The following is a 564708-nucleotide window of genomic DNA, read 5'->3' on the forward strand; positions in this document are numbered from 1 at the left end:
CTGTAGCAAGGCAGCTGGTGGAGTCCTGCGTGATGACGGCACGGTCAGCAGGCTGAGGGGTGAGCTGAGGCCACAGCAAGAACGTGGAGCTCAGGTCTGGGTCCTGAGTACAGGAGAGACTTGGACAGTGGGCTGGGCACAACACGGGGACACCTGTGAGGAGAGGCTGGGAGAATTGAACCTGTTTAGCCTGGAGGAATCTCCGGGGGACCTCACCACTGAAAGACCTGAAGGGAGGGAGAAATTAAGCCTGGCTCTTTACAGTGGTGCCCAGTGCCAGGACAAGAAGCAATGGGTACAAACTTGGAGCACAGGGTGTTCCCTCAGAGCACCAGGAGCACTTCTGTGCTGTGCAGGTGACAGAGCACTGGCACAGGCTGCCCAGAGGCTGTGTGTGGGCTCTGCTCCTCTGAGACCTTCAGCAGCCGCCTGGACATGGGCCTGGCTTCTCTGCTCTGGTGTCCATGATTAAGTGGGAGGGGGGGGAGGGGGCTTCAGCCATTCTGGAGCGCTGTGAAACTGTTCGTGCAATAAAACTGAATCCCGTTTGCTTTAACAGCATCACTTTCGCTTGCTTAGATGCCCTCGAGCTTCACAACGTGAGGAGGAAGCACTGAGAACCACCACCCGAGCTGGGCTCTAGCAGTCACCTGCTGGAACTTCGGGATGAAGGCAGCCGGGGCACAGGCTTTACGAGGGCAGCAGCTCGTGCCCCTTCCCACCGTGAGAGCCGTGCCGGCTGCCCGTACCGCGGGGCCTCGGGAGGGCGCTGGGGTTCCGGGAGCGGGGCCGAGAGGAGCCGAGGCGGCCCCGTTGGGACGGGGCGACTCGCGGAGGGGGCAGGAGCCGGGCAGCCGGTATCTCCGCCTCCGTCCGTCCGTCCCCGGGGCCGCCAGGTGGCATCGCTCGGCGGTGCCCGAGGGAAGCGGCGTGCAGGTGCCAAGGGAGGAGCAGCGCGTACAGGGGCCGGCGGCACCTCACCCTTTCCCACCCCTCCGCGCACACACGCACACCCGAGGGGCAGGGACGAGCCCGGCCACCTCCCCCTCGTCCTCCTCCTCCTCCTCCTTCACGGCCTCGCACCCCACCCGCTCCCGCCTCCGGGTCCCCGGGGGTGCCGGGAACACCCCGCGCCCGTCACTGGGCCGGGAGGCGGGGCCGCCGCCGTATAAGAAGGCACAGAGCGGCCGCCTGCACTCCCAGGTCCCGAGACGCGCCCGCGGGAGCAGCGCCCGGCGCAGCAGAGCGCAGCACGGCAGCACAGCAGCCCGGAGCCGCTCCGTAGCCCGGACTCGGCAGGCAGCAGCCCGGCCCCGCTCCCCGCTCCGCCCGTAGGACGCTGTGGAGCCGCGAGCGGCGCGCAGCAGCGGGTGGTGCCCGCGACCCCGAGCCCCCATGAGCGCCGCCGCCCTGTACAGCCTGGACTCGCCGGCATGCTATAGGAGCTGGTGCCCCGAGCCCGCCAACTTCTACGACGCCAAGGTGGGCAGCGGCGGGCCGGGCCCCGCCTGCAAGCCGGGCGGCCGCGGCATGAGCGCCGAGGAGGCGGCGGGAGGCGGCGGCGGAGCGGACCTGGCCGAGCTGAGCGCGGCCGCTCCGGCCATGTACGAGGACGAGAGCGCCATCGACTTCAGCTCCTACATCGACTCCATGTCGGCCGTGCCCAACCTGGAGCTGTGCAACGACGAGCTGTTCGCCGACCTCTTCAACAGCAACCACAAGCCCGAGCGGGGCGGGGACTACGGCGAGTACCTGCCGCCCGCCGCCAGGGAGCCGGGCCCCGCCGGCAGCGCCCCGCCGGGCGCCGGGCCCCGCGCCGCCCCCGCCTCCTCCTCCTCCTCCCCGCCGCCCTCCTCCGCCTCCTCCGCCGCCTCCTCGCGCGGCGCCCTCAAGCAGGAGCCCGAGTGGAGCGACGCCGAGCTCTCGTCCTCGCTGCTGCCGTCGCAGATCGCCACCTGCGCGCAGACCATCATGAACCTGGGCGGGCAGCCCACGCCGCCCACCTCCCCCGAGCCCGCGGGCGGCTGCTCCCCGCCGGGCCGCCCCGCTCGCTCCCCCGGCCCCGCCGCAGCCGCCGTCGCCTCCGCCGCCCGCCCGGCGCCCGGAGCCCGAGAGCGCGGCGCCAAGAAGTGCGTGGACAGGTTCAGCCCCGAGTACCGGCAGCGCCGAGAGAGAAACAACATCGCCGTGAGAAAGAGCCGCGACAAGGCCAAGCGGCGCAACCAGGAGATGCAGCAGAAGCTGCTGGAGCTGTCGGCCGAGAACGAGAAGCTGCACAAGAAGATCGAGCAGCTCACCCGGGACTTGAGCGGCCTGCGGCACTTCTTCAAGCAGCTGCCCGCCGCCTCCTTCCTGCAGCCCGGCTCGGCGGGCTCCGATTGCCGGTAGCGGCGCTTTGGGGCCGGCCCGCGGGGCGGGCGTCTCTTATCTCAGGGCCGAGCGGAGCCGAGGGGCCGGGCCGGGCCCAGCCGGCGGTGCGAGGCGCTCCGGGGCGTCGGACTGCGGAGTCGGCCGCGAAGAAGCGAAAGGAACCGAAGCTACGCGGCTTTTTGTTCGCTCCCTTAAGTTATTTTTGTAACGGTAGCCCCCGTCTTTATTGTTGTTGTTTTTTTCTACGCGTTACTCGAAGCGACGCGGCTACGGTACATGTGTTAACGATCCGTGTACGCTAGGCGGTAGGAACGGCGAGGACAGAGCGTGACATTTTATATCGATTTTTACAGCATTTCTTAAGAATAAAACCGAACAAGTATTTTAAAGCCGCTCCGCTCTGGTCTGTGCCGTAACGGCGGCGTGAGGAGCTGCGGGAGGGCGCTGCCAGCGGGGTGAGGGCGAGGGGAGACGGCGGGGAGAAGGGACGGGACCGAGCTGTGTTTGGGGCAGGTGAAGGGACGGGCGAGGCTGCGGTGTTAGGAGGGCTCGGGGAACACACGGAACGCGGGACATCCCAACACGAGCGTTTATCAAGTCTTAACGCCATTTATTACCCGACGCCGCCGCTCAGAACCAGCCGCCGGCAGAGCTGCCCCGCGGCACTCATTGCAGGAGCGGCAGTAACGGGTTTGTCGTTGATATAATAAATAACAGCGTAATACAAAACGTCCCGACCGCTCGGAACTCGAGAACAAACAGCTCAGAACAAGAGCCGTACGGTCACACGGGGTTAACGACCCCCCTCTTAATCCCCTCTCCCGTTGCTCAGCCGCTCGCCCCGCCGGGTCCCTCGGGCAGCAGCTCCACCTCCTCCATCCGCCCTCCGGTGCCGAGCAGGACGCAGGGCAGCGGGCCCAGCTCCTTGCCCAGCACGGTGCTCGCCTCGTAGCTCTGCGGGGAGAGAAGCGACGAGTCAGACCGTCCCGAACGCGCGGCTCTCAGACGCTGAGCGTAAGGGCAAGAGCTCGGAGAGAATGGAAGGAACGAGCACGTTGGGTTTCTAATTAATTGTCTGGGAAGTGCTGCCTCCCTGCCGGGCTTTTAAAACCGAATCGTTAAAAGTAATGGGGGAGGAGGCGGCACAGGTGGCCGTGTCGGTCCCACTCGGGGCTGCCATAGGGTAGACGTGGCTGAGCCCAGCCCCGCTGCCCAGAGAAGGGACTGCAAAACATCACCCCCATGTACATCAGAAGCGCTGGCAATGAAGAATAGTGATTGAAAAAACTACCACCAGCCAGTCAAAGTGGTGCTTCTTGTGGTTAATCTACAGAAGAAGCGCTGCTTTTTAAAATGCAGCCAGTTCCAAGATGGAAATGCTAATGGGAGAAATAGGAAAAATGCATCCCTGCATTTCAGATATAGGTAGGGAAAAAACCCACAAAAAAGGAAAGCTGTGTTTCAAGGCCAGGCTGGATGTGGCTCTGGGCAGCCTGGTCTGGTGGTTGGCAACCTGCACATAGCAGGGGTGTTGAAACCAGATGATCACTGTGGACCTTTTCAACCCAGGCCATTCTGTGGTTCTATGTACCAGCATTATCATGGCTGAAACATGAAGAAGAGGTGGTTTGAATCTAATAACTAGCAGAAGAGTTCTGTTCTGTCAGCCTGTAACAAAACCAGACACATCCTACAGAACTCTGCAGCACTTTGCTGCTATTAAAAGAGCCAGCACGGTTTGGAAATGTATCTCTTGGCTGAAATGAAACATACACCCTGTGGTATAAGAAAAGGAATTTACAATTTCAGACAATCCTTGTACTTAAAGGATTGTCCATGAACCACATTAAAACCACGGGGCACGTAATTGCAGATCACCAGAATGCTGTATGGTGTGGGGTAGCCAAGTAAACCCCATAGGTACCACCTAAGTGCAGGCACTTAGCGAGGATGATTAACCAAAAAGACAAGCTGACCCTTGTCCCCTTCCACGTGCAATGGGGAGAGGGGTCTCCAGCTCCTAATAGGACTTCATCACTTTCTGAAGGTGCCGCTCCTTCTCTACTGATCAGCTGGCAGCCAATGGCAGCCACGCTCCTGCCTTCAGTGCCTCACTTACCTGAGATAAATCTGGGTCACTGTGCCAAATGTCAGGGATCTTCTGATAGCCCAGAATAAGGAATAACTCCTTCACAGTTACATAAACAGTACTTTAGCCTGTGCATCCCAGTGGCTTATTTCATTTATATAGCTCCCAATTACAAAGTATTACTCAAGTAATACTCAGTAATATTGTGTTTGTGCTACTAGAAAGCAGTTGTGTTTTATAGGGTTCAGAAGCCTGGAAAGGTGGGATGCTCGGACTGTAGCTTCACTGTGGACTCTAAAGCCTGGCACTGCCCACTGTGGCTCTGAATGTCCGGACACTGCTATTTGCAAGTAGCTGTGCATCTACATCTAAGCTAAAGCTGTCTATACATCCTTCTTGCAGCACCCCTGAGATGCAAAAGCAGGGCATCAGCGGGTGCAAGGTACAATTGCCAAAGGTAGGTTAATGCTGGGGGCACACTGATTCACTTCAAACCATTTGGTCCCAGGCTGAACAGAAGAGAAAACCTATTTCTAATGAACTCTCCTACTGCTTTTAGTGTGGTTCTGAAAAGAGCTGCCTGGAAAAGGTGGTCAGACCTCTATCCTTGGATGTCTTCAAGACCCTGTCAGACAAAGTCATGGCTGACCTGATCACGTGTTGGAAACAGCCCAGTGTGAGGGGCAGGTATGACACCAACCACATAATTGTAGAATCATGGAATGGCCTGGGTTGAAAACAACCATAAAGCTCACAGTCTCACAGTCTCGTGCAGGTTGGAAGGGACCTTAGAGATCATCGAGTCCAACCCCTGGGATTCAAGCCCCTGTGTAGCAGAGCAGCACTAAGCTCATCTAGTTTCAACCCCCCTGCCATGGGGGGCAGGGTCGCCAACCACCAGACCAGGCTGCCCAGAGCCACATCCAGCCAACATCCAGCATCCCATTTCTATGATTCAAATATCTTCCCTTTTGACTCACAGCATCTCCAGGACTCTGCCACTCTATGCAGTTGAACTCTCATTGACAACCACTATACCTACCCCATCCTCATTGGCAGCAGACATCAGGAGAGAAGAGATTGTTCTTTGTAGCAGCTGGAAAGAGGAAACAAACATATTCTGATCATGACAGAAACTACATGTATTGGAAAACATTCTGTTTACAGGTAAAACAGTCACATTAATTGATTCCATTGTAGAATAGTTTTATTTCACTGGCCAAAAAAGCAGGGGAGAGGTGACACAAAATATGTTTAGAACAGGAGCTTGAAAATACAAGTTCCTTGCAGGCTGTGGGGAGCTTCCCAAGAGCCCAATCCAAGAAAACCCTTCCGCTGGACCTGATGCATTCAATGCTTTGGAAACCGCAGGCTGAGCTCAATGACTGCGCTACTTGATCAAGACCTGGGAACTGGACAGCGCAATGACACACGAGTCTAGCATTAGATTAAATTATGGGATACTCTTATGTCCTCTTTTTCTTCTAACAGAGCTTCTATAAAATTGTTATTTACAGTACTAAATATGTTACCTACATATCTAGTCTCATTACACTCCATACACCAATGCTCATTTTTTGTCATACCTTTACTTTTACTGTCCTTTGAGACTGAGATGATGGACAACTCAAGAAGACTTCCAGCTGCATTTTCAGAACTGGTGAAACGACGGCTTCAGAGCACTGGTTGCAATACAGCAGTCCACTGAAGCGTGCAAATGAGGACAGAAAAGCACAAAGAATGGGAAAGTTATCAATCATTAAATAAAAACACCAACAAACAAAAAGCAGCTTACTTATTCCTTAACCACTTTGCTGGTAGGCTTCTAGTTGAACAGCCCAGTTAAAAGCTTCAGCTGATAACAGCAAATGGAGCTCTTCTGTTGGTGGCCATAAGTAACATTAATGGAGGACCTAAACTCTTCTGGCTAAAGTATCTTCTTTTTTAAGGTTCATAAAACATGTGGGGTGGCTGTGATTTATACTCAGCTCATTTACTTCAAACAATATTATTAATCATATAACATTCTAAAAGCTATGGCCAAAAAAAGAGAAAAGTATAGACTTGGCCTAAAGGACTTGTTGACTTAGGCCCTCACTGAGCAGACACTCAACGTTTGCAGCACACACTTAAGCCGTATGCATAAAATTAAGCACAGCCATAAGTACTTGTTGGAATACGGTCTTAAATAAGTGTTGATGCTACATTGTTCTCCAAACAAAGCAGAAGCGTCCTTGAGAATACAGCAAATAAAAATATCATGAAGCACACTACTTTGCGTACATAGATACCTCCTTGATTTCATCCAACAGTATAATGTAGGACAACTTCTGCTTAATTCCCATCTTTTCCTCCCAGAGGTTTTACACAGCAGAGCACACGCAATAAAACTTCTCTTACTTAGGAAAATGGTATCTATTCCAAGGGGACTGTAATCACCTCACTTCTCCTTCTGCTTTTTTCCAATACAGAAATAATAATACAAAAATGTATTTTTCAAGGAATTTAAAATCAGGCCTGTGATTTATGTGGCACATCCATTAAAAGAAATACTATAATGCAGTGGGGTTTGAAATCTTTATAAGCAAAAAATGTAGCTTGGAAAATGTGGTAGCGACAAATTCAAACCATTTCATATCTACTTGTATCTTTCTTAATAAATTAATCTAACCTTGCTGGTTTTATCAGTTCATCAGCAATAAAAATACTACGTCTCAGTTCTAGGAAGGAACAAAGTGCAGCCTGTGCCTGCAGGAATTATTGCATCACCTATTGCTGTTATGGATACATCTGCAGAACACCTGGAATCCTACAGAGCACCTTGACTCTCACCTGTCCCGGGGATACAGTTCCAACTTTCCATTGCCACATCTGTCACACGTAGGCCAGGAGAAAGCAGTGCTCTCATTAACTCCAACAACAGTACCTGCAGAAAACGGTGTTTTTATAAGGTAGTAAATGTAAGCTAGCAAACATACACACCACTGGCTTCACAGCAGGTTTGACCCTGTCTTTCTCCCATCTTAAGACTACTCCTTTCATGGGTACAGTGCAAGTATCAGCTTCCCCAGCAATCTCAGTCCCTTTCTCCTTCATCTCTTCAAAAAGAATGACATTATAAAGTATCAAATGTGGATATTTGAAAATTAACCCTCCAAAAAGGTTTCTTTTTATTTTGTTCAAGGGCCATATTGGTTTTTCTTCTGCATTTTGTTTGCTTGCTTGCTTGTTTCTTGTTGTCTTCTGCTTCTCTGATGTTTCCTTGGCAAGAAATAGAAGAATGGTCAGGTCAAACACCTTGATATAGATATGTAGGAAACACAGACCAATTATAAGATTCAATCCCTTTCAAAAACAATGATGCAGGTTAAATTCCATTAACAATAGAGTTATTCTTCATCTACACTGATTTAAGAGAGATCAGATCTCACCCAGAGATTTAAGTGTGTGCTTAAGAAGGGAATGCCAAAGATACTTTGGACTAATACAAAGGGCCTAGGGAGTTTTGGCAAGAAAAACACTCTGAGTTTTATGAGAAGCAGTAAAGAGTTTATTATGCTTTATGGTAATGATATGCTGAAATAATTAGCATTGTTTATGGAGAAAATCCTTATAAGTATTTTGAACTAAACACACCATCAGCTGAGAGAACAAAATTACAGTAAAATAAACCCTCTGTGGTACAAAAGATGCACAGAAAAGAATTCCAGCTCCTTCTGAAACAGAATCTCGCAGTTGTATAATACATTCAATGAAATAAAGCCCTGGAGACCAGGGAACATTTGCACTGTCTGTAAAACAGGTTGTTAATCTCTTGTGTTCGGGACTCTCCTGAGATAAAGGCTGTCAGTAAGGGCAAAGTGACACATAAACAGTAAGCTTGTATTTTCCTTTGGGAATTCAAAGGACAGCAAGCCTGAAGATCAGGAAAGTAACTTCTCAGATGTAACATGGATGGCCCAATCTCTCTCTCTATAACAAAATAACATAGATTATACTGCTTTTTGGTTTTTTCTTTCTTTTTTTCTTTCCATTTGAGGAAGATGTATCAGGATCATTCCGACATTGTGCCTACTGGAGAAATTTACTTTGATGAAAACAGAGTTCCCTCATGAGCTCAGCAGAGATCACTGAAGTCAGAAGAAGCAGAACTGAACAGCAGCAAATCTAATTGTCCTGCAACAGCCTTTTGCATCCTGCCATGCAAAATAGTGATTTTTCCAATTGAAGCTGCTGATCTACTACTGTACAGTTCTGTAAATCGTTTAGATTTTGCTTGGGCTTTGCAAACCTTTTAGATATTCTCCTGGGATTCTTCTTTTAAATGGAAACACACACTGCCAAAATTAGATTCTCATTTCCATGCTACTTTTCTGGGCTGTGGCTGACAACACTGAGAAGAAACTAATACTAGCTCTATTAGTGTTTGATGTCAATTAGGACAACACCTGGAAAGGCAGATCTTGAGTGAGGGATGCAAAGAAGGGCTAAGGACTCAAAGTAACACCCTGTTCGAAATGCTCCAGTAAACAATAAGTGTGTACACAATCAGATGTCTGCTAGTTGGTTACCTGATAGATAGATAGGAAAGAAAGAAGGTGCAGCCCAAAAGAAAGACCTAAATAAGGCAACCAACTCCATTTTGTTCAGACTGCAAATAGGGAAACTGGAAAAAAAAGAAACCTGAGTAAGGGCTTAAAGACAAAAATATCCAATGTAAAAATTCAATCACTGGATGTGAATCATACGCTATACAAACATCATTAATCATGTCATAATCCCACGCAGCATACGTGGTATGAACTAACTAGAATTTGCTCGTAAGCATGGTTAAGAGTAAGAGCGGTTCTTTACAGTGTGGACTGCCAACATTTAAGTCATCCTGACTGCTACTATATGGCAAAAAGAGGTTACAAATCACTTTGGCATGAACAGTGAAGAGAAAACAAATCTATTAACCCTCAGCTCACAGGTGAGAACTACAGATTGATCCTTGAAAGAAGAATAAAGTGCATACTAGAAAGCCATCATAGGTCCTTACCAGGTCCCTGAATGAGTGTGATTGAGCCTCCCTGAAATCTGTGAGAAACTCACTGGCTCTGCTTGTCACCCATTTCTGATGGTGGGGAAAGGATTTGACCAAGTCCAACTGGAAGACTTCATTTAGCAGAACACTGTTACAAACAAATGAAGTCAATCTGCAGCAAGGGCATTTCCACCGATTAAAAGGAAGATTTTCTAGTGAAGGTTGAGAAACTGGTCTGCCATCTTCCTGAAAGACAGAGGTGCAGCAAGGAGGGGAAAAGAGCAGGAAGGAGCAACACTTCAGGTAGGGGTAAAGAAAGCCTTTGCAGCTCCTTCGAGCATTAGATGAGAGAATTCCTACATACAGCACACAAAGGTGACCAACAGTGACAGACACTTTTGCTTTATATGTACTGTGAATGGGATGAAAGAGGAGAGGTGCTTTGGGTAACCTAGTTATTGGTATAACCTTGTTGCAATAAGTAAGGGCAGAGAAGTAGTAAATCTTAGCATAACTGCTGCAGAAGTGAGAAACAAACAAACAAAATCAAAACAAAATAATAGTTTTATATTTCCTACCCAGTGACAGAAATATCTTTCAACACAGTATCAGTGGAAGATGTACAGAATGACCAACTCTTAGAGAGCCTGTAGTTGTGCTTGTTTTTCATAATATAGAGTTCAGTGTTTGTCTCTGCAAGATATATCAATATATATCATATATCAATCACATAGGCATTGCTAACTTGCAGCTCTACCCTAAGAGAAGGTATGTTTAGTAACAGCTTTGAGTGGTTTAAAACTGACCTTTTGATGTATTGCTATGTAGCTGAGAGGATTAATTTGTAATTACTATTTGCTCTTACTTTAAACATCATTTCAAACATTCAAGTGAATACTTGGAAGTGTAAGTGTAAAACGGTGTCAAGAATTGTAAGAGTTAAATTAAAAAGGGAAAACGTCTTTAAAAGCCAGAAGTTACTTGGCTTTTAAGGACTTTTCCCTATAGGCACTCTGCAAATTGGGTGTTTAAGAATTCTGAGTGGACAGTGTTAGAAAATACTGTGTATGAAATGCTCCTACACAATTCAGAAATATTAGAAAATACACTGCAATAAATGTTTCTGCATGGTTAGTGGTAGGACTAAAGTATCAGGCAAGGCAAAGATCCAAAGTGGCTGGTGAGCAAATCTCAGCTAAGTTAAGCTAGGTGACTATGGTGAAATATTAAATTGACCCACTGCAGCAAAGCTCCAGGAAAATCAGACAGCAACCCCTACCATTCAGAGTCTGGCTGACATATCTTCATCTGTCTGAAAAATATTGTTACCCCTTACTGTTGCCAGTATCAACATGGCTGATGTGAACAGAAAGCTTCTGAAAGAAGATGGTGATGGAAGGAATATGGCCAAACAGACTGCGCATCAAACATATATCCTGGGGCATCAGTGAGTGGGAGCAGCAGGCAGGCAGAATTTGGCTGGCAAAAGACAAAGAAAGACCACAAAGAAGCACAGAAACTTAAATATCCCAATGATCTACAGCAATATGGTGCTTTTTCATCCTTGCACCCTGTTTGTGCAAGAAATCAATATGAGGACCTGAAAGATTAAAGTGAACGCAAATAATTAACCACGTCCATTTCAGAAAAGGCCAATACAAACCTCTCACAGCACAAATGGAATTGGCCTGTGTGGTAGAATCCAGCTCATCGAGTTTGACAGGGCCAGGCAGCTCACTGAGGTCAGCATCGGCAGCCGAGCACAAAAGAGGCTTTTGTAATAAGAGAACAGTACGTTCAACACAAATAATCCTACCTGCCAACAAAGACATTTCAACTCAGTACAGTAACAAGGAAAAAGGTGACCATGATAATTGTCATGGCCAGTAAAGACATTTATCACTGCCAGCTACTAAACAGATGGATAGACTCCATCGGGTTTTCTCAATGACAAAATATTTTGCTTTCAGTGATACACGCAGCACGCTCTTGTTACATTTCATGACTCTCAGGGAAAATGATTTTCTACAAAATCTAACATGTTAAAAAGCAAATCAGATTCCATCCAGACTGTACTGTACCACGCTGGAAACAGAAAGTTCTTGTCTCTTCCCTAATAAAAATCTTGGTCACCCTCAAGGTTGTTTTATTTTTATTTATTTATTTTAAGATTACAAAGTGTAAGTGAAAGCAGTACTTTGTTCTCCAAATGTATGAAACCAGTGCAACCTCAATTAGCAAGGGAAAATAGACTGGTAAGTGGATGGGGGGACAGGACTCAGCCATTACACAGGTGCATTTTTGAAGAGAGCATTGCACAGGCATACACCACACATAAGGATGGGTGAGCCTCATTCATATGAATGACTAAAAATGAATGTAGAGTGAACCATCATCTCTCAGGGTCTGTATGGCACTGAGGGCCCACAGCTGAAATGGTAAAGGAAAAGCTTGTAATGGCTCTTTATCTAGGGACATGCAAGTCTCTAGGTTCATTGCCTTACTCCTTTTACAGGTTGTAAGTTCAATAAAACAAAATCCTGCAAGAACGTCAAAACAAATGAAAGCAAGTTTCTCACTATTTCTGAATCTTCTGTCAGCTAGTGAATTAGTTTGACACTGGTCTTTAGATTCAACAGTCATCAAGGAGGACTGACAGAAATACTGATGAACAAACAGTAAGATCACTTAATTTCTTATTTACTTGGGAGGTAAAAGAAAAGAACCAAAAAAACTAAGAACAGAAGAAAAACCTTACAGATAACCCCTAATTACAACCCCTTCAAAACTTCTCATCCCAAACTTGCAACATTTCATAGAATCATAGAATCGCTCAGGTTGGAAAAGACCTTAAAGATCATTAAGTCCAACCACAACCTAACCATACTACCCTAACTAACAACCCTCTGCTAAATCATGTCCCTGAGCACCACATCCAAACAGTTTTTAAACACATCATCCTCATCTGAGAGTGAAAGTCTATGCAGGTTACATAATACAGTGTTAGTAATGCGGGTGTTTATTCAATTTGATTACAGTTGCTTCAAAACCACACATAAAGCTCACCATTTCCCCACAGTGCATCCTTGAAGAAGATGAATTGTGAGGCGACATTGAGGGCTTCTATGACTTCCATACTGAGAACACACGATGCAGTGACCGACACAGCAACAACTTTTGGAATTCCATGAACGACACTTTGCAAAGTGAAGTCAGTCACAAACAACAGCGTCTCTCTTTGATTTACAGGAACACCGTGCTTTGTCTATTAAAAAAATAATGATACACACATATATATATACAACGTTGGAATGCAGTCATTGATTTTTAAAAGAAGGGAAGACAAGTAACATACTCATCAGTAAGAAACTAATAGAACTGACAAATTGCTACACATACGGCCTGCACGGAAGAATGAGTCTTTCATTATTCCTTAATGCAGATACTGTCATCTCTACCTTCAGTTAACTTTCCAAAGCTGACCCACTGAGATCTTGGTGCTCTCTCTATTAACTATCATGTTTTGTCATGATCCATTTGCACATGCAAATAAAAGTTATAAGAAGTTAATTGGTTGTTTTTATGAACAAAAACTAAAGTAATTTTTCCCTTACAAAAGAAAGGCTAGCATCACTTCTATTAAGAAAATGTTCTATGCACTGTTGTCTGATCCTGAAGAGCTCCCCTCCCTGTCCAATAGCTCCTGCAAATACAAAGCTGCAGGGTTTTCTTTCTGCTCAACAAACACATCTCAGGTATTCGAATGATACATCGAAATATGAAAGTAGATAACTCATAAGAAAGAACCACAGGAAACCACAGTGACAATGCAAGTTTTCTCCCTAAGACAGGTACAAAAATTAAGGTTGTTTTCAACACAACTTCTATAATATCTATGTGTGCATGTCATTTTTCCCATAGTTTAGAAAAAATGAGTTTAAACCAGACTACATGTCATGTTTACCAGTCCAAGCTATCTGTAATTTCAAATATTCTGATATTTTAAAATATTTAAATAAAACATTTTTTTTCCATCTTACAAAGGCTTTGTTAATATTTTTCATTAGTCAGTTGATTAAGAATCATAGTTAAGATGTTTTAATACAAAAATAATTGGAGAAACACATAGCACACAAGTATTTTATCCTTAAAGTCACATTCCTATGGCATAAGGTAAGGCACTGAGGACTCCAACTTTTTACCTTCAGTTGAATTCAAACCTTGACAAAGTTAACCAGACTAAAAATAACTTCTGTTCATGATGGCAGCTTTTAGAGCAAATGCAGTAATTAGGAGTAATGCCAGATACAATTCATAACTCAGATATTATGGTTATGCCTTCATTGCAAATCGCCTATTGCATTTACATTATTTCTTTCCCTCATAACTACGTGCATTTGAGTTCCGCCTCCGTGCAGATACCATTAAAACAGCTTCAAATGGAAGAAGCTTTACAGCTGTCCCATGAGAATTACTAACACATTAAAAGCTGGCTTTCAGAGGGAAAAAAAAAGTAAATAATAACATCAAAAATCACAAGTCAGTATAAAATCATCATCTTGCTATGTGTGACAATTTGTTCTGAACAGAGGGGACACAACAGACAAATAGCAGCAGGATTGAGTTATGAGGAAGGACAGCTCCTTAACCACAGATGGAATATATTTCCCCATATTCCTTCTGTACCACAGTACAGATTCTGAGCAATAATAAGAGCATATTTCCATTCCTCCTTCACACAAACTAAGCATCTCAGAACACTGTTGTTTCATAAAATTATTAACACTACTTTTAAAGCATATTTGAATTAACTCATGTAGTAGATTATCTTTGCTAAATGAACTAAAACATAGTCCTTGCCTCATATATCATAACTGAATGATTTTGCATGTGAAGGATAAATCCTCTTGGCAAAGGTAACTGCTGTTAACAAGCTGCTGCTCATAACCTTTGGGAAGGATTAGGCAAGCAATACAATAACAGTAGGTAAATACCATTACATTTCTGTACTAGCAATGAAGAGTGCTACGCAGCAGTTACAAAGGCGATGATCTCCCATTGCTTTTCCAATACTGCTTTCAAAAAGTTTATATAAAATCATGCTGTTCACTCATAGAAAGTTACAGCTTATAGTTGACGAAAGAAATACAAGAAACAGCTAGTAAACCTCCCAAAAGAAAGAAGGAATCACAGATTTCTTCTTGTTATAGAAGTTTCCACTCTTCAAAGTCACATCTGTGCCTGCATTCTTCATCTTTTCTCTAATTTAGTGATGAAGTGATTCTACACAGGAATGTTGATGACCTCCAGTGTCTCAGATGTAGATGTTCCCTAATACAAAAATGCTTGGCTAGGACATCACTAGTCTGTAATTGATTTATTTCTGTTAATTGAACAGACTCCTTCACAATAGAATTCCACATATGTACATGTCCATCTTCCTGTGAGAAGCCCAAAGATCTCCCATTAAGCCACCCTAACTTCTCACGCTTAAAAATACTCTGTCACTTAGTATGAAGAAAGCACTGCTTAGTGGCAAGAGCTGCCCCTTGTCTCACAAGCTAAAGCTACTCCCTGCCTAGTAATCAAATCACAACTCATAGGCTACTGAAGCAAGAAGAATAGACCTACATCACATTTATGTCCCATACGGCTGGGAAGCATTCTCAACTATTTTGTTGTACGTTACTGAAGTTTCTTTGTCTTTGGTTCACACGCTTTGATTCACACTTTATTTTGTGTGGTGCCGATGGCCAATTGCAAATTGTTCTCCCCAGAGTTAGCTGTACTGAGTGTCCAGTCGCCAGGAAAAAGTAAATAAATCAGCAGCCAAAAAAAATCCTTCAACTACTGAGGGAGTTACCAACATTTCAAAAGGGAGTTGTAGCATAATTCAGAAAAATCAGAAACAAATAATACATAATTACAAGCTTCCCAACACTGTGTGGATGGCAGATGTATTTACCTAAAGAAGTTCCTCCTTTCTATTAGCGGAACCATAAAAGCCAAGTTTGCCTGAGGGGCTTCTACTGAACAAAAATAGTCCACCCACTCGCCTGCAAAGAGCAAAACTGCATCTTTATAAAACCACCATCAGTTACATTCTATACCAACTCAACTGACTGGGAACTTTTTGCTGTGTATGTCTACGGACAGCACTTACCTACAAACTGATTTTAATTGCAAGACTAAACTAACCATCTGTGAGCTCTTTTATTAGGGTGAATTAGTTCTTTGGGCTAGATGGCAATTTACTCAAATATAATTCACCTTCTAGAGTAAATGGTACTGAAATTGAAGACGAAGTTCATTTTACCCACTCACAAGCATTCTAGACCTGGTGACAATTCTTCTCACACAGCTCTTGAAGGTAATCCAGGAGGTTTTTGTATTCTCCCCTGAACAAGATAAATGCTGTCCTCTTCACATATATGTTATGTTAATTTTACATCAATTTCATTGCTAAGCAAAAAGATTACCTGTGGCCTTAGATACAGTACTCGTGCCCAAAAGCTACAACGTTCATTACAACCTCTCATCTGAAAAAAATGGCACAGAGACAGGAAATGAGTCAAATATGGTAAGTGAAATTTAGTGATAGAAAACATCGGTTACCGGGCTTTTAAAGCAGCTTACCTGAAGAATTTCCTTCAGATTATGCACAGTTGGTGGCTGGTACAAATTAGAAATCCTCTCTTCCTCATCCACTTCCATGTGTATTTCACCAGACTGAGCAGTCAGAACATAACAGAAGCTGGGAGGAGGAAGATTAGTTGTCATCTATTAAAAAGGAAAGAAACGTGACCTTAAAAAAGGCATTCCAATTTGGTCAGTCAGATTTTATAATAATACCTTAAATGAACCACACAATGTGCGTATTAAGAGCAATGGGAAAACAAAATAATGACTGTCTGAAGTAGAAGCTGAGATAACAAAACAATATTCACAAATTCTAAGTGAAATCAGCCTGCGTGTATCATTTTTTCCATGCTCTGACATGGATCCTCATCACAAAAACATCTTCTCATTTGGCACAATTGGCAAACACTGCAACTTTTTCAAGGTGACAGTGGTTGTTCTGCATTTGTTTAGTACATGGTAGGGGTGCCCTGATTATTTATTTCTCATCGTCCATCACTTTTCTGAGATTTGGAGACTTCTGCATGTGGGTGGGTTTTTCTGATAGTAAACAGCTGAAGAACTTTAAAAGCCGCTAAATTAAATCCAGGACAGCACAAGGAGATAATGAAGAACAGCAATTCAGCAACTACAAGAACTGCTCTTTTTGTGTTATGCCAGATTTTTCTTCTCCCCTTAAAAGCACCGTGACATAACAACTTTATCTCCACTTCAAGAATGAGAAAGGCTTCTGAGAAATAAAAGATGGTACATTACAGTCATTTTTATTTAGGACTTGGTAAATATTCTTATAATGTTGTTAGTTGTTAATAAGGCATTTCATTTAATACAATAAATACAAATATGCTAAAGACAGCTGTCTATCCATTAAAATAATCTGCCTACAGAAAACAAACAACCAACCAAAACAAGCAAACAAAAGAAACCCATCAACTCACATTCTTATTTGCCCCTGCCAGCACTATAAAAAGGTATGCAAGTGTACATACAGCCCCAAAGAAATCTGTGCCACAGATCTCTTTGCAGAAACGTTATCAGGATGTTGGCAACATTATTTACGTATCGTTGCTCAAATGTGCTTTCAAAAGCTGTGTAAAACTATACTTCATGTACAAGGAAAAATTTATCTCCGCTAAAAAGAACCTGCATTCTTCCAAAAAATTAGCAGAATATGTCTTGATACCCTGCAGAATGAACTGGCATTTTAACCCCATGGCAGAAGTGCAAATTGCATTATTATGGAAAGTTTTCTTCATTTCTAGGTTGTCAATAAAATGGAGAAAAAGAAGAACAAATGAAAATCATAACAATGCTGAAGAATATTTAAAAGTTTTGCTCCATCCGTGTAAATTTCCATTCTGTTGTCCACGGTATTTTAACATACAAAACAATCCTCTCCCCTGAGACTTCTGAAATGTGTAGATGAAAGGGAGAATCAAAGCAAGAATGGCAGTTTCACTCATTTTCAGTCTTGGTTTTACAACCAAGTTCTGAACTTTTTATTATTCAAAATAAATCCCTGTGCAATCCCAATAACTCTGCAGCAAAAAGATTCTCAGAGTTCATAAACAGCTAGGAATAACTAGGAATATCCATCTACAAAGTCCTCTGTTTTTAAAGCCTATTTCCAGATTTTTCTTCCTAGACTCTAAAATAAACTTTTAACACTATAAACTTCTTTCCCAAAGAACAGGAAGCCAGCACAAGCACTTGGCTACCGAGATTCTCAAACAACCCTATCATTTCAAATGACACCCGATTTGACAGAACTAAAATGTTGCACATGGCAACAACTCTATCATTTTAGTTCTAGAGGGTTAATAAAAGGCTAATTGCATCACTTTGGAAAGAAGCTGCTGATCCAGAGAGCCTCAGGTTGGCCTAAGACAGATGGTAGAACCAACAAAACAAACCTCAGTAGATAAAAAGAGAATCTGATTCCCCAAACATGTTACGCTACTAAGAAAAACAGTAATTGTAGTGAAAAAGTACATTTCCATAGTAACAAAACTTACCATTTCAGGGTCTTGACTTTGTCCAGGAACTTTTACAGGCACTACTGGAGGCCACAAACTGTCTATCAGACTAAAAAGTCCTAACGCCCTTTGAAAAGACCAATAAAATTAGGTTTAGAATGATTTCCACTGCCAGATGCCGTACTAGAAAGATTCACTAAGAAATACAATTTAAACCGTTGCATGATTAGGAGAACAATTTTAAATCATATTTGTTTTCTACAAGATGGTTTTGATTTGGTCTAATTAAATCTCCATCATTTCTGCTGTAGGGTGGAGAGGCAAGGAACGGACACATTGCATACAGTGACAAGCCAGTCATATTTAATGCTTTGCCATGAACAGCCTGCGACATGGTAAAATGCAGTGGAAGTGGGAAGTGCTAGTTTGGGAAGGACACAGACACCAATACAACTTTGAAAAAGTGATTTTAACTACTTAGCTGGTAGCTTAAACCAGCTTCCAACATCTGCATTTCTTGCTTTTCTCTAACACTGATTGCCACTGCTATTAGGAATGTTAGCAAGATTTTGTTATCTGAAGTATACCCATGCCTTAGAGTACAAATGTGCAAAGAACTGTCCCCTTCCTATGCAGCTGCTCACTTGGTTACGATTCTTCTCTTTTGCAAGTTTTCCACCTTCAGTTTAAAAACAAACAAAATGAACAGCCCAGCATACTAAGATTTACTGCTGCAAATCCTTCAGCTTTCGCACGCAAAGCTGCAATGTGCAGCAGTTCAGTGGCTGGCTTGTTGGTTGATGTGTCATCCATGCAGTAAAAGCAGGAACATCCAAGGGAGAGGCCAAGAAAACAGCTGAGGGAGGGGAAATAGCTACAGATAACCAACTTGAAGAGGCGTGCATTTTTGAGTTTAAGCTCTCCGTTATCTTGTCCTAGCTCTCTGTGCATGTTCTGTGTGGTCAGAGCACAGAGATCTGGATTTTAACCCCACAGTGCCTCCGAGAACTGTCTATTTGTCCCTCCAATTATGAAAGCCACCACTTCTAAAAATGAAGTGCAAAACTTGCTCAAGGTAATCTTAGGTTCTAACCAAAAATGCTTGGAAGAAACAAAGTCAGGCTCTTGTTCTTGACTGAAGCACGATGCAATATTCTGCCTCTTTTCAAGGCGTAACAGATCTCCCTTAAAGTTCTGCTTTTAACTCACTTCTGCTTGAGCTTACTTAATTCCGTATTTCCCTCACCCTTCTTTTCAGCCTTGAGTGCTTATGCGTTGGGTATCTAATGTCAGCCAGTTTCTTCCCCTATTTTTTCATAAAGCAGTGGGTATAACATACAATAATGCTAACAGTGATGCCTATGGACCAATACTATATGAATGTAAACCTCTGAGAGTGACTGGATCTCAAGGAATAATGCTTTCAGTTTAAGATTTGGGTAGCCAATTGGCAGGTTAAAAAGATGATGCTGCTGTCTGTAGTTGTGTTCCCCACACAGTGAACAGAAATATGCTGCCCTTCTACAAAAGTGAACTTCCTGACTTATATGATATCACTATCAAGTCTGTAAAAGGAAAATGCTGAGTACAAAGGCTGAGGTTTTTGTTTTGTAACTTATTTTTAGAAGAATATTACAACATACAAAGCAACACTTCTTAGGTATTAATCAGACTTTAGAGCAAAATGACCACATCTCAATGTTTCTGGACATGGTGACACTTTCTGTCTTGTACTATACAGAAATAATTCTTCTCTGTAGTTGCAGGAGAGCCAGCACCCAGTGGAGCAAACTGCCCTCGTTAAGTAAAGTGGAACACAAGAAAGGAGAACTAGAAAAGCAGAGAGCAGCCTCTATGCGATAAAGGAAGCTACGCAAGTGGTGTTCCTCAGAGGAAGTGCTGTCCTTTCGGAGGAGTTCATAAACTGCTTGAGCTCGGAGCACTTAATTATTACTGAATTACAGTATTTGTTTACAAACAGGGGGAGGAGCAGCACTGTGCAGCGAGTGTCTCCTAAACATCTTGGACTCATCCTTCTCTTTGACTCCAGTCAGGCAAACCACAAGTACATTTGCCACCCAAAGGATGTGCAAGTTCCAACTCACATCATGCAGGGATGAGGGGATCCTCCTCTGTAGAAAGGGAAGTTCTGTCCTCAAGCTGTCCCTGGTGGGCCCAGGAATGTACCAGTCAGAGCCCCCACTGAGGGGTTCCCCTTTGCTTCACCCATTCCCAAGCCCCCAAGGAAATTAACCTCTCTCTTTACACTTACAGACTTTGACTTGCAGAAGGGGGGATGGGAGGGGACAACCACAGTGGAGAAATGGCAAGACATTATGTCCTCCTCTGCAGAAAATCATTATCCTTGCAGAAATAATAAAATTCAGTCTCTTTATTGGCCATGCAACACTCAAATCCCACTTCAATCTGACTTGAACAATGGGTGTATTTTATTCAATATATGTATCCTTCTTCAGATGTAGAATCAGGACAAGAGATGAACAGCTGGCTCTGTGCTAAAGTGAGGGAACTTGGTTAGCCCTGATGTGCACAAAGAGCCTTTCTCATTACAGAAGACAAAATAAGAACTTAATGATTTGGATCAGTGAGAGTAATTACTAGTCAGCGTTTCAAAATGTATATGTAATATTTTTATGACAAAAGTATAGACTTGTAAAAAAAGGGAAGAGTAAGAAGTGAAAATAAACAGGAACACGATTAAAAGAAGTGCTTTTAACTATTAAAATGCTAAAGTATTTTAATCTAAATATTTTATATTTATTATAAATATTATAAATATTTAATCTAAATATTTTAATCATTAACATTTGTATTACTGAGGTGACAAGGACTTTATTGTAACATTCTACAATCTTCCTTCAAACAACGACTAAAATAAACAAGACTGAATCCAAATCAGGAAACACACAGACGTTACCTGTCAGATTCTAAATAAAAGACTAAATCTGCTCATATTGCGCCAAAGTGCAACTGTCTGTTTGATAAAAATCTTTTTGACCTGTATGAAATATGTGTCCGTCCTGTACTTATCACTGACGTAGCAAGATCACAAGTAATCTAACAGAGTTTTAAAATATTGACTTTTGTAGATGTGTGGACCTTGGACAGACAGGTCCTCTACATACGGGTGCACTTCTGTAGATCCACACCTTTAGGCTTTGCTAAAACACAGTGATAATGTCATACATGATACATCTCTGTGTGTATACACAGAGTAGAGTCCTTGTAGTTATATTAAGAGACCTGGCAAATGACAAATCTGTATCTACAGTCTCTATATATCCCCAATCCTGTGGACATGACATACTATAAGTTACACTGAAAAAATCAAACAACTTGAAATTTGGAATTTTCAGAGTAGTATTTCACTGGTTTTCTGTTTCTTAAGTTATTCCTAAGCAGTTACAGTGTCAAATACTCTCATCTGAACTGAGCAGATTTTGTTTGGTTCTCTCACAAGCATGAAGTTTCATCTACAGTTCTGGTCCAGAAGCTGTGCATGTGATGTGCCTGACTCAGTTTTTAAACAGTACAGCCACGCAGCTATGATTTTTTATCATAAAGCAGCTTACAGTTTGGGGGTTCTTCCATTTTAATAACAATACCACAGATTCAGAGGAAAATGACAGAAAACAAAAGAAACACCAAAGACCAAAGAGAAGGAAAAAATGCTTCTAACTAGGAAAGAAGAAAGACTGAGTAGAGGAGAGGAAGAAGATTGGAGCCTCCTCCAACATATTCCACAGCTCTGACTTAGCATTTCTGTTTCCTCTTCTGTTTCTCTTCCAATTTTAATCTGAATGCGAACAGTTTTCTTTCAACATTATTACTGCTGCAGACTCAATATTAAGAACTCAAAAATGAAGCAACTCCTAGACCTCTATGAAACTTCACTCAACATTAGAAAGAAATTCACTAAAAACTGCATAGGGTGCACAACCCTGAACTACCAAGAGACAAGCAATCGAAACATAAAGCCGATGCTGCAAGCCACCTTTCCATCTGATTTATCTACTAAGATCTGACAGTACACAACCTATGCAACATTGTGTTTTCTCAGACTTCCATCTGAGAATAAGCAGCAAAAAAGTAAGGTAAAAAACTGAACCAGCATCTCAGTTAAAATACAGATATATTAAATTGCTTTGTTGACAGAATTATTTACATACTTTAATAACTATCTTTTGTAATACATTAGAAATCATCCATGCTATATTAGAACAATAAAATTCTAATATAAAACTTTTCACACACTACGAATATGCCCGTTTCACCCTGCAGTGCTGGTTACCGAACAGACTCACGATAGAAGTACTGAATATGCAAAGCAGCAGTCACTGCTTGTTAAAGAGCACAAAACCACAGAAAAAAACCTGAGTTTCTCATGCATAAACAGTCATTAAAATAATAATATATATATATGTACATTAAAAACTTTAATGTAATTACTTAAATTATGCTCTAAGTGGAACTCAGCTTTTAACCACAGCAATTACTGAAGTGTTTCAGGACCTCAAAACCTCAGAGATGTGGGTGGCTCTTTCAGATGGCAGTCTCTTTGGAAGAGGGAAAACCAAAGGAAGGAAGTTATGACTTCCTTGCTCTGTGGAGAAGTCTTACTATTACATTTCCTGTCAACGTCTACCAGTTGAAACGCTTTGTTTTTTAACAGTTAGCAATGGTCCTACACTTCTAAGTGTAAAGCAGAATAGAAGTATACAGTCACAGAATCACAGGGGTTGGAAGAGACCTCATGAGATCATCGAGTCCAGCCCCCCGTCAAAGCAGGTACCCTACAATAGGTCACACAGGTAGGTGTCCTGATGAGTCTTGAATATCTCCATGAAGGAGAACCCACAACTTCTCTGGGAAACCTGTTCCAGTGTTCCGCTATCCTTACTGTGAAGAAATTCTGCACATCTGCACGGAACTCCCAGTGTTCAAATTTTAGGCCATTGCTCCTTGCTCAATCACTGTGTACTACCAAGAAGAATTTGGCCTCATCCATTTGCCACCTATCTCTCTTTAGATATTTATAAACATTAATTAGATCCCCCCCCCCCTCCCCATCTTCCTTTCCCCAGGCTGAACAGACCCAGGTTGCTCAGCCTTTCCTCACATAGGAGATGCTCCAGGCCCTTTATCACATTTGTGGCCCTTTGCTAGACTCCTTCTAGGAGACGCCTGGGGATCCCAGCACTGGGCACAGTAGTCCAAATATGGCCTATCAGGGCTGAGTAGAGGGGTAGGATCGCCTCTCGACCTGCTGCCCATGCTCTTGTTACTGCACACCAGGATACCATTGGCCTTCTTTTCAAAAGGGCACACTGCTGGCTCATGGCCAATCTGTTGTCTACAAGAACATCCTGGTCCTTCTCTGCAGAGGTCTTTTCCAGCAGGTCATCCCCTAACCTGTACTGATGTGTGCAGTTATTCCTCCCAGGATGCAAGACTTGCTCTTGTAGAACCTAACCAGGTTCCTCCCTGTCCAACTCTCCAGTGTGTCCAGCTCTCACTAAAAGGTGGCACAACCTTCAGGCGTGTCAGCCACTCCTCCCAGCTTTGAATCATCAACAAACTTGCTAAGAGTGGACTCTATCCCTTCATCCTGGTCATTGATGAAGATGCAGAACAAGACCTGACCCACTACTGACACCCCGGTGCCAAACACCTTGCTGAAGTCAAGGTACACAATAGACACTATTCTCCCCCCATCTACCCAGCCAGTAAGAGAAAGAAAGAAAGAAAGAAAGAAAGAAAGAAAGAAAGAAAGAAAGAAAGAAAGAAAGAAAGAAAGAAAGAAAGAAAGAAAGAAAGAAAGAAAGAAAGAAAGAAAGAAAGAAAGAAAGAAAGAAAGAAAGAAAGAAAGAAAGAAAGAAAGAAAAAGAAAAGAGCAGAGGAAAAAAATGATTAGTACAGACCAGAGGATTATGGAATTATGAGGCTGAAATAAAAGAAAAAAGAACAAAAGAGAGGGGAAAAAAAAAGAAAATGGTGACTAGTACTACAGATTGGGATTCATTATAGAGCCATAGAGTGGTTTGGTCTGGAACCTAGCTCCAACCTCCAAATGTGGGTAGGGACACCTCCCATTAGACCAGGATGCCCCAAACCCCAACCAACCTATACTGCATGTTGCACTCAGAAACATCTCCACTGGCGGAACTTTTTCAACATCTTTTTAATCCAGGGACAAAACTGGCACTGACACCCCGTGTTAATTACATATTACATTAAAGCATTTTCCCTCTTTCCTTTTTGAAATGAAACGGTGTAGTTGTATAGCTGGATATAAACTCTTCATCTTTCAATCTCGTTAAAAAGCATTAGGAGAAGAATATAGTATGGCTGCTATACTTGGAAGTAAAACAGGTCAGTGCTTGGCAAACCAGGTGAAAGTTCACAGATGATCAAAACACAAAATATTGTTCCATTTGGAACTCTGGTCAAGGCAAATAACATAAAGGTAATATACATATATATATATATATTTACTGGTAAAGACAAATATCTAACTACAAAGTTTATTCTAGTTCATTGAAATCAGTTTATGGTAGGAAGCAGCAGATTATGCCAATTTATAGTTTATTTCTTCCTGAAACATTGTAGCGAGTGCTCAGTCTCTGTATCTAATTTCATCTATTTAGATACTGGTTATACTGGACACGCTGAAACAAATGGGATCTACCAAAATATGAAGGTTACATATTAGTTGAAACATATGCATTTAACTGGTATTTCTGTCTCTAGCGGTACACCATAGAAATCTCACCTCCTCTTTCTCAAGGGGAGAAATTTATACAGCTGATATATGATATACTGATATATGAGTGGGAGGACAAGAGATAGGATATACACCACTAAGGTTCAAAAATCACCAGTGGCAGATCAGTAAACATCTGGCTGTATAAGTTCTTATCCCATTTTTGCTTTGGAACACAAAGGTTTTCCTATTGGGAGGAGAAAAGGGTTTGGTTCCTCCAGTCCACCTCACAGGACAGGTCCATTTCAAAAACCATGTCAGGTTTACAGCCAGGTTATTGTCTATACACAAAATATCCTTTATTATAGATTTTTAGTCATTAAAATGCAAAATTGGTTCACAATAGTGATTTTAAAATTGTATTTACTGAAATTATGTTAAATAGTACTTTACATTAAATACTTGATGATGAGGATGAACAATGGCCTGGAACATATTTCGACAGTAACAGTATTTCATTGATTAAAAACCTTGAGAACTTCTACTGTCTGATAAATGAAAATCTCCTTTGTCTAACAGAATGACTGAGGAAGCACCCTGTCTCCATAAGAGAGATTAAAGTACACGTGACTGTGGGACAGCAGGCACATGTGGGATCTTATTAGCCATTCTTGGCTTTCTCCAAATCATGTGCTACAAAGGCAAAAAAAGAAGTCATGTTTTCCCTCATATTTCCTACATTTTATTCCCTTTTATCCATTTTAAAAGTCATCGTCAAACTCCAGGAAACAAACAGTTTAAGAGCCATCTCCTTCCAAACAATAATTGGTGTTCTGGAAGGGGGAAAAGAAATAGCAAATGTCTTTCTTGCAGGGCAGACCACAGAGCTGTTCTTCACTCGTGTTCTACAAGCCAAGGTTGGGAACTTTACAGGCATATCCCATCGTGTGCTCAGATATGCCACTGGCTCTTGAAACACATTTATCCAGTGGCAACGAGTTCTACAGCCCAATTACACTCTGCATGAATAAGTACTCCCTTATATTCATTTCAGCTATGGCTTTACTGTGGTTTCCATCACACCTAGATTGACACAAAACATGTCCAGACACTTAAAAGTAATAGCAAGTTATAAAACAGAACTTAAGCTAAAACAATTAAGAAAGAAGGAACAACAATCCCTCCACCCACCCAACTTGTACACTGAAATCACGTTTAACCACCGCACTGTCCCTGAAGCTACACTGGCCATTTTCTTTTCATGTTTTCTAGCAGGGCTACCACCAGCACAGCTCCAGCTGAGCCACCAGCATTTCCAGCAGTGTGTTTTCTAATCATCCTCAGAATAGCCAGAAGTAAGTTACTGATGCTTTGAAAGAGAATTTACATTAGAAAAAGTCTGTGTCTTATTAGCTAGGCTGAGTACTGGAAACACCAGCAGCCAGTTGTAAAACTTCATTTGTATCCAGAATTCCAAAGCCATTATTTAATTTGTTTGGAAAAAAAAAAAAAATTGTAACTTGGGGAAAAAAAATAAAGAAGAAGAAGAAAAAAAAAGCCAACAAAATAATTAAATAAGAAGACGTGTTTGTTATTAAAGATCCATAAAAATGCAAGTAGGCTTGAAATCCAAAGGATCTGAAAATTAACATTGCAAGTACATAAAAAGAAAAGCATACTGAATAGGGCTGGCCAGAAAGCAACAATTCAATTTTGCTGAACATTTTAAGGCTTTGAAATTTGTTTTTGTTCCAATATGAAACAAAAATGAGACTTTCTGAAAGTTTGCATGAAATGAAAATGAGGGAGAGTATTCACTCCCTCTGGACCTGAAAAAAAATCTTCCCAGTAAAATTGTCTCCAAAATAGATAAAGTTTCTGCGAAACCTTCTGGTTTTGATGAAACAGCATTTTTTCAACAGGAAAAAAGTGTCAGATGAAATATTATAGCCATTCTAATTCCAAAGGCTTATCGAGATAGGATGTTTTTACCATAATAAATTATGTTGAGAGTTAACCCAATCTAGCAGTATTTACATAGCTCCCCACGTGGATACCATGTCACTTCCCACTGAAAGATACTCTGAAAGATAACTCTGTAAGATCTACTTAACGTGGTGTTGTTTTTTCATCTGATGATGTATTTAACACATATTAATTTAAGAAAGTAAAAGAAATCAAAGAATTAGCAAAATGAAGGAGGTACCATAACATCAATTTATTAATTAGTTGTGGGGATTTTTCTGTAAGCCTGTGGATGTTCTTATTCCAAAATAAGAATGATTTTATCATTTGAGAGGGTTTTTCATTGTTTGGTTTGTATGTTTTGGTTTTGATTTTCTTTTAGAGACACTTAAACTGTGCTTCCAAAAATGTATAGGCTCTACTGAATTAAGCTCTCAAATACCAAGGGAAAATCTTTGCTTGAAACTTCAACTCAGACTAAAAAGAACAGAAAAGCAGAAAGAAAACCATATTGTAATAAACAGCTTTGCAAAGAAGAGAGACGAACTAACATTTTTAAGTCTTTGTATCTACTGAAGAGGAAGAAACTTCAAATTTTCAGAACCACTGAATAAGGTAATTCTTCTAAATTCTTTTCTCTGCTAAGTGTATTTTTGTGTGTCAGCTTATTTATGCTGATTTGGGAGCATGGTTGGCTCAAGTGCAATTGGATCCAGCTGATGCCTGCTTGATGCCCTAAAAATGGCAATGAGGATATTTAATTGAACAAAGCCTGATTCAACTGTTCCAAAGAATACTGACCACATAAATAATTAAATGGAAGATCACCTCTGCTTGCCACGCACTCAACACATTCTTCTTAAACTGTTCTCACCTTCCTCTTGTGGTTCTCTGCAAAATCTTCATTCCAGCTAAACGGCAGAATTTTCCTTCCCATCTCTTGCAGTACTGCTCAATGTCTTCTGCTGAATCCAGACACTGTAGCTGCACTTCACTGAACATGCCATAGGCATCCTGGACAAGGAGGCATAACCTGTAAAATATTCTTCTGTTACTCATTTATTCTTATTCATAACAAAATGAACAAACTTATCCTCTACAATATCTGAAGAAATCCTACCGAACACTGAATACTACTACTAGTACCGGTAAATGAAGCCAATATCATCAAAGGTTTTCCCATATATATCTGCAGGAGGTAACAGGGCCATAAAAAAGAGAAGTCTTACTGAAATTTAGAACAAGGTGCTTCCATTCAGGATTAGAGAAACAAACTGCTAAACAACATATGCCTTGTGTGTCTATAAAGAAAGTCACATTTTTGCCTAACTTGAGGTGAACTTTTCACTGCAGACAAATCAATGATGCAAAAGTACGTATGTATATAAGTATAAAAATACTTCAAAATAAACAAAGCAATCCATTTCACAAGTAATAATCACAAATGTTGAAATTGGTAAAGCAAGCATAACGTTTTGGTTTTTTTTTACTTCAAAAGCATTCTGAGGATTCTAGATAATTAAATGTCAATTTTATTACATTTTGAAAAAACAACATGAAACTAGAGATTAGTAAATTCAATATTGGGTATGAAAAAGCCCAGAGGGACTATTTTAAGGAGGTAATTTAAAAAACAGCTAAACAAATAATTTGATTCAAGTAATCCATGGAACCAGACTAGAAACTACTGCTTAATCAACTTCCTGGCATTTCAAGAAGATATTACCATCATAGCAGCTAAGGCAAAATCCAGGGGGTGTCATACGTTTAGACAGACAAAAATGCACTTCACAAGGTTGTGCACCTGAGATGAGTCACAATGATAGCTTGAGTCAAGGAGGAAGGAGAGCGCTGTCTACAGGGTGGGTTTAACTGCCCCCCAGAAGAGACAGTTAAACATGGAAATCTTACATTTTCTTAGTAGGGAGATTTAGGCACACAAAAGACCATTAATTACGGTTTCCTTGTTCATTACGAACTATTTTTTTCTCTATATTCTACAGAGGATACAATTTCCTGAAGCTTTTTAGAGATTAGTAGATGCTCAAGCATAAGCTACAGGTTTTAATTTTTTAAATGCATGTGCTGGTTTTGAGGACGAGAGAGCGGTAGGACTGAGCACAAACGAAGGTCCTGTATTTTCTCCATATCTGTAACTATAAGGGTCACACAAAACAGAATCTTCACCAGGCAAAGCAAAGCAACCTCAGGTACGATTCCTCCATAGCCTGGCAATGTTGGGATGTCTTTCACAGCCATGGAACACTGCCTCTACCTTGAGCACTGACAAACAGATAGAAAACAAATGCTGTTGTGAAGCGTGGGCTGGAAGGATATATATCCCAATTTGTGGTATGAGTGATGCTCCTAGCTTAGACAAGCATGTGACTGGCCTGACACAAAACTGTACCATAGCTGTATCCCTAGCTTCATTTTCTCCATAAAACACTCAGTGAGATCCCTGTGGATTGGTATCACTCAATCATCTTGAACTCAACAAAACAAAGACTGTTATGCTATGACCATGACAGCACAGAAGCAGAGCAACCACCATTGCCTGCCATGTTAGGGCCTTGCAGTCACTTACAGTTCTGTCAAGTTTTAACTGATTGGACTGAAACTTCTTTTGCTGTTGTTTTGTTTGGAAAAACAAAGCTAATGCACTCTAGTCTTTTCTGAAAACCAGACTGAAGAGAACAGAAAAAAATAATTTAAAAAAAAAAATCAAAGTTTTGTTTATACTAACAAAACATTCAGTGACTCTTAATCATGAAAAATCAGGCCTTCACATCTTGGAGCAAGCAAGTGCCAACTGAGCTAGTGTCTAAGATCCAATCAGTTCAGCAAGGCTCTGTTCACTGATCACTGGAATTTCTCCTGTCTTCAGTGAGAAATAACTGAATGCAAGTAGGCCTCAGACTAGCTGGCACCATGCTCATATTAAGTCCTCTGGGACACATTAGTTGCCCAAATAAAATTAACTCAGTTGATGCCAAATATATCAAGCCACTGAAAGTGCATTTCCCTCATCCTTTAAAGCCAAGCAAAGAGATGGCTGTTCTCAGACATGGAAATCTCAACTTCCCAGGTTCCAGCCTATGTGTTTCCAACCCATCATGATGACAGCTTAAATGGCTGGGACAGGAGACGGATCTAACAAAAAAATATACTGTACTCTAATAATAAAGTCAAACAGCAACAATTTATAATGATACATGATAGTCATTATAGTCATCCTCTGATCAGCTCCCTGACAATGAACTCACTGAAACTAAACTACAAGTTGCACGGAGTACTACTTCTAGATGAGGATGCATTCCAGGCAGCATGAGGGGCTGAAGCTCCCACTCCAGCTGTATAGTGTATGCAGCACAACATTTAAGGTCATATAATGGGGGAATGGTCATCAGATGACCAAGCTTGATATATAGAAGTAGAGGAAGAACTACACAACTTGATGCTCATATCACTAATGTACCCATTTCTACTAGAGCATGGTCATGATTATTGGTGTAATGAAAAAAGTAACAAAACAGGGCAGCAGATCCTCTTGCCCCAGACTCAAAACAATTTGTTGTATTAACTCAGTTTAACAGCATCCAAAGTTTGACATGATTTCTCTACAGTATAAATTTAAAACAAAATTAATATATCCACTCATCCGGAAGACAGAAGTTCAGAAATAACCTTGAATTCCCCGAGTTTTAGTCTGAAAGATGAGGAACATCCCAGACTAAGTCTACAAGTGGAGTCTCACAAACAAATGTTCAGTGCTTCAGAACTCTTCAGTAAACGGTACAAAAGGAAATAATGACGAAAACTTGAAATATTCTCAGCATCGTTTGTTGTATCTCATTCTGATTAGCTAGATAACACTACAAGTAGTGAATGAAATAATTGAATAATTATTGAATGAATAATGAATAATTACTGATAATGAATAATTACTGGTAATGAATAATTACTGATTTTTCTTTTTAATGGCTACACTGGAATCACCTGGATCCCACAACATTCAGTGATGGATTTGGAGAAATATTCTCACGTTCTATGAAACAGGCTCTATTCTCATGGTTCTGTTCTTATTGGTATATAGTCCAGCTGCCTACAATGGCTGAAGGTACATGGCTTTATTTCCTCACAAGCATTGTTGGTTTTTTTTAGGTTGTTCTCATATTACTTGTAGAGAAATGGATTTGTAATATTTTTTCATGTTACACTGTTGCTCCCCTATTGTAGTTCTTGCAAATTAAGTTTTAGCAGCAAGTCTAACAATGATTATGGAACAGATTGTACCGTGATTTTTGCTCCCTTTGAAGCTCACTGCCAGGATGAAAACTTATGACTAACTTACAAGACAAGCCACAAATTCAAACCAAATACTTGACCCCAGGAATTACACACTTATATTAGTGCATAGCTATTCAAAATTCTTTTTCCATTTGTACTGGATCAGTTAATCAGTGTGAACATACCTTTACCAATAGCTCGATGGCAAGTGTGTCTCTGAATTGTTAGAAAAAAGGAGAATACTGCCTTTTTTGATCAGAGGTGCTCATGCAGGTAGGAAATTAAGGCCATCCTCATTTCTGAGACAATAAGATGAAATCCTATATAAGACAAGGATTCAGAATATGGCTTGGGAAACATGATTTTTTCATGCAAAAGAGTAGATAATTCATTCGTCCAGGAGCAAAGGGTGGCAGGAAAACCAGTAGAGGAGCGAATGCAGACTAAGGAAAAGGTGAAATATGACTCACTGGTTATAACAAAGGGGGTGAAGATAGGGAACGATAAGAAAGTGAGGCAGAAATTAGCCTTTTTTTTCTAAAGCAATGACACAATAAGTCTCATGCAAAAGCTTGGGAAAATTCTGTTAATTTGCTGATAGCCTGGAGCAAAGATTAGGGGCTGGGGGAAGACAAGACTGATTACTCTGCATTATTTTTATGACGGTGCTAATATTTAGCACAAAATGGCTCCCGGTAGAAATCTGGAGAGGATTACAGGATTACATCGCCATGCCATTCTCCTAGTTAATCACTCTTTCTGGGTACTGAGAGCAAGCTTTTGTTTTGGGTTGTTTTTTTCTGTTGTTTTCTTTTATTTGTTTCCACATGAAAAATCCTATCTGTGCACACTGCTGCCTTGTATCAGGCAGGTAAAATCCAAAGAGGTCAGAATGACCAAAAATCTTCTTAAGCTTTGGTGTTTTCCAGCCTCCTCAGTAGTTAATAGAAAAGAATAAGAAAAAAGATTACCTGAAGTGATGACACAAGCAAAGAGACCAAAACTGACTGATGGTAGAGGGACTGCATTTACTAAGGTGCAATTGCAAAGTCTTGTGAAAACAAACAGCAAACATTTATCATAAATAGATTTGAACTAACAAGTAACTGTTTTGCCCTAGGACAGGAAGACGGCCATATGGACCATACCAGCCTTCTTCTGTGCATGACTAAGCTATGCAGTCCAGGTGAAGGAGCACAACAAGCAGACAGATGCAATGACAAATGCAGAGATGAGAAGGGACTTGTTTTGATGGAAAGAGAGGAAAGAATCAGGGAAATATCTGAAAACAAACTGCATTGTATCATCTCTGATTTTCGCTCAGTCTTTATCTTAACCACCCCAGAGACAGTTGTTGCTTCTTTTCTTTGTGTGTCAGAAGGACTTATCTCTGAGGTGCGGTCCTTGTAGAGGCATAAAGCGCACATAAACAAAACTCCCCTCTCTCTTAATCACCAGAGGCACAACACTACCTACACAACTCCAATCCAGCAACTTGTCTGGTCAAGTCTCAAGGTGGAGCTGGTTAACTCCTGCTAATATGGCTCAGATTCAAACTGTAACCTGCAGGACACCACCCTGTAGGGATTTGATGTATTTCTACTTTATACAGACTTTGAACACCTGTATTATTTCTGAAAAATCAAAGCTCAAGACGCTGGTCTAAATACACAGGATATCTACCTATTTCCCTCATCTTCCATATCACCAGAGGGATTTAAAAGCCCCAGATTCACAGGATCTGATCCTAAACTGCTACATGTTCCCTTTCAAAAGGCACGAACCTGCCACAGCCTTCCTTATCCTCTGAAGATTCAGAGTACTGTGTTCCAAAATCCATGCCATTTGCTGTCACTAAACAACGGCTCCAAGGAGCTGCAATAACTGTGGACTGAATGAACGGGATTTGGACTAGATGGCCCTCAGAGGTCCCTTCCAACTTTAAGGATTCTATGAAGCAAATAAATATGTGTGATGATGATGACTAGCCTTTCTATACATAGGTCACAAACGTATAAAAGAAAACATAAGCATCACTATTTCCATTTTATAAGAGCCTAAAGACTTTTGATCCAAGTACAGACATTTCCAGAACCCAAGCTGGTGCTCTAGTTTGAAACACTTGAGGTAGCCAAAACGAAAACTGGAGGTTTAAAATAACTGAGAAGCAGGGATTATGAACAATTTTTACTAGACATTTATGGAAGTACCAAGAAGAAAACAGGAGAGGGTTCAAGAATGTTGGATCTGACAGAGAGGGAACAGAGCACACAGCTACTACTGGACACACAAGTTCTCCAGCTAGAGACAGACTACCTTTAAAAATGGATTGGTGGGAACTGCACATGTGACAGGAAAATAAGCAAGTCTTATCTCAGCATCTAAAATAGAAAATATGTAGCAGAGGCCTCCTCAGTCTCAGGAAAGGAATTTTTTCGTTGCAGATGGTTCTCAACGTGACCTTAAAAGAATACTTATACAAGACCCTTTGCAAATCACTCACTACAGTAACTATAGCAGACCCCCCATTTTGTATTTTCCTTGGTTTTAATTCCATTTTTATATGTATGTTAAAAATAAAACGTAAAAAAAAAAACAAACAAACCAAGAAACAGCACGAGAGGGTGGAAAGTAACAGTTGCTTATTTTTATTCACTTCTTTGAGTAGTCATTTGCTTCAGTAGGGGCTGGAAAAATCAAATGTAACTTCTACAGACTCTTTCAGGAATCTCCACCTGCTGACTGCTTTCTCCATTTCTTCATTCAGGTTAATTCTTCCACCTAGTATTTTCTCTCCAGAGCCTGAAGAAGCACATACCTTCCAGTGTGAGCTACTTGTGTGGGAAACTGCATTGACACGTAGGAAGAACCCTGTATGAGCCAAACATAACAGCACACCTGCCTTTTTAATGCAGAACATGCACATTCTGAATGGAGCTCCACACTGCAGTTTTTTGACTCAAAATGTGGAACATGCACTGCTGACAAATTCTCACAAATGGATGCAAAAAAAATAAGACGGGTTTTGATACGTGCAACTATGACCACGGCTTCACAATTGACAGTTTTTCAGCATAACCCTGCTCTGCCACAAAGTTTTCCTATGGCACCAAATGAGCTTCTTAAACTTCCCATCACACACTCTCTAAGTGCACTTTCAAATCCTTAAACCATTGATCTGTCTTATCTGCAAGCAAAATTTTACTTTTAAAAGTAAACAAAGCATTTAAAATGATAAAATGGCATTCCCACCATCCACTTACATGTAATAGGAACCCTAAGCTATAACTTCAAACAGTTATAGAGCTGCAATTGACAAATATTTTCAATATCAGATCAAAGTTTCAGTTATGTCAGATTCATAAATGAATATAGAAGTTTTTCTATATTGATAGTTTTAATCCAAAGTTACTATACAGCAGTGGTTGGCTTGGAAGACAGGAAGCTGAAGAAAAATAGAATGTGGGAATACAAGAAGGTCTGTACAGAGCAGCAGTTGTGGAGCAAGATAAACAGCATGAGAACCAAGGACGCCTCTAGAAGTGAGAATGGCTCGCGGCTCTGATTGGACAAATGCCCGCATGAACGGTTGAAGAGTGTTTGTGGAATGCTCTGTTGACATGTAAAGGTGGATAGGAAAGTTGTAGGGGTGAATGGGAAAGCTAGAACAAGAAAACTTGTGAAAGTACGTAACTGATGTGAGAACTTGTAATAAATGATTTGGATTGTTCACATCTGAGTGCGTGCATCAGACACTGCAATAGATGCCTCAGTACTGGCTAAAAAACGTATAACAGTTCAACCACAGCAAACCAGTAAGGCTTTCCCACTCCAGATCCCCCCCGCATCTTTCCCTTACAACATTAAACTGCACATAACTTATGGTCCTCCTGCTAAAATGCATTCCATTGAGTTTGTTACGCAAATAAAAACTGATTGTCCCAGCTTGTTTCAGACTCTTATGCTCTAAATTGTAGTAGCTTTAAAAAAAAAAGGAATGATGCACACACATTCCCCAGGTTCCTCAGTGTCCCCAGTACCACTCATTCAGTATCATTTTAGAGGGAAAAAGGATTTTCCCATATGACTTACTTATTAAGAGGAAACCATACACTCCAGAAACTTACAGGCTCCAGTGAAAACTTGAAATCTCTGTTATGGATGATCTCCAGCAGAAAAGTCATGTTCCATATATTACGTGTAATTACCATCCAGCCATTTACAGTACTTATCTATGAATCTGAGGAGGAGTTCTTTGTTTGTTTTTGTTTTAATCTTAAGACTTCATAATTACAGTTTTGGCATCCAAGAATTCCAACAGTCAGTGAGGTGATGCCAAAAGATCTCCTGCAAGGTGCTCAGCACCCTCCTTTCCAAGAAAATCAGCATTCAAATGCTGATCCTGGCAACACTTCACATAATCTTTGCCATACCGCGTTTCCTCCACACCTCAGTTTCTTATATGTAAAAATCAGAATAAAAGTTCTGTCCTCAAAGGGTGACTGAAAAACTATAACTGAGGAATATGACGGTGTCTAGGAGAATAGGTCCAAAATGTTTGTATGCTAGACCTCACTTGAGCTGAGGGAGGAGGCTACCTATTTATCTATATCTGTACAGATTTGTAGTGGGCTTGCAACCCATGTCTTCTGAGCTGAGGGGTTTCAGAGAACTGTAAAATCCTGCTGCAAAACCCACGGTGAGTGCTTTACACAATTACAGCATCTGGAATGAAGCAAGAGGATTGCAGCAGCAGTAAATCGGATTCACCTGATTTAATTCTAAACCACATAGATGGAATCTTAGAAGACTTCAGTAAAAAATAAATAAAGAAGGAAAAATAATGCATTAAATTTTAAAAATAAAAGGAAAAAAGAAAAACTATAATAAATTTTAAGGAAGAACAGCCCATCCCAGAAGGCACAGAACATCCCAAAATACATTCTTGGTAGCATGGTATTACACACATGCTGCCACGGTGCGTGTGAAAGGTAAATGAAATACAATAACACTGCAGGATTTCTTTCAGAGCTGCATCTGTATTCAATAAGACATTCTGCTGTTTCAGTGCCACATCATCCCACTGGAACAGCGCAAGAACATTCACCCAAAAAAGCAGAAGAGTGGGTGCAAAGAAAAAAAAGCAGAAATGAAATCTTGTTGGGGCACCTGCTGTGGCTGAAAAGCTACTTTCTAGAGTTCCTTGAGGGGTCTGCCATTCCTGTTTTGCTCTCACGTTGTTTTCCTTTCCTCTCGCTTCCTGTCTGCATTTCCTAGGTGTGCTTTTAAAAGAGGGAGAGGGAACGTGTTTGTGTGTGTGCAGCATGTTTACAAGAGTTATGGTAGCAGTTCTCAGCAGTCCACCGAGAGTTCTAGGAACTGGCCCCTACTATTTTATTCTGGGTCAATGTCAGCTCATGTCAGGCAGGAAAGATCACACAGGACAGCTTGCTCCATCACACAGTCCTGGACGGAGGCCTCAATGGGAGAGGGAAAGCAGGCAAGCTGCGAGTGGGCGGAGTGCCTTCCCAGCACTCTACCAACCACTGCACAAGGAATTATGATAAACACCACTCTGGAAACCAGATACAACAGTACATTGTGTTCTTCTTCTGAAAAACAACCAGACTTCTACTCACTTTAAGTAAACAGTTAATCCTGTTTATCTTTCTCTTTTTCTTGATGAGTTGTTAACAGAACAATCTCTTCTGCAAGGCAAGTAAGGAGTTTGTCCCTTAAATTCATACTGATTTTTTCTCTTCCTTTGAGAAAAAAAAAATATATATCAATTCAATACATAAGCTTTCTACTATCGGCAAACAGCGTGGAATAACAATCTTTCTTGGCTTGAACTGACTTAACAAAGCAACGCCAAAACTGAATGAAACCTTTCCCTCACTTACATATTTTATTTTGGAAAACTGAAGTCCCAAACAGAGCGTTCTGTTCATCACATTTAACTCTTCCTTTTCTGGCAAGAACAAGGAAAACCAATTAATGCATCAATAAATCAGATGTGTGTTGTCCTTGCAGTCTGAGCAAACTGTGGGCTGTACGCAGCAATCGGCTGCTAAACAGGGTTGGGGGGGGTTCTCAGTTTTATCCTCGTGAATGGAAAGAAAAAATAAAAGAGGAGTCAGAGCAATTGCCTGCAAATGAAGCAATAGAGCTTTTTGGTTTGTTTTGTTTTGCTTTTTTTTCCCCCCAGAATATCTGCTCACTGTGCAAATACATCATATCCTCGACTTTCAATATTAAGGGTGACTAATTAGGACAGCAGATGAAAGTGATTATCTTGTTTTGTTGGAATCTCCACACTGCACCTATTAACTACTTCTTACTGGGGATCTAGCTGGGTCCCCTGAAAGCCACCACCTTTTCCAAGGGGAATTCTAATGTTTAGAACTTAGGAATTTAAATAGTTCTGAAAGTCAATAATGAAAGGGTGCTTAACATCTCCAGTCACTAAAAGCCTGTTGATGCAGCTATTTATATTCATAAAAATACACCATTTGCAAAACTGAAAAAGGAGAAGGAAAATATTCCTGTTTTATTTTCACCCGTCTTGCACTCAACGGGTCTGATCCCCTGCGGTTTCTGTGCAACCCATGTCATGCAGTGCAAAAAGGTAAATTCAGGTCTGGGAAAGTGAAAAATAAAAGCCTGCTTTTTTTCAGATTTTTTGAATATTTTACATGTAAAACTTTTCTAGTTTTTATGCTTTCTTTTTTTTCTTCCCCACTTGAGATCTCAATTTATTCTACTTTTTTTTCTTTCTTTTTTTTTTTTTGGGGGGGGGGAGGGGGGTTTTCTTGGTGTTTTTTTTTTTAACCCTTTTGTAACGAGTGCTGAATTTACTCAGCCCTCAGGAGCGAAGTGACAGAACAGGTCTCCGAAGTGACAGAACCGGCCAAAGCAGAGCTATTTCCCATTACAGAATCTGAACTCCAAAGGCAGCCAGCAACAGGACAGGGCCAGAAACTGAGCTCAACAAATCCCTGAGGAGCACCCTGGGGCCTATGCCCCCAAATCCAGCATACAGCCCATTGCATCCTCCAGCCAAGAATGGAGATGCCAGCACTGGGAGGCTGGGGTTGCTACTGAACACTTCATATTGCTCCAAGTGCACCCTGTGTTTCACCCCCTTCCTCCCACCGCTGCACTTGGCTTGGGGAAAGAACAGTTGCTCCCTGAAAATCATGGTTTTAACCCATGAAAATTATCCCCAGCCTGAGGCAGGACCACAATGCTACGATGGATCCAACTCAGGCCATGGTGCTCTGAGCAGGGCAGTTTATAGCAGTAGGACTACAGAGGAGAAGAAATATGTGTTGATGAAACTTGTATCTGAGGAAGTCACAGAAGAACACAGTGCTCTCTGCTTGTTGGAGAATCTCTCATGAACAGGAGAAGCAAACAGTACATCTAAATCATTAGTTGCAATCCCCTTATGGAAGAAGACTCTCTTTGACCCCACTCTGACTGGCCCCCACCATGGTATATTTAAGGAGGGAATGCACCAGCCAAGTGGAACGTGGACAAGAGGCAGTCAATGGGAGATCATTAGGAGTTGAAGCAAAAGCAGGAAGAAAACCGGGAACATGAAGAAATCAAAGATCAGGAGGATATATCTGACATTACCTCTTTCCTACTTTCCTTCTTATACCTCACTGGCATCTCTGGCAGTAGGAGATGAGGAGAATAAAACAGTCTGAAGCAACATCACTACAATCCCACAGATGCCTTGTAAGGATTACTTGATGGAGCATTTTCCACAGATATGTTTGACATTTTTTGATCAAAAATCAAGGACACAGCAAGCACTGCTGATAGAGAAGTGCAAATGTCAGCAGTTTTCTAATTTGGAAATAGAAATTACATTTGTTAGACTTCTCGCTTCCGTTAGAGACTTCCAAAAAGAGAAATCTCCTTTTCCATCAAAGGTTGCTCTATAAATTATTTCTCAATAAGCAGCATGTTTGGGCCATTATTCAAATCTCACCCAAGTTACTATTTTTCCAATGACTTCAATGGGCTTTACTTCATGCTGTGTAGGAGGTGGAGAAAACCCAAACAGCACCAGTCACATCCCTCCACCTTGATGTCATCCAACCATTTATGCAAATTCCATGTTTATCTTCTAAAAGCTACCTGAACTGAACACCAATTCAAACTCTGAAATAATTTTATTACTGATGGCAGTCTTTACTTTTTGTTTCTCAGATGGAGCGCTATTTTATTGTAATGACATTATCAGTCATTACACTGGATTTCATGTAAGTCCGGTGAAATACTGAGAAACAATGTGCATGGTATACTTGATTCTGACTCTCCCTTCTGTGAGAAAAAATAAATGTAGTCCTGAATGTGAGAGTCTGCTCAAATATCAGTTAAGCACAGCTTGTACTCACTAAATGTACTCCAGGAAAGAGAAAAAAAAGATGACCAAATCCAATCAAAACTACAGGAAGGGTTTGGAGAGACAAAAGATAATCATATAAATTAAGACTTGATTAGGGGCCCTTAGTAAACCTATCTATTCAGGCCAAAAGAGGTGGTTTAATATTCTGTGGCTAAGATTCTGGTTTTGCATCTTATCCGTAAGAATATCAACAATAGCACATTGTTCTCCAGCCACTGTGCTGGTTACAGCCTCTGATTTGGTTCAGAGACGTAAAGGGTGAGTAATAGCCACAGAAGTACTGCTTCCCTGGCATTTGGATTTTCCTTAGATGTCACCCACTCCAGGTCAGCAGGAGATGCAACATCACAGCCAAGATAACAAGATATCTTGTCTTTTAAAAATGTGGTTTTCTGTTGATAGCACTTCATATAGTCTCATCTGTTGTCTCATGTCTCATCCTTTTTCCTGTCACACATTCCTTTTGCATATCAGACTTCACTGTACTGCAGGAAGCAAGTGTTCAAACAAGAAATACGACTTCTACCTGCCTGTAGAGACTCAGATAATGCCACTGGAGCATAAAGGTATTACTGTTGCACAAAACCAGATCAAGCCAAATTTTTGGTGTATGGGGATTTAAATATGACTTGTTGCTGGTCATCCTTCTTAACAACAGGCAATAGGGTTAATATTTGTATTTTCAGAGTCCTGTCAGAATTTCAGAGGTTGAATTTTTCCCTCTCAAGCTCTCCACTAAGTAGCATCTCTTGTCATTGAGGAATCTCAAACCAAGCTGCTGGACTATTTCTTCAGCCCAATTTGCTTTCTGTACCACAAACAAACATTCCAGAAATCATCAGACAGAAATTTGAACATTGCTCAGGAGTGTTCTTTCCTACTGGTCGTAGAATAATAGAATCACCAAAGTTGGAAAAGACCCACAGGATCACCCAGTCCAACCATCCTGAACACCTGAAACCTGAACACCTCCAGGGTTGGTGACTCTACCACCTTCCCTAGGCAGCCCATTCCAGTGTGTATGTAACAAAACCATGAGTATATGAAAATGATGATATTATATATAAACGTAGGCCACATATTTTGCACTTTCTCTTGCCATGGAACACTTCCTTCGTAGTGTGATCTCCACTGCCAAGCATTTTCAGGCCCTGTAAATTTTGAATCATGTGCCATGTGTGAAAATATCAACAGAAAAAAAAGATACTTGAAACCACAGCGAATCCCGCTTGGATTAATCTAAGCACTCTGTTTCACCTATTAATAATAAAGAAGTTAAAAACATAACTGAAATGGTATTTCTAAACAAGCGGTTTTAGAGTAGGAAAATGGCATTGTTTCAAAGCATGGCATTTCAGCAATTTCACAGTTTTTAAACTGGTTGTACAAGCTTTTCCTAACTTTTACTTTACTTTATTTTTACAAAATGAGCTGACAAAAATCATTTACTTGAAAAATTCTCAGCTATTTTTCCTAGAAATATTTTTCCAGGACTGTAATTCAGTAACTATTCATCAATTTACAAGGTTTTGTTTTGACAAAGCAATTATCCAACATACCAAAGAATAATTATCCAGTATGCCCGTAAAGTAGAAATGCAACATATGCATTCTTCTGTTCCTCTCTTTCCCTTGAAATAGCTTGTAGAAATGTTTCAATATACCTCTTTTTAAACAGAAGCAAAATTGGGGAAAGCTATAAAAAGACTACATGTGTATGAAAGATTCTAAGTCACACAACTCACACAAAACAGAAGTGTATTTTTGTTTACACTTTTTCTGGTTGCTAAAAATATCCTATTAAAGTCTAAGAAAATAATAAACTTGAAGCAAAAAGTTAAGCTTTCAATTTAGAAGAAATTTAGAAGAAAAACAAAAAACCCCGTGTCCAATACAGATAAAGAATGAAGTTGAGACTGGCTTGTGACAACTTCGGAGGCCCGGTATAATCATGGCCGTCTTTCCAGAGGGCAACCAAATCTGGGTACAGCCCATGATGCTGAAAAATAACATGAAAACAAGACAACTTGTATTTGAATGAAACTGAAAGGGAAGCCCAGATTGTATGCAATCAGGTGAAGACAACTGAGTATTTGGGAGCCGCTGGTGGAACAGCCAGTGAGAGTCCTAAATCTAAGTGTCTGGTTTACCTTCCTTTATCTAGACTGCCTGCCAGCTAAGCAGTGCCAAGTTGTTGCTGGATCTGCTCTGGATTTTACAGTTTAACTGTACCTATGGATTTCAGAAGTAGTTTTGCATTGCCAAGAAAACACCACCAAAAAAAGAAAGAAAAACACAAAAAAAGCCAACGAGGAAGGGGGAATACGACACTCACGAGAATTTTCTTGGTAACTAAAAACTGTATATAACTCTGTTTCAATGTGTCACTAATTTTAATCCTGAAATGGCAACAGGCATGAACTGTATGAACTGTACGACACTGCTCTTTTTAATCCAGTTACCTAAATAGGTTCTCTTAATGGCAGTCACACAGAATATGATCAAAATGTTCCCAAGTCTGGATTTTTTCACCAAACTGTACAGAAGGTTAATTCACCACAAACTTTCCCTTCTTGACCAAGAAACATCTCTTTGATCACAGCTAGCTGTAAATAAACATGCATGTATAAAAATATATATTTCACATAGCATTAAATCAAATATGTAATTGCAAGGGCACTAAAAAAACCTGTTTCAGCGGAATATTCTCAGCTTAGCTTGACATGATATGACAAGATAGGATGGCCCCCAAAAAAACCTTGAAGGTTGAGAAAGCATTAAAAGAAAACAAAGCAAGACAGCAGGAAGAATTGACTTTCTAAAGAAAGCCTTGGTTGCCAGCCAAATAAACAATGAAACTCATATAATGCACACCCAATGTGTTCTGAAGAACTGAACTTCTATGTTCTAATAAAGTTGCTTATGCCCAGTACGAGGATTCATGTTTTTGTAGGGCAAGCAAATGTGATAGCATCTGAATTGGGATGAGACACCAAAAGAACATTTAATTTCAACCTACACTTGTTTAATCTGCATTCCTAACTCTCCCTTTCCCCTCCCATGCATTTCCCTTTTCCTCTCCAGCTTCTCATGTGTGCTCCAGCAGCAGCACTTGCAAAACTTGGTAAGAAGCCAAACAGTTGTCATGTCAGAGAGAAATATCACCTGCAGTTATTCCAGAACTAGACTGTAGGAACAGCTTATCACTTCTGAGAAGCTGGACTACCTGAACATCAGACAGAGTGTGCTGATGGTGGCCCAGAATGGCACTCTTGGAAAAACATTGTCCTCACCAAGTTTTTTTGTTTACCTGAAAAACAAGTCACTGATTTCAGTGAGGCTTAAAAGGTGTTACTTATTTAGGTTTAGAAAATTAAAAAATGAAAGTTACTGTTATAAGTCTTAAGTATCAGTGTTGGGATAATTACCACACTGATCTTCTTGCTCTACTAACTCCATTAATTAAGGTACCAGAGAAGACTGCCTAACCCTGACCACTGTGCAGGAGTCACTAAGTGGCTCAAAATTCAGGCATTTGTAGTTGTGGAATAGGTTGTACGATTTCAGCATCACAGTGGGTGATGTGTAGTAAGAAGGAATGGATCCTGTGGATTTTATGCCCTTTCTAGTTTTCTCACCTACAGGTTGAACTAATATCAAGATGAAAAACAAAGAAAGCATTGATGGACATAACTCATCCTGTACAGTGTGCAACAAGAGGCCAAAGTGCACAGTTTGAAGGAATAATTCAGAGTTTGCACTTCATTAGGTCTTAGCACGAAATTTTCCAGGCAGAAAACAGTGCCAGCAAGAGAAAGTTAGAACAAAAGAAATGCCTTTCCACTGTCTTTTCCAGATCTTTCTAGTACCTATGTGGAACCAAGTCAAACGGTTTGCAGTATGTGGATAAGAAGAATGCCATGAGAAAAGAAATAGATATTTACCACTTCTGATGACATAAGGTTGTGTTAATCTTAAGTAAAACCACCTAAAGAAAGCAGAAATCAGAATTTGCAAGGCTTAGGGTCAGAGCACTTTCTCTGCCTAGACAGAGTTACCTTCTATGTTCTACTTGTTCTGTATAAGATCTGTAATATTAAAGGTGGCTTTGATTGAAATTTAACATTGGCAATCTTAGGACACAGAACACATTTTATGTTGTTTTTAAATTTCTAGTTGAGTAATTAAAGAAACATCAACATCTCCACCTACACTTCCCCATAAACTAAACTTTTTAATGACCAGATTCAGCTTGGAAAATTGTCAACTTCTCATGACGTGGTTTCGCAAGTTCTGTCGATTTCTGGAACACTTGCACTTTCTGTAACATGGTCTTCGTACTATCACTTGAATTTTTCTGTCAAACTGTAGCGCTCTTATTTTACATGCTCTGCAATAACAGCAAGACTTGAACAATTTTTACCACATACACATGTAGATTCATGTATATATATGTATATGGACAGATACATATGCATATGAACACACATGCACAAATAAATACATCCCTGGAGGTATTCAAGGAAGGCCAGGTTGGATGGGCCCTGGGCAGCCTGATCTAGAGGGTAGCAGTTCTGCCTACAGTAAGGGGGTGGAACTGGGTGATGTTTAAGGTCTCTTCCAAGCCATTCTACCATTCTATTCCATGATTCAAAATACTATTTGTCAGGTGATACGAACATTTAGCATCCACAAACTATTAAACAGTTTCATATAATAAGTGGAGATATCAAATGAAGATAATTCTGTCCTACCCCCTCTTAAGCTGCTATGTTGGATATTCCTATTCCTTATCTCTACCTCCCCATAACTGTGAAGGCAGAGCAGACTGAGGCAATAAGGTAACACAGATCAGGGAAACAACCTGGCTTTAACAAATTAATCTTAGAAGGAAAAATATATTCAGCTTTCCTATGAGAACCTATGTGTATAGCCATATCCTAAACAGATACACATATCTTATTTTCCTGTCAGAATTTGCTTACTAGCACCAAATATTTCAAGAACAGTCTTTCAAAAATGAGGATCAGGTTTTTGAATTCATTTTTTAATTGGCACCCAGGTGTCAACCCCTAATTTTATGACTGACTCACATTTATTCTGATGCATCTTCTGTGTGGCTTACTGAATTTGTTCAGCCTACCTAAAATTTGAAAAGGGGATGCTATTTAATGGTCTGCTTTACTGACTATTTCATTTATAAATCAGTTTTATGAAAAAATTGTTTAAACAATCCTGTAGCACGATCAGCAACTGTTGACATATACACCACAGTGAAAAACTATCGCATTCAAATGAACATATTAACTTCTGAATTTCATTATCTCAGACTAAGGCAGATCAGCTGCTAACTGAGAGAGCTGCAGGAGACGCTTCCTTTAGCTTATCACTTTGTACTTGCAAGAAGTAGGGAGAGTAATTGGTCCATTTTTCCATAATACTATTAGAACATATTATAGTTGTAAATTATTAATAAAACCAGTAGCATATTTCTTGCTTTAAAGGGGGGAAAAGAAGACAAATCATGTTTGCTGTTTTTTAAAGAACCAACTGGATTTAAATTGTCAGACTCTAGGTCATCACTAAGCATAGGCCAGAGCACTGGCACAAATGACTGTGTTGTGAAGCCTACAAGCTTTATTTGGTTTTCAGTTCACATTCCTGTACAATGAGACAGTCTTAATTTGGGAGAGCTACGGGTAAACATTTATGGGAAAAAAATATTAAATATTTCCTTTCACAAAGGTGGGAAGCAAAAATAAAAGCAAAAACAAACTTTGGCACAATGTCAAAGGTGGTCTTTAACTATTAAAATTCAGCAAGACAAACAAGATACCTACAATCCTTTGTGACTGGCACTTGAAATTTTTGTTATTACAGGGAAAGTGATTTCCCCCTACCATTTATCCTTCATTAACTCATACTATGTTTATTTTCAGACAGGGACAACATTGTCCATATGTGAATGTGCATACTGAATAGCCTTTTCCCCTACATGGAGATAGTAGTCATTATTAGGGCTTTGTGTACACTTGCACTCAGATTTAACATTACAGAGGAAGTGAAAACACTTGCAAGGGTAATGATGCTTATTACAACACCTGATGCAACACTGGTCACTTCCCAAACCTCTCTTTGAACTGCAGTAGCCTTTGAGAGCTGTTTGTTGCAATTCAGTTTACGACACAATGTTTTAAATGTCCTTACTCCAAAAGTCTTGAAAGATGAAGCCTATCCAAAAATTTTCTCTCTAAATATGAAACATGTTCTGCTTGCAGATGACTTCAGAATTTTAAACAAATACAAAACATAGATTATTCACTCCAGTGAAAGAAGTCATCCTGCAGATGGGTCTAAGGCTGAAGCACGATTCCAGAGAAAGGCTAAAACCAGTTCTTTATTCTGGCTGTAGCCCTCAGCACCACAGCTTGCTCATTTGTCTGAGAAATCTAGAGGAACACCTAAGAACATATATCTAGATGTGTCTTGATCATTGTGTACCAAGAGCAGAATCATACCCTGCCTTTTCAAGCAGGAACATGTTGGCCTGACAGCAGATCAGGGATTACAAAGCTCTGTTGCTCCTCTGACTGGAATAAGATACATACTTGTTCTACTGAAAATTCAAACATATGCACACCATGCCTGGTGTACTTCAAGCTGTATCCATTTTTTTTTTTTAACTGTTAAGAAAATGGAAGATCATCTCGTTCTCTCCCTTGCAGCTACAAAACCATGCCAAACAATTCCTGACTTGAGTGGCTGTATGTCACATCATGCTTCCCTCAGCAGGCTGATGGATTGTACTAGCATTAAATTTGTGACTTTCGTATTATTATTTCAGGGTTAAACTTGTACCATTTACCTCTCCAGACTCTAACAAACATAGGGTAAGACTGCCATTAAACGTGCCTATTCCAAACATTCAGTTAACCCAGGGGTGGTTCCTGAAAGTAAAGAACATGGGTGCACCAAAAACACATTGCTTTCCTCAGCAAACACTTTCCACAGCATCTCTACTGCATCTCTCAGAGAAGGGTACTCCATTCCTATTTACCTTTCTACCTCTCTATTCCTTATTTGACTCCAGTCTTACCAAATAAGGAGTCTTAAAGACCTCCTTTAAGAATAGACTACATATGTATAGTCTTTCAGTATATATACGTGTATATATATATGTATGTAGTCCATATAGTCTACTCTGCTGCATATGTGGTAGAATAACAACAATGCCAGTACAATTATGTACGCAGATGTCATACAGCTTACAGAGAGCACAAAATAATTCAAAAACAGAACTGGTGATAAGGAAAAGAAGCTACTTTTTTTTTTTCTTTCTTTTTCTTGGGAAAAAGTATTTACTATTATGGTAAATAACTGATTCTTCTTAAGAAGCCTCAAGTATCATTCTTGTTTGACTAGTCAAACTACTGCCTGCCAATCCACAGAAACTGGGAGTATTAATTAGCTGCTACACATAAGTCATTTCAAGGACATACACAGTACACACGTGACTTCAAAAATCAATCATACATGTTAAAAAATTTTGGTGGAATACTTACAAATTCTTACTGACTAATGAGAAATGATCCATCTCTGCTTATTAGAGACTTCAAAACTCAGTTAACTATTGACTAATGTATTTAAGATATAGCAGAAATGAAGTCTTTTATAAAATGCAAAAGTTTATTTACATGTAACTTACTGTGTTTCTTCTAGGAGACCACAGAAAATTAAAATGACCTAACAGAACATCAAGATACTATGATATAGTGAAATGGATAATCCTACTTGATTGCCACACCTTTTATACTAATGTATATATTGTTCAATAGCTTTTCAGATGTCAAGGAACTTATAAATGATAATCTGGATGTAAATAAATGTATGCTTGTTAAAAGTTCTTACTTATTTAAAGTGTGAAATCATTACTTCATATATTTGACTAGCAACATCCTTTCTCAGCAACTAACTTAAGAGACTCTTTCAAATAGCCAAACTCAGACAACATCCATGAAACAAAACATGGTAAGGGCAAGTCAAAATCTTTCTTTGCCCATCTAAATTGTTCACTATACAACATTAAACACTGCAAAAAAAAAAAGTTTAATATCACTGTTACTACGCTAGTTTGAAGTAAGAAGGTAGCTGTAAGTATGACAAGAGAAACTGAATTATAAGAATTTGGGGTTTTTTTTAGTACTCCTTTAAATGTAAGTACCTGATTATTGCATTTTGTTACTCTGTCAGTAACATCAACGATTGTTAGCAGAATTAAGAGCTGGAAAGATGAAAGTGAAAACACTTTAAAAGTCATGCGTGATGAAGGATTTGGTTTTGTTATAATGAAGGGAAATATTACTTAACCTTCTTATAGGGATCATCTCACTTTTCCTTCCCCTTCCCTCATAACACCTGAACAAAGATTTAAATAGCTGTTTTAATTAAAAGAGAGTTTCTTTTGTTATTCACAAAGAATAGCTTTTTATTTCCATTACATACACTCAGTCAGTGGATTGTGTCAATATAAGAGAATAACATGGACAGATGTTTTTTAAGTGAGATCTTAAAGTGAGGCTACCCCAACAACCCACAGATGTGAGCAAAGAAAGTGCAAACAACTTCTGAGTGAGTAGATGAGGTGGGAGGGAAAAAACAAGTCAAACCTTTGGTCAGTTCACCACAAAAACCTGTTAAACTGGGGTCGATATTCAACCCTTGACAAGCATAGCAAAACTGCAATGTCCTGTAGCCTTGATGGTTGGACATGATGAACTTGTAGGACTTTTCCAACCTTGTGATTCTATGATTCTTCTCACCCCCCAGCACTGCAGTGTAATAGATGGCTGTTCTCATCAAGCTATGCTTGTTTAAAAATACAGTTTATCCTCTCTTATTATCAGGATAGAATTAGTGATTATCGGATAAATAAACTGTTACTCAATTACCACCCAACCTCATCCCCGTCAATTAGTCCTGGGCACACCTTTCAAACCACAATTAAAAGAAAAAAAAAAGTGTTAATCTCCTCCTCCTCTTTTCCCACATCTCCTTCCCCTACTCCTTTTCCACTCCCCCCAGATTGACACACACTCTTCATGTATCAGACCCAAGAATTAAAACATCCTCTATATAATTTCTATAGGGGGTGACAAGGAGATGTTTGTCCCAGTCGTAGCTTCTTAAAGAGAGTATTCTGGTCTCACCTTTTGGAAAAGCCCAAGAGAGTGCTACAACATTTCAGTTCTAGGAGAACTCCTCAATAAGTGCTTCCACATTGCTCAACATCCCATGCTTCTCTCTACTTCTCCAATACCAGTATTTCGTGTTCTTTTGATCTCTCAGTTCCTTTCAGAGAAGTAGCTCCTTAGTGCAATTCCGTATATTTGTAAAGAATAAAATATATTTATTCAACTCAAATGAACAGACAGCTTTAGATGTGAGACAGTTAAAAAAATACAACTTTCTGAAGCAAATTCTAATCACAATACTGCTGTAATTCCACATGATCTATAATGGTATACAATGTATGACATGTGCAAAAATGATTTGTATGCAATGTTGACTTACGTTCCCCACAGTGTTTGGAATACCACACTACACAGTGTGCAGAATGATATGATCACTTATGTAAGCAACATATGACCTTACAAGTGTGTAAATCCCTTATTTGCGTATGCAAGGGAAAAAGCTGTGAGCACCAGCACTACTTGTATGTCCAGTTATTTGTTTTAGATGCCATATCAATTCTGCAAACAATTGTGACTATTTAGCAATATACATCTCTTTCTATTGTATAATACTGAACCAGGGAGAGAGGGAAATAGAAGACTTTGAAGCTATGGATAAATATTGTACTGACTGCAAGCTAATACAGAAATCTCCAGTTTGTGCTGCAAGAACATAAATCTGTGGCACACAAAGCACCAGAAAACTGATCCAAGAATTAGAACTGCAACAGGCTGTGCTGCTCTGAGAGAAAACATGGCTCCAAAAGATTAAACACACAGCTAATGTATACACACATATGAATAATACATATGACACACTCAAAGCCATTGGTGGTTTTTTTTTATCTACTAGAGAAGTGTATGTAAAACTTATCAAGCCTTCCTGTATTAGGAATCTGAAGGTGGTAAGGTCAAGTACATGGAAGCCAACAGATGACAGTCAGTTTTTAGTATATCCTTAAATTCTGCACAGTGGGAAATCTGGGATTAAGTTTCTTTTAAGTATTTTGCACCTGGACTACTCAACATTTGGTTATAGAGTATATATTTGTATTAACAAAGTCTGCAGCTTGAACACAGTCTGTTACCATTTGAATTAGCAGACATTTGAGGGCCAGCATTGGGTAAGAGTGAAAAGCTGTCAGCCACAGCTCTGATAATTGTTATTCAACATTCTGCTTTACACATTTGGGAATCACTTGATACCCCTACAGAAGAAGCAGCACCAACATAGTCTATGCCCTCATTTGGAGGATGGTTTGGGATAAGCTTTAACTCAGCTGTCTCTCATCTTGAAATATTTTCTGCCTCAGGTGGCACGAACCTCTTGAGCTAAAGGAGAAAAGTCTACCTCTTATCTCTCTGCCCCTTTTTCCTTTCCAATTTCAACTGTTTCCATGGTAGAGCCAGTTGTAGCTGTTGCCAAAGAAAACAAGGCATTTTCCTACCTTAAGGGCATTCCCCTTTGAACATCTAAAGTCTATAGTAAACAATGGAGTTGAAAGAGCTTTGTAAATAAAAGGTCACAAGATTTTTTTTATAGTGGAAAATATCAGACTACCTACAGGAAGGGACTGCTTTCGGCTAATGAATACTAAACTTGCTTGTAAATACATTCTGTTTTTAATTCGACTAGTCTTTGCTGAGATATTGCACGGTCCCAGTGATGTAACTCTAATTTATCCTCCCTCTAGCTATTCTATAATCACCTTAATTATCAGGTCTTAAAAATAATAAATAAGTCTTTTTGTTCTATGGGAAGGGAATGCACTTATATATCACCTACATATGGTTAAAAGCAAGCAAACTGCAGGGTGTTCTGAAGCAGCAGCTAGCAAATCAAGCAGTACACAAAGCAGGGGAAAGGAGAAAGGGCAAGCACTACGGGAGAGCCCCAGGGAGAGGAGCAGAGCATGTGATAAGCGATTGATGGAACTGCACTTAGTAAGCTCTAGCCAAAGGATAAATGAACACCAGCAGAAAGCCTTCAGCTGTTGGGAGCTACAGAACTCACATAGGGGCCTCCATGGAGAATGGAGAGGATGGGACTGAGTAACAGCAGAAGCCACTTGTTCTCTGGGCTCCTGGCCCCTGCGTGTGTATGCCCAGCAATCTCCCAGGGGGTCACATTCCCCCACCCAGACCGTTTCACTCCCTTATGACATCCCTGCCTCTTGGACAAGCATGCTGGCCTTCCCTCTCCTGCCTCTCAGGAACAGGGGCCTGGCAGGAAGTATGTAATACCAAGTGAGAATGTTGCTGTTCTGAGGATGAACAGAAAACTCCTGGTCTCCAGACCAACACCCAAAGAAAAGCAACTCAGGCATTGAGTGGGAAAGAGCCTGGAAAAGCTCCTTTAGAGCAACTTCACTGCACTAAACCTTAACTGAACTAAAAACCCCTTTGGTTGTACACAGCAAGATGATTTTAGTGAGGGAAATTAGGACATTACAAATCTGCACTCCAGATATTTTGCATTCATTTCCATGTAGGTAAGCCTTCAGCAAAGATGTAAACTGATTTACTACATTTTGCTGTTCAGCATTGCAGGGCAACGAAGGAGGTGAGCAAGGAGGTATGAGCTGAATGTTCTGAATTATCAGCATGACTCATGTTGTAAAATCAGAACTGCCATCATTCCATAATAAAAATGGCTTACATTGGTTCTTTATTATTTTATTTTAAATTTCCTGCTCCTTTGAGGGAGACTTTAGCAGACAAGCCAGAAATGCCTATGTCTTGAAGTGTAGCTGAACACTTGCTCATTAAAAGAATTAGCATAACCACATCTTTCATATATCACCATCCTGTCAGCTCCCATGGAAAGCTGCCCAACAAGACCATCATACTCACTGCCTGCAGCTTCTCCTAAGATTTCAACACCTTTCTGCACGTTCATCCTTGACCTGAAGTGCCCAGTGTGGGAACACTCCTTCAGTTTTACCTTCCTTTCTTCTACTTTCCCGTTTAGAAAAGTAGACAACACTTTCTTTTATTATTATTAAGAAAACCTGTGAGGCTGACTAAGTGCAAGAACACACTCAGATCCACTAGCAAATTTACTACTGAGAAGAAAATATCAGGATTTTGAGATTTTTAAATATGGGGGCTTGAGAAAATGGGATGGCTTGTGGAATAAGCCGGTACTTAAAGATCACTTTAATTAGAAAATTAAAAAAGAGTAGTTCAGATATTGTCAAAGTTGCTGGTACAAAAAGAGATTCCCATTTGGTAGCTTTCACTGCTCACAACCGAAATGACAATTGGTTTACATACACATGACTTCCATTTTAGCAGAAACCATCAACTGAGATTAGTCTGGAAGCTGCATACAGCTTTGTATTTTTAAACAGAAGTAGAGAGAAAAAAATGTTATTGGTAAACGGCACAATATGGATAATAATGGAGATTTTTTGTTTCCTCTACTGCCATACAGGTTAAGGTACAGGTTAATGCCCCATCAATCCAGACATGAGATATGTGGCAGTTTGCCTACAATGCTCACACATATTAGTATTATCATAAATTTTAACAGATGAACCAGAAAAATTGGAAATGTTGGCGTAAACAATGGGACTTGTAAATAGTCTACAGAAATCAGTGCTAATTTATTCTGTTGCCTCTTCTCTTTATTAATATTGTAGTGTAATACAGATGGCTTAACCTCACCAACAAGGTCTCCAAACCAGTATCTCATTAAAGCTCCATCTTCTTCAGCTTCTATTTAATTTGTACATCTATATCCCAAGGCAACAGCCATATTTTCTATAAGAAGGCAACATGATTATTTCTGAGAAATACTAACATATATATATGTATGAAAAGAGAGAAGTGTGCATCAAGCTATTTTACAAAGAGGACAAAAGAAGAGAGTTTTCAGGCAATTTTTCATCATGAGGAGCAAGGTATACATGAAAAGATTAGATAAAATTAGTAGCTGTCAACCTAAGAATGCCTGCTGACAGAAACTGTAGCTTTATCTCTCTCCTATACTTGCCTCCCTTATTATGTGCTTCATTAGGATGTTACTGACAAAACACACAAGAAAAAGAATATCCTCCCCTCAGTTTAGCCATCGGAAAAACTCAGGGAAAAACTCCAGCCAGCACGTGATGACACTGCATGCGTCATTTCTGTATACCTAATAAAAACAGTTTATGAAGCATTTAGGAGAATAGTAAACATGAATAAAAAATGTTTTCTATCATCACAATGAGCAAATGTTTCCAGCAGTTGTGCTGAATGACTGAATTTTGTCGGTCTGCATTTAAAGGAAGACTGTCAGTACTTCAAAGCCCTACTTTGCCTGAGCAAGCTATTCTTCTGGCCTTCATAAGACTAGCAGACTTACAAATCAGAATGAACTGAGCCTTGACCCACAATTGTAAAGGTAACAGTGACCCAGATCACAGAACACACTCTGTAGGAAAATCTAGGCACTGCTGATACAAGAGGTTTCCCACCTGTACTTCGAGGTTTCAGCTGTGGGCACTGAACATGTATAATTCATGAGCTGCACTTCCACAGCTTGACAGGGCTTTCAAGAGCTTGTCACATTCTTTTCAAGTGGATCATTAAGGGTGGCGTACCTAAATGGATGGGTGGAGGAAATTTATCTGAACGGGAGATTAGAAGTGATTCAATTTTGGGAGATAACCTTATTTTTTTTACTATAGTTTAACTATCCGAGTTGACATTGGCATCTGGAGCTACTCAGCAGTTTCACATACAGATACTGTTGTGCAGACCAAAAAGAATAGCGTTATAAAGCTTCCCTTTGTGTACCATAAAGGTATACTTCTGATGATGATGGCTGATGTAATCAACGTTTTCAGGAGAAGGCTAGGCTGAACAAGGGAGACTACTTACAATGCTCCGGTCTTGAAAGTTAGTCGCTAACAATTGGTGGGATAGTGATAAGGATAAAAAGAATGGAAATTCACGAGGAGAGCATTCAATGATGACCTAGCCCCTAACCATCTACTTTGGTCTCTGAAAACACACTGCAAGTAGCAGCAAAGGACCTGTGAAAAGGAGGAATAGCAATTGTATTGAGAACAATCTACCTTTCTTAGAAGAGGAAAACTTCCAAGGGAAGCCAGTCCTTGAACTTGAAATTCCAAAGCTTTAACTATTAAAGTCACTAAACTAGCTTTAAGAGAGCAATATACTCTCATTCCACACCTTCTACACAAATATAAAGCAAAGGGTAAACAACATTTCTTATTTCTTTAGGTCTAGGTAACCGCTACTGTTGTCTATACAAGCAAAGGTGTCAGAACTGCTTGGGAAACATGGATTGAGCAGGAAAGGAAAGTGTCACATTGCTGCAAATACCAGAGCCCGTGGTGCTTGTCATCCTGGAGCTCTAAAAACAGCACTACTTGTGCCTTCCTCATTCTCTGTTTTGCAGTTGCTTTTGTTATTTATTTTTAAACACCCTTCTGACTAACTATCTTCCAAAATAGCAGAAAGAAAAAAGAGCAAGGGAAAAAAAAAAAAAAAAAAAGAAGAAAAAAAAAAAAGCACAAGAACTGGGGGAAACCAGAGAAGGAAAGCTGAGCCATCAAATCCTCTGGGCCAAACCCTTCGGTCCAATTCATCCTAAGATGCTGCCAGCCACTTACATCATAGCAAAAAATCTAGCAGTCCAAACTGGTGTATCCAGGACTTGTCGAAATATTGCTTGTTCCCAATTCACCCTAAAAGCTAAACAGAAAGTACTTTTTGTAGCTGTGTAGCTGCAAAGCATTATTGAAAAAAAGAACAGCTTCTACACGAGCAATAAGCTACTTAAACATGTAAATCTTACGATTTGCTATGCTAAAAGCTTTAGCATAAAATCCCTTTGAATCCTGGAAGGTGAGTTCATTAAAAAGGTGCACGCTGTTCCAACATATATCTTATGTCAGCACAAACAGCCTTCCTGTAAACACGCAGCCATGAGGACCATGAGTAACAACTCTGTTTCCATCAGAAGCCCTTTATCCTGCGTAAGAGGTCTGCACGCTAATAGATGTCCCAGGCTAATGTTAACTAGCTACAGCTGGCTCACGGCTATAAAAAGCATTAATGAAAACATAAATACTAACTTCTCCGCTTCCCTCAGCCTGCACGTCAAGGCTGCGCAAAGGCATCACTTTCCAAGCGGTCTGTGTGAATGAACCGGCTGCTCTGAACCAGCTCACTCTGGTTCCCCAAAGTTTGTTTACTGAACAGCGTGTGCAGAGACACTGAGCACAGGGCGAGGGGAGAGCTGCACCACGTGTCCGCCTGGCGCACCCTGCAAAGCCTCCTGCTCTCCAGAGCCATGGGCTTTTGGTGACGGCTCCACGGGGGAAGGAAATGACTATTAACTGAGGAGCTGGCCTACGGACATAAAAATGTCAGTCTGAAGCTGAACACGCTCCGATTCTTCCAGTATAATCGCTTTGCTTTGCTGTGATATTGCTTTGCTGTAAGGTTGCTATGCACTTTGTTACAATAAATAATGCACGCAGTGCCATACACAGATGAGAGAGGACGCTGCATATGTTAGAGCTCTGAGTGCTCCTCTAATTTCACACAGGACTTATTTAATGTGACAAATATAAAACTAAATAGCAGGGAAAAAAAACAAAAAGTAAGAGACTCAGATGGATCAAATCTCGGTTCCCTCGGGTTCGAATCCCCCCTGTGGCGCAAGTGGTAGAAGTGCCGCTCTGCTACACAGGAGGCTCGAATCTTGAGGGTTGGACTCAATGATCTCTAAGGTCCCTTCCAATCCGCACAAGACTGTGATACTGTGAAATAAATATACAGAAAAGAGAAAGACAGCTACTTATATTCAGTGGATAAAAGCGTGCATGCAACTTCAAGGTTACACATTTGGACACAAATATCAAAGTGCTATGATATTCAGCCATTTTTTGTCCAGACAAGCTGCATGCACATTCTTGGTTGTTCTCTGACAATTATGCTATTTTAAAATGGTTAGTTTTGCCCTGAAAATGGTGACTTTCTGCACTGTCAGCTCCTATACACTTCAGCATGTGATCTAAGACAAATAAACCCTCCCAAATAAACCTCTATGTTGAGAGGCCAGGTATGCTATTCTTGCTGCTCCTTCCTGCTAAGCTAAGCACAACCCTTTTTTGTCCCATACTTGTCTGTTTCCAGATCAATTTTGCATCTCAAAACACTGCATACGTATCTAATAAATTCAGCTTTTGGAAGTAGCACCAGTGAGTAAGAATGAGAGATAGAGTTATTTGTTTTTTATTTTTATAAAAGAAATTTCTTTCTATATGATGGGACATCTTGGATTCCTCACCCTAAAAGCTAGCAGAGTTTCTTCCCACGTATACTGTTAAAGTGAAAACAGGTGGAGAGCCATCAATTTTCTCAGCCTCTGAAACATTTGCTTCAAATGCCAGTTTTCTCAGAATGCCATGGCTACAACTGACCCTGGCCAAAATGGATGCTGAGTCTGGTACACAAGAAGATCAGAGCACATATAAATGACTTCCCATAACAGGTATTCTTGATAGCTACTTGAAGCACAGGCTGCAGCAAGAAGCTTTGACAGTGTTCAGCCTCCCGGCAAAGCATTTAGAATTAAACAGAAATAACAGAAACAAGATCTATTTTTGCAAAGATTAGGCACAGAATGTTTTTGCTGACAATGTCATGTTAACATGATCTGTTAATTTATAGCTCTGTATAGAAGGTGTGGCATTGCTTCTCATTCCAACCAAACTAATCTCCCAGCATGTTTTTCTTCATGTCAAGTAGAGTTTACAAATTCTGGCATTTGTTCACAGGCAGCAGAAAATGCACAACCCATCCATGCAAAACAAAGACAGAAGCACCTGTAACTGCTGTGACTACATCACATTTGAATTCAGTGATGGGAAAACTCAGAGAAATAATTCACAGCAGGACCTACATAGACCTAACAGAAATTAATGTGCAGAAGAGAGGTAGCTCACATAAAATGGTATCTGAACAACCTTACGGCCACTCACACATTTCCCAGATGAGAACTTCTACTCTGTGTGTTACTTCCTTCTCCAACTACCTACCATGTACTGCCTTGCCCAGGACTCTCATTGCATGATCCCAAGTACTTTTTCCATCCCTATGTAAATGGTTCTCCAGTTGTGGAAGGGACTGTCTTCCCACCTGTCAAGCCAGCACTTGTAAGTGATTGCCTTTGATCTAAAATAGTTGGGAAACCACTGAAAAAATGCTGAGGAGTTTCACATTTTTTTAATTATTTCCTTAAAGTCATCTTCCTAAGTATGGGTGAAGATAAGACAAGATCATGCGGTAGCAGAACAAACTCCAAGTGCCAAACTGCAGCATAAATTCATGCAAATGGAAAAAGCTATACAGACCTTCACTGCACCTTGTACTGAAACTCTGCTCCTATTTGCTACTTGTATTTGTGCCCACATGAAACTCAAAAGATCATGGGCAAAGAACCAGGCATAAAAATAAAGTGCCTGCTGCTTTCATTTCCATCTTTGCCTCCTGTCCACTGCTGCAGTCCAAGGAAGGTTGCAGGGATCAGCTGATCCTCTTACCAAGTAGTTCAGGTGGCTGTATGAAGTCAGCTTTCAGACGCAGCCCTTGCACCTCAAGTTGCATGGATCAGTAAATGCCTCTGAACTGGAGTAACAGCTGCACAAAGACATTTACAGTTGGCAGGTGACTGCCTGCTGGGTTAGATTGGCACCTCCAGAAGGGCAGGATCTGGAGCTGCTGCTGTGAAAGCCTCTGCAGTGACTGGCATACGACTCAAAGTAAGCACACCAGAGCTGAGAAACCACTGATACAGATAAATAGTTTTTAAAGTAAGTATACAAAATCATGTTATCATGTGATACTGAATGAAATACTGTAAGCGTGACCAAAAATTACCTTTGCAACTTTATATCATTCTTGCTCCGTTTAAAGTGAAATCTCTCTGAAATACATTTTGTATTCAGTTTTAGCCTTAATCACTTCTAAGGCAGGTCATCCAAAGAAGTTCACACTGCAGCCCAAATACAGGCCTCAAACAAAAATGTCTAAATTTGTTGAATTACAAAACCTTTCAGACTAGGTATTACACAGTATATAAATCAGGTGAATAATTTCATTTTTTTCTGCTTTAGGATGAAACTTAAATAACTCAGTCTCTCAACCACCATTCCACTCAAGTCTTTACACTATGAATTCATCCTTGGCTCACTCTCATTTGAGGAGTATGTTCTTCTCCAGACTGAAGAAAGCTCTAGCAAAAGAGCGTGCTGAGACATTAACTGCCCTGTTTTGGAGTATTTCATCACAGTCAGTGTGGACCCCACTTAGAGTGACACTGCTGACTTATTCTGGCTGAGAAATGGAACAAGAATAGCTGGCACTGCAGACAGTCACAACTTGAAATAGACTGGCACGTGAGATAACACTTAAGCGTTCCCAGCACTCGGAAGTTACTGCCCAGTTTTAGGCCTCAATGCCCACCAAAACAAATTTAGATGGTCTTCTCTGAAAAACTTCATCTTTTGTATCCTACAAAAGAATCTGTACAAGAGTTTATGATACAGATATACAGGTCTAGGCTCCCAGTGATATTCAGTCTCTATAAAATTTGACTTTTCTTAATTACTAGAGTGTGTCCATTATTTTAAAACCACATAGGACAGTGTATTCTTAGATTATACTCCCTGGTATGAGAGACTTCTTTCTTCCCAAGAGAGTGAGATTATGTTCATAACACCCTTCCATGGAGTAATGATTTGTTATACCCAAATCAGAGGTTCTTTGAAGTTGATGACAAAGTTATTCTTAAGAATCTCCCCTTTCAGAAACTTGGTACCCTGATGTTTCTTTGCATGCTTTCTGATCGATACTGGTACTCATGTTTGTGCATGCAAATAGAGATTATGTGCCCAAATTGCATAGAAATTAAATGTTATATTTGGGTGGTTCAGATTTCTTTCTTATCTGTTAGCTCAGCATGTGTCCATCTAGGTATTTATAACATTTATCACTGCTCACGGTCCTTGACTTCTGCTGTACCATGGTAGCAGGAAAACAAATTCCAGAGACACAATCTGGCTTTTATAAAAGTTTTGGAGAGCTCCAGCATGACTTTAACACTTCCTCCCAGGCAGGACTGAAGTCATGTATTCAGTGAAAGGTAGGGGTGTAAAATACACATGGACGTTTTCTGCTCTCAGTTCTGCCAACCACATAACTTTGAGATACAAAAATTCAAGGGGAAGAAAGGTCAAAAACAAGGGAAAGATTCCATACCTTTTATGTAGGCCATCTTAGAATAATTCTTGACAAATAACAGGCAGTACAAAATTACTAGTCCTGGTTTAAACCAGGCAATGTACAACAACGCATTCCTTGACTGTGGCTCTGGGGGCAGAAAATTACCTTTCCAATTGTTCACTTAATACTTCCTAAGCTGGTCTCCATTATGGGATAACACATGAGGGACCACATTGCTCTTGCTGTATTCCCTGCTTACATATTCCTTCCAAAATAGTTGGTTAGGTGAATGCAGCCATAAAGTAGAGAGCAGCAAGAAATGAAACATTGAGATGCAATAACACCTCCCCAGGGTTCTGAAGTCCTGTATGCAGTCAGTGTGGAAGAGTACAGTTACACAATAAGTAGTGGTGAATATACAGCTCTACGTAACAGTACTTCTGTGCTATTTATCTTTTTCATTATTATTTACATATATCTGCAATTTCTCTATCATGGGGAATATATCAGTAATCAGAGCTATTCTTTCTACCTGACCAATGGAAGACTCTTCAGAAGGTAGGTGAACATATTGGCACTTTACTGTTTAGCTTACTTAGCTTTACTGACTGCTTAATTATAGAGAAGAGAGAAACAAGAAACCAGTGTGTCCTTTTTGCTAAATGGATACAGGGGCATGCACACAGCATTGGTCATCTGGCAGCTGATTTGAGATTCTGACCATTTGCTTTCCAAAGAGACTGAACCTGTGCCATACTACACTGGCTACTGTCTCCTTAAGACACATTTGCATCAGCAAGTTTACTACTGCCCTGATATATTTTAGATCAATGGCAAATTATTTAATCACTGATTCCCAATGCAGAGCTGAAAAACAGTGTTATATATTGGGGAAGGTGGGGGAGGAAGTTCTGCAGAGTATATCAGATAACAGTGCTCTCAACTTGCCCTTGGACAGAATAAGATTATGTAAATATTTAGCACTGAAAAATAAACGGTAATGTCAAATTAACAAATTCTTGTACTAGATTGGCACTGGAAGAAGCCCAAGTTCCATCTATCCATCTGCAGCACCAACAGCGGGGAAAACAGACTTTCAGGGCTACGTGGGCAAGTGCACAGGGAATCCACAGTGTTAAATATACAATACAGTTTAATGTCTCAGCTAGATAACACGATACTAAAGTTGTTTTTCCAGTTTTTTTGTCTTTACTCTTTGTTTTGGTAGCTCCAGTTTGAGAATTACAAAAGATCAGGGTGGAAGAAAGAAGGAATATCCAAGTGTCACAGAGTCTTAACTGAGCCTTAAAAACAAAACAAACAAACAAACAAAAACTTCAAAGCAAAACCAGGTTTCTAGACCTTGAACCACAGCTATTATGAGAACTATCACAAGCCTGTCAAGTAGCCATTAGACTACTTTGCAAGAATACTAAAAGCACCGTATCTTCACTTCCAAGAAGAGTCTGAAAAGGGGAAATCAGAGAGAATTTCTAGCCCATGGAGCACTCTCTACTGCAGTTCAGTTACCTATTTCCTGTTTACTTCCCACTTGAAAAATCACATCCCAGAAACATAATGTAATTTAAAGAAAAAAAAAACAACAAAAACAACTTGCATTTATGACCATCCCATTTAAAATGTTTGTTGAAAAAAAAAACCCAACAAAACAAAACAAAACAAAAAAACAACAGAAAAAAACAAAAACCCCAACAAATGGAATGCTGTAAACAGATTTAAGCCAGCCACAGAAAACACTCTGACAGATGTTAGCATCTGTGAACATGGATCCTTCACGACAGTCCTTTCCAATCTGGGCTCTTTTCAAATAAGATTTGTACTTTTTTACCCTCCCCAGTTTTTCTTCTTTTTCCTCCCCCTCCCCCTTTCCCCCCCCCCCTTAATTATGTCTTATGTAATTCAAGACAAGTTTGCCATGCCAGAAGGATTACTTTTCAATACACTGGTGTACCTACTCGAAACGCTAGTTGCAGCACTTGACACTCAACTTTTAGTGGTGCATGCAGCCAGACAGGTTAGCATGTTCCCTACATTCATGTTAAGATAAACAGCAAAGATCATTAGACCGAGAAAGAGAAGAAAAAGGAAATCTAACTTCAAAATGAATTAGTTCTATGGGATTCCCCCTTGCCAGTTAAGCTGTTCTAAGCAGAATCACATAGGAACAGACTACACAGAAACTTGCAACAACTTGTGACAGAGTAATGAATCCCAGCAACAGACTGCAATGTTTCCATTCAGAAAGAGAAATGTTACTTTCCCCACACTCGCACTTCTTTGAGCCACTCTAACAAATGCTTGGCTCTTCTACATATTTTGCTCCCCAAGGGTCCAACTTGCACAGTAGCTGGTCTTTCTTCTTCTCTAAGATCTGGCAGATTGAAAACAAAATAAAGAGTAAAACTGAAAGAACTATTGATGCGTGGTGGATAGAGGCTGATCACGTAATTTTTTAAAGTGAGTGTAATGTCTCTCTTTTGTTCTTGGAATATAGTCACGGTAGGCTTGAGAGCTAGCGTTCAGGTGGGAAGTAGGTCAGAACATACGCCAAGAGAAGTGAACGGAACATTTCTTTACTCACCCACAAAGATTTTAAAATCTGGATTCTCAGCTATAGCCAGCATTGTTTTATTTTAGAAGTGCTCAGCTTTTCCTTCTTAGGAGACAACACCCTTCTCAGCCCTGCTTCCTAACCCAAATCTGGTGAGATTGGGTTTCTGGCCAGTTTAACCCCCTAACAGTCCTGAAAATGTATCTATTTTAGTTTCACCAACTATCACACAATGATCCCTGTCCTTTAAGGAACAGAACTGACCGTCTCTATTTTTTACTGAACTCATTTGGCCCACTCAAAACAAACAGATACTGGCTAAGAGTAAAATCCAAATTATACACTGCTTTATCCTAGGAACGCAAAGTACAAGGCCGACAGAATGAGTCAGACACCTCAAAGCCAGAAAACTCCTCAGGTTGACAGGATTCTCTCTGGGATTCATGTACTTACAGACAGGCCTTTTTCAGAAAGCCAAAATAATTCATTTTATGTGTTGTAGTGTACAACAAATACACGATGTATCATTTGTAAAAGTATCTTTCTCATCAGAAGGGGAAAAGGCAGCAAAAACTATGTCAGGAATGCTGGATAAGGGGCAGACAGTCAAAGCAAGTCATACTTTCTTCCCTCCCAGCCCACCCCCTCCCCCTCCCCCCCCCCCCGGAACTCTTAACTTGAAAAGTTAAGCATGAAAAGCCCATTTGCAAGAGCAGCTAATTACAAGGGGGGAAGGCAAATGACTAAATAATAATGCAGAGAACGTGAGAACAATTTAAGTATGACAGAAAGCAGAGAAATTTTCAGGTGCTGGGTTTCTGAGCACCCTAAGAAAATGCTGAGATACTTCAGCTAAACACACAGTCTTACTGAAGTCCTAAGTAAAGACAGACTTAAAGGCCATTTGCCTATCAGTAAAACATTATACTCTACATATTGTATTTATCTCTACAAACAACAAAAGCTAGATAACTAGAGGCAGTACCATAAGTTCTGCTTTTCACACTTCAGCTTCAAACAATTCAATAAATCAATTTGAACACTGAAAACATACATTTCTCTCACAATTTGCCAGACTCTTCCTAGAAACTGGATGCTCTGAACAAAATGCATCACTTTCCTGGTTAACATTTCATTTCATGTCTCTATATCTGTTTTTCTGATGCTTCCTGGGGCAACAACATCTAGGTTACACTGTATGCTACAACAGAATATATACAACAGCCTTCAACAATACAAATCAAGTAAATCACCTGCCTTGATATCTAATTAGAAACTTCTTTTTACAAAACAATGAATTATCTTACAAAAGTTGCTTTTATGGCAGTTTTACTTTAGAAAAGGAAGTTAAAAAAGAAAAAAGGCTTTTCTTTACAAAAGCATGGGCCATTCAAAGGACTGTTAGAGGGCTTTGAACCCTTTTACTCACTATCAGGTGACAGACAAAGACTTTTTTGATAGAGGAGAAATGTCTCATGTGGATGCTTATCAGCCATGAAAATGGCAGCTGATAAAGCAGTATGAGGTGTTTTCTGTTCTCCCATCTTTAACAGTGTTCATTCTCTTCCTTTCAGAGAGAAAGGGGCTTGATTTTTCTCATCAGAGCACATGGATCCTAAAGGGAATTCTAATTGCAGCAAATGAGAGCCACCAAGATCTTTCCTGAACAAGAACATGGACAATATTTGAGGAATTTCCAATAGGCCAGTTCAACAACTGCACTGGGAATTCCCAGCTACAACACACCTCATAACTTTTATATAACATGAGAGGCAAGGCTGTTGACAATTACTTTTCTGAGAGTGATGACTGAATATGCTTCTTAGGAAAGAGCAGTCTTCCTAAATTCTTCCTAGAGGAATGTTATTAACCAATGAGCGCCATAAATTATCCAGTGGTTTACAAGGTAGCCAGAATTTGGAGAATTCCAGTACTCCAAAAACTCAAGAAGAACCTCTGAACATGGTACAACCATCAGCAGGGTGGCTTAGAGGAACTGAAATTCTTCCAACCTTTGAAGAATTTCTTCAAAGCCTATTGCAAACTACATTTGGTGAGTTCTCAATGGGATCTTTCAAACTAATTGCAGGAAGAAAGATCTCCTAATGCCCTGAAAGACTGTACTTACAAGCTTAATAAAAGCTCTACCACTGTTACTTACTTTAATAAACTTCCTCAGTTAAAGTAAAGCTTATAAAATGTTAACCCATCAAGAACCAAAAGTTAATACAAACCCTGGAGGAAGGAAATTCAATAACAGACAGTAATCTTAGATCCAGAATTGCTGAGAAAGACTTAGAAATCGGTCTTTGGTCTCAAACCTTGAGGATTCTAAACTGAAGTTCAGTACTGGTCAAAAGGGAAAACTGCCCCATCCATCTTTTATACTGACAAAAACAAGGTCCCATTTTTTATTCCCTACACTGAGAGCAGACCAGTGACAGGATGCAAAGATTAAAATAGAAGCAGTTGAGAACACTATGCTAAAGCTGTACACTCCACAGTTTTGCATTTAAGATTTCTGATTGGTGTTAATGTTTTGACACCAGATCACATTATACTACGGAGCAGATGATCTGCCATGACCTCTGGACTTCCAGAAGTCAACAGGAGTTTTTTTCCAGTGGCTTCACAACGGCAGTTTGCATGTGTTTGCCTGTGTTCCTCACACGAGATCTGATCAAAATCATAGAATCATAGAATCATACCCACTTCAGAAAAGCCTTTTGCTTCTCCATCTCTCCCTATATTTCTGTTTTCTTCCAAGAGACCACTCTATGAGCATAATTAACAGGAGAGCATCCTGGAGACTGAAATAAGTAAATGAGAAGCATTTGATACAACACGTACTCTGTGAAACACAAGAAACAGTATAGAATGCCCACAATTGTCAGTGGTTCCCCTTAATACATTATCAGTCTTCCTGTTAGTTGCTGATGCAACTGCGGACAGATCCCTCCCTCCCATGGGCAGCATTACTTCCATTTCACAATGTACCTATTAAAAGACTATTGAAAATCCCTCTCCTTGTTGAATGCACTTATTTCCTGGAACCTGAAGGCTAAGAACGACAATTCCAAACTCCCTCCTCTTTGGCTTCTCATACTTAACAGGCATCTTAGGATAACTCCTGAACATCTTAGTACTTACCTAACATTTAGTGGATCTGAATTTATGATGGGTGTGGCACACACAGGCTGGTTTCCTTGAATCTGGCTTCTGAAACCTTCTCTTGCAGGCAAATAGTACACCCTTTGGATAACAACTCGTACTTGCACTTCCCTCCATCCCACTGCTCCTTGGCTTTCCACCATTTCAAGCAGAGAATCATTAACAGCATTCAGTGCTAAGGGATGCTTTTTAGGATCACAGTTGTTATGGATTTGTGGAGCACAAGACACCTGGTGAAGGAAAATCCATTAACAGAAACATTTAATGGGATGGTGAAACTATGGAGTACTAAAAAGCACAACACGAAAAATCTCTGCAAGTACAAGGTCAGTTTCAAAATACTTACTGCACGTAAACCAACTTACATACTACTGACACATGTCTATTGAGGATTCTTAATAAACAGCTAAAGTGAGTATAGCACATAGCACCCTCCTGTACTGATTACTGCTCTGGAATGAGCTAAGTCAATCCATGAGAAATTAGGGTGACAGCAGGAGGAAAAGAGAACTGATAGTAGTATTTATGATTCTTCCTATTTATGATTATTCCTCTTGAATAGTTTCATTTTTACTTTTCCACTGTTCTGTTTCTCCCTTTTCTAAAAAAAGGGGTAAAATCTATCTTGAATGCTACAGACCCTCACACTTAAGTGAAAATGAACAAGTATTTAGAAACTTCAGTGTAATGTGTCAATTTGTGTCAATTTAAAAATGAGATGATTAACGAGAAGTATAAAAGCTTAATCAAAAAGTACAAACCTTAGTCCACCCTTCAGCTATTTACCAAATGTATTTCAGAAATTCAGTCCTCCAAACTTCCCAAATATATATTATGTACAAAATTAGGTTATATTTTACCTCTGTTTAAATGAGTAGTTGCATTAATTTTCAACCTAAAATGAATCTCTATTTTTCAGATAGCCAAATCCCTTGGAATACGTCTGCTTGTACAACAGCTAGAGATATGAAGAGTCAGCAGTTATTTTGATATAAGCAAAGTTACAATGGGAAAGAAAACGAATTGTAAAGATGCTGGAAAGGAGGCTTATGGTCCCAATTGATGCATTAAATAAAGGACAGGACTGACTAGGAAATAAATTCAATATGAATGGAAAAAGGGAATATTTATTAAAAATAGTACCTTAACTGGTACTATCTTAGAAGTTACCAGGAAATTGATTTTACTTCAAAAAAGGTTTGGCTACTCAGCTGTATGGAAGAAAAATGTATGAGAAAACAAACTACAATTACTATTTAGCACAGTAGTGAGACTTCAACAAAATAACCTCTCAGCAGTTCAGCCTTTGGATGGGCCAGAAGCCTCCGCTAAGAAAATATTATTAAAATAAACACCACATATTATTCAGCCTTAGTTAATTGAAAGTGGAAACTGAACAGGTCAGTAATTTTTGTTTTTGTTACAATTTCCAAACATCTGCTCACCAACTTTGTGCAAAATGCTAAAGTGAGAACCAAATGAATGAGCCTTACCTGGTTATCTGGAGATTCCTGGGGCTGCTTATTGTCAAGGTCATCTAGTTTGAATGTCTGTGCCAAAGGTACAATAATCTTTCTAATAAACATCTTTGTAGGACCCTCTGTCTTGCTTGTTTCTAAGTGTTCACTGGGTAGTACCTTCTGACTGAAATATGTATTCATGATAACAGGAATATCTGTATTCTCGAGAAGTAGTTTCTGCCTTGAAAAAAACAAAACAAAACACAATTTCCATCAAATCCAGTTCAAGTTAAACTACAGATAAACACCAACTTCAGTTACATTGTCTATTTTTCTCCCCTTTGTTCTATAGTTACCACTAAAAAGCACAACGTTGTGTCATCCAGCATTGCAAATTACTCACCTCATGGACACATTCAGCTTGGATCAGCCCTGTGAACACAAGCACAGCCCTGTGCACCCAGGGACAATATTCACCTGGTAGCAGGTTGGGCTGACAGGCCCCATGAACCTCATCTGGTTTCACTCAAACACTACTTGGCATCTCTGAATTGTCATAGCAGTATGAAGAGTACCAAGGACCCCTCCATACAGTTTCTGTGGTATAAGTTTGAAAAGGAAGATAATTCATTCAGTTCAGTAAGAATTCAGAGTGCTGGCATTGCTCAACCCAACGTGGCCTTTCAGAGACAAATCCTTCTGCTCAGTACTTCCCATGAAGAAGAATCCACTCTCACCATGGCCACTGCAGAGCTCTTCCTGATTCTCATCATTTTTTCTCAAAGAAAATCATACATTTTTCCTAAGATACACTGCATGTGATTTTGCCTCCTTATTTACTTCCTGTATGTTTGTTGTTGTCATTAGCTTGCTCTCAAATACACAGTTTTGGCTTCTAGTGCCCATCTAAATTACCAAACAGCTTCACATGTAGCAATTTCTTGCCTCACAAATTAAGGCATTGGTTGCAGAATCTCCGAATACAGCAGTAATTTAATGCCTAAGCAGGTCTCAATGTTGATACTGTTCCATACGCTAGTATCAGAATCATATATGTAGAAATACACATTTAATCCTCACAGGATACAAATCTACTGAAGTCACCTTTACAAAAGCAATCAGTCATCTCGTTTTATAAAGACCATCAAAAGAGAAACAAAATTCTTGCTACCATTTGGGAGCTCTTATATAGGCAACAGTTCATCCTTAAGGGACATTCAGTCCCTTGACTCCAAGGGAATTTATTAACATGGGTCCCAGCTCAGAAAAGCATGACAGTAGCTCACAAGGCTGCCAAATTCATATTGGCTGATAATTGTAAGATTGAAACAGGAATTAGCTCAGTCAGCAAACCAAGACATCTCTGGATCTTATGAGATTTCTATGTCTCAGCTGCCATTACTCCCTACTTCTGAAGAATAAAAACCTATATAAAGTTGGTTACAGATCTCTGATCACTTTTGGCTGCCTTTAAAGGCAGATATGGAATGAAAGTTTTAGCACCCACTTTCTCGAGACATCTGCACTCAGACCCAAAGTAAACAGGAAATCTCACCAAACACGAGCCTGTTACGTCACTAATGCCAAAAGAATGTTTGTTTGATCTAAATAATCACATTCTCTAAAAAAATACTGACGTTAGCAGCAAATCATTCATAGGAACTCTGAGGTTTATGGTGTTACTTTTATCTTCCTGTTACAGATATAAGATGAGGTTATATATATACATATATCTATATATATATACATTTTTACAGGCAGGTGCATTTTTACTGGTACTCAAATTACGTGTAACCACGGTTTTGCTACGTCTATGCATCCAATGCCTCGATTACTTTTAAAACTACTAAGAGATTTCTGTGTTCCATTTTCATCATATCTTCATGTGGATAATACCATTAACTAATGGCCAGTCAGCATTTCCACAAAGAACAAAATAGAAATACACTTTCAGGAGAAGTTCTCCATTTCTTTCTTGTAATATTAGTTCACTAAAACTGGCTCCTTTAATGGATCACACATTACAAACTTGAGTACTTGTCCACTGACTTACTTGATTCTTAAATGAATCACAGCCATCTACTTGCCTATTTGTCGATGAGCAGATTTCTCCCAAGAGGAAAGAGAAAGAATCAGTAATAAACAGAAATTATAATCAATTGAAATTAAAGAAAAAAGTTTGTATTAAGCTCACAATTCCGTACCTAGGTGGATGGGTAAATGGAATTGTTTTCTATGTGTGTACATATATCCTTCCTAAAGAACAGCAGCTACAAGGGCATCATTTTTCATGTGCCTAAGCCAAATGAACACACTTAAATTTTGAAACAAAGCAATAACATATTTCTAAGATAACCTGCTCTATAGAAACTGTGATAGGATGCAGGAAACCATGAACATACAAATAAGACAAAGATGCTTTAAAAACCATTACAACATACACCAATGTAAATACCGTGAAATGAACAGAAGTTTCTCTCGTTTGTGTTTTTTACTGTGGACATAAATTTTGTAAGAAATATTATAAGACAGGAAATAAATGAGACAAGCATACCATGGAAAACATGCTTAAGGTTGTGTGGAATGCCTGATGGAAAACACCTCCACTAAATAAGACAGCTTGGTATCAGAGATACTGATCTCAAGAGTTTCTTGACCATGGAATGACTGAGTCCCTAACCCCTGTGATAGGTATTGCCACCTTCAGCCTCTGGATTTTAGAAAAAAAAATCACTTCCACAAACTGTAACTGTGGTCCTGGGATTCATGAGTTGCCCCTGTGCTTGGGACCCCAGAAATGATCCCCCAACCTTCTGCACCTGTCCCATCTGAAGATTCTGTACAGTCAGACACAGTCCAGCTTCCACTCTGGGGGACTTAAGCATGTGTTGAGAAAAACACCTTGGTTACCTGTCATATTTAAAATGAAGGGGGGGGGGGGGGGGAGGGAACACAAGAATACAGAGATTTGAAGATGGCTTTAAGAGTTTCCTAGTTCACTTTGTAGAACCCTCCTCACAGATAAATGAGCATTTAAAGCCTTCTGTAACCTCAGTTTTATTCTATCTGCTTCCCTGTAGAAGTTTACTTTCATAGAATGAAAAAGCCACATCTCAACATTCAAATTAAGTAGAAACAACTGAAAGAAAATAAACTTCATTACATGCTTAAAAAAAAAAAAAACAAAAAAAAAACCTTTTCTGGCACTCTCTGATTTTCTTCTGGCTCAGCAAAGTATATTTAAAGGTTGGATTAGATGTCCACTTCCTTAATAACTGCCTTTAGAGGAAAGGTTATTTGCAATGACCTGAAGTAGAGACTGTGAACTTTTTATGCTAAAGGACATTTTTTTTCCCGGTATGCAGACAATCAACAATTGCTGTAACTGGTCACATGCTAAAACAACATGAGGCAACGATGGCTTTTTTTTTTCCCCTCTCTTGCAGCAGCTTCTCTCTCTAAGGATGGAGCTTGCTTTTTCTCTTTCCCCTCCTATGATGAAACACAGGAGCAGACATGCTTGCCTACTGCTCTGCTAATCATGGTCTATCATGACACAGAACACTGCAGCAGCTTATGCAAGGAGCTGTATAAAGCTTCATCTCGAGGCTGGGCCCTGATCCTGCTGTCAGGAGGTCAGAAGGCTTGTAGTGTGGTTTGCCGTGCACAGCCCACTGTGCTTGCTTTCCATCCACGCTCTCAGGCAGCAAGAAGTTCTGAATCTATGGCAGCAGTTAACTAACAAACCACAAACTTCCGCTCAGTTGTGCTGACATCAAACAATGATGATGGTTCATGAACTTAAGATGACTTTGGATCACTTTAAATTAGAGAATTTCTTCTTTGCTCCTTCTGGGTATTTTATTGGGCTTCTGTCTCCCCCCCTTTCTCTTAGAAAGTACAAAATGCCTGAAGCTTTTATTTTATTTTTTTTTAAGAGTACAGAATATTAGCTGAAAACTCTTAACATTTAAGCAACCTACAACATGCACTGTAATTACAAAACAGACTAATTTCTAGATTCAGAACACCGACTTAGTGAGTAAGATTTAACCTCAATCAAGAAGAACAGTAGTCACATGTGAAGGCTAAAAGCATGTCAAAACCTCACCCTGGTACACAGAGCGTGAAGGGCCTTCCCCTATAATGCATATCATACAAGGCCCACCCCTGATTTCCTAGAAATCATTCATTTTGTCCAATATGGAAGAAGCTGCTCATGTTGCCTTTCACCACGAGCTGAGTGCCATATGCAGTGAAATACTGTAACTTGTCTAAGAAGTGTGATTCTGAGAAATACCCGAGCACTTCAATAACAATTATTTATTTTAAAGTCCCAAATCCAAACTAACCTCTGTCCAACTGCCACCCAAGGAAAATAACTATCTTCCCAATGGTCAGTTCAAACCAAAATACCATTTGGAACAGACTAACCTTATGCCAGGCTTAGAGCTCTCCCAGATACAGAATTAGCAACTTAGTAAAAAACCACAACGTGACCAACATCCATGAACGTCTATTGACCCAGCAGTGAGTAATATCACCGCTCACATGTGAGCCTCCATCAGACTCATTTACCATCAGCTGAACAATCTGTACAAATAAATAATCATGTTTGCAACTTCACACTTCCATAATCAAACTTTTTTCCCTCCTCCAATCTCAAAGGGGAGAAACAAAAACAAGCCAGTACGTCCTTCTTTGAAATTATCTTATTCAAAGCAGCAGTTATTGGGGGACACGGTTCTTAAGACTGACTACATGCTTTTCTCCATGAAGAGTGTTAAGTAGACCGATGCCCAAAGTCACATAAGCCAAATATACAATTCTCTGCCTTGTCGGGTTTTGAAGGAAATGCAGTTTTAGCATCTCAGAACAGCAGATATGAAGGAAAAGCTAATCAATCTATGCTTAAATTGCCTACTTTTAGAATATGATGCATTTGTGAATAGCTAGACATTTGTTCAATATCTTTATTGGAAATGCATTTTATTAGAGGCTTCACTGCACGAATGCAACACCAAGTTTACACAGCAAATCAATGCATATATTGCATTACAACTCAATCTGCTATCATTTGTCACCCAGCTTAAAGTGAAATACAAGTAGTAAGGAAAAAGAAAATCCACTGCACTGTAAGTTCCTTCTTCAAAATAACACTGTATTTCTGAGCCAAATTATTTGTAAACCTAAGAAATCACTCTGATAAGAAATTACAGCACACCAAGCCAATGTTTTTATTGCTATATCATTTTACTAATTTTAAATTAATTATATATAAACTAAGCACTGGCTTGCCATGGTACTTCCTTTTGAAATGTGACACCTTGCAACGTGAAAAAGTTGGATGGAAATTTTCATATTTAAGAGAGCTCTGTTCTAAAAGGCTTGTGGTTCACGTTGTGCTCCTCCCTCAGCCAGTGCTCTCACCTCTGCAGGGAAATGAGTGGGTGCCTCCTGAGGAGGATGTGCAGGTCTTCTGATGCAGGAAAACACAGCTGAATAGCAAAGCAAATCCCATCCAGCTCTAGGAAATTACCACAATACCAGACTTCAGCAAGACTGGTAAATAGGGATTCTTCTCAAAGCTCTCCAGCTACCTTAACTATAAGGAAAACACCAGAAATTTCTAGAATTCTAGGCAATTTATTGAAACAAAACTGAACTTTTGGCACCTACAACCACAACAAAACTCTACTCACGGGCTGCAAAAAACCAGTCTCCTGAGCTCCAGGGGATAGTATTTTTGAGAGAATTTGCTAAAAAATACACTTAAATTGTGTGTAAGTCGGTCACAAAACTGTTTTTGCAGTCCGAAGTTTTACTGGGTAAAGCACAAAACAAAATGAAGCTGTGCACAATAAAGCATTGAACTTGAAAGCTGATATAAAACAAACAAAAAACCCCAACACTCCCACGCACATGGAGGGTGTCACAAGTAGCTAAGGAGATACAAATATCATGGTTATCTTTTCATAATCAAGAGGTTATGAAAGAATTCTAGCCTGTATGTTTACTCCATATATCAACTTCTATCTGACTAGCCATGAGCTCATTACTCAGAAGACTTCTTCTATCTGCTCCCTGTGCTAAACTGCACGTAGGGTTTGAGGTAAATGAGGATGAAAGCTGAAGTCACCAGAAAGTTCAGGGATACATCGTAGAGATTCTGAAAGCAAAAAATTGCACCACTCAACCAAACAATAAAGAACAACTGAAGCAAGCAAGCTGTGAAATAATGCCGTATTAAAATTTGTGGTGAGTGTTAAAGATAGCAAGAAATGCCATAGTAGTGTCAGATCAGAGACCCATCTACCTCAGCCTCATTTACAGCAGCAAACTGCAGACATTTGAGGGAGACTACAAAATTAGAAGTAAGCCAGTAGTGAAAGTTCTTTACAACACTCTTCTGCATTCTAGAGAGTTCTAAAAACTTTCAGCTTAGGGACTTAATGAAGCAGAAGCAGTGTCAGCACAGTTCAAGAATCCTCAGTACATTTTTCTTCCATGAACTTATGTATCTGCTTTTTGACCACATTTCCAGCATCCACAACATCCTGCTGCATCCACAGAGCTCAACAGACTCTGTATATGCATGTGAGGAACCACTTCCTTTTAGTTGTTTTGAATCTGTCACCTAGTGGTTACACTGCTACTCCCCTCCTTCTTGTTTTGTAGGGGCAACTACCCCTCTTGATACATTTCCTAATAGACACCCTCATCACATCTTCTCCCAGCTGCTGCTTTTTCAGTGTGAAGATCCATAGCTGTTTTACTCATTTCTCATAGGGAAGCTATTCCATGCCTCTGCTTGTCCATCATCTCAGATGTACTTCCACTTCTTTGAGTCAAGGGACTGACACTGCAACCTAAAAATGCACCATGAATTTCTAGTCACAGAATGATCTCTCTGGCTTCATTTCTAAGACTTAGAGTTCTATACATGTTTTCTGATCGCTAGATGAAAACTAAGCTGAAAGATTAAGGAAAGTATTAAGGGAAATGAGCTCAAGTAGAAGAATGCTCACTTAGCATGAGAAGTAGTGGGATCAATACCCACATTCTCCATTGTTTCTCTGGGCAACCTGATCCAGTACATGATTTAGTGGATGGCAAACCTCCCTGTGGAAGGAGGATTAGAACTAGATGATCTCTGAGGTCCCTTCTAACCCAAGCCACTCTAGGATTCTATTAGAACCATAAAAACTCAGTCCTGAATAATAACAATTCAGAGTCCATCATTTCACTTGCAATTTGAATTCAATTACAGTTTCCTCATAAGATGTCAAATCCTTCATCCAGCCCCAGCTCCAGCACACCCTACAGGAGAATGAACATGCTCCCCATGTCTAGGGGATTGCAAGGACCACAGCTTGCAAATGAAGAGGAAGGAAATCTGCATTCTCCTGTAAAGAGCCCATCCAATTCTTTATTCTTCTTCTAGACATCAGTACAGACAGAGTACACGAAAACAAGATTCTGGATTGTTTTGTAATATAAATAGGAGCACAGAGGGTAGCAAGAACTTGTTCAATGCTGCAGGGCACAAAAGCAAAGCAAAAGGCTTCCCTTAAGCTAGTCAAACTCTGCTCACACAGAGTACAAAGGGCAGCAGCCTGAAGGTGTTAATGGCCTATGCCAGGCAAATGGACACAGCTGGAATCCTAGCACAGAGACCTGTTGCCCAGTACTCAAGGGGATCCTTGCAATCTTAGACCAAGTTTACCTTTATGGTGATGCCCTTCAGCTCCACTGAGCTGTCCCTGTGTAGAAGAATCATTTTTTTCCATTGTGTTCACTGTTGCCACTGATGTATGTAAAAAAGGTAAGGGTGGTGTGGATAAGCCCTGCACCACAAAAATTGTTGCAGGCAAAGTGATGCTGGAACTGGAATCCTGTCTACAGTAACCCACCCCACACAACCACAGGTGAAAACATGGCAACACTCGTGGCCAAAGTAGGAACTTTAAAGAAACATCCCTGTGCAGACACTCTGAGTAAAACACTGCAAGGGAAGCAAAGTGGCCGAGACAGTTGCAGCAACACTGATGTTCTGTGTTCTATAAACAAAAACTTTTCAGGGTGGAAAACAGCCCTCATAAGTCTATGCACTTTAAAGATCTCAGTCATGAATTACTTTCAGAGCTTCATTTTGCTTCTGTGTAATAGTATATTTTCTCCATTTAAATCACAATAGATGGAATGTACTGCACTGCTCTCCCACAGCTGAAACAAGGAAAAACCCTCTAAGAAATAGCATGTACATTTCAATATCCTCATTACCCTTGCCTTTATTTCACACACACCCCCCACCCCCCAGCCCCTACTCCTTTTTTTGCAAGATCACTACACTACTTTAAAGACAATTGTACAAAACAACCAACAACATTTAATTCTAACATTGAAATCTTACACTGGTGGTCTCCAGGCCATTGCTTAACTTTTTATTTGTTTCATCTCACTGAATACTTGCAATGACAAAATGACAATTAGCCATCAGATCACAGCCAGAAGAATGTTTGTACTGTATCACAGTATTTTCACACGACAGAAACTCTTTTTTGGAATGATATAAGAGGGCTGATGATCTGATAGAGCAGACTCACCAAGGCAAAAATGCATATAAAAATTGCTTCTTTTGTGACTGCATTAGACTTTAGAAGCTAAACAGCTTCAGTATGTTCTAAGTTTATTTTCTTGTTTCAAAGAAAGGAAACAGTCTCTTCTTACTTCAGACAGAAGGAGACAAATTACAGGGGTATAATGTAAAGACAAAAGCCCTTAGTATTTTAAACAAAAAAACATACACAAGTATGCTTCTCTGTTTCTTTGCAATACTCCAACATCCATCAACATCTACTAACCACATCAGCCAAGCTTACCTACCACAATTATCTGTGCTGCTCAGCCATATGAACTCATCAACCTGAAACTAATTCTAAGCCAAGCTGAAAGGGGGGAGAAAATACCAGACAAATAATTTCAGAAACAAAAAACGAAGAACAACTTTTTCATAAGAATGAGATCTGTATTTTCTCACAGGGTCGAACAAAACAGAATGACAACTCAATTCACTTATTGAAGAACTACCATCAGCACAATACCAAGTCCACAAAGCCGATACGAATCCACCCACCAAAACTGCCAGCCATTAGCACAGCAAATCTAAAACTGGGCAATGATCTGGTAGCAATGCACTAGCTCCTGTGTAAAGGACTGGACATCAGATAACCCACCAAAGGGCTCTGCAGGAGCAATGTGCTCCCAAGGTTGTGATGGGGTCTGGCTATCTCTTATTGTAGCCCCATGCCCTCCTCTCATAAAAAGAATAGATGCAAAGCTTTGGAAGGTGGGGAAAAACACTCATGAAAACATACAAATTTTAGAGCAAACCAGTGGAATAGGCAGATATGAAGATACACTGTCATGGAAATGTTAGCCTTGAGAAAGAAAAAGAAATAAAGAAAAAAACCCAAAAAAGCTGAAGTTTAAAGCTACAATAAAATTCAAAGCACAACAGTGAACTCGGCCAGTAGAGAGATGTTTATACAATACAGCAAGAAACAACTTCACCCCTACACATATATTTCCCATGAAAACAACTGTAAACTAATCCAGGGCTTAAATATACCCCTTGTTATTTAACACATAATGGCAACCCTATGTTCTCAGGCCTGGAGTCTACAGACAAAGTTTTAGAAGAAGGGATTTTACAGCTAGGTTTGAAAACCTGAGAAATATGAAGCTAAAGAAGGATTGCTGACCAACTTATTTTAAATGGATCATTACACTTCTTGATTCTTTTCTATCCTCCTCTCTATAATTGCATCTTCACTAAGATAACAGCAAACACAATACCACTATAGAACGCGCCAGGCTTTATGTTATGTAACACAGAATCATACTATAAATTACTTTTGAATGTGGAGTCTCACGTTACTACCAGAAAATCATCAGAAAAAAGACTCTTTGCTAAAATGATCCAGGCTGCAACTAAGTTAAACGTGTTTCCTCCTTACTATCTAACAAGAACTGAAGTGCTAATGGTAAGAAACTACCTCCTAACTCCAACAGAAATGTGCTTGTGCCAGTTGAGATGAAGCCAAAACATTTGGAGTGCCCCCTTCTTGCTGAGCCAAGCTAAGAACAGTCTCTCTTGACATCCTTCCCAGGGAGCATCCTGTTCTCCTACCACTCTGCTCACCCCTCCATGCCCTGGTATTCCTGCTGTTGGCACTGTGCAATTAAAGCTAGACCCAAAGAAAAATGAGTCTTGCTCAGCTACATTGCTAACCCAGACCTGAAAGAAAATATATGTACATAAATTCCCCCTCAGACCTGATGAGGCTGCATCTTGAGTACTGTGTTCAGTTTTGGGGCCCTCACTGCAAGATAGACATTGAGGCCCTGGAATGTGTTCAGAGGAGGGCAACAAAGCTGGTGAGGGGTCTAAAGCCAACTGTATTCTGAGCTGAACCAAAAGAAACATGGCCAGCAGGGTGAGGGAGGTAATCCTTCCCCTCTGCTCTGTGTTGGTGAGGCCTCACCTGGAGTACTGTGTCCAGATGTGGAGTTTTTAGTATAGGAGAATCATGGACCTGTTGGAGCACATCTAGAGGAGAATCAGAAAAACGATGAAAAGGATGGAACACCTCCCTACAAGGACAGGCTGAGAGAGCTGGGGCTGCTCAGCCTGCAGAAGTGAAGGCTGTGAGGTGATCTGATAGTGGTCTTTCAGTATGTAAAGGCAGGCTATAAAAAGGAAGAGGACAGATTCTTCAGCAGGGTCTGTGGTGACAGGACAAAGGGAAATAGTTTCAAACTAAATGAGGGGCAATTTATATTGGGTATAAGGAAGAAGTCTTTTACAAGCACTGACACAAGTTGCCCAGAGAGGTGGTGGAACTCCAATCCTGGAGATTTTCAAGGTAAGGCTGGACAGGGCTCTGAGCAACCTGGTGTAGCTATAGGTGTCCCTATTAATTGCAGAGGAGTTGGACTACATGGCCTCTAAAGGTCCCTCACAACTCTAAGGATTCTATGATTCTAAAGCAAAGTTATCTGTGTTCTGTACTTTCCTATTTAGCAGTTATTAAAAATAAAATAAAATAAAATAAAATAAAATAAAATAAAATAAAATAAAATAAAATAAAATAAAATAAAATAAAATAAAATAAAATAAAATAAAATAAAATAAAATAAAATAAAATAAGGAAATGCATACCTGAACTCAGTGTGCAATTACCCAAGACTGTTTGAAGAAGGGTTTAGGGCTGTATGTAAATGTATACAGCTGAAAAAAACATACAATATATGATTAAAGAACAGCAAAAAGAATTCCCTAGCATAAGAGGGATCACCCAAGGGATTCAGCAAGAGGAAAGAGGCTACTCTGTGCCCATTGCATGCGTGCATATTTGCCTGCAGAAGTGCACACATGTGCATTCTCCTCCCTTCCCTTCTCTTCCCCTTCATGACTGGGGTGAGTGAGCAATTGCTGCGTCCCCTCCAGGGAACAGCTCTGGAAAGATCTGATCCAACTGACTGTGTACAACATTCTTTTAAAAAAATATTATCTGTTTGCTTGCTCAAAGCGTCACAAAGATAATATTCACGTCTGTGACCCTGACTGTCTCTGGTCAAGAGGCAGAGATTGTGCAGACCGCATTGCTTTCCAGCACCCCCGGGACACCCGCCAGAGTACAGCTGTGCTGCACAGAAGGGAAGGCCAAAGCCCCCAGCATGGGGCAGCGCTACTAGCACTGCCGTGCCTCGCTGCTGGGAAGATATGGGCACACTGGGGAGACCTGTCTTCCACAGCCTAGCATCTGGGGTGCTGAGTACACAGCAATAACACCAGTGTCCTAAATGCTGGGAGAAAGCATGTGATTATTTTCTTCCATGAAAAAGAACATCACCTCCCGATCATTTATCTTGCCATTTCTATACCACTGTTGCCCTCTGAATACCTACACCACTACCCCCTTTAAGTATCTGTCAAAATATTTGTATCTGTTTCTGATATTGTGGCCACATGTGCACGTGGGCTGAAAACCACTTAAGGAGTCTTATTTAAACCTAGTTTCACAGTTCTGATATTATTTGGGCACCAACTTCTACAGAGCCAAGCAGTGTTAGAAGATCCCCTTTCAAGGCCTGATCTGACTATGGACACAATCATTTCAAAGTGAATTTAACCTGGTATTCTTCCCATAAAATGTTGCCTTAGTGCCTTTAAAAAAAAAAAAAAAAAAAAAAAAAGCAACCCACACATTTTGCCAAGTGCAGAAATAAAATACAACCTCTGGCCTTGGAAGTCCTTGAACTAAAGTTTGCTGAAGGCTGGCAGCTTAATCCGGGAAGAATCAGCCTGTGTTTGCCCAGTTCTTTTATTCTCCCTCCGACATGCACTCCTGGAGATAGGACACCAAGATAGGCAGAGCTACTAGCTGATCTGATAGGGCTGCTCTGTTCAGCAGACCCACCACGCGTGTCTCCATGCCAATAAAGGCATAGCCTAACAGAAAAGGCAGCCACGACAAGCAGTTAAGTGCTATGTACATGTTTCAAATATGTCTCAAGCTCATCTTGCCACGACAGCGTTGATCACAGTGCCCCGTGCTGCTGCACACCTCAACCACAAGCTGTAATGAATGAATGTATGCGGGACAGTGTGCAATAGAGCATGAATTCATTGTTTTATAAGATTGTCACGGAGCAATTGAAAGGCTTGAGATCCAAGCAGGCTTCACTTTATTCTGAAGTTATTCTGGAATTCTTTTGTTTGCTTAAGTGCTGTAAAGGTTGGGGGAAAAAAAAAAAAAAAAAAAAAAAAAAGTCTTGAAAAAATGCAAGAGCCTAATAAAAACAAGAATTTCTGCTCAGTAGAGAGCACATACCAAAATGTGTACACCCACAACAGCTATCTGTAAATGTAAATCCTCCTTACCGAAAGCCTCCCGCTCCTTTCACCTCAGAACACAAGTGGCCTTAACAGGGTGTTCTGCTTGTGATCATCGAGCATGCTACCTCTCCCACAAGGGTAATAACATCTTTTCACTACTTCAGCAGACAGTGGTGTAGAGTCAGACATGCAGAGAATGCTGAAGGTGAGAGGGTTAAAGAAAGAAAGAATAAGTATCCATGTGAACACAGACTCTCACGGAATGCTACCTTCTTTTTTTCGCCTCGATCCTTCCCCCTCCCCATCCCTGAAAGATACTTGTCAGCTGTTTTGCTGCGTCTCAGTATTCCAACAATGAGCAGACCTCATCCCATGGTGCTGGATCTCAAAGGCAGACTATGAATAAGCGTCAGCTGAGCAGGCGCAGCCACAAAACCAGAGTCACTGGCTGGGAACTCAGTGCCACCCAAGATCCCACCCAGCGCTGAGATCTTCAAACATGAAGATGTCCCTTCTGAGACAGGGAGGGATAAAATGGCACTTCCAGCAACAAGAGAGCACGCGGTTGTCCAAGGAAGACATGAAGGTTTTCTGAACAGAGATGTGTTGCAAGTGCTGAGTTTCCCTACCAAACGATGCCATCCAGCTCTATCCTGAAGCACTGCAAAATAAACCTATACAAGGGGAATGCAGGTTGGGCAGGAATGCAGGACAAAGGCTACAGAAATGCTCATCCTCATGAGCACATCCCCTGATGCTCAATGTAAAGAACATCCCAGAGGCCAGTGAATTCTTCAGTAATTTTGGAAATAATAGTTACCATTCAGATCAGTAAAATTAACAGTTAATAAATTCCTTTGCTCTGCTGCTGAACATCACCGATTCACACTGGAAATCGATTCAGATCATTTTACTTTTGATACTCCTTACCACCAGAACTAGGTTGCTACAGGCACACAGTTCTATCTGCTGGCCTACATATAATTGTATTGGTTTCATGCCGTGCTTTCTATGCTTTTCACAAAAACTGAAGGCAGAAATTGCACATGGAAAAGGCAGTACCCGCAGATGCCCTACTCCCAAACAGCAAACAAAGCAGGAGACTGCTAATGTCTGTCTGAAAGCACTTGCCCGAAGTGATAAACCTGACAGAAAATAAAGGAAGTAATTTTGCTTACTCTCTGCCTTCAGGTGGCTAATTAGAACACCTACAAAAAAGGAGGATATGAGCCTCTCCTGAGAACTTCGTGTTTAGGCCAAGCATCCTTGAGGAAGGATCCTGGCAACAAATGAGTGCAGGCTCAATTTCTTGTTTTGATTTTGAATTTAATTTGCAGCAAAACCAAACTTGAGAAAGAAGGCAAATTCTGACAAATTGCAACTGCAGTGAGCTCTGCTTTGAGCAGGATGAAACATGAATGTCATTCTCCAAGAGAACAAATTGTAATAATTGCACTCAAACAAATAATAAAAAAATGCTTATGTTACAGGTTTAATTTATTCTTCAGCCAACTCTTCAGGCTGGGTGCTACTGGGATTCCTAAACCTCACCTTCAGGCTGTGAAGTGATCTGCAGCAGAAGGTGATGGGGCTTGTTATTACTGAACTACAATTATCCCTTTCTCTGCTTATAGCTATGCCACCTTATATCTGGCACATCTATGAACAAAAATATGATCATAGAAACAAACCAATAACCTTTCCCAACACCCAAGAAATTAGAGCTGGGAAAGAAAATGTCTGCTTAAAAAACAGTAATTTCTCTGTATATCTATGATACAACACAGCATGTGTATTAGGCATATGGTAGGAACATTTTGCTGTTCACTTCAACCGCTTCAATAGCCTACATTACATAGACTGGTAGAGTGGCACAGTCTACAGGGAAATGCAGATCATTATATTAGACTTACGATATCAGTAAATAGCCAAAGTTGTTCCAGCCTAAAACATTTACCAGATGCTTAAGACTGGGATTTATCTAGTTAGCTTTATGAACTGGTCACTTAGACTCTACAGCTAAAGAGTAGAAACAAGCAACTTCAAAGTAAGGTTTGACTGATGTCCTTAAGAGGAGATGAGTTGCGCTGCAGAAATGCCCATTTCTTTCTCTGTTTCCTCCAGAAGAATTCATGGCCCAATTTTGCAGCTATTGGCAGGGTAGTCAGGCAGGCACAGGATAGAAGCAATCTGTAAACCAGCAGTGCCTCTGCTAATGCAGGAAATACGAATTCTGCAGTTTCTCACAGCATCAGCTGCTCTCAGCACTGCACACGCCATCGTCTCATCACGTGATACTTGCCAAGGTTGTTAAGAATCATAATGAAACTGGACTACAAACTGCTTTCCCTGCCTCCTGCAATCCAATGTTTCTATTGCCTGTGAAGCGGACCTTTCCCTCGGTGCTGTGAAGAGAGGTTTTCCCATCCGGATGGACAGAAACAGCTAAGAACAGATATCTCCACTCCATGTTCTGCATTCTTTCGCTTTCCAACCATGAACATCAACAGTTCACTGCTCCTACAGACAGAAGATCATTTTCTGTAAACATCCTTATAACCCACTCAGTGCAAAGCCATTAGCAAAAACTGCCTCAAAACATTAACTGACATTCAACTCACAGATTTTGCACATTCACACACCCATCACCACCTGCTGATGTGGGGTGGTTATCTCCAGCACGAGAGCAGGGATGTGTCTGCAGCTCAGGCAGCAGCAAGCCATGATACTCAAGGTAGGAAGACTTGTTGCTGCAGCAATCACTCTCCCTTCCTGCTTTTAATGTCTCTGCTGCTCCAGGATATGCTTGATCCTACTGAGACAACACAATACAGTAAAACAACAGAAGTTCATATTCTTTCCTCTTTTCTCTTCCCTCCCTCAGATAAGTTTTCTACAGGCTTGGCAATATGGGTCACCTTAGCGGTAGATCAGAAAAGCACCCAAGCCTTGCAAGTCAGTACAATGCTGCATGCTTTTGCAGTGGCTAAGCTTTACTCTAAACTATCAATCTATAAATCGATTCTTCACATGAAGTCATATCCCCAAAAATTATGCAGGAAAGGGTTAAAATCTGTACAGGATGAGCAATCCATCTACCAGCCTTTTTTCACCACCACTTCACACGAGAGTAGTAACACCAGACATGCAACTTGCAGGATGCTATCCGAATTCTTCATGCAGACACCATCTCCTGTCGTGCTTTTCGCTCTGATTTACCATCTTGCTTATTTTCCTCTTGATGTAATTATTTCTTTAAGTACAGAACAGAGTGAATGGGGATAAACCAAAGAAATAAACAGGAGCCAAAATCCCTCACAGTCTACAACACAAGCACGTCACTGGTAACCACAAAGGATATTAAAATCAACAGATAAAGGTCAGATAAAGCACAAGATAAGGTACTGCGTACATTAATATCTCAAAGATGCTATTACAAGGTTAATCAGTTATACTGTCAAGATGTAAATTTGAGTTATTTGTTGCCTAAGGAAAAAAAACCAAAATTGTTTATTTGTACTTTATATACAAAATGTAAATGAACCATGGAATTACAGCTTTTCATAACAAAGTGAATATAACACAATACAAATCGAAGTCTTAGATGTACAGCTACCCCTAGGGTTTTTATACTAGTAAGGCTACATTTTACATAAGCATAGGTGCTTTGCCTTGCTTTAGTCCCAGGTTCTACCACTGCTCTGCCTTTTTTAAAACCACGGGAAGTCAAACAGAAAGGCTGTATCAAAGTTTAGCTGCTCCAACACAAAAAAGAAACCCACATACACAGATAAGCCCTGCAGTGGCTGAAGAACAAACAGAAGAGTACTTGGGTTTGTTGGTTTTATGTTTTTCCCTCGTTTAGTCACCTAACATGTAGTCTTTACTTGCCTGCTTTCAGGGATGCTACTGAATACCACTAATTGGAGATTTCTCACTTTATTTTTTCTTCTGACAAAAATGAGAAGTTTAGGATTTGCATCATGGCTGTTCCAGCAACTTCCTTTCATTTCTTATCCCACTATATTTCTATAACCAGAACTTTAAGCCTTCCACAAAACCCAGGTTTCACACAGGGGTTTATGGTAAAGACAGGTCAGCTTCTTGCTGACATCATGAAGGTTTCTAGTTCCTGAAAAACGAAGGAGAAATCATTCCTCTTCACATACCATCACAATAAAAACAAGAATTTGGAAATACTTATTCAGACAATGTAATGTTATTTTTGAATCTGCAACTTTTATAGAAATAAATGTAAAGAAAGATACACATGCAACAAAAGAAGCACAGTTCTTTTGCCATAGCCTACTTGTAGTCTCAGAAGCATTGGATATTGAACCCTTTCAGTTCAGAGATAAGCCACAAAGATGGTTTCAAGTCAAAGTCTTAAGCTAGACATATCCAAAGGAAAATTACCATCAGTACAGCATAAGTCATATTCTAGTAGTTAAAGGCACAGTGCAGAGCCTAAAGAGCATTTGAATTTCACATTTATCAAATCATTACCTCTGTTCTGCATTATCTACATAGCAGAAGTGCTAACTGCCCGGACACTGTCAACTCCTTCCTCCCCACAAAAATGAAACACATAAATCAAAAAGACCTACATTCAACCAAAGTCTACCTTTAATAAAAGTCTACTGAAACTCAAGTACAAATTGCCAAATGCTAATCATAACACTTCACACTGCACTAGTGATGCATCTATTAACCTTTTGTGACCCCGTCAGTATCCATGTGCCATGGCATATGCAGACATAGAAACAGAAATAGCAGTCCCTTCCTTCCCAGCCTTTTAGAGAGACACCTCAGTCAGTATGCAGCTCTGTTGTTTGTTTATAGATGTACGTGGGCGTATTGGTTTCTATCAGACAAAGAAAGCACAAAAGGAAACTGAGGTAAAGCTGTACTGAAAAAGATTTTTGTATTGAGGACTGAAAATACTTATTAGTTTCATGCTTTCATAAAACATGAGGCAGTAATGTTCAGGCACTTCCAGACTGCCATGATCTTGTATGGCAGCCATTCACTTCACACCAATGTTTTAACAAGGTAATGGCTACTTAACTCCAAGAGCAAGAGGCTGTTTATCTCTTAAAACAGCATCCTCCTCCTCAAGACCACAGAATATTGCACAAAAACTAAACAGCTCACATAACAGTTTTTATAAATCTGTGTCTTGTAATTTCTGTCTTAAGGCATTTCTCCTCTCATCTCATGAAATCAGAAACACAGGACGGTAACTTTGCTAAAGCCACATAGTAAAGGCTTCACAGTACAAGATGTTCATTATGTCAGCAAGAGGTGCTTCCATACTCGTGCTGTGGTCTGCTCCACCTCTCATTTACCAGCACAGCTGTGAGTTGTGCTGTAAAACCAGACCAAGAAATCACCCGACATAAAAAAACAAAATGAAGGCCTCCTGCCTTCAAACAGTACAAATCTAACAACTGGACCAGAGCCCCTCTCTTGTCTAGGCCACAGCAGAGATCTGCTGTTACATCAGCAGAAGTGGGAACAGGAACAAGCAGGAACATGGAGGAACTAGGAATAGCTGAGGTAAGGGTACACCAGAGGCTTTAACCCTGGCTCTTGCAGCTGCTGGTACCATCCTCTATCCTACGCTCCTGATTCCCTCAAGAAAAAAGCATGCCAATTACATTAAAAGCCCAGCATGTATGGGAGAGGAACACCTCAACACTTCGGCTAACTGCAACTTCATGCTTCACATTTGAGGTAGATTGCAAGGAACTGCCCAGGAGTGTGACAGCTGTTTCCAAAGAGCTAGTTCTGGTTAAAACTGTGGCATCAAATAGTCTGAATCCCAAGTCAGAAAAAGTAAAAGAAATAAGGTTGGAGAAACAGAAACTTCAATCTAAATAATTCTCTCTGAGTTCTACCTCACCTCATTACAGTATGGGTCATTTACAGAGCATCCAGAGCTGATTTCTGTTTTCTCAAACAAGAATTGACATTTTCTCTCCTCTAATTTAAAGCTTGTTATAAGGAGGATCTTTATTTCTCTTAGGACTGCTCTCTGAACCTTGCAGAGACTGCTTTCAAGCACCTTGTGGCAGATAGCAAAGCCATGCACATCTATTTTGTCCTGAAACACAAGTGATCAGTACAGGCCCCATGGCCTCTTAACAGATCATACTCAGGGTCTTTTTTTTTAAAAAAAAAGGACAACAGAAACCTTTGACACAGAATTGACGTCAGTTGTGATAGCAGTGTTTTGACACCAGTCTAGCAGAGACATGTAGGCACTGCTTTGCTGTTTGCTCTAATAATCGCAGCCTCTTGCAGGTAGCTGGCTGAGAATTAGCCCATTACAGATTTGTAAGGTGTAATAAAAGTAAACTGTCTCGATCATAATATGGAGCACCGAGAGCAAAGGTGGGGACGGAAAGAAGAGAAATAACACACTTAAAACCACAAGAGAATAAAGTAGGTGAAGCGTGTTGATGCCAGTGAGCTACAAATGTGCAAGGGCACGGTGCTGCCCAAAGAAATGCTTGTTGAGAGAAGAAAAAGCTTACAAGGAATGTACAAGCTGAGGTGCTTGTTTTCAAATAGTGAAGTGTCCTACAGTTGACACTGACAGTGCTTGTACAATAATGATTCTGCTTGTCGCTGAGATCACACCGTGTATATACGATGGTGCATTCAGATAGAACCCCTAAACTGCATCCATGCACACAGGCCATTAGCTGAGCGTTATACAGAATTCCATTTATTCCTTTGGATTTTTTTAAAGGAGGTTTCTCTTTTTTCTTTTCTTTTTTTTTTTTTTTTTTCTTTTTTCTTTTAACCAAATGAAGAAAACCAACAAATGCAAGGAGGTCAACAGAGCTTACAAGGCAGGAAGTTGCTCATTTACTTCTTTTTTTTTTTTTTTTTTTTTTTTTTTTTTTTTTTTTTTTTTTATGCTAAACTTCTACAGCATTTACCCCAAATTACCACCAGTCCTTCTGTGCTAACAGTTAAGCTAGAAGCATAGCTACTGGGGCTTTTAAACATGAATTCTCTGGAATAAAACACAGTCCTTTTTATATGCTTTATTACTGCTTAAGTAAACAAGCTGAGCTTACCAAGTGATGATAAATCCTCTGTTTTCTAAGTGGAAACAACTACTCTCATAGCAACTCTCTTCCTTACAAGAAGTCAAAAATTGTTAGTAATCAGTGTGGACTGGCAAGATATGTTATCTGGATCACAGGCAGATCAAAGTAGCCAGAGTTCTTCATATCAACTCAAACCTGAGCTTTGTGAGGGATTTTCATCTTTGAGGCAGCAAATTGCCTTCATCTGACCCTCAAAAAAAGCATCAGGGCTTATCTACTGAGAAAACCCCCATTTTATTTAACACAAGGAATTAAAAAGTAATTACATTATATTTACACATTTATAAACCACGGGTTGCTTTTTGTTAAGAATATCAGATCCTTTAATCCTTTCTTAATCTAATCAAACAAGTAGGCAGTAAATAAAGCACAAAGGGTTGTGGCAGCCTATTCAAGAAGCTGCAAGGAAAACCACCTCGGCTGCTCCTCAGCCTAAAGATGGAGAGCAGGCAACGAGAGCAGCTTCAGTGGAAGGAGAGGATAGAAAGGAGCAAGACAAGCACTGTTGGCTTATACAAAGTTGAAACGGTGTAATTTACATTGCCGTCATTAAGTCAATATACAGTGATCGCATATTTTCCCTAGAATTACACCGCATACAGATACGGTCAGATATCCTCCTAAGTTTACACTTAAAGGTTTAAATAGATCTATTTATGATCACAGTTGCTTCAAGCTTCAGCATCAAGCAGTGAGAGGTATTAAAAAATACATACACATTTGGGCTTATAAATAAAACTAAACTTAATCTTGTATTTGTTTTAAAGGTCTGAGAGCATGCAGTTATCACTGGCATTGATCTAGGACATTTGGTATCCCTTTTGAGCCAAACGTTCAATAAATGCAAAAAAAATAAAAATAAATAAATCAGAATTATTTGTCAGGGATTAAAAAATAAATAAATCAGTTCCTCACTAGTTTGAGGGAAAAGAAGACTGAGCTGTAAAACCTTTAGTAGTTTCATACTGCAAATGATTCAATTTTGGACACTGGCAGTTCATTACACAAACTTTTTCAACAGCGTCTTATCAGAAGGACTTAAAATATAAAGATGCTTTAAGCCTCAGAGAAAACATGCAAGGATGGATTTTCCTCTAGCCATCTTCAAGGGACATGAATTAACCATGGCACTGAATACACCACCAGCAAAATATCACACCACTATTGCAGAGTCAACATTTTATTGGTAGTAGGAAAGCTGGGCATGCAGCACCGTGTTGCAAGACAAATTTCTGTCTGGGAAAAGGCAGAGCCTGGTTTTCCAGAAGTGTCAATCAGGAGCAATGGGAATGGGCAGAACCTCACCCCTCCCTATGCAAGCACCCTTGACTCTGCTCGTGTTGGCACACAGCGGCCCCATATCATAGCTTGCTCAACTTGCTGAGGATTTCTGAGGTCTCTCCCCCCTTTCTTGGAACTGGGTCAACTACAAAGGTTTAAATCTATTTCTTAAGGTTAATTGCCCTTTAGTCTCCAACTTACTTCAAAACCAAGATGTGAAAGGAGCCTCTTTAGAAGTAACAGTGAAAAATCCAGCATGAGAGAGGAAACACTGTGAGGCATTTGCTTGGTTAGCAGCAGACAGCAGGAATTTCAGCTGTACAAGAGATAAGTATTCGCTTATAAAAAATGTCAATGACAAATGAACGTAAACATGGCATCAGCGTTATAATCCTTGATCATGATGAATTCCCAGGAATGTAGTGACATTCTGCTTCAACAAGAAAACAGACCTAAGTTACTGTGAATTTTCAATCTTTCCATGCATTTCAAGTCCAAAAGTTACCCACGTAAAGAGAACCACTAAAGCCATGTGAAACAACCAAAGATTAGACCAGAGTCCAGTAGTTATGTGTAGCCTTCAAGACATAAAACTTAATTTTTGTTAGAGCAACTAGAGATATTTCCTTCACAGAAGCAATCATTTTGGAAATGTACGTCCAATGAAAGTATACTCAAATACTGAAATAAGTATTAGGGCAGAAATGTTAGGAACTATCTCACTTCCCCAAACTGATATATGAGTTTTCCTAGTACCTGTCATGTTATTGTTGGGCTGTTGTAGTTTTTTCTTGTTTGTTTCTCGAGCTCTTATCCCAAATAAAACTAACCTCTTCTTCTTCATTAGCCCCTCAAATCCACAACAGACCTCCTAAGGTCTGAGACCAAATGCTGCACTTATACTGAGCTCAATGTATGTGTATCAGGACCCGTGTTCATGTTTGCCTTTTAGGCCCTCATCTGTCAACATGAAGCTGCTGCTGTTACCCCAATACTATTTTTCACTCTACAGACATATTTGTATGAGCATAAATACGCTCAATCAAATGCAATTATTCCTAAGCACAGTAGATTACAAGCTATGCTCTTTATCAGCATACAGCTGCTATTCTACCTAACGACATATTTTATATCAAAGCCTTTGTTTTTGGTATAGTTGAAGCTAAGCCATGTTAAGAGGTTGCTGCTCCACCTGCATGGCAGCAAGATATAATAGATTACAATCAACCTTCAGCTAAAATGACAAGTAAATCTGGAAAAAAACGGAGATGGCCTCTTAATGCTCTTTCTGCGTTCAGAAAAATTCTTTAGTGTAGACAATACCAGGCAAGCCAGCTGATTCCATTGAGCGTATCTAATGGCTGCTTAAACCTCAGAAGGGGAGAGAGGGTCCAGCCCTGCTCCCTACCTGCCTGTGGGCAGCTTCAGTTCACTAACCCAGGAGAATACAGCCAGCTCGTTGATGGCAACAGCCTTAGAGGTGTGTGATGTGTGCTGCAGATCCCTGCACTGTAGCAAGGGCTCTTTGTTTAGCAAGAGACCCTAAGACTCCCAGGAACACAGATCTTCAAGATGGGAATGATAACAAGCAACAAATATCTCAAGCTTTAATAGTAACAACAATACAAATAACAACTAAACAAGTATCAAATACTGTCACAACTCTGTGCCTTACTAAACATGAAACGTTATTTATGTTTTGCCATTCAGCTATAAAGCACTTTCACTCTTCATTGTACATCAGAAATTCCGTATTAGATCTTGTTTGAAATGCCTCTGGGTGGCTTTAGCAGATTCAGCAGAAAGGCTCACTGCTGTCACGTGTAAAACCATGCGCTGGCCCTGGCTCGCTATGTAAATGAACTCACTCACCTCGCTGGGTTTTCCCCTTCCTTTTCCCTGATGGTTAAGGAGGATATCGAGCTCTAAGGGAGCAGCAGCCGGGAGTTTGCTCGGTACTTTCAGTGTAGGAAAGAAGCCAAAATACAGACACAATGACTGGATTCAGCTTTTTAGGCAAACACACCAGAATGGTATACATCCTTCTCCGGGAAGAACACTTTCCACCAGGGCTTTAACAGGAAATCTAGCATAAAACAGAGAGTGGGCTATCCCCTCATTAAATTCCCATACCTGGCTATTAAAGCCATTCTCCCACAAGAAACCCCTTCCTGTTAGAGAAGCTCCAAAAATTGATTAAGAAATATTAATTTTGAGCTTATTGTGATTTCATGCAGTAATAATTTGAATATTATGTGGGTTTTTATATCAAGAATTCTAGTAGAAATACAGTTAACAGTTATATACTAAGAAAATAAAGATAAGTGCATCATTAACCAGTAAAACATGTATTTGTACACGAAAATGCCTCCAAAGCCACTGCATACACATCTTCCGCTTTAAAATGTATTCCACTAGACACAGCTTATGCTACATTCTTGCTTTCTATATGTTTCACCTACACTTTCCTTAGTCTCCATTTATCTTCTTGTAACATGGACAAATTACTTGGTCTGAAGTTCCCCTCTTTGCACTCAAATCCAAAGTGAATGACCCTGGCTAGTAGATAAACCTAGATACATTCTGTATTCTCATGTTCATTACGAACACAAACACCCTAAGGATGACTTTGCATATGATTCTAGAGAGAAGCAGCACAAGATTCAGAACTCATTAGAAACGACCTTTAAACCTCTCTCAACATGTTGCTGCTCTTGGAGAATCCAACAGCCCCTGACATAGCTCACTCTACCTCCCTATGAAAAGGCTCCCCCATACCCCTCCCATCCTGCCCTTCCCTCAAAGGCAGCATGCCAGCATTTCCTTAACATTATTTTGATGTACTCATAATCCAGTTTTTACAGTGAAACATCCTTATTGCCATTTTTTCACATGCAGAATCAAGGCTTACAACAGATAACTCACTGAAGGTTAAATGGGAAGCCTGTGGCAAAAATCAAATGAAATTAGGAATGTAAACAGTATGTAGAAAACAGTCTATTTCTCCTCATTTAGTAGCCTTTGATGATCCTCCTTCCTTATATTACAAGGCATGTCAGGTCAAGAGGGAAGCAGATGATATTTTGATCAGGTGCTTGGCGTACATCCTGCTGCAGGACATAGTCTACCACAACACAGTCATGCTGTACGAGGTCACGGCACATGATCCTCTGTCCCTGGACACACTGTGCAGGTGACCCAGGAGGGCTTCAGGAGAGTTAAGGTTACACATAGACTTAAATTTAGATTTGCATGGAGAGAAAGCTCTGAACCTGTGCCATCAGTACGGTATTACGGCTAGCTGGCATCTCCTTACTTGACCCGGGGTTTGTGCTGACTGTTACTTATAACATTTCTACATATAAACTTCTAAGATCTTTGAAATGGCCATTTACAACACCATATTGTTAAGAAACTTTAGATTATTTCCCCAAATCCTTGTTCCAGGCCACAAACTCTTCCTTACCAGTTAACAGAGGTTACAGAAAAGGTGTATTCATTAATTCACCCAGCAATTATTTTTGTGGAGGTTAAAACAAAAACGGGAAAAAGTAAATATGTTTAAGACAAATGTGACATTCTCCTCACCGAAACTAGCAGTCCTTGGCTTGAGAACAGTACGCTTGTGTTTTAGTATTCATCCTCAAAACAGGGAAAGGGAAAGGGGAGATGGAGGGCAGGAAGAGAAAATCAACAATGTTTGCTGCTGTTTACATTCTGCAACAAAGGAAAACAAAAATATGAGAAGATATATGATATGACTAAGGAGATGGGAAGTGATTTGTTACACAGCAGAACTTCTGGAGATGTATCCCAACCATAAGAGGCATGGGAACAAACACGGGCTATTCTAAATGAGGTTACTAGTGTTTCTCTGCTAGGGAAATAGAGGAAGCTAAGGAGGAAGGAAAGCTAAAAAAACATGTTGTTTTGGAGACATTATATTTTCATCAGTCTGAGGGAAGGTTGTGAAAAGAGGAAAATGGTGTATCCTGATAGTAAGTGACTCAATTTACACTCACTACAGATGAGCTGACTCTGATCCCACTTTTCATTTTTATGTGAGGCAGAACCTATTTCCTTGCTGATACTGTCCTAGTTTAAAGTTGCTTCTACGAAAACAAATATGACACAATGAAAAACTGCTAGAAGATTCACTGAGCTACGGAATGTCCTTCCTGCTCACCCTGGCTCACTTTTTGCTTTGAAACGTAAAAGGAATGTCACGCATTTCTAAACTATGTCTGGGAGCAAAGCCTCAAGTATCACGAACAAAAACACTGAAGATCTTCACTATACCAATAAAAACGCTACGTGACTTGCACTCGGGCACGAGCTCAAATGTTTCTAAATATATACAGCATCCATCACACGAAGGAAGAACATTAATTGCTATATTTGATGTCTTTCTTGCGAACTGCACCCCTCCTCACTGAGCAGAACAAGTCTCTGGCATACTAGCAGTTGCCAAGCCTGTCCATATTTCTGTCTTCAATGCAACGTGTATTCTCTACAGAAAGAAGAAAACAGGAAAAGGAAAAATTTGTAAAGCAATTCTGAATGGTACATCAGTTGTTAACTCAACCTAGTTTTTATTACCTAAGTTTACAGCAACATCATCTCCAGGGAATTACACATTCACGCACACACTGACAGCTTGGTTTTACATTTATCTGAAATAAATAAATGTTTGACAAAACTTGTTACTCGCACATTTGCCATTCAGAAGCTGTAACAGTGTGCTACAGGGTGTCCAAGCACACCCAGGTCTGACTGCCCCTTGGTCCTAGCCCACACATTCTTGCTGGCTCAATGATGGCCCTGCACAGGATCAAAGTGAAGCACACAGCAGTCTGCCTGCTTCAGCTGCAAGGAAACCTCAGCACCTAGACAGGATGATGGAGAGATCACAAGGTTGATTACTGTGGTGGGTGCACTTTATTCTGTCCAGCCCATAGCTTCACCAAAAAGGAGCTTAAAAGAAATAAACACTTTATTTTCACTAAAAGCATGAAGCACTGCAACCTTACTTTCCCTAACTAACACACAAAAGTGTCTCCTGGGTGTCCATATCACAGTAAGCTTTGAACTTGTTCCTTTACAAAGTTAATATTATTTAAGGCTGGTTTCCCCACTTATCATTCCAAGCATCTGTTTGCCTACGGTACAGCACAGGTTGTCAGCAATTTCTAGGGCAGCCATAGGAATGAAAACTTCCCTCTGTCAAGTTAACACATACGAGCTACAATGGAACAATATCAGCATTTTGGCACAGTCTTAGACGCTCCAGAAGGACAAAGGATAAAACAGGACGAGGTCCTGAATTTTATCAAGCACTGAAGACCATACAATTACCATCACCAGACTGAGCAACTCCCAGGTATCTGACAACTGAACATCTACTCTTTTCATTCTTGTTAGCATTAACAGAGCAGCATAGTGTCTGGGTTATCTATTTACGACTGTGCATCTGTGTATATGTATGACAATAGGAATCCTAAGGGCAAGCCAAACTGAAAAAGATGGTCTGATGTCTGGTCATCCACGGGTGTGTCTACAGCAGTCCTTTTGTTCTGATCAGTGCTGTGCTTGTGAAGCAAATCTCTCAGTCTTCCCCGTGATGTGGTCTGGATTGCGGAGCAGCTTTCTGACCTTACAAACTGGATTCTTTCTGGGTGGAATTAAAACTGAAGTTGTGTTCCAGATTCTAAAAGGCGTTTTGTCCACCAGAACCAGACTACAGCCAGTCTGGAGTCTCCAGTCTCTCATACTGAATTCTGTTTCACAAAGCCACTCCTTCAGCATCATGTACTCACTAGTACAGGCATATGTGTGTCAAAACTGGCAACTTGTAACTTACAAACACATGATTCCATCTGCATTCTTTGATAGTTTCATTATTTCAGAAGAACATAATACGGTGGAAGGCCAGGAACACAGAAGGACAGGAATTTTCACAGCTGTATAGCAGTGCAAACATTTTTAAATGGGATCTGGAATCAATAGCATGGGAAAGAGATCAAACTATAACATTCAAGGTATCCAGTCAAGCTAGACTAATGGATCAGAATTCGGGATGCACTGAATCTCCATTGTCTCTGAATTTGCACTAGATGCAAATGTGTCAGTATTTAAGTCCTTAAAATGCCAACAACGAGCAACCCAGGCACAAGACTTTTTGAACAGATGTAGATGTACCTATTTTTTGACATACTACTTGGTGGGCCATAACACAAGCATGGAAATCCCAAAACAGGTTAACAACCCACTTAACTCACTGCTACCTTAGAAGAGGCAAACTTTGATTTAGTTTAAGTTTCAAATGATGGTTTGTGATCCAGCTGCTAATTCATTATAACAAGAAATCAGGATGGTAATGAGAAGATAAAGAGTAAAATGCAAGAAGACTTAGAAATGGGAGACTTGAAAACAGGAGTTGAAATAGGGCTAAGAGAGTTGGAGACCCTCACAAAATAATGGTAAGCTGTTTTTTCTTAACTGCCTTTTCCATATTTTTTCCTCAACTTCTCTGAATTATTAATTGGATTAAAAAAAATGTGACTGATTCACATCGAACAGTAAACATGACTTAAGACCATGACACAATAACAGAAAGTATGATAGCTGGAGCATTGGAATGAATCACTGAGATTTTGCACAGTTACCAAGATTGCAGTGTAACTAACAGAGAAACACACCAAATAGTGGAGAGATCAGAAATCTATACAAGAACAGGCAGTAAGAGGAGACCAGTGTATGTGAGAAATCACAAGCTTACACTGCCACAAACAGAAAGCTCTTTGCAGTGCATGTATGTATTAAAGACAGGAACCAGTCTGTGAAGTATGATATTACTAGAAAGAACTCCTGGATTCTACTAGGGCATATACAGTTACAGAAAGATGACTGTAAAATGAGTAGATGTTCTTACTAAATCGATACGTGTCGTACCAACACTTTTCCTGGAAAGCTGGGCGACACTCATGTATTATTTTATATATTTTTCTTCAGAAGTTTGGGGACACGATCTTTGCAAAAAGGAATGTTCTGTGCCTCATCCAAATGAGAAAAGGGTCAAGCGGCAGCAGATTGAAGAAGGGGTTATCTGGAGTCAAGCAATCTAGTTGAGGCATGTCCACCCAGGTCAGATGACAAATCTATCTAAAGAGGATACAAGCAATGCTCTTAGTTCATGGCTCTTGGCATGAATTTTACTGACAGGTGGCTAGAAATAATGTAAGATGTATATTATTTTTCCAAGTGTCACGGTGAGTGCCAGGACACAACCAAAGAAAATGTACTTATGCAACTCTTAAAAGGAATTATGCAGCTGCTATAATATCTATGAGGGAACTGACAGATACGGTTGGAACAGCCTTCTCTTGGAGATGAGTAGCTGGCCAGGTTAGAGTCATTAGTAAAAGTGGAGACAATTGTGTAATTTTGCTTGTGTACAGCCTACAATGATTTCTGCCCATAAAATCCTGCAGCAGTTCACATGCAAGAACCATATTTCCATTAAAATGAGTGAGACTGGGACTTTCTCACAGGGGTGAGCTAAGAAATGAGCATGCCATGGAAACTGTCTAAGGTTCCACACAGCTGAGACCAACATCACTACTAGCTCCTCTAATACTGACCTGTCTTTCTGGGCCTCCAGCTCTATCTATGACTTGCTTTTTTCTGGCCCCACTAGCTCTCTCAGATCCCCCAAAAGAATGGTCTCAGATGTGTCACCCAGTGGGGAAGAATCCTCTATTGTCAAAGGTGAGGTACCATCACTTAATCCCCATGATAAAAACCTGACTTTCTCAGGAGTACTGCACATCACTTATTCTAAAGCCAGCTGAAATAGGGTTGCTGACATCTGGAGGTTTCTTTCTGTTTTGACTTCGGTTTTTGTACGTGCAAAATATGTTGGTTTACGCTATGGGTTCAGAAATTATTGGTGTTGTGACTGGAATTCTCCAGATGATTCACTACTAATGTAATTTACTCATAAGATGCAAAAAAAAAAAAAAAAAAAAAAAAAAAGGGCTATGTGTTACTATTTATGCAGATGTGCAGAGCTATGAATGACAAATAACCAACATCAAATTTTAGATATCAGAAGCTTCAAAGATTTTTTTCCCCCCCACAAATTCTTATTCTATTTATGACAGTAGGGGAACAAGTCTAGAGAGATCATTGCAAAGCACTCAGTGCTTGTTCAGCACACAAACATTATGTGCACACAAGAACACGTCTCAAAATATCAAGTTTGCCACTACAAACCTAAGCACTGCAATTTTATTTTGAAAGGTGACATAACTTGAAATGACTCCTCTCTCACTCTAGTTTCTGGCCAGCACCAGTGGAAAACAATATACAGTGTTTTCTGTTCAGGAAGAAGGAAAACGCATGGGAAAATACTTGCAACGTGACTGCTAGAAGCACAGGGAGGACAAAAGCACAGTAGCAAGCTTTTACAGTGATCTTGTAATAGAAGTAATCAAATACCTCAGGCGTATCCAACCTGCATCCCAACACAGCTTGCACACCGGCCTGTCGTCTGCTGTAGCACCATCACAGCAGTGGCTCTTCCCTGCTGAGTGGCCCAGTCTGGACTCACGCACACATCCATCACCCAGCAACAACCAAACTTTGGTGTTCTCTTAGTGCTGCTTTGGATAAAACCAGGGCACAGAGAGTGTGCAGTGCAGTGCTAACTCAAATTATGGCAAGTAATTGTATGCATTGTGATTCATTGGCTAAACGCAGTCTGTAAAGTGAGGAAAGGATACAATCTTGCTTTACATTCTGATAGAAGACTTTGAGAACAGGGATCAATATTGCTGAAAACTCAGCCTACAGCATCAGAGGCAGATATTGGTATGGTAGTAGAGTTTGACTGAATGTTCCTGCAAACATACCATTACATTTTGCTGCCGCGTGACAGATGGCAGCAGAGGGGCAGTCTGATAGAAAGGGATCTGACATAGGAGTGCATGTGAAACAGAGGTGTAGAACTCAAGTCCTTCACTTAGGAAATATTGTAGTCACTGACATTCATTGATGCCTGTTGAAGACAAACAATGGATGTCAGCACAGTGAGGCAGTGAGTGTTGCATTTAAGCAGTGGCAACAGCGACTGTGTGTCACTTCCACCAGTGCAGGTTTCAATGAGCATGGCATGAAGACTCTTGTTCGTCACCAGCAAAAATGCAGAGCTAATCATGGTGGCTGTGTTGAAAAATAGTGTTTTGCAACTGAGAATTTGATCTAATCGAGTTACTGTACTCACTTGTATCTGCTGTTGCTTATGTGCAAATAAATAGGGGGCATTACTTTCAGAGCTGCATATGCAGCCCAAGACAATTCCTCTCCACTCAATGCGGCCCACACAGTCCAAACGGTTGGACACCCACAAAATAGCTGCTGCATTTCTGCTTCAATAATTGGGGCTGTAGTCCCACCTCAACAGGTGAGAAATACAGGCAAGTAGGTGCCAACAAGTTTCAGTCTCTAGTGCTTCAGCATCTCTTACTTTGAGGGATATTTTGAACCACAGTGGTGGTAAAAGCTTTCTTGCATGAACTCCTTAAGGCTCCTTTACAACAACCCATTTACTGGGGAAACAGAGAAGCATCTGTATTTTAGCAAAACAACCTGTTTTCCAAATTCTAAAAATAGAAGAGGGAAAAAAATATATAAATAAATAAATGAAAAGCGCCTGTCATTTTGAAACCACGAGCGAGCGTTTCACCCTAAGCAACACAGCCTCCCCCCCTTACTAAAAATAAAACAGTACGTTACAGCAACATTTTTTTTGCTGCCTTCAGCCAAAAAAGCTCGCAGCCCTCCCCTCAGCACAGCCTCAGCTGGAGCCCTCGCCTGCATACTGTGAGTCAGCACTTCTCAGCATCGCTGGAAATTCCTCAACAAAGCATCCGCCCTGCAGCAGGAAGTGGCTTCTCCCTTTCAGCCCGCACCAGGAAACACACACAGGGGCTCGCAGGCCTCACCTGAGCTGAAGCAGACGTGAAACTGCCAAAGGCCCTGCTTACACTCTGCTTACACTCTGCTTCCCTCCGCGTGCCCAGGGAGCACACTGCCCACAAGCTCAGCACAAAATAAATTAAGCTTCACGTAGTGATGATGAACAAGAAAAGTCCAGTTTAAGAAATCACAGCAGAGGAGGCTGATGTGGCTCTACACAGTCCTTTCAAGTCTTAAAAGGCTCAACCACCCAGAACCCAGCTGGGCTGGGGGTTAGTTAAACCTACCATGGGACAGGGTCTGATCCTGGATGTGGAAATGAGAATGATTAAAAGCACAGCACCATGCCCTACCCAGGTACAGAGAAGGGTGGCCTGCAAAGACATGCTAAGAAAGGAAACTACTACCAAGCTGATGTGGACTCAGGGCGTCATCATGTCTGCAAGCAGAAGGAGACATGACCACAGCTTCCTCCCCCCATCAGTCCTTGCTTTACACAGAAAGGTTGACAGTTCACAGAATCACAGAATGACCCGGGTTGGAAGGGACCTCAAGGATCATGTAGTTCCAACCCCCCCTGCCTGGCAGGGCCACCAAACATACACATTTACTACATCAGGTTGTCCAGGGCCCCGTCCAACCTGTCCTTGAACACCTCCAAGGACAGGGCATCCACAACATCCTTGGGCAGCCTGTTCCAGGGCCTAACCATGTAATCACGTAAAACTGAGCTTTGTGAAGGAGGAGGATGCACTTGTTTCAGTGATACCCCCAGTCTGCCTGTGGCTGCAGAAGGTACAGCATTCTCAGGTATCTCGTATCCCTGAAGCAGCACAGAATTATTTCAGTCAGAAGGGCTCCTTAAAGGTGATGAAGCCCAACTCCCCTCCAATGGTCAGGGATCATGGAATCACAGAATGACCTGGGTTGGAAGGGACCTCAAGGATCATGAAGGTGAAGGTGCTGATTAGAAAGCAAAATGTAACTTGCGCTCAGGTCTTTCTTTAGCTATGATGCAGTTATTTCATAGTTAGCAGCCATGGCTACAGCATTTCCTACGTTATCCAGCTCAGAATGAGGATCTGCTGCTGTTTTGCTTTAAACACGTACTTTGACAGGGACATTAAAGAGAGAGTTAGGGGAATAGGAAGTACTTTGCAAACAAGAGTAATGACATGTTCTGACCTCTCCGGCTCACATTATATGGTATTATCCAACAGCCACAAATCAAGAAACAAATCAAATTTAAAGATCTTAACTTTCAGCACAAAACATATGTTAAAAGTAACAGAGGAACAAAACAAACACTGACCATGTTCCTGCTTGTTTGTTTTAATATGCGTGGCTTAATCTCCCAGAAGAATCATGCCTTCCTTTTTTTTTTTTTCTTCTTCTAAACATTTGTATAAAAGAAGTCGCCTGAAGTTGGGTACAAAAATCTGTTTTTCTCGACTGTTTTTAAATACAGAGCAATGAGATTAAAGCTGGGCAGATATCCAAATACCTCAGCCATCACAGTCATTAATAGACGCATTTAACATTTGTGCAGCTTTCGAATGCAGAACATCTGGTTCTAATTTCCAATCTGGCTTTTAAGAGAGTGCCTCCCCCACAATACTTTTATTATAAAGTGTTCTTTTCCTCCTCGCGCTCTCGCCCCCCCATTTTTAATTTTTCTTTCTTTTTTTTTTTTTTTCTTTTTTGGAAGAGGCTGTTCCTTCCTTCTTGCTGGAAGCCACCTGACCACTGCCAGGAAGAGGAATGCAAAACATTCCCAGGAGCAGCTCCTGACGTCAGGCAGCGCTCCCCGCCTCGCCGCCAAGTGCTGCCTGGAAAATCCAGGCCCTGTGCAGCTGATGGGACGTGGGAGCAGCTGCTGACTGCTCTGCACTGAGAGAAAAGCTGCTCTCCACGAAGGGCTGCTGGGGAAGGGAGGGCAGGCACCAACTGCTCAGACGTGCCATTTAATGGAATTCACTGCTCACTTCCCTTCTTCCCCCCCCCCCCCCCCTTTTCCTCCACCCTTTTCAGCACGGCAGCATTCTTGAGTTTTGGGGGGAACAGTCTATTTTTTAGGAGACTGCCTATTATGTTTGGTGTTTATTTCTTTCCCCACAGGAGAAGGGCTTATATAAGCCTAACAAGGGCTGAAGGTGACTCAGCCATAAGTCCTTACACAGGCTCAAGCTGTGCTCCGGCCAGTCTATGTATCCCTTCTGCCTGCCCTTTAATAGGAGTGCCTGCTTCAGATACACTTACCATCCCTGGTGGGCTTAAATCAGCTTAGACATCAGCTTTTATGATTCCTTCTTTTCACTTCTCAGTTCTTCAAGGCACTCAGCCTTGAAACATGCCAAGGGAGCCAGTCACGCACTGTTGTTGGGTTGTTTGTTTTTTCCACTGTTAACAAATTCCAGAGAGATCAAGACATGATAGCAATATCCAAATAGGTGGTAAACTGCCCTCATAAAACATGATTTTGGAACACAGATTCTCTGTTTTTCCCTTCTTAATTCCTGCTTTCCTTCTCCATGACATGACATGACATGACAAACAGAGACTAATGAGGTGGTATTTCTGTTCTGCATTTCTTTAGTTTTGCACACATGATATCCAGGGAAACATCTACCAAGACACACGAAACAATAAATGGCATTATTTTATTCTGCTCTTAAAGTAGGTGTTAGTTAACTATAAATAAGAGCTTCTCTATTAAACTGCAGACAGGAAGTTAACTCCTTCCAATGTTTAGTCCAGCTATTATAAGGACAAAGGGGAATGGTTTTAAACTAAGACAGGGGAGGTTTAGGTTAGATATTAGGAGGAAGTTTTTCACACAGAGGTTGGTGAAACACTGGAACAGGTTGCCCAAGGAGGTTGTAGATGCCCCAACCTTGGAAGCATTCAAGGCCAGGCTGGATGTGCCTCTGGGCAGCCTGGTCTGGTGGTTGGTGACCCTGCATATAGCAGGAGGTTGAAACCAGAAGAACATTGTGGTCCTTTTCAACCCAGGCCGTTCTATGATAATATTTTTGGGACAAAATTTTAAAATGCTATCCAATGTTCTGCCTGGAAAAGAATCTTCACATATTTTAATAAGCTACTGTAACAAAAAGAGTGAGGAGAGAAAGAAACAATAGTGTTAAATCCAGGATGAAGTCAAAGGAGAGTTCCCTAATCCTGTCACTCCAACTGAGTGGGGAGGTAGGAGAGGGAATATGAAAAAAAAAAAACAAAAACCAAGGAAGTATTTTTCCAGAGAATGCAATGAAGGGCCTCAAGAAATACTTCTCTATTTCACATGCTTCCAACAGTACAACAAAAAGTTCAGGATGTATCATTTAATCACTCTAAAACCAACAACAAGCCACCCTTTGGATTTTCTGCAGGAAATGCTGTTTTTCTGAATGCAATATTCCTGAATATCCAGGACGTACAACTGGTAGCACTGAAGTGTTCATATACATGACTTTTCTCCAAATATTTATACAATAAATATAAATGACTTGATGACTGACCACAATGGAAAAAAAGCTCTTGAAACACTAAGCAAAACCGTTGCAACATTTTCAATGTAAGTTGTAATTAATGTGCTATGTGCTGTTAGGGTTGTTCTATCTTCCTAGCCAGTGCCCTATACACCAAGATCCAGATGCTTCCAAACCTGCAGCTGCTCTGTCAGCCCCAGTTCCACAGCTTCTCACTCAATTTGTGAGAATCTAAGAAACATGTTTGTTTGCTATTTTCTCCTCACGTAAGGACTTGATACCAGAAGAACAAATGTGTGCCCACTGACCAACCACATGCTATCTCTGACTTTAAGGAAACCTGCTCTCTGAAGAGCCACAAAGGAGGTAAACACGTTGCTTTCCTGGCAAGAAACCCACAGATGTTGATTACACCAGTTGGCCACATCTGAGCAGCAACAAAACCCAAAACCACTTTTTTTCCCCCTCCTTTTCTCTAGAGGTCACAGCTATTCAAGCAATGCATCATATGTACTAATTGGTATTCTTGGAAAATATGACAACAGGAAGACCCACTCTTTTGAGTGTATAAAACAGAGTGGACCTAGAAAATCCTTAGTCAGTGTTACGGAGCCATTGCAGCTAGTGGCAAATGAAAAAACCCCAGCCTGTTAGGTGGTAGGTGGTTGTGTTTTTCTAATATATATATATATACATACACACACACACACACACATGTAAATTTAACTATAGTTCACCAATAGTAACAGGGAAATAATGAAAGATGTCACAGTGAGAGCTTCCTTCTATGTGTGGCACACAGGATTAAGCTTCAGGTATGTTTCAGGAGGCCATTTTAAGAACCTGCAACTCAGAGGTCCTATACTAAATAGCCACGGCCAGCTTTTTCCCAGCAAAATCTGTTAAGTACTTTGAGCTTCATCTGCCAGCAACAGAAGAAAGGAACACTAAATTGTGAATTCAGTCTCACAAGACTGAAAGTCCTTACAATTTTTTTTGGTCAAGAGTAACAGAGTTACTCTTACATACATACATAGTTGTCATTAATTGGTAATATTAAGCAATCTGAGATCTGTAAGGAAAAGCTCAAGTTCATTCTCCCAGTTACTTTTCCATACATTTCTTGCTTACAGTATCAGCTGTTGAAAGATCTTTTCTCCAAGATGAAATCTCTGTTTGAAAACAGATTGGTTTGTGACACAAGCAAGTGAAAAGAAAACCTTAATTCCACAGAACTTAGATTTGTGTCATGGTTTTATGAGTTTTCTTATCAATATTTCACATCGTAACATCATGTAAAGCACTGGGGGTTAAAGAGCTAATGGACTCCATGGACGGCTGATTTTTAAAGTACCTGGTCCTCAGAAGAAAACTACACAACCCAGAGGACTTTGCACTTCTGGGAAGCAAAACAGCCCAAATGCCAACTGCTATGATGCACAGCCCTGCTTGCACAGCATTACGAGCAGAACCCTCTGGGAATCGAGTCTCCTGCTGAGTTTCCTCAAGGCTGCAACCAGCAGAACCTCACCTTTGTGCACAGCCTCTACCAACTTTTTTTCACCCATATGTTTTTTGTTTATTTGTTTGCCTGAAGTCTTCTTCCCCTTTGTTTTTCTTTTCTTGCATCTCTATGTCCTGTTTCTGGCTGGAACTGGCAATGGAATTGCTGAACAACAGAAGCTGATCCAACTGTATTGCTGACTCAGTCCTGAAAGACCGTTCTCATCAGATTTCACTGCAGCATTCCAGATTTCAGTACCCAAAAATTTCAGATACTTATCTAAGCCAAACTTCCTGAGGGTGAACTATCCCCAACACTAAGACAGCAAGAGCGGGGCTGACACACATTTGAACAAGATTCCATCAGAGCACAGGAGACAGCATGCCAACTGTGCTCAAAGCAGTATCTACCTACATCATTTCAACTCTGTCTGACTGGGTAAATTAACTGCCTTGGTATTCATATTTACATCCAAAAAACAATACACAGATCTGAGGTCAATCATTACGCTGTTCCATTAAAAACTCTGTTTTAGGCAAATGGACTTCTGAAAACTTCCTCTGTAATGTAAAATGGAACCATCTGTATATAAATTTGGGGAATTATTTTGATGTTAGTTTTATTGATATAATGACACGGCTACTAAGATGTTTACAGTCTCAGGCTTCTAATAGCTATAAGAGCTTGATAATGGTACTCAGAAATCACAGAGATGTCTCTTCTTTCCCTTTGGTTTGGAAAGAGAAAACAAAAATTCACCATGTGTTTATTTCCACTTCTTTATACTTCGTGTTTAACAAAGCCTAACAGTGCAAAGATAAGGTACTCCTTCACATTCACTCTGTTCTTAAAGCAATAAGTAAAGCGATACTGCAATTACTACAGAAAAAAATAATCACCAGAAGTTAATACTGTGGTAATAATCCACCATATCTTAAATAGTTCCCTGTTTGGACTTGGGGGTGGATTTTTCCAGTTGGAATTTTGTAAAGGAAGTCTCCCACACATCTCAGAAAAAAAAAAAGGATTTCTCAAAAGAAAGCTTCCAATCTCTTGCCATCTGAATTGGAGAAGAACAATACTGCACTTTCTGCCTGACAAATTTTCCAGAAACCCAGCTGTTTTTTGAAAGCCAGTCTTCACTCCTTAACATTAAAGAATCATCACTGAGGATTCACCTGGACAACTGTAGGACTATTTGCAGTAGGCAAAGTATCCACACAGAAACTGATTTAGCTATCAAGCAATTAGTCTTTCAGAGAAACTGAAACAGACAGAAGCCTTCAGCATACAGTTAATGCAGGGGGTAGTACTGCCAAGAGATAGACTTGGAGAATGGGGATAGAACTATACATTTATTTTAACTTAGAAACCGTACAAAGTTAGATGCACACACTCTGCCTTCCTCATGAAATATGGTAAGCAACTCGATAAGTTCAACCAAAAACTCATTTCTTTTGTAAACAAATGTAAGTATGATTCTAAGAAGTAGGAGGGTGTGGGATTAAAAGGTAATACTATCTTATTTGCTCTCTGTTTACTGTAAAGTATGTCAAGAATTTTTTTTTCTTTTTTTTCCCTCCATTTGACCTCCTAAATGGATGAAATCTATTAGATCTTGTCAGAGTTTCAGTAAGGAACACAGAATGAGAGGTGAACCCAGTAATTAAATATGCCTAATAGCTCCCTGATCGTTTCAAATCAAGGATGGATTTACCACAGCAAAATCAAGATAAGAGAGTCAAAAGGAATGGTATAGAATAACAAACCAAAAACTTGTGCGCCTTCCCTTGAGGATGGAAAATTAGTTTTAGAGAAAAAAAAAATGTCAAAAATCATAAGGCACAAAAGTCTTGGAAAGGATCGACTGAAGTAGTTAAAAAGAAAAACAATCTCAGGAAAGGCCTGTTGGGCTTTCATCAAGCTAAAAGTATGCCATAGCCAGGAGGTAGCTGTGAACAAAAACCCATGGCATGCAGGAAAGTTCTCAGTTTCTCCTCTGGCAAGCTTGCTTCAAGGCAGAACTTTGTAAACACCGTGGGGGAGGGAGAAGACAAAGTTCCAGAGCATTTCTGAACCCTTTGCAAGTGTTTTGCACAAATGCAAGTTGAGTTGAGGAGATTGCTTTTGCTCACTGTAAAGGCCGTGCCAATGACAACTAGCAGGAAAAAACCTTCAGGAAAGTAGGTGTTAACACTCAATGGCACATGGCCTTCTTCATTACACAGGGAGGATGGTGAAGAAAATAGTGTCAGCAGTGTGGTGACTTGTCTTAATGCTCGGTACCACCTTCAAAACAGATAACACACGTGGTTATTAAAAGGAATACAAATGCAATGCCACACAAACATGACAAATCTCTCCTGCAAACCACAGCTTCACAAACACGCAGCTTTGATTTTACAAAAAGTTCTGGACTGAAGCGATATTTAAGAGGTGAGTCAATCAAGTATGAGGCGGGGTGGTTTTACCTGGCCTTGTGCTGACAACATTGCCACCTTGAGCCCCAAGTGGGAAGAACACAGGCAAGCTACGCCAGCCACAGGCATGCCATCCTGAGCTCCAAGGCACCTGCCATCACAATGCACCAAGAACATCCATGTAGCCAAAGGCATCACTGAAGCAACAGTAAGGACCAAGCTCAGTCTTTCACTGGATTTGGAAGACTTGATATACTTTTAAGTGTTTTGCCCCCCACTGACCTTCATCAGAACATTCATGTGGGCAGAGATTTCTCAGAGACAACTGTATCTTCATGTAATTTTAATGTTATCTGAAATAGTCCTATCCTTTGAGGCTCAGTCCTGACATGCACCACACTTAAACACCTGTGCAAACTAGGTCTCCAGTACCACTGAAGGACCATGGTGCTTAAAAGCCCTAAGTTAGGATATACTATCAGGTTTTATTTCCATAGAATCAAAGGCACACAGAACTGCTTGGGTTGGAAGGGACTTCACGGATAATCAAGTTCCAACCCCTCCCCCCCCCATCAATCATTTTCAATAGAAATGATTTACTTGGTACAGTTTCCAGTACAGTCCCCCCCAGAAAAACTGTGGGACAACTAACTCAGCAAAAAAAAGGCAAACATATTCAAGTGAAAACATTCTTTACCAAGTAGTACAACAAGCACAGTGCTGAATGCTTCACCAGTGTGACTCCTTATGTAACTTCCGAAATAGCTTTGGAAGCTAAAGCAAGCCAAAGCAGAAGTTACAGGCAGGACAGTACTATGTTTCTCTAAGCCCAGACCAAGGATCTCTCATTCCAGGCTACAGCCTTACCATATTCGTTTATGATCACACCCATTTTCAGTCAAGAGCAATAACAAACCACATATAACTTATTTTGGAAGAAAACATTGTCTTTGCCAGGGTACAAAAAGGAAAAAGCCAGGCTCTTTCCAGTGGTGCCCAGTGGCAGGACAGCAGGCAATGGGCACAGACTGGAACACAGCAGGTTTACTCTTACTTTAAAAAATAATTCAACACTGCAATCAATACCCACATGAATTTAGAAAATCGGTACTGAAAGTTACATCTAAAGAGTCGGGAGGAGGCTTTTCAGGTAAGAGCTACACACATTTCCAAAACTCAGTCCTCTTCCATGAAGGCAATCCTAAACATGTATGGTTTACCCAAAAGGAAGATCCCCAGTCACAGTCGTGGTAAAGCTCAGAAAGAGAATACTTTAACATGTAGTCTAAGAAATTAATAAAATTCTCTCATGTGTTCCCTCCTCCCTCACCCCCCATAAAAAAGCAAAACAAAAAAACCCTTATCTATATTTCAGCTGTGAAAATAATTTCTTTTCCTGTGACTTAAATTGGTGCTAAGGGAAATTTCAGCATAACTAAAAAACCCTATGTGATTTTATTCTTACATGAAGGTCCTCACAAAAAATCAGGAAATAGGAAATTATATCCATATCTGACGTGATCAGCAACCAAAGCCAATTCTCAAGGCTTCAGTGGACTGTTTTCCACTGTAGTGGAAGTTGTTCATGTGATACGTTGATGTTTGTTTTCAAAAGAGGTTTAATTTGGAGTATAGCTCACAAATGTCTCCCTGCTATACAGTAAGGCAGGAAGGTGAATTGGAGTCAAATATCTCCCAGCTAGATCAAATGACCACCACACAAGCAGCTTCTCAAAACTGTAAGCAATGAGTGTCAGCAAAAACAGGCTGCAAAAGACAAAGATAGCCTGTTTATTTTTGTGTGAGAGACAGAAGGTAAGGAATGCTTGGGAAGGTGGTAAAAAAAAGTATCCTATTCTCTATAAGAGTTTTTCAATTAGTTTCAAGAATAACTGTTATGCAGATAAATGCTGATATGTTGTAAATCTGGGCTCCTTTATAGCTACAAAAGCTTTAAGTTCCAGCAACAACTCATATCAATAAAATCCATCACTTACTCAGTCTCTATATTCATAACACGCAAAATAGCACCAGCCCTATTAAATTGATATTTATGACAAGCTAGGAGAATCAGAAGACAAGCAGTAATTGCTACGACACATCCATGAGCACAAGTCTCATTTAATTGCACTGCCCAGGTTTCTCAAAAATGAACCTCAACTCCAAGAAATGGAACATACAGGGCAAACACCGTCTGCCATCTGGGGAAGAAAAATTACAACACAATCAATTAATTCTATGGTTACATGCTGAATCTAAGGTGCTAAACATCCGAGTGTTTTCATTTTGCTGTAGCATGCAGCATTCTGGCAGATATTCGGCCAGGTTTTGGTGTTTTTTGTTTGTTTGTTTGGTGGGGAAGTGGGGCAGAAGGGCAGGAGTAGTTTAAAGTTATGATCAAGATGTGGACAGACTTGGATTTGCACTAACCTGTGTGTTGTGAACAGCAGCAGCTTAAAGGTGGAGACACAGTCCTCTCCCTTATGCCAGCCAGAGACCATGACTCTAGACACTGATCTCCCAAGGAAATCAATGGATAGGCCAGCACCAAGCCCAGCACCATGATTTGCTCCACAACAAATACATGCTATTTATAAAGAAATAAAAAGACAAATCTTAAGAAAGGGGGAGATAAGGAACAATCAAGACTAGAAACATCCACATAAATGTTCAATAGGCTTCTTAACTCCTTTAAGAAAGAGAGAAAGATGACAGGTACCATTTCTGGAGTCTTCGAGAGGTTAAAGCAAAAAACAGAAACCTGTGACATATTGTCAAGTATTGGCTTTTTTGGGTGTTGGTTGTTGTTTTTTTTTTTTTGAGCCACACCAGTGATCTGGCTTTCAAAATACACAGTGAATCCCTCAAAGGTAAAATTAATGGTTATACACCACTTCTAGTGTCCTGGATACTGTCTCTGATACTTCTGCTGGGAGATATTTGGCCTGCCAGAGAGCTGTGCTGGCACAGTAACAAGAGGAATACTTTTCAAGACATCTCAGGAAGCTGTCAAAAGAGTCTATGGCTGAGGGAGGAGTAACATATTGCAAATTGCATGGTTACTGTTGAATCAGAAGACTAGTAGGAAGCTCTGACAAACACATAAAAGGCTATACTAATTGTTTCACAGTTGAATTGTCTATATAACAAAGGCAAGTGTTGTTGCTACCACTAATACAATACAAAAGCAGGGGTATTTTTTCCATGATCATTTACTATAGTGAAACGTATCTGTCTAGTAAAACTAACAGCAAATTCCACCCCAAACAGGCTGCCCAGGGGGGTTGTGGAGTCTCCTTCTCTGGAGATATTCAAGACCCGCCTGGACGCCTACCTGTGTGACATGGTGTAGGGAGCCTGCTTTGGCAGGGGGGTTGGACTCGATGATCTCTGGAGATCCCTTCCTACCCCTGCGATTCTGTGACGCAGCACACCTTTGTGTCAAATGGAATCACCAGCCATGACAGTTCAGGAAACTCAGACCTCATCCACCTCAATATCCATACAGAATTGCACAAGGCACAAGAATATTTGGTGTTGAGAACTCACTGTGATATGCGATATCCAGCACATTCAAAGCTCAACAGAACTGCACCTAAAAACATTTATCCTAACTACATACCTGACAATACAGTAGCGCATCACACCTTTTCAGAGTTAAGCATTGGTCTTTTTAAACTGCTTCTCCACAGCAGAACTATGGAAATGCATTGTAGTCACACAGCGCTGCTGGATGGCAATTCAACAAGAGGAAACTCCATTTTTCAAACTGTAAAGTTTTACAAAGATTAGCTGATCATCGATAAACATTTAAACAAACCCATTCACACAGGCAGAACTTGCTCTTTAGTGGTTAAAGTACTGCAGGAATTTTGGCACACGGGCTTTTTACAAATTAAGTATTGTTTTACATGTCCCAAATGTGTTAGTCATAAACATTAGCAGAGGAATACAATCGCAACTTTTTAATAACCCTGCATTAATTCTGAACTCGTTCATCTGAACTTAGTTTGTTTTTCCTTCATGACTGGATAAAGCAGACTGCAGAATTTTGTGCTGTGCCAGGTCTTGGCTCCATCAGTTGCTCATTAAACGAGATCTGGAATCCAGCACTGGAGTGAATGCACATGGGAACTCATGTGAAGCTGCTCGTATATCATTGATAGCTCGGTTGCTAACACAGAGTTTATCCAAGACCGTACATTTTTTGTTGACATGAACAAAGCTGTTCACCATCCTCTGTTTTTGACGTCAGTGGACAACTACCCACTAACAGTATCTGTCACTACAAAATGCTTGGAATTTCCTCACTCATAAAAGCTGGAAAATTTCAACTACATTATTGGATTTTTAAAGACAACAATATTCAGTGATTATTAGGATAGGACATTTTCATTCTTACTGATCTTTTTTCCCCCAGTATCTTGAAAATTTAAACTTAAACAGCATCACAGACTCTGAGGAATCGATATTTAAAACCCCTCTTTTCTCTTCTGTTCCCAAAGAACGTGCTCTCAAATGAATGCTAATTTCCTGACATACAACCATCACGATGTGGTACTTCAGATTTTTCCCATTAGCTGGACATAACAATCATTTTGGGAGGATTAATACTGGACAGTACCTAGTATCTGACAGAACTGCAGAAAACTAATCCCCTAGCATGAGCTATTTAGTGCCTTTCTTCTATACCTCTCCTTTATTCTTCCAACTGCAATGGCCCACTGTGAAGTCAGTCATTCTGGTGGCAGCTCCCTCTGGAGTGTGACTACTCAGGAACAAGGTACTAGGCAAGTTTCAGCCAGGGCTGTGAGGGCAGAAGGGTAACCAGCCTTCATAGCACTCCAGAGCCTAGAAGCATAACAACTGTCTGTGTATACACAATAAGGACATCCATCTTGACAAAGCTACATATTTTACCCCTGCTGGAGGCTTTCCTGCTGATAAGAATGCATTTCAACCTTGATCTAAAAACCAAGCTGTAAAGCTGCTGCTCCATAAACACATCTCTCGCTTCTGAACCCCCCCAGTTTAGCTGAAAGCAAATAAATATATCAGAACAAACAAACAATCCTGGCACAACATTGGTACAGTACAATGTAAAGTCCCCTTTTCTCAGCATGTCAAGATACCATCAACTAGTAATCCAGAAAGAACATGTTTCCATGCTTTTCTCCACAACAATCCCCTTTCAGAGAACAATTACTTTCATTTCTGTTTTTTAGGGTACTAATCTTTGAGGTATGACATTCATCTAATACTTGTATAGAATAACTACAAAAATATATAATTCCATCTCATGTAAAGGACCGATCATGTTCTTATGTTTATTATACATAGCCCACATCTGAAATGCCAGGTATGTTGCTTCAGGTGGTTGTGGCAAATCAGAGAAATGGCACACACAAACTGTTCTCCCCTAGGAATCCCCTAGAAATCAATTATATCCTAACAAAAAATAGGAACACTTGCAAGAAACCTGCAGCTGTCTCAGCTTCTGAAAGGAGCTTCAATTTTCACAATTGCAGCATCTCTGAAAAGCATTTCTGGGCAGATGACATGATATGATCTTTGGCTCGAAGGCCATTCCCCAGTGTACTTTAGACATAGTGCCCACACTGGCTTTACAACACTGCAGTTTTGTAGAATTTTATCTTCTGAGTGAGCCTTGTGCCGCTTATCAGGATTCTCTGCTATTGTAACATCTTCAAAGAAAGAATGTAGAGACAGAGCTAACATCTTTCTGATGGGAGGGATACAACTCTTGATCTTTTCCTCTCTTTTTCATCTGCTTGAATATTTATAAGTGTTTGCGTATGCAGATATATATTCATACATGCTTAGATTTCAAAAGAAGACATTGAACGTACATCAATTTTGTCTAAATGATCAATCAAGCATTCAAAGAAGCTGCCTCCGTGGGGAGCAAGTAGGGAAACTGAGTTTATGCAGAAGATGTTATTTCTATATGTCTAACACATATTTACATTATTTATTGTGTGGAACAAGGAAAGGATATAGACTTCTTGTAGAACTGCAGTTGGTCATTTCTCTAACATACAAGTCCACGACCTTACTTCCACATGTTTCTGTGGTAGTGAGTTATTCTCTAACAGCATTCTTAAATGCTTCCATTGACCAGTGAGAGCAGCAGTGATAAAAAGTCTGTATCTTCATCAAATGGAGGGGAAACACTTCTTAACACCAGTTACACTGGTTGAAAATACCTATTTTAGTTCTCTGCAATTTAGCTCACTCTTACTGCTCATCAAGACTAAGTTAAGATCGTGCAGAAGGTAAGACACTGTATTAAGATAATGCTACAAACACAGAGACATATCCATTTATGTTAAGCCTTGCTGTTAAGCCAATGAAACAGCCTACAACATACCCAGGATAATATTAAAGCAGTAGAATGCTTAAGATCACAAAGCTAGATTGGTTCTTTACATAAACTTGTTCAGAGCTTGCTTGGACGTTATTTATATCCATGGTCCACCTTGAAGAACTTTCATCATAGGTTTCATGACTTTACATCAGCTAATCTGTAGCGATGTTTTGTCTGAGCACTTCTTAGCAGTAAATGAGCAATAATTTGAATTCTTTAAAAGCTCTTTCATTGAGCAGATCCTGGTTCCAGTGTAACGCAAGAAGAAATGACAAGTTTGCACTAAACAGTTTCACCAGGCACTGAAACACTTTACAAGCTGAGTAATTACAAATCCCCATGGTTTCACAGGTTAAGGGAAACTGAAGTATAACTTTCAAGTTACTTGAAATCACCAAATTAAGCATTTTATATACTTCCCACATTGAGTTCCTAAAATAAATTGTTTTTAAACAGAAATTTTTATAGACAATTTCAGCTATCCAGCCATGAATCTTGTCTTCCGCAGTTCTTAACAGTCAGTGTTTGCAGACAATATAAGAAAAGAGCACAAAGAGGAAGCACTTAACAATTCAGAATAAGTTTGTAAAAATGATGAGGTATCTCTCGAATTCTTAACTCAAGAAGTTGCTCAGGCACTGTAATGACAATCAATAGCAAACCTGCATAGGCAGGGTTGACTTCTTGTCTGTTGTGTTCCTGGCTCGCAAGGCACAAACCACCTACAGCCACAATCGCTTTCACGTGATGCACCCAAGTTAATAAGCTTTACTTAAATGCAGCATTGAAAATAATATCTCAGTACAGCCTCAAATGAGAGCAGGATCACATCAGACAGCTCAGAGGACAGGTAGCTGAGTTCTTTGTTCCACCAGACACACTGGTTTTAAAATGTTAATCAGCTTAACAGAGTTTTCCCTATAGCAAGTGACCAGTGTATTATGTGTCCTAAGATACTAGGCATTTGGTCTGAACAAATCCATGTTCAGATATAGAGAAATCCAGGCTCAATCCTACAAATTCTTAAATAAATCCCCCCCAAAGTCAGTCGGGCCAATCTCATGAGGAATGTCCAAGTTGATAAAATACTTACAGCTGGCTATCTGCCAGTGTTTTAGTTTTTAAATCATTTGGCTTGCATTCTGGTGCTTAAGTATTATGAGGTTCTGTATGCAAACAAATACCAACAAACATATCAACAAATATGTAAACACCACCTCCCAAAGGACTTATGTAAGTCTCCTGTCCGAGACATCTCCCATACCAAGCTGTGCACTAAGTTCCCAGCAAATGTAATTAAAAAAGCAAAGTCTAATACTGAAAAGGCTCTAAAATGATGCATTCAAGCTTCACTCAAAAACACAGCCGCATATCAGAACCAGCAGCCCATGCATCTCCTACCTTACTCAAGAATATAATCTGAAAGCACAAATGTACATACTTGTAACAACACAAGACTCATGTATAAGATTGAAAATACCTCAGAATCCTATACTCCAGACAGAAGAGCACGTTATGAAACAGTATTTGGTTTTGGCAATGGAAGTACAAATTCAATACAAAGTAATAGAAACTACGTTTCAGCGTTAAGAGCTCTCAAGAGTTCAACAGAAGAGAAACTTGGAAATGCAATAGATGAAACTTCCACTGTGTGTACAAGTCCAGTTTCCCAGTAATGTAAACTAAAAGTGCCAAATTATAATCTAAAACAAAAACATCCCCACATCTCCTGCCAGTAGGTTTAGTTTAATGATATCCAGCCCAAATTATTTTCAATTCTCTTCGAGTGAACAGAGGCAACTGACATTCAGATAATGCCTAAACAATAGAAAACAGGACTAAAGATGAGGTATCATAGAATTTTGACCCTATTTGATTAGTAAAAAAGTGCCTTCAGAGCCCAGAAAGCAACTCTGGAGATTCAGATGTGCCCCATGCCAAAACATTCTCATTTTACGAAATAACCCTTGGCTTATGTTAAAAGCACATCCTACTAAGAAAACCAACAAACAAACAGAACAACACACCAAGAATCGGTATAGCAATGAAGTTTTCCCACGAAATCTCATTTTACATATATACAGGAATGAGTTTTTATGTCCACAGAACCTAAGAACATTTTTCAAACAGATGAGAATACTGCACTCATACAATTATAGTTGCTCGTTGCCTGTAAAGGATTTTGTCAATGCAAAATATTGCGCCTCCCACAAGTACACAAGGAATAACCCCGACCAGTTCAAGACTTAAACAGGGCAAGTTTACCAATAGCAACTGATAAGTAAAAGAAAAAATATTTTTAGCCATATCCTAACTGAAATAGTTTGCTGGTAATAAATTCTTTGTTAGGTCCAAGATCTCTACAGTAAGATTCAGCCTTTGTGGCAGTGTCTTGTGGTATAGAAACAATATGAAGAGAAAGATGTAACTAAGGTAGAAATTAGTAGGGGAGACGTAATAAGAAATAAGAAAGCAGGAGAAAACAAGAACAAGTTAAAAGCATGTAATGAAGCTCCAAAGAAAATGGAAATGAGCCCAAACAACAGCACCTTGAGGACTGGAACTAAAAATAAATAAAAAAGAGTGCCATTTCACATCAGAGTAGGATTTCATTTCTATTCAACCGCATTCCCTTGCCTTCTACCTATTCACATCCCACATCTCAGTAATTGCATCTGAAGTCACAATGAATTCCAGATTATATATATTCCTTTAATTTTTGGATCTCTTTCAACAAGAGAAGTGAGAAATTACAGGTTAGGGAATCCAGAAAAGATTCGCAGCTATCAATAAAGACCTTAAAAACATAGATACGGGCCTTTGCAAAATAGGAAAAAGTATTTTGGAGAAAAAAACAAAAAACCTTCAGATAGCGAATGATGAACAGTAAGAAAAGTACCTCCTATTTAATAATTTGTGTGAGAGAGAGAAGAGTAATATCCCCACTTCCAAGTTTTACTGATCTTTTTTTCATTAAACGTTCAGACCTTCCCACCTACAGGTGCCAACAACGAGTTACTTTACCAGAAATCTCACCACCCTACGCTACCCACTTAAAAAACAGGAAACTAACCCTGTTTGGAAAGTCACAAGATAGAACAAACATTTTAGAGTTCTGGAAAAAGGGTAACCAGCTGCATTGAAGAGAGATTTGGAGAACTGAAGACACTGACAGCAGCAGCAATGTGAAACCATCAAGGTGTTTACTGATTCCATAAGAAAACAGCATTAATCTCTCATCATTTATTTTTTCCCTATTTTGAGCTGGCACTGTCTTTGCTGAGTGCTATACAGTTAATACAAACTTGTCCACTGAAACATTAGCCTACGTTACCAGCAACAGATGAGCATTCCTGAACTACTTTGCAACAAGAAAGCATGTGCTTTATTGGCCTTATCATTGATAAGACATTGCTCATGCCTTTCTATCACCCAAAACACAAAAATATTAAGTGAAAGTCAAACTGAAGCCCCGAGCAACACTAGAAGCATTAAATTACACATTCAGTTGTTATCTCAGCTATCTTTAAGGTATCTGTCAAAGTCTCTCAGGCTGGCAGAGACAGATGAGCAATTACAAAAAAGCTCTGTTCCGCATCCTCCAAGCTCTTTTCTACAGCAGCACAGTACCTTCAGCACCCTATATTCTGCAGTACTACAGCAAGCCTGACCAGTTCTCTCTCTACTTACCATGGGGGATAGATGTGGATGACATCCTGTGGCCTACTCTTCAGGTGAGCTGCCGTCTCTCTTGCAAAAAGGACTTTGAGTATTGGTTCTCTTGGGCTGGTGACAAGGTCTCCGGATGAAATGATAGCAGGAGACTCTTCCAGCTGCTGGCAGATGGCAACTTGTATCGTACACTCCTCAAACATTTCTAAGATCTTCACAATTAAAACACCACATTTATCTGCAAATTAAAATAATAATAATAATAATAATAAAAGAGAATGCAACATTTGGATACGGATAAAAATACTGGCACAACGAAGATGCCTGTTCTGCTCTCTCCTTTTCTTTCTGATCTGTAAAAAAGCCACATACGAGCACAATACACCTAAACGAAGTTTTAAGCATTCACACCATATTAAAGGTGAGGAGGTATTTGCCCCCCAGTCTAAGTCAGCACCCATTAGGTACAAAAATCTAAAAGCAGTGTTCCACATTCAGAGAATGTGGAAAAACACTGACTAGGTTTTATACACTAAAAGCAGCAATTGCAAAACTGGTTATCCATTTTATTAGTCTGCAAACAGGAGAGAAGCAACATGAACATATATCAGCATTCCTATAGTTTTATTCTATGCACTTCTGCCTATGTAAAAAATTACTTCTAGCTCCCTTTGCAATCTGCACAGATCTACTCAGACAGACCTGGGTCAGTTCCTTTCATGTAAGATTTATTCTCTTTCTCACCTAACTCCACTCCAGTTTGCACTCTGATCACTGATATTGTTATCCATCTGCTAAACACTGCTATCATTAGTGGGGAAAGGCATGATGCTATAGAACAGGAGCTGCAGTATCCCAATGCTACTCATTTTGATTCACAAGTTGCATTAAAAAAAACAAACAACAACAACAACAAAAAAAACAATATACCGAGAAAAACAGCTGATATAAATTATCATCTTCCCACAGCAAAGCAGAAGCAGGGGTGGAACTGTGAACGTGGTACTGGAACTTAACAACAGAGCTGTACTAGTTATTTGCTTGTTTATTTCAAGGCCCATTTCACAATTGTGAATGCCTTTCCTTTGAAAATAAGTCAAAATATTTTAGTTTAAGTTTATGAGAAACTTCAGAACAAACTAATGACCCAACCCTTTAGGAAACCCCAGAACAAAGAAACTGGGTTCTAAATCCTTTTAGGTTTATTTAATGTGTTCAATCCTATAAAATATATATGTATTTTTTTGCCCATTTTATATTCCCATGTCTTTATTACATTTTATGCTAGAGCCGAAATAAAATCATTTTGAAATATAAAACCAAAGTTTTCTCAAAACCACTTTTCTTTAAACCAATTTTTCATCACACGCAACATGTTTCTGCAAAGCATTGTTTCTCATGAACTGGTATTTTCCAGCAGGATAAAAGGTTCCTCCAGGAATTCCCCCATGCAATATATGTGAGACATTTCTGTCCAAATCATTACAGCTTGACCTCCTTCTTCAGAGCTGCAAAGCAGGAGTATGAGAACCGATGCTTTCTGCCAGTTCTTTTTTGCCATGTTCTTTGAAATCGGCTGATGAAGAGATGGATGCTACCACTATCAATCCTCAACACTGTCACCTTCTTAGGGAAAGCTGTAACACTGCACTGTCCTTCCAAACACTCTGCTGGCTAAGGTCTGCTTAAGTGCATACTTCTGCTCAGTGTGAGCGTGAACTAGTTTTCTGTCCCTAAAGACAAAGATTTAGAATATTCACACTTGAATTGCACTTTGCCTGACTAGCTCCAATTGTAGTCCTCTGTCAACCCCAAGTCATCTGGCACGCATAAACAAATTGTCCCGACCACAAAAATTTCAGCCTCCCAAGTAAGCAAAGTTAGTGAACATTTACCTCCACTCAGTCTCCACAGTCTGAATTTTCACCCACTTTAAAAACAAATGACAAAAAAGTCAACTTCAATGACCAAGCACACCAGCAGTCTTAAAAATATATACATAAAAACAACCTACAACTTTTCATCACTCCTTAACAATCCATTTCTCATGTGCAAAATTTCATGAAAATTCTTACTGGCCAACAATATAAATGTAATGTTAGTCAGCTAATAAATCAGCTTGAAGAAATCAGTGTTAAACAGAATGACAACTTAATACTGTTCTTCAAAATATCCCAGACTAGCAGACTGTTAAAAATGCTATGTACATCAAAACCTTCATCTAGATGAAAACCCCATAAAGGATCTTGGAGATAAAGCCCTACTAAGACACAGGCATCTCTTGCAAGTCAAAGTTGGCCCTAACACTAGAAGCTGATACTAAATGAAACAGAATGCCTCTGCATTAAAAGCAACACAACTTTAACAACAATCTGAGTCTCAAACTTGGCACACGTGCACATTCTACAGAACCACAATCTATTTGTTTATTCAGATGCACAGCGATAGCTTAATTTAATTGCTCAAATTATTATTACTGCTGATGATAGAATGCTTTCTTGAACAACATAGCAAAGCATTTTGAATTCCTGGCATGTGATGAAACATCAAAGTTCAGAATGTAGCTTTATTCTTAACTCATTTGTATCCTGCTTTGTTATGCCAATCTAAAATAAATCAAAAGTGTGGCTGCACACTGAAGGGAGAATTTGTGGGTGAGGAGATGGGCTGGATCGCTGCAATTTCTACAGCTGCTAGAGGAATTTACTTGTCTGTTCGCTTGTGTGAAAACCTTACCTTAAGGTTTTGCAGTGTCCTTTCACACCCATGGATACTTCACAGAAGTTCTCACTCGATAAAGACCTCATTCACTTCATTTCACTCATAAAACAATTACAGTCTAAGAAATTGAAACCTGCAGATGCACAGTTTTCATGGCAATATCCAATATTAAAAACTTTGAGCAGTAAATGTGGTGCAGTCCTGCCCGTCCCTACACTGCATATTTCTTCATGCCTTACTCTGTTGCCTACAGCACATGGATTTCCTTCTTCACTGTTACTTTTTCCAAAAATCAGTGAGCTAATCCTGCTAGCAGTAAAGTCACTGAAGCACAAGAGCGGATACTGCAGAAAGAAGAGATGAACAAAGTAAAGGGGAGAGCATGAAGGGATGGAAGGACAATAGCTACATGTTCTTTCTAATGACAGACCAACCAGGCTGGATTAATTGAGTCTGACTAAATCTCGAGGCTGTGTATTTACAAATGGCATCCAGTTCCTTCTCATTCCCTATAATGTCCATGTTGGACTGTCCTTGAGCAGCTCCTTCAGGACCCAGAGAAGGAATAAGAACTGCAAGTACCTATGGAATACTCATTTCAAAACCTTTGCTTTACTCACATGAAGGTAACCTTTCTTCTCCCATTAAAAGACAAGTCACTGTGCACGTTCACAAAGAGTGAGTACACACTTATCTGGATGCATTTAAAAATCCTTCTTTCAAGCAGCAATTTGAGGACTGCTTAACAAAGTCCATCTTTGGTGTCAGACGCCTTCCCAGCAGCACCTTGCAGCAGTCTCCATGCAGTCAGTGGAAAAGTTAGAAGACATCCACTGATACAGACTTAAGGGTCATTTGAAGCATCTGGACCCATGAATATGAAGAGAGTTTATTCATTCCAGGGGCACAAAGTGTAAAGTCAGTCCCTGATAACATAAAGTTTGAGACGTCATGAAGAGAGGAAAAAAAACACTGATATAACTGGTTGAGTATGGACTTTGAAGGTGCATTTAGCCAGTACAACTTGCTTCCTCTAAATGGCCATCAGAGCTCGTAACACTCCCTCAGTGCTAACAATTTGCATAAAGGCCAGGAACCTTCAGAGAAAGATGCTACAACATGCTAGCAATTAGTCATCCAAAAAGTACCTCAGTCCTCCTGTGACCAACAAGAGAAAAAAATAATCGAGTTCCAATGATAAGCTGGGTCAGCTTTCACCTGAAACGTCACATCAGCCCTCTGCAGAATGCTTCCCCATGATCAGTATCAATCATTGGACAGAAATCACTGCTAGGTGAACTGTGATGAAACAAATTAATTCCTCCAGATCTCACAAATGTACAGACCTAGTGAAACCAGCAAGACAAGCTGGCTGGTGGGAAGAACAAGCCTTTTAAGCAGGGAAGTAGCTCTGAAGAAGCTTCTCAATTATCGACAAAGTCTCCTCTCACCTTGCAGGCAAGAGATGAGAAGTTCTGACAAGAAGCCAGTCAGTATCCCTGGCAGAAGGAGATTCAACAGGACCCCTCCAGAATGCATAGATGGAATGAACTTCAGACCCCTCAGAGACAGACGAAGAAAGCATCCAAAACCAGGCAAACAACACCAGCAGCTCATTATTACTGTTAGCTAAATCTCCATATGCACTACCATATCAGACACCATAGTGTCAGACTGTCCCTCTGCTGCCATCTCTCACAAGGCAACAAAACATTAAAAATTGTTGGTGGGAGGGTTCAATCCCTACTGCCATACCACCACCATCTGCCTCTGATGTCATGGGCTTACGTAACAAAATAGGAGGCACTGCTTTCAGAGCAGCCCTCATATGCGCTTACAATACGGAGATGTTTTGATTATGGGTTCAGAATTGCAACCAATAGCAGCTTCTCGGTAGGAAGAAAGAAGTTATTCAGAAGTACTAAGAATGCAGTTACTATCTCTGGTTCAGAAAGATCCTGAGTCAGAGATCTTTGCAAGTTAAGAGAATACTCTGTGAGAAACATCACGAAGTATTAATTGTTTTTCCTAGGCATTCTGCTAGCTCTTGCCACTGCCAAAAAGAAGATTCTAAGCTAGTTGAATTTTGGGTTTCTCCATTTAGCAAGTTTGTTCTCACGTCTCTAGTTAATTATTTAATTTCAGATGACCTCTGGGACATTGGTACCTCTCTCCAATACGAAACCTGAACACAAGGTAGCTCAGTTTGTCCATCATGTTATTTCAGACATCTGGGAGATGAACAAACCCTGTAAGTTCCTTTCATTTGTTTCTTATTTCAGTACACAGAGTGATGCTGCCCTTCAATATATACCATGACAACAAAACATGTTTTAATACAACACGTGGCAGATGTTCCACATTCCCCTGAATTCCAGAAGGATTAAAAATGAAAGATTCTCTGTTCCTTTGGAGATCGTGGACCTTCAGACGTCAAACATTTTAAAAACTCAAGCGTGACTCCAGTCTGAGTGAAGGCCCACAACAATTTTCTTACCTAACAAAGTGGATTTACAGATGCATTTATTTAAGCCGCGGAGCCACTCCAACACTGAATGAACATGAAGGACACATTGGCCATGCCAAAAGGCAGCTTCTGGGGACATTAAGAAGAAAGCTAGTCTGTTTTCACTCTTAACAATCAAGGGGAACTCCTGAGAGAAGGAAAGGAAAAAATTGAGGAGCATGGTCTTAATAAATAGAAGTAAAATAAAATTGCATTCAGACATTATGGCTTCAGTGCCCAAAACACAACTCTGAAGTTTGCTTCAATGATTCTGTAGCTATCAGTGAGAGAAAAAACATTATGACCACTTGAGGACTGCATATTTTGTTGCTTTTGGTACACAGTGATGAGACACTAGACAGGGTCCATGAAACTGATGTGGAAAAATACATCAGATATTGACCATCAACATGCTCAAGTGAATTTTACTAAAACATTACTGTTCAAATTCTCAAAAATAGCTCCTGAATGGAAAGCCCTCATAAGAAACAGGTTCTTTTCATAGTAAGGTGACAGCACCCTGGTAGTGGTCCATAAAAGATCAACAGAATGAAGATGAATGCTTGGGAAAGACAAACTGGAATGTATAATACTTCTCAGGTTCTGAGAAGAAAGCAGGGGTGGGGTCAATTTACTGTGTTCTGCATGATTGGAATGTGCTAGCTGGGACACACAACATGCCTCTGTGCATGTTAGCTCAAGCTTGCCATGCTTCAGAGAGAAAGGAAGAAGATAGAGCTTCCAACACCAGGCGTTCCTCAGAAGTCATGGCACTTTGTGTTGCTTTCACTGTCTGAATAGAAACTCCCCCTCTCTAGAAGACAAGGAGAAGAGGACCTGTCTCCACAGAAGCAACAACAACAATAATAAAGGGGAGGGGAAAAAAAGAAAAAAAAAAAGAAAAGCAGCACCAGCAAGATCAAGAAAATCCATGAAAGCCAAAAGTGGGTGGTATTTACTATTGAATTTCTGCATTTTCCATTCTTCCGTGAGAATTTAGAAATTTTGTAGTGTTTGGGGAATGCGTCTCACTCACAAGACAGGAGGATGTGACGCATCCATCTTCAGTCTGAATACAACGGGACATAAGGCAGAAATAATTTTTCACAAAGGTCAAAGCACCAGTGATGAAAACTATCAAATATAAGCATGAAGAACCAACCCTACTAACAGCTGTTGGTAGACTTTAAGATCTGCTTGTTAAGACAGATGCTTCTAAGAAAAAACTGTTACTCTCAGTTACCAATCACAAATTATATAATCTCTGACTGCAGTTATACGTACTGAACCCAACACAACTGATATTTCTAAAATGTGTGTCCAAACAGTTAAGCTATACTTCAAGTTAAATGGCAAGTTCTTTACAAGTATGAACAACATTAGGCACTACATTCGGGTCAGTGTTCTATTTATCCTAGCTGAATATTTTTATAAAATACCACTTTTAATTAAAAAAAAGACAACAAAGAATCTTGTGCAATTCACACTGTGAACAGTCTTTCATATAAGAATGAAACTTAATTTTTGCGTTTAGTTGTGATGGCTTGATCAGATCAGATCTATGTTATGGAAATATAGAGTAAATAAAGAAAACTCCTTCATGTCTTGTTTAAAAAAGTCAACTAGCACCAGTTCCCATATTCAGCTCTCAGTTTGTTTGGGTTTTTTTGTTTTCAAAGGTATTATTCGATCCCAACAACATTTAACTTCTGATTGTCTAATGTAGGTTCTGGAACTGCACCACTAGCCCCATCACAGAAGCACTCTACCTTTAAAGGGACTATGCTAAAGACAAACCTCTTCCCCATCCTTGTGTTCAAGAGAGGTGTTCAAGGCCAGGTTGGATCTAGTGGGTAGCAATCCTGCTCAAAGAAACGGGCTGGAACTAAATGAACTTTAAGGTGATGATCCAATGTAAATGATCCAGTGCTAGCCATTCCCTGATTCTGAGATATTAGACACCCTCTTGGGAGAGCACTTACTATTTGCAGTGGAAGAATAGCCAAGCCTACATTTTCTGGTTCAGATCAAAGTTCTACTTTCATTACTGTAAGTATAAAATGTCAAATTAAGGCACCAAAAGAAAAAAAACACATTCTTTTGTTTGGCACCCATTATTGCTCTTTGTTCCGCCTCATGCAAAAGACTGTAGGTGTAGGCATAACAAAGTCAACAATCCAGCATATACCAACCAGACCCTTGAAATCCAAAAGTCAATGTTTAAAGCTAAGAAACAGCACTAAGATTCCAGCATCTTCAAGGCCTGTACAGAACCATCTGGTTGCTATTCTGAACCATACATATTGCTATTCTTTCTGGACTGGTTGCTTCTGAAGCCATTCTGAAAGATGTTTCTCAAAAACACACCAAGTCTTGCATGCATGATGGATTCTTTCCACATCTATATTCAAAAGAGGCTGCTGAATTTGGCCCTGCTATAAACATTATGCACTCTTTATAACAGCATAAATAAGCTAGAGATTGTGCATGCCATTATTGTTTCTCATAAGAAAACACAAATAACACAGAGAATTCTTGTTTGAAAAAGACAAGTTTATACTTGACTTTTCCCTCCCAATGCTATGACATGTTCAGGCATTTGGCTAGCAAAAGAAAAACCAAAAAAACCCACAAATTTGGCTACTTGCCATTTCTTTAATTTATATTAACTCAAGACTAATTAATTTAGCAAGAACTAAGAATTAGTAATAATTGGAAAGCTCAGGCTTTTGTATTGTTAGGATTTTGCATAGTAAAAGGAAACTATATTAAGGACTATCCTTGTTTTCACCAGTCACCCAAAGTGGAAGGTGGGAGAGTGACTCTTCGCATCCTCTTTTGTAAGCCTTTCAGCTGCCCTGAAAATACACTACTATGCACCAAGTCCTGTCCTCAGCTTCAAGGCTTCACTGTCCTCTGCTCACATGTTACACTTGCTTCAGTCACCAGATCACTTCCCACCATAAGGAGGAGCAGAAAGGAAGGTGCAGTTTAGAAAAAAATGCCTACAGTTTGGGTTAGGTATCAGTTTAGTTTAATTAATGTGCTCAGTTGTTAACTCAATCACACTGGTTCATCCTAAATCTTCATCTGAGACCAATGAATACCAGTTATCTCACCAGGTTATGAACTTTACTGAATAATTCATGGCTGCATTTTAAGTAAAAAAGTACTTTAACAGTAACTGCAAGAAAAAAAAAGTGCAGAGGAAGTTAGCTTTCAGAAGTTACTTTTGAAAAGAATCTGCATTCTTTTCTGCAAAGAAAGTTTGCTTTGCTTCTCATCTGTATCTTCTACGGACAGGAGAGTCTTCCAAATATAACTCAGAAGAGTACTACTTTTTCTACTGCATCATGCAGTTCCCATATAACCAGCAGATATTGACAGGAAAAAGGGTTGGGTTTCATTTTCCTCTCTCAACTGTCCAGATCTCTTTGCCCAAACAGGAAATTTTGCAGGGAAGTAGCAGCAAAGAACATGGGAGGGGGAGAAAAAAAGCTTGCAAACAGTCTAAAAGCCTTTGTATACAGTACTTTTCAACCATCAGTTCGACTGATGAGAGACTTACAGTGACTGCACATCGTTCAGTCTCCCTTTTGTACCTTATGAAGAACAACTAATTCTGGATTTGTGGAGAAGAGCTTGATGTCAGTCTATTAGTTTTAAGTCACATAAGCATCCAACTACTGCCATGCAGTGCAGGCAAGCTTCTGTGCTCTCTCCTTTCAGACCCCAGTGACAGCATTAGGTTGATTACAAAAATGGAATTATCCATCAGGAAGAACACAATCAGTAGTAAATACTTTCCCCTGCAATACGCACCTCTCCATTTGATATCTTCATTTCCATGTCTGTCTGCAGTTTCAGAGAACTACCATCACTTGAACAACCCAATACACAGACAGGCTGCCAAGCATAACACTCCAAAACTGTCTAACTGGGAAAAACACAGATTCTTTTGTCCTACAGAGCGATTCTGACATAAGTGGGACAGTTACCCCACACACTTCAGAGAATACAGAAATGCATGCTGCAACGAGGCACTTTTCTTGGAGGCGCTGCCTCATCCCAGTAACCAAAAGGCAGTCAAACCACATTGGACACTTACCAAAAGGGGTCACAGGAACAAAGAAAAGAATTTTAAAAAATTAAAGCCAGCCAAAAGGTTTTTTGGGGGCCACGTGGACATCAGTACAATGGAAAACCAAATAACAGCAAAACAAAAGCACAATATTCTACAACATGAAATGCTTAACAGGGGGAGAAGGATGGCCCACACTTCCAGAAACAGTTTTCCTAAAGACACAAGTGGAAGGAAGACCTCAAACTGATCTCATTTGTAATTGCTCCTCTTTGCCTAATGATAAACTTCTGTTCTAGGCATCTATGGATTACCCGGAATGACTTGATGGCTCTTACAGTTACTTCAATCCTCCACATTAATCTTCAGATTTCTTTGGTAAATCATTTGAGCTTGTCATTTGCTAAGGTGTTCCCTCTACTTCTGTTGCTGAAATCAGAAGCAGTCCTGGAAACAGTCTGGGTTAGAATTATTACCACGCAAAAGAGAGGGAGATGAATCCAAGAAGAAACTCAGATAAGTAGATGACATTGATATACTTTTTCTTTACTGATATTTCACACTTTCAGAATAGAAGCACTTGTAAGGTTATCTAGTTACACTACTAAAATTTCAGCCATTCAGTTGGACATTTTCTAAACCAAACATCAATTTTATTCTGGTGACATCAAACTGACTACACTAAGAACAAAACTATGAAGAGTTTAATTTTTGTCTAGATGGAAAAAAAATCCCACAAATATTATCACAGCTTTTTTTATTGTGAATTTTATCTTCGTGCTTTGGAATGAGGATTGGTAATTCCTAAATATTGGCAATTGAAAATGGAATTCCTAAATTATGGCAGATTCAGCACCTTAAAGAAATTCAGTTCTAAGTTCTGGCAAATGTTTGCAGAGTAAATGAAGAGGTAATTTGTCCTAGAGATTTCCAACTTGCCCAAATTCTTATGTTTTTTCACCATGATGGCAAAAGGCACATCCCAGAAATGTCTTATGAGACATTCTGCCAAAATGAAATCACTTCAAAGACAAACTCACCAGAATTCTCAAAGTGTGCTTTACAGTAGAGCAACATATTTTTCCATAGCCTTTCTTTCCTCATAAAATTCCAACTCAATTTCTGAAAGAAAAAATCGAGCCGAGGCAGATGTTTTGGTTGACAGGGTGGAATCAGTGGTTTCCGGATCAATTTCATCCTCTACAATTCTGTGATTCTGTGAATATTTCAGCCTAATAGTTAAAGTCTAGCAGACTGGTGAGTAGCCAAACAAGTTCATGTAATGACACACATGATGTTAAGACAAGGCCTGTATCATTTTCAACATATCAGTTCCGAAGAGAGTTGACTAATGACACTTCTTCTTCTCTGATACTGCTTTGTGGAATACAAAACATATTTCAGATAACTAATTTTATGAGTTACAGTTTGAGCTTTTTATCAGTGAAAAACCATAATCAAACGAGTAGTTTCAGCAGGATTTGAGAGTAAATACTATTAAAATGGCTTCATCGATGACTTTCCTTTGTCTAGGTAAAAGAAGTGAATGGTAACTGGAGAATGGAGACCTGATCTCAGAAATCATCAGCTGCAGAAGTTACGGAATCACATCAGACAACCATCCTGTGACCAAAACCAAACCAGACCCAAGTCCTAAGTGCCTTGAACACACATGAGACTGAGAAGTGAACAGAAGCCGAGCAATGGATTTGACAAGACTAACACTGAAAGGATACATAAGGAGTAGCTGCCCTCATTTCTAAGACCCTGTGAAAAGTTAGAGAGTATGCAGTAAAGAGCCATGCAAATCACTTGAAGACTGAAGTAAAAAACCTCTAGAGAGCCTTAAAGAGCTCATTCTGTTTAGTTTATGAAATTTGTGAAGCAGCATGATTTTGCTATGCAAGCGTCAGAGAGGGAAAATGCCACATTCTAAAGAGCTCTCGAATCCAATGGAGAACTGCTTTATGAAAAACAAAAGATGGGAACTGAAGCCAGACAAATCCAGATTTGGAAAACAAACAAACAAAAAATCTGAGTGGAATTAAGGACAACTCTCAAGGCAAGTGATAGATTCCCTTATCCGCATGTTTTCAAATTAAGACCAGAGGACTTTCTGAAAAACAAATGGAATATGTGCTCAGAAACAATTAGTGGGCTTAATAAAGAATAAATGCTTGAAATTTTGTAGCCTACAGTCACATACAAACTGATTAAAAAGTGCTTCTTAAACTCTATGAATCTACTATCTCCTACAAAACATTACAGAAAGATAGTGCTATTGCATGTCCATAAAATAAACCTTGACTTGTCTTACCAACTGCTAGAAATGCCACTTTCCCAAATGCTGGAAAGCAAAGAGTTCTAAAGAATCTAGTAGATGGAGGACATGTAAAAGAAGATTTTTACCCTTTATATTTAAATGCGTTCATAATGTGGGCATTGCAAACTCAAAAGCATCAAGAAAACATTAAGCCCAAACCAGGCAACATCAAATTATAAACTTCAGTAGTACATCTATGTAGGCCGCATGCCTACATACATGTACTTTCATATACACGCTTATATTTCACATATATATATGTGCTTTTACATGTGTATGCTGCTCCTTACCTGACGGGATTTTAGCATCTGAAGCGCACTGATGCCTCCAAAAGCTTATAGCAGATCTTTCTCTGTTCTGCAGTCGACATAGCCTCTCAGCCAGTCCTCCCCTGCAAAAAAGGAAGAAATGCTCAGTTTTGCCAATAACCAAGACAGAGTTTTGCCAAGTGAGAAAACACAGGACAGATGGAATATCATAGAACGGTTTGGGTTGGAAGAGAGCTTTAAGACCATCTAGCTCCATTCCCCTGATATAGGCAGGGACACCTCCCACTACACCAGGGTACTCATCCAGCCTGGCCTTGAACACTACCAAGGTGGTGGAATGTGTATAATTTGACCCTTAAAAACAGAAATATACAGTAACATTGCATCTTATGGATTAGCTCTCCCAGTTTTTTACTTTCCAGAGGATAAACTTATGTTTCATTGGGAATATAGAATACAACTATACAACTATCTGGGCGTCCATCATCCTGAAGCTTTCAGTCATGTCTCAATCTTTACCCAAGGACTGTAAAGAAAGATCCCCAACTTCCCTGCACTTAGCCTGACAGCTACTACAGACAGCTGTGAATTTGAAACAAACACCCTAAATGGTTTAGTGCAGCCACTAGTTATAACAGGTTGGATTTTTTTCCTCCTAGATTTGTTTGTCTGTTGGCAAGGAGTGATCACAGAAATATTCTTTTACCCATACTTGACCCTGTGATTCATTTCACAAGCTGGGTCAAGTGTGCAGTTTCAGTGGTCTGAACACTCTCCAAGATGGAATTAATTTAGCATTCCCAAGGTGAGGAGCAGAGGAGTGGCATCTAAACCACACACATTTAAGGTAACACTAAAGCAATTCCTACCCCTTGGATTCCAATCCAAGGTACATCAGTTTATCAACTTAAAACAAAAAAATACTGTCAATAGAAGCTGTCCTTCAGACATTGCAGTGAGCTTAAGGATAGTATGAGGCTATTTGAACATTTCTCTCTGGCTTCAAACAAATAATTTTTATTAAAAATATACTTTATTATTTCCTTAACAATAAGTTTCTCCACAACAAGAACAATTAAGTACATTAATAAGGGCCACCACTAAGCTGCAATGTGTCCTTAGGTAAACTTGGTTTAGGAATTAAAGAGGGAGCACAAGACCACCCTATTTGTGCATATGAATGGGGATAATATTTTAGAACATAGTTTGCATTGCTTGGTAAAGCTGACACTGCAAATGGGAATCTGGGAGGATTCACACCTGTGAAAACTGAGAAGGAGCTATAAAGGAGCTATAAAGGCTAAGCAGCATTTCAGGTAGATTGTAAAAATCTCTTTGGTTTGAAATGACTAACAGCTGCTTTTCCTACAGATAAATCAACAGATTACATAAAAACAAATTATCCGCCTCAGCTGATTTTCTAGTTAACCAACTACCTAATTTGCAAAACCATAACTATCATAAGACTTACTAGGTAGCATGGCTAAACAACTTAGTAGAGAAGACCACAGAGTGGATACTCAAATAGTAAAGCCATGCTTTACCCAGAATGATTCATGGAAGTTACATGGTTTATGTTACTGCAGTCTTTTCTGCAGCTGTGGGGATTCTGGGGACAGGAAAACTCTAACGAATGTCTTAGAATCATAGAATCACCAAGGTTGGAAAAGACCTAAAAGATCATCCAGTCCAACTGTTCAACTATTACCAATAGCTCCCACTAAACCATGTCCCTCAACACAACATCCAGTGCCTGACCACCCTCTCTGAGAAGCAGAACTTCCTAACGTCCAGCCTGAATCTCCCCTGCCGTAGCTTGAAAACATTCCCTCTGGTCCTATCACTAATGACACGAGAGAAGAGGCCAACCCCCAGCTCACTACAACCTCCCTTCAGGAAGTTATAGAGAGCAATAAGGTCTCCCCTGAGCCTCCTCTTCTCCAGGCTGAACGTTCCCAGCTCCTTCAGCTTCTCCTCATAAGGCCTGTACTCCAGACCCCTCACCAGCTTTGTTGCCCTTCTTTGAACATGTTCCAGGGCCTCAATGTCTTTCTTCCAGAGGTGCAAAGAATTCCCAAAATAAAGAACCCTCTCTCAAAAAGGACTTGTTGTATCAAGAACACTGACAAAAATACTCAGGAAACCTTGTGTTTCAGTGAACTTACAAAAAGCTTAACAACATGAAGTGCTTTCAGCAAGAATCGTGAAACACAGAGTCAACTAATAGAGAAAAATGCAATGGATACTTCGGTATGCAGCTGGGTCAAGTCAAGCACAACTCTGTATGAGACAATTTGATTCACTGCTTACATTCTGCTCAGCCACATTTACCTCAAAGTTGAGAACCCAAGCATTAATGCACTCCAGTAGCTGTAGATGAGAAGCTTCTATAAACACCAGCAACATGCCCACCCAGTTTTCCTTCTTGCCAGAGTGCCTTCTTGGATGTAGTCTGTTGTTGAGCTCTGCTGCATGGTGTACCCAAGCCATGCTAGAACACCATTCACTTCAGCTACACTTGGAAATACAGCAGATAATGCATTTGGAGTTGACTTGTTTGAGTCTGAGACTGAGCTCTATACAAAGAGCAATAAACAGAACAGCTAGTAGCTGAAAAATGTTTCTGGTGGAAGAAAACTGCTTAGTACAAGCATTCCAAAACTCTATTTCATTCCTTCCACAGAGATCATTCAAACAAATGCGTTTTCTTATAATGCTTAAGACACACACCAAAAAAATAGCTCATAGAAGCTCAAAGTGTAATAATTTAGAACCATACAATCATTGAATCCTTAGAGTTGAAAGGGACCTTTAATGGCCATCTAGTCTGACTCCCTTGCAATGAACAGGGACACCACAGCTAGATCAGGTTGCCCAGGGCCTGATCCAGCCTCATCTTGAAAGTCCCCGGGGACTTTCCTCCCCACTTTCCCTGATTAGGGTTGCAGCTGTGCCCAGTCAGTCCCTACTCCTCTGGAAGCCCACTTCTACTTCATCTATGGCAGAAGCACTTCGTAGCATGAAAGAAAGAAAGCTCCTGGTTTCATGGCACACAGCAGGAATACAAAAATAATACCAAAAAACAACCCAAAACCAACCAAACAGCAAAAAGAACCCCACTGTTTCAGGCCAGATGTGCCAGGGAAGGTCTTACTCTAATACTTCATTACTCATTTGCTAACCATGTCTGTATTAGGACAACAGTTATCACAGGGTACACGAAGATTAAAGTTATGTCTTCCCTTCACATGCCTTCATGCTAATAAAACTGGTATTTATTAACACTCATCCTTCAATCCCAATTGCAAATGCAGCTAAAATAATTTAAACCACAAACATAATGCATATTGCAGGATCTCAAATATAAACAAACAAAAAAAATGCATTTATGAGATGTTCTCAGCTGGTCACTGGAACTGCCTCCCCCTCCCCACCCCCACAACTCCCTGTTTCATACGCTGTGAAACTGGGAAAATACAGTTCAAGGACATGCCATGCACAAAAGGAATTTATGGAGCAAGTGAGCTGGCTGTTTATGGTTCATTTATTTTAAAAAGTAGAAACGAAAAAAAGAAATTTAAATACTGCTCCAAATGCAGAATGAAGCCCACTATGCTTCAAGTAAAGAAATCCAAGGAAAAAAAAAAAGATGCTTTCTGATGCATAGTTTGACAGTTTTTAAGACAATGACATTTGAGACCTGTAAATTCTTTCTCATACCATACAGGTGCCCACACTGCTGAAAGTGCTCATGTGTGCGCTATGAGATATTATGAACTACACAGACTTGCTCTTGGCTGTACAGAGGAAAGGAAACAGAGCTACACAAAGCTCAGAGGATGAAGAACCTGATAGTGAGCAGATTCCAGCTCCAGTGTAAAACCAACCTCCTTGCTTAGAAAAGAGCAACACTTACAATGATTATTTTATTTTTAAAAAATATCCAGTTCTTTCTTTTACACATATCTATGTTTATCTACGTTTATCTTATGATACATTCAGTTGTCCTGGATGACAAACCCACCATCTGGTGTATATTTATCTCAAATTGGAAAAATGTATTCTGATTACTAATTCCAATTTCTGTAATCAAGCAAGTCAATGGTCTGTATTGAAATGACAAAGGCTATCATCTGAGATGCATACTGTACTGACCAGCAAATGTGACCCCAAAGTTTTATCATAAACAAATGTAATGCACTTGGCAAAAAGTTAATGCAAAGGCTGCTCAGTGAAGCCAAACTGCCCAGATACAATCTCAACTAATCAAAACCTTTTTATTTTTAATCATGCAACTCCTGAGTACAACTATTTTGTGTTGGTTTTATTTTTTTAAATCCCTTAAGGCAGATAGATTTAAAAAGCAGAAATCCATGCACCACTTTCCTATTAAATCTGAGCTTGTTGAACTACTCGTTTAAAGAACCACATTGCCATTGCTGCCCACGTCTAACAACATCCACACTAAGGACACGTTTGATGACCAAAACAAAGCTCAGTATCTAGGATGAAAGCTTGGTTCCTGGTGGCTGTTGGCTTGCACAATGAAACAGCAAGACTTATGGATTTTGTACCATCGCATGACAAGTACTATCCGAAAGGTAACACAGCTTAAACAGGCATATTGCTGGTCCCCAGCTTCCAACTCCAGTCAGGTTAAAAGGAGGGAAATAAAGAGCATTAATGAGAAGGGTGAGTTTTAAAACGTCATTTTCAATCCTTTTTTGGAGTGCTGGAGCTCTTCCTGTGTTCATGTAATGAAGTTTTAATTTAGCACGGCAATTACTGAAAATAGCCTCACAAAATTAAATTCATTTAAATTTACTTTCTCATATTTCATTCAAATTTAAGAGCTGTGAACACATAAGCATCCCTTCAATTAAGTTATCTCATCATACACATTACTCCAGATATTTCAAAACACTATGGATTACACAAGTACATGTATCCATCTCAGGACTGGGCACTTTGCCTCATTTTTTCTTTTCAAAGCAATGACACATCTCTACCTCTACTTCCAAGTTAAATAACTTCTGCAACATTCAGCTGTCCAATTCCACTTTATAGGGCGCACGTTGGCATTTATCAGCACTGTAAAGCCATCAGATGTTTTTAGCTTGCATAATAAAAAGCAACACAGTGCTGACAGTTGCTGCTACATGCTCCTCTGGCATAAAAATAGCGCAGGTAGGTATGAAAGATGTGATCAAAGTCCCCTCCACAGAGGCCTACCTCCTCGCCAGCGAAGGAGAGGAGCTGTTGACTTAGTGAAGTAACAAAGAATCTGAAAGCCATTTCACATGTACAGATAAGCCCTATTCAAGCTGCCATCTTGGGATGAATCACTAGTAACATGATGATCATTGGGGTAATTCTGCTTGTTAAATGAATACAATTTTACTAGAATCCTTTTCCATTCATTAGAACAAGTGTGGCCACCATCAAAGTATCATAGAATGATCTGGGTTGGAAGGAACTTTTAAGACCATGCAGTTCCAATCCCCTTGCTATAGGCAAGGACACCTCTCACTACACCAGGGTGCCCAAAGCCCCGTGCACCCTGGCTTTGAATGCCCCCAGGGTACAAGCATCCACAGCCTCTCTGGGCAACCTGTTCCAGTGTCTCACCGAACCTCACAGTAAGGAGTTCTTTTCTAATATTTAATCCAAATCTACCCTCTTCCTGCTTAAAGCCATTCCCTTATTCCTGCCACCAGATACTTTTGTAAAAAAAATAAAAATAAAAAAATAAAAAAAGGCCCTCCCTACCTTTCCTGTAGGCCCTCTTCAGGTACCAGAAAGGCACAGAGTAGAGGGGCAGAATCACCTTCCCTGATGTGCTGGTCACACTTCTCTTGATGCAACTTGGTATGTTAAGGTACATACGAGACAAAGGTGAGACAGCCAGCATGGTTTCCCCAAGGGCAGATCTTACCTGATCAATCTCACAGACTTCTATGATGGACAGATGGCATCAGTGGATAAGGGAAGAACAACGGATGTTATCTACCTGGACTTCTGCAAAGCCTTTGACATGCTCCCTTTACTACGTCCTTCTCTCTAAATGGAGAGGTATGGATTTGAAGAATGGACTGTTTGATGGATTAAGAACTGTTTGGAAGGTTGAAGCCAAAGGGTTGTGATCAATGGTTCTGTGTCAGGGTGGAGATGAGTCACAAGCAGTGACCCCAAGAGTTGGTCTTGGGACCAGTGCCCTTCAATATCTTCACTGATGACATAGGTGATGAAATTGAGTGTGCCCTCAGCAAGTTTGCAGATGGCAGCAAACTGCGTGGTGCAGTGGATATACTGGAGGGAAGGGAAGCCATTCAGAAGGACCTGGGCCCAGTAGAATCTAATGAGGTTTACAGGGCCCACTGCAAGGTGCTGCACTTGGGCTGGGGCAATACCCAGGTATTTTTACAGACTGGGGGAAGATCTCCTTGAGAGCAACCCTGCAGAAAAGGACTTTGGGGTCCTGGTAGATGAGAAGCTGAACATGAACCAGCAGTGTGCGCCTGCAGACTAGAAGGCCAACTGTGTTCTGGGCTGTATTAAAAGAGGAGTGGCCAGCAGGGAGAGGGAGGTGATTGTCCATCTCTAGTCAGCTCTTGTGAGGCCCCATGCAGAGTATAGCATCCAGGCCTGGGACCCCCAGCACAAGGACATGGGCTCTAGAGGAGGGCTACTAAGATGATCAGGGTGCTGGAGCACCTCTCCTATGAAGAAAGGTTGAAGGAACTGGGCTTGTTTAGATTAAAGAAGAGAAGGCTCCAGGAAGACCTTACTGTGGCTTTCCAGTACTAGAAGGGAGCATATCAACAGGAGATGGTACGACTGTTTACATGGGTTTGTACTGACAGGACAAGGCAAAACGGTTTTAAACTAAGACAGGGGAGTTTTAGGTTAGATATTAGAACAAAGTTTTTCACTCAGAGAATGGTTGCGCACTGGAACAGGTTGTCCAAGAAGGCTGTGGATGCCCCATCCCTGGAGGCATTCAAGGCCAGGCTTGATGTGGCTCTGGCCAGCCTGGTCTGGTGGTTAATGATCCTGCACATTGCCGGGGGCTTGAAACCAAATGACCATTGTGGTCCTTTTCAACCCACGCCATTCTATGAATCTATGATTTAGAAAACTGCTCTGATGTTGATTTCCATTGCATACCAGTCACCCTTATTTCAATTCTCTGAACTACAGTATCCACTTGGAGAGGGTTTTTGTTTTTGTTTTAGACCAGCTGAGTCTATGAGGCAGACATTTAGAGTTTTAAGAATTCTAAGTGTTAGACCGTCTCTCAGAACAGTTAAAAAAGTCAGCCGTCTTTCCTGGTTTGCATGTGTTTCTTTTTTATAACCAACTGTTCCACAAAGATGCTCATCCGCATAAAACGGGCACATTAGAAAGATACCAACCTCATCAGCCACCACAGCTTGACGTCTCATTCAGCAACTGCCTGAGAAAGAAGCAACCATCTAGATGATTTGCAGTGTCCCCAGCTGGAAATTCCACACAGTGTAAACTAGACATATTCTCATTCCACTTTGAACAATTCAACTTTTTCATAATATTTTTGCATCATGCCACAGTTACTCCTGCAAGTCAGAAATGGTTCTTTGTAACTGAGGCCAGAGCTTCATTATCCCTGTGTAGTGAGATTTTGTTTACAGGTCCTTGTAGCCTTGTACAGAACAGAGGAAGAGTGCTAAGAGGGATGACAGCTGCAATAGTCAAGAACAGCACGAGCAAGCACTTTTTAGGTTTCACAAATTCCTCAGCAAAAATATCTAAGTATAACTTTATAGACAGTTGATTTTCCCATGTCTTTACTCAGACAAGTTATCTCTTAAAGTACATATGAAAGAATTTAGGAACATCTTTTGAAATAGATAGACTTTGAGGCCTCCTTATTTCTTAATTTTAAAAGCATTGATCACCCTTCTATCCAGTTGCTGAAAATGTTCAGCACAGCCCTCTGGCCCTTCGGGCTATACAATAGAAAAAAAATATTCCTATTGCCCCACCTCTTTTACAGCACTCACAAGAATTAAGATGATTTAATATGGAGAGACTTCCTTCACAAACATAAGTAATCCTTTTTTAGGAGGTATTAATAAATGAATTAATCAAGTGCCAGACTTACACACACACACCATTTCTCATAGAACAGAGTGACACAGATTTAAGAGGAAAGCTGTGCAGGGGCCAGTTTTGATAGGAACAGCCTTGTCCCAGTAGATAAGGGAACAGTTCTCCTCACAGTTCTGAAGGTTCTGGTTCCCTGAGCACGGCTCTTAAACAAAAAAGCAAACTTTAAACAAATTGAAACCATCAAAGTGACTTCTGTTCAATAGAGGACAACCACATCTTGCTTCAGTCACTTCAAACAGCAAGATGTAGTGCATATGAAATTTGGAAAAATAAGGAAACAAAATGATTTATTCATTTATTTATTTAAAGACTTATCTCCTTTTAACAGTGGTCTTCTAGACCATTTAAACAATCTGGGGTTTTTAGTTTGTTTGTTTTTAGCTTTCAGTAAAGGTGGCTAATAGACTGCCCGTGTGTATTTTCAGTGATTACAAATGGAACATCTGTAGTGCAGCCATGCTATTCTTCAGTTATATTCTCCTAATGTAAGAAGAAATTCACTAACAAGTACAACTTCATTCAACATTAAGGACTTCAGCCTAAGATCACTAGGCTTAAAAGAGCTTGTTTGTTGTTGTTATACTCTCATGTTATTTATGGATGCATCTAAGAAAAACAGATCCAATTTTAGTCTGCTTCATTTGTGCCAACACCTTCCTCTTTTGGCACTTTACTTTCAGAACCTCAGTTGGACTCATGTGACCATTTTATTGCATGTAGAACCAGTGCATTCTGTAATTGTCTCCTTTTCTGATAAGTTAAATATAGCAGATCAAATCTGTAGGTGATCTACTGATTCACATCAGAGAACTAAAATGCTATTTTCCTAAGATTTTAATCTCACTATGAAGCTAAAAAGGGCCATATAAAATTAACAAGAAAATCAGTGTCATGAGGATCTACCCTTGACCCAAACCTAAAGCATTTACTTCTACACAACTAAAAGCAGTCACGACATGACAGATTTTGGAATTCACATTATATAATGTAAGATATCCATTTCCTGCACTGAAAGTCAAGACTTTTTTGGCTGATGGAAATAAAATTCTGTTTGAAAAAATAAACAATTCATAAAACCTCCTGGAGGTCTTCATGTAGGCAGGAAACACTGAGTGAATGCACTTTGAGTTTTCTTGTTTATAGACACTGAATAAATGCAGCGACTGGTTTATTCTGTATAACAAATGTTGAGACTTCCAACATACTCTTTATTTCTCCCTTTCTTAATGAAGGACACTTAAATGACTTGGAATTAGCGCAGTGTATACATTTTGCTTTGTAACATGAATTCATCATCTGAAAAGATCTTCCTGAAAACTAGTACTTGCAGGACATACTGCCTTCTCCCTTAGCTTTCCAAATCACTTGCAGGAGATTTTTATTTGCTGCCATTCTACCATAATACTCATTGCTGTCAGCAGGCACCTTGTACAGAAGCAAGGGTAGTCTATATGCAGCTGAGAAATCAAAATTTTGTGGTAGAATAAAAGGGCAAGGACACCTAAAACCAATATCTCTTGATCTAATCACCAAGCCAACTCAACACTGTATTGAACACCACCACCAGTACTTCCTGATCAGCTATCTTAATAGCTTATCAGTGTAGTACAGTGGCATTTGTATCTCAGAACATGTTGCAAAATGATACTGTTTCCACTCACTCTGATCCCATTTTTATTTAAATAAAATTAATGTGGCTACTCAAGATGGCACAAAAAAAATCAATATTTAAGGTGAGGATGTCCCATATTTACAGTTTTATGGTGGTGAACAAAAGGTTTCATTTTGCTACCAGCGTAGCAGATCTGACTGGCACCTCCTACAGTAGTTGCCCTGCAGGGAACTCAAGAACCTGACTCATGCCTCCAACACATCCAAAAGACAAGGCAATACTGACTACCATCTCTATGCTGCAGTTCACTGTAGAGAGAAGAACAATCTCTATCTAAACAATTCTGAAAACAAGAACTAGCAATACAGAGGATATATGAAGAGACGCTTGTATTTGGCAAAAAGGACCTCAGTTAAGTGAGGGAAAAACTGCTTATATGATTCCTTTCTTTTCTGAAGGTTCTAATCATATTCTAAAACCCCATAGAGCTATGAAGTGTGAACGATTGCATCATGTCCCTTCAAATTTCACACACCACAGCACTGTATATGTCCCACATTCCTTTTGAGGAGATAGGTGCACTTCTCATTTTCTTCCCATTCTAGGATGCTGACCTTACACTCAAATTCCTAACAGTAGCACTGTTAGATTTTAATTATCCATAAGCTCATCTCTGAAGCCTTATGTTATGTATACTAGACTTCAATTTTTGTAGAGAATTACAACTGTATCCTTAGTAGGATAAAACAAACAATACTCTTCCATTCAGCAACAAGAGTGTTCCAGCCAGAGAGGCTGAGTAGAAAAATGCAACCACTGTACAGAATCAGCATTAAGAACCATACTGCTAAGGATGCAGTTGCTGTCCACAGCAGCATAGCTCATAATGTTCCTATCCATAATTTGAGCCATGTCCACGCAAATACCACATACAACAACCATTGTGAATTCAAAATAAGAACCAACTATTTTTGCATTGCAGTCAGCTTGGGACATAATGGATCCTGTACATCGGATCTCCACACTGTGGGGGCTCATAATAGATCCTGTACATTGGGCATGGGGGCTCAGGTGTGTTTTGTCCAGCATCTTTTCATTACATTTAATTCAGTCACAAAGATTTATATTTCAAACAAACACATCCCACTTCTGCTCAAGTATCACTCCATCCTGCGTTATTCAGCACCCCTTTCATATAGTATATTAGATAATTTTACCCTGACAAATCTGGAAAGGAACAAAAAAAAACAACGACACAGCATTTTTTTGCAGACTGTCTGCAGAGGCACTAAGCAATGAAATGCTTACAAGCAAAGAAAAAGTACGCATACTCATATCTGTAAGCTAATTTAAGGTATTTCTAAGATAACAAAAATGGTATCAAATTGTATACTGGGGTTCAAGATTGACAAGTTGGACTACAGTTCTGTTTCTGGAATTTGTCAAACACCTTTCAAGTGTTTGCCCTTGAAAGGCATTCCTACTCTTCTTTTAGTTAACCTGCATTATTTTATTTACAATTTAAAAAGCACTTATGAAGAATAGTATGTTTACCTCAGTAATTTCCTCTTTTTAGCAGAATCTTCTGGTGTTCTTGAGGCCTTGCCTGACTGTTTCTTAGGTGTTTGTAGAAGGGCCTGTGCAGACTTGAGCCAATCACTGGCAGGTCTTGCAACTTCTCCCATATTTGATGGGAAACTAGACTGCAGTTTCTTAATGAATCTTGGATTAGTGGCCTGCGTTTCCACTTCTTCTGCATAGTCATCGCCAGATGAATATTCAGAAATTTCTGTCAACTAATGAAATAAAAATAAAGAAGTATTTAAACAGAATGCTTACATGAAATACCTGGTTTACTTCCAGCTACTGATTTAAGCAGACAGTTATGTTCCCTAGGAATCAGCAAATGAAATCACAATTCATCGATTCATATAATTTGAACAACTTTACTGTAAATGCATAATTTTTTTTCCTAAGTCAGTACAAACTGCTGAATATAAAGATCATGTGTTGAAAGAAAACTGAGATGAATAACATCTGTTCTAAAATAGCCAGATCTGGAGAACTCATCAAAAAGCAAAGTCAATGCCCATCTCCATCAGAAGTTTACAAACGAGTGTCAAGATTAAAACAGAACCTAATGAGGAAAGGGACCATCAATGGCGAGAGTTGAAATGAAACAGAAAAGTTATGTCTGGATTCAGGTAAGGTGAAAGTTTTCTGCCCTAATTTGAGCTGAGAAAAAAACAAAAAACAACCAAAAACAAAACACGTGTCTCTACATGAGACAGAAACTGTAGCTGGCAAGTAGTATTTAACATTTAGTTAAAACAAGAATTTGATCATGACAGCTAGACTTCATGCATGTCTAGCAGGCCTGTGGCTTGCAGGGAACGTTTCAGAGGTGCCATTAGGGCACACACACAGAGAGCTTGGGAGGACTCCTGGTGAGCAGCGACAGCCATCAGGAAGTAGAGAGTGGGGCTGAAGTTCCTAAAAACCTTGCTGGCCCTCCTCTCACAGAAACCTACAGGACACACTGAACCAAGAAAGGAAGCATGAGAAGGTCCCAAAACGAATTTGGAAAGGGAGATGAAAGGCTTAGGAGAGTGCTGACAGGAAAAAAAAATATCACCTGCTTTGGCTCAGTTTGCCTTACTCTCCTGTAGGGCTCCTGCACAGGCAGGGCAGGGCAGCAGGTTTGGCTGCCAGAGGTAAGCCAAGCAGGGTTCAGTTGTTACGTAAGCTATTATCTCTTGACCCAGTATTTCTTAAAACATCGAGTACTAAGGAACATTAAACAAAAATACTTGGAAATACAAAGAAAAATAAACATGTGGCAATTAATCAGGGAAGTGCACAGCCATTCATCCTTCCAGAGCAGTACAAAAATGCTGTTCAACTGCTCACTTCTAAATAAGAACAGACACAGTTAATTCAAGTCATATTCTAATGAACTGATTTGTTTACTGAAAGACACTTAAATGCCATTAGACTGCCTGCAAAACTGCACTGAAGCTGAGCTACAAACTATGTTTATAATTGATGCTTTTGTCTTATTCTCTTATGCTGTCAGTTGGTTAACAAGAACAAAGCACACAAGTGCTAGTTGAGTGAGCGTGGAGCACTTCCAGCACCAGGGCACAGCATTGCCCCACTCCAGCAGCCTTCCACAAAGCCCTTGCGAGGGGCAGGCAACTTCAGCAGCTCAACTCCCATCCCTGGAAAAACCAAAACCCAGCTGATAGCTGCAAAGTATTAGGTTCATATTATCAACAGGGAAACTGGAAAAGAAACAAAGATTAACTAGGTCCAGATAATGCTGCTCCCATCTCAGAATAATATGAACCTGTTTAACAGCTCTCCACACAGGTTGTCTGACAAATGGCTGAGATAAAGACTCTGAAGATAAAAGGCCAAAGGGAGGGAAATCACTGCATTCACTAATACTGCATGTTACTAATTAGAGTAATCATCTGAAGGCAACATTTCTCAAGTGCGGACAACAAAACCCCAAATACAGCTACTGCCAGTTCTTTATTACGTTCTTCACGTAAATGATGAGACACTGTGTTCATGTTCTAAGAGCTGACCTAAGTATTCTGGAAACTTGAAGGACCTTTTAAAGTTATCCAGAGAAGAACTGCTAGAAGAATGTAATTCATATCAGTCCGTGATTTTGCTGTTTTAAACAACACAGTCAACACTCGTCCCTTGGCAACAACAGTTCCCTGCAAACAAACTCCTTCCGCATTGGAAAAGAGCCAGAAATGAAGAGTTTCAAGCAGTACAAAAGCGGCAAGCAAGTGCTTCATTCTTCAAACATTCTGATGCTTTATGAGTGCTTCAGTTTTACACAAATTGCTATGATACCCAGCGTGCCCAAAGGATGCAAGCCTCAAGTTCTCCCTGCACGTAAAATGCAAATCAGGAAAGCCCTTGGGATGTAATTGAAGTCAAGCACATTACAATCCCACAGACTGTTGTAAGAGCTGAGAAGCTTTCTTAAGGCTTGTCTAATAAATCATTTCATACTTCCATTATTTATTACTGTATACTTGTTTAGACTTAACTTCCCCAAGGAAACCACACTTTGAGGTTTTTGTTTTGGGGTTCTTTGCTTATTAGTACTCTTCTGTTTTGTGTTTCTGTTGTTTTAAATTGATATTTTAGCATTAAAAAAGTCTTTAAAGATACAGTAGAAAAACAGGGAAGAAAAGCTTTCAAATACTGAACATCATTCAGTCACCATCAGAAATACATTGTGAAGATGAAAATCTGCTCAAAACTTACATGACTTTTATGCATGCAGATAAAACCCAGCATGTCTACCAGCATTATGGGAATGGCCAGCAGACAAAAAGAAAATCACCCGAGTTCTTAGACTCACTTTAAAATGATCACTGATATCTACTGAATTGTATATCATTTATAAGCATCCTCAATAGGAATTTTCACAAGGTTTTTGTTTAGTGGGTTGTTTGGTTTGTTTCAAAGTAACGTCATCCCCAGTCCCATCACTATGAGTTTCTTGAGAGCGTCACTGCTAAGCACGCAGAAGTGCTGTATTAAAAGTAGCAGACTTTTCTACATTGCTTGTTACTTTGAAGCATAGCCCCTTTTCCCCTATTTTTTAAGTTACAGTGGCAAAAGTCACACTGCTCACACTACCCAGTCCTTCGGTTTCTCCCCCTTAATCTCTTCCTCCATACCAAGCCCAATCGCCCATCCCCACCCAGGCACTTTCCACAGCTGGCTCCCATGTATCTCCATTACTCCAAATACTCTGTCGTAGACTGCCCACTAAGATTTCCTTTCATTTCCAGTGATGACCTTGCTGCAACACCCCCATTTATGTTATGCTAACCGGTTTTTCATTTCCCAGAGATGGATAAGCAGGATCTGACCTCACATTCTCTCACTAATATGACGAACATGGCTCATTTTTGTTCACTTTTAGAATAAATTGATTTCCTCTCTGAATGTTTTCACTCGAAATGGTTAAAATGCTGCTCTTCTATGGCTCTCTTCCTTAATGGAAAAATGACTAGCATAAATGCACAGAATCAAGTCACTTTTTCCACTCAGATTTGTCTAGAAGAAAAAAGTTAGTAACTACTATAATTGAGCATCCAGGACCCTGTATCTTAAAGATAAGCACGGTTAAATCAAAGCGCATCAAAGGAGAGCTCTGAAGGTGATTTCACGATGCATTTTTGACCACACTCAGTACACACTGGATGGCATGAACATGTAAATAGATATATATATATCTATATAAATAGAAATAGATATAAGATAAGAAGTTTACCTCCCTGGCCAACCTGTTAAAATTACTGAAAAAATACAGGATCAGTTAAAATAGAAGTCAAGCAAAGGTACCTCCCCATGAGCGCATACATTTTGCACCCAGCAGCAGAGCAGCTAATGATGCTTTTGGGATCAACTACTCCCTCCTTGGCCTTCAAGAGACTGACTTCAGCTATTGCTTTACTTAAAATAAATAAATAAAATAAACTAAAACCAAACAACAAAAACAAAACCTGAATTATTTTAAGTACTCTTACAATCCACACAGCATTTGCCCCAGGAAGGTGTGAAAAGGTAAGGCACTCAATGTGTCTTATAAATAACACAGCAATAAACTGAGAAGGGTTAAATCTCCATATATAAACTTTCCAAATTCAGCACAGAACGGAGAAGTGTACTCAACTTTTTGTACAAAGCTAACAAACGTATCAGTCTTATTAAAACAAATCATTTCAAATGCACACGGTTATCTCAGACAATGGGTGCCTATAAGAGACAGTGAGGTAAGTATCTAGGAGTCTGACCCCCTGTGGATCTCCTCTCAAGATATGTCACTAAAATTTCCCTGCAGAAACATTTCAGCATGTTCACCGTACTTCTGGATTGGTTAAACACTTTCACTTGTTCAGCCATCACACACTCAGGAAGCAAAGTGTTTATTAGTTTATACTATCACATCCTGCATATGATACAACACTCAGTAGAAGTACATCGATATCTCAAATGACCACAAAGAAATGAAACTGTTTTGCCTACTTTCTATCACTTTTGTCTGAATCTTTCCCCTTTGACAAAACAAACAAACAAAAAAAAACCCACAACCAAAAACCCATCAAATTCTACATAGACACTGACATAATATTTGCAAATGGAACTCTCTTAGTCTGTTCTTTCCCTCCCTAAAAATAATCTATTTCTTCCCTTGAATTATCTTGCAGCTCCTTGGTTCAAACAGAAGTAGTAACACGGTTCCTCAGATGACGCACTTGTGGAGCCAGGCTTTCTGAAGGTCACAGAGCAAAGTTACGTTAGAAACAGAAACCCCATTTGGGAGTTCCAGACTTTAATTTTCCTCATTATATATACTAGCAACCTTGTTGCATTTCCTTTCTTAATTGTCCTTTCATGAATCTTTGCTTCTAACTGTCTTTTATACTCTATCTGTTCTCTCCTCTTCTCTGATTCCTTTATTCCTTTCAGAATTAATTTGCATTTCTCCTAACTGCCCTCTCATGACTGCTCACAAGATGGCTGGAAACCAGCTGCTATTAACACACATGGTGACTCTGCGTGACTGTCCTCCCACCTCTTATTTCTCACGTTTCTCCTCTTTAAGCAGTACTATGAAGAGGTGCTCTCTGCTCTCAGGCATGCAAAGGGATTTGGATGCAGAGAATTTCAACTGCAGAGAAGTTACAGGAGATTTTGTATCTTTCTCACTACTGCCCCAAAAATAGAGGGAGCAGAAAAGCCACAAAATTTGCTACGATGAATATTCACAAGCATAAATCACCAGTACAGCGTGCCAAAGGCTGAGCCTACATTAACAAACGCTTGAAGCTAGCTCCACCAGAAGCCAGATTGCAGATTTATAGGGAGTAAAGTTAAGAAAGAAATTTTCCCTTCTTTTAATTAACCAACTCAAAATTAGTTCAAGCATTGTGCACACAAGTAGTACAGGATATTATTCAGCTCTATAAAGATAATTAAAGATAAAGGAGTTAAAGCCTACAGTGCTCTTTAATGTTTTCTGATGCTTCAACTGAAGCACTGAAGTCTATGCCAAGTACTTTCCTACTACCTTGAGAAATAATTTGGGTTTTGGTAAGCTAGCTACTTCCACTCAGAAAAGACAAAACTCAGAGATACCTTTATACAAGCAGCTAGATTTTCTTGTCTAAAGTGAGGAAGGTACCACTCTGTGGGTGACACCAAGCTCTCTTCACACAGGGCAGCCACAGAAAAGCGCACAAAATGCATGAGATCGGGAAGCAGAGTGTGGGCAGAGAGCTGTACTTCAAAAAGGAAGACCAGTGAAAGATAAATCACTAATAAGATATTTCTTTGTTTACAAGCACAAGCTGATGCAGCAGATTAACTGAAAATTTTGTATCAAATATCCAGTGTTATTATACAGACAGCATGTATTTAAAGTAGATCTCGGCCACTGCCTACTTGTCTAGCTATTCATAGTGCATGTGCTCATACTGTCTGATCTGCCCTAAATATTTATGAGTGGTGTTGGTTCAGCACACTCAGAAATGGCTCGGCCTGCCCCACACAGGTTGGCGCCTGGTGGCTGCCATGACAGGACGTGGACACATGCTCTTCAGGACAGGAACGGCCACCCCAAGCACGCAGCTCTGCTTGGAGGCAGCCCCACAGGAAGGCCTCAGGCACTGCCCTCAGCAGCTACATGGGGCTGGTCTCCTTATCCTCTTTCCACCATCACTAAATTCCAGAGGCACTTCCCTTCACACGGACCTGGGAATTAATTTTTGCTATCTCTCACATGTCACCAACCCTAGGCTGGAATGCAACAAGTATTAGTACACAGAAAATCATTTATGCCAAGTAGCGCAGAAGAATGCTGTATCTACTTGAATAAGTAGAAGTGTAGGCAGGAACACTGTAATTATTCAAAGCAGAATTTGGTCACAGACTGCACCCTCATCTTGTCTTAATGGTGTTTTGAGGCCTTTAAACAAGTGGTTAGAACTTCTCTTCTATGACTAATTAGAAAGGATTCATTGCATCCATCATCCCAGTGCTTATCACAAAGGAAATTGATTCATGATTAACTCCAGAGGAAGGAGGTCAGCTACTAAATATTAAGCATCACCGCTAACACTGTTGGGCTTCCCTTGGGAGAGCTCATAGGTAACACTGCCCTAACACCTTTTATTCTACAAGATCTGTCAAAATTTACAGCTGCTTTAGCCACCGTCTTAAAAGATTACCCCAAGTATGCATGTGATTTGATTCAAAGCAAAACCCTGATGTCTGTCATCAAATGAAGAGCAAATAGGACAGTTTCAGACTCTTCCATGAACCGGAGGAGCTGAAAAGGCTTTGATATAGAAATTAATGGAATTATATACCTGCTGCATTATCCTCCAATGATGAGCTTTCCATGGGATTTCTGTAACCACAGGAAAGTATGAAGGGGAACACCGATGCAAGTAATTCAGTCTCTATTCTTCAAACTACCAAGCAGTTGAAGTACTGTATATAAACCAATGAAGTGTTGTTTCACATCACAAAGTATCAATTAAAGTAAACTGCAACATTTAACAGTTCCCATATCTTGGGTAGATCATACTGTCTTGAATTGGAAAATCAGGTATGTATTACACATAGTATGTTTGGCTGTCCATTCTTTTTTTAAGGAGGGTGTAAATTATTTAAGATAGGTAAAGAATATACAGAACAGCAAAGAAGAAATTGAAGCTGTGAAGTTTAATCCTGAGCAGAAACCTCAGCTTTTACAAGGCAAACAGGTTTAGCAGGCTGTGCCTCTGGAGATGCATCCACAAGCTGTTCCAGCCTGCCTCTCCCAGAACAGGTTGTTCTAAGGCACAGATCATCCAATCCAAACAGGTGAGGCTGCCTTCTCAACCCAAGTACACTTTTATTCAAGGCAAGTAAGTAAAGCAAGAAACACTGCATTTATTTCCAAACGTGCTCTTTACATGTAAAGATTTAATTTAAATGTAGAGTCAAATGATGATTCTGAACATAAGACGGAATAAAACTCCTGTCTGCTGGGCACAAGAAAGAACGGCAGGAATAGCAAGATACTAAGGTACAAAATGGCCATAAAGCAGCAGCTCTACACAACCACAATTAAGGGATAGATTTGTACTTCACAGAATGTAAGGTAAATCCTGCTGCAGTCTTGGCATGTACAGTGTTAGTGCTGCAACTGCACCTCTTGGAAGCATCATTTTAGTAGTTTAATGAAGCTTTAACATTGAAAAACCCATCTATCATTTCCTAATTTTTCTAATTACTACTGATCTCACCATCAGCCTGTGATTTGATTAGTTGTCAACTTCTAATAGATCCAATAATGTTGAAAAATCTCCAGATAGACAACATGCAAGTGTTGTTTTTTTACTTAGTTTAATAGTTCTTTTCCATTATACAACAACATCTTCAGTTTCTCCCATTGAAAATAACTAGACGCAAAAGCCAATTTGGACCACTTCAAGCATACTGTTAGCCAACATAACATGCAACTGAGTTACTGTAACCCTTGCTCTCCCTTCCTTAAGAAAAAGGAGGAGGGGAGGAACACAACTTCACATGTTGAATCTTGCAGACTGCTCAGGGACAGAACCAGGTCTCTTCATATGCAACTGTGTATTATCCCACGCAGTAGAGCTCTCATCTTGATAAGGATCCTCCAGATGATACAAACCCAGGTTTTCAAATATAAATACCTGACTCTGATAGGACATGCAGATAATTACATCATTTCACACAGAAGCCTCAGCATACCTTTGTGCAGCGAAGCTTGGACACACACACACAAAAAAAACCCCACTGTAGTCAATCATAATACCACTTAAACAGGGTTTAATGCTTGACACAGAAATAGATACTTTCATGTTTCCAAGGAACAGATGTTATCATATGATGTGATAACCTACTTTCACAGTCTTGTTTATAGTTATTCACTTAGTTTCATTTATTAAAGTTACTGGATTCAGGCTCTAAAACCTCAGCTACATTGTCTCTATTTTAGGTGATGCTATGGTAATCATCCAGGTTAATGCCTGGATGTAACAAGGGGACTCAACTAAAAGGTATGATTAAAAGCCAAATTATTATTTATGAACTAATTCCTATGATAACTAGACTGAATACCTGCAGGATTCAGCAGAAACTGTTAATGGAGGAAACATCTCCAAGTAGTTCTTTTGTTCTGTTCCAAGTCTAAAGAGAGAACAAATACTTCTATGTTTGTTGAGTAAAAAAAATAATACCTCTCATTACAACTACGGGAAAACAAATAAGCTTTCAGCAATAAACCTTTCTACAGGTCCCAATCCCAGATGTTTGCCAGTTTTTTTCCCTCCAAATAGATCAAGCTATCTAAGCAAACTGAACCTTTCCTTACAGTAAGATTTCTTCTCCTATCCTTAACCTATGGATGCATAACACTACAAGCTCCCCCCCACACCTTAACTGACTCAAAAAGAAAAAAGGTCTTTTTTCTTCCTCATTATTACAAGGAAATGCCTCTCACAATAATGTGACCGTTTAGACCTGACAGGGAACAGTCAAAGACTTGACAAATATCTTTCATATTAAGTGTTCCCAAAGAGCAGGTGACACATGCAAATATGTTATTTAAGATAAAAGGAATCAATACCAGGACAGGTAACTATGAGGGATCACACACAGGTACTTAACAAAGTGCAAAGTATGCACAGTCTTCTCATCTTTGGTTGATCTGTCTCCAGTTTTCTGTGAATCCCACTAGGAAACTACTCAAAATAAAAACGAGAGAGAGAACACAACTGACATGGTGTTGTATAAGATATAAATGCAATACAAGCATCATTTCTGCAGTAACACTCAGCACATGGTAGAACTATTATTATTTTCAGAATACCCACAGAAGGACACTATGCGCATCTCGAAATTCAGACCTCTGCTCTGTGCTTCCAGTCCCAGCAGTGCCAGTGCTCACAGCCCTGGCAGACCAAGAGCCACTGGGCTGCAGTGCAGCACATTACATTCATTTTCTTCTACTCCCACTCATTCTACATTCTTCTCACTTGAATGCGCTCCCCTTTGCCCCATTTACTGCTTCACAGTGCCTGCAGCACTGCCCCCAAAACCTAACAGCCACTTGGTTTCTTCCCTCCTCTTCATTTCTAACTGCTTCCAACCCTTTTCTTTCCTTTCCAGAAGTCCTTGCACAGATTGTTTTCTCTAGAGCGTCGTTCCACATTTCTATCCTGCCAAAGCTGTTTTAAACAACCAATATTTCAGGGCAGGAAATGCCTTACCATGTCTGAAGCACTGCATTAGTAATGACAGTACACACATGCACACAAAGCACCACCTTCACCTAAGCTGGTTTTTAACCATGACAGCGGATATATACGTGCAGACTGAAGAAGCAGAAGAGCTATTTAATTGCTTTTTCAAGTAAACTGAAGAACCTCCCAAACAAGAAAGCTAGTTTAAAATGACACTGAAATGTAGTTTGAAACAGGACAAAACGAAAAAGGAGTACAACACTGAGTTTAACATTTTGTTGTTTTTTGGTCTTTTTTTCTTGTTGGTCATATGCTTAATCTTCAGAGGAACACAAAGAACACAAATTAAGCATCAACTGAGTTAGACTTTACAATAACACGACAATTTTTAGATGCAAACACAGACTTCAAGAGATCTAGAGGCACTAACTGGTGCAATATTATCCCACGTTTCCCATTTAGTTATGCTGATGGTCCAAATACGAGCATAGAACTTTAAAAGATTTCACAATGAAGACTGGCTAAAAATCACTTTGAGATCTAGATTAGAGTGTGTGCTGTACAGCATGTTACCTTACATATGTATCAGTGACACTATTACTCTAATATGTGTATCACACACTGTAAGACAGAGTCACAGATATATAAGACTTGAAAGCAAATAAGTATCAGATAAATGCACCTGGTAAAGCAGTTGAAATGTCACAGTAAAGCAGTACTCCTGAGCAATTACAACTTGAGTCACCTGTAAGTCTCCAAGAACTGGCACACAGAAATATTTGTACCACTTTTATGAGGATTCTCTAGCTTACCTCAAGTAGGAATATGAAGATTCTCAGCTAATTCTCAGTAAAAGGCAAAGGAAAAAGAGAGAGCCCCAGTGCACATCTACACACCTGAATTTGAAGAGCAATAGTTGGCTGGTTGACTTCCACAGCAGCCACCCATATCTTTTGGCTTAACACCTCCAATATCTCAAATCAGGTGAAGAGATTGTGTCTTCACTGCCATTCCTGAATCAATGCTTTGTTTACTTCAGAAAGTGGGAAAAATATGGAAGTGTCATTTTCTTCCTACAAGTATAAGGCTAGCACATGTCAACACGTATTTAGACATGGAATAAAAAACAACCTCTGCAAGGTTCAGAGCTCTGTCTTTTCGTTTTCAAATGTGTGAAAAGCTCAAAGCTGGGAAGGTAACACTGAAATAATACAACCCACTTTGGCTTCCAGGCAGAGCATTTAAAAATAAACTTTTAGTGTCCTTCAAGATACCATTAAACATTTTGTCTTTATTTTTCCTCTTCCTAAAGTAAAAATATTTGTGATATTTGTCCTTCAGATTGAACTCCATAGCTAGTGGGACTTTAAAGAATTGCAAACCACTTCTTCTTAAACCTGTAAGCAAACTATTTGCATTCCAATCAAAAAATGTACATGTTACACATGAAGCAACTAAAAATACCGAGCAAGTTGTGATTTCCTAAAGCGTTCGCTGTATGGGGCCACCAACTCCTTCTCAAGACTACAAGTAACTTGAAGAAAAATATTTTAACTGAGACACCAGCAGCAGGGGGTCTTGCTCTGAAAGCTGTGCTCAGCACTTGAGAAGCTGGAGGGAAGAGGAAAAATTCAAGCTGAAAGAGCATCAGCAACAATAGCTCTGAAGGAAGTGCACAGAACATCTCTACATTGCTTGCTGCACAAATCCAGGGAGCATGGCTATACTTCCCAAAAGCCAAAGTGCAAGTGTGGGCTTCTACTGGGACAATTCTATCTTCGTCCCTTTAGCAACTATATTAATTGGAAATGCTACCACTCAGCAGAGGTGCTTGATACACTGCTGTCTAGTCATTACTTTTGCAGCAACAAAAGGCCAGTAAAGTCAATCATAATGGCCCAAAAACACTGTGTCATTTTCTATTACCCACCCCAAATCACCAGATGCATTTGTGTATATGCTTAAACTACTCTGGAAGATCTCCTTACCCCAGTTGACAAAAACAGTAATTTCACTTTAGCCAGTAAGATGGGTGAGATGTTGTAACAGTTGGTCTACATTCTTGTTTTCTTTTAAAACTTATCTTAAAAATCTAAAGACACACACACTCCAAGGGTCATTTTCTAGGACACCACATAGGGCAACGCTGTTCTGAAGCAGGATTTAGCTTTCTACTTCCTAAAAGCCTAAGCTGTTTATCTACATTGCTAGTTCAATTATTTAAACTCCAGTTCATATAGTATTTTCTGTTCAGAGCACAGTGCTTTGACTACAAAGACCTGCCAATGCACGATCACTCCTCTCATATAAGCAGAAGGGAACAAAAGCTAAAGCAAGCCTTTAGAATCATAGAATTACCCAGGTTGGAAAAGACCTTGAAGATCATCAAGTCCAATCGCAGCCTAATCATAGTACCCTGACTCTAAAAACCCTACACTAAATCATATCCCTGAGCACCACATCCAAACAGCTCTTAAACACAACCAGGGATGGCGATTCAACCACCTCCCTGGGGAGCCTATTCCAGTACCTAACTACCCTTTCTGTAAAGAAGTGCTTCCTAATATCCAACCTAAACTTGCCCTGGTGCAACTTGAGACCCTTGTCCCGTCACTTGTTACTAGTAAGAAGAGACTTGCCTCACTCTCACTGTAAGAGGCATCAGTAGGTACCCGGTCTTTTTTCTAGAGTTACTAATTCATTAAAAGAAAGTTAGATGCAAATTATAAATGTTAAAATAAGGCAAAAATTCACTCTGTTCTGAAAATGCAGCATGTAAACAAACACAGCTGTGTTATATTACAACATAAGATGATTTTGTCCCAGCAGAAAGGGGAACATAACCAAGATTCTGACAAAAATTTGTGTTTCCTTGTAGAAAAGATTATTTCTCAGTTCTGAATTCATTTGTAAGGACAATTTTAAAATGCATCATTTAAGCCCTGGTTTCCAAAATGCTGACTTGTGATTTCCATTGGAGCTACTGCAATTCAGAGCATTAATGTAACTATAGCACATACCAGGACTTTGGGATAAAAACTCTTCTGAGATGTTTATTGACATCTGCTACAGCCAAATGTTAACTTGGAAATAGACATTTTAAATGCATTTTCCCCCCAGACTGCCAAAAGCAAATGGATTCTCTTATGTATTAATCACTCAGGAGGGAGAGGAGCTGAGTTTCTAGATCAGAAGTCAAGACTGTCAATTTACAAGAGCACCACTGAACTAGTGGGGGTTTTTCTCTGCTATTTTTACTGTTATAAGTCCTGGAAAATCATGTAGCTACAGCCAAATGTAAGTACTACTATCACTGAAATGCACTTATACAAGGAATACAAAGTCTACCCTGAGCAAAATAGCAAATTTTATAGCCATGTTTAGACTACCTGGTGAGACAACCAGTTCTTGAGGAAGTGCCCCAGAAACACCACAATGAACAAAGGCGTGTGTGTACACATCTGCATTCCAAACACAAGCATCTTACAATTATTTGTTCAAGTATAAGCAATCCTGCCATCCACATTTGGGAAATATCATATTTTTTCTCACCAGTTCCAGGTTTGACAGTAATATACACCTAATGCCAGCCTTCCTCTGAGCAAACTGGGACAACTATAAAAGCTCTCCTGAATTCACTTCTCTTTTTGCAGAATAGAAGCTATGGTTACTTTCACTAACTTCTGTGCAAGGCAGTCCTATTTCATCAGAAATCTTACCAAATCATGAAAGAACAGGATACACAGAAAGCAGAAGCATGAACCTACATATCTGCTCCCCCTTGCCACCAGAAGCAGTCTCCACACCACTCCATATAGGCTGCACATGCAGGACTTGCACAGCAGCTAACATCACATCTGAAGGGCTGCAGAAACATACCACACAAGGAGCAAAAGCAGCAATGTTTTCCCACAATGAAAACCACAAAGCTTTAGGCCAACATCTCAAGGGCTCCAATAGTTACAAGTGACACCATACTGTTAAACTAGGACTCAGAGGACACTGAAGTAATGACAGTAAGTCAGTTCAGGAGAGGAACAGTATTTGCTGTAGATGGCAACCATCACCAGAAGAGTCTGCTCATAGCTAATGAAGTAATATTTTACCAGATAATTTCTAAGTGAAGGAGACTTTAAAACATAACCCTGAGAGACATGGGGAAATCCCTCTTTCAGTTATAGTAGAAGAAAGCCCAGCAGTCAAAGATTTACTTTAAAAATAAGTGTATGAGGTTTATGAACCACTGCCTGATCGTGCAAGGCTTAGCAATAAAATGCCTGGTGGTGTAAGCAGAGGACTGAGTCAGAAAGCCTGCTGTTTAAGACTGGTTCTAACATCAGTTCCTTGGGATCACCAGATCTTGGGATACATTGTTGAAGACAGAATTTGCAGAAGTGACTCAACTGGATCTGACAAACTTGGCTCTCAGGCTTATTTATTACAAGTCCTGGGCACCGACTCCCCTTTAGGAACACTGAGCACCACAGATGCTCTGCGTCCAAGGGCAAGGGAAACATCCATAAAGTGTCTACATTTGAATTTGCAGATATTCAAATTGAAAAGTCTTTTGGAAATCTTCAATTGTTTAAATCTTCAAAATAGGAGACTGGTGATGGTTCTGTTAACTTGACAGAGAACACAAGAGAAATACTTTAAAGCATTCTACACACTTAAATACATACGCTTATCTCCAGCTATAAAAGCTGAAGGACTCAGACTCCAAAAGGCACTCTGGCAGCATTTAAACATTGAAGTCCAAGAGCTCAGTCACATCTTCCACTCTTGCTCACAAAGCCCCCAGACAAACCCAGCTTTGTCAGTGCTCAGTATTTCTAGGTTTCCTTAGAGCGCTGCTTCTTGTCATAGGCAGCTTCAATGTAACTCCACTGGCTGCTTGGCTTAGATCACACTTCAGGCTATGAGAGCAGAATTGGTACTTCTATACCTAAAGCCTGGCTAGGAATCAGTAGGTATGTTTACATTCTGCAGAGATTTCAGCTCACAGCATGCGACATGTATTTGCATTAAAAAGCACATGCATGATAGCAAACATCTCTCTTCTGCAGCTGCCCAGACATTTCAGTTTAAGCAATGAGGAACCTAAACTCTATCAAGACACTTTGTAGCTTCAGAGAGTTTAAACTCGCCCTCTTGGGAAAGTGTTCGATCCAACAAAAGCAATAAAGGAGCTCATTTCTAATTCTCTCTTGATAGCTGGACCACTGTGAGTGGGGGAAAAAAAGAAAGAAAATAGTCATAATGTCTTCAAGAGAACCAGAGTGTGCTTTCAGGAAAACACTTGGAAACATAGAACAGAACTGTCGAGACTGTGTTCCAGTCCCTGCTCCAGATAAAATGCAGGAACACCGGGGAGCTTAAGTGTTCCTTGATCTGAAAGGCAGTAGCTGTGAATCCTGGCGTTTTGCACTTAAGCTCTCTCCTGTTCATTGTATACAGAACACAGGAATCTAAATTTAAGAGCTATTCCACAGGCCAGCACTTAGATTCCTGTAATTCTGGCTCAATGATCAGCCACAGCACAGAAATCAGCCCGTTTGTGTCTGGCTCCAAACATGCTGCAGCATTTTTTGGAATTCCAGACAACTCCCAGAAGGCAAATCTCCCAAAGCCAACGATCATCATAGCAAACATGCTATAATCCCATCCTCTCTAGCTGCCTAACCAGACTGAACTTAATCAAGCTTGGAATTTTACAATGACACAGCATGACCAAGCACAATTTCAAAGTATTTCCATTTGCTCGTTATTTAAGTCCCCATCCACTTCTATACTTCCTCGATTGAGGGAGGGTAGAAATTCAAGCTGTGAAGACAACACTGGATTTTGTAATGCATTCAGGACGTCAGAAAAAAAAAAAAAAGAAAAAAAAAAAGTGAAATACATCAAAGTGGTCACAGAAGTTAGAACTCAATAGGAAGTTGTTTCTTGAAAGGAAATTGCAAATTTCAGTCAAAGAGGAAGATGGAGAGTTAGAATTAACAAACTGTTCCAAAAGGTTCAGGAAATAGGAAGGGTTTGAGAAGATTACATGAAGAAATTGCGTGTGATCACACCGGCTCAACTTAGGACGATGTAAATATCTTAATATGCCCCCTATTAAGCAAAAAAAAACCAGCCACAAACAAACAATCTCCCTTCAAGCTGCATGTTTCCGAAAGGCCACAGAAGCTCTCCTACAAGTCATCACATTCAGACCTATTTACCAGTGCCATAGGCTAGGTGCAGACATCTTAAAACTGTCCAGTACAACATATTTATATTATGCACTAATTCAGTTATAATGGAATACATACAAATATGCTTAAAATCAGAACTCTTCCTATTTTGTTTAAACTCTCCCTATCAATCACAACTTTCCAGCATTCAACTATTTAGCCTTGTCTGAAGACAGAGGATTATTTTAATCTACATTCAGCCAAGAACAAAGTAAACAGTAACATGATTTAGCCAGTCACCAGCTTGACCTATGTTAATATCTTATGTTTAAATAGCAAGTACCTCACAACAAGCACACACAAGGGGTACCAGGACAGAAAGATCTTCAGTCTGTCCTAAACAGTCATTCTTACATCTTACTGAAAAACATTCCTTTGCAGCTGGGGAAGAGGTGCATGCTTGTAGAGTCATTCAATGTAGCAGTAAAATAGAAAGGCTACCAACTTGCAACCATCTTCTCTAGTACCTGGCCAGCAACAAGAGATTTACTTTGCCTTTTGTGAACCAAAACATTAAGCAGTTTCTCAATCTGTGTTCAGCTATGACTATCCATGCACTCTACAGGCAAATCCCTTCTAAATGCCTTGTTACTGTACCTGAACGTAACTTGGGATATGCACAGTTCAGAGATGCAGCTTTTACTGGTGAACTACATGTACACACCATGGTAGTGTAGATTTGGTACAATTACATCACACACATTATCTTGGTATCCAGGCAGCAGCAGCTCCACCAACTGAGCTCAAGGCCAAGCCATCAACAGTTGTGCTGAATGCAGTTGTCTGCACATTTTTACAAAGGCTTTCTCATTTATTGCGTTTGTTTTAATTCACTGCCCTTATCTTAACACTCTACCAACATCCCTATGCAATGTTTGTGTACTCAGTAAGTTGTGAGAAAACGTACAGTAACAGGTAACAAACTATAGCCTTGCCATCACTGTTTTGCAAAAACAATACTTCAGATCTTTTGCTCCTGATAGAGTAAATTAGACAGTGCTTAATTAAGCTCAAAAACTCATGTGCACATATCTTAGATTTGCCTTTTGAATTCTAGGCCTCTCAGCATGTGATGCCACTACACAACCCTAAGGTCTTTCTGACCATCTGGTATAACATTCTCAGAAATTTTCAGTTTTTTCCCCAGCTGCATTTAACCTTTTAGTTCAAAATTAGCCTAGAATAGTTGCACTTCATTTCTGTTGTCAACTTCAACATGTGCCACCTTGTGAAACCTATAGACTCGGTTCTGTTTGACAGAACTGCCATTTTGATGTCACTCCTTCTTCACTATTTGTTATCTGTTCCTCTTCAGCTTTTTTTCCCCATTTTCTTTGCACAGAAAGATTGAAAATACTCATTATCAGACAAATCATGAAACAGAGCATAAGCAAATGCTGGAAGTTACTGTATTTCAGACTAGAGCAAAAGAATCAGTATTAAAATAGCTGCTAGCACAATTAAGGTCTGCAAGAAACAACATCTACTATGCTTTATTATAAGGACAGGATTAGCACAGGGCAGGGTGGGGGGAAGAAGTTGTAAGTTACAAAAACCATATGGCCCATAACCCATTTTTGCTTCTGAGAATGGATTCCAATATGCCAAAAAATTAGAATACTAGAATTAACTTGCTCAAAGTGGTATAGACAGTAGCTGAGCTGTGTCTTTGAGGGGCTGAAGGGGTAAAACTTGCCCAGAAAAGAGGATTTCTGTAGGCTATGCCTTGAGAAATTTGCTTTCCACAACCATTAGCCTCTCAAAAGCTTAAGTAGTTTGGATGGACCAAAAATCCCTCCCCACACCTTTAGAACTACATCTACTTCCAAACAGGTCAACAGCAGAAGAAATCCACTGAATGTAGGCAAAAAGATTGGATACAGCAAGGAAAAAAAAAAAACCAAACACCACACAACAAAGGTAGAAAAAGGAATTTACATGAGCATCTCGTTTTCCCTCACTACCACCCCCAAAAATAAATCACACAGCCACACATACTCCTGTACAGTGGCTTTAACACGCAGAGTGATTAGAGGTGATGATGATGACTACAGGCCATACTATGCATCTTTAGATGCTCTTCAGTTCAGCACTGAGGGGCCAAATGGGGTTGCCGTGTATCTAAAATATTTCACTCTGATTAAAGGTATAATTATATAGTTAGTCATAATAGCTGCCATACTTTAAAGAAACCCACCTCTCCTTCAGGGGAAGGGAAGGAAATTATGCTACTTTATTCATCCAAACACACTCTCAGTTATATTCAAATTCAACATGCAGACTAGATAAATACAGTGACACACAGCCACAAACGCTTAGTAATCCAAGATAGAACAAGGAGATGAATCTTAACCTATAATCTTCACGAAGGGAAACTAAATCTTATGATTAAGAGTTCTGTCATATCTGCACAGGTATCAAGGGAGGCTGTGTTTTCTTCTCAACTGTCATAAGGAATTCATGCTGTTTTCAAGGTCTGAAAATGAGCTGAGCCACTGCAAACATGCAGTTTGACACAGGGCTTAAGGGATTTACTTGTTCATACAGTTAGCACATAACTTTATTCCATGAATACCCACATATATTTTGCAGGGAGGAATAGGCTGAGTCTAAGAATCTTACTCCACATAAACAACATAAATCTTTTTTCTTCTCATCTTATTCTCAGCCCTGAAAAAGACCTCCTCTGTTACTGCTACCTTCCCCAAGTCATCACTGCAGGTCCACAGAAATGATTTTTGTCTAGGAAGGGTTCCCTTGGCTTAGGCCACCTTCCATATAAATATAATTGACTACAAAGAAGCTACTATCGACAGGCAAAGAAAGATGAGAGAAAGTAATTTCTGTGTCTTTTAAACTAGCACTTCTGGCTACAGAGGAGATAGGGAAAAAAACAATACGCACTTTTGCCAGATATTTTTTTTTATTGACACACAAAGTCCAAGTTTAACACCACTCTGGCAATTCAGAGAGCCCTCCACAGTGAGCGCTGTCTGGAGACCCTCCAGGAGGCTTAGTTTCCTGACACAACAAATGGAGACACAACACAGATCCAGCTCACTTGAACCCAGACGAGGTGAGGCAGTCTACGCAATGTCCTGATCCACAGCAGCCTCGGCCCCCACACTGAACGACAGAATTGGGTTGGAAAAAAGCATTATGTTTCAAGGGAGAGAGCAAGGGGGAGGGTGGGAAGCACAAGAGAAGAAACTCACTGTCCTTGCTGATGAAGTTTCCAGTTATCTACATGGATACTCTTTACTTTCTGAAAACTCTCCTTCTGGAATAAAGTTTTTGAATATTTGGTGTGCATTCAACAACTTTGGACCAATCTACTGAATTTTACTGATTAACCCTCCTACCCAGCCCCCCACTTATTCTTTTTTTTTTATTAAGTATTCCAAAATAGCACTGATAACCAAATAGTTCAGTGACTGAACATACACTCCCCATACTAATTGCCCGATGAGGGAGACTGCTGACCGAAACCTAGGAAAGGCACCACATTCCACATCATTTGCTAGATAACACAAATATAAATCATCTTCATGCACGCATTGGTTTTTAATAACCATCCTTAGCTCAACATAGCTCAGTGGTCAGGTCCCAGGAATAACTTTGAGTTCCATCACCTATATTCCTTTTTAAGCATTCTTGCAAGTGATTCACAAGTGCCACCACCACAATTCCCTGATCCAGGTTCCCAAATCTTTTAAAAGGTCTCAGCTATTAAGTTCTTCCACAGTTGATAATGGAGGGCATGAAAAGGTTAACAAAGTTGCCTTGTTTGTTTCCTTGCATCAGTAGAACAACAAAAACATAAACCAAGATACGCTGAAAAGCAATAAAGTTACAAAACAACATATAATAGCTTTATGGGAAAGAAGGATGGGAATTTTTTTTTTTTCCACATTTCACACCATTTCCTTCCCCCACACACCCATTTGGGTGAGGTAGCAAGCAAGAGAGTTTCTTTTCTTTTTGCCCCGAAACATACTTTAAGTAATTGCAAGTGAGTGACACCTAGTGATGAACACAAATCTGATCATCCTCCACTCTCCCACACAGAGAAGATAAGGCAGCAAGCACCAACAGGTAACCTAAGAGTGGGTGTTGAATCATGGGAACCTGACACTGCTATGTTTCTCTCCCTTAAAAGCCAAACATCAAGTGAGCCAAGACATAGAATTTTGAAGCACAGCTAAAAAGAAAGGATAAATAAAATGGCTAACCTGTCTAGGTAAGAGACACTCAAAATATACAAAAATTATGACCTGTAAAGAGAATAGGGAAGCGAATTTAAAGTTAATCCCTTCTCTCCATAAACATCAGTTTTCCCCAGAGATCTCACCCTTAATCAAAAAAATCCCAGAAGCAAATGGAAGAATGGGTTTCTCATCAAATACTAAAACATCAACAGTTGTCTTAGAGACCTCTTGCTGATGTCGTCTCTGGCACTGCAACTACCATCCTGTTGTGGGGATTTTATGAGCTTGTCAAAGACTCTTATTTTGCCAGTAGTTCCAAAATTGTTGCTCACAGAGCAGTTACTGGAAGTGAAGGGGAGGGGATCTAGTGTGATTTGTGGTAGGGTTACAGGAAGGAAAAGTGTGCGACTATGCAAAGTAGCAACAACGCAGTCCCTGAAAGGGAAGTTGGAATAAAAGAGGCAGACAAAACCAACCTGACTTTTCAACACCGTAACATGAGACGATTCAGTGTATGGGAAGCACATCCTGAAGAAAGGATTTCTTTAATTAGTGCATTTAAGAGGAGCTTAAAGCTCACAGAACTTAGAGAGCAAGACAAAGATTCCTGTAGGAAAGGGAAGCAATTAACCTAGCAGAGTCACTGAAGTTTTCATGCACTACATGTCCTATCATCTATTTTTGTCATGAGCAGGATTTTGTCACTGGAACCTCAGAGGCAGCTCCTGTTTTAAAGGCAAAATAGACCAATTAAAAATCATCCCAAGGCTAGGAGTAAAAAATAATCATCACAGGCACAGAGATGGGAACACACAAAACACTGCAGCTTGCAGATCTTGTTCTGCTCTATAACCCTATGACCAAAGTCATTTTTCTCTCCTCACAGATATACATAAGAATATGGGCTTTTATTTTTCCTCTCTTTCCTTAACTCCTTACTCAAACATAAAAGACAATTCAAAAGCCCGAACAACTTAAAAACCTGAAATCCTGAACACTTTGGAAAACTAACACAACAGAGCCCCCTATCATGAGAAGGCAGGACTAACACTGCTCACAGAGAGCGAGCCTACACTGAAACTTATTTGAATGAACTTGACCCAGCTTGGCTTCAGGCCAGTGCTCAACGTCACGAAATGACTTAACAGAACACAGTGTTCCTGGCACAGGCACAAAAATGTGTTGAAATCCATGCCGGGGAAAGAAAAAAAACTCAGTGTATGTTTCAAATTAATAAAGGAAAATGGTAATAGAAAGATAATAAAGACAATGACAGCATTAGATGCATTTTACAATACATTTGCTGCTTTTCTCTCCCAGTTTAGTTTGATCATTCCCTCATTTATCATAAGCTGAGTGCATGGACAGTTCTCCCTGTGCCAAGCCCTTCCCTGTCTAAATCCCAGCCTACGCGCTCTCCCTCTCACCTCTCCCATTACTGTACCTGGAAAATTCCAGCACACCTTTCAGCTAGCAAAGGACGGGAGTGACAAGTTATAAAGCCAGAGCTGCTCATGACTCACTTCCTCTCCAGAGCTTCAAGTAGAGGCGACCCTGTAGGTATATCTCATGCAATGCTTCTATTCAGGACAATCTGTTATAAAGTTATGTCATTCACACAGGGATTAGGCTAATGCTCTGCCATGGGATGAAAAGCAAACAAGTAGAAAGACAGGTAAAATAAACTTGGTGAACCATGAACTTGATGTACTTCCTCCACATAACACTAGGAAAAGCTCAATAACATCCATATTTCCTCTCTCCCTCAGGACGGCCCCTCTTCCTCTCCAAAGCCTTGTATCAGACCCATTTCCTCTTTCCTTCTGTTAGCTCTTCTCTCTCCTACACCTCAGCCTAAAATGATCAAGGTATTTGATGTACACAGATGTAGAACGAAAGCCAGTTCACAGATGAGTACTGAGAGAGCTTTCCTCAGACACTTCCTTAGGGCCCATTCCTACCATCTGGGAATGACCCCACCAATGTCCTGACAGTACAAGCCTACAACAGCACCTTCCAGCCAGGCCGTAACTGAAAAGCAGGAAGATGGATCTGGATTCACACTTAGAACCTTCTGCACACACAGCTTCAGCCCAGCATGGGTCCAAACAGACAGATCCACATGAGAGAGCAAGGCAAACATGGAGCCTACCTGGGCCGTCCACTAAAGGTGTTTCTACCACTTCAGTACACACCTGAAAAGCAGTTAACAGCTGGTGCTGTGCCCCAGCACCCTTCACCCACCTGCTGAAAGAGGGCAACATTCTTGTTTTACTGGAGAATCTGCAGCAAAGCAAGACAGACATGCACCAAGGAGATGACCCATATTTCTGGCAAGGCCCTCCAACATCAGGAATATGGGAAGGCTGCTCTCATTTTTATCTTCTCTACATACTGCAAGGTACTACTACAAGAATGGCTAAAATCTGCTAACCAAAGAGATAATAAAAGTTGCATAAGAATTTACTGGGTCCCTGCTTAGTATCATAGAAAACTCTTTCTGAAGTCCTTTTCTCTGATCCAGAATCCTACTTGTGACTTGCAATTTGTATTTTATTAGCTATAACTCTATAGTGATTGGGAAAAGAATTCTGCTTGAATGCCTGAAAGATGAAAAAAGAAAGACGTTATGTCCTTGATGTTTTGAAGTTGTATTTTTCGTGCTCAAAACACGATTTTCTGAATAACTGCATCCTAAAGTAAACACAAATCTAGAAAGGCATGAGAAATACACTTCTTGAACCATTTTACCTTACCTCTTGTGTAGGATATATATATATATATATATATATATATATATATACACACACACACACACACATATATGTATATATACACATACACATTGAAGATAAATTCACACATTGGAGAAAAACAACCAGATGTTGGACAAAGGGAGGTAGACAAAGAGCGAATAATTTTAAAGCTCCCAATGAACAGCTAACGATCATTTGACAGGGCCAAACATTAGTGACAGTCTTCATAGGAGAAACCACAGCAGAGGTAATTTTTCATCTCCTGTTTTTATGACAGTTCCACTGCAGAATGAAAAGGGTAACTGTAGTAGCAGCGTAGATGAGTGAATTCATCCTTTGATTAATCAAAAGAAGGGAAGGCATTTAAATAAGAAATACGCAGATGGCTGATGCTACAGATGACAGGGAATTAATATCATGAAAGGTAAAATAAATTACTAACAATGTGCCTTGACTCCATAGGTTATCTTTAAAAATCCCTAGGGAAGGCATAGAAAGATTTCAAGATAAACAAATATGTGAACACTGTTCAGTGTCAAAGCAGTTACTTTCCCATTGCCCTCCAAGCACATCCAGAACCACCACCTTGCAGAGGAGATGGGGGAAGGCTTTCATAGAAGAGGGGAGCTCCACAGTAGTCTCATGTTTACAAAGGAGTTTACTGGGTTGTCAAGGAGAGAATAAACCAGCAACCCCCCTCCACAACACAATTTGAATACGCACAAATTTGTCACAAAATTACAGACTAGTTCCCTGCCAAATTTTGAAGGCCTGCCCTCATGCCCTTCCCTCTCTCCTAATTGGGCTTGGCAAGGAGTCCCGAGATACTGTTAAGTCTGAAAGTTTGCTTGAGAACCAGATCCACAGGTTAGTGAAGTTTTCTCGAGCCACTCCCAGCTGGCAAGTGGGCAAACCACAGGGAGACTGCCAGCATCTCCAAGGAGGGCAAAGTTGAAGGGAGGATGTGACACACTTACCACAATCACGCAAGCTCCTCGTCTTAATCACACGCAACATGGCATGTAACCTCTAAGCAAATGCACGAAGGCCATCAGCTCCAGAAGCGCGACATTAATTTATTTTGTTAAACTACATATTCAAACAGATTGCTGCTTCTTACACTCTTCAAGACTATGAATGGGATATTTAGGAAAAAAGAGCTGAGATTTCCTCCATTTGGAAGATGAAGTAACAAGTCCTCTTATTTTGCAGCAGGACACAAAAGCCAGCAAGGCCTGTGCTCCATTGCCCTCCTCCTAAACCACCTCATCGCTCTGGAACACCAAGTATTTCAGTTTGTTAAACACTGGAATATTTTCATTTGTGGTTGTGAGAATCTCAAATGACTGGATGCAATTTGCTTAGCCAGGACCAAAGGCAGAGTAACACATTCCTTGATTTCAGCACATACTGTTTGAATTCAAACTTTCAATTGCACCGCGCTATTAATGTTTTTATTTAACACACAAAAGCAAATCTGACCTTCCCACCAATAACTTGAACAGCAGAGCCCCATTTTCAAAGCACAGTCGAGTGCTGAGCCACAAACACTCCTCCTGTCATTTCCAGCTATAAAGATAGGAAAGTAACCATATCAGCACGAGACTACAGCCATATGTACATACCTGCCAGGTAAGAAAAAACTAGGTGAGAAATACATTATTTTCTTAAATACAACATAATCAATTTAAAAGAGTAGACTCATTCTCCTTAAAAAGAAGGGTTAACAAAGCTCAGATCCTCAACAAGAGCAATTCCTTCTTGCTCTGTTGACCCGTCAATTTACTCATTTGAAAGTTGGGCCATTTCATAATAATAAAATAAAGATCACCTACTGGATTTACAGTAATGTTGCAGAACTTGACAATAACATGTTTGCCTACTTTCTCCTCCCCCATTTTTCAACAGTTATAGTATCTCTCAATGGGGACAGAGAAAAGAATCTGGGACAGACCCACAGCAGCAGGGAGACGTAAGTGCAGAAGCAGCCCAGAAATATGACTTCAGAGGAACAGGAAGCACAGTATCACATGAGATACAATCACAACCATAGGCAAGTGTAAGCAGGATAATGCCAGAATTAAGTTTGCGCTGCTTTTGCTACCATCTGGAATAATGGAAGTCAAAGCACTTTAACTCTATTATTCTTTAATATTACACAAATTGTTAACCCTCCTAACACCCTGGTCTAGAAATGATCACTGGAAGCAGGAAATAGGTGAAAAAACATTTAGCCAGCTGTGGGAGAACTCAACAGCATTTGTGATCTATTTTTACAATAAAGGTAGACAGACTTCACCTTACTGTGCACAGACAACATGACCATTCAAATTATTAAATAAGTTTAAACCATTTGCAGTGAAGGAGATGATGCCCACTGCCAGCTAAACACAGGGTCACAGTTCTGGGCTGTTTAAAAGCTATGGGTTGAGAGGGTGGGTGGTTTTGTCTTTTGTCTCCCAACCTTTACCCCCACCCCCTAAAACCAGTGCAGGTTGTCTTATTTTTCCTAAGCCTAAGACAGACACACATAGTACTGAATATATTTCAACCCCAGTAGTACCATAATAGGACAGATCAGGCCTCTGGATGCTATACAGACTTTCACAGTGCTAAAACAAATTTATTATTAAATCTTCAATTTCATTCTCATTTTTGTTAATTCCTTTATGTCACACCATATGATTTCCTTAACATTACCTTATTCTTTCATGCTGTTACTTTGCTTTCATTCATTCTCTGCTTAGAGTTTTAGCAAGTATTCATTTTCCACAGTATCATTTCTACTCTTTACAACAGCACACAGCTAAGCACAAATCAAAACCAAACTCCTTTCCAACTCCTTCCAGTGCTGTTTGCTTAGACTTCTTCATAATTAATCTGATTTAGCAAAAACTTAAGCATTATTCCTTATGGAAACAGAATATATTGGGATTAAAATCTGTCAGAGAGAGACTGAGGCACCAGGTATGAAGTTTCAGTTTCACTAATATAAGCAAACCTATCAGATCCTCTCTGCATTTTAGATATACACAACGAACCAGAACTTCCTTCTGCTTTAATCCCATAAACACTGGCAGAATGCCACCAAAGATAATATGCTAACCAGACTCTGGAAGCTGAGGACTTAAATGCACAATAAAGCAGCAATTAAAAAACTGTGGAGCTCAAGGAAAAAAAAAGTAACAACAGCAAGAATGAATCAGATCACAGCTTTGCTGAAATCAGCATCCTATCTGCAGCCTATTCAAGACACGAAGAGAAGAACAAGTACAAAACACGTTAACATTTCCTTCCTGCTATGGTGAAGAGATTTGTACTCATCTGTAATTTCAGAACTTCTTCAGGTAGCAATGCTATTAACATTTGGGTATCTCCTTTAGAAGATATCATTCATTCATCACAGTTCACATACTCCCCCCTTCCCCGCCCTCCCCCCAACAACCACAAGCTGCATTGCCATTCACAGAATCACAGAATGACCCGGGTTGGAAGGGACCTCAAGGATCATGTAGTTCCAACGCTCCTGCCTGGCAAGGCCACCAAACATACACCTTTACTAGATCAGGTTGCCCAGAGCCCCGTCCAACCTGGTATTGAACACCTCCAAGGACGGGGCATCCACAACCTCCCTGGGCAGCCTGTTCCAGGGCCTAACCACTCTCCTAGTGAAGAACTTCCCCCTGACATCCAACCTAAATCTTCCCTCTTTTAACTTAAAACCATTTCCCCATGTCCTGCTATTATCAGCCCTTTCGAAGAGTTTACTCCCCTCCTGGGATTAAGTTCCCTTCAGGTACTGAAAGGCTGCAATGAGGTCACCCCGCAACCTTCTCTTCTCCAGGCTGAACAAACCCAACTCCCTCAGCCTGTCCTCATAGGGGAGGTGCTCCAGCCCCCTGATCATCTTCGTTTCTCTTCCCTTCTCTTTAAACCAGGAGAGCAGTTCTGCTAAGAGGCAGACCTTCAACTGGCTGAACGCTTGTCTATACCATGACTTCTGACTGTTCAGAGAGTCTGGAGAATGTACGACAAAACTTCCACCACCATCCAAAAATGGTCACAAAGTAATTGGTGGCAATTAAGAAACAGTGTAGCATCAAGGTTCATGCATGCAATACACAGAATTTAAGAATTTTTGCCTCTTCACAGTCTAATTTCTGAAGCCATAATGTATAAGCAAGGTCTGCAATAAACCACGATTTAAAAATGCACACATGCCAATGTGAGATTGCTCACAGTAGTTGCTAGGTTATACAATGAAAAGTGATAGAGTATTTTAAATATTCCTGTCTTACTTCATTATTTTAATTCATCCACTGACTTGCACAGCTTAAGAGTGGTGTAAAAGCTATGTTACCTTTTAATACTGTGTAAAATCATGTTTTAAATTCCCCCTTCAGTATTTTTTCCATTGAGCTTCCAACACACCACTGCTATGATGTTAACCTAAAGACTCCTAAGCATCCATACACACAATGGGTACCAAGGAGGTTCATGCAATACTTTTCACTTGGTGACGAATCAACTCATCAACTGAAGTGGTTAGATACTAAGTCTTTATATTTAAAGCCCCTACACAAGAGAAAAGCAATCTCAGAATTTCTAAGTCACAAGAGATATAAACCACGGCATATGCCACAAGTTTAGCTCTACTGTTTGCACAGGGAAAAAAAATGTGGAAAACAAATGTCAAGTGCATCTAAAGGTTAAAAATAGATGGACATCAACATGGTCTTCTTTCCCCCTCTCCAGATTTGTTTATTGTAAAAACAACGATTTTGTATTTGTTCAATGAGCTGAACAGCAGGTTATAAGATTGTCAGCTTTTCTTTTTAGGCACAAGAGTGGCAATTATTCCTATTTCAGTTCCTCATTGCACTAATATTCCAGCCCTTCAAAAAGCTGACATACGTGGATATTTTTCAATTTATCTTCCCCTCACAAGCCACGTAAGCATAACATATCTTTCTTTATCAGAGTATCTCACAGTATCACAGTCTCATGTGGGTTGGAAGGGACCTTAGAGATCATCGAGTCCAACCTCCCGGAATTTGAGCCTCCTGTGTAGCAGAGCGGCACTTCTACCACTTGCGCCACAGGGGGGATTCAAACCTGGGCCTCCGCTGTTGCAAGCGGCACTTTTACCATTGCGCCACCTTTACCTCCTCTTCCAGTAACTACAGGCTCACGACAAACTTCCCTAGCATGGAGTTGCCTTGACTTGACTGATTGAAGTACATACCACCACACAATAGCTTCCCTTCTTCCAGTCTGTGGCTTCAACTAGAGGCCAAATCTTTGTATTTAATTCCTAACAGACTTCTTTTTCCACAACTTTTATCCAACTAGTTTTGAACCCATATAATCTTTCAGCATACGCAACACCCTATGGCATGGAGTTTAAAGCTTAGTCTCATGTAGTGAGATGAATAACCTCCTTCTATATCTCAAGCCAACCCGCTAGTCTCACCTGATGTCTCCTAGCTCTACACAACAGCCAGTAATTTCATTTACTATCTACTTGCTATTCATGGGCTTCAACACTGTCCACAGCAACCTCCTTCAGGCTGAAGGTTTTTATTATGCCAAATTTCTTCCCATGCAAAAAACATTTCATACACCTGATCACTATTCCCAACCATCGCTGAACCTTTCCTATTTCCACTACACTTTCTTCCCTCTGCAAAAATGTGAGAACCAAAACTACTTCCCACAAACACAGCTAATGGGGAAACTTAGTGGATTTTCTTTAAAGCAACTTTTCTGAGCACCTAAACTCCCAACAAAACCCTTTTCCTGTCCATGATTACTATATGTGAAGCTGTTCTCCCCATAGCATTCACCTTAATATACAGGCAGTTCCAGTCCGCTTTCTTCACTTAGCTGCTCCATGCATTACAAATGAGCCATGAAAGGGTCCACAAAACTCAAGTCATTTCCTTTCAGAAAGGCATCAAGCCTCTCAACAGCCCTCTGGAATACATAACAAGCAAAAACAGGGCTTTTCTGCACTAATGCAATGATGAGAAAGAGATACATAGAGGAACAAAACAATCATATGCAGAACACTGGAAGCTGCAACAACAGCACTGCCTTGACAAAGTACCTTATGTGCAGAGCTGTTGTAGCTACCCCTTTTTGAAGGGCTGCTACCAGATGAGAGTAGTGTTGAGGGAGAACTAAATGGTTGTATTAAGCAAGAGAGAGACCTGGTGAACTGAAACTGAGCAACAGGGGGTGAACGGGGACAAGTGAATGAAACAGCGACAGAGTTGGGACGAGACTGAGTGGGTGGAGAATGACTGGGACCGGGTCAAAAAGCATGTCCACTGTGTTGGGATTGAGCAGCCAACAAAGGGTGAGGTTCAGCATTGCCATGTGTTCAATAACTGCAGATAAGGTTGAGCCAAAGTTGGGAGTAGTAAGAAGAGGCATTTTTAAAGACATGAAATTTTCACTCCTAACATTTATGAATGAATAATCATTTCATTTTGGTGGAGTTACCATGTCTGAAGGCCTTTAAGAAGCATGTAAACGTGGCGCTGAGGCACATGGGTTAGCAGACACAGTGATAGCTGAACTGGATGATCTTTATGGTCTTTCCCAACCTTATCATTCTACAAGCTTATTTTCAAAGAGACCAGGGACAAAGGCAGTTCTCAAGCAATCAGAGTTGCTAGCCCTGGTCTGGAGGCAAAGAGTGACATGTTAAAGAGAAAAAATGTGGGGGCAGGGTTATATGCAGCTGGTCTATCTATAGCGTGTGCTGAAAGATTCTTGCAAAGTCCTCCAGCGTTTTAGGAATTTGGAGTTCCAGCCCATCTCTACAGGACTTGCCAGCAGAAAGGGTTAATCAGTCACCAGGGTTATTAGGCTGGAATGCAAGTGTCCTGATAACAAAAGATCTGTAAATCTGAATTGTCATCTACAGATGATTCAGACGTTTGTCTAGAAACTGTTTATCACAAAGCAAGAGCAACAGAACATGACACAGACCCTGCCAAACTGGCTATGAGAAACATGAGGACCTCACCGCACCCCAGTACAATTTCAGTGTCCCCAGAAAAGCCAACCTCTCCCCAGAGTTCCCACTTCAACATTTCTTAAACATTGTTATAAACATTCTCAGCTCACTCTATTTGTTCTGAGCTCATTTACTGCTTTCTTATCTATCCAACACACTTCCACATCATGGAAAGAGCCAGGAACAAATGTCCTGCTCCTCCATACCATAAAACTGCATTCTTTCCAATCAAAAGACACGTGACATGAACAGTAAAATAATTAAACCTCAAAAAAGTACATAATGAAAAAGCCCTACAGAATTGCCTTCTACCATGAAGGAAGAAAGCAGATACACAACATGTTCATCCATTAAACAGAAGGAGAAACACAGCCACTGGGGCTTTTAACTGTTGTCTAGACTTTGGATTCCTGTATTCTCCAAGCTATTCTAGATTTATTTCAGACCTTCAACATGCAGTAGATTTTATCAGAAGCCCTTATTACAAGAACAGTTACATTTTTGTGAAAAGTGAAATTAAACACTTAATATCAAAGTAGAGCGATAATTGGATGACTTTGATACACCTCATAATTGACTTATTCTCCCAGTAACTGGATGATCTTGGACATGTAACACCTTATTTTTACTTACCAGTCATTCCATACATAGAATTACACAAGCTTTATTTATTTTTAAGATAGACACACACCTGCCTTTCTTGTACTGCTGTGACAAGCCCCTACATCAGCAAGGTTTAGCTTGAGAACAGACGTTGGCTGTGGAAGCATGAGGTACAAGTTTTTTTCCCCATTGGACATAAGAAACATATCTGGTGGTAAAACAGTGGTTTTACTTTCTCTGATGCATTTGGTTCTTCATCTGATGCAATGATTTGGCACAATGGGTAATAGAAAAAGTCATGGAAACAGAATAAAATTATTTTCTAGACAAAGCAACAACCCACAGGACAGATTAAAACAAAGGAGCTGCTAATTGAATAAAGGAGTTGTTAACAGAGTTCTAACATTTTTTAGACACGGTTATTAAATTCAGTATGCAGTACACAGACTTTCTGCGGATGGAAACAAAATTCGAAGCATTTGTCAACCTACTTTGTTATGATTTCTTTCTAGAACCACAGTACAGTTATCAGAACAAACAACTAAGACTGATTCTCTGTATTCCACTACAATTCCTCTCCCCTCCCCCCCACCAATATCCCTCAGAAGGGATTTCAAACCAATTCAACCCAACCTCCCATCTAGCCTGAGCAGTCCCAAGGCAAATTGTGAAAAATTAGTTTGGAAGACAATTTTAGACAAAACAAAAAAAAACAGCAACTTTCCCCACTGTCCTCATGGATCTTTGCAGAGCTCAAAACTACTAGCAAATTGTCCATAACAGAGTCTTATCTGAGGTGGGAGACAAGTAAGACAAAGGACTTCAAACTCCTACTGATGTTGTTAGCTCTCCTGTCTTTCTCTGCTTCCAGAGGACAGCACAGTGTACGACCTTCTCTTTCCTACAGCTGCCCCTAGCACAAGCACCAGACTACAAAAGGGATGAGACGCGCTGTCTTTGCTTCACCTCCTGAAACCAAGGTCAGGACTCCAACAGAGCAAACATCTACCTCCTTGCTTCTCCCTAAAGCTCCTGAAGACTCTGCAGTGCTCTTGACTGTCTGAGTACTGAGCAGTGCCAGGCCTGAGAAAACCCAGATCCCTCCCACGGAATGCAGCCACAGGAAAACCATCAGGCCACTGCAGTCTTCTTAAAGAAAGAAGGGAATACGGTAAAGAAGAGGAGCATTTGATACATATAAGCAGAGATAGCAATGCTGTCAACTGCACTTAAAGCTGTTGCTCTCCAGAGCTGTGCAAGAAAGAAGATGTTGCTCAGCTGAAGGCCTAACTTAAACAAAGCAGAGGAGTTGGATTAGCATACACAAACAGCCCAGTGTTTGAAACAACATAAAAATACAGTCTTGGAATGACAGCACAGGCAGCAGGATCTAAAGTCTGTTTATGTCACTGTGGTAACTTCTGCAATTCATCAGATTTCATACACCCAGGATGGTGGAATACAGGCCTCTCATATACTTAGTTAAGAAGACACACAGGAAGTTTCACAAACTAAGCCCAAAGTCCTGCTGCTTCAGGGACACTCTGGATCACCTACAAGAACAAACAGATATATGGAAGCACACAAGTATGTCATAGCTGTGACAAAAAACTTCCTGCAAAATGGGCACCACAGACCCTCAACATTTTTACACCACAGAAAAGGCGCTTAGTGAGACCCAAGCAACTTCAAGACCGGCTGCATCATTCCTAAGGAAGATAATGAGCCAATCCAGCTAAACTGATATTTGAACTCTTATCTCCTGGACTATAAAGAAAATTCTTCCCAAGATACTTTAAACCATTAAAGCAAGGAACGTTTGAACCAGCCAGATGTCAGCTTAGCTAATACCTGACTGATCCCAATTTAAAATTAATGGGGTCATTGCTTAACTGAAGACTTAGAAACTAGTCATAACACAGATAGTCACGGCTCAACCATTAACATGCAACTTTCTATTCTGATGGCTGACAATAGCAGGACACAGGGAAATGGTTTTAAGTTGAAGGAGGGAAGATTTAGGTTGGATGTTAGGGGGAAGTTCTTTACTAGGAGAGTGGTTAGGCCCTGGAACAGGCTGCCCAGGGAGGTTGTGGATGCCCCGTCCTTGGAGGTGTTCAAGGCCAGGTTGGACGGGGCCCTGGGCAACCTGATCTAGTAAAGGTGTATGTTTGGTGGCCCTGCCAGGCAGGGGGGTTGGAACTACATGATCCTTGAGGTCCCTTCCAAACCGGGTCATTCTGTGATTCTGTGTGTGATAATCTGTGGAAAAACAATGTTGAGAGAGGAACTCTTGGCTTTGATTATGGAAAAAAATTTTGAGGTTCTTTCCTAGAGGAAAAGGTGTGATGACATGACTGTAGCAGAAAGCAGCTGGCATAACTCTTCAGCTTTGTCCAGTAGTCCAGCTATAAATAATTGAATCTCACCAATATGAAATATTTCCCACCAATATGGGGAAATGGCCTCAAGTTGTGCCAGGGCAAATTTAGGTTGGATATTAGGAAGAACTTCTTTACAGAAAGGGTAGTTAAGTACTGGAATAGGCTCCCCAGGGAGGTGGTTGAATCACCATCCCTGGTTGTGTTTAAGAGCTATTTGGATGTGGTGCTCAGGGATATGATTTAGTGTAGGGTTTTTAGAGTTAGGGTACTATGATTAGGCTGCGGTTGGACTTGATGATCTTCAAGGTCTTTTCCAACCTGGGTAATTCTATAATTCTATGATATGAATTCAAATAGCATCTGCTCCTGCATTGCTACCAACTTGAGGTCTTGACCAATATATTGTGCTAGAAGGTCCCCCTGAAGAGACCAGTTCTACTCAGAAAAGCAAAGTTCACTTTTTTGGAAGGGAAGAAAGGTAGAAATGCAGAGGAGAGATGCAAGGAAGGAAGATGGGCACTGCCATGACTGGTTGTGCAAACACCATTTTTAATGACTTTTCCAAGATTCCACTGGACAAAAGTACCAAACAACCTTGTCTGACCTGACACCTGAGCCTGCTTTGAGCAGCTTGAACCAAGAGACATTCTCAAGCTTAATCTAACTTTATTTCATGAACTAGATGTTTAGAAATAATAGTAAGCCTGTGCATTTCTTGTATCTATTCTAACAGACTTCTTTTGGTAATGGACTGACAAAAATAATTGTTTATAACAATACAGTCACATCATCATTCTTTATCAGTGTTAAGTCATCAGCCTGACAGATGACACAAATTCCATCTGCCATAATAATGATTCCCTACTTTGAAATAACCTATTTTAAATTCTGTTACACAACAATAGATCTAGACTTAATTCTAATTACCAAGCCAATAATAGCTATAATTACCATTGTAATAGATCAAGAGAGCAAAGACATAAAAGCAGGGCCAGAAACATAAGCAAAACCTTGGCCATGCGTGATTCTTCCACACACTTCAGTGAGCTCTTCAAAATATCACATTGAACTCCCCCATTTAACACCACAGAGGAAGCAAGACTTCTGGAAAAAAGAACACCACATTAAGGTAGCAAGAAATAAATGTACTTAACAGAATGGACACAGTTTTGACAGATGAGAAGGCCTCAGACTGGAGCACAAGCCTTACAGGGGAGTGGCTGAGAGAAATGGGATTGCTTAGTTGGGAGTAGAGGAGGCTCAAGGGAGATGTTACAGCTCAACAAAATTGTAGGAATTTGCAGAGGTGATGCCACTTCACACAAAGGGACAAAGAACATTTCCAGAGTAGAAGGTTTATGGCAGAAAATGCAAATTCACATACAACAGCACTAGAAGAATAGTAGTGTTCCTCAGGCATCTACACTGGGACCACCACTATTTAACATCTTTGTCAGCAACATGGATAGTGGGATTGAGGGGCACCCTCAGCAAGTTTGCTAAGGATGCCAAGCTGAGTGGTGCAGCTGATCCACCGGGGCAAAGTGCTGCCATCTAGAGTGACATTTACAGGCCCAAAAGGTGAGTCCATGCAAACCTCATGAAGCTCAATAAGGCCAAGTTCTGCACCCAGGTCAGGGCAGCTCCAAGTACAAAAAAAAATAGCTGTGCCATGAATGGATTGAGAGCAGTCCTGAGGAGAAGGTTGTTGGTTGATGAGAAGCTCAGCACAACCCAGCAAAGCATGCTTGCAGCCCAGAAAGCCAATTGTATCCTCTGCCATTTCAATCTGCTCTCTTGAGATCCACCCCAACCTGAAGCACTGCATTCAGCTCTGGAGTCACTGGCATAAAGAGATGAAGCTGTTAGACTGAGTTGGCCAGACAGCCAAGAAGTTGGAGAACCTCTCCTACAAAGACAGGCTAAGGGAGTTCGTGTTGTTCAGCCTGCAGAAGAACAGGCTCTGGAGAGACCTCACTGCAGCCTTCCAGGACATAAGGGAGGCTACAGGAAAGCTGGGGAGGGACTCTATCAGTGATTATAGAGACAGGACAAAGGGTAGTGGCTTTAAACTGAAAGCTGGTAGATTCAGATTAGACATTAGGAAGAAATTCTTTACTCAGAGGGCAGTGAGGCACTGGCACAGCTGCCCAGAGAAGCTGTGGTACCCATCTCTGGAGCAGATCAAGGCCAGGGAGGACAAAGCCCTGAGCAGTCTGATGTGGTGGGAGTTGTCCATGACCATAGCAGTGGAATTAGAACTAATCTTTAAGGTCCCTTACAACCCTTCCTCATTCTCTGCCATGTAGCTTCACACATTGGAGGCAGCTAGTTGCTAAGAAAGACGCTGCACAGGACTGAAGATGAAACAGACTGAAATAGGACTCATTTTACACCTGACACAAGCAGAAGTTTCATCTCTGTACCAATACAGGTCTTTCTGCATAGTTAACTGTTGCTGAGTAGATTTTCAAATACTAATATATTGGGAAGAAAATAGTTATTCACCTTTTTCTATTTCCCAGTAGAAACCTAGCGTAGTTTCACCATAAATAGTACAACAAGGATATCTGGCAGCAACCCCAAACCTCTAGAACCCCCTGGTGTTTGGCGTATTTTTAAGTGGAGTAAAATAAATGTCAAGGTCTTTCAATTACCCACACACTTCATTAGGTTCCAGAGCTTCAGTAAATACCACAAAAAATGATATATCAACATCTGGCTTTCTTCCTCCCGGCACCATAAACTACACCACAAAACCAAGAGGCTTTTTTTGAAGGATACTCCTAAAGCAAATGACCTCCTGCAGGGAGCATTTCTTTTCTATTCTCTTTTGGAACTACCCTAAGTGCCTCTGCTATTTTTCCTAGGAAAAGTGCATACCCAAGGAATGCAAATGAAAGTGATCACTAGGGCTCTATCCTTCTACATACAGAATCACAGAATTGTAGGGGTTGGAAGGGACCTCTAGAGATCATCAAGTCCAACCCCCCTGCCAAAGTAGGTTCCCTACACCATGTCACACAGGTAGGCATCCAGGTGGGTCTTGAATATCTCCAGAGAAGGAGACTCCACCACCTCCCTGGGCAGCCTGTTCCAGTGCTCCGTCACCCTCACTGTAAAGAAGTTCTTGCGCACATTCGTGCGGAACTTCCTATGCTGTACTTTCATCCCATTACCCCTAGTCCTGTCCCCACACACTACTGAAAAGAGACCAGCCTCACCACTATGGCTTCCACACCTCAGGTATTTATAAACCTGGATCAAGTCTCCTCTCAGCCTTCTTTTCTCAAGGCTAAACAGACCTAGATCCCTAAGTCTCATACATCAAATTCCCAGAGGAAAGTTCACTGGTAAGGCTGACCATCCATGGAAATCCCCACCGCATGACACTGACTGGGAAAGGGAAACCTGCCAAGGGATCCTCCGATCCCATTCACTCAGGGACTCTTGTAGTAGTGTAAATACTCTGGTTAAGATTGAACAATTTTGTTCCACGTGTTTGCATCTAAAAAGCCCTCACATGAGGGCTCTCCCTTTACTAATACTGAAGTGCCTCAAGATTTATCCAGCTTCCATCTACAGTGGGTTAACTCACGCTGATGTAATAGAAGCTGGACGACTTTCTACCGCTCGCACAAATCCCGGCTCTGTTCCCACAGGTTGAATCCTCCGCGGCAGCAGGGAACGGCCCGGCCTGCCACAGTGCGGGCTTGTGGCACCCCCTAGCGGGCAAGGAGGAGGCACAGAATCACAGAATGACCCGGGTTGGAAGGGAACTCAAGGATCATGTAGTTCCAACCCCCCTGCCTGGCAGGGCCACCAAACATACACCTTTACTAGATCAGGTTGCCCAGGGCCCCGTCCAACCTGGTCTTGAACACCTCCAAGGACGGGGCATCCACAACCTCCCTGGGCAGCCTGTTCCAGGGCCTAACCACTCTCCTAGTGAAGGCAGCTGGAGGCTGGCGCCAGGCTCCTGAGGGGCTGCGCACCTTGCACACTCCAAAGCACTCCAGAGAAATAAGACACTGTCTGACCCAGCACATAACAAGAAATTGACATCAGCTTGCAGGAGAAATCCATTAGACAAGGGCTATGGAGAATCCAGATCACCACATTCCTGGTAAGAAATCTATCCACTTAGCCATCTTGTTTTGCACATGTTGAAATACAACAAATCCCATTTATATTAAGAATAAACTTAGAGTGATTACACAGGTTGCTCAGAAAGACTGTGGAGTCCCCAAGCCTGAAGGGACTCAAAACACAACCACACAGTCCTGTGCAATTCACTCTATGAGACCTTCCTTTGAGCACAGGGGTTGAACTGGATGATCTCCAGAGGCACCTTCCTATCTTAGTCATTCTGTGTCTCAGCAATCACACAACCAATTTCTAGGTGTGGGGCACTGTTGGTTTTGAGGTTTGGGAGTCAGAGAAAATATCCCAAAGCTCTTGCTAACAGGAGTCCTTTTAAAGGTAAGGCAAACAGAAGCCTCACACACAGAGTTAAGTGTAATCAAATGAGAACACACTACATGATTATAGGAGATAAAAGAACTTCTTTTAAAAGAAAACAGTTTCTTACCATACAAAGTTCATCATTCTCCTCTTTGACAGGCAGGGAATTAAGATTTGAGCAGGAATCTGTGTCAGATATCTCCAGTGAGCTGCCATCTTTCTCAGATTCATCACATTCATCTGTAGACTCACTATCCTTCTCCCAGTCAATAAACTCCGATTCATCTAAAGAAGATTTGCAATAATGTTCCTTATTCATTCACATATTATTCAAATATTATGAATGTAAAGAGTAAAACATTAATTACCCATGACTTGGTTTAGTTGTTCATTTTTTAGGATTTAGAGTAGCTTTGGTTTTTTTTCCATCCAGTTGCATTGGATTTTTCCCAAGTCTACTTATTCAAGATTAACTTCTAAGTAAAAGCAAATACTTCAGACAGCGACCTGGAAGAGCCGCAAAGCTGATGGAAATTAACATCTGTTACGAGTGGTAACTCCCACCTGTACTTGAAACAGTAACCTTATGGAACACCATGGCCAACCACACAGGTCTGCAAACCAAACCTCTGAGCACATCCGACAGATGTTTGAGTTGTTTTCTTCTGCCTGATTGCTCAGGAGAAATTAAGTGTTTACCTCAAAGAACAGTGACAAAACATCAATAAACACAGATGCAGATCTGTTCTTTCACCCCACTCATGCACAAGTAGTCCAGAAATACACTTGTACTCATTCAAAAGGTTCTTCTGAAAGGCGGTGGGAGCCTGAGCTGCTGTAGCAGCCTCCCTAAATGCTCCCTTCAGGTACAAGAGTCTCAGAACACAAGCTACTGGCAAATAGAACCTCACTCCGTTTTGAAAATATGAAGTTTAGAGGAAGAAAACAGAATCACAGAATGACCCGGGTTGGAAGGGACCTCAAGGATCATGTAGTTCCAACCCCCCTGCCTGGCAGGGCCACCAAACATACACCTTTACTAGATCAGGTTGCCCAGGGCCCCGTCCAACCTGGCCTTGAACACCTCCAAGGACGGGGCATCCACAACCTCCCTGGGCAGCCTGTTCCAGGGCCTAACCACTCTCCTAGTAAAGAACTTCCCCCTAACATCCAACCTAAAACTTCCCTCCTTCAACTTGGATCCATTTCCCCTAGTCCTGCTATTTGTCACAAAAAAAAAAAAACCAAAAACCATGAGTACATGAGTTTTACTTGGGTTGCTTTAGCAGAAAGCACAGAAAGGAGGCACCTACATGTAAAGATGCTCCAGGCATCTCTTTAGATACATGGAACAGCGGTAGTTTGCTCTGCTACACCATTAAACAGTTTCTACACAGAACTTCTAATGCTGAAGCCACCCAGGCAAATAAACAGAAAGCTCTGGTTTGCCTGTGTGTGAATTCATTTCTGTTTCTAAAAAAAAAACAAGGAAGCTGTATAGAAAAAGTTTTAAATACAGCCACTGGTGACTAGTTTAGCAGAGAGAGGTCTCTTAAAGCTATGTGGCACATTAGTCAGTTTGAAATACAGTTTGAAAGCTACCAGATACCCAGGATCCAAAGCCTGCCTTTAATGATTCAGATCCATCTCAAGTAATCACATTGGAAATGCTTCTTGACAAGTTCTAATGCAAACTAAACATTATCCTAATCATCTAGTATAATAAAGCACACTAAATTCTTCTGTCTTCAGCTGTACTGCCTTAATCAAAGTCTCTGCTATCTGTCATCCCCTGCTTTACAAAGTAGAAAGCAAGTCCTAAAAAAAAAAACTCACGGTTGCTTGCACAGTACAGCTAGCAGAGAAAACAAGGAATACTGTGTACTGAAATGAGAACTCATGCCACGTAAAATGATGTTATCTGCAGCTGCAGATCCTGCCAAGTCTACTCAGTGTTATGTAGAGACAGCAATACCACTAGTAGAACAGAGCAGGCAGAGGAAGGTGTTCACAACCCCAGCCTCTATGACCATAGGAAAGGAAACAATACAAAATACTATTGGACTCCAGAGTTTAATTTCTTGGACATAAGTCATAATGAGAGGTTATACTATATTTGCTGATACTGATGGAAAAAAAATCCTCCAAATAATCTAAACTCATTTTAGTTTAGTTGTGTCCTTTATGCAGAATGACCTCACAGTATTTCTATTACAGCACTTGAAGCTGATGAAGTTTTCTGACAAATCTGCTTGTGTTTGAACTTACCTTCATCACTTCCATCCTCTAACAAAACATGTCTGCCCTGTGACTTCTCTATTTTGGAAGTGAGACTTTTTTTGCTGTGTAACCTTGAAATCGATGTTTTATCTTCATTATCTGAAAAATCGCTGCCACTAGAGGTCCAAATTATGTCTTCGGCCTCCTTAGAGCTTTCAGCAGCAGATCCTATTAAAGAGAATTAAGTTTTAGATTGTTACAGAAATACAGTACAATTAAATGTAAAATCTTTAAAAAATTAAACTATACTGCTTTTGAACTGGAAAAAAAACAACTTACCAGTTCTGTCAGCAAGCAAGAGATGAATACTGGAAAGTTAACTTGAATATTTCTTATACACCCATGCTTTATTTTCATTTTCATTCTGCTACTAGAGCAAGTAGAAAAATAAAGGCTGAAGAAATCATTGCCCTATCTCTCTTTTCCTCCGGACTCAAAAAGTGAAAGATATGAGGCAGTCCCTAAGTCCTCATACTACTCACTGTGCCTAGAGTTCTTTTTCTATCACAACACTAAACAGACTCAGGTACATCGAGAAGATGTTGAATGCAGGATGTTGACAAAGTTCCGTTTTACTCCCTATTCTTCATACTTACAAAATACCTTGTTACTCACACACCTGCTTCTCAGTCTCTAAGATAAAGTGAGAATTATCTCACCCTCCATCTAGACAGCCACAAGTTGGTTTTTGCTCCTTCCTCTTAAAACTGTGGACAATGTTCTGTCCCTGCTAGGATATGTACTATACACTGTACTAGTACTGCTCTACCTGTTCAAGAGCAATAGCTAAAGTTGATGCAGTTTCACAGAACTGGCATTCTAGGTAAAGAGAGGAGCCCAATCACAATAATATCAAGACTGTCTCTTCTCTAAATTTGATTCTAAGTACAAAAATAGAAGAAAACCAGTACTTTTAGCAGCTTCTACCTTGATAAGGGGAGAAACAAAGCAGAAGTCTTTTTGACAATACCAAGATGACGCTGCTGTAACATACCAGCTGGGCTTTCGGCAGTTGTTAAGAGCGGTCCAAGGTGCTTCTCAGTCTTGGTTTTATTAGCAGCAGGTCTCGATGACTAGAAAAAGAGATTGAATCAAGATTATCAATGTTGCATTAAAATTGTCCTTATAGTAATATACTTCAGAACTGTTATTAAACACCCACAGCTGAGCACATCTTCAGACAAATTTTTCAGTCTCCTACTACACTGCAGTACCATGAGAACATTAACAGAAAAGCTTAATTTTCATAATAGAGGAAAATAAGTTCACTGTGACAATGACAAGAATTACATCTAACCTTGCAAACAACAAAAGCCACTATTTTCAGCATTAGTGTCAAAAGGGGGCAGGAAGACCATGCTTGTTAAAGCACATGCCCTGTTCCAAAGTTGCAGACAGAAGCCTTCTGTGGTTCTGTCTCTATTTCACTAAATCCCACAAGCTATGTAACACTATCACTGCTCAGTACCAGAAAGAAACAAAAACAAATCAGTCAAAGACTATTTTCAGCACACAGCCCTTTCTCACTCTGGCTGACTGAATATCTCACTTCATGACCAAGACTAACATAGAAAAAAATACACTTAATTTGACATGTAATTCAAAACAGAAGCTGCAAGGTCATGAAGCAGTATTTTTCTACAGTGAATTCCTTGTTGCAAACACACTCTTTATTTTGCATTAGAAGAATTCTAGTTAGATATAAAGTCATTTTGTTCCGTTCTTAATTTTTTTTAAAGGAAGAAACAACTCCCAACCCCAAGTGTTAAATTACCTTTAAATAATACAATCAGGTACAATACAAAAAAGAGTGACTATTCAGTCAAGCATGGAAACCAACTCTACCAGTTGGCTTTTCTTTCTTACACCTTTAAGCAAGCCAGCATTTTACCTCAAGCATAGAAGTGCTCTGGAAGCCATCCCCACACTTAAGCCACGCATTGGAAATTGAAGCAGCAGCCACTGACGTCCTGAGACTTGGTTTTTTCAGCTGTAGGGCTGTATCTTCTGGGAAGGACGTGTTCCAAAACCGCTTCCGCTAAGAAAAAGGAACCCATCAAAAACTGCACATACATAATGCTTCTCAAGTGACATTTATTTAATCTAGAAATTCCCCTTTCCTAAATACTTCCAACCAAGCTCCATATTTTAAGAGATGGAACAAGAAAAGCATTGAACACGTCCAAGCATTTTTTAATGCAATGCCACACAACAACAGTAGTGCTAATTGTCATGGGTAAATATGATCTTTGACAAGTGTGCTGTTTGCTGTTCATCTGAACTTCTGCTTGTAGTACCTGTTAGCTGCCCAATGAAGATGACAGTCCTAATAGCAGCTCAGTATAATACAACATAGCTACACAATTCCTTCAAAGTCTCATTTAATCTGAATTCTGCGTTGTGCAGGAGGTCAGAGCAGGTAATCAATACCCAAAACTCCATTAAACAACCAACCAAGCATGTTTCTTAACTGGGGTACTGTAGTTTGAAAGAATGCGTATCTGTGTCAGTAACATCACTAGGACTTGCTCCAGGGTTTGCAGTACTCAGCTTTTGATGGTCAATTAAAAGCAGAGGCAGTGGCAAACAACTGAAAAAGCCACACAAATGCATGTGCTAAGAGTTATGTAAAACAGGCTTTGTAATGATTTTCTATTGTCAGGAAGCATTTCAAACACAGAACTAAAGAATGAATCCGTCATGTTTCTCACTATATTATCCTTAAAAACCATTAAATCCCTTTTCACAGAGAAACCCTCCGTTTATCTGCACTGTAAGATAACAAAGCCAGTCCAAGGGACATGCTGTTCCTAAAGAACTGCAGCACAAACAGCAAGTTCTTTTCACCTCAAGTCACAAGGTTAAACTTTTTAGTCTGGCATAAAAGTGGGATGCAAAAATATATTGGGTAATGATTAGTGTTATGTATGAAGCATCCAAGCCCAAGGTCGTGGTATTAAAAAAAAAAAAAAAAGCAACCAAATGAAGTTCAAAGGAGATAAGACTATGTAGATCCAGTGCATCTCAAAAATAAAGGGACTGCAAAACACAGGGTCACTAAATCTTGAGGATTTGAGCACAGTGTCTGGAGACAAAATACACCACTCCCAACCACCTCCATGCCAAAGGCACATAAAACAATGCTTGCCCCATTTACCCCTGCAGTAACTCTCAGCAAGGTAAAGGGCAAATCAGCCTCTGTGGTGCAATGAGAAGTGAGACAGTGACACTCCAATAAGTATATAATGATTGGACACCAGGCTGCTAAATGTACAGGGCTGGAGGGTTGGTTTTGATTTTTAACTATCCAACTCAACCGATCTATATATCGTTACTTCTGCAAATGTTTGTTAAGCAGAGGCACCATAAATAACTGCAGTCATTGGGCCCATATGTTCAGTGTCGACTGACTGTACACAGCCCTTTACACACCAGACAATCCCAACTCCTTGAGCCTGTGCCTGAGAACTATGAAACAAGCCCCCACAAAAGCATGACCCAGTACAGTATCTACTGCATACACCAGCAGCATCTCTTTAACACATCACTTTCTCTAACGCACAAAAGCAACACAAACTGAAGGACATAAAGGAAAAGGCTTTGCTCTTTTAAAAGATTTCTTTTTCCATAATGAAAACCAGAACACATCCTTTCCAAAGTCAACTGGCAAAAATACCCACTATCTTAACTCAGTGTTCTCACCAAGTTGTAATCACTTGCAAAAAATGCTGAGCTGCATAACTACGGTCACAGTGACCTGGCATTCCTCCTTCCAGACTGCCAGCGTGTGCTTCAAAATACATATATATTACTTTCCAAAATACTTCTATTGATGCTGATGCATGGGACTGGTATTTTCATGTGCTTCTGATCTTTACGTCTGTTAATCACAGAATCACAGAATTATCAAGGTTGGAAAAGACCTAGAAGATCATCTAGTCCAACCATTACCAATACTTCCCAGCTAAATCATGTTCCTCAACACCACAATGAAAGGCTATTTTCTCATTAACTGATCCTTACGTGGATATACACACAACTGTGTAATATTCCCACTTGAACACAGGGTGTTTTTCCTTTTAATCCTACACATGCTTGTGTAAGCACCGATACAAGTTACTGTGGTAACACTGAAGGGGGAAAATATGACCTAAAGCTGTCATCAAATGCCATCACCATCTAGTTCAGCCATTGCTGCTCACTCGTAGCTCTGTAACTTTTAGTATCTTTAGAAGAAGATACAGACGTGGTACAGTAGGTTACTTTAGGCCTGATGACATCTTTCAATAAAGATGGGCTTCAAACTTAGTTGTGCTTAAAGAACTGTTGCGAAATACACATAGCCTATCAACGTGCTAAAAGGAGAAGTGATTTTTAAGCACCTACTACCTGAAGTAGGTACAAGGTTGCCCAGAGAAGCTGCTGAGGATTGAAACAAGGTGATCTGTAAAGCCCATCCCACCTTGAGCCGTGTCTATCCGCACAGCCGCCAGGCAGCGAGAGACCGAGCCACGGAGAGACCCACACCGGAGTGTGCTCCGGTGGCGCAGTGGTAGGAATGCCACCTTGCAGCACTGGGGCTCAGGTTCGAATCCCCCTGTGGCACAAGTGGTAGAAGTGCCGCTCTGCTACACAGGGGCTCGAATCCCGGGGGTTGGACTCGATGATCTCTAAGGTCCCTTCCAACCCGCACGAGACTGTGATACTATGACACGGACCCCGCTCGCCCCAACTGAAGTCCCGGGGTTTATGTTCCCCGGCTGCCACCGAACACGCTCCACGTCCCTTCAGCGCTCCCAACCCAGCACCAGGAGCAGCGCACCCCCCACGGCACCCGGAGCTCTCCGTGAGGGGAGCAGGGCGGCCATCCCTCCTCACACACCCCCCCCCCCCCCGCACAGCCCCAACCCGCATACACTACCTTCCTACTGGGCATCGCCCCGGTCACGTGGCAGGGGAGCCCTGGGGGCGTGGCGGCCAAGAACCCCGGTCCGGGTTTGGCGCCAACGCGGCCGCCGCTCCTCATTGGTCTGCGCGGTGACGTCACGAGGGGGCCGTACTTAAGGAGGAGAGCGGGTGCTGTGGGGGTCACTTGGCTACCACAGTAGCGCCGTGTGTCAGCTGTGGGGGCATCCCCGTTATTCTTAAATGCTTTTATGCTACGTTCAAAACAGTGTTAAAAGCCACATCGTTCCAAAAGCTCGCAGTGTTTCCAGTTACCAGACTGACAAATGAATCACAGAGAATCACAGTATTATCAAGGTTGGAAAAGACCTAGAAGATCATCTAGTCCAACCATTACCGATACTTCCCAGCTAAATCATATCCATCAACACAACATCCAGACGTTTCTTGAACACTCCCATGGTCAGTGACTCCACCACCTCCCTGGGCAGTGCATTCCAATGCCTGACTACCCTTTCCGAGAAGTAATACTTCCTAATGTCCAGCTTGAATAATAGATAATAGACGATCCCAAAGCCTGGCCTAGATCAAAGACAAGCCAGTCTAGATCCAACACATTTTCCCCTGTGCTACACATCGTTAGTAAACAGCACTGAAGTCCTGGGAACTCCACTACTGATTCCACTGCAGTCAGATCTGGCCTCAGATCATTTCCCTCTGTGCTGTAGAAAGCCCTGTTGGGGTAATTTCTTTAGTACTAAAGTCTGAACCATCACAAGTATTCAAGACAGAGATTTTATAAAACTTAAGCCTCGTCTTTACTGAAAGCTAACGATGTTCTTATTTGCACATTTGTCTTAATGTTTGTCTCATCCACACTCAAGATTGTGAAATGGAAGTGCTTTCAGGTTGTAATACCCACTCACTGGTGCCAGCTAGAGCTCTATTTTCCTCAGGCTATAACTCATTAATTTTCAGGAACATATACAAGGGAATGTGCTAAAGCACTAAGGCTGCTTTCGTTGCTTTACTGATGTCCCTGTGTGAAGAATAGTTGGCTGCTGAAGGTCTCAGAGGAGCAGAGCCCACACACAGCCTCTGGGCAGCCTGTGCCAGTGCTCCGTCACCTGCACAGCACAGAAGTGCTCCTGGTGCTCTGGGGGAACATCCCATGTTCTAGTTTGTGCCCACTGCCTCTTATCCTGGCACTGGGCACCACTGAAAAGAGCCTGGCTCTGTCCTCTTTGCACCCTCCCTTCAGATATCTACATACACTGATAAGATCACTAGAACCTCTTTTCCAGGCTGAACAGGCCCAGCTCTCTCAGTCTCTCCTACCCAACAGTGACTGCTTCAAATCAAATCAAATGGTGATCAAATGGGGTGAAGGGAATCCCAAATCAAAATCCCATGTATGCATGCACGTTAATTTAAGGCACTGGCTTCTGAAAAGTGTCAGATCCAAATCCTTTACCTTCCCTGACTGGCATCATTAACTCGGTGATGAGAAGCTCAGTACGCATTGGCTGTTTTCAAGGCCTGAAGCTCAGACGTTGCTGCTGGAAGCAGCAAGTGGGTGTGTATCTTAAGTGATTAATGCGTAATTAATAACAGAGAACAAGATCTATTGTATACAGCTTGCACTTAGCGATTTTAACTTGTATATAAATTCCTATCAAATCTGCACAGCTTGTAAAATAACACCGGCTCTCGCAATGCACTCGGTGCCTGGCAAAGCTCACAGGGCTGAGTAATGGCTTTTAATCCCCGCCCTGCGCCCGCCCCCGGCCCTCCCAGCCCCATCCAGCCCCGGCTCTGCCTTCCCCGCCCGGCGTGGCTCGACGCGATGTGGCGGCGGCGTTATGTGAGCGGCCGGCAGCTGGACGGCTTCCGCCACTACAAGGTAACGGAGCTTAGCACCGCGACGGGTGGGCTCCGAGCCCCGCGGGTGTCCCGGGGCTACGGTACGGGCTGAGGCGGCGCGGAGCCCCGCTGCTTGTATAAGGCTCCGGGGAGGTGAGAGGGAGTCGCGTAGCATCGGATCCTGGTGGATCCTGTGTGGATGGCGTTTTTAAGAATCACAGTCATAAGTAGGGGTTGGAAGGGACCTCTGGAGATCACCGAGCACACCCTCCTGCTAAAGCACGGGTGGGGTGTAGCCTCCTTATGCATCTTTACGGGGCTGGTTGTGGTTTGGTGCACGTCCTGCCTTCAGAAGAATGCTTCAGCTTTGAGAAATAAATAAGAAAGCTAGAAAAGAAAAAAAGAAAAAGCTTACTTTAAATAAGTTGAAACAAACCTCATGTTTGCAAATAAGAGACCTGCAGAATTTAAATGAATGGGTGGGTCGTGAAATATCTTGATTTACTGTCAGTGTGCAGCAGATGGAGGAGATACCGAGTTTCGTTCCCAGGCTGCTGCCTGCGCGGTTCCTCAGCAGAGCTGTGGGTGCCCGAGACACCAGCACACCTTCACCTGTTCCATCCTACAGGCACGGGGATGTGCCAGCTTCCAGCTTCCAGCAGCCAACCTCTTATTTCAGGCCCGCTTTCCCAGAGTTGTTCCTACCTTGTGCTCACCGTGCTCCTTGCTTTCTTTTACTTGGCCTCTGTCTGCTCTGTGGGGTTCCCACCCAGCTCCGCTCACTGCTGAGGGAGTTGTTTAGGAGGAGCTGTGGCTGCAAGACCTGCTCCAGGATACTTTCCAGCAGCTTGTTTTGCCAGCAGTTTGGTAAAGGTGTTAACGTGGCTGGGTGTCTGCTGTGCTGTGGGCTGCCGCTGGCTGTGAGCTGCACAGACCCGTGCTTGGGCAGCAGATCTGAGCTCCTGACTGGGTTCGCCTGAGGAAAAATGAAAAGCTATTTTGAGCTGGAGCAGAAATAATAATTGGGGCTTGCAAGGCAAACACAAGAAGTTTGTGTTACATTCTTCCTTATCATCTGGGTAAAAGTAGCAGCAAACAAATGCAAATGGAAAAGAACCAAAATAACATTTTTTTTTAAGCTTGTAACCATTGTGTGCTTCTTCAGAATTAATCATTACCAGAAGGCAGAATCACACGTTGCAACATTTTACTCCAGCATATTAAAGTGCCTTTGGTTTCTCGGTTGTGTTGGAAAGTATGCTAGACTGCTTTCTTAACCATAGAGATCAGCCAACACACTTCAGAAGTATCTGCTGATCTGGAAAATGATGGTAAGTGCAGGTTTTGGAGAAATGAGACCAAATAGCAACTTTATCCCAGGTTACCTGTGGCAGGGACATGGCAGAAACAAATGACACAGAGCAGCACGGCTGGATGAGGTGTGCATTGCAGGTCACAGTTCTTGCCCACCCTGCTCCAGGCCGCAGGAGGTGGTGGCAGAGCAGGCAGTGGCCCATTCCTGCAGTGCTGCTCACGGTGTGTTTGAGCTTCCACAAGGGGAATGCAGCAAGGTGAGGCAAGCAGACCCTACCACAAGCCTCCATCTCTCCCCACCTCCTCCCTACTCAGTCCTATGCCCGACACTGATACCACAACCACAACTTCTTGCCCCTCCCAGGCCTGAGTTTGTATTCATCCACTCCTCGTTTCTCTCAGGCTGCCATCTCTCCTCCATTTTCAGCTCCAACCCAAGGCCTTGGCCTGCACCTCCAGCTTCCTAGCCCTGCTTCCTTTACTGCAGAGTCCCAGTGCTAAACTCAGCTCACTGTACCCAGCAGACACAGGTTTCCTCCAATTTCTTTTTTGGTGGACCAGGCTCTAGAGCACAGGGAGGGGCATGAGAGCAGGCCCTGTGGAGAGCTGGGTAAGCTCTGGGAGGATTTATGAGAGCTAAAGCAGCCTATTGCTTCAGACCTGAAGCGTGCCTAGGAAGCTAGATAGAGGCATCCATCTCCACTGTACACTACATTGCAGCACTGTACTTTCACTAACACAGTGACTCAATGCAATCCACACTTTGCACATTTAAGACACTGACAACTAAGAGCCAAACATAACACAACTTAAAAGAGCGTGTAATCAAATCCATTTCATAAAGGTACACTTAGCAAGAATAAATCACTTTGTAATTTTCACAATCTCCACACAGCTGAACTGATTTCTTTGCCATGAATGCCCCAATTGTATGCCTTGGCCATTTGCTGTCTCTTGTTCGCAGTGGGAGGAGGATCTTGGCAACAAACCCCATACAGTTCTTTGCAACAGGAACGGCAGACCTAATGAATGCAGAAACTTCTGCACCCTTTAGCATCATCAGGTGCACGCATATTTAGCATTACAGCTCAGATCAGGAGTGTGCTTTTAGGTAAGTCTCCCATTACCAGGCTTTAGTTCATGTTACAGAGCCACCCTGAGGTACACAGGAGGGATTCCCTTGGAATGTCCCTAATGTAGGTGTACTGGGCACACGCTAATGTAGTTATTAGCATACAGTCTATGAAGTCAGACTAGAATGAGTTCAGTATAAAACCTTCTGAAATCCTTACGACATGGACACTAGATCCTCAGTGTCAGCTATTTTGCTTTATAAATATGCCCTTCTTGGTCTGTTCTAAATACCAGTGGGGACACAGCCATTTAGAGGTTCATTTTAGTTTGCTCTGGCCCAGACTGTGCAGTGAACAGGTAGAGGTGTGATGACAAGACTTGCAACCCTTGGTATCAGTGCTGTGATAATTCTGCCATATCCTGCCTGGGGGGCAGATGGCAATGTACAGATTTCAGACAATTGCAAGCACAGGAGATTCACTGTAATTGTAAAGCAGAATCAGCTCATACCTGGACTTGGCTCTGCTTCCTCCCATTGGGAATAGCTACAGCCAGCTGCAGTTTTAGGACTTGGGCCATGTTGTTCCTACTTTAGTATTTCTGTTACCAGTGTTTTTCAGTGCTAGGGGAGCACCCATGGAATTACACTGTATGACTGCCAGGACAGAGTAAAATTTTCAGGTGATACCACAGGACTTTGAAGAATAGGCTTATGATTTAAAATGTTCTTGAAAAAAAATAGATACAATATCCAGAAATAAATGTGATGCAATTCGGTCAGCAAGGTACAATGTGCAAGGGAAAGAAAACCAGCATTTTGACCATAACAACAGACTGCAAAGCAGATACCTGGGATTGATGCATCATCAGAGTTGTAGCTGTTTTAAACAAGAGAAGCTATGATGTGTGAAGTGTCATAGATAATCAAAGGGGCTGCATATGCTGCTGTCCTTGAGGCACCACTTGGGTATCAGATGGAGTAATGCACCCTACTTGCTTTGGCGCACAATTTACAGCCCACAAAATGGCTTTAAAATGTTTAAGACATCAGAAAGCACAAGCTGAGAGAAAGTCATAATACACTCAGGCTAGGAGAGATACCAGCTAGATAGTCTTCTTGCATGCCCTTTTAAAGGAAGATAATATACAAGCTTTGGCTGCACAAAGACACATTTAAGTTGGGTGCTGTGTCAGTGCTGTGATGATAAGGGCAGCCAAGCACTGTAACAGGAGGTACTGGAGGAGACTGTGTAACCATTTCACCAGTCTTAAGAAATCATTCCCTTTCTCTCAGAAGGATGTAAAACCCAGTGGTTAGAGTGTTACAAACCAGCTGCTTACAACTTCCTTGGGCAAGTTTTGGTTAGTGTGTTTTATTTTAATTCACCAGCATGGTAATTTATCACAAGCAATTGGAAGGCAGAACTCGTCACCTCATGTTAACTTGATCTGCTTCCTGAGTGTCTAACAAATGTGATCCTGCGGGGCTGCATGACCTCTCACGTTACCTCCCCTTAGTTTGGTGGGCTGGAGAAACAGTATCAGGTCTGATCATCATGTTTCAAGGTTGGATTGTTTCTCTCCTGCCAACGTACAGCAAAAGAGCAAAGTGTGTTCAGTGCCTTCTAGCGAGTTCCTTTGTCTAAATCCAGGATTGGACTGATGTGAAAAAATACAAGATTGGATGTCTTCTAAATCTTTATAGGCTACCTCTATAACTAAGAGACTGAGAAATAATGGGTTCTGCTCACATTGGATGAATAGGAGTTTTGCTTTCAGTACCAGAAGCACAAGAGCTGGACATACTGGAACGGGCCCACTGTAGGATCACAAAGGGACTGAAGCAGCTCTCCCATGAGGAGAGGCTGAGAGCTGGGCACATTCAGCCTGGACAAGGGAAGGCTTAAGGAGGGATCTTAACATGTATAAAAACCTGCAAAGAGGACAAGAGCCAGGCTCTTCTTGGTGGTGCCCAGTGCCAGGACAAGAGGCAGTGGGCACAAAGTGGAGCACAGAATGTTCCCTCAGAGCACCAGGAGCACCTCTGTGCTGTGCAGGTGACAGAGCACTGGCACAGGCTGCCCAGAGGCTGTGTGTGGGCTCTGCTCCTCAGAGACATTCAGCAGCCAACTGGATGTGGGCCTGGGCCTCTGCCCTGGTGTCCACGATGGAGTGGGGAGGGCCCTGCCAGCCTCAGCCAGTTTGGGATTCCATGACATTGTGGACTGGAAGACTGGGGCTGTAATTATAAACTGGTGAATATATATATAAATATATATATATATATATATTTATATATATATATATATATATATATATATAAAGTTCACTTTACATTTTCACTCACTGTGTGCATGTCTAGAAGGGCCATGGGCCATGAACTACAGTATGCCTCTCATCTCTTATTTCTCACCCCATTATAATGGTAGCTGACATCATAATGTAGCGTATCAAGTGCTCTGTAATCATGATACATATCAAATACTAATGCTAATGAGTCAGCAACATAATGAAATTACATCATAAAGATGTTGCATCTGATATTACCAGCCACAGGACTTTTTCCCAGTGATGGTGTAATTGTACCTGTTTTCGGGTGCTGAATTTCACTCATATGTTTACAAAGATTTTCCGTCCATTAGTTCACTTTTTGGATATGTTCTGGATAAAATTGTATGTCTTGAGTCTCATTACATGCAAATAACAATTATATAATTTTGTTCTATTGCTTTATCAAAAGATGTTAGTGCTTTGAGATGCTTACTGGATTCTTATGTATGGGATATACAAGAATATGCACATATACACATCCACGTATTCATATGTATTTTTGTGGGGGGTTTTTCATCCATACTTTAACAGAACACTAATTGACGTAAATGATTTGGGGTTTTTTTTTGTTATTATTATTTGCTTTCTCGTGTCAGGATCATGTCATAGAGGGAGGAATTGGATTTTTGCATTACTCTGTGAAATCTTGCCTCTCTTTTAAGCATCAAGATTCTTGATCAGGTGGCTGCTCGCTTAGCACACATGGTACAGAGCTCCTGTTCAGCATCCCTCATGAAAAACTGCAGCCCACTTTTATCTGTCTACTCTTTTGGGACTAAAGCAGTTTCTTTGGGCTGTCTAGAGGTCTGAGTGCACAGCCAGTCAGAGCTCTCTCCAGGTGGGAGTTCTGGCTACTGTTTGCACAACACAAGTGTTTGTGCATATACACAGAGAGATGCAGCAAGCAAAATGAAACAAAAGCAAACAAACAAAAAACCCACATACCAATTGACTCCCTTGTCATGTTAGAACTCCTTTGAATAAGGATAGTTAAGGTTCTTTCTGTGAGTTCCTTGGGAATGGACAAGCCTTGCTTTTTTATTAGGGTTTGTGCTTTTGCCAGACTAGTCCATCCTCTAACTTTACAACTATAAACTTGTATCTGGCTCCTGTTATCCCTTGCTCAGTATTCAATCATATTTCTGTGTCCTTTTCTGTCATTTTTCTTCATTAATGTGTTTGGACATGTTCCATTACACAAACTCTTTTCCTGAGGACAAGTTAGGCAGCTCCCTTAATATAACTGCTGTTGACTGAAAAGTATTGCTGACTTCCAGCATTATCCCTCTCCACCTCTCTCTGCTTCGAGCGCTAACATTCCTGCCAACAATGAATCACATCTATTCTCTCATATTGAGCAACACGTTAACTCTTGGAGCCAGCACATTACTTCTTCTTGCCCCCAGAAGTACATCCCTCTCAGCAGTAGTGTGGCTCTGATGTCTCTCACAGATCCCACATTTCAGGCATAGTCAGTCAACAGATGAGGCCATTGGCCTCTTGCTCCTGACAAATGGGGCTGTGGGAAGCAGGAAGCTGAATATGAGCCCTCTGTGCCCTGACAGCAAAGAAGATCAAGAGCATCCTGGGTTGTATTAACAGTGACATGGCCCAAGAGAAGTAATTATCTCCCTTTATTTGGCATTTGTTAGGTTGTATCTAGAATACTGCATCCAATTTTGAGTCCCTCAATACAGGGAAGACATCAACTAACCAGAGCAAGTTCAGCAGACGACCTCCAAGATGGCTGGGGCTGGAGCTGTTCCTCTGTGAGAAGAAGCTGCAAGACTGGAACTTGTTTCGCCCGAGATGAGCCAGCTCTGGACACAGCAAACCACAGCCCCCTTGTACTGACCTCCTGAGGTCCTTTCTGACCTGATTTACCCTGTGATCTTGAGGCAATGGCACTGCTTTGCAGACAAGATGATAGGTCACTAGCAGGCATTGGAGCAGCCCTTGGAGCAGCCTATCTCGCTCTACAGCTTCACGAGCCCCACAGCCTCATGTGTGGTGTGTGGCCTGCTGTCTGTGTCGGCATTCCCCAAAATGGGGAGGGATGCCTAAATGATAAGTAAACATCTACAAAGGAGTAACCATAGCACAGTGGTTTGTGTAATAACAACTTCCTAACAACTTAATAATCAGAATTGCACAGGTGTCCAAATCATCATATTGGATTTTGAATATTTTTCTACGAGTAGTTTAACTTGATCAGGTTTCCTGACTGTGATTGTACACAGGCTAATGGAATTGAAGGAGGGAAATGCAGAGGACAGACATTTGTATCCAAGCATGCAATTGCATGCTCTCCACTCTCTGCTCTTCTCCAGGCTCAGTTACAAACCCTTTTCTTCTGTTTCCACTCTGCTGTAGGCTTCAGCCCTAAGATGTCTAAGATGACCTATAGGCTTATACCTCCTGGACTTAGGTATCAGTGACCTGATCAAAATACAGACACATGGACGAGCTAATCCAAACTAAGTGACGGGACATAAAAAAAATCCAAGTCATCTACTTATGAATAATTAACTGAATGATGGTATAACAGAAAGGAATTTCATTATTAAAAGTGCCAGACTTGTGTTTTGGAATGCATCAGCAATTTTAAACTGCTGAACATTTGGGATTTATCTGGCATCCACAACGCTGTATAGCTGTGTTTTGTTGTCTTATAGTTTACTTTTCATCTTTCCCTTTGTGAAGCTTCTGTTTAAACCCCAGACCTGTAATATCTACAAGACTAATATAGTAAAAGTAAAAATCCTTGTGTTTAGTGCATTATAGGAAGAGGGATGGAAGATTATTCCCAGATGTTTCAATATTTAAGTGTTTTCTTTAATTTTTTTGTGGTTACAAAAGTATAAATTACTGAAGGGAGAAAGTTTGTCTTACAAAATCATGAAATAACTTGCCAGAAGCGAGAATCCTTACTGAGCCCTCTTAAATTGCAAGTGTGCCTGAGGTGGCTGTGCTTTCTTGCAGGAAAAGAGCAGATATCACAATATTTATGTTCTTCATGTATGTCCTTGTGTTGTTGTTCAGTAGTTCTCATCTTTTCTCTGTGGGAACAGCTGAGTATTCTTCCACTGGAGGCATCTAAGCTCACATGAAATGTTAGAAGGACCACAGAACCACGTATTCAATATATTGCAACGTACACCATGATCAATACCTGATATACAGTTGTTTTTAAAATTAGTTTGTCTGGGAAATATATATATATATATTTCACAGTTTTTTAATTCTGGATGTATTTATTTATTTATTTCCTTCTGCAAAAGTGAGCTCAAGTACAAAGTTGAGCTAATTTGGGTGACTTGTTTGAATACATTGGCACTGGTATTGCGTATAGTTCAATGGTGTCTGTAAACATGATCCTTCTAATAATCTTGTGTCTGTACCCTTTGCTACATACTCTTAGACTGAACCACTGCTCATTTGTGCCTCCATCTTGCAGAATGTCCATTGGGGATAATAAGACCTGTGATAAATCACCAAATTATTGCATATTTTAATGAGCAGGTTGAAGTGGGTGATTTGCAGGCAGGAAGGTAAACCATAGAATAATTGTTGCTGCTAAGATGAAATCAATAGCTATGGAGTCATTATGATGCTAGCAATTCAAGTGTAAACAGTTCACTTCAGTTTTGCTCTGTATCTCTGAATGAATGTGGCTGTATTGCACAGTATGGTGCAATCTGGAGTAATATAATTTGTCTGGTAGCTTAAAGACCAGCTTGAAATGAAGTAACTATCTTCCTGCAATAAAAGCAGCTACATCTTCAGCTTTCTTTCTTTCCTGACTCTGAGGTTTGTGTAGATGTGCTTTATGTTCTCTTCGTTTCAAATTCTATTCTTGGGAGATGTTTCCATAGTGCAGTGCTGGAGGGGGCTGGGAAGTCAAGTGGAGACCCGGCTCTCTGCTCTGATTAATGGTGAGCTCACTCCCTCCTCTTTTCTTTTCCATGTGAGGTGTTGTGCACCATTATGTGGCCTTCACCATTCTTCATCCCTCTTCCAGCCGGCACATTTGGATCCTCGAAAGTTCCCTCTGGGTTACAATGTAGTCTCCACGTTGTTTCAGATCCTGTAGTACTGAAACAGACTCAGTGCTAATGAGGTATGAGTTGAACAGATAACAAGGCCTCAGACCCTTCCACCAAGTGTGGTGAGGTGAGGAGGTGACCTGCTGTTAACAGCTGGAGGCACTGCTGAGCTGTGTTGAATCACAGCCAGAAGGTAACATTTTTTAGTCTGAAAATGTCAGAGTTACGCAATGGCAAATTGGAGTACTATTTTCACAGAATCACAGAATTGTAGGGGTTGGAAGGGACCTCTAGAGATCGAGTCCAACCCCCCTGCCAAAGCAGGCTCCCTACACCACGTCACACAGGTAGGCGTCCAGGTGGGTCTTAAATATCTCCAGAGAAGGAGACTCCACCACCTCCCTGGGCAGCCTGTTCCAGTGCTCCATCACCCTCACTGTAAAGAAGTTCTTCTGCAAATTCGTGCGGAACTTCACATGAAGTTCTGGTGCAGTCTTGTGTTAATGATGTTCATTCATTAGAATATGGATGTTTTACAAAGTAATTTGCTTTTCTGAGAATCTGTGAACATTGAACTGCTGAGGATTGAATGACCTTGAGGTTATTAGCTTCTTTAGAGCAGACTGCTGGACTATATAGCAGATGTTACCAGTTGAGTGCTATTTTTGCCATGAGAGAAAACTGGAGCATTTTTTTTCCACGTACATTTCCTTTTGTCTGACTAGAAGAAATCACTGAATGAGGGCAGAGCAGCTTTCCATTCTTCACATCTCCTTAATGCTCTTTTCCATCCCAGAGGACTGTGGTTCACCTGCAGATGGAAGAAGGTTCAGTGTGAGGGTTCTTGGAACGTCTCTAGGTGGTATAACCTGGTCACAGTCCTCACTTTTTTAGTAACAGACAAAGACTATTCTGATTTTTCGTTTACTTGACTTTGGAAACCATCAAGCAAACAACAATTCAACAATTTCATCATGTTGCATGTTTTTCAAGGTATATCCACCTAAGAGCAAGAAAATAGTTCCAAATAAATGAGACTGTTTTTCCTAGTCTCCTTCTGGGAACAAGTAGTTATTCTGGAAAGCCAGTGCATACCTTGGGTAGAAAGCCTCATTTTGCTGCTGTTATTTAGCAAGGATTGCATGGTGTTATTCATGGCTTTGGAGGGCTGAGGTGAGGAGAAGGAGAAAGCCAAAGCCAAAGGATCAGGAGCTGAGGTGATGCACTGTGCCTTCTTATCTAGGCAGGTTTGAATTAACGGAGCTTGCTGGTCAGTAAGTTATCATGTAGCTCAAGTAGTCTTTGAATAACATCTGTAGTAAGTAAATGTGCCTCAATAGTGCTAATGAATACTTGGACTCTTTTTTCCCCCATTTTCAGAGGATTTCCTCCATTCTCATCTGAACTAATCACCATCTGACTATTCTATCAGCATAAGGATTTTATGGCTTTGTATTACTGCTATTTCTGGTGTTGACATAGGCAAAGTGTATGGATGGCTCAGACTGGGCTGTTCGTGTACTATCAAAAGGCCAACTGGTCTTAATAACCAATGTTTGAAAGATAGAGTATAAAATATTTCAGTAAATAAAATATAAATTATTTCCAGTAGAAAGTAATTAAAATATATCCTTTGTATGCAGATAGAAAAAAAGTAATGTGGTAAAGCCCGTTGTAGCATCAGGAGCTCAGAAAGATTGGATGAAAAGTCACGCACTTAAATAAGGATCCATGCTGCACAAATCTTTTGTCCTGCTTGCACTTATGCACTGAAAGCTCTTTGACAGCTCAAATGTGTGGGTTAAGTGTGTGTATTAAGGTTCTTAGCTGCTGAATGGTGTACAGTGATGGAAAAATACGTATCGTTCAGTGCTTTGTTTTACATCTTTGCTTTTCTCCTTACAGTACAGTGCTGTGGATACAAATCCTTTATCAGTGTATGTTATGCAGCCCATCTGGAACAAAATAATCAAGGTAAGAGTCTTACTAAACAGAAATATCAGACGATAATGGAATAATTTCTTTTAAATACAAGAAGTATTTTCATTTAAAGATACATATTGATCAGTAAAGCTGAAATTAGGACATGTATATGAAAGAACCCGCAGTACTGGATATATAGCTATATTTAGGATGGATGTGTTTGGATTTAGAAACATTAGAATTTTAGAAACAATAGCATTTTTTTAGAAAAGGAAGGGTTGCATCTTTCTCTTTACTGTTACGCAAAGATCATCAGTTTCTGTTACATCTTCCATTAAACAGCTTTGCAGGCCTTATAGGGTTTAAGTAGTACACATTATTTTTTGTTCAGCATATGCCACCTAACAACAGCACGACTGAATCTCTGCTGTGCAAGTGATTTTATGCAAGCGCTGTCTCATTTTCTCCCCTGGGTACTTGCTCCAGGGAGCCAGACGTTTCTGTAAGAAGCTGAAAATGAGAGCAGTTACCATGATCACCGTAACGATTGGGAGATGGCATCTCTTGAATGCATTATGATCTGTGCTTCTTAAATATAAAGCTGCTCACAATTAGTTTTGCTGTTGTTGGCAAAAGCAGAGGCTGGATCTCAATAATCGTAAACTTTATTGATCTTCAAGGAAGCAGAGACCGCTGCATCTGCCTCTGAAATGGAAATCTTTGGATTGGAGTAGACTTGAAAGGAAATGTATACGCTAGAAAAATAGATGCATGTGGTCAGAATCTGCCATATTTGGGTTTTATAATCCAGCTACTGCTTATGTTTGATACAGCAGAAAATTGTAGTCTCTTGCTCATTACCCCAATGTACTTTGATAAAACAGTTTGTATATCCTAACTTCAGAATTAAAAAATAACTGGAACAGACATGAGAGGAAAGAAATTCCAAGAGGGGAAACTGAATTCAGAAATTCAGTTATGAGAGATCTGTTCCATTTCCATCATAATGTGGGGGCAAACAGTGAGGCAGAAAGACAATCCTTCAACTCTGGAGTCCCATGCAGTAGTTGAGCAGAGGCTTTGCTGCATGTCTGCAATGTGCTTTGGGGGATCCATGGGTGTGTTCCACTGATGTCAGACTGAAAGGAGGGTGTCACAGAGATAAACCTCCCTTGGGGTTGAGTTCTTCTGGCAGCTGTAGAGTTTTAGAATAATAGAATGACAGAATGGCTTGGGTTGGGAGGAACCTCAAAGATCATCTAGTTCCAACCCTCCTGCCATGGGAGTTTTCCTGGAAGGGAAGCGGTGCACTGCTTGTCATACTTTCTGAGCACAGGGCGATAGGTCCTTTGTAAAGTTTGGCCTCTTCAGATACCTTCAACCTCCTTGTATACTAGCTGAGCATGGTTTTGTTTAGAATAGAAACCAAAGCTGAACACAGGGCTGAAACTGGGAGGCAGGAGTGCAGAACCTGGCAGCAACTCTACAGGCCTTGTAGTAGCTTTTCCACCACACATAAAGTAACAGTATGACCTGCCTGAAACTACAGATTAACAAGTAACTTTTTCAACACGTTATTTAAAATTATTCTGGTTGTGCAATTATAGACATTTCTTCTTCATGATTATTTAATCCATTGCATGATTCTTATGCCTTTTATTAAGATTTGTGTTCTATAATAAATAACCATCACACATTGCCTGGCAGATAATAGGCAGCATTACTTGGCTACTGCACTCTTCTTCCTGCATTCTGTATTCATGAGGAGTCACATTTGTGTGGGAACAATAAAAGGAGGAAGTCCCACTAGGCTACACAGGTGTTTGCCATCTCCACTGAAGTCAATTAACCACCCCCCAGGTTCCTTTATGAACTTTGATTTTATTGTTAGAACTGCACGTGAGTAGAATTTTAGCAGTCTCAGGTGACCTACTTAAGGAATATTTCAGGTTTGAACAGAGCCTTATAGAAATACAGGGACTTCACAACTTATTATCCAAACAGACAGTTGATTATATTAAAATATTTGTTGTTAGTATTAAGGCTTTTAGCATGAGTTGCTGTGGGCCCATTAAAACAGGCATCAGAATTCTGTAGAAGTAGGTTTCTTAAAAGGTTGAAGCATGCAATGCTTTTGCAAGAGAGCAGATGTGATTCTTCCCGGTGGAGCCTCCAGCTGCATTAATCATGTAGTGCACGGATGTGTTAGCTTTCTAATGCCTGTTAATTAGACAGTAAAGATTCAAAGGTGTCCTTAATTAGTATACTACAGCGTGAGTAAAATCAGGTGTTGTTTTTCCAGTGCATTTGAGAAGTTACTCTTTACTACCCTTCAATTTATGATTTATGAAATAGGGCAATAGTAGTGTAATGCGTAACAAAAGAATAAGGGACACTGAACACAATGAAAGAGATCTGAGATTTTGCAACTGGAATATTTTCCAAATGCAAGGACAGTTTAGGTCAGGGAAGGATTAAAACAGTGACTGTAATTGGGGAAGGGGCTCTTTTCCTAAGGACAGAGCTCCTGTAACTGTTTTTCATTGCACGTCTGCTAGCCAAAGGGACTGTACGTACCTGTAACAGCGTGCAATCCTTAAAGTGTGCTGATTATCTGGAATATTATTCCTTGGTCATACTGTACCAGCAATGCAAGGATCTAATCATGACAATTAATCAGTCCAACATTCTTATTTTACATACAATTTTTAGGATGTATGAAATGTATATAAAATCATATCTGTTCATCCATCTGTCCGTTTACCTATTCCAAACAAATTAACAGGTTGGATTTCAAAACAGATATTAGAACACGAAGTTATTATTCCTCTTTTTCTACAACACTTATACCACTTTCTAATACATTATAGTGTTGAAGTACATCTTCATATGCATTTCCAGTCCTAAAACAGTCCAGAGAACTTGATTATAAACCTCCAGTATATTTTTATATTTTGCACATATTGATAATGATATTTGAGTAAAGCAGTGGCTGCTGTTTTGATAATATCTGTGCACACACATTCTGTCTAAAAATAATGCAGAAAGATGTGTATATAACTTCAGAAAACATATTGGAGCAAATGGGTAACTTGGAAAGAGCATTACCAGGAATTACCCCTATGGCAGTGTAAGGAATACCCTAAAGCCATGGGAAATTAATGGCTGAGAAGGGTTAATGGGACAAAGAATTACTGGCTTAGGAGGTGGAAGAGTCCACTTCTACACTCCAAAAAGTAAAATGAATTAATCGAATGTTTATAATTTATAGCTAAATCTGCAGAAAGTTACTGTCTGGAGAAGTAGGGAGCTATTTGTAATACAGAGTTCTTTTGAACCGAGAAGTGTCTGATCTTGTTGCTGTTCTGAGCTGGGAATTATTAACATACATACTGCAGAAGAGATTTCCTTGCTGCAGTTGGAAGTAGGAAGCCTGACAAAACCCTGCCACGCTGATGCTGTCTTGCCACACTGGGGTGCTGCAGGCCACTTTCGTTTATGCTACACAGAGAAATGAGAAGATTTCCCTTGTGTCAGAGAAAACAAGGAGAGCACGTAATTGAGAAAATATAACATTTTTAACTGAAGCTTTCGCTGCAGTCTCAAAGATCAGGCAAATGTGAAGATAAATTGCTTCAGGAACAAAAACTGGATTGTAAATTCAGAATGGAAAAACCTTCACAAATCTAAATATTACTAATGTTGTACTTGGGATTCTTATCTAATGATGAAAATACAAAACATTTCATCAAAATAGCTCTTCTAATTTGAAGCCCGATTTCTTAGATTTCTCTTTTTCTCTTTAACAGATCGTGCCTTTGTGGATTGCTCCAAACCTTCTCACCTTCTCTGGATTTGTCATGATTTTAGTTAATTATTTTCTGATATCTTTTTATGACTGGGACTACACTGCTTCGGGTAAGTATCCTCATATTGTAATTTATTTTTTCCTCAGAATTACAGAGCTGCTTATATCACACTTTGAATGACAGAGGTGGAACAGATACCTGAATCTTTCTCTCGTTCCCTTAATGTACATATAGTAGGGTCTGACCTCACATATGGCATTATAAATTCAGACCATTTTTATTGGAAAAACTTAATTTCATCCCTAAATATAAGTTTCAGCATGTGTTGCTTGAACTCTATGATAATATAAAATAAATAAAAAATTTAACTTTGTATGCCTGTGGCTGGATTTCAGGAGGTTCTCTTTTGTAGTACTTTTCATATAACAATTCTGTGGGCGGAGCGATGTGCTAGCAGTTCTGGTACAAAAATAATCCTGGATGAACATCACATTCTGAGGTGTCATGAAGCTTGGGTTGCCAATACTCATGCTTTAACACTTGCATTTCAATCAATACAGCTGGTAATTACCAAGTTCTGTAGTAGTAGAGAATCCAGCACAGAACTTTTGACAGGAGAACATTATCATGTAGATACATACTGAACACAAAGGTATTTGTGACACAGTTTGTTCCTTTGTGTGTAGTTTGCAAGCCTTCTCTTAGCTTCACAGAACAACATTCAGCATTTTTAAATTGAAAATGTTGATGTGATCCAATGAGTCTTTTGAGTAACCTATATCAATTCCACACACAGGATCAGAAATAAAAGCCTTAATTTCCTGGACAGCTGTCTTTCATTCTGCAGCTTGAAAACATGCAGCTAGGAGCCAGGAAGTGCTATCTTGTCTCTCCTGCTGTCAGTGCAAGGTGCTGAGGGGCAGGTGGACAGGGGCCCTACCTCAGGTGCCAGCCTCCCCCTGCAACCCTGGGTGCTGGGCTCACATGCAGGAGCTGGGTGGTAGGCTGCACATGGATGGCTGCTGTGGTAGCCCTTACTGGGTTATGGATAGTTTAAACAGAATGTTCTTTGGATATAACGCTGTCTTCTTGAAAAGAGCAAAGACAGCCTTGGGTTACAGACCAATGACAGAACCTTGGGTTCGGTCCAATTCAGCTTGCTCAGCTTTGCATTCATTACAAATTACCAGGCACCTTACCAAAAGGAAATAAAAGGTACTAATATCTGACCTAACCCAAAGGGTTACCTATTTTGACCGAGGCAAAAGTCTCCCATTCATATTTGTATGGTAAAACTTCTAAACAAGACACATATTTGCTCCAATAAAAATGATCAAGCTTAAAAACACAGTTATGCCCAATTTGTTTCAGGTACCAGTCCTGGACGTGTTCCAACCTGGGTGTGGCTGTTCAGTGCTTTTACCACCTTCTGTGCCTATGCCTTAGGTAAAGTACAATGGAACTGTACAATTGAATTAGTGCTTCATATAGTTTTACCTACTAGCTCACTAGTACTGGTTCCAAAAGAGTCTTAATGGAGAAATTATTGGGCAGAGAATGTGTGGGCATCTCTGTTAGCCTGAGCCTCTAATGGAGATGAGGTACACTTGTTTCTGTTTGTCTTAGGGCTGCTTTTCTTTAATAACATATCATCATCATCTTTGGTTTTATGTTCCATATTTACTTTTACCAGTATACCAAGATAGTATTTCAAGGTCCAGCATGCCTTGCTGTGCTACCATGTGAAGCTACACCTCACTGAGTTCAGATATAGATGTAAAGTGGTGCAGGTATCAGAGTGACATCTGCACCAGATGGATACTTTCTCTTGCAAAGCTAACTCATTCCAAAAAAGCACTCAGTACAACAGAGCTCATTTTGGGGGGTGGGGGGGGAAGGACTCAAACTAGTATATTTACATGCATTGTATTGTGCTACATGGAAGTATCATCTCTTCTGGAACTGGTTCTTGTAAGATACTGTGCTGTGCAGTGTAGCCATGTAGTTGTGTGCCACACACATACCTGGACTAGATGACTGTGTTCTACATATGCTGAGCACTTTTAGTGTGACTCATGCATGTGGAGCCATCTTCATTAACCATGGTGTGCTCTACTGTGCAGACACTTCCCTTTGTACTTTGAGTACCTTAGCATTTTAGATTCAAGGTGGAGTTTGTGCCAAAATTACTTTCTGCAGTATTTCTTAGTTTCCATTTGTACCACAAACATCACTGGGACAACCATCACCTAACACTAATTAACAGTCAGATTTCCTAAAACAACTTTCCTTAATCACTATCAGAAGCAGCAGCTTCTTTTATGCCAACTATTTTCTTTGTAACTGTGAGAAAGTTAATCAAGTAGCTATTGTTACATAAATGGGAATTTCATGTTGGAGCTATTATTGTATGACATCTCTAAAAGCTCTCTGGATACTGAGCTTTGGAGGTTCTTACAGCAGATTTTGCCAGCGAGGACTATAGTTCCTATTACTTGGAAGGCAGTGAACATGATGCTGACAGTAAAAGCTGTAACGAACTGATGTATATGTAGATTTTTGCATCTGCTGCCCAAGCCACTATATGAAATATTTAGTCTAAGATTTAATTCTCCATGGCCAAAGTTTTCCCTCTGGAAGACTGCAAAGAGCCATAGTAACTAACCAAATATGCAACTTAAATCTCTCCCGGCTTCTTTTTAATGACACAGTTACTCTCTCCAAATTCCCAAACATGCTGCTCTTTTTCCCCCTCTTTGTTAAGGTGGTTTGGTTTATTTTCCCTTCTCATAAAGCAGACTATGTTTCGCTATTATTTTGAATTCCACTGCTTAAAAGTTATATAAACTTTAATAAAACTGAAGATTTGTGAACCTTCATGAGAAATAATATGAGAATTCTAAAGCAACGGAAACGTGAGACAATATACATCCACTATGGCACACAGTTATTGTCATAAATGATTTCCAACTGACACCTAAAACAGAAAATACTTTCAATACCTTGAAAAGCTAGTGAAACTAAATTTGGAAAAAAGGAGTAAGATTTTTGAAAGTCCAATTTTATGTATTCTTTGGAAAGTTCCTGTATTTCTTCCCACATGCATTATGATTAGAAGCACCATGTTTCTTGATGTTATTAGTGTAAGATTTCTTTTTAAACTAAAATATTCCTAAAGCATAAGAGCCACTGTCTCATTGTGATGTATGTAGTCTAGTATCTAATGTGAGTTTCCTTTCAAGGAAACCGAAAATAACTTACAAATAGGCTGTAGCATGATAGAAAGCACAGCAATGACAACAGAGAAGTGAAATCCTAGGCTGCTGCGTGTGAGGGCTCAGATACATCTATGGGCAGAGAAACAAAGGAAAGAAACTACTTACCTTAAGAAGGCTTCCTGTGTACAGGGATATTCAGGAAGATACCCTTGCCTCAACTACCAACCCTTAAAAGAGGTCTGGGAAGGGGTGGATCCTGGCTCCAACCCTTCTGGTCACTCAGGTGCATTGCATTTACCTGAGCTGCCCTGGGTTTGCCCTGCCTTCCCACCAGGTGCTCAATCACTGGTTCAGGTCATGACTTAACACTGCCACTACAACAGACCAATCCTCTATCATCCTCATTTAAAAAAAAAAAAGAACTAACCCTGAATCTGAAATCTCTCTGATCTGGGATAGATGTTCCTGAAACATGAAAGACCATACAGTGCTTAGAAATGTTTAGATACCTGTTTGCTAGCTAAGTTTCAGAAGCATTGCTTAATAGACTAAAGAATTTCTGCACTTCTAACACATTATTCAGGTAACCTCAGGCTTATAGGCAGTTTTCTTTCTGCATGTTTCAGTAAGATGTTGCTAACTCAATGGCAATGTTAATGGAGAATGCGGCTTGAGAAGGGAGAGCTTTAAGGTCTTTAGTTTTTAGAGCTGTGAGAACTGCCTCAAGAGATTTGTATCTGAGCTGAGAATATCTCACAGCTGTGTAGGTATGACAATAGGAAGATAGTCTGCGTTCTGTGACAAAATGAATTTCCATGTTTTTCTGGTTTAGTTCTCTGAAGTATATTTACATTAAACAAAACCCAGAGCGCTGCCAAATAATCCAGAGAAGCTGTGTATGATCTATAGCAGCTGTGGATTTTTTGTCTCACTCTGCAGAACTGTCCCTTCAGTCAGCTCAGGGTTAATGGTGCCATTAACAGCCAATAATTGTTGGCTGTGGTACCTTCCAATTAAAATGAGAATAAAAAATACATACTCCTTGAAATTACACTAAGTAATCTTTAAGAATTTTTTCTGGAAATGGCATGGAGCTGAGTCAGGGGAGGGGCAGCTGGGGGTGAGGGAAAGAGTCTGCACCAGAGGCAGTGGGCACAACCCTGAGCTGTTGGAGTCAAGGCAGTGTTTGGACAGTGCTCTCACATATAGGGTGGTCCTGTGTGGAGCCAGGGGTTGGGCTTGGTGATCCATATGGGCCCCTTCTAAATCAGGATATTCTGTGACAAATGTTTCTGAATGTGTTTCTAAAGGATAAGGATGGTGGCTTTTAATAGAAGAACTGAGGTAAGAACAACATTACATGAGAACCGAGGCAAATATTTTGTGAGCGGTCCTAATACATTGTTGTTGAGGAGATGGTTATGCTTCAGCTTGCTGTCAAAAGTGCTTTTTTTCCCAGGTACATATAGCAGTAAATTGTATACATATATATATAGAGAGAAATACATATGTAATAAAGTCTATGGGAGAGTTATTCCTCTTGTGTTCTAATTCTTTGCTTCTCTTTCTTTCCCAACCTTTTCAGATTCCATAGATGGGAAGCACGCTCGAAGGACTCAGTCGAGTAGTCCTCTGGGAGAACTGTTTGACCATGGGCTGGACAGCTGGGCTACCTCCATTTTTGTGCTCTCTTTTTTTTCTGTCTGTTCCCGGGACAATGGGAAGACTGGAGTTTCTGTATATACAATGTATATGTATTTAAGCATTGTCTTGTTTAACTTTATGTGTTCACACTGGGAGAAATATAACACAGGAGTTCTTTTTCTTCCTTGGGGATATGATCTGAGCCAAGTGGTGAGTATTTATCATTCCTGTTTTATTTTTATTTTTTTTAGCTATGTTAGTGTTTTCATAATATTACCGGAATAGAAAAAAAATTATATAGCTCAAGGCAAATGTATTTGGCTGAAAGGTTGAATGTGAAATAGAATAACCCTACAAGTAATGCAGAAAAATTTCCTGCATATGCAAAGAGAGGATATTCTCAGGCAAACTGTCAGCATCAGGGATTCATTGCCTTGTAGGAAAAAGCAGACTTACAGCAATCCTAGCAGCTGGATGGCATGCGTGAGAGCGTCACTTAACTGCATTTGATTGGTAAAATTAACAAACATTGTTATGTGCTCCAAAGCTTTAAGCAATTTTCCCACCAAAACTAGGTTCTGAGGCACTACGCAAATTAGTCCAGCGTTTATTAATTACACAGCTGTACGTTACTAGACCTGACCAATTCTCCTAAGTCTTACTCTGAATGTGGTAATATAAACAGCACCGTACCTATTCAGTGAGCATTAACTGTTGTCAGGTGATTTCCACTCTTGAAAGATTTCTTCTTTGGGAATGATGTGAACATGATTCAGAAATGTGAATAATATATCAGTCCACAGCCAGTTCACAGCTGACTTCTTGCCCAGTGTACAGCCCTACCACAAGGTGGTGGACACCTTCACAAACACGACCAGTGCAAATAAGTGCAAATGAGTGCTAGCAGTGGCAGCAGCATCGTGTGTTGCCAAGGACCTTGTGCTTGGATTCTGGGACTGGCTAGTCTCTGAGATAGCCAGGCTCTTGCAGCCTGAAGAGCAAACTCCCAGACTTGTGAGATTCCCATCCCGGGCATGGGATGAAAGGTACAGCCAGAGAGACATAATTGAAAAGAAGTCTGACAAACATTCAAAGATGTGTGTTAATGGAAATATAGTATTTGAATTAACGGCTGCAGATGTATTGTTGTAAACATAATCAGAATCCAGTGGTTTGAGAACAGCTCGGAGATGGTGGTCCAGATGTGGTGCATCTGTTTCATCTCCTACAAAATAGGTCCAGGGAGAAGCACTTGGCTGAGCACTAAGACATTAGGCAGCCAGCTGGTCTGCGAGTTTCTGCCGTATCTGTGCAAGGCTTCTCAGTGAAGTCCTTTCAGCCTGTGCTCAAACCAATTTCACTTGTTGCTTGGATGATCACTGCAGATAAATATGTGTGTGTTTAGAAGATCTTTTTGATTTCAACATCATCAGAACTGTATTAGTGCTTAAATGTGGGAGCGGATATCAACTAATGGAGCAGTACTGTTAAATCTTCCAGTGCCTTTCAGTGACCTAGGCCCCTGCAGCAGCTTTCCCATCTGGGGGATAATGTAATAACATTTCCCCGCCTCGCAGACTTGTGGTGAGGCTTAATTTCGGTAGAGTTTGTAAACTATTTTGATTATCCTGGATGCAAGGTGCTAACAAGTGTTACTTCCTCTTCCCCTTTGATGCGGAATTGCTGTCAAAATAATAAGCATATAAATGTAAGGATTTTTTTTATGCTTAGTAGAACAATCATCAACAGTGGTGGTAGATTGGACCCCCCATCCCTCCCATCCCCACAGGCAGTGTTGTCAACCACTGAATCACACACACACTAGATCAGGTTGCCCCATCCAACTTGGCCTTGAACACCTCTAGTGACTGGGATACCAAGGACACCGGCAAATGGCTAATGAGACACAAGAAAGAAAATGCTCTCCTTGCTGCTTTGTTTTTTTTTTCCCCCTCAGCTTACCCACCAGATATTGCCACAGACACATTCAGAGGAAGAGGGTGAGGCAGCACTTGCAGACTGTTTTCAGGCTGCTCCCATGTTCACAATTTCCTCCATGGCATTCCTAGCCGTGCTGCTGCATGAGCGTGCCACTGTGCTCAGTCTTAAATGATTCCATTGGCAGTATTATGCAATTGCATTGGCATGCCAGAAATTCAGCTAGTCTGGTCCTCTGCTCCAGCTTTTAAAATGTGTGGCATCCAGGAAAGTTGGACTTCATTATCATTACAAAGCTCAGGAAGTGCCGCTTTTAATATGAGCATGAAAATAAGTAACTTAGAATCATGGAATCACAGAATCATAGAATCACCAAGGTTGGAAAAGACCTCCAAGACCTAGTCCAACTACTGGCCTATCACCAATATATCCCCACTAAACCACGTCCCTCTGTACAACATCTAAATGTTTCTTGAACACCTCCAGGGATGGTGGCTCAATCCCCTCCCTGAGCAGCCCATTCCAGCTCCTAACTTATCTGCATATAAACACAGATGGTCCTCTGACTGGCTCTGCATTAACCGTGGTGTTAAAAGAGCTGTTGTTCTACTCATTACTAGAAGAGATGTTTGTGGAACTTTTGCTGATCACATTTTTCTGTGATTTGATGACTCGTCAGAACTGGTAACCTAATTTCAGTAGCTGAGCTGTAGCTGGCACTCCAATTAGCTCTGATTACAGCAAACAGCCATTTATGGGAAGCTATGGCATGTAAACAGGAGACACAGCTTTGATACATCTGAAGGAGGGTCAGTCGGAGGGCTGAATGTTGGTGGGCCCAGCATCAAGGAGCAGGGCACAAGGCTGCCTTGCGCTTAGTCCTCTGAAAGCAGAGAGAGGAACAGGAGCAGCCTCTTGGCACTGTGTCATCCTGACAGTTTCTGGTAGAAGCCCCTTCCAAGTCAAATGATTCATTGATTCTGTGTCATATTGTTGGAAAGACCATGATGGTTTCTCCTCCCGCCTGGTTCCTAAAGGAGGAGGCTGTGGCATCTTTCTGAGCACTATGAGATTTAGTGGGAGCAAGGCAATATCATGGGTAGAGGGGAAAGCCCACGTCCTGCATCAGATCCCTTCTTTCTGAGCCACTTGATTATGATTCCACTCAAATGCTACTTGGTTAATTAATCTCTGAGTGTGTTTGGTTGTTCACCCGCCACATACCATGTATCTGAATGCAAAATGAGCTTCTTTAACGCACATAAGAAACCAATTAACAAACATAAGAAACAGGCTAATTGTGCCACCTTCAACTATTTATTGAAATACTGGGGAAAAAAAAGGAAAATTGAAAAACTGCACATCACACTAAAGCTATAAAGTGAAATCACTTGTGGGGAATCATTGATTTTTATTATTTTAGGAAAATGCCATCTTTATTTTCAGTGCAAAACTTGCATTTATGTGACTGTACCCCCTAGATGTTCAGTGTGAGTACTGTGTTAATGGAAAGTATCACAAGGCATGAGCAGTTCATATTGTTGTAAGACGCTGGTGACACTGAATATCAACCAATTAATGATGCCATTTGATGTGAAATCATAAAAAGTTGTAAATGCATCCAGTATATTTTCAACAAAGACAAGAAAATGTTTGTATTTCCTTTCTGCATAGTACAGAGTACTCAATGAGCCTGTGTGCAAAACATGTTTACCTACTAGTACTTCTTATGACTGACACTCACTTGCAATTCTGCCTTTACTTCTGTTATTTAATTTGGATTTCTCCTTTTGCAAAAGTTTGTAATTAAGTTTATTTGCTCCTGACTGGCTTTATATATGAAAGGCACTAAGTCCCATCAGTAAAAAGCTGTCTGCCTTTTCTTTAGGTACAATTAAACAGTTGCACTTAGGAACACTGTTGTGCCTTTTAATTATTATTTTTTTTCCATCAGTGCCTTTTAAAAAAGCCAAAAATGTGTACATCTTTTCAGCATACTTTGTTTCTGTCTAATAATCTCGGCGGTCTTCAATTCCTGCTAATACAACTTGGGCCAAGGGACACAGCCAGCTTCTCATTGCCCAGCTTTCTAAAACAAGTCTTAGAAAGTGCTGCAATTAATTCACAGTGGTTATTCCTACTGATTGCAGTGATAGCAGGGGCTTGGTTACAATTCTCTAGAAACCAAAATACTCAAGAAACTGAAGGAGTGTTTCTCCTACACAGCATCAGTTAAATGAGAGACAACCTCAGCCTGGGAGCACTGAATCCCCCTATCCCAGGGCAGGGGATTCCCCACACGGCATGTTGCCTCAGCGCTCCTGTTCCTAGAGGTGTGCTGACATCTGACAGTGATACCCGCCTGTGTTCTGCCAAAAATACTGACTGTAATAGCGGATAATACCAAAGATCTTCTTTTATTGCTCGCCAAAAATATCTGCTCGGAGTGCAACGTGTGAGGGTAAATTCAGGCTCTGTCAAAGCCAGCTGGAGTTTTGCCCTCAAATCTGATGGAGCTAAGAGTTCATCTGTTATGTCTTATGGATAACATAATGCAGTATCCTTAGAGAGCCAAATGTTACCTCTGTTGTAGTGGGTTGTAAAACCCATTATATACATCCTTCATTTAGACCAATGTTTCTCAGAGTCCTAAGACATGTTTTTTGTTCTAGTGCCTGTTCTTCCCCTTTTGGTTCTCACACAGGCAATTGCGCATAGAGTTTTATGATGCCCCATTCAATGAAATCCTTTAAAATCTGTGTAATGATGGGGCAGGACCCTTGAGCTTAGATACAGAGAAGTGAATGAAGTAAAACATAGTGATATCTGACCAAAAAAAGCAAGCAAAAAGATGGTAAAATCTATCATATGGTAATGTAGTGTTTGTGCTGAAATGGTAAGTAAAATTCTGTGCCTTTAGGAGGAAAGGATTAAAAACACATTGTCTTTTTTTTTCCTGTAGGTGTTAATAGCAGCATATCTGCTCACCGGCATTGTGGGTGTGGAAGTTTGGCAGAAGCCTTTCCTGCTTGGTTATTACATTACAGATATATTAGTAATCCTACTTATAGGTAAGTGCCTGAATCCATGGAGAACTTTACTGTTATTTAATTCCTTTGATTAGATAATTCCTTATTTTGCCTATAAATTTCTTTTTTCTTTTGTAAGCATTGGCCATTCGCAAGCTGACATGAGTGGGGGTGATTAATAGGAGTTGTACTGCTAAACGTAAGCTGGCATATGTATTTTTCCAGGATTTCTATATGAACTTACAAGTAATGACAAGAGGGCACAAAACATAGGGTTTGGCACAGGTAAGGCAAACAGAAATGCATTCGGGCCTTGAGTCTGACAGAGAACTTCAGAAAAGGCCATAGGCCATCACCCATCTCCAACTCCCAGCAAGGGCTGCCAGAGTTTGTCCTGGGGTGCTTCTGAACCTGCTGCATTTGCACAGCTTCATGTTGTCACCTGCCTGCAAAGATGTCTGCAGCATCTGAAACTGACCCCGTGTGACTGAGGCTGAGCAGTCTATTTATTCGTCAGGCCTGTTTTGTGAGCACAGAGTAAAAGAAAGAAAGGGGAGGGCAAAAACAGTCGCTGCCCTTTCAGTAGGCAATGCAAGGATCAACCTGGTCGTGTGCAGTGAGGAAATGCCCTCTGGTGGGAAGAGGGAACTGTGTGCTCTGGGAGACGTGCTGCAGAGCCAGAGATGGGTGCTGGCTTCTAAGCGAGCCGTGCTGCTTGGGCCTGCAAGTGCAGAGCTCCATCCACGCTGTGTACATCATTTCTGCTCCTCTTGTCAAGGCATGTGACAGCCGCCTCAGTGAGGAGCTGGATGTACTTGGGAAGTCATGGGTGAAGGTTTAACTCAAACTAGTCAATGTATTAAGAAGATTTGTGCTAGGAAGGCACATCAGCATGATAAAATCCACAGAAGTGAGCATCTTTTTTCATATTCTACTGCAAAGAGAAAATTGATGGAATGTTCCTCTGGATGTAGGAAGAAGCATTGCATCTGTCTGATGTAGTATACTTGCATGGCTGGATTCATAAGCAGGGAGCTGAGTAGTTCTTCCATCATTGTCCCAAGCAGAGGAGACATAACTGAGAGCCAAAACATTGCTTTAAAAATATTGTTTCTTGCACTTTGTCTATAATGCCATTAGCAGGGTAACTTTTGCAGCTGAATTATAACTTTAACATAGGTTTAAAGTATGCCTGATCCAGAAAGCACTTCAGCTTTGTCACAGGTGTGAATCCCCTTTCAACAGTAGTATTTAAAGTGTTTTATCACTGAATAACCTGTGCTCCATAAATCTGGATATATAAAGCTTTTAGAAGCTTGCAGGGCCCTGCCGTGCCTACTGAAAAGGCATTGACATAGCCCACACCAAGGACAGAGCACTGCAATAGGGCCTCCACTGCTTTTTATGAGTTTGTTTCCCAGAACCCTGAGAGGAGCCATTAAGCCCTAACTGGCTTATCCTTAACCATCTGATGGCATTTAAGAGTCACCAGTGCTCGCCCTAACAATGGACCCACATGTCTGCTCCATCGATACTCGGCCAAGAGCATGCCTGCAGTTTTGTGCTTTTACTGTTTCATGCACAACAGGAGTTCAACTGCTGAGCTGTCACTTTTCTGAGCACAGCTGGGCTTTAGCAAGTACCTTTTATAGTGGGAAGGAATCCAAACAAGAAGCACAAGAGTGGAGTTTTTCAGATGTGTTTCCTGGAGTTTCTTGGAGAAAAAGAAAAAAAGAGAAGAGCCCACATCTAACCCGAGGATGAACTCCACTCCAGGCACATCCTCAGTGGAAGCCGCGGTATCACCAGGTGACATTCACTCCCCCAAAATGCAGTTTTTATCAGGTGCCAGAACACACAAAGATATACATAAAAACCACAGTGATACTGGTGTTTAGATTAGAAGCTTTATGAAAACCTCCCAAGAGAGAGCTTTACACACGTCCCTGGGAACTCTCTAGCACACAGTGAACACCTGTAGGAAGGTCAGCTTTTGAAAAGTGCCCTCAGAGGCCTTCCTTGTGAAGCTGAGAAACTTCTATGTGTTGTTCTATGAGAATTCTGCTACCCAGTCAATAGGAACATGTAATTTTTGCAGGCGGTGAATGCAATTCCATCCTGAAGCTCCAGTCCTTATGCCCCCTAACACACACCTAGCTGAGCACCAAACCAAACAAAAAAGGCTGTTCTCCATTTCCAGAGCATGTTATCCTGCCTCCTGGACAGAAATACCTTTGTTTTTTTCCCCTCTTAGCGTGAGAGTAGCCAGACCTTTCTAAAGTTATGTGCCTGTGTGCTCAGCTGGAACTAATTACTTGTTGCTCTCAGCAAAGCTTTTGTGGATGACACTCCAAAAGCCCCGCTGGGATTTAACCACAACTGTCCTGTAGCGTTATCTGGCTAACAAGGGTCTCTTCAAAGGGCACCACCGGGGTGAGACCCGTCATTTATTTTCACCCCTCCAGGATGCCCCAAATACCAGGCATTCCGTGTCGCTGCCTTATCAGGTTGAGAGCCATATAAAATATTTACAATAAGCATTTTTAAACAATCCGTTTGCTACATGCAGTCTAGTACCAAAAATGATGCCAAAAGATGTTATAGGCTTCACGCAAAGATTTTCACTGACAGATAAACGTCAGTAGTTTAAGGAGCAGAATTACTAATTGATCGTGGTTTCTGTCTCACATTGCAATGACGTGACCTGGGATGGGCACATGAAGCTTCTTCATACTGAAGACACACATAGTAGCTCTCTGTGGAATAGATTTTATAATATGCAATAAAATTTGAGCTCAGGCTGCAATCTCCTTCTCACTGGAAACATCCATGTAACTGTTTTCCTTTACTTGACTGTTTATTTCCAGGCAACTTACAGGAAATGTCTTTTAAGCTATTAAATTTGTTCAGAATTGACCAGAGGGCTCAGAAGAAGTTATGGTAGGATGCAGATGAAAAGACAATGTGTTATCAGTCATATCAGCTTCATTTCTTACGGTTGGAAAAACTACTCCTAGATGCACAGAAAGGTTCCTACTCCTCCTCAGCATTAACTGCCATTGCAGAACTATGCTTTGTGGTTGAAAGATCACCAGAGCATAGAGTGGATATGTTGTGCTTCATCAGTGTGAAACTGGTGATGCTGAGAGCCTTCATAGCAATGCAAGGCACTGATCACAAAGACAACATAAAATGCACTTCTGATGGTGGAAGGAATTTTTCTTTCTTAGATACATTAATTGTATATTTTTTTTCTGCTTCATGCCAGCAAGTCATTCTCCACTGATTTTCTATAGTTCCCATTGCAAAGTGGCTGATTGTTCTGCCTCACTGGTGGACAGTTAAGTGATTAAATGCTCAGTTATGTCTTTTCTAAATGTTATCACTCCTACAGGCCCTGACTAGCCTTGTTTTAAAAGTGGAGTGAACATGAGTTGGCTTCTACTTCTCTGTCACCAATTTACCATTTGTTAAAGCATTGCTGTGACAGATTGTATAAGGCTTCATTGAAGAAAAGGGTGTGAAATATTCATCTGTCACTCCAGGTCTACATAAAATGCACTGAAGTTCATGTCTGGAGTAACCCATCCAACATAGCCACAGTAACCCAGAAAACAAGAGCTCTGGGGTTTGGTGGCAGAGTTACACCCTGAAACTCTGGGGTGAACCAAACAAAACTAAACATCCCAAACTTCCATCAACTTGTTGCATGAACGCGGCACTCATGTTTACACAGTGCCCTTTTATCATGTAAAATCCTTTGACGGTGTGTAAATGTGTCCAGGTTTATTTTTCATCTGTTCTTAAATTACTTAATACATTCAGAATTTACAGGCTCAATTAAGTCTGAAAATTATAAGCTTAAGAGTTTTCTTCACTTACTCGGTGGTTATAAGACGGCAATTTTACATAGCAGGAAAATGTAATATAGTAGACTGGACAACTGAACATGCAGTTATCTGTGTCCACAACCAATTATGAGCTGCCTTCCCTGGCAAATGTTTGTGGACTCAAACTCCCTTTCTCTACAAGAAGCAAGTCACCCAAGTGGCTGCACCATGCTATGGTGAGATAAGCCTTGCAGTCTTCGTGCCACCAGGAGGCTTTGGGGTACGCTTTAAGATGCCTTCGTGTAAATGAACTTAAATACATCACTGCCATTACTGCCAGATTATCATGGTGGACAAATGTACTGCACTGCCCATCACTGCTTGGTTGATTTTTTTCTGTTTTTGTTGTATATTCACTCAGAAGTATAACATAAGTAACACCTTAGAAGTCTTGGAAGTGAAACTGAAAGCACCAAATGAAACCTCAGGCTGTCACTAGAACTGATGGGGATTGTCTTTTTGTCCTTTTCACATGTATATAAGTGTGCGTGTGCTTGTGTACATAACTGTAAGTTCACAGATATAGAAATCTCTACACACATCTCTACTCACATTTAGAATACAAGATATGCCTTCATTTCTGACATACCTGTAATCCTGAATGCACTGATATTGCTTTTGGGTTGTATTTTTTTGTAGTAGTTTTTTTTTAATATGGACAAAATAATTCCTGATAAAGAGCTTTGCAAATGCTTATTTCCCCTAAAAGTGAGACAAGATATTGAAAAGCTCAGGACTGAATACAGGATTGTGCCTAAATCCCAGGATTTGGGCTTGATGCCCAGCGTGACACAAGAATTCCCTGTGTGTATCTGTGCCACCCATCTGTGCTCTGTATTTCTGCCCTCAGAGCAGAGCTGTTTTCTTACCTTTGGGATTCTGGATTTTAGTCAGCTGGGGAAGATATTAAAGGTGAAACAGACAATACTGCACCAGCAGGGATATTTTTAACAAGCATATGGGGGCTGGACTCAGCGATCTCTGGAGGTCCCATCCAACCCCTACAATCCTGTGTACATGTAAATTGTCTGTAGCGTGTTACAAACTTCTAATGCACTCAGCTTGACTTTGTTATGATTTTGCAATAAAATAGGATATTAAAAATAATAGAAGAAAGGACCAAGGCTGTCCCTTGGGCAGCAAAGAACTGGCCCAGCGCCTGAGGGACAGCCTGGTAGTGGCTTTCCAGGCTGTACCTTTTGTCCCCTGGACCAGCAGGGAATGGTAGCAATGCGGAAGCGGTAATTTAGCTCCCGGGCACAAAGGGCTTCTTAATACCAATTAAAAAGCAGACTTAATGAATACCAAAAGCAGCCCCCTAGCCAGGCCTCCCTCGCTAAAAGACGATGGAGGAGAGCAACGTGTCGTAGGAAATGATGGAATTTTGAAAATCCCTTAAGAAAGAGGGGAACACCCTTTGCCTTCCCTGCTGCATCCTTTGCGCTCGCTTTGTTAAAGGGAAGGTGCCTAAAAATACAGAGGAGTGGCTGCTGTAACTGTCCCGAACCAAAAGTGACTTTCAGCTACAGCTTGGGGATTGCCTGTGGTCAGTGTGTTATTTCTAACTAAAATGGCACTTCATAAAAATAACAAATTGCTGGGAACCATTGGGCTTTGAATTCTATTTCTAGTTCCAGTCTCTATTTCTGTTCCTCTTGGTTGCTTTTCTCCTAACAAATCAAACTTCAGGATTGCAGCAGGAAATTTAGATTTAACCTCAAGAGTCAGTGTTTTGTCTCATGTCTGCTCTAATGTGATACAGATGTTGGAACTGCTGTACGTTACTCAAGCTTTTATTGAACCAGCCCTCCTTGCCTAATAGGAAACATAGATAACTGCAGAGCACATGAAACACGGATCATTCTGAAGGGACTAAGCTTGCAAATTTTCTAAATACATTTACAAAACACTTGGGCTGTTACTTCAGTTGCTCAGTGTTCAGCTGTATGATACGGAGATTCCGCCTTGGTGAAGAAGCAGAGCTCTTTATCTTACCTGTCTTAAGAAGCAACAAGAAGTAAACACGTGAAAATGCAATACCTGAAATGACTTACAGGCTGGATATTCTGTTTCCAATTCTCTGTTTCTTCCTCTTTAAAAGATAATAAAAAAGACTGCAGAAATAGAATATCTATTCTATCCCTGTTTATTTGTTTTCCAGCAATTCTGATCTCTATTATCCCTACAATTTTGCTTTTCCTTCTCCTGCATTGCCACTCTGGCCATGCTAAGACTTAGGTACGTCTTTGATGAGGGCTGAGTGCTGAACACTGATATTTCTTGAGATTCCACTATGCAGCACTGACCCTGGTGCAGAGTAATTTGAAATGGTTCTTTCCTGTGCCCGTTCCTGCTGCGCTGTAATTTGCAATAATTCTAATAATGAGATGAAAGTGTGTTGCATGGGGCACCACGTGGGTCCTCAGCCTGCTCCTGGGTCCTCGGCAGCAGCAAGGCACAGAGACACAGAGTTAACATAGGCAAATTCCTTGACCTTTATTGGTTAAAGCTGAGCTCCAGAAAGGTCACAGCTGTATTTTTTTTAAAAGCAACTCATCAAAATGATGGCTATATCATGAAAATTAATTCACTTACTCCATTGTCTCAGCAAAGCCTCTCATTAATTGAATCTCAGCATATTGGACTATAAACCTATTATTTTTCCGCTAATGTGGGCAGCGCTGTTGGAGATTAATTATCCTTATATATTCCATTGGAAAGCTTTTGGTGTCAGACTTGTCTCTCTCTACATGAACAGAGAGCAGCTCATGCAAAATGGGGCCGTGATCTTTCTGCATTGCACACAACCGATTGTACCGACTTGTGGCATCACATGTTTTAAAAGTCTTCCAGCTCTTATCACTCACTGCACAAGAAAATCTGTATCAGCAACTACTTCTAGCAGCTAACTCTTGGAAAATAAGGAAGGTTCTGTTATTGCCCAAAGCCTCTGAATTTCATTTGCATCCTGTGATGAGTACTAGAGTACCATGATGTTTCTACAATGGCACATCATCGGCTCTTTTGTCATACGAGAGACTGTGGGACCGTCAACCCACCATGACTGTAAATCAATGCATATCAATCTCTCTTTTCTTCCAGGCTTCAGTTTACTCCTTTCATTTCCACAGACACTATACAACATCCACAGGTAAGTGAATTAACATTAAATCATTTCTACCCCCTCCCATTTAATTGTGTATTTAATGGTTTCCTTACATGAGAAATGTATGTAGACTTTCAGCCAGCTGTACTAAGATGGTACAACAGCTTTACTTTCAGTCCAGCTTTCAGCAGCTGACTGGCTTCTTTCCCATGTCTGTAGCCTCCCTGATTTCCCTTTCACTTGCCATTCTTCAGGCAGTCTCACACTGTTCCCGCATGGCAAAGCAATGAAAGCCCTCCAGATACAAACGGTGTGTTTTATTTGCAGCCAAATGTGATTCCTGACTTTTACCTGCTTGAAGCAAAATTACGTAGCTGATCATCTCCACTCCATAAAGAGTTTATTGTCTTTCAGATCCTCCTGTAAAACTTCTCTCTGTATGAAGGCTGCAGATAATTGCCATCAGATATGGTCTAGGCAGGTGGCAAGCTGTGATTACATCTAAGAGTTGGCTTGCTACACCTAGTGATTTCATACACAGCTCACTTATACTCCGGTGGCCTATTTTTACTAATGCTGTCTGCCTTCCTCTAGTATTTGCTAGCTCGTTTCCCTCACCTGTCACATCAGGTATCTCAGAGCCCACTCTTCCTGAGGGAGGGACTGTCACTCCCTATCATAAGGAATTAGTGGCAATGAATATTAGCACGTTGATTTTGGAGAGACTCTATGACAGTTATGCAGAGCTCCTAAGAGGCCCTCATCCCATCACAGCCTGCCCTCAGTGAGAGCATCAGGGAGGGCTGGGAGGAGGAGGGCAGCACCATCTTCTTTCCACTCATTTCAGGACTTTTGCTTAGCATTTGCCTCCTCATGTCATCATCTGACACAGGCCTTTTGGCAAGTTTTATCATTCCTCTAAGCAGAAGAGCACCTAATTCTAAACATCCAGCTGGAGTTGCTTGATGGATGCACACACAAGCTATGTGCTGGTGAGGAATTTGAGTTTTCCAGTAATGCTCTTTCTCTCCATCCTGCTGTCTGTTCTCAGTCATTATTTTATCAAAGGAATATTCTTTTTAGGACTGAAGAAAGTATTTATTGGCTTTTTGTCTAGCTGCTCTTATAAACACAGATAGTCAGAGATTTAAAACAGGACATTTCCCAGTACACTTCAAACAAAGAATCGCTCATGTGAAATCTGTGTATGAAGAAACAGTTTAATGATAGTGAACTTTAGTACATTAAAGCTCCTACTGCTTTTATAACCTCTCAGTGAGTTCTGCCTGAGTGAGAATGCAAACTAGATGCAAAAGGTTCTGATGCTGCATTTACCATTATCCCAGCTGACAGGAAATACAGTCCTCCGCTACCTTTATTTAGTATTATCTCTAAAAAGCAGCTTAAAACATCCAATAAGAAAAAAACCCAAACAAACAATGCATCACAAATTTTCCATTACTTTAGTTAGCAAAAAAAAGGTACCCCCTACCTTTAGGCTGCACTTTGCCATTGCAGCGGGACTGTCCAGCATGTCTCCTCTCAGTGCGAGTAACAGCAGTACCTGCCAGCCATGTGCTCAGCTGTGTTATCTCTGTATTGGCTGAAGTAATTTCCTGTCTTATATTGGAAAGTTAATAATCTAAAAATACACGTTTTGAGTTCACAGTAAATTTGCATGCTGTGCATTTGACGACATCGGAGCTATCACAGCTCACTGTGTGCAAGCCAAGGAGTCCACTGCCAGACAATGACGAGAGAGTGGAGCTGACCAGAAGCTATGTGAATAAAGCAGTGTAATTTTAGCCCAGAAATGAGTTCCTTTGGTATCCTACCCTTTCTATTTAAAAGCTTGGGTACCTAACACATTTGTACGAGCAGTTGTGTTGCAGGATGAATTCTTGGGCTGAGTTCAGGCTGGAGTTACTGTACGGAAATGGAATGGATAAGTTTTCTTACTCCATAAAACCGTTGTATTTATTTGCAGAGCACATTTAAGGAAAACACTGAAGAATGATTCTTTGTATGAAGGACTCCTACCTCTTGTGTCACCTCTGTTGCTCTTCATGCTTCTTACAGTCTGGGTGGTTTTATCTCCGGGCAACATATTAGCAAAGCAACCAAGATTGTTTTTATGGATGGTTGGGGTTACTTTCTCAAATGTTATTGTAAGTATGTTTGTGGTGATGGTATTATTTAGGGACAGCTTCGTGTCAGCGAGACTTCTATTTTTATGTGAATAAACAGAAGGAGCAGAAACTAGTTAAAATTCAGCAGAATCGCCCACACTGCTCCTATTCCTCCATGTTACGCTCCTTCTTACCAAAATACATCACAGCACTTGGCTGGGCTGGGGAGCTCACAGCGCTGCAGCATTTATTTACCACAGAAGGATATTTTGATGAAGGCTCTTCCCCCATCCTCCTCCTCACGGTTTTATGAACAACCTGAGGAGGCTTTAGTTCCAGAAATATAGCAGCTATGCACCAGCACATCAGGAATCAAGTACAGTAAAGCTGAGCGCAGGCTCAGATTTACCATAAAGAGCACGGGTTGTCTGCAGCCTTCCCCTGCTGTTCTCCCATTAGCGTGCTACATGCACATCAGATGGTCCTGCATCTCCTTCTCACTGCTCTGAATAAGACTGTGCTGCAGACAGCAGCTTGTAGGGATTGGAAGCAGTAGCTTCGCCATAGACTGCAGTTTATAAGGCATTGAGAGCAGCGCATTGAATGTGAGGCCTTGTTTTTCCTTGAACCGAGGCATGTACTGCAGTACGAGAGACTCACAGGAATTAAAAATGTATGCATGTTAGTTGAAACGTATAACATTTAAAAAGCGGCCATAAAAAATGTATGTGTATTAGTTGTAATCTTTAACATTTAAAAGCAAAAGCCAGGCCCCCATTTCCTCTCACCTCCCCTGGCCCCTCGCTCCCCCGCAGCAGGGGGAGGTTGTCATGGCAATGTGCATCTTCTCTCTGCACTCCCACAGGCCGCCTTGTCCTTGTCTGCACTGCACATACCTGTGCAATGGCCTCCCACAAGAAGGCAGGTGAAAGGCATCCAGCCCATCCTGAGGGATGGGGCATTCCCCGTGTTTTTGGTTAAACAGAGGCAGAAGGGCCTGCAAATGAAAGCTACCGGCCTGGCAGAGGGGTGAGAGAGGTTCTGCAACCCCGCTCGGCACTAAGCTTGCCTTGCTCCAAATTCTCACTGTAAATCTTTATGAAGGATTGAGTAATATACTTAACAAGGTGTAATAATGATTTAAAGCAATGTGAAATCCAACCTTGGGACAGGTGCAATTATTCAGCCAGAAATTATGGCCTATATTCATGAACTGGAGAGATTGCTTTAGCAACATCTGGAACGGTTCCTAAAAGACTCGTAGAATTGGTGCTACTTGAGACATTCATCATCTATACTGATAATTCATTGTAAGCAAATCAGTTTATGTTATGTACAGACACATATCGCATTATTGAAAGGTTTTCATTTTTGGACATTCTTCATGCCATTATTTTCCCCTATCATTAGATTTCATTCAGACTGTTATTGCTGCTCTTACGGGATTTCAAACACTGTACAGGAAAAGGTTCTCATTTTTTCAGTGTTTCCAGGATTCACAACATCTGTTTTTAACCATATTCAAATTCTGAATGAAGCTATTTATCTGCTTTTAGCTGAATGTATTCATACATTCATTTTTTTCTGCCATTCTGGGTGGGATTCCTTTCCCAAGGCCCCAGCTCCACCCCAGAGAGCCCGTCACTGTAACTAAGACAGGGAAGCGATGCTGCTGAGGTGGGTGATGCGGTATAGGAAGGAGCGCTAGAACAGGAAAATAGAGTTCAGAAGAGGCCTATTACTTCCCCTCCCTTACACACACTGAACCAGAATATATCTCTCCACGCCATGTGATTAGAATACCACTGTGCTCTCCCAGTGATTAAGCGGTGGCAATTTGATTTAGGATTACAACTTTATGAGGCTGTGTGAAAGCACATAGTGTCAAACAAACTCCCCTTTTGCAAAACCAGGCTTCAGCTCATAAAGTGTGGCACGTCAAAACGCTGCCTCCCTGAAAGAAGAGTATATTTTAAATTACCTTCAATAAGGTCCTTAAAGAACCACAGACAAGGCACAAAGGCTGTCGATAGCAGTTTCCTTAGTAGAAACAGGCTCCATTTTGAGACCCAGCCTATTTTTCCCCATCGAAAACAACCTGAAGAGAAAATGGATGCAGGTTGTTAGGAGTGAGCCGGCTGCCCCAGCACTTCTCACCCATCTGCCTTTCTTCCCACAGTGCAAAGTCATCATCTGCCAGATGAGCAGCACACAGCCAGAGCTGCTGCACTGGTTCCTGTTCCCCTTGGCACTGGTGGTCTATGCAGCCATCTCAGGGCTGCTGGGCCAAGCGGAGGAAGCTGTGCTGGGTGCCTTCACCGCGCTGGTCACGGCTGCACACGTGCACTACGGCATCTGTGTGGTAAGGGGACAGGGGGAGCTGTGCACATTGTGGGGTCAGGGCCTTCTGGGGGTGGTGTCTGTGCTGTCTGGGCGGGGTGTTGTCCCACAGCCTGAGTGTTAAGCTATCGGCTCCTCACGTGCTGCATGTAGTTGATCAATAGGGCACTGATGCCTTCTCATCTTTGCTCTTTCTGTTCCTAAGGTTACTTGAGCGAAGAAAGCAGGAAGGTAAAGTAGGAAGTAAATGTGTCAGATTCTTTCTTACAATAAGGTGGTGAACTTTGAATCTGCAGGCAAAACGGCTGCTCAAATTTCTCACCTTTTCACGGCCTTCTATTAGCATCTCTTATGCTGCAGATCCAAATGGTTCTGCAGTTAATTCAGTCTTTCCAGCACATTTCTGTGTCTGCCAGATATCAGTTTTGTCCTTTATTGGCATCTGAATTACTGCTGTAATTCATTTTTTCTCAGCTAATGCCCTTTTTTTTTTCTAAAAAGCATTGTCAAATAATCCTTAGGAAATGTCCTAATGGGGGTTTGCGTTCAGATAAAACATCTTGCATGGCAAAGACCTCATTTAAAAGGGATTTGCTCAGCATTCTTTTATTGAAGATATGCTGTTGGGACACGAGGATTTTTCCTCCTGGCTATGAAAGAGGCCCCGTTACCAGAAGATATTGCCACTGTAGCAGGCTTTACCCAAGCACAAATGTGGGGATAGTCTGTGAGGAGCAGAATGGGGTTACCTGGTCAACATCCATTACTGAATGGCTGGGTCCAACTCTGCCACGATTTATGCCATCTGTGAATCAGTGCGCTATGAGAGGAGAGCCAAGGGCACAACCTGAGGGTCCCCATGCACCAACAGGGCTCCAGGCACACCAGGGCTGAGCGCTCCCCACTGTGACCTTGGGAGGAGAGGTGCTGATCTGTGGACCGTGTGCCAAGCTGATCTCTGTGGTTTGTCCTTAGGGGAGGCAGCTGAGTGAACACTTCAACATTTACATCTTTTCGTTGAAGAAACGTGTCCAGGAGTGAGCACTCACACTGGGACCGGACTGTGATGCTTCACATGAGATTTCCAGCTTCTGGATGTGATCAATCGTGGAATTAATCTGATTCGAGCAACCAAAGATCAGAATAGCCCAGATACTCAAACCACTGTGACAACAATGCTGCATCTCAGAGGAAAATTCCTGTCTGGCAGAGGGGCGTTTACCAGGTTGTTCTGCTGCCAGTATTTACTCTCTTCACTAGTGCCATATCCCTGCTATGAAGTGCTGGTCTTCCTCCTCCTTGCCCCCATGCCCCAAGCGCTGGGTACCGCTGTGCTGGCTCACATGGGACCCACCATGTTTTATAACTCCTTGCCTGCTCTGTCCACCAGCAGGACCCCGCATTGCAGACCCACCCGCTGCATCCTTCTCACTCAGACATCTGTGCCTGCTGCCATTTCCATATTTGTTTCCTCACGACTCATTTCTTCCATGCAGCTCCCTGAAAGGCTTATGTACACCCAGGCTTTTCTTCACCTTATCCAAATGCGTGAAGAGAATGAGATCAGAAAGTTATGGGCATGGCATATCTTCCCCCTCTGCAGCATTAGGATGAGCCTCAACTGACCTGCATCTGTCAAAAACACGGGCTCCGTACCCAAGGAACTTGTCATTACGCTTCTGTTCTATGCAGCAACCGGCGTGCAGTTGGTACTTAAGTAGCAGCAAACAGCGTGCCCTACAAAGGTAACCAGCTGAGCAGAAATGCGGCCGGCAAAGATGCTTGTATTTCACTGCCTGACGGGTGGTTGCTGATAGGCCGACTCAGCACGCAGCATTCAAAACCACAAACAAGCAATGAAAATCAAGCCTCGTTCCAAGCATTTTTAAGCCCCATCTCTCAGTTCAAAATGCTAAGCAAGTGATTATTTGCTTGTGTTCTTGATCTGAATTCTTGTGGTTTTAGATGATGGAAAAAACAACAAACAAGACAAGAATTGAGAAGAGCTTTTTTTGCTTTTTAGCATCACCCATTTGCATGCAGATGTAAACTGCTCACTTCATCCATAATCCGGGTGCGTTTTCTGTGTGCCTTGGAGGAAGGCACAGGAATCTGAGTTCCCCCTCTTTCCCTAAGCTGCCCTCACCATAGGGCCCTGTGGCCCTGTCGCACTAACCAAACTACCTGCCCACCTGCCCCGAGGGGAGCACTTTATTCCATTCCTTGCACAGACACACGAGTGACTGATCAGCACGTGTATCCAGCAGGGACCCATCTCAGCCAGCAGAAGCAGGGAAGCAGGGCAGAAGCAGTTAGCGAATCACTGAACATTAGATTCATCAACTTAACGCGTGCGCTGGGGACAAGCCTGTGTGTTACTTTTCCCCCTTCACAAAGCAGCAGCCCCAGATGAACTTGTGAAATACCCTGTGATTTGGAAGGATGCACGTTCCACCTAATCCATGAGCACATCGAGGGCCGCTCCACCTCAGTGAACATCATGCTACAGACCAAAGAAAGCTTAAGGCTCGAGTCAGGCAGAAGTGCAGGCAGCTTTGTTCATGGGGTTTTTCTGAGGAGAACTCTGTGGACAGGTCTTATTTTTCCCTCTGTCTTGCACTTAATTGTAAAATAACTGGAAATAATGGTCACAGAATTGCCACACTTTGATGCACTGTACCGGAGTGTTTTGGAATATTACATTAATGAAGTTATAAAACTTGAACTGCCACAGCTGCCTGCACTTGTCTCATTCTGAAGAGAAGCATAACATCAGTGTAAGAGGAAACTGAGCACTTTTTTTTTTCCTTTTTAAAGTAATTTGTCACTACAGTCTACGTAAGGACAAGTATAAGCAGAGATAACGCAATGCACAGTGTATATACTGAATTGTGAACCATCAGAGATGGTAAGCGCTACAATGAAAGAGAATAAAAATGCTCTGTTCATACAGCAGTATGGTCCCAGGTTTATTTGTGCAATGTCAGGTAATGGCGTGGGGATGACCAGAGCTTAGTTTAAGAACAAAGCAATTGTCTGAAACTTTTCAACTATTTGAACTGGAAATTACATCAGCTCCTTGTTGTGCTGTTGCACATTGGAACAGGCCCAAAGACACACATCCCCAGTGGGCTGAGAAAGGCGACTCAGCTGGCTCTGCTCTACAGGTTGGAGTGCTGAGCTCCCCTCTACCAGAATCCTTCCAAAGTGGGGCTGGGCAGAGGGTCAGCCACAGCATGGGTGTATCTGGAGGACCCAGTCTGACCCTGTGGTGGTGGCATACACCCAGGTGACCTCAACCCATGGCACTGAGATGTCCCCCAGAGCTCACACCCCTGCAAAGTCAGCAGAACCATTGCAGCACCACTGCATGTGCTGCCAAAGCTCAGCCCTGAGAACTACAGTAAAGTTTACCCCTTCACAAGTGGTATTGTAATCTAAACAAGGTGGCTTTTAGGTATGGTGCAGCAGATTCATCCCCAAATACTTGGCTGCTCACCCAACGAAGTTCACTGGGTGCTTCAGTGCCTTTGCTGTACAGTGTTCCTCTCACAGACTCATGAAGGTTGGACAAACGCTCTAAGATCCCCCAGTCCAACCACCAGCCTATTCCCACCGTGCCCGCTGACCACGTCCCTCAGTGCCACATCCACACTGTTCTTGAACACCTCCAGGGACAGTGACTCCTCCACCTCCCTGGGCAGCCTGTGCCACTGCATCACTGCTCTTTCTGAGAAGAAAGATCCATATATCCAACCGGAATGTGCTCCAGCACAACTTAAGGCCATCACCTCTCATCCTATCACTAGTTGCCCCTACTTCTCCTTTAAGGTCATTGCAGAGAGCAGTAAGGTCTCCCCTGAGCCTCCTCCTCTCCAGACCTTACAATCCCAGCTCCCTCTGCTGCTCCCCATCACACTTGTACTCCAGACCCCTCACAGCTTTGCTGCCCTTCTCTGGACACACTCCAGGGCCTCAATGTCTTTCTTGTAGAGAGGTCCAAAACTGAACACAGTTCTCATGGTGCAGCCTCACCGGAGCCACACACAGGGGACTTCCACATCCCTCAAGCTTTGCTTTTGCTGCATTAAAATTGATACTACACGAGATTTAACACTGGAAAGTTGGAAATCTGCCATAAAAAGGAATGCTGTTGACATGTACATAGGTATACACAGGTACATGCATAGATACTACCTGCACACACAGAATGAGAGAAATCAACTTTTTAAAGCAGCTCTTTTCCATCCTGCTCCCATGTGTGGTCAGTAACGAAACGAGTAAATGCTTAGAAAAAGAGGAAAGGATTATTTTAGCCTGTAGGAGTGGGCAGCTTTTAACATATATTTTTTTTATTAAATAGTAAAAAGATAAAGGCAAGTCAAGTTATTCACACATTCAGACAAAAACCTACTCTACCATGCGACAGTTTGTGGATAATGTGAAACGCCCCATACATCTGAATGAGACTTTAAAAAATCTATTACGTCATTACTTCTCTATTTATAATCAGCAATACACAATGTTTACATTCCTTTGAGTTTACATTTAATATATAACCGAAGCTTTACGGTGTGCTATTGAGTAAAGGTCATTACAGTCGCCTATGGAAACCACAATGGAAAGGCGGGTTACTCACAGGCTGGGAGGAGGAGGACGCTCTCCGCTCAGAGCACGGCTCTCCACTAAGCACAGCGGCTTCCAGCGCCCAGCAGGTGCAGCGCTGCCACAGCAGAAGGCGCCTGTTGGAGCCCCGTTCCCCTGCTCTACCACTAGCAGGACAAACCATGGCCATCAGAGACCAGGGATGGCAAAGCCAAGTTGATGCCTGGACCCAAACTGTGTGCCCCCCATCCCAAATCCCCTCCAGGTTAAAGGACAACCGCTCCTCAGTTCAACAGCGTTATGAAGAACTACTGTTTATTACAATGACAATTGTAATAAGTACATATGTTCTAATAAACACAAATACAATGAAAATGACAATTCCCCCATCTGTGGTGATTCCTGGAAATAATTCATTTGGAAAATACATATCTTTATACACCAGATCTTACTTGTAACCAATCCAAATCAGGAAGGGAAGCACTGCCCTGCTGGTTGCAGCACTTTAGGTGTTACCGGGCTGGATGTGAGCTCAGTGCTGGAGGCACAACTAGGTAAACCTGAACCCAGATGGTCCAAAACTCATCTGCGGGGCAGGGGGAGAGATCAAGGGAACAGGAATACCTGCTCTAATGTCTAGCAGTATTCTATATATTGCCTGTGGCGCAGCACAACAGCAGCGTTCTCACATTTACCTCAGAGCCACTTAGCTGCAAAAGATTTCCTGGGAACAGAAAGCTGCGTGCGTGTGTGCATGTGTGTGTGTGTGAGTGTGAGTGTGTGTGTGTGTGAGGGGGCTGATTCATTAAAACCCTCTCTGTGGAAGCATCAGCTGAGAACCTGAGCTTGAGTTTAGTTTAGCCTTAGAGCTCAGGTGATCTTGCTGTTCCAAGGGCTTTTGAACTTTTCAATGACTGCAGACTGAGCTGGGACTTCCAAGTATCTGCTTAACTAGAGGAACGATTCAGAATTCAGAAAATTAAGTGAGAGGCCAAGAATATCAAGCATAAAATATTCAGAGCAACTAGAATGCACAGTTTCACAATAAAAACAAGGAATGCTTTATACACTTCAAGATACTTCTGTTGATAAAATACCATCCTTTAGAACAGGGTAGCAGGGACCGCTCTGGAAGGGAGCACTCTCACCACAGGCACCTCCAGGTCTGATGTACTTGTACAGCATGTCGGCTTCTCCAAAGGACTCAGCCAAGTGCGGTGCCCTTGGCCAGTTGGATGGGCACCACCTCCAGGAGGATTTCTTGATGCCTCTCCATGCTTCAGAAGCAGCCTCTGCACCCACAAAGTGCTCATCACCACTTACAGGGGGTTGGGAGGCTTTCAGGGCTGGTTCTGTGGTTGGTTTCCTCATCCATGCTTGTGTGGTTAGGGCAGCAGAGCAGAAGGAAACAGCTGCCCTACTTTGTCCTCTTCTGAGGGTGCAGAGCCAAGTGTGATGGCAGAGATGGTGTCCTGCAGCTACGCTCGTGTCAGGGAGATTTCTTCACCTCTGTCAGCGCTGTGCCCCGTGGAGGCGGAGCTGCAGCTGCAGGCCGGGGCAGAATTCCTCAGGAAGAAAAGCTGGGTAATGTCTATTGACTAGTCAAGAAACTGGGAGGGTTTTGAAGAACTTAAGTGGATGTTCTGTCCTCCAGAAATAAGCCAAAAAACAGACCATGCAGCTTTCTAACACAAGGTTTTAAATCTCTCCTAGTGAAACAGATGCTTTGCCTCCCATTTGGTAAAGGCAGGAAAGAAACAAACGTGAGCAACACGAGCACTTTCCTCCACAACACATCTCATAGTTATGGCTTGAACATGACTTCCACTGTATCCCTTTATTCCAATTGTTTGATCAAATTTACGCCCCAGGGCAGACGTACGAGAAAACGCCAAAGCACCACAAAGTGAGAGACACAGCTAGTGGTACGGTACTTCTTGCCACACAAAATGCCAATATAAATATGTTAGACCAAGTTACAAGTGTATCATACTTAAGACAAAAAGGAAAAAAAAACAAACAAAAAATAAATATATATATTTTCTTAAAGAGCAGAACAAATCTCAAGCAGCCAAGTGGTGAAGTTGCAGCGATGTACAGTAGGTGATGGAGCCCTACAGCCTCTCAGGAGGATACACTGAAAGAAGACTTCTGCAAATGCATCTTGGCAAAGTATGGGTACAGAATGCAGTGGTTGGCTGGCACTCACTATGGTACATAAATGTTAATGGCAGACTGGGAGTGAACCGATTTCAAGTTTGAGGCCACACATGTTCCATTCTCCAGAAGAAAGTTCTCACACAAAATGAAAATTGCCGGAGACGCTGCGTGAATCAGTACTCCTCCTGCTGCGGGGGCTGTTCGTGGACCTGCTCTTCGCCTTCATGCTCCTCTGTGTGGCTCTCCTGCGGGCAGAAAAACACCCCAAAACATTCTTCAGTGGAAGGGAGTCACCTCCTCCCCCTCAGTGCTCACTCCAGCCTCAAGCTTAACGCCTTATTTTCCTTGCAGTGAGCAGACAGCAGTAGCTAACAATCACGAGGTTGCCACCAATTTGTTTCAACAGCCTCAAACTGGCTCCATCTCACCTCCCCACCCACACCCAGCTTTTTGCTTTGGCTTTTCACAAGGCTCTATCTGTACAAATAGCAAATGCCACACTCAATACATTACAGTGTATGTGCAGCACTGGCAGATCCCCAGATAAATATCCATTTTCAACACTATGGTGTTATCTGCTCCAGCAAGGGAACAACATGAATAAGCAGGTCATGAGCGGTTCCATGTACCATAGTATCCCAGTGTCCTCTCATTTTGTCTCTCCAAGGATTTCTGAACCTGCCTCTACAGTTCTCACACAACCTTCACTCCAGGCTCATATCACAAAACAGACAAGACACTTCATCTATCTCTTGCTTTAAAAGTTGAACCCTGCCCCATTTTTTAGGTCAAACCTCACTTTCCCAAAATGATATGTCTATGTTAGTACACACCAGAGTCCAAAGGCTACTGAAAACATGGTTTTTAATGTTATGCAGAAAATACAACCAAAAATTTGCTAATTACGAATGCATTTTCTTTGAAAGAAATTTAAGTCCAGCATTCATCAACTTACAGAGCTACCGCTAAAGGCAGGTGATGGTTGAAGAACAACTCCCTATTGCAAATGACTGTTATACCTACTGTCTTCTAGAGCTGTGCCGCTGAGTCTCTGTTTCTAAGAGACCAAGAGTAATGTTGGTTCTCCACTGTTGAGGATGCAGGTTTTATGCAGATTCCAATTTACAGCCAGCAGACCCGTTATCTTGTGTTGACCTACATGCACCAGCACTCAGAAAGGCAGGCCGCTGCTTAGAGCACTGTCTCTGCATTCCCCTAAGACTTCTCCCAGATGGATTTCCATCTTTCCACAGCACTGCTTACTAAGATCCACTACATCTACTCCCTGCCCTGCACTGGCAGAGCTCAGCTGTAGGCAGTTTCTAAGGGCACTGCTGTTCCAGGACCCTGAGTTGCCATTTAAAATGCACTATCACTGACATGATACCTCTGCAGAACTTGCCCGGCCCCTGGTGCTTCTCTTTAGAAGCAAGAGGTTTGGACAACAAACCTCTTCTTCTAAAAGAACAGGCGAATAAGGTCTCCAATTTGCCATTTGCTGATAGAAATATGGAAAAAACTGAAATATTCACCTGTTTCCTACATGCAGAAACAGCCATATTTCAATTGGAAGCAAGCTTTCTACCATTCAGATGCTACTTTCAGGTAGACGTCCAATATGTCGATCAGTACAATTGCACTTCTGTGTCTCATGGCCCTCTGGGGGGAACGATGCCCTTTATTACACGTGATACTTCAAGTCGGAATGTCTTCATGCATAGCACCTAAGAACCACATCCTCTCTAATGGGCTGCAAGAGTGCAAGGCTTCTGGAGCACAGGAGCTTTGTGGGCAGAAACCGACAGCTGTGAGAAAACGATCCTCCAGTACAGGGTGAGAAAGCTGAGGAGTGGTTAACCCTAAAGCTGTGGCCTGCTCTGTTATGCACCTCTTCAATAGGCTCCACATAGACCGCTTTTATAAGATACCAATAGAAAGCACATTCAGGCAGGTGTTACAGGTCATCTATGTACTCTCCTTCCATTCAGAACAGGCATAGTCTCTATCCATAGGGAATGGCTGGCTCCTCTCTTGACAGAGTTACCTTTGATGGAAATGGTAAATCTTATGTGACTACCACAGAAGTTGTTCTGAGAATTGGACACGTGCTTTTCAGTATGCACAGCTTGTATAAATACATGAAACAGGAAAGACAAGAGTCACTGTGCACAATTACCTTGGGACTGTGGAATCTCCTTGAATAGCATCCCCTAATAAGGAAAGCAGTGGAAGGTCTATTTAGAGCATTTATTTCTGACTCAGATCACACGGCCATGGCCATCTCTGCCTCCCGCTACACAAGATGCTTGCGTTTGACCCCTCAGTCCATGTGCCTTGAACTCTTCAGGTGTGCCTGCAGATGGAGGAGCCGTGGTCTATGAAAACCAGCTGCTATGGGAGTGAGTGCCTTGCCCAAAAGCAGCAGTAGCAGACTTACAGCAGAAAGTCACAAAACCAATGGAATTTTAAACTTCCAGTTTGGAAATATGAGCTGAGCAACAGATAGACCAAAGAGCAACAACCCATTCAGCTTCTGCATGAACTGAGCCACAACAGCCTATCAAAGAAAGCAAATGCAGCAGCGCTTTCACTTTACAACAAGACCTTTATGGCTCTGCCAGACTACCAAATGCTCCGCACTCTATCCAGGCCCCAGTCTTGTCTACAAGAGGTCACAGCACAAAATGCTAGAGGCCACTTCCTGCAACACCCGAACACATCCTTTTTGAACACTATTCTTGGTCAGTTTTGATTTCTTGAAAAGCATTTTCTTTTTAAACAAAGCAGCAGAAAGATTACAAATAGGCAATCAGTATTGAAAAATTACAAAGGATTACAGACTGATTGGCCAGACCAGTCTAAGCTACGCTAGCAGTCACAGCATCCCTCTCGCATAAGCAAAGATGAACAATGAAGTCAGAACAGAAGTATATCATGGAGAAGTGGAAGAATCTTTGAAAGACGAGGAGCCCGTGTACATTGATAATTGTGCTATAAGATTCAAAAACCCACTCAAATAAAGGGGGAAAAAAAGTCTTAAAAGCTTGGTCTTTATTGGGTTAAACACAAGACTATGAAGACACCTACTTGAAACAAAGCAAGGACTAGGAATTCTGAAAAAGTAACGAACAAAATTTAACACGAACCTGATAAAAATCCCTTCAATGCAAAACTACAATAATTAAACTTGGGGAGAATGATTTTGTAGGAACTATACTTTTTATTTGCACTCTGAGTTCATCTACAAGGAATTTACCTGACAGCCTACAACTCCCAGGAGGGATCTGTGAGCTACTGGGAGACCTGAGCACTTAAAGTTCTGTCCCAACATCATTTATCTTTTATGAGGATTAAAATAACCATAACACAAAATTAGGATATACAGAGAGACTTTTCCCTTCAGAATAAGAGCAGTAGGTGTAAAAAACAGGACATGATCACTATGAATACAATAAATGTCTGTCAAATTACAGCTAGGAAGGAATAGTTTGAGATTACTATCCAGTGCTTATTGGAGCTATGAACTCAAAATTAGCCACGATAGTCAAGCAAGAGGCTCTGGTTGGGTATGATTTGTGTACTGTGTGTGAGCTGCGTTACCTCACATCCCCTTCCTAAAAGAAAAACACAATGGGCACTGCAGCATTTATAACTGTCGGGGATCCTGAAAGAAAAGCAACAATCCAAGCTGGACTTTCCATGAATTTATTAGCAAGAAACCAGAAATGCTGGCATTGCCTATGTGTTGGGAATTGGGGATTTTTCCCACCTGTGGCTTGGGAAATCCAAACTGCTGTTACCAAGGGATTAACTCCCAAAATGCTGCAAGGTAAGAGAATTTAAGCTGGAAAAACTTCATTACACAGAGAGAAAAACAAACAGAACTGAAAGGCAAAGCAGGCTGGTGAGACATAGCAGAGCACAGGAGCAAGGAGCAGGAATCAGCAAGAAAATACAACCTTTGGTTCTCAGAGTTAAAGCACGAGGGTGCATTACAGTCCATCTGCAACAGTGAGGAGGAGAAATGTACCCCAGAAGATAAGGAGATGAATCCTCCCACTGGAAGGCAGAAAAAATTGAGTGGGGAATGGCCTCTGCATTCTTCCCTGGGAGATGAGGGCTTCTGGAGTGACATCCATGGCCTCCAACTGGATACGCATTCTAGATAAAAGCACAGCTGGTGTGTGTAGCTCATGTGCAGGCACTGATGGTGCTTTCAACAGAGAAAGGGTTGGAGGAAGGAAGCAGATAAAGCACTGAGATGTGGGCTGAAGTAGGACATTTTGTAATGTGTTCTGCCAGTAAGGAAAACTGCAGGGAGAAAAGCAACAAATGCATTTCTTGGCTGGGAATCGCTTCCTATTGAAGCCAAGTGAGACAGATGTGGTAGGGGTATGGGGAGAGGAGGGATTTTTCTGGCTTCGCTTTATAAATAAATCACTGTTCTTGAATCCAGAAGACATTTTCTCTGACTGCTATATGTGTGTAATTCCTTAAGCCTGTTATCACGAGTCTGGGAAATGTGTCTGATTGTTTACTCCTGTGAAAATAACGGTTTCCTCCTCCTTTTCCCCTCCATCACTTGTCCCACACCACTGAACAAATCCTCTTTCCTCTGTCACCTCTAATCTGAGCAGCAGCCCCTCTGAGTGGCAACCTTGTGACCCTCTTGCACCCAGCCTTCACTAGTCTGTTTTAGGAAAGCATACGAGTTAGCAGCAGCTTCAGTGCTACTTCTGATATAAAAATTTGAGTCGGCTGAGTTGCAGCAGCTTTCAGGGAACAGATGTAATAAAGGCTACAGTGCCACAGGGCTAGAGAGAGATTAGGCTGATGCTTATGTGCTCTGGAGCCAAAGCTACCGTTCACAGGAGACTGGAGAGGTCAATCGTCAGAGCAGCGCATACAGGGATTTAGTTAGCATGAATGGGAATAGTTCAGCTAAATCTCCACCAAATCATTATCCCTCAGTGTATCTGAGGAATTTAACCAGTATCCTTTACAGCTCCTTGCTTTGTTCAGTGTCTACGGTGTTATGCCTAAAATGCAGCGAGATTCTTGTTTAATCTTGCAGACAATACATTTCTGCAGTTTTGGTAATAGGGGATTATTGCGTTTGCATACTGAAGAATTTTGCCTATAGCAACGGGATAAAAAATGCTAAGGAGCATTATCTCTGCAGATATAATTACGCACTTGGCAACCTGCACAATGCCTACTGCAGCCATGCCACGTGGCAGAGAGAAAGTTCACAGTCGCACATGGCAATCAAAACCTCTATGAGAATTTCTCTGCTTTTCAGTCTTCAGCACCTTAAAGAACACAGAGTGGAAGACTCCATGCAGAAAGGTAGGACCAAAACAGAGCTAAGGATTGGGACCACCTGAAATTGATTTAAAACTGTGACACACACACACACACACACACACTCCCCTTCCAGATTAACTCGTGCTAAAGTAGAATACAAAACCTATGCCAAAGCAGCAAAAATCAAGCTGGCCTCCTGAATCTATCCCCCAAGCTGAAAAGTCTGTTGTTTGTAAATGCAAGCTTCCTTTTGGGGGAGGACACATGGAAAGCCTTCCTCCTGCAGCTCTGCTGACCTACATATTGCGTATGAGTCAACACCGTGCCAATATTTTCTAATGGAATGAGGCTGTCCTATCTCGATAAAACACACATTGAATTTGAACTTACGTGTTCTTCTGAAGCATAGAGGACTTCCATTAGCCGATGGACAAGGTCGTTATTCTCTCCCCCGTGTTCTTGGCAGAGAAGTTCAATCTCCCTTAATTTGCCAAAGTAGAAATCCCTTTCCTTCTCCACTCCTTCAAGTGCAAGTTTTAATGAATGTACCTGCATAGAAACCAGTACGTGATGCATCAGTTGTGAAGCACACTGCAGACAAAACAAATCAGCCTAAAAGTACACAAATGCACAGGTCGACCGTCACCTGAAATATATATTCCATTTTATAGCTTAAAGTGAATTCTTCTTTTTCTGAAGTGCAACACAACAAAGAATAAACAGCAAATCAGGATTATACCTCCTGGATCCAATCTTAACCTTGGATCCATAGAGGTCAGTTTTCTTAGCGCTCTTGTAAATTGAAACCTGAAGTGGCAGTTCAGGAGTCAGCCGCTAATTAAAGTGTAGCTTCTAGCAAAGCTGCCAGAAATGTCATATAAGGGTAATTAATAAAACATTCAGCACAGGAATTCCATTACTCTGCCTGGATTCATGTGTAGCTGTTGGGAAACCTACCATATCTCCTTCCCTAAGAATATACAGGTCCATCAGAAAAGCTCATAAAGGGAAATGGATGAGTTGAGAAGTACATTGCCTTTCAGCTGCAAGCGCTGCTGTGTAGTTTTATCACCTCTTTGCTTCCTCCTGACTTGCTGAACCACCCCAAAGAACCTGCATCTCGGCACCCTGCGGCTGCTGCGGTGACCAGGATGCACTGTGGATTTTCTGTTCTGGTTCGCGTGCTGTTGCTATCAACAGATTCTCTCAAATGTCAGTCTTTCCTCATACACAAGAGTCTTTGGGCTATGCTGTTGGTTTTTATTTCACTGCTAAGACTGCTGCAAATAATTTATGGGTAACCCAGCTATTAAAGATTAGGCTTCATATAAACCAAGACAGATGTCGCAGTATATTTTTATACATACATATACATGTACACACACATACATATATTATAAAGAATAATTTTGCGGCAGCAAAGCATGAATTACTACTCAAAGTGGTATGGATGATCGGTGAAACATGTGCAAGTGGCTCTCAAATCTGGAAGACAGAAGTGTGTCAACCAACAGAAATAATCATGGATGAAGCTGCCTACAGCAAATGCTCTGACCCCAGACATGTCCAAATTACTGCTAAATTAGCATCCACATTTTAAGGCCTGCAATTACACAAAAGAGTTTTCTAAAGAAAATATGCTAAATAAATTAACTTGCATCAAGATGACATTTGAGGGAACAGATACAGTTTAATAGAAAAGTTCCCTGTTGCCAGATCCACTGCAAGCTGATTTATTCCCTTCACCATGAAGAACACCAAGGGAGCTCACGCACCGCTTTGACAGCCCACTAAATCCTATCAGTTCATCTTCCCATAACTGCTGAGCTGGCGATGCCTTCTTCTGACCTCTGATTGCACTCCCAGAGGTGTCAGACAGCAGAATGGACTTGCTGCCAGGGCAGGATCTCATAGCATCTCATTCATGTACGAACCCATCTCCTAGCAGCTTTCTGAGCTTGACACCCTACTCTTCCCTTGGCAGTTTGAATCTATCAGTGATGCACTGACTGGTCACCTTAAAACTAACTATTTAGTCACGGGTTAAGTAGAGATAGCAAAATGGAATAAATGTTTACAACAGGTTGGTTTATAGATATTTATCCTACTGAAATGTGGGGTCTTCCTCACATTTAAGACATGTCTTCTGGATCTGCAGTGGTGCATTCCTTGAGAGCAGCTCCAGTATCCAGATGGAACAAGAACCTAACGACTGCCACATCATCCACTCCATGCAGCAAACCAACCAGCCTGAGCTGGAATATCTGCAGCTAACAGCACAGGCAGCTTCACCTTCTAACATATTTACCATCAAGGCAGTTTCCTGTTCTCACTGCATCACGTACACACCATTCTGAGAAACAGAATCATTAAGGCATGCACATATGCACACAGTGAATTATATGTAACATTCACTAAACGTAGTTATAACCAAAGCAGATACACTTTCCTTCACTTGCATATTATCTAACGTGTCTGTGATGAAGTGATTTGTATTCCTTCAGACAATTAGCACATCTGCATGCTAGCGTTTCCTTGTATTAAGATGCCAAGAGGCTTATCCTGTAGGAGGAACAGCAGATGTTCACTCCCACGTGCGGTGTCCGGACCAGAAGTACCCCTGCAATCCAGTTAGCGGGTGCAAAGCAGCAGCTCTTACTAACTGCTCCTTCCTCTGGTAGTATGAACGCTCACAGGACTGCATATCCAGGATGAAGATTAAGCACCTGCTGTAAACATGCAGCCAAGACGGTGCTGTTTTCAGATATTATGTCTACGCTAGTATCCAGTTAACTGTTCTGGGACCACTCTCCATATGTAAAGGTCCCTTCTTCAAGCGTAATGTAATGTTCCTGGTCTGTGTTTTCTCCTCAGCTGCACTCAGAAACCCTTTGGGAGAGTGCTAGTTGGCTCAGACCTAAAGCACAGCAGGGACCATTTAGCATTTTAATGCTATGGATAATCAAGCTCCAGTGCGCGGTGACATGCCTTGAAAGTGTTTAATTTACTAGCACAAGCCAAGGCAATAGCTATGGCCATTTTAAGAGAGACTTTGAGAGCCATTAAGTCAGCAAATGTTATGCACGGCTTACAACCATTGCAAATAGATCATCAAGTAATCCTATGGTAAAATACAACATATGGACATCCATACTTAAACTTTTCCACTACAAGTTGCATGGAAGTTTAAATGTCTGAATCTCCCTCAACTTCCATTTATGAAAGGGCTGAAATTAAGTCTGTTAACAGCCAGACAAAGATGTGATAACCGTGGATGCCATTCAACAATTTTTTTCTATCAAGACAGCAAAGGTAGTATAATTGAAGGTAGTATAATTGGCTCCTGCCCATAATATCCCTGGTTGCTGCAGAGTTGGGAAAAAAATGGGCAATTTGGCTCTTCCAACATGTTCATACTGGGGATAAGAAAAACCTGGCTCAAAGCTGCTTGCAACAGAGCTTTCTTGGCTCATGTTATTTGCCTGGGGTGCATAAGTAATCATTAGTGGCAAATGAGATACTGAGTACTGCCAGCATTAAGAAAAAAGAGAGAGAGAAAAAAAAAAGGCTCCTGGATCATTCTAGCTAGAAAAGGTCTCTCCAAACCTGGCTTGTAAAACACCAACTTTCAAAATCCTTAGAATTTCTTTTTCGCGATGGAGGAAATCATTAATTTTCCTCAGGGCTGTTTGTATATAAAGCTCAAGGTTTTCACACGTGGAAGCTGCTAGGAATACATTTGCAGAGGATGTGATAGTGACTGCTTGCTTGCATCTTAGTAAAGATCAAGTATTTTTATCTTGTTCATATCCAAAGTGACTCTTCCTGTTGAAGTGAACACATTCTGACTTCCATGTACAGATGTCATGGTTTAAGCCACATTTAAATGCTGTTCGAACTCCACTAAAAAATGACATAAAAAAGATTCTGATTCCATCAGAAGTATATACATCCATCCTTTGTACAACATTTTAAACCATTTCTGCTACAGCAATGACCCTGGAAGGCTGGTGAGCTCTGTTGTTGCTCAGCTCAGAATTATACACAACCTATGGTATGTTGTGTTCTGTATGTGGCTGTCCATCACCACCTTGGGCACATAACAGTAACAAAGAATTTGCAACCAGCACCCAAACAAACCAAGATCTCTGCTGTTCAGGTCAATGGAAGTCTGAAACTGAAATGACCTTAATTGTGGAAAATTATACTTAATCCAGAATAATGACTTTCTGTATGCAGCTGCCAGGCAGCTCTTGCTATAAAATATGAGGCTTTTCCTTTCTGTATTCCCCTGACAAATACAGCAGTCAGGTCTCATTTACAAAGGTGGCCTTGACACCATCAACAGCACAGTCTTGAGCCAGACACAGGTATTTATTCCTGTCCAGCACAGACGCTCTTGTGTGCCCAGGAATGACAGAGCCAAATCGCAGAAATAAAAATTAAGCCCTTACTTTCATAACAATGAAGAAATTATGAAAATCTATGATGTTGCAGAACACTAAATACGAAGTATTTTAAATGAGAAAGGCATATTTACCCCTGAATGCTTTCATTCCAGAAAGCAGAGTGCAACGAGCTAGTCTCGGTTCAGCTGCAATTCTCTAACCCTGCTATTACAGACAGGCTTGTTTTCTGCACAATGCATTAAAATGATTTATTTCAAATCCACAGTACAGAGGAGCAAAGAAACTGTTGGGCTTTTTCCTTTCCAAATGAAATAGAAGATACATTGCAAAATCTAATTAATAAAACCATCTGTAATAAAGCTCTCATACTTCACCAAGACTTACCTGGTATTCCCAAGATTCCCTTTCAAATGTACTGACACAATACCAGCCATATCTGGTAAATGCTGTTTTTAACAATAAATATCTTTCTCTTCTCAGCTGGGCTATTTCAATGTTTTGAACCTTCATAATTCTGAAGGATATCATTCAGCAGAGAGCAATATCAGATTTCATGCCCGTCTGTGATAATGAATGCATCTAATTTAATGCCTCAAGTAAATTTACCTGTTCGCTGAGCTGTATGACTTGAGTTTCCAAATCTTTATCTGATTTGGATGCTGAGCTGCTAGGTGCAGCTTTTTTTGCTGAAGATGGGCGAGAAGGTGTTGATCCCGGTTTAGATGCTGGACTGGATTTAGCAGCACCTAAAAAGTACAATTAGTAAATAGCAATCAAAACATATCCCAGAAATAAATACATTGCTATTAACTTGATGCTGAAATTCACGCATCTCACTTGCAAACAGCCATTCTCACCATTTCTTTTTTTGAAAGAAACCTTTTTCAGTGGAAAAGGTTCCAGCGTTCTACCACAAGAAAGGAAAACAAATTTCCATCAGTTTTACTTTGACCTTATTACTAAGGGGGAAGCAACTCAAACTAAAACACATGAAACCAGACTCGGAGTATCAAGTTCACTTAAATGCTGGCAACTTTTAGCCTTTACAAACAGAACTGTTAGGAGACCATTCCCTCGGCCCAATGCTTAGTGTACCGATCTAACTTCAGCCTCCTGGAGAAAGATGGACTTGGAATAAAGTCAGCTAAGCCATCCCCACACTTTCCTTGTTGTCTCTATAAACCATCCCTGCGATGAGGGCATGGAAATTCAGGCACTGTGAGCAGAACCAAATCAGCCTCTTCACTCCCCTCAGCAGGTCCCTCAGGCCTTGCCCTGACAGAGCTGGTCCCTCCTGGTTGGCATGCAGCCTCCCAGTTTGCCCCAGTGCCACCAGCACTTTGTTCCCCTCACAGCCATCTCATGCAGCTGAGTTCCTCCTGTATTCCACGCGTGCAGGAAGCAGTTCAGCTGAGAACTGAATGCTAAAATCAAGGTGTGGCCATTCAGATGAGAAACCTTAGCTGGGCAGTACAGCTTCCCTCTGCTCACTGCCATTCTTGCATACTACGGCTGTGCTGGATTTCCTCACTAGGTGCCTGCACACGAGCAGACAACAGGCAGCTCAGCTTTGCAGGGTACACCCCTTTGCCCAGCAGCTATGCATGGCTTCCCCTCAGAGGCGATGGCACATGACCAAAGCAAGGCAGGCCCCTATATAATGCTCCCTTTCATATCCAATGGCCCTGTGAAGAGAGCTAGTTCTGTGTAGACTGAGGCAGGGATCACAAAAAGCTGAATTGTTAAGGACACATATCTTTTTTACCTGCAGAGAGATACAAAGACAGAGCAAGAGCCAACACTGAACCGCCAGATTTTCTCTCCAATTTGCAGTGATGCATCCTCACAAAGCACGCCGAGCAAGCTCACATCACCACTGTCTGCAGGCTGGATAGCACCAAATACATTGCATTGTGTTCTGCCCTTTGAAAGCTACAAAGCCTTCTGGATTTCTGCACTGAAGTGATACTAAGCTTTATACAGGCCAGACAAATCAAAGGAAGTGGACTTCTCTCCCCTCCTCAGGATCAGCTCTGAAATGAACACGATATTCCAATTCCAGTAACGCAGTTAAAAGCCGGCTAAATAATCTGAGCCTTTCAGACAGTATTGGTGACAGCTGGATAGAACTTAATTGCAACAGAGAATGCCTAGGGGTTTCTAATTAAATATTTCCTGGAGAAAGAAAGGAAAGAAAGAAAAAAAAGAAAAATCTTTAATGCACATTTATTCTAAAATATCACTTTTGGGATCAGCTCAGAGGTAAGCTTCCCATTTCTAAAATAAGCTTAATTTCATAAAGGATTTAAAAGACGCTGATTGATAAGAGTTGTGCAATGTGCTTGAGACAGTCAAATACCTTAACAGAGATGAAAGATTTTAATAGACATTAATAACTTCGCTATTGAGCACTGCAATGACCCTGAAGTCAATGAGTGCGAGTATGGAATAACTCCTAATTTAGTGCTCAAAGAACCTAGATAACTTGAGCAGCTCCAATTCCATCCAACATCACATCTTTCATGAAAATACTTGTTGTCCATCTACAAAGAAAACTTACACTGGTAGTGAACATGGAAAGCACAATATCTCACACAAATATTTTACTACAAAATGTATTCTTATCAGCTTTTTTTCACGGAACACTGAGAGAACTGCATTGTAATCAGCGTCATAAATGTTACATATTACCGATTCCTTCCATGTTTACTGTCAGTGTTCAAAGAAAAGTGCAGAGTCCTGCACCGGGCACGAAAAATCCTATGCCCCAAAACATGTTGGGGGCCAAATGTCTGGAAAGCCCCATGGCAGAAAAAAGACCTGTGGGCCCTGATGGACACCAAGCTGAATGTACCTCAGCATTGCTTCCTCACAGCAAGGAGGCCAACAGTTCCCTGGGCTGCACTTGGTAGGGCGTTGCCAGCAGGACAAGAGAGTTGTCCCATCCATTTAGCACTGGTGAGGCTGTATCTGGAGAGCTGGATCCAATTCTGCTCCCTTGGCACAAGAGAAATCTGGACACACTGAAGAGTGTCCAACAAAGGACCACAGAGATGATGAAGGGCCTGGATATTCTCCTCTATGAGGGAGGCTGGGAGCTGTGCCCTTTCAGCCTGGAGAAGGGAAGGCTCAGGAGGATCTCAATGTGTATACATCTGATGGGGGAGAGTTAAGGTGACAGACAAACTGTTTACAATGGTGTTTAGGGCAAGATGAAGCACTCACAAACTGAAATACAACAAGCTGTATTTAAACACCAGGAGCACTTCTGTGCTGTGCAGGTGACGGAGCACTGGCACAGGCTGCCCAGAGGCTGTGTGTGGGCTCTGCTCCTCAGAGACCTTCAGCAGCCGCCTGGATGTGGGCCTGGGCCCCTGCTCTGGTGTCCATGATGGAGTGGGGGGTGGGCCCAATGGACCCAAAGGGCACTGCCAGCTTCCACCACATTGTGAAAACTTCTATCACAGCATGCTCTGATTTGAGGTCAGTACAGGGTTAAATAAGAACATTTGTTAAGCAGTGTTGCAGGCGTATTCATTAGCACCTGAATAATTTTTTGTTCCTACCTGTGTAACACTAGTAGAGATGAGAACAATAAGTGAACCTGGGCACCAACTGTTTCTAAAGACACGTTATTTTGTTCTCATTCTTACCAAAACAAGATGAAGCAATTCTGAAATGCCTTGCAGTTTTCTAACAGTAATGCTCCAGAAACAATCACTAGTTGGTAAGACCATTATTGTATTTTGCTAAATGTGAAAAAGAAAGATGTACGCTACCAAAACACAAAGCACAAAATGTTGGCACCATGTGGGCTTTGGGTACAAAGCCAGACTTGGAATTCCAGGTCACTTTACATCGCAAGTGTGGTCTTGTAGACAAGACTCATTCAATGCTTAGAGACAATTTTTCCTTGAAGCTACACAAGTAATTAGTACGCTGTTAAATATTTATGTGAAGTTCCAAGGGAACACGTGCATGACTACAGTGTGGATGAGTGTGAGAGCAGTGGAAGCCCTGAGCAAGCAAGACTTGGCTGAGCCCCTCACAGCTATTGCATCAACTGAATGGGGAACCATTTGCACTGTATCATCAAATTAAAAAACTGAAATGTTAATTTCAAATCATAATGCTTCCTAAAATCTGTGTTCCTGACTCATGCCACAGAAGAATACACAAACCCACTAAAAGGCCGCAGAGCAAGCGATTTACTCACAAACTAAAATATCGGCCCATTTAAAACAAATGAGTGAGAACAGTAAGCAAATTAATATTCACACATGCTTATTGTTACAGCTACAGTGGGGTGCAAGAAAGTGTTCCATCTAGGGATGCTTAATGGCACAAGTGATGACAACTGGTGCTTAACGGGAGTGAAATGACCTCAGCCAAACCAGCTCTCAGCATCCTCACACACAGCAGTGCAACACTCGGTTACTTCATGGTACTGACTCCCCTAAGTCGTGGCAGCACCCCTCTCCCCTCAGCTCTCCACACTGCCACTGCTGTTGGCTCCAGCATGTCCAATGAGCTCTGCACTGCCAGGGAACTGGTGAGGAGAAGTTTGTACAAATGCCTAAAAATGGAACACCCACAAATTTCAACCAAGCCATCCAAGAGAGAACATACAATGGAATCTCCTGGTTAGACGAACGTCTTGTTTACGGTATGACCACCCACATACATCTTTAAAAGAAGGAGATTTGGTAAACAGGAACAAACCACAGCACTCTCCTCATCACAAATTGTATCTTAAAGTATATAAAAAACAACATTTTATTGGTGACAAAAATAATTGTCAGCTGAAAAGAAAAAACCCTATGATTGATACAATTCTGTAACTACCTGGTTAGCTATAAGGAAATAACCCCAACTGGAAAAAAAAAAAAGACAAAAGCCCTTGCTCCTGCACTGCAAGCAGTGTTGCTATGTGGGCTCATTTCTCTGCCTCGGTGGCTTTAAAAATTAAACCCTCCTGATGCGGATAGGAGAGATCTCTGTCTGATGGCTGAGCTTTTTCCCTCTCCACTTTGCACATGCTGTTCCTGTGGGGCAACACACTCCTTTGGCCTTGCATGAACCAGGCACAAAAGCATTTTCAGTTGTCGCCTTGCAGCTCTTCTCTCTGGCTCTACAGCAATGTGCCACGATGGACAGGGTTACCCTCGGAAATACCAACTGCCCACAACATGGGGTAAAAGGCAGTGTGCTTTGGTGGAAAGCAAAGAAAATGCCTCAGGATGAGCTCTCCGGTTCCCCGGGATGCTTAATCATACCACTAACTGCTACAATGAAGATTGTTTCTGTTGAATATATTTATCCCTCAAAATTCATTTGCAGCACTTTTGCCATAGCAGGATTTACCATCTCCCTACAGAATATTGGCATTTTTCTTGCATAACTGGCTCTTTGACAGCATACACACATATATATATAGTATCCGTGCACAAACAGTTCATTCTGCCCTGGTTATTTTCCCTGTCATAGCACGATTATTTTTAGCCCTCATGTGATCCTCCAGTATTTTCCAGTTCTGCTTTAGTCATCCTGCTCTCACAGAATATTTCAAACTAAGAAGTCCAGCAGCCTTCAGTTCTAAGGACCTCTCACATTTTTAGCTTACATGTAAATAATTAATTTTATTAAGCTGTCTTCAACTCATGCATTTTTGACGCTCCTCTCCCGTACAAAAAGCTCTGATGCACAGTGACTTATATAAGCCACTAAGCTAAAACCCTGACAACTGGATCAACATTTTCAATTTGATCAGATGAAGCTTTTCTGCTTTTATTTTTTTATTTTTTCCTGAGAGGATTAGAACCAGCACAAAGAACAACATGCTAATATTTTAATCCCTTACAATAATTGCGATTCTACATCTGTAGGCTGTTTACCACTGCATAGAGAAAAGCAGGGGGCTGCAGGACACCTAAAGGCTCGGGGCAGGCAGATGGCATCCTATCTGAAAGCAGCTGTGGCCCTACTGGCACAGAGCCCATGTCGGTGGGCTGTGCTGTGGGTTCACCCCACAGCGGATGAAAACGCAGTCATCTGCCAGCAGGGAGCTGTGTTTAGCTGGCACTTCTTGCTGTATCTGCTGTTTCCAGAAGTCATCTTTCCTTCACAGCAATGCCAGCCCTGTAGCAAATCAGTTCTGTCTCTTGAAAAAGATGGGCAGGAGGCTCGAATCCCAGGGGTTGGACTTGATGATCTCAAAGGTCCCTTCCAACCTGCACGAGACTATGAGACTATAAGGATGAGGGATTAGATGGCAGAACTGTTTACACTGCCCTGTTGAGCTACATTCTCCTTGACCTGGCTGACTCACCAGTTGCAGTACATTCTGAAGGGGTATGGAAGGGGTTGTTGACGTGCTCACCAACTAACACAAAAATCAGTGTGTTTTCACACTTCTCAGATTCTGCCTTGTGTTATCATTATTTCACATAATGAAATAAACACCGCACTTGGCATCTGCAGAGATATAGTTATATTCCACTTTGTGGTACAGAAAGCAGCTATCTGATATGGTGGGTCTGTAGAGCGTAAAAGTCAGATTAAAACACCAAAAATAATCCTAACTCACTGCAGCTACCTTTTAGGGTAAGATTTCCAATCAGTCCTTAGGGATTTGACTACTTTTTTGGTAACCGAATGACATTATCCTTGTCTACCTCTGAAAACACAGTGTTAGAACTCTATTATGAATCATTAAAGAGATTAACACCTCCTAAATCACTCAAAAACAAAGATCTGGCAAAGGGCACTGGAATAGCTGTTGTGTGGAACAATACGAATCATCTGAACACATATGGAATTGCTAGCAGCTAAATACATTATTCCCTTAAAATATTTGATCAGTTTGGGTCATATATTCAATCAATTTGGAATAGGCCTATTTAAAGGTCAGCGACAAAAACAAAAATATGGTGTAAGTGCCCAGAAGTCTACTTTGCTCGTGATACAACAAAAGATACATACCTGCCTACTACACACTGTATAAAAACTTCTATATGACACTAAAAGATCTGCTGGCTCCTTTGGACCACTATTGCATCTCTTTGTTTTGTTAGTGATTTGAAATCCATTACAATTTCAGAGCTCCAGCGTTAAAATAATGTGAGTATCACTTACTAAAAGTAACAACAAAAAAAGGCAAGATGTTGTGCAGTCTGCTACTGATGTTGGCAAATGCTTGATGAGTTGGTATAAGAGGTTATTATATCAAACAACCCATGTTGAAGGATGTGGCATGTTCTTGTACAACCAGCAACGGGACATGACATCACTGCATTATCATTCAAACTGGCTTACTCCATTCCAGCTGCTACTCTACCTCCACTACCTTAATTGGGATGACACACTTGTGACTTAAGTAGAAATAGGCCGCTGGCAAGAAGGATCAAGGAGCATAGTAAATTCTGTATTTAACAAGGGTGTATTTTCCAATTTATCAAATGGACCACCTGATGCTCACTTGGGATTTTTGTTTTCAGAGGCTGTGCAGGGTACCACGCAGGAAGTTATAACATACTAAGCCCTAGAATACAAAAGCTTAGATAGAAGATGATGCAAAAACAAAGAAGTGGAAAAAAAACCCCACAACAGTGATAACAAAACCACAAACACTTCAGAATCCCAGAGCAGCACTGCCCAGCTATTAGGTGCTCAGCTTCCTTGGAGCGCTAAGGAGATGAAGGCAGCTGGCCAAGTATGCCCACCTCTGACGTCAGAAATGGTCAGAGCAGATTGCTGAAATCTGGGTACGATTCCAGAGTCTAAGCCAGTCTAAATCTGAGGTTGCCTGATACTTGCCCCTTCCCTTTTGCCAGCAACTGAGTCAATGAGAAGACAGGTCACGGAACTACGTCAACTGAAAATTAATTGTTATTTGAGGACTGGTTTAGCATAAATAAAACAATCTCAGGACACACCAATAAAGGAATTAGGAGTGTACGCATGCGTGTTTCTGTATGTACAAACCTACATGTCTATAGACAACCAACTCCAGCCCCACTTGCTTAGTGGTTACTTAAAAAAAATAAAAAATATCTATATATCTACTCTTCTGTTCACTTAACTCACAATTACCAAGAAAAATGGCACTGCTGAGTGACCAGAAGCACTCACATTAGATAAAGAGCAAGGACCAGGTTTAACTTGTTGCAGAAACACAAAGCAAAAAGTCAGAAGAGAGATGTAATTCCAAGAAAGAGCAATAGCTGCTATGTTGCTCACTTAGAAGACTGAGCTGTAAGCTGTACAAAGCACAGATTATTATTATGTTTGCTTTCTGGACAGCATTTACAATTTAGCACCACAAAAAGTTTGTGATCATCTTCAGAGACAAAAACAGAATGATTTTAGGTACAACATACCTGCAGTAGGAGAGTTTGCATGGTGAGACTTTTTGGGCAGATTAAAGATTTGTTCACCAGGATCTGGCGGGGGAAGAGCATCTTGGCCTTGTCGAGCTTCCACAGGATCATACTCCTTCCCATCATAGTTAGCATCAAAGAACTTCTTAAACCACTGAATGAAATCTAAGTTGTCTTGGAAGCGTCCTTTGACGAGTTTTTCCACTGGAATTACCTGAAAGGTAGAACAGTTTCCAATAACAGCCCAGTGATGTTTCAAAATTAAAAAATAATATATATATATATATATCATAGAATGGCCCAAGTTGAAAAGGACCACAATGATCATCTAGTTTCAACCCCCCTGCTATGTGCAGGGTTGCCAACCACTAGAACAGGCTATCTATCTATCTATCTATCTATCTATCTATCTATCTATCTATCTATCTATCTATCTATCTATCTATCTCTTTCAGCATATATTCCTCTGCCATCGTTGTTTTCCTAAAAGCAAACTATGCTGTAATTACAAGTGGTCTTAATAATAATTAAAATGAAGGTCCACCTTTGAGGTGGCTATATGCAAGCCTTCATAACTACCGTTCCACACAGCTACTCCTTTCCTATTGCAGTGACAGCTATGGTTAACAAAGCTGCTCTGGGAGTAGGATTAGATTCAGCTAAGTGGGGATTTCTGGTTTTCAAATTTACATGGTGCAGGTGAGCACAGTAACAGTGAACAGCTCTTCAAAAGATCCAAATGAAGTTTCTTGGTCTCTGCTCTACTGCCTGAATCAGCTTTTCCAAGATATGCTGAATCTCAAACCACCCTATATTTTGGTAGTACATGTTCACTACGAACTAACCTTGAAGTTTTAACCTTGTAACTTTTTCCCATTCTGTATATAGCTATACATAAAATAGTTTATTGATCTAAGAAGTTGAAACATCTAGTAAGGCTATGAGGACTTCAGTTATCGACTGGAAACAGAGTACCTAAAAAACATTGTAATTTTCATTTTTTTCTTCAAGGTTAAGACAAATGCCCAGCATTTTGTAAGACTATGATACTCCTGTATCGATTCACATAGCATTTTGCATATCCCTTTTGTTGTTGTTTCATTTGAGTAGAGCAAGTTTTCTTCCTATGGAAAAATGGACACTGTTCATCTTCATTGGGTTTTCCAATGCTTCATTATCAAATAATACTGTAAAGATAAGCATAACTTTTCAGGAAATAATAAAAGTTTCCAATTCTTTATGAAATTATTGTGGGACTTTCTAATAACGCTGTTTAAATTTCTGGATAAGGCAACACTAAAGCCAGTGGAGATTCCTCAAATGTTAAACAGGTACCGCATCTGTATAAAACTGCAAGCAAAGAATATAACTTCCATTATTCAGTTTTATCAATGCAGTAATTTGTATCTTTAAGTCTATCAGACTCCCAAATGCAAGCATGAAATCAGTATCTTGTGGTTGAATTACAAGTCATTTCCTAAGAGAGACCTCCATTCTTAAACTTCATGAGATCACGTGCACTGGCCAGCCTACCAAATCACGGTGTATATTATTCCAGCTCTTGAATACCTGAAATTCCTTAAACCCAGTTTTGGACAAGAAATATGGAATGCTTACAATAACAGTATACTTCCAGGTTGTTCTGTTGGAAATTCAGGTCAACAGTAATTTTATGGTATCTCAAATGAAAGGCTTGCTGTTCAGTGATGGCAAAGAATTTCCAACAGATGGCATTTTATCAAAAGAGTCACTGATATTAAGAAATAATGAGTTGAGCTGCACAACTCCTTAGCAGACACATGGACTCAATTTTCACTTTGTACCTAACTGGAGCATGCCAAATTTCTTCTCATGTGCCCAAACACTGTTTTCAGATGATGAAAGGTCAAGAAGAACATCTTCATACACAATAATTCCAGTTCCCAGTTAAAATTCAAAAAAGTGAACTTTAAGTGTTCCGAAGTTTCTTTCTTCTATTTATTGACTTTATCCAGTTTACACAACTTGTACAATGATTGAAATACAAATACAGAATGCCTACCTTATCCACATTCATTCTTTTAAACGATGCTTGCAGAAGCTTGAAGTTGTGAATGTATTCATGTTCCAGCTTTGCTTGGAACTTTACTTTCTTCAAGCTAATACACCCGGGGAACAACATGTCCATGAACTGGCAGTAAGCTGCTCCTATAACAAGAGAATCCATTGACATTAATCCAGATTCACCCAGCTAAGACCAAAATGGCATTTAATGTCATTAGCAGAAAGCATGAACAGAAAGCAACAACGCTGAATAAGTCCCTGCTATAATTTAGTCTAATACTATGCATCACAGATGTATTTGTCACATTGTTTGTTGTACACCGGACGTTCTTGTGTAGTTTTGCCATTGTCTGGATGCACTGAGCACTGTTGTGCAACAGCTGAAGAATCACCACGTGTAACACAAAGTGCATCTTTCTTCTACTTAAAACTGATGTTCTTGGAGTCCATGTACACATTAGGACTGTCCATACAGTGTGATGATTACGGCCAAGATGGAAATCTCCTAATAAGCTCCTTCAGTATTCACAGTACCCAAAATTCAACCAAAACAAGATCTTATTAATTCTGGCAATTGAAGCTGGAAGCTATCCTACAGACTGATGAATTCCGAAGCAACGTTTCAGGACTACCCCAAATCATGATTTAAAAATAAAATTGCAAAGCTCCTGCCTGTTAAAATACACTAGCCTTTTTCATCCCCTTTAAGCTAAACAACATTAATGACCTTTATAACCTGTGAAAAGTGTTTATATATGCAGACTTCAGCACAGAGAGGCAAATATAAGGACAAACATCTAAATAGGGTACTAAGTACAGCTAATGGAGATAGTCCTTTCTCATACGAGAGATATTCCCTCTACATTATCACGTCACTGTCATTTGCAAAATATCTACTGCTGACTCAATTAAGTGTTTTGAAACTAAGGATGAAGATGTTTGAGGGAATCAGAGCAACAGCAATTTAAGTTCCTCATCAGAAAAGAGTTGGCTAGTCAACAAAGTGCTTGATACTCGAAGACTCACTCAGGGTCATATCTGAAGCAAGAGGGCACTGGCTTAACACCTCCTCTGGAGCACACAGGCAAGGTAAATCAGCAACCAAATAGTCATGAGTTAAATTAGACCTCAACGAAAAGGACTTCTGAAGACTTAGTGCAAATCAGTTCTGATAAACTTCAATGTCCAAATCTCACGTAACAGTTCAGGTCAGTATCTGTGAAAACTACTTGATCACCATGCTCATACAAAAACCAAATGAACAAATCAGACACCTGGTTTGTCTAGTTTTGCAGGAGGGGCAACAATAACTGAAGCTTTATGATGTGTTTCTCTGTGGGTATGCATGTGTTTTGACAGGACCAACTTTACACATCAGATAGTTCTCATTCTCTGTGTCCATTCAAGCTCCATATGTCAAGGATGACAAAGCTTGAAACTCCTCCAGTGAGGAAGAGAGATTCAGAGAGGAGTCTAGAAACACCTAAAATACTGATCCAAAATTTGACTGTGACTTAACAAGATCAAGCTCCAGTGCTGAAAACAACTTTCATTTTTAAAAATACACTTCATGTTGACTAACTTTGTGAGGGGAACATTGTTAAAAAATAATCTGATTTTCCAAGGACACCTTGTACTTTGCTGTTTGTAGTGGTTTTGATATGATTAAGAATCAAAGTTAGATATTCCCTAAAGGAAAAGGAGCCTTCTGGCAAGCTACAAACATGAGATGACACATTTGCATCTTCTTATAGGAAGCTATACAAACAGAATTAGTAATTCAAAACCCATCCTTAGCAGGAGAACTGGCACGTATGCAGCAACAGAAAAATTACATCACAATTAAAAGCATAGATACACAGATCCAAGGCTCAGCTATACTTATTACTATTTAATTTCATGCAAAAGAACTATTACGCAATCATTTCATGCCATAAATTGAATTTGTTCCCAACTCTGCCCTTTCATCCCACCCGCATCCCAATTATAAGGTTTACTCTGATATCTAAGTAATTGCCTGGAGGCCCTGAAAATGCACTGTGCAACCTTTCATCTACATCCTTTTAGAAAACTGGAAACCTAAAATGTTCACATGAGATTTCCTCCTTCTGCTGGTGATGCAAATTCCTCTTGCATGCCTTTAGATGGAGTCTGACTAGACTAGAGACTCTAGTTAAGACATTTCCTCGTGTTTCCTTCTCCTTGTGCAAGCAGTTGTTTCTGTATTTTGTCAGCCAGGAGGTGGTCCTGGGTCTGTTCAGTGCCCGAGGGCAGAGAACACTGGCAAGCGTCCACGTGATGGTACAAACCCCGTCTCTGACACAATAACCAAGCCTGCTGTCAGACTACTTCCCCAACAGGAGGATTTTATTATAGTGGCAAAACAGCTTGTTAAAATGCTTCTTCCTGAAGTGCAGGGGCAACGTGCAAATGCAGACTTAGCCAAATACTGCAAACTACGAAAAGAAGAAAATTCTTCTGCCTCCCACATAGCAGAAAAGAAAGCTACAAGTATTATCACATTTAACTGGGGCTACCTGATTTTGTACATCAAGATGACATATATATTTAATACAAAATAAGCATTACTTATTTAAAAGTTTGCTCCAAAAGCCTGTGCCTGTCACAGTGCATTAGGATACCAACATGGCAGAACCAGGATGCTGCTTTCAACACTGCCAATTGTTGAGGTTTCATGAAGGCAGCAGGAGAAGCAGCCCGACAGAAGTAATATAAGATCACTGTGCCTTTGCTTCTCAGCCCCAGTACACAGAAATGAAGTTTCCTGTATACTGCACAGCCCTGCAGGAATATTCTATGCACCATACAACCGATGTTTCAATGCAGCTGCCCAGGAAAGGAGTATTTTTAACACAACACCAAGAAAACAGAGCAAATCTGTCTCTATGACCAAAAAACTTGTACATATTTACAAATCTGCAAAAACACACAGAGAAATAGTACAAAATCTCTTCAAAATATAGATAAAAACCACAGTTTGTAGCACTGGGGAAGTGGGATTTCTGAACATGGGAGATGCACTGATATTAAACTCTCCCACTCTCTATTAGCCAACGAGCTATTCTGAATCCAGTGCAAAACCCCTTTCACTTTTATATCTACAACACTGACACAGTCACCAATTACAAGAGATATTCACGGGCCAGATGCCAAAACCAGCTTCCAAACACAACCAGTGAGAGGAAAACTCCACACTTGCTTCACAGTGCAGGAAACAACAGCGGCCTGGGGGGCTGCAGCACCCTGCTGGCACACCCAGCTACGAGCACAACTGTCCTCACGGACTCCTTTATAATATTTATAGGAAAATAACAGAGTGGAGAATCTCAGCAGTGTTGAATCTGGCTGGCGGGCTGCTGCTGTCCGAAGGGAGCCTTGTGACTCATTTACTACCCCTCCTCTTTAGGAGGAATTTGGCTGTGGCCTAGATTGGTGAGCCGGGCAGCATCGCTGGCTGTGGTTGTGCATAGCAGGCCACACTGTGCATGGCACTGGGCTGCAGGGTGGGCTGCTGGCCAGGCTGAGGGCAGCAGAGGGGAAGCACAGCTGGGGCAGTGCTCAGAACCATGCCCAAGTAATTATTTGTCCCCTCAAGGCGGAGCTGAATTAATCCTTCCTATCCAAGGTACTTCCCTGGCCCTCCATCACTGCAACAAGTTGGAGGTGAGGTCCCACAAAGTCATGTAAAACTACAGTGGATGGCATAGGAGCACAAGGGAGCTGTGAAAAGGCAAGGCCTGTCTGCGTGAGGGCGGGCTTTGGTTGAGTTCTGCTGTCAGAACTAAGCTGCAAACTAGAATTTTGCTGGAAATGTTTAATAAAGAATTGGATCTAAAACCAGCACATGATTCAAGCCTCAGTCAGGCCTCAAGTTTTTGGAAAAAAAACCCAAAAACAAAACACATGATTTCTTTTTCTTTAAGATTCTGTAAAAATGTATCCTGTCACATTAGATAGAAATTTCTTCAAATTACTCGTTCTCTCCAAAGCTGCAACAACCTCACCACGTACTTGGAAAATGCGGCATGATTCCCATGTGTGTTAGTCATCAGCGCTTCAGCTCACTGGAGCGGCGCTTGCTAGCACTGATGGGAAAGTGCACACACCCAGCGCTTCTGTTGCTGAGAAAGCAACCAAAAAAAGGAGGTAACTCACAAGGAGCATGCGAGACATTGCAGTTTTGATGTGAAATGGGGAAATAAATACAAAGGCCAACTGTGTTTGCAGTACGGTGGCACTTTTGGCTCACTTTTTACCTCCAGCTACCTAAAACTGTGTCCTTGGAAGCGGCATTAAGGTAGGACCGCAGCAGGTTTTGATGAAAAACATGAACCCACGCCATGATGCCTACATCCAGTGACCACAAAGGTGTGTTTCTAGTGGCACCCAGATGACTGAGGACACAAGGGAATGGGTTCTGCTGCTCCGATTAAAAAACACACAGATTTAAAGAGGTTTCAGCCCATTTCCTGGAGGATGTCCGAGCCTGCTGCTATTTACTGCCTGCTTATTGTAGGGAAGCCAGATGTGCATCAGTGAAGCAATGCTGGTGTGAGCTTTGTCCTTTCCACTAACAGCCTGGGGAGGGCACCTAAACAAATAAATAAAAGCGACCCAGATGACAGCAGGAAAATCTATTGATCTCTTTGAAAGGGAGGAAGACTAAGCAAGCAATGGCAAGTGACAGCATTATGAGTAAACACACAAAAAACTAGAAGCCTTGTTTAAATTTGATTCCTCCTGAACTTCTAATGAATGACATGAAATACACACATACATACATACATATTATCACAGAATCACACAGAATCACAGAATGACCCGGGTTGGAAGGGACCTCAAGGATCATGTAGTTCCAACCCCCCCTGCCTGGCAGGGCCACCAAACATACACATTTACTAGATCAGGTTGCCCAGGGCCCCGTCCAACCTGGTCTTGAACACCTCCAAGGACGGGGCATCCACAACCTCCCTGGGCAGCCTGTTCCAGATTATATATCTCTATAACCTATATATATGTATATACATATATATAACTTATACACACACATATAATAGGTTAAAAGTCTTAGGATACTGCTTTGAGAACTTCCCCAGAAAGGTTTGTAATCAATCATGATCTGACCATCAACGTACATTACATCCCTCTGAACCTAAACTTCATCTGGAAGACATTAAAGAGTCGTTTACGCTGAGCATCCTCTGTAGCAGGACCCCAGAACAACACGCCAGTTCCCTGAAACATGGCTTGGTTTCATAGTGTTTTGATGCAATGTTTTAACATCTAACATTTCCAAGCTGCTCTAGAGACTGAGGCTTTGCCAGGTTGTGAATTTTAAAAAGAGAAGGAAAAGAAAAAAGGAAAAAAAACAACACTGATGTACGCTCCAGCCCAGCTAGCGCTAGAACACCAGTCGTGCAGAAACCATGTTGAATGCTCCAACTGGGTGCTATAATGCAGATTTTAGTACTACACATGTAGGAAGTTTATGAGTTAATGCAGACACTGAGCAAAATACAAACACCAAAGCATGAAAAATGAAGTGAATCCTATGCATGTACGTAATGGAGTTTGCATACACAGACACTCACAACTGACATGCAGAACTCCTCACCCAGCAGCATTCAGAAGAGAGTGGCTCACTGTGCAGCAAGCTGCTGGCCAGCATCAGTGTGATCAGTTCTCCCTCAAATCTCAAGCCATTACAACAGCACAAAGCCTCACACACCAGCACCTGCTGTAGCAGCACACGGCCCTCAGTTCTTCAGGATGAGAGGTGGTGAACCAGAAAATAATCCCTACAGCAACTACATACTCTCACAGGAATGGTGACAATGGAGGTAGGGTACAACTACAGCAGTTGCTATGCAAAAAATACCCAGTTGCAGAAACCAGGTTAACTGCAGAGGAAGCATCACAGTCTAACATTTGAAACAGCTGAACTGCATAATCTTTTTATGAGATAGTCACTTACTAAAAGTAAGGGAGAACAGAAAACATTGCATCCTTTTTGCTCACATAACAATCCAGGCTCACATGTAGTTTGGGTTGTGTTTTCTTTTCTGTATACATTTACAGTTTCTGGCTATTCTGCTAGTAACTTATACAGCTTGTGTACTCGGCATTTTCTGTATGCAAGCCCTCTACAGTCTCCTTTGCCTGACTCTTATTTTGAATACACACTCATGCAGCAGTCAAACAATCCTGAAAAAGCATATTACAAGTTCACTTGGTATTCCCCACAGATGAAAAATAGCCTTAGTAAAGAAAATTCACTTATAATCTATTTAGCTAGAATTGTTTTTAAGAAGCCACTGTGTATGTATTACAAAAATAGCACGAATCCCACGAAACAACTAGTGTCATAATTCATTTAAAGCTCTTATTCTCTGTGCGCATGGGTGTTGCACATAAGGCTCTAATACATTAAATCCTTTCAGTTTTTCTTCTATTATTCTTCACTCATCTGTATCAAATTAAATGCTTACAAGTCTAATGCCCACCCTAAAAGCAACGCATACTATGCCTAACATCATAGGCATGGATCATAAACTTGATATTCTGGCTAAAAATTTTGAGGGAAGTCAAAGATGGAGACCCAAACTGACTGGACACTCACCTAAAGCATAGGGAATTTTTCTGGTTTGAGATGCTTAGGGAGATTTTCCCTCTCATGTTGCCAAAACTAAATTACCAGAGGAGCTGCACACTAAATTTAGGCTCTCAGGGGCTGCATCCATCCATAACCTGGCCTTTTTGGCACATCACAACTACTGCAGGCATTCAGAAAGCTCAGGGGATACTACACATTGCTCGGCCTACTTAGCAAGGACAAAAACACATGTAAGACTCATGAAGAATACAAATACTTTATGACTAATCCAGCTTTTTCCTTGGCTGCTTCTCATCTTAGCTCTGTTCCTGTAACTGGCAATAAGGGAACAAGCTGCTACTTCCACAGCACGCATATTATTAAAGCTACTTCTTCACACGGCAATAAGTAGAAAAGTTAAAAAAAAAAAAAAGAAAAAGAAAAAGAGGGCCAACTGCCTTTTCCTCATTACAATCTGTAGTGTCAAGTTTTAGGTATACTTTTCAGATCAGAATAAAGCCCTCTAGTAAAGGCACAATGTCATATTCCTCCTTATTGTTTTAGCTCAGTTGTCCCCAATTACTTCCAGGCTGCCTGCAAAACGTAGGCACACACAAAGTCTCACAGTGAGATGCCAAAGATGACCGTAAGGCACACCTAGGTGGCTCATGGCTCCTAAAAGCAAAGCCTCTGAGCTTCATGTCTGGACTTAGCACCCTTAACCCCCCTGCCCTGATTTTTGTGGCCTTGCATCCAGCTTTTTCTGAACTTGTGATTGATCCTTATTAACAAAAATGAACAAAACCTGAATACTTGTATAACAGCATGACAAATCTTAATGCCTTTTTTCTTAAAAAGAAGAAAAGGCCCACGCAATTTTACAGGGGGTAATAAAATTTCAGTGGCAGTGGCTCTGAAGTGCACTGTTAGTGCTGTGATGTGCTTCACTGTGTTACCGAGGTTCCCACATATTCCTTCCCTTTGAAGTATTTGAGAAATGCTCATATTTTCTGGAAGCTAATGCTAGGCTGGAAGAAGGCTGCCAACGCTTTAAGAAGCATCAGCCAGAAGAATACCAGAAGGAATGAAGGAGGTCAGCCGCTCCCAGGCTGTGGCCATGCTGTGCCTGTGGTGTCTGCCCACAAGCTGGCTGGTGGCTTTGCTACCATTTCACTTAGTATATTTATTGTACTTCCAGTGTAGTTTGCAGGAAGGTACCTCTCTGTGCATGAAATAAACTATTTGTAGTTAACATAGTAAACCATATTAAATAAAGATCCCCAAAACTTCTCCTCCAATTCCCTTCACTCCCTGCAAAGTCCTGCAACAGCATGTGAGAGGTGAAACGTGCAGTCTCAGATGGAAAGGAACTTATCAGTAGGACTTCTGTGTGCCACAGCCTGCCATGATCTAACAGGGTTTAGCAGAATTCAGAAAAGCTGAAGTTCTGTGGAACAGAAATGATTGTGCTAGCAAGGAAGAATGCTTCTTGAGATAATGAAATATTAAATCCCATTTTGGCACTGTAACAAACATAAAGTAAATAAGTAGCAAGCTGGACTGTCAAAACAAATGGAGAAATTCAAGCTTACAGGTTTGACCCATTAAGATACGAACATAAAAGCAAGTAACAATAGCAATTAATACAGGAAGTTCTAAAGGAAGAAAAAATTAATTTTACACAGGATGGAGTAAGAGCTCTAAATGAAACAACCTTTTTCAGTCTTTCCCTTGTGGTATGTCCTAATATCCTCAGTAGAGGTCACAGAAACAATTGTATAAGAAGCTGCATAATGAAATGGGACGGTTCTTTTGTGACGGTTTCCATGCTTCCCCCCCTGCCTGTCCTACCCAGCTATAATCTCTCAATTTGACTCTGTTTAAATATCTTCAGCTTGTATCCTCAGTAATCATAATTCTTTCAGATCACCTCCTCCCTGTTTTGGGTAAGTTCTATTTATTTATTTATTTATTTAAAGCCCACACACACATTTAACTTGGTGGAGAATTCACTTCAAAAGCTTCCTTTCAACGATTTAAGAGCACATAAATAGCTATGCAGGAACCAGTCAATAACACAGCTAGGATGTTTCCTGTTCCAAACAATGGCAAACGCTGTGTATTTTATGATGAAAACACCCCTTTTCACACATCCTTCCATCTCCTTGGAAGAGTGTATACATATACACACATACACCCCTATACAAACACAGGCATGCCAGCACATCCCCCCATGTATATTTCCTCTATGCATAATTCACCAAAAGAAAACACTTAGACTAACTTCCGGACCTGTAAATATAACAGCAGCTAAATACAGTATTTCAGGTCCAAGCTTAATAAGTGTCAGAAAGGTCATTTCATTTCCCATGTTGTGTGCCTTTAGTTACTCAGTTGCTATCAGTTACTTGCAGGCACTTTAACCTGCTCTTCTTCAGCCTTGTTTCATAGCTGTTGTGCAATTCTTCAAGCATGCAAGATTGATTATGCAGGTGAGATTTGTAAAAAGAAATAATTAAATAATATGTTATGAGCCTGTTGGCCTCAAATAATTTTCTGCACTTTTCAGGGAACATCTATGTACAGAAAACATACCCAGAATATTAAGCAAAGTCACATATTTCAGTGTAAGACCCCATTTCAACTGGACCACTAAGCAGCTGAAATGTGGTAATGTGGTTTCAGTTCTATGTACTTAGAGCATTGTCTTCATACGCAAGATATTCCCAGCATGTCATTTGTATGGAAGTAGCAATCTGACTAGATCTCCTCCAACACAAACATCTTCAAATTTAAAAATCACAGCAGGAAATCAGAAAGAATCACTCCCCGGGGCATCTGTAATCTCAGTAAAATGCTACCCTTTCCCTGTATCATTTCTAGTCATCATCTGGTTACAGATACTGTTATTTAACACATAACTTGCAGTCCCCGCTCTGATTAACCAGACTGGCCAAAGTATTCAAACCATTACTCTTCTTTTAGGGTTCACTAAGTCCCCCAAAAATAAAATTATTTACTACAACAACTCAGTTACATTTGCAGTGAAACAGGCAGATTTCCTTGGCAAACTTCTATAGCAACTTACAGCAGCCTAAATGTTGATCTGCTCAAATGTATATTTTTCCCCATGGTCACACATGATATTCTCCTGTAGAGTTCATACACCAGTAGAGTTTTAGGAAGGAACCTGGAAGGAACAGCTGCTGGAGGGAGTTGGGTTTGTTCAGCCTGGAGAAGAGAAGGCTGCTGGGTGACCTCATTGCAGCCTTTCAGTACCTGAAGGGAACCTACACCAAGGAGGGGAGTAAACTCTTCAAAAGGGCTGACAATAGCAGGACACGGGGAAATGATTTTAAGTTAAAAGAGGGAAGATTTAGGTTGGATGTTAGGGGGAAGTTCTTTACTAGGAGAGTGGTTAGGCCCTGGAACAGGCTGCCCAGGGAGGTTGTGGATGCCCCATCCCTGGAGGTGTTCAAGACCAGGTTGGACGGGGCCCTGGGCAACCTGATCTAGTAAATGTGTATGTTTGGTGGCCCTGCCAGGCAGGGGGGTTGGAACTACATGATCCTTGAGGTCCCTTCCAACCCAGGGCATTCTGTGATTCTGTGGAGAATTTTGTTCACTTGGGTTCTCAGAGGGCTATTGGTCACTTTTTAGCCATGGTACCACTCTCCATTTGCAAAGTTACCACCCTTGTAGCCTCAAAGTACACATAAAAAAATCTTACCACTATATTCTTCTACTCAGTCATCCTTCTTATTATTTCCATGCATTTCCTGCTACATTCCTCCTGCTCACCTCTGTATGCTAGGCTTTCTCAAGGCGCCTTATCTTTCTATGATTAAGATGATCATAAAAACTTTTCCTCTGTACATACATTAGTTTCTTTTTGCGGGGTAACTGCTTCGTGTCAAAACTGAAAGTGATCTATTTTCAACAAATCAGGCTTTTAAAGTGGATTTTAAATAAACATTTGTAGAACATGCGATATTTTCTTACCTGAACAGAGCTGTTCGACTTTTGTGTAGTTTAAAGCTAATATATCATTAACCCATGCGATGATGTCATGTCTGCTCATAGTCTCCTGGGTTATAGAGGTAGAGTACACGTTGACCGCCATTCCCCAGCTACAAACAAAGAAACAAACAAAAGGTCAGAAAAGTACTTTTGACATTTTGATCATTGTTTTCTAGATATACTGAATTCAGAATTCATATTCAATGAAGAAAGGAAAAGCTGCATTAATCTAGAACCTTCCCTCCTTTAATGAGAAAGGTACCTTTTTGTGCCTTGATAACATATAACCTTCTCCATGTCCTCTTGTACTCTGGGAGCACATTTCTCTTGGTGACAAGGTGAACTTAACTCATAAGCCTACAGTATTATCCTTAATGCTGTCCAAGTCAGACAGAAAAAAAGAGTCAAACATAGCCTAAAGACAGACAGAATCAGACCTGGGATTCTTCCATATAGTGCTGCAAAATACAGTGATTTGACATCTCTGCCTTAGTTTTTGCTACTGCATGATGATCCAATTCCCAGATCTGTCTTTAGTTTTTAGATAACTTCTAGATGATGTAGCTGTTCTGCTTACTCAAATACCGGTTCCTTCGTTGGGACAGGGCTTTTTAGATGACTTTCTCGGTACCTAGCAGTCACAGTGAACATGATGCAATCAATCTGTTTTCTAAACGAACGTAGCAACCTCTACTCTGAAAATAACTCAGCTTTGCAACCCCAACTCTCTGGTTGGGATGCTGTTTTCTAGCCTGATGTCTCTAAAACATTAGAAACATTTCCCGTCAGCTTAAACTCATTTGTTCTTGTGCCAACATTATCCTCCAACTCTAATGGCTTTTCTTCCTGACTTGATTTCCTAATGTGTTGCAGAAAGCAATCAGAGCCTGTCCCAGTGCCCAGGTAGGCTAGAATAAACAAATCAATTCTCCAGCTCTTCTGCAAAGTCAGATGTTCATTTGCTGGTCACGCCAGTGGGACCTCTTATGGCATAGCTGAGCAGATTTCCACAGCACTCAGAAAACCTCTCAGCAAGACCTTGGAAAATGGCACTTTCTGCTGAGGATCTGCTACTTGCATGGCCATATAATTTAAAACATTTTCAACTTGAATTAATTAGTTAATTAAGGTCCTTTTCTGCAAGTAGTTCTACTTCATAGTAGCATCTGTCCCCAAGTGCACTGACTTGAAATGCATATTACTGAATTTTATATCCTATGATTCTACATGAGCCACATCCTTCTGTTGCAAGACACTGCTGAGATAAAAGATGAGCATATTCATGTTTATCTCGTCAGCAGTTTCAAAGACCTGAGCAAAGATTGTTCATGAAAAGAGCAAATATTGTTCTCAAAGCTAATCCAGGAAGTTCACTAGTAACAAGCCGAGTGACATGTTTCAGAAACAACCAAATACTCAACAAACTTGCAATGCTCATATTGAAAAGAAATGGTTTGGAGAGGACCCCACATTTCTGTCTCTAGTGACATCCTGTTGCTCCCACTTCACAGGCCAGATGTGGGGTCAGCCCAGCTACCTCAGCTGTAGATCTCAACCTTCTTATTCAGTGAAAGACTGCAGGACCTCCTCTGTGGGATTTGAAGAGCACATGGACTATTTCCATTAACTGCAAGCCAGCAAGAGAAAACAGGCGCCAAAAATTCATGCTCTGATAGTCAGAGCCGTGCCTGTAGTGCCAGCAGTTCCCTTAGAACCAGGCTGCCCCTCTGCCTTCTTCCATACACATCCAAAACGAGGAAGAAACCAGACATCCCACAGCCTTCCTGTGGGCTCCTGGAGAGCACAACTGAATGTGCTATAACAGCTAGCAGAGGTTGTTCTCTTGGCACACAGTAAGTGCTTGGACTGAGTTAAGAGCTAGGAATAATGTTTTAGAAATAAGGTGTTCCCTTTTACCCTTCAAGCCACGGTGGTTCATCAAGGAAACTCAGCTCCAGCTCTGGGATTGAAGAGGGACTGGGTAGGCAAACAGCACTTTTGTTACCAATGTCATCTCAAATTTAAAACATCATTTTAAGCATGGTTTTCACTTTACTATTTTGAGCCCTTTCATATAGATAAGCAAGTAACAGAAAGATACTAACTCTGTCTCTATTAAACTGATGTGTTAAATATTGTTTATAAAATCAGTTCGAGTAACAATTTAATAGTGAATTCAGTGTTCACTTCAAATTCCAAACAGTGGATTTGATATGAGACCAGCAGTTCAATAAAGAACAGCGCACTCACTCTAAAGATGTCAAAGATAATTGCACAATAACATTTGAAATAAATCTATGCTAATTTTAATTGCCATTAGCTCATGCTGATTTTAATGGCCTCTTTAGGCTGGGCAGAAGTCAGAACAACCACTGGCTACTGGTAGTGAAAGCAGCAAGGCTGCTCTGTTAGAGAGATCCAGAAACCCACATGCAGGAAGGAAACAGGAATTCCCTCATCGTACTGTTCCAAAAGCAACTGCAACTGACAGCAGAGCAAACAAGATCCTTGCTGCACAGGATGGAGGATGAGTAAATGAACAACCTGAGTTTTAAAGCAATATCCTGAAAGATGTGTGTAATATTACTCACGGTATGTTTGCAAGTGAAAGGAATGATGATGATCTACACATCAAACAAAAGCTTTGGCCACATCAAGAGACAACAGCTCTAGAAACAGAGACAGTACCAATACAATTTTAAGCCAACTTAAGCAAAGTGAATCAGAATTTCTGTTTAAAAAGTCGGTAACATGCCACTGCCATTTCCTCATGTCGGCCTGCTCGCATGTCTGAGTCTTCCATGCCCTGCTCTTTGGGAAGAGGTCACAGGTCTCTGGCTGGCTTGTCCCCCACCCTCCCACAGCCACAGTTTGGATAAACACAGCTAGGAAAGGTTTCCTTTCCAGAGCACACACTCTATTTTGGTACTCAGATACACACGTACTCCGTTTGTCATGCAGGCAGACCTTGCACAAGAAAAAAAGAAAAAGAAAACCTAGGCAGAAGAGCCACCATACAAAGCCATAGATGAAAATCCTCGTGCTTGAAACATGTGGCTGAAGGCAGGCTCTGCTGGGTGACTCAGCGCCCTGCGTGCTGAGCTGCTCTGAGAAGCCTGCTCTGCATTCCATGTGCTCACAAACATCTGCAACGTGACACATGTGGATGGCTGAGCAGGTGGAGCCCCATGGGCCCTGAGAATGGCCAAGGAGCGAACAGCTTCTTTGTATGGCCTGAAGCACTGCTTCTTCTGAATACATTATTTATGTTTTCAACTGTTAGGTTTGCCCCTGTTTAGACTGAAAGCTCACAAGCATAACCCTGCGATGAGGCACTTACAGAGGCCTGAAAATTAGCACCTACCTCACTGCAATCTGTCAGCTCCCACCACCCGTGCGGATGCCCAGCGATCCTACAGCATCTAACAGCAGGTCCAGGCCAGCAGACTGCATCTCCAGCTTTGAGCATGCAGTAAAGGTTCAAAGTTTTCAGCTGTCACAGTACTGCCCAGTCACCAAGGACTATCCCTTAATTTAGTTATTAGAAACCCAAAGGCCAAAGCCCCAATAAATACAATAGAAGCACAGAATCACAGAATTATCAAGGTTGGAAAAGACCTAGAAGATCATCTAGTCCAACCATTACCAATACTTCCCAGCTAAATCATATTCCTCAGCACCACAACCAAATGTTTCTTGAACACTCCCATGGTCGGTGACTCCACCACCTCCCTAGGCAGTGCATTCCAATGCCTGACTACCCTTACCAAGAAGTAATACTTCCTAATGTCCAGCCTGAATCTCCCCTGGTGACACATTCTCCAGTCCACATCACAGCAGTGCTTCTACACAAGCATGTCTAGGCACTATAGTGTTGAGCTCACAGGATTCATCAAGAGCTGAAAATCAAGTATACTCTTAGGTAGTTCTCCAAATCAGAAGCGTAATGGCTCAGCTTGCCCAATATTAAACACTGCCGCCAAAGGAGCATTAATTTTTAAGGCATCACAGGCGGCACGTGACATCCAGCTATAGATAACTGCGGCTATTAAGGAGAGCTTTGCAAGAGGCACATTCACTTTGCTTGCCAGGGAGAGGGGAGGAATTAGCAGCTCCTGACTGCAGAAGCTGTCTTATGCCAAACCAGTAACAATGACACAACTAGAAGTACCGCAGCAGTGTCAGTATGGAACGTGTGTGCGATCAACCTCTAGCCCACGGGCTTTCCTGTTTTGCACAATTCAGCAAGGTACGATGAGTGACTTTCCAAGACAATAGTAAGCCTGTGTAACAGCACAAAGAAGAGCCTGCTGGAAGCTGGCACCAGAGAGCACCAGGATGGATAGATAGTCGGAGCAGAACAAAAGCTCTTGCAACAAAAACAGCTGAAGTGGAAGATGGAACAGAAAGTGGGGACGCAGCTCAGTGAGGCAGCCTGAGCTTCTGCTGGAAAAGCACTGCAGATGAAAGCTACTGCAAAATAAGGATTCCTGGAAGAAGAAACCTGGGAGCCCCAGCAGCCACATCCCTGCAAAAAGAAAATACTTCCTTCAGTATAAACCTGCAACGGCAGCTGATTTGCTCCCCTCTTTAGTATTCACTGCAGACAGTCTTAACCATAATCATCAGAGGGCAGTTTCGCTCAAGGTTGTCTCTACTGTAAGGGGTCCAGAGGATGGAAAAATAGCAAGGAAAAGCACAGCATGATTTTACCAACACTGCTCTTACTCTCCCTTTGGACTGACGCTGTGCTGCTGTAGCAAAGCCAATGGCTGTGAACAGCTCCCTCAAATCACAGAGCTCTGACCAAAGTGCTATTTGTAGCAAGCAGCATAAAAGCTGTCTAGTCAGAAACGCAGGTACAGATTGATCACATTAAACTGTTGCCACAGAAGAAACAATCCTCTGGTTGTAAGATGGAGGAAATCCACACCTTTGAGAATGCAAAACGTCAGATCTCACGTGCCCTTGTTCCCATGTTACTAAATAGACTTACTAAATAGACCCATGTATCTCATTCACTTCTAAATACCACCTTAGCTTCACAACGTGGATCTGTCTGGGAGACCTAAAATGATTTGCAAAGCATGATACCGAGTCTAGACAAGAATGAAGCAAACCACGTAAGCTTCTATGGTTTGAACCTTGCTACATTACCAGATAAAAAAAAAAGCACATTTTGTATTGTTCTCTCCACAGTTCCATGTTTAAATGCAAGTGGGTTAGAGTGCAAAGAGATTGCTTTCATTGGATTAGCACATGTTATCTTGCAAGTTTTGTTCTTTAAAATCAGAGGCTGCCTGCCAATGCTGGGATCTTTTGACCTACATAGATTTTTCTGATGGGTCTCAAGGCCTGGTTCAGTCCCAAATCTAAAACACTCTCCGAAAGAGCAGCAGTAACTCTGTTTTGTGGTACATATGACCTAAGAATATGTAGACCAAAAAAAGCCCATTTTATCTGGGAGGCAGAAAAACGTTGGTTCTTTTCCAGTTCCCCCAAATCTGAAAAACACAATCAAAAGCATTCAAACAATATGCACAATTTAAGCCAAAACCTCTGAGATGGCCCAGGAACTCGCAATGCATTACGCTGCCTATTGCTTACTTTCAGCAACATAACTTGAAGTTTATTCTCTAACCAGTTATGAAATCAGGGTAGTCCACAGAAACAAAACGGAACAGTTCCAAGCTCCAAGAAAATGCCTCAGTGCTTCGAATATTTCAGGGCACCTGAAGGGGAGAAGCCATGTCTGCAGGCACACCTGAACTGTGTATTTGTTTTTCTATCTGGCATATTTGCCATGTTCGTATTAGCAGAGCAAAAGCAACAGCTTTTTGAAGATTACCTTCTCATTCCTTCATTCCTCCTGCTGCCACTGAAGCCATACGGAGATGTAATGCATAACGCCGTGTCTCTATGTTGATACTAACAATATTAGCACGTAATTACAAGTCATTTTAATTTTGGCTGAAAGCATATGCATATCCTAACTGACTCCCTCTCAATTTCTAGGCATAAATGAATCCTAAAGAAAAAAAAGAAAAAATGCTCTTGACAAAATGCAGGCAAATATCAGCAGAGGTTGCAGACTCTGGATGCAAAAGAATCCCATTGGGGAATGCCCCCCTTACTCCAGCAGAGCCCCAGCAGGGCTCAACTCTGTGCAGACAGCTGCTTATTATCCTGGGGAGAGGCTGCACGAACCTCGGTATGAAACAATGCTACTACAAATTAAGAAGGTTTTTTACTAATGAAGAACTGCCAGAAGCTTTGAAGTGGGCTGAATGAGGAACGTAAGCACAGCGCGGCAGCAATGCTAAAATATTAACTACCTTTTCTTCCACTTATTGTCCTCCCCCGCAAGGCTTTCAACTCTGAGATCTGAGGCTGGAATTGCTCCACTGATGCCCTGAAGGAATACATTCAACCTGCAGTTTTCACAATAGAACGGCAGCTACTTTGTCTTTTGCAATAGGCACTGAGACGGCACAGAAATAAAGTTGATTCAGAGAAAATGAATTCTCAGACTGCTGTTAGATAACAAGCCCAAACCAATCAGGAATAAGGATAAGAAGGAAGATGGATGATTATTTTGTAACTGGAAAACCTTGGAAAAAATCTGACAAATAAACAAACATTTAATCCTCCTTGAAACAAAGCCTCAATTTGCCAAGACAAACATGGGAGCTTAAATTCTCCGTATACTCATTTTAATCTCCTAGGGAAAATAACATTACTAGGAATATAATAAAGGATTTCCAAGATGACATGAAGGTAACAGGAGTGCTGAGCACCATGGTGGAGAAAGGATTTGCAGGTGCCTTGAAATGAATAGATGAACATTCTGCCTTATTGCTCTCACTGGATGCCACATAAATGGTTGCAGACTCAGATGGCACATCCCAAGTGCTCAAGAAAATGCAGATTTGCTGCGACACAGGGAGTGGAGGAGGGGGTGGCCCTTTAACCCACTGCTCACCTGCACAGCACTCAAGCTGCAGGACACCCCAGCAGCCACCGCAGGGTGAGGAAGGGACAGAAATCATCACAAGCCTTGGTTAAGGGACAATAAGCGCTCTGGCATGGGCACATGTGCACCCAGACTGCTGGCATACATGGTGGGATTTGGGCTGCAGTGCACAGTCTCCGTCCTGCTGCTGCTTTGGCCATTCCACCTTTTAAGTCCAAAAAGCAGCGTGAAGCCTGGGAGCTCCAGCAGGGCTGGCATCCAGTTAGCCAGTAAGATGAAGTCACCAAATTAATTTAGCACTGACCTATCTGGGGCCTGGCTGCCCCATCCATCCCCACAATGTCCATACATTGGAGCAAGGCACCGATGCTTGCATGATGGCAGAAGAGATTTCATAACAGCACACGGGGGGTTGGCAGCTCCAGCTCGTGGCCATGACGCAGCATAGGGCTGGGAGAGATGTGACAGAAGGTTAAGCAGGAAAGGCAGCAGCTCACTGATTACAGGCAGCTGCAGCTTGCCAGCAGCATGCACGGCGCTGCTGCTCACAGGGCGATGCCTTGCTGGAAGGGTGCTGCAGCAGCTGAGCAGAGAGAGCGTGTTTCTCTGTAACACACTGCAGAGTATGAGGACTTTGCCACGCATCAGCTTTCCTCTCTTGCACGAGCAACAAAAGCAGATGCACGCTGTTTTTGCCTGCTGTCTCTTCTAACCTTGATACATGCATGATATCACAGAGAACAATACCTCCCAGGCAGGCATCGTGGAGGTACGTGGCACTGCACCTGGGGAAGGAGGAGCAGAATCACAGCCACCACCCACGCATTCATCCCTGGATGACAGGAATGGGAGCCAAGGCAGAGCCCATGGGACAGAGCCAGGCAGGCGGCCAGCGCTAGAAAAGGAATAAAGGTGATGACACCGAGCCGGGTGAAGAGACGTTTATTTTAAGCCACCTTCGTCCTGCAGTTGTAAACAAGCATGTGACAACAGATGAAGCAACACATAAGCACACAGGCTGCTTGTGCCCATGTATCATCCTCTAAAACATGGCTCTGTAAAATAAGACACAGTGCTCCAGTATGGCTGCCCAGGACTCCCACTGCCACCAGTGCTCAGGGCCAAGGGACAAGCAGCAGGCTCTGCAGGGCACATGTGGGCAGGGGACTGAGTCTAAGCAGCACACAGCCATGGCCTGACCCGCCTTGGGTGCCTGGCCAGCTCTGTGCTGCAGACCAGCAAGCCTGCTCACCAGCCTGCCTTCCACTGGGTTCTGTGCTCAGCCTCTTCCTCTTTCTACCACAAATGAAAGTGAGACTGAAAATAATAACAGCAAAAAATCTGAGCTTTGACATCTGAGGTTGTTGAAATAAGCCCATATAAAGAAAGAGGTGATTGTCTCTCTCTACTCAGCTCTTGTGAGGCCTCATCTGGAGTATTGTGGAGCCCTCAGTACAAGAAAGATATAGAGATTTTGGAAAGGGTCCAGAGGAGGGCTACGAAGATGATCAGGGGGCTGGAGCACCTCCCCTATGAGGACAGGCTGAGGGAGTTGGGCTTGTTCAGCCTAGAGAAGAGAAGGTTGCGGGGTGACCTCATTGCAGCCTTTCAATACCTGAAGGGAACCTACACCCAGGAGGGGAGTAAACTCTTCAAAAGGGCTGACAATAGCAGGACTAGGGGAAATGGTTTTAAGTTAAAAGAGGGAAGATTTAGGTTGGATGTTAGGGGGAAGTTCTTCACTAGGAGAGTGGTTAGGCCCTGGAACAGGCTGCCCAGGGAGGTTGTGGATGCCCCGTCCTTGGAGGTGTTCAAGACCAGGTTGGACGGGGCCCTGGGCAACCTGATCTAGTAAATGTGTATGTTTGGTGGCCCTGCCAGGCAGGGGGGTTGGAACTACATGATCCTTGAGGTCCCTTCCAACCCGGGTGATTTGATTCTGTGATTCTGTGATCCCTGTCTCTAGCGCCTACAAACTCCCCACTGATCATTATTAATAGCATAAAGGTTTTCAGTATTAGCATTTCAGCCATGGCACTTACTTGCAGTATTGGACGCCAAAGAAAGTTGACCTCCTCCCTCATTTTCATGAGTTAATCCCTTAACAGCCAGGGAGACGCTATGAAATTATTCTGGTGCTCAAAAATATTACCAGTAAATGACTTGTACTTATGGATTAACCCTACTGAGGGCTGCCTAGGATAGGACTGAACTTCATAGTGCAATTGCTTAACTGCTAAATTAATTTTAGAGCAACTAAAACTAGAATTCGCTAATCCTTCATGAAGAAAATTGCCCTTTATGAACACGCTAGCTCAGCCAGCTGTGATTTATGTAATGTATTATTCTTTCTGCGTGCCAGTGACCACAGACTCAAACTACCTTTGCTGCACTACCAATGCAAGTGTTGAAACAACTGGGATAAAGTAGAGCTTCTCCCAAACTTTTTTCAACTCTATTGGTCTTTGAAGGTTTGTGATGTCACTGTTTTCTTTCGGTTTTCAATTTTAAATATCTCCAGCCAAACTAAAGCGGCACATCCCCAAGGTTGTGGGTTTTTTCCCAGCCATTTTCTTTAGATGGCGCTTACTGCTTTGATGCAACTGAAGTTTTAAGAACAGAATTACTGACGGTTACAACAGCCTTTATCTGTGAGCCTCAGCAAAGCCTTGCACCTTAAGCTAAGAGAAGCATAGATGTCCTGTTTAATAGGATTTGGCCTCCTTTCATGGAATATCTTGAGGTCAACTCCTAAAGTACATTGCTTCCAGCTGGCAAACGGTCACATTAGCAAATTCAACTCCCACAGTAAACAAGACAAAGAGAAAAGTTTATTGCTCGAATTACCTTTAACTACATATAACTGCAATTAAGAAGTTAATAACCCGTGCTGCAATGTGAACATTTGGCTTCCTCAGCCCTCTCGGTGCTGGTGTAGGTCATGAGATGAGACAGTTCTGCACCCCTCCCTACAAACACACGTCAAACTGAGCATATATCTGATACAGCTTAACAGCCCAACATTTCCTGCAGATTAAACTTATCAATAATGTTAACATATCCTGCATTAAAATGTATACAAGTCATTAAAAGCTGAGGGGGTAATATATTTTGAAGTTAAGAGCCAATATAATCCTTAATTGAAATGTAGATAATTAATTGTATGATGCAACAGAATTATTCTTGTGCTCCGCTGTGTGTCAGTGAACCTTAGGCCATCCCTGGGTTTTGCAGAAGTATCTCTCAAGTGTTTTGTGAGATGCAACAAGAAGCAATTAGTGCACTGCAGCAGCAATACAACTTCTGTATGAACTGAGATCAAAAACTATTGAACTGAGATCGCATACACACATTTTTCTTTCCCATTTGAAACCACTGACCATAGAATGATTTCACTTTGGTGACAGTACTAAGTGCGGTGCCACACGTTACTTATAGAGAAGCACTGGAACAGGTTGCCCGGAGAGGTGGTGGATGCCTCATCCTTGGAAACATTCAAGATCAGCTAAGACTGGGCTCTGTGCAACCTGATCAAGCTTTAGATGTCCCTGTTCATTGCAGGGGAGTTGGACTAGATGACCTTTAGGGGTCCTTCCAACCCAAATGATTCTTTTCACTTTTAAAGCAGCTTGATCCCATGACTTAATTTTGTGTGGTGCATTTTGAACTCAAGAGCTGTTTATGCCTCTTCAGGTTACCGAATATGATCATACTGAAATGGACGCAGGCAAAGAACTCCAAAGATCACTTACTCCAACCTCCCAGTGGCAGCAGAGCCAACAAGAGAAGCTGCTGATGACACCATCTAGGCCAGTGTCAGGTCTCTCCAAGGACAGACACTGCACAATCACAGAATCACAGAATGACCCGGGTTGGAACGGACCTCAAGGATCATGTAGTTCCAACCCCCCTGCCTGGCAGGGCCACCAAACATACACCTTTACTAGATCAGGTTGCCCAGGGCCCCGTCCAACCTGGCCTTGAACACCTCCAAGGACGGGGCATCCACAACCTCCCTGGGCAGCCTGTTCCAGGGCCTAACCACTCTCCTAGTGAAGAACTTCCCCCTAACATCCAACCTAAATCTTCCCTCTTTTAACTTAAAACCATTTCCCCATGTCCTGCTATTGTCAGCCCTTTTGAAGAGTTTAATCCCCTCCTGGGAGTAAGTTCCCTTCAGGTACTAAAAGGCTGCAATGAGGTCACCCCGCAACCTCCAGGCAACCTCTTCCAGTCCCACCATCATCCCACTGTGAGAACTTTTCTCCTGATATCTCAAGGAATTCCCACTGCTGACTGTCATTGCCACTCATTCTCTTCCTCTGCAGTTCTGAGAAGGTCTCAGGAGAAGGACAGCTGCTTAAACATGAGGCAGCTCTGCAGCATCCCTGTTTCTATGTCCCCTTAAGTTTGGCATCTGTCACAGCAGAAATACTCTTACTGAAAACTGTGTTTTCAGGAGCTGATTCAAAATCTTTATCTTGTAATCTTTTCAACATCAATACAGGCAAGGAGCGATGTGAGCTCCAAATAATATTCCAGTCAAATAGAATTAAAACTACCCTGCACAAAATGGTCTTCAACAGGGCAGCTATTTACAAGTGAATACTGTCCTTCAAGGAAAATTTCTCTCTTTTATTCAACCAATAATCATTTCACTGCCTCCACGCTCTCAACACTCCTGCACACAACAGCCTTTCTGTATACGAAAGCTCCCAAGAGACTTTCATATCATGGGTTACGTACTCCACTTCCATACAATTACTCTCAGATTCTGTAGTTATTTTCATAAGCTATGACTTGTATAACACTGAATCCCTAAGTAAAGCAATGCATGTTCTGCTCCAAGTATTTCAGTGCTTCTCCTTCATGGTATTACTGGACTAACTCCACAGAGATTAACCATTAGAAGTGAAGCCTAACAACCATGTAAAATTTGGCTAGCATGAATTTTCATCCCCCCAAAATTGTTTCATACGTATTGCCAGCAAAACCCTTCTGAGAATCAACACCGCATTCCACAGTGACAAGCAAGAATTTGCATTCAAGTGCATCCTTGAATAATTGCAGCTGTTTGGGTAGATTTGTACAGCTCTGAAGAACCCAGCTGTAGAGGGGATAGTCACTCTACTTACCCCTCAAAGACTTTGATCTTCTAGGTCTTTTCCAACCTTGATAATTCTGTGATTCTGTGAGGTGGTGGAGTCACTGACCATGGGAATGTTCAAGAAACGTTTGGATGTTGTGTTGAGGAATATGATTTAGCTGGGAAGTATTGGTAATGGTTGGACTAGATGATCTTCTAGGTCTTTTCCAACCTTGATAATTCCGTGAAAGACAAAACTGAAGTCCCCTGATCTCTCTAACTACCCTCAGGATTCCAAGAAACTTAATATTGAAAATGAAACCTTTGAAAAGATGCCTTGCCCCTCCGTCTTCCATCACCTCACCCACATCTCATATGGCTCCCTCCCCAAGACACCATGAGTCAGGCACGCGTGCAAGACCAGAACATCAAGACCATGATCTGCAGGGCATATTCCTCTCCAGGCACAGTACATATGCACAGTCGTAGGATTTCCTCCGGAAGCTACATCCCTAAGTCTCTAAGCACCGATTAATGTTTACATTTCCTGTTTGGATAGCACAACAAAACAGCAGATTTAATACGAAAACACAGTTCGATAAGCATAGAGCTCACAGAATCACACAGAATTGTAGGGGTTGGAAGGGACCTCTAGAGATCATCAAGTCCAACCCCCCTGCCAAAGCAGGTTCCCTACACCACGTCACACAGGAAGGCATCCAGGCGGGTCTTGAATATCTCCAGAGAAGGAGATTCCACCACCTCCCTGGGCAGCCTGTTCCAGTGCTCTGTTATCCTCACCATAAAGAAGTTCTTCCACACATTCGTGCGGAACTTCCTATGCTGTAGTTTCATCCCATTACCCCTAGTCCTGTCCCCACGCACTACTGAAAAGAGACCAGCCTCGCCACTATGGCTCCCACACCTCAGGTATTTATAAACCTGGATCAAGTCCCCTCTCAGCTCTATGCAAAGCAAGAAAACATCTCCACATAGATAAGCCAAGCCACGTACTGGGTGTGCTTTTGGTATGCAGAGCCTTCTCTATCAAATATTTAGTAACTTAGTGTGCCATCAGAAATTTATACTATTAAGAAAAAAAAAATCCCAAGCAGATCTTAGCATAAGAGTTAGCGTAAGGACAACAGAACTGGGCTAAAAATAAACCAAAAGGCCACTGTTTTTGAAAAACCTGAAGAGTTAAATGCATGTTCAGTAAACTTTTATAGCTGATATTCCCCTTCCCCTCCCATCTAATTATAATGAAACAATATGATGAAGATGCTTGATTGGTGAGTCAGGCAGCAGGGATCTGAGCACAGCAAGACTCACGCGGCTCTTCAGGGCTAAGTTAATACCGTCCCTGCACAGACACAGATGTGTTCCATCTACGCTCTCTGGCACTGATGGGGCAGCAGGCAATCAGCACCCCGAGCTGGGGACAAGGATCCAGTGGGACACACAGGCACCCACACATAGCCCAATTCTCACTGCTGTCACCGCTGTTACTGCACGCTGAGGCCTTCATGCCATCCCGTTCAGTGGTTTGTGTGATTGAGAACAGATGTGGCGCGACTGCTCGTTTTCAATTATCAAACAAAGGCTGAAAGTTGCATCCCCAAAATGAAAAGCTGGCACACACTTCATCTCCTTCCTTACCAAGCCTCTGCTATAATTATCTTTAGGCATGAGGAAGGAGAAAAGACTGTCAAATTAACTAACCTCCCCACCCCCAGGCCCCAAAACCAAAACCTCTGAAGATATTTTTAAGAAGACACTCATTTGAATGCCAAGGATTAAAACGCAGACCTACTACACTTGTGTTCTTCTTTTTTTCCCCCCTCCCTACTGCCTCCAAAACCAATTTTTCCTATCTCGAGTGGTTACTCAGGGTTCTCCTCCCAGAACATTCCTGCAGCGCAGCCTGCCTGCGCAGTGGTGGCTGCACCTCCCTTGCAGTAGCCACTCATGCAGCAAAGGAGCAACCCAAAGGAAAAGCTTCCACAGGGCACTCCTGATGCACAGCCCTGCTTCCACATCACCAGTTTTTCACTGTCTGTTATCTAGGGAGGCAGGACCGAAGCAAAACGCCTGTTTCGAGAAGCAGCAGCATCCAATTCAGTTCTCTTCTATCTTAAACCTGCTCCTGTTTTTGTTAACGTGCCGGAAATACTGCTGTTGCTATGCAACCCAGAAAGGTTAAAAAACAAAAAAACAAGCAAAAAAAAAAAAAGTGACAAAAAACCAACAACACCCACCACGTACTAAAATAGGGCTACTAAAAGGATGCTCCGGTAACCCACAGAAGCTGGGTGCGGTTCTAATGTTCTCAGATATCCCTGGAGCTGCATAAGACCAGGTTGGATGGGCCCTGGGCAGTCTGAGCTGGTGGGTGGCAGCCCTGCCCACTGGTAGGGGTTGGGACCAGATGAGCTCTGAGGTCCCTTCTAACCCAAACCATTCTGTGATCCTCCTTGGTGAGAGCACCTAGGTGCACGCTGTGGAGATGGTTCTGCCTGAAAGCACCTCATTCCCTTGCACAAATTGGGTTGTCTGCCACGGAACATGCTTCAAACCCCCCAAACAGCACTGAGCAGAGCCACCCTCACCAATGTGGGCTTGCAGGCAATTCCCAATCCGTATGAGGCAGTTTCCCCCCCCTGCTTTTTGAGAGCCGAGCCTGACCAGCACAGTTCTCTCTGGGCAGAGCGCTCCCTAATCACAAAACAAGATTACGGATGAGCAGCCGCAGTAGAGGCAGGAAGCCAGCTTTACGAAAGTGAAAGAAAAGGGTCCGAGCTGAAACACGACGACTTTCTGCAGGGTCCCCGCTTCTCCCAGGGAGCAGTGAGCACTGTGCTGCTCTCTGGGTGCTTCCAAGGCAAGGGCTTATCACAAACGCAGTTGTTAGAGAAGCAGAGGCCACATTCATTGGGTGTGGTCACTTGCAAACATTTGGCCTTTCTCCTGCTTCCAGTTCCATCCAACCTAGGATGGAACTTATGACAGGAAATAGCAGCAGTTAGGCCCAGAGCAAACACCCCTGGAAATAACACGCCAGGTTACTAATGTGGTTAGCAGCATTTCCAGCATTCCCTGGAACAGGCTGCCCAGGGAGGTTGTGGATGCCCCGTCCTTGGAGGTGTTCAAGGCCAGGTTGGACGGGGCCCTGGGCAACCTGATCTAGTAAATGTGTATGTTTGGTGGCCCTGCCAGGCAGGGGGGTTGGAACTACATGATCCTTGAGGTCCCTTCCAACCCGGGTCATTCTGTGATTTACACCAGGAGCATTGACAGTTTCAGAGGACAACGACAACTCGCTGCATTTACCCAGACTCCACAAGTTCTCAACAAGTCTGGACCTCGAGCTACTAACATGATCAACACAAACTGTCTTTTTTCTCACTTCAATGGAATCATATGGTGAGCTGATCAGCCGTACAGAGTGCTCCTAATCAGCCAAGAAGCACTGCAGACATGCTTACATGAGAACATATCTCCACCCAGCTGTTGACTTGGTTTCTCATTGAATTTCGTCAGTCTTCTTTGAACACAGAAAAGAAACTAGACTTAAATTTAATGCCGTTCTCCAAAACAAGTCTGAATCTATTTCAGGCCAACAAAACAACACCTCGCTTTCAACCACATTGTAAAGTCAGTCTCCTGATCTGGAACACACACAGATCCTTCCTTTGGGACAGAAGGAGCACATGGGCAGAGAAGTACAGATTTACTCTTATTATTTATTTACTTATTATTGTTTCCTTACTGATTTCATCATTTAATGCAAAAGGCAACATCTCCCCCCAGTTGCATTTTATACCAAAGCAACTGGTTTCCATTTACCAGCTAAGCGAGCGTGGATGAGAAATTTAACACCTCGGGCCTGTATGTCCCAGTCTGCAAAATATAATATGTGCTTTGGAAGGCTTGGGAGGACTATTTGTGGCTTCACACGGCTGGGACTCGTGGTGTGGGTTCAGTTCCTTGCTGCACTCTCAGCGTGGTGGTAAACACCAGGGAACCCCTCTCACATCACCAGTACAGGCTGGGGGAAGACCTGCTGGAGAGGAGCTCTGCTGAGAGGGACCTGGGAGTCCTGGTGGACGACAGATTGACCATGAGCCAGCAGTGTGCCCTTGTAGCCAAAAAAGCCAATGGCATACTGGGGTGTATTAAAAAGAGCGTGTCCAGCAGGTCGAAGGAGGTGATCCTCCCCCTCTACTCTGCCCTGGTGAGGTCTCATCTGGAATATTGTGTCCAGTTCTGGGCTCCCCAGTACAAAAAAGACAGGGATCTCTTGGAAAGAGTCCAGCGGAGGGCCACTAAGATGGTGAAGGGCCCGGAGCATCTCCCCTGTGAGGAGAGACTTAGGGAACTGGGTCTGTTTAGCCTTGAGAAAAGAAGGCTGAGAGAGGATTTGATCCAGGTTTATAAATACCTGAGGTGTGGGAACCATAGTGGTGAGGCTGGTCTCTTTTCAGTAGTGCGTGGAGACAGGTAATGGGATGAAAATACAGCATAGGAAGTTCCGCATGAATGTGCACAAGAACTTCTTTACAGTGAGGGTGACGGAGCACTGGAACAGGCTGCCCAGGGAGGTGGTGGAGTCTCCTTCTCTGGAGATATTCAAGACCCGACTGGGCGCCTGCCTGTGTGACATGGTGTAGGGAGCCTGCTTTGGCAGGTGGGTTGGACTCGATGATCTCTAGAGGTCCCTTCCAAGCCCTACAATGCTGTGATTCTGTGAAGGGCAGGGTGGGTTTCCACAAGGAGCCTAAGTAGGAACAACTCCGTTGGGGAATCCATTTGTGCATTAAAGGTTCATTTCTAAAAGAATTCTAACTGGATTGCTTACTCCCCCAATGTAGAATGCAACACCAGCATCACCTGCCCTGCATTCTCATATATCCCCATAGGCAGACAGAAGGATGCAAAGCCCTACAATGCGCCTTGCACTGGGAAGAATTCGCCTTTCATTCAGATGCTGAGAAAATTCGTGCTTTCTGCAAAATTGGGCAATTGATGCAATTATTTCCATCACCGTGTGCTCAACACAACAGCCTCACAAAACGCCTTTCCTAGATACAGCTGAGTGCAGGGTGAAGCAGACATTAGGACCAGCAAACCGACTTGTTGATGGCTGCTGGAGACTGTATTTATGTGCTGCAAAAGGATAATGGAGTGCTCCATTCAGGAGAGGTTTTCCAGAGGAGCTTTCTGCAAGCAAGCGGTGAGACAATTGCAGATTGCAAGCAATCTGCAGCACCTGGGGTTCGCACTACAATAACCGAAGGTTGGCTTGGAATGAATTATCACGTGTCCACCTCATATTTCTCCTCAGCAGCGCAGTGAAAACGCAGCTTTCCTCAAGCATAGAACCACTCGCTGCCGAGCAGTCATTTAGGGATAGGAAGTGAAGGCTCCATTTTTTTTCTGCGAGCAGATAAAGCCGATCACAAAAGCAAACAACACCGACATCACGCAGCGCTCCGGGGCTGCGCTAGAGGCAGGACGAGGCTCGGGGGCGGCACGGTACGGCTTAGCTCCACGGTGCAGCCCGGTATCCCTCCCGCCCCACGGCAACGCGCCAGCACCGAGCCCTCCTGCGACTGGCAGCGCCCAACGGAGCCGCACACCGTGGCGATTCCGCTCGGAGAAGCTTCGCCGCGACCCGTCGCAGCCCACCCCGGGGCCGCAGCCCCATTTCCTGCTCCAGGGGCGTGTTCCCCGCGGAGCTCCGCTCGCTGTCAGCATCCGAGCGGCCGTGCCCGGCTCCGAGCCCCGCACTGAACAATGCCAGCGGGCGCGGGGCTGCACAAAGCCTTCGTTCGGCCCGCAGCCCTCGCAGCGGGGCTGGGCCGGGGGCCGCGCCCGGCGTTGCGGGGCGGGGGCTGCTCTAAGAACGGCGGGCGGGCGGGATTTTTTCTTCCTCCTCCTCATTATTTTTTTTTTTTAATTATTAAATTATTATTTTTTAAAATACATTTTAATTATCATTTTTTATTTTTTTCCTCCCGCCCCGGCCGAGGACACCCCCCTCCTCCTCCCGCACAATGCCTTGCCGCCTCTGTCTCTATGTGTGTGTATTGGGGGGGACTGAGCCCCCCCCGCCTTCACGCCCGGCCGCCGCCCGCCAGCGGTACCTGTAGGAGCGCTCCCCCCGCACCGTGTGCTTCCTGAAGGGGATGATGGTGGTGCCGTTGTCCTGGATGATGTCGTTATTGTTCTCGCCATTTGGGGACAGGGCTTGGGTCGGTCCGGGCATTGGCGCTCCCGCGGCTCCGCGCCTCCCCGCGCTGCTGCTGTTGCTGCTGTAGCTGCTGCTGCTGCCGCTGTGCGGAAGGTGCCGCTGCCGCCGCCGCCGTCTCGCACCGCCAGCCCCGCCCCGCGCGTCAGCCCGGCCACATGACCGCCCCGCGCCATGGCAACACGCCGACTCCGCGCCTCCCCCACAGCACCACAGCCCTAGTGCCCAGGTGGCGGTAACGCTGCGGGGTTATCGCCCACCACACGGTTACCTCACACCCCAGTCCTGACCCTCCTGCATGCAGCAGGCATTCGCCATCTCCACACTTCCTTTCTTCCCCAGCCAGCGATGCCCTCTGACGTCTGAAGCCAAAGAGAGAAGGGACAGCCACCTCTTCATGAGGCAGGCCTGGGCCTTGGCGTCCTGAGCTTCCCCACAGGCCACAGTCACAGAGCAGAACTCACTCACACCTCCACCATACTACTGACAAACTGATCACAGCTCCACCATACTACTGACAAACTGATCACAGCTCATCTCCCCTGCCCTGAAAACTGTGAGGGCATCTATGGGGCACAACGTCTACACAGATCCCTGCAGCCTCGAGGCTGCTGGATGTGAAAGAACAACACTTTCAGATCAGTCTGATTAGATTAATACATCCCTCAGTACCACATCCACTCACTGGAACAGGCTGCCCAGGGAGGTGGTGGAGTCTCCTTCTCTGGAGATATTTAAGACCTGCCTGGATGCCTACCTGTGTGACGTGGTGTAGGGAGCCTGCTTTGGCAGGGGGGTTGGACTCGATGATCTCTAGAGGTCCCTTCAAACCCCTACAATTCTGTGATTCTGTGATCCACACACTCTGTGAACACCTCTTTCTGAAAAGGATTTATTCCTAACAACTAACCTGAGTCTCCCCTGAAACCTTACCTAACCTTTCAGGCTAAATGACATTGCTGAAAGCTGAGCTTACACGGTTATGTTCACAATATAGATTTTAGATTCACAGAGAAACCACCAGTGCAGTCGATGCCTCCACACTGACTGCACAACACTCAGTTGAGAACTGACATGGGCTTAAATCAGCATCACACAGTAACACACGCTCAGAGCAATCTATCAGAAGTCGCATCAACCAGCCCATTTGCCACAGCCCTCTAAACACTGAGGCTGGAGGTGTTATTTATTGCCTCTGCCAGGTTTTCCAATACTCCAAAAAGAAAAAAACATGATGTTTCCAGTAACCAACCTCCTGCCCTTTGCAGATGACATGCTGTATTGAAAAATACTCAATTCATCTGGCAACAGTAAACCTGCTGCAGAAAGTTTCCTTTGAGTCTGTTTAAAAACAAGCAACAAAATATATCTTGCAGGGAAGGCCAGTAAATGCGTTAGTAACACTGATGAGCAGGGAAAAGCCAGAAATGCTACACTGAACATAAAAATAATCTATAGCGGGCCTTCAGCTGCCAGACATAACCCTACCTGCTCTGCCAGGCAGCCAGCTATAAAACACTGTTGCCCTCCTTTGTAAAAATATTTTTACACTTCTTCACCACTCACATAGAACAGAAGCTTCTTTATTGAAGCCTCCCCAAACCATTTCAAACATGTACTGGCAGAGCTACAGCAGAGAAATGCAGGTGAGGAGAGCACAGCAGCCTCCCTTTAGACCCCTCATTGCCTTTGCATTAGGATTTAAGCACAAAGAACGCATACTGCCTCAGTGAAGACAGTGAGCCAGGCACAGGCAGAAGCTGCTTGTTGCAGGGCCTCAGACAACACATGCTGCTTTGGTTAATCTCACAGAGCCTGGGGAGCACAGGGTACAGCACTGACCTGGCATGCATGGCATTCCTTCTGTTTACACCTCCATTTCCAAGCATTGTGTGGCCTGTCAATGCAGCACTTATCTTTATGTGCAGGAAGCCACCACACTGTCTTTCTGTTTTCATCAGTCTGAGCGCAGATTTGAGACAGAGCTCCAGTAACACACAATGAGAAACAGGGACCTGTCACTATTACAAGGTGACTGCATACTTGCTGGCCACACAGATGCAGTGGGCATTGGAGCAGAAATGCAGCTCAAAGATCTAAAGGTCAGAGTAGCGTTTGTTTAAAATACACACACACACACACACACACATATATATATATGTATTTGTGATAAACTGAAGGAACTGAAATCTAGTGCTCACATCTGGCAAGTCAACTGAGCAAATCAAGAAGAGCCAAGAAACCAATTTACGCACAGTGGTGATGACAAAGCTTGATGCAACAGATCTTCAAGCATCAAGAACAGCAGCAGTGGTGGGAAGGGACATATGGAGGTCACCCAGCCCACCCTCCTGCTCAGAAAAGGATTGCCACTGCCACCATGAGCTCAGGGCATGTGTGGCTTTCCCCAGCCAAATCCCAAAGCTCTCTAAGGACAGAAATGTTCTGCCTTCCCAGCACCACATTCACCTGTATTTCCCCATCTCCTACCTGAGTTTGGCTGCAAAGAGACCCCACAGTTTCACCAGAGAGCCTCAAATGAACCACAGACAGGAAGAAGCATCACTCTACATCAGTATATGTGTTTCAATACTTCAGTAAAATGGGAAGAGCAGAAATCCAACAGCCCTGAGCACTGTTCTCCAAAATTCTGCTTGCTCCTCTCTCTTCAGAGCTTTCATTTCCAGTCCCTGCCCAAACAGCAGGGGCTGAAAGGCCTCAGGTGTGCTCAAGCTAAAATTTTGCACTATCTAGCTGATGCGGAAATAAATTATGAGTATTTTACCACTGATAAGAAGTGACCAATGCACAGCCTCTGAAAACAGAGTGGATGGCCACACCAGAGGCTTCAGCTAATATATTTGTCAGAAGATTAAAAAAAACAGCTGTAGTGAGCTTTATATGACATAGCCAAATTGCAAATTACAATTAATGATTGCAGAAATTCCCCACTGCTCGCATAACTTCTTTCTGTGGTAGAAGGAAATGGAGGAGAGATCGAAAAGAATGCCAATGAGCATCCCTCATCTCTGGCATCTTCTGTTCTTGCTCCAATTAGCAAAGGAGTCCCTGTGTGATGTTACTCCTTGCACTGCTACAGAATACTCCTCAGCTACAGCTTCAAACCACAGTAAACACCACTCAGTATGATTATTTTGGCCAACATGCTTCCCTTCTCAGAGGAGTTTCATGAACACTTCCGTCACAAGGGCAGTTTTTTCACTAGGAAAGAATGAGAAAACTCCAGGCTAACACTTGGAAGGTAGCAAAGCCTTTCAGCAAGCAGCAACCCCAACCAGCGTAGTTTACTTTTCTAATCCAACTATCATTCCCGATACTCCTAAATTATCAGAATAAAGATTAACAGATCTCTGGAAAACAAAGGGTTTACACCCTGCTAAAGCAAAATCAACGTTATTTTTAGCATTCAAGTGTATGTGTTCATCAGGAACAGGTCGTACACAAAGGATCTGGCCAACAGTGTTCAGATTTGAAAATAAGTGAATAAAGTAAAGTAGAAAAAGGTTGGAAAGAGCAGGAAAACTTAGCCTGAAGGCTTGGACACATCCTGATAAAGGAAGCCTCTGTTCATCAAGGTACACAGATGCAGTTTATTCCCAGTAGATATATTTTCAGTAAAATGGATAAAATCATGAGTGTGCTGTGACAGAATCAGCCTAATATCTGATAGTACACACCTTGAATAATAGTTTCATTAGCAAAATAAAAATAGAAGCCTTAGGAAATCCCAATTTGCATATTATCTAATGGAAGCGGAGATGTTATATCTGCAACTGCACACCTGTCAGGGAGCACTGGTTTGTGCCAGCCTAAATTAATGCATGGTTTCAACCTGTAATGATAACAATTACACAGAAACATCCATAGGGGAATTAACAACAGCAGTGTTAACTAACACAGGGAACGCATATCAGATGTGATGTGGCGTACGATATGTTTCAGGCTAACCTGGTCCGTGCAGAAGAGCTCACATTTCCTGTTTCACTGGCATATCATCCAATAGCCTCACTGATTAGTCCAAAGGAAAGCTCCCACTGTGACGTAAAATCACTTAAAATGACAATTTTAAACCAGAACTGAATGGTTTTCTTTGTATACATGGCACCAAACCAACTCTCCCATCCCACTACTCTATTTGATGCTGTATGTTTCAGGGCACGCTGCATTTAAATTAACCATACCAAAGAGCAAACAATAACGGCTTGGCAGGACAAAGAAACACTGCATGAATTTTATTAAAACAGCTACTTATCACTCCAGACATCCTGTAGATAAAGAATGAGCTTCCCACCCTTGGGGATCATACTGTTGCCACTTTAAGCAAAGTCTTGATTATGCCTTCCCTGGAGAGAGACAGAAAGAGAAAGAAAGAGAGGGCTGTCCCAATTAGACAATGTGCATGGACCACATCCCTATGAGGTAATTCAAGCCTATTTTTAAATATACGGACATATTTATATTTCAGAGGTCATATTTCACATTTTAAAGTGTTCTGTGCCTGGGAGGAAGAGTGAGAGAAAAGTTCAGGTCTTTGTCAGCAAAGCATTCCTGAAAATTTAGCCATAAGCTGCAAATCTAATCTGGCCATTAGTGTATGAATTCCTCACTAAAGAGGGTAGTCTTGAAGAGCCACAGCCTGTGGGCATTTTCCTTTAGAAAGGTAGCAGCTTTTCTACCTTTTGTAGATGCTGTAGAAAGCAAACAGAAATCAAAGGATTATTCCAAGATTCAAAAACCATCTAAAAAAAACCAAAACAACCCGGTATTTTCTTTTGTTGTTTCTGTTCACAGAAATAGGGTTTTATCACTGTTGAACAGAACAGATACTGTGAATCAAATCATATACTGTAGTGTTATTCCTGTAGTTAGATTGGAATTCATAAATAGGCTTAATGGACACTAGCTAAACTCAGCACTTGCAGGGTTTAGCTAAATCTGTCTGCTTTACAGAAAAACAACTCCTAGTTAGGAAAAAAAAAAGCATTCTTCAATATACATCAAAGGTTTCCACGTTTAAAACACTAGTAGTTCACACTGAATGTGAAACATTTTTTACCCGACACTTCCTACATAACAAAAGGCAGTGACAGCAGGAAACATTCAGTGAACGATGGTTACAAAGAGGAGAAATTCCTACTTCCCTTTACTCCAGACCAAATCAATAATTGAATTCTTTAGTCTATGTTTAACGTGTAGTGGCTTATCACAAGCTTTCAGGCACATTTTGGGGAGTCACTTCATTTGAAAATCTATAAACGTCAGCTGTGATCAATAAATGCTTGAAGAAACAACTCCTCCGCCTTACCCTGCCTTTAATACTGATTAAAAAGAATAAAGAGAAGGGCCTGACTCACTCCTTGTGCATGCCCATTTACATAGAAATACTATGGAGTAATCCTAGCTAGAGCTAGGATTGCAGTAGCAAGCTCCATTTATAGGGCAACCTTAACTCGTTTTCTTAACCTGTTTTGACACAGTTCAGATGTTAAAATATTAACTATGAAGAATCAAACCAAAAACACTGGAACTGCTCAGGTAATGAGTTACCAATCTTTTTCAGAGAATGACAAAAACCTTAATGAAATGAACGCAAGATTCGAATTTCAGTTGTGAAGGATTTTGAATACCGAAGTTCCCACAAGGTATAACTTGTTAATACATAAAGCGATCAGAACTTCAGACATTTGTATACTAGGTAAAAACACTCCATCAAATTATGACTGGTAAAAGAACTGAAGGCTTCAGAAATATAAGAGAGTAGAAGAGGAATCTAGCATACGTTTTTTTTTTTTGCAAGTGTTTTCAGCTGTCAAGGAATCTTCTTGGCTCTCCTGGAATTCAAGATAAGTGGCTGGAAAAACTGAAAGGTGAAATAAAAAGAACAGCATACAGAAATGGAAAATCTAACTCTCTGACGGTCATACTTACACTCAACACAGAATATAGTAGCAATGTCCTTTAAAGACACTACAGTCTAATGACATGTTTCATAAAAGCAACGTTGAGACAGAAGGGAGGACAAATGCTTTGCAGTGCTGTCTGACAAGGATACAAGTTTCTAGCATGAAAACCTGATACATGCCTGAGGTCCTGCACTACAGCGATACCTTATTGGTAGGTGATGATTTTGAGCACTGTTATACTACACTGCTGAAAACTCAACCTGGCACTGATAATATACACCAGGAATTCAACAATAGCTAATAATGATAAGTGATTCTCTGCTCATATTGTGCAGCAAGAGATTTGAAGTTGACAGTTATTTGACTTGTGCATGCTGTCCAAGTAACTAAATGCCTCACGTGAATGTCCAGTATCTCTATATAACATAAGTAGAAGTTTAAAAGCTTTGCAATGACTGTCAATCAAGACCTACTTACAGCACTGCCCTTTGTCTAGTACCAGCATTAGAGTTACTGAATGTATGAAGCTTGCAGAGGATTATAGCCATCAAAAGGAAAACTATATTTGCCAAAGTTTACCAAGCTGTCCAAGACACTGCTGCTAAAGAGGAAGAGAGAAGCTTGGCACAAGAAAGCAATGGTTCCAGCAGAGGGTTCATCAAGTTTTTTGACACATATTACTGGATCAAAAACGCTTCAACCAGACAACTAAAAGGGCAGAACCATTATGAACCAACATCTGAAGGGGTTACTTCACCCCAGGAAACGGTTAATTAGGTGTCTGTCCTCCCACACCCTGCAAAATGCCAACATAAACATTATTACATACTTTAAGTAATGGGAAAGAAATACAGAGTACATTCATGCCTGCTTCGGATCAAAACCATACTGCCAAACCATCCAGTAGCGTGCGACCATTCAGCAACAGCAGAACACAAGAACCCAGTGCCTTATCACAGAATACAAGGTTTACTCACGTTCTTACTGCATGCTACAAAACGTTCTCTTACAGAGCATGTATTAAGTGCCCACCAAATTAGAAAATGCCAAGAAATTACATAAAAAGAGCTGTGTTGTTTTTGGTTTTGTTTGCATTTCACCCTTCCCTCAATAACTACTTTTTATCTCTTACATTTATAGCATTTTACAAAGTCTAGTTTCTGCCAGCTTTCCCCATTTTGCAAGTACAGAAACAGGCCCTGATGCTACAACCAGCTTCCTCAAAACACCATCACTTGTCTTCACAAATTTCCCCAGCCTTGCCCTTATGGCAGGTGCTGGTTCACAGTCCCTTCTTTCAGGGTCTGCTTTCTGGTTCATGTGTCCTTTTAGCTGTTTGCCCTTTCCAACTGGCTCTGCAGCGAAGCAAACCCACCCCTTTTCCCCATTGCTATAATGAGATGAGTAGCTCCTCCTTTCATCTCGAGATTTCTTCCCCATCTGGGGTTTCCCATTGTTCCTTCTCCCATTCTTTTCCCCCCTTCCTTTGTCAAGCATCATCCTTTGTAGCACTCTGGCAGTTTCCACTTTCCTTCATCAGCCACCTGCAGAGAACCTGGGTCACACCGGTTTCCTTCCCTCAGACAAAGCCCCCAGCTTGCCTATTGTCCAGCTAACACACTATCATTAGCTAATAACGCCTCATTTCATCTACAGGCCGAGAAGAATGTGCTACAGAAGAGCTAAGCTGCATGCACATTCACACGCAGCCACCTTAAGCCACGACACCCATATTTATGACTCCATCACCTTTGCTGCTCCTCGCTGTAGGTGAGACATCACCTCTGAACGCATCACAGCTGGAACCCTTAGGGGCAGCTCCCAAACACCAGGTTGCAAGGGTTTATTTGCAATCACCAGCTCTCAGAGACAATGAGGAGTGTTGCTTCTTTGGGAGCAAGAAGTCAGTCTTCTAAACACAATGTTATTGCTCCCTTACACAAGTGTCTTACTAACCTCGAACGAGTGACAGTTTCCTCAGATACAAACAAAAGATAGATCATTCTTTTTGACAATAAATGTTTGTTAGCACCTTACTGTTTACTCAGCCTTTATCAATAAGATTGCTGTCAAAAGGGGAAAAAAAAATTCACAGATAATTTTAACCATAACTTTACACTTACGCTAATGCTCTGAATAGAAACAAACCAAGAAAACAAAACAACAAAGATCTGCAAACTGTGCCAGGAGACTTATCTCACAGACAGACATTTCCTAAGTGGATTTTTGGAACTTGGCATATCAGACCAAGTTTCCATGAATACTTTGAGGCCGTTAGTAGCCTGATGCTGCAAGTGCTTTATTTAGACACAGCACTTTCTGGAAGTCTGAAATTCAGAACTAGCAAAAAAAAACCAAGTCCTTGTCCATTTGCTGAGAGGCAAAGCAAGTTAGAAGAAAGCTACTATTAGGCTGCTGTAGTGGAAGGTGGATCTGTCCACAGACACATGCGAAATACTGGGGCCTGGGAGGTTAAAATAATGTTTGCGAGCTTTTTCTTTTATAGAATCTTTTATAGATTTCTTTTATAGAATCAGATGAATAATACCACAACCAGTGATACATATTTGTGGATCAAATGCGATACCAGCTGAAATACCTCTATGACTCATTTATTTGAATGTAGGGGACAGATGAAACAAAATAAATCTCGGGTTCCTATTAAAAAATAGAGGGAATGCCATTAGAAATGTACACATCTCCATTTTGAACAGACAAGAGCATACAGAAAGTGCACGATCTTAGTGAAAAGATAAACAGCTGGATTGACTGGCTTCCATTAACCAGTGACCCACTTGTCAAACATAAGCTTTCGATTTAGAAGAGTGATTACATGAAGCCGCTTATATTAGACAAAACAGATTTGAGTTATGAAATCAGATCAAGTCTGAAAACACTTGAATGCAATCAATAGTGTTCTTCTGTAAAGACACAAGGTGGGAACCCATTATTGTTTTTAAAATGTCCAATGTAATGTAACAGTATTTTCTACAGTACTGTTCACAGTATGTTTATCCCATGCAGCCCGCTCAGGTCATTAGCGATGAGCCAAATCCAGACCTCATGTAAGAGGATGAAGCTGATGGAAGCCACTTCATAAAGCTCAGCTTGAGGGCACCACTGCTTTCCTCGTACTGTGGATATTTATGCACAGAAAACTCAGACTGGCACTCCCCACACTGGCACTGTGATGCTCAGCCAGCCTAATTGCTCACAGCAGATATCTAACAGAGCTATATGGGTGGTGGTGGCAGGTATCCAGCTGAGGTTTCGGAGGCTGCAGCACTTGGCCCTTGTGTAGGCTCCTGCCTCCACAGGCCTCCCTTTTGCTCCTGCATCACTCTGAAGCAGGAACAAATGCATGAGAAGATACTGACAATCACAAAAACTGGGCTTGGGTGTAAGCTCTGAGTTAATAGCAGAGGAAACACAACGACGGCAGAAAATTACTAGGTCCTAGGAAATTGAAAACCCCTAATTTTACCACCTTGTAACATAGCAGTAAAGCACACAGCAGCAGCCACCCCACACCCTACTTCTGACTAACCAAGTCTCCAGCAAGGCTGAAGGTGACATTATTATAAACAAAGTTTTTAACCTAAGGATAACTCCTAGAATTAAAGACGCATTGCATCCACCTGACCTCATGAACATGCTGTGCATTGCTGGCAGCTCGTGCTTTACTGTGACTCCTCATAGAGGGTGATTTTCTGGAAGCCAGAGATCGTGGGGGAACTTACTGATATCAGAGCCTAAGAAACCAATAAATAAGGCCTAAGTTTCCATCCAAAGTGATTGTAAAGAAATACTAGGAAATGCTGAAACTTGAACAGCCCAGCACCTGCTGTTCAGGTTCCTACTTCAGTCATAGCATCAGAGAGGCAACATGGCACCCACCACATCACAGCACACATGCACTTCACACAGAATGTGATACAGGCAGGAACACAGCCACAGCACTCGGCTTCACACCTCCCACCGCATCTGCAATAGCCTGCAGGTTTTAGAAGCAGGTCCTCTGTTGCCTTAAACTGAACCAGTCTGTCAGCAGATGCAGGATGACTGCACAGAGCCAGCAGAGGTTCTACTCGCATTTGCAAGACTATGTTTATAAAATCCAGACACTGCTCTGAAAAAATGAAACAGCTATTTTACAGCATCTGGATGCACTACAAATACCTCATATTTGACACATCTGACGAGGTTTCGTGTTTTTGCTTTCTATGAAGGACCTACAAAAATAACAATGATAATAATGGTTTGCTGTTAGAATAAAAGCTGAGTCATACATGAGTTGTTCTTTATCAATTATTCTCCCATTTCTAAGTGAACCATCACTGACAGACAAAACACAGAAGGCAGCAGCAACAACAACTACCCCACAAACATAGGTATAATTCTTTTATTTCTGTTGTATATTGTCATTATATTGACAGCCGTGACACAAAGTAGCAACATTCTATAACCTCTGAACAGTCCTGTTGTGTATAAATGAAAAAGGAGGCTTCTGTACCATTCTGAGCACAAAAGGTAACAGTGGCATGAAAACAGCATAATATCCTCATTACAGTAGAAAATGAGTTTCCTATTTAATAAGAACTCCAACCATAAGCCTCTGTGTTATTGTGAATTTATGTCAGTGCTGTTGTCAGCTCCTGCATTTGAAAGGATCTCATTATTAAGTTCTAACAAACCCACACATTATCTTTTTGAAAAGCTAAGTTACGTTCCTGATGAATCACCGCTTTGCTGAGCTCCTGTGGGATAATTTTTGGTACGGGATGCTGAAAAAATAAATATCACCCCAAAGTTCATAATATTTCCAGACAATACCATAAATGGCTATTCAAGCTAACCAATTCCTAAGTTAAAAAGGGAACAAGCACTGGTGCATACAAAGCCATACACAAACATTCCATTTAAGTTAACTTTTCTCCGTTAGATTCAGAATTTAGGTCTCCCATTTTCTCATGATGGATCAAAACAACACATAAAGCAGCTGCATCCTATACTGAACTGTCTCCCAAACAGATGTCCTCCACTGCATTTTGGGGGACCTGACATTGTTTCCACAGGATGAAAAGGCTTTCAAAGCTGTCCGCTCGGCCCAGAAGTTCAAATATTTCATACATCTGAATTCTTTTGGCTGAAAGTTCAAAGCAGCCCCTAGGGAAGTCAGGTCTTCTGTGGTAGGAATTAAGGGGACCAGTCTGGGGAAACAAGCAAGGTTCCCACCGAGCGGGAAACAGAGCTCACTTATCTAGAAGCAGCATTTATTTTACACCAGTGCTGGTTCTGGCATGTAGGGAGAATGAAGTGAGAGGGAATGTGCCTTTATTCTTCCCAGTTTATGTAACTCAGTGCAGCATTTGCATGAAGGACCAGGCACTATTTGTTTCTGCACAGGGGAGGAATGAGAAAAGGTCCCTCCCTGAACAAATCACAAATCAGTAGCTCAACATACGTGTGTGTTTATACATAACTAAAATTTGCTTTCTTTTCTCCTATCCTCAATCTTACCACAACATTTCTGAACTCATGTGAGAACTATAAAATTCTTGGATGCTCCAGCATTCATTCCTTACATTATTCTCCATGTAACTTAACTCCAGCATAAAGAATGCTCCTTTGCCAGCCTCAAAAGCACCAGAACATGATTGGAAGGTTTCCTGAGTGACAACTAGCATGTAGCAGTACGTTACATGGATTTACTTTCTGCAGTTCTAAGCTCAGCTAACTCTCTAGCAATATAACAAATGTCTAGTATTAAAAGGCTGGAAAGCAGATTTTCATTTTGATATAGTAGGCCATAAGGACTAAAAGATTTGGAGAGAAAGGGTTACACAGTGAGCAGCAATGCATGGAGAATACACCAGAGAGCCCTCTGCCGCTTCAAGAGTAGGGTTACTGATTCCAGGAAAACCACGTGTTTCAGATAAGTTCCTAATTACACAGATAGTATGTGACCACCAAATGAACATTTATATGACCAACTACATCCTATCTCAGTGCTCATCGTTCTCTTCAATTTTCCAGTAGCTCCAAAATACTTGTGAGAATGCAGTATAACATCAGTAATGAAGCAGTACTTCAGCAGCATCCCTTATCCCTGCATGAGTAGAACAACTAGATGAAATTTGCCACGGATGAGTATAGGGCACTGCCCCATCACACTTCCACCTGCCACATGGGAAGGAGCATGTCCACAATACATTTTCCTGGGCACTAAATAACTTGGAGCAAATCCCAAGTTTCACTGTGAAACGAGGCTTTAAAATAGCTCAGACACAAACCTCTTATTTTCAACTTAACTAAAAGCATGAACAAAAGTACCACCACAAAGTGCAGTGTCTCCTACCCTCATCCAATGTTAGGCTTGTATCAGCTTTTCAAGCACTACCAGAAAACTGGTGGTCTATTTTAAAATGAAAGTGCTTCATTATACAGCCTCAGGATCGTTTCAATGTTATACGTATTTTCAGCACTAGCTATGAATAACCACACACTCCCACCCTGTACCACAAACTATTAATGATGCGAAGAGAAAATGCATACATAGCACCCACCACAACACAGTGTGCAGTGCCAGTGGCCCATTTATTCCAAAAGGAGTTGTATTACTGAGCATCCTGCACTGCATTTTGACAACAGTTATCATTTCTTGTGTAGAAGCAGAGATGCATGGTAAGGATAGAAAGAGAGAAAGTGACAGCTAGAAGAAGCACAGATCTGCTGGAGGTGCATCCTTTCTAAACATTGCCACCTTGTGGGCCTTGCATTTCCCTGTAACATTCATCCCTTCTCTCTTCACTGGTGACTCAGTGAGAGGATTTCAGAGAAATCAAGTTGGAGGCTGCAGAGTTTGAGGCAGCATCCAGCTGGGATGGGATGCCATTTAACTCAAATATTTGGGAATTTAAAAAAAGACAGCACTTTACAGATTCCATCTGGTGTAAGTTACTAACCCTTTACAGCAGCATTTGGTGTGCTTTTCCATTTCAAGTTAAAGGAAGCACTAATAGTGTACAGAAGTGTTAATATTTTTTAAAAAAGCCAGCAAATAAAAATAAGAATATGATTTCCTCAGTGTTCTCAGTAATAATAGTAGTTTTCCCCTTTTATCCCCTTCTACCATCATCTCCTTCCGACACCAGCCAAAAAGACAAGCTGCTTCCAAAATGTTTGTGGCAGCTAGTCTAGCTTCCATCATTTCTGTTGCATGAATGAATAACTCTTAATGACTTGAATCTTTTAATTACACGGTTAAATACACTGCAAAAGAATACTACTAACTATTGGTACCAAACCTACTTAGCTACTGCATTAAAAACACAAATCAAGTGCAAATTCTTGAACATCTTATCAATCACAAGCACAGTAACAAACACATACAAAGAAACAGTACTTACTTTGAGCATCCAAACACTTTCCCTGTTTGCTGGCTTGAGCTATTCCTTGCAGCAATTTGGTTCTGGAAAGAAAGCATGAAAACATTTAGTTCAACAAGCAAATAGGAAATAAATAGATACATCACTGAATGGTCTTTGTCTGTATTGGTTGGGCAGTGATGCAATAGCCGTATTCTAAAAGTGAAGCAAGAGGAGAAGTCCCCCATTACAATAACCTAATTCAGCTGTGTACACAATAGTTCTGTGTCTAACACATCTGCACAACAATCAGATGCCCCTCTGATATAGTAGCAAGTCTATGAGCTCCCTTGTGCGGCGCTACATTCAGAGTTTATTCATAATTGTTGAGCACATGGCTGATTCTTCATCTGACCATGCTTCTGCAGAGCACAGGCAATCAGTTATGACCATTGTGTCATGCAACCGGGGCCTTGCTACACTTGTCTAAACAGATTTATGGGGGAAAATAAACCTACCATTGAGAAACATGAACCAATACCCAGGAGAACTCATGGTTTTGCTAATACAAAACTAAAAAGACACTGGCAATCATTAGAGTTTTCTTACTTGGCAATGAAGCCACGATGCTGCCCACTTGCAGCAGACACATTCAAGGCCCAATCCTTTCCATGTTTTTTGGCACAGTTTCCTACAACTCCTGGATTTGTCCTCACATCCATTCTCTCAAGTGCTGCATCACAGGCTACAGAAACACAAGCAGGAGCAACCATATGTGGCTTTCATATATGGTTTTCTGTTTGTGTTATGAATTACGTATTAGGGTTACGTGGCTAGATTTCTTAATTCACCTTCTCAGTCAGCAGGAAATATCATTCCTAGCAGGTAAATAATGGTTTACTCAGATTGAGGCTCTGGTTATTGCTTGTTTTGCATTCATGGCCAACTAGTTGAGACACAACAGCAGGAAAGGGTATTCTGAAGGCATCCACCCCTGTGGAACAGCATGAACCTACATTAAACAGATCCCAGCAGCACTCACACTGAATCAGGACTGAGTGATGCAAGAAGCTTCAGCTTCCAGATCAGGTGAATTTACATTGGTCCTAAACTATTTTAAGTGGAGGAAAAAAAACAAGTCTCTTTCCAATACATTATTATCTGGGAAAGGTAAACAAACCTCTAAACACAGCTTGCCTGTCTAGAGGGCTGGATCCCAGCTCCGGGAGCTGTGAGTCATTCTGGCAGAGAACTTAGGAATCCTGTGAGCAGACTGGAAAGCTGAAGCTACCTTAAAGCCAAACCAGAATAGGAATTAGCTATTAAACATGTTATTGTTTCATTTCTTTGAATCTCTCCCAGCCTCTTAAGCTTTGCTTTTCAACGTACTCTCTTTTTCCTCCATTTGTTTAATGTGGAAAGTGATTCCAGCACAGCTGACAAACCTCAGGCATCCTACTGGCATAGGAACAGCAAATCTGACGTGGTATGTTAGCTTTTTACTCAACTAGACCTTCTGAACCAAAGCTGGGATCTAACAGCACTGCTCCAACAGCTTGTAAGGAAGGGACACTCCTAAGACAATGTTTAAAGGAGTGATCTTGCATCAGGTGTTGAGAACTGCTAGCAGGCAAAAAAGCAGTGGTGAAGCATGGTGATTCCCTTGGAAATGCAATAGACAATCTGATCATGGAACCACTTCTCAGCTACATTTTCTGAACAGAGTGCTATTTATCAAAGGCAGGTAACTATTTCATTGTCCTCGGTAAGCAGACCTCAATTTGAGAGTTCTTTGCTTAATGACACCACACTGAACTATGCCCATAAACAACATAATCACAAAAATAACAAAAAAAGGGGAGGGGGAAGAAAAAAAATCATCATAACAGAGGTTACTGATGCCTGAAAACTAATGATCCATGATCTACACACAGGTCAAACCAAGGATGTTACACCTCAGCAGCATCTCCTGACTTCTGCCTGCATGCAGGTGCTCACCTGAGCCACAGGTGATGAGCAGCATGGTGGCTTTGGCCAGGTGAGATAATTGGCATTCATTTGCCACTGTGTGCAGCAGCACTCCCAGGCCTCCACCTGCTCCACAAGTCATGCCAACACCTCAACCTGTACTTCTAGCTTCAGATGCCAGAGCAGCATCCAGGCAAGGGAGTGGTAGGAAACACTGGGTCATTAAGGTAAAATGTAATTTAGGTGGACAAAGGAATGCAGAAGAGGTCCTAGTTACTGAATGTGAAGGAGCTAACTATGAGGTGCTGGAGCTCTCTTTAGAATGGTGGAAGGATAAAGGCATGCAGGGAAGACAAAGGAGAGGCAAGGATGCCATCTCTTTCCCTCCTCTACACACACTGTTCATAGCTGCAGACTCAGGCATCATAGCACTGCTGTGCATGTAGTAGTAAGCACAGTTCAGCCCCTTAATACTCTCCAACACACACAGGCCATTATGACATTAAAATAGGTGCTCACCTCCTAAATAGATTATCTATCAAAACATCTTGAGAAGTCATTCCTTCTACACTGATAAACATGGGAAAAAGGCCAAGAAGTAAAAGGGAAGAGAATAAATATCTAGAGGATCTCAAATCTGTGAGTCCAAGCCCAGCCAAAGGCTGCTGGACCGGCAGGACACAGGCTTCCAGGAAGGAGATCAGAAAGAACTTTGTGGGGCCCCTCACTTCACCAGCTGTATCCACAGCCCTGTATCCTATGTTTGTTTCTTTCTCAGATGTAGAGGAGTTCCAGAACGTGCTCTTTGTGATAGTGTGCACTGCTGATGGCCTTGGGCAGATTCAATAGACCATTGTGAAGAGTGAGCAAAGCCTCAAAATGGTGGTAAGGTAACACTTTGCTATAGAAAGGGAAAGGGGAACTTCACAGAAACCAAGACAAAGGGTAACTGTACATTTAAAAGTGCAGGGAAAGGGGGAATTGCAGACACTTAGTCAAAATAAAGCCAGAGAAGAGGGCAATAAAGATAAGAAGAAACTGTCCAGAGACCTCTGACAAGAAGGATTAGATACCCCCCCCCGGGCAAGATGATGCCAACATGGGAGAACAATAACAGCAGATAACACCAAGAAGAAAACAGAAGAAGAATTTCACCCCAAAACATCGGCAAGGGTCGCGGGGAATGGGGTCAGGGGGAATGAGGGAATGGGGTCGCGGGGAACGGGGCCATAGGGAATGTAATGAATATGTAATCAAACTGAGGAGGAGACTATTGATTATGTATTAGCTTAACCTATATCTGTAACACACTTTTCTCTTTACGGTGTGCAAGTTTGGAGGAGCTATCCCCCTTGCACCCGGCGCTGCGCAACGCTGGAATAAACATACCTGCTTTATAACCCATCTCTGGATTATAGAGTTTGATTCCGCAAGTCAATTTGGCACCCCAGATGGGACCCTCTCTGTTCGGCTGCAGGACCAGCTGAGAAGGGGGACGCCTTTGGCGCGCCCCGAGATTTCTCGGAAGGACTCCCCTCCCTCATCTGATCACTGCAGGAGCAGACAAGAACCATCTATCGGCGGACCAGGTATGTGAAATGGGGGACCCGTAAGTCGTGAGGAGACGTCCTACGCAGGGCACAGTGGAGTCGGCGTGCTCCCCCCCAGGGATGTGAGCTCACGGGTTAGGTTAGGTTGCCGGCTGGGTTAGGACTCCCTAGGGAGTGCCTACAAAGGGGCCAGTAAGTCGTACGCATGGTAAAAGAGCTATTGCTCACATTCAGGTGATTGGTAATTGGGCAGAGCTTGTCTGCTCTCTCGTACAGGGTGATTTGGGTAATCCTGGGATAACTGGTATCGTACAGCGCTGTCTATATAGGTGGCCTAAGTCAACTAGCACCGGTGTTCTTAACATCTTTGGTTAAGCTTAACAAATGATATATTGTAATTCTGTTTGAATTGTCGTGTGAGTGTGGTGTGAGTGAGACGCAGCCCAGCTGCGGGGCGAGTGTGGAGTCCCGACCCGCGGTTCCGTCCTCCCGCGAGGGAAACGGCCGGGGACGGACGAAGCGAAAGTTGTCTCCAATACTTGTTTGTCTTTGTTTTAATACATGTTTATTTTGTATTATTAATTACTGGTTGTTGTAAAGTATGTGGTCATAAGTCATAACAATGCTGTTGTGTCAGAAGTGGTTTTACTTATAAAAGAATATGGTGGTTTATATTAAGTTACGATGGGAAAATCACAGAGCAAAGAGGTCCTTGCGCGCTCACCCCTGGGGTGTATACTGGCACATTGGCGAGATATCGCTGGGGAACCAGGAGGAACCCTGAGCCGAAAAAAAAAAAAAAAAAAAATCCTGATTAAATATTGTAATCAGTGGTGGTTGATGTATAAGCTAGAGGACAGGGACAATGAACATATAGAGGGATGTCTGTGTGGAATGAGCATCAAGCCATTTATGTGATACTGTGTTCTGCCTGTGAAGAGGTGTAAGGGAGGTGGGTCAGTCAGTGCTGGCTCTGTGGCGAGAGGTTTATAACTGAACGATATGGATTGCTAAGGGAAAGTTATAAGGTAGTAAGAGTGTTTATGGAAACTGAAGAACTGTGTTGTTTGATTTGTGGGTTTTGAAGGGAATGGGACAAACTGTTTTGCTGGTATAAGAAAGTGTAGTTGTTAATGTCATACGGAAGTATTGTTGAGGGTACGTGGAAGTGTAAATGAGAGTACAAATAGTGGAATAGTGTACAGAGGAAAAAGGGTTAAAGAGAAAGTGAGTTTATCTGTGCTGGCATGAGAACAACCCCCCCGCACCGTTCCCCTGCAATCAGAACTCTCAGAGTGGGAGAGGGAGCCAGGGTCAGAGACTGCTGCTGTAAACTGCAAAGGGGGAGGTGGAGAGGACAGGGCATTGGAAGTGAGAATAGCCTTCATGTGCAGAGATGTGGGAAATCTGAAATCTGGGCAGCACTGGACGGCTCTGGAGAGGAGGTGAAATGTAATGATTAGAGTTTGGAAAGCGAAAAAGTTTGGGAAGGACACAGGTTGAGGAAGGCAAAGATAAAAACAGGGATGTCAGGTCTGAAGAGAGGAGTACAATAAGAAAAAAACAAACAAACAACAACAACAACAGAAAACAAAACAAACACCTGATTGAGAATCAGAGATGTTCAGGAAATTGAGAATAATAACAGCTGTTACTGTTGTGGTGCTAGAGTAGGGCCATATGACCCAGAGATCCCCCACGAGGAAAGGGGAGGGAGGCTTGAAGAGCCCAGGGAGGGCTCTGCTCCGCTGGAATGAAAGCAGTGTGCAAACTGCAGTGGGACACTGGTAGAGAAATCCGACCAAGCTGAGTGAGAAGGAATTGTCTCTGATTGCAGAACTGAACAATGAGAACTTGGGAAGTTTACCCTAGCAGATACACCGATGAAACTGCAGCTAAAGAAGCAGGATAAAGTAGTTCATTTTCTGATGGATATGGGAGCTTCTTACTACCCATAGATGGTTTTGTAACATTAGTAGGTGCTACTGCCCAACAAGAAAAGGCTTACTTTTGGAATTAATTAAATATAAGCTAAGAAAACAAGTAGGAATACAGGAATTCTTGTACCTGTCAAGTTACCCTGGCAAGAAATTTAATAAAACTGGAGCTAAGGGTCAAACAATATTGGCTGATTAAGAATTGTAAGTCTGACTATTAACACAAACTGGGAAAAACAATGTTATACCCCCAGGAGCCACAGCAATCTCAAATAAGACACACTTAGGGGTGTGGGCATCAGGGCCAAAAATTAAGTTAAAAGCAAGAGCTCACCCACTCGGGGTAAAGTGATGCCCTTTGAGGATATGTGACTGTAGAAGGATAAAAGAAATAATAGATAATTTTTTTTGAGTTTCAATTACTAATTGAATGGGAATCCAAGTACAAAACTCCAGTTTTGCCAATTTGCTAAATTTTCGGTAGTTTGGTAGAAGACATGAGGACAAGTAATAGAATTGTTGAATGGATACACTCAGTGATGGAAAATCCATGCACTTTATCAACCAAGTTAAGGAATGACTAGGTGGAGTTTACCTTCTGGATTTGAGGGAGGATGTCTCTTCTGCCTGGTTTGGCTAAAGGAAGCCTAAGGTTATTTGCCTTTGAATAGGAAAGCCCTAATAAAGGGAGAAGAGACTCAGTTAACCTGGACAGTGTTACCCAGGGTTGTGAGAACAGCTTAATGATTTTTGAGAACCGGTCAACTTGTGAGCCTGAGACCTGGGATCCTCCATCCTAGGGTGGAACTTTACTGGAGCATGTGGATGCCACAGCGACAAAAGGACTGTGTAGAATAGACTGAGAGTTTGCTGAGTTTCTTGGTTTACAGAAAGCACAAATAACTCAGAAATTACAGCTGGACTTTGAACCTTAAGGACTGCCAAGAAAGAAGCCATCTGCTAAGCCCCTGAGCTGCAAACTGCCAAGGAACTCCATACGTTCCCAGGAATGACAGGAGGGTGCTGACCATGGATACACAGCTACGGACTGATGGTAAACCTCAAACAGCTTGAAGTGAGTAAGGGATGGTGCCTGAGGGCAGTGGCTGCACTAGTGCTCAATATTCAAGAAGCCCATAAATCTACACTGGGCCAAAGGATACCAGTTTTAATATCTCATACAGTGTTTACTGTATTGGAGGCAAAAGGGGGACATTAGTTCATTGGCTTTCACCCCAAAGATTCCTGAAATACCAGGCCATCCTGGTAGAGCAGGGTGATGTAGAAATAATTGTGACTAATATTGTCAACCCAGTATCTTTCCTTAGCGGAACTCCCGGAGAACCACTATTACATGACTGCTTTGAATCAACTGAAGCTGCACATTCCAGCCGGTCAGTCGAACCTGAAGGACGAACCCTTAGAAGATGCAGAAGACGCCTGGTTTACCAGCAACTGCAATTTTATGAGACAAGGAGACTGTAAGGCAGGACATGCAGTAACTGCTACTGACCAGGTAATCGAAGCACAACCACCAGCTGTGGGGACTTCCCCTCAGAAGGCTGAAATAACTGCCTTGACAAGAGCTTTAATCATATGGACAGATGCTAAATATGTGCCACACGCTCATAGTACCATCTGAAAAGAGCAAGGATTGCTCACACACAAGAAAAACAGCCTGATTTAAATCTACCAATGGTTATTATATGTTGTAAAAGATATCAGAAATGTAACACTGTACAGGAAACAGAAAATAAGATGATAGATCAGGTGGCAGAACAGGCAGTTGAAGAGGGCTTCAATTCCAGACGGTAAACTTAAAATCTCTGAAGCCAAGTCAAAACCTGTAAAATATTCTAAAGAGAACAGGAGTCCAATTAATAATTTAGAAAGGAAGAGAGCAAGCTGACAGATGTGTGCATGCCCAAATGGACACATTATTATGCCCTTTAGTATTTTATGGAAATTGGTTATAAGGGAAGATAAGAGAATATATTGAGCAAACCAACACTACAAAGTACAGTCCCAGTACCAGGAACAGGGCACAAGTGGGCCTCACGGGAGAGGGCCTTCCAGGGCAACAACGGCAAATTGAGTTCACAGAACTGCCAAGAAAAGGGGGGTACCACTGTATGAAAATTTCTGTAACCTTAGAAACAATTGAGGATGCTGCTGCAGATGCTTGATGGACAATCCAAAAGGAGATATCCTGTTTATCCAAAGATGCACTGCAACATGGAGTAGGCAGGGATAACACCGATTGGGGAATAGTTTTCTCTGGATCATGGGATAAACTTACTAGTTGCCAAATTTAGGATGACTAAAACAGCTTTTCTTAGCCTGCATCACCTTGCTACTCTTGGTGTGTTTTACTTGTGTTGTTATGTCTTTTGTGTCTGTACCAAGGTACTGGAAGGGAATACGAGGTTTGGAAGAGACATGAGCTGAGACAAAAGGTAGAGAGCGGAGCCTATTTTGAGACCCATTAAGAATCTAGCAGGTAAAAGCCTGCTAGATTAAAGAAAAGGGGGGAATTGAAGAGTGAGCAAAGCCTCAAAATGGTGGTAAGGTAACACTTTGCTATAGAAAGGGAAAGGGGAACTTCACAGAAACCAAGACAAAGGGTAACTGTACATTTAAAAGTGCAGGGAAAGGGGGAATTGCAGACACTTAGTCAAAATAAAGCCAGAGAAGAGGGCAATAAAGATAAGAAGAAACTGTCCAGAGACCTCTGACAAGAAGGATTAGATACCCCCCCCCGGGCAAGATGATGCCAACATGGGAGAACAATAACAGCAGATAACACCAAGAAGAAAACAGAAGAAGAATTTCACCCCAAAACATCGGCAAGGGTCGCGGGGAATGGGGTCAGGGGGAATGAGGGAATGGGGTCGCGGGGAACGGGGCCATAGGGAATGTAATGAATATGTAATCAAACTGAGGAGGAGACTATTGATTATGTATTAGCTTAACCTATATCTGTAACACACTTTTCTCTTTACGGTGTGCAAGTTTGGAGGAGCTATCCCCCTTGCACCCGGCGCTGCGCAACGCTGGAATAAACATACCTGCTTTATAACCCATCTCTGGATTATAGAGTTTGATTCCGCAAGTCAATTGCTCTTGGGTGTTTGTTGGATCTCAGGACAGTCAATTGATTCAACAGGACCACTCCTTTCCAGGGCTTATCTGCTTACCTCAGGAAGCTTTCGCAAGCTCTCAGTGCATGCTTTTCCCCTCTGTGAACTTGTTTTCTGGTTGCTATTGCTAAATCCACAAACATAATCACCTACTGAACCCGTTCACACAGATCAACTCAGAACTTTGTTTCTGCAACAAAGTCCCTTCAAACACTACAAAAACTTAAAAAGAAAAAAAAAAAAGAAAAGAGAGAAAACAAACAAAAAACACCAACAAGGAATGAGCAAGAGTGATTTGAGAAAACAGGCCAAAAGCCAGGATACTAAGCCAAATATAAGATGGTTAAAAAAAGAAAAGTGATCTCTAAAAATCAAGGCGCAATGCTTTTCAGATGTACCTCTCATACTCACATTAAGAGAAGGAGTAGCCATAGCTGTAAGCTGAAAGGATCGACACGGAAAAGTTAAAACAAAAGGGTTTTTAAAGTGCTTTAAGCCAAATGCTTTCTCTCACATTTTACTATATTTGTTCAAGACTTCGTCTGAGGGAGCTCTGTTTCCCCTGCGGCCGCACAGCCCCATGTCCTGCCCTGAGCCTCAGTGACTGGATACTCTGCTACACTGCACAGATATTTTCCTCTTCCCAGTGACGACTGGGAAAGTGATGTTTCATGAAAACAACTTGTAGTATATAGGCTAACAGTCACCTATTATTGCTTCAGATGTCCTCAGCATTTACAGAAAACAACTTCATAAACAACTTATTTTTGGCAGCTGAAGGAATTCAAGCAAACCCACTGTGGCTGCTATCCAGGCAGGCATTTACTGACTAGAGAATAGTGTGACAAAATTCAGAAATGGATAAAGTCACATTTTTTCACATAGAAAATAATGTATACAACTATTTACATATACTTTCCTGTTTAATGAAAATGAACTGAAATATTAATTTTAAGACATCCTGTGTCGAAGGAAAGAATTCCTGAGTTTTTATGATCTATACATGAATTAAACACATCAAAAAATAAAAATAATAAAACAAGTAAAGACCCATATATTTAGCAGTTGGATGGATTTACTGCTGATGAGCAGCCCAACCCTATGTCATCTCATTGTTCATGAGTGAATCCTATGCATTTGCCCTGCGAAGTGAGATTCTTGCACAAAGACACAGATTCAAAGCAAATAAATGAGCAGAGCTGAATTTAGTACCATTCACAACTCCAAAGCCATAAGAAATGCTCAGCTTGGGCTCAGAGCACTCAACAAGGAAGGCAGCTACAGAAGACACGAGATGCCGCCACCGAGCACCCATCCGAGCTTCCCACCTCTTTTACTGTCGCCATTTCTAATAGGGCTTAGTTCCAGCGGTTCTGCTTCTCAGTCACTGCTCTGATTTCAAGTCACATACTGGCATGAAAGAAGTCTAGAGACTTCCTTTAGAACTCAGCTCCCTCCCTCTCATTACAATGCAACCAGCCTTTTTTTGCTTGTTTACATATAAAGTAAATCCAAACACATCCCGTTTAACAACTTAGTAGCAAAGAACATGCTCCAGAATACTTTTCTTTCTCCAGAATTCTCATTCTACCCTACTTTACTCCCCAGAGAGTAGTAGTCGTCTTCTCCTCTTTCTGTTGTCTTCTCCCCTCCATTCTGGGAGCTGGAGTTTCCAGATGCAGATGTCTTAGAGACCGCATTGGGTTCAAAGCTGCAGTCAGTTACAGAGAACACCCATTTTTTGCAGCAGTCCACCTGCCCTCCTTCCATCAGTAAACTCCTCTGCCTTCCTGCCCATGAACCTGAAGATGCAATAATCAATCATCTCCCAATTTAAAAAAGAATAGCAGTGTTCAAATAGCGTGATTTTGGTTAAAGTTAGGCACTGTTTTTGGGGGGGGGGCACAAGAAGCAATGCCAAGCAAGTGCATCAAGCAGTAGGTGGCAGACTTAATAGGAAGAATACAAAGCGTGTCATCCTTTGTACTTAGCAGCAAGCTGCCACATCATACTTAGCTCTGTTTCAGTCTAAAAAAGGTTTTCCTCTACTTCTTTTTGAGAAAACTATCTTAATTCAATTATTGGAGACACATTTTATGTTAAAACTTTACTTCATCACACACTTACACTCTGAACAGCTGACTGCAGTTTGCTATTGATGCACTTCTGTGTGCACCAAATCTGCTTTTTGATTTCATTTCTGGTAGAGATTATACCACGTTCCTGGTTTAAGAATGGCAGGAGTTAACGAGTTTTATTCATTATTTCATACACTAGAATCACAGCACACTAAAATAAAGTCCAGGGAAAAGAATTCAGTTATACATTTAGAGGTAAAACAAAATAAAACATTGTGCCTAAGTTCTGATCTGAGGTGTATTGTCCAAAGTTCTTATAAATAACAAAAACTGAAGTTAGGCAAGAGGACTTCATGACATGATATGTTGAAATGCCTGGGCTGATGTTATATCAGAGAGTATTCAGTGCTAACCAGGTACGTAGGTATCCCCATTAGGAGGGATAAAGCTCCTAACAATCACCTGTTCCAAAACACCACCCTGCTGCTGGCTTGTCCATCTGACAGAACAGCAACCTTTGTTGAGATGAGGAATTCATTGTCTTCCTTAAAAATGTAAAAATAATCTCCACAACTGTATAGGATTCGCTACCTGTGTCTATTTCATCACAGGAAAGAACTGAGCATGGCCTGGAAAGCAAGTGCACGGAGAGTCCCTGAGAGGAAAACAACCCTGTTGGACAGTACAGGTGGATGCCAGCCAGCTGGAGAGGAAAAACAAAACAAAACTGGGGGCTTTGTGGGCTGGGTTTGCAGATCTAGAGTAGTGATTGTTCCCCTATAATCAGTCCTTGCGAAAGCAGCATACCTGAGTCCTGGGCAGCCACAAACCAGAGGCAGACAAGCTGGAGCCCAGCGCATTACACCCAGGTGGTATAGGGGCTGGATCATGAGGCTGAGGGCCCAGCCTGATGGAGAGAAGGCTCAGGGTGTGGGGCAATGTCCCATTGTAGCCCACAGCTACCTGGGGGGAGGGCATAGAGAAGATGGGGCCAGGCCCTCCTCAAAGATATGCATTGGCAGTGCAAGAGTCAACAGTCAAGTTTCAACAAAGCAAATCCTGATTACATGTTAGGGAAAGTGTTCTTAGCATGAGGGTGGTTGAATATTGTGTTCAGTGAAGCTGTGATGTCTGTTCTTTGAGACATGTAGAGCTCAACATGTCTCTGAGCAAACTGATCTATTGGGATTAGGTCCAATGGGGGTCAGACCTGACAACCTCCAGAGGCCTCTTTCAACTTTCATCCTATATTTCTGTATGAGAGGGCCACAACTGCAGGCTGCTCATGGCCTGCATAGCACACTAAGGAAGCAGAGCCCTAACTGGGGTGCTAGACTGACACATCACAGATCTCTGTCCTTTTAAAAGCTTTGGTGTCTTTCTCTGCCTCAAGTCCCTCAACATCAAAAAAATGATAAGTCTAACTCAATAACGTAAAGATAGATTCCAGTGTCTGTAGAGATGGAAGAGACAGAAAAAAATCTTGTATCTAAATTTTTTATTTCACTCCTTAATAGTCTGAATATGTAATGCGGAAGTATAGTTACAATACACAGTGCACAATGCACTTGTATTTAAGATACCAATCTGAAAACAAATCTTTGCTCTCCATAGCCCTGGTCAAACAGCTAAAGTATTCCTGGACTCCTCTCATGTGAGTGGAGTGGTTTGCTTGCAGTAAATTGCAGATGTACACACCTGCGAAGGCAGGCAGGCCATAGTTTGTGAAATTCTCCCTGTGAACCACTGATTAGATAAGGTACATAAGAACCATTTTTCCATTGATATGCAATGGGGCTAGTGTCCCTGAGTGCCAAACTGTGCTCACAGGACTGTGGCCACAAAACTCCTTGGAGACTCATGTTTTAAGCCTTCTCCAAGCTGCTCACAGACAGATCCTCCCCAGTTTCTTATGTTTTGAGTCAGTCCTCCATCCTCATCTACAATGCAGAAGTCTGGCGCACCATCACTTCCTACCCTTCCACAAATACTGTCAATGAAAGCAGTCACTGAACTCAGTGAGCAGCACAAGTAACATGATCTGCACATGCTGATAGGACTGAACCCCTCAGGAAGAAGGCAGAGAAACCCTGTTTGGTACCTAATCCACGCATTGCAATGGTGAGTGCTGAGCTAAAATGCATGGAAAATTGAAGGCACTTGCGTTACAATAATGTCACTGTACAAGTAACTAGTATAGATGAAATTGCAAGACCGGTACATTTAACCCAGGAAGCACAAATAATGGTGACAGCTTGTTACCTCATTTAGTTATTCTATGATATTACACATAGTTCAAGCAAGTCACATAGGAGGGGGCTCACAAGGCTGGGTGCCAAACTTCAGCCTTTCCAATTAGCAACGCTTTGTTTTGAAAGGGCAGTTTGTATTTAAATTTCAAATCAGAGGTTTCTGGGCTGCACTTGTGAGCTGTAGCATTTCCTCTAAGAGGCTACAGTACAAAACTCACAGGAATTGTTATTCTTCTTTATTTGTTCTGCTGACGAGTGCCACAGATCAAAGTGGACTGGCACATTAACTTGAAGACGTGCATCATTTATGCTCATTAGATAAACACTGACTAGGAAATTAACAAGTTGTTCTACCATATCAGATTGAATTGGAGCTTCCATGGTATTTTGGCTCTGGAAAGTCTTTTCCTGCAGCGCACTGCATACAAGTATTGGTCTGGAGGAACACTAAACTCACTAAACACTAAACTGGAGAAATGGATCCTTTAGATGGATTCACCACTTATATACCCACTATTTCTCTTATAGCTGACAGAACCTCCACAGTGGCTGAATTTTCATACCTAGAAGGTGAAATCTTTTAGCTTGGATGGAAAATCAAAACACTGGCAGCTGTTCCTCATCACTCCTGTTGTGTGGAAAACAAACTTTATGATAAAGAATATGAATGCATCTGACTCAATCTTACAGGGAAATCCACCTCTCCCTCAACATGGTTTTCAGCAGTGCTGTCCTGGTCTCAACCATCATCTGGAGGCTGCAGCAGGCTGCACTTGAGCTTGAATACACGAGATCAGGCAAGGTCATTTCTGGTGAGACGTTCAGTGGGACAAATTCTAATTCACCCAGATATTTTGTTCACATACAGACAGCTGGGAGTCTTTACAACACTCTCAAATGACAGGGTTTGGCAGCTTACCAAACAAGCTAAATGCCTTTTGCCTGTCAAGAGCACAAGCACATCACTTTACTTCAGCGTAACTCTGCTCTCCCTCAACGCAATGTGTCAGCTTAGACAAACTGCTGTATCCTAAAGAAGACTGCCAGGATTCAGTTTGCCTGCTCTTTTTGATGATAAATTGATGTTGAACTTCCAGAATACGAAAATGACCATGATAATATATTTTGACGTACAAGATATGCAAAGAATAACACAGCTGAAGCTGTCTCAACTTTATTGGATTGATGCTTTGTTATACTTGGAACCCAAATACTTTTATTCCCAGAAATACTTCTGCTTTCCTTAGAGCAAATGCTTATAACCTCTCCTTGCTGAGGTGTTGTGATCTCTTTCCTACTGTTCTACAGCAGAAAATAGGACATGAGTGAGAACCCATCAATTCAGAAACACCAGTTGCTGCCCTTCCCTAAAGATTTGTTGATTTACAAGATGATGGAAGTTTCACTGCTTTCCTCCAGTGCAATTTTGCAGTGGGACACTGACAGACACTGACAGCACCCCAAGACCAACCTCTATGCCTGGGATTATGAGACGGGGAGAAATACATCATGCTGTTCTATCTCAGATATTGCTCCCAGTAAACCTCTTCCTGCAGATTCAGGTTTTAGAAGTCAAATACAAATAGATAACACACACACAAAAAAAAAACCAACCCATAGATAGTCTATACTGCAAAGAGGGAGACATACAGGAATAACAGCCCCTGCACCACTGTCTTGCAGGATTTAAATGGATGCATTTAGGCTGCTGCATAACCTAGACATTTATCTTATAGTGCATTACTAAATTCAATAAAACTTCAATAGGATCATCATGCAGAGTAAGGCGATACTCTGAATTTTTCACACTAATGCACAGAGAACAAAGTGGCAACAATTCCTCAGTGCCACATTGTTTTAATGGACAGACACTGTACCAGTAGCTACGCGTTCCTTTCAAAGGAAGACAAAAGGCATCACTGCCAACGGTCAGACAAACAGTTCTTGTTGGCCCACAGCTACATAATAAGGTCCCTGTCATTTGACAAGCCCATCATAGCACTTCTCTATCTGGTTTTCTAACATGATCATGTGTTGCAGCCGCTGCATCCCAATGAATGACTATTGGTGCAGCAGACAATGCATCACCCTAAAAACATAAGTATAGCACTAATCACATCCCTTCCCCGATGTGGCCTTCAAGGATTTAGCACACTTCACAAAAGCTATTTCAGGTCAATAACATCTGACTGGGTGACTGGCCGTTACATTTCTTTCTCAGCTTGCTATTTCACATGCAGACATAAATAAAACCTCTTGTGATGTTGGTTATTGAAGGAGAATTTTCACTGCCTCTGCTACAATGCACAGAGAAGATGAAGTTCAGGCTCCTGCCTCATAATGGGAGATGTCGATCATTTGCATGATTGTCAGGTAGACAAACATAGCAAAATTTCAAATCCATAAAAGGCAGCATCTTGTTTAACCTTAGCAGCTTAGTTTGACTTGAACTAACCCTGTTCAGTAGAGGTCAGCTGGCACTTTCACCTAACAGCACCCTGAGAAAAGAATACTACTAAGGATATCCAGTTATCTTGAGAGAACTGCAGTAATTTTAGGATCTGTAAAATCCCTCTGATTTCAGGTTCCTAAAATGTAAACAAACCAAGAGAATCAGGAGAATCCATGGAGATTTGCTGGTTCTTAAGGTATCGAGGCACCCAGCTAAGCAGGGCCAGGGTCACACCTCAGCTCAGTTCCAAATGCTCTCCCGCAGCCACATATGGACCAAGAAGGGAGACCCAGAGGAGAAATTAATTTTAGCAACTATCAAGATACAATAAAGTTTTATGCTTGAAACTTCTGATAGCAAAACTACTTAAATATGTCAGGACTAAGAAAATACCAATCTGGAGTCATCCAGCTGCCAGTGCCGTTCTTCATTGCAGGGGAGCTGGACGAGGTGACCTTTAAGGGCCCCTTTCAACTCAAATGATTCTAGGATTCACACACCACACCAAATAAAATAAGTTACTGAAAGATTTTCATGGTCCTTCTGCCTCTTAATCACACAGTTTACTATCAAGAAATCATCTCTGTAGACCTTCTGCATTTAATACTGCATTAACATGGCTCCAAAAATAAAAAAATCAGGAGAGGAAGATCTTTAGAGGCATCCTTAGGTCTGCAGTTTGGCTACTTGAAAATAGTCTATTAAAATTACCTAAAGTTGGTCAAATACAGAAGGTAATCTGTGATAAGAGAATCAGTGTCCCTTATTCATTCATGTTGAATGAGTACTGAACGTGTCAGTATCATAAATACATGGGCTAAGTACTTTATTCCAAGAGTATCACTCTTCAAGTCACAAGAAGACAAGACAGTTTAATCCCACCTTAGAGAGATGACCAAATTCACAGACACGTGTTAAGCATTGTATTGATATCCCAAATAACTCTCCGTTACTCACTTGAAAAAGCTCAGACTTTCTCTCTGACTCAGAAAATCCATCCAAAAGAATCCAAGAGCAGAAATATCTACAATTCTCTGCTGGTATTGAAAGTGTCAGGCTGGATATTTGGAAAAATACTTCTCGGAAAGAGTGGTGTGGCATTGGAACAGGCTGCCCAGGGAGCTGGTGAAGTCACCATCCCTGGGGTGTTCAAGGTTATTGGGCATGGTGGGGATGGGCTGACAGTTGAACTGGATGGTCTTAGACATCTTTTTCAACTTTAATGATTCTATTTGATGATTCTATTTTCCTCTCTTTTTCCCCTCCCATTCACTGTGTTAACAAAACAGAAAGTAACAGCAAGTATTTTTGAACAGGTTGTTAATATACTGGCTTGCAAAAAACAAATGCAATGCACTTAAAAATATCTATGAAGAATCCAACCACAGCATGTCAAGATACTGTAAGAATGGCATTGGATAAGGCCAAGGGACTCCTCTGCAGGATGCTGCTCTGCTGTTTAACAAGCATCCTCCCACCACAACAAGTCTTGTCACATATCAGTAAAAACACATTGTAAGAAGTGGAAGTACCCACGTGGCTCAAGCACCCTGCAAGTTCAGTATTGACATTACCAGCTCCAAAGCAAAACCACAGCATTATCATGGTGGAAAACGCATCTCCTCAAACTCAGGGTGCATTTATTTTCTCATGTCTACTAAGCACACACAGTCAAAATGCTCTGACAGCATCTCTAACTTGCATCATACCACTTTGCCCAAGGGGCTGTCAGTCAGCTTTTCTTGCCAGATAGAGTCTTCACAGTTTTGCTTACAGCTTGGGGAAACAAACAAACAAAAATCCAACAAAACAACAAAAAAAGAGAACCCATCAACAGCAGCAGCTCTGTGCAAACCAAGACTTTGGCTACTTTTGTGGCACTTGGTGGTAAAATTCAGCACTTGGCAGAGAAACTTGTAGACTAGAGATTCTCCAATACTTCCCATGTTTGGGGAGGAATGACTGAAAACAAAATAAAATCCAGCATCGTTCCTTCTAAATTGAAAGGTTGCAAAAAAAAATCTGGATGGCTACAAGTGAATTGATTGGAGGAAAAAGTTAACTTTTCAGATAAATGTCTCTGGTTGCTTATTCTGTTTTTTAAGAAGTCCAGGCTGTCTTCCATTTTGCCAAAGGACTGATGGGAGCTCCAAAAGAAAGCCTTTCCAAGGTTCAATCCCTTCTTGCTAGCTCCTTACAACTACAGTTTACCAACCATAAGCTCAGAGCTAGGAAACCAGTGCAAGAGAGGTATTTTTATGCTGACCATTACCTTGATATGTCCCAGCTGCACCCTCTCTATGTTGCTGTGATCCCTTCTGAGTACTTCAGTAGATGATTACAAATGTTTGCACCCAGGCATCTTATAAACAAATAAAGATGCATCTAGACAAGCACTGTACCAACAAAAGAGCCTATGTTGAACAGCAACAAGCCTTCATAGCACATATTGTCAATTCAGGACATTCATAGTAACTCAAGAGACCTCTGCCGAACAGGATAGTTTCTAAGCATTTACGTGCAGGTGTATAAAAGGAAACTGTGATAAAATTCAAACCAGAATTATGACAGGATTCCTGGGTGTATCAAAGAGTTCTGACTAAGCCACAGTAATTATGCAATTAAGCATAGCATATCCTTTATTTGTACATTTGAGAAGTTAATGTTGGGGTGGCTAACAAATAGCAGCACTACAACAAAAACCACAATAACCTCAATGTTGCAGACAGGTGACACAAATTAGTCCTCAAAGCCATCATTCTTAAAGACCAGATCACCCTATAGCAAATACTAACCTCCCCAAAGTCCACAAAATTTGGGGACATTTAGGGTTGTTTTCTCCCACTTGACTTAGCACTACAGGAATGCAAAACTATGTAGAACAAAACTCCAATTACACACGGCACATAAAATACAGGCCTTTGAAATTACAGTAGTACTCAGGTCTCTGCCTCAGAGGTATCATGCACAAAAAGGAACTAAGCTAGTAAAGCAGACTCTGTGACTTACCTTACTTCGCTGTTTCAAAGATGTATTTGCAGGACCATCCCCACTACGTGAGTCTTTATGAGGCCTTGACATATTAACAGTTGAATAAAACAACAAATAAACAAACAAACCTGCTAAATAAAACTGACAGTTGCCAGAGACTGGTAAATAGGAGAAAAGAGCTCCCCTCGGAACCTTCTTCTTATAAACCTCACCATGGGTGTAGCTAAATGTCTGGCTCCACCCTTCATCCCACCCAGAAACTCAGCCTGTAATAAAGTTTGAAGCAAGATGATTGTGTTGTCAACTTCTTGTGTGCTCTGTTTACTAGTGGGGAAAGAAAAAAAAAGTAGATAGCCAGTTGACAGCTTTACAAGATAATGGTAAAATGTAGATAAACAAAATTAACATTGTCCTAATATTTGCATTTTCTGCCATATGGTCTACAAAAGTTAAGTGGGGGAGCTCGCTTGGTTGCTTGCCTTTTAGAAGCACTGCTGTAGCAAAGTGAGTGAAACCTTTAGTATTAATTTGTGTTGGAGGTGCATCAAATTCTAAACCAAACATATCTATGAAGTTGCAGCAATCTCTGCTTACACCTCCATAACATACCAAGAGCCTCCACCACCAATGTAAGGCTCCTGTCTTCATCTCTGATATCGTGAAGGTGGTGCAAGATGAAAAACCTTTGCAAATCTCATCAAAACATATACATGCTTTGGATGCACTGGGATCACAACACCTAAAAACTGGATTCTGTTCCTTTGTCTTCCAAGTACTCTAAGATTTAGATTAGACATAAGGAAAAACCTTTTCTCTCAGAGAGTGGTCAGGCACTGGAATGGCTGCCCAGGGAGGTGTGGTGTTGCCATCCCTGGCAGTGTTCAAGAGGCGTCTGGATGAGGAGCTATGAGATATAGTTTAGTGGCTTAGTGGGTAGTAATGGTGATGGGAGGACAGTTGGACTACTTGATCTTGTAAGTCCTCTCCAACCTTGTGATTCTATGATCCAATTATTTTATTATTCTAATTTTTATAGAAAACAACAAAACTTTCCTCAGAGTTTAATTCAAGAGAGTGAAGAGATGCACTAGAATGTTACAGCCTTAGTGGTTATATATGGCTTTGGTATGTAGCATGAACAGATCAAGAGGTATATATTCCTGTTTCTTATTTTGAGCACTCCAATTCATCTTTTTTTCTTCTTAAAACTGTAGGTATAAGGAACTACAAATTCACAGTGGTTAGGCTCTTGTTCCGTGAATAATTGAGGTTATCCTGGCACTCCTGCAGGAGATTGGGTGTGAAATTGGAGTTCTTGAGTTGCTTGGCAGGAGCCCAACTATGCTTCTATTATCTGAGTTTGCCGTCAAGGGAGTGATTAGGAGATTATGTTCTTGTTAACAAGATCTCTGCGAGTAATGGCTATTATGCCCAACATTTCCTGTATTTAAGTTGAAGCGATTGCCCCATCTTGATATGGAGAGGTATTTTCCTGAATCATCATCACAGAATGGTTTAGGGTGGAAAGGAACTTAAAGCTCATCCAGTCTCAACCCCTGCCATGGGCAGGGCTGCCTCTCACCAGATTGGACTGCTCAGTGCTCCATCCAGCCTGGCCTTGAATAACTCCAGGGATGCAGATCAAGATTTCATTGTTTGGGCCAAGTCTTAACTTTAACAAATATTAAAAAAACATGCATTCCTTCTCATAAAACCAGTCCACTTCTGTCAGAAAATGCTAATTGGCCATTAAAATACATGTATCCATATGGAACTTTTGCTATAACATTAAAATATAAGCTTAATATTGCCTGTGTTCCTCTTCCAGTCCTCACAAAGTGTCAGATGGAGGAAAAAAAAAAACAATCTAAAGATTCTCTTAATAAGCTACAGCTTTTACTTTTCATCGCTTCCAAACCTCTTCAACAAGAGAAAGCATCTTTTGCTTTAAACTTTATAATTAAAGGACAGATTCCTATGTCTTTTTCTGTAGATGAAAGAACGTAATCTCATGTCATACCATACAGGAATACAAACATTCTGCAGTGTTCTCCAGGGTTAGGACTAGGCTCAAGGCTAGGACCTTCTGTTAGGTGGATGCTGAGATAACAGAGAGGCTTTAATTTTTACAAGTACTGCTGTTTTGGCTGGTAGTAACTATTCTCTAACACTAAAACATGAAATGGTAAAGCAATATGGCCTGAGCTGTAGCAGCTAGCAACTAAAACCAAGAGAGAAATAATTTGTGCTTCAGGTTGGCTTCTAATAAACCTTGCATATGAAAAAAAATAATAATAATGTGATTTACTGAGTATTGGCAATGCCTCTTCCAACTACAAGAGCACACCTGCACTGCCTGCTAGAACTACTTCATTAATTTTCTAAAGGCAAACAAAGCATTCTGCAGCTGTACAAGCACTCATACTTGTTGCTGTTACAGCCATGAGAAACTGCTAAAGCTCAGTTGACCGGATCATATTTTAGCAGCCCAAACTGGAAGAGATGAATGCAAACAAGCAAGTAGCTGTCCAGTGGGTCAGCACTTAATGGGAGCTCACCTCGGCAATATCCACCTCCATTGATGCCATCTGGCTTTTACCAGCAACTACTGCACAAAGGCAAGACTTAAAAACACACATGCTTTTCAGAGCAAGAGTAATTACAAGTGCTCCCCAAAATGTGCATTGGAGCAAGTTGTAAGTAGCACCCAACAGCAGTAGTGCGCAAACTAGAGATGAAAAGAGGAGGTTGCCCATTGCCCCAACAAAGTCAGAGATGGGGAGGAGAAAAAGCAAGCTGACAGAAATGCTGATAGGAGGAAGTGGTGCAGTCAGGATGCAGTTAGGAGGAAGAGAAATAGATAAAGAATGTAAAAACATACTCAGGAGGGACTGTGTGAGAAAAGAGTGCAATGCATGAAAAGGCAGCACTGAATGAAAGCAGGGCTCCTCCCAGGCACAAAAAAAAAGAGTATTAAATGCAGAAAGAGCTGAAAGCTCAGACCATTTTTGTTTGTTTGTTTGTTTGTTTGAATCTGGAGTTATTTAATCAATACTTCAAAACATTTCCAAGAGATGGTAACTAAGAGCTGCTGTTCAGAACTTCAGCAAATGCAGCTTTCCTCTCACATTCCCCAGACTGTTTCCAACTGCATGTTGTAACCTTTGCTCCCTACGGAATGTATACTCCTAATAAGTTTCCCGTGGCTTGCTAAGGAGGCACAAAGATCTTCACAAACAGCTGTCAGCGTGTACTCTCCTGTATCTCTAACTTCCCATCTTGTTTGCAAGCATTTCTCATGATGATGATTGACACCAAAGCACATGAGGCTGTTAAGGGATTAATGGAGTTGAAAGAAGTGGAAGGGAAGTGCCTATAAAAAGTTATTGCAACTATTAATGGCTGAGAACTTAATTCATGAGAAGATAAAGCAAGTTTGTGATAATCAACTAACAGCTTTAAGGTTTAACTCACATACATTGCATGCTACGTTTATGTCAGAGCTGGTACAGCACAGTAGCTGAGAGTTGAAACAGCTGTCCTGAAGAAGTATGAGTTACCCACTGCCTCTTTGACTAGTTTAATTACAAACATTAGTCACCTGTTTTCCTTGAATGTATATGCTTCTTTTGATATCAAACAGATGCTATCTGCCAATGAGCTGTTTCTAATGTTAGAAGCTATAACAATTAATATTTGTAGGTGTTTGGAAATGTATTTATCTGTCCATCAAAATCCAAAAGACCTAAATACTGCCAAACAATACTTGCATTTGTGTATGTACTTGCATATCCTGCAAGATAATGTATTTAGCACTGTCAGGCCTGAAAAACTCTGATGAAAAACTGAAAAACTGAAAAACTACCTGATGGAAATCAGATAGGATTCTTGCTACAAGAAATACACCGAGGTGCTGGAGCATGTCCAGAGAAAGGCAGTGAAGCTGTGAAAGGCTGAAGTGGCTGTGGGAAATAAGACTGTTCAGTTTGGAGAAGAGAAGGCCCAGGGAGTCTTTATTGCTCTCTGCAACAACCTGAAAGGAGGCTGTAGCGAAGTGGGGTTCAGCCTCTTCTCCTAGGTAGAAAAGAGATCCCATGAGAGCTAATGGCTTTAAGTCAAAGCAGGGGAAGTTCAGGTTGGATATTAGGAAAAATTTACTCTCAGAAATAGTGGTGAGGTATTGGAACAACCTCCCAAGGGAGGTGTTCAAGAACCATGTGGATGTGGCACTGAGAGACATGGTTAGAGGGCACTGTGGGGATGGGTTGATAGTTGGACTAGGTGATCTTGGAAGTCTTTTCAAACCATGGAATCAAGAAAAGCATTCTCTTATCGCTTCTATTTTGCCTCTTAGCCTGGGTCTTTTCCTCTGGCTTGCAAATGTTCTTGAATTTGGATTCTTGAGCTCTACAAGGGATGCTGCATTCCCAGAAGAGATGAGTCATGAGATCCAAGGTTAGTTCCAAGCGCCACATTGCAATGAAAATTCAAGAACAAGTTTATTCATAGCATTTCTATTCAGTCTGAATATGACAAAGCCAAACTAAACATATTGTTTTCCTTTGATAAAACTGTCTGATGAGACTATCACTAATCTATATTCAGCCTAATGTTAATGGGACATAAAATGGTTACGAGATCAAAGCATATTCGAATAAAATTCCTCAAAAAGGAGTAGCCTGAGAAGATACTTGTCTATTTCTCATCAGAAATTGCACAACCAATGTCTGTGATGAAATCAGAGGCAGCTTCTTCTCTGCCAACTTTAACAAGTCTATCAAATGTACAAAAAGATTAACTAGATTAGAACAATTTCACTGTCTGAAGATTACCTCTAATAAACCTGCATCTTACATCTTCCTTCCCTTCCCACCTGTCAAATCTAGGATTCATACTTTCTAGCAACTTGTTATTTTTACTTTTTGTTAGGCATTGATAATTAGATCAACCTGAAAGCTTTCTATTCATGTGAATGGTGGGTTACTTAGCTTTAGGACCTTATTAACTTTATCCCTTGATGAAAATTTACTCAAATTCTTTTAAGTACTGAATATCTGAAAGTGTCTGAGTAAATACTTTTGACTTCTTCCTACAAGGTGGAAAAGTTACAGTCAGCCATTTTCAGAGGGGATTTGGTTAATGATTAGGCTCCTTTAAAGCATTAGAACTATTCCTAAGCTTCAAACAGGACATATTTAAAATGGGGTCATTCAAGGCTCAATGGAATAAAGCTGGGGGAAAATGAAAATTTTCAGCACAAGACTCAGAGAAGATTCTGGGCCTGAGGAGGTGCTCAGCTAGGATCATCATCTTCATCACCCCTTCTCCATCATCTGTCTTTACCTGACCAGCCTGGAACATCATCCGCTTTTTAGTTGTTCTCTTCAGTGGCTGATCAAATCTGAGCACACTTGCCCCACCTAAAGCCCTGCTCTTGCTACGGGGACTGTCAGACAGCAGGGCAGGCTTTCTTCAGACTGTTTTAAAAACTCTTTCTGGACATAGCCAAGATAAAAATAGCCCAGGGCAGCCCTGCAGCCAGGCTGCTGATGCTGGCAGTGCTCCCAGAACTGCCCTTAATCCTGCCTGTCCCACAAGTGTGTGCTGGGAGTGTGGTTCAGCCCATTGATGACAAATGCAATGTGAAACAGCTCCAAGATCCAGCTGCATCTCCAGCTTAAATGATATATGCTTATCCTGGCTGCTTTCCTGGACCACTCTTGTTGTTTTCTGTATTTCTTACCTGCAGTTCAAGTTCTGCCTTCTACTTTCCTCATTCTTTACCCTGCTTCCATGCCCCTTTCCCTCACTTGGCCTCCCCAGATGCAGATTAGTCGGTGCTTTTCCTTACCATCCATGAAGCCTTTTCAATCCCTTTGTAAGAAGATATCCTGTTTGAGGTTTTCTCCACCTCCCCTATCAAGGCGGCCAAGCATCCCAGTTTCCCTCTCTCCCCTTAGAGTTCACAGTGTTCCCAGAGCCTGACTAGAGGGAATGGTTTTAAGCTGCGCCAGGGGAGATTCAGGCTGAACATTAGGAAGTATTACTTCTCGGAAAGGGTAGTCAGGCATTGGAATGCACTGCCCAGGGAGGTGGTGGAGTCACCGACCATAGGAGTATTCAAGAAACATTTGGATGTTGTGTTGATTAATATGATTTAGCTGGGAAGTATTGGTAATGGTTGGACTAGATAATCTTCTAGGTCTTTTCCAACCTTGATAATTCTGTGATTCTGTGTGACAGCAGGAATGGTGCAGAGGTACCTCGTGGCAGTGACACAAAAGCTGTGCACTGATTGCACAGATCAAGTCATCTTTTCAGCAGTGAGAAATGCAGCCCTACTGAAGCTGCAAGGAATTCATGTGGGCAGTTGGAGCTATCCTGAACTTAGTGGTTTGCTAAGCAAAAACACTGACATTTGTATACAAGTACACTATGCATATATAAAATAATATATATAAAGGTGCTGAGAGATTCAGGATCTCATTGAAGCCTCAGTCAACACTAATATGTGTGTCATCATGCAGTGAATGGACTCAGGGCCACCAGTGACTCAGAGCAGTGCTACTGACACGCTCACCACTGGCACTTTCTGCACCATCTGCATTTTCCCTTCCCATGCCTCACACAAACACTGGCCCAGCCCAGCTCTGTGAGCCACAGCTTACAGTTTTTGACACGATATTGTATCACTCTCCAGAGGCGCCTGAGGGAAAAATTCCACTCACCTAATTGTGTTAGTCTGAAGCTTCTCCCTCTTCTGGGATTAAGCTTGTTTTCAAAACACTTAACCGTATTAAAAACTTTCAGTGTTGCGAAAGAAAGAAGGCCAGGATAATGGCTATTCAGAGCTACATTTTTGGGATGTGTTTTAGCAAAATTTACTGCAATTTCCCCTTCCCCCCAGAGTTTACTGAGGATGAATTCTTGCAATTACCCATTTGGGTGTATGTATGTGTGGGGCACTGTTTGTGCTTTAAGTAACTGCTCCTCCAAATATTTCACTAGCATTTGGAGGAATGGTCAAAAAATAATGCCAAAATATCTGAGCAAAGTTTTACACTAGCCAGAAGAGACAATGCTAAATAGCTTAGAATACTTGAGCTTGTAAGAGCTGAAAGAAAAAGGAACATGATTTGAGATTCTTACTGTCACTGAGAGGATCTAGATACAGAACATCAGACTACTGAAGTTAACTGGGACAAGGCAATACGTATCAAATTCAAAGAGCTGAAATATCTACCCAAGCTCCCCTAATGCCAGACAGATTTGACACTGTGGTTGTTTCCAATACGCCTTAGAGAACCAGGAATAAATCCTCTGTGTCCTTAACATAGCATGTTGGGTTGAAAGGGACCTCAAAATCTCCAACCCCGCGCCATGGGCAGTGTTACCATCCAGCAGCTCAGCTTCACAGGGCCCCATCCAACCAACCTGGCCTTGAGTGCCTGCAAGGATGGGGCACCACAACTTCTCTGGGCAGCTGTGCCAGTGCTATCACCCTCTGAGTAAAGAATTTCCTCCTAATATCTAATCTAACTCCCCTCCCTTTTAGTTTAGAACCACTCCCCTTGTCTTGCCACTCTCTGTCCATGTGAAAATCGACCCTCCTCTTGTATATAAGATCCATTCAAGTACTGGAAGGCTTCAATGAGGTCTTCCCAGAGCTTTTTCTAAGAACGAGCCCAGTTCTCTCAGCCTCCTGGTGTCCTTCTACATCCCCTGTTCCTGCTGCCCTTGTGGATAGGGTCTGAGGAGCAAAAGCTACAGCATGGGCACCTCTGTTTTCCTTGGGGAAGCAGACACTACAGCAAAGTTTAACCTTGAGGAACAGGCATGTGGTAAGGGGCCAATTGCCAAAAACTTCAAATAAGCATAAAACACTCCAAATTACTAAACCTCACAAGGACACACCAGAAGTTCCTTGGGAAGTTGGCCAGCACGCGCCAGCCCAGCACATCACATCCCATGCAGTGATGCCATTGAAAAATACCCAGACTTTTTCTGTCTTTGAAACATATCCAAAGGGTGTAGGTATCTCAGAAACAGGCATCAAGCTTATCGGATGCAAACTGCCCCATCTGCTGCTGTCCTACCAAGCTGATTCTTCCCTCCTTGTAACACTGAAGAATATATGGGGTCCCATACACTTGACTTGGGAGAAACCCTCACTTGCCCTCAGGACAAGTCAGATTCATCAATTGTTTGTCACTTCTGAAGCCCAAGGTTGTATTTAAATGGAGGACGGTCAGCCAGCTCTCCCTGCTAGGGCAGCACAAAGCACACATACACCAGGGACTTGGAGAGTGCTTGGACTGTGAGCTGGTCATCCTGATGTGACAGCATGTACAGCTGCAGAATGAGAAATACCTCAGGATGCCCTTGGGATGTTTCCTCCAAATACTGAGCACTTCACTGAAGCAATCAGAACCTTAACTGAGAGATTCGTCCTGCAGCAGTGCTGCTGCACAAGTTTTTAGAGCAGCTCATTGTACCTTTAAAGACAATATATTTTAGAAGAGCGAGTGCATCATGCAACTCTTACACCATATTTCAAACAGAGCACCGCGCTGTTCTGCCGCTCCGCTCAGGAGATGATATCTCTGTTGGTGTTAATCTTGCAAAGCACGGAGAAAATTGCTGCGATATTTCTTTTTAGGAAGTTTCCACCTCCTTCCTCGCAGCAGGTCTCTCACTATTGGAAGTCAAAAGCTTACACCATCACTAACATTCCATGCGCTACCCATTATGGGGGCAGAGAGAAAGCTAAGATCCCTCTGGGAAGCCAGGAAAGTACAGAAAGGACCGTAACAGACCACAGCGGGCTGTTACAGGCAGGCGCTGTTTAACCGAGTGATGCACTGATGTTTGCCCAGCTCGCTCCCCTCCATTAAGTACTTTCGGGCCGACGGTGACGACGAACCCCGCCCGCATCCCCCGCCGCGCTCCCTGCGCTCCCCAGCGCGGAGCCGAGCGGTCCCGTTATCCCGGGACAAAGCCGCCCCCACCCCGCTCGGCCTCCCCCGGTGCCAACGTGGCACGACTCGGCCCGTCTCTCGGTCGATGCTGTGCTCACCTGCTGGGCTCCGCTCCGACGCCGCTTTTCCTTTCTCCCGCCCGCCCGCTGTCAGCGCTGCTTTGTCCGCCCGCCCCGCCGCGCTCCGCCCCGCTCGGGAGGCGCCGCGTGATCCGCTCGGGCGCTGCTCCCCGCGGTTCGGTTCGGTTCGGTTCGTTGCTGCCGTCCTCCCGGTGCCCACGTACTCACGCCGTGTTTGATTCCCCACCTGCTCTCCCACACGCGGCAGCCCGGGCCCCGCCTCAGTCCCGAGCCGCAGATGGGCTGTTGTTCCAGCCCTGCCCACGTGGAGCCCCGTGTTTGTGTTTTCCAGCTCTGTCATGCGGCCGTGTGGGATGCTCTGCCTATATGTGTGTATTACGGTGGGAACCGTAAACCGCGGCTTGGAGGAAAGGAAACGGCGCGGATCGCTCCTTCCCTGTTAGTGCGACCTGATGGTTCCCGCTGGGAGTGAAGTCGGGACAGTCTTGGGTGAAGAAAAACACTAAAAATACGGTGTGGGAGGGGACGGGGGAAGCTCAAAAGCTGCGACATAAATAGGCTGGATTTTCTGCAGCCCCTTGTTCTTGACAGGGGAAAGCAGCATGTCTGCTCCAGGAGGATGCGGCTCCCTCCTGGGCAGCTCTGTGTGGGTCCCAGATTATACCACGGTGTATTTGGGATCTCTGCTGTGTGAGTTGTGGGATCGTATACCCTTGGGGATGCACGGATCCCAAGCAGACCTGCTCTCCCTCTGAACCAAGGGAAAGGACAGCCCAGCAATGGGTATGGGGAGCCCAAGGCACTCCAGGCCCTCCTGCTGCTTGAGCGTAAGCCAAGGCCCAGAGGACCAGAGCCCCCTGTTCTGCAGGGTGTGGGCAGGGGCTTGAACCAGACTTACGGCCATCAGATGGTCTCAGTAGAAAAGCAGTGACAGTGTCATGCTGCCATCACTGCCCCACACACGGATGGGATGATATTAAACAGGGCTCAGAGACCTAGCGTGCTCATGGGAACTCCCACGTCTCACACACCAAAGGGGAAAAGTGTCCCAAATACAAATACTCTCAGATAGCACAAAGTAGCCAAAACTCTGAAAACCTCCCATTCAGAGTCAGGATTTCCTGGTTTGTTGTTTGTTAGGGGTTGGTGAAATTAAACGGGTTAGCTTTGTGTAAGTTGTTTACCACGTTCCACCAATGATCCTGATATAGCAGCACCCAAACCAAAACTGTTTAAAGAAAGAATGAACATTTGTCACATCCCTAAAACTAGTTGCTTGTTAGTTATTCCTTCACAACACTTGCTCTGCATCTCACATTATGGATTCCTGTTTAGCAAGTAATGACTCCAGGAAATGACTCCAAATTGAGAACGCAAAGGGCAAAACAACACTTTTGTGCCTTAAGTTTCCTCCAAACACAGATGGAGAAGCACCTAAAGATGCGGCCATGACCCGGTCAGGGCTGACCTGGCACAAGAAAGGCCACTGCACTCACAGGGGTTGATGAATTATCTATCCCTGGAGAGCACAGAGGAAACAACATCCATCTTCAGCCACACTTTTCTTGCAGGGAGAAATGATGACTTTTAGGTTTTTTTTTTGTTTTTTTTTTTAAAGCTCTTTACATTTGATCTTTAATCACTGATGGAATAGTTGCAGCTACGTTACGGGACATCATCTCAGTGTCATTTATTACCAAAGGCTTTTTCCTGAACTCCTTTGACCCTGTGGCCTCCCTGATGCTAATCCAGTGCCGGGTCATGGCTGTGGAGGCAATATGGATCTTCCACTTTCATTCTTCATTGCTGCGATTAATTATCTTAATCATTTTCCTCAGTGAGTGCAGGCAAAGAAAGAAGGAACAAAAGGAGTGTCAGTCTCTCTAATGCAAAACTGATTTAGATGCTCTTCCATGAGCATTAAGCTCTTACCCAAGACACAGCCCACAGGAAAAGCTGACTCTTCCATCAAAGGCATTCAGCAAAGCCATCTATCTGAGCAAAAAGCTTAGCACTTCCACTTGTAGATGTTTCTCTGTTTCTTCATTTGCTACTTCATTAACCGCAGGAAGAGATTCCTGATTTGTTGTTTCTTTTTACAGTAGCCAACATGCGCAATATATTTTCCATTAAAACAAATTGGAAGATTTCACACGAACAGACCCTGTTCATTTGAGGCACAATGCAGTCACCAGGAAGATAATATGCCCTGCATGGTCTGGTATTGAAGTCAGCCAACAGCTCCAGCTTAACCTACAGCCTTCTGCAGAGTGGTCTCATCTTGAGCACAGGAGCTGGAATTGGTGATCCTTCTTTGGCAGGGGGTTGGACTCAGTGACCTCTGGAGATCCCTTCCAACCCCTTCAATACTGTAATTCTGTGATCCTTGTGAGCCCCCTTCTACTCAACATGTTCTGTGATTCTATGGAGGCATAGGATTCACCACTCACACCATAAGTGTGTAGCTGCTGGGTCCCACAGGGTGTACAGCACTTCAAAACACATGTGGCCTCATTAAATACAGCACCTCTGTTATCTCCCCCTTAGAATAGCTGCGGTGCACAGACCAGAGCTTCAGGAGGGGAGGAAGCTCCAAAAGCTTTACCTTTTATTATGTCAATACTTATGGTACTTTTGTGGAAGTTCTCCCTGCTGAAACCTCAAGGAAAAAAAAAAGATCTAGAAATCCATTAATGGTAAGCTAGCTTAATAGATTGTTCGCCTGGATTCACACAGCACATTTTACATGGCATGTGTGGAACAGAAGGGATATGATAGATCAACTGCCATTCTTAATGTTTTATAGTGAAGCATAAATCAGCAGCGGGGTAATTCTGACATGTCTGACTCAAGGGCACACTGATTTCATCACCTTTTACGTGATATTGCTCAAAGGCAGGTATGAGTAGAGCAGCTTAGGGACCATGCAGGGTATAATCATTGCTTCTGTTGCTGTCCCTATATGTAATTCCTAGCAGGGCCAAAGCAAGACTTTTCAGCGCAGTCCTCCCTTCACACATTTTACTTAACGTGTTTGCCTTGGGGAAGAACAGCGTTAAGTGGTAATTACCTCAACCTTGTCTCAGAGTTAAAAATTAGGTTCTGAGCTGTATCTACATATTTGCCCACTCTGCAAATATCCCTGGAGAGCAATCCTTCTTATCTAACCTTACCGTGGCCCTGGTATACCATATTACCGGTATGAATGGATGAGTTTTAAGAGTGCATTTAATTTAAGGGGCACTGCCATGAGGTCAGGCCCAAGTGTGGCCTTTTAAAATGGTTCTCTCTGGGGTGGGGGTGTCTCACAGTGGAACATTCAGATAGATAGTGGTGAGAAATGCATTCAGTGCTAACAAATTGGCAACATTTGAAGAAATAGATGCTCTAGGCAAGTTCTTTATTGTGGGTTATGCACCAGCACCTGCCAATCAAGGTCCTTTACAGTAGAGTTCCTAGGCCTGCACTTCCTATTAGGCCACATCTAAATGCTTTTCTAACTAGGATGAAGTGAGAACCTGGCTAATTATTTTGCTTCTGTGTTGAAACTGAGGTGGTTAAATCTTTCAGATGTGAAAGTCTCTGAGAGGCCTGCTGCTGCTTTCCCAATGCTACAGGATTTATGGTCACTGCCCAAGACAGGAAAGAAGCAAACCCCTCAAGATTAGTATAATCTATGTCGTCATATTAGAGAGGTATTTGCAGCAGTCCAAGCAGACTGTGTTGCAAAGGTAGAAATAGTTTAAAAAGGAGATAGATCCCCTTTTTTAGTGAAAGCAGGCAGTCGTACATCTATGGATGGGGACAGCCCCCAGCTGCTGGGACCTGCCAGCTGACAGTTAGGGCAATGCACTGTGAGAATGAGGAATGGTAACATGAGGCTGAAAGTCTCCTTCCCTTGGAAGCTTCACCTAAATGGAGGTGGGATCATAGCAATGTGTGTGGGACTGAAACAGATGGCTCAGCAGACAGTGTCTGTGGCACCTCACAGAGCAGAGTGTGAATCTTTCCCCCATACCCCTAAGACAACACTGTGGTTGCTGTGTTGCCTGAGGAAAAGCAGCAAAGATCTGACAAAATGGTTGCTAACTGCCATGTGATGCCATCCTGCGAGGTCTCCTCACCTTCCACAGGTGTCCCCCAAACCCTTTAAAAGCCAGAAAATCTCCTGCTTTGAAGAGTCAGACTTCTTCTTACATCTGGAAGAAATTCTGCTCCCTGAGGGGATAATTATGAAGCTGAGCTGAAGCTTGTGTTGAACACATCTCGCCTTTACAGTGGTTTTCCTTTGTATCACCTCACCTGACTTGAAGGGCGATGTTTCTTTGAAAATCCTCTGCACATCTCACTGTAACAGGAGCCGGAGAGCACCATTCCTGTTCCTCCCTTCAGTCAGGAACAGAAGCAGTGAAATAAGGGGCAATGTGAGGAACCACCTACTCTCAACAAAACTTTTTATCCTCCTAGGCCAAGGTAGTTCAGGGTAATCAGAGCAGCAAGAAGCACTGTGGTACCCAGATGCAAAGCGGCACCCTTAGTTAGCATAGTGGGTCAAAATGGCTCAGTTTATGACATCTGACATTGGTATTTCTAAATAAGGAGTCATAAGTAACTAAAAATCTCCTGGTTTAGTATTACCATAGAAACAAGCCATGTGAGAAGTAAATGAACTGTGTTTACAGAGCTGGATCAGGTCTTAGTGAATCCATAAAGGGTAAAACTAACAATAGAGGAAGAGTCCAGGGGGCTGAATGTCCTAGTCAGCAGAGCAGTGAAAACCCCATCATTGTTCACCCTGCCACCACGTGTTTCTTTGTTCTCTAAGAAATTAATTCTGCACACTATCCATGTATGCGCATTTGGCTTTGTCACGTAATAGTGACTAACATTAGAACAAAAACTAACACATTTTCCTATTAGGCTGTAGATCTCCTGTGAGTGGTTCACAGATTATTATTTTTCTATATAACAGGAGAATGTTTTATTAAATATTACATCTAAGAATGTGTATTCAAACCAATAACTGTTCATCCATTACAGTGGGTAATAAATGAGCTAATGACGAGTGCCAAAACCATTTCCCAGAGGACTTAACAGTTTGAATTAGCAATGCCTACCTCCACAAGTGACTTTCTCCCTCACAAGTCAGTAAATTTTGAAGTTAAACATGAGGAACAGCTGTAAAAGAAAGTCATGAAGAAGTACCAGTCCCCTGAGTAAATACGATCATCGCTGAACTTAAAAAGCTCTCTGCTTCTCATTTACATAAAATTATAATATTCATAGAATCTCAATAGCACAAGAAAGAAGAGAACACCTATATCATGACCTCCTGATTGAAGTTATGCCTTCAAAGTTTGATTGGAAACCCAGGCATGCTGCTTATAAAAGAAGGAAACTTGTGTACTGGCAACTCATTTATCAGTACAGGTAAGGTGATCCCAGTTATGAAGTGGTTGTATTTAAACAGATAGTAGAGATCCCTAGGGAAGGAAGGAAGGAAGGAAAAGATTGACATAGGCTATAAATGCAGTGCTGCTTATATAGGGTATAAAATATGCTTTCAATATTAATTTAAAATTTATTATAGTTATCAGATACATTTAAGTGGGCATGGCAGTAATGGGCTGATGGTTGGACTAGGTGATCTTAGAGGTCTTTTCCAATCTTAATGATTCAATCATTCTACGGTTATCCTTGGAACAGGTTTGACTCTACTTACAGGAGTGGGCAGAGGGAAACGTTGGTGTACCTGACAGTCATAATGCTGATCTGAGCTGAAACCTCCATCTCACTGCATCCTTTGTAGACGAGCTGGCATCCCCAGCTATTAGTAACAGCAGAAAATGAACAAAGATTTTCAAGTAGGCTGAGAAGAATCAGCAGGCTCTATGCCTGTGGAGTTTCAATAAGAACTAAGCTCCCAGAAATGAAAACCCAATTTGGCAAGTCTTGGATAAGCTTACTTCAAAAACAATCAGATGTCCAACATCCTGATATTGAAGGAGACACCTAAATAACTTAAGAATTTTGTTAGGATTTGGCACACATAAATATGTTGGCCCGTATTCTCAAATAGCCTCCAAGCTCTGATGATGATAATAAGGAAAGTCAGATTGTTCTCATCTCTTACAACCACCATCCTGTTTTAAGTTACCTATTTTCAGGCAGAGAAATACAACTCTTCCGTGGCAATGCTTGTTAGGCTGGAGGTCCCAGTGTGAGTGTAGCTGTTGTGGAGACAGAATGTCCGCTGTAGCCTCAAACCAGGCAGGAACAAGAATACAAGAGAAAAAAAATCACTATAGCAAATGTTTTTTTAATTGTTGTGAAGTGATGGTTCAGGCTTGTAATAAGGGACATCTTCTGTGCTGGAGAGGAGAATTGTCTGGGAGCAAAGCCAGGAGCGGCAGCGGTAGGAGGAAGAAGAGGAGAACCACACAGCTATGTTTGTTACAAATTGTCCAGAAAGGGGCTGATTGTAAGGATTTAGTTAAACAAATAGTACTCACAGCTCTCCCTGCCGCAGATGCCCTGATACTAATGAGGCTCCCTAGAAAGATACAAAATAACAATAGCTGTTGCTTTTTACTGCTCCCTGTTTGGTGAGAAGTAAACATTAAAAATAAAAATGGAACCACACAACAAAATAAAACCTCTCGAATCTCCTCCTATCTGACCCCATTATGTTTTAAAAATCATCTGTCCACAAAACAAAGCTTCCTTCAGGGTCATGAGGTGCGAGCCTTGTAAGGAAGATAAGAATTGTCACGGCCTGAGATACTGTGTCAGGGCCAACGTAGGCTTTCTGCCCTTTGCATGCACACATCTGTGCTCCTTCTGCCCTGCAGCTCCCCACGTGATTAAAACAGACAGCGACCCAAGAGAGAAGTATAGGTCACATATCTGTGTGCCAGTGTCAGGCTGCTTGGTGCACTTGAGGTTAGGAAGTGGGGCTGACACAACCCCAAGAAAGGAACACAGCATACCATTTCAGGGGCTGGTTCAAAGCAGAGCAGCCAAGTCTGGGGTTTGGTAACTAAAGGATCCAGATTTCATCCCAGCTGGCCACAGCAGAGGTGGTAAAGTTTGCAGATATCAATAGCAAGGTCTTTGTATAGACTTCACTATCACCCACAGATCAAGAACATTCCCATGCAGTGGTACATCTATAGGCTGATTTAAATCAGTCTTACAATCAGTTCTACCAAAGCATTCAAAGACCTTTTCAGTAATTGGAGCTACTCCATGACGAATCTCAGCTTTTGGCATGTAAGGACTTCAACTGCACAGATACGCTGAGAAGTTACTGAAAACATTCTGGAAAAGAATCTGTATTTTTCCATTTTCCCAGTTCTTACATTTGAATTGAAAGGTCAAGGCTGAAGGAAGAACATTTCATTCAGAAACTCGGGAATATTATCAAGTTTGTTGAGCTGAGAGAAAACATTGAGACTGAGAGCCTAGATAGTTGGTCGTTGTGGGCTGACCTACAGTTGACGTGTCAGACCGGAGTTTCTGACATTCTGAATATTTCCATAGTATCTGTAATTTCTAAAACAAGTATAGTAATTCTCTGATGAGTGCATGTTTTTAATTACGGGAGAGAACTTGTAAATGCAATTAAAATACTTGTACAGCACCACACAAAGCAGATCTTGTGTTTTCTCCCCTGTTGCTAATGGGTCAGCAGTGCTACTTCCACTCCCAGTGTTGTTAACTTCTGCCATTTTTGTTATGAGTTGCACACTATTCTGTCATTTATCATTATGATGTGATATACGGTGCATCTAGATTTGGTTTCTCTCTCACACTTCTGGCTGGAAGAGTTTAACAGCAAAGGAAGAGCTACACAGAGAAGTGACCACAAAGATGAAGGATGTGGCAGCTTTGCTCAGTTTGTGATGCATAGATGTTCTCTGCAACCAGGAGAAAAGGCAAGTGGGGGCATATGACAGATACCTCTATTACCTCCTTTGTAGCACTGAGGAGGTCATATGGGAGTGATCACTCACTCCCAGAGCTAGAGAAACTGGGATAAAACATACAGTTTCTGGGTGTCAGACTGAGAAAAAAAAAAAGCAAGAACAGATGTGCTTTTTGCCCAACAAGTATCTAAATTATGGATCTCATTGCCACAGAATGTTATGGAACCAAGTGGCTTGTAAAGGTTAAAACTGACTAAATAGATTAATGGAAGAAAAATCCTCAGGGGCTATTGAACACAAAAATGCCATTTCTGGTCCAGGCATTCCCTGAAGTTGCAGAAGGCTAATAACTGTATTAGGAGAATTTCACTACACTGCTGTCTGATTTTGCATTCTTCCCCAAATATGTAGTATTTGTTACAGCCAGGGACAGGATCCTGATCTAGTTGGGCTTTGAATCTGATCCACTGTATCTGTTTTTCTGATCTTGCATTAACTGTCAGCAAGAGAAGAGAAAAAGGGACATTTTAATACTCAGGACTTTTAAACTTTGAAGCTTGTATTTTCAGTTCCCAGATCCAAGTAAAAGGAACTCTAATCTTATGGATTTTGAACAAAGATCATGATTTCTGAGTGATTTCTGAGTGATGGACTGTAGCGCATATTAAACCAGTACTATGATGAGCCAAGAGATCAAAAGAGATGGCAGATAAACAGTCCTCACAGCTGTTTTGTGACAATCTTAAAGTACAATTGATTGCAGCATTCGGATTTGCAGATATGTCTCTGACAGCATTATAAAACTGTGCTTCTTTCTCCACACATTTTTCTTCAAAGGTACCGAGATCCAACAGAACCTCCTTGATAGTTTTTATATATTGTCCAGAACCTCCCTCTGCTAAATGTCCTGGTTGTGTTTATGTATTATCAAATGTAACTTCACATGAGTCAAATTAAAACATTCTAACTAAAATATTAGGAATGTCAGTTGCTTTGCAGTAGCTCTGAATTCAAGGGAGAATCACTGAATGACACTGTTACAGCACACTACAATGTGGTACTGTATGTAGCTTCATTTTTCCCTTCTCTTTCATGTGAAACCCTGATTAATAAGTCATATTCACAGGGGTCAGAAGGGAGAAGGGAAAAAGGAGATTATTGCTGAAAATTATCAGGCTGGATAGGAAGCAGAACTAACCATCTCTTTGATTATCTCCCCTGGCCACAATGAGATGTGGTCTACAGTTCATGGTTCGTTCCTCATAACCAGTGAGGCAGAATGCAGTGTAATGAAAATTGATCTATAGAACACACTCGATTAGAGAAATATGAGAAAAGGAATTACTTCTGAAGAAAGCAACAATTAAGAGGGTATAACAGCACCAGCAGACAGACAGCCAGCCATTGTTTTTCCCTCTGGATAAGCAAACACCCAAGGCTACAGCTCTACAGCACTCAAAAGCAGGCACTGGCTGAAATGGGTTCATACAAAACATTTATAGGCTAATTTAAAATAGGAAATCTTAAACAACTGAGCCTATTTGTAGAGAAATCGCAGAGAGAAAGGAACCGTTAACAGTTTGAAATACATTTTTTCTTGCCAATATCTCAATAATTCCCATGCACTACTTTGCCAGGAAATGCTGAAAGCATTCGTTGTTCCTTTTGAGTCTGTTATGTCATCTCCAGGGACTTCCCCTTTCCACAGTGCCCTTCTCTCAGCACCTCAATGCGCTTACAGATTTTGCTACAGCTGCCTCTTATGACTGCCTTTATCTGCCAGACTCCTAGCAGGCTGCAGCAGCACGAGCCCCAGAAGTCCCAGCTTCAGGATTAGCTCTTATTGCTGTAGTGGGTCTGCTGGTCCTGCGTGGGCCTGCAGGGCCTGAGCCGCAACCCTGTCCCACATAGAGACTGGGGGCAGAAAGGAGGGCTGTAGTGGAGGAGAGCAACTGGGAAACTAACACAGTCTCCATCCCTTTTTGAGATCTGCAGGCATTTGCTTGTTTTACTCCTTTGTACAGAAGGTTTCACATTTTGCTATCAACAAAATGGCCCCCAAACAGCAGAAAAGCAGCGTGCTTTCTTCGAAAGAGCGTGTGAATTGAATTTCCAGGCTGAAAATACTTGATATAGTAGTACAGCTCCTAGAGAGGGCAGTTACCGCTCTGTGCCAGAGTGATCTCAGACTCAGGCTGAGCCTTTCCTTTGTTGTCATGCCTCTGTCCAACAAAAACCAGTCCGCAGCCAAGGGACTGAAAGGCATCTCCAGCCCTTCCCTTTCAAGCTCTCTAAAGGGGAGAAATATCTGCCCACCACAGAGAGATGAGGCCTGTCAGTAGCAGAGGACAGCCAACATGCTGCCTCAGGCTTACAGTTTTTGGCAGTGAGATGTAATATAAGTAATTTGGTGAGAAAGAGTAAAAAGCTAAAAACGCTGTAGTGGAAGAGATGCTTTCTAAATGGCCTCCACTCCTGCAGGTGTAAAATTGCATGTTTTCCACTCCTAGGCATTGCAGGAGCATCCAAAGGAATATTTTCTGAATAAAAGCACAGATTTGCATTAATCTAACACATGGCTGAACGCAGCTAATGGAACCTGGATGACTTATGCCATCTCCAAATTGTTGAGGTGACAGGCACTTGCTGACTCACGTTTCACACGCCGCATGCTGTGAGGTAACCTCTGTGGAAGGCCCCCACTGACTTCCACATGTTCAATCAGCCATGAGCCAGGCATGGAGAAACTCTGGGGTGAGACTATGACTAAAACACATTGATACATGGCAGGTTGTGTGTTCCTTGCAGAAACAGAGATGGCTGAAAACATGCCAGGGTATTAATATCCTATAGTATTTACAGACCCACTCACTGGGCCAAGTTAAACATTCAGCAACTGGATCACCTCAATTTGAACTTTTCTCTCTTGCCTTGAAATTTTACTTTGTGTTCTCACTGTATCAACCACGCTGATGTGTTTATTCAGTTTCCTGCGTGCTTCAGATTAACCTACAGTTCTGTCTTTTTCACAGTTAACGCAGCATCATTGACAAATGTGGGCTTCCACACCCAGCATTACTCATTCACAGAAGAATGACTAGAAGGGAGCACAGAGGCCAAAAGAAGCACCAGGCCTATTTTCTGATTTGTTTTTATTCAAAGTATTTCCATGGATTCTCTTTCACTTGCAAAACTATCGTTGTCTGAGAATTTCACATGAACTAAAAATAAAAGCAGTAGAATCATCTTCAATTTCTAAAGAAATTGAGTAAGCACAGAGCCATGCTCCAAGCGCAGCGTGCTCAGCTCCATCATCACCAGTGGGTTGTAGAGGGCAACTGGGGACAACTCTGACTTTCTCAGCAAAGACCTCCATATCCATGTTGTGATCGTACCCCAGTTTTCATTCAAGTTTAGTTTCCTACTGCTTCTGATCTGAACAATTTCCCTGAAAATCACTGCTGGACTCCAATGGCTGCATTTATGTTGCAGGACCCAGAAGCACTTCTGAACCTTTGGAAATCTGATCTTTTTGGAGCCCAGTTGTACTGGGACTCCTGTCCAATCCAAGCACAGGAAACAAGAGTTTCTCCCCCCACAGCAATGGTGGAACCAAGCATGTGCTTGCTTCGGAAGGTTTTTCATCCCCCACAGTTTCTAATCCAGACAAGTAGATTTTACCCATGCAAAAACCTAGCACCATAAATCCAGCTTTTGAAATTTTGGTGTCTCTTCAGCTGGGGGCTTTAACCTAAAACTTACCTTATATCTGAAGAGATGAAAACGCAGACACCGGCATAGAATAATTTAAACAAAGAACATAGAACCATGCAAACAGTGGTCATAGTGTAACACGTAAAAAATCACACAAGTTTTAGGGGCGAGAATCATGTTTTAGATTTCAGTTTGAGCATCGCAATTGTGCAGTTGGAATCATGCAAGAATAGTATACTTAGAATGACACAAGAATAGATGTAAATAGGTAGCCAGAGGTTATCTACAGGAAAAACTCACCAACTCTGAGGCCTACAGTCAAAACGGAAAATGTAGAAGCTTGCCACCAGAACCCCACAGAGAAACAATCTCCAGAAAGAGATGCTACCTTAGTGGTGGTCAGCCCTTAAATGAAATCTAGGAGAGGTGGAGTGAAGCTCTACCCCTTCCAGAAGCACAGCTGAATTACCTTCACCTGTGCTCCCGCAGCTGTCCCGACACTTGCTTCAGATGGTTTAAAAAATCAGAAGTTCAAGCTGTGATTAACAGTTTCCCATACAATGATATACAGGCTAAGGTGGAATAGTGTTGGACAGTTGGCAGTAACACAGGCACTAAGATACCAAAGGAGAGAAGGAGGAAAGTGATGACAGACACTTTAGATACTACACTGTGTTCTTTATACTTGAATTATACTGTAGGAAGAGAAAAGGTGCAATGTTCCATCTTGTCAAGGGGCAGTTGGCATACATAGAGATCCACTGATATACCCATTCCCCCAGGAAATCAGCATCAAATGCAGGAATAGCACTGATGTATACCTAGGATACTGAAATGCTTTTAACTCAATAAATCTTTTCATGCTCTGAGGAGATTACTGTGGATCAGGATCACTCCATCAGTCTACTGGTATAACTGAGATCCTGGGCATGGCTCCTGGATGGTGAGACCCCAGAAGCCCAGCAGCAGGAACTGTAGCAACAGCTGGAGGCAAAGCCTCACCTTGCTCAAGCTGAGAGCAAAGCTCACTTGGCACAGGCAAGGCTTTGACCAGAATGTTTTCTCAAGGCTTGTTTTATGAATGCACAAGTACACATCTTCTGCCTTTAGTCTGGTACACAACTGGGGCAGAAAAGTATGTTTTTAGCTTCAAAGACTTTTCTCTCCTTACCTCTCTCCATCATCACTGTTTGTCTGTCACCAAGTAGAAGAAATGTGCCTTTGTACTGTATGACATGGGTATATTTTCCCTTACTATATATATTCTGATATGATACACGAAAAAAAAACCAAACCCGAGTATTCCAAAAACATCACACTATTAAAAAAAAGAGATAATTACTATAACAAGATCTTTCAGATGAAGATATAATTCATCTGTCAACATCATGTGCCAAAGATTCCATATTTTTACCAAAAAGTTTACACCTCCTACTAGCTCAGAATGTTTCCAGGCCCAGAAATGAGCAACAAAGCCATTCACCCTGCCACAGAAAACTCTGATTTCTGCATCACAGACAACAGCTAGAGTTGCTTGTTAAAGCCTGATACAATAACCTGAACAAAATATGAAATGTGTCAAAACGAGAAGCTGAGGTTCAGTGTAACACCTTCTCTGAAAAGCAGAAATGAGTATCTTGAATTAGTGAAGGTTTTTCATCCCTACTTCTTCACCTACTTCTTCATTCCCGACTTCAACCAGAGCTAATGCTGCTGATTCACCTCTGCAGAGAACGCTGTGCACTGTGTTTGAACTGAAAGGGATCTCTGCTCAAAGAAAATGATCTCAAATCCAGAAAGAAGAAGGAGCATTCAGGTCTCCCAAACACTCCTCTCATAGAAGGGAAGCTGAGGAGGCTGGGAGAAGCTCTCTTGGACAAAAATTATCTCTTGCCAAACTTCTTTCTCACTGCCTTTTGTCTCTGCAGGAATAGACCTGAAAGTTAATGGGCTGCCTAGCAGGGAGGAAAGTTGTGCTCTGCTCCATCCGCCTGCTTTCAGCCCCATTTACACACAGCTCACACCAGAACAGGGGGAGGGGAGCATGGTTTACTCTGCTAATTTTCCTCCCTAGGGTGGGTAATGATTTCTCAGAGCTAATATGCCCTGACAGATGCAGTCACACTGGTGCCTGCACTCTGCATCTTTGTTGGCCAATTGGGGTCATGGCTGGGAAAGCCGATCTCTTAATCATCATATCTGATAGATGTCGCCTACTGTAAATCGACATCGTTGGAGGTGTCGGTATTGACCGTGGCTGTTCCCATTCACACTGCAGACAGGCTTTCTTTGAGACTCATTCAGCCAGACACCCAGGCCGATGAGACAGCACAGCTATTTAACTTCTATGAATGTACATGTACATTATGGCATTTCATGTTTTTTGGCAGGCAGGTAATAGGAAGACACCAAGGCTCTGCAGGGCACAGCACTGGATGTCACACCTCCTGCAGGACTTTGAACCAGGTGAACAGCAGCAGCACTGGGTGGGGTCTGCCTTTCCATGCTTCTAGCAGGCACTGGGTTCCAACCACTCAGAGCAGATAACAAGCAGTAAAAAGCATTTTCCAAGAGCCCAGTTATTCTCTGCAAGTGAATTCAGTCTTCACAAATGATGCTGGTTTTAACATATGCGTGCTACTCATGTCTTTAAGAACCATCTAGAGCACTGCGGGGTGCAGGTCAGTAGCTAGAAAAAAGTTATCTTGCCCTGTTTTATCCCACATTTAATTTGATAGCTGGCTGTTCAAAGCTGTGTGCCTTTGCTGCCAATGGCGGCATGGTGCTGCTGCTCTTCCTTCAAGGCTGGGCAGGGCCAGGGGCTACGCAGGAGCTGCAGAGGCAGAAGAGCCATTCTGCGGGTGGGCATGCAACAGGGCTGCAGCCCAGGTAACAGTGAGGAGATCCACAGGGAAGGAGGAGTGGGGCAAGAAATGGGGATAAGGCTGATCATTGTAATGCACAGATTGGAATGTTACGCGGCATGAGTGGATTTTATACAAAAATTAAAGTAGTATCTGGTGTCAATAGGAATAGATCAGAGTTTAGATAAGAGCTGTAGCACTGAGGTTAACAAAGCAGCAGGGGCTCAAAGGCTCAGCCTGGTCTGGAGGGTGTGCTGCACTGTCCGTCTTCTTAGCCGTGTGAAAATCATGGAACCGTGCCTGTGAACACAGAGCCAGAAAGACAGCATTTATGTTACTGAAGCAAATTAATACTAGAAAGTGTTTTCCCCTACAAACAGGCCCCGAGAGATTGATCTAATTAATTAGCTTTCAGACACACAACCCCAACCCTCTGCCTCCAAGTAGCCCAGCAGAGAGGCAACTGAGCACAAGGGCCAAAATAAACAGCGCTGTGCTGGGAGAGCGGGGCTGGGGCTGTGCTGAGTGCCCCTCCTGGGAGCACTAAGGATGGGGTGCAGGTGGCAGAGGGCTCCCCAGGGAGAGCTTGGGGGAATGAGACCTGAGAGCTGACAGAAGGGCAGCTGGCACAGCAAGGTACAGCACTGTGCTCTCTCTCCATACAGAGCGCTGTTTAAATCATATATGTCTACCACAATTCTGCAAGGAACACAGAAATCAGTGCGTAGAATAGAGTAAGCTGTAGGCTGGCTGAGAAAACCTCCAACCTTTGAAATGGTCAAAGTGAGCAGCTGCCTTCTGTTACAGCAGCTTTGCCTGTGTTACCCCTCATCCTGGGGAAACAGGGTCCAATGTGGTGACAGAAGGAGCAGGACAGCCATGCTGTTGTTACTGGAAACACCATGGGCTGTTTGGATACGTTCTATTTGATGTGAGATCTGAAGGGGAAAATGCGGCTCTCCAGCTCGTCTTAACCAGAGAGCCCAGCTCTACAGAGCCTAAGGTGGGGATCTTGAAGCAGAGCTGGGGCCTTCCTGCTACTGACATTGTAAGGAAGCAATATTAGACCCCACAGATGACTGTAAATCTCTTGATCCTTGTGCTGAAGAGGAAAGATGAACAAACACTGCTTATTTTATTTTGTGCATTATGGAAGATTACCACGAATACCATCAGCAATGGGTCATGCTGAGTGGGGCACACACAAAAATTAAAAGGCAGGATCATGATACTGTGCTGTAATACAGGAAACTCCACTGATCTACACATATTGCTGAGAAATATTAGTAGAGAGTTCACCATTTTTGTCTCTTCCTTTGTCTAAGTTAAGGTGAGAGCAATTCTATCTGTGGTTCTTGGAGTTCTCACTCAAGCAGTGAACTAGAAATTCCCTTCACATTGCCCTTCCATCCCATTAACCAAGCTTCTCTTGTTACTAATTGCAAAAAAGCTCTCTGAAAAGGAATTTCTCTGTCTTGCAGCTGTTTTTCAATTGAGTAAATGTTCAGTCTCTGAAATGGAAAAAAAAATCCATACATTTTGCTGCTGTACAATTTGGAAAAGCAGAGTAATTAAACAGTGCGTTCAAGTAGGTTTCAGTGGTTACCTACCATGACAAGTATCTCAAAGTGGTGTTGTGGCTCTTTGTGATCAACCATTCTGGTGCATTTCAAAGGCTTAAATGGAAGTCTCTGAAAAAGAAAAGCCCTCTGTGGTTTTTCCTTTGCCCTTAGAGCAGAAGTGAAGGTGAACCTGCCTCCCTCTGCTCCTGCAGGTGTGAGCTTGGAGTGCTGCGTACCCTATAAAATGCTAATCCATCACTGCACTACAGCAGGCACTTGGGAGAAGAAGCAAGCGTACAAAAGGCTTCTTTACATTTGCACCTCTGCTCTTTTGTACCAGTGCTGTGCCACAGGTGACTTCAAGCCTGCACAAGTTGATATTCTCATGGTTGCAGCTAACCCCAGGAATTTACAGGCTGGCTTAAGCTCCTCCCTAATTGCTTGGCATTGAAGCTCTTGCGAAGCTGTAATTTTTCCAGCTTCCAGACACCAGCATTTTCAAGGCTAGACAAGAGATAAATGTCTCAGGCTGAAAACAAAGACACTCTTGAGGGAGAAACACTTCAAAGCCATCAAAGTCAAGGCCTTTGCTGCATCATATAAATATCAAAAAGCATGGGGAAAAACAATTCATCTTTTCTTTTCCAGAAGTTGCAGTTCACGTTGGTGAGTCTCACTGAGATTCAATGTTAAGTTAAATGCCACATCTCTGGGAAGGATTTGTCCCATGTGAGTGAGGAAATGAAAGAATCTCCTTCAAAAGTCAGGTGGTGAGGTGAGAAGTTCCCTCTCCAACCCTCGGGGAATGCCCTGAAGTGTTAGTCCTGGTTATAGCTATTGGTGCAGCCCAGCACCATGGGATGAACAACTAGTGGATTAGGTACGTGAAGGAGAAGAGGAAATGCAGCCATGGCAATGCGGATACTATTTGGCCACAAGCTGAAAGTTAACAGAGGGGCTTTATACATGACTGTCTGCCCAAGGATGTTTTTAATATCCTTTCTGCATGAATTCACAGGTTGCCCATGGAAACTCAGGGAAATGCTTCCAATTCTTTCCAAAGAGATTTCTATTCTTTCCCAGTCTCCCTTACTACCACACCTTAGCTCCCCTATAGGAAGACAGAGCGAATCAAGGGACCAAGATTTACCCCTGGGTTGTACGGTGGCTGAGATTGTGCTGTGAAAAGAGATGATGGCTGAAAAACTGTGCAGCATGCCAGGTACTTGGCTCACATTGCGCTAGGATTATTGTCTCCACATGCAGTGAAAAGAGCTGTTCAAAATCCCAGCCTCACATCATGCCAAAAATCTGTGCACGTCAGGTTTTCTGTTTGTCGTGAGGAATGTGGCACTACTCTTACATTCTTACTATTCCTTTCTATGGGAATGCCCTTATCTGCAATGAATAAACCCCAACAGTTTGAGTTTGCTTTATTGAATATTTATTATTTTTCTTGAATTCTTATGGTTTTGCAACTTCACTACTTAACTTCTGATTTGCTAGCAGAAAAGGCCAGGAGACAGGGATCAGTGGGAACACAGCTGGCTGTTTTAGGAGGCAGATGTGCCAATGACTGCTGTTAAGATGTGCATACGTCCTCATGTCTCCCTGTATTTTCTGTAGTTATTTGACGGGTTTTCCATGCCCTCCAACTTCCACGAGTTTCGTGAGGACTGGATTTGGTCTCTTTTCAGTAGTGCATGGGGACAGGACTAGGGGTAATGGGATGAAACTACAGCATAGGAAGTTCCGCATGAATGTGTGAAAGAACTTTACGGTGCAGGTGACGGAGCACTGGAACAGGCTGCCCAGGGAGGTGGAGGAGTCTCCTTCTCTGGAGATATTCAAGACCCGCCTGGACGCCTTCCTGTGTGACGTGGTGTAGGGAGCCTGCTTTGGCAGGGGGGTTGGACTTGATGATCTCTAGAGGTCCCTTCCAACACCTACAGTTCTGTGATTCTGTGATTTGTATTAAGTCTTTGCGAGTGTTACTATGTCATGGGTAAACAAGAAACAATAATGAATAAACAAACTATATAAGTGAAGTAAATTTCAACTAGGATAGAAAATTTAACTCCTGTATACAGGCACGCCTATTAATAAAAAGATGACTTTCATCTTCAGTAGCTCCTTGTGTTCATTACCAAATGAGTAGGTCCTTGCCCTGGTTTGCCCTTCGTTAGATTAAAGGTATATCTGCTCTTGTAGCTGCAAAAGTTTTGCAGACAAAAGAAACAAAGTTGTAAGTATTCTTGTGTGATACATTGCACCCCTACCCAGCTACTGATCTTCAGGGGTTGTAGGTTCTGTGAGATTCCAGACCTTGTGTGACTGTGTGACTTCGGGCAGAAAATATGAAAGGAATGGGATTGGTGGAAGCAAGGTACCCCCAGCATTAACAGTGTGACTTCACTTCTGAACAGTGCCAACTTGATGGTGAAAATAAGTGCTTCCAGAACAGAAATGTTACAGCTTCACAGTGGAGAGAAATCACACTTTCAATCAGTGATGGATTTTGAAGAAAACTTGAGACCTCTTTTAGGACTGTGCTGTATGAAGACTTCTATTCACACACACAGGATGGCCCAGGCTGGAAGGGACATCAAGGATCACAAATCTCCAACCTCCTGTGCCACAGGTAGGGCTGCCAACCTACACATGTAATACCAGACCAGGCTGCCCGGGGTCCCATCCAAGCTGGCCCTGAACACCTGCAGGGATGGGGCATCCACAACCTCTCTGGGCAGCCTGTTCCACCACTCTCATAGTAAAGAACTTCCCCTTACACCCAACCTAAGTCTTCCCTCCTTCCAACCTGTATCTTCCCTTCTTATTCAAATACTCATCCACTCTACTATAAGCATTTCATAGGCCTGCATTTTCAGTGCCAACATAACCAAAAACAGAATGTGGTTACAATAATGTACAGTCCTCTTAAAATCATTCTGTTCTCCAGCATTGCTCTTGTTAATAATTTCCAAAGGGAATTTGCATAACAATCTTTCTGTTCAAACTGCTGGTCCAACCAAGCTACAATGTTGCTGGAACAGTAATTTAGTTGTCAGCTTTGGGTTGCATGTGCGCAATTAGCTTTATGCAGCCAGAGACAAGTCCACATGCCTCTGTGAGGAATCAGATGAGGGGAAGCACTGGGTCTGGTTGAACTTGCTAGAATTCATCCCAGAAATTTTATAGCAAGCTGAATTATCTCTGTAGGTATATGGTAGATTGAAAATAGGTTTCCCCAGAGTTTCAGCTACGGCATCACTAGATGGTAGTGAAATACATCCATGTTTTCATTATACTATGCCCTGTGGTCAAACAAAACCAAGGGGCAAGCATGTATGGCTGATAGGTGCTGTCTATTGAAATCTTAAAATTAAATTGGCCTGAAGCTCCTCATTAGTTACGCCATATGACCACATATATATGTAATTAATATTTCCTTTCCCTTCATCCCACCTCTGCAGTTGATGTGGTGGGTTCTGACATCCCCCACAGCAGCTGCTCACTCCGAAAATGATACAAAGCCAAGACCAGAGGGTTTGGTGGTTGCCAAGTGGTAGAACCAGGTCTCTCACACCACTGGGATCTCACAATTGTGCAGTTGCCTTGGGAGGTTGGTGCGAGGGCATGTAACACCCTTGCTTGGGGTGAAGGCCACTCTTACACCTTCCCTTGCAGTGCAAATGAGAGCAACCCAACCCATCCAAAGGGGGTCGGAGAGCTGCACTGTGACTCACACTGTGCAGTCTGAAGTGCTGTTTCTTGTTCAGCATTGTGAGAACAGACGCAGGGTGCACACGTGCCAGCCATCACACAGAGCCAGGCGTGCAACGCTGGCTTAAGTGATCCAGGGAAACACTGCTGCAGGGTATCTGCGCTCATACGCCATCAGCAGGCAATGAACGCCCACATCAGCACAACAAAGTGAACACAGCAAACCAAAGCTGAGTCCTCCCCTCTTTAAAACAGCCTGGTTACTTCTGCTGCTCCTGAATCCTAGAAACAAGCCCCTGAATGTGAAACATGGATACCCAGGCAACAGCAGCTGACAAAATGCTCCATGGTAAATCCAAGCCTTGCCTTCCCAACTTCTTTAGTTTTTTTTAGTGCATTGGCTTATGTTACGCCGATTGAGTTCTATGTTCAGAGGTGAGAGAATAATTATTTTTTCACATTTGTCCAGGAGGACTTTATCTTGCAGGGAAGTCCTTCTGATTGAAATGAATTGATCTGATTCTCAATATCATGGCTGCAGAGAGAAAACACAGAGGGCTGGCAGGACTGGGTGTGGGTTCTGGAGCATCCACGCTGTGCTTGCCATTATTCTCCAGTTTAAATCCTTTCACATGGAAGGATGAACCCCCATCTGAACAGACAAGTCAGATTGTTCTGCCTCCAGCTTTGCAGATCTGTGGTGGCCATTTTCCTGGGCTGGCCCAACACTCAGCCAAAGGCTTGGAGGAAGTACAGGCAGAAGGCTAAGCAATGCAGGCCATACAGCCCTAGGCTGGAAACCATATATGTGTTTTTTTAAGAAGCTGATGCACCAAGAGGGCCCCAAGCCAAACCACATGGCAATAAGAAAGCTGCTCGAAACACAAACTCACGGAGCACTACTCTCCTTGCAGACCAGGCAGGTTAAACACAGGACTGGAATGTTAGAGGCAAGGGAGCAGAAATGGTAGTGGGAGGCCTTCCCATCTGGCAATTAGCATAATGAGTGGCAGGCTTAGCACATCTGCCATCTGCCCACCGCTAAGTGTCTTGTAAAAAAAGTCAATCACAAGGAAACCAATTTGCTGGTGGTAAATTGTGTTGTATCAAAACAGTAAACCACACTCCATAAGGTCACATGACAATGGCAGAATACACTATGGCCTCCTCTGGTTCACTCTAAGACACATAACAGCAGCTACTCTTCCGCATAGCCCATTCTTTTAGTCTTTGGCAGTAATGACCTTATCCTAAAGCCTGCACAATGAACCTGCAGGACACCTTCTACTTCCCTTCCATTCTATGTTAGCTCCATCTCTCAAAACTGGTTGAAGATGTGAGATTTCTCCTTCCTCCCTCACTGAACCCATTTCTCTGATATACTTAACCTCATATTCCTGAAATGTTCTCTTCCAGAATACCAAAGGCTTCACCCCGCATGGACTGCTTATGAGGCAACTGCTGGGCAAGAGGCCTCTGAGACGCACCCAGACCTAAAGACAACTGTTCTTATTCTTTTCTTATTCTACTCTAATCTTGTTATATTCTAATCTTATTCTCTGATTCATTTCCTTTAGCAAATGAAACCAATTTATTCCTTCCGATACGAGTCCATTTTCCTCATGGGGAACAGAAGGTAGAGCAACCAAGAGGCAACAGAGAAGCAGCCCGTGCCTATAAATTAGTTTCCAGTGGCTCCTCTGTTCCCCACAGGCCATAGACTGACTGTGGGTTAGGAAGAAATACAGCAAACTGAGATTAAGCATGGATAAAACAGAGTTATCCTCGTGAGCCAACAATATGTCATCACATATTAAAACCCTGAGAATACGAATTTGGTCTGGGATTGTGGAGGCAAAGTTCAGAGTATCTGGCAAATAGTTCACAATGTAAAATGATCACCTTTACTGAAGAACGCCACCGTGTAGACAGGGGAATTAGGGCAAATAAACCTCACTGATTTATAGGTTACCACAGCAGGCAGCTTGGAAGGAGGAGACTGGGTTTTATCCACTTCCCAGATACTGGGCTATTTCACTCCGCGATAAGAATTACAGGATATTTTTGACACACTGATAGCATTTTCATTCTAAGAGAGCCCACTCTGGTGTAATTAACTAGACAGCCAGTGAGGGCTGCTCACAGCACCACAGGGGGACTATAGGAAACACCTGTCCTTGGGCTCCATGGGCTTTCGAAACCAAAACAAGCTACAAACACGATGCTCCGTACGTTACTTTTAAAAATCTTTTTAATGAAGAAATAATTCCATTCCAAAATATAGACACACAATTAAATAGTTTAATCACTTCAAAATATAACATGTCCCCAGTAGGTTCCAACACACACACACAAAACAATACTTAACAGCAATACAAAAAAACCCATACAATAGCAGTTCTGTTACAATACCAATGAATATTGTGACATCTTTAGTGTCTCCATATCTGTCTCAAGTGGTGTCAAGTACAGTAGTTTTAAAAACGTCTTGCAGTTAGTAACTCAAGATGTAACTCTTCGTACATTTGGTTTTGGTTCAAAGGTAAAAATGCCCTTTGCCTTCAGGACACAGTGGAGCACTCGTTGTTCGCAGCTCCGTCTGCTGAATTGAACCAACGTGATTACAGCAACCCGAGGTTGCAATATTTACAAAGTCTATCTACAGCAATTGCCAAGAACCAATAAAGATGGGAGAAGATGACCAAAAGTAAAGGCAGACACACATGATAAATCATCATGATGCAACAATTTGGCTCATGCATATAAGAAAATACATACTATATCACAACAAAGGCCACACACCTTTTTATGCAGTTTAGTTAACATTACTACTTACAGACAACCCATTCACCACCTTCGCTTTGGACATTCGAGGACCCTATATATCTTCACATCCCTGTCTCCTGAATCCAAACCACTGGTTCCCTCCAGTGACAGTAAAAACCACCCAGAGTTTTGACTGCTGTGGTGGGCCATTGGGAGCTAAGAAAAGGCCCCCGCCGAGGACCTCTTCTGTAACTCTGTTTGCTTTAATGACCGCAAACCACAATCAAAATAATATTCAACAAGCAGACAAAGACCAGCTGGGTGAATATGTAGCCAGCCTGACAGTTGGGAAATGCTTAAAATAGATGTTTGGAGAGCCGAGTGAGGGGTACTTCATCTCGGAGCTCCAGGGCGGCATGGACCGAGAGCTCTGCTGGGGATGGCCCCACTGACACCAGCCTGACAGAAAGGCGTGCGTTCCCCAGCTTCCCTCATTGCTCCTAGTCCGGAAGCCCTTGCGATGGATTTATTCTACTGTGTCTATTTTAAGCATAGTGATAATGATCACAGACATGAAGATGACGGGAGGGAGCTACTACTTTGGGTACAGTTAAACATGACATGGGTTGAATTAGTCAGCCATTGCACATAGCTGTGTTCTAACTTGCTTGTTCTATCTCTGTTCAGGAAATGTTCAACTGGAATCCTGAGCTGACAGCAACATCTACAGTTTCACTGGAGTAGCTCTAAATGTGGAGTGCTAGGCACTAGTGGAGGCTCACCCATTCCTGAGAGGAGGCTGGAGGAGGGCCATCAGGATACGGGGCCAGCCTTGCCAGGCCGGCACATATCCCAGGGAAAGGACCAGTGGCTGAAGAAGTGAAAAGTTTACACGAGGGCATCTGGATGCCTCAGAATCTGTCTGGATGTCTGAGACCAAGCCCAGATATGCCAGGAGGTATGGATAAAAGATCTGCATAAGCGATAATGCGATATGAAAGTGAAAGATGGCAGCAGCTCTTTCATACAGATACTCATCCCCCTAACACATTGTGCCCAGGGAAACAGCCATAAGCCTGGAGAGTGCATGAAAGCATCAAGTCAACAGGGCTGAGCTACACACAGCAATCTCGTGTAAATATGGCAGCACACATCCACGTAACCACGAGAGAGGACAGACAAACCATGTTCACCTGCTCCAGATTGGTAACTGATCACTTGCTGTAGGCAAACTGTGCTGGTGTGAAATACCTGTATGAAACGTTACTGTTCTCAGGGCTGCTACACAGTGTCACTTCGGAAGCAGCGACGTTGTACGGGTGCAGTAAAGTTACATCTGCCCAGAGGTCGTCCCAGGCTAACGCACTGCGCTTCTCCATTGGGCTGTGCATCCAACGTGCTGCCTTGTGCTGACGCTCCCACCCTGCTTCTGGTCTAGCTGTCCCTGGGCTGGCTCCAGGGACACGGCTTTAGAACTAGTCAAAGTCCATGGCCTACCATACAGGTGCAAGCTTTATTTCCAAGCAACATGCTGTGTGGGGGATATTCTAGCTATTTTGTGTCTGTCCCTGCTCAGAACTGCCCCTTCGCTTTGCAGTAACAGCTGAACAAACACTTCTTAGCTAGCAGTCTTGCTTCCTAATCCCAAACAGCCGGATATGTCCCCTTTCTCCTGAAATGCCTTTACACTTGAGTTACAAAAATGGACAAAACTCCAGTTCTGTACGTGTTGGCCCGTCCTTTTGAGAAAACCCACTGCTTCTCCTGTGTTTTCCACTGATAGCTAATTCTCCATCCAGCTTTGAAAGAGTCTCACCACGCATTTCCAAGAGTGCATGCAGAACATCTGGTGGCTGGCTAAGGCAATACACATTCGGAAATCAAAAGAGAACAGTTGCAAGCGCACTTTAAGCCTGTACATTTAAAGCTGAAGGCCTCAAAAATAACGTAATGGGGCGGGTGAGTCGGAGGGGCAGAGGAATGGAAAGAGACGATTTGTTGAACACATGCTTACTAAAGCTAAAACATCAATGAAACAATACCGTGGAAGATTATACATAACATCAGTCAGTTCAGGGATCTTATGGCACCTGTGGTTTATAAACAGCTTTAGTAACGAGTATTTCAAAACATAGTTCACAGTTTTAAGAAGATCTGTGCTGATTTAAAAACTAGATTCTATATCATTTGAATGTCACCTTTTGTATATGGTATCTATTTGGAAAAAAAATATTTACACTAACTTCTATGGCTGATTTGTTAGATTATTTTGAAAGAAACATTCCTAAGTTACACATTAGCCCTAAATTAGAGATTTTTAAAATCGTTACTATTAGTTATGTTACCATTATGGGTTTAGTACATTTTGTATAAGCCTTAATTGAAAGACTTGCAAACAAATTGCAAATATAGTCCGGTACTTTGATTTTTGGGCTACTAGATATATACACACTCAGGAGTATAACTGTTCTGTGTTAATGTGTAATCGCAGCTTTTTATTTCTTCCGTGGAAAAACAAATGTACAGTGTATAGTAAACTGATCTACTAAAATCTCAAAGTATTCAGAAATCAAATTTCCATCTATAAACAGCATCGTCGTTGTAAACTGAACAGGTTCAATATCATGTGCAAAGGGTTTATGTGAGTTATTAATACTGCCATCCTTTGTAACAGCAGTACGCACTTCAGTCTGTACTCTTCACTGGTAATGAGCCATGTTACAGAAGATGTAGCTAATATAAGTTAGCTTTAAATGAAAGTCTTTTGTCAAAACACACATCTACAAACTACAACTCTTAGAACAAAAGTACTGTGCTACAGTCCTCAGAACTTAGTTATGTGATTTTTTTGTCAAGAGACGCTGCACCTCTTGGTTCCATTCTTCTGTGAAGTTTGCAGCTAAGCTTTCCTCATCATCTGTCCGAAAGCAGCTCTCCTCGTCATCAGTTCTTACGTAGCTCTCGTTGTCTGTCTGGCTGCAGCTTGCCTGGTGAGAAACGATTGGGGAAAGTTTTAAAGAAGAGCCAGTGGAAGACACTGCATGTGTGTACACAGCCATGCAAGCACACCTACAAGTGGAGTGAGAACAGGCTGCGTGACAGAGAAAGGGAGGAGCTGGACAACTCTTGAGGCTATGCCTGAAACAATCAAAAAGAAAAAGAAATTCTGCCCAGGTGAGTCACAGAATCGATCCTTGAGTCATTAAGGTTGGGAAAGACCACCGAGATCTCCTAGGCCATCCATGAGCCCATCCCCACCATGTTAACTAGCCCACATCTCTCAGTGCCACATCCACATGGTTTGTGAACACCTCCAGGGGCAGTGACTCCTCCACCTCCCTGGGCAGCCTGTGCCACTGCCTCACTGCTCTTTTGGACAAGAATTATTCCTAATATCCAACCTGAACCTCCACTGGGACAACATAAGGCCATTCCCTCTAGTCCAACTGCTGCCACTGAGGAGAAGAGGTTGACCTTACCTTGCCACAACCTCCTTTCAGGGCATGGCAGAGAGTGACAAGGTCTCCCCTGAGCCTCTTCTTCTTACCATGGTGAGAAGACTGTTCTGAGTTTTTCATGTAGAATGCAGGGGTAACAGACATTAACACAAATTTGCTGATCTTTCCACTTCCCCTTCCATTTTACCCTTACAGTTTTCTCTACCATGGATTGTTTCCCTTGAGCACAGGGTCCTAAGCCATTCCATTAACAGCCACTTGCCAGTTGCCACCATGAGCCTCCACTTGTGAAAATATCCCACCCCCATATAGGCTTGGGTAGATTTTACTATGACTTCAAAGAAATGAGGTTACTTCAGAGGGCAATTCTGAGTGCAACACATCATAAGCAGCCCAGAATCACTGTCACGCCAATTTATTCTTTTGTTGTGTCCTGAAGAATAACTAAATATGATATTCAGCTGATAACGAAAAATGCTCAGTAGGCAACCAAGGCTCCCCGTGAACTACATCAGGACCTGCAACCGTTTCCTTTTGGCATATCTATCCTAAAGGCACTGTATTCTCATCCCCTTTCAGTCCTCTTGATCAGCCTGAGATCACCAGTTCACACTGCGTGAGATCTGACAGTAACAGCATAAAAGACCAAACTCCACCGAAATGAATTCTTTTCTGCTCAGTTCAGGAATAAAGCTGGTCTACCAGATGAGAGAAGAAATGCAAGTGGTTTCAGCAAAGAAGAATTAAATGAAACCTGATGAATCAAGAAAGGTCAGGTAATTTAGCTTACTTCTTCTTCCTGGCACCAGTTGATTGTATTAATTATTCAAGCACAAATGCTTCCATCCGATTCCTTAATATCTAAGTGTGTCAAATGCTATGATGATCTTAATTTAGTATCTCCCTGTGTCAGGCAGTTACAGAAGACTTAACATTAATATTCTGTTGATGAATGAAAAGGAAACCTGCTTTGCAAGTGTAATGAGGGGCTCACAAAGAATTTCTGACGTATATTTTAAGCAACAGGTTTTAAAAATCAGGCGTGGATCTGCACCATTTAATTGTGCAAACTAATTTGGAAAGCTTCATAAATGAACACTTTGTTCTTTACAGTATAGCCAAAAAACACAACCAAAAGCCACAGCACAGGTCAGTTCTCAGCTGTGTGACACTAATTTTTATTGAATCTATTTAAAGTTTAATTTAAAGGTAAATGCAGGTACATCTCATACTTCTTAAAGGAATCTTTATAACCGTAAGTGTAAAGCAAGAATGGCTTGCGGAACGTTGGACACATGAGGATGCGCTGATAGCACTGACAAGAAGCTGGTTTTGTTTCTAATTTCCTGGATAAACTACTTTTTGAGTGGGGAGAGGGTTCTCCACATTCTTTCATGACCTGTCTCTGTTTCACGTCCAGCACTGTGATAGAGAGGTTTCCATAAAAGAAAAAATGAGCAATGATGAACCTCACAACTCCAAATTGATGGCAGTGTTTTGGAAATGCCAGAATCAATTCCAATTTGTCATATTACAAAAGCTGTTTCTTAGTCTTTTTTATAACCGAATCCACAGGCTCTTTTCTGCTACATATCATTCAGAGATTTTCAAAACGCATTCCTCTCACTTGTGTAATTTTAAAACTCAGTTAAAAAAACTAAAGCTTCTGCTTCACAGTTAACTTGGTCACAGTTCCCTTACAGCTTTTTTACACCTACATGCTAAGAAGAGGAGGATTTAAGAAGAAAAAATAAAGAGGAGGAACAAAAAATAGCTTCCAAAGTAGCACAGAGTTTTAGAAGTGCTGTGCTGCCAGCCTCCTGCCATTTTCAAATGGGATGGCTCACATTATGCTGTTTTTTTATGCATTTCTTTGGTAAGAAAAAACCAAAACAACAAAAAGAGACACTGAATCAAATGGTTTTTCTATTGGATTATGCCTTATTGATGTGATTAGTTTATCCAAGGTTTGTAAACTGCGCCTCCATCGCTGGATCACTGTCTTACGAAGACAGGGTTGAAGAAATTAGGCTTGCTTATCCTCAGGCAGGGTCAGAAAAGGAGGATCGGTTAGCATCGCATCTGTCTGGGGGGAAGTTACATGATAACAAAGTCAAAATCTGCTTGATAGTGATAGACTATACAAAAAAGACAAACTGCATTTTGGGTGGTTCAGGTTGGACTTCGGTGTAAAACACGAGGAGGGAGGTGATACACTGGCACAGGATGCCCCGAGAGGTGGTGAAATCTCCATCCAGGGAGGTCTTCAATTTTTGAAAGAGAAATCTATGCCTGACAGGATCTCATGTTGGAACTGGGCCTCCAGAGGGCCCAACCAAACAGAGCACCCACACCTCTATGAGCTCCTAAGCTTCTGGCTTGAAGCCCATGCTAGGAATGAGCCTTAGTGCATGAGCTTTAAATCACAGAACCACAGAATGGCTTGAGTGGGAAGAGACCTTAAAAATCATATGGTTTCAAACCCCCTGCCATGGGCAGGGTCTGCCAACCACTAGAAGCAATACTGGCTTTCCATCTCATACATAAAGGCAATACACTATTGACTGTATCATTATTGACTATTGATTTATTCAAATCATAGTATCACCAGGACTTGTAAAACTCTTGAAGTAGGGTCAAATTTTGCTATCAAAACTGCCATCTAAATAAGGAGAGTTTCAGTCTTTCCTGAAATTCTGGCAGCTCCAGCATAAAGCACAACAACCAAAACGCAGCAAGAAGAATTTCTGCTCTAGCTGGCATAGTGCAGACTGCTGGTTTTGTTGGTCTGAACACCACTCTGCTCCCACCACTGGCGGACAGTGGACCCCTCACTGCAGGGGACTGCATTTTTCCTTGGAAGTCAGAAAAGCAGACCACAGATTTAGATGAGGCAAGAAGTAAGCCCGTGGTCTCCCATTTCCCAGGGAAATGTTCAGAATAACAGGCTGCTTCGTAAAAATAGTCTTTGTCTATGTTTCCAAGTAAAAATGCAATGACTGAATTTGGCATTAAACTCAGTGAGGCTGACACGTGTGAAGAACATGACCTGAAAATAGGCCAGCAGGGAACTTATAAACTATCCTGCTTTATCTCTGAATTGCCAGACTCCAGCTAGTACATGGGTACCTTGCACTTTGCACTGGGGCACTTTAAACCTCCGCAACACATCTGAAGACACCTCTACAATTAAGCAGCTGGTGGATTGCTTTCTTTGATGTTTGCCTAACTCCTGTTTCCCACGCTACAGCAGATGTTCTGGTCTCGCCAGAAATGAATTATTTCAGTCATACTAGGAAGACTCAACCACTGCAAGAAATAAACTCAGGTCTCCTGAAATCCTGAAATCTCTGATTTCTTATCTTCTGTATATACTTCCTCCGCACTGGCTAATATACTTGTCATCATCCCCAGAGACGAAAACTCTGCATTCTCACTTCTGTGGCCAACAGATGGAAAAGATGAAAAGGGCGGTGGCATAACATGAGCCTTTGGTTCCAAATGGATTATTAGAAATGATTTGGTGATATTTTTAGACATTCTAATACAGGTTAAAAGAAGAAAGAAACAGCATCATCACATACACTTGGTAATACAAGATGCTTTGCAACTGCAATACGTTACGAGGATTCATTCCAAACATTCTTCTGAATTATAATGATACTTACTTGAGAGGAGAGAGAGAAGGATATTGCACTCAACTTTGCAAACTGACCTGCAGATAACAAAGGATAGAAAACAAGAACATGACAAATTAAGCCAGTGAGCAGCCAGGTAGTGTATTATTATGAAGAAAGCCATGCACAAGCCTAGAAATACAGGCTGTAATTACGGACCCAGAAAAAAAACCCAATGGAAAGTGCCTTACACAACACATCCAGCAAAAGACTGTAACAAGAACACAACTGCTAACAGAAGTGGGAGCATCAGCACTGTTAGCATTTACACTTGTGTACTAAATGTGATTTTTCTGGTACAAATAGTTGTTATTTACAACATGCATCAGAAAAAGAGAAAGAAGCCTCCTTTGAGGTTCCCTGTCCCAGATTCCCTGGTGCATCCTAAGTGCTCTGCTCACTTTACTAATTTAGAGTTTCGCCTGAAAATCTTGCTTGAAGACAAGGTGACACAAAATAACAAGAGTGGGTTTTGACCAAACATTTTCCATGCAAGGCTACATCTACACATTTTTCTAAATGTGCTGCTTTTACAAAAAGTGAGATGTTTAATAAAGTAAGAACTCTTGCCATATTGTTACCATTCAGTAACCTCAGTAGGAGTTATCCCTTGCAGATTACCTCAGCTGACAACTGCATTACGACAGCTACAGCCACCAGTTAATTTTTTTGCTATCCAGATGAATTCAGTGCACATGCAAGTACAAACAGTAAAATAGCCTGTAATAAATTCCAATGGCTGGATGAACAAGGAGAATAGTTCACCTGGCCACTGTTCAGTAGGATACCCTAAAAACAATAAGTGCAAAGCAAGCCACGGCTTTGTCTTTAGGAAGTACCAGTGACAACAGTGGAAAAAGGAATAGCATAATAAAATACCACAAACCAGCTGCATAGCACAGAGAGCAAGCCAAAGCAAAAGCATATGTCTTAGGAGCAATATGTGATATTACCCAACCACCTCCCAGTCATCCTAGTGCTTGCTACTATATTCACACATAATTTTGCTTGCTTAAACATCTTCCATAACCAAAAGGGCATCAGATATTGTAGAAAGGACTTCTCACACACATTGCATCCTTTGAATCTGTGGTTATCAACTAAAAATAGTTTTTACTTATAAGTTACTGCTATCAAATAACTGCCTGATAGGAGCTCTCAACGTGATAGACAGTGGAGTACAGTACAAAATTTCTTTTGGAAAAATTCTCTTAAATGGAACTTGTCTGAATAAGGATTTTCTATTGCCTCAGTGAACACATTTCTGTTCATCTTGGTGTAGTCTTGGCTCACCTATGCTCGAATCTTATTCTGACATCATCAGGGAGATCCCCTCCCCTTCTGTGAATGTTGTTGAAAGACAGTACTATTTTTCACTGAAGCAAGAGAAACATCCAGGTCTATTTGGCAACATTTGCAACTTCTACTACACAAGGAATACCCTTATTTTGCATTGTACTCATGTTCTCAGTTTTGCACGTGCACAAAATGTAACTCGTGTGTCACGTAACACCATCACTGTATATTGTACTTCCATAGCCTAATCAAATTTCAGTCAAATTGGCCTATTACCCCTTCCACAAAAAGAATTTTTACCAGCAATAATAACATTTATTATTTGGTGCTTGATAGTTGTCACTGCTGATGTACTCCACAGTAACTGACAGTTACTTTCTGCTACATCAGAAGAAGCTCAGAAGTTTAAAGACTGTCATCTTTGTCATTTCCTAGCTTGGATTAAAAAAAATGTGACAAAAAAACCCACCACCCCATGCCATCCACTGTTAGTATACACTGCCTTAGTATATATACCCCACAACAATACTGTTGTTGCTGTCATCATGTCCTTAGCGACCTTTGCAATTCAATGAGTTTTGGCAAGTTACCACGAGCCTGTAGCAGACTGAGGCAAACAAGTCCCCCCAAAATGCTCATCAACCTCAAAATTACCTGCAATTTTGATATGAAACAATGAACTTTTAAAGAATAATTAATTCTAGCAGCTTTGCAGGAGGGGCAACTAAAAGAACTGTCATTTTTTATTAGGCCAAGAGCCTGTCAGTCTCAGGATCTTGTCTCCAAAGCGACCATCAGTAGGCACTACAGAAAAACTACCAGCAAATCTCCCATCTGGAAGGTGCTTTTGAATCTGATTTGTGCACAGTTGGTCTCTGTGCAGAAAGTGAGTTTTATATTAGTATGATCCAAATCAGAATAACTTAAAAAATTGTGATAGTTTACTACAGCAGGCAGAAATGGAGACTGCTGCACAGGCAGGACAGGATATCTACAGAATTCCAGACCCCTCTGTCAAATTAGCTTTTCTCAGATTCTCGAACAAACGCCCTTTGAAAACTTCCTCAGGGGATATTTAATGACAAATCCCCAGGCTCCACTATACTACATGCTTACTGAATACTTGGTTCTCTAGGATATAATTCATTCCAGACCCTCTCCTCCCTTCCAGATCCTGAAAATGACAATGACACACAGACTGTATTTAAACTTCAGTTCAGAGTGGAGAAACCATTATGAATGTTTTCAACTACTGGTGGAAAACAAAATTTATATATAACAAGAGCTTGGCTTAATACCACGAACCAGCCTCTGGTATGGAGCATGGAGGTCTAAATGACGTAGGCAAAACTGGCAAAGAACAAGGTGAGAGGCAATTCTGGCCCACCTGAGGGCCTTGGTAAGGATAAAGTTAGGATAAGGATAAGGATACGGTTGTGTGCTTCAGGAGTGCATGCACAGAAGCTACATTCACACATGCCTACAGAAGAGAACAGTAGCAGTTTTCAGAATTTTGGAGTTTTTGTAAAGGCTGGAGACCTGGGCCTACTCAGCCTACAGAACAGAAAACAGGGAATCTGATCAATGTTTATAAACATCTCAAGTGTGGGAGGCATCTGGATGAGGACAGACTATTTTCAGCGGTGCGTAGTGATACAACACGGAGCAATGGTCAAAAACTGGAACACAGGAAGTTCCACACAAATATGTGGAAGAACTTTACATTAAGGGTGAGAGAGCGCAGGAATAGGCTGTGCAAAATGGTTGTGGAGTCTCCTTTGGAGATATTTGAGAACTGTCTGGATGCCTACATGTGCGACCTACTGTAGAGAATCTGCATCAGCAGGGGGTTGGACATGATGGTCTCTGAAGGTCCCTTCCAGGCCCTGCAACTCTTATTATTATTTGAATATGGCTGCTCTAGTGACTGAGAAGAGGGCCCAGGACAGGATAACAAAGGCTCTGGGCAGGTCTGGCATGTAATTATTTCTTGTTTATGGAGTGGTATGGTCAGCTCCTTTTCTCACCTGGTACGCCTCATCCTGCAGCTTCTGCTTCAGGTACTCCTCCATCTTCAGTTCATTCTCCAGCTGGCGGACAGAGTCATTCTCATAATTTTCATCATCTGCTCTGACAAAAGGATCTCCGTCTTCTGTAACCCTAAAGACGATTATTCACAAACAGGCTCCTGAGATGAATGACATTCAGAATGAATAACAACCTTCCTTTATTGCAAAGTTTGAGGACAGCAGGAAACCTCTGCTCCAGCACCATTTACTACCAAGTAAAAATGTCCTGGAAGTGGAAAACACTGCTGATATTTGCTCTTTCCAATGGTCTTGTATTGATGAGGTAGACCAAAGGGCATATTCTGCTGAAGGTGTTTTGGGTGTATGGAAATGAGTCCTCAACAACTACTTTGAGAGTAAAATAAAGAGTAAGAGATTGAACTAAAAATAACTGGAAGGATGCCTATTGATATGATTCTGGTTCTAAAAATAAATTGGTTTGTTGATCAATTGAGTCGGTCAGTAAAAAAGCATTCTGTCTTCCCCAGAAAAAAAAAAAAAACCCACCAAAAAAACACTATTTCTTTTTTCAGTGTGCTCCAATAGGTCTGGATAAGCAGGGATTGGGATTGCAGAGCATATTAAGGGGCACAGCTGTCCCACAGTCTCCCCACTGCCCTAGTGTCCCAGAGTTGACATGAGACAACTCACACCTGAAGGCATTCAAAGTTCTGGACTTTCAAGTGTACTTACTTGAAAACAGTAGCTTACTACTGTCTATTCATAAAGCTGTCCTCATTTGGATTTAGGCTTTTTTGGGTATTCAAATAGTTGAGAGGGTGAGAAAATATCTCATGCTGCATATTGTCTTCAGCAGAAAAAGAATGAGATTACAAAGGTGAATCGAGCAGGTACCCACATGTCACTGCGCATGGATCCAGTGGCAGCAGCACTGTGGATGTACCCTGGCTTCCGGGCATGGATCTGCGCGAGGAAAGCCTTCTCAGATGTTGGAGATGGAACAAGGTCATCAAAATGAGTCCGTCCAAATTCAGAATCCACGTTGCTTTCTGTCTCACTGCCCACTTCTGTGAAAGCAAAGTTGAGAGATGTTTCCATTTAACTTTCACAAGATCAAGTGTGCCAGTCTATTCCTCTAAACCTTTCTCTGTCTTTCCAGCTTAGGGTGGTCAACTCATCACAGTGAATGCAGTAGAAAATAGTAGAATACTATTCTACATGTATCTGTAGATCTGGCTGTCTTCTTCTTGTGGTGGGACAGAATAGTGAAGCTTTTGCTTATTTAGCTCATTAGATAATATTTTTATAAGTATACTATATACTGCATTTTACAAAAGTTTCTACATACTCTATATTGACTGCAATTTCTAGAGACTGAAATCCCTCTTCCATGCCACCCCAGTCATCTCTCTAAATGGAAACTTCTCTTTATGGAATAGAAAGTTGGCATCAACCAGGGTGCTTTCACAGCCACTGATGTTTTCTTTCAGGTACAACCATTCCCTGAAAAGGCCATTTCCCTAAGAAACAAGGGGCAAACTTCTCAATGAATTTTTGTTGCCTTCATCTGTATCTTTACAACTATGGCTTTCAAAACTCCTGAATTCTGAAACTGTTATTAGGAGACTTCTTTTTCTATAAGCATAAGAAGCTTTGAAACTACATTATACTACTTTCTTTGTTGGTCTGTATGCTCTTAGCTCTCATTTGTTACAAATATATATATGAAATATCAATGTGTTGACTATCCACCCTCTTCAGCCTCACGCACCAGAATTTAGTTCTTTTACCAAAGAAGACATCGTGTTGGTGATTGAATCTGCTGCCACCAGCAAATCATTTCTTAAGTTTCGTCTTGCACCTGAAGCAAGAGACAGACAAAACAGTGTTAATATTCTTCACAAGACACATATTTTCCTGTTCAAAGCAGTTTTAACCCTGCTGAAAACTGCCACTGTGATGATTCACGGTATCAAAGACCTTACGAGGTACACGTGCAGAAGAGTTCTCTGCAGAATGGCCTCATTTACTTATGCTGTATGCAAAAGCATAAGCCTCCCCTCATGCTTCATTTAATCACAATGCCAGATATGTGGAGATTATTCATTGCCATCAAGCTTGCATTTGTGCGGTGACACCAGCAGACCAGGCCTGCAAGATTAAATCCAGCATGAACTCATTTAAAATGTCTGTGGGGGAGGAGGAAAGAAATGAAGTGTTTTCTATAAGTTCCCACAGTTCTGTTTAATGACACCATTATTGCTAGGTATTTGCCAGATAATTATGGCAAATGTTGAAGAAACACACTTGACCTCATCAAGATTGATATGGATTTTCCTACTCTGCTCCCTCTCAGCCTCTGCTCTGGCTGAAGGATTTTTTTGTATAATTCATAATTTACTTTTTTTTTTTTTTTTTTTTTTAATAAAAGAAGCACTATTGCCTCTCTTAACAGCCCCAGGCTGCTTTTAAACTCTTTTTAATAATGAATCTAGAAGTGCTTCCCCGCTGGACCTGGCAATATTCCCTTAATCATCAATCATGAAGGATTCTTGTGAGCTGCATGAAAAACTCCTTCCCTAGGAGCAGGCTGTTGGTAACGTATGTTTCACTCCCCCAGATCCCAAACATAGCTCCTATTGTGGCCGAATAATCAGTATATCCCACAGAACCTCATGTCTTCCAGACTGCTTTATTCACAGGAACGTGCAGGATTCAATTGCTGTAGATTCTTCAGAATGGGCTGAATGTAAAATAACATATTTAAAAAGCTCCAAACCCTAATGTTTTTTTCCTACTCCTTTATTTTTATTTTTATTTTGTTATTTTTAATATACTGCTGTTAGCAGACAATTCCTGAAGTGTAAATCAAAGCGGTTAATCTCTCTCACACATACACAGGAACACTCAGATATCCAAGTCCCTCCCTAAAGTTGTCTTGGATTTGTATCTCTAAACTATGGCAAACTCTACAAAGTAAAAAAGCAAAAGAAATGGTGCTTTAAATATGGCTTGTCTGCATTCTGTATGTAGAGGCAGGTCTCTGCTGGCGCAGTGCAGAACAGAGCACAGCATGTCAAGATGTGACAGAGTAGCTGGTTTCGGGTTCTGTGGTTTTGACCTCCCTGCCTAGGGAACGTGGTAAATGACATAAAGCCAGATATTCATCAAATTCTCCAGTTTTTAAATGCGATCACTTACCTTTTTATACTGCTTTCCTTCTTGAATAAAACACATTTATATACTTTAAGAGCATTTGCCTGGGGCAAATTAGTGTTATTTATGGGTACATTATTGTCACCACTATCTTATTTCTCATAGTCTTAGCTCTGGAATAAATTGCTTAACAACAACACTGGAGTTAGTGGCCCAACTTTTTGCCTCTGTCACTTATTTTATTTTTTTTTCACAGCAGAAAAAGTAAAATATGTCTTGACTGTTTCTTTTCTCGCAGAAAATGAAGTATCCATCAGCCTGGTGTGCTGGGATTAGGAATTACACCTAAGTAAAACACATTCAATATATGAACTGATTAACATTTTGGTAGAAAGCTCTTCATTGTATTATAGATTCGACTTTGCTATAAGATACAGAGAGACAGCACCTGGAGAAGAATAGGGGTAGGGCTGCATGAGGGCTGAACTGGGTTCTTAGGAACAAACACACATTCACTCTGGCAGGAGAACTCCAAAGTCCCACTTACATTTTCACTTGTACTACAGAAACAAGGCAAAAGAAATGTTGAAGTAAAAGAACTGCAGTGAGGTAAATTTTTTTTAGAATAAAGCAGATCTAAAAAAAAAAAAGAAGGAATTATTTCCTCATTCAGGTCACATGAGCTATTTGCTTTCTTCTGCATCCAACATAATCACTTAACCTGTGGCCTTAGAAATTCAAAACAGTTGAAAATTTATTGCTACTTGACAGGACAGTGGAATGAGGAATGAGAAACACAGTGTAGCCTATAGTAGCAACAAGAAAAATCAGAGGAAGGGCTCACTGAGATTCCCTAGCTCGGTTCCTGTTTAGTCTAGTCAGACCTTCTTAGATGCACAAAGCAAAAGGGCAAGGGACAACAGCCACAGGTTGCATCAAGGGACACTCAGATGTGAGGACAAAATATTTACATAAGAGATGAAGTCAAATACTGGAGCAGAGGCTGTGGAAGATACACGATGGGAGGCATCCAGAGCTCAGCTGGTGAAAGTCCTGAACAACTGCATCTCACTTTGTAGCTGGCTTTCTTGGGGCAAGATGTGATGGCCCGCAGAGCTCTTCCTAGCTGAACTCATTCTATGGTTGTAGAATATATTCTTTAGCAGTCTTCATGTAAAAAAACACACTGAAAATACTGCTTGCTGAGGTCAGTGACAACTCTTCTTATTCTGGTTAAAACAATTCATTAAATGGCATAGCTGTCTAGTTTCTGCTTACTTGCCTGCCTGGAAAGCAAGGTGAGACAGCTGACAAAGTAGATATTTCACAGTGAAACACAGTTGTGGATTCACAGAATCACAGTCTCATTCATTAAGGTTGGAAAAGATCACTAAGATCCCCCAGTCCAACCATCAGTCACCCCCACCATGCCCACTTACCACATCTCTCACTGCCACATCCACACGGTTTGTGAACACCTCCAGGGGCAGTGACTCCCCCACCTCCCTGGGCAGCCTGTGCCACTGCAGCACTGCTCTTCTGGAGAAGAATTATTCCTAATATCCAACCTGAACCTCCACTGGGACAACATAAGGCCATCAGCTCTAGTCCCCTTGCTGTTATAGAGAGAAGAGGCCGACCCCCCCCACCACAACCTCCTTTCAGGGGGCTGTAGAGAGCAATAACTTTTCCCCTAAGCCTCCTTTTCTCCAGGCTGAACAATCCCAGTTCTCTCACAGCTTTGCTGTACTTCTCCGGACACATTCCATGGCTTCGGTGACTTAACTGTAGTAAGGGGACCAAAACAGAATGCAGTACTTGAGGTGCAGCCTCACCAGTGCTGAGTACAGAGGGGAAAATATCTGTTTTGTTCTGTTTCAGTGCATGCAACTTAGAAGTTCATTTAGTCATTAACCGCACGACACAACAGTTCCGTATAAACGGTTTCCAAGTACCTCAGACCAGCTCCTAATGAGACTTACTTTGCGCAAAGGCTTCCTGCACATCTCCTCCCACCCCGGTCAGAGAGTCCTGAGGCGTGTGGGTGGGTGTGGAGCAGGCAGAGGCAGACCTGATGGGCATCGGGATGGGTCGGCTGATGGTGTGGCTGGGTGAGGAGCGGGGGGAGCCTGCCCCTTGAGTCTGCAAAACAACCAAGCAGATAAATGAGTCCTTGTGAGAGCCCTTGTCCTCAGCTGAAAGGCATCGTGCTCTTTGTAGATGGGCTATGCAATGCTAAAAAGAAATGCACAGGAGTCAATTGTTTGTTTGCAGACAGCAATGCTTCAGTGTAGAAAAACGGTAAGTAGGAAAATATGAGTGAAGATCTGACTTTCTCAAAACACGGGAAAATGTCAGGCAGCTAAATTAAAAATAAACAAATAAATAAATCTGAGTTAATGAACACCAAAGCACAGGCCTGCTCCCTGCCCTCACTCACTCCCCTGGTTCACATGCATGTGTGGTAAAACATAACGTAATGATTCTGATGGTGAGAAGGGGAGTGATGCTGCACTGAGGGCACCGGGCCCTCCACCTCCTCAGAGTCCCATCGGTCCTGGGCAGCCTCTCAGCCACATGAAGGCTGACATGCTCAATAAATAACGCAGCCTCAGGCCTTTTATTCAGGTCTAGAGAACTATTTTAAGCCGCTCCTAAATCATACGCCATTAAATTGTTCGCTCTGCAGGTTATACCAGGGCAGTCCCAAAACACTGCAGTGACGAGGCCATTTCAAATCCTGTTTTTGGATTCAGCTGCTGGAAGCTAACATGTTTGCACACCAGCCATATAAAATATCATGCTGTTAGCACCTCGTGGTTAGTATCACTTAGTTGAAATTCAAGCAGACTTTATGAAATAATAATTTTTACCAGGGTGAGTGATACCAAGAGACAAAAGTGCCCTTTCCCCTGACTGCTTCAGAGCTCCTGGGAATACAGGTCCACATAAGGAAAAATGAATGTCCAGGCCCATGCCAAGCAGGGCATCCTTAACAACACACATCCTTAGCAACTGAAATCCTGGAGGATGGAGGTGGCTGGAAAATGTTTACACAGCAACTATAACATGTACGCCTATTCAGTTACAGAGAAAAGCAACATATGGGCTGTCTCTCCCTTACCCTATGTTCATTTTGAGAATTTAGAAGGATTTCTTAAGTACTCCCATGCCATTTCTTTTGACTCCTGCAGTGATTGCAACAGTGGCCTAGACAAGGCTTGGCAAATATATTCTAAGAAAAGACATAATGGAAGGAAGGCAGCATTGCCCTTGAGACTTTTATAAATCCCTGCTCCTAACCATAAATTATCTATCAGAACACTAGGCTATTTGTTCATTTCTATCACCCCTTTCTAAGAGACATTATCACCAGAGAGACATCAAGGTTTATGAGGAATAAGCACATTACTGATGGGAGAATAAAGGATTTAATATATAAAATTTCTCTAATGATCAGTTCTAGAACATTTAAATGATAGATGAAAGGGAAGTCAAATATATAATGGCCAGATGCTCTCCTGTTTCTGCAATCATCTGTCCCCACAGAAGCAGCAATACTGATCTCTGGACCACAAGGGGCTGAGCAAAAAGCACCCTTGAGATGCTCCAGGGTTCTTGGAGGTCACATCCCCTGCACGTTAAGCAAGGCATCTGGGAGCTACAACTTTCTATGCCTCAACTCCTCTATCAAACAGATCTTCTAAAGAATTTCTTGTTCCTAGTTCCCTCCTTTCCTTGCCCTTTTTCCTCAGCTCCCCTTTGCCTTTGGTCATAGTTCTGGGAAACATCTACAGTGGAACTTTCAGAGAATATGGAAAAAAAAAAGGATGCAATTTGTTTCCTATAACCAAGTTACATTTAAGGAATGGACTTCATAATAGGCATTATATTTACTAAAAATAACAGATGCCTGCCAGTACTCCTTCACTGGAATTTTCCCACAAGGGAAATGTAAAAGCTGCACAGCAGTGCTTAGCATTGCATTTGCTTTACAGCTATGGCTGAGACCTTGTGTTTACCATAAACAGTGTTTTCTTATCTGAAGCTTTCAGTTTTTTAACAAAGTGTTTGTGAAGCATAAAGGAATGAAGATTTTGGATCTCACTGTCCAGCTAAAAACTTTTCAATTTATGCATTGTTTGGGTAACATCACACAGAAGTAATGAAGGCAATGCTGAAATAGGTGGATAATAGGGAATGCCCGATGAAAGAGAAATGAGCCCTTATTCTACTCAGTTTCAGCTCAGCCCAAATTTGTGGGACAGGAGTGTTATTCCTGCATAGGGGCTACCAAGTGAAATGTAGTTTTCATAGGCTGGAGCTTCTGAAACCAGAAGAGACCACCATTAGTGACTTCTTGCTAATTTGAGTGGAGAAATCAAGCACCTAATTGCTCTCAAGGTAGCCAGCCATACCAGCTGAGGACCAGGACATGCTGGAAAAGAAGCTAGGACAGTGACCACCAAAATGTAGACAATTTCAGGTTTTATGATGTAATTGGCTTCAGTTGTTAGTGTTTTGTTGCCTTTTAGGAAAAACTGTGTTTTAATTAATTTGCCACCTCTAGTTAACATAATAAGGACTTGAAGTTAACCCTTGCTAGACAGGAGGAAGTTTCCTCTCACTAAACATGATGTGTTCCTAGGAGAAAAGGCTCAGAGTGAAAACAGGAGTTTTGGTGCACTGCTCCCTCTGCCGGGGCTGAGCAGGGATCACAGATGTGAAAGTGTCCTGCAGCCTCGTCAGGTGGTGAAGAAGCTACACGGACATAAAGAACTCATTATCCTTTCTCAAGGAAGGGCAGCAGAGAAATAGGAAGTTCATAAGCGTTAGATGATTTTCCAGATGGCTCATTCCAATTGAATTCATCCAGAAATTAATTTAATCTTGTTTCTCTCAACAGATCACGGAATGGCACAGTGTAATGAGGATCACTGCATGGAAACAGAGTAATTCCTGAGCACCATCACATTATATTCAGCACAGCTATTACTCCGTGAAGAAAAATTCACATGCCATAATAACCCCAAAATGAGCTTGCCATAATAACCCCCAAATGAGCTTTCACTTATATTGTCCACTGAACATTCTATATGATAGGGAAACTCCTCACGTTGGGAGCTTCTCTTTTGTGAATGGAAGATCATTTTAACTCTGCATGCTGTATCACAGACAGAATACTTTGTACTTTTAACTATTTCTGCTGATGAAACCTGGAGGTTTCATTTCTTTATCAGACTTATAAATCAGACTGCTGTCTGAAAAGGGAGTTTTGTAGCCTACTATTTCTCCAAGACCCATTTCAAAACTAAAAAGCTCCGAACCAACTAAATCATCTAAAATTTAAAACAACCCTTTTAAATTTAGGTGACAGAAAACAATCAGAAACTACAACTGTACTGAAGCCCAACAGGACTGTGACTCTCATTGCAGGCTTTGGAAGATGTGTACACGATGCCTTGACTTTCCTAGATCTCAAGTTCAATGTTCTAATTTAAACTCCGTTCCATTTTTCTGATAGTTCCAAAGTTCTCATTACATTTTCAAAACGCTTTCTGTGGTGGAAGTGCTGTTTAATTCATATGCAAGGTTGCTTTCACTACAAACGTTTTGGGTTTTTTTTACATAATAAATGTCCTTATTTAGAAGAGTGAGAAAAAGATCAAGACTCCTTGTAGTCATGACTCACATTCTAAGGGCTTTGATTACCAAAACTGCTCCAACAAACTTGAAAATAATGTGTGAAAGAAGTGCAAGATATTAATTTTGGTCAAAAGAATATGCACACATTTCAAGCAAAGGAAGTAAAATAAATGAGAAGAACACAATCACATTCAGGAGTTAGTGAGGTCTCCAGTAAGTAGGCAACTTACTGCCTGTTTCAGTTCTTCTTCCTAAAGAAAAAGAGGATCAGCACATTAGATTAACCAGCACGTAAGAGAGGAATAGAAGAAAAAATGTGGAGTACAGATTTAAGCTTAAACTGTGATAGCTGAGCTTGTGTCCAGGTGACGGTCCTATCTCTGAACAGTCTGAAATACCAGAACAATGTAAAGGGTGCAGAAAGCTGCTGCAACCTCCAGCTCTATGTTCTCTTTGTTCAGGCAGTGCAATGACAACAGGCTGACCTGACCACTAGTTGCAGCTGTGAAGTATTTCATGGATGGATGGAAAAGCATCTTGTCTACCCCTGGCTTGCAAAAATCTGCTGGGTGTTTGGTTGGCCTTGTTGCTCAGGTGCCACCAATGCACTGTGGCTGCAGAAGACTGTGTCTGAGGAGATGCAAATAACTTAAGGGGTCCAACATCATTTGATGCAAATACACGTTGCTTAATGGTTTTCCTTGAAATTCTCTCTGCTTTTATCAGAGCCACATTTGACCCAAGCTGCACAGAATTTCCATGTGCTCATTAAATCTGGCATAGCAAAAAGGAAAACACTCTCACACCATTCAGAATTCTTTCTCTCAACATGAATTTCTGGCACTGTTTCTCCTGAGGCATAGCAGGAAAAATGGAGCTAGATTTGAAGAAAGATGTACTCTCAACCTTACCCAAGCCTCTCTTAAAAGTGCATGTGTTTTGATACCTCAGCTTTTAAGTGAGATCCTTTCTGGAGGTATGTTTCATCTCGTTAACACAGGCTTGTTCCTACATTTATGAAAATGATCAAGTGTTACTGGGGAAGCGCTTTCAGAGACTGACAGACTGAATTCCAGGGATGCTGTCAAATCCTTCTGCAAATGAGCAAAACGGGGCTGTATAGCATCATGCTACACTGTTATTCAAATGATTGTGTTATTTACACCATAGTATGGAGCCTATCTTTACTGTTCCATCCATTTAGCAGTAGACGATAACGATGATGTGTTATTGTAGGAACCCCATCATCCGATCATCATTTAAAAGCCCTGAATTTGAAGATAAAAGATAAAAAAAGGGGGAAAAAGGCAAAAAAAAAAAAAAAAAAAAAAAAAAAAAAGAAAAGGGAGGTCAAAAAGCCAAGATTTAGCATGAAAACAGCCAAGTTCTGCAGAATCCTACACTTGTTTCTCTGTCAAAGCAAAGGGCTCTGCCCTTCCTCCTTGTTAGTACCAAATGCAGTTCCTTACCTTCAGCAGTTTCATGAGGCCTTCTAACTGAACCATAAGCTCTCTTCGGCTCTCCTGGAGAGCAGACATCCTCTGTTCCAGCTCGTCCTTCCGCTGCCTGAGAAACAAGCAGATACGATCAGTACGATCAGACCTTAACCCTCAGCAGCTCTTAACCACATTCAGTGTCCTGAAAGCAGGGCTATGTGTGGGCTATGGAGTTCCCTCATACTAAGAATATTCGTGAGACTGAGTACAGTGATTAAGACAGACATTGACACAGATCCTTCTCCAAACAACAAATGGAGTTCAAGATTGTGTTCATTTTCCCTTGTGGGAATGCTTGGCAGTGATTTCATTTTTCTATCTGTGAATCTCTCTAGTTAATAACCTTGCTAACTGTCAGGAGAAATTAAAGCCATGCCCTGAAGGGCAGGAAATTACAGCAGGGGCACTGCACGGGGCAAGATATGAGAGAAGCTAAAAGAGTTCAAAAATTCAGCCAGAAAACCACAGTGAACTAACTGCATTTGTTCCTACCTTTTCAGAAAGCAAGCATAAGACTATCACACAGAAGAACTGTAATTGCTTGAAAATAGTTCTTTGGGCTCCACGTCCAGTGCTGGTCCTGTGGCATTGTGAATACTGGGCCACCCCATGTGTGGCAGCCAGTCTGTGCTCCACAGCCAGCAATAGATTTGACCCTGTACAGCTCCAGTGCACCACCGGGATGTACAGCACCACAAGTTCCACTGACACAGCATTGTATGAGAGGTCCCCAAATGAATACAGTAAGGAATTGCTGCCTGCTGGAAGCCATGATGTAGTTAAAACTGTTACTGTTGAAAAAAGTATATCTTGGGTATATCTTATACGTTACTATGCTGCAAATCAAATAAAAACACTATGCTGTTGTCCTTGTACTACCTGTAAAACAAGACTTTATCCTAAAGGCCTCACCTAGAGTACTGTGTGCTGTTTGGGGCTTCACAATACAAAAAGTGTGTTAAGTTACTTAAAAGTGTCCAGGGAACAACAAAGCTGGTAACAGATTTGTAAGTCGTGTCCTGTGAGGAGAGGCTGAAGGCAATGGGTTGCCCAGTCTGGAGAAGAGGAGCCCTAGAGGTGACCTCACTGCAATCTGCAGCTCCCTGAGGAGGGGAAGCAGAGAGGGGCAGGGCTCTGTGATTTGGGAACTGATGGTAGGATGGGAATGGCACAGAGCTGCACCAGGAGAGGGTCACACTGGGAAACATTTATTTACCTTGATGGTGGTCAAACACTGGAACAGACTTCCTAGTGAGGTGTTTGATGCCCTGTGCTTGACACTGTTCTAGAAGTATTTGGATAATGCCCTTGTTAATACACATGAGCTTTTGGTTAGCCCTGAAATGACTGAGCAGTAGGACCAGATGATCTTCGTGAGTCCCTTCCAACTGAACTAGTCTAGTCTAGTCCAATTCTATCCTATTCTATTAAGGAAAAACAGAATCAACAACACTAAATATGTTTCCTATATTTAAGGAGAATATGAAACTCTGAAACTCTGATTTGAGCCTTCTCTTTAAGTTGTGCGAGCAGATACTGATATAAACATCATTGATTTCTACAGGTTAGCGTGTGTGCTCTCACCTGTATTGTGAGGCTCAGATAACAGCACTGCTAGCTTTTATTTACTCTTCTGGAGGACTAATTATCTGTGTTGGATTTTCTTGATAATCTATTTTGTCAACTACATAGAAAGCTGATCTTCTTAAACGGCTTAAAATAGAGGTTTGGCTTGATACACAAAAGGAGCCACATCATTAGTATGTTTTGTGCACTGTATGCATTTTCATCATGCTCAGTTTGTATCTTAAACTCTCAGAACATCAGTTGCCTGTGGATATCTAGGAGTAATTACATACTAAAATCACTCAGAAATCAAGAAGCTGTTTGTTTTCAGACTGGAAAGCAAATATTTATGAAAAAGAAAAATATTTCAGCATGGAAAACGTAGCAATGAAACTGTACAGTGTTTGTAAAGAGAGAATTTAGCATAATTTTCTACAGTAATTTCCTTCAGTTATGAATTAGGCAACAAAAATATTTCCAGTGCAAAGAGGAAGAGCTACATGGCCAAAAATTTTCTTCAGTCTTCTCATGAGAGAACTGCTGCCTGGGTCAGGGGGATAAAATGTAATCTAGTATTGTTCCACCAGAAAGAAATGATTTGCACTCTATTCTCTAAATAGATTAAGTGCTTTGAATAGTTCTTACTGGATTCCCAGCCTGGCTCTCACTACATGAACTTCGGGACACACGGGGAGCCTCCAGATCTTCACCAATTGTTCTTCTTCAACTTGATATATATATGTATAATATGCAATTAGCGTATTCGTGTAGAATATACTAATTAACATGCAGATACATCCATATCAATGGTTTTAGCTTAGTGGGATAATGTGAGAAATGATTCTCCAGGTCCTCAGCTGTGGCAGACATTGCTATTCCTCCCTCCTCATATGCGATGGAGCACAGCTCTGCAGTCTGGTTATGCACGATGAAGAGAACTGACCTCTCCTTCGAGTTCAAAGCATGGGGAATTCTCCAAAAATTAACATCTAATTCTGGCTGTATTTTCATGAAACTCTCTATTTACTTTAGCATTGATGAGAAGTCTTTGTAGAAGCATTTGTTCTGACAGAAGAACATTTTTCCCACATGATTAATGACACTTGGACAAGGCTTTGGGGACCTATTCCAAATGACCTAAGGGTCTAACTCTGCAAACACCAATGCACAGGCTTAATTTAATGTAGATGAGTAATATGTGAGATTCTTCATGCATGCTGCTTAAAGCATAAGCTTAATTACTTTTAGGATCACAGCCTGCATTGAAATGGGAGAAAAAAATGCAGTGTTATATTGACATAAAAAAGGCCCCAAAAGCATAAGCCAGGTTTACCTCATACTTCCTCCCTTATTGCTACAAGGCTGTCAGAGGAGCTGCTGGAGGTTTTACTGCTGTGCACCTACCTGAGGAGCCGCAGCTCTGCCAGGAGGGTGGGATTTTGTTGTGCCTTCTCTGGTGTGGGCTGAGACGCTTGCTCATGCTCAAGTCGCAGCCTCTGGATCTCCTGCAGGATTTCTCTTGGGAAAGGGAACAAGCAGATGACAAGTCAGTCATTTTCCACAAAACCAGCTCACTATGTATCGCTAGGGGAAAAGAAGTGTGATTGTACACAGCTTTTAAGAGATGTGGATTTAGTGATCAGGCTCCAAACAAAAGAAGAAATAAAACTTTAGGACTTTGTCATAAAAGGGAAGCATTTCCTCAAGATCCCCAAAGACAGAAGTAGACATGAAATAACAGTATCCTTAAGTAAACTGCTCCTTTCTATTTCTTCCCCAGGAATACTTCTAGTACCACTTGAACTTAACAAAATATCTGCCCCATCTTGAGTATATATATATATATGTTGTATATATATATATACAACATATATATATATGAATATGTTCCAGACTGGTCCAAGAATGGTCACTGATTCACAGAGAAGCACTTTGACAGGGCTTGTTACAGCTGGCAGGCCATCCCTGAAAGGCTGTCAGAGCACAAACACAAAGCTTCACAGATGAAGGTTGAAACCTTTGTGATTTTTTTCTCTCCTGCACAACGTGTTGGGTACCAGACGGTCAGGAGGCGGACTCCAACTATGAAAGACAAATCGAGACTGGAGCTGGTGGCTCATTACACCATGACAGAAGGCCATGAAGGACTTGCAATAGAAAACCATCTGGTTTGGGCTGTCCTGTTTTACAGTCCAGCAGTAAAAGCAGAGCTCTGCTGTCATACATCTCACGACATCAGGCAGTCTGATACCTATGGCCAGACGCTCTGCTGACAGCACATGGGTGTCACTCCCATTGGAGGTGGCCAGCCCATTTCCCCCAGGCACTGTCCCTCAGTCCCACTTACATCTGAACATAGTGTCTCATTTCATCAGTACCCTCACCTTCCTGCAGGCCTTTCTCAGGCAGATTGTGTTCTGGGGAGCTCTAACCATCTTCTTCACAAATAAATGCAGGGGAACATATCATTACCAAGATGACTAAATCCTTTTATCATCTCATGTTATAGCTCTACAGAGGTTCCAGACCAAAATTAATTTGGTTTCGAAACAGGACAGGCTTTTTTTAAAGACTCTTAACAAACAGCAGCTGTGAAAAATAAAGTTACAATGATTGTACCATGTCATTTAACAGCAGATTCATTAAAGAAAAGAGTGGCTGGGGATCTTAAAGCCTTTGTCATGTTCTGTGGACCTTTTTGTGCCCTCTGCTTTTTGCTAGGGAGGAATATTTGTGTGTTTAAGTATAAAGCACAGAAGTGATGGTAGAAAATAACACACAACACATGGGGCTGAGCAAAACCAGGTGCCCTGGGGATGCTTACCTGTTTTTATTCTCAAGCTCTGCAATCAGCTGCCTCTGCTGCTTGTTTGCATCAATGGTGAAGGAGATGTCTGCTGCCCCTCTCTGCTGTGCCTGCTGCTGCTGTAAAAGAGGGGGGTGCTGAGTAAGGGATGGCCAGCGGGCACCCACAAGTTCAACACAGAGACCTGCCCACAGAACACCATGCATGTCCACCTACAGAAACCATCCATGTTTTGCTTTGAACCAGCAAGGCTCCTCTGCTAGCTATTAGTGCAGGTCTACAGTAAATAATGAAGTGTTTCCAATCCTGTCTTTCCACCCTTCCTTTGGGAGCTTTCTTAGCCCCACCATCTTAAAGCTGAGGGAATGACCCTGCAGCAGGCAGCCACTGTATGGACACTACAGACAAGAGGAAGGCATTGACAAAAGAAACAGCTTCTCTTTCCCAAAAGAAGAAGATAAGCTTCCATTTCAGCAGTGCTTCCTTCCCTCAAAAGTTGGGTTTTACTCTCAATTTGAAGGCTTTTGTGTCCAGGTTTAAGTTTGAATGCACTGCCCACTCAGCCAAGTTTTCCCATATGCTCTGTAATACTTCTGAAAGTCCCCTTTTTCCCAATAAAATGAAGGGGGAATTGAATTACTTCTTACTTCTTACTAACTTAGGCATTCGTCACTTCAGTTTTACTGGGCTATGTTCTTTTTGCGTATTTTTTCAGCAATTGTCAACTACTGGTTTGTTTGTTCACACAGCAGAATTTCAGCACTGCACCAGTGACAACACAGGGCAAGAATTCACAAAGACATATGAAGTCTTGTAATTATCAAAGACATCCACTCACATGGCTCTGGGCAGCCTGGTCTAATGGTTGGCAAGCCTGCACATAGCAGAGGGATTGAAACTAGATGATCATTGTCCTTTTCAACCCAGGCCATTCTATGTTTCTATGATTCCATGTCTAACACCAGCGTGAAAGAATCAGATAGTGAAGGTTCCTCTGCTGAGCTGCTGCTGTGATCTGAGTGTTTCTCACTGTCCAAACCCTGTGAAGCTTGGACCATGTTTGTGTGATGCCAGACACCTCCTCCTGCAGGAATGGGCCCTCAAAATGGATAAAGATTTACTGCAATGGTCAGTGAGCTTTGTGCTGCCTTTTCTGCTGTGGCTGCATTTTCCCACTGACACTGCAACAACCAGGGACGGCAGTGCATGAAGAACTGAGACAGGCTGGTGGGTGCCTGATATTGAGGGAGCCAGAGTCATTGTCCTGAGTGTCCGGTGCTATGAATACATTTGGTTCCTTAAAAAGCACAGTGGCCACCAGAAAAGTTTTATACATTGCTTCCCTGCTTCTAACTTGGTTCTACTTTGTGCTCCACTGAAAGACTTTTGTATATGGAAACCTCCATTTTTTCTTTTGTCTTGTCTCTTCAATGAGTGCAAAGAAATGGGCACATAGCTAGCAAGGAGAAATACATTAATTTTATTCAGACCACCTCTGTTTAAAAGCTACTTAAGCATTGTTTCCCCAGTTCTCCCTTCTATCAAGAAACATGGTATATACACCTGATTTCTACTAGTTTCTACTCAGAGACATCACCAGTAGGGAGTTTTGTCCCCATGATGGATTACTCCAATAATAGTCCTTCAATAACAGTCACCTGCAGGCTGCCCGAGAGCTGAGTGCTGTGTGTCATGCCATGGAAAGGAACTGCTGTGGGATGGGCTGGCAGACCACAACAGCCCTTGAACCTGCTCCTTGAGAGAGAGATTGCACCGACAGATGGCTGCACGGGGTGCCCTCACATTGAGAGCACTGCCTGGCTTCACCCTTTCAGTTGACCCCACAGTTTAAATCTCAGTGTGAAAGTATGCTTCCTGACATCCTGGACCGGCTGCCTTTCACTTAACTATCATTTATGATTCCTTGTTCTACCAAATGTGCTGAGATGGAAAAAAAGGTAACTAGGCTGACCTTACTTATGCCATTTAAGATCTTATATACTTCGATTAGGCTCCCACTTCCCCCTCTAACACAGTTAGCGAGGTTTCAGCCTGTCATCACCTTCTGTCTTGAGATGCACAGAGCTGAATAATCACTGCTCTGAAATGAAAATGAGAGCCGGGGCTAATGCAGCGGGTCATTGTGGCCATCCTGCTGGAGATCACTCTTTAAAATCCTCAGCACTTAAGGCCCTGGTGGTAGTGATATTTGAACTGAAGAGTAAAATGGATTCATTGCTCGTTTTTACAATGCAGTAAATCATTAACCTTTAGCCAAAGCTTGTCCAGACAATATTTTCCAGTTTTGCCTGAGTTTAAGATGTCAGATTCCCTTTGATGTACATATTTAAGTACCATTACATTAGTATATAGATTATATGCATTAATATGTGAATTCTTTGACTTAAATAAAATGTTACTCATAAAATATAACAACATCTGATGAGAAGGCTAGTGAAACATAACCCATTAACCACAGAGCTTGTCAGATGTAATTTCCCTGGTCTTGCCAAGCCCCTGGAACACGACAGAAGGAAAGCACCTCCCTTTAATTAAAACACTTACTGATGAAGAAGTTTCTGCTGCCAGCCTTGCTGCATACCTGGCGATCAGCTTGTGCTCTTCATCCAGGCGACTTGCGCTGTCGAGCACGCTGCTCGTGGTGGAAGAGGAGGGAGGGCAGACACGTTAGCGCACAGTATGCATGGCAGCTGCTCTGCCACTTTGTCCACTCACACACCCTTGGCACAGAACTTAGAAACAAAACATCGCCAATGGGTTTAAAACAGCAGATGTTAACTGAGCAATGGAGAAATATGGGAGAGTACTTTCCTAGGGGGAGCTTTGCAGAGCACTTACCACGCTCTCACAGATTATGGCTTTAGAACCACTGATCTAGGAACTTATAATCAGACTTTCTCTTTTATTCTTGTTTTCTTGATATTTGGGAGTAAGATTTCAGAGAAACACATAATTGTGCCCAACTGATCCCAGCCTTGGACTGGTTTAAATGTGGACCCAACTCATGCTGCCAGGATACAGGAGTTTAGTAGCACCTACTACGAGGACAGTCTGCTTTGGTCACATATGGAACTGACATAAAAATTGCTAAGGAAGTATAAGAACTTATAGCAAATGTCCTGAATCCCTTTAAAATATTGCACCTTATTGCAATTTGTTTTCTAACAATACCAAAGGAAATACTCCTCGCAGGTTAATCCCTTCCCAGCTGTCCTTATTTTAAATGGAGGTTATTACTAAGTTAGAAGAGCAAGCAAAAAGTAATACAGTGAAAACATTTACTTCTTCTAAGTACTTAGAAGTTTGCAGAGAACCACCAAAACTGTTCTATACTGCATTATGCCCATTATATACAAGAGAAAAAAAAGAAGATGAAGCAGCTGAGAGAAGCTAAGAAGAATGTTTTGCTGTGTGGAACATGACAGCCCTGCAGATGATCCTGGACAGAGGCAAGCCTGCCCTCTCTTCTGATGCCTTGGAAATCGTGTGATGTTTTGGCTGAAGGGAGACAGGCACGTGCCTCTCTACCCATGCACCAATTAGGACATACAGCTTGTTGCTGGAGAATGAGTTTCACATCTCAAAGGAGTGCACAAAACAAGAGCACAGGCATCCTATCCTGTTATTTTGCTAGAAATTGTACCTTGAACCTGAAAAGCCTGCCAGATGAAAATAATTTTTGAGCAAGAAGTTCTGCTTCTGAAGAATCAGCAGATATAAAAGAAAACCGAAATATTTCTCCAAAAATTCTCAATGAGTTCATATCCCCAGGTACCTCAAAGGAGTGCAGTGTGCACCTCTTGGTTGGCTTGATTAAGTCCACTGGGATCTAGGAGTTATGTAGGAAAGATGAGTAACTGTTGATATTCATTGATCATTAAACTAAAGCTGGGAGTCATGTGGATCTGTTATGACTTGCTGAGGTAAGGGAAAAGAGATAAACATCTTTCTCTCATTCTGACAATAACCTGTGAGGCCACAAACACAGAAGTTTAGAAATACACTAAAGCTATGAGAAATCAAACGTGAGCGTGCCTGTGCAACCTAAGCTTGTGCTTTTTTTTGGTTTCTTTTATTCAACTTACTTTGTTGGATGTACAGCTTAACTCTGTTCTTACTCAGATTCTTGCAGGATGACAACATACAACAGAGTTACTTTCTGGAAAGTCTCAGGCCAAAGGTGTTTTTCTGATCTTTCTACATCCACAAATAGCGCTCTTCTTACATACTAGTGCCTATTGTACCAATTTGTCATCCAGAGTAAGAAAAGGAGGAGCAACACTTACAGACACAAACGATCATGCAAATCAGGTAATAAGGATTAATTTTGTGACAATAAAATTCATTTAAAATTTTTCCTTAATGACTAAAAACATAACATTCTAACAGATGGCTGTGAAAACAGCAAACGTTGAGCATCAGTTCTCTTTTTCACAGCAGTGTGCAACTATATTATCCATCCTGGAAAAATAATGGGTTATGGTTCTGCTTGCTGGCACAACACAATCTGCAGCACAGCTCTGGGATGTGAGCTAACTTCTAAAACAATGACTTCACTGAAAGAATCAAAGCTCTGCTGCTTTTTGACTTTTATTCCCTATTTATGTCTTTGATATACAGTTATGTGTAGGCAGATGTCATAAAATTGATGAAGCAGTGCATCAGATTTGGCCTATGAATGCCAGAAATCAGTGGCCTCAGCTCCCTCTAAATTAAATTTCAATGTCTGAGATATATTTAATTCTGAAATATACCTATTCTATGTGATCATTAAGCACAGAGGTGTGTACAGCAGCATTAGCATTAGCCTGCCAATACTTTTATGTCTTAGATTTCCGATTTGCCATAATTCACTTCTGTTTTTACTTCAGCAACTTCATACACTGAAAACACACAAGCTTTAAAATGTTACGAATACGTGTGTAGAAGGTGGGATCCTCAAATAAATCCTGCAAATAAAATGGCCTGTTCTACAAAATGCAAACTTTCACTCAGTTAATAAATGAACAATATACTATGAAAAAATGCTGACAAATTCAATGTTAGGTTTCTAAGTATTGGTGCTACAAGAACAGTGTTCTAACTGCAACCCACCAATGCACTTCGATGCTTGTTACCTATGAGACTTTCAGAATTGTTCTGGTCTACAGGCGTTTAAAGCTGAGATGTATCATCTGAGCTCTCTGCTACTGTTACTTTGCAATTTACTTTAGAATCACCCATGTTTCACCACAGAAATGTCAGTATCACTAAGGTATGCAGATCTAATCATAGAAATTAATTCCACTTGAGGGAGCCCGGTGTCTATGTACTTCCTCTATCACCACCAGGGTCTCTGATTTTTTTTTTCCCCTTTTATGGGAAGACTCAAACAGAAACCCAGCTCCAGTATTCTGAAGCCTGTGAAGCTGAGCTGCCCCAGAGATACGCTTTACTTTCTTCCCAGCTAGCTCAAAGTGAGCCCAGCCTTCCTTAAATATTGCTATGAGCTAGTTAGCTCTTCTGCACACTTCTGTAATTAACATCTTCTAAAACAACATGGAATAACATGGAATAATAGTACAGAAATATGACTCGCTACACTACTATCCATCGTAACATAAAAACCATAAGCCAACTTTCTATGGAATGAAAATACTCTCCTCCTCATAATGTATCTTCTCTTATTCTGCAACTAAAAGGAAAGACTGGAATATGTGAAACTGATACGCAAAACTGGGTAGAAACTCTAACTTACGAGAACAAAGAGGAGCAGCTAAAAGCTTTTCTTTCAGAATCGGACACTAAAAATGAACACAATTAAATATCATCTATTGGTTTTACACTCTAAAACACACTTTAGGAATAAAACAAGCAAAGCAACCGGCTAAGGGGTTCTATTTTTACCCATACAGTTACTATAAATAATGAATTAGTCTTTCTCTTGCTTCTTAATTTGCCCTGGAGTACTGGATTCTAAATAAAACCTGAAGTAGCCTATTAGCCTATGAGAGATGGAAAGGAAGCTTGTACTTCTCCTATTCCAGTTATCAAGTAACTGCAGATGGAAGGCAAAGATAAGCACTGAAAAATAATTCAAAAAATCAAATATGAATATTAACTATACAGACAAAACCATTAACTGTACTATACTGGATCATTAGCTACTATAAATTAGCCAGAGCTGTTATCTAAAAAGCTAACTTGTTCTGTTTTGAAACACTACTTACAGCTGTCAATACACTTTGATGTACTGTGCTCACAAAGTGTATTTGTGTTTGTCTTCAAGGTGCACCTCCAATCATTCCTCTTTTCATTGGCAGATGCCAGCAGCACCTGAAAGCATGCTGTGGCACGTAGGGGTTTGCATACAGTGTGTTGCAGGAAGACTCAAAGGCTGAGCTGGCTAGCTGCAGTGCTGTCTGATTACAGTCAGCTCTGTGCTTTACTCAACTGACCACATATTGAGCTGCAGCATCAATGAGCTTGAACTCAACACCACCCTAACACAGCTGTGTGGGTTTTGAGTAAGCTGCATCCAGTCATGGAGGGAGCAGGACAGGAATTCACATTCTCCTGAAGATGCTGCCCTGGATGATGCAGAGAACTCAGCTACCTGGTGACATTTGGTTTGTTCTTCCCATCTTAACCAAAACGTAACCATTCCGTTTATTATCAGCCTCACTGCAGCTGAACTTGACAATGCAGCATGGTTTGATGCATGACTGAGACTGCTGTCCTTCTTGGCTACATTTCTGTCACTATCTAATTGGTATCTCCTATAAATGTTTGAGACTGTTTCTAGTTGAGGATGCTGTGACTGCAGTGATTTAAAGCTGATAATCAGATGCTACGTACCATACATTGCATCAGATATTCCAGTAATTAATGCCATTACCAGTCACTGTCCACTCATTCTTGAAAAACATTACATTTTAAGGATGCTATGGCACATAAATCTTACATGCATATTTAAATACAAATATGTACTATGTCGCGGTGAGGTGGGCCACAGGCTTGAAGGAACAGGTTGCAGTACACTGGATAAAACATATTAGATGAAGAAGGTAAAGATCGGGCAGGGCGCTCAAATGGGATCTCACTGGTGGTCTCACTGGTACTACCATTTTCACTATCAAGGTAAGCTGAAGCTAAGAATTATGTATCATCTTACACATTATTGCCTTGAAAATGCAAAATCAAGTCATTGTGTGAACACTTTATCATTGACAAGAACCTCACTGATTGGCGTGTGGCATTCCAAACCGATCTGTAAAGTCACTCTTTATTCAAGTATTTATTCACAATACCTCGCTACCAGCAACATCTCCACCAGATTTGGGAGGACATACCCCACAAACATACATGTTCCCTTTAGGTTAGTGCTCATTAAAAGCTGCTTTATGGGTAGCCATGAGGAGAGCACATGGCCGACCAGCGTCCCTCTCCTGGATCCCCCCAAAGTGCCAAACCTGCACTAACCGTGCGGGGACGCTCTGCAGCATGTTGACATACAACCCAATGAGCACATGTTCATCGGCCAGCCTGTCTGCAACATCGAGGCTATACTGTAACCTGGAACGAGGTTGGGGAGAGAGGGTGCAGTCCGGACAGACAAAAGGAAATAAACAGAGAAAGCAGGAGCAAGTGAGATCGCAAAATGAGAATGTAGGAATGAGTAATTAAGAGCTTTAGAAAAAACACACCGAGTGCAGAAATTATTTTGTTATTGATGTAATTTACATATTAAGTATTTAATGGCTTAGGATGGTAGAAACCAACTCAGAGCCAGCCACGGAAATTGGTAAGATGCCAGATTGGGCCAAGGACTGAGGCTATGCAGAACCATTTATTTTAAAGTAAAGCAGACTGTAAGGTCAGCTCGATCTGTTTCAGTATATTCTGTAGTGTTTAAATACATCAACTATATCTGTTACGCAGATTATTAACATACTGAAATCCCAAGCTGGATTTGCTTGGAAGAGTCTAACCAAGACCTCATGCTCAGGTGCACATATTAAGCATGCCCTATAGACCCCACAGGGTTAATTGGTTACTACAGTCCACTCAGGAAATATATTTACAGAATATATTAAAAACAGGGGGAAGTAAGGAGAAGTTTTTTGTTTTAGCTGTGTTAGTGCAAGCTATGAACATACTCTAACTTACCCTTTGCCTTTCAAGAAAGCTGGAGCAGCCCTAGCCAGCAGTTTGCTCTGCTCTACTTCAGTGTTCTTGGAGGGAGAGCTAGTTAATGAGACAGGAAAACTAAGAAGAGGGTAATCACTGAAGCCTGACATTTATTACAGAACAGTCTGGAGAAACTCATTCAAGAAGCCTCAGCTGAATGAAAAAAAGAACACAGAGCTTTAAAGAAACATTAGAAAACTTCAGAAATGCGAAATCAAGTTCTTGTTCTCAAAAAGCAAACTATAAAGCCTTCGCTATGGAAAAGAGAAACAAAATGTACTTCTCTCACAAATGGAGAGCTGAAGGTTTGCATAGTTTGCAGGTAGAGTATGATGTAAACATTACCTGAAATGCAGCCTCCAAGTTGACAAAGCTTCCCCATAACAACTAAACTGTTTTTCTCCATGCCTGCCATGGGGCAGTTTTAATAACCTGTGGAAATCTGTTTATTTATATGTAGTAATGGGACACACCAATTCTGTTTTCAGACGTACTGTTTTTCTGCTGATTAAAAAATGTACAGATCATCCAACCTCAATTGTCCAATTGCATAATGCCTCTTTTTTTCTTAATTACTATATTTAATGGAGTGCGGTAACTGCATCTTTTCCAGTACAAAAATATCCATGTTAACAACTTGTTAAGATAAGACTGGCCAAAAGCAGAGAAACTTCAATGTTAGTTTTTCTTTCTTTCTGCAGCATTTCTGGCTGTAGACAGCTAAAAAGAAAGTTATTTTAGTTTCTTGCTTTAAAAATTTCTTTTGGGGTTTGGCTACTTTTACTATAAGCATTTTTGAGCATAAAGCCTGTGTGTTAGCATGCATGCACCTGTCCTTCCAGATGTGTGTGTGTATAGGCAGATCATTTTGAATAAATATAATACATGATGCTCCGATGGACTGAAGAGCAAAACTTTAATAGTAGGATAAATAAGGAATTGTCTAAGATGAAATATGTGCCATTATCCCACCACTATGGGAGACCAAGATTATCCATGGGGTTTTCAAAAACACAGCACTAAAAGGTGTCCCAGGAATCCAAGCCCTACTGTTTTATACTAAATCTGAAAGAAAGCTCAGTGAAATGCAACATACACACAGAACAAACAAACCAACTTGCTTCTAGTTTCTATGTCCATCAGCATGCTGTTTATGTGTGCTGTGCTTCTACAGAAGTAACGTGCGCGCAGGAAAGCATGCTCCATTTTGTCAAGAAGCATACATTCTTTCACTATTTCATTCCCAATTACACAAGGAAAATGCTTTAAGGAGATACAGAACGTGCCCTTCCAGCCAAAAAATGCAAAAATTTGTTCCTCATTACAGTTAAATTTGTTGCCACAATTGGAGACTGAAGACTGCAGGGAAGATTTCAAGCTTTGCTTTCTAACAGCGCATTGTGATGTCCCCTCTTATCAAGCATAAACTCTCCTGTGCTCCAGAAGCTACTTAATTAGGGTGGAGGGACCAGCGAACAAACATGACAACTGGCCTCACCTCCCTCTCCCTCTTGTTATCCTGAAAGTATTAGCATTCAACCCTTCCTTAGGAGCTATATTTTCTAAGCTTTTTTGATACTTGGCCATCTCCACTGGACTCTGTCATGCTCAGTAGCACATTTGTTTCAGTACCATGCCCTACGTAGGGTGCAACCTCCAGGTACCACCAGCTCTTGGTAATGAGTTTTCATAGATTTCTACATGCCATCCTAGTCAGATGTGCTCTAACAATCATATTGCTGACTCCAATTAGTTTGCGGTTTACTGCAACTGTAGTTGCAATCCTCTGTCAAAATATATCTGTCCATTCAACTATGCTCCATATTTTATTTGATTATATGCTTCCTTGCTATGGCACTTAGAATTACTGAGTTTCCTCTTACTGATTTCAAATCATTTGGACATCAATTACTACCACCGCAATTGAGCTCCTTTTTCAATTTAGGAATTGCTCTCCAAGCACTCCTCTCCGTAACTGTTTCAACCTTTGTACCACCTACAAATTGCACACACTCACTCTGCTGCTCCAGGTAGGTCATTACAAGAGTTAGAGCACAGTGTCTGGCCGAAGATAGACTTTAAGAATCCCAGACGACTTGTCCTCCTACAATGATAGCAAACTTTAGAAAATTTAATTACTGATTTTCAACCACTTGTGCACAGACTTTATACTAATTTCCCTAGGCTCTTATTTCCTTTGGGTACTTCTGTGTCATATGGAGACTACATCAAAAGTCTTTTTAAGGTCAAGCTGTACCATATCTGCTGCTTCTTTTTTACCCACTAGACCAGCTATCCTGTCAAAGAAATACATCAATTTGGTTTAACATAATTTGTTTTTGACAAATCCATGTTGGCTATTTCTCATCAGTTTATTATCCTTCAGGAACTTAGTAATTCTTTCATAATTTCAGTGTTGTTGGATACCAAGGTTAGGCTCCCACTTGAATAACCTCTTTGATTTTGCGTCCATTTCCACCTTCAGTTTCCTTCTTCGGAAGAGATAACATTTGTCCTTCCCTGTCTCCCAAAGCCTCCTACATCCCCCATAATTTCCCTTAAATACAGCTAATAACACAAAGATTGTTTTGGCCACAGTGAATTTGTCTGGATCCAACAACCTGGACTAAGATACATTCCGGTTACAATGACCTGCTGAAGAATGTCTTCCTATCCAAACTAAGAGACAAGACCTCCACCTCTGGGCAGATGTTTATAAAGATGTACACCTAAGAAGATTTGTGAAAAAGCTATGCTCTTTTTAGAGCCTAACTGAACCACTGAAACAACCAGACATTTACCCTGCCTTTAGCAGGCAGAACACGGGCCAAGGAGTCCAAGGAGGATTCTCATCTTCTGAAAACAACATGCAAAGGTAATTGACAGTTCAAGTTTACTACACTCCTCAGACAAAGGAATGTGGACAACAAAGGCAACCAGTATGCTTTGCTCCAGAGATATTGTCCAGAAATCATTCTGTGCTCTACATTCAAGCCAAATAACCAATTCTTTGTAAGGTTTTACATGGAATTCCAAGAAGGCACCATGTACAGTACTCAGCATTAAATAACACTTGATTTCTCATTGGTTACAGGCACCTGCTATCACAGTGTATTCTTTCTGACTACCACAGGATTATTAATTTCAACTTTATAAGAATGTATGGCATTACTCAATTTATTTGAGTTGATTATACCTTCAGAAGACCTAAATGTATCACTTGTGAGGGGGCACTGAAAAAAAATGCAAGAAAAGCCATTCTGTTTTATCTTATCCCACCTCAAACCCTGTAATTCTATAGTTTAAAGGAGACTGAAAGAGGTTCTATCCATTACTACGGTAGTGACAGACTGTAGCTGGGGAACAAAAGAATCCAAATAGGGAAGACATTGTTAATTTAGCTAGGGATAGAGTTATTCTTCTTGACTAGACAGAAGTTTCTACAATGCTCAGTGTACCTGTTTCAGATTAACACATCCAGCTAATTGGATTTCTAAGGGCAATGCCTACTCTGCATCAATGTTCTGCTGCCCTCTAGTTAATCACAGATGTCAATAATGTGTGAGATTAAAAAAAAATATTAGCAAAACAAATCAGATCTTGCAGCGTTTGTCACTTATTAGCTGTCATCACAACAAATGCCTGTTCATTTGGTATTTGGGAGAAGATCAGTGATTTTTTTGTTCCTTCTTTACTACAATAAGTGCTTTTAAGTTCTTAAGCTGTACAGACAGGTAAAGGACTCAGCTGAGCACGCTGTAGTGTTGATGCCAATTTGCACACTGTGTATATTTAAAAGAAAGGCAATCGTTATGCCAAACTTCTCATTAGCACTCATTTACAGACATAATGGCTCAAACTAAGCAAGCAGCCTGTGACTCTGAGGTGGAATGAAGCATCTCAAGGAAAGCCTAAATCTGACTTCCTTTCTGCTTTGGAATAATTGTGCATCCACCCAAAGCTCAATTAAACTGCAAATAACACGTTTAGTCTCCTTTCAGCTGTTCCCACAATTTATCATTGCATTTGCAAGTTATCAAAGATCTTCTCTTTAATAAGATTCTTCTTCCCAGACCTTTTCCCTTGCATGCCCAAGAATCCAGAAATGGAGAGTGTGGTTTGCTGAATTTATGCTACAACATTCATTTCCATCAGCAGAGTGACTTGGTGTGCTGCATTCGGCATTTCCTGCTACTGGTTGTGAATGGCAATGCTCTTACGTGAATGTGGCTATCTGAAACAAATACCACAGGAACACTACAAATGAGAGGTTGCGCCAATCCTCTTTTGCATTAACTACCTAATTACGTAAAAACTTTCTTCGGAGCTATCTGAAACCACTGAACTACACTGCAACACACATTAAAGTAACCGTAAGTTGTCTGCAGCGAAAACAACCAGCGAATTTACCCTTGATTATGTTCTGCTAGAAATTCTACCCTAAGTTTGTGCGATTTTTATTACAACATGAATCACTGAGCATTTAATATGAAATCAGCAGAACTGCAAACAAGGCTGTCAAAGTCTGTTTCTCTGATATATGAGAGGATGAGGTCCCACTAATGAGGCCTGATTCTCCCAGGGCAATAATAACAGTAAAACCTACAAGAATGAACGAAGATACTGTTATTAGTCTAATACAGATTGAACGAGTTGGCATTCAGGAAAAAAATTACCCTGGTCTCAGTACTTATTCACTGAATTACAGCTAATCTGATGCACTAATCAAAGAAGAGAAAAAGAAAGGTCGTTACACTCCACAGTTAAAAAGAAAATGGGAAATTGTTCTTATCCAGTCGGGTACTTTTACGTAACATGAATTTGGCTCTTCCTTCAGGTCACTAAAATGAGAGAGATTTGCTGGAAGAAGAGCACCTCAGCCGGAGGCACTGGTCCATGTCTGAAGCTCCCTGAGTAAATGGCAGGTTTTCACTATCATCAGGAGGATGTACACCTGCTTTTCCGTGGCCATTTTGAAAAGCAAAGAAAAGTGGTTCAGGGAGGGTAGCTGGCAAGCAGCACTAACTGCAGACCACTAACTCCCTACAGCAAGAGATGTGGACAAGGGAGGGCAGGCTGGCTGCGGCACTTGGAATTGCTTCCAGACTCTTGTGCAAGTCTCTTTCATGCCTCTGTCAGGAATACACGCGGGAAGTCATGCACTGAAGATGCAAACATAGAGGTGCATTTTTTTGGCTTTCAAAAACAATGTGTCCAGCTTCCTCCAGATGCATAATATTAATCCTATGTGAAAAGGTGAAATGAAAGATTAGTGCTGTGCGAAAGCAAGGAAAGTTGGCAAAGCCCACAGCCAGCAGGAAGTCTAATCAAAAGAATAATTAGAGCCACAAGAAACCCTCTAGCCTGCTCGAGCCCTTCCTTAAAGACTATCTTTAGTAATTGAGCAGTACTGCTAATGATTTAGTGCATGAGCTACAGAACTACGGCAGTTAGTGGGTTAGTGCTCTCATACTGACCGTGAATTGTTGTGAAGCTGATTTACATACAGCTTTATAAGAGAATGCTCATCAGCCACAGGACTGGCTACATTTATACCCCCAAGTAACCTGAATGATTCAAACAACGAAACCTTGTTAATACTCCAAAAAGTAAGCACAGAGAGTAGCATGTTCACAGTGAATTCTTTAAAGTAAATGCAACTTATAACCATTTAGAAAGAACAATGACTCGATGGTTTGTACATGTTTGTTATTTTTTTTCTTTCTAAATAAACAGATGCAATTGAAATGTATAAGAGTTAAAAATAATGACAACAAGCTGTGAAGCTCTTAAAATGAAGTTAGGGAAATGAAACAAAGGTTACAATAGCACTTATTATATAGAATTGTTTTATATATCAGGGTATTATTAGCTTAAAAAAAAAAAAAAAAAAAAAAAAAAAGATAGAACCAACCCCTGCATCATGGAAACTTTGGTGGTATAAGTATGTGATACTGAATGCTTAGTCTGAGTACTTATGGTTGTGGGTTTTGCCTCCTGCAACAGGGATTGATGGGGATTCTCTGTCAATCAGTTCTTCCTCCAGGAGGAAAATAATTCTAATGGCCCAGAGACCACCTACATTTAATGCTGACAGTTAAGCAGTCAGCTGAACTACTAAAGAAGACAAAGGTAAAATGATCAGGAATTTTTCACACATAAAAAAAATAAAAGTTGCACAGTAAACTGTGCTGTAATTATTCCTGCAGGTTGCCGACATACATGGCAAAGCATACTTCTTTTGAAAGGGACTTCTTGGGCATAAATAGAAGCAATAGATATACTCTTATAGAGCATTGCTTTTAATACCTGTCTTGGAGAGGCCACATGTAAGATTATTCTGCCTTGTCCCAGCACATAAAATCCCATATATACCAACTTTAGAAACAAATCTGCAGGCAGCAGACATAGGGTCTGCTTTGGGGCCGGCTTTCAAAAAGCATTTTGGATGTACCCAGCAGCCTCCTGCACTAAGATTACAACGAGAGTTTACAGTTTACAGCTCCCAGTACCAAAGTTCATAAATCAAAGTAGTAACCAAACATCTTTACTTTGACATTTCAGTGTTGCACACTGAGGATTTCTCTTCTGTGTTAAAAAAAGGTATTGGTGTATACCCAGAGATCGTGTTTTGTTATTAGGGAACACTGAAGCACTGACAAATACAGCAAGGACCAGACAATAAAATGCGCTTGAGGAAGAAATATCACTCACCTTCCCCAACACAGCAAGATGTTATTTCTCTGCTGCTTTTTCATCTGTGTACATTGGTAGGATTACACAGAGGTTGGATGAAAAAGCCAGCAAATGCTACAGATGTATTTTGGACACACAAGCCAAAATACTGGGCCAAAATGTACACACTCAGCTGCAAGCACCTTTTCTTTGGGATTAATATTTCTGATCGTTCTTCTCTGTATTATTTCCTGAAGACTCACCATATTCCAAGACAGCCCTTTCTCTCTTGTAACCTTTAGGGAAAATCAGAATGGCATAACAGAAGGAAGGATACCATTCTCTAAGTTGTGAGAATGAATACATTTTCCCTTTGTTCATATCTTGCAGCATGATGCAACCATTCCCTGTAGGTAGTGGTATGACCCAACCTCTGTACCCACAGCTCTGCAACATCTACAAAATGGCTGCAGAGGCCCATTCTCAGCCTCTGGCAGTGGATGACTGAGTTGCATTTGAGCACATTTAGTAGAACTTTAGGGTCCAAATAAGAACCCGAGCTCTACACTCCACTGTGAGGAGTCTGCAGTGCCCCTTCCTCATCTCCCCACATAGGTATCTGGGTATTTTTCTGCTCACATCTGCTAATTTTATTTTGCCTTTTTTCAGGAGGGAGATTAGAAGCGGAAACCTCTACCATCCTCATATGGTGATTTAACATAAATTAAAGCAACAACTCACCTTCTGTTGGCAAAGGGACTTCCTGAGGGAACAGAGTGGGAGAAGAGTGTGTCATTCATGCTGGTTACAGGTCGGGGGGGCCTAAAAAAAGGTAAAATATCTAGTTGCATTTATTTGGTACAGAACAATCAACCAGCAACAGTATTTACAGACAATTAAGTAAGTTTCTTGTTTAAATGAACACTATGGCTGGCATCTTCTGCTTCAAGTAATTTGCCCCTAAAATACACAGCTTTTCTCATATTTATCCATAGCACTGCGCTCCATGCTATTTCCCCACAGTGACCACAGCGTACCCAATACCCCTCACTATCCCATAAAATACTTGCAGTACAAAACTGCCTTAAGTGCAAAGCTTTTCAGCTGGTATATTAAACCCCTAAATCAAAATTTAAAATAACTTCCTAGTTTAAAAAGGGCCTATTAACAATGATGGTTTTATTATTGCATTTCTTTATTTCCCACTCTTACTAAAACTGAAATGAGAAGGAATATTTCCTCTGCTTTCTTTTATTGCCTCCTCTTAAAAACACATCGTGCACAATCTTTTTTTTTTTTTTTGTGTCCATCAAAGCAAATTTTTCCATTCTTAATGGACTTCTTATGTAACACAAGGCAAAAGAAATGGAAGTTTTGGAATAAAAACAGGAAATATGATATTAAAATCTGGGAATAGAAAGATGTAGGATTTTGCATACTTATGGGACAATACACTTTTTAGCCCCCGTCTTCAGACCCATGGGCAAAACTGCAGATCTAGTCAGTCAGAAATTTGTGTTAGGAACAGTTATGTGTCCTGTGTACTTATCTCTGGATGAAAAAGTGTTAAGTATTATTTGCTGTAAACTGCCCCATCAGAGCTAGGAAGAGCTTGGGTGAGGCCATGATGGATGATTCCATGATAATGGAAAAGTTACTGTATGATGAGCTTTGACATACACGGACCTATTTTCCTCCAGCAAGTGTACTAAAGAAAAATACTCACCAAGTATCTCTTTTGCAGCCAAAATGAAATGGAAAAGAGAAAATTAATTAAATTGCCAGTTTAAAAACACGTGATTTAAGTACAGCACTGGACAATCTTCATTCCAATGACCCTGATTCTATATAAAAAAAAGATGCTTCTATGCATAAAAGGTCACTGACACTGCTTACATATGCAGTTACTCTTGTGTGCAGATGTCTCTAAACTCCAAGGCTTAGCTAAACTTCTGTGATTAGCATTTGCTCGTCAGTTCTTATATAAAGAAAACTTAAAATGAATCTGAGCTTTCCCAAGTCAAGTTTCTGCAAGGTTGATGCCCACTGTCACATTCCTCAGGTTTATCTTGAATTTCAAATGGATGCTCAAACACACCTACAAAGACCTATTTAAGTTGGTGATGTGGTAAAACAAGAACAGCATCCCTTGTGGTAAAACCAAGGAAAACTCTTACCTATCAACTATAAATACAAATCGTTCAGAGGTTATTTCTAAACTTTTGAAAGCGAGTGATTAAGCTCTCTGATGTAAGTGAACTGGTGATACTCAGTCAACTTTCTCAAGGAGGCAAAAAACACTTCAAACAATACATCCTAAAAATGCTACGTAATAATGCATATAGCATAACACATGTCCATAGCAAAACAAAACAAATAATAACAGGAATTTTACAAAGTAGTCCTTGCTGGTCTAAACCATCTGATGTCAAAAATAATGCTCCTACTGGCTTGGATGCAAACAATGTTAGGACACTGCAGAATGTATTTGAAAATCCCTCTGACCAAGCCACATAGTCCTTGCAGAATATGATGACATTTTTTGTTGCCAATCTTAGCTATGGAAAAGCAAAATCTCCCCTTAGTAATTCCTCCATCAGATTAACTACCCATTGAAAACTATTCAGAATGAGCCTTAGAGATATTACTTAATTGAAAATCTTGTGTGGCTTCAGTAAAAAAGAAAAATCCTGCCGCCGTTCTGTCTGCTACCACTCCTAAATGAAAGAAGGATAAACAGCAAAGATAGTATAGTAATACAGAAAGTACTTGTCCTCATTTAAGGAAGAAACTACTAAAAAAAGGATACTGTTTTGTTGCCAGAATTCTTCCATTAAACGCACGTATAAAAACCTTTTTGCCTGGATTCTCGCCCAGAGCTGTTTCTCTCAACTTCCATTATGTTTAAAAATAAAAATCACATTGGCAAGAAGTTATTCTCAATGAGGTACCATGGCATATTTCTCCCCTCAGTTAATTTATGTGAATTATGCCGTAGATCATGCTACCTCCACAACTTAGTGGTTTTTCACTCACATCCCATTATAGCCAATAGAGCTATATTGCCTTCAATCTACGGATAAAGAGAAATCCTATCATAAAACAAAATAGATGGTGGCTCGTTCTCACATCCAATCACTCTAAATTATGCCCATATAGCTAGGAAGAGGGGAAGGCGTTAATTTCGCAGCAAAGACTTGGAACAGATCCTAATCAATTACAGTACCTTCTCCTTCCCTTACCTAACTGCACTCACCCACTCACAGCAGCCCAGCTTTTACTAGCTGCCATCTTCCAACATGTCCTGAGGCCTCAGAGGACCTCAGCCACCAGGGAATGGAGGCTTCAGTTTTGGTTCCATGCTTCCTGGCTTTCCAAACCTGCCCTGAGATGCAAATGGCCCAGTTCTGCCCTGTGACATTACACTGCCTCAACCAGCACAGCCACGCTTTCACACCAGGCAGGGCAGAGTGATAGCTCAGCAAATCTATCTCTGGCTGATGTGCTCCAAAGAGCTGCTCCACGAGGAGCTGTGCCTTATAGCAACTTGTCACTGCCTAACTGCTGGGGCACCTCAAGTCTGAAAAGCAGAGCATGCTTTTAGGCCTTGGAAGACTTTTAAAACCACACAAGGAAGGATACAAAAATATAAAGATAACAGGCCCTTTCCAAGTGACTTGTCAACTAAAGGTGCAACTTATGCACTCCTACAGCTGGTCTCTGAGGTCAGTTGAAGTCACAGCTCCACTGAAGTCAGTGAGAACTCTGACACTGAATTCGACAAAATTGGTCACTCTGCTTTTCTCTGATGCCCCATGTCACTACCTTTGATACACTGCCTACAGACTAATGTTCTAAGCATGAACACATCCCAAAGTGCTGAAAATGTATGACATTCTCTGCTTCTGAGGAGAACAGAGACATACCAACACTGTGTCCCATACTTGATCATATGCAGATATTTCACCAACTTCCTACTGAAGACACAACAGAAGCACATTTCTGTATAATTATCTCTCTCAGCAGATTTGCACTTGTGATGCATTGAACTTGGTAACGACACAGCTGCCTCCTACTCTGTTCAGAGCTACAGCATCTAGACTAGGTACAAGCAACCCCCACAACAAAGCTTACTTTCTCTAGAGCACACAGATACTTACACAATATGAGCCAGGTTTAGAGGTTTTTCAGGCTGGTCAGGGAACATTGGGTGCAAAGGTTCACGGCTGGAAGCACAGCTTAAAGACTTGCTAAGTGCATTAGTTAGCTTCTTAGCAGGTGATTTCTGGGAGGAACAAGGAAGGTAGAGGTAATGTGGAGAAGTAAGGTGCAAACTGCTTCTGCTGTAGGACGCACAAAACAACAGGAAGCTCTACTGCTCACATCAATAGGACTGATATTCCCCCATCCTCTCCCACCCAACTCCAGCAAGACAAAGACCATTCAGATTGGAGAAAAGATTGCTCTTACCTTCAGCTGCAGGGATATATCTATACAGACAGGTGCAATTGCCATGTGTCCCTGCAATGCTGTGCTCAGCTAACACTGAAGGTAGGGCAGTTCAAAGGGAGGCCTCCCAGGCTGGAGCTGGCCATAACTCACCAGCTGGAAATGTGAACTGAACCCATCTGTTTGTGCCTATCTGTATATTTCACTGTTCAAGACACCATCCACTTTCTAGCTGAGGGTCAGGTACAGACTTGCTACATTCTTTCACCCCGTCAAGACTGTTTCCCTCCTCAGCTCAGTGCCTTATTGCTATAAAGCTCATCTTCACCTCCCCATTACTGGTGAACGAACCAGGACCTGGGAAATCTCACACAAATGTGGCCAGAATTGCACCAACACGGTAGCAGCGTGTGAGAAGGAGCTGACATACTGTTATTGCCACCTAAAGACTGAAAGGCTCTGCGCAGAAAGCATGAGTTCAGCCTCAAACCCCACTAGTTTTCCAACAGTACTCATAAAAAAAAAAAATCAACACACTCTGCTTCAGTTTTGTTTGAGCACTCCTTGCAGTTGAACCCTTTTCTAGATATGAGCTTGGAGACTGAGGACCCCTTTTAGCCTTTTAGTGAAAGATTCTTGGGGAATCCAATTCACCTCTCTGTGACTCAGCTTCTCAGCCAGTTAAACCCAGGCTGATGATCCTTACACTTCCTCCTCCCCCACAAAAAAGCAGCTCAACAGGATGAAATTTAAAATGCTTTCAGAAGTTAGCAAGAGAGGTATTGTATATATGCACATGCATGGTACATAAAGTTATTACTGTAATCAAGGTAATAATGAAATATTTCTATTACACAGTTCCAAACTAAATATGTAAAGTTCATGCTTTTTCTCACATATTATAAATGCAATTTTACTCTGAATTCAGATCAGTTGAACTCCACCACGTATTTTAACACCTCTAACCTGCATGTGGAGCTTGATACAGATTTATTATGGATAATGCTAACCTGTTTTGAATGAAGCTAATGAACACTATAGAAAGGCTATTTCGTACTTGAAGGAAAATGTTTGTTTCTGACTACGAGGCATTTGAAACCATTAGGTATAGTCGTGCTTTGTCTTCTGTTGAGCAAAAATCTGATATATCAAAATGATTTCTTGCCTATAACTTCAGTTCTCTTGCTACAGCCAAAAATGGTTTTATAGCACAGATTGCTGTAAGTGGAGCCAGAGCTAGGTAGCTGTCATTCCCTCATTCAGAGACCAAGCTCAAGTCATTATGCCTATGCAAAAAGCAGCAATTAAGACCCACAAAAACATTCACAGACCCAGATCTGCTCTGTGGCAGTGCAGGGCCATGTGACCGGCATACAGAGCAAATCACACCAGATTTAACCCTTGTTAAACCTCCATCAACAGTAAGACTGCTGCTTTATAGATGTTAAGTTTCAGAGCTTTGCTAAGAAGCATACAAAAGGCACTGTGTGCGTGTGAGTTGTTGCCTCACTTATCATTTTCTTTTATAATAATTACACTTTTGTCACATTTGAGATCAGTCAGGATTTGTCCACTGGTCCCTGGTTGAGCACCCTGAAGGATGGGGAGGCTTGGGGACCAAGGGCTGTCTCCAGACCCCTCACCTGATGCCCTGAAAAGGGTAAGGTAGCTGTCAGCGCTTCTGTGCCAGCTTAGAGAAAGTATTTAATGACAAAAAGGCTGGTCTGCTTTTCTCCATGATAAACACTGCCATGGATGGATCTAAGCCTATGACCACGCTCAAATCTACCGTGCCAGAATCACCCCAAAATCTATTGTATAATCTGCAGCCACTTGGTTGTAAATACTGATGAGACAGCATTAAGCCAGTTCACCCACAGAGAGCCAGCAGTGCCCAGCAGGGACAGCTGGGGACAGTCCCACGGGAGCAGGAAGACTTACTGTGTGGCTGGTGCTCTGCGCTGGGCAGCACGGCTGTCACACACACGCACCCTGCATCCACGCTCCAGAAAGTCTGTTCCCACCTCTGTGCTCTCCTGCCAGCTCCCCGGGTGCAACTTCCCCGACAGGCTGCTGATCCCAACCAGCAGTCCCTGCCGGGAGCCCCCACCCCAGGGCAAAGCGCCTGTGGCCAGGCTTGAGCCTCCCCTTACCCATGACGTGTACTCTTTCATTTGGTGCTGGTTGCTGTGGGAACCGCTGGCATGGCCTCTCCAGAAGCAGTCCTGACAGAGCTGGTAATTGTGGCATTGCTGGCAGCGGTAGCGGAACCCCATCATGCTCTCGCTGTGGCAGTAGGAACACTCAACGGGATGGAAGACTGTGGGAGAGAGACGCCAAGCTTTAACCCCAGGCAGAGGAACCCAAGAAAAAGCTGATGTGAAAACCTCTGAATGGAAGGGTGAATCTTTTTTTCCTAGGAATCTGTGACATCAGGTGCTGTCTGCAGCTCTGATCTACTGAGCTCTATGCACAAAAACTCGTGTGCCCCTACATGAATCTGTCCTAAGCCCCTGACTTCTGCTGAACAGATATCTGTATCGCTGCTTGCAGCAACAAGAAATATGTTCAAACTGTATCTAAGAAAACACAAAGGAAATATGCAAGTAGGAACATCCCCTGCAGACTTCAGCTATGCTGCTGGGGGAAGCTGAATAGTTTGCTGTGCTGTTAGGAAGTTGATGTCATTTAGGCATACAGAATTACACATTTGGCTCTGGGTGTCTTACTTTGGAAATGTGGCCATTGACAGGACCAGCTTGGTCCTGCTCTCTGCTCCCCTTAGAAGCAGGCAGCAATGAGGCTTCAAGCACTAAGGCGCCACTCAGGACAATCTGAACCCCCCTCCTGGCACTTCTGCTACGTGCGTTCCTCTCTCTTCACCATACCATGTGTCATACTTATCACAGGACACTGTACTTCTCTGTCTAACCAAACACCTGCTCTTCCTTTGTGAGGTTCAGTCTGGAGGATTTAGATCAGTCTAAGTGTGTCAGGGTTTCATTTCCTTGCCAGAATTTCACAGCAGGAAAGGTTTGTGCTCGAGGCTGGGAAACTGTGCAGAGCCAATAAGGGACAGGGATGGATGAGGAGAGCAGGAGGAAGCTGATGGATGACAAGACCTGGAGGAAGGTGGGGTTGACTGCTGGCTTTGTAGCCAAGGAGGACTTAAGACTGTCACCTCATCCACCCTCACGCCTTTAAGTGGAAAGGGGTTTTAGTACAAGAAGATGTACAAAGTTCTCTGTCTCCCGTTATCACCACAATGTCTGGACATCCTGACTTCCTCCAGACTCATTTACTTGTAAGAAATACAATATTAAAATTGGCAGCGTCGGTCATTCTGGAGAGCAGCAGCATGTTGGTTTGGAGCTGAGAAACTTGTCATGGTTTTATGATTTTTGGTTACTGGTATTCCACATCATGTAGCGCACTGGGAGTTAAAGTGTTAATGCAAAATCCCTCCACTCCACTGGTCACCGAACCAGGCCAAACCAGCCTTTAAACAGTTGACAAAACCTCTTCCAGAAGTACCCGTGGTATTGTACACAGTTTGTGGGGTGCAATTCAGTGGCCACATGCTGAAATGAGACAGGCAGACTTTTCAGTTCTGCTCCTGCACTTTCAGTGTGGCAGCACTGCCTGTGTCCCAGAGAAATCAAATATGAAGGGTTTGGCTGGAGGACTCCACTTTGTGAGTGTGGATTATTTCCAAGGTGCTCAATGAGTTTCGAGTCTGAAAGACGTTTCTGTACAGAGATAAGCAATGTGTTCAATGCAAATAACCAAATCAGCTAATCTTCTTGGTCCTTCCCTGTCTTAATGTCTGTCATCTACTCATTTTGGGGAAGGACAATCCTTATGGAAGAGACATCTCACAGTTAATCTTCATTTTCCATGCAAGAAAAATGTTAAGGAGGAACCTGCAACTTCCTTGCTCCTTTTCACAGTATATTGCCTGGCAGCATAGGCTTAGGAGGAGATCCTTTCCTAAGGATCTCCTGGTATTTTGCACTGCACTGCCCTTCTCTTGCCAAGAATATCACATGAACGGAAACTACCAACCTGTTCCTCCACTACTGCCATATGTCACAGCTAATAAAAGCCATGGCCTTGAAGTATGTGAATGAATCAAATCCTATCACCCTTTGCTTATCCAGAGCACAGGAGGAGTGGACAAGACCAGGATAAATTCTAAAGGACAGCAAAACTTCACCACAAAATTAGAGGATTGCAAGGGTTGGAAGGAACCTCTGGAGATCACCAAGTCCAAGCCCCTTGCTAAAGCAGCTTCCCTAGAGTAGAGTAGCCCATTTCTGGTTGAAGGATCAACAGGATTCTTCAAATATTTTACCAGTAACTGTAAAAATAGACACGGAATTAATGAACACAGCACAGTAGCTCCTATAAGATCACCCACGGAGTGAGAAAATCCTCATACAGAAGCTTATTCTTGTAATGTAGGGTTTGTTTTTTTTTTTTTTTTTTTTGGCAACAGCTCTTACTTACCATTTTCAACATTTGCCAGCCGATGCAGAAGTGGTAACCACACCAGACACTGTGGCGGAGGATCAGACATGAGAGTATCCAAGAAAGTGTTTAACGTGACTTTTTTCTGCTCGAATAAGAAAACAAACATGCACAAAGAAATCAGTAATCAGATGTATCAACAAGATTTTATCTTGTCCTTAGAGAAACAGTTGGGAACAAGCTTGAGATACTCTTTACTCGTAACCTTTGTTTGCTGAAAAAAACAACTGAAAAAAATACCAACAATTAGGAAACACAGACTATTTTCAGGAGTCAGAATTTGTATTACTAATGACTTTCATGAGGCTGGGTTGGAGATTCCTTGTTCCCACTCACTAGAATCATCCTCTAGAGTCATTGCCTGAACATCCTTTGTGAATAAAGTTCACATTTACATTGATATATGTTTTGAGTACCCTCTAAAAAACACAAATGAATGTAGGGTATTACTGTGCATAGCTAACAGCAAGCAAAGAACGGCTGATAGTCCAACAAAGACAAAAAAAATGACGAGGGAGTATAAGTCCAGAAAACAATGCAAGATATGGGCAGATCACCACAGCAGATTTTGTCATAGCCTTTGGGTCATGGTAAGTGGCTGTGGGAGAGCTCTGACTCCTGGACCTTGAAAACATTAACTCTCTATACCTATAAGCACTACTCTGCTCTGTCTTTCAAAGAGATTTCAACTCCAAAATATCCTTGTTGATTTAAAAATCTAATATCAGGCCTTAAGTTTCTTAGATGTCTGGAATCACACAAACCTCAGTTCAGTCGTTTTTTTCAGACCTACAGGTGATGTTTCAGCTTCAGATATCTCTTCTGTAAGTCCTTCCACTTTCCTATGTAGTACACTGGCTACAGAAGGAGTACTAAAGTACACAGCTACTGGTTGGTCGAAGAGGGGGAGTCCTTAAGAAATCAGAAACAGAGCCTTCCTTTAAAGTAAGATTAAGATAAAAAATACTGAGTCCACTTGAGAATATGTGCAGGTGTAATTTATAGACATATGTATTTAAGTGGCATCCCCACATCCAAAGAGATTGCTAAGTTTTCATATTTGATTAAGTACTGCCTTGACTTGCTGAAGAAGGGTGGTAACCCTCATCAAAAAGGAAAACAGCAGCTATGCAGTGATATACACTATCTTCACATGTAGTGGAGTGCTTTTAAGAGCTGAAATTTCCAGTTGGAGTGCCTCAGCTGCATTTATATACAATTGCTGCCAGATGTAAAGAAAATCACTATTTCTCTGATACACTGAGCTGGAAAAAATACACTGGAAAACTTTGCACTCTAGAGCAATCTCAAGGTTGAAATATTTCAAGATATTGGTAAACATATAAAGGTTTCTATCCCTAAGACAAGAGAAAATACCTTAGGCTATTTTTGAAAACAGTCTTGATTCTTTAAAGAGCAGAAGTAGCTGGAAGACAAGATTTAAATCTTAATGAAATACAGCCTTTTCTCTGCCATACTTGAAGTATGGAAGTTCAAACATCCAGTCTAGAAAGGGTAATTAAAGCTCTGCCAGTCCCCCATGTCATCTTGTGTCAATGCACTACCAGAATAACTACAACCTGCTTGTTGTATGGATGACCTTCCCAGAGTGAATAGCCAAAGCTGGGAACAGGGGGGTCCTCCAGTGCCCCAGCTGTAGGGCTGAGCACAACTTGTCTCCTTTCTGCTCTTGCTGGAAGGTAAGTTGGCAATGCACCCACAAGCATCCTAAGCAAGCAAACAGATGGGGAGACAATAACAGCTCCTCCACAATAGTTCAAGCTTTTGCATGCAACTATAATTTAAAACAGTGGCAACTAAAACAACTTTGCTTCACCGACAGCATTATGGCTGAAGGGGTCGAGTGATCATTCCCCCGATGGTCACTGGTTTTATGGATAGAGAGAGCAGTGCCCCTTGAAAGGGCACCAGCAGAACAATTTCCATACATTTTAGAAGACATGTTTCCTTCTGCAGTTTTTATCAGCTGCTGGGAAAATAGAAACAGAAAGTTGTTTTCTAAATATATGTCACATGCAGATGGAGTCTGGCTTTGTAGAATAACACTTAGCCAAGTGCTAAGAAAAAGACGTTAGCGCCTCTTTTCTTTTCTTTTTTTTTTTTTTTTTTTTTTTTTTTTTTTTTTAGTATGGGATAAAAAGAGAAATTAAAAATATGGCTTTTAGCATCATAGCATTTTTTAACATGAATACAATATAATGTCACATTAATCCTATCCATGGGGAAAAGTAGCGGCTATAAAACTCCTTTTTGAGCCACAAATCCACATTCTGAAACATGAAATCATTGGCTCTGCCTGGCATTTCCATAACTTCCATACATTTGCTGATGAGGAAATGCTGTTTCTATTTTGATCAGTCATTGCCTCCAGCAGTGGCTCAAAGGCAGAGGAATGCACATGGTTTACTCAAATGAATGAATACAATGGGAAAGAAATAAACATTTCTTCAACAGGTAAATTCCTTTCAGATGCAAAATGAAATGGATTTGGCATCACAAGCAGAAGATCATGCCCAGAATTTGTTTATTCCCGTGACATCAAGGAATCTGCTAACTATGTGGCTGAGCTGCTTCTGGTAGCCCAAAGTGAGAGCAAATGGAGGTGGCTAACTGAGCACCTCACTTCCCTGCATTATCACTCTGGGAACGTGGGGACAATGGCTAGAAGTGAACAGACACAAGATGCACTGAAGTCCTACAGAAAAAAAGATCACTTGTATAAATGTGTCAGAGGTCTCCCTTCTAGAGCAGAATACGTGTACTGGGTCGATAATATGCCTGAACATTCTGTTCTAGGGCAGGCAAAGTCTAGGCTAAGAAGAAGATGTGTGTATCTACGGATAATCAAAGTACCAATTATTTTTTACATAAAGATATTCAGAGACAGCCATCAGACCATCAATGTAACTTCCTAGCTGTATATGATTATGTTACAATTACATGCTAGAAATTTTTATTTATTTTTTAATTAATAGTTCAACCTGATTGTGTTTTTTAGTGAAATGATCTGGTTTACTCAGGAAAGTGATATTTTGAAACATATATAAGACAAGGAAAAAAACAAATACAGCAAAAATGTATTGGAACATCAGGATGAATGTGTTAATACTCCCATCTCCTCATATGTACAATCTGGTGGGCACAGAATCACACTCCCTCACTCCAAACTTTAAAAACAATACTGAATATATCGTATGGTAGTAATACATGCAGACATCTATGGCTTAAAAATAAATGGTAATTGTTTCTACCTTATATAGCTGATCAACTATAACAGAAGAAATATCTGAAGTTCAGGAATGCTTACAACAACAGAGAGAATACCAAACTTATCCCAAGGTACACTAAGTGTAATATGAGAAAGTGAAAGAATAAAACAGTGCTTAGAGTCATATTTCAAAATTCCTGTTCATTCCTAGTGATGACTGAATGAGAACTGCATAAAGTAAACCTAAGTGACTTACTGGACTAGATTTACACGAACACTTGGCTGCTTAGATGCAGACCAGCAGCCTTGTAAATCCACTTTGTACTGACATTACTCAGAGACCTAACTTGGTGGCTTTAAATGGAGTCTGTTTAGTCTGGAACTAAACCTTCTAATGACTGTTTGGAGGATCTATCTTTCTCAAGGTAGCTTAAGATGTCTGGTCCACTCATTTGGATGCAGTGACAATGAAAGCCCTTTCTGACAACTCCTTGGATAAAAAATGAGGCCTAAATGACACTGTAAGGTAAAAGAAAAAACTAATTTTTGATTTTCATAGTATCAATGCTTGAATGCTCAGTTGCCATGAAAGAACACTTTTTTACTATTTTAAATCAAAACTACCAAAAGTCACTTTACTATGTGAATTCTTCAACACAATATGAAGTGCTGTTTTAAATCTCCTGCTGTGAAACAAGACTATTTTCACACACGCAAGCATTATCATTCCAAATCATTTGAGAGATGATTCAATAAGTGAATTTCAACATTTTTCAGTTGACTGGAGAGCCTACTGATTAGTGATGAAACTGAAGGAAAATAAAAAATGAGACTGTTTTGCATGAAAATGACACTATTCCTGCTCCATTCGTTCTACAGCATTCAGTTACACTTTAGTAATGAACGTAACGAGAAGGAAAATAACATTTTATTTCTAATGTATTCCCAGTTTCAGCATCTTCCCTTATGCTATATTTATGGCATTGCTCAGTCTCTCCTTCCACTGTATTGGAAAAGTGGACACTCAGCCCCAGTGATGGGAAATCAGTGTTTGTTTTTAGCTGCTGCCAAAGCGGTGTATTCAGTGTGCCTACACAGCTTGGTGAGGTGTAGCAAATCCACTACTCTCTTCAGGGTAACCTCACTGTTTTCCTGATGGTATTTCATTAGAGATAGGGATTTTCTAGTGCCTACTGATTTCCACTTTCAATGGAAATACAAAATCTTCTACTCCCTTGTAAATGTTTTGTGTGTGTACAGCATCACTTGAAAAGCAAGCAGTTTGTTTGTTTGATGAGAGCTTGTATGGTGAAGTTAAAGTTTCATATACGTTGCAGCAACAACAACTAACTGCAGTGGGAGACAGTATGTCTTGGGGGCATTTACATTACTTAGGAGTTTTCATTTAACTTCAGTGATTAGATTAGGAATTTAGTCTCCACAGGGTCTCTAATTTAGAAACTAGGCTAGGACCCTGCTCTGAATTACTTTTTAGCAAAGTTGCTTCTTCCTTGTGACTATGTAGGGAACCTATAAAGACTAGATTCCCACTGCATGTACCTAACCTGCATGCCAGAAATCAGCAAAGTGAATCTCCATCCAGTCATGTGTTCCTCTGTGTAAGAAAGGAGGAGAGCCTCAGCCTGCTCTGAGGTGTGACTGAAAGCCTGTGTCGATGACTCGTTCTTCATTTACCTGTTGTGAGAAACAAGATTTTGCTGATTGCTCAGTATAACCAAATGAAGGCCCTTCGAAAACAGCTGTGGGCAGCTTGAGAACCTCCCGCAGAAACAAGTCGTATTTGCCATAAACCATCACTCCACTGGAGTCTGAAATCATTGAGAATATATCTGAAGGGGAAAAAAGACAAGAAAAGGGCATATCAACTTCAGTTTGAGCTTCAAATTTGCTCTTAATTCAGTATTATCTGATCTGAAACAGAAGTGCTAAACAACATGTTCTGCTTATGGGAACAGCCACTATTACCACATTTTTAAGTATAACCCTACTCAGTAGAACACAAAGAGAACGATTTACATATAAAAAAGAAGCTGATTTTGATATGTAAATATTCCTGCTTTTTTTTTTCCCCCATTGTGTGTGGTCATCTTCTAAGTGAAGTCTGATGCATGACATGAGACAGCAATTTAATCAGATAAGAAGGATCTAATTTGACAAGATACGCAACATCAGCTTTTTTCCTACTGCCAGCTTACCCTGTCAAATTTAAATATTCAAAACAAGCTCATTAATTAATTAATTAACATTGTTTCGGACACACAAAACATTGAAGCTCTTTCAAATACATTATTTTCTATTCTTTTCTCTGCTTAGCTTTTTTTTTTTTTTTTCTTGTAGAAGAATATTACATGGCTTTATTGCTCCAGATATGCAGGTTTCTCTTTTCTCACCCACTACTTTTCCTCTTGTCTCAAAGGATCCTAAGCCTATCGTGGATCATGGACTAAGGCATATCTATCATTTTTCAGGGTGGGATGTCAGCTGCTTCATTTCTAGGAAGCTGGAATGAAGTGACAGTGATAGAAACTTGAAGCTGCTACCGGAAAAATTAACATCATTTCCCAGTCTCCCACTGGATGCGCTCTGTTCCTTATTCTTAAAGCAGCCTAGAGAACACTGTTGAATGTTATATGATGCTATATGATGCTTCGTGATGAACATTTGAGGCACTTGACTATATTCTGCATTTAATCATCCCAAAGAAAGAAAACAACAAGTTTTCACTATTCAGAGCCTGAATATGTGCAATGTGGCCTCAAAAGCATGAAATCTTCTGTAACATTCAGCCAAACTTTTATTGGGATTTTCATGCAGGTGCGTACAGTGCAAATCCCAAACCCAGCAATGAAACTATAATCTACTCTAGTTCCTCCTTCTCCCTGCCTGTACTGCTGTATCTCCAAACAAAACAATGATTAACAGGTAAAAAATACCACCCCAAAGACTTACATCTTAATTTGTCCATGATCTTTCCTCCACAAAGAGTTGCCAAGGCCATTTTGACTGCAAAAACGGAAATTTTACCATGTCCTTCCCTGTTCAAAAATAGAAAGTAGACATATTTTGTAATATGGATCTCTTTCCATTTCAAATGTTTATCACTGACACAACATTTTGTAATACACGTTATAAGGAGATACACACACAAAGACCTCTGAAGTTTTGCAGGAGCAAACATCAGCACGTTGCTCTGTGGAGACCTCAGAAGTGATGCACAATGTACATGACTCTTGGTATTAAACTGCTTATCTCATTGTGCATTAAGGTGATCACCATTACCGCTGTTTATGTAACAGTAATACTGAAGGACAAATTAATTCATGGCTTCCCTCTTCTACTTGTTTTAGCACATTAAATCAGGCTACGTTCTTTACAGCTATGTTCATTTTTTAAAATTCGACTTTTTTTCGGTCAGAAAATCAACAAGAGATGCAGACAAAAAGAAACAAAGTCGCTACATCAGTATTTAAGAAGTAAATCTTTACGGTGTTCTTTAGTGCTGGCTTTGGTGCATGCCTTCTTTTTCATTACATTGTACTCCCTTTGCCCGACTTCCGGACATTAAAATCCCAGTATAAGACTTTCAGAATCTATTCCGGTTTTTTGCATTTCCACTCTTTGTTGGTTAGACACTTAATTTGTGCAAACAATCTGTGGCTAAAGCTGAGAATTTGATCATTTTGCACTCCTTTTTTTTTTTTTTTTTTGCATTGTACCTTTCAGACCTTTGGGGATTTCCTTCTGTAGTGTTTTTATCATGAGGTTTTTACCCACCTTTGAATAAGTTGTTATGCTAGAGAAAAATAAATGCAATAGCAATAGCGTTTGGAAAAAAATGGGGAAAAAAATAAAGCCCATGTGGAACTGCTTCAGATTTAGATATGTTTTCCCAGTAGATTTAGTTATGTTTACTAACAGGATTATGCTCTTGAGTGGCAGACACATCAACTCGCCTTCAGCTCCCCATCCCACAGCCACTGGCATATCCCACAACCAAATGGAATGAAACAGAGGAACAGAAAAGAATAAGATTTCATTTATCTCTTCAGTCTCTCAGTTAGAGTTGATTACTTCTGACACTGTGTTTTGTATCGGTCATTTGTATTCATAAAAGCATCACTAGACCCAGTATAAATTCAATTAGCCCTCCAAATATATACGTGTGTGTGCGCACACACATATACACACACGCATGCATAAATAAATATGACTGATGAACAGAGCGGATAATGGGGCCTAAGACTTTACAGTATCACTCAGATGCAGAAGTGCCCTAAGCTACTGCTAAGCACTACAGATGCCCTTGACTGGCAGCAGCACGGCCTCGCACTGTTTGAGGCATAAAAGCCAATGCCAGAGCAGCAGCTCACAGCAGCATGAAGCCCTCCACCGAACAAAGGTTTAAGACTAGATAGAATCATAGAATTGCTCATGTTGGAAAAGACCTTAAAGGTCATCAAGTCCAACTGCAGGCTAACTATACTACTCTAACAAATGATGCAGGAAGATATAAATTCTGCTAGTGGAAACAGGAGAGGGCAGAAAATGTTTCGGTTTTATAAAGAACCCCTCTATCAGAAGTTCCTCTTCAGTTCCCTGCAGAAAAGTGCTGGAAGCATTAATGATGGCCAAGGCAACCCCTGAAGCTGACATGCACTCAGCAGCATCATGGGAGAGAGTACTTAGAGAAGGGAATGGTGCTCAGGGCACTAAGGTTATCTCCTGCTGCTGGGGGAAAAGGGCAAAAAGTAATACATGCTTTTAGGCACAGAGCAAAGCAGAAGGTTTCTTCATTCAGTGTGTGATTGCAGGGAAAGACAACCTCTCTCCAGAGCAGGGAAGTCTCCCAGACTGCCTGATCAACTGTCCATCAACTCCTAGTAGCAAAACTTCTGTACTTGTGGACTTCCTATCAGGGTCGATAGTGATAGGACAAAGGGAAATGGTTTTAAACTAAGACGGGAGGTTTAAGTTAGATATTAGGAGCAAGTTTTTCACGCAGAGGGTGGTGACACACTGGAACAGGTTGCCCGAGGAGGTTGTGGATGCCCCATCCCTGGAGGCATTCAAGGCCAGGCTGGATGTGGCTCTGGGTAGCCTGGTCTGGTGGTTGGTGACCCTGCATATAGCAGGGGGTTGAAACCAGATGATCATTGTGGTCCCTTTCAACACAGGCCATTTTATGATTCTATGATCCACCTTAACTGGGGCAATGGAAGCAGTATTGTCAGAGGCTGTAATTACAACCTCCTGGACTATTCCAACCTTAGTGATTCAATGACTCTATGATTTTCACAAATGGATTTCAGGGACAAAATTACTGGAACCAAGCAACATTCTTTCATTCAGGAAAGAAAAATTCATAATGGCCGATAGTCTGATATGCTCCTTTTTGTAGCACTTCCTCCATGAAATCCAGCCTGACCACACCACTTTCAATGATTGGCAAAGATGGACAAGAGGGCAGTTTTACACTTCACAGCTCCAAGTAGATGGCCTAGCACGAATTTATATATCCAAACAGACACTGAACATTTCTATGTGTTCAACTCAATAGGGCTTTAATATACGTTTGATTAAAAACAGGCATGTATATTTCCTCTTTAATCTGCAGAAGTCTAGCCCCTGCAATTAGATTTAGTTTGTTCATCACCCAGAGCTCTCAGCTCTATTTGTGAGACAAACATGCCAAGGGACAGAAATATCTGCAGTGTTCTTGTCAGTTAAACTCTGCAGGAAGAACAACTGTATTGCAATACTGAGCAGGTACTGAAGATGACCTAGAACAGATTATCTTACAGTCTGCTTAATAATAGGTCTTTTTAGGAACTGCTTTATTGAGCGAGGCTGACATCCCACCTAGTTGGCTGTCTGGGCTTTGACATGTCATGGGATGAATTTTTCAGAGAAGTTTGAACTTGTCATGTTATGTAGCGTTCGTGTGCCAGTGAATGAGGTGTGTGATTAGTTCATAAAGCCAGCTAAACACCTGAGCCCTTGAAGCAAAAATATTGCCCAATTTCCATGTGACATTATATTGCAAACCAGGAATGGTTTCGTCCATTTTCTTTTTTTTAAGTCTGCCCATTCACCATTTTTTGCCTATCAGGGACCTCTATCACATGAAAGCAATTTTCATGTGCTAGGGGCAAATTAAGCAGAACGACATTTCTGTCTGTGAATTTTGATTTTGTCGACTTGCAGTTTTTTGAGGTTGCACTTTGATTTTGGCTTAGCATGGAAGAGCACCCCTGGAAATGTAATGTGAAATCTCACACACTCTAATTCCCTCCCTTCAAGCTCAGGCAGCAGGGGGACATAACTACCTCCAAAGCTGCGAAAGAATATGGGATGCGTAGAATTGGGATGAGGGCTCAGCACAAGTAGCTGGCATTGTACCATGATAACTGAGTTGTGCTGGCCAGATGCTAGCTCCCAAGAAGACAACCGTACTGCAGACCTAGGGGAATGTTCCCTGCACAAAGGCAGAGAATCCTGCCAGATTTTAAGTGGGCTATAAATAAAAGGAGCTCTGTATAAAGCTTGGATGATCTTCAACTTGTTGCTAGCAGGTTGCCAGCATGGTACATGTGGGGCAGTATATATATTGACTGGAGTTGAATAAATTAGAGGTGTATTGGATTTTAAATCACATACTGACTTGTCCCTTGTGGTCCTTTCTTATACACTAAGTGATGGACTCCACTTCTCCACTCCTTTCCGACGCATTTCAAATAGGCTGTGAGCAACTGAGCAGACTCTTCAGGAACTGCTCACAGGACAGCAGGACCAGCCTTTGCTCTGCAAAGCCACAGACACCAAGGCACTCTGTGATCACTTCTCATTGATACTAAAGAGCTATGATGTTGTCTCAGCCTTAGAAAGCAGTTCTGAGTGTGTTTTTTTATGGTTTGGGTTTGTTGTTGCTGTCTGCATACATAGAATCAAATGATCTTATTTGTTAATAAACACACCCCTCACAATCTGGAAGTTCAGATGGCAGTTTGGAAAGGCCAACCATTTCTTGAAAACACGGCTAAAAAAAACAGAGCGAACTTGGGTCAAAGACAACAGGACTATTTTAGGAGTGACTATTTTGATTTCAGCATGACTCATGCACCTAATAAAATCCTCTTTTCCATCAGAGAAGACTCCAAGCAGTTTAACTTAACTGTCCAGTTTCTCCATAAGACATGAAGGAATTGGAGAAAAGGCTTCATCCAGCCTCACAGCTCCACGCCTTTCTCCCTATATGCAATGTACAGACACGTGTCAGTGCTGTTAAGAACCCAGACAGCTCTACACCACTCTATTGAGCAGGAGTAACTCCCATCAGAATCAGGGAAATCTGCGCCACAAGCAGTTGCTAAACAAACTCTCAAAACAAAACATCAATCATCTGAGTCACACTAAAGGATTTTGACACCAGTTTTGAGAATCAGACTGTTTGACTTTCATGCCTATATTTGTGATAGGTGGGCAAACACCCATCACATGAAAGAGACATCTAGCTGACACAGATCGTGAAGCCTGAACTTAGGTATCACAGACTATATCTGAACCTTGTGGTTAGATGAACCACATGCACAATGTTTGGTGCATTTAACACAGAGTGATGTGCAGCCAGTCCCCACATTAGGTCCCAAGGCAGAATGCATTTTCCTCAGGGTGCTCTGTCTCTGCCCTAGGAAACACACCCTGTGTACCCCACCTGAAGGCAGTGGCACAAGGAGGGTGATGAGATGCTTACAGCCTCCTCAGGTCCTTTGGGAGCCCAAAGCAAGTCACCACACACAGCATGTGGCAAGCTGTGCCCAGGGGAAGCCGAACCCTGCTCTCACATTCTGATTCTGTACAAAGGAGTAAAATCCTATGCTCCATTTTGCTACGAGTGGCCTTGACATCCAGCTGACACCTCCATCCCCCTACCCTCCCTGTGGTAAGCTACAAAACAAGCACGTTATCACAGCTCCTGCTCTCATGGTCCTGGGGCTGCTGCTTGTCAGCTGGGGAGCAGTTTGCGTGCAGCATGCACCAGTGCGTGCGTCCAGCCATTTTCCTTGTCCTTTTGTGCTCTTGTCACAATCCCAACGGCATACATTAAAATGCTTATTCCCTGTTTTACTGCCGTCCAGAGGGAAAAAATATTCCTGAAGGCTACAGCTCCACAACTGATTGACTTCTTGTTTTTCCCTCAGAGGGACCGGAGGGGAGGCTGGGTGCAGCCTTGTCATGTGGAACAAGTACTTTTTCTCCTCGTTGCCATGGTGAACGAGCTGCCTGGCTGGGCTGCCTCCAAAAGGTGCATGAAACCCAGCCCTGATACTCAGCACTGGGGCCTTGGAGTGAGAGGATGGAAAGAAGGAGGGGAGAGGGGAAGCACTCTGATGTCAGGGCATCACAGTCGATGTCTGCAACTGATGAACTGCCATAAAGAGGCAATAGGTAATATGCAGACTGAACTGCTGTACTCCACTAGCATGGGGCTGAGGATTTTGAACACAGTAATGCAGCCTCATGTCTACACATTCAGTAACTGTACTACATACACAAGGTACACTCGTTATGGCAAGCAACTTACTCTATCTTGAACCTGTCCTTTTTGCAATAACGGGTTCCATGCAGTAATAAGCAACACGAATTTCAGTTTCACCTCCTGGTCTTTATTCTATTTCTGTCATGATCTCAAAATCATTCTGCACTGAGATGAGCCAGAAAAAAAAAGTGCTTACAGCTGCAAGAACGCGCAGTAAATTGAGCTCTTTCCAAATAATGAGCTATTAACCCCTGTCACTGCCTGAGAGTCATTGCAGTGGTGTCAGCCACTGGTACGTCAATAAATAACGTAAATTAGAAGTGGATGTAAATTCATTTCTGTAGATAATTCCTCTTTGATATAAACTGGAACGAATCTGAGAAACTGGATGGAAACACGCTTGTGCTGCATTTGGCTCAGCAGAAAGGAGAGGCCCTTAATTTTAGGTTCTCTCCCTAGCGAGCACTATTCACACGCTCATTATTTGGGTCAGAATATAGCTTGTGGGATTGTTTTCCAGAGATATTTTCAGAGCAAGCGAAACCCTTTCACCAGTCAGAGAGGGAGGGAAGCCCGTGGGGGGTACAAAAGCAGACTTACGGATCAAAGGCTGCTAGCAAGAAGTTGAGCAGTAAGCTGATGGATTGCTCCACATTGATCTGGTGGGTTGTTGGCATCCGTTTGTTGAGCTGGTAGAAAATGGTCGAAATCACGGCTTCGAGGCGAGCCACATTCAGTTCAATGCTGGGATCCAGGTTGTTGAGGGCATTTTCCCGCAAGGCTTCTATCACGTTCCAGATGTCCACCAGGTGCACTAGGGGACAGCACACAGACAGTCATGGTATGATTGAATGTGATCGTTCCTGAATGATCACATAGGGGGTGCTTCAGGAAACATGAAAGGAATGTATGCATTTCCCATCACTGAGTATTCAACTTTGTGGAGGGAAGAGCAAAGAAAAACCAAATCTATTAATAAGCAAACTGTATACTTTTATCACTATCTGCAATGAGTACAACTTCAGCTCAGGAAATGACTCCTTATTGTATGAAGTTTTTGAGTAAAAATCTGTATTTCACCGAAACCACTGGAAGGAAAACACATGCTAATAGTTTTTCTGAACCATGTCTCTATGGATACCCATTCAAAAATTACTCTTAGATATTAATTTACATAGCATATGGGCTTTTCAGAGGAACCTACGAATACTAAGCGCTTAACACACTGACATTTTGAAAATGCTTTTCAGCAATCTGAACTGAAAGCAAAATATTTTACAGAAACAGAGTTGTAATTGAGTCAGGGCAGACAAACTACATATAAATAGGGAATGTGTAATGAGCGATCCCGCAGTCACATTTCGGTCTTCTAAATATATTTTCCAAATGATTTGTTAAATCTCTCTCTTACATAAAGTCCTGATCTAAGCTGAATTTCACAGGCGCTGGTTTTGCCTGCAAGGACAGCTGGAAGGACAATCTCTGCTCAGCCCTCGTACTGTATCTGAACAGAGATCTTGTTTGCATAGCAGTGCTATTGTGACTGTATGATTGGCTTGCTGCAAATTGGCAGTTCTTGAAGTGGCGGAGCATGCCAAAAATCAAAAAGAAACCCACAGTCATTCAAAAGTTAGATTTAGTTTAAATACGACTAAAATAAAACTTTTTTTTTTTTTTTAATCTTAAGTATTACCTTCTTGCCTAAAAATGTCAATGAGATAAATCATGAGGTTCACAATGCAAATTCTTTCTTTCTACCAGAAGAACTACTGTATAGTTCTTATTACTTAACCTAGCGATATGACTTCGTATCGAGAGCTACTTGTATCTGGATGGAGATGCACTTTATTGCAAACAGAAATAAGTTCTAATCCTCATCATTATATTTTCAGTTGCTTCCTTTGCAGGCAGTCTCAGACTGCAACGTGCCATGATGGTCTGGTGGCAAAGAAATGTAAGCCAACACTAGTTACATAAATGAAACTACACTAACTGCCTGTTTACTTAGTGTAGACTTCTCCCAGTGACTTGGTTTCTTTACTTCTGTCTCAGGGGGAAAAAAAATCATCTCTGTTGCCCTGCTTCTGCATATGTAAGCTGTAAGGCCCAACGAGGAACAGAGAGCATACAGGCAAGTGGCAACAACAGCAGCAACTACTCGGGTATTATACTTTTCCACTTTTTCTTGCTTCTCCCTAGCAAATAACTGGGAAAAAGTGCAAGATGTAGTTCCATTGTTACACTAACTGCTTACTTGGTCTTTATACTAAAGGGAAGCTTCTACAGCTGACCTTGTCTGCTTGACCTTGTCAGGAAATCATCTTCAGAGATCCATCCTGAATGAAGGCAGGGAGGTGAACACACGGCCTCTCTGAACTCGTCCTTTCTATCTTTCAGGAAGAGCACATTCCCCAAAACAAATCCAGTGTAAGACTCAGATCCTGTTAATGCAGCCATTCCCATTCAAGCAGTTTTCACTGTCAAGTTGCCATTGAGGTAATCTCAGTAAACAGGAGATGAACAATCCTAGAACAGACAGGCTGCACGTAACAACTGTCCCTTGCTAGGAAGCTTCTCTACATGGCTCAGAGATCAGATTAGACAGAGGACAGAAGTCGTCACCAAAAAGCAAGCCACAGTCTGGTCCAGGAGAGAAGTCAATGAATTTCCCAATCTGGGTCACCAGCATAAGGTAGAAGAGGAAGAAACAAAAAGCAATATGCTGGAAGATGCAGCAAGAGGCTGGCCCTTTTGTACTTATTCTGTGGCCTTGCTGTGAGGGGAAAGGCAGGCAGAAAGCATAAGGTTGGCTGTGAAGTCTTCACCAGATGCTACATGCCATGAGACTGGCCTCCAGTAACAGACAAAAGAGATGAAGGCGAAGGCACTTCCACCAGCAGTTTTAAGGTGCTGAGGTTTGTGTGCAAACTGTCAAACCTGGGCTGCAGCTACACTGAGTGGTGGTAGTGTGAGCAATGACAAAGCATAATTAATAGGAGAAAGAGAGAAATACCTATGCAGATGGCTAATCTCGTCTTGAGGCTACACTAGCAAAATAGCAAACCCAGAAAGTGCATGAGCAGGGTTACCAGCTGAACAGCACTGCTGACCAAGGCAGAAATTACTAGGGCAACCCAGACATAAACACAGAATATGGATGTAAAATCAGCAACGTTGTGGCAGGTGGAAAAGGGACAAAGAGGGAAAGGCCGCTCATCTGAGAGCGGATGAACACGGCACATGAAAAAAAACCAACATGGCAGTGGAAGAAGGGAATATAAAGGGCAACAAATCACGTCATTGGAGCTGGCTGGGGTACCCCTCAAGCAGCTCTGCACCTGAGCAGTGCAGAGAAATGAAGACAGCAACAAGCCTTGTTGTGCCCACATGTGTATTTGGTTCACTTCTGCCCCTGCAGCATTTCTTCTTTTCCCATTGATACTATATTTCTCATAACACAGTCACATCCAGAGTTAATTTTGATGACGGTTTTCAGAAGGGAAATATCCAGAGGCTAGCAGAGGTGAGACTAATAGTATCAGCACGCTAACACATCTGGGAGAAAAAAAAATGGTTTTTAGCATTACCTCTAACCTGAAAGCCTCACAGGCTGCCCTGACGTTCATTGGTATGCCACAAAGGTAGGGCACACATCTAAGAAAATGATTTAGTGGAAACCGCATAGCAGCAATCGTCCCCCACCCACCATAAAATATTAAGCCTCACAAAATTGCTGTGCATTTCATACTATAAATAATTTTACTTGGGCTTTCTTTCTTCTTTTTTTTTTTCCCCCTCAGAAATGCCTTGGTTCCACTTGAAGCCAAATAATCAACAATCCTACTGCGCCATTTTATTTCTCATTTTACTCATGAATTTTAAATTTATTTTACGGATGCTCCTTCCTGCAGGAGGAAATGAAAGGTGGATAAGATCCAGAATTTTTAACATCCGCTAATTTTGAAAGCATCTCTTCAAAGCTCTAGCTTAAAATCACAAGTAGAGTTTGCTGCACTGTTGTTACAAGGACTGCCCCAGCTCTTAATCAAGTTAGGTGTTATAGGCAAGAGTTTGGAACTCACCCACCCAAGTTTAATCCCTCCAGAACTGGTAAACTGAAAGGCATCTAAAATCAGCCATTGGAGACAGATGAAGTGAACGATGCTTTGAATATGCTTTTCTTTTTCTTTATTGGCTACAAAGCATACGACAGCAAACATACTTGTGGTGATAGGAAGTTCTCTGTAAAAACAGCTTACAAATACTAGAAAACATTTTCTCTCCAAAAATCTGCCCTAATTCCTTCAACAAAGTCAAACTCTGTAGGTTTATCACAGCTTCTGCAATGGCCACTGTGGCAGCTCTTGCTGTGTTTCCCGCTTTTATACCACAAAAGATTACCCTTCAACATGAGAAAAATGCCCTCTCTCAAGCAGATCTCCTAAGCTACAGAAATCTGGCAATTGTTTTTATGGTGTCACCAGACTATCGCTGCACATTACGAGCAAAACCTGTGCAAGCTTTTCTGCTCATATGTGCTGAGTTAAGGAGATTCAAAGCTACGCAGCCCAGCCAAACATCAACTGCAAACTGCTGTGCTGGGTTCATCTGATAGGCAGCTGAACTCCCACTGCCTCTCTTCAAAGGAACAGGAGAAAATACGAAGAAGTGCTGAAGGACTGAGATAAGGACAGGCAGATTGCTCAGCTATTATAGTTACAGGCAAAAGAGAGTCAGCATAGGAAGATTAATGTAATTTATTGTCTATTTCTAACAGACAATAGCAATGAGAACTAAAAGCAAACTAAAAGCACCTTCCCCTCATTCACCCTCTCCTGCTTCCTTCTCCTGAGCAGTGAAGGGAATGGGAGCTGTGCTCTGTCTGCTACTCCTTCACGGCCTCTTCCTTCCCCTGCCCTAGTGTGGGGTCCATCACATGGGATGCTGTCCTTCCCAAATTGATCCTGTCTGTGCTTCCCACAGGCTGTAGCTCTCCAAGCACTGCTCCAGCACAGGTCCATACCACAAGGCCTACCTTCAGGAGCTGCTCCAGCATGGCTTCCTGTGGGCAGCAGATCCCCCAGCCCTCCTGCCCCACTGTGGGCTCCTCTCTCAGCTGCAGCTGCACATTGCCTTTCCCTCTTAAATCTGCTCTGTCAGAGGAACAAGCTCAGATCTGGGCAGTGGCAGGTTCCTTTTGGAGAAGACTAGAGCTAGTTCTGACCTAACGTGGGACTCTGCTGACAGCCACCAAACCCTGCCACGTAAGCACAACACAACTATAGGGTGCAGGAGGCAGATGAACAGCACTACAGATGGCTGCATTCACTTGTTCTACACAGCAATCATTAGTAACAAATGCATTCTTGGAGGAGGCACAACCCAAATCACAGAGAATTAAGATTAATGGAAATACACTCCAAATAACAAATGTTATTTCCTTCAGTGAACTTCTCCACCTGATAAAACAGCATTTGGAGAGAGATACTGTTGCCAATACAATGTAAATGAATTGGTCTCCCAATGCAGCATTTCAGTGTGCACACCATGGTCTCAGTCCAAAAAGTGTTTTGCATTTTCCTCTACCCAAAAAGCTTTTAGACACCCCTGAAGATTTACATCCTGCCATTCTCTCTTCATCTGTGCTCAGAATAACCTTTCCTATTGCTTTTTACTCATTTGTTACAACAAAAAACAGGAATGACAAGCCACAGTGCAGAATCCCACCATTCTACAGCTCTGTCTGGAGGTTGGTTTTTGAAGGTGTATTCGATACATTTAAAGAAAAATTTGGACAGTTTTACCAATTCTGATCTTCCTTTTTTCTCCCAAGAGTTCTTCAGCTTCTTAATTAGGAGGAAATCAACGCCTTTTTACTTTAATGGCTACTTTTAAATAGCAGTTTTCTGTTTGGTAGATTACAGTATAGGCAAAGTGTGAGACAAGTTATAGACTATTCTTTTTTTTCCTTCTTTTCTTTTTCCCCCTCAGCTTAAAGCAAAGAAATTAAAATGTATTTATAAGGTGAAAAAATGAAGTCTTCCATCATGAAGTTTATTTATAGTTACTATGAGATACAGAAGCAGTGAGATAATCTTGGATATATCACTAATCTCAAAGGAGGCAGATTACTTCAAACATCAGCCGCCAAGTAACGCTGTTGCCTGAAGCAAGCATAAAAACAGAAAGTGTAGTGGAAGTTATCTTCTAAGTGGAAAAAGCAACAATAAAGAAAGCCCCACAGAATAAAACAGTTTGTGTGCTTAAGATTTCTTAAGATGAAACCAATTTACTTATGCACAAAAAAACATCTCACAGTGACAGGACCAGAGGGAATGGTTTCAAGCTACGACAGGGGATTTTCAGGCTGGACATTGGGAAGTATTACTTCTCAGAAAGGGTGGTCAGGCACTGGAATGGACTGCCTAGGGAGGTGGTGGAGTCACCAGCCATGGGAGTGTTCAAGGAAAGACTGGATGTTGTGTTGAGGGACATGGGTTAGTGGGAGCTATCAGTAATAGGTGAATGATTGGACTGGATATCTTTTAGAATCACCAAGGTTGGAAAAGACCTATGATTCTATGATCTCTTCTTCTGTATTTTTTGTACTACACCCAAGCCATAAGCTCTACAATGTTATCTTTCCATTTATGATTAAATGAACATGGAAGTGGAGACTGTGTTTAACCAAACAAGAGAAGCAACTAAATTATGGCTTTAAAAATCAATTCAAATTTACTTAATGCACTGTAGGCCTAACTACCTCTAAGGTAAACATGCCCAATTGATAGTTACCACAGAATTCCTTCTTGATAGAGTTTGTTGGTGAATACAAGGAAAACTGTTAAAGAAGTATGAATTTAAATCACTTCAAAAATCTAAGGATACACCTCATTACAACTTTAGTTCAGCACAGCTCTTACAGATCTGCCTGAGTTTAAACATACCAGCAGTATAATTTGAAATCAATGGCACTTGAACATATGTCAAGTATTTAATGTGGATTTCATTAGAAGTGAAAGACCTATGCTTCCTTGTCTAACAATCTCTCAAATGTTATAAAGTATGTTAGATGATTCTTCTATTTCATATTAGAATCCACGAACCCATCACCAATGAGGGTGCTGGAGCCATTTGTCATCATCACTGTTGTGAAGCTCTGGGAAGTCACTCACTCTTTCTGCTCATCTCCTCTTTTCTGCTGCCAAGAGGGTAATGGAGCACACTGAACAAGGTGTTTTCCCACTACAGAACACCTGTTTGTGGCCAAGCTGCCCCTCATACCAAGCAGCTGCAGCATGCTCAGTAAAAGCCTTAATGTTTGTCCTACCACTATGCAGACCAAAATGCCAACTATGATGGCTTGCAGTGTTTCATGTTTTCTGCTGCCAAATTACATGAAAAAGAAAATCTAACAGGGTGTTAGGCCTGTTTGGCTAAAAACAGACCACTCTACTCTTTGGCTGGGTATGTCTTGTGACAGATGTCACTCTCCATAGCCTGGCATACCCAGGCTATGCTCACTGCCCAAATATCTGAACCTGCTACTGGAAATGTCCACTATGCTTCTCCTCTGCCTCCCTTATCTACTTCTGCTGCCAGACACAGTTCATCCAGCACAGTGACTTCTAGCACATCTGGGCACCCACTTGGCAGTTAATCTAACAGGCATGACATGCCCTAGGCTAGATCTGAATGCTCTGCAAGCTACTAACAGCTCTTGGGGCTGGTCACCACTGCTTTCCAAAAAGTCAAGAGTGGTGGACATCCAGGTTGTTGTCACACATGTGAGTTATTTTACTAAATATATATATACACATATATACATACACACACACACACATATATATATATGTATATATATATAAAAATTATAATTGTATCTTTCTACTACATCATATGATTACTAGTTTTGTAGACGCAACAACTGCTGAGTACTTCGAATTACCTGAATTACTTCAGGCTTACAGAAGTAATTAACAAAACATTCCGAATACTTACAGCCACGCTATTCTGATCCCCAAATGCTTTTATTTTTTTTGAAAAACGTGTATCCCCATATAATAGTAAGACAGGTTGTAAGAGGATGATACACTGAGGTAATGATAATCTAGAGTAACCAGAGACAATATTACTGTCTTTCTTCATAGAAATCAAATTCTCATCAAAGACTGCCCATCTCAAGATGAATTTGGCAAGGGATGTGAAGGGTAACAAGGCTTTTATAAGCACATCAGCAGGACAAGCTTAGGAAAGTGTAGGTCACCCAGTGACAAAAAAAAAACACAGGGAAGGCTGAGCTACTTGAAGCCTTCCTACCTATTCTTTACTGACAAGCTTCATCTTCAGGAAGATGCAGGTCCCTGTGACAAATGGGACAGTCAAGAAGAGGAAGATGATCTTGGTTGAGATGTTCAGGATCTGGTTAGAGGACATTTAGACAGATTGGACAATCATAAGTCCATGGTACCTTATATGGGATGCACCCAAAAGTGCTGAGGGAGTCAGGTGATGTCACAGCAAGGCCACTCAGTTACCTCTGAAAGGTTGTGGCAACAAGGCAAGGTTCTTGCGAGCTACAAGAAAGTTGAAACAAGTTAAGGGTCCAAAGTTGGAACCAGCTAAGAAACAAGCTAAAGGATCCAGTGAACTAAAACTTCATCTCTGTCTACAAAAGGGGGATGGAGCAAATCCTCTTGAAGTCATTTCCAAGCATGTTAAGGACAAGAACATGACTGGGAACAGTCAGCATGGAGTTATGAAGGAGAAATCATGCTTAACCAACCTGTTTGCTTTCCACAATTAAATGACTGCCTCTCTGGACAAGATAGAGCAATGAATATTCTTTATTAAGACTTTAGCAAGGCTACTGATGCAATTTCCTATAATTTCCTCACTGAAAAAAATAATAACTAACTACAGACTAGACAAGTGTAAAGTGAGTTAGACTGAAAACTGTCTGAACTGCCAGGCTGAAAATCTTGTTAACAGTGGCACCAAGTCCAGCTGGAGGCCCAGCTAGAGGCCAGTCACTAATGGCATGCCCTGAGGCATAACACTGATGCCAAAGCTGTAGAACACCTTCATTAATGACCAGGATGATGGGACAGAATGCATGCACAGGTAATATTCCTGAACTGCTGCCAAAGCTGGCCGCTGGATGCCTGGATATCTGTAGGACACAATGTGTAGAGCTGAGGTGCTGAATTTTAGGGGAAAAGTTTTAGAAGTTCTCCTGTCCAAATACCAGGCTTGCATTCTTGTATCCTCATCTACTGTTCTGCCCAGAGTGAAAAGTGAGTTATTTTAAAACCTTTTGAGATACTGATCGCTCAGCACATTAAACAAATGTGGCCTGTTGGATGTGTCTGTCAACTTGGCCAAGTGCTATTAACGAGGAAGAACTGCTAGGATAACAATAAGCTGAAATGTGGTCTTTTTATCTTTAATATGGCAACTGACAAAGCTACCAGTGTGTAAAATTACATGGAGATCTCCAGTAAAATTATTATCATCTACATTAATTACATTTACGATAAAAGCTCCTTCTCCCCCCTGCTGTCTCTTCCTGCCTATTCTGTCTCACCTGTACTGACTGAAGGGCTTCCGTGTGGGTGGCTGAGGCCAACAGTCTCCCCAGCAAGCTCTGCTAATGACAGTCGATCCTGTAAGGGAGAGCAGGGGGCAACGCATCCCACAGTGCTGGGCTGGGGAAATGGCTGTCACTGCTTTTCACCCAGCTGCTGGGAAGGGGATTCCTGTTTTTAAGCACACTTGGAAATCATTTGTTCAAAATGCTGAATAAAGTATGACATACATAAATTAGAATAAGAAAAAAAACATAACTCTAAGCTCCTTAACGTTTTTATGTCAAACAGGAGAGAACACTCAGTTAAAACACTGCTCTGTTACTAGAAGTCGTAGTTTGAATCCACAATTTAGATATAATTTACCTGTTTTAAAAACTTGATATCTATATTCCATATCCACAAACTTTGTCAATTCTGCCCAAAATGACAATTTTTAGTAACCCTCCCTATCTCTATTCTAATAAGAAATGCCTCATTCGAGGCACTGTGTGATCAGGCCTAAGTATTTCCTTCAAATGGAGATATGAGATAACAAAACTTGGTCAGTAAATACAGATGATACACAACAGCTTTCTCATTTCTCTTAAAATAAGGGCAATTTGCCTTACATCTGAGTTTGGATTTCATTGGCCAAACTATAGCATTTCATAATTTTAATTAGACATAATTCTTCTGTAATATATTGCAATAGAAATCGATTAGGAAGATGTTTCTGCACTCCTAAAAGGAGGTAAAACAACCTCCAGCATCAGGTGATACCATAACTGCAGCTGATTCTCAAAACACCATCTCTGTTATACCCAGCTGGTAACAGAAAAGGAATGATGGAAACTTTCACAAAGGTGTTTCCAGGAAAAGGAAAAAGATGTGGTCCAGCAGCCCTATTAATGAGATTAAACTAGAAGCTCAGAAATGACTGAGTGTCTGAGAAGAAAGCTATAATTTCACAGCCTGGCACAACTCAGCTTCTGTGCAATATTCCAAGGCAAAATAGCTTTTAGAGAATAGACAGAACAGTGCACAAGCCTTCTGTTCATCACAGCCTTGACCACAGGATGGCACTACTGGGTGCGTTATAGTAAATGCAGCACACACGGACCATGAAATTTTAACTCTGTATTGGCACAACGTCAACCAAACTAACACAAATCAAAGGTTGTGTATTCCCACTGCTGTCTCCAGAAAACTGCCTTGTCCATGAATTAAGCTGAATATGTGCGTGGAGATTTGACAGTGTGAACATCCTATAAAGGCTATCTCATCTGATAGGCAAATAATGCTAAACCTCAGAGGTGGAAAGGGTAGAATAATCTTCACGTTGAGCATCCTTTTTACGATGATAAAATATGAAAGTATTATTTTATATACAAGCATATTGGTAAGCTGATCCTTTTTACATTCACTTAAATAATTTCTTATGGAATATGGATTGAATTTGGCCCACAAAAGTTTCATAAATCAAAAATAACTATAGAAATAGTTAAATGGAACTTACTGCTTGAGTAAACTTGCTGATATCAGATTGTATTTTTCACCCCCCCAGAACAGAAGTGACACATAAAAAAAAGAGATGATGTTTCTCTCTTCTGCTCTCAGGAGTTTGGCCCAATCCAGAGAGATGAAAGAGCCCTTAATTTATAAGGACAAAATCCCAATATCAACCTCAGCTTTTGAAAGCAGGAGCCTTGAGATAAAGTTGGATGTTCCTGTATAGCCCATGGGACTTACATGAAAAAACACCTTATGGCAAAAGTCATAGGGATAGTTCAGACTCCAAACTGATTCAATCCTTTGCTGAGATTGGTAATGGAGGTGCTCATTACTGCCACAGGTTCAAACTTTCACATTTAAACATCTGTTACATTTGAAAACAGGATGATCTATTTTCCTAGAAAGTTGTTTGGGATCTGAGTTATAATCAGCTCTGAGATGGAACCTGGTATCCTGAAGATCCTTTTATTTATATTGAATTCATTTGAAGAGACAATGAATAATTCATGCAAACTATACAGAGTATTTGACTAAACCCTATCTTTGTTTTTGCATAATCTTTGCACATTTGCTGTCCTGCCATTACTCATACCCCAAGCAATGCCTTCCCCAAGAGCCAGCAGCCCAGTCTCTGGCTGAATCATTCAGCAACAATAATTCCAGAACCAGAAGGCAATTACAGTGGTTCCTATTTCAGCGATTCATGGTACCATGCACTAAACCATCACATTTCTTAAGGGGAGAGACCTGAGGATTAGGCCAGGAAAAGGAGAAAAGGTCCAGTTGTCATAAACACTGCTCAACAATCAGCAACAGTGAGAAAGGAAGCAAAAACACAGAATGTAAAATGACAGATAAGTAGGATTTAGATGAAGTACCACACATCTATATCCCTTCTCCTCTGTGTGACAGTAACTCTCTAATGATGTTGTCAGGGCCCCTAGATGGAGTAAGAGTCTCGATGTACAGGGGATGTACGTGGCCACTCAGCTGTCATCTTTTACACACACAATCCTTAAAGATATCCTACAAATCCAAGACAAAATAGAGAGTCTCAAGGTAAAACGGGCATGAATAAAACATGGAAAACTAAACCTGGGGAAGATCAGCACCTTTACAAGAGATGCACTATGATACTAACATTTACTTCACTTATTGGAAACTGAGTTCAACCTCTTCACACAGTATATACTGAGAGACCAATTCACTCCTTTCCACATGCCACAGTAATGTTAGTGAATTCAGCAGCCTGGCTTCCAATTTGCTTGCGGTCAGGAAGAGATGTGTCTGCATGAACCAAATTAAAGGCTGAGTATCCCCACAACTTCTACTGGAATTAGCCACACTTCACCCAGTGATGGCTCTGAGACCGCTGGCAGCTCCCCTGCTACAAGTCTGTTGCAGCCAACAACAACATCACAGGTATAACTCAGCCTGAATTTGGCCTTGCAATGGCTTAATTCAACACAAGCAAAACTGTCTCTGCAAAGCTACTGTACATCACAAATAAGTCAAGGATGGGAAGCTGAATGTTCATTCTGTAGTTTCTCAATCATAGCGAGAGCAGCGCACACTGAGGACATTATGCAGTCTCTTCACACTTTTAAACGTGGGAAATTATTTTTATGGCCAACATCTTCTGTTCTCACAACTTGTCCTGGCATGCCATATAATGTACGCTGTATGAAATCTTCCACTAAGACCAACAGAAAATGATTGTAGGTACAGCTGGTATGTAAAAATAGGTAACAGTTAAGCTTCTGTTTGAATATTCTGGGCATTATGAAGTTGACCTATATTACTAGAGGTACACAAATTGTCTTTCGGTGCAACTCTGAATACAAATGAACATGGCTTTAGAAGAAAAAAAACATTTTGGGAATTTCAGAAGCAGCGAATTACAGTAAAAAACGAGATCAAGCCCTACATTCTGACGAGATCAAGCCCTACATTCTGACTTCCATTCTTTACACTACTTGCTCTCTTCACCCTAAAGCAGCCTACAGCTGCTGAGAATATTGGCCACACACAGCCAGCATGCCCAATGGTTCCACAGCAGTTTTATTTGTAAATGTTACTGGAAAGAGAGGCTGAAAGGGAATTAAACTGGAAATGAGGAAGGGTAAGATATACATCAGATCATCTAGGGAAGACTGCAGAGGAGACAACTGGTTAGCAACAGCAAAAAACCAACCAACCACCGACCCTCAACAAAATCCAACTCAGCAGGTTCTGTGGAAAAGGACACTTTTAATGCAGTGCTACAGGGCACGGACAGGCAAAATACTGGAGGTTATCTCCTCAGGAAAACAGTTTTCAAGGGTTTCTGTGAGACTGCATCCACATGCATATGTATTTTGCAGTTTTTAGAATGTCTAGAACAGTACTAAGTTAATAACTATTTTCTTTTGTTGTAAATGTTCCTTAGGAGGATCAGTGTGAAATAGGATGCACTTTCTGGTTTTGCATAACTAAACCAAAGCATGCTGGGTCAAAGGTGACTAATGCCTGACACCAGGAACAGATGTTCAGAGACAGCAGCTGGTGAACTGAGCAGACTGCCCAGTCTCAAACCTGTATCAGAAAAACCATCAGAGATAACGCAGCAAGTGGCAGCTGTAGCAGAGTTCAGGAAGTCAGTCAGAAAAGATTTTCAGCTGTGATCCAATTACAAAACTGTCTGCATAGAACTGGGGCTGAGTCACTGGTGTCATGGAGGGCAGCCTGTAGGTATACCAGGCCACGTCCCTGTCTATGTGCCTGCCAGCTTCTGACTCAAAAGGATGCCAATCCAGACATCTTCCTCCGCAAGGAATAAAGTAATATTAGCTGACAATTTTTGTAACTCAGTTCTTAACAGGAGCTACTTGGAATCATGGGTGTGGCTGGAAGATCAATCTGTAAGCACGCAAAGACCTGAGAGTTTAAGATATGCGGCCTTGTTTGGATCACCCTTTTTGACACTGAAATGAATTCCAAATGTTAACTGACAGTTCTTATGTTAATCCTGTATGAGATGGAATTGTGATGGTAGCCTTTAAAAGCAAATAATCAGGGAGCTGAGACACTGCAATCCCTCACGTAATAACAGTCCACTTTGTGCCAGCATTGAAGGAAGGCTGAACTGCAATCAGTCCTGTGGAACATGTCAAATATGCAGCTTATATGACAGGTATTAAGACCCGTCAAGCATATTAACAAACTTTTACAGCTAAAAGAAGAAAATCTGAAACCATTTTCAAGATATTGTGCTGTGAGCGAACACTTACAGCCTAAAATCTTTATGAAGGATTTGTCTGCAGGGAATATGCTAAATCAAGCCCTTTTGAACTTTTGATTAAATAATTGATGCATAATGCAGAATGTATAATATATGCATCCTTTCCCCATAGTTGCCTGGAAACCCATATGGAATGGTACTAGCAGTTCCAAGAGCATTTAGTCTCCAAGTGGCTAGTAAAGACAAAGGAATAAAAAAGTTATCAAAATCATTAGCTCATCTTTCTCTCCATTATTCAAGTACTGCAGGATACCAGAATTAGTAACTTACACAATGTTCTCGTAATGTAGTAATGTAATATACAGAGCTATTCTTTTTTAAAGTTCTATCTTCTGGAGTTGCATGAATGACTAAGTCTCAGTTTTCTCACAAAAGAAAACCAAAAACCTCAGGCCCCTATATCAACTTAGTAATACTAACAAGCAGACTGTAGAATATCCAAGAGGGTCAGCAACAACAGTAAATTATAAGATTTCTACACAAATATCCCAGAAAACCATTACTGAGGGTTTAGAGGAATATAATGGTGCCCTGATAAAAAATATTCAAGTGGCAGACTGCTTTCCCTGGAAATAATGTTTCAAATTGCAGCCAAGCAGACCTTTTACACTTCTCAAGTAGGCAACATTACTTGTCATTCAGCTTGATTGCTCTGTGACCCAGCCAGAAACCATCTTGTGCTTTATTGCTTCCAGGATGGAATGAAAAACATGATAAAAACCTACAGTGCGAACAGCACACTAACCACAGAACCCGACAATGATGGGGGATTAAGTTATTTAACCTAAATGACTCTACAATTATCATAATTTGGAGGCTCCACTTGTGATGGTCATCCAAAGAAAAAAAGAATGAGGGGCAAAATCACAAAGCTGCACAGGCTATACAGTCCTTCAGAACTATAAGGCAGGATATTGCCACAACAAGGGTCTTTATGGGATTCTTGCACACTATCAAACTTGTCCTGTGGTCTCCATTTCATACTGTAGAAACTGAAGTCACTGAATCAAAGAAATAATGGCTTTCTATTATGGTGGCGAGATTCTATGATGCTATGTCTTATTAAAGTAAAGAGAAGCAATTCCTGCATCAATTAACATAAAAAGATGAAAGATCTGATGATGCTTATCAACAGGCCAGGCCTGGACACCTCTGAAACCCTCTTGTTTTGTTCCCCAAAAGGGAACTTCTTCAACACGTAAGACCAAAGCATATGTTCTCATGCAAACAAAGCTGAAATAGTATCTAGTAACCTCTTCCTAGGCCACTGGGGTAAAACAAAGGTCACAACAACATTTCCACTGTGGAATCAAGACTTGCATATCTTCGTACCCTTTTACTTTTACCACAAGTACCAGATACTGTAACTCTTCATTTTGTGGGGAATGGCAAGTCGAATGGGAAGGCTTAGATAAATACTTTAAAGCATTAGTCCAGTACAGGAAAACAAAGAAACAACAACAACAGTACTTACCAGTAATTCTACTTTGGTTTAATAAAACCCTTTTCTTGAAAGTGACTGCCATTCTGACAAGGGCTAGTAGTTCACAAAGGCCAATTGCATCATTTTATACCCAAACTTCCAGTTTCTAAGACAAACTAGTTTCAGTAGCGTTACAGAAGGTATAAGAGCATAGAAAGTAAAAAGCTGTAAGAAAATTATCTAAACACAGTGTGTTTACAATAGCTGTCACTCATTTTCACTGGGAAATTATTATATTGCAAGAGGGTGAGAAATGATTCTAACTTAAAACAAATGTAAAAAGGCAGATCAGATCAGTGAAGCACCCGGGAGCATGTATGGGAATTAAGCTGATGTGCCTCCATGCCTGGCTGTGACTGCTTAAGCCCAGAGGAGGTAGAAGGAAGAGGAGGCTGGAGGTGGAGGAGGCTGCCCCAGACATACAAGGTCTCCATCACATCCATGGCAGCTGCTCTCCCTGTGTGGAAACAGCTATATTGCAACTTGGAGAAGACAGACCAAACCAAACCAAATTCAGAATGCTGAAGATAGAAACAAAGACTCCAAAACCCAAAGGTGCTGGGATTAAACAACAAGAGGAAAAAAAAAAAAAAAAGCTGCCTTCTTGTCTGAATTAATTAAGCGTCTTACTACAGTCATTGGCATGGCTTCAGGTTTAAGCTTTCAACTGCCAATGACTTATTCGGATCTAGGGAAATCAGCAAAATTTGCTTTCTGCATCCAGAGTCATAGAATAACCTCACAAAACACTCAGAAGTTCACTGAGGACAGCAGCAGTTTTCCAGCTGTACAGTTCTGTACAAGTGAGTGATGTGTAATTGTATAATGGTTTTGATTACGATATGTTGCTATGTTCTCCTCCTGCTGCCACCATAGCCCAGAGGGAATTTGCATGTTAACACGACATTTCATCTCAGATTGTTTTCCTGTATAAACAATTGGGTTTTAATAAACCAACAGAACAAGGATGACTGGGGATTACTGTGAATCATAATTCTTCGGTGTTTCCTGAGTTCAGGTGAACAGTGAAAGATAAATGCAGTTGCTGCCACTGGACACTCATGCCTTCTTCTAGGAAAGCATTATTACTCTTCAGTGCCTAAATGTTACGGATTAACAGCTTTAAGTCAGCACTGCCAAGATGGCATCTTCCTTACACAGTGAGAACATACACTGGATGTTTCAAAACCTGCTTTAACACACAGAAGGTCAAGTGAAGGACAATACCCTAATGCCTGACTTTGAGAAACATCAGCCTGTAGGGTTTGAGTTCTGTGACTACTACTACAGACCTTACCTGCAGCTTTCTCACCCCCCCCCCCTCCCCCCCCCCCCCGACAGTGGGCCTCCTCACATTAGAAAACATAGATGAAGCTATCCTGCTACGTTTCATACAGTACAGACATTCTGTACTTTTGATCAGGTTTCCATGCCTGCTTCCTCTGTGTTATTATCATCCCGAACAATGAAATTTAACCTCAGATGATTAGAACACCACTATTCCTGAGACTACATCCATCACGAAGATCCCCGAGAGCAGTCACAGTCAGCTGATGTGCTCCTGCTTTACATTCTTAGATCTGAAGATGATGCAGCCTCCAGGAGGGTAATTCTCTAGTGTCTGCCTCTCGTAATTCATTCGAAATTATTTATACCCCCATCTCAAGTTCTTAAGATTTAGATTTTATTTATTTATTTATTGTTTACAGTAGCGGTATCTACATCCTGTGCTAGTCTTTAAGAGAAGACTACTGCTGTTGCAAGAAGATGTGCAAACTAATGAGGAAATAGCACATGATATCATCTTTTCTTATTTCTCATGAAGAATTTGTTGCTTCTCTGAAGAACGAGCCTGGACTGGATTCAATTCTGTTCTGTTTGACAAATAATGGCAATGAATGATATTGATTTTTTCCTCACGCTGCTGATTTTATTTAAACTGGCTGTTGGTTTAAGCGCTCAGAGAGATTTTTATGGAAGGAATACTTTTCACTTCTCCTTTTTTTCCCCCCTAATGTTTTATAGAATATGTGCAGTTTTGAAGGATATTTTTAAGATACCTTTAAAGGTATCTTCCTCCTGAGAAAGTGAAATAATCCAGTGGTACAATTCATTTTAATAATTCAATAAGGGCTAGTACTCAGCACAACATACGCAGCAGTGTTCTGGTAAATGCTGGTAAACTACCACCTTCACTATAACTTTTGGCCTGATATCCCAGGACTGTCACACACTGTTCCATGCTGATGCGCACCTCAGGGTAAAAAAAGCTGGTGTTAGTAAAACCTCTGCTCTGCTTTTCTTGGAGGAGCCAATTCTGGCACTCCAAACAGTTCTTTGCTTCCACCCTCATACATCTCCAGCCTGCAGCCAAGTGCAGCTCCCTGCAATTTATTAAATTAGTTCTTTAAAAGAACCCCTTACACACACTTTCTTCCAAGCAATTTCTTTTCCCAGTGAGTCTGGGACACAGTGACTGAACAAGAAGCTGGTCAAGGCAGGGCAAGAGAGTACAGCCAAAAGAAGATGAAAATGGCTTGGGTGACTGAAGCAGACTGAACTTTTTCCTTCTTATGTTCCTGTATATGAAAGAGCTAGGATACGAGAGAATGTTTTTTCCCTAATGTCACTTAATGTCACCTAATGTTTCTTCCCCCCCATCTTAGTAGAGCTTAATGGCAATTTCTGTAGGAAACAAGAGTCACTAACATGAGCCAGAGGTCAGGCATCAACCATTTTAGACCAGTGCCTTGTTCAGTGGCTCTATGTTTACAAGCTCTGCAATGGACCACCATCGCACAGTGAATGAATGACTCCTTACCAGTGAGAGGAAGCTATGTGGGAGAGCAACAGTCAGAGAAATTAGAAGAAAATTGTACTTTATGGTGAAAATGACAGCATTTTTAAGACTTTTCCCCCCCACCCCTCCCCAGAGAGGGCTGACACAGCGTAACTCTTAATGTAAGGCCACCAAGCCACTTCTCCTAGGTTATCAATGACAGCCAGAAGGCAAGTACTGCCCAGGAAGGACTCAGTACAAACTGGTCAACTGAAGGCTATGTGCATTGGTTCTCTATACAAAGAACAAAAGAAATAGTTCCACAGAAATAGCTCTCACTTAAGAGGAATAAAGTTGAGATTAACAACCAGTGTTTTTCACCAGCCACTCCCAACAACTTGACTATCTCATTCTTTTGCTTTTCTATTTGCTTCTCACACAGCAGCTACCAAAGCAATTAGTGCTGCAGCTTTGTGATCAGCGTCAATTAGATACTTCTGTCACTTTCGATTATTGAACTGTTACCATGAAAACAAAAGTGGAAATTTCATCCTTTTAAACACAATAAAAAAATTAAAAATTAATAACTGAACACAGCATAAGAGCGTATTTCAATGCATTTCCTTCTGAATGGGAGAAAACAGCTGCTGAACTTCTCCTAAGTTCCTTGTCTGGCAGCCTACTTGCAATGTGGTAGTGATCTGTCAACTCATACTTCAGTTAAATACAACTTAAAAATAGGAGAAACACACTGCAGAACCGATTGAAGGACCAACTCTGTTAATAATCTACTAAACACTCTCTCTCCAAAGTCTTTTCTTTCACAGCTTGGTCCCTGTAGTGTGTACGGACAGCATGAATTAAACATTTCCGTAACACAGACAGGTATAACCTCAAAACCAGGAACTCCCTCCCAGGGGGTTAATCCCTATCTACAGAACATTTCTTAATGTACTTATCACTGTGCATAGCTCAAGCACAGCCAGGCTGTCATTCTAGTTTAAATATGAAGACTAAAAAACCTGTTCTCTCTGCATTAGTCCTCCTCCTTCTGTTTCTACCAACAAGAACTTCCACAGATAGGATGGGTTTCATTAACTTAGCATGGAAAGTTTCAACAAAACACATAAACCAAAACCCATCATTCTACATACTTGAACAATATTTTAGATGGAGAATAAATGATACAATCCGTAACAGGTTTTATATGCGCTAAACTCCATTAAAGTTAATAGTTTTTCTCACAAATGTGCTAATAAAAATTGAAACAGTAAAGGGGAGAGATCAGATCTCAGAAGAAATGCTAAAAAGATCACTAATCAAGTGGGAAACTTCTCAGAAATGAAGTCAGGAACATAGAAGAACCTTATACAAACAGGCCAGTATTCGAAATCTTCCCAGGCGCTCTGATTAGTGTCTTTTGCCATGCCAGATCCAACAGCCCCTTTTGGGACTGATCTGAAAGGCAGACTGTGTAGCGCAACAGAAATCTAGTACCAACAGCATAGGAAAGAAGTGCTGACATACTTACAGTTGCATTTCTTCTGAACAAATCTAAGTTTACATGCTGTTCGGTAGGTGGACAAACGAATGCGATCCAGATCTTGAGCCCCTAGTGGAAGACAATAACAGCAATGTTTGTATGGAATACGACCTATGTGTATCTTTCATAACAAGGAAAGCACAGAACACAAAGAACACAACACAACAGTTGACTGTAATTATTTTCAAGGCTATCTCATTAGCAGGGAGGGTAGTGAGGGGTGGGCAAGAAGGGGTAGGAACTGCAGTGTTAAAAGACTTCTGTGGAGGAAGGCAAGAAGTAGTCAGCCCATCATGTCCATCACTTTGAAGAACAATCTGGTCAAGCTGCAGGCTAAAAGACAACTGCCTGGCTCCAACAGGATGAAAACCTTCATCTAATTATAATACTTAACAAATAACTTTGGCTGACATGCCAGATCAGAACATGGTATTGGCAGCAAGCCAAATTAGAAACAATATCATGCTGTAAGTAATAGACTGATAGCAATCTGCAGAAGGGAGCAAAAATACTGCAAGGAGTATGAGGCATCCTCCAACTCATAAAGGTGTGTTCTCTGCAATGGAGATCTCAAATAGTCACATTCTGGCACAATTCACATTTCACCATAGTCTGAAATCTATTTGCCAAATCACTTCTGCAAAACATTGCTTCTCTTACATGGAGCTGAAAAGTAAGTGGAAAGATGTGTGGCAAATGAGACTGAACTTGTAATTTGCCTACCAAGATTGCCAGTGGCTTCTCACTCTCTTTGACTACTGGCATTGTTTCTTTTGAATGTTCTTCTCTATGTAATGCTATTGATGGCTTGCAATAAATAAATAGATTGCAAGCTTTGGTTGCTTTTTCCATGCTGGATAATACAAGCTGGCAGCACAACAACTATGTTCATTATGAACTCTCCATCAGAGCAGCCTGGATGCATATGAGCATGTCAGGTTAGACTAAGGGTAGCCTATTGATTTGACATCCAGTGGTGCATTCTGTGAGATAAGGCAATCTGGACTCAGACTCCACAAAATATGATACTAATAGGCAAATGTTTGTAATCTGGAACCAGAAAGATGCCTTCTTTGAACAGAGTCAAATGAAACTTCTCTAAATACAGGGAAAAAAAGCACATACCGCCCCAGATTTGAAGTGAAGGTAAGTTCCTCCTTGTTAAGAACAAGTTCCTTACTTTAAAAGGAATGAATAGAAGGACTTTTTTTTGTTGCTGTTATCTTGCGTAGTCTCAAGCGCAATCCACTTTCTAAAAATACCGTGAGATTTTAACCACAGAACTGCCAGCATCACCACTAGAAACTAAAACACTGGCAAGGGTATACAGGGCATGTCAATTACATATTTATTATTAAGCATGAACTGTATGGGCTGGCACACAGCTGAAGAAACTTAAATGCGGTGATAGCAGGACAAGCTGCTGTTGTACTAAAGCACACCCTCCATACTAATACAGGAATTAGAGGAACTCTCAACACGCAAAATTAAGCATTTACTGAACATGGACATTTTTCCACCTACAGCATACTTAGTTTATCACTAGAAATTAATGTTTTCCCCTCTATCTTTTAATCTAGTTGAAACATGGTTCTCCAGAAGCATGTGTAAGAAAAGGAGTAAGAGGCAGACTGTAATGATAGGAGCTGGGGCTTTTCAGCCTAGTAAAGAGAAGGCTCCAAGGGGACCTCAAAACAGCCCTCCAGTACTTGAACAGGCCTACAGGAAAGCTAGGGAGGAACTTTTTATACAAGCAGGTAGCATGAGGGAAAACTGACTACTATAACAAAATTATCAACACAACAGAAGAGTGGTATAATAGGCGTAACAGCAGAGGAACTCATGCAATAGAAAGGTGTTTTAAGGAAAGGAATAAAAGGACTACTCACTTGCCTCCAAAGATCTAGTCTCACAAGAAGAAAAGCAAACAAACAAATAAAAAAAAAAACCACAAAGACAGGACCCCTAAAAAAGAAATCTCTCCCCAATAGCAATCAGCCCCTAACTGAGGTTTAAGAGAGGTGCTGCCAGGCTCCACCCCTCCTGGTCACACAGAATTGCCTTCACCTCTGCTCCCAGGGCTGAGCGGGTCCTTCCCCCAGGTGCTCAAACAGTGGTTCAGGCAGTGACCCAACAGTTATCATACAGCTACACACATGAAGAGGGTAGATTTAGACTGGATATTAGGAAGTAATTCTACTGTGAAGGTGTTGAGACTCTGGAACAGGTTGCTCAGGAAGGCTGTGGATGCCTCCTCCTAGAAAATGTTCAAAACCAGGCTGGATGAGGCAATGAGGGACCTGGTCTAGCAGGAGGTGTCCTTACCCATAGCAGGGAGCAAAACAGTACAGGGCTGGATCCTGTATTTTGGTTACAAAAAGCCCATGCATTGCTACAGATTGGAGCATGGTGGCTGGAAAGCTGCAGGGAGGAAAAAGGATATGGGGGTGTCTGTTGGCAGCCAGCGGAACATGAGCCATCAGTGTGTCCAGGTAGCAAAGAAGGCCAATGGCACCCTGCCTTGTATCAGAAATACTGCAGCCAGTAGGACAAGGGAGGTGATTGTCCCTTCCTACTTGGCACTGGAGAGGCCACACTCCAAGTACTGTGCTCAGTTCTGGACCCCTGGCTACAATAAAGATATTGAGGCCCTAGAGTGTGTCCAAAGGAGAGCAACAAAGCTGGTGAAGTATCTGGAACACAATTCTTATGATGAGTGGCTGAGGAAATTGAGATTGCTCAATTTGGAGGAGGCTCAGGGGAGACAATGACCTGAAAGGAGGTTGTGGTGAGGTGGTGGTCAGCCTCTTCTCCCACGTAACTGTGACAGAACAAGAGGTAATGGCCTCAAGTTTCATCAGGGGAGGTTCAGGTTAGATATCTGGAAAAACTTCTTCTCAGAAAGAGTGGTGAGTTATTGAAACAGGCTACCTAACGAGGTGGTGGAATTACTATCCCTGGAGGTGAAAAGGGTGATATTGCACTGAGTGGTGTGGTCTAGAGCAGTCACAGGCATACGCTGATGGTTGGACTAGATAATATTATTGGTCATTCCAACCTTAATGATTTTGAATCTATAATCAAGGCTAGTGGACACAGTGGAATGGGCCAAGCCTGCTCTCAACAGGCTAGCTGAATGAAAAGACCTTATTTTGCAGAGCTCAGTATTGCAGATGCAGACCATTCAGTGCACCTGAGCTCATCCCTGGAGAACACTACTGACCACATTTGATTCACTAGGATAGCCCTGGTCTTTCAGAGTGCACATTTGCTCCGGTCTCATTAATACCTTGTTTCATTAAGGCCTTGCCCTTAAGTTCAGAGAATCAAAGTCTTGATACACAGGGCAGAACATGGCAACCAGCTCTGAGTGCTATCTTGATGAAATATTTTGAGGAATAAATATTCACAAAAATCAAAGTCGCACCAATATTTTAGCTATTCGAGCACAGCATCTAGGTTCTCTTTTTCCTTCCTCACTCTTCTGCACTGTGGTTCATCCCTTGAAATAGAGATGCCTTGTCTTTCCTGACAGCAGCTTCTAGCAGCATGCTGTGGCCTTCTATGTCTACCAAGATGTTCTAAAACGAGCCCCTGGTGGGATGAGAGGATCTGTGGATCTGAGGGCACACAGATGGACACTGGGAGGATCTACAGATCTGAGGACAAACAGACATCGTGGCTAAACCAGAGACTCAACTCTTGACTGTTGGTGAGGGACAACGAAGTTCCCCTTGAGTGGCAACAGAAGGGAAAACCAAGGGAAGCAGCCTGGTTCTCAGTGGGGCAGATGTAAGGACATGTGAGGGAAAAGAACAATCATAGAAGAGGCAAAAACCACCTCTTCACTAATACTGAATAAGATGCTTGTGGCTATGATCCAGGAGAGCAGCTGGCTGCTCAAATGCTGGGCCAGTGCGGACAGTGGTACAGAACTGGAGGGCAGGGAAGCTCAGCAGCTGGGATCCTTCACTAGGGATCACCTAACCCACAAAGTAGTCAGAAAAGGGCCAGCTGTCCACAGCCTCTGGAGGCAGCTCAGGACAAGCATGAAGGTGACTGCCTTCCAAAACAATGTAAAGTACCGAGGACAGTGGACCACTGCTGAGGAAAGTATCTGAGGGAATTAGCAGTGGTGGACAGAGTCTACAGCAATCTGAACAACAAACAGGACTCAAAAGATCCACTGCTGTACAGCGCTCACAATCCATGTGGTGGAGGCTGGTATGCAACACACCAGAGTTGTATGCCTACAGTTTTGTGACAACTGGCTGCTCAGACAGACATCAAGGCACCAACCACACAAAGACTGTCCTTCCAGCTTCATGAATTCAAAGAGAATCTCTCTTTCTCATTCACCCTATGGGCCTGCATCCTGGCTGGGGAAAGACTGTCCTAAGAGGCTTAATGACTCAAATTGAGTACCAAGAGCATTTCTTCCTTCTTATCACTTCATACTATGGAAGGAGATAAGGTCCCCACAGTACAGTTTCCATGGTGCGTGTAGGAAACTGGCTGGGGAAGATGGCATGGGTTGTTCTTCCCTTGGGAAAGGGCAAACACATATGTGGTACTGCTCTCATAAGAGGACCCAAGCAAACTTGGTGGGCTGCCTATACTGTCTGAGTGACCACCACAACAGGTGGTGCTCAAGCTATGGTTCAAATTAACTGAACAGTTTTCTACAGACATTTGAATGGGTATTTTATGGACAATTGATGGGAATGGATCTTAGACTAAAGGAATTGTATCTGCACATGTGCTACAGGGCAGGGAGAATGGTGGATCATACAAGATGTGAGCATGATGCAAGTGATATGGAATAAAGGGCAGAGATTGTACTGGCTGGGATGGAGTTAAATTTCATAGCAGCCTGCATAGTTCTGTATTTTTCATTTCTAGCTAGAACTGTGTCAACAATACATCAGTGTTTCTTAGTTACTGCTGAGCAGTACATCAAGGTGCTCTTACTTTCCCACTGTGCCCCCACAGCGAGCAGGCTTGGAGTAAGCAAGAAGCTGGGAGGGGATGCATTCAGGACAGCTGACTTGTAATAAACAGAGGGGTAGTCAGTATCATACAGCATCATGCTAGCAATAAAAACTAGGGGTAGAAGAAAGTGATGAGGAGCTTTGTCTTCCAAGGTGGGCACTGCTCAGAGACTGGCTGGGCACTGCTCTGCTTTTGGAGACATTCCCCCTCCCATCCCCCTTCACTGCTACCTGTGTATTTCAGCATATCTGTCTCAAAAAGTCATTAATTTAAATAATATAACATAGTGTAGAAAAAATACAAAATCCAGTGTAGGGAATTCATTTCTTATTTGGTCAAATCAGCCTATTTTCCTTGTAGTTATGTTTTCACAATATTAAACTGTTTGTGAAACAAAGATATCCGTTACTTGAGATGGAAAACTTACATAAATTTTACTGACATTGCATTGCAAGTGGCTTGGTCTAATGCACTGAAATTTCTAGGAAGTACTTACGCATCTCTGCAAACAGCTGCCTTCTTTCTGCCATGGTATTTCCTCTTTTCCCACAATCTTCAATCATTCTGGAAGACAAAATCATGTGAAAAGTCTAAATATTATTCCCAGACAGAACATTCATATTTAAGTATCCATAATCGATCCTGGAGAACCTCTGTGGATGACTGGTGTTCCACATGTATTCACTGCCTTTTGCCAGCCTCTTCGTGGCATGGACTGGGGGAAAGCTGGTCCCAAAATTGCCCTCCATTCCCTAGACTCTGCTTTCAAGCATTTGTTTTCCCCCTCTCTATCTCCCAAAGGCAATGTTCAGTTTTTCCGCTTGATGTAACTAACTGACTTACATAACACAAGCTCTGAAATTCAGTTTAGGTTTTTTTTAAATAAGGAATCTTCAGTTTAAATTATATAAGAGAGAAGAAATCATAAAAGATTCAGAAATTAGTTCATAGCTTAGAAAATGCTTTTCTAGCCAGTTCTGGGTGGAAGAGACAGACAAAAAGTCACACACAGCTAAATCCATACTCTACAACGTAACACCTCTATTTATTCAAGCAAAAACACTCCAAATATTCATTCAAACTCAGGACAGCATGGTTCTAATTAAACGAGTTCCAGAAGAAGGCTCAGAAGTAAGAATATTTTGTCTTCCAGTCTTCAGAATATGACAAAGAACACTACTGCTGGATAGAGAATAGAGAAAAGCTACGGCTTCCTTCACAGCTGGCATTCAAGCTGTAAAAGACTAAAGCCTCCAGAATAAAGACAAACATCTTTAGCATCACTTAAAAAAATGGAATCTGTGTCAGCTTCATTGCTTCCTATGGATAATTACTCCAGTAAAACAAGCCTGGTTCAGGCTTCTGACCTGCATTTTAATTAATTTCAACTTATTTCAAGTAGATCGTGTCAAATAATATTGGGCCATGTGGGATGAAAAGGAGATATTCTATAGAGAAGCAATCCAAAACACTCTACTGTCTTCAATAGCAAACCCACACATATATTTAATAGGAAGGATGAAACTATTAATTGCTGAAGTCTACTACCTGCCTACTAAAGGAGTCTGGATGGAAGACCAGTTTCCTTTTATTTCTTGGAGAAAAGAAGGCAATCACATAAGAGATTTCTGATTATTATTATTTTCCCATAACACACTGTTCAAATGAAGTGCTGGTACATTACATCTACCTTTTCCCAATAGTTTATTCAATTCTAAGAGTACTGATAAAGGGTCCACTAAAGTGCTGTTTATTGCGGACATTTTCTGATATGAGTAGCAGCCTCATTACAAAGCGGACAAAGGCATAGCTGCACCATGTTTACAGGTATATTCAAGTTCACTCATGCTCCAATTTGGCTATGAGTGATACCAATGTATGTACCACGGCATAAGTTGGAGATTACATATCCTGCCTATCTCTAAAGATAAAAGCCTTCAATATGGTGCTTTACTGAAGTGTCCACACAGCCTCTGATCTGGAGCTAGTTTGTGTCTTGCTGGCTCAGAGGTGTCAAGGAAGGCTCACAACAATCTGCAACATGAGATAAGCCTTAAGATACCCATCCTACATTCTAAGCAGCAAGATTGTTTGTACCCGGACCAGCTTTTAATCTCTTCCCATAAAAGATGAAGAATCATGTAATCCCGCTAATCCCAGCTCAAGCTCCCCACGCCTTTCGCTTTCTAATTGAACTTACAGTTGCAAACAATTCTGCTATGGGAAATTACTAGATCTCCTACAACAGGTGAGTTAATAAAGGTGTTTAACTGTATGAACTGTATTCATGCTTCCCTTGCAAGGACTTGTAGATAAAAGCAATCTTTCATCACAGCTTTTAAGTACTGACAGAGCATCCATGGAGCATGGCTTACCTGTAGCCATATTAACCATGTGAAAGCATATTCCCAATCAAAACCAAGTGAAAAACACATTTTTGAAATCATGCTAATTCTACAGCAAGATCTCACATTCCTCCAGGGAGCCTTGTGCTGAAATATCCTTACGGAGTGGGGTAAAAAGCATCAACTAGTTTTCTCTTTGGTGCAATTTAACCTTATCTTTATTTCACTGTTGGTTATATCTCTTTATATGAAGGGTTCTTTGGACATGGTTATTATTTTTCAGATTGTCCCAAATCTACTGAAACACTTTATTCACAGCTGTGAAAACAGGAGCATATGGAGATTCTAAGACTTGAAAAGGGCCTCTCTCTGGAAGCCTGAGTTACATGCATATAAATACAAGTAACTTTGTAAGACTCTCACTGCAGTAGCTTTTTGCAGATTTCATGCAAAACACTCCTAAAATTCTCTGCAGTGGCATATATATTATATATATGTACCATTAAGCTAACGAGAACATCAACACTGACAGTATTATCAGACGTATCTCCTATCCCTCCCTTGCATCCTTCTCTGTTAAGACTAAGTAGCCAACCAAATACAGATGATGGTGATCAATACTGTTATTTTTGGGTTCCCTCTGATAGCAATTCTAGAATGTGTTCAAGCCAAGGCTCAACTAATGACACTGGTGATGGGTGCTGTGCATCTCCTTTTAGAATCACAGAATCACTCAGGTTGGAAAAGACCTTAAGATCATTGAGTCCAACCACAACCTAACCATACCAACCTAACTAACAACCCTCTGCTAAATCATTCCCTGAGCACCACATCCAAATGGTTTTTGAACACATCCAGGGATGGTGACTCAACCACCTCCCTGGGGAGCCTGTCCCAGAGCTTAACAACCCTCCCTATAAAGAAGCTTTTACTGATATCCAACCTAAACCTCCCCTGGCACAACCTGGGGCCATTTCCCCTCATTCTGTCACCTGTCACCAGTGAGAAGAGTCCAGCCCCACTCTTGCTGTAAGCACCTTTCAGATTTTCCCCAGACTAAACAGCCCCAGTTCCTTCTGTATCTTCTCGTAGGGCATATTCTTCAAGACCTTCACAAGCCTTGTTGACCTTCTTTGGACCTGCTCCAGTACCTCAATGTCCTTTTTATACTGAGGTGCCCAAAACTCAACACAGTACTCGAGGTGAGGCCTCACCAGTGCCAAGTACAGGGACAGGATGACTTCTTTAGTCCTGATCACCGCACCATTCCTGATACAAGCCAGGATGCCATTGGCCTTCTTGGCCACCTGGGCACACTGCTGGCTCATATTCAGGGGACTGACTTTACCATGTCCACCTTGTTCCATCTTACAACTATGCAGCTCAGCTCTTTAGCTCAGGTTACAGAGATTTGTACTTTGGGATGCTCTCAGCTCAGTCCTTGGAGCTGGCCCATGAGTATAACTGACAGTAGTCATGTTCCAGTATGTCTAGCTTAAAACAAATGCCAATTCACACAAAAAAGAACTTTATGTTCTACAGTGACAAGCAGCAAATCACAAAGTGAAGTTTAACATATTTTACAAAATAGAATAAATTATCAGAGACAAAACTTTTACAAACATTAATTCTTGTACATTCTTCTCTCAGTAGAAGAGATGTATTTGCCTTCCCTTGATGCCTTCCACTATCATTTTTTCTTCACTTTTCTCCACGGGAAAAAGCTCCTCTGCACACAGGGAGAACACCTACTGTGCACCTAATTAATATTCCTGTCATGGACTAATTAGTGAGGTACTGATTAGCAAGGTATTAAGACTTCAATACATCGCAGGCATTCTAGAGCAGAAATCACTAAACATAAGATTTCCAGTCACTGAAAAGGATACCATGAATGTTTCACTTCCACTGGTGCTTTGAGCTGAATGCTTTTATAAGGTCAGTAAAGTTGGAGGGAAAACAATCAGTAAACAAATGGCTTAGCCTGATTTGAGCTGTTTCAATGACAGTTTCATCTTCATGCTTGTCATGCACCAGAAGCGTAGCTGGTCTGTTTCTTAGTATATTTTATTTGCTTATAAAATCTGAGAGAAATTACCATATATACATTAGGTGAGAACTTTACACCTTACTTTTCTTTCCTTTGTGCCTCTCTGATTTATGAGTAATATAACAACCTCTGTCTCACGTAAATGTTTTTCTGGCTTTGATATTCCCAGGATAAAAAGCTTTTTATTGAATTCTGTTTTAAGTCATCAATTAGTATATTACCAGCTTCTTCAACTTGGCAAAAGCAACACCTGCTACCACTAAGCCACTTGCTGCAAAACCCAAAAGGAGGTAATTGCCTGTTTAACTGGAAAAGGAGCTCTCTTCCTGAGAAATCCATACATTCAGGAGGAGACTGTAAGAAACTCCTAACGTGACACTCACATTCGTGCATAGTTTGATGACTCTGAGAAAAGCCACCCCCACTGACACTTTGACAAATCCCTGTGTTGTTTATCGGTGACAGATGAAGTGCCACAGGGAGTCAGGAAGTGTGCCAGCGAGGAAAATCATACACTGAAATTGATTAATTGTGGCATGGAAAATTTATAAACTCCTACGTGATGGCTGTGACGCAGCTGTGGGTTTTTACAACCTTGACACAAGAGGCTTCTGAATCCAGATCAGTGACATTTCTGCTCGCCTTGTAGGCTGGATAAAAGTTGCTCTTTCCATTGCAGCCAGCACAGAAGAAAACATTTCTGTCTGCTTGAGTCTTCGCTTATGCTTACTACAGCTCTGAAGCACTTGGGAATACTCTGGGATGTATCTTCTAGTTGGGTATTTTGCTCCAGAAGCTTGGTAAAATCAACAGTGAGTATCACCTCTGGAAAAAATAACTTCATTTGGTAGAGAATATTAATAGGGCTCAAGCATCCTTTATCACGTATTTTCCTGGCATGGAAATCTTCAACCCCTGACCTAAAGATCTACTTCTAAATCTAACATAAAAAGTCAAAATACTTCAATTTAAAAATTCTGCTTAGGTAACTTTGGAAGTTGGAGGCATTATAATGCAAAGAGAACTGCAGGTTTCTCAGTGGCTCTTCTTCATGTTGCTGGTAAATCAAATGCTATTTCCTACGCTGCTGGTCACAGTGTAAAGAGAGGTTTCAGTAGGCAATAGTATTGCTCTTCAGTAGCACAGGTCTGCTTCTGCTTGGGACAGCTTTATCAAAGTGCTGCTTCTCCTTTTAGGGCATTTTCTGCTCCAGAAATTCCATCTTATGGAAATGCAAGAGCCTGCTGAGGTCCAGCTTACAGTGATCTGATAAAGAACTGAAAAAACTCTAGACGATACCTGGGTTTGAAGCACTGTTCACTCTGTGTTCATAGGAACCTGAAAGAGCAGATTTGAAACCCACCATTCTTTTCTTCCATCTTCTCCAGATTCAGTCCATGCAGCTGGGGGTTGCCTGTTTAACTAGAGCAGAGTGATGGCTGCTCATTTCAAGGAGAATTTGGACCAGAGGACAGAGGGTTAAAAGAGACAGTGGGCACCAGCTAAAAGTGTTTTTGCAGTCAGCAACCTCAGCAATTTTAATAGCTAAAATCATCAAAGGCCATTTCAGAGTCTTCTGTCACTTAATGGATTTATTGGTGCCTTACAAACGTCTTGTTCCACATTTTTTAATGAAGCAGGCCCATAACAGGACTCTCACAGCCTTACATTCGAGGATTAATCTTTGGCACTATAATAAAATTGTTCAGTGCTCTTTCCTGAGGCTAGGTATAATTGCATTGCACTTACAGTGCTTGTTTGTATTTTATCTAGATGAGCTTTTTACAGTGGAGACAAAATGAAAGCTGTTGCTAGGCTTACATTCAATGTGAGTCGCTGCAGTTCTCCATCTTCTTATTTTTTTGTCATATTTTTGCAATTTTAATACTGTATAAAAAAATCTCTCTTGATTTATTCCTTCAGCAAAACCTGCTGTTCATTTTTAAGAAAGAATTTTCCACCAATTTTTTCATCAGTTCCCCTTTAGGAGCTCCACATTCTTAGAAGGAAACCACCAAAAATGCCTAATAAGGAACCCAGTACAACCCACTTTTGTAATGCCTGGTATCCGGTGAAGTCTGAGTGTTACACAGATCTTATTTGCAAGGTCCGAAGAACAAGTTCTGACAAAGATCAACAGTATAAAGAGAAAGGGACAATTTGGAGGTAGAAAACATGATAGTCAAAGTATTGAAATTTCATATTTAACACTGCATAGAATGAGAACCATAACAGAGAATGTCATGACTGACAACGTACTTGAGGGAACAAATGAGCCACCAGCCATTTTCCATGTGCACTAGATGCTGTCAAGTTTAAGAATTCAAAAAGTTATTAAAACCCTTCTAGGGGCGCCTGGATAGTTTTCAGCTTTTCTCCACGAAACCTGGAGAAGGATTTCTCTCAACAGAAGAGACCCTTACCACTTGAGACAGGAAAGACACTTAAGCAAGGCACTCCTTGAGGCTGTCACGCACAAGGAGCTCAGATATATTTTTCCAGTCGTGTGCTTTTAGACTCTATTGGCTGAAATACTGAAGGAAAAACAGCGTTCAGCGCTTCAAATGTATTTTCACTCTCTGAGAGTACGAACTGATCCAATAAAATCATTTTGCTCAGCTCCAAAATCTTTTTCTCCAGTGCTTCATTGACATAACTTCTGATAAACAGTTCTGATAAAGAGTAACAATTGATTTCAGCTAAATGGTGCAGATTTAAATACAGCTCTTCAAAAGTCCTATTCAAATGCTATCTTCAAAGTATATTTAGTCCAAGTTCATTAAATATTTTAAAACAAATTAAGCAGATATTGATTTTCTTTATGCTTCGCAATGTTTCGGAGCCTTTGTACAGCTGAGGGGTTGTCAGGAATAACTTCTGCTAAGTCACTTTTTATTACGTTAAAAACACATTTCAGAAAAAGAACAAACTCTCAAAACTCAGAGACAGAAACTGACAACACGCGATGCCAAACCCGCTCGTCTGATGTGTTAATCTGTTAGTGGAGCTCTGCCATGCCCTCCTCGGGGACCTGGATTTCACCCAAAATGTGTTTTTTTTTTCATTCAACATCTGTTGTGAATTTTTTTTCCCCCTATTTTTCTGAAAAACGGGATCAATATTGTATTGATTACCTCTAAACACTCGAGTTTGCAATTCTACTTCTTTCATTTGGTTAGACAAAGAATAGCCTGTAGGGAAAGCCTTAATGAAACTCGAGGGATAAAAAGCTATAAGGACTTTTTATCACAGAAAGTATGTAATTGATACACCAATACTTTGGTATGATGGTCTCCTCTCTGTTCTTTTCATTTGCCATTGTAGACGCACAAAGGAGGCTACAGGATGTCAGATATAATTAAACTCCTTCTTAGTCAGAGATTTCTTTTCAGTTCTTGTTCTGGCATAATTAAACCCAAATTCATTTGAGTAAGCTGTCAGTGATTGTGTTGGGAAGCATCTCCTGGCTTCTGCCAATTTTAATAAGACAAGTTGTCAGTTTTTGTAAATAGGGATTTGATGATTATTTGCTGTAGGACAGTAGGTAGAATTACAAAAACATCCAGATAAACCAATATTAGCTGTGGGTGAAGATACACTCCTAGGCAACTGAAGTTATTGAGCTCCTCTGTGTGCACTGTGAAAATCTTTCACTGAATGTATTGTTCAGCAGTCAAATTAGTTAACAGTGAAGCTGCTGGTTTTTGTCACCTTATCTGATCAATAGTTTCAGCATCCAAACTATTAACTGAATAGCCATCGATTTACAGAAGGTGAAATGACCTTATCAGCTAAGAAAAGTTTTCTGCTACTCAACTGAGTACCAAGAATTTAAACTTCTTCATCTTTATGCATGAAATAGGCCCCTCTGGACTTTTTCTACTTTCTAATTTTCCAAAACACTGTAACAAATAGATTCATGAAGTCGTATTCTCCATTCTTTCTCAACAACTTAGCTAAGAATGAAGATTCTTTAAAGTCATTCCCACGGAAATCCAAGTTCCTAAGAAGACCAAATGTGGGGAAAAAATGGAAAACAAATTACAAATGAAAGACTGATGAGGCACGGATGAAAATCTTCACATACATTCTCTCATAGCGGTAACTGTTAATTTGTCCTAAGCAGTAATAGCAGGTGCTAAGAGACTGGCAGTAAGATGGCAATCATTGACTTCATGAGTATATTTGGAAAAAGCATGCCTTGTAAGAAAAAAGAAAAAGCTTTGATTACTGCATCTTTATGACTCATGCAGCAAGAAACCAAATCTTTAATGCAAGTAGATTATCCTATGAGCTGATCAGATCGATATCTGAAGAAGGCATTTTAGCAATTAGCTACTGACAGAGAATAAAGACATGGGAGATTTTCTCCTTTTTACTGAACATATCCCTTCTGCAAGTGGCTTGATGACTTGGGTAGAAGTGGTACAACTTAACCATTTTGGTAGCTCAAGACTCTTTTAAAGCAGATACCAACTTGCTGCTTTTAACTCCGTTTTCAAATACTGGACTACATTTAAGGATGCAAGCCTAAGTCTTACAGCCTTCTAAGTTACAAGTGTGTTGTGGGAATACAACTGACATATGTATTGTTTAAATGATTTCATTTGGCAGCCTTAGCTACAACTGTTCAGTCCTCAAGATGCTCAGCTAAAATACTAACTATAAGAAGTCAGTGACTGAAATCAACACTTGTACATTCTTATTCTGTACCTGCCTGCATACTTATGAATAATTTCATAAGCAGTACATCAATACAATCGTTATATCCAGAAGAAATGTAACAGGCGTGCCACGTGAAAAGAAAAGAAACAGCAGAAAAAAAAAACCCCAAGCCAAGCAGTACGACATCTAAATTTGTAAAAAGGTAAGCAATCAGAAATCATAGCCAGATACAAACATTTCTGTTGCCTCCTAACAGTGAACACAAAGGAAAGGCAAACTCAGACAGGCTCCAGTTCAACAAAAGCTGTCTTTGATATGTTCTTATTCAGCAAACCCTTCATACACGCATTGTAATTAAAGGATATGCTTGAACTCCATTGTCGTGACTGAGTATTAGGTGAAAAGGAATGGACTGCTAAACTGGACTCAAAGAGTTTTCTATTTTGTTCTCAATAAACATGTAACAGAAAAAGATGTACTTGGAAATGGCACTTTGAGGAGTCAAAATACCTTTCAATACATGACTGTCTTTATTCATATGCAGAGAAGTATCTAACAGAGAACACACCTCCACATACCACGTAGAAGTTTACAGAGTACTGAGGTCACATAGAAAGCACAAGGAATTAAAGAATTAAAGAGAAGAGGATCAAAACCCATAGAAATCTTTCCCTCTTTCACCCTCTTCGTTATCCAGGTGTATGTTGAGGTGCTACTCAGGACACATATAAAAGTGAACTGTGGAAAAGACATTTTATGTCCATTTATACATCACTGGTTACTCTTCAAGTATCCCACCACAGAAGGCCAGCATAAGCTTTTCTGTTACAAAACTGCCTTTGATGCAAATATATTCTGTCTTTGCCTCCCAGCAAATTTAGGCCTCCAGTTGCTGAACTACTCTCATGCAGTATTACCAGATCCTTTCTTCTTAGGCTGGATAACTCATTTCAGTGATTAATAAGGTGCAGCTATTTATTCAAAGCAGAATTTTCTGCAAAATTAACCATGAAATAAATAATAAATGTATTTAATATTTTGGCAACTTTCATCCTCATCACAAAATATTAGATATAAGACGATGACAGATTGCAATAACTTACATAAAAAAGAAAGACAACAAGAACTAACCCCCTCTTAAGGTTAAGAGTTGATTTGAAGGTTAAGGATGATTTGAAATCTAAACCAACACTAACAAATGGCTAGTCTGATATGCACTACTAGCTAGTTTATTTTCACAAACAGAAAACCTACTACACCAAATTATTTTTAACCTAATTAAAATCTGACATTATTTTATTAGGCAATACCATCATTACAACAGCGTACAGAAGAAAATGAAATACAATATAATTACGTAGCAAACAGTCTTAGACATTAAGCCAGAACACACATCCTGTTCTTTCATGCTGTAACACTGGACCACACTAAACTTGAATTACTGCTGTATATACACAATATGCTTGAAGAGGAACATTTCTAACAGGAGAATATTAACTATATTGCGAGAAATTATTTAGCTTATAAACACCGATCCAATGCAAGTAAACTTTTCAGCTGGTAGAAATACGCTTGTGAGCAGACATTCATCTGGAGAAATTTCAGTGTCCTGAGTTGACCTTTCATATGGCAAGAGGAGAATGAGAACATGAATAAAGCAAAGGGGAGAACAGCAATGCTGAAGAACAGCTCATCAGGCTGGCAGCTATGTTTGCAGGGATTCCTTGTGTGTTTTGAAATCCCCCAACAGCTGCTAATGAGACTTTCGTTCATGTAAACCAAGTAGATGGCTTCTTAGGAATGCTAATGTAAGGGCAGTCAAGACAAAACACACTCCTATGCCAGCATAGAAATGCATGCACACAATGCATTGGCCTTTGTGGAAAACTTAATTGTGTAACCCTGACTACAATTTACTAGAGGTGTCAAAGTTGTCAAGACACTGTCACACAGCAGTTCAGATCTGTACACGTTTCTGTCACACTTCACAAAAGATTAAACTTCCTCAGACTAATATCTCAGTACCTCCTTCCTTTACGAAGGTCTAATTTTCCTTCTGTTCCTGCTCAGGTTCATTACTCTTTATACATCTAGTACAATAACAAGTTTATATTTAAATGCACATCTAAAGCTACAAAGGAAAATAAATGTTTTACATGCTGTAGGTTTCCCATTGCCAGGAAGAACTAATGGCCTGAAGTCAACGTTTTCACTGGTGCAGGATTTTCCCCTGCAGAAACAAAAGAGGGAATGGAAGCATTGCTACAAGATGGGCAGACACACGGACCCTGCTGCAAAGTGCCAACTGGAAGGAATGGTCATACGAAAAGCCAGTCTGCAGCAGTGTGGAGGGTGCTAGGGCCTCCAGCAACTTGAAGGACATGATGTATTTTGGAGAGGGATATACCAATGCTAGGTATAACTTTACAGAAATACTAACAGTAACAGATGCTGATCATTCATAACTAGTGCAATGCTCCAACTGCATTCAGACATCAAACTGTTTATGTCAGAGAACAGAAACTGAGTCGAGGAGAGCTCCATGCTAGTCAGAAGACTCTCATCATCACCTTGATAAAACCACCTCCAAAGAGAACCCTGCTGAAAGATGCAGCAGAGACACTGGTACAGAGGCATCTAACTTGAAGTAGTGTAAGCAGATTTAAACTAAGCTGCTTAATGATACTTAAAAACAAGTGCACCTTGAGTGCCGTTTGCTTAATTCTCAGATCATGTCTATTATTCTTCTGAGCATTTCAACAACAACAAAAAGAAAGCAGCAGTGGTCTGTGTCATTAAATGCATCAAATCAGAGCAGGAAGCAAGAGACTTTCTCCATTGTTTGGCTCTGGTTCAACCTCATTCAACTACTCCACTCTGGTTCAGGCACCAAGTTGTCTGAAAGCTATTGACAGAGTGGAAGGAATGAGAAGGAGACATGGGGAAGTAATCAGAGGATGGAGACAGGACAGTCTGATTTCTGGGATAAGAGTAATATCAAACCTGTGGAGTTTTGCTGAATGCTGATGAACTACAAATAATATAGTTGTATACTGTTGATGTTGAGAGAGCTGAATTATTAGGTGTGATACATAGGGTTTAACTGGGAATAAAAAGAGTGATACTTTTTATCTACCATATCTCAAAAGTGAAATATGTATTAGGCTTGGATAGTCTCTCAAGAAACGTGGAGAATGCCCTGCAGTCTGGCTTGCAAAATTATCCCAATAAATCTTTATCATATATATTGTAGGTTTGACTGTATTTTCAGTGAGGTGAAATAGAGACTCCAGAAGTGTTTCAAGGAAAGATCCTCAGATGGTATAAAATAGCAGCGAAACATCTTTCATTCCCCATGTGTGTACTCGGTTTTTTTCATCTTACATATTTCATCATTTAGTTTCTTCAACAGTCAGTCTTTAAAAGAGATTAGCTCATTAGCCACATCCTATTCCCTTATTGCTATTTCTGCCTTCACTCTTACCTTTCTTTTGCTGCATCTCTCCCAGAGCACCCACTTTGTCTCTACTGATTCCTGCCTCTCAGGCTTCCCATGTTGTACCATGAAGTTGTGATGTCCTACAACAGACTGCTCAGTGACAGTCAAGCACTTTGTTCTTGCCTCAGACTTGCAGTGTAAATAGAGAGTAAAGGAATGCAAAGAACCGCACAGCTGGATTTTGGATTCTGGGCTCATCTTTCATTTGTGCTGAAAGCTCAAAGGCTGAAACATGAAAAGGACTGAAGAATAGCCAAGCTTTCCTTTTACCTATAAGAAAGAAGACAATATACACTATACATGAGCAAAGTGCATTAAAATCTCACAAGATGACTAGAAGTAGTGCTAGTGCTGCAAAGAAACTGCGCTTTCCTTCAGAAAATGGAAGCCCCTTGGTATAAGCGACTCCTTACATGTTCTTCACCTTGGTGGGTCATTTTTAGAACTGGGCTCAATTATCTGGCACCACTTTTCAGAAGGTGCTAGAGCTACATGCGGAAGCTTAGTGGAACATTCCAGATCAAATTCTTCCACTTTACAGATGGCAAACTGCTACAAGGATGGGTACGCTGTCCCAATATTCTGCAAGAGAGTGCCCCTCATCCTCCCACCTTGGTCTCCAGTGGGTGAAGAAACACCGGCAAGCCTTGCTCTGCCATCACAAGGCATTATCATGATGTATTTAGCTTGGAGGAAGTAAGGACCAAAATGGAGACGGGCAGCCACGTCAACCATTACAGATCAGAGTTGGGTTTCTAAAGGTCACAGGTCTAGGGGTAGGAGCAGTTAGAGATGGGGCTCCAGATCAGGAAATGAATGACTCCTGTGTATTAGGATCCTGGGCCAGGGCAAGACAAAGCTGTGGCAAAGTCAGTAAAAGAAGCAAAGGCATTTTGGTGAGTGCAAGTCAGCTTTTCAGCTAAAAAAATTCCATTTCCAAACCCTAGAGAGACAAAAAATTATTCTGTTTTCTCAGCCTTACTCACTGACTCAGTTTATCAGTTATTTCAACTCTATTTCAGCTCTTCTAATACCTGCTTTTCACTACAGATGCCCAGAGGCAAAGGTTACTTAGGAATTAGAGGTGTGAATTCATTTCCAGAGGCAATGAAGCAGATTTAATAAAATCTATTGGGTAAATATTTAGCTGCAGGCCTGGTTCTAAGCAAGTCTGTGGAAGCATAGTTTTACAACACAAACGAGTCAGAAAGGGAACGTTAAAAGGGCAGGCAGACCTTTTCTGCAGTTATTTGCAACTTTGTTTTATTTTTTAATTTTGTTTACAATTTTGCCACTCAATCTCATTCATATAGAGGCCAGAGAAGACAGATATCTTTGCCTTGAACAGACTTAGATGCTGTAAGCTGTTGAAATATTTGGCAAAAAGAGGCCTTTTGATGGTGTTCCTCACGTATACCTCATTTTTCTTCAACTGGGAAATACTGCAAAGATTTCCACAGGCAATCCCCAACACCAGGGCCATTCATTTATATCAAGTGCCAGTCATTCCTCACTATATCAGAGTAGGCTATTTAAAGTAGTATCATCAATTGCATTTTTTTTTTCTGCACAACATCACAGAGACTGGAGCAAGGTAGAACAGCAGTACAAAGCAATGCTTCTGTAGGTAACTAACTATTCAGATGTCAATGGAATGAATTGCCTATGGGAGGTCATCTTACAGCCAAGGGCCCACAAGAGACCAGCATGGAACAGATCTTCATCCAAAGTAGCAGTGATCCTGGAAGCCTTTCAAATATTCAGCTTCTCATAGACTCAGTCTGTTCACAAAGCTTTTAAACATACCAGTCACTGAGCTATAAATAACCCACAGCAGTAATAAGGTCAAAACAGTGAGGAGAAAAAATGTAATGGAATTCCTTCAAATTCTTTATTTTTCCATCTAATTTCTCATGTAATGAAGAATATATACTTTTGAAAATTGTGTTAGCCAGGTAAGGAAAATTAAAGTCCAAGACACAAACAGCTACATTTTCTTTCTTTTAAATAATCTATTGAAATTGTACTGCCTGAAAAGGTGTCATTGTCTTGGGGGGTGATAGAATTGCTTGATCCCCAAGGATAATCAAGCTCCAAACCCTCTGCCGCAGGCAGGGCCACCAACCTTCATGTGTGGTGCTCGACCAAGCTGCCCAGGGCTCCATTCAACCCAGCCTTAACACCTGCAGGGATGGGGCATCCACAACTTCTCTGGGCAGCCTGTTCAAGAACCTCACCACTCTCATAGTAAAGAACTTCCCCTGATATCCAACCTAATCCTTCCCTCCCTCAACTTAAAACCATTTCCCCTTGTCCTGCTAGTATCTACCCTTTAAAAGAGCTGACTCCCCTCCTGTTTATAGGCTCCCTAAAGGGAAACTAAAGGTACTGAAAAGTTGCAATTAGGTCGCCCTGCAGCCTTCTTTTCTCCAGGCTGAACAAGCCCAACTCCCTGTAAGAGATTATTCTTTTATACCATTGACTCACAGCTTGCTGGGGGACACAGATGAATAAACCCAAGCAAGTCCTGGTCAAGGGTTGAGAAATCCTTTGTCTGAGGGACACAGATGGACAAGGCCAGGGGCAAGGACAGAGAGCTGCAGATGAATGGCCAGGCAGCAGTCTTTTGTGTGGTCTTATCTCAAGGAAGATGGCCATCTCAGGGCGTGCTGCACATGACTCTTAACCAAGCACCCAGGATGTCATGTAGGCAGGATAAAGGAGGATAAAAGAGGGGTTAGCAACCATGAAGATAGGTTTTCTGACATCAGATTCCTCACAACATGATGCCTGCATGCTGAAGAAGAACATGAAGGGTTTCTGATCCTCACTACGGAAGTCCTGCTTGTTGATGGACTCTCCTGGACCTGCTACCTGAATCCTGCTGCCTGCTCCTGGACTTACCCTGCGAACTTCCCCTCCCTCCTATAAATTGGAGTGAAATACTCCTTCAACCTGTCTTCATAAGGGAGATGCTCCAGCCCTTTGATCATCTTTGTGACCTTCCTCTGGGCCCCCTCCAACAGCTCCCTGTCTTTCTTGTAATGGGGACTCCAGACCTGGACACAGTACTCCAGATTGGGCCTCATGAGGGCAGAGTAGAGAGGGACGATCACCTCCCTGTCCCAGCTGGCCACCCCTCTTCTGATGGATTACAAAACTAATTTACAACACCCCCGCCACTCATCTCTCATCCAAACAATAAAGTTACTCCAGAGACTCTGCTTGTTCTACAAGTCAGGGATATATCCTCAATAAATACAAACTTCAAAATATATTTATCTGTTTATGCCAATGCTTACGGGATAAAAATACAGCCTTGGAAAAAAAAAAGGAAATTTAATTTACATTTCTCATCCTTTTCAGAGGGTGGCTTTAAAAAAAGAAGAAATGTCTTTCATTTTTTCTCAGTAAACAGTTCTTTTATGTTCCAGTCAGGTAACTGTGTGAGAAGGTAAATGTCAGCTCTTTAAAATAAAGGTTTCAGTGTTTCATTTGGGTTTGGGTTTTTTTTGGGGGGGTGCTGGATCAAAATTTGCCTGGAACAATAAGCAGTAGACAGTTGGGGAGACTTGTGCCTGAGGGTGCCAGGCCAGCTAACCATGAGCACTTGAGTTAAATATTGTGGCAAATTTATCTTGGCTGGAGCAAACACAGCAAATTGTATTTTGACAAAATGGCACCTTTGTACAACCCCTGCTTCTTAAGGAAGCTCATTGTAAAATGCATCCTTCCTTGTTTCATTGCTTCCAGGCCCTTGGACAATCCTTCTCAGATTAAACACCTGGAACAAGCCAGACCAGGCAAAGCTCTCTGCTCTTCGGATTACTGCCACACAGAGAAAGGGCACAGCTGACGTCTGTGTGTGTGCAAACAAACATGCTTAAAAGTGAAAAGCCTTTTATATTGAACATTGATACGGCTTAGATAGCTGCAAAGTGGATATTCAGTACATTGTTCTAAGCCGCTCTAACAATATACTTTCACAAATGCAGCCTGCATAACATTTTCCAGCAAATGTAGTACATTGAACTTGAAAGCCTCAATAAACACTCCTGAAACTTTATTTAAATCTATCAGGTGAAGCCTGCTGAAACCTACATGGAGCCTTTGTGCTGCAGCGTAGTCACAGGAAATGCCCTCTCTTTTTGGAACAAAAAGAACGAACTGATGTATGTAGCTGTGCTTGTCCTTCACTCCCTAATGCTTCTCTGCTGTTGGCATGACATCTTTCATAAAGGTTGTGGACTTTAAGTGGCTCTTTCCCAGTACAGTACACTTACACTGGAATAAGGAACAGAAAGTGTGCATGTATATGTATGAAAAAAAGTGAGAGCTCTTCATCTTCTATATAAATACAGAGTTTAATCCAAGTTCTATTTAAACCAATAGAAAGGCTTGCACTGACTTCAGTGATAATGAAGTCAATTTTGTCAGGGTTTTATTCACGTTTAGTTTCATCTATAATGGCTTATGCTTTCAAAAGTAGCTGGTGATTTAGGACACCTCTATTTCTGGAAATACTGAAAGATACCTGTTAGGTGACTGCCCTTCACAAAAGGAAGAGCTCTCATTCTCCCTCTGGGATCAAGCTGGGCAATGAAAATAAACATAATCTGAAACCAGAGTCTAACTTGTTTGTATTTTCTGTAGTGTTGTGGTGTTAAAATTAGAATGCTGCAAGGTTAAATTGTAACGTGAGCAGATCGCAATCAAGAGACAGTCGAGAGAACAGTACAGCAACATCAAAAATAACAATTGATAAACAGTGCATTATGGCAATGTGTGTGTTGGTAGTTTAATTATTCTAAGATATTCCATGAAAAAGGTGGCATTTATTACAAATGACAAAATCTTGTTCAACATCAAGTGGCAGATGTGAAGCACTCATTGATAGGAGATGCACATCATCATACCAGATCATTTTCCCCACACCTTTATCCACTTTAGATAATTTTGGATATAAAATTAGCAGTTGTTTTACAAAGAAAATAAATTAACCAAATGACCTTGATGGAACAATTTCAGTCATTGATTCTAATGAAAGCAATTTATCCAGAATTTTGATAGTAAAGTGTTTCTACCCGTAAGTGAATAGATACAAGAGAGGATGCAAAGGCATAAAGACTGAATGGGATACTCCCAGAAGGGAGGCAGGCTTAAAATATTAGCTATTTTTATGCAACAAATCACAGTGTGTGGGGGAAAAACATTATTTTCAAATGTAGGTATAATCACTTAAAATGTTCTTCCTGGCCTGTAGGTATTTCCACACACCAATTTTTCATCTGATACAAAAGGAATTTAAATGGCCAGGATTCTAGTTAGCAACAGTTCACACAGTCCTGCCCTTCGAGGCCAACTTCAAAGATGGATGAGAGAGGCTCCAGACCGTGGAGTCACATGTGGTCATGTCTCTGGCACACAGGTGGGACCAGCAGCAGTAGAAAGGAGCACTGATCATCATAATGCCAAGTACTCTCACTTACACATTCCTGCTTCTCCAAAACAACACAGGTACAGAAACTGGGACGTCAGATTTTCATTTTCTCTTTCCAAAAGATACAACTGCATAATATTTATGTCTGAGGTTGGGCTAACTCATAACGAGAAATATCACTATGAAGACACTCTCCTATGTGATAGCACTCACTTTAAAATACACTGCACTATTTTATTTCTCTTCGAAATTACAACTTACACATAAAACCTGGGTTTGTGAGTATTATAAACAAGGACGAGGACATTTCAAATAAATATACTGACAGAAAACTTGTTAAATTAAAAGGCAAATGGAGGTGAAAAGCCCAACTGTGAACTGTTTTCCTGACTGCTGTCTGTAGGCTGTCACAGGCCCCAGGGCAGGTGGGATGGCGGTGCTCAGGGTCATAGGACAAGGCCTCACTGCTTGGCCTGGCGGGTTTGAAGGCATGAGGATTCCTGCAGCAGCTGGCTCTGCTTTAAAATCATGCTTTAAAACTTCTCCTTTAAAACCAAGGTCCCTTGTGCCGGAATAATCATGCTCAGGCTCTTAAAAATCAAAACCTGACCCAAAATGAATAATTATTTCATTTTGCTTTTAGCCTTTTAGGTTATTTATGTCATTTACAGACTCTTACATTGCCAAATGGGAGAAGAACCCTCCGCTAATGGTTAGCTTAAAGCATCCTCCTTCTTCTGCTTCAAATCATAGCTCAGGATTATATTTTCCTGCATTCAATATATCACTGTAATAAAATCACTCTGAAAAGGAGGCTCAGCAGTGAGGTGCAGCAACAAGAAAAAGGCAGCATGGCAGGAGCTAGTTTCATCTCCTTACACCTGGTGTAGCTGTCTCAGGTTTCTTCTTTAACAAGCAGGCAGTCCATTGCCAGTGACACTATTACCTCTGCTCATTCATCCATAGATTGTCCTTTCCAAAGATCATTGTTCACTGTTAAAGGTGCAGAAAATAGACTTCCTTCCTCTTTCATCTTACCTCATAACATTCCCTAGCTAGAAAGGAGCTCCCAAGCCTCTAGCACACAGGGATACCTCAAAAATAAGTGACTTTATAACTTAGGTGTTTTTAGCATATGCCTAGAGCACCCTTTGGAAGCCTCCTTGAGGCTGCCCTCTAGACAGGTCTCTGCACAAGCCCAGACCTGGCGCACAGCCTCTGGCACCTTCAAAGGTCTCCTTTCAGATCAGGATGGAAGGTCTGGTGATGCTGACAACTCAAAGCTTGCTTCGCACCTTGGTGTGCATGCTGGGAGAAGCCATGACCCCTAGGCAATCCAGCGCACACAAGGCAGCCATGTGAGAGGCAGCTGGTCAAGGAGCACGCTTTATTCATATCCTCTCCTCAGATCAGCTCAGCTCCTCTTCAGGAGTGGTGTGGGCTTCATTATGGAAAGGGTCTGCCATTCTTTGTTGCAGTACTTTTACTGTAATTGACAATAAGTAACTGCTGAGCTCTGACAATGCCTAATTTCACTAAGATACGTAGGACATAAATTAAGAAACTGTATCAGACACAAAGCAAAGATATGCAGGAGTGTGGGTCAAGTCCAGTTAATTTCTCTGAATACATTTGCAACTGTACACAAAGTGTAAAAATAATTGCAGTGAGAATTCTGAAATCAATCAGCATTCACAAGGAATCATACATGTAACTTACGTGTTTTACAAGCATAAGAAAAGTTTGCCACTAATGAAGACAAGAAGAAAGACATATGGAAATTATTAAAGGAACTGAAAAAGAGCATGGGTTATTGGTAATGAGAGCTAAGAGAAGGGATTCCTTTCATAAATGTTGACAGACAGATGTGAAGAAAGAGCATCTGGCTACTAGAAAATATGTTTGTTGCAATGAGTAGTGCGATGGAGACAAAAAAAAAGTACATATATATGGTGAACAAGGAGTGAAATAGATCAGTGAGAAAAAGAAGCAGCAAAGGAGGCAGGAGGGGACAGTAAAAAGAAGTAACGAAAGACAATGAATATACAGTCCGGATAATAAGGGGTACCTATCAGTGCCCTTCACACAAAGGTGCTGGAAGCTTTTTCAGTGCTCAAGTTGGTGAATCATACCTTTGCACAGAGTTTTCAGAGGTCAAGAATTATATTTCCAACATGGAATAAACTCACTAGACTCATGGAATATAAACCTAAATAACAGGTATTTGAAGTCAGCCTACTTGCAGAAGACATCAGTTTAAAACAGTGCAGTAGAGAGACATTTAGGCACTTTTTCTCTCTGCGGAGTGACTGCTAATGCAGGAGCTATGTGTGCAGAAAGAAAGTCTTACAAAAGATGACTAAAGTCATCTATCATCACACCTTGAGCAAAACAGGATGCATTAGGACCATTTTCTCCATCTACCTTCTGCCTGCTCTCTTGCAGTGTAGCTAGCAAGATAAATAAAATCATAAATACATGTTAGGGTTAAAACCACCCTTTTCCAACTATCGCAGACTGGTGGTTTCAGTACGATACCGTCCCCACATATCCGTAATTCAGGCAGATGCTCTAATAGGCAAAATACCTTGTAAAAAAGGAAGAGAGCTTTAAATGCTATAAAGCCAATGAAGTCTCACTGGTTACTTGTTAAAAATTACCGCAGTGCTGTTAAATCAGGCACCTAGAACAGCCAATGGGAAAACTGATTTCTTTCAGGTTTTGTCATCCTTCTACTGCAGAGACCAACCACCTCTCCAATTAGGGAAAAGAAAAAGATGGTACATTTCTCTAATAACTCTTCCTCACAAGGATCTTGCTGGTCAATGTCAAAAAAAGCCCTCAAAGAAGAAGAGAATTGTATAGCTGGCTGTCTTCTGTCAGGCAGAAGACCTGAAGGATATTTGCGGGACCAATCATTGTTCAATACAGTTTGTATTGTGCCAGCTCAATATTTCATCTTCAGTTAACCTTTTAATTTAATGTTCATCTGCTTGCTTTCAATATGATTTAAAGCTGGTAAAAATCCAGGAAATCTTCAATATACGTGAAAGACAGCCTGACTGGAATGATAATAAATTCTTAGGTGAGATGTTAGCAGTGATTTCCCGAGCAAATTGACAATAAGGAAGCGTGATGCATTTATGAAGCTTAGGGGTGATGAAAAGGAAACAAAAATCCACTCTCTTTTTCAGTTTTGCTCTGCTAACTTCAGCAGAATTACCAATCAAGATGTTCCTACTTGTCCAGTATTAGCATTCCTCAGAGCACCCACAGTTCATTGCTGTTGTCAAAGGGTTCCTGAAAGTCTCATCTGCCACTTTAAATTCTAAGCAGCATCCCCCACAAAAATATCCACAGCTAGAGAGAGTTAACAGGCATTTAGCTTTCACCTCATTACATAAATGTGTAAGAAATACATACTTAATTACCACTAGTAGGTAGGTGGCACTGTGCCTCTCGGCCCTGCAAATCCAGTTACTTTCAATCCAGTATTAGGTTGCAACTCACACCAAGACTAGAACGGTCACCCTCACAGTCAAAATCACGTCACCATCCTGGATCAGCACATCATTTGGCAGAATTAGTAGGCTACTTGTGCAGTAAAAAGAACAGGAGACATGCAGTTTGTGCCAGTTTCACTCTGATTGACCCAGTGTGATGTTAGAAGTGGTTGGCAAGGGCATGTGGCCAGGGAATAATAAAGGGATGCTGTCCAGATATAGAGATGGGATCAGGAAAGCCAAGGTACAGATGGAACCTAACTTGGTGAGGCATGTGAAAAATAACAAGAAGGGGTTCTAAAGATGTATGGTTTTAAGTTAATGGTTTTAAGTTAAAAGAGGGAAGATTTAGGTTGGATGTTAGGGGGAAGTTCTTTACTAGGAGAGTGGTTAGGCCCTGGAACAGGCTGCCCAGGGAGGTTGTGGATGCCCCGTCCTTGGAGGTGTTCAAGACCAGGTTGGACAGGGCCCTGGGCAAACTGATCTAGTAAATGTGTATGTTTGGTGGCCCTGCCAGGCAGGGGGGTTGGAACTACATGATCCTTGAGGTCCCTTCCAACCCGGGTCATTCTGTGATTCTGTGATTCTGTGTGATGTACTGGTCAGAAGAGACAGGCCAAGGAGCATGTACCTCTTCTGACAAACGAGAAAGGAGAATCAGCTTCAAGAGACATGAATAAGGCTGAAGTACTCAAAAAGCATTGGGGCCCAGGTAAGCCGGATCTGGTGGGCAGCAACTATGACTATGGCAAGGGGAGTGGAACTAGATGATCTTGAAGGTCCCTTCCAACCTAAGCCATTCGATGATTATGCTACTTATTTTTAATATAATAGCTTGTGGCACTCAACATCTTCTTCAGCCTTTTTTTTTTTAAACCAAGAAAATAAAAGTAATTAATCCCAAACACATTAATTTGTGCCTAATAACAAACAGCAAGGCTACGTGATTTATGTGCGATTGCATGTATGTGCACACAAGCAAAGCATGCATACATGGGTTACATTACATGAGACTTGCAGGGAGTGAGGAGTCTTGTAGATTATTTACTAACTCAGCACAGCCTGAAGCTGATGGAGAAAGTAGTAAAATCATGAAGAGGAGCTTTTTCTTGGCAGAAGATCTGGGAGCTGTTTGACATTCAGAGCTAGAGATTATTTCAGTGCAGGTTTATTGTGGGACAAATCTGTAAGAAGAAACTATGCTCTTTTTCCAATTCTCCAAGGTTCATGGTTTCATCTTTTCTGCATCAAGCCAGAAAGATTCAGGAAGAAGCTCCAAAATCCCATGATTGTCCTGTAGCACTGACTCATGACCTGTAAGCACTGAGACATTAGTACTGAAGTCAAGTAAGTGCCAAAGAGGAACAATTACAGAAAGCTTGAGCACAGACAAATACAGCTAGGTGATGGCTCTACAACTCTCCCTGAGATACCCATGCACAAGGGTCCCTTATACATTCAGTGGCATGGAAGCCAGGGAGATGGAGCTTCCTTTGCTGCAAGTTGGTGTGAGTGTTTGTTTTGGTCTGTTCTAGTGCACCCTTAAAATGGATATAGCCATTGGAACTAGTTCTACAGACATCCAAGGTAAATACACTGATACCTCAATCCCTTGCACTCAATGATAGTCTGAATAAACTTCTATGATGACTTGTTAACGTTTTTCCAGAGAACAGATTTCCCTAATTCTCCATTCCTTAACGTTTTTAGCTAGTTGGATCTTCTAGAAATAACTGGCCCCAAGAGCACAGGTCCTGTTTGGAAGGACGGCCTGGACTGCTACAATCCACTCACCCACTTGTCATCTGAGATGTGGCCCAGGAGATGTTTGCTCTCCCTTTAGGAATGCCTTTGCCCACTTTGATTTGAACAAGATGAACATTTGGATGTGGAACCCGAGCTCTTAAAGTTAGCATCTGTTGCCGTAACATATTTATCCCTAGAAAAATATCTCAGCCATCTGATGGTTGAATGAAGGACTGGCCTGCACCTCCTGGTACACATATCCCGGCATCAATTAGTCACTGCAAGTTGTTCCTCACTGGAATTTTGCCTAAATTATTATTTGCATACAACACATACACATCATATTAACCAGCCTTACAATTTTGTGTCTGTTTTGATTCTGGGTAATCAAGACTCCAGATTTCTTTCTTCTCAGAGACTGAGGCAGTTATGTTAGTCCAGTGGATCAATGTTTTTCTATCCAGTGGAATCATTTTTTGGCTTTTCCACTGTTTTCCATGAATCCAAAACTACCAAAAGGTGATTATACTAGTAAATCACGTGATTTTACTTCATGAAAGTGGGCTGATGAGATCTCTCTGATAACTTTGTTGATATTATTAGTGAGTTATGAGCTTTAAAGCTGGGTAAAATGTGAACAGAAATATCTTGTAATGACTTTAATGTCAGTTGATGAAAGACTCAACATGAGCCAGCAAAGTGTGCTTGCAGCCCAGGAAGGCCAACTGTATCCTGGACTGCATCAAGAAAACATGACCAGCAGGTTGAGGGAGGTGATTCTGGCCCTCTACTCTGCTCTCATGAGACCCCACTTGGAATACTGTGTCCAGTTCTGGGGCCCCCAATACAAGAAAGGACACCAATGTGCTGGAGTGGGTCCAGAGGAGGGCCACAAAGATGATCAGAGAGCTGCAGCTCTTCAGCCTGGAGAAGGCTCTGGGGGGACCACACAATGGCCTTCAGTCTCTGAAGGGGGCCCACAGAACAAAAAAAATCACTGAGGATTTCCCATACCCCTATTTCCATACTCTCTTACCTTTTTGCACAGATGATTAGCTAAACGCAAACTCTTCTATCCTGCTTGTTGCTGAGGCTTAATAACAAAGGCCCTAACTAATCTATCACAGCTGTGACTTCAAAGATGAAATTCACGGAGAGGGGAATACTTATAAGATGGTGGCTTATCTCCTTTCATCTAAATTCCTTAATTTCCAAATCCCCACATCTAGTGTATCTCTGTGACAGTCAGAGGAGTGTTAGTGATACCATACTATGAATCACTTGGTTCCCTGTTGCTTTACGCTTTGGGTCATAGTGGATGTGCTGTAGTAGTGATAATCAGCTCCTGGGTGTTTCAATTAGATTCCTCATTCACCAAATAGAACGAGGTACTTAAATCTAGAGAGATCAAACTTCTTTGATTGCTGGATAATTCAATCTGATTTTTTCTTGCTCTGCTTCAACTGGTGGAATCAGAGCTAAATCACAGTCCTACTTTGCTTGACTTCTTCCTCAATTGGATAATCTTCTCCTTCAAAGAATTCCACTGATATAAAATGCTCATTTTCAAGAATCCTGATTCAACACCTTGTAAATCTGTTGCATTCTGGGCTTATAAATGGACTACTTAGCTTTGCACCTCTTTATTTCACACATTCTATCTCGTAAGCTGACAGGCGGGGCTGGCTGCTTTTCTTCACCTTCGATAAAATCACCTAATTACAGCTGAGTTGAAAACCTGAGCTCTGAGCACTTATTCCCTACAGCACGGCATAAAGTACATGTCGACTTTGCTTGTGGCAAAGTTACCAGCCTCTCAGGCTTGGTTTAGTTACACCATAACTCGAGCTGCCGCTGCTCCCCACCAGCAGAGGGACAGGCTGACCTTCACCAGCCCCATTGGAACGCTTCCAGTTTACACACAGTGAGAACAAGGGTTTTAAAACAGCCTGTCCCATTTAACCTAGTTATGTAAAAATAACTAGGGGGATAAAACTCATTCGAGTTTGATAAAGGTATGAATACACACATAGAACCCAGTGCTGATGGTAATTATTTCAGTTTATCTGTATGTAGATAAATGGCTTATGGGGTAAGAAATGGAATATCCTGCGGCACTGCTTCCACGTTCATGTCCCTACATGGGCATTGAAGTTTGGTTTTACGCTGCTAAACTTAAGGAGACTGTGTAAAATCTGTAGGAGGAAATGATATAGAAACTCATTTCCTCCTTCATCACGGACACTGATGCCACTAATCAGGAAAGAGAAAGGAAGACAATGTTAATAAATACTAAAGACTAACGCAGATTCTTAAGAAGAATAAAAAGAGCCTAAGTAGGTAAAACACTGTTTTCTTAATGACAACAAACGTTCCCCATCACTGAGCCAACAATGACAAATACAAGTTCCAAACCTCGGGGCAAAGCCAACAGAATAGCAGAAATCTTCATACTCTTTTTATTGATTTGAAGGCAACCACCTCCTAAATGACAAGAGTTTTAGCAGTAAGGGAGTCCCTCAAATAGTTAAAACAGCTGACGAGGTATTCACACGGCCACATGAGCACAGTGACTTTACAGAACTTGGATAAACAGAGAGAAAACGTTCTTGGAAGTTCTGCTGCCCCAGAGAGGTAGGCAAGGCTTCAGCTTAATTGATGCTTACCTGCTTCTGCAGTTTCACGCAGCCACGCGCCCTTACTGCTTTCTCTGAGCACAACATGTGCTGGGAACCAGAGCACTTGACCTTACCCAGCTCTGCAACAGGAGCTCTAGAGCATTTTCTACCTTCAGCAAGGAGCTGAGCTCATTTCCCCTCACGCCCAGCACAGAGCAACCTAATACACCTCATCATGTGGTGTGTTGCCATAGCAGCGATGAATCCAGCTGCTGCAACACAAAAGACTGATAAAAAGTTTTTTTTCTTTCTTTTTCTTTTTTTTTTCCCCTCTGTCCACCCACCCAGGTAAAGTCAGGGTTATTTTCTGGTGCAGCAAATCCAATCCAGATACACTGCATTGTACATGAGTATTAAACACAGCAGAGGCTTTGGAGTTAAACACTGATGCTTTCCAGCTTCAGAAGGAATTACTGCACTGCTGAGATAGATAGTATAACAGTATTGCTCAAAGTCTGCCTCAGGAAGCAAACTAGAATACATAGGTCAGCACCTCACAACTGCACCTTTGAGAACAAAGTTTGACTGGGGAGCTGGGCGGTTTCTTTTTCACAAGCAGCAATGGAGCTGACAGAATCTGATCCATGGCACAAGACCCACAGCAGCATCTTCAGAAGGGGTCTGCCCAGCAGCCAGCCTTCCCCCAGACCTGCTAAGCTTTCTTAATCATAATAATCTCTCACATCTCTGAGGGACAAAACTCAGGGTGCTAGGGAATGTTCCTCAGAACAACTTCTACAATTACTGTATTGTATATATTATATATATTGTATACATATAGTATATATTGTAATTCTACAATAACTTGCATCTTCTTAATTATTACCTTGATGCGAATGTTCTCCCCCCAGACTCTCACTATCAGGACTTCCTAAAGCTGTACAATGTGATGCAGTCTTGGCTGTTGCACTTGCAAACACTATGATAAACATTTTACAAACACAAAAAACAAACAAAAAAGCAAAAATAACAAAAGCCGAGAGGCAAGCAAACATTCTTTGCACATCTATTAATGTTACTGTTTGTTTCTGTATGCCTTTAATGACTCAGCTCTGCTTGTGTGTAGAGTGAAATACATTTATATATGGAAGGAAGGAAGGAAGGAAGGAAGGAAGGAAGGAAGGAAGGAAGGAAGGAAGGAAGGAAGGAAGGAAGGAAGGAAGGAAGGAAGGAAGGAAGGAAGGAAGGAAGGAAGGAAGGAAGGAAGGAAGGAAGGAAGGAAGGAAGGAAGGAAGGAAGGAAGGAAGGAAGGAAGGAAGGAAGGAAGGAAGGAAGGAAGGAAGGAAGGAAGGAAGGAAGGAAGGAAGGAAGGAAGGAAGGAAGGAAGGAAGGAAGGAAGGAAGGAAGGAAGGAAGGAAGGAAGGAAGGAAGGAAGGAAGGAAGGAAGGAAGGAAGGAAGGAAGGAAGGAAGGAAGGAAGGAAGGAAGGAAGGAAGGAAGGAAGGAAGGAAGGAAGGAAGGAAGGAAGGAAGGAAGGAAGGAAGGAAGGAAGGAAGGAAGGAAGGAAGGAAGGAAGGAAGGAAGGAAGGAAGGAAGGAAGGAAGGAAGGAAGGAAGGAAGGAAGGAAGGAAGGAAGGAAGGAAGGAAGGAAGGAAGGAAGGAAGGAAGGAAGGAAGGAAGGAAGGAAGGAAGGAAGGAAGGAAGGAAGGAAGGAAGGAAGGAAGGAAGGAAGGAAGGAAGGAAGGAAGGAAGGAAGGAAGGAAGGAAGGAAGGAAGGAAGGAAGGAAGGAAGGAAGGAAGGAAGGAAGGAAATCCTATCAGTAGAGCCTCATGGACTATTAAAGGAAATCACCTCCTCTGAAAGAAATGAACGCAAGCTTTTGAAGAGGAACATCCCCTCTAGCTGAACCAGCATAGCTCACACAGCTGAGGCCACAGGCTGGAAGCCCAGCACCAGCCTCCCCAACCCTGACCAGCAGGACCCCAACCAAAGCCGTGGGACAGGCAGCACCTGCTTGCTGTTTATGGCAGGGCTGACAATTCAGCCATTATCAGAGCCACTGTTTCAATAATTCATGTCTGCTCAGGAGCCCCAAGGCTAAAGGCAGCCTCCCATGTCGCTCACAATTTAACGCTTTAACAGGCTTTCTCTCTTCTGCTGTGCTGCCCCCTAAGCCCAGTCCTACTACACTCTTGGGGGTCTGCAGCAAACTCAGGGCACCTGCAGGGCGAACAAGCTGGGTAGTAACAGGGAATAGCCCTGAATTCCTTTGTATTTTAACAGGAGCGGGCACCCAGAAGGTTCCAGTTTTGTGTGGGAAGGGCCAGACATGAGCATGCTTTTTCTTCTGGAACAGTAAATGCACCCCTGAAAGTCATGCAAGAGACTGTGCCAATGTCAAACATATGCACATGGAGGTCACTCTGCCTGGCTTTACATTTCCTACGGCCAGGGGTTGCCTTACACAGGCAGCATTTGGTCTTTTAAGATGAATGGCCACTTTGCCACAAAAATATCTTCTCATCAGAAATGCTGATGATTCATGTAAAGCTTTTAGAGGCCTTTTCTCTCACTATCATGGAATTATTGATTCTCTATGCAAAGCCCAACCCATGCAAAATAAAGGCAAAGCCTGGCTCCTAGATGAACTGGCTCTTTGGAGGAGCCTGGCTACAGCAGCAGCCGCCAAGACTCGTATGTCCTTGTAAAATGCTGCCCAGGCAGCAGGGATGGAGCCACGGCACTGCTCTGATTAGGGAGAACTCCCAGGCTGCCACAAAGCACTTCCATAACTGTCAGACTGCCTTTGTGGCACTCTGTGGCCTGGTCCCACAGCACTTGGGCAGCAGCCTCCAGCACCAGCAGCACTGTGGTACCTGGGAAAGCAAGTGCTTGCAGGCCTGGGCCATGACAGGATGGAGGAGTGACAGCTTGAGTGCTCCCTACACAGGGGAATCAATGTGCAAACACAACAGGTTAGGCAGAAGTCTCTCTGTGATGCTTCGCAAAGGGATGCATTTAAAAAACATCTACAAGTATAACAGCAATTAGGTTCCCTATCACTACAGTCTCTTCCATGCTCCAGCAGAGAGTGCTTTATACAGAACACATTTCTGCATTTATATTTGATCATGTTTATACAACAAAACATAGCTTGAACTGCCTCAAAACCCATCTAGGCCAAGTCAGCCCCACATCAGCCTCTCATTACCCATCCAAAAGCCCCATGGGTGCTTCTGGGCCCCAAGCTTCCTTCAGCAAGGAGATGACCAATCATGCACAAGACACAAATAGATGTAAGCAATGGACTAGATGAAGAGAACAGACGAACTGCATTTGCATATCTGCTATTTTAAGCATCTAGCTCAAATGACCTGAATTGCCCACACAGAGACACCTGCCTCTCTGCAGTGAAGTTGCAGGGAATTTCTTCCCCTAATGCTGTCCTCTGAATTGCATCCAAGTTGGATGTATAAAACAGATGGTATCAGTGCATCTCCTAAGGCTCTGCTCTGAGTAGACAAATGCTACCCTCTCCAGAAATGCTAAAAAATCAGTTTCAGGAGTGTAGATCACAATCCACATGAGCTGGGGGCTAGAGAAACACTCTACAGAACCCCTTATTCCTCTGGCTGTGATGAAGGCTCCTGTCAAAAGCTCTAGCACCATTTCACTCAGTTCATTTTCCCTCACCTCAAGTACCCAGCACAACCAGAGGTTGTTACAGAAAGACAGCCCTCAGGGGAAACAGAGACTAACCAAGAAGGAGGGTGGGGACTGGGAGGTACTTTCCTCTGAGCTGGCGATAGGGGTTGATAGAGATGCCAGCAGACACTCTTGAACATAGGGGCTTTCAGGCGAGAGGCCAAGCAACACCTCTGATCGCCTGTCATGACAGATCCTGCAGTTCTTCTTCGTCATGTCCTGGCCTGAGGCACTGGCCAGATGACGCTATCAGTAAGTAATTCTGATGGCTCTAATTCTCCCTGCAGTTGCAACAGGACACAGCAGCCTTTCTTGCTTTCTGACCCTCAAAGCAGGTTTCTCTGATAAGATTCCCATAAATACAAAGCCTTATGCAGTCTTCTGGAATGCTTAATCCCTGTGATTATTAGGGATATATTTACATAGCATAGTTATCAAATCTTGTGTTGTTTTATTGTCGTTTGGGCTTCCTAAGGCTACATGCTGCCACAAGATGTAAAAATTCTGCCTTATGAGAGATCTAAGGATTTTCTGTCCTTAGCTTAGCATAAACTATATATGGTGATGTTTTTCTCTGAAGATAAAAGTAGAAATCCTGTTAGCATTTTTATATGCCTCCCTAGACACTTATTCCATGCTTTAATTAACCCTTGGATTTGAGTCTTTCATGAGACAATTAACAAGTAGGGGGACAATTAACAAGCCAGGGGGGCACAAGGGTATTTTATTTTCAAAAGGGTATACCAGCATCCTTTTAGCAACAGTAGTTTGCTGGCAGTAAGGCCACCTTAACAAAACTAAAGTTACTGCAGACATTACCATGACATCACTAGCTGAAAAGCTAAAACTGAGACATCAGCCTGGCACTGGTTAATTGCAGGATGTCAGGGAAGCCCACGTGCATCAGGGAGAAGGAAGCCACGCTGGCAGCATCCACAGGCAATGGCCAGGACAGAGCCAGGAGCGGCATCCACCTTAAGTGAAGTAAACAGTGTCCAAACACCATGGCAACAAGAGCAAATTCCTACCTACCTGCTCTTCTGCATGTCCTCTCAAGCTTGCTGCAGCATTACCCTGCTAGCGGGCAGCATGAGCATTGTGCTGTGGGGAGGAACAGCTTGCCTCTGCAAATGCTATGGAACTTATTTTGCCTTCAGGCAACAAAAAATCTGTACAGATACATACATACTTTGTATGACTGTGTATTTTCTATCTCTTACTATAAAGAACATCAGTCTTTATGTGCACAGTCCTTAAAACATATAACCAACCTGTCTTTACTTAAAGATCGCTCCTCTGACTTCCAGTTGTGCTGTAATTAAGTGATGCTTAAAATGACTTCAAATAAAACCATTCTGTAAAGAAATAGTTTTGGAATTTGTTGGTTTGATTTGTGGTTTTAAGCAGCACTTTGCACTCCTGTTTGTGGAGCTTTTCGATATAATAGAAGAAAAGAGAGAAAGGCGTGACAGAATAAAAGTGCTTTTAAAATAAAAAACATGGACAAGAGATTAAGGGAAGTGCAATAACTGAAAATATTTGTAACTCTTACTTGAATATTTTACTCTGAAGGGAGAAAAATGAGAAAGATCCTGCTGCAGTTTTCAATTTCACCTCACTATTGTACCACAAATACTTACAGAGCTTCCTTCATGGCTTCTGTGCTTTTTGTCAGCTTGCCTTAACATGTCTGGAAAATGAGCACGAGGCAATAAGGAGTCTGAGATACCTCAGTGCATGTACACCCCGCTGTGCCAGCCTTCATCTTTTGCCATTTAACCCCTCATATATTGCGAGGCATCACCTGGCTGACTTCAAGCAGAAGCACTGAATGTACATCTCAACTTTATAAGTTCCTGCATCATATCTAGCAAAGAAGGCATCCCTGAATAGATGTTGCCTGACTGACTTTGCGCTGCCCCCACACAAGGAAACCCAAAGCTGGTGAAGTGAAGGCTCACAGGAGCCAAAAATCAGCCAGCTCCTGGGCTTCTACTCCACAGAGTGCAAGAAACACTGCTTTTGAATCCAACGAGTCCAACTAAGCACATTCATAAGCACTGGGAGGACTGGAAACCAACAGTTCTTGTACTGACAGAGGAGTAACTATCAAAAGAAACAACACTTGATTTTCATTTATGGCCCTATTTGCATTTATTTAAATTAATGCTCTGGGATGCAGTGGTTTCCCTCTCCCCCCGTCTCTTTGAAAACATGTTAATGTGTTTTGGTTTTTTTTTTTTACTTAACGAAAGTAAAAATGGATGGATTAGGCAAATCAGAAAGAAATGACATTAAATAGGGCAGCATCAGCACCAATTACAATTGTGTCTTAGTATTGCTGTGTCTGCTATTAGCACGAACAATAAGCATGTGGAACAGTATTGTGATAAATGCAAAAGCCTTTCTAGACAAAGCTTTAAGGAAAATGTGATTACACACAGTGGGTAAACCACAGCAGTGTTTTTTACACATCTTAAACCAAAGCAAACCTCACTTTCCTGTTGGGACTATGGTGCGATACGTAGCAACACAGGGAACAAAATGAAGATGGAAGAAGACAGAATGAGACAGGCCACCTGAAATTGTTGGCTGTTGTGAGGTAACTCCTTTGTTTATAGTGATTTCTGTACAATAGAAGAAGCACTCTCCTACTTTTAAACATGGGCAGTGCTCTAGGACATCTAACAGCCTCCATCAGGCCTCTCCTCTACTGACATTTATCCCATTGATTCCCCGACAAGCATCCCACAAAGGTAGAAGGAGCACTGACAGGAAAGGCTGTAAGGAGTTAATTGATTCTGTTCCCAGCTCTGGCAGACTAGATTCATTTCCTACTTGTATCGCAAATAAAAATAAATTCAATCTTCCCCCAGTGCTTTTCCATATAAAAAAAAACCATAAACACAACCACACATTCCCACTCCATCTGAGAAGATGAGCAGCCTTTTGCAGGAAACCAAAGGAGCAATGCTGATTACAGAAGGAGCAGAACAGTCCCTCCCTTCCTGAGGAGACCTATACAGGCTTTGCAATAAACACACCACAGCTGCATGGTCCTTCAGATACAAGATGTGATTTTCAGGTGACACTCCTTTGGATCTGGCTCCTGATTGTTTAAAAATACAGCATCAACCTGAACATGCATTTCAAGCAAAGGTAAAACACAGCTCACTCATCTCCCTGCTTTCATATTTTGAACTAAGAACAACATATAGAATTGGTGTCCATCGCCAAAAAAAAAAAAAAAAAAAAAAAAAAAAAAAAAAGGTGAAACAGAACAATAGTGATAAAACAGAACAGTGATAAAAGGTTTTTGATAAAACAGAAGTGATAAAATAGGTTTTTGATTCAACCGCTTATGAAAGATACACAGATGTCTGGGAATCCAGATCTGCTTGTGCTGTAATGTGTCTTACCTACAGCTGATTTAGAACACACCACTGAACACATGGATGCTGCTATCTTCTTTCACTGTCTGTCAATCTTCCCGTACATGAACTATGCCTGATCATGAATCAGTTCATCTGCATCCTCAGATTTCCAACTCATTTTTGGTGCACACCAGCAAGTAACCTGTCAAAAACCCAAGAGCTCTGTAATTGCAATACTGCATGCACTACAAAAACCCACGCGGCTTCTTTCCTTCTGATCCTTCCCTTAGAAATCATCTTTTATTTCAATTGTGCCTTGCAAGTGGGAGGAGAGGGCAGCACCCTGCTACTCACTGCCTCACACTCAAAATAAGAGGCCGAAGTCCTGACTTTAAAGGAGTGCTGGATTACATCTGACCTGCTCCCTCCCAGATACAGCCTTTTCTGTAGAGGGAGAAGCTTCCAGGTGCCCTGAAACTCAGCAATTTGACTTCTGCATACCTTGCACAAAAATGTAAAAGGTGTTGTGGAATCTCTGCCCAGAGGGCATTGCCTGACTCTGGAATTCCTCCTCCTGTTCCTGCCAAGAACCTCTAATCTCTCCTTTCTTCTGGATGCAAACTAACAAAACATCAAGCATGACAGGAAAGATTTCTTCCTACTACCACTCGCTGCAACAAAAGTCTTAAAGTGCCCCTGTAATACCCTCAAATCCCATACTTATCCCGAGCTTCGAGGGATCTATTTCTCCTTAACCAGCTCTGAACATCTTAAAAGCAGCATCGGTCCTCATCCCACTGTTGAGCTGCACTTCACTCATTGCCCTAAAGCACCTCTTCAGCAGCTCTGAACAAAAGAAACCCTGCATCACTGGGCATTTGTACCAGGCAGGGATGATGGTTATGATGTGTAAGAATCCCTGCTGTATTTTAAATTGCAAGCAGAAAGGACAGAGCCTTTCAGGTCACCAACAGTGGGCCATCCTCAGGACAAAACCTCTGTGACCTGATGAGGTAAATGAACTGTGGCCCAGGGAACAGACATCACTGAGCTCTTGGGATTCGAGCACATTACAAATGACTGACCAATTACACTGCTGACCTCCAAATGAAGCACCTGCATAAGTACACTTAAAGCAGATACTGTACTTATCTATCTTTACAGTTATTATTAATACATCTACACATAAATGTTGGGGGAAGACAGCTAGGAAATTGTATTCAAAGTAATCAAGTTGAAGACATCTGCATCTGATTAAAAGAGTTTTAATTTAACTATAGCACTGTGAGAACCAGCCAGCACTTGGAGGAGGGATGCAAATGAAGTGTTTGCTCATCAGCCTGACAGACAGCTGGGACTGCTGGCCATCCTGCCCTTGCAGACAGGGCAATGGGCTCTGCAGCAACTGCAGCACTTCCGAAATCCAGGCAGGTCATGGAGCATCCGCAGTTAGCAGGAATACGACAGATCATTCAACTGTGGTAAAAATAGGCATCGTGAAATTGAGCAAGGCTCCTTCCTGCACCTTAAAATGGAAGCCTTCTGAGGTGGGGGAAGTGACATCCAAGCTGTAGACTACATAAAGTGATACATTTATCTCATTACATTGTCAGAAGAGGGGCAAATCTGAAGAGCATCAAGTTATTCTTACCCCACAGTGTACAAAATGTCATCTACACTCACCCTGACCGCCCCTGCGAGGTCAGAGTTGGATCTGAGTTCTCCCCAGCAATGATAAACTTCACTTATTCTTGCTACAGCTCAATCAAAGTACCATATTTATTTATTTATTTGATTGTTTTCCAAATGGCACTAAGCTGAAAACAAATAGAAAATAATCAAGTGGAAGATGATAATTGAAATCAGCTTATCTGCTCAGACACTCAGCCAGCATGGCTAACAGAGGTCAAAACTGGCACACAAAAAAGATGAGAACATTTCTAGCAGTACCATGTGAAAAGCCAAGCTGCACACTCTACTTCCAATAACAGTTTTGTCGGGAGGGTTTCTCAGGTCTGTGGTAGAGTTTCTCCTCAAAGGCCAAAGGAAGTACATGCGCAATGAGAAGTCAGGACTCCCACTGACGACTGAGAAGACAGAGGCTTGGATCCCTTACCCCGTCACTACAGCTTTGGAGCCTTGAAACTGGAATGCCACCAGGAAAAGCAACTGTCCTTACCTCTGGGCTCTTATGGTGTATGTTTCTGGGAATCCATCTCCTTATGTTATTTTGAAAATAACTTAGCTTTGAATCAATGGTAAGTGGAAAAAAATCCCGTTGTCAGTGCTGACAGATTTCAATACAAGGACAAGATGCTGCATGTCCAATAATAACATAATTCTATGGTTCCCTGACTCCTCCCTTCCTCATGTTTCAGCAGCCTTGTAACTGCTGGTGCACTCCATTTTTCACACTCTTTTGCTTTCATGCTTAAAAAAACTTTCCAATTTGAAACAAAGAGTATATTCATAAAAAGGCATTATCATACCAATTTGTAACTTAGGAGACTCTGGCTTAATTTCCTCTTTGTTCTGACCTCAGCCTCTTGCCTACAAAATGGGATGAACAGCACATTCTGTCCCACTGATAAGTGATAAGACAATCACACCGATAAGAAGCTTGGAAATACCCAAGACAGATATTTGCCAGACCACTCTTGCTACAAGTCTTTGCACTGACATCAAACAGCCCAACCACCAGCCCAATATGTTGGAGAAGTCTCGATGATATTTAAGAGGACTCTCTCAAAGGTCTCCCAGAGCCCCACAGGAGAGTAACAGGTAAATAAGTATTAAGAGTCAGAGCTGAAGAGATGGGATAGAGTGGAGGCAAAATAATGGTGAAATCAGAGAGAGAGTAGGTCTAAGCTGCTGTAATAGAAACTTTCTTGCTCAAGTCATGTGTGCCTTACTTATGAATCACAACAGTATTGAATGTCACTAATTGACGTTCACATGAACCTTTCTACCATTCCTAGAGCTGCTTAGGAAACCCAGCTGGAGTCAGTTCAGACTTTAATGCAGGTTTTCTCTGAAGTTTCAGTTCACATATTCCTTGTGTCATAACAACATCTGCAGAGTCTGCTCCCAGCAGCCTGAGTACTTTACATTTCTCACACCACGCAAACCTGCCAATTGACAATTAACTTATCTCAAATAACACACAGAATACATCTCCCTGCAGGGTCACTCCGTAGTGTCAAATACCTCTCCTTCTTAACCAAAGCCATCACTCCCTCCACCAGGACTAACGTAAATATCTGCTGTGAAGAGTGGGAGAAGCCGACCCGCAGTTGCCTTTCCTCTATCACTCATGATACACAAGAGCGACCGCACTGTTCAGCCCTTAATCCTTCACCAGCTGCGTGCCTGTAAGCTTCTCTCTAAAATGCCTCATAAGTAGGGAGATAAGAAAATAGCAACCAGTATTACAGCTGCTCATTGTGGAAGCCCAAATGACCGGACATAAAGGCCGAGCTGGAGATGAGGGCACCTTCTTTCTCTCCCTAATTCACTCTACAGTATAAAAGCTTTCAAATGTTTCTTCCCCAGACACAAAAAGGCAAAAGCAGCTCCTAATACAGGCTGTTATTCTGGAGGCTGCTAATACAAATCAGGAAGAAATGTATAGCTCTCACTATTCACACACAATTGTTGGGATGCAGTCAAATAATTGAGCAATAAATCAAGTGAGCCAAAAGTCTAAACATCCCTCTGGCTCCCTAAGGTAAACGCACCAGTCTTCATCCTCCTGGTTAATAGAGCTTAACCCTCACCCAAATGACAGGAAGGCGAAAGCTCCTGATGGAAGGGATTTCCCAAGCAATTCTTGCAGGTATATGCAACACCACTAATATATAGAAGGCTGGGGGAAGAAGGGACTTGCTTGAAAACTTTTTTACTAGAAGAAAAAATACAGCTCTGAAATTGTTGCACTGAACCTCACACGTCACTACATAATGTGATGATACGGAATACTGATAACAAAAAAATCATTAAACCGTGGCAAACCTTTAAACAACACAGGATTTTGTAGTCATCTCCAGTGTCATCATGATTTCCAGTCCACCCACCTCAATAACAAAATGGTGAGATGTGAATCAACAGCCCGAGCCTGTATCACCCATCACAGCCTTACAGATTACATTTATAAACTGAGCAGCTGCAAAAGCCTTTGGGAACATCTTTGTTTACTGTCAATATCAGTGTTTGATTCTTCTCGGATGCTCTGTTTTTCACTGGCTACCAAGTACCTCAGTACTTCAAGTAGCACTTGTGATGTTTCTTAAGGTTTCTCCTTTCCCCAGCCCCTTGAGTTTCACAGAAATACCACTCAGAAACCTGCTATTATGTTCTTGTTACTTCCACCAAGAGTGCAGAATTATACTAATCTTTCGCCCCTTTACAAAGAAACCAAATCTCTGACTCTTCTCCAAAGGAAAAAATAGCACTTAGCTGTAGTACATACTGAGTCAGTGTGCACTGAGCAACAAGTGGACCCTGCTTCTGAACACAGTGACTTCATTGATGTGGCTGATGGATGTTTTTGTGCCAGCAGAACTAAAGCCAGGTTTGCTAAAGACAAAGGAAGTCAGATTACAAATGTCTGGGTTTATCAGAAGGACAATTCACTTTCTTAGGGTAAGCCCCGTATAAAAAAGGGATGGATAGAGAAAAACAGACACTGTAAATTGGTGCTGAGAAGCTGTGGATGCCAGTGGGAAGGTCCCACTTGTCCCACAGTCACACAGGCTTTTGGCTCTTCTCTCCCCTACCTTCACCTCTTACATGGGTGTGGGAAATCTGTCTTCTTTTACACATGGCTTTGAGCAACATCCAGTCTAGACAAGGTGGACTGTGGAAACTTCGAGTGCAGATAAGGGTTTTCCTTGTAAACAAAGTACTTTCTCTCCCATAAGATCAGAACAAGGCCCTCTCTCTCACAGCCTGTTTATTCTAGGCAATAATTTAAACAATGGAAACTCATTGAGTTTCTTTGTAGTTTGCTAGAGGGAGAAAATGGAGAGGAAAAGTGCCACTCACAACTCAGATCAATGGGCTGGACTACCAGGGATGTTGTTAATGCCATCTGATCATTCAGTAATGCTGTTAAATGAGGAGACCTCATTGCTAGCTCAGGAAGTCCTCAAGCCATGGGGACCTCTGCTCTGGGAAAACAATCTGAATTAATGTGAAAACACATAACCCACCTCTGATACCTCTGCTGGATCCACACGCAGCACCCCATAACTTTGTGCAAGCTCTTAAGTTCACTCAGAGCATTGCTGCACACAGATCTCTGGCAGCAGAACTGGCTTAGGGGTGTCCTGGCAGCCAAGCACATAAATTGCTGTAACCCCTGGCATGAGCTGTGATAAGGGGACTGCACCGAGAAGGAATCTGCCACAGCACGGGGCAGGTTTTCTCCCCACTCTCTCTGAGGACACAACTCCCGTCTCAAGATGCTCCCTTGGCTGTTGGTGGCCGTCATGAAGCACAAGCAGGTTCAGGCTGTTCAGCCTGACAGATGGACAAGAAAAACAAATCCTTTCTTTCCCCTTGCCAAGTGACTTCTTGTTCTCTTTGTTTTAAAGAGAAAAGGGATTCTTGTTTTTCCACTGTATAAGATACCTTGTATTCGGCAGTTATGTGTTCATTCTGGGAGAAGCAGAAAGGGCTCGGTGTAAGCTTACTACACTTAAACACACATGAAAATACAAAAGATGCCTCTTCAAAAGCTGTGCACAGAGCAGCCAATGCTTGTACGTACTGGTGTGTATTTTCCAAGGAGGCAGTTTCTATAGTGGCTGCTAGGAGGCCCATCAGCTAAGGTATGAAATCAGAATTATTTATAGAAAAAATACAGGCTGGTGGAGGAGGCAGCATGCGATCAGAGATGAAAAAGACGTTCTTGGCTATGGATCTGGTCTCCTCGGGGCTTAAAGGATATGGCTGTAACAAGACCTTTTTGTGCACAAAAACAGGAAGAAATCTGGCTCAGCCTACAGCCTTATTTTCCACAGCACTTTCCTCTTCTCCTTCTATGGTTCAGTCGGATAGTCTGTTCAGTGAGTAGATAACGCACTGTTCCCTTGGATTTAGAAGCAGAGACTTGAGCACTATTAATTTTTAAAGCTAATTTGCACTTTTTAGGCACCAGCTGCTGGACGTCCTAGCAGTTCTGCCTTGCAGCTTTTCATTGTAGGGAGAGAATCGAGATTTCAGGGTTACCTCAGAAGGCTAATTTGCACCAGATTCCTGTTGTAAAGTTGGCTCAGGCAGTTAAGACAGCCCAACCGACTCCTAAGCTTTCCAAAATCTGAACCCATTTAGTGGCCACATTTAAAAAGATCTGGTCACTTCCTGTCCACCACAGCTTGGAGCCCATTCAAATTTCCATCCCTCTCTATGCCATTGATTTAGCCAACAAAAAACTGGGTTTTTTTAAAGCTCAAATGCTCCTCTCAAAGCTAAACTTGGACGTTTCATTTAGACTACGAAAAACAGGCCCGGCATATTCAAGCAGCCCTCTTAGCAGTCTGAGACACTAAACCATCCAGATGACCTGAAGAGGAACAGGCTCAGCCTTCCTCACTGCTGCAAAGTGACAACAGGTTTGGAAATACATCCCATAGCAAGTTATCTTCACTTTGAAAATACTATTTTCAGTCTCATGCTGTTTGTTGGTTTGGCTCAATTCAATTGCTAGCAATGCTTAGGGAAAGGCAAGCCTAAGGAAAATGCAGCCCAAGCAGAAATTTGCAAGTTAAAACCCAGCACTCAACTGCAAAAAGTAACTAACTAAACCAAACAAAGGCAAATACAATGTGCTTGCTGTTTCTCTCAGATAGTTTTTGTCTGGTGTAGCTCAAGATTTACTGGCCATATATAAGCTATAAAGGCAGAGTAATGCATTGGTATGTGCAAGACAAATCCTGTTTATCCTTAAAGCTCCTCCAAGTGCCAGAACGGGCTGAAGTCAGTCAGCTTTACCTATTGGATGGCTTTTATGTAGGTAAGTTACAAACAATAACAAGGGCAAACAATACAATTTTTATCCTTTTTTATGTAAAATCAAGAATAACTTCAACTTCCATAAGTAGAAGCTGAAGCAGAACTTCAGGTACACATACCTGACTGTAACAAATCTCGGAGACTGCACCTTCAGATGGACTCAGTGATAGTATCTTGGTGTAAATTACATCTCCTTTCTGGTAAGACCTGAAAATAGATCTCTGATGGAGAGTGAAAACTGGGGTGTCTCATAAAGATTTGCAGCCAGACTTTTGCTAGTACCATTTTTCATTCTAGTCTTAACCTACACAGTTCTAGGTTTAATCTAACTGTGTTTTCCAATCCTTTAAAATTAAAACTACTATTACTTAAGTGTATGTATGTCTTTCAGTGCTCTGCATGCAAGAAATCCCATCACACATCCACAATACAGTCTCAGATCTCACAGCAGCTTTCTGGGAAACGTCATTTGGGACACCAGTAGTTGCTATATTCATTTTGTTTAGCAAGAGTAGTAAGAATTAAAAGAATCATAACGGCATATCCCAATCTCTGGTCCCTGTGATCAAAGCAGAAACAAGCGTGAGGTGAGTGAGGTGAGTCTGGGAAGCATCCTTTGCAAGATGGGTCCTGGTGAACGTACTGGGCAAGCAGAGGGCTTGTGAAGTTTGGTGGGCAGTGGACCCATGGCAATACCAACTGTAGTAGTTCCCAAGCAGGTAATACCAGCATATGTCAAGTCATCCAGTACACAGAAGGATAAACCTAGGGCCAAGAAGAGGATTTCTGAATTAAGGTACTGTCTTTAGCACATCTCTATTACTTCTCCATGATATACGTCTGGATGGAAAATCTCCGTTAAGTTATTTTAGATGGAGATTTTTTTTCTGTCTGCGTGAAGATGTAGAAGAGTAGGCAACAAACATTAAATCAAGAAGCTTTCTTGCTTTTAGACCCTGTATGTTCCCTGCTCTGTTCACTCATCCTCGCTTTGTTTGTGACCTTTATAAACATTTCATTTTACAATGGAACAGCACAAAAAGTCACAATTTTACCATTAACTTCTGATTTCATGAAGATTACTTTTCATTCCCATTGCTCCTGCATGCAGAGATCCTCTCACATTATCTGAAGCACCGCAATCCTCCCTGCATGTCTCTTTGCTTTGCCCTTTGGCAGGCGAGACGCCCTAAAATAATCTGACGGACGGAAACACAATTGCTTTTACAAGCACAATACTTCATTATGTATTTGTTTTGAAAACAGCTTCCAGAGCCTACAGTATGTCAGCAAAAGCCAAAGAAAGAATGTTGATGCTGTTACAAGGTCAGCCTGTCAGAGACTGTAGGCAGCACTGCTGGCATGCCATCAAGCTATCACCATGGCAAACATGGCAGCTCGCAGGCAATGATTCAGCTGCTCTGGCAATACCGAGGCTCCAGCTAAATGTGAAGATGAGTTACTCATACTGCCTCACACACACATGCACGCACACCACCTTGGGAGTTTCCTGATGTCTGTTTGTGTTATTGTTAATGGCCACAGGGTTTAAGAAGGAATAAAGGCAGCATGCTCGGGGTGACCAAGCACAGGTAGAGCTCCTTCTCTTCATGCGTGTATGCTGTATGCTATATGCACACATGTTTACAGATATGTGCATGTATATAAACAACTCCTGCTGATTGCATTTTACAACAAGCAAGTTTTTCCCAAAGCAGCAGAAATAGTGAAATCTGATTCTCAAAAGACTTCCTTCCATTGTATATAATATACAGCTTTCTCTTTCTGTAACACAACTTCTGCATCTCCAGTAGAGCCAGCCCTGCTGACCTTCCCAGCAGCACCAACATGTGCAGGGCTGGGCAGGGCACAGGCAGTTTGGCTCCTACCACCTTTAACTGCTTGAACTGCTGAGTCCTGCTCTCCTGCTGCTCCAGGGGGGCTTCATTTGGTTTCTTCCCTCTACTCAGTTGTCAAGACTGTAATAATAGCAGTTTAATTATTCTTGAAATCTCTGCCTTTTGAACTCACATTGTTATCCTGCCAGTATACAATGAATGTTAACATTGGTAATGTTCAAAATTCCACTTAGTACACTTGGAAAATATCCCTTATTGGGATATATGCTTATAGGCGACCTATAAAGTGCCAGTCCTCTTAAAGCTATGACATTTGGCAGGGTACATAGCTGCTCTGTTAAATGTACAGCTTTCACATGAGGCTTTGTTTTATTGGGATGCTGTATTATGAATACGCTGCTTTAATTCCGAGGGTATAGGAGGACAATTTAAAATAATCAAGAATGAAAAGATGGCTTGAGATAAACCACCTCCAACAAACACTTCAGAGTTGTTAGGAAACAATGCCAGAAGTTTGCTCTGAAAAGTCTTTTTCCCAGCTGAAGCAAGCTATAAAGTCTGTTTTGCTACACAGGGTGTTTTGTTACAAGCTTTAATATATTTATAAAAAAAAGCTTTTGTATCTGGGTCTGCCCTACAGCCATGTCCTCACTCCATGTTAGGGCAAGAACTGCGCGTACATCAGCTCTCTCATCTGCCTGCCTTGGCCTGCACCCAGCAGCCTGCAACTCCTCCAGAGGAATGGAAACCAGGGACAGGGAGCTCCCGTGCACCCAACCCAGCCTTACTGGGGCCCTGGGGGGAAGGAAGAACTACGCCTCCATCTGCCACCTAACATCTCCTCCAGCAAAAATGCATCAGTCTTTGTGCATGAGTAGATTCTTCCCCAAGAAAGGCCTGGGATGGCTGCTCACCTGGTATGGTGATATACGAGGAAGGGCCAGGACCAGGGTGATGGGCAAGCCCATATAAGAGAGTCACATGGGCTGCAGTGGGGACTGTGCTGTTGCCTTGCCCCAAGGAGTGGAAAATAAAAGACAGAAGCCATGTTCCAGTGCTGAATGATTACGGAGAGAATAGATAATTTTACTTCCACTGTGTACAAGGGATGCTGTCAGAGATGGAGGAAATGGGGAATCATTAGCCCATTAGGGGACTACATAAAAAGCGTGAGAGAAGAGAGCTGAGGCAGGCAATGTTTTCAAAATGAGAACGCACATATGGATGAAGGAGTCTAATTTTAATCACCCACATATGAAATCCTTGGACCAGCTCCCAATCTCCTTGGAGCGGGAGCAGTTGTTCAGGATTCCCTTTCTTGGCAGGTGTGCAGCCAGCTCCTGCTCCTCCTCTGCAGAGTCTGAGCACACACCAACTCCTGCAGGGCACAGCCCAGAGCAGGGGCTCACCATGTGGCAGAGCAGTGACAGTCCCTCTCTGACATCTGACATCAAAAGGAGGCATTGATCAGCTGCCTCTGCTTCCTGCTGTGTGGGTTTGCTTCATGCCACCACCTGGCAGTCAGGTCTGGGCTCCCCATCAGCCTGCTCAGCTCAAGGATGCAAATTTCTCTAGGAGGGCAGCGAGTAATGGCTGGCTGACTTTGTAATCTAGGGAAGAGCCTCTGAGAGGTGTAACTTCTTCCTTGTTGGCATTGCCATATACTGCCTTTACTCAAACTAAGAGCACAAAAATCACAGAATCACTGAATGGCTTGGGTTGGAAGGGATCCCAAGGATCACCAAGTTCCAACCCCCTGCCACAGGCAGGGCCTCCAACCTCCAGATATGGTACTAGACCAGGTTGCCCAGGACCCCATCCAACATGGTCTTGAACACAAAATGGCTGTTTCTCCTTTTATATCTCTCATCTATTTATCCCAGCCACAGTACTCAACTTGAGCAGCAAAGCCAGGCCGCTGTTATTATTCTTAGAGGTCTTAAGCCTTAAAATACAAACAACCCATGCCATAGCTAGGGGAAAAGACGCTATAGATAACTCAGAATTACACTGCCCAGATGCAGAGCTTCTCCTTTTGCTAGCATTAGGAATCAGTCCGAAGACTGATAGAAATGCATTTTCTACAGATTAATAATCCCTGACTTCCTGCTTTATTTTTACCACACGCTTTGCAGGCTGTCTTACCCACTCAAGAAGATCACAGCTCTCATTTCGTTGCTGCTGGCACTGCTCTGCTACTTCACAGAAAAGTGGGAAATAAAAGCAGTCTCGCAGGAAGGTTAAAGATGCATCAGAAGTGCTCGTTGACCCTGGAGTGTGACTATTGACCAGCAACATCTTGCAAGCCCATTCATTACCCAACTGCTGGAAAACCAAGTATAATAAATAATTCATTGATTTTCAGTAACCTAAAGCATGAGCAGTGGTTCTGAAGTTCAGAGAACAGGGAGGAGTGGGGAGTAAAGGAGTCTTTTCCAGAGCTCACCATAACTGAATAGTTTATCCCATCTCTGCGTAGAGACTTAAGGCCTGGTCCAGCACTACTATTAAAATCCCAGACAAAAATATTCCTTCAGAAAAATTTCAGTAAACACACTATATATAACTTAATGGGAGCCAAAATCAAAGCAAATGTCACCGCAAGCAACTTGACAATAAAAAGGTAAAAATGCTTATGACTTCCTGAGAGCAAAATGCAGCCGGCTCTACATTGCGAATCGCAAATCGCTGCCAGCAGCAAACTGTTTTAACACTCTGCAGTTCAGAATTTGTTCTACTTAAAATTTTACAGTGAAGACCAATTTCAGTAATATCCTTTTGTGGGAATAGATGTTCAGAGGCAGGAAAGTCTTGAGCTAACCAGCTCCAAGACTGCAGAGCCTGCTTCAGTGAGAACACTTTGAGAGATGTAACAGAAAGGAATATTAAATACCTCTTCCCTTGCAAGCTAAAAATAAAGCACGTGAATGCCTGCTTCCTTTCAAGATGCTGTAACAAGCCCACAAACAGTGACCTGAGACAGGGTTTCACTGGTTTGTGCTACTACACATCCTTCCCTCTCATTTAATTTCTGTCCTTGGCCATTTTTACAGAAAGCTGAAAAGAAGACTGGTCCCTCATGGAAAAACATGATACCTCTTAGCTCTACAAATAACTAGCCACGCTATTGCTCAACCCTTATAGCCCCAAGGGGACATAACCAGCTCCCAAGCTGCTTGGGGTGCAGGTTCAGGAGGTGGAAGTGGTACAGTGCTCAGGGGAGACAGAGCCTCTGCCCTTCACGATGCTCAGCATCAGAAGCCTTCTGTGGCTGAATGCCAGTCAGAGATGATTTTGCTAAATCACCTATTTTGGCTTTTTAAAGAACACTGCAAAGAGATAAGGTTCAAATTAAAAAAACTCTTATCTGTGGTTTTCAAAGATGTCATATTTTTACCAGTTAATTTGGCTTTCCACTCTGAATATGCAACTAACCTGGCCCAGTGCACCCCCAAGACCAAGTACTTAAGCACATAAAGTGCTGTGCTCGAACCCCAAACTCAACGGCTTTTGTATTAGACTCTAAATAATCTTTAAAACTTATGTTAAAAAAAGGAAAGAAATTACTTTCATTTCCAATTGGGTAAGATTTTAAGAAGATGTTTTATTAGACCTCGATGCTTTACTACCTACCAATAACAAGTAACAGTAATATTAATGATACAATCAATAATACAATGCCATGGATACCCTCACAGTCACGACTACACAGACAAGAAAATTGCACTAATTCCTTTGAAGAAGCCATCTCTTTCTTCCTCATTTTCAGAATAGTCTCATGCTCCTTAAGGGAGTCCAGATATACCTCTAAATTACATCATTGCTAGTCATTCATCTGCCCGGTGGTGTCTCGTCTGAGCCTACACCGTGAGACAAAGAAGCTAAGAATTAATTGTGCTTTACAAAAATCCGACATGCAGCTCCTTGCCCCAAATTATTTACTCCTCAAGGGTTAATTAACTACTTTCTTAAAGAAGATGGAAATTCTATATGAAGAATCACATTCCCACATCTCCAAAACAATTAACTTGGATAATTCCGTTGGGGATAGCAGCAGAAATAGCACATTTTCTATCACAGTGAGCGTCTCAATCAGAAGCACACCCATACGTATTTCCAGTCTGAGCTCTTATTCTTTGCTTTGCACACGTTTGGCCTTATAAGAGTTAGGCAATTTAAGTGATGATCCCAATGCTGTTACAAATAAAATGCGAAGGCTGCCAACAGGTATGTGGTCAGTAATTTCATGACGTGAGACAATAGCAAAAAGCAAGTATGATGTTTAAACACCGTTATTTCATATTATTTAAATACTGATAATGGTCACAGAAGTCACCCACACTGAATGATGGAAGAGCCTAGGAAAGCCTGGCAATGACATGTAGGTAAGCCAGCCTTCTAGAAAAGAAGAGCCCATGTAATTCCCTAGTGACTTTTGGGTTCAATACCATGGAGCAGAAGAGGTGACACCTGGTAAGTTGGTTACTGGCTGTGGTCATCAGAGGCAAAACTTGGCAAGATAATCCCTCCTATCTAAGGGCAAAAAGTACAACACAGAAACCAGCCTCTTCCCTTTGGACATTCGACTGAAAATAAACAAACAAGGGCTAGAAAAAACATTCCAGAGGAAATATCTTTTTCTGAACTATGTTTTAAAATAAGCAGAAAGCACTGCTTCGTATCCAAGGACCCATAGGGACTTTTCCTACAGTTAATATGACTAATTAAAACCACCACTGAGGTGGGTGGCTGTGTGATGTCTGGGTCTCCCACCACCAGTTAACCCACGTAGCAACTCAGCCCCACAGTCAGAGTTGAGGTGGCATCTATTACAGGAACTGGAGCAGTCTCATGAGCACAGCAACTGGATTACAGACAGATTGAGGTTGGAACTGACCTCTGGAGGCCTTCAGGTCCAACATCTGCTCAAGCAAGGACACCTAGAGCTGACTGGCCAGGATCATGGGTGCCCTAACAAGGAACAGCACAGCTCTTTCTACGATGATAGTTATAGCTAAATCTAAAATAGCATTTTCAGGATAAACTTTTAAAAAAGGAGATTTGTAAACACAGAGGCAAATATCAACATAAAATAATAAAAAAATAATTTAAAGAAAGATTGGAACTGATCAAAGTTTAGATATTTTTTAGTACAACAACTGTTTCCTAGTGCTGCATAGTGCTCTGCTCTGCGGACATGCATGGATGCAAGAAAAATCTGAAATATGAATTCTGCTTGGGAAAGAAAAAGTGTTGTTGAAATTAAAGAAACAGTTGAACCACAAAGAATCCAGGAAACAGAGAAGTCTATTTAGAGCATTAACCACATTTTGTTTACTGCTTAGCATGAATTCATCGTGCAAACGGTCCAAAGTGAGACGCTGGCAGGCTCTGAGCATGCTCTGAAATGCAGAGGCCAGATACATTCTACATCCATATTAGGCTGTCCTGAGTCCTGAGCTGGATTCAACCCTTTTGCTTTGCCCGTGACTTGAAAATTCCAGTGATGGCATTTGACACGCAGCATCACCACAATCAAAACATCTCAAAAAGGTGTTTGAACGCACCAAGCTAGTGCTAGCTACAGATGCACGAATCCAGGAACAAAAAACTGGAGCTAAGAGCTCCCACATTAAAAGACAGAGGGAGGGTGTGGTGAAGGACCCTTGTCTCAAATAAAAACACAAGTGTTTATTAATTAAACAAGAAACTTCAGCCTAAAACAGCATAAGTCTAACATATACGTCAAATGAAACTTCTGTTTTGTACTGAGGAAACTACAGAAGTAGCTCACTTACTCAGCATATAATTCATTTCTAAGAAGCGAGGGGATCAGAAGCAGTCCTTCAGTTTACCCCCTGACCGTGACTCCTCACATAACCACATACTAGAACAATTTGATGCAATTTGGATCAATCTGAAGTGAAGCTGACGCTCCCTGGAACCAAATTTTCCCATCTGAGCTGTTTGCACACAGGTACCAGTGATCTCTGATGTGTTCAGGACAGGAGAGCTACAGGCTGTTACTTAACCCACAGTTACACCACCATGTAATGCACACTGAGGTACCAATACAAATACTTTGCCAACAGAAGGAAACAAAATCACAGATATATAGGAACCAGGAAAAAGAATAAGGCCACAAAAATCTCCATGGTTGAACCCCCTTTCCTAAAAGCATGTGTAAAGAAGGGAATGCTCCAGGTACCAGAATCACACTGCCTACACCACTGAAGAGGTTATTAAATGAACAAAGGCAAAAAAATAACAAGGAGAGTGTGAAAATAAAGACACTCTCAAAAAGCTGAGCTTGTGTTCCTGAGCATTGGAAGACTGACAGCAGCACACTCCTCTACCTAGAAAGAAAAACCTCAAAGCAGACCTCATTGCTCAAAGCAGCCCTCTTGGTTTATGCTGTGCTGTGTATTAACTGCTGACATTAGTGATGGCCCCTATTGGGAATGAGTCGCATCCATTCTGTCGTTCCGTGCCTACAAGGAAGAGGCTTTTCTGCTCTGCTGAGTAAGGTGAGAATCCATGGGATGAGAGGTATATCTTGTGGTATCACGTATCCTCTGAACTACAAATGTCATCTGAGAGCGGGAGTTTCATTACTTCAGCACTCAGCCAGAGGCAAAGTTTCATCTCCAAAGCTATGTTTCATGTTAGTAGAGTGAGACCACTTGAGCTGACATCCTAAATCAATTTCCCAGCTGATGTAGCTGAACGATTTTGTTTAAATCAGAGAGTAACTGTCACAGATGTTACCAGTGATTACACAGCCAAGATTTTGAACCTTTTTTGGAAAATAGGCTTTTTATTTATTAATTTATTTTCTTTAAGACTTTCTTTCTACCCCATTCTTACACAGAAACTTGGATTTTGCCCACAAATAGCATTGAGGTAGCATTCCTGGCTGCTCGGAAGGCCACACAAGGCATCTCTGGTCTCCTAAGTGGCACTGGACCTCTTGTCAGAGCACAGGTTCAGCATGGAGCTGGCAGGCCTTCATCTACCTATCGCCTCCTGTCATGGGCATGAGAGACTTGACTGCCTGATGCTCCTTCAGTAACCCTCAATCCTTAGTCTGATACTGATACACAGGGCTGTATTTCAGATAATAAAGAGACTGTGAAGAGCCCAGGCTTGTACCAATAGCAACATCAGGTTTGGGGTGAGCGCTGGCAGCCCCAGCAGCAGAAAAGGCAACTGGCACACTGCATGATTCCTATACACAAGAAACTCTTGCAGTGTCAATCTAAGCTCACATCACTCATGTCTGCACATCAGCTGTGGCTCCCCTTCATTTCAGCATCTTTCAGTTTTGCAATGTGACATTCACCATTTTTCTGCGCTATCTAAAAATTGAGAATTCCATTTGTCCTTCTTAACCAGTCCTTACCAGATACTCTCCTATCTTAATTAGAATATTTGTATCTGAGCAGCTGGTTATCCATTTACTCCACAATGAAAGCCCAGAGCATATTTAAATAATGACTGAGTTCTGTATAGCTTTCTCTACCCCATAATGTTTTTATACTGGGACCTATGGTTTAATACACAAATTACAGCCTACATAAATATTGAGTGTTCCTCCGAAGAAGACAGGAAGGCAACTTTTGTCTGGAGCAAATTGTTGGGATGTGGGCTATCTTCTTTTCATTTGTTTCCAAACATGCATTTGCCCATAGCAGGAAGGTCTGACTTGCAATAATGAAGGGCCATGCCTTTAGTACATCACCTAACTATGGATTTTGGTTGAGTTTTCCTTTCAACAAAGTACTGATTAATGACTCACCTATCCTTACATCCCTGCCACGAGAGGGGAAACTGGAGCAGTTACACAGAGTGTCAGTGCAACTACTTCCATCAGAAGAAGGGTGGCCAATAGGGACAGGGAGGTGACTGCCCCTCTCTACTCTGCCCTTGTGAGGCCCCATCTGGAGTGCTGTGTCCAGGTCTGGAGCCCTCAGTACAAGAAAGACAAGGGGCTGTTGGAAAGGGTCCAGAGGAGGGCCACGAAGATGATCAGAGGGCTGGAGAACCTCCCCTATGAAGACAGGCTGAGGGAGCTGGGCTTGTTCAGCCTGGAGAAAACAAGGCTGCAGGGTGATCTCAATGCAGCCTTTCAGTACATGAAGGGAGCCTATAAAAATGAGGGGAGTCAACTCTTTGAAAGGGTAGATAACGGCAGGACAAGGGGAAGTGGTTTTAAGTTGAAGGAGGGAAGGTTTAGGTTGGATATCAGGGGGAAGTTCTTTACTATGAGAGTGGTGAGGTGCTGGAACAGGCTGCCCAGAGAGGCTGTGGATGCCCCATCCCTGGAGGTTTTCAGCCTAGTCTGGTATTACATGTGGACACTGGTGGCCCTGCCTGTGGCCAGTGGCATTGGAGATGCATGATCCTTGATGTCCCTTCCAACCTGGACCATTCTGTAATTCTGTGATATATAAACAAGATCTTTTGAAGGGAAAAATATCTCTCAGCATTGTAAACTGCTAAATTCTTCTCCATAATAGAGAATTTATTTAGGTGGACCTAAGAGGATTGGGAGAATCATTAGAGAAATGTATCCAAAGTACTGTGTAGTCCAGAAAAATATTAACTCTTTGCTCCCCTCCACATGCAACTTTCACATTGTTCTCATGCAAACCTATTCATGTGGATAAAATATGGTAAGCATGGGGCATTAAATAAACAAACTGGAAATAATCTTCATCTGACTAGAGTGAATAAACAGAAATTCAATCAAAGGTCTTTTCCTGAAGGGAGAGCACTGAAGAAGTACAAAAAATAAATACAGAGCAGAGATGTGCTCCTAACACGAGGCACAATGATGACAGGAGGATTATTTTCATCTCAATACCAGCCAGTATTCTGTAACCAAGGTTTCAAATTGCTCATATATTTATTTTCATTGTGTTTTGCTTTTTTCCCCATGAGATCTGTTTAACCAGTGCTTGGCAACATGGCAGAAAGCTATAAGTTTTGAAAAGCAGTTCTTCATAAACCAACACTGAAATGAAATTTGAACATAAGACCCTTTCTCTCTCCTGAGACTTTACTGCCCTGGAATAGGAATCGATCCTTTGCCCTCCTCCATCTGTTGCACAGCATAGCCTATGCTGCCCTAGAACTGGCAGGCTGTATGGTCCTCACTGTGCTACACCTACCTCATGGGGTATTAGGTGAAGCTTGAAAGCACACCAAGATCTTGGGTCGGAACTGTTTTGAATGTCAAATTATATACAGTGTATTATTCCACGGGAATTAGGTAACAAGAATGTTACATGTCTGCTTGGTTCATTAGTCTCCATGTTTAAGAGCTGTGAGATGACGAAGTTCAGTCTGCACACTGCATCATCCTCTCTGTGTGTAAGATCTATAGATACAGTCTTCAACTCCTCATCTTCTGGTTGAGCAGCTCTGTGTCTACCAAAGGCATGTGAAGACAAACGCAGCAGAAAGTCTGCCAGGTGTTCATGGATTCACAAGTGCCAGAAGGCGGCAAAGAAGTTCTCCAGCATGTGTGGAAGAGCTGAATGTGTCAAAGATTCAATTGGTTATACTCACAGGATGGCCTGGGTTGAAAAGGACCATAATAATCATTCAGTTTCAATCCCTCTGCTATATGCAGGGTCACCAACCACCAGATCAGGCTGGCCAGAGCCACATCCAGCCTGGCCTTGAATGCCTCCAGGGATGGGGCATCCACAACCTCCTTGGGCAGCCTGCTCCAGTGCGTCACCACCCTCCTGAGTGAAAAACTTCCTCCTAATATCTACAATAAACCTCCCCTGTCTTAGTTTAAAACCGGTTCTCAGCACATGTGACCAGCTCTGGCATCTTTTTGCCCTAAGGGCTAATATATAAGTCAAATATGGGCACATTTGCACAAACCACATACACGCTCCTCACACAAAGGTCAAGGGGTCTACTGAAGTTTACATTCTTGTTCCAAAGGACAGGAATACTGAAGCATACCAAAGACAGTATCTGAGGTTTTCTTTTAACATGAATATATATATATATTATTATTTTTATGCCAGCTTTGTTCTCAGTCTTACTGAATCACTTAAGCTGAAATATTCCAAAAATACTCAAGCTGAGGAAAGCAGCTGCCCTGAAAGGTTTCATCTCCAATGTTAAAAGTTTCAAGAATACCCTGAAAAACAGGGTACTATAATGGGAGCAGCTGGACAGCCTTCCTAATTGGCAGCGCTATTACATAGTTAGGACTTTATGTGTTTTGTTTATCACGGACAATATTATCAACTGCCCTCCAGTGAGTTGATAATTCGCAGAAAAATAAAAAGAAGGGAAGCTAAAAGGCGGCAGAGCTGCCAGCTGAACTCAGACGAGTCAAGAAGTGTCTTGTGGCCAATCTGGGCAGTGAGAGACAAAGAAGGATAGTTTGTCTATCAGTCATGCCCTTGCAAAGTTACATGAAACACATGCCCACACACATCATACCCACGCAGAGGGCTTTAGGAGCATGAATAGCCTTTGCCTCTCCCAAGGTCATGTGCCTGAAGGCCACAGAGAGCCAAATGGGCTGCCTAAACACGAGTGGAGCCACACAGGCTGTTACGGTCAAATTATCACAGTCATATTCCTGCAGATGAAAAAGAAATCTGAGATGCGTGCTAGTATTAGATGCAAGAAAGAGGATACCCAGATAAGTAGCATGCAGTTCTATTTGCGTGCCAAAAGGAAATCTGGAGCAGGTTTTACACAAACCGACCTTCAGAGAAAGAGGAGCCAAACAGAACCTCCTTCAGAGCAGCAAAGGACCATTTCCAGTGCCAAGCAGAGACAGCGTGGTCAGTACCATGCCTCAGGTTCGCCCATTGACTACCAGGAACCCCCTGGAATTTTTAAGCATTCACTGTGTAATGTTGTATCTTCGTGGAAAGACTAGATTTAGAACTGCAGTAATGCATTTAACTTGTGGAAGTCAAAAAGTCAAGCCATAAAGTTCTCACATCAGGTCAAAAGAACAGGAGCACCAGAAATTCTTTACTTCATGATGAATCATAGAGCTGCCATTTGGAAGATGACAGTGCAAACGTCTTGCTCAATGATCACTCTCATGCTGCTTTTAAATCTGTAAGCAGGCTTCTGCACATCTTACCATTAATAATGTGTGATCCTATCTTAGGACTGTCATACTAATATGAAGTGACACTTCTTTACTAAGGGTTCAATGTTTAGTTGACCTTCCATTCTGCCCTGGGCAGGTCAATGAACAGGACTATCAATTCTGTAATAACCAGCTAGATTTTATTTGTAGTAAGATTTCCAGTACAGATTACTTTCCAAGCAATTCTATTCATCAGTTTTCAACAGCGTCAGAAGAACCACTGCTGCTCCAGATCACAAGTTGGATGACAGCATAAAACAAGGGCGAATTGCAAGTACAATATTTATTAAATGAAAGACAAAAGATAAGACATAAGATAAGTAACCAGGTGAGCTGCAAGTGCCAGAAAGCAGCCATCAAAAGCCATACAGGACAGACTTGGTAAAGATAGCTACACTGTAATAGTGTGATTGGCATGTAGGGTTTCCGTGGATTTCATTCAGAGATACAGCTGCAGAGCATCTCCAAAAGTCAGACACAAATGGTAATGCTACATTCAAAGCTCTGAAAGCTTTATGTGTGCAATCCAGCCTCCACTACTGCTCTATTTCCAGGGCATGAAACGGGGTTATTTTATGAATGAAGTTATGAATGAATGGGCATCCTGTCCCAAAAACCCATCAGGACAGCAGTCAACAGGGCATCAGGAAGGTGCAGGTTTCTTTCCTTAGGCCCTCAGACAGGAGTGATGTCCGCTGTGTGAGAAGAGAAAACACTTCTCTCATCTCCCATCAATCACAGAGGCTGTGAGGAGCACTCAGGTGTGGCACATTGCCCTGTGGAGGAGTCATCGAGAAGGGAAAAGCAGAAGAGTCTCTACAGATCTACCTGGAAGCACAGGGCACAAACCAGCTGGGTTTCTGGCCACACCATGAAGTCTAGAACACTACCAGTGTGAAAGAACATCTGGCTTAAACTGTAGAGTTCTTGTGGCATTGCACTTGCTAGTGGTGGTGTGGTTCGAGCAAAGTTTCACTATGCAAATCTCAGTAGTGAGATTTAACTCGGATTTAAATATATCTGCTGCTCTAAATACTGCTATGAGCATCACAATTGATGTGTTTTCCAGTAAGAAAGGATTTAGGTGAGAACCAGCTACTCAAAAAACAGATTTTTCTTCCAAAGAGAACTGCAATGTCTCTTGCTCAAACTTTTGCACTTCAGATAGAAGATAATTTACAAGTGGTAGATGTGTTATCTCCTGCTGCTTATGCCACTTCCTCCAGTTTTGGGGAAATCCCATTCTTTATTTAAAAGCAAAATGGCTTTTCATCCCCAAACCACCTCTCTTTTCTGTTTTTTTCTTCCTAAATCAGTACAAGAATTTCACCACCATTGAAGCACATCCTGCCAGCCTGAGGAAGGGACTGCACGTGGACTGCCTTCATACAGGCAGTCAAAAGCAAGGTTGCTTGAAGCATTCCACTTCCCTTCCTCTTTGTTTTATCAATGACATTTAGTAATGTATAAGTCCGAACCCAGCCCAAGGGATAACACCTTCTTAAGGAACAATAGCTCACTTGATTTACCAGGGTTGAGTTCATTTGAGAAACACCATACCAATGACCACAGGTCCACGCTGTGAATGCATCCAGCAGACAAAACCCTTGACCACAAGGAGTCCTGCTGAAACAAAACAGCACTAAATGCACCATGAGATTCTCATAAAGAGAAAAGCTTGTAGAAACGGGTCCAAAACATATTACCCCATATGTGCACAGATATGTACATCTGTAGGTATATCTATATTTGCACACCCATCAATACACACAAGAGGTAACTTAACCTGGAGTCATCTGAGCTTTTCACTTTCAAATCTGTAACAAGAGAGTGCTGATGGAAAGTTAAGAAAACTGAAGCCAAAAATAAAAGAAAAAGAAAGGCCATTTCAAAAGCCCATAAACATTTTCCCTGAGAAGATTTTTCACATAATCTTGGTACTGAATGTACTGTATTAAAAGAATTCAGTTAATAGCTGAATCCTTATACATGATTAATGTATTGTATTGCACGTAAGTGCTCTCCTGTTTCTAGGAACATCCAGTTGGGTTATATTCTCATTTGTAATTTATATGCATGTTCTCTTATAATTACAGTGAAATAACAGTTTGCGGGGAAGTGGTTTCTAAAAGCATGTTGGGCACTACAGAAGATCAAAGTAAAACAAAACTTACACGGAAGCAAAAAGCATGCATGAATAGCATGAGCTTTAACCATGGTCTGAATAAACATGTGTATTCTGAACAGGATGGACTGGATTTTTCACACTAGCAATTGATCACAGAAATCTACATCCAAATGAAAAGGCTGAGTGCTGAGTAGAGAAGTCTGCACATATCACCATGATCACTGCTTCAAAACCATACACGTATACGTGCCTGGGTTCTCACACACAGTGAGATACTCGCTGCAAGAAGTCAGCATGGATCTGTACACACAGTCTTTGGGATCCTACGAATACACTAAGTTCAACAGTAGAACCAACCTCGGCAAATCCTAATACCTAAAGCAGGCAGACTTTATTTCATAGCGCAGAGGAATGGACAAGAGCAGCTGAAACAATATCCATATCCTTGCATCATCAAGAAGCAGAAAACAACTGCAAAACGTGCCAGATGCGGCATGTCAGGGTCCAGCCACCTGCTGCTTTAGGGAGGGAGGACACTGAGGCAGTGGCTGGGAAGGGCATTTTGCACGGCTGTTTAAAATAAAAGGAAGCACTCTGTGGGCGTGAGGTCAGTAGAGCTCCAATCAATTGCCAGCAGAACTGCTGTTCTTGCTGCCCTGCAGCCTGCTGGGGATTCCAGGTCGGGGCGACAGCTCTGAAAGCTACAAAACAAGCGGGTTGCCAGCTCAGCCACCTGCATTCTGAACCAATGTGGCAGTGCTCTGCTATTTATCTTAGCAAAAGTAAGTTGCAAGTGCAGTGAGCCACAAGTGAGCAGCAGCCTTTGTGGAATTCCTCAGCCATCCAGACCCCTCACACAACTCACACTCCAGCTCCCTGCTTCCCAGGTATCAGATAAAAATGGAAGGGAAGAGCCTAAGCTTGACTCAAACGATTGGGGCAATGAGCAAAGAACAAAGAATGTCAGAAGAAAAGGTATTTTTCAGAGCATTGGGCAGCTGGAATAAAAAGGATAGTTGTTCAGAATAAAAGAAATGCAGGTAAAAAAAAGCACATTTTGCCAATGTGAAGTTTATTTTTGAATGATTGTATTGAAATATAGGGCTTTGAAGGCAATATCCAAATATCACAGTGCTCCTTTAATCTTGAGCTACAAGGATCTTATTTTGCTAAAACAAACTAGAGAAAAGAGAAATCCCTGTGGCTTAAAATGCCATGAGAATTCTGTATATCCTCTTTGTGGGAAATACTAATCTGCGATGGATCTCCGGGCTCACCATTCCCAGTGTGGTGAGCAGGACCACACTCTGCACACAGAGTGACTCCAGGGCTGCCTGAGCTTTCCTGCTTTACTGTTACACAGCAAAAACAGTGAAACGCCTGAACAACAGCCAGTACAAAGCATGATCAGAAAACCCCAAAGTAAAAGCCACCCCCAACAACAACAGAGAACTCAGGGTACACAGAACAGGTCTGCACTGTTAACAACTTTGTGTGAATGACTTCAGAGAAGAGAATGACTTCTACCTCTACCCCCCCGTGTAGTAATGAAAGCTTTAAGTACTCCAAATGTCTGACCCTAAGAAGCTAAAAACTTGAAATTGCGCAAGGAATTTTGTTTCTTTCATAAGCTTCAGAAACACATTCTTTGAAATCCCTGCTGCTCATCCATCAAACAATGTGGAGCTGAATAAATGAAGCAAAGAGAGAAGGTATTACGGGGGCAGCCACTTCTGTCTTTCACTGCATCATACAGCCCTTCACACCTCTAACGATAAGCCCAACCTTGAATAAAACCTCTGCCACTGTCTGACAAAGAGTTGCACTTGCTTTTTATCAAAAGATACACATTCTCAACAGGTTTTTTTTTCCTTTCTCCAAGAAGAAAGTTTTCAGATGCAGATCATATTTCTCCAAGCTGTTGTTGGTACCAATAGCTCCCATGATGGCGTTAGCTGTGCCCTACCCACCGAAATGATGCCTCTCCAGTCGCTCACTCTGTTCCTTCCTTCTTCTGCCTCAAAGTGCTCAGATGAGAAGATGAGATCCTGTCTTAGAGAGAAAGCAGAGTCAAAGGCCTCCGGTACACTCAGAGCCCAGCCCTGGGCCAGGCTAAGGGATGACGGAAGCTGAAGCAGCAAGGAAGGCAGACATACCAAAGCGCGCTATCACTCACCACTCACCCATCAAGCACGGGTAACTGAGAGCATCTTAATTTGAAACCACTGGTCACTATCTGGTGATAAAATAAAGCAACCCCAAGTGAGTTAAGGCAAGCTTGCGCATTCCAAAGTACTTTCCCTAACCTACACAATACAGCCTCGCCCTGGTTAGAGGTTTAATGCAATTTGTACTGCCTTTGTTTCTCCTCCTTGTGACTGCAAGCTGATTTCATCTTTCCAAGAGATGATTCGCTTCTGAGCACACACACGAGCTTCTACTTCAGAACGTTTCTAACATGAAAGTTAAGCGCAGAAGGGAGCAGCTGAACCCTATGGAGAGGTGCCGCTACTAAAGATAGATGCAGCTGACAGCCATTTGGATAAGTATGTTAAACAGGACAGAATTAAAGGGTTAAAAAGGGGGCAGGATTTGTTCTCTCTCTGCTTCACAGCTCTTGTGTGTGCTTTTATGAATCCTGAGATGGCAGCAAAATTAGGCCTTGCTGGCCACTGTGAATGAATTATTTCCTGACACGGCAGGATGTTTTTCATGTATGTAACTGCTTCAAACAGCTGAAGTGCTCTGCTTCTAATTATTTTTGCTACACATGAAATATTTGAGGAAAATATCTAGGATATCTTTAATTTGTTAATTACCAGCTGGCTCCTACTGTGACTTATTAAGCCACCACTGCAGTGACTAATGCTTCTGACAATACCAAGTTAGCAAAAACACCTTGTGGAGGGACGTGACCTGGCTGGCCTGAGATGGGCTAGCTGCAGGTGTTTATTTGCAAAATGAGATGGTTTACTGACCCAGACAGAAGGCAGCCAACATCAGTATCACACGCTGAGTGCTGCAGCCAGCACAGCCCCATGCCACCAGGCCTGAGCCAGCCTTCCCCTCACTCCCTGCAATGTCCCCAGCCCTGCAAGTGGCCACCACTGCCCCATGGCACACTATGAAAGACCAAGAGCATCTGGGATTTGCCTTGTGTGCTGCTACACCTGCTGCAGGGTGAACATGAGGAAGGAAGGCAGGCCCAGGGCCCCTCGTTCAGGGCTGCCCAGCAGCAAGAGGATGATAGAGGGGCCTCAGGGAGGGCAGGGGCTCTGCATCTGGGAAAAGGAAGATGATGGAAACGTGGTTGCCAGTAAAAGGCTTCTCTGCACACTTCCAGGCACATCCTTTTTCCTCTCGCCTCTGAATACAGGTCTTTTTTCTCAGTCAAAGCACTTTCTGCTGAATTGATTGGGTTAATAACATTATAGCTTGGACAGGAACTTACACTTCTTAGCGCTAAGTGTGTGAAATAATGTTACTCGTGCTGCCAAATCCTCCTGGCGTGGTTGGAAAAGCTGGTCTGCTCCTATGCCGCTGCATTATAAAATTGCTGAACAAACCTATTTTGCTGTAATGGGAAGGAACACGTTTCTTTCCCTGCTGTAAGTAGGTCAATGAAAACATGACGTTGTGAGGATGAAACAGCTTTCCTCTGCTCTCTTGCCCCTAATGGTCGTTTCGAATCATTCTGATTTAATTACACAGTAAAGTTATTAACGACTGATCTATTGGTGGTCCTAAAGCCCAGGCGTTGTGCTTCCTTGCAGGCTGGTTCTAGCCTGGGGTACACATGTACCATTCAAACACATGGTGAATCACTGCACAGTTGAGAAAAGCCTGCAAAGCAATTTGGATGCGGAAATGCAACCATACATTAGGAACACGTGAAATTTTAACTCCCAGCTTGGAGATTAGCACCGAGCTTTTACGTCAGTATGATCTCTGTTTGAGGATGAACGTCCAATTATCTCCGCTAAATCTAAAGTAGCCACAGCGTGAACAATGAACTTGCTCTGAGTTAGTTCTGACATAAACAAAGCCAAAGCACTTTCAGCAGAGCTATTCTAGCTCACAACAACTGGAGACATCTCTACATGAGTTTCATCACAGGGCATTAACCATTAGTTAGCAAAACATTCTACTTACGGTTACGCCTATCTATTAAATTCTTATTATTGGTTATTGGAAATTAAAAAATAATATTTTGGGGGGAGAACCCCTCCCAAAAAAAAGCAAGAAGGAAAAACAAAGTTACACTGAATAGAATACAGAATGTCTGAAGTCTTAGCCAACCAAATTTGAAAACCCAAAACAGGTTCTGTGTTCTCACTGACTGCCTCTCTTCTTTCATTCCAGATGATGTAATATAGTTCTGTTGACATTAACTGGAAAAAGAAGAGTAACTGATTCCCCCAATATAACGCCTGTCGTGAAGCCTCCCTCACCCCCACAGGCACTCCAAAGGCCCTTCTGCATACAGATATTGGCCACGCAGAGTGACACACTCTCATACCCTCCAGTGCACCCATCCCACACATAGCAGTCTGCCTGGGACAGCAAAGCCCGCCATGTACAAGTGGACGCCACTTGGGCCTCAGCATGAAATCTGTACCCTATAAAAACCCATGACTTCAAAGGGGACTCGGATTTCATCCTAAGAATCCAATTACGTGTTGCAAATTTAGGACGGCTTGTCAAGTGCCAGCTGACAGAGTGATGTCTCCAAGTATTTCAGGATGATGGTATTTGAGCTGAAACGCAAAGCCAGCTGTTTGTGTCCTAACTACTCACCTAAGGAACACTTCAAAATGAGGAAACTACACCATGATTAAGTGCCTCTGCACTCTGCACCTCAGCAAAAACTGTCCTGCTCTGCACAGTGACCCGTCCTAACAGAATTAAGGAAGCATGCACTGCAATAAGAAAATAATTCCAGGCACAGGATTATCACCAGTATCAGCAAATCACAGGGCAGACAGAAAAGATCTGTAATCCACCTCCTGCTGCGAGATACAGCCAAATACACTCATGTTTATTAAAGCCGTTCCTAGCACGTCCAGAGATGGATACTCTACAGCCTCCACTGGCAGTGTATTTCAGAGACAACATTTTCCTAGGGCTTACCTCATCTTCCTAGCTTCAAGTTACAGCCTTTTCCCTTTGTCTGTGGGCAGCCTGGTCTAGTAGTTTGGTGACCCTGCACGTAGCAGGGGGGTTGAAAGTACATGATCATTGTGGTCCTGTTCAACCTGGGCCATTCTATGATTCTATAATATGATTCTATGACTGAGCTCCTTTTGGCAACAGCCCATTCTGTGCTTTCCATACTGGGAGAACTGCCTGCCTCCAGCCCTACCTGCCAAAGAGACAGAACCAAGGTTGGAAAAGACCACTACTATCAGCCATCAACCCACCGCCACCATGCTGGCATAAGGGCACAAAGCCAATCTGCTTTACACCTTCATCAGAGGCAATACACTGTTTCCAAGTGGGTGCACATTGAATAGCACAAGGGTTAGTCCAAGTCACCACCAACTTTTTATTTCTGGTTGCTTCGCTAAACACTGTGCTTGAGATGAAATTCCACACACCAGATAATGCAGTCAAACTGAACGTTTCATGTGTATATATTAAATGAGTTTTGAAGCCAAAGCTAAAGAAAGGAGACAGTCCCACCTGTGCTAAATAATAACAATAGTAAAATAATCAGCAATGAAAATGTTTAATTCTTTTGCTAAGTACCGTGTACTTCTCCACATTCTCAAACTAAAACCAGTCTTGTTAAAAGGTGTACTTTGGAAATGCACTGGGAAAGGCTAGGATTAATTCTGTCTGCAGCTGTTATTTGGTGATGAGTACCCAAGGACAATGTTGCTCCTAATGTACTTTTCTGTGCTTTAGCTGAGCTTAATTTTGTTGTGCTTGAAAGAACTAGGCACTAGTTGTCAATAAATTGTTTTTAATGCCTACTTGCTCACAGACTTCTGTGTCTCATTCCTTTTTCACTTTCTTTCTTCTTATTGGGGCTGCACTGAGTGCAAACGTCCTTAGAAATTTACAGGGAGGTATTTGATAGTGCAGCCTCATCCTTACAAAAGATATAAAAGAAAACAAGAACTGAGGTAACGTTTTCCATCCCTTGATCTCAGAGCAATTGCAAACAAGGAGACGCCAAGCCCTCATGCGGCTTATCAGAGATGATGGGCAGATACTTGCTGTCTTCCGCTCCTTTCTGTGCCCCAGGGAAGGTTAAGTTCAGCAGAAGCCACAAATAAATTAATAAGCAGAGATTCATTGTGCCCAGCGCTTTCTCATCCCATCGTTATTACTCAGTGCACACATCTCAGTTCAGGTTTTATAGCCAAATGTAACAAGAGGCCATGCAATTGGTTCAGAAACCTGGCTTTGTGCAATAGCCCCCTTGGTAGGGGAGGGTAACTTTCTCCAGACTGTTAGGTATCAAAAGCTTTCTCAACTACCACTGCTGCAATTAGATGCATTTTTAAGCATCCCATTAGTGGGAAGTCTCACTGTATTTCCAGGTAGAGTCACTTCATACAGAAATAATTACAGTAATAATTAGCTCAAGAAGTGCTCTGTTGCTTTATACTCATGGAGCCAGGATCAATAGCGAGTGTAGGACTTGCGTGGATTCCCAGTAAATGCAGCTGTGAGAGCTCCTTGGCTCTGAGGTCATACATGGCTACACAGGACACCATAATTTCATTAGGTTTGGTTGTTTTTGCGTGTTCTCTTTCTCTATGACAGAGTTACAAAATTACAGGCTCGAGGCTTTCTGCAGTGTGGTGCCTTGTATAAGGCACTGCCTGTCATATTCTGCCAAAACAAATTAGCTGCTGGCACTGGGAGCAGATTCATTAGGACCCAAAGGAAATTATATCACTGAGAGCTGCTCCCAGGTGTGTGTGAGCTCAGAAACATGCCAGCATCTTCTCAGGGAACCTTGGGGAAAAGCCCTTAAACTTTTTACCAAGCAATTCCAGACAACACTCCTCTTTCCTAATCTTCAGCAGAATGATCACTGAAAAAAAACTCTGAAGATGAGGCTAGAAATAAAGATGTACAATAGAAAAAAAAATGATCACAACAGAAAGGAAACAGGAGCCATAGGCAATAACTGCAGAGTCTATTAAAGAAGGATTATAACGTACATTTCCACCACTGCTTTTAACAAGGTTCACAATGGAAGAATTGTATAATTTATTAAAGGAAAAAAAAATGTTGCAAACCCATATATACCTTTTATGACCTTCCTGAACTCCCATGACAAAGACACTTACAATTTGATGGTAACAGGTATGAGGCTGAGGCCTGCCTGCTTGAGACCAAGCATGCTACTAGCCATGGTAAAGTAGGGCTTGTTCCCAAGTGACACCAAGAAGGCAGCTCCTTGGAGCAGGAATGTGTGGCACACATTAGTGGTGGACAGCACATCATCAGCATTAGGGCATCTAATTGGGGTATATCTGCCCCACACATACAGTACCCCAAAGCAGAATGCTCCAATACTGCAGGAATTGAATTGGCATGTGCTACACTCACTGCCTCATCTGCACGATGTCACCTTCGTGCTGCTGGGTCACCAAACAGGTGACATCATATTTGTCTTAATACTGCAAACAAAGCTAGCCAGGGATTCTCCATCTCAAAAGAAAACCACACCAACACTACAGTATATAAACTACAAACTATAGCAGATGTATCAACATTTTCCATGGGAAAACAACAGTTTATTAAAGATTTTCCAACTTACCACTAATCCGAATTAAAGTTGTTATTTCAGATGGTTTTCACATCAGAACATATTTTTTAAGTCAACCCAACACTGCATTGCAGCTCCTTATCCCGGGAACATCTCTACCTGGTTCAGATGCCTGTTTCTTCCTGCAGCTGTTTGTTTCTGGCGGCTTCACTTCCCACAATACAAAGCGGGTTTCCCTCTGACGAAGCTCTCCAGCGCCTCTTGGACATTTAATTACGAGAGAAGGGCCTCAGATAATGAAAAGAGAACAACACGCTCCTGAACCAATGCTTCTGAAAAGTAATAAACTGCGGTAGGGAAATGCAATTTAATTTTGAACTGAGTCAGGAATTTCCCATGGAACACTAATTCTATTTGCTGCTCACCTCGGAGTGTCAGTCTATCTTTCTTAAGCAGTTTAGGAAGGTTGTGAAAGGTGCGGTGAACCTCTGCTTCCAAATCTGTGAATTCATCCTCCCTGACCCCTTTTGCCATACCCCTGGGGAATAGAGAAGTCAATTGTTCCAAGCCTTATCAGAGGCTGGTACATCATTTGGAGTACTGTGTCCAGTTCTGGTCTCCCCAGTACAAAAAAGACAGGGATCTCTTGGAAAAGGTCCAGCAGAGGGCCACAAAGATGATGAAGGGCCTGGAGCATCTCCCCTATGAGGAAAGGCTAAGTGAACTGGGTCTGCTTAGCCTTGAGAAAAGAAGACTGAGAGGGGACCTGATCCAGGTCTATAAATATCTGAGGTGTGGGGGTCAAAGTGGAGAGGCCAGACTCTTATCAACAGTGTGTGGAGACAGGACAAGGGGAAATGGACAGAAACCGGAGCATAGGAAGTTCTGCACAAATGTGCGCAAGAACTTCTTTATGGTGAGGGTGACGGAGACTGGAACAGGCAGCCCAGGGAGGTGGTGGAGTCTCCTTCTCTGGAGATATTCAAGACCTGCCTAGACGCCTACCTGTGTGACGTGGTGTAGGGAGCCTGCTTTGGCAGGGGGTTGGACTCACTGGTCTCTGGAGGTCCCTTCCAACCCCTACAATTCTGTGACGCTGTGATCCTGAGGCAATGCCTATTCCCTACAGGACCTGCCATCTAAATACAAGCGCTCCCTTCCATTTTGCAGGGGTTTAGAAAACTCAGCTTGCCCAAATCTGCACAGGAATCCAGTGCAAAAGCAAGAAACAACCATAGCTCTGCTAAGACCCACTGTGATGTTTCACTCATCCAACATACATATTTTTTCTCAAACTTCTTCTTCCACTTCAATACCAAAACATCTTAATGTAAGAACCAGCTGACCTGGAATTTTGCATGGGACTGAAGTGTTTAAGTAGTACCAACTAGCTAAGAAAACATCCAACTATTATCAACAATCAGAGAACCGGCTTAAATGGCATTTCTCACTCTTGTAATTGTTCTTCTCTCTACAATTGTACTGAAGATTCTGCATTTCCCTCTCCTTCATCCCCTACATTTAACCACACAGAAAACAATTCACAGAAAACAATTCACAGAAGTATAGAATCACCAAGGCTGGAAAAGTCCTCCAAGATCATCCAGCCCAGCTGCCCTCCTACCACCACCATTTCCCTTAGTCCAACAGATCTGCTCACCCAGGTGTTTTGCAAAATCAACAGGTTGATCAACTGGATCAAATGGAAGAAAGACAATCAAACATATCAGATCCATCATCTTTCCTTCAAGCATTTCTATTTCAGTTCGTTCGCTTGCACATATTTTGCAAGGCACACAATGACACTGCATGAGTCTCTTTGTGCTTGTATGTAGAACTAGAAATGCTCAGTGTTCCAGGAACCTGCAGGCAGTACCCACTTCCTACAGCCCTCGTGGGCACCACCGACACATCAGGAATGCTGAACATATTTGGGTGAATGGGCGCCAACGCCAAGTCTAGGAGCATCCCTGCTGCAAACGTGCAGTACTCGTGCCCAGAATACATGACGTTGCCACTTAGGCGATTCTCATATACAAGATGAATCCACTAGATACTGCAATTACTTTTGGTAAACTGTGGAAAGAACAAAACTCTTTGGTTCTTCTTACTCACAAACTCACATCTTAAGTAAAGACCATCAGGGGAACGCATATGTTTTTTTCATTACTGATAGGATTGATTTGGTTTAAACATAAAAACCAAAATGTAAATAAATATCAATGCCAAAAGCCAAGTAAGAGCGTTATTTGAGAGCAAACAAACACCAGGTTTAAAGATAATGAACGCTGTGCTGTGATCAAACTCACACAAGGAAATAGCAGGTAAGTGAATGCACAGCCAAACAAGCAAACAGATACTGATTGTATCCCCTGCACTGTGGAAAACAGTTGGCTTTTCAACTCTGTAACAAAAAAGCAGCATTTCAGGCAGCACATCTCCCTGATGAAGGGCAAAGGTTTAAAACAAAATCCAGCCGATAGGGAAACAGCACTCAAAACTGTAAGGGAAAGATTATTCAAGACAAAGACTCACTAAGTACAAGAAACCCTGTGAGTTAACCCTCTGTTAGAGAATAAAGTTCAAACAATCTGTATTAAGAAAATAGGGCAAAAGAACTCACGAGGGAAAGCATTACTTGGATATCTACCTTTAAGGAACTCCTGGGCTCTGAAAACTGAGCTCCGAAAGCAGAAGCAAAGCAGAGTCACCACCGCAGCAAATGGCAAAAGGCAAGCTTCCTACTTACCCTATGGTATGCACCATGATCCCTCTTGCCACCTCAGTAATCCCACAGAATCCAGAATTAAGGTACTTTTTAAGGGAATATTAGAGTCTTGAGAGGAGACAGAGGAAAGCTGACAGGCAGAGCTTTGCGAGGAGCCAGGCAGACAGGGATGAATTTAAGTCCTGGCTCAAGATGCTGTGTATTCTGCGTCTATCTTTAACTTGTAAATGATTTGGTTTCACATTCCTCTGAAGTCCTGCTGGCAGATGCCTTTGTGGAGCTCTTACCAATCACAGGCACCCAGACCCCCCTCCCTCCTCTCCCTCTCCCCAAGCTGACATTCCATCCCCACCTCGCCCCCCATGCACAGCACATACCTCCCACAACACAACACAACACACAGAGCACACACACTCTCCTCACCCCAACAAAAATAACCCCCTCTGTAAGCGGCTCGCACACACTGCCACCAAACACCGCATTCTGAACATGCTGGTTTACATTTTGGAGGCTCGCTCAGCCTGTGTGAATACACTAAAATAATCCAGTCCTTCCTTAGAAGCTGCTGCAAAACACGCCGTTGTAGCGCTTGGGAATAAAAACGCTTTAAGTGGCACTGCTTATGTTCAGTGTGTGGGGACCTGGGGTCATTGCTCGTGCCAAAACTACTATCAGCCAAAGTCTCTGAGTTTGAATCCTGCAGTCACTCGTTTAATCACAGTAAGAAATAGTAGGAACACTACAAAGCATTTTCTGTAGATGTCTGCAAATGCCACCAGCTCGTGGGGCATGAGGGCAAGGGAAAGAAAGGTGCAGGGCAGCACTGTCGTATCAAGCTCCAGCAGAAATGTATATTTGGATGCTAATAGCACCTTTGCCCACTCAGAGATCTGTAGAGAGAAACTGAGCATAGAATTAAAAAAGTCCATACTTGATTTCAAATGTTAAGACTCTGAACTTTCATTCTTCTTAAATGCGTGTCTCTTTACAATACCAATGCACTGCAATTTTGTTCGGAAGTCAGGCTCCGAAATAATTAAACTGCTGATTCTTGGCAGCTTTCAAGGCAATTAAGTGCACAACAAAAAAGTCTTTCCACAAAGCACAGAAAGCCAGGATTACTACCGGTGACTCCAGGAGTCGATACTGTTGACGCAAACCCCTGGCTCTTGATATCTGCCTTGGGAAGCAGCTGGTTTTTAATCTGTAAGCATGCATTCGGTTGAATACTGCTTGCCATCAGGATTTCCTTATCTCAAAGACTGGTGAGAAGGGAAGAATGCTGTATGTAAATGAATTACTGAACACTCTGTATTAAAACTGGAAAACAGCAATTTACTGTCACGACAGTTCAAGCAGAAAAATAAAGTAAATATCTCTGTTTCACAGTCCTTAGCCTCATCTTGCTGCCAGCACAGGTCAGGGCAGGGGGTGTGAGGCCAAGCTGTGTCCATCATCACTTAGTTAAAAACACAGTTTATAAATGCTCTGCCAATGGCCTATTTGATGAGACTTTACACTTTCCAGAGCACCCATGTTGAGAGGAGAGGCTGATCTAGTAATAAAAGTAAGTATGCATTTACTCCGGGCAAAGAAAGAAAACAGCTCAAACTTGGAAAGGCTGAAAGGGCTGCAAAATGACTCTGAAGGGCTGTATATTAGTGAAAAAGAAGTCTGCACTTCATCTCTGATGAGCTACTGTTAACAACGCTGCTGCAGGAGACAGAGTTGGATAAAAACACAAAGTGCACACACAGCCCCTGCTGCGGTCAGTCCTGCAGGCAGGAAGGCAAGAGTTCCTAGCTTGGAATCAGCTAAGGTTCATGCACCTGGAAAAGCTGCCCGTAACATATAAATATTAAGGAATAAACTAGCTGACAAGATGACTCCTGAAGAATCAGATTTATTTTGAGTGGCTAATCTTTTTTACTATTAGAAATGCAAGACCTCAGTATGTTTAATGTCTGCTTTGCAGAGAGCTTTAAAAAACCAGCAAGCAAAAAATATGCTACTGACTTCCTGCCAGAAATTAAGGCAGTCGCTCAACTTCTCCTTTGTCTTGGGTCCCAAAACTGTGGCTTGCTGATAGCAGGATTCAAGGAACACGTCTATTACTCAGTTTTAGGAGTTGCTGTGAATTGCAGGAACAATGCCTTGCACTGATTTCCAATAGAGCCACATCTACCATTACAAATCTCTCACACCAGAGAAGTCCTTACACCGCAGTGACTCCCATTCAAACAGAGGAACTCCATGCTGTGTAATGACAACACTGTACCTCAAATCAGTGTTCTTAAACTGTTCTGTAAGGATGGGAGACCTAAAGGGCAGATAAGCACCGGAAGCAAAGTTAACATTAGGTCTTAAGAAGTGCAGTACTTTAGAAGCTCAGAGAGACAAACAAGAAAGAACAAAGGCAAGTTGTACTTTTGTGGCTGAGGGCTCCTTTTCATTAACACAACCAGCAAGGAGGAAAACAGCTCTCCATGGAAGAAAGTGTGATGCACCAATGTGATGGATCAGAAGTGAGGTGAAGAATTAACACTGAGCTGGTTCTTGGACTCCAATCTACTTCTAAAGGATGCTTAATTGTAGGGGAAACAATGGAGGGGAATCCACAAAAAGAGATTAGGTTTTGGATCCTCTAAAAGAACACTAAGTATATGCTTCTTAAGTCTCATCACATGTTAATTATAAACATAAGAGTACATAGAGGTGGAGCTTTGAAAAACTGGATGCTTCAAATTTCTGGAGAAGCTTGGATGTTGATGTAGACAGCAAGATCCCATTCCCATGAATGGGACAGAGAGGTCCTATGTCCAAAGGAGAAGACAGGTGTCCAGTTCTCTCAGATGAAGAGGTGTACAGCAATACCAGCACCTCACGTGTCCAGAGCTGAACATGGCAGCCAGCAGAGCATATAGCTGGGAGAGATTTACCAAAGCTGGGAGGATTACTGCTTTTCCTCTCTTAGCAAGGCCTGTTGCTTAAATACATCAGCAAAAGCAACACTGGGGAGCACCGGTACCATTAGATTTGAGACATACAAAATACAAAGCAGGAATGAGTTACTGTAGAGGCAGGAGCTGTTGTGTAGAGAAAGATGAAGAGGTGATAGTAATTTGGTACTAGTCTCAAATACAAATACGTAACGTGTTTGAAACCATGTGACTTCCTACCCATTTCCAATTTAGCCCAGTGCCTATGAGGCATGCACTGTCCCTTCATATTCAGCTATTTTTAACGTGCATAGAATTTGCTCTTGATCTTCCCTTGTCTGTCAGCATCTTGAATTCATTTCTCTTGACAGTCTTAAGATTTGGGCTTACTGGGACAAGCAACATTTTTCACCCTACGGGCTCTGTCCTTCTAAGTCTTACTCAGAGTAATTCTTGCTCGCGGGAACAATCTCTTTAACCTCTACAGCTGATTTCAGCACAGGCTCATTCAAGAGTAAGAGCTTTGAGCAGAGGACTGCCATTACATTGACAGGAATGCAGTTCCATGCGTCATGGTGGATCAAATACATGGGCTTTTTTCGGTGATACTTAAATCAACTCCATTACCCCCAGTCTATTTCCAGACTTAGTGACTCAGCTGCTTGGTTATACTAGAAGTCCTGTCCAGTGAGGTCCAACAGGCAAGGTTTGGCCACGAATTACCCTACATGTTGCTCCTCTCCTATCTAGTGCCTTTGTAGTAAGCCATAATAGTATAGCCTAAGTTGGAAGAGACCCTTAAGAATCATCTAGTCCATCTCCTGGCTTCACACAAGAGAATTCAAATTGAAAGCCTATGTCTGATAGTGCTGTCCAAACACTCCTTGAGCTCCATCAGCTTGGGGCTATGACCACTGCCCTGGGCAGCCTGTTCCATGCCCACTGCCCTCTGGTGAAGAACCTTTCCCTAACCCCCACTCCAAGGGTAGTCCCCCCTGACACAGCTCCACGCTATTCCCTTGGGCCCTGTTGCTGTCGGCAGAGAACAGAGCTCAGCGCTGCCCCTCCACTCCCTGTGATGAGCTGCAGACTGCCATGAGACCTCCCCTCAGCCTTCTCACACTTTCTTATCCAGGCCCTCCTTTGAACACTCTCTGCTAGTTTTATGCCCTTCTCATAGCATGGTACCCAAACCCACACCCAGTGCTGGAGGTGAGATGGCACAGCACAGAGCAGAGTAGCACAGTCCCTTTCCTCACCCACCAACAGTGATAGGCCTGATGCACCCCAGAGTACAGGTGGCCCTTTTGGGTTGCCAGAGCATGCTGCTCTCATTTAACTTCTTGTCAACCAAGACCTCCAAATCCCTTTTCATGGGGTTGCTCACAAGCTTCTCACCCTCATTATATATATATATATATAAAACACTAAGACGAGTCCTCCTACTGCTCCTAGGAGGCTTATCACCTAACAGCAGGCCTACAGCTCATTACAGGGAGTGGAGGGGATAATCTAAATTGACCAGTAAAACAAAGACCTCTGAGATTTAATAAAATCAAAAGAACTTAAATCAGTGAGTCATTATAAGTCATTTTTACTTCACTGAAAGGAAAAACATGCACATATAAAACAAAAAACAAAGACAGGTAATCCTAATTCCACCCGGTGCTGAGTCCTGGAAAAGTCCTTCCTGGCCTGATGGTGCTCACAGATAAATAAAAAAGGCTGTATCATCCATTATTGGCTCCCCGCCTGAAAATGCTGAACTTGGAAGGTTTGAAGTGACAGCTGTATTTCATTAAAGTTGCTTGGTGAGCAGCACATCTAATGAAGATTGTTTTCCTAAGGATTTAAGGACCTTGTTAATTACTGCTCCCGGTGACAGCAATCCCTGTTTCCTATAAACTCCCATCAATATCCCTATCCCTCAGGAACTGAGAGCTGCCCATGTCTACCTTCAGCTTCCTCTCACCTACCATGCAGTCGTGCTGCAACACTATCTCCACAGTGATCCTTTGAATTTCCCCAGGCCTCCACAACTGTCCTTCTAGCTGCTGCCATAATCTGGTTCTGAAATCATGTCTGTTCTAGCCCTACATGCGAAAGTACTGATGAGTGCTAAATAGGAGAGCTCATGGCATCCAGTGCCTGAAAAGAATAGCTGAAACTTACGTCAGACTAAAGACTGCAGCACCAAAATTCATCTTGTCACAACTTTATCCTGATATTCATGTCTTTCATCTTGAAATCATGAAGCAAATGGAATCTTTTTATTAAGAAAATGGCTCTGCTATCCTTTCTCATTCCAGCACCTTGGTTTCATTGCAATGCTATGCTCTAAAGTGAAAGAAGACTTCCAGTAAGTTCTTTCATTAAGGTGCCACAAATGTTAGGTATTTACATTAGCCTAGACAGACAACCACAGGCCTTTCGTGGAAAGTTGGCCAATGTCTGAAGTGTGCGTGCAGGCAGACACACGTGTAGATGAAGAGACATACACTTCTTTCAGGACCGGGAGAAAATAATCTATGAAATACATCCTCTGTTCAGTTTAGCCCAACACAGGAACGTCCATCTTTCATTAATCCCACATCCCACCAGAAAATCCTTCCCGCTCTAAAATGAATCACAGAATCATAGAATCAAAGAATCACAGAATGGCGTAAGTTGAAAAGGACCACAATGATCACCTGGTTTCAACCCCCCTGCTATGTGCAGGGTTGCCAACCACCAGCCAAGATCCACAACCAGCCTGGCCTTGAATACCTGCAGGGATGGGGCATCCACAGCCTCCTTGGGCAACCTGTTCCAGTGCATCACCATACTCTGTGAAAAACTTCCTCCTAATATCTAACCTAAACCTCCCTTGTCTCAGTTTAAAACCATTCCCCCTTGTCCTATCACTGTCCACCCTCATAAACAGCCATTCCCCCTCCTGTTTATATGCTCCCTTCACGTACTGGAAGGGTCTCCCAGGAGCCTTCTCTTCTCCAAACTAAACAAGCCCAGTTCCCTTAACCTTTCCTCATAGGAGAGGTGCTCCAGCCCTCTGATCATCTTAGTGGCCCTCCTCTGGACCTGCTCCAAGAGCTCTGAGTCTCTCTTAAGCTCTCAGCTTACTTTATTCAACTCTCTAGACAAAAACTTTGGTGAAAGAGGAAAACTTATTTAAAAAAAAAAAAAAAAGAAAAAAATACCTAACAAGAACACAGGAGGAAGCCTAAAAATCTCACAAGTGATGATGATTGTTGGAGCATCAATATCTAGGGCAGCGACAGGAATCCTGCCAGATCAGTTATACAAATGCCAGCAGTGTCTGCCTCACACCCTGAGGTGTGTGGGGCTCTGCAGACATCGTGGCAGGTGTCATGGACACACAGTCGTCTCCTGCCATCTGCGTCCCGACCCCATGACACCCACACGCCCCACGGGTTGTGGCTGGGTCCTGCTGGGAGAGCAGGGATAGAAGGGGATGCTGCTGAGCCCGGGGGTGCGAGATGGGAGGGAGCATGCGGGGAGAGACTGCCTGGGAGAAGCTTGTCCTACTGCTCCCTCTGCTGTACCCATCCTGCAGAGAAATCCCAAATGTCAGCCAGAGAAGCCGAGATGACAGATGGCAGCTTTCAGTGAGAAATCCGCACGGACACAGGTGGACTAGAAAAAGGGGAGAAATCGCACTGATGAGGAAGGAAAGACCATCACACGCAGGAGATGGCGCGATGCGCGTCTTCCGCGTTCAACACATTAAATGCCTTTTGCTCTGTACCTGCTAGGAGAGATGTTATCCTTCTGCTTCCAGCACGGCGCAGGGAACACGGGGAAACAACGCCTCTCCTTGAGCGCGGTCTTCCCGCTTTATAACCTATATTTAGCTGATGATCTCATCCTACGAGGACGGGTGTCACGATCAGCTGCGCGGCTCAGCCTGCAGAGAGGCGCATGAAGCTCCCCAGGCATGGTTGCTTACAGCAGCCAAATGACAAGTTATGCAATGCCGGCAGCAAATGCCTCGCATACCCTGGGCTCCTCGCAGACATCAAACGGGAAGGAAGAAACACCCAACCTGGGAGTCATGTTAATGCCACACCGAATTTCACACGACAAAGCACAGGCAAAAGAGATGAAGGGGGGAAATGGGCTTACGGAAAGACAAATAATGATTTGTGAATTATCAATTTGATCGTTGCTAAAAGATCAACTTTTTTAACCCACCACCACCTGACCATTACTCTGGTCAAAAATCCCACCGTGCACACTATTTCTCAGGGCTGAGAAATCAGCAGCATTGAATACCACCTAAGAAAGACATCTGCAGCTGCCACAAAAATCCTTCTTTGAATACAGTGAAAACTGGTACCCCAAGAAAAATACATGCTTTCAGTGCTCAGGCATTACAGTGCTTTTCTTGCAATCTTCAGAGCAATATTTCAGCTACCGCAAACTTCCCTTTCAGACCTGATTTATGGAAATTCAAACCAGAGTAGAGACTACCTCAGACTAAGAAATCACTCTCAAGAGCTTTCCTCAGAGAAGGTGCAAACTCATCAGAATGGGAAGGAATGATTAGAAGAATCAGCACCTCCAGGAGAAGCATACATTTTCCATATGAAAAGAGACGATTAAAGGCTGCAAGTCCAAAAGGCTGGAGTGCAGCATTTATGATTTGGTGACTTTGAACCTCCAATCGTAACGCTCATCTTCAACCGTACAGAGAATTTCAGGAACTTTTACTGAAAATAAATCCCCAAATCTTCCTAACACCGGTATGAGATTAAAAAAATTAATTAGCGAATTTTAGAAACCAACAGATTAACTGCATTCCTTTTTCCTCCACGACCTAAGTATGATTTCCTTTATATTACAGAACATCTACCGGTTAATGAAAATATCAGAAACTGGATTTTATGATACAATGTGGTGATAAAAGTAAATTACATTTAAATGTCAATGGGATCTACGGAACAGTGCAAATCTGAAGAAACACATTCAATAATTTCAAAGTTGTGAATAATTAGCATTCAAACGCACTCGGTCATGACCTATTTCTTCTTGAAATGCTTTAATTTTAGCTTTTGCAAATCTATGCAAGCAGAGCAGTACCACAGTAGCAGCAGAACTGATGCAGAATCACAGAATCACAGAATTATCAAGGTTGGAAAAGACCTAGAAGATCATCTAGTCCAACCATTACCAATACTTCCAGGCTAAATCACATTCCTCAGCACCACATCCAAGCATTTCTTGAACACTCCCAACTGCAACACTGAGCCCTATTGAAAAATCCCACCCTGAAAAGAGTGGCTCCAGCAACGCAATAGGAGATGATGATCTGGGGCAGAATCCAGTCCATTCTTTCCAATTGTCCTACTGAAGATTTACATAAACACAAACAAATGCAAACAAATGCAGTTTTAGTCTCAAGACAGACATAATTATGTGCCTAACTCACACTTCCTCAGTTTCCATGAAAAAAGAAGCAATCTTCTTTACATTTATGGCTGGAATGGAATCAAATCAACTTCCAGAGGAAAAGAGATACATAGAAAAATATTTTATGCGTAAATAATCCAACAATAATTACAAACTACTTTAACATTGCTCTGTGAAGCATCATGACAAACAACCTGCAAATATACAGCGTGTATGCACAGAAGCTGAACACAGGTCTGGACGTAATCTACTCGCTGTCAGATACCAAAAAACTGCTTTGAATAAACACGTTTCTTATTGCAGCACCTCCTCCCCTCTCTCTGAATTCATGTTGTCTATCCCCAAATAAAAGGAATTTTTCTTTTGCTTTGTTTGAAATAGTGCATGCTTTATCTGGGAACCTCAGACATCACAGCGTAAATTATTTGTACTCCTTGCTACACCAAGCCTTGCTCCAGGACTTTGTGACTGAACGCAGAATACCTGAGGGAAATCAAATTAACAGCAGCTGAGACAAGACTATTAAAGGCATGTTTTCCCCTATGTACAGTAGTTTGCTAATGGCATCAAGACCATCCACCAAGGATAAAGCAAGGACATTTCTCTGAGCCCTCACTGTATTTCTCATTACTGCCTACTTCCCTGAAGAAGCTGAGGACACGGTGATATTGATGGGCACTGGGGCTCCTCGAGTCTCAGTGTGAGCACACAGATCTCCCAAGCGCACGTACTATGAATCATGGAATGGCTCAGGTTGGAAGGAACCTTAAAGATCATTCCAAAACAAATCAAGTTATGTTTTGCTCAGGAATTGCTATGTTGTTTCTGGCTTTAAGCGCAACACGGCAAGGAAACTGAGCACCAAAAGCCCATCCTCCCCACCCACTCAGCCTGCTGGGAGTTCATGTCCTCTGGGTGGTGTCAATTCCTCCAGCTCCTGCACTGGGTTTGGGATGACACCTGTCTGCCTCCTGCAGCCTGTGCCAGTGCTCCGTCACCTGCACAGCACAGAAGTGCTCCTGGTGCTCTGAGGGAACATCCTGTGCTCCACTTTGTGCCCACTGCCTCTTGTCCCGGCACCAGGCAACACTGAACAGAGACTGACTTCATCCTCTTTGCACCCTCCTTGCACCCTCTATAGACACTGATGAGTGTCTTGCACCCTCTATAGACACTGATGAGATCCTCCTAAGCTTCCCCTTCTCCATGTTTAACAACCTCAGCTCCCTCAGCCTCCTCACAGGAGAGGTGCTCCAGGCCCTTTGTCATCTTCATGATCACTTGCTGTATTAATAGTGCAATGAATGAGAAGACAACTCAACTAAAGCAACTAAAACTTCAAGCTCGTATCTCCCAGCACTGCTTCAGCTAACATACTGTAAATTGCTAAAAGAGTATTTTCATTTTGTTTAGGAAACGGGAAAAAACAACTAGGTAAAAGAAGGAAAGAATGCAGCTCTCTTCAAAAGCCTCTTTAATCAGCCCCAGTTTCTGAATCAACGCTGAGCACAAAGATTTTATTTTCGCTTAATGAAAACTGAACAGACCAAAAAACAACAAAAGAAGTATCTTTACAAAAGATACAGATCTTACATCACCAGTAAATAATTAAACCTCCCCTCTGTTCCCTTCCACTTTCTATTTTAAGGCTTTTCATTACGTGGGATCAAAGTCAGCTCGAGCTGGAAAGAGTTAGAGATATCCATCACAGAGGCAGGCTGGCTGGGTGATCTCAGCCCTTGTGGCACCTACTTGTGCTCCTGGTGACACCAGCAATGTCAGGCACACAACCTGAAACCCGAGGCGGGGTGCAGAAACCCTTGTTGCTCAAGCAAAGCAAATAAGTGACTGTAAAGCTGGCATCGGGACAGCACTGCCTGTAGCCAGTTCAATAGGGAGGTTAAAACTGAAAGGCAAAGCTAAAAGAGATTAATGAAAAGTCTGTTCTACCTTTTTAAACCTGAAATGTAGTTTACCCTGTGGAGCTGTCTGCATTATATTATAATTGGGACCAAAAAGGACTATTAAAAATATTCATTAGATTGTTAATGAATTCCTGCATGTTCCCATTAGAAACTCATTTGTTTCAGAAAGAAAGGATATAATCCTTAATGAACCTTGCTTTCTTTAAGCAACAGAAGACAAATATTTATATTTCCTGACACTAGCAGTGATTCAATGTGAGGGATTAAGAAGAAAATTCCCCTTTTGTCACATTATTTCATAGCTATCCACTGGCCAGTTGGAAACTGTCAGGAACAAAGTACTGGGGTCAGACCCAACACAACGTTTGCTTAACACTAAAGTTTAGTCAAGAGATTTCTGTGTAAAACTTCTGCTTAAGAAAAAAAAGCCCACAAAGATTATAGCCCTGGGAGTGCACCACAAACCTTTGCTTTCTAAAGCATTTTTCCACTCTGGTGGTAGCTAGCAGCACTTGAAGATGAAGGCAGCAAGCATACATCAATTCCACTTGCCTTAGTGTGTAAAAACACCTTGGCTAAGGTTTGGGCCAAGGCACATTAATTCACTTCTTGGAACTGCTTGACACGTTCCACACAAATGTGACTTCTGGTCTGGCACCGTAGTTATCAGCACTTGCAATTCTGGGAGCTTCAGGGGTCTGCCAGCGGATGAAGATTGCCACTACACCGTGATACAAAAGAAAACCGCAGAACTGTTACACATTAAAAACACATCTCATCACTGGGAAATTTATGCAAGTCATTTCTCAGAGTCTACCAAGATGAAAACAACAAAATACTTCAGCACATCGAGAGCTGGCAGAGCTACTTCAAACACTACTCTAGGTCAGGACTGCAGAGCAGGACCTTTTCCCAGTGGGGAAATGCTCCTTGAAGGTGTGCAGAGGCCCCGGACAGCAACATTCTCCTGTACAGCTTCATTACTGTCTATGCGTGGGAACAGCTCCCTTAAGTGTATGATTCTCCAGTTTACTTCAAGGCAGTTTTTAATCAAATTCGTGAAATTACATTCAGCTGGTAGCAGACAGATAAATAAACCCACATTATTCAGGCCCAAGAGTTCCTCAAGTGGAAAAAAAATAAAATAAAATAAAATTGCAATTAAAGAAAAAAATCAGATTGGAAAGGTTTTGCTGCTTTATGTGGGAGTTAGCTGCATGCAGAACCGTACTGTATTTCTTGGTTCAGACGAAGTAAGCTGTACTGACAAGAGAATGCTGAATTAGATCCGGTTGTAACCCGAGGTGAACCTGCAGGATAAACCTTACGTCATTGTATTGCTGCAGTTCTCTTTTTCTTCCATGAGCAAACGTGGCTCGCTTCCCTCAGTCTCCAAAATGTCACATCGGCAGTGCTGTTCATGAGGTATAAGCTGAAATAGAGCATGTTTGGATTTATTCATTTCAGGCCTCTGGGAACGGAACTGAGCTACAGAAAAACTGAAGTATGACTGCAGAAGCATGAGAGAGGCAGAAGAGAAGATCTCTTACGGATAACAGAGGTTATAAAAACCTATCTATCTTGTGTTGAAAGGCATTCACGCATTCCTGGTTTGCAATGATGACTACCCAGGGTCAGACCAACTCTGCTCCCTTTTCTACATGCTTGTAAGGGCATTCTGCCTTGAATCAGGGCAACTGAAAGCAAGACCCTCCTGGCTTCAGAGTGTAAAAAATTACCTAATTTCCACAGCATCCTACACACAAGCTTGCAGGATAAGATACAGCTCTCCTCAACAGCCAAATAATTCTTTGTGTCTGCTTTCCAATAGCACGAAGGACAACAAGGACACCAGTACCTGGCACAGCAATCCCTTCTGCCAAATTTCCAAGATCACATCATTGCTTCAGAGACATAGCTGTGCAGAAAATACAGCTGCTACATTTGGCCTCGTGACCACGCTCTGTGCTCCTCCTTAAGGCACAGATCAACTTTGTCTTTGTCAGTCAGCTGGAAGCTGGGTGGCATAAGGTGAACAGACACTGCACCATCTCTGTATATGAAGGCTCCCTGACCTGTTAGGATGATTGCTGACTTCCTGCGGCATGGTTGACTATACAGAAGTCTTCAGATTAACCTGAGTAGCCAGAGAAAAACAACTCTCTATGTAGTTGTGCTAACTAGGAACAGACAGACCTCTGCTCCATCTCACAGCTCTTTGCCCACAAAGGCCTGGAAGAAATGTTCACTCTGCTCAGTGGGACTGGTAGGACACCATTAAATTGATTCAGTACATAGGTTTGGAAATGGAAGGCAATTACTCAGTGTACACCACTGCTGACTGCGAAACACCGAACTGCAATCCATCGGCTGAAACACCTTCTGCCTTCACCATAAAACAAGTCAGCCAGAGTGCGGGGCTGTGCCGCATGGACAGGGCAGACAGCTGGCCTAGGCCTGCATCCACCATCACAGTTACAGGTAATGACCACCCCACAGAGCAAGCATTTCCCTTGCTCCAAGTCCTTAAGGAAGACATCCCCACTATATTCCTTATTTTATAAGTATTCTTCCTTTTCCTTAGCACTGGCAGCTGTCAACACACAGCCTGCTTTGATGACCTTCCACAAAGTCAGGAATTACCCTTCTGTCTCCTAAGGGCTATGGTGCTAGCTGTTGTTTTCCAACCCCGTATAACCATTTATTTAAAAGAAATTCAAGTAGGTAACCTTGATAATGATTTTCTCATGTATATTCAAGCTCATATGCAATGGAAATGTTCTGGAGACACTGCAATTTTGCTTCATAAAAATATAAATCTCTATACAATTTCATCACCTTAGGCCTCGAATAACTGGAAATCTTCCTCCTACATAATTTGTCATGATTTCCTCTGTATGAGCCTAATCTAAGAAGTGTATAGCTAAATTATGCAGGACTATAAACTTGCTTAACTGTTCTAAGAAAGGGAAACATAAAAAATAAAGAAGCTTTAATATTCAGGAATATAGAGAGGCTCAACATGAAGCTGAGGGAATGACGATTTATAATTTGTCCTTTAAGTGGACAGGTTTACTAGTATTTAATTAGTATAAATAGAAGTAAATCTGAGAATATACTGTCGTTACTTAAGACATATGGAAACCAAGAGCTGGCAGAACTAATTACCAAGCAGCTACACAAACAAACATAAACATAATATGTAGAAAGGTCAAATTATACCGAGAGATCACACATCTCTTGCCTTAGTTTACCATCTCAGAACTATTATGCATGTGGTTCAGTGATATCCCCTGCACAGAATCTGAAGGATTGGACATCCACTGCAAACATATACTTCCTTTCATTGCCTACCAGGAGGTTCATCAACAGTCCCCCCTCTAGGCCTTTGTTAGCTTGCATTACCCTTCTTCTCTTACAGTAGTCTCACATTAGATTACACTACGCAGCCTTTTTCCTCCTCTTACTCTCAGTGTGAAAATCAGAAGGGAAATAAAATTCATTAGTCCTCTGCTTGCCATATTACACCCCTCTGACACTGCCCAATCACTCTCTGAGCTCTCAGCTCACTCACTACCTGCAAGGCTATTCGATCCTTTAGACTTCTATCTGGATGCCGTGGGCAGATCTCTACCACAACTTGCCCAAACTGTCATTTCTTTTTCTAGACCCCAATAAGGATCTTTGCTCTAATTTCTGTCTACTTCTGCTGAAACAGTAGAAAGTATTGTTACAAGGTGAAACGTATATCCTTATCCAGGTGTTCTTTGTAATGTAATGACATCCAGTTGGCTCCTCCCATCCCACAGTATATCCACAAAGGGAGGGTGGCTGTAGCTCTGCTTGGGATCCTGCCTTAGGAAAAGGTTTACTGTGAGAGAAGTCACTGTGGGACAAATGCCATAACCCACCTGTCCTTACAACTAGAGTTTTTCAACAACAGTAGGAATGAATCAAATCCCTCCAAAACTGCAAGTATTAGTCTGACCTTAAAGAAGTATAGATTAAAGACGCCATGCTCACATTTCTGTGCAGTGATTCTTTTTAAGTAAATTCTTCTGTGATGCCAGAAGAAGGAAAAATGTCATCTGTGATATACAGGTACTACTCAGCTACACTCCTTAGTTGGTCTTCTTTAAGCTGCACAATACTGTACTTGTTGCTGTATTTCCAAAATGAACAAAAATATATTCACCTGCTTACTTTAGACAGAAGATGCAGGCAAACAGGCATCAGGAAACAGGGAAGGAGACAATGCAGATAGGATTTTATTATTATTATTTTTACTGCTCAACATGAAGGTTTTATTCTTAAGAATATATTTGCCTGCTGGTATTTAAGAGATTTCTCAATGGACCACTCATGGAACACCGGCAGTAAATCCTGTAATAAATGCACATGTGCCATTTCCATCAGTTCTAGCAGATTTACTGGTGAAGTGAGATTCACCTTGGTCCACAAATTCAGCACAAAAGCCCTATGCTGCACTGAAGACCATGAATGTGCAACAGAGCTACCCAGGGACACTTTGCTGCAGTCTTTCACACACTGCTCAGCAGAGATCTCAGCCAGCTGCATGGAGGCTGTCACACAAGGACCCAGCAGGCTGGAGATGACCCTGGGACCTGCCAGTTCAAGAGTCCTCAGCACAAAGCACAGGCAGCAGTAGCTGAGTCCAGCTGAGAGCTGCTCGGTCTCTCTTAGCCCTCAGTGATCTGCTCAGTCTTTGTCGCACAGCAGAGGTGGCCATCCCTGAAAAACAACATGCTAAGGGTAGGAAAACCAGTTACTTTACTTCCCGTAGTTTTACGCACGAATGCCTAGAGCTTCTCTGTCTAATGCATACATAAATTAAACTGCAGCTACCGTGAATTTTGTTATTGGCAAGAAAAGCATGGAACGATACAAGTTTTCCTAATGCTTCTGTCACATGCAGAGTAAGCACTGCTGTGGGAGCTGTGAGCTCAGGATGTGTTAATTGCCAGCTCCCAGGAGCATTCTCCTCAGCCTGCTGAACGTCTTCCTCTCCAGCAGCCTTTACTACAGAGTGATGACAGTCACTGACCCGTATTTTAAAGGTAGATTATTATAGTTTACATTTATAAGATAGTCATTAAGTATAAGGTTATTTCTCAGTAAAACTCTGCTGTGGTTTGCTATGATTCTGCACTACTAATAAATATTTACTTGCCCTTAAGTTACTCTGAAAAACGCTTTTTATGTGATTAAATTCAGTTCCCTTTCACAAGAACATATGTACCACTCATTTGAAAGGTAAAGACAGCAAGAGCAGTTCTGTTTGTATCCTCTATCCCAGAACCTCCTTAGCTGCCATTCCTATAAACTATATTTTGAGCAAGCCAAAGAATGCTGCAGATCCACCCCTTCAGTGCTCTGTTTTAGATCGCTGTTGGACCAACAACATCAAGACAAGAAAGCCATTAACCTCTTTTGTTGGGGGTCACTGCATTTATGACATGTCAGAAGTGCTAGCAGAAGGAGTCACACACACTTAATGAGCTATCTGAACATAAAATAACCGAATGGTCAAATGAAAATAGTTTGCCAGGCTCTGTATCTTTGGTCTCTACACTGCCACACAGCTATCAACAACTTGCATGCTACCTCACCTGGCAAGAATCTAGAAACCTATTCTGAACTCATACAGAAGCTTAGAAAGGCGAGTAGATAGCAAAATGTTTTCTCTGTCCGAGAATGCAACACATCATTAGTATACGACAGAATGGATTTTTCCCTTTGCTAAGAGGCCTGCTTTTCTGAAGGCACTCAGCTTGGCAAGTGGTGTTACTGTTCCACTCAGCTCTTTGTTCCGCATTTGTTTAAGAAAATCTGGGGCAAACTATAAGCATTTTTTCCTTGAACTATTCTCTACTGTAGATTGCAGACAAACATGCTTTTACAACTGCTGTTCTCGACTGGAACCTTTTCCCTATGTATCCAGTGCTGTCATTGCTCTGTACCTTCACTTCTTACTGCTGGAAGGTCACAAATCTGAATTCACCAAAGGATCTGCCCAAGGGTAAAGAGATGACATCAGAACATGACAGATACACACCGCAGCTCGAAACCTCAGCCCTGTACACTCTTACAGGCATTTATTGGCTTTCTGCTGTTTTCTCTGAGTTACTAAGTTGGACCCAGCAAAAAACTTTCATCTGCCAACATATAGTTGCAAGGTTTATAGAGTATACAATCAAAGACAAACTTATGTAAAAGTTTTGCATACCTAAGTAGACCTACATTAGAAAATACAACACACCCTAAAGGTGATAGCGTACGGCAGGATTTATGCTGAATGCAAGCATTAGCCCTGCCTGCTCTCTGCAAGGTTACTTGTTACTCTAGGCTTCCATTTTGATTTGCAAAGCCACTTCCTGCTTCTTACTTCCTCTGATACAATTCCAAATGTAAGGGTCAACTCAACAAGCACATCTATTACAATGCCTTAGAAAATGTATTTGCTCTGTACTAATATTTGCTTTCCATGCACGGTAGCTGCTTCCTATCCAGTATTTTTAAAGGCACTTAATTGGGATCTATCCCTTGCCAAGGGGTCTCATTTGTTAAGGTTTAATTTCTTACGCAGTTTTATGTATGGTCAGTTACAGCATATAAAACAACACTAATGGCATTCCATGCTTTTTGCACAGTCAACGTTATCAGGTAAAGTCTTCAAATTCTATTAAAATTTTAGAAGAACAATTACTTTTAAAAAACAGTTCTAGTTAACAAAAGGGACAGTACAGTCATTCAGTGACAATAAGATCATATCCCAGGTAAGGAGCCTAGGCAGCTTAGCCTATGGAAAAGACTTCAAACACTGAACATCTGATTGCTGCTTTTGTAATATATGCACTGTCACCTTGGCAATGCCAATTAGAGGAAATATTGGGACAAAACCCAAAAGACTGATTCACTTTTTACTTTCATTTTAGTCCATTGTATGGAAGAAAATTGCATGCTGGCTCCTGAAAAGGAGCTAAAGAAGTGCATTAAGACTTGTTATCTCAGAAGAGAGTGTCTCTCCCCTTTATTACCCAACTTTTGCGAGTAACCTGGCAAAGACCGAACAAGTTAGGATGCTCACTTTTGCTAAACCACACAATTTATATGGTCTTTTTTTTGTTTTGCCTCCCTCATGTGGGTTTTTGAGTATTTAGGAAGGAACGCGGCGCACACAGAAACCACGAGAGATGTCACGTGGAGTTTTCTCATTAACATCAATGGCTTAACAATCCATCTACATAAGATGCAAACATTTCCAGGAAAAGCAGGAGACATTGAGCACAGGGCTCAGTCATGTTTGCAACCTCATTCTCTGCACTGCAGGTATTTATTCTGTCCTCCACAAAGCAGATGCCTTGTCTGTGGAATGTATTCTACGAAATCAAATTCTATTTATGTTCTTGCCTAACATTTAACCTCAGTTAAAAACATTTCCTTTTCAAAATCACTGAGTTCTACTGAAGTATTTTCTAGGGAAATACTGTCACTTACTGGGAAAAGAAATATAGATCTAGAATAAAACTGACAAACTCTAAAACTTTCAGAACAGTGCTCACTTCCAGGGCTAAGACATCATGGCTGAGTCTTTGTCCAAAGCAGAAGAGAGCCCTGTCACCTGGAACCATAGAGGAATTTCAGCAGTAAGGGCGCTAGCGGCTGGAACAAGGTCAGTGCAAAGCAGACTTGCCCAAGACAAGGAGGGAAGCAGAAGACTGGAAGCTGTTTGTAGCATCTATGGTTTGTAAGGAAATTCCTAATGCGAATTTCAAAGCAAAAGGAGAGAAATGAGATTTGCTCAGTGGTCAGTTGCTCAGAAATGAGACCTGCTCAGAGCAGGGCCAATTAAATACACACATATTACAATAATGCTGTAAAGTTGCAGTTTAAGTCAGATGATATACCTGCACTCAGAACCCAACTAAGGTAAACTTGATATATATTGAAAACAGATTTAATGTCCAGTCAGATGATAATGTCTGAAGATTTCTGACAGATCTTGAACTAAGCTGCTGTCCTTTTCCTGAACTAATGAAGTTCACTTGAACACAAAGCAGAAAGGCACATCTTAAACCACTACCTAAGCCCACATGTTTGTGATGATCAATGAATGCTCTTCAACCACATCAGGACAGAAATAACAGGGCAGCAGAAGCCAGCACTGACTATGGTTTATAATAACATCCATGCTGATAAGGACTAGGGGAGCCCACACGAGTGCACCTCAGTTGGGAGGTTTCTGCAGGAAAATGCAGAGAAGATAGAAGTTGGTGGAATTAAAAAGTTAATAAAGGAAAAATGAATATGAGGAAATGAGTGTATTTTTGACAGCAGATCTATTATGCTTTGGAACATTTTCCCAAGGGAAGCAGTGGGAGCCCCATTTCTTCAATAATTTAAAATTAGACTAGCATAAAAGCAGTAAATGTACAGCACAATATAGAATAATTCTATATAGGAAGGGCAATGAAGTAGATGACTAATAAGTCTTTCTTTCTAACAGCTATGATTCATGCAAGCATGGCTGTGGCTTGACACTGAAGCTCCTATGCATGGATGGTAATGTAGACAGGCTCTCACATGGAAATGGTTGGAGGAACCAACTTTCCATATGCAATAAAACAAAAATATTCATGTGATTAAAAAATCTGCCTAAACTCTACAAAAACATCATGTAAGGATGCTTTACTCATAATACCCTCTCCCCGAACCAGTAACAGCAATACCTGCTTCCTTACAGCACGTATGCTGGTGTTGTTGGGACAGAATGTCCTCAGCTGAGAGAAGGTATTGGAACTAATTTATGAGCTAAGCGCTTTCTTTGTAACCAGAGATACAGATTTCTGGTCACAGGTTCCACTGTGTTCTACTTGAGTTTAATTCATTCTCTGTGCAAAGGCATACGTCAGAAAAACATTCTATTTTTTGAGAATTAATTCAATATTTTAGAGAGGTAATTGAGGGATAGAATTCAGCCTATCACTACCCATAGTGATGCATGGGAGTCACAGTGGATGCAGTACAGGGCAAATCATAAATACTCATTTTTTCTTCTCATGGCAAAACGAATACCAGAATCTGGTAATTAAATATTATTAGTTTCCTTTCCATGCCCTCAGAATAGCAGAAAACTGAAATAATAAAGGAAAGTCACTGCCAAGCCAATGAAGTTTACCTACTTAAGACTCGGGTGGAAATCAGCCTCATTGCCAACAGGGTTAGCAATTTAGCCAGGTGTGTCTGAAATAACAACTTACCTTGATCCAAATCCCACCTACCTCTCTTATTTTACACATTTTTTATTAACCCATACTATCACTGGAAGAGCAAAATAAATGCTATGGATTTCTTTTGACGCCAACAAAGAAAGACCACTATAATGAGGACAGTACTACTGTGAAACTGTCTTTATATTTCAAAGAAGATACATTTTAATAACATTTAGAAATAAAATCCATTAGAGGACCTTCAAAGCATTTTGGTCAGCGGACATCAATTCATCATTCAAAGTCTCCCAAGTCCCAGAACACAGTGACTTCTGACTCAGGGAAACTGGACAAAGTGAGCCTGGCTCTTTCATCTAAGTAAAACAAAAAGTCATAGCATAGGGAACTCAGGTTTTCTGTAACTACCTACCGTGGGAGATGACCGGCCAGAGGACACTTCTTAACACTGTGCATAGCACAGCTTACAAAACTCTAAGCGTTACAACCATCAGAAAATACTTGTCAAGGAAAACTGGAGGTGAAAATACAGAGGTGGCATTATTAGAAGCTCTGGCATCAGCTGGGTAAGTCCTTGAAGGTCTACCCTCAGTTGAGATTATCAGGACCTTACCCAAGCAAGATGCTGAATGCCTCATATGAAACCTAAATGCCCCATCACTTCTTTTGCCAGAGCAGGATCTGATGATATCTCAGCTCTTCCTACTAGTGTGTCTGATGTGCTCTGTGCAGTTACTGTGATGTTACTATAGGCGTGCGACTCTTAAGCAATTGTATGATCAAGGCTGTGAACAGTCGGTGGCTTCTCCGCCATTAGCAGGTCACTGATAAACTGTGTTTTCCTTCACATCTGACAGGGGGCTAGACATATATCACTGGCATTTTCCTGTTGTAACTTTTAAAATGCGAGATCAGATTTAAAAGGCAATCTATAGCAATACAGTTGCAAGCATCTCTAATAAAGTGTAGCAGAAATGATTTGGTATTAGATTTTCACACGAAGAGGCTTAGGAAAAGCTTTATTCAAAGCCACTTTATGTGTCTCAGAAGAAGGTAGAGGTGTTTATCCCAGGCTCTGAGCCAGGCAGGATGACACACACTCAACGAGCCTCACACACAGCAATACTTCCACTGGGTTTCACAGCACAGCTCTTTGCATAAGGTTAGTGCTGCTATAGAATGCTGGTCCTGCTCACATCCATCTATTCTTCAAGAGCACATTTCTACTACTCTTGCTATTATAGTTAAGCATAGTCGAAAGGATAACTATGACTACACATTCTTAAAATGCTGTCAAGGAAAAAGTAGTTCAATAGGAACTTTAATCGTTCTGAAATATGTCTGTCAGCACACCCTTTCAGTGTACCTGTTGTGATTTCAGTTGCTAAGAATTTTACTAGCAAAGGCCAGTACATGGGACAGAACCCCCTTCAGTACATTTACAAATCTCATGCATATTTCAGTTTTGCTGCTGCACTTAGGATGCGAGCTCATCCCAGTGGAGCACAGGCAAATGCTGCCCTCATGGCAGGGTCTGAAAGGCGAAACCCTCTCAGCCAAGAATGAAGGAGGCAAGGGAGGAAATACAGAAATAATCAATCCCTTCATTAAGTCTCTCCATTAAGCCAGCCTTTAGGGTTTTCTGGAGCAGCACTGGGTGCAGGGCCAGCCATGTGATGTCTCTCGTGTTTGTGAATAATGACAGATTGGCAGCACTGATATGGGTCAAGTTTAGTGCAAACTCTTCCACGCTGCTCTGCACATGCACAGCAGCTCTCCCTCTGTTCCTTGACTCCTAATCCAGTCTTGGCAAAGCGTAGAAGTCACAGGAGCTTCCCGTTTTGTCAAATACTGAAGAATGTCATTAATCAGACAGACTTTTTGTCTTGGAGCAGGAGCTAAGGATAAAGGCAGAATGAAACTTAGCACATCAGTTCACTACGCCTGTTTTCAATCCTTTCCTCAAATTTCCTGTTTACGAGGGTGGATAGTGATAGGACAAGGGGGAATGGTTTTAAACTAAGACAGGAGAGGTTTATGTTAGATATTAGGAGGAAGTTTTCCACACAGAGGGTGGTGACACACTGGAACAGGTTACCCAAAGAGGTTGTGGATGCCCCATCCCTGGAGGCATTTACAAAGTTGCCTTTACAAAGGTCATAAAATATATATATATATGTACGATGTCCTACATCAAAAGAAAGCCGTCCCATCAAAGAAAATGCTAATAGGCCTATAGCCACGCTACAAGGATTGCAGAAATCACCACATTCTCTGTGCTTTACATTTATTTGCATGCATTCACTCATTTAGCAAGACTCCCTGTTGCAGCTTCCTGACATTAAGGTGAAAGCCCTAATACTGGGGGATTTCAAGGAGCAGGAGATGAGGCCAAGGCAAGTGAGCAGATCCTTCTGGGGAGCCCCCACAAAGGCAGCTCAGTTAGAAGGTGGGGGCAACTCTGAAAGCCCGACCGAGATCATCAGCTCCGCAGGGTATTGATGAGATGTGCTTGGCATCTGGGGGAGGTCTGTAGCTGCTTCTGCTTTGCAGGAAGGTTCAGCAGCTGTGGTGTGGGTAGGGTCATTAGTAATGCTGCATTCATGACTCATCCTGTGGGTTATTCCCTTACCTACACACACGCAGACAGCGCTTTTTGTTTCTCTGGGCTTCAAGTCAGTCAGGACTTGAAACCCAGTTTCCTTGCATTAGTCTGCAAGAAAATTTATCAGCTCATCGTCATGCCTTTTCTCCACCTTGAGATGATTGAGACTGGTTCTACTGTTCCCTGCATGTAACAACAGGGAGCACATCTTAGCAGAGAATCCTTCACAACAAAGATATTCCCAGGTAAAAGCAGTGCAAATGGTGAACGGAAGAGCCTCAGAAGAGAGCTGGTCAGCAGAACCAAAAATAACAGATGAAGTTTAACCAAGGAAGCGCTGTATCTAACACTGAAAACAGAAATCTTTCATCATCAAAATCCAAATAAAGCACTGCACTAAAAGCCAGGTTTGATTCGCGCAGGAAAATATCACAGAATCACAGAATTGTAGGGGTTGGAAGGGACCTCTAGAGATCATCGAGTCCAACCCCCCTGCCAAAGCAGGCTCCCTACACCACGTCACACAGGTAGGCACCCAGGCGGGTTTGAATATCTCCAGAGAAGGAGACTCCACCACCTCCCTGGGCAGCCTATATATATCATGTTCAGTGCAGACGGTGTTTTGTACTGGGATAAGCTGTGTTATCTGAAGCACCACTCTGGACTTCTAATTTTGGTGCTCTGTTGAGTGAACCAGGGGGCTGCTTTGGAGTAGTGCAGCTTCTCAGCATTAAACACCGGCTCCACACCAGGTACAGAGGCCGCATTCTTCTGACACATGGAGACAAATGTATCTCTGGACTGAGGGGGCTTATTAGGAGACATGAGGGAGAGGAAGAGGTGTTCTTGTTCAGGCTGAAAAACATTTAAGTTCAGGGTGAGGTGAAAGAAAAACAATGAATTTGGAGGTGTTACAACATTTCATTTCTATTACGAATTCCTACAACAAAATTTAAGAAATCCCTTAATGGGAAGCTATAGTTTCAGCTACAGTTTTTTTTGCTTTGCATTATACTGTGAAGTATAAAGTACTGAAAACTGTTAATTGTGTAGAATATAACTCTATTTCTGATCTTTTGCAAAGATCAGATGTGGCAAATTGTTGTTGTTTTTTTTCCCTACCCCAATAATGTGGGTTTGGTTCTTTAAAGCTCTTGTGTTTTCTATGTAGAGTTTTTTCTTCCTCTCTTTTCATAACAGCTGGTTGTTTTTTTTTTTTCTTCTTTGCTTTGCTTTTGAGAACAGGCTATGCAATTTTTAGAAAATAAGCACTGCAAATGAATCATCAAATGATAGTAGTTAAGCTCCAGCCATTGTGGATGCTCCCACGGAGGGGAACACAAGGGCTTACTTAGGCGCTCATACCATAGGGGTGGGTGACCTTCAGAACAGGCTGTACAAGCTGATGAGTGCTACTGCTGCAATTACTGAAGGTTGCTAGCATGGGCTTAACAACAGCGTGGCATGGAATGGAAGTGTGCTCACTGACTTCAGGCACATTTGGTCACCGTTAGATCCAGTGGTGATGAACGCCAAAGGACCTGGAAGGAAAGCACAGGCCCCCAGGAAGAGGAACAGAATTACTGCTAAGGTCCTCAGGAGCTGCACAAGGTGCAGACAGGATGGCCACCAGCACCTTAGTTAGGACCGTGTTCCTTGCTCTCAACCCAGCCAGTATCCTCTCGTAGAAAGGGAAATGAAGAGACTTTCTGCAGCCACAAACCGCTTCTTGCATGTTCTACAACTAAATCCCAAATCTGGCTTTAGCTCAAAGTAAGCTAACGTAATCTTAAAGTCCTGCAGCAAAGCAAAAAAAAAATCTTATTATGCCAGCAAAATCGTGGCTGAGGTAAATACATTTGGCATTTCTACTTTCAGACACTTGTAACCTACTAACAAATGCCGTCCTTTGGTCCGAGGATTTCATGTCTCGTCAGTTCAAAAGAGTACTTAAAAACAAACATGCAAAAAAGGTTCGCCAGCTATTTTTCATCATCTGAAGTGCTGAGAAAAGAGGAAATAAATGGATGAAACATGGGTCTAAATATGCAAAGTCACAATCATTATTCTTCAGCCAGAGAAGCTTGGAGGTGTTCAAGACCAGGTTGGACGGGGCCCTGGGCAACCTGATCTAGTAGATGTGTATGTTTGGTGGCCCTGCCAGGCAGGGGGGCTGGAACTACATGATCCTTGAGGTCCCTTCCAACCCGGGTCATTCTGTGATTCTGATAAGCCTTCTCTCCATAACCAGGGGCTAACGTGGCATTTGACTCATGCTAAAGCAGTTAGGACTGTATGCAGATATTGCCCCTGGAAGTCATCTCTCATATCTGCTCCCACATTCTACTTTTTCTTTCCACTTTCTATGTATGTAGAAAAAGTTACAAGGAAAGAGAACGGACAGAAACATTGTTATTTTACACTGTTATTATACAGTTCTAAATCTGACAGAACCAGATCATTGCGCATGGTGGCCAATGTGTCCAATGATGCAGCAGGTAAACATCAAAGGAGACAATTCCACTTTGTTGGTAAATAAAACAAATAAACTCACACTTCGTTAGAACTTGAATTCCAGCAGTGAGAAAAGAGATGCCTGAATATTACTCATATTACAAGTGGGAAACAAGTTCAGTCTCACTCAGATCACCAAGATGAACAGAACAATTCTTAGTGCTGTAAATATTCCCCCTTCCTGGAATAAGGATTCATGCAGATGTGGATTCCGCTCCATTTGAAAGGGCCTCTCATCACTTCAATGCACGTTTTTAGTACTTTCACCTTCTAGTTATTTTTTGTGATACAGAGCAATTTCATAAGCTTCCTGGAAACTGATTACTGTTGTGTTTTCTTGGTATTACCATCATCTCCTTCCATCTTACTTTCTAAAATGCTAAGCAATTCAGCCCTCCTGCCTTTGCACACATGTATGTATTTGTATATTCAGGCATTTATTTCTCTGACGCACGCGTAGTTTGACCATGCCCTAGCTGTTTGTGTGGGGCTCTTCACAGTGAGTAGCTTTACAGGGAACACACTCAGAGTCAGAGCAGATCCTCTAAGTTCAGTGGAACAGCATGAACTCATGAAGCTACACCTCGCTGCTGAGGCTGTGTATTACACAGTTCTTTTGAATGAGGAGACAGATGATGCTTTGATTTCTATTGTAAGGCTGCCTGGACTGTGGTAGCTCTGCTGTACTTCTTGATAGGTGTTCCATGTGTTTTCTTTTTAAAAGGGAGATTTAAAAATAAGAGTTTAAACATAGAATAAATACGGAATGTGCAACAGAATAAACAAGTCTTATAAGGAGCGGCTGAGGGAGCTGGGATTGTTCACTCTGGAGAAGAGGAGGCTCAGAGGAGACCTCATTGCACTCTACAACTTCCTAAAGGGAGGTTGTGATGAGGAGGGGTTTGGCCTCTTCTCCCAGGCAACAAACAGGACCCGAGGAAATGGCCACAAGTTGTGCCAGAGGAGGTTTAGACTAGACATAAGGAAAAACTTTTTCTCTCAGAGTGGCCAGACACTGGAATGGCTGCCCAGGGAGTTGGTGGAGTCACCATCCCTGGCAGTGTTCAAGAGGTGTCTGGATGAGGAACTATGAGATATGGTTTAGTGGCTTCTGGTAGCAACAGTAATGGGAGGATGGTTGGACTACTAGATCTTGTAGGTCCTTTCCAACCTTGTATTCTATGATCCTATGATTCTAAGAGTAACAGTACAAGTTACCATTTACAAATGCAGCATTTTTCAGAGTAACTACTGTAGGTGCTTTTGCTGAGAATTTGTCAAGTAGAAAAAATACAATAATTAAGAAAACAGTTAATACAGAAGCACAGACAGCACGGAGCAGAGCTTGATATATCAAAAACCACTTAAACACCTCACTATCTAATGACACTGACGATTGGAGCATAGCACGCAAGAAGATGCTGCCATTTTCCAGAACAAAGTCTCATCAGTCAGCTCTTTCAAAACAAGGGAGGATTTTCTCATTAAAAAACAGTGAAGGCCCTCTGAATGCTCTAAGATTTCAATCTAACTGCTCACGTAATGATGTAACATATTCTAACAAATGGTTTTATACTTGAGGACTATATATGGGTGTATGTCGAAGCTTCCATTTAAATAACATTCAATTACATTTCAGAAATCGCTCTAGTGACTGGTAAGGAACTGCATTAAGTTCTAAGCAAACACAGGCAGAAGTATGAAGTAAAACATAAAAAAAAAATACTCTTTTTGACCCCTGGCTAAGAGATTCTATAGATGTAGCCAAGCAGTTAGCAAGAGGGAGCTTCACTCTTATATGCCTGCCAAAGACAAAGTGTCAAAAGGAACGCTTCTTCTTTTGGTTTGGGGCTTTGCAAAGATAAACATGTTGATATCAACTAATTGGGGTGCAAATCACAGCACCAGTGGCACGATGTTCACTGCATTCTTCTCTCTGCTAAACAGGGCCATAGCAAGTCCTTTTGGAAAAACAAACAAACAAACAAGGTATCAAATTCAATTGCCTTGGATTTGGTTGTCTTATAATCATGTGCCATTACCTCCTTGCATTTTGAGAGGGTCAATGTAGCACAAGACCCACAGCACCAGTAACATACAGCTTCCTTTCAATTATCTCTGCCTGAAATAAAAGCGAAGCCTTCTGGGCGAACAAAACGTGACAACAGTGACAACTCTCTTGCCAATGTCAGAGGAATGTCAGCCCTGCTCCCTGCTCTGTGCTGCCTAAGTCTGCCTTTCCCAACAGCCGCGGCAGCAGTGCCACTGTTCTCAACCTGCAGGAGAGCCACACGTGCACTGACAGCTTCTGGTCAGCTCCAGACAACCAAGCCCAGCTGGCACATTTGGCAGCAGCTTCCATCTCTCCTTCTATTGCATAATCCGAAGGTCTTGATAAACTCACGTCAGTGAAGTATGGGAAATTTGGGTTTCAAGGACAAATCTCAGCAGCTGAGTAGTAAGATGAGATTGACTCATAGGCATAAAGTCTGTCAGAAGAGACAACTTGGGTTTTTAAATATTTTTGCTCAGTTTTGAGCAGCAAACAGTATAGAGGAAATGAGACTATTAAGGTTTCCGCTAGTGATATTTTACTTCTGCACATTTTTTTCCCCCTGAATTTTTATGTTTTCCAAAGCTATGTCCTTAACTGGCTGTTTAGAGTGAAGTGAGAGGTGTATTAAAAATACATAAATAGATCATCAAACAGTATATGAAAAAATGGTAGACTTTAGAAATATTCACTGCTAAAATCTCAGCTGTTAAATGTGTTTCGGTAGGCAAGAAAGACTCTGCAGCTTTTTTAGGCATGAGGAAATCCAAAGGATTACATCAAATCATGTTACAGGCACTGACAGCTACAGGCTTTCCAGCAAAACAGCTGTCACTAAAGCTCCCACAACTGCTTAGACTACATGGCTCTGGCCTCCTTAAAACCAAAACCATGGGGAAAAAGGGAGTACCTTTAAACTATATCTTCAGAACAGGGGTGAGGTCATTTCTATGCCTACAGTAGCCAACAATGGCCCAGAGGCCACAACACAGCCTCCAACAAGCCTTCATGCCTTAGCAGTGATTGCAGCCTCACATATATTTTCAAGGAGAGCACTCGCTGCTGCATGTTCATATCTCACTTAACAGCAAGGTGTTCTGGACACAACATAATTTCCTACCTTCCAAATGTTGGTGCTGTCTGAAATAAAGGCAGTAAGCAGTGGAACAGCATCCAGTACCAATGCAGCTGCTGAGATGCTGCTGTGTCCACTCCCTGGGCAGCTGTTAAAGCTACCCCCACACATCTCCTAATGCAACAGCAGTCTGCCACAAGGTTATGCCATCAAGGTTATGCTGTTCTGTGGGACAAATAGTGCAAAATATTTACAGAGATCATTTGCATGTATGGCCAATACACAGCAATGGCTGAGACAGGAGGGCTGCTTCAATCCAAGCTCCAAGGGCAGACGGACAGAGCTTCAGGTTGTACAGGAAGGAGCATCTCTGTGCTGGGGGAGAAAAAGGGAGGCCAGCATCAGGAGTGGCTGGGCTGGGTCTACGGAATGTTTCTCTGTAGAGCTAGGAGGGCATGGGATGGTGAGAAATTAAAGCACTTAGGTCCAGGATACACACAGAGATGACAGAAGGAAGTGTCACCTCTAAACCAGACTTACTGCTGAACTCTGGGCTGCCCTCATGGCCTGAAGTTGATCAATTTTGATCCAATGTTCATGTACACGGCACAGAGGGAAGTACCCTCACACCTAATGCGACTTAGCAAGTCTCAGTCCTCAAAGGTATATTTCAGACCTGCTATAATCTATCCCTGTGTTACAATAACAGCACTGCCAAGTCACATAGTTCCCAGTTTCATTTCTGGCATAATATTTTTGCAGTAATACTGACAAATACATATTAATGCCTTTAAAAGCCATTTTCACAGGAAATACAAGACAGAAGGCAGATCTAGTTGTACTCATCTTAAATCTTCCCCGTTTGAATCTTGCCCAGGACAACCTGCATCACATACAGGCAAAAGGGTGCCCTCTCTCCCTGCCCCTCTGCGGTCAGTGTTCTCAAAGTCTTTCTTCTGGTCCTTCCATTTGGCTACTTGGTGAACCCCAGAGGCATTTACACTGATGGTGCAGGACTCAGCACTAGATCTGTCACTTATGGTTAAGCTGCTGCTGGGCTAAGCTCCCTTTTTTTTTCCTTTTTTTTTATCCCGAGTGGTATTTTCTCTTTGAACTTCATGAATTTATACAGCGGTTTATCCTTTCAAGTATCTCTAAAAATTCTTCATAGGATCTACAGCACAGGCAGGGCCTTTTTATGAGAAAGGCACGGTAGGTTTCCACGCTTTGCAGTCACTGCAGTGTAACCCACTGCTTCGCTAAGTCCAATAACATTAACATTAATTGTATGGAATAGAACTTATGGTTAAGAAGCTGTGGTCATTTGCTCTAACATTCAAGCACACCATCAAAAATCTGACTGCTCACAACAAATCAGAAGTTTTATGATGCCCCACCAAGTTTAGGTTGGATATTAGGAAGCACTTCTTTACAGAAAGGGTAGTTAAGTGCTGGAATAGGCTCCCCAGGGAGGTGGCTGAATCACCATCCCTGGATGTGTTTAAGAGCTGTTTGGATGTGGTGCTCAGGGATATGATTTAGCAGAGAGGTTTTAGAGTTAGGGTACTATGATTAGGCTGCGGTTGGACTTGATGATCTTCAAGGTCTTTTCCAACCTGGGTAATTCTATGATTCTATGATTTCCATGCATTGAAAGAAAAAGCCACAAACTGAAAAGGAATAATGATCTTTCTACTAGCTTTACTTTTAAAAGGAAGATAAGAAACACTTCAGTGTAAATGCAAACAGTAATCACAATATGGTGTTTCCAGAGTGTAAGAAACATAACATTCCTCCTCCTCTCTCATAGGAGAGCATTACAAGGGGACAAATATTTTATGAAATGTAATATATCCTTCAAATTGTACTTTCTCCATAAGGAGGACTGCCTAGTCCACGGTGCAGAGAAATGAACTAACGAGCTGCATTTAAGTTATCAACCTTGTACAACATTTATCTTTTACAGCGCAAACAACTTCCATTCAGTCATCCATAATAACATCAGTCTCATATGACTAGTTTAAACAGGGGTTAAGCAAAAATTAGTGAAGTGTCTTTTAGAGTAGAGTGATGACACCTTCACGAACGCTGATTGCTTTTAAATCTTCTGTAGCTGTCTGGAGGAACAGGAACCACAGAAATAATAACTCTAATATTATGGTATTTGACAGTACATATCACCTTTCACTGCAGAAGGTTATGCAGAGCGGGGTGTGATGCAGTTCAGCTTTCAATGTGCCTGTCTGCAGACTCGAAACATATAGCAACTTACTGGCCTCTTCCCAGTGCCAGCACTTAACTGAGGATAAATACATTCCTACCTCAGCAGACTCAGCGATGAAAAGGAAATCAGCATCCTATCTGCTGGCATAAACAGATACAGCTTGACCCAGCCACTCTTAGCATGCTGGTCTTAGCCCTGTAAAGGTCTTCTCAAGTGTCTTTCTCATGTAAGTAGACCCGGAGAAGCCACTGCAAGATGAGTCCTGCTCTGTCAGGTAAGGAGAAAAAGAACTGTGTTGGAGCACATGCTAATTTTCAACAACACGATGCTGTATTTTTCATCTGACTATCTGTTTTGGGTTGCATTTTTCTTCTTTTTCTTCCCCTCTCTCTTTCCTTTCTATTGCCTTCAAGATCATTCTCTTTCTTCTTCCCTTCTTCCTTTTTCTTTTGCCTTGTTTTCCTCCTCCTTTCACAGCTAACTTTTCTCTATCCCACCTTCCATTTTCCACAGCCCTTCTCTGTCCTGCTCTTCAGCACCTTTGCCCTTTCCCAGTCCTCTGCAGAACAATACTGGAGTCTTTTCTCAAGTCCCATCAGAAGCAGCTGAATGCAGGTGATAAGAAAACTGATAAAAATCACATGAGATTTAAAGGCTATGTTCACCCTAACCTGTGCAAAAAGGGAATGGTAAATGCGGTCCCTTCCAACTCCTATGATTCTTTGATTCTGTATTCATTTTGTCCTGAAGCCCCCAAGACAAGGACATGGAGCTGCTGGAGCAGGTCCAGAGTGGGGGGCCCTTCAGCCTGGAGAAGGGAAGGCTCTAAGGAGACCCTATAGCAGCCTTCCAGTGCCTGAAGGAGGCCTGCAGGAAAGCAGGGGAGGGACTTTTAATAAGGGCAGGTAGTGACAGGAGATGGTTTTAAACTGGAAGAAGGTAGATTGAGACAAGATATGAGGAAGAAATTCATTACTGTGAGGGTGGTGAGACACTGGAGCAGGTTGCCCAGAGAGGTTGTGAATGCTCCCTCGCTGGAAGGGAGGAAGATGGATGGGGCTTTGGAGCAACCTGGTCTAGAAGGAGAACTCCTGCTCATCTGTCTAATGCAAGGGCCCTCACATCACAAAGCTAAATCTCTACTTTTATACTGAGTGGGAAAAAAATAACAATAATCCAATACCTTTCTAACCATACGGATGATGAAGACAGCTCTGAAGGAAGTAAATTGCTTTCAAAGCTCATTATGGATTTTGCCGAAAATCACAGATTGGTTTGCCCTGTGGGGCTTAAGGAAAACTATGTCCACAGACCATTCCGAGTTTTAAGAGGAGCTTCCAGCTGAGTATGTGATGCTATTCATCCTGCAGTTCAGTAGTGCTCTCTCCTAATGCAAGCTGGACTTTCAACCAAGTACCTGTGTGACCCGAAACAGCAAGACTAGGCAGTTCTCTGGCATGATAAAATTAGGCTGAGGTCTCAAGAGACACAGGCTTCTGCAATCCAAACCCTCCGCTGACAAGTTCAAGCCACTTTGCTTTCCTACGGTCCTTCTGCAGAGATGTAACTAACGCTGAGTTCTTCAAAGGACTGATGCAGGGCAGCGACTACTCAGCCTGCACACCTGTGGCAACTGACTGCCATCCATGGAAGGGGCCTGGCATTTACTCACTAGCTAAGCACACCCAGATTTTATAAGTATTCAGGCTGGTACCTACAGAGAAGGTTTTGTTGTATTCTGTACTTTAACTGATTTCTGTGCAACTCTCAATCTGCAAAGTACTTCATACCGTAATTAATTCAAAACGAAAAGCATGAAATGCACAGATTTGCACTGATCTCAAGCTGTAGTGAACATCATGGTAGAATGTGAGACCAAAAAGCTTCAAGCAGGTTTGTAAAGGGATTCGCTGCAGTAAAGCATCATTCTCCGCATTCTTGGTTATAATAACAAGAGTGCCTGGATTCAAAAGACTAAATAGCCTCCTTTGTTTATTATATAATCTGCCAAACAGCAAGCAGAGAGTAACAAGGAAAGAACAGATCCTCCTCTGAGCAACTCTAACACACCCCCTCCTCAAAAGAAGCATCTTTAAAGGCTCTTGGTTTTAGAGCTGTCTTCCACTTGGACATCTTTTTCCAAATTGAAAAGATCCCAATTTATTATGCCTGTATGTACAATATCTATATCTACGCATATGTATCTGCTTTGCTGGCTGCCCACATTCAGGTTCATCTGTTAGGCTGGCACACTGCCTGCTGGGAAGTTGGTCGGTCCGTTTCATTAAAGCATAGCTGTCAAGCCGTGATGGGCTTTGGTGGGCCGCCAAGAGCTCTGCTTTCTTCAGGGAGGCGAGCCTCGCTGGAGTTTGTGTTGAACGCCACATGGCCACGCTCATTGACACGCATGCCAAAGCAAAGAGTGTTTCAAAGAGGAAAGAAAAGAGGAAAGCTGACTGCTGCTTCAGGCTGTGATCAAGACCTACTCTGTGGCAGCGATTATGGGGGGCACAATGATCCCGCAGCTGAGCACTGGCCAACCATCATTTAACTTTCACTCTGGCACCATACAAGTACAACAGTGCAATTGTGAGAAAACTCAATGGATGCAAATTGCTGCTATACAGGACAATTTTGCAAGGCATAAGGACACAAACAAATGGCCTACAAAGACAGCTCCTGTGGGTACCGACGCCCGTGAGGAACTACAGCTACCCAACTACCAAGGGCCACGATCAGAACAACATACATCAGATCTTAAACTCAACTCACATCTTTCCAGACAGACCATACTACTTAGTTGCTCCCACAGTTCCCTCTTATATTTCTGATAGAAGCTGAGCTCTCTTTCCTTGTAGTTTATCACTTGAAAACAGAGATAAGTCGTGTTTTACTTTTGTTTTTTTATCTTTTACACTCCAGAAAATGTTGCATTATCTCCTACTTTTCCCTTCCTCCAGTGACCATCTTCTCACAACCAAGATGCGCAAACTGCTCCGCATGGTTCTTCCTTCTGGATGTAGCCAAAGCTGCTGGAAACTGCTCACCCACTCTGTGTGTGTTCACTGGAACAGGCTGCCCAGGGAGGTGGTGGAGTCTCCTTCTCTGGAGATATTCAAGACCTGCCTGGACGCCTACCTGTGTGAGGTGGTATAGGGAGCCTGCTTTGGCAGGGGGGTTGGACTCCATGATCTCTAGAGGTCCCTTCCAACCCCTACATTTCTGTGAGATGCCAAGGTGAGGTGCAAACCAGTTCCACTCTTCTGCATAAACCAAGATGAAATGTTCAATACGGTCTCATTGCTTTCACTGGATCTATTTGCCCATACGTATGACTAGCAAATTTTGGCACAAAAGCAGGAGCTGCTCAATTCCCCAGGAACGCCCAAGGCCTTTTACTCAAACCAACACCAACTTCTCTATAAAAGTGTTCCACCAGTTGGATGGGCCTTGAGTCCCACACTCCATTGTGAGTGGAGTTGGCCAGCAGGAAGAAGTTCCAGTTGAGCTTTTGAAAAGCTGTGGCTAACACCGAAAGGCTTTCTTTTCCCTGTTAATTTACATCATGTCAAAAGAAAACCTTACGTTATGATTCTTACATCAAAAAACAGTTTATAGAAGTCGCTGTCACATCACATTTTAATTGCTGCTACCTCTTTAGACAACAAAGCCAAGGCAGAGTTTGTCAGCATCACAAAAGACGAAAATCAAGCGCGCTTCTGAAGTCAGAATTTCACTTTAAATAAAATAAGCAGAGACATCCAGACCACTACATGAAGAAATTCCACACGATTCTTCTACTTAATTTTTGTGGCTCTCCACCCCAGCTCTTCTGACATCTCTTCTAGTTAAGAAGATTTAAAAAACACCACCACAAAAATTGTTTGATTATTTGCTTCTTGGCACCATTCTGGCAAAGGATTTAACTGAAAAGAGCCTTTATTTTTGTACTTTGTACATTATAGGGTGGAATTCTGTTAAGTTGTAATCCTCCTTTACAAGCCATTCTAGCTACACAGAGCATCCATACACAAAAGCAGCCTCTGTATGATAAAGAGATGCAGGTGAGGATTTCCCTGCGGGTCCTCGCAGCAGATGCACCAGTACGTGCACTGTCAGCGGTACTTCTCAGAGTCAGAACACACAGAATGGATACAGGAGGAGGAGATGACATCATACAATTAATAGTAATGGCTTTGAACAGCACAATGGAAGAAGCATATCCTCCAGCAGGAACTGTGGATATATTGCAGATAGGAAGTAGGGTTGCTGCGATCTCTTTCGCTTCAATGTGAGAAGGAAAATACATCAGGACTGGGTTTATGCCATCATAAATGAGAAAAGGATCCAGCCCCATGCATTTCAGCCATGATTATCCCAAGTAGTGGGCAAAACCCTGCTTCTGTAGATTTCAAGGGGATATGATATCAGCTTGAAAATGAATGATGTTCCAGTTCTACAGTAACTGAATTAAACAAGGTATATTTGAAAGCTTTTCTTAGATCTGCATCTCTACATTTGAGATGCTCTTTTTCTCTGGAGCTTCCTAGTTTTTGATATCACTTTCTTCGTGGTATTCAGGGATATGATTTAGTAGAGGGTTATTAGAGTTAGGGTACTGGTTAAGCTGTGGTTGGACTTGATCTTCCAGGTCTTTTCCAATCTGGGTAATTCTATAATTCTATGATTCACCAGTGCAACCAGTCTTAGGCATGTTGATCTCCACTGCAGGACACAAAGTCCATTGATGTTTCCAAGTTCTTGCAAGCGGCTTTGCATTTCATCTCAACTGCTGAGACTGCTAAACACTCCATGTTGCTATCAGAAAATACAATAGGTGTACCTGCTACCTCAAAAACAAATGAAGCTCAATCAGAATCTGGGGGGATTTACACATGAATTACCACACCCTTTCTACCCATTTTCCATGTCCTGGTTTCCAAACTGAAGGCAGTGTTGGAACACTTTTTATGTTTGCAAGACTGTTAACGCCCTCTCCCAAAGGAGCGCAAACGCCTGTGGTGGTCACAAAATGGTGACCGGTTACATTCAAGAGATATAAAAATACACAGATCAATACAGTTCTGCTATGCTTTTCAGACAAAAACCTTCTGTATTTCTTCCAACATACTCTCTCCAGCGGCTTTTGTAACAAAACAGGAGAGAGAGTCACCGCGTTACACTCTTCCAGCCCATTATGGTTACTCCACACATTTGCCACCTGCCTGCCCACCCCCCCCCTCTCGGTTTTCAGCAAAACCTCTTGTGCTGTTTGTGTCAGTGGACAGAATTTCAAGCATGCTCCTAAATGATTATAAATGAAGGAATTTTCACGCTCTGTTAGCTTGAGAAGATGATGTTATTAACGATTACCATTCAAGGAAGCTCAGAGTAAGTGCCGAACTGAAGACACCTTTGACATAAGGCTTTGTTTTGTTCCTGAGAACAGCTGAGCGAGCAGTCCTAGCTCTCACTGTGGAACATATTGGAGGCTGCTGCCTCTAAGAAACTTCATTTTCCTTAATTTAGCAATAACGTTGTTTTTCTCTGCAAACAGAAACAAAGATGTCAGTCCACAGCAACGCCCATAGAAGTAATTCGGCACAGGCAGACACTGGAACGTATGAAGATGCAACGTTGCTCTTACTCCTCTACTCCTGATCCACTTTCAGACTCTAAAAAATGCTGACGCAAATCTACAATGCAGAAAGTGAAAATAGAAGTATGAGGTCATACTACTATTGGATTGGAGACAATGCAGGAAATGAACCTGTGTTGCCTGGCAGACCTGATTTCCTCGGCAAGTTTATGTACCGCAGCAGCTCTCCCTACAAATGCAACCAACAGTTCTGCGCTCCAGTAAGGAGCAGGATAAGCTCTATAAAGAAAAGGCATCTCATGTCCGTGAGTTTTTCACTTGCTAGGTGCTCAATGAATACAGCACACCCAGAGTGAGAATACATCACAACGTTAAAGCCACAGTCAGAGGTCTGACTCACACACCTGCTTTGTGCCCCTGGGGCTCCACGTTCCCAAGAATCCCCCCTCTCCAGGCAAAACCAACCACATTAGAAACAACCTTGTGACACCTGATGACATAAGCAAGCATCCCTGTTGAAGAGAACAGCCCTTGCCCACTACTAATAGCGTGTATACGTGCAAGCTAAGACTAAGACCAGAGAATGAGAGAGGAGATTAGTCACCGGAACAAGAAGTTTCCCCAGATTAGTTCTCATTCCAAGATCGCTACTTGTGCTTTCCTCACCAAAAGCTGCTGAAACTGGACAAAGAAACTTTATGGGCAGCTCTAAAAGCGGCATCGACTACCTTGTCTGAAAGGACACTCCATGTTCGTGGCTATTTCTGACTTTCAACTACACAACTATAAAGCTCCACGAAAGCATTTTTCTTCTCGGTTTCATGTCAGTACATATTCATTGATTTCAGTGCAATTATAACTGATTATTTGCCTGCCACGAGCGTTAGATCAGTGCTGGCCATTAAAGGCTGCTCTGAACACTTACGCTGGGTAAAATGGATAGGAGGAGATCAGCTGTTCTCTGCTCTATGACAGCACACAACTGCAGAAATCGGGGAAATCATTAAGGTAGCACCACGTCTTCAAAAGCCGAACAAGAAAAATCCATCCTTCACCTTCCTCTAAACCTTAACAGACTGCTATTCACTACCTTCCCATGATGTACTTTGTGGGTTTTTTTCCCCTGGTATTCCATTGTAGAACCAGCAGGTTACCCTACCATACAGCAATCACAGCCACACGCTTTGCTTCACAATTAAGGTGTGAAGGGCTTCCAAGAGAGAGCTGAGTCCACCAGGGTTGAGCTGGCATAGTTGAGACATTGGTACACATTCACAACAGCACTTCAAAGGCTGCCTGTGGAAATGATTACACTGGTGGGAGGCACTTTATCCCATGTACAACATGCAGAAGTCACCCACCTGCTCTGACCACAGCACACAGGTGCCCGATTCTGTGCCTTAAGTATTAACTTTGAATCGATATGGGAGCTTCGGTGCACCAATAAGAGGGTAAAACCCAAGCACACGTCACCAGCGTATTGCTTGGAGGTGCAATGCAAAGACAAGCTGATTAGCAGACATGGCAATGGCTTTTGTCTCACGCTCACTTACTCTTGGGCAGCCAGATGCCAGCAGAGCCCAACTACCCAACACCCACTGGCTCAGCTGCCATCGTGCCATCAGCAGGTAGGTGCGCAGCCATGAACACACTCACTGGCAGTGGATACATGACAGAGATAAAGATAAAAGTTAAGGAAACAGCTCACAGCAGGGTTAAAATACAGCCTCCAAGCCTTTATCCCCTTATTACTATATGACTGCTCCAGCACACCAACGGGAACGGGAAGAGCAACATTCAGAAGTGAACACAAAGTTACAAAACTTCCAACGCGAAACTGTATTTAAAGCCTAGAAATACCGACTTTGTGGCACCTCTTTAACACTTCTCCACCTCTCCTTTCCGCACCTCCAGGGCCAGCAGCGCACGGCGGCGGTTGATCACGCAGCACATTCCCCTCCCGATACTTTACATCGGGTTTAAACACCCCCCCCACACACACACGCTGGATGTAGCAGGTAAACGCGGGGCTCGCCCGCAGCCACCGACACGACGTAGCGCTGCCCGGGGAGCCGCTGCCGCTCACCCAACTTCACGGCGGGCGTTACGGGAGCCGGGAGAGATGCCCGCACCCGCAATATGTCACCCGCATCCATCCGGCCGCACACACGCACCCCCAGTCCTGAGGGCGATAAGGAGCCTCGCAGCCCCACCGCCCCCACCGCCCGCAGATCCCCTCGCACGGAGCCGCGCGGCCGCACACAGGTGAGCGGCAACAGGCACCGCCCGCCGGCCCGGCGGGTCGAACCGCTCCGTACCTGCGAGGTAGCGCCGCTCGGTCAGGTCACAGCGCCGGGCGGGAGGGACGCCGGGAGCGAGAGCGGGAGCGGGAGCTCCGCCGCCGCCACCGCCGCGCACGGCGCCGGAGCGGGGCGGCCGCGCCGCGCAGAGGCAGAGGCGGCCGCTGCCGCTGCAGCTCCTGGCACATGCTGCAGGTGTCAGCGCAGGAGCTGCCCCGCCGCCCGCCCGCCGCGCCCGCCCCCCCAGCTGCGCATGCTCGCCCGTCACACCGCGCCGGCGCGGAGCCTCCGAGCCTGCGCCTTGCCCCGCACGAAGCCGCCGCGACGCCGCTGCCCGGCCGCCAAGCTCCCCCCACCTCGGGGCCGGGGGGCGGAGGGATGACGTCGTGGGTGTGGGGAAGGGGCGCGGCGGGCGGCGGCACCGGGAGTGCGGACCCGCGCCCCAAGCTTTGGGCTGTGCCGGTGGGGGGCTAGAGGGGGTCGGGAACGGCACCACGACGGGACCGGGGCGGTGGATGGGCCGGGGGAGCGGCAGAGCGGCACAGCGGGAGGGATTACGTCACCCCTTATCCCTGAGAGGGGCGGGAAGGGCGGAGCGATCCCACAGCGGGGGCTGGGGGCGGGGGACGAGGAGACGGCGGGGGATGAGAGATACGGGGGATGCGCTGTGAGACGCTATGGGCTGCTACGAGCCGCTATGGGCTGCTACGAGCCGCTATGGGCTGCTACGAGCCGCTATGGGCTGCTACGAGCCGCTATGGGCTGCTACGAGCCACTATGGGCTGCTATGAGCCTCTATGGGCTGCTATTAGCCGCTATGGGCTCCTATCAGCCGCTATGGGCTCCTATCAGCCGCTATGGGCTGCTATGAGTCGCTATCGGCTCCGCCGCCGCGGGTGTGCCGCAGGATGCGGGGGAAGCTCGCACCTCTGCGCCATGCAGTGCAGCACGGCGGCGCGTTGAGGTACGAGTATAGACGTAGTAACCCGAAGTCATTGCCTTTATGGCTCTGCGTTTGGCTCCTGAGGATGCCGGTGTCCCTGTGCGTGCTCAGCCTTATCGCTGCTCTCTTCAAGAGCGGTGGGTGTCCTTGCGAGCAGCCCCCCGCACACACAGGGCAGCCGGCATCCAGAGCCTAGGCTGGTACACAGCCTTGCTGTGGGGATGGCAATGAACCTCCCTGTGACCAACCTGTGCCCTCCTGCTCTGATATACCGCGGGGTGAGCTGTGTGGGCCGAGCATACACTCAGCTGTGGTGAAGGGGGGAAAATGTAGCACTAGTCACATAATCACAGAATCACAGAACGACCCGGGTTGGAAGGGACCTCAAGGATCATGTAGTGCCAACCCCCCTGCCTGGCAGGGCCACCAAACATACACATTTACTAGATCAGGTTGCCCAGGGCCCCGTCCAACCTGGCCTTGAACACCTCCAAGGATGGGGCATCCACAACCTCCCTGGGCAGCCTGTTCCAGGGCCTAACCACTCTCCTAGCAGTCATTGAAGCAGTCTTGCATCTCCATTCACTGACACACCTAGCAGTAAGAGATGCCTGTCTGCATTAGGAGTGCAATGGGCGGTATTTAAAACAAGATTTGTTCTCGCTGAGAGCAGCCCTGTGGAAAAGGACTTGGGGGTGCCAAAGAGGGGTTGGAGTGCACAGCAGGTGACAAAACAACTGGAGTACAGCGCAACATTGTGGAGGACACAGAGGTTGAAATGGGAGCTTGAAATCAGGTTTGGGAGGGGATGGAGGGGTAGAAGGGAGCTCTCTGTGTTTGCAAACCATAGCAGGTACAGAAGTTGATTGTTGCTGCCAGAGTACAGTAACAAAGTGCAGGGGAAAGGTAGTGTCACAAGTGAGCCTGCAACAAGGGTTGCTGTCACTGTAATGCCGAGGTGAGCAAAGATTGCATGTAAGCAGAGAGGTTTAAATGACAGTAGCCTTATTGAAAGGGAAGAGTGATGCATGAAGCATGTGGGACCACAGAAGAAGCTGTCTTTAGAATTTCTGATTCCAGTTCCCAGGATGACAAGGCCTGATGCTCACTAAGGATTCAGTGAAGAGGTTAGCAGGGCTGAGGATGTTCTTAGTCCTCCAGTGAGCAGCCTCTATCATTTATATTTTTCATGGCTTTCTCAGGGTGTATTGCTCCATTTCTTGAAAGTATGGGCTAAATTAATTGCCAACACAACACAACTTGAACTTCAATTAGAGGCAGTTTCACCATGATAAACCATGATCTCTCATTCTCCAGAATGTGACTACCAAGGCTAAATGGTTAAAGGACTGCCCACAGTACGGGCAAAAGATCTGGCTGTAATGGTTTTTGTCCAGTAGTCTTTTAAAAGGGGACTGAGATTAGTGTCAGCAGCAACTGTTCAGCAGACTCGAATTCCTCTAGGAAAGTGCTTTAATTCTTGACAGAGTGCCTTAGGAATGGTATGTTTGGCTTCCAGGCTGCTCTAGGTCTTGTTAGTAGTCATGGGAAGGGCCAAGCATGCCCACCCAACTAAGCAGTTGCCACAGCAGGGAGGTTATTTTGTGTGGGGAATTCTGAACATCAGTGGAGTTTCCCTTAAATATCTGTTTTGCTGTATGTTGTGGTTTAACCCAGCAGGAAGCTAAACACCAAGCAATCGTTTGCTTGCTCTCCCCTCCCAATGGGATGAGGGGAGAAAACTGGCAAAAAACCAACAAAGTGGAACTCATGGGTTGAGGTAAAAACTACTTGCTGAGACAGAAAAGGAAGAGAAAAAAATCGTAATTATAATTATAGACCTATACATACATACAATGCTAGTGGTACGCGGCGTAGTTGCTCACCACCCACTGACTGATGCCCAGCCAGTCTCCGAGCAGGAGCTGCCCTCCCAGCCACCTCCCCACTGTTTTTCAAGGCTGTTTTTTTTTCCCACACAATGTCAGATGTCACAAATATTCCTTTGGCGGGTTTAGGTCAGCTGTCCTGCTTCTATCCCCTCCCATGTCCTTGTGCCCACCCCCAGCCCCTCACTGGAAGAACAACGTGAGAAGCTGATAAACTGAAATGTCCTTGGCTCTGTGCAGCACTGCTCACCAACAGCTGTAACCTTGGTGTGTTATCAGCATTGTTTTTCTCTGAAAGCCAGAACACAGCATCCCACCAGACATGATGAAGAAAGAGTCAGCTCTGTCCCAATTGAAACTGAGACACAGAAATACTGTTTTTACTGGGTTTGCTTGAATTTGGTGAAAACGAAATACCAGCAGTGGAAACTGCTGGTAAGGGAAAAACCTGCGTTTGGGCAGGCACATTGAGAGCTGCCTGTGATTGTAAGATAACTTTCAGGCATCCTTTCCTTGCAGGAGGAGTGTTGGCTTGTGTCTGTCAGAGCAGGCATCTTTCTGCAATCAAATACCTGAAAACACTTGTCCTCTCATTAATTCATGCATCTACAAAGGAACACATTCTGTTTGTTGATGCTCTATATATGCCCTGGGGAGCAGTTCATCTAGAAGCTGCCTCTTCATGCCCCTTTCCTTGGAAGCATTTGGATTTTCTCAGAGGTTAGTTAGCTTCACCTAGGCTTGTCATTAACACCAGTCGAGTGCAAACATTACCCAAATTAAAGGTTTACTTCAGCCAGGCATAAGGGCAAGCTCTTAATTACAAGGCTGAAAAATGAAAACGACCAAGTCATTTAAACTTGGAATGTAATTCGAGGGCAAACTTAAGAACAGGTTCTTCCTTTGCTGCCTATTATCCTTCACTTTGAGTTTTTAAGATGTTTCATCCATAAAAAACATCAATCTAATTTGTACGTGCATTGTGTAGCTTGTCTAGTTCCTTCAAGCAGGAAGGAAGTGCCTCAGGTGTGGCCAGCTACCATTTTGTCTGCAGCTCCTTCCTGGCCCTGCTTTCTTTCATGCCCTCCAAACAAGTGGGACACACTGAGCAGCTCCTCTTTCCAGGCAGCAATTCACGAACCTTTTACTGACTCGCCTTAATAACATGAGAAGTTATGACTTCTAGCAGTTCTCTTAAGATTTCCATGCACAGCTGATGTCCTCTGGGGTAACATGAATAGCGCTTTAGTGACAAAGATGACAGACTTGATAGCGGCGCTTTTTGACCAAGCAGCCGTCCCACAGTTTGGTATCAGCTTATGGGGTTCCCAGTTTGACATCACCTCACTGCAGAAGAATGAGAGGAGATCACACCTCCCACATGTAAGGAAGCGCGAGGAGGGAGGGAATCACACTAAGCTGTGCTGATCTTAATGTTACAGTTGACAAATCTAATCTTTCCCTTGTTCATTTACCACGGTGCCAGCCAGGCATCGTTTTGTATGATTAAGTGCCTGTGAAATCGAATAATGAACTGAATTTGTTCCATTTGGATACATTATCCAAACTGGACTTTTGGGTACATCATCATTACTGTGATCTCTAACTTGTCAGAGATGCCACAACACAGATAATAGTAGTAAAAATACTGACACCGCATGCTGGTGGTTTGCTTGACTCATTACAGAGAATAAAGAATATCATTGAAATAAATGTGGTGCTTAGCATGGAGATGTCATAGAAATAAATAGAGTTTGTGCTGCATAGAAAGGGGAAAAAAAATAGTGGATAATGTGCTTGCAGGGAACTACAAACCATCTGAATGCTGGGTTTTTGTGTTTTTCTTTTTCCACTAAATACTTCATTCATTCTCTCCTTAGGAGAAAGAAATGATGTTGGCTCGCAACACCAATAGCACTGGTAGTACCAGATTGGGCTTTCTTAATGATCTGGAAGTTAGAATCGTGATCAAGTCTGTTACTAAATAGGTAACTTTGTGGTAGCTGCATGAGTCCCATTCAGAACATGATGGCAGTCCCTGAGAAGTCAAGCTGTACTGGAAATACATTGGAACAGGCATGTATTTGCTTGCAAAATGGGGGGGCCATCCACATCTAACACTTACAAAGCACCTTCTGGGTGTGCCGCTTATTCTGTTCCGGGAGGAGTTTGAAGCCTTTTTGGTGGCAGGTGTTAGCAGATGGGCCCTGTAACTGCGGGCTCCCAGCCTTACGGTGCGGCCTGGACCCACTGCCAGAGGAGGTAACAGGCTGAAGGGATCCCAGGGGAAGCATTGCTGAGGGAAGGAGAGAGGCAGACAAATGCTATCGCTGGGGCTGTGAGGAAGGAAAGGGATTTTCCCCAAACAGCATCCTTTTAAGCAATCAGATTTCAATTTGTCTGAGAGGATGATGCTGTAAAGGTCGTCAGTCACAACAGTAGCAAATTTAATTCTCTCTTAGTTTTTGTCTTCAGTAAATAGCACATCAGTGTCAGTCATCTTGTGAAAGAGTGAAAACATTGCGCCGTGCAATTATCATCAGCCTATATATGCAATTTTATGATTGTTATTTGCATTAATGTACCGCGTTGTTGTACTCTACATCTTACAGACGTGAATGGCTGGAAGTGTTTGGAAGCTGGGCGTGGTGATGACACTTTGTAACAATGTAGGGCTTTGCAAACACTTTAATTTCATTAGTGCATTGCTGCTGTCTGTGCCAAGCAGATGAGCGGTATGCCTCTTAAAATGGAAAGTGAAGATAGGTGTATATCAATACCTCGGTACATATTGAAGGAAATCAGCAGCTTATCCATGAAGAAACAATGAAGTTGTGACCAGGATGCTGGGTTGGGACTTGGCAGGCAGGATTCCCATCCTAACTCACTACCCCAAGTGTTGCTGTGGAAGTAGTCCTCACCTTTCCGTATTCTTCTGTCAAACTTTTAAAAAATGCCAAGGAAAAATGGTAGATATCTTTATTGGGATTAGGCGTACCCATATCCACCATTTAAATTAATTGCGTGGGAAGTTCTCTATGGGAGCACATACCAGTGGCAAGCACTTCAAACATGGACGTGTGCAAGACGTGAATATGAAACTCCACTGCCTTGGGAGGGTGGCATGTCCATGAACTAACCCACTACAGGCTCTAAAGGAGCCAGAAGCACTTTGCCAGCTGTGCACATGCAAGGCTGTGTGAAAGAGAGCTGCTGTGTGACTGCATTGCCTTCTTTGTGTCCTTGTGACTGCAGCAAGCACCACAGAAATGCCCTGCTGCATCTCCAGTTTCACCTTGCAAAATAAATGACAGGAATCACACAAAAGCAACTGCACAGAAAGGGATAGAGGGACAAAGGGCACCTGAATAGGAAGGACTCAGAAAGGCTGAGGCACAAAATGAGTCACAAGGGACGAACTGTAATGACAGCTTTGAAAGGATGTTGGAAGCAGGGGGAGGTAGAAGGAAAGTCTACAGCTAAGTGAGGGATGAGAAGAAAAGCAGATGACACCAAGATTGAAGTACTTACTCAGTGGCTTTTAGTCACAAACAAGGTGCTGGTACCCATCAACTTAGCAAGCTTCATTTTAAGAGGGGTATAGACAAGCTGAAAATCATGTAAAAGAGTACATTTTAAAATGCCAGGAGGTGTAGATACATTGAAATCATCCAGGCCTGCTGAGCTTTATGCTGATAAATTTGGAGTGCTAGAGCAGCCTTTGAAGCACTAACTATAATCTTTGACAGCTGCTAGCAGAAAAGTCCCAGTGGATAAGCACAGTACCTGTCAGTAAAAGGGAGAAAGTGGGAATTTAATTCTATGGGGATGTTCAAACCCATCTGAATGCCTACCTTTGTGACCCATTGTAGGAAACCTCCTTTAGAAGGGGGGCTGGACTTGATGATCTCTTGAGGTCTCTTCCACACCATGTAATTCTGTGACTTCTGGAGGAGTCAAGCTGGGAGTGTTGCTGAAAACTTTTTAAGACAAATAAATACAGTTTGTCCCCAAACACACAAAATAGAGTCAGGTAACAAAGACTTTTGAAGAACCAATTTAACCATCTCTTTAGGACAAACTTCCTGGCACCTATTGCTGCTGGTGCTGTGACCTCCTTGTGAAGAAGACAGGAGTTCCCTTGCTTTCCCCATGTGTTATGGAAACATGGCACCCAGAAAACACTTACTGCCTGCAAAACTCGTTTCTTCCCGTTGCTGCTGGATTTGCAGGGCAAGCACTACACAGTGCATATGGCTGAGACTTGAGATGAACATCACTTGCTGTATACATAGGTACAGCAGATGCCTGGCTGTTGGCTACAAGCTACATGAGCTAACATGGAGGACGTAGTCCATGAGATGTGTACACTGGACAACCCTCAGCTATCTGGGATGTGGTAAACGTGAATTGTAAGCGAGAGCTTTTAAAACCTTTTGATGTGGTCCCATGTAATGTTCTTATGTTCTGAGCTGAGTTGGGGGAAAAAAAAAGATAAAATCACTGCAGTCAGGCAGGTGCACAAGTGGTTGAAATACCACTTGTCCAGAGTAATTACCAATGATTCACTGTCAGACCAGGAGAACGCTGTGAGGTCCCACCAGGGTCTGTCTGGGGTCAGCGTTACTCAGTGCTTTCAATAATGACTTGGATGAGCGTAACGGTTTGAATAAAGAGTAAAATTTGTGGCTGACATCAAGGCAGAAGGGTTTGCGAGCACTTTGGTGAATGAGATTAGAATTTTAAATAATCTTGCTACGCTGGTGAAATGCCCAGAAATCAATAAGATCAAGTTCAATAAAGAATGCAAAGGACTCTTCTTGGGGGGGGGGAGAATTCAAATGAGAAGTGGAGAATAGTTGGTGAGACAGCAGTCCTGCAGGCAAGGCTTTGGATCTTACAGTCAGTGATGACTGTGAGTCAACAATATGATGATGCTGAAAAAACATTCCTCCACAATGACTTTACTGCCCCACGAACCAAGCAAATGTAATTCTGTTGACTATTAATGTGATTGTTCTGGTCTACTCAGCACTAATAACTAGGATTGTATGTCCAGAATGGAACGCTATGAGAAAAAGAAAAAGCAAGAAAACAGGATAATAGTGGTAGGTGTGACAAGATTTAATAAATCTTGGGGTGGGAGAGTTTATTTCATTTAGACAAAAGGAAATTGAATGATGACCAGTGTAAAAGACTTGCAAAGAAAATCAAGTCTTCTCCATGCTGACGGCAAATTAGATGAGAAGTGACTTGCAGCAAGAGATATGTGTTAGACAAACCATTTCTCAGCATTTGAAGAGGTTTCTTAAAGATGTTTCTTCTTGACATCTTTAGGAAACCATCTCTGACATCATCAAAGTTTTGGAACAGGACAGACAAACTTCCTTCAGGAATATGCTGGACAGATTTGATTCTTTCTTGAAGATCTGAGCCATATGTTTTCTCTAACCTTATGTGTCTGTGATTTTGTCTAACAGCTTAAATCACAGGGGATAACATAATTCTTACCAATCCAATTCTGCAAGTCAGTGTTAAAGTGTGTAGTCAGTATTAGCCAATTAATTCAGAGCTCTGATAAGATAGTGGTGTACAGAGCTGAAAAGCTAATGTGTCATAATATTTTACTGTGGTACAATTTCTTCTCCCGGAGTCCTGTCCTAAATAACCTCACAAATGTCTTTGTAAAATTATGTTGCCTTTGCTCAGGAGTAAACAGAGACTCAGATCTATATAATGCTGAAGGACTGGGTTTGTTTACATACTACTAGTGTGCAGAGTGCAGAAGTATCAATTTGGTAGTATATTTCATTGGCTTGTTCCAGTGGTATTTGTGGGATGAGCCCATCTAAAACCCATTCTCAATCCAATTACATGTGCAAAGAGGAGTACATTGAGCACTTACTTTAGTCCTTGTGCAGATCAACACCATGCAGACCACAGGTGGGCCTGGCTGTCCAGGCATGTAGCTATAGCCCCTGCCTCTGTATTACTGCTGGCTGTGGGTTGCCGGCAGCTTGTAGCAGTGAGGATCTGCCCTGTGGTATCTCTAGAGCACTACTCTGCAGCTCTGATAACAGCAGCATGAAGGTACACAACTCATTTTTGCCATTTACACCTTGTATGAGCATTTTTCCTCATTCCCAGGATCCTTGGTTTTAGAGTAGAACTGCTGGAAGATCAACATGCAGCAAAATGCTCTATTCGTTCACTGGTTGTTTTCTTGTTTTAATCCTGTCCCAGCTGTTTGTTTTTGGAGATTGTACCAGGAGATTAGATATGTACAGATCTGAGATTTCCAGTTGGTTATGCGGGATGTTAGATAAGGAGTAGGGTTAGGGAAATGGAACATGGAAAAGCATATGGTGGATGTCAAGGAATGGATAGATTGAGGATGAAGTAAGTGCTAATGGTTGATAGCTTATTTTAACCTGATTTGATTCCTAGTACTATAGCAAATAATGTTAGGTGAGGTTTAGGCATATTATATATATATATATAATAAATAAATAAGTGAAAGAGCCCAATTTGTGAATATTCAGTGGTCCATAGGGTTAGGCTGAAGGCTGAGGACAAAAGGAGAGGCAGTTTCAAACCACATTTTAGCCATATTTTTCTGGATAGTCTTTCCAAAAGATGGATTTACAAAGACAGTTGTGGAAACAGTAAGAGACAATTGAAAGGCTCCAGGTTATGAGTGAAGCGTGCAAAGAGAAACAATGAAGTCTGATGCTAAAAGAAGCAAATGGCCATTTGCCTATTTCACCCCGTCTTATCAACTGCATCTTAAAGAAGGGAAGGATGAAAATTCAACCTAGAATAGGAACAAGGGGATAAGCAGTTCCCAGCCTGCTGCTGAAGACCCAAACCATTTGGGGCTGTGGTTCTGCTCTTTCTCTCTGTTCTTATCCTAAACCTATCTGTTTTTGTTTTTTTTTCGTGGCAGATCCTAAAGTGCAATCAGCAAATAATGCCAAGAGAAAACCATTAGGAAGTAGCAGTAGTAGGGAGTAAAGCATATAGACATGAAAAATTTTCCACTAGTCTATTCATATTTCTGAGATGATTAAAAAATACGTTTAATTTCAGCCCTCAGGTGCTCACGGAATATTAAATTAGAACCATAATTATTCTGTGTGTTGCTTACGGTGGAGACAAGTGAAAAGAGAACATCATTTAGGGGTAAGGAAGCTAATAGTTAAGAGCAAACTGTGTTGGCAGCCTTTCAGCTGGATCAAGATTCATTTTCCTGAAGAGTTCTGGGACAGAGTTTGGATAAAATAGGTGTAGCTGTGATCTACAGGGAATGCTGCTTCCTGAGTGGAAAAGTCACTGTGGACACAACACTGTGAGTTGAATCTTTGAACACTGTAATAATTATATGTTCCCAACTTTGAGACAGATTCACTTCCATTCACTTGCCATTTATTGCAACAAGACTGATGATGATGTCTTTACCATTGTCAAGATATTTGGTGTGTCAGGTAGAAAACAATGTTACTGAAGAGATACTTTTTGATGCCAGCATCAGTGATGATATGAAAGCAGGACCTGGTTTTCTAGGTAATGTTTAAAACTGGTTGCTAATCCTATAAAGCAACCCCTGGCATTCTCATACGGAGTCACTCTTTGGCCCCAGGATCTCACAGAGGCTTGAGAGCCTGGCATTCAGTTTTGATTCTACTAAGAGAGCATTATCACACTCAACAATGTCATGTGCCACCTAGCTTATCTGTGCACTCCTGTGTTGTTCACGCACCCATGGTGGGTTCGGTGGCAGTCAGGGTGTGCACACACCTTGTGTTTCACAGCAGAAGTGAGGGCAGCGCTGACATTGGGCAGCCTCTCAAGAGTCAGCTGAACTGCTCTAAAGGGGAGACAGTGCATGCAACAGGACAAGATTTTGCAGTTTATCAGTTTAACAATAAAGCAGATGGGTTTTGGAGAACTGGGAACAAAATAGTCTTAAGCTGTGGTTTCAAGAGATATCATGTGAGGCTAGCAATGGGGAATTAAAATGCAGCTTGTGAATGGCAGGGACATCTCACCCAACTGCTTCAGATTTGTTCTAGACATACTGAAGGGTTAACATTGTGCAGACTACATGCCAGATCAGGTATTTACTGTCCTTGTAGTACTGGTATTGGATGAGAAATAACTTAGAGAGGCTGCATAAAGCACCGTCAATGTGAATCATGTTCTGGATGTTGCAGCTAACTGGACAGAAATGTAATTTCCTCCCTGATCCTGATCAGTTTTCTTTTCCCAAGTGGTGTAGAAGTCCAATATTAATAACATGGAGCCAGAGCCCCAAAGACAGCAAACAGATTGAGTAAGTGTAACAAATGAACATATAACAACCCACCAGAAATCGCAACAGAACGTGGGCACAGCAATATTGATACTCTGATGTGGTAAAATAAGGCTGCAACTGTTTGTGTCAGTTTATCAGTTAACACAATTGATACAAATGATTTCGGCTTAGTTTAACCTTTTCTCAGTTACCACTTCTAGAACCCCAGGGATAATTGTATTTCAAGAAAACAAATAAACCTCTCAAACCTTTAACAATGAGCAATCTCTTCTGAAAAGACGGTCTTTTTCAAAAGAAACCATAGCTGTAAACATGAGGTGGTGGTGGCTCATAACTTTCTTACAAAAAGCCTTTTAAAATTGACTGACAGATTCAGCCCCACCTCGATCAATTGTATGGAAGCAAATGGGCTGCAAAGAAAACCTACTTAAAAAGTCACCCGGCAGGCGTTTTGGTGACTACCCAGTGTGACTTACAAATTGGGTAATGGGAAAAGTAAAGAAATAACAGGCTTTAGTAACATTAGGCTAAACTAGTATTAGTCCGCTTCTCATTAGAATCATATTAACACAAAGACAAAACCTTAGTGCTGCTTGTTTGAGTACATTGAGCTATGTGGGAACATAGACTTCAGAACATTAAGACATGTTGGCCTGTGATCTCTCTATAATAAACGTAACTATTGGAACCTTCAGCAAACCAACTGGAATTGGGTACTTTTGAAAGTGTCGGAACTCAAATAGAATAACAAACTGATATAAAGACTGACCTGATTGAAATGAACATTGACTCTTGAGTACAGGCATATTTCATTTAGCATGCATACAAAGCATATCCCTCCTCACCCCCTCCAGCACTTCTTTAATTGAATAAATACATAAATCATAAAGAACCAAGAGCAACTAACTTGGCAGGAAAGGCAGACCTCACAGAAAGCTGGGAGAATCTTCTCGCACACACAGTTTTCCAGAGATTTGTTCAGTTCATGCATTAGTGCCATTTTGGTCGTATTTTCTTGTTCCTAAATACCTTTGCATTGAAATGAAGGCAGTGCCCTACTGCTGTCAGAGGCCACGGAGTCTGCAGGGAGGGCTGGGCCACATTATTTGCTAATGACTCCCCACCAACATAGCACTGCTGTGCTGGTGGCTTCCACCTGGCAGCAACGCTGCATAGGGGCTCCCTAGACCCACCAGTGCAAAGGCACCTGCCTGTGACACACTTGGCACTCAGCTATGCTAACAATGGGGATTTCTCATCAAAGAACACGGAGAAGTGCTCCTGCCTTCAGCACTGCCTGGTGCCAGGGGATGGTTGTATGCACAACTAGCAAAGATGGGGCTAGATGACTGCGGCTCTTGGTGCTCTCAGTCTACAGGTGCTGATGCCATGTCTGCTCTGCAAAGATACACTCTTAAATTACTATGTGTTTTGATTCTTCAGCTCTCTCAGTCTTTCCCTCACCTACAACTTTAAAAGCACAATACACTGGCAGTAGTTGTTTGTGTTTGTACCACAGTCCCATGATTGATTGAACACTTTTAGACTTTTTCACGTGCAGTAAAGCAGCAACGTTTATACTGCTCTTTGGATCCAAGGCAGCAAAATCAAGTCTATGGTTAAACTCAGGGTTTTAGTGCTTTCAGTTCAGGCAGCGATAGCTGTTGGTTTACTGAGTCAACATTATTGGCATGAATATATATGTCTGTGTAACCTAAGGGACATGAACACAATACTAGGTAGGTAAATAACTTTAGCCAAATACTTGGGCTTATAATATAGTTCAAATTGTGTCAGCAGAGATACAGATTACTGCTTAGATTCCACAGATACTTCCCATCCCCTCCCCACCTATGTCCTGTTTTCACATCCCAAAAGAGTCTCCTTGGGTAGATGCTTTTGAATACCCCAGAGTGGCTAATCCCACTACATGTTGCCTATCCCAGCAAAGATTTTAGCAAAGATGTGCCATTTTCATCAAGAACAAAATGGCATTACCAACCGTGAGTCCTACTGAGATACAAAGAGAAACAACAAGACCATTAATCACTTTACCTTCACAGAAAAGTATTTGGAAACTCCCTTGAAGTACTTTGATGTCTGTTTAGGAACCTGTCCCTTTCTTTTTCACATTGTGGTATCTCTGTCTTTGAAGATTTGCCATCCTGGGTAAAAATCTCTGCGTTGTGACTTCCCAACACGCAGGTTTAGTACAGGAATAGACCTCCTCTTCGGGTAGTTCTGGAAGCTTTTTGGGGGGACATCATTTCCAGGGGGATCTCTGGTAGCAACTTACTATTATTATATACTATTACTAAGTATTATATTAACTGTAGAATGATAATGAAAGCAATTAGGTAGCTTTAAGCTTCATGGGCAACTAGATGTCAATAGAATTTTTTGAAAAACACAGATGCTTAATTTCACACTCAGAACTTCTCTGCATCAGAGAACATCCACAGAAATGATAGTTTTCTATTTGCTGGCTTCATGTTATCTGCTCCGGGATAGGTAGAGATAACGAAGCAATTGGCTTTTATCTCACTATAAGTCATTATTTCATCATGGTGGTGATTTCTTTCAGAGTATTCCCTCAGTGCTGCAAACTAAAATTTCATGCTGCTTGGGAGTAATGTGGGGCCTAGTGCATTTTGGGATTGTTCCATTGGAACTGGAAGCATATATTTTTGATAGCCACTGTAAATCTGCATTTTCTGTATCCTATCACATAAGAGTAAAAATGCCATCATTTGTCTTCTGCCTCAAGAGTTCATTGCCATCTGACTTTAAATTTGTGGCTCAGGATGAATTAGTGACACATCTGGATAGAAACAGGATGTATTCCTGCTAGGCACCTTGTTCCTCAGCAGTCAGAAGGTATTAACTTAATCCCTCTATAAAATTTACTTTTCTTCTGACTTTCACAGTACCCTTTACCTGGGGAACTACTGACCTGTCAGCCTCATCTCTGTGCCTGGGAAGATCATGGAACAGGTCCTCCTGGAAGAGATGTTACGGGTCATGAGGAATGGGCAGGTGATCTGAGACAGCCAGCATGGCTTCACTAAGGGCAGATCATGCCTGGCCAATCTAGAGAGCTCATACAATGGAGTGACAGCACAGGGCAAATGCTGTTGTCTACTCTGCACATATGCTTCATATTATTTTCCCCATGCATGTTATATTTTATGGATTGGCACTGAATTTCCTCTGCTGTTTTGTCACCAATTAATAAAAGACAACAAAAATCCTTCATAGCCAGCTTTACCCCCTGAGCAGCCGTGTCATCTGTAAACTTTGCAACCTCACTTTCTATCCTTTGATACACAGCTTTCAAATATCTGTTAGAGTACAAGCCTGCTGTTTATCTCTGTGGTAATATGTGGGAACCAGCCTCTGCTAAGAAATGTTGCCATTTATTCCTCTCTTTTCTTTCCTACCTTTTAACTGAGGGTCATTTTATTAGGACACCTTCTCTCTTCTCAAGAGCCTTTAAGAATCTCATTGAAACTTTGGCAGTTGAAGTATACTATATCAAATAAATCACCTTTGCTCACATGCTCATTGACTTTTAGAAAGAACCCTAATAAATCGGTATCTCATAAGTTCACTTTACAAGAATCACCTCAGCCTTTTCCCGGTGCATAATTCTGTCCCTTAACTATACTCAATATCTTTGTTTCAACTGGTTTTCTTTATACGAACAGATGTGGAGATTGGTTGGAGTGGATTTTGCAGCAGAATTGGAATGACCAGTGATGGCTGAGTAACTTGAGGTTGTCAGAGGATGTAGTCCTGGAAACAAGCATAGAAACTCAAGCATGGGAAACTCATAAGTGACCAGTCTCCTCATTTTTTATTAATTATCAGGAGATGGACCCTGAATTAACTACTATGGCTGTGTAGCGTGCTGCTATGTAGAAATATCTTCTCTACCAACCATAATGGTTGCCAGCCACAGAAGGCTGGAAACAACTACAAAAATGGTGTTCCCTGCTTCCAGCACGCACTGTTTGTCTCCATACCAACCCAGTGAGTTTAGAAAAGAAAGGCTTTTCTATTTCTCTGCTGAATCTTATGGCCTGCTATGTTGATTAATAATAACGTGAGTCTGCTTGGGAAAGACTGTGAGTGAATATTCATAAACTGTTATCCATTTTCCCTAGTGAAAACTGGAAAAAAAATGAAGTAGTTTTCCAGTGTGGTTCGTAGTATGAACATAAATGCTATTAGCATTTCTCTTCTATCCTCCTACAGTCATGGTTAAGGAAGCTTTTCACTGGGCGGAAGAAAAATCACCCCTTTTTTCATCATTATTTAAGCATTTGCAGTGTGACAGTAGGTTTTCTCTATAGGAGGTAGAATAGTAGGCAGAGAGCCTGAGCTATCCAAGCACTATATGCTTTGAATTATAATAGAGCACTGTGCCCTGCATAAGGCTGAGATTAAAGGTTAGAGCTCGGGGTCCCTGGACAGAGGTTCATGGATTTTGAGTCAAATAGCCCAGGGGATGTCCTCCCAAGCACGAGCTGCCAGCAGTACATAATCTGAGATGCCCAGAGCACAGGCTCCGAGGAGTGAAAATACTGTTTTTCAAACACCACTCTTTTATTTTTTTTTTAATGATTTTGTATTTTTTTCTGAAATGGAGTAGTACATGTCAGTCCTAATGTGTGGGAGGGCTCAGCATGGTGCATCAGGACTGTTTTGCAGCCTGTCTGTGCTTCCATGGATGCTGATCCTTGTTTGCCTGTAGCACAGAAAGGCTAATCTAGGTGAGAGCCTTCACCTGTAGCTCCAGAAAGGTTTTCTGTGCAGTGCCTGGATTCTTTTCCCTCAGTACAACGTTACTCTTGTATTTCCAAGTGGGTTCTTAGTGTGAATGCTTCAGCTTTCAGAATTAGCAGCTTCATTATATGGATTTATCATGAATTTTAAAATCAGCTGATGAGAAAAAAAGAAAAAAAAAGATGATGCTTAATCAGTAAACAAGATGCGGCTTTACTAAGTAAATAAGATAAGTCTCTGTTGTCCTTAATGTGCATGAAAACAAATATCACCAGAGGTGCATGCACAATTAATTTAGAGACCATTTTGAACAAGGCAGAGAGGGAGATGAAGAGGAAAAGAGAGAGGTAGGAATATATTTTTGTAATTAAGGGTGAGTTAAACATAATATTAGAGCTTTTTGTGGGAAGACTTATAGTCCTGGAGAACAGTCTTTCTATTTGGGGATCCCCCATATATTAAGGGTCTTTATCAGACTCATAGTGTCCCCGTTCTGTGCCAGACCAAGCTGTGCTGTGGTTGGGGAGCCAACTGCTGAATGCTTTTTCCTGGTAGGACAGGTGTTAGGGACTGGTGTAGTCAGGGCTGGCAGAGCTGTGTGACACTGGAGATGCCAAAAGTAGGGGGAGACAAAGGCCTGGCAGCCTTGGCAGATGGTTCTTTACAATACTAATAATGACCTATTCTGAATGCCCCTGAGCTGCTGCATTGTTTCCATATCCATATCAGTTGCCCTCTCTGTTACAGCCAGACTGTGCTTTGTTATCTTGAGCCTGCTTTCTAGCAGCCACTAGCTCAATCTGAAACTATTTTCTACCTCTGGTACTTCTATAAAGCCTTTCTTTGCTCTTACCCATTTACTTCCACTTGTCCTTCACTTTCTCCTGTCTGAAAAACACTCAGTGCGTCAGAAAGCTGGAGACCCCTATGAGACCCCTGAGCTTTGTGCCTTTCTTTCTTTTCCTTTTTTATTTATTATTATTTTACTTTTCAGTTCACCTAAACCTGGATGATGGTTAAACCGATGCCTCTGAAAGACATTACAGGTGCTGTGTTTGAAAAACTTCAGAGGCCGTCACCATTTCCTGGCTTTTGTTTTTGTTCTCATCCTGTTGTTTTCAGTGACTTACACTGCTGCTTGAAACCTTGGGAAATCTCAAAGATATGTCTTTTTCCAGGTCCTCTTTGGGGCTCCTTAGCATGGATGCTCTTGTCTAGCTCATAGAACTACTGAAGTTCATACTAGGACACTGGTATGACTGCACAATGTGGCTGAGCAGCAAAGAGCCTCTCTTGCTGCTGCTGCTGCTGCTGCAGACTGGCATATTTCCACTGAAGCTCACGTTGTTTCATTAAGCATCAGTTTAGATGAAAGAAAAAAGTAAGTCATGATTCAATAAAAGACTTCCTAGGGCTTGGTTTCTTTGAAATCAAAGAAGTTGGTAGCCTCTATGCTAACACAATTGGTGCATGTTGGAAGACTGCCTCATCCACTAGGATGCACATATTACCTTGAAATATATGCTTAATATGCAGAATGACAATACCTGCAGCATTTGTAGTCAGTAGCAACAGTTCACTGGATTAAGAGGCTGAATGCTTCAGCCAACACACAAGAGCAATTGCTCACACTGCTCTATGAAGTTTGTAGTGTTTTAAGTCCACTTTGCCCTGACCCAGCTATAACCAGCAATTAACAGACATGCAATGTCTGTGCATCAGTGGCACACTAGGTTCTCCATAGTTAGTATCATTCATTTCCAGTGGGAAATGGAGGCTCATGATAGTGACGACAAAGTATTGAGGCTTCCAGTACAAATATTAACCATTGTGCCTTTTGCTGACAGATCCTTTCTTCATTTTCAGAGAAGCATTTCCAAGATGCATGATTTGTATCTTGCTGTTACATGCTTTCTACGCATGGTGCTTAAGGGATAATCCCAAAAGCACTGTAGTATACAGAGCAATAAATGGCTGCTGAGATTAATAGACTGAGCAAAGCTGAAACATGTAATCAATCTCCAAAAAATACTCATTGCCAGAATATTATAGGCAAGATAAATTACTTCTCACATGCAACATACTCTAACAGGGAACACCAATGTTTCTATGTGCCATAAGGACTTAAACTCATGAGCTGTTCTCCTTAACGTGACAATCCCGTATGAGGTGGAGATGAGAGGACAGACATGCAGTCATAACTAAGCAAGCAACAGATATAGACTTGGATGTTACTGCATAAATGTGCTATGGGTAAAGGTTTCCGTGCTTTACGTGGGAAGAATAATGATGCCCTATTTCTCTGCACCATTATATCTTTGTTTAAGACAGAAGAATAATAACAAACATAATTCTTGGTGAAAGAAAGAGCTAAACATAAGGAGACTTTGAATCCTATTGATCCAGCCCAAATAAGATACACTTTACAGCATTTGTGAAACTGCAGCAATTTGCAGCATTGGTTTAAAGTTCTTAACCTCGCATCAGCAGGGATTACTGAAATGAGGTTTGATCTGACAGACTTTGATGTGCACCTTATATCATCAAGGTGGTAGAATGCTAACAAGAGTAAGGAGCTCTTGTCCAAGAAGAAGCTCTCATATGAATATATGACCTATAAACGTCTGACCAGAACAGAGGTTGGTGTCAAGTCTTCCGGCTTCAAGAGTCTGTAAGTTCTCAATTTCCTATAGGAACACATTCAGCTACCTGCTTCAGAGGATAGCACAATTCTCTTCATAGAATCATATAATCACCAAGGTTGGAAAAGACATAAAAATCACCCAGTCCAACCATTCACCTATTACTAATTGCTCCTATTAAACCATGTCCCTCAACACAACATTCAGTCTTTCCTTGAACACCCCCAGGGTCGATGACTCCACCACCTCCTTGGGCAGTCCATTCCAGTGCCTGACCACACTTTCTGAGAATACCTCCTAATGTCCTTCATAATGTCCTCCTCCTAAGGACCTTCGTGTCCTGAGCCACCAGAACAATCCACAAAAACTTTAGCGTCTCCATAAGAAATTTATACTTCATGGTAATGAATAGGGTAAAGATGTGAACTCTGATGGAGCAAAAAGAGGACAGGAATATCTTTTCTTACAACTCCTTTGATCCCTACACTTCCTCCTGTACACTTATATGGTATATTTATATGTGCCTTATCAAAATTCAATCAAATGAAAAGTTAGGATTCTCTCTGTGAAATCATTTACTTGTTATTTAACCTTGTCAGAGAAATGCTGGTGCATGGGTTGGATGCTCTGAGAAGTGCTGGGACTATATACCACCTTACACTGGACGCCAATTCCTCTCTGCTCGCACCACTTCCTTATCTTCTACACACATTTCCTCTCCATTGCTCTGGATTGTCCCAGTTCTATGTGTCCCCTGCTGCAAATCAGAATGATAGACTGGACCAGATCTGCGTCAACTTTCCAATATGTATCTTCCATTTTTAACTTCACAGCAAGGAGAGAACTATAAAAGCTGAACAAAGAAGATAATGGATGCTCATTTGTAAGGACTTTGAATATAAACAAACAGACAAATAAACAAAACCAGCTTTACCTTGCCACAAATCCGAGATAATCTGCTTTTCTCCAGTATCTTTGTAATGAATTCTCATTAGTTTACAGATGGAGTCGTGGCACTTAAGTGGATAATGTAACATGCCATCTTTTATCTTTCCTCGCTCATCTGATGGATGCCCAGAGCGCCCTTAGGATGTTCCTACTGCTGAACTCCAAACAACATGAAAGTCTTCCATATAATGTGAAGTTATGATGATTTTTAATGAATGTAATTTAGAAATACGTTATTCAAACAACACACAGACTAATCTGGACTGAATGTTAATAGAGAATTGCTCTGGTAATTGAGATGAGAGGAAGGACTTTCATAAGGCTTGATTCCAGATTTCGTTTAGGCAGGGCAGGCTGAGGTGATTCTTGTGGATTTTATTTACATTAGCATAAATTTGGGCTAAGTGCAATAACAAGTTCTTTATGTATGACAGAAATATGTCTGTCTTCCAGGAATGCAGCACATCGGGAGGAATTGTGAATGTTCTGTGTATTTTGTGTAGGAAACTTGTGAAAGCTTTTGGGAATTGTCTAAAGCCAATTAAGTTAATCAGTCCTTATCGCCGCTCATTCAAGTTAGAGCAATTGGCATTGCTTACCTAAAGATGACGGCCTAATGTTACATTATTTACTTACTGTTTCTGATAAACAGCCTAAGACCATGTTCACATCCCACACCTTCTCAGATGTGTATTTTTCAGATTTTCTGACAAATTCTGTCACCAAATTTCACATACACTCCCCTGGGAATGTAGGGAATGGAAAATGTCACGCTAATGTCAAGAAACAGATTTTGACTGTGACAGTCCATAACTAATTTGAAGGGATGTCACCAATTAATTTGAACTGAAAACTTGACCCGTCTTATAATTATTTTGCTATAGCAAGAAATTTGTTTTTCATCTTAAAGTCACATTTTTACTTTCTTTATTTGTTTATTTTTTAAAAAAAGAACATCCACATATTCTCTGAGAAACAGAATAATCTCCAACAGAGTAAATGTTTAAATGCACGGAATTCGAAATGCTGTTGGAAACAGAAGAGCTACCCATGTGGGAAAAACAAATTAACAAATCGGAACCCAGTCCAACTCTTTGTTCAGTTATGGGTACAGATATTTAGATGAGGACTATGCATCTTATTTCCCATGTACTGTTGACTTTACTGATTACTCTGAGATATTCATAGGATGAAAAAAAACCAAGTAAACTACATCATACTCTTCTGGAGTGGGATCCATATTGACTTCACAAAGAAGAGGAATTACATTCTTGAAAGAATAGATAACCATGTCAGAACTCAGGTCAGTTAGTTCTGTCCCACGTACTTAAGAGGATATTCTTGCCTTCTGACAAAGATATTATTCTGACTGGTTTGTTTAAACTGTACTTGAGGGTCTACAGCAAGAGAAGCTGATTTGTCATTGCTCCGTGCATAAATGTACAGGGTAGTAACACAAATGTGAAGCATACTGCAGCCATTGATATAGTATTTTACTCAGTATTTTAGCACTTTATTCCTACTTTGCTAGAGATCTAATATAGCGGGTAAAGGGTGATGCAGAAACCACGGATACATCCCAATTAGCTGACTTTAGTAATGAAATGAACTGTGAGCAAGTCTCATTCTGTGATAGCTCAGCCGGTCTTCAGTACAGGTTTGCTATGACAATGTTACTGTAATGGGAACTTATTAAATATTAAGACACGCCATTCCCAACTTCTTTTTTAAATCTATCTATATGATCATCTAAGTGCTCCAAAGAGAACTTTATGTAATCTAAGATTTTTGCCCTGGACTTGCTATTTTTTGAAACTAAATAGTTCCCCTTTCATTTATAATGTTGCTTGATAGTATTTATACATTTTGTTGATCCTTTGACTTTTTACTGTGTTAGACCATAAAAATTCTGCTACATATTCTATATGTAGCAGAAGTCATTTTCCACATCTAATACAGTTTTGTTGCCCTGAATTTTATCTATCTGTACATACATACACAATATTTATATAGGTATTTATACTTTACATATAATGAATGCACAGGTTTTTACAGTGCGCTGTTTGGAAATGCTCATAATTCCAGGTGTGGCTGCTAACTGAGCCATGTATAATCATCTTAACTAGAGATTTATATATAATCCTCCTCTAATGTATCATTGTGAACACCTTTGAACTTTACAGCGATGGATCTGTACTGCATATTTTATTTGTTTATTTTTTTACTGTTCAGGAAGTCCTAATGCAGCGCCAAGGAAGACTTGATATTAGAGCTACTTAGCTGATTAGAAGGGAAACAGAGAACGGAAGTGCACTGTACCCATAATAATGTAGAACAGCCAAAACAGAAAGGAAACAAAATGCAGGGAAAGAATGTAGAAGGAAAGCTGCAGGACTTCAAGGGGATTCTGTGTTTCCAGGTGAATGTGAATCTTCCTTGCAGATCAGACTCAAGGTCTCCTTGGTCCAGCTTGGGCCTGGCCACCTCAAGGCTGGGAGGCCGTGCCTGGCTGGGCCAACTGACCTGTCAGAGCAACAGAGGAGGGCTGTGGCTGAGATGTGGCATGCAAGTAGGAAAAGGAGAGGGCAGGGTTCATCCTCTCCCTGTCTTCTGCTCTTCAAGCCAAAGCTGCTGCCTCAGGCATCCTCATACCTCCTTTCGTGTGGGGCAGCACCCACACTAAGTCCATAGCCTGTTGATCTGCAGGGCTTTTGTCATCTCTAATTTAATAGAGGCAGTAGTTTTGCCTAGAGCTGGCTCTGCTTCTTCATGCACGAGAGTCAGAACAGTGATACAGACTTGTTCATGTCTGACCTTTCAGAGACATATACTGGGGAGATTCTTCAGGTTGCTCTTTATTTCCCTTATTCCTTCACCTGAACCTGAATGATTGGTTTAGGAGGACCATTCCCTACTGGCTAACCTGCAGCCAAATCCCCTACCAACATACCATGCAGGCCTTTATTGTGTTTCTTTCTGCAGCTCACATAACCTTTATCAGGAAAATAAAATCTGAAGCAATAGGAGGTAAAGCTATTCTAGCACTTACTATAAGTCAGTGGAGTTTCATATGCAGATGTTACAGTGAGGATTCATGAGTACATGGTTGAGAGTCATTCTGTTATTGCATTCTGTAAAAAACACAGAACAGAAGATGTACCTGACTTATGTAAGTGCAATGTATGCACTTTTTCTTTGTTATTTCTTGCAAATACCATAGTGAAAATCAGCCCTTACCTGGGATGGAAAGCACTGACTTTCTTCATTACTACACTGACAACCAGCAGCAGACCTGAACTGAGGACAAAGTTGGCATTCCTAAATGAACTATTCTAATTAACTTGACTGGAAATCACACAAAGAAGTGTCCTAATAATTGCAAAATGCATTACAAATGATGTAATTAAGTCACCAATGGAAAAGGGTCTTATTGGGCTTTTTAAAATAGATGTATGTTTTACACACCACAGGGAAATTTGTCCCCCAGAATTAATGAGAAAAAAATGCTCCAAGTATTGCTGTAGTGAACAAGTTTCCTATGCTCTGAGTAATTACTATTACTATTATTTTTGTCCTAAGGCATAATAGCTTCTTGCATGTTTTCAAAACCTGGAAACATAACGCAACATGACATCTTTCACCTCTACCTTGTCAGGAGATCGATCTGTTCCCCTCAGTCACTGAACAAGGTTTCTGTAACAGACATTGCATTCCATACATTCACATTTATTTCCACTTAACCCTTTTGGAAGTCTTCTGTTGAAACTGCTACTTGCCAGGCATCAACACACCTCCAGCAGCTGCCCAGTGGCCATTTAACCTTTGGGCCCTCAGGATACTTAAACCTTGCTGTTTCTGAGCAGATTCCCCAAACTCTCTCTTTTACATTTATTATTGTGTGCTAAAGTCCAATGCTCTTTCACAGGCCAGACAGATTTCTGCAATGCATAGCAGTGCAGCTGAGTGCCCTCTGTAAGGCAGAGGTGCAAGGAATAGAATGGTATCATAGAATACAGTCCAGCCTGGCCTTGAATGTCTCCAGAGAGGAGAAATGAGGCATCCACCACATTTTTCACAAAGCTATACCAGTGCCTCACCACCCTTAGTGCAAAATACTTTTTCCTGGTATCTAACCTAAATCTCCCCTCTAAGCTTGAAACTATTTCCGTTCATCCTGTCACAACAGACCCTGCTAAAAAGTCTGTCCGCTTCCTTCTTTCAGACCCCTTTAGATACTGAAAATCCACTCTCAGGTCTCCCCAGAGCCTTCTCCAGGTTGAGCAGCCCCAGCTTTCTCAGCCTGTCGTTGTAGAAGAGGCATTTCATCCCTTGCATCATTTCTGTGGCCTTCCTCTAGATGTGCTCCAACAGATCTACGCCTCTCTCATACTGAGTACTCTATATCTGAACTGACTACTCCAGGTGAGATCTCACCAGCACAGAGCAGAAGGGCAGGATCACCTCCCTCACCCTGCTGGCCACACTTCTTTGGATGCAGCCCAGAATACAGCTGGTTTCGTGGCTGTGAGGGCAGACAGGAAGAAAAATTCTTTCAATTGAATCCTAGGCAAACGTGATCATGCTCTTTACTTGTGGCTGGTGAATTTTCTTCTCATATGGAGCACCTGCTATAATTGGAAACAGTCCTTATAATGTTTTGTATTTAACACATAATCTTGGGCAGTAGCACTCAGGACTTTCTTTCATCGCATACTACAAAAGCAGCAAGTCATGCAGGAATTTAGTCAGCATCTGATTTGCTGGTTGTCACATTAATGGATTGCATTGGCCTTACAGTGTCCAAGTGAAATTCTCATTGAGTAGAGTCTCACCTGTGCACACTGTAACATGATGGAAAGTATGGCAAAAATAGCAGGGTGGCGAAGCCTTCAGCTGCAGCAAATGAGGACAAGCCCAAATACAGCAGCCATAGGCACAGAAACAAAGGGAAAAAAATTACTTAACTATAGAAGACCACACATAGGCAAGAATCACCAGCATGATGTCCTGGCTTCCACTGCCAACTCTTAAATGAGGTCTGTGAAGGGGTGGATCCTGGCTCCAGCCCTTCCAGGCACTCACTTCATTGCATGCACCTGAGCTCCCCTGGGTGGGCCCTGCCTTCCCACCAGGTGCTCATTCACTGGTTCAAGCTTGGACTTAGCGTTTCCTCTAGACACATATACAACACTGTACAAATGTAAGCTGAATTGAATACTTCAAAAAAGAGCCTCCCATGAGCTGTAAAGAGGTGTTTGTTGAAAACAAACGCTGCAAGCAACTTTTAAATGCACAAAGATGCCTCATATAAACTTTAAAAGCTTTTCTTCCCTATAACATAACATAATCACTGCCTGCTGCAGTGCTGTGCAGGAATGGAAAAGCAGATCTTTTCCATGATGGTCGGGACAGAGAGTGCCCAGTGCATTCCTGCAGCATCTTGGGGATTTTGCCTGAGAGCAACCCAAGGACTTTTTACCTTAATTTCCTGTAGGCCGAGGCTGAAACAGTATCAAGAGCAGACTGCCCCAGCCTTTAGGAAACTCACAATGCTGCTTTGAACACAGCCTGCCAAAGCCAGTGATGGTCCAACTCACCCGGACGGGGAGACAGAGGAAGGAGAGGGAGATGTGCTAGCAGATGGCAGCCCATGGGGAGGCGAGAGCTACACGCTGCACTTTGGCAGCCAGTAACAAGGACAACTTACAGTAACCCAGTTTACCTACAAAGGGATAAGGCTTGCTTGCTACTTCCCCTTCACCCCCCCAGTCTTTCATCATGTAACTCCTAAAAAAAGCAACACAATGATGATTTTTTGACTTAGCTTTTGGAAGGTGTATTCCTAATGCTGACAAAATGTAATAGTGCTGTTTTAAAGTAGTTAATTTTTTTTGGCCTTTGATGCAGTTTCGCTTTTGTAGCTGAGCTGAGTGATGAATATTCCTCCCTCCACAAGGCACTGATGAGTAGTTCAGTCTTCACTGTTACGTGGCCTGAGTGCCCCAGCTAAAGACAGAAACCCACAGGAAGTCAGCAGAGGCTTTGCTATGCTTTCTGCATTAAAAATAAATAAACAAATAAAAGGATTTGCTTGAGGTAGGCAACAGCCAAAGGGGAAAATAACTTGATTTCTCATTGCTGTTTTGAAAAATCATGCTCCTGTCTCTGCTTCTATCCTTTAAAAGTAGCTTGCTATCTAAATGGATCTTATCTAAATTAATTGTACTGTCTCTATGTAGTGATTCCCTGAGGAATGCCTGTTCTTGGCTGATTGAGATATTAATTAGTTGTATGAAGATAGCCCAGGAAAATAAAAGTAGGCTTCTGTCTTAACTCAGGTAAATAACAGGGTCCAACCCCACACACATGGAGCCTGCCATGGTCCCTTTGCTGTCACCTCCACTGCTTCCTCTCCTGAGCAGGATGCTCACCTGTTCATCGTCTCTGCCACTGGCTTATTTACAGCCTTATATATTTGCATTAAAAAAAACAAACAGAAATGTTTTGTTGGAATGGGAAATGCTTTCTCAGTAGCATTTAAGAATACTGAACCTCCAAACTCAGTAGCTGCAACAGCAGCTGCTATTTATGCTGCTCAGCAGTGAGCATTTCATACTCTTGAAATACGTCTACTTCCAGTGTGCCTGTTAAAAATAAAAGCATTTATGTATTTAGAAACAAAACAACAACAATGGATCTTCCTTTATAATTTAGTCTGGCCAGTCACATTTACATTTCAAAGCTTAGACTTAATTTGAAAATAACTATATTCCAAGAGAGCAGGTGTTAGAATTGTTCCTGTGCTTGTTCCAAAACTTTCTGTATGCTTTACTAGTCCATAATTCTGATGAATACACTGAGAAGGGTTCAGGTGTTTGCTTTCCCCACAAGGAATTGTTTCCTACAAGGATGGGATTATGAAGCCTCTGGGTTTATCATAGCAGAGTCGGTAGAGCCCAGAGTCTGGGTAGCTGCACTGTCTGTAGCACATGCAAGGCTCGGAAATGGATGTACTGGTTTCTGTGAATTAAATGCAAAGCAGCTCCTTGACTTGGGTGCTGGTGCCTTGCATTTACTCACTGACCAACACTGCAAATTGGCTCAGTGTAGTCTGGCTATTTTGATGCAATCATTTTGCTGGAATCGATCACAAGATCTTTAAAGTTGGAAAAGACCATTAAGATCCCCTGGTCCAACCATCTCCACAATGTCCAATAACCACGTCCCTCAGTGCCACATCTACATGTTTCCTGAACACCTCCATGGACAGTGACTGCTCCACCTCCCTGGGCAGCCTGTGCCACTGCCTCATCACTGTTTCTGAGAAGAAATTTTTCCTTATATTCAGTCTGAACCTCCCCTGACACAACTTGAGGTGATTACCTCTGGTCCAATGATGAAGTAAGGTAAATTCCTCAAGGTCCATAGCAGAGGCTCTGCTAGAGATACTGCAACATCTGGGAAGTTCTTTTATTTCCACAACTAACACTAAGTATTTTGAAACTTGATTGCAAAGGAGTTTGATTTAAGAGGATGCAATTGCCAGAAGACACGTAGATAGACTATTAATGATAAAAGCTGCAGAGCTTCAAGATGAACAGGAAGGATGTTCTCCTGTCTGTAGTCCAATTCATGAGGGAAAAACAGATTTGCCTCAGCACTAGCGTGCCACATTCATTTTTCATGTGCCACCTATTGATTGTGGCAGGGAGATCTTAACCATAAACTGGATATCTACATTCTGTAGCAGGTCCATTTTTTGTGAAGAGCTAAACCCAGATCCAGTCCTGAGCACACTGAAACTGTTTGGGAGTGCAGTGACCAGAAATCGTGCTTCTTTACTCAGAGCCTCAAGTCTGCCTTAGCAAACCTGGGAGCTTGAAAACTAAATCAGCGTTCCCCTTGAGATGCTGTGTTAGCTGCACCCCAGCTTTGTCGATGCAATTTAAACAACTCTGATAGGAAGTCAGAAACAAGAAGGAAAAAAATTGGCCAAGTTCCTATATCCAAATATTTTTACAGCATGAGAAGTTAAACTAATAATGCTTCTGTCTGGTTAACAGCTGTCAAAGGATGAAAAATAAGCTACTGCAAAGGCAGTCGATCACTCCCTCCTTTTAATGTGGTGTGAAATCCATGAAGGCATTTATACTGCATCTTAATGTGTTTTATGGAAAAATAACTGGTAGCTCTGTTGAACAGATGCCAGTTTTTAACAAGCAGCGTCTGGTGCTCATAGAAGCTTTCTACGCATGTGTATTCTGCAGGAAAAGATGAGTTTGCATTCTGTTTGTGCCTGTGAATTCATGTTTAGTAACATTTCCTCTGCTCCCTCTGCTTGGGGTGGGTCATGGTGACATAAGCTTTCATTCACAAAAACACACTGGAGCTTCATCCAGTCCTCCCCTCCCTGTGCCCATAGCCTTGCACCTGCACAGTGTGGGCTGCAGCCCCACAGATGCAGCACTCTCAGGGGCAGGAGCAATTCAAGTCCTGTTGGTTTCTGAAGCTGTTCTTCTAACACCATTTGCAGGTGGCCCTATATCACGTGCGGGGTCCTTTAACCAGTAGGTAATGATTCCACTTCCATGTGTGACACAGCAAGAGTTAATGTGGGCAAAAAGCTGAGTGTTGAGCAGCCTATATATAACCATAGATAGCAGCTTCTGAAATCAGGAAGACAATTTTTATGATGAACAGCACCGGGAAGTGAAGCACTCAGTTACTGTGCACAGAAAATGTGTTGCTCTGGTTACCGGAGGGTTTGCTTTCCCCCACTGCCCTGATGTCCATTGGGTCCTTGGATGGACACAGCTGGATACAGGTGTAATGATCATGGTGTGAGGCATCCTCCTTGCCCTGCCTCAGAGGAAATACATTGCATTGGGAAGTGCTAATGCACAGCCTCAGCCCTTTTGGCTGCCCTCCTCCTCCTTGCAGACCCATGGCAGCTTTTAGATCAGTGAGTGTGGGGTGACTGCAGGGCAGTATGCTGTGCCCAAAGCACTCAGTCAAGAAAGAAGCCAGTCCAGGGCTTTCTGTCATTGTTCAAGGTGAAAGAATCAAAGGCTCACAGCACTGCTTTATATCTAACAGAGTCACAGAATTGTATGGGTTGGGAGGAACCTCTGGAGATCACTGGGTCCAACCTCCTGCTAAAGCAGATTCCCTGCAGTAGGTTACACTGGAAAGTGTCCAGATGGGTCTTGAATACCTCCAGAGAAAGAAACTCCACAGCCTCTCTGGGCAGCCTGTTCCAGTGCTCTGTCACATGCAAAGTAAAGTTTTTCCTCATGTTTGTATGGAACTTCTTGTGTTCCAAGTTTGTGCTGGTTGCCCCTTGTCCTGTCACTGAGCACCACTCAGAAGAGCCTGGTCACATCCACTTGTCTTATGATCATTAGATATTTGTAAGCACTGAAGCTGAGCTGGTGTGCTCAACCCAGGTGATGCTTTGGATTAATTTTATCAAAAATCATGAACAGAAACAAGGCAGTATCCCAGCTGTAAACTGGCATGTAAGTTCCATGCCAGTAACAACCTAGAAAGACACTTAAAAGAGACTTGATGTAATCCTGTCCATTAGTTACCTTTACCTAGTAACATGCAGAACTGAGCAGTTACTATTCCTCAAATCAAGCATCTACTTAATTTCATAATGTATCTCTCACACACAAGTTAAGGCTGTGGCCCGCACTTTCTCATAGGTCCATGGTACAAATGTTACAAGCCCAAGCAATAGAAATGTGCAGCAGTGGGACTACACCAAGAGCAATTACACTCAACCATTAGTCTTAATGATAAGTTCTCACACTGAGTTCTCCTTTCCAGGCCAGGAAGAGCACAGGCAGAACCATAATGTGTTCCAAAATAGTAAATGCCTCAGGATGGCTGTAGGGCTAGCACTGGTGTCATGGTCCATGCCCAGCCCGATGCCATCAGTATAATGAAAGCTGTGGTTTCAGCTGACTTCCTTGCAGACCTTATTTCAGAGTGGGGCTGTAGGGCTTCCAGTCCCTCAGCTCTCACAACACAACTGTTTGTAAGCTGGTTTTGAATTTATGTAGTGTACAACACACAACCATTGCTAAATATATTATATGAAACCACAGTTTGTGCTTCCTTTTCTCTGCATATTCATTTTCCTTTTTTTAATTTAGATCAGCTACCAGCCTCCAGAATCTGCATCATACAGAAATACTGTATATTGGTGATATAAAAATTTGGAGGCTTTCCTAATATAACTCCTGTGTTCCACTGTGGCACACTTTTATTCAAGTAAATGCATTATGGCCAGATGCTTTTCAATTTCACTTGAGTCAGAGAAGATATATATTTGTTTGATGAAGATCGTACCTCATAAAAGACTTATTTTTTTCCTACTGGATGACAATTTTAAACAGACATTTATGTTTCTTAGTATATAGGACTTGAAGAAATACCAAGTGAGTTTGCAGATGATATTAAAATAAGATGAATTGTTGGTTCCTGCAAGAGCAGAGAGGCCTTACAGAGACATCTTGACAAATTAGAGGGCTGAGCAATCACTAACCACATAAAATTCAACAAAAGCAAGAAGTGGAATCTGCAGTGCTACAAGATGGGGCAGCCCAGGAGGTATGTTGACAAGGAGATGAGAGGCAAGAGAGTAGCTCTGAAAAAGGTATCTGGGAGTTCTGGCTGGCAGCAAGGTGAAGGCAGCAAGCTACAAGGATGGTGAAGGGCCTGGAGGGCAAGACATGAGGAGTGGCTGAGGTCCCTGGATTTGTTCAGCCCAGAGCAGAGGAGCTGAGGGGAGGCCTGATGGCGGCTGCAGCTCCTCACAGGGAGCGGAGGGCAGCGCTGAGCTCTGCTCTGTGTGACAGCGACAGGGCCCGAGGGAACTGTGTCAGGGGAGGGGCAGCTGGGGGTCAGGGACAAGGTCTGCACCAGAGAGTGGTGGGCATGGAATGGGCTGCACAGGGCAGTGGGCACAGCCCAGAGTTCAAGGAGTATCTGGAAGTGCTCTCAGATACTGAGTTTGGATTTGGGTGGTCTTGTGTGGAGCCAGGAGTTGGACTCATTGATCCTTGTAGGTTGCTTCCAGCTCAGGAGATATTCTATAGTTCTATGAAGATTCTTTTTTTAACCAAATGCATATAAACTGCTAAACCCAGGTCTCGGGTTATCTCCATGACAATATATTTTGAGATGCTATTACGGTACTCATTCACATCACCTTCAATACACTACAGCCAAGAGAGAAGTCAGCCTGCTGCAATTAAATTCATGAATGAGAGTACACAGCATCTCCTGAAGCCCTCTGGGTCACAGAACTGAAGTTTTGTACTGCCAAGTGCATTTGCTTTTAAATACATCCTTGCAGTGCTTGCTTTTAATTCATATTTTTTTTATGCATGGTTTGTGTTGTCATACCCATTACAGCATTGAACATTCTTCTGTTCTCTCAGTTACTTCTGTCTTCCCAACTTCCAATAATTTCAGGCATTTATATGTATTTTTTCCTAGAACCTTCTGTGTCATTAAGTGATCGGCTACTTAGTAGGGTTTTAGTTTGTTTCTTTTCCATCGACTTCAGCCACAAAAGTGGTGGTGGGGGGGGGATGGGGTTTGTCTAGAAATGCCGGTAGAGGGAGCTGGGATCTGTGCGGCCAGAGCTCCCTGCGGGCTCGGGATGCGCCGCACTTCAACCTTAGTCAGGCGACTGTGTTCAGCTGAGGACTTTGGAGCAGTTCTTCTTTGGTTTGCACCTGCCGTCTTTACTCGTCATCCCTTGTTTTGCACAAAAATCTCCTTGGAACCCGGGTGCTTCTTCTGAATAAATCAATTAAAGAAATAATAAAAATGAATGGATTAAAAAAGGCAGGGGTAAGCTGCATGGAGTGTGCAACGAAGTGTCACACATTTTTAGCTTCAGTGTGCAGAAGGCAGTGAATGAATGGGAGCCAGCAACGGGAGTGCATTTGAAGATCATGGGCAACCAACCTGCAAGATGAAGTATGTATGAGCTGGGTTCAAACGGCAGTGCAGCAAGCTTAAATGTGAATGCCCGTGCTGCTCCCTGCAGTAGGAAGTGCTATGTTGTATGTCTCCAATTAAACACCGCTTTGCACAATGCAGAGTATATTATTCTCTGTCAGACGTGAGGACTGTAATGCTTTTCCTGCTGTACAGTTAACAATGGCAGAACTGCAGAGCAGAACGCTGGCAGTGCTCCCACCTGCAGACAAGAACAGCGGTCACTGGCCAAGTAATTCCTAACTGCACACTGACAAGTAACATTGTGAAAGACTCTATAGACTGCTTTAAAACAGACAACTTCATGATCCCACAACAACTGCATTCCGTTTTTGTCTTTGCTGGAGAGTAAGTTGTCTTGATGTGGGCTATGTGTTCTCTAAAAGCACCTAAGCTGTGCTTACATGGTTATTATTTCTTTCAGGTTCAGGATCAGTTCGGTGTGCTGAAAGAAGTCTAGTGTTATCATGCATCCTGTGACCAAGAGAATTACATCTGCAGGCATTTCACCTCTGAGGCAGACTATGCCTAGGAGCCTGGAGAGGATGTATCTCCACTCTCAGACCTTTTGTGCTCTTGGCAAGTTCATGTCAATGCCCTGAAAGTGCAGCAGCAACTCTAGTGCTGGTCTGTGCCCACTCCTGCTCTCTTGCTCTACACTTGGTGCCTCAGGCCATCTCAGGTAAGCTGGACAGCACTGCAAGGGCAGGAAAACAGAGAAACCTCTACTTCTCTGCCTAGATTTCCTAGCAATATAATACCAGCTTTTCCAAATACATTTCTGTATTTAATAGAATCAGAAAATTTTAGCATGGTCTTTATTGGAAGGGACCTTACATTCCAGTTCTAATCCCCTGCTGTGGGCAGGGATACCTCCCACTAGAACAGGCTGCCCAGGGTCCCATGCAACCTTGGCTTTGAATGCTTTCAGAGATGAGGCATCCACAGCTTTCTCTAGGAAACCTGTTGCAGTGCCTCACTGCACTCACAGTGAAGAATTTCTTCATTATAGCTATTCTAAATCTACCCTTGTTTTGCTAAGAGACGTTACCCCCTGTTCTACTGCTATAAGCCTGGATGTGATATGGCAAGAGGGCTTACAAAGACAGAGCAGAGGGGGACAATACTCTCCCTCTCCTTGCTGGCCACCCCTCTTTTGATGCAGCCCAGGATATGACTGGCCTTCTGTGCTGCAAGTGCACACAGCTGGCTCATGTCCAGCTTTTCATAAGCCAGCTAACCCAAATCATTATCCTCAGGGCTGTTCTCTATTCACTTATTGACTTGTCTATTTTTGTGCTTGGCATTGTCTCAGCCAAGGTGCAGAACCTTGCACTTGGCCTTGTTGAACTTTATGAGGGCTCATTTCTCAGGCTCGCCCACATCCCTCAGGGTGTCATCTCATCCCTCCAGCATATCAACTGCACTGCTCAGCTTTGTGTCATCTGCATTTGGACTTCCGTCTTCAGAAGTCCTGGCTGTGCAAGAACTGCCTATTGACTGTGAGGATGCCCACACAGCTTTCTGTAGGGTAATACACTCCAAGCAGAATGGAAATAATAGTCTAGGTGCCATAACTATAGAAATAACATGACTCTGGAGCCATGGCTTGAGTCAGCCATATTGCTTAGAAACTAGAGGGAAACAGAAAGCAAAGTGACTACTTCTGACATAAATGACATATTAGTTGTTTAAGGAAAGGCTTTGGATTTCCTTCTTCATGGATCTGCAGCTGGAACAGAGCCCAAATGCTGGTTCTCATCCTGCCATTTCTGCCCTCATCTGCATCCTCTGCCCATCTGTTTGACTTAGTTTCACAGAAAGCCATGCCCAGGGCTTAGAGAACTCCCCTTGTGAGTGCCAGCTGTGCTTTCCCAGCAAACAGGGACAAAGTTCCCAATCTGGTGCCCACCTCCTCTGCATGGGTCCTCTGCAGAACACAGGACAGCAAGGGCATTGCCTGCAAACATCTTTCCTAAATCCAGCATTTGGCCTAATTCCTTGCTTTAATGCTCCTGTTAGGGGGGAAAATCAAAGCTGAGTATTAAACAACTGCCAGCAAGCAAATGGGTTAAATGGTGCTGTGGGTCCGTGAACGCAGATGGGTGGTAGCATAACCTGTTTATAAACTGTACTGGCTGCTGCCTGGAGATGACTTCATGGCCGAAGAACCCTGGTAACCTTTCTCAGTCTACACCTTTCTTTCTTCGTCACAGAAATGTTGTGCAAGGACACACACTACATTATAAAAATGTCACAGAAAGCTGCCCAACAGTTGTGCTTTCCTCTGACTCCCCTTTTCTTTCAAAAGCGAGTCTTTCCTTTTTGCTTCACGTGAACAAAAATTGGTTTTGATGACAAAATCTGACCCCCAACCAAATCCTTCTTTACCTGTGAAGTTTTCAGAAGAGTGGAAAAGCAAGCACACGGGTGCTGCCCTTTGCTATGATGACTATTGGGGAGCATAGTGAAGATTAATCACCACTTCATCAAGCTGCAGCGGTGTTTTTAAGCACCTTGATTAGACAACAGCTTAAATCCTGTAGAAGCAGCCAAGCCAGAGATTCACCACAGTGGCATGTTCGCTTTTCCTCCTCACCAGGAGCCTGAGGACAAATTCTTGCACACGCTCTGCAGAGGAGCCAGGAGCAGTTGCACAGCAGTTAGCCCCATTCCCATGTCTGCGCTAAGGGCTTCACTGCATGGGGAGTTATCCCTAATTAACTGCCTCCAATTAATTTCCTGAGTAGATGCTCTTATTTCAGAGCAAATGTTCTTAATTAGGATTCTACATAGCTCGTTTTGCACACAGATATAAACTAGATATTTGTATGTAATAGATGTGCAATCTCATGCAAGGCAGTGACTGCAGATGGTCTGGTCATGCGGTGAAATTAGGGCAGGCTGCTCAGGCCAAAGAGGAGGCGTGTGAGGCTGGGCAGCATCTGCAGCTCCTCATTCTCCTCATTCCCACATTATCTGTGAAATCAGCTGGATGTAGAAGCAGGGGAGCAGCCAGGGCCCAGGGTGTATATGCTTCAGTGCCATTCCCTGCCTCCCCCTGTGCCCAGCTTTTCCACACTGTGTAATGGATGCCCCTGGCCCTGAAAACATGAGCTTTTCTTCCACCTTCATTTCAGACCGTGGGTGTCTCCCAGGGTGAGGAGTGCTCCTGCTGTGCTCCCACACCCAGCAGGGCCTTGCTGCAGCCATGGCACTGCAGCAGCTGATGTGATGCAAAGCATGTCCCACAGAAAGAAAGACAAGAACAACAATAAATATTTCCATAAATACATCAACAGCAGGAGGAGGGCTGGGGAAAATCTCCATCCCTTATTGGACACTGAGGGCAACTTGGTGACTAAGGATCAGGATAAGGCTGAGGTACTTAATGTCTTCTTTACCTCAGTCTTTAATAGTAAGACTTGTTACTCCTTGGCAACACAACCCTGTGCTCGTAGATAGGGATAGGGAACAGAATAGGCCTTGCACGATCCATGATGACATGGTCTTGTACCTACTTCGAAAGCTGGATGCTCACAAGTCCATGGGGCTGGATGGATTTCACCCTAGAGTGCAGAGGGAGTAGGTGGATGTGGTTGCCAAGCCACTGTCCATCATTCTTCAGCAGTCCTGTCTAACTGGGATTGTCGTGGCAGACTGGAGGCTGGTAAATGTGGCGCCCATCTTCAAAAAGGGCCGGAAAGATGATCCTGGTAGCTATGGAACTATCAGTCTCACCTCAGTGTCTGGGAATGTTATAGAATGGATAATCTTGGGAGCCTTCATGGACCAGCTAAAGGTCGACCAACGGATCAGGCCCAGTCATCATGAGTTTATGAATGGTACAGTCTGGTGGTAAACTTATGATTCTCACAGTCTCCCTGTAAAAGGCTTGGAAGTGGGCAATGCCTAATGACCTGGATGTTCAGGCCTTCAGCATTTATTTACGGCCACTATGAGTAGGCTGCAAATCTCTTAAGCCTGTTGCTGGAATAAAGCCCTGAGGAGCTGGATGAGGCATGGGCACATACATGCAAACCGTCAGCACCAGAAAGGGAATATTTATTACACCCAGTGAAGAGCAGGTAAAAAGAATAAGTCCTCTTTGTGCAGCACTGGTAAGAATGAATAATATTTATGCATGCTTTGACTATAGACTTGAAACTAAAAGAGGGTAGATTTAGATTAGACAGAAAAATTCTTCACTCAGAGGGTGCTGAGGCACTGGCACAGCTGCCCATA

The 564708-nt window shown here is 41.9% G+C and overlaps 5 protein-coding genes and 2 long non-coding RNA genes across 52 annotated transcripts; 2 read left to right on the plus strand and 5 right to left on the minus strand.

Annotated features, from left to right (window-relative positions):
- The first annotated feature begins 1207 nt into the window (after positions 1-1207).
- CEBPD (CCAAT enhancer binding protein delta) lies at positions 1208-2759 on the plus strand. The gene has a single exon (XM_015855511.3). The coding sequence runs from the start codon at positions 1396-1398 to the stop codon at positions 2386-2388; it is 993 nt and encodes a 330-aa protein (XP_015710997.2). The 5' UTR covers positions 1208-1395; the 3' UTR covers positions 2389-2759.
- Positions 2600-182820, minus strand: SPIDR (scaffold protein involved in DNA repair). 4 transcript variants are annotated; one of them, XM_015855506.3, is made up of 20 exons: positions 182789-182820; positions 179759-179905; positions 178862-178940; positions 177856-178035; positions 175715-175872; positions 138158-138399; positions 126862-126962; positions 114959-115178; positions 66215-66422; positions 64701-64951; positions 27664-27822; positions 18140-18227; positions 16122-16265; positions 15965-16024; positions 12552-12750; positions 11149-11301; positions 7292-7385; positions 6046-6163; positions 5502-5555; positions 2600-3324 (listed from the first exon to the last, which is right to left on the minus strand). In XM_015855506.3, exons 1-20 carry the CDS (start codon positions 182801-182803, stop codon positions 3199-3201), a joined length of 2796 nt encoding a protein of 931 aa, XP_015710992.2. In that variant the 5' UTR covers positions 182804-182820; the 3' UTR covers positions 2600-3198. The 4 variants fall into 4 exon arrangements, with proteins under 4 accessions (XP_015710992.2, XP_015710994.2, XP_015710995.2 ...); XM_015855508.3 differs by lacking the exon at positions 11149-11301 and having other exon boundaries at positions 2960-3324; XM_015855509.3 differs by lacking the exons at positions 64701-64951; positions 66215-66422 and having other exon boundaries at positions 2960-3324.
- LOC146761776 (uncharacterized) lies at positions 157050-158935 on the minus strand. Its single transcript, XR_014942547.1, has 3 exons — positions 158830-158935; positions 157361-157425; positions 157050-157271 (listed from the first exon to the last, which is right to left on the minus strand). It is a non-coding gene; the product is annotated as an uncharacterized LOC146761776 (long non-coding RNA).
- Positions 182821-184397: 1577 nt separating the features above from the next.
- LOC116652957 (uncharacterized) lies at positions 184398-185611 on the minus strand. The gene is made up of 2 exons (XR_004306216.2): positions 185341-185611; positions 184398-185022 (listed from the first exon to the last, which is right to left on the minus strand). It is a non-coding gene; the product is annotated as an uncharacterized LOC116652957 (long non-coding RNA).
- On the plus strand, positions 184590-223381 carry LOC107310144 (ethanolaminephosphotransferase 1-like). Of its 3 annotated transcripts, XM_015855512.3 has the most exons (10): positions 184590-184675; positions 195306-195374; positions 199133-199241; positions 200504-200578; positions 203936-204204; positions 208895-209003; positions 215954-216002; positions 217945-218125; positions 220266-220448; positions 221402-223381. In XM_015855512.3, exons 1-10 carry the CDS (start codon positions 184619-184621, stop codon positions 221465-221467), a joined length of 1167 nt encoding a protein of 388 aa, XP_015710998.1. In that variant the 5' UTR covers positions 184590-184618; the 3' UTR covers positions 221468-223381. The 3 variants fall into 3 exon arrangements, 2 of the variants coding, with proteins under 2 accessions (XP_015710998.1, XP_085393533.1); XR_014942546.1 differs by lacking the exon at positions 217945-218125; XM_085537407.1 differs by lacking the exons at positions 220266-220448; positions 221402-223381 and having other exon boundaries at positions 216850-218125.
- Positions 223382-225329: 1948 nt separating this feature from the next.
- On the minus strand, positions 225330-317342 carry MAPRE2 (microtubule associated protein RP/EB family member 2). 3 transcript variants are annotated; one of them, XM_085537409.1, is made up of 8 exons: positions 317214-317342; positions 289604-289665; positions 257944-258071; positions 247327-247472; positions 245286-245499; positions 237514-237653; positions 232889-233047; positions 225330-227436 (listed from the first exon to the last, which is right to left on the minus strand). In XM_085537409.1, exons 1-8 carry the CDS (start codon positions 317325-317327, stop codon positions 227365-227367), a joined length of 1035 nt encoding a protein of 344 aa, XP_085393535.1. In that variant the 5' UTR covers positions 317328-317342; the 3' UTR covers positions 225330-227364. The 3 variants fall into 3 exon arrangements, with proteins under 3 accessions (XP_085393535.1, XP_015711000.1, XP_015710999.1); XM_015855514.3 differs by having other exon boundaries at positions 317006-317229; XM_015855513.3 differs by lacking the exons at positions 289604-289665; positions 317214-317342 and adding an exon at positions 276167-276361.
- A 21669-nt stretch (positions 317343-339011) lies between these two features.
- Positions 339012-529271, minus strand: DTNA (dystrobrevin alpha). Of its 39 annotated transcripts, none has more exons than XM_085537435.1 (23): positions 528940-529176; positions 425960-426027; positions 420460-420540; positions 400906-401119; positions 394719-394804; positions 393444-393598; positions 388499-388604; positions 386143-386309; positions 383701-383825; positions 380282-380362; positions 378343-378432; positions 372845-372922; positions 372158-372250; positions 367241-367328; positions 364694-364794; positions 363274-363387; positions 360277-360373; positions 355144-355303; positions 351777-351866; positions 350904-351072; positions 350003-350135; positions 346671-346717; positions 339012-342531 (listed from the first exon to the last, which is right to left on the minus strand). In XM_085537435.1, exons 2-22 carry the CDS (start codon positions 426024-426026, stop codon positions 346700-346702), a joined length of 2313 nt encoding a protein of 770 aa, XP_085393561.1. In that variant the 5' UTR covers position 426027; positions 528940-529176; the 3' UTR covers positions 339012-342531; positions 346671-346699. The 39 variants fall into 39 exon arrangements, with proteins under 39 accessions (XP_085393561.1, XP_085393553.1, XP_085393555.1 ...); XM_085537427.1 differs by lacking the exon at positions 346671-346717 and adding an exon at positions 359038-359058 and having other exon boundaries at positions 364694-364797; XM_085537429.1 differs by lacking the exons at positions 346671-346717; positions 528940-529176 and adding exons at positions 359038-359058; positions 497715-497797 and having other exon boundaries at positions 364694-364797.
- Between the last annotated feature and the right edge of the window lie 35437 nt (positions 529272-564708).

The sequence above is a fragment of the Coturnix japonica genome, chromosome 2 (assembly GCF_054131305.1).
Source record: "Coturnix japonica strain WE chromosome 2, WE-NBRP24, whole genome shotgun sequence".
In the NCBI taxonomy this organism is placed as follows: domain Eukaryota; kingdom Metazoa; phylum Chordata; class Aves; order Galliformes; family Phasianidae; genus Coturnix; species Coturnix japonica.

Bases quoted from the DNA above. Each gene is read 5' to 3' on its own strand.
- SPIDR (XM_015855506.3), bottom strand. The intron at 11,302-12,551 runs GTGAGCTTTATG...CTTTGTTGGCAG, and splicing joins GGATGCACTGTGGGGAAATG to GTAGGATTATTTGTGTTGAA. The intron at 6,164-7,291 runs GTGAGAGTCAAG...TGCACGCTTCAG, and splicing joins GAACTGTATCCCCGGGACAG to TGGACTGCTGTATTGCAACC.
- DTNA (XM_085537426.1), bottom strand. The intron at 393,599-394,718 runs GTAAGTCTTTGG...TTTCCCCTTCAG, and splicing joins GATCATGGACAAATTAAGAT to ATATATTCTCAATGATTTCA. The intron at 342,532-350,002 runs GTGAGAAAAGGA...GTTTCTCACCAG, and splicing joins TGCAGGATGAGGCGTACCAG to GCAAGCTGCAGCCAGACAGA.
- CEBPD (XM_015855511.3), top strand. From the start codon at position 1,396: ATGAGCGCCGCCGCCCTGTACAGCCTGGACTCGCCGGCATGCTATAGG.
- MAPRE2 (XM_085537409.1), bottom strand. From the start codon at position 317,327: ATGACAGAGCTGGAAAACACAAACACGGGGCTCCACGTGGGCAGGGCT. The intron at 258,072-289,603 runs GTAAGTACTGTT...CTTTGTTTGTAG, and splicing joins AAAGTGTTTGGATGCTCAAA to CTGGGGAATGGCGGTCAACG. The intron at 245,500-247,326 runs GTAGGCATTCTG...TCTACCTTTCAG, and splicing joins AAAGAATGAATGTGGATAAG to GTAATTCCAGTGGAAAAACT.
- LOC107310144 (XM_015855512.3), top strand. From the start codon at position 184,619: ATGTGGCGGCGGCGTTATGTGAGCGGCCGGCAGCTGGACGGCTTCCGC. The intron at 200,579-203,935 runs GTAAAGTACAAT...CAACCTTTTCAG, and splicing joins CTTCTGTGCCTATGCCTTAG to ATTCCATAGATGGGAAGCAC. The intron at 218,126-220,265 runs GTAAGTATGTTT...TTCTTCCCACAG, and splicing joins TTACTTTCTCAAATGTTATT to TGCAAAGTCATCATCTGCCA.